This window comes from Botrytis fragariae (genome assembly GCF_013461495.1).
Source record: "Botrytis fragariae strain BVB16 chromosome Unknown tig00000112, whole genome shotgun sequence".
NCBI lineage: Eukaryota > Fungi > Ascomycota > Leotiomycetes > Helotiales > Sclerotiniaceae > Botrytis > Botrytis fragariae.
The window spans coordinates 366,013-916,133 of NW_023500997.1; the positions used below are offsets into that span (position 1 = coordinate 366,013).

The 550,121-nt window shown below is 42.7% G+C and overlaps 182 protein-coding genes across 182 annotated transcripts in view; 90 read left to right on the top strand and 92 right to left on the bottom strand.

The window, feature by feature from the left end:
* Positions 1–3,953: 3,953 nt before the first annotated feature.
* Bfra_007667 (uncharacterized protein) lies at positions 3,954–4,366 on the top strand (the record flags this gene model as incomplete). Its single annotated transcript, XM_037338037.1, has 2 exons — positions 3,954–4,048; positions 4,144–4,366. The coding sequence occupies 2 exons, from the start codon at positions 3,954–3,956 to the stop codon at positions 4,364–4,366; spliced, it is 318 nt and encodes a 105-aa protein (XP_037190100.1).
* Positions 4,367–7,875: 3,509 nt separating this feature from the next.
* On the top strand, positions 7,876–10,042 carry Bfra_007668 (uncharacterized protein; the record flags this gene model as incomplete). Its single annotated transcript, XM_037338038.1, has 4 exons — positions 7,876–8,142; positions 8,166–8,278; positions 8,315–8,376; positions 9,888–10,042. 4 exons carry the CDS (start codon positions 7,876–7,878, stop codon positions 10,040–10,042), a joined length of 597 nt encoding a protein of 198 aa, XP_037190101.1.
* Positions 10,043–10,065: 23 nt separating this feature from the next.
* Bfra_007669 (putative glycogen synthase kinase-3 beta protein) lies at positions 10,066–11,584 on the top strand (the record flags this gene model as incomplete). The annotated part of the gene is made up of 6 exons (XM_037338039.1): positions 10,066–10,111; positions 10,216–10,388; positions 10,444–10,527; positions 10,585–10,933; positions 10,988–11,386; positions 11,439–11,584. 6 exons carry the CDS (start codon positions 10,066–10,068, stop codon positions 11,582–11,584), a joined length of 1,197 nt encoding a protein of 398 aa, XP_037190102.1.
* Positions 11,585–13,552: 1,968 nt separating this feature from the next.
* On the top strand, positions 13,553–16,541 carry Bfra_007670 (putative cap binding protein; the record flags this gene model as incomplete). Its single annotated transcript, XM_037338040.1, has 4 exons — positions 13,553–13,757; positions 13,997–14,466; positions 14,529–15,600; positions 15,649–16,541. The coding sequence occupies 4 exons, from the start codon at positions 13,553–13,555 to the stop codon at positions 16,539–16,541; spliced, it is 2,640 nt and encodes an 879-aa protein (XP_037190103.1).
* Positions 16,542–17,278: 737 nt separating this feature from the next.
* On the bottom strand, positions 17,279–18,491 carry Bfra_007671 (putative splicing factor 3b subunit 4 protein; the record flags this gene model as incomplete). The annotated part of the gene is made up of 2 exons (XM_037338041.1): positions 17,279–18,157; positions 18,225–18,491. 2 exons carry the CDS (start codon positions 18,489–18,491, stop codon positions 17,279–17,281), a joined length of 1,146 nt encoding a protein of 381 aa, XP_037190104.1.
* Positions 18,492–18,925: 434 nt separating this feature from the next.
* On the top strand, positions 18,926–19,306 carry Bfra_007672 (putative mitochondrial import receptor subunit; the record flags this gene model as incomplete). The annotated part of the gene is made up of 5 exons (XM_037338042.1): positions 18,926–18,949; positions 19,013–19,059; positions 19,110–19,138; positions 19,193–19,229; positions 19,285–19,306. 5 exons carry the CDS (start codon positions 18,926–18,928, stop codon positions 19,304–19,306), a joined length of 159 nt encoding a protein of 52 aa, XP_037190105.1.
* Positions 19,307–19,768: 462 nt separating this feature from the next.
* On the top strand, positions 19,769–20,777 carry Bfra_007673 (putative solute carrier family 25 member 33 protein; the record flags this gene model as incomplete). The annotated part of the gene is made up of 2 exons (XM_037338043.1): positions 19,769–19,889; positions 19,939–20,777. The coding sequence occupies 2 exons, from the start codon at positions 19,769–19,771 to the stop codon at positions 20,775–20,777; spliced, it is 960 nt and encodes a 319-aa protein (XP_037190106.1).
* Positions 20,778–20,952: 175 nt separating this feature from the next.
* Positions 20,953–21,741, bottom strand: Bfra_007674 (putative ubie coq5 protein; the record flags this gene model as incomplete). Its single annotated transcript, XM_037338044.1, has 1 exon — positions 20,953–21,741. One exon carries the CDS (start codon positions 21,739–21,741, stop codon positions 20,953–20,955), a length of 789 nt encoding a protein of 262 aa, XP_037190107.1.
* Positions 21,742–23,318: 1,577 nt separating this feature from the next.
* Positions 23,319–24,815, bottom strand: Bfra_007675 (uncharacterized protein; the record flags this gene model as incomplete). Its single annotated transcript, XM_037338045.1, has 1 exon — positions 23,319–24,815. One exon carries the CDS (start codon positions 24,813–24,815, stop codon positions 23,319–23,321), a length of 1,497 nt encoding a protein of 498 aa, XP_037190108.1.
* Positions 24,816–25,159: 344 nt separating this feature from the next.
* Bfra_007676ia (uncharacterized protein) lies at positions 25,160–27,849 on the top strand (the record flags this gene model as incomplete). Its single annotated transcript, XM_037338046.1, has 3 exons — positions 25,160–25,945; positions 26,000–27,680; positions 27,731–27,849. The coding sequence occupies 3 exons, from the start codon at positions 25,160–25,162 to the stop codon at positions 27,847–27,849; spliced, it is 2,586 nt and encodes an 861-aa protein (XP_037190109.1).
* Positions 27,850–28,700: 851 nt separating this feature from the next.
* On the top strand, positions 28,701–30,774 carry Bfra_007676ib (uncharacterized protein; the record flags this gene model as incomplete). Its single annotated transcript, XM_037338047.1, has 6 exons — positions 28,701–28,762; positions 28,828–29,065; positions 29,177–29,265; positions 29,323–29,744; positions 30,099–30,294; positions 30,330–30,774. 6 exons carry the CDS (start codon positions 28,701–28,703, stop codon positions 30,772–30,774), a joined length of 1,452 nt encoding a protein of 483 aa, XP_037190110.1.
* A 4,609-nt stretch (positions 30,775–35,383) lies between these two features.
* Bfra_007677 (putative ubiquitin c-terminal hydrolase family protein) lies at positions 35,384–38,127 on the bottom strand (the record flags this gene model as incomplete). Its single annotated transcript, XM_037338048.1, has 4 exons — positions 35,384–37,288; positions 37,337–37,711; positions 37,761–37,850; positions 38,026–38,127. The coding sequence occupies 4 exons, from the start codon at positions 38,125–38,127 to the stop codon at positions 35,384–35,386; spliced, it is 2,472 nt and encodes an 823-aa protein (XP_037190111.1).
* Positions 38,128–38,891: 764 nt separating this feature from the next.
* On the top strand, positions 38,892–40,119 carry Bfra_007678 (putative mitochondrial 54s ribosomal protein 7 5 protein; the record flags this gene model as incomplete). The annotated part of the gene is made up of 4 exons (XM_037338049.1): positions 38,892–39,148; positions 39,204–39,799; positions 39,849–39,937; positions 39,994–40,119. The coding sequence occupies 4 exons, from the start codon at positions 38,892–38,894 to the stop codon at positions 40,117–40,119; spliced, it is 1,068 nt and encodes a 355-aa protein (XP_037190112.1).
* Positions 40,120–44,132: 4,013 nt separating this feature from the next.
* On the top strand, positions 44,133–44,489 carry Bfra_007679 (uncharacterized protein; the record flags this gene model as incomplete). Its single annotated transcript, XM_037338050.1, has 1 exon — positions 44,133–44,489. The coding sequence occupies one exon, from the start codon at positions 44,133–44,135 to the stop codon at positions 44,487–44,489; it is 357 nt and encodes a 118-aa protein (XP_037190113.1).
* Positions 44,490–45,368: 879 nt separating this feature from the next.
* Bfra_007680 (uncharacterized protein) lies at positions 45,369–46,283 on the top strand (the record flags this gene model as incomplete). The annotated part of the gene is made up of 1 exon (XM_037338051.1): positions 45,369–46,283. One exon carries the CDS (start codon positions 45,369–45,371, stop codon positions 46,281–46,283), a length of 915 nt encoding a protein of 304 aa, XP_037190114.1.
* A 1,918-nt stretch (positions 46,284–48,201) lies between these two features.
* Bfra_007681 (putative extracellular dioxygenase protein) lies at positions 48,202–49,366 on the bottom strand (the record flags this gene model as incomplete). The annotated part of the gene is made up of 3 exons (XM_037338052.1): positions 48,202–48,848; positions 48,908–49,060; positions 49,132–49,366. 3 exons carry the CDS (start codon positions 49,364–49,366, stop codon positions 48,202–48,204), a joined length of 1,035 nt encoding a protein of 344 aa, XP_037190115.1.
* A 5,299-nt stretch (positions 49,367–54,665) lies between these two features.
* Positions 54,666–55,016, top strand: Bfra_007682 (putative u1biquitin-specific peptidase protein; the record flags this gene model as incomplete). The annotated part of the gene is made up of 1 exon (XM_037338053.1): positions 54,666–55,016. The coding sequence occupies one exon, from the start codon at positions 54,666–54,668 to the stop codon at positions 55,014–55,016; it is 351 nt and encodes a 116-aa protein (XP_037190116.1).
* A 2,648-nt stretch (positions 55,017–57,664) lies between these two features.
* Bfra_007683 (putative ankyrin repeat and sam domain containing protein 6 protein) lies at positions 57,665–58,519 on the top strand (the record flags this gene model as incomplete). The annotated part of the gene is made up of 3 exons (XM_037338054.1): positions 57,665–57,852; positions 57,902–58,084; positions 58,213–58,519. The coding sequence occupies 3 exons, from the start codon at positions 57,665–57,667 to the stop codon at positions 58,517–58,519; spliced, it is 678 nt and encodes a 225-aa protein (XP_037190117.1).
* A 1,893-nt stretch (positions 58,520–60,412) lies between these two features.
* Bfra_007685 (putative duf563 domain-containing protein) lies at positions 60,413–61,867 on the bottom strand (the record flags this gene model as incomplete). The annotated part of the gene is made up of 1 exon (XM_037338055.1): positions 60,413–61,867. One exon carries the CDS (start codon positions 61,865–61,867, stop codon positions 60,413–60,415), a length of 1,455 nt encoding a protein of 484 aa, XP_037190118.1.
* A 1,180-nt stretch (positions 61,868–63,047) lies between these two features.
* Positions 63,048–65,068, top strand: Bfra_007686 (putative aspartic-type protein; the record flags this gene model as incomplete). The annotated part of the gene is made up of 4 exons (XM_037338056.1): positions 63,048–63,133; positions 63,271–63,522; positions 63,571–64,308; positions 64,360–65,068. 4 exons carry the CDS (start codon positions 63,048–63,050, stop codon positions 65,066–65,068), a joined length of 1,785 nt encoding a protein of 594 aa, XP_037190119.1.
* A 2,232-nt stretch (positions 65,069–67,300) lies between these two features.
* Bfra_007687 (putative required for hyphal anastomosis protein) lies at positions 67,301–70,632 on the top strand (the record flags this gene model as incomplete). The annotated part of the gene is made up of 7 exons (XM_037338057.1): positions 67,301–68,049; positions 68,100–68,248; positions 68,306–68,394; positions 68,450–69,262; positions 69,321–69,627; positions 69,677–69,806; positions 69,855–70,632. The coding sequence occupies 7 exons, from the start codon at positions 67,301–67,303 to the stop codon at positions 70,630–70,632; spliced, it is 3,015 nt and encodes a 1,004-aa protein (XP_037190120.1).
* A 1,295-nt stretch (positions 70,633–71,927) lies between these two features.
* Bfra_007688 (uncharacterized protein) lies at positions 71,928–72,438 on the bottom strand (the record flags this gene model as incomplete). Its single annotated transcript, XM_037338058.1, has 2 exons — positions 71,928–72,037; positions 72,255–72,438. 2 exons carry the CDS (start codon positions 72,436–72,438, stop codon positions 71,928–71,930), a joined length of 294 nt encoding a protein of 97 aa, XP_037190121.1.
* A 3,124-nt stretch (positions 72,439–75,562) lies between these two features.
* Positions 75,563–76,068, top strand: Bfra_007689 (uncharacterized protein; the record flags this gene model as incomplete). The annotated part of the gene is made up of 2 exons (XM_037338059.1): positions 75,563–75,702; positions 75,759–76,068. 2 exons carry the CDS (start codon positions 75,563–75,565, stop codon positions 76,066–76,068), a joined length of 450 nt encoding a protein of 149 aa, XP_037190122.1.
* Positions 76,069–76,297: 229 nt separating this feature from the next.
* On the top strand, positions 76,298–77,190 carry Bfra_007690 (uncharacterized protein; the record flags this gene model as incomplete). The annotated part of the gene is made up of 2 exons (XM_037338060.1): positions 76,298–76,524; positions 76,647–77,190. The coding sequence occupies 2 exons, from the start codon at positions 76,298–76,300 to the stop codon at positions 77,188–77,190; spliced, it is 771 nt and encodes a 256-aa protein (XP_037190123.1).
* A 3,175-nt stretch (positions 77,191–80,365) lies between these two features.
* Positions 80,366–81,364, top strand: Bfra_007691 (putative thaumatin-like protein; the record flags this gene model as incomplete). Its single annotated transcript, XM_037338061.1, has 1 exon — positions 80,366–81,364. One exon carries the CDS (start codon positions 80,366–80,368, stop codon positions 81,362–81,364), a length of 999 nt encoding a protein of 332 aa, XP_037190124.1.
* Positions 81,365–82,814: 1,450 nt separating this feature from the next.
* Bfra_007692 (putative dna repair and transcription factor protein) lies at positions 82,815–83,561 on the bottom strand (the record flags this gene model as incomplete). The annotated part of the gene is made up of 1 exon (XM_037338062.1): positions 82,815–83,561. One exon carries the CDS (start codon positions 83,559–83,561, stop codon positions 82,815–82,817), a length of 747 nt encoding a protein of 248 aa, XP_037190125.1.
* Positions 83,562–84,043: 482 nt separating this feature from the next.
* Bfra_007693 (putative ring-2 protein) lies at positions 84,044–84,552 on the top strand (the record flags this gene model as incomplete). Its single annotated transcript, XM_037338063.1, has 3 exons — positions 84,044–84,112; positions 84,163–84,324; positions 84,400–84,552. 3 exons carry the CDS (start codon positions 84,044–84,046, stop codon positions 84,550–84,552), a joined length of 384 nt encoding a protein of 127 aa, XP_037190126.1.
* Positions 84,553–84,969: 417 nt separating this feature from the next.
* Bfra_007694 (putative dihydroorotate oxidase protein) lies at positions 84,970–86,215 on the bottom strand (the record flags this gene model as incomplete). Its single annotated transcript, XM_037338064.1, has 2 exons — positions 84,970–85,938; positions 86,150–86,215. 2 exons carry the CDS (start codon positions 86,213–86,215, stop codon positions 84,970–84,972), a joined length of 1,035 nt encoding a protein of 344 aa, XP_037190127.1.
* Positions 86,216–86,515: 300 nt separating this feature from the next.
* On the top strand, positions 86,516–86,897 carry Bfra_007695 (uncharacterized protein; the record flags this gene model as incomplete). The annotated part of the gene is made up of 2 exons (XM_037338065.1): positions 86,516–86,735; positions 86,761–86,897. Coding segments are annotated over 2 exons (357 nt in total), but the record flags the coding sequence as incomplete, so codon positions are not given.
* Positions 86,898–87,070: 173 nt separating this feature from the next.
* On the top strand, positions 87,071–87,334 carry Bfra_007696ia (uncharacterized protein; the record flags this gene model as incomplete). Its single annotated transcript, XM_037338066.1, has 1 exon — positions 87,071–87,334. The coding sequence occupies one exon, from the start codon at positions 87,071–87,073 to the stop codon at positions 87,332–87,334; it is 264 nt and encodes an 87-aa protein (XP_037190129.1).
* Positions 87,335–87,922: 588 nt separating this feature from the next.
* On the top strand, positions 87,923–88,455 carry Bfra_007696ib (putative domain containing protein; the record flags this gene model as incomplete). The annotated part of the gene is made up of 2 exons (XM_037338067.1): positions 87,923–88,069; positions 88,135–88,455. The coding sequence occupies 2 exons, from the start codon at positions 87,923–87,925 to the stop codon at positions 88,453–88,455; spliced, it is 468 nt and encodes a 155-aa protein (XP_037190130.1).
* Positions 88,456–89,994: 1,539 nt separating this feature from the next.
* On the top strand, positions 89,995–91,532 carry Bfra_007697 (putative integral membrane protein; the record flags this gene model as incomplete). The annotated part of the gene is made up of 3 exons (XM_037338068.1): positions 89,995–90,043; positions 90,097–91,148; positions 91,206–91,532. 3 exons carry the CDS (start codon positions 89,995–89,997, stop codon positions 91,530–91,532), a joined length of 1,428 nt encoding a protein of 475 aa, XP_037190131.1.
* Positions 91,533–92,030: 498 nt separating this feature from the next.
* On the bottom strand, positions 92,031–94,330 carry Bfra_007698 (putative zn 2cys6 transcriptional activator protein; the record flags this gene model as incomplete). Its single annotated transcript, XM_037338069.1, has 7 exons — positions 92,031–92,251; positions 92,362–92,844; positions 92,900–93,165; positions 93,217–93,702; positions 93,771–93,962; positions 94,017–94,123; positions 94,175–94,330. The coding sequence occupies 7 exons, from the start codon at positions 94,328–94,330 to the stop codon at positions 92,031–92,033; spliced, it is 1,911 nt and encodes a 636-aa protein (XP_037190132.1).
* Positions 94,331–95,110: 780 nt separating this feature from the next.
* Positions 95,111–96,238, top strand: Bfra_007699 (putative nad dependent epimerase protein; the record flags this gene model as incomplete). The annotated part of the gene is made up of 2 exons (XM_037338070.1): positions 95,111–95,470; positions 95,642–96,238. The coding sequence occupies 2 exons, from the start codon at positions 95,111–95,113 to the stop codon at positions 96,236–96,238; spliced, it is 957 nt and encodes a 318-aa protein (XP_037190133.1).
* Positions 96,239–97,011: 773 nt separating this feature from the next.
* On the top strand, positions 97,012–97,376 carry Bfra_007700 (uncharacterized protein; the record flags this gene model as incomplete). Its single annotated transcript, XM_037338071.1, has 3 exons — positions 97,012–97,088; positions 97,161–97,210; positions 97,243–97,376. The coding sequence occupies 3 exons, from the start codon at positions 97,012–97,014 to the stop codon at positions 97,374–97,376; spliced, it is 261 nt and encodes an 86-aa protein (XP_037190134.1).
* Positions 97,377–97,639: 263 nt separating this feature from the next.
* Positions 97,640–98,740, bottom strand: Bfra_007701ia (putative glycoside hydrolase family 16 protein; the record flags this gene model as incomplete). The annotated part of the gene is made up of 5 exons (XM_037338072.1): positions 97,640–97,804; positions 97,879–98,016; positions 98,073–98,241; positions 98,294–98,375; positions 98,434–98,740. 5 exons carry the CDS (start codon positions 98,738–98,740, stop codon positions 97,640–97,642), a joined length of 861 nt encoding a protein of 286 aa, XP_037190135.1.
* A 2,050-nt stretch (positions 98,741–100,790) lies between these two features.
* Positions 100,791–102,332, bottom strand: Bfra_007702 (putative nadp-specific glutamate dehydrogenase protein; the record flags this gene model as incomplete). Its single annotated transcript, XM_037338073.1, has 3 exons — positions 102,241–102,332; positions 101,906–102,181; positions 100,791–101,821 (listed from the first exon to the last, which is right to left on the bottom strand). Exons 1-3 carry the CDS (start codon positions 102,284–102,286, stop codon positions 100,791–100,793), a joined length of 1,353 nt encoding a protein of 450 aa, XP_037190136.1. The 5' UTR covers positions 102,287–102,332.
* A 1,806-nt stretch (positions 102,333–104,138) lies between these two features.
* On the bottom strand, positions 104,139–105,173 carry Bfra_007703 (putative aldo-keto protein; the record flags this gene model as incomplete). Its single annotated transcript, XM_037338074.1, has 2 exons — positions 104,139–104,528; positions 104,712–105,173. The coding sequence occupies 2 exons, from the start codon at positions 105,171–105,173 to the stop codon at positions 104,139–104,141; spliced, it is 852 nt and encodes a 283-aa protein (XP_037190137.1).
* A 315-nt stretch (positions 105,174–105,488) lies between these two features.
* On the top strand, positions 105,489–106,090 carry Bfra_007704 (putative sh3 domain-containing protein; the record flags this gene model as incomplete). Its single annotated transcript, XM_037338075.1, has 3 exons — positions 105,489–105,608; positions 105,741–105,866; positions 105,916–106,090. The coding sequence occupies 3 exons, from the start codon at positions 105,489–105,491 to the stop codon at positions 106,024–106,026; spliced, it is 357 nt and encodes a 118-aa protein (XP_037190138.1). The 3' UTR covers positions 106,027–106,090.
* A 314-nt stretch (positions 106,091–106,404) lies between these two features.
* On the bottom strand, positions 106,405–106,845 carry Bfra_007705 (uncharacterized protein; the record flags this gene model as incomplete). The annotated part of the gene is made up of 1 exon (XM_037338076.1): positions 106,405–106,845. The coding sequence occupies one exon, from the start codon at positions 106,843–106,845 to the stop codon at positions 106,405–106,407; it is 441 nt and encodes a 146-aa protein (XP_037190139.1).
* A 957-nt stretch (positions 106,846–107,802) lies between these two features.
* On the top strand, positions 107,803–108,674 carry Bfra_007706 (putative metallo-beta-lactamase domain protein; the record flags this gene model as incomplete). The annotated part of the gene is made up of 2 exons (XM_037338077.1): positions 107,803–108,135; positions 108,189–108,674. 2 exons carry the CDS (start codon positions 107,803–107,805, stop codon positions 108,672–108,674), a joined length of 819 nt encoding a protein of 272 aa, XP_037190140.1.
* A 2,176-nt stretch (positions 108,675–110,850) lies between these two features.
* Positions 110,851–112,631, bottom strand: Bfra_007707 (putative gle1-like protein; the record flags this gene model as incomplete). Its single annotated transcript, XM_037338078.1, has 2 exons — positions 110,851–111,636; positions 111,687–112,631. 2 exons carry the CDS (start codon positions 112,629–112,631, stop codon positions 110,851–110,853), a joined length of 1,731 nt encoding a protein of 576 aa, XP_037190141.1.
* A 2,762-nt stretch (positions 112,632–115,393) lies between these two features.
* On the top strand, positions 115,394–119,938 carry Bfra_007708 (putative rnb domain-containing protein; the record flags this gene model as incomplete). Its single annotated transcript, XM_037338079.1, has 4 exons — positions 115,394–115,511; positions 115,772–118,434; positions 118,487–119,841; positions 119,899–119,938. 4 exons carry the CDS (start codon positions 115,394–115,396, stop codon positions 119,936–119,938), a joined length of 4,176 nt encoding a protein of 1,391 aa, XP_037190142.1.
* Positions 119,939–122,367: 2,429 nt separating this feature from the next.
* On the top strand, positions 122,368–123,451 carry Bfra_007709 (putative twin-arginine translocation pathway signal protein; the record flags this gene model as incomplete). The annotated part of the gene is made up of 3 exons (XM_037338080.1): positions 122,368–122,540; positions 122,678–123,143; positions 123,236–123,451. The coding sequence occupies 3 exons, from the start codon at positions 122,368–122,370 to the stop codon at positions 123,449–123,451; spliced, it is 855 nt and encodes a 284-aa protein (XP_037190143.1).
* A 727-nt stretch (positions 123,452–124,178) lies between these two features.
* Bfra_007710 (putative glycoside hydrolase family 1 protein) lies at positions 124,179–126,398 on the bottom strand (the record flags this gene model as incomplete). The annotated part of the gene is made up of 6 exons (XM_037338081.1): positions 124,179–124,315; positions 124,433–124,608; positions 124,744–125,516; positions 125,571–125,743; positions 125,802–126,149; positions 126,275–126,398. The coding sequence occupies 6 exons, from the start codon at positions 126,396–126,398 to the stop codon at positions 124,179–124,181; spliced, it is 1,731 nt and encodes a 576-aa protein (XP_037190144.1).
* Positions 126,399–127,825: 1,427 nt separating this feature from the next.
* Bfra_007711 (putative transcription factor cys6 protein) lies at positions 127,826–130,176 on the top strand (the record flags this gene model as incomplete). Its single annotated transcript, XM_037338082.1, has 6 exons — positions 127,826–127,897; positions 127,949–128,025; positions 128,079–128,235; positions 128,279–128,835; positions 128,885–129,022; positions 129,069–130,176. 6 exons carry the CDS (start codon positions 127,826–127,828, stop codon positions 130,174–130,176), a joined length of 2,109 nt encoding a protein of 702 aa, XP_037190145.1.
* Positions 130,177–131,299: 1,123 nt separating this feature from the next.
* Positions 131,300–132,687, top strand: Bfra_007712 (uncharacterized protein; the record flags this gene model as incomplete). Its single annotated transcript, XM_037338083.1, has 3 exons — positions 131,300–131,387; positions 131,447–131,465; positions 131,511–132,687. The coding sequence occupies 3 exons, from the start codon at positions 131,300–131,302 to the stop codon at positions 132,685–132,687; spliced, it is 1,284 nt and encodes a 427-aa protein (XP_037190146.1).
* A 1,806-nt stretch (positions 132,688–134,493) lies between these two features.
* Positions 134,494–135,951, bottom strand: Bfra_007713 (putative 1,4-beta-d-glucan cellobiohydrolase b protein; the record flags this gene model as incomplete). Its single annotated transcript, XM_037338084.1, has 3 exons — positions 134,494–134,931; positions 134,985–135,299; positions 135,352–135,951. 3 exons carry the CDS (start codon positions 135,949–135,951, stop codon positions 134,494–134,496), a joined length of 1,353 nt encoding a protein of 450 aa, XP_037190147.1.
* Positions 135,952–137,831: 1,880 nt separating this feature from the next.
* Positions 137,832–138,127, bottom strand: Bfra_007714 (uncharacterized protein; the record flags this gene model as incomplete). Its single annotated transcript, XM_037338085.1, has 2 exons — positions 137,832–138,035; positions 138,083–138,127. The coding sequence occupies 2 exons, from the start codon at positions 138,125–138,127 to the stop codon at positions 137,832–137,834; spliced, it is 249 nt and encodes an 82-aa protein (XP_037190148.1).
* Positions 138,128–138,669: 542 nt separating this feature from the next.
* Positions 138,670–139,197, bottom strand: Bfra_007715 (putative beta-n- protein; the record flags this gene model as incomplete). Its single annotated transcript, XM_037338086.1, has 3 exons — positions 138,670–138,749; positions 138,799–139,060; positions 139,111–139,197. The coding sequence occupies 3 exons, from the start codon at positions 139,195–139,197 to the stop codon at positions 138,670–138,672; spliced, it is 429 nt and encodes a 142-aa protein (XP_037190149.1).
* Positions 139,198–139,221: 24 nt separating this feature from the next.
* Bfra_007716 (uncharacterized protein) lies at positions 139,222–139,780 on the bottom strand (the record flags this gene model as incomplete). Its single annotated transcript, XM_037338087.1, has 2 exons — positions 139,222–139,525; positions 139,590–139,780. The coding sequence occupies 2 exons, from the start codon at positions 139,778–139,780 to the stop codon at positions 139,222–139,224; spliced, it is 495 nt and encodes a 164-aa protein (XP_037190150.1).
* A 481-nt stretch (positions 139,781–140,261) lies between these two features.
* On the top strand, positions 140,262–142,334 carry Bfra_007717 (putative mfs general substrate transporter protein; the record flags this gene model as incomplete). The annotated part of the gene is made up of 7 exons (XM_037338088.1): positions 140,262–140,525; positions 140,579–140,860; positions 140,906–141,001; positions 141,058–141,331; positions 141,384–141,958; positions 142,022–142,204; positions 142,275–142,334. The coding sequence occupies 7 exons, from the start codon at positions 140,262–140,264 to the stop codon at positions 142,332–142,334; spliced, it is 1,734 nt and encodes a 577-aa protein (XP_037190151.1).
* A 2,125-nt stretch (positions 142,335–144,459) lies between these two features.
* On the bottom strand, positions 144,460–150,670 carry Bfra_007718 (putative heat repeat protein; the record flags this gene model as incomplete). Its single annotated transcript, XM_037338089.1, is given in 3 exon segments — positions 144,460–144,939; positions 144,990–147,997; positions 148,012–150,670. The coding sequence occupies 3 exon segments, from the start codon at positions 150,668–150,670 to the stop codon at positions 144,460–144,462; spliced, it is 6,147 nt and encodes a 2,048-aa protein (XP_037190152.1).
* Positions 150,671–150,895: 225 nt separating this feature from the next.
* On the top strand, positions 150,896–151,887 carry Bfra_007719 (putative duf28 domain-containing protein; the record flags this gene model as incomplete). The annotated part of the gene is made up of 3 exons (XM_037338090.1): positions 150,896–151,097; positions 151,153–151,215; positions 151,280–151,887. The coding sequence occupies 3 exons, from the start codon at positions 150,896–150,898 to the stop codon at positions 151,885–151,887; spliced, it is 873 nt and encodes a 290-aa protein (XP_037190153.1).
* Positions 151,888–152,231: 344 nt separating this feature from the next.
* Bfra_007720 (putative protein pet100) lies at positions 152,232–152,586 on the bottom strand (the record flags this gene model as incomplete). The annotated part of the gene is made up of 2 exons (XM_037338091.1): positions 152,232–152,459; positions 152,557–152,586. 2 exons carry the CDS (start codon positions 152,584–152,586, stop codon positions 152,232–152,234), a joined length of 258 nt encoding a protein of 85 aa, XP_037190154.1.
* A 570-nt stretch (positions 152,587–153,156) lies between these two features.
* Positions 153,157–154,075, top strand: Bfra_007721 (putative isomerase protein; the record flags this gene model as incomplete). Its single annotated transcript, XM_037338092.1, has 3 exons — positions 153,157–153,331; positions 153,385–153,400; positions 153,451–154,075. The coding sequence occupies 3 exons, from the start codon at positions 153,157–153,159 to the stop codon at positions 154,073–154,075; spliced, it is 816 nt and encodes a 271-aa protein (XP_037190155.1).
* A 231-nt stretch (positions 154,076–154,306) lies between these two features.
* On the bottom strand, positions 154,307–154,865 carry Bfra_007722 (putative pre-mrna-splicing factor cwc21 protein; the record flags this gene model as incomplete). The annotated part of the gene is made up of 2 exons (XM_037338093.1): positions 154,307–154,583; positions 154,636–154,865. 2 exons carry the CDS (start codon positions 154,863–154,865, stop codon positions 154,307–154,309), a joined length of 507 nt encoding a protein of 168 aa, XP_037190156.1.
* Positions 154,866–155,161: 296 nt separating this feature from the next.
* Bfra_007723 (putative cell cycle control protein cdc123 protein) lies at positions 155,162–156,433 on the top strand (the record flags this gene model as incomplete). Its single annotated transcript, XM_037338094.1, has 2 exons — positions 155,162–155,283; positions 155,335–156,433. 2 exons carry the CDS (start codon positions 155,162–155,164, stop codon positions 156,431–156,433), a joined length of 1,221 nt encoding a protein of 406 aa, XP_037190157.1.
* A 344-nt stretch (positions 156,434–156,777) lies between these two features.
* Bfra_007724 (putative alcohol zinc-containing protein) lies at positions 156,778–157,895 on the top strand (the record flags this gene model as incomplete). Its single annotated transcript, XM_037338095.1, has 2 exons — positions 156,778–157,372; positions 157,423–157,895. 2 exons carry the CDS (start codon positions 156,778–156,780, stop codon positions 157,893–157,895), a joined length of 1,068 nt encoding a protein of 355 aa, XP_037190158.1.
* A 667-nt stretch (positions 157,896–158,562) lies between these two features.
* Positions 158,563–159,301, bottom strand: Bfra_007725 (uncharacterized protein; the record flags this gene model as incomplete). The annotated part of the gene is made up of 2 exons (XM_037338096.1): positions 158,563–158,821; positions 158,874–159,301. The coding sequence occupies 2 exons, from the start codon at positions 159,299–159,301 to the stop codon at positions 158,563–158,565; spliced, it is 687 nt and encodes a 228-aa protein (XP_037190159.1).
* A 1,483-nt stretch (positions 159,302–160,784) lies between these two features.
* Bfra_007726 (uncharacterized protein) lies at positions 160,785–161,653 on the top strand (the record flags this gene model as incomplete). The annotated part of the gene is made up of 2 exons (XM_037338097.1): positions 160,785–161,506; positions 161,566–161,653. 2 exons carry the CDS (start codon positions 160,785–160,787, stop codon positions 161,651–161,653), a joined length of 810 nt encoding a protein of 269 aa, XP_037190160.1.
* Positions 161,654–162,293: 640 nt separating this feature from the next.
* Bfra_007727 (putative cytochrome p450 protein) lies at positions 162,294–163,089 on the bottom strand (the record flags this gene model as incomplete). Its single annotated transcript, XM_037338098.1, has 3 exons — positions 162,294–162,569; positions 162,593–162,809; positions 162,857–163,089. 3 exons carry the CDS (start codon positions 163,087–163,089, stop codon positions 162,294–162,296), a joined length of 726 nt encoding a protein of 241 aa, XP_037190161.1.
* Positions 163,090–163,112: 23 nt separating this feature from the next.
* Bfra_007728 (putative nadph-dependent 1-acyldihydroxyacetone phosphate reductase protein) lies at positions 163,113–166,031 on the bottom strand (the record flags this gene model as incomplete). The annotated part of the gene is made up of 5 exons (XM_037338099.1): positions 163,113–163,596; positions 163,657–163,708; positions 165,130–165,447; positions 165,500–165,910; positions 165,998–166,031. The coding sequence occupies 5 exons, from the start codon at positions 166,029–166,031 to the stop codon at positions 163,113–163,115; spliced, it is 1,299 nt and encodes a 432-aa protein (XP_037190162.1).
* A 1,990-nt stretch (positions 166,032–168,021) lies between these two features.
* On the top strand, positions 168,022–169,905 carry Bfra_007729 (putative ubid family decarboxylase protein; the record flags this gene model as incomplete). Its single annotated transcript, XM_037338100.1, has 10 exons — positions 168,022–168,204; positions 168,261–168,315; positions 168,368–168,444; positions 168,500–168,667; positions 168,777–168,803; positions 168,853–168,926; positions 168,990–169,032; positions 169,081–169,179; positions 169,236–169,457; positions 169,534–169,905. 10 exons carry the CDS (start codon positions 168,022–168,024, stop codon positions 169,903–169,905), a joined length of 1,320 nt encoding a protein of 439 aa, XP_037190163.1.
* A 1,665-nt stretch (positions 169,906–171,570) lies between these two features.
* Positions 171,571–172,500, bottom strand: Bfra_007730 (uncharacterized protein; the record flags this gene model as incomplete). Its single annotated transcript, XM_037338101.1, has 4 exons — positions 171,571–172,163; positions 172,217–172,321; positions 172,377–172,439; positions 172,488–172,500. The coding sequence occupies 4 exons, from the start codon at positions 172,498–172,500 to the stop codon at positions 171,571–171,573; spliced, it is 774 nt and encodes a 257-aa protein (XP_037190164.1).
* Positions 172,501–173,627: 1,127 nt separating this feature from the next.
* On the bottom strand, positions 173,628–174,520 carry Bfra_007731 (putative upf0047 domain protein; the record flags this gene model as incomplete). Its single annotated transcript, XM_037338102.1, has 2 exons — positions 173,628–173,861; positions 173,951–174,520. 2 exons carry the CDS (start codon positions 174,518–174,520, stop codon positions 173,703–173,705), a joined length of 729 nt encoding a protein of 242 aa, XP_037190165.1. The 3' UTR covers positions 173,628–173,702.
* Positions 174,521–174,796: 276 nt separating this feature from the next.
* On the bottom strand, positions 174,797–177,271 carry Bfra_007732 (putative cleavage and polyadenylation specificity factor subunit 5 protein; the record flags this gene model as incomplete). The annotated part of the gene is made up of 4 exons (XM_037338103.1): positions 174,797–175,071; positions 175,140–175,650; positions 176,685–176,852; positions 176,942–177,271. 4 exons carry the CDS (start codon positions 177,269–177,271, stop codon positions 174,797–174,799), a joined length of 1,284 nt encoding a protein of 427 aa, XP_037190166.1.
* Positions 177,272–177,609: 338 nt separating this feature from the next.
* On the top strand, positions 177,610–178,572 carry Bfra_007733 (putative zinc knuckle protein; the record flags this gene model as incomplete). The annotated part of the gene is made up of 2 exons (XM_037338104.1): positions 177,610–178,098; positions 178,156–178,572. 2 exons carry the CDS (start codon positions 177,610–177,612, stop codon positions 178,570–178,572), a joined length of 906 nt encoding a protein of 301 aa, XP_037190167.1.
* Positions 178,573–179,246: 674 nt separating this feature from the next.
* Positions 179,247–181,090, top strand: Bfra_007734 (uncharacterized protein; the record flags this gene model as incomplete). Its single annotated transcript, XM_037338105.1, has 3 exons — positions 179,247–179,278; positions 179,329–179,613; positions 179,668–181,090. 3 exons carry the CDS (start codon positions 179,247–179,249, stop codon positions 181,088–181,090), a joined length of 1,740 nt encoding a protein of 579 aa, XP_037190168.1.
* Positions 181,091–181,774: 684 nt separating this feature from the next.
* Positions 181,775–182,857, bottom strand: Bfra_007735 (uncharacterized protein; the record flags this gene model as incomplete). Its single annotated transcript, XM_037338106.1, has 2 exons — positions 181,775–181,881; positions 182,047–182,857. The coding sequence occupies 2 exons, from the start codon at positions 182,855–182,857 to the stop codon at positions 181,775–181,777; spliced, it is 918 nt and encodes a 305-aa protein (XP_037190169.1).
* Positions 182,858–183,851: 994 nt separating this feature from the next.
* Positions 183,852–185,244, bottom strand: Bfra_007736 (putative integral membrane protein; the record flags this gene model as incomplete). Its single annotated transcript, XM_037338107.1, has 3 exons — positions 183,852–184,434; positions 184,518–185,089; positions 185,161–185,244. The coding sequence occupies 3 exons, from the start codon at positions 185,242–185,244 to the stop codon at positions 183,852–183,854; spliced, it is 1,239 nt and encodes a 412-aa protein (XP_037190170.1).
* A 5,387-nt stretch (positions 185,245–190,631) lies between these two features.
* Positions 190,632–190,907, bottom strand: Bfra_007737 (uncharacterized protein; the record flags this gene model as incomplete). The annotated part of the gene is made up of 1 exon (XM_037338108.1): positions 190,632–190,907. The coding sequence occupies one exon, from the start codon at positions 190,905–190,907 to the stop codon at positions 190,632–190,634; it is 276 nt and encodes a 91-aa protein (XP_037190171.1).
* A 1,117-nt stretch (positions 190,908–192,024) lies between these two features.
* Positions 192,025–194,495, bottom strand: Bfra_007738 (putative histone-lysine n-methyltransferase set9 protein; the record flags this gene model as incomplete). Its single annotated transcript, XM_037338109.1, has 2 exons — positions 192,025–194,343; positions 194,400–194,495. 2 exons carry the CDS (start codon positions 194,493–194,495, stop codon positions 192,025–192,027), a joined length of 2,415 nt encoding a protein of 804 aa, XP_037190172.1.
* A 729-nt stretch (positions 194,496–195,224) lies between these two features.
* Positions 195,225–195,973, top strand: Bfra_007739 (putative 60s ribosomal protein l23 protein). The gene is made up of 4 exons (XM_037338110.1): positions 195,225–195,248; positions 195,399–195,483; positions 195,587–195,820; positions 195,872–195,973. The coding sequence occupies exons 1-4, from the start codon at positions 195,234–195,236 to the stop codon at positions 195,940–195,942; spliced, it is 405 nt and encodes a 134-aa protein (XP_037190173.1). The 5' UTR covers positions 195,225–195,233; the 3' UTR covers positions 195,943–195,973.
* A 120-nt stretch (positions 195,974–196,093) lies between these two features.
* Positions 196,094–196,904, bottom strand: Bfra_007740 (putative dna-directed rna polymerase ii subunit rpb9 protein). Its single transcript, XM_037338111.1, has 4 exons — positions 196,753–196,904; positions 196,527–196,698; positions 196,251–196,340; positions 196,094–196,197 (listed from the first exon to the last, which is right to left on the bottom strand). The coding sequence occupies exons 1-4, from the start codon at positions 196,830–196,832 to the stop codon at positions 196,153–196,155; spliced, it is 387 nt and encodes a 128-aa protein (XP_037190174.1). The 5' UTR covers positions 196,833–196,904; the 3' UTR covers positions 196,094–196,152.
* A 566-nt stretch (positions 196,905–197,470) lies between these two features.
* Bfra_007741 (putative peptidyl-prolyl cis trans isomerase protein) lies at positions 197,471–198,259 on the top strand (the record flags this gene model as incomplete). The annotated part of the gene is made up of 3 exons (XM_037338112.1): positions 197,471–197,473; positions 197,581–197,850; positions 197,951–198,259. 3 exons carry the CDS (start codon positions 197,471–197,473, stop codon positions 198,257–198,259), a joined length of 582 nt encoding a protein of 193 aa, XP_037190175.1.
* Positions 198,260–198,918: 659 nt separating this feature from the next.
* On the bottom strand, positions 198,919–200,979 carry Bfra_007742 (putative dna polymerase beta protein; the record flags this gene model as incomplete). The annotated part of the gene is made up of 1 exon (XM_037338113.1): positions 198,919–200,979. One exon carries the CDS (start codon positions 200,977–200,979, stop codon positions 198,919–198,921), a length of 2,061 nt encoding a protein of 686 aa, XP_037190176.1.
* A 528-nt stretch (positions 200,980–201,507) lies between these two features.
* On the bottom strand, positions 201,508–202,451 carry Bfra_007743 (putative srp receptor beta subunit protein; the record flags this gene model as incomplete). Its single annotated transcript, XM_037338114.1, has 2 exons — positions 201,508–202,182; positions 202,257–202,451. 2 exons carry the CDS (start codon positions 202,449–202,451, stop codon positions 201,508–201,510), a joined length of 870 nt encoding a protein of 289 aa, XP_037190177.1.
* Positions 202,452–203,038: 587 nt separating this feature from the next.
* Bfra_007744 (putative palmitoyltransferase akr1 protein) lies at positions 203,039–205,524 on the top strand (the record flags this gene model as incomplete). Its single annotated transcript, XM_037338115.1, has 6 exons — positions 203,039–203,308; positions 203,362–204,171; positions 204,235–204,307; positions 204,360–204,624; positions 204,681–204,793; positions 204,845–205,524. The coding sequence occupies 6 exons, from the start codon at positions 203,039–203,041 to the stop codon at positions 205,522–205,524; spliced, it is 2,211 nt and encodes a 736-aa protein (XP_037190178.1).
* A 2,884-nt stretch (positions 205,525–208,408) lies between these two features.
* Bfra_007745 (uncharacterized protein) lies at positions 208,409–208,792 on the top strand (the record flags this gene model as incomplete). Its single annotated transcript, XM_037338116.1, has 1 exon — positions 208,409–208,792. One exon carries the CDS (start codon positions 208,409–208,411, stop codon positions 208,790–208,792), a length of 384 nt encoding a protein of 127 aa, XP_037190179.1.
* Positions 208,793–210,647: 1,855 nt separating this feature from the next.
* On the top strand, positions 210,648–212,665 carry Bfra_007748 (putative signal recognition particle protein; the record flags this gene model as incomplete). The annotated part of the gene is made up of 2 exons (XM_037338117.1): positions 210,648–211,378; positions 211,426–212,665. The coding sequence occupies 2 exons, from the start codon at positions 210,648–210,650 to the stop codon at positions 212,663–212,665; spliced, it is 1,971 nt and encodes a 656-aa protein (XP_037190180.1).
* Positions 212,666–213,804: 1,139 nt separating this feature from the next.
* Positions 213,805–218,241, bottom strand: Bfra_007749 (putative protein transport protein sec73 protein; the record flags this gene model as incomplete). Its single annotated transcript, XM_037338118.1, has 2 exons — positions 213,805–217,726; positions 217,838–218,241. 2 exons carry the CDS (start codon positions 218,239–218,241, stop codon positions 213,805–213,807), a joined length of 4,326 nt encoding a protein of 1,441 aa, XP_037190181.1.
* Positions 218,242–221,006: 2,765 nt separating this feature from the next.
* Bfra_007750 (putative zinc carboxypeptidase protein) lies at positions 221,007–223,635 on the top strand (the record flags this gene model as incomplete). Its single annotated transcript, XM_037338119.1, has 3 exons — positions 221,007–221,285; positions 221,664–222,251; positions 222,301–223,635. The coding sequence occupies 3 exons, from the start codon at positions 221,007–221,009 to the stop codon at positions 223,633–223,635; spliced, it is 2,202 nt and encodes a 733-aa protein (XP_037190182.1).
* A 2,766-nt stretch (positions 223,636–226,401) lies between these two features.
* Positions 226,402–227,809, top strand: Bfra_007751 (putative epoxide hydrolase 1 protein; the record flags this gene model as incomplete). Its single annotated transcript, XM_037338120.1, has 3 exons — positions 226,402–226,723; positions 226,858–227,117; positions 227,183–227,809. The coding sequence occupies 3 exons, from the start codon at positions 226,402–226,404 to the stop codon at positions 227,807–227,809; spliced, it is 1,209 nt and encodes a 402-aa protein (XP_037190183.1).
* A 1,840-nt stretch (positions 227,810–229,649) lies between these two features.
* Bfra_007752 (putative mapeg family protein) lies at positions 229,650–230,220 on the top strand (the record flags this gene model as incomplete). The annotated part of the gene is made up of 2 exons (XM_037338121.1): positions 229,650–229,725; positions 229,803–230,220. Exons 1-2 carry the CDS (start codon positions 229,694–229,696, stop codon positions 230,218–230,220), a joined length of 450 nt encoding a protein of 149 aa, XP_037190184.1. The 5' UTR covers positions 229,650–229,693.
* Positions 230,221–231,567: 1,347 nt separating this feature from the next.
* Bfra_007753 (putative plastidal glycolate/glycerate translocator 1) lies at positions 231,568–233,471 on the bottom strand (the record flags this gene model as incomplete). The annotated part of the gene is made up of 6 exons (XM_037338122.1): positions 231,568–231,871; positions 231,939–232,172; positions 232,252–232,918; positions 232,968–233,035; positions 233,089–233,363; positions 233,418–233,471. 6 exons carry the CDS (start codon positions 233,469–233,471, stop codon positions 231,568–231,570), a joined length of 1,602 nt encoding a protein of 533 aa, XP_037190185.1.
* A 691-nt stretch (positions 233,472–234,162) lies between these two features.
* Bfra_007754 (uncharacterized protein) lies at positions 234,163–235,816 on the top strand (the record flags this gene model as incomplete). The annotated part of the gene is made up of 3 exons (XM_037338123.1): positions 234,163–234,332; positions 234,381–235,137; positions 235,190–235,816. The coding sequence occupies 3 exons, from the start codon at positions 234,163–234,165 to the stop codon at positions 235,814–235,816; spliced, it is 1,554 nt and encodes a 517-aa protein (XP_037190186.1).
* A 2,682-nt stretch (positions 235,817–238,498) lies between these two features.
* On the bottom strand, positions 238,499–238,816 carry Bfra_007755 (uncharacterized protein; the record flags this gene model as incomplete). The annotated part of the gene is made up of 3 exons (XM_037338124.1): positions 238,499–238,594; positions 238,639–238,699; positions 238,761–238,816. 3 exons carry the CDS (start codon positions 238,814–238,816, stop codon positions 238,499–238,501), a joined length of 213 nt encoding a protein of 70 aa, XP_037190187.1.
* A 1,014-nt stretch (positions 238,817–239,830) lies between these two features.
* On the top strand, positions 239,831–241,384 carry Bfra_007756 (uncharacterized protein; the record flags this gene model as incomplete). Its single annotated transcript, XM_037338125.1, has 1 exon — positions 239,831–241,384. One exon carries the CDS (start codon positions 239,831–239,833, stop codon positions 241,382–241,384), a length of 1,554 nt encoding a protein of 517 aa, XP_037190188.1.
* Positions 241,385–242,313: 929 nt separating this feature from the next.
* Positions 242,314–256,452, bottom strand: Bfra_007757 (putative nonribosomal siderophore peptide synthase protein; the record flags this gene model as incomplete). The annotated part of the gene is given in 3 exon segments (XM_037338126.1): positions 242,314–243,336; positions 243,348–255,944; positions 255,991–256,452. 3 exon segments carry the CDS (start codon positions 256,450–256,452, stop codon positions 242,314–242,316), a joined length of 14,082 nt encoding a protein of 4,693 aa, XP_037190189.1.
* A 1,903-nt stretch (positions 256,453–258,355) lies between these two features.
* On the top strand, positions 258,356–265,608 carry Bfra_007758 (putative abc multidrug transporter protein; the record flags this gene model as incomplete). The annotated part of the gene is made up of 12 exons (XM_037338127.1): positions 258,356–259,334; positions 259,382–260,472; positions 260,523–262,441; positions 263,159–263,229; positions 263,370–263,446; positions 263,513–263,614; positions 263,690–263,704; positions 263,758–264,457; positions 264,513–264,601; positions 264,667–265,216; positions 265,277–265,321; positions 265,391–265,608. 12 exons carry the CDS (start codon positions 258,356–258,358, stop codon positions 265,606–265,608), a joined length of 5,856 nt encoding a protein of 1,951 aa, XP_037190190.1.
* Positions 265,609–266,835: 1,227 nt separating this feature from the next.
* Positions 266,836–268,781, bottom strand: Bfra_007759 (putative xaa-pro dipeptidase protein; the record flags this gene model as incomplete). The annotated part of the gene is made up of 5 exons (XM_037338128.1): positions 266,836–266,942; positions 267,010–267,109; positions 267,195–267,566; positions 267,640–268,267; positions 268,363–268,781. The coding sequence occupies 5 exons, from the start codon at positions 268,779–268,781 to the stop codon at positions 266,836–266,838; spliced, it is 1,626 nt and encodes a 541-aa protein (XP_037190191.1).
* A 650-nt stretch (positions 268,782–269,431) lies between these two features.
* Positions 269,432–270,430, bottom strand: Bfra_007760 (putative metallopeptidase family m24 protein; the record flags this gene model as incomplete). The annotated part of the gene is made up of 1 exon (XM_037338129.1): positions 269,432–270,430. The coding sequence occupies one exon, from the start codon at positions 270,428–270,430 to the stop codon at positions 269,432–269,434; it is 999 nt and encodes a 332-aa protein (XP_037190192.1).
* Positions 270,431–270,540: 110 nt separating this feature from the next.
* Bfra_007761 (uncharacterized protein) lies at positions 270,541–270,932 on the top strand (the record flags this gene model as incomplete). Its single annotated transcript, XM_037338130.1, has 2 exons — positions 270,541–270,722; positions 270,785–270,932. 2 exons carry the CDS (start codon positions 270,541–270,543, stop codon positions 270,930–270,932), a joined length of 330 nt encoding a protein of 109 aa, XP_037190193.1.
* Positions 270,933–272,257: 1,325 nt separating this feature from the next.
* Positions 272,258–273,137, bottom strand: Bfra_007762 (putative beta glucan boisynthesis protein; the record flags this gene model as incomplete). The annotated part of the gene is made up of 3 exons (XM_037338131.1): positions 272,258–272,320; positions 272,378–272,774; positions 272,827–273,137. The coding sequence occupies 3 exons, from the start codon at positions 273,135–273,137 to the stop codon at positions 272,258–272,260; spliced, it is 771 nt and encodes a 256-aa protein (XP_037190194.1).
* Positions 273,138–273,879: 742 nt separating this feature from the next.
* Positions 273,880–275,635, top strand: Bfra_007763 (putative cystathionine beta-synthase protein; the record flags this gene model as incomplete). Its single annotated transcript, XM_037338132.1, has 2 exons — positions 273,880–274,239; positions 274,288–275,635. The coding sequence occupies exons 1-2, from the start codon at positions 273,980–273,982 to the stop codon at positions 275,633–275,635; spliced, it is 1,608 nt and encodes a 535-aa protein (XP_037190195.1). The 5' UTR covers positions 273,880–273,979.
* A 759-nt stretch (positions 275,636–276,394) lies between these two features.
* Positions 276,395–277,856, bottom strand: Bfra_007764 (putative transcription initiation factor iie subunit alpha protein; the record flags this gene model as incomplete). The annotated part of the gene is made up of 3 exons (XM_037338133.1): positions 276,395–277,553; positions 277,608–277,703; positions 277,762–277,856. The coding sequence occupies 3 exons, from the start codon at positions 277,854–277,856 to the stop codon at positions 276,395–276,397; spliced, it is 1,350 nt and encodes a 449-aa protein (XP_037190196.1).
* Positions 277,857–278,543: 687 nt separating this feature from the next.
* Bfra_007765 (putative trna pseudouridine synthase protein) lies at positions 278,544–280,569 on the top strand (the record flags this gene model as incomplete). Its single annotated transcript, XM_037338134.1, has 3 exons — positions 278,544–278,713; positions 278,764–280,362; positions 280,413–280,569. 3 exons carry the CDS (start codon positions 278,544–278,546, stop codon positions 280,567–280,569), a joined length of 1,926 nt encoding a protein of 641 aa, XP_037190197.1.
* A 2,264-nt stretch (positions 280,570–282,833) lies between these two features.
* Positions 282,834–283,805, bottom strand: Bfra_007766 (putative 2og-fe oxygenase family protein; the record flags this gene model as incomplete). The annotated part of the gene is made up of 3 exons (XM_037338135.1): positions 282,834–283,185; positions 283,285–283,500; positions 283,555–283,805. The coding sequence occupies 3 exons, from the start codon at positions 283,803–283,805 to the stop codon at positions 282,834–282,836; spliced, it is 819 nt and encodes a 272-aa protein (XP_037190198.1).
* A 3,608-nt stretch (positions 283,806–287,413) lies between these two features.
* On the bottom strand, positions 287,414–288,469 carry Bfra_007767 (putative alpha beta hydrolase fold protein; the record flags this gene model as incomplete). The annotated part of the gene is made up of 2 exons (XM_037338136.1): positions 287,414–288,295; positions 288,377–288,469. 2 exons carry the CDS (start codon positions 288,467–288,469, stop codon positions 287,414–287,416), a joined length of 975 nt encoding a protein of 324 aa, XP_037190199.1.
* Positions 288,470–290,689: 2,220 nt separating this feature from the next.
* On the bottom strand, positions 290,690–291,843 carry Bfra_007768ia (uncharacterized protein; the record flags this gene model as incomplete). Its single annotated transcript, XM_037338137.1, has 4 exons — positions 290,690–291,347; positions 291,406–291,465; positions 291,564–291,683; positions 291,737–291,843. 4 exons carry the CDS (start codon positions 291,841–291,843, stop codon positions 290,690–290,692), a joined length of 945 nt encoding a protein of 314 aa, XP_037190200.1.
* An 8,293-nt stretch (positions 291,844–300,136) lies between these two features.
* Positions 300,137–301,626, bottom strand: Bfra_007769 (putative curved dna-binding protein; the record flags this gene model as incomplete). The annotated part of the gene is made up of 3 exons (XM_037338138.1): positions 300,137–300,275; positions 300,334–301,373; positions 301,471–301,626. The coding sequence occupies 3 exons, from the start codon at positions 301,624–301,626 to the stop codon at positions 300,137–300,139; spliced, it is 1,335 nt and encodes a 444-aa protein (XP_037190201.1).
* Positions 301,627–303,198: 1,572 nt separating this feature from the next.
* Positions 303,199–305,086, bottom strand: Bfra_007770 (putative sucrose transporter protein; the record flags this gene model as incomplete). The annotated part of the gene is made up of 5 exons (XM_037338139.1): positions 303,199–303,890; positions 303,944–303,960; positions 304,021–304,748; positions 304,806–304,845; positions 304,899–305,086. The coding sequence occupies 5 exons, from the start codon at positions 305,084–305,086 to the stop codon at positions 303,199–303,201; spliced, it is 1,665 nt and encodes a 554-aa protein (XP_037190202.1).
* Positions 305,087–305,692: 606 nt separating this feature from the next.
* Bfra_007771 (uncharacterized protein) lies at positions 305,693–306,155 on the top strand (the record flags this gene model as incomplete). Its single annotated transcript, XM_037338140.1, has 2 exons — positions 305,693–305,883; positions 306,002–306,155. The coding sequence occupies 2 exons, from the start codon at positions 305,693–305,695 to the stop codon at positions 306,153–306,155; spliced, it is 345 nt and encodes a 114-aa protein (XP_037190203.1).
* A 43-nt stretch (positions 306,156–306,198) lies between these two features.
* Bfra_007772 (uncharacterized protein) lies at positions 306,199–306,909 on the top strand (the record flags this gene model as incomplete). The annotated part of the gene is made up of 3 exons (XM_037338141.1): positions 306,199–306,237; positions 306,277–306,642; positions 306,883–306,909. The coding sequence occupies 3 exons, from the start codon at positions 306,199–306,201 to the stop codon at positions 306,907–306,909; spliced, it is 432 nt and encodes a 143-aa protein (XP_037190204.1).
* Positions 306,910–306,921: 12 nt separating this feature from the next.
* Bfra_007773 (putative succinate fumarate mitochondrial transporter protein) lies at positions 306,922–308,268 on the top strand (the record flags this gene model as incomplete). Its single annotated transcript, XM_037338142.1, has 5 exons — positions 306,922–306,988; positions 307,046–307,093; positions 307,170–307,418; positions 307,530–307,739; positions 307,865–308,268. The coding sequence occupies 5 exons, from the start codon at positions 306,922–306,924 to the stop codon at positions 308,266–308,268; spliced, it is 978 nt and encodes a 325-aa protein (XP_037190205.1).
* A 244-nt stretch (positions 308,269–308,512) lies between these two features.
* On the bottom strand, positions 308,513–309,611 carry Bfra_007774 (putative cofilin tropomyosin-type actin-binding protein; the record flags this gene model as incomplete). Its single annotated transcript, XM_037338143.1, has 3 exons — positions 308,513–308,896; positions 308,947–309,536; positions 309,593–309,611. The coding sequence occupies 3 exons, from the start codon at positions 309,609–309,611 to the stop codon at positions 308,513–308,515; spliced, it is 993 nt and encodes a 330-aa protein (XP_037190206.1).
* Positions 309,612–310,143: 532 nt separating this feature from the next.
* Positions 310,144–312,094, top strand: Bfra_007775 (putative mediator of rna polymerase ii transcription subunit 22 protein; the record flags this gene model as incomplete). The annotated part of the gene is made up of 2 exons (XM_037338144.1): positions 310,144–311,823; positions 311,909–312,094. 2 exons carry the CDS (start codon positions 310,144–310,146, stop codon positions 312,092–312,094), a joined length of 1,866 nt encoding a protein of 621 aa, XP_037190207.1.
* A 493-nt stretch (positions 312,095–312,587) lies between these two features.
* Bfra_007776 (putative atp-dependent rna helicase mss116 protein) lies at positions 312,588–314,405 on the top strand (the record flags this gene model as incomplete). Its single annotated transcript, XM_037338145.1, has 1 exon — positions 312,588–314,405. The coding sequence occupies one exon, from the start codon at positions 312,588–312,590 to the stop codon at positions 314,403–314,405; it is 1,818 nt and encodes a 605-aa protein (XP_037190208.1).
* Positions 314,406–315,907: 1,502 nt separating this feature from the next.
* Bfra_007777 (putative mannitol dehydrogenase protein) lies at positions 315,908–316,981 on the bottom strand. The gene is made up of 2 exons (XM_037338146.1): positions 316,535–316,981; positions 315,908–316,471 (listed from the first exon to the last, which is right to left on the bottom strand). The coding sequence occupies exons 1-2, from the start codon at positions 316,902–316,904 to the stop codon at positions 316,041–316,043; spliced, it is 801 nt and encodes a 266-aa protein (XP_037190209.1). The 5' UTR covers positions 316,905–316,981; the 3' UTR covers positions 315,908–316,040.
* A 1,986-nt stretch (positions 316,982–318,967) lies between these two features.
* Positions 318,968–320,361, top strand: Bfra_007778 (putative high affinity nickel transport protein nic1 protein; the record flags this gene model as incomplete). The annotated part of the gene is made up of 3 exons (XM_037338147.1): positions 318,968–319,179; positions 319,269–319,816; positions 319,904–320,361. 3 exons carry the CDS (start codon positions 318,968–318,970, stop codon positions 320,359–320,361), a joined length of 1,218 nt encoding a protein of 405 aa, XP_037190210.1.
* A 545-nt stretch (positions 320,362–320,906) lies between these two features.
* Bfra_007779 (putative duf1295 domain protein) lies at positions 320,907–322,201 on the top strand (the record flags this gene model as incomplete). The annotated part of the gene is made up of 3 exons (XM_037338148.1): positions 320,907–321,006; positions 321,069–321,792; positions 321,877–322,201. 3 exons carry the CDS (start codon positions 320,907–320,909, stop codon positions 322,199–322,201), a joined length of 1,149 nt encoding a protein of 382 aa, XP_037190211.1.
* Positions 322,202–323,961: 1,760 nt separating this feature from the next.
* Positions 323,962–325,376, top strand: Bfra_007780 (putative btb poz domain containing protein; the record flags this gene model as incomplete). The annotated part of the gene is made up of 3 exons (XM_037338149.1): positions 323,962–324,314; positions 324,440–324,575; positions 324,639–325,376. 3 exons carry the CDS (start codon positions 323,962–323,964, stop codon positions 325,374–325,376), a joined length of 1,227 nt encoding a protein of 408 aa, XP_037190212.1.
* Positions 325,377–327,482: 2,106 nt separating this feature from the next.
* On the bottom strand, positions 327,483–328,445 carry Bfra_007781 (putative dihydrofolate reductase protein; the record flags this gene model as incomplete). The annotated part of the gene is made up of 2 exons (XM_037338150.1): positions 327,483–327,992; positions 328,278–328,445. The coding sequence occupies 2 exons, from the start codon at positions 328,443–328,445 to the stop codon at positions 327,483–327,485; spliced, it is 678 nt and encodes a 225-aa protein (XP_037190213.1).
* Positions 328,446–328,742: 297 nt separating this feature from the next.
* Bfra_007782 (uncharacterized protein) lies at positions 328,743–329,503 on the bottom strand (the record flags this gene model as incomplete). The annotated part of the gene is made up of 4 exons (XM_037338151.1): positions 328,743–328,874; positions 328,938–329,054; positions 329,112–329,138; positions 329,324–329,503. 4 exons carry the CDS (start codon positions 329,501–329,503, stop codon positions 328,743–328,745), a joined length of 456 nt encoding a protein of 151 aa, XP_037190214.1.
* Positions 329,504–330,862: 1,359 nt separating this feature from the next.
* On the bottom strand, positions 330,863–331,418 carry Bfra_007783 (uncharacterized protein; the record flags this gene model as incomplete). Its single annotated transcript, XM_037338152.1, has 2 exons — positions 330,863–331,169; positions 331,375–331,418. 2 exons carry the CDS (start codon positions 331,416–331,418, stop codon positions 330,863–330,865), a joined length of 351 nt encoding a protein of 116 aa, XP_037190215.1.
* Positions 331,419–332,051: 633 nt separating this feature from the next.
* On the bottom strand, positions 332,052–332,896 carry Bfra_007784 (uncharacterized protein; the record flags this gene model as incomplete). The annotated part of the gene is made up of 3 exons (XM_037338153.1): positions 332,052–332,583; positions 332,647–332,700; positions 332,766–332,896. The coding sequence occupies 3 exons, from the start codon at positions 332,894–332,896 to the stop codon at positions 332,052–332,054; spliced, it is 717 nt and encodes a 238-aa protein (XP_037190216.1).
* A 4,799-nt stretch (positions 332,897–337,695) lies between these two features.
* Positions 337,696–338,767, bottom strand: Bfra_007785 (putative ubiquinol-cytochrome c protein; the record flags this gene model as incomplete). The annotated part of the gene is made up of 3 exons (XM_037338154.1): positions 337,696–338,213; positions 338,277–338,643; positions 338,702–338,767. 3 exons carry the CDS (start codon positions 338,765–338,767, stop codon positions 337,696–337,698), a joined length of 951 nt encoding a protein of 316 aa, XP_037190217.1.
* A 3,441-nt stretch (positions 338,768–342,208) lies between these two features.
* On the bottom strand, positions 342,209–342,688 carry Bfra_007786 (putative cript family protein; the record flags this gene model as incomplete). The annotated part of the gene is made up of 3 exons (XM_037338155.1): positions 342,209–342,288; positions 342,342–342,477; positions 342,527–342,688. The coding sequence occupies 3 exons, from the start codon at positions 342,686–342,688 to the stop codon at positions 342,209–342,211; spliced, it is 378 nt and encodes a 125-aa protein (XP_037190218.1).
* Positions 342,689–343,228: 540 nt separating this feature from the next.
* Positions 343,229–347,438, top strand: Bfra_007787 (putative phospholipid-transporting atpase 1 protein; the record flags this gene model as incomplete). The annotated part of the gene is made up of 4 exons (XM_037338156.1): positions 343,229–346,435; positions 346,485–347,071; positions 347,123–347,203; positions 347,261–347,438. The coding sequence occupies 4 exons, from the start codon at positions 343,229–343,231 to the stop codon at positions 347,436–347,438; spliced, it is 4,053 nt and encodes a 1,350-aa protein (XP_037190219.1).
* A 617-nt stretch (positions 347,439–348,055) lies between these two features.
* Bfra_007788 (uncharacterized protein) lies at positions 348,056–348,468 on the top strand (the record flags this gene model as incomplete). Its single annotated transcript, XM_037338157.1, is given in 2 exon segments — positions 348,056–348,101; positions 348,119–348,468. The coding sequence occupies 2 exon segments, from the start codon at positions 348,056–348,058 to the stop codon at positions 348,466–348,468; spliced, it is 396 nt and encodes a 131-aa protein (XP_037190220.1).
* Positions 348,469–349,307: 839 nt separating this feature from the next.
* Positions 349,308–350,883, bottom strand: Bfra_007789 (putative oxalate decarboxylase protein; the record flags this gene model as incomplete). Its single annotated transcript, XM_037338158.1, has 4 exons — positions 349,308–349,441; positions 349,499–350,006; positions 350,057–350,177; positions 350,279–350,883. 4 exons carry the CDS (start codon positions 350,881–350,883, stop codon positions 349,308–349,310), a joined length of 1,368 nt encoding a protein of 455 aa, XP_037190221.1.
* A 1,082-nt stretch (positions 350,884–351,965) lies between these two features.
* Positions 351,966–354,222, bottom strand: Bfra_007790 (putative fungal specific transcription protein; the record flags this gene model as incomplete). Its single annotated transcript, XM_037338159.1, has 5 exons — positions 351,966–353,125; positions 353,176–353,635; positions 353,688–353,719; positions 353,771–353,969; positions 354,019–354,222. The coding sequence occupies 5 exons, from the start codon at positions 354,220–354,222 to the stop codon at positions 351,966–351,968; spliced, it is 2,055 nt and encodes a 684-aa protein (XP_037190222.1).
* A 2,989-nt stretch (positions 354,223–357,211) lies between these two features.
* Bfra_007791 (uncharacterized protein) lies at positions 357,212–358,390 on the bottom strand (the record flags this gene model as incomplete). The annotated part of the gene is made up of 1 exon (XM_037338160.1): positions 357,212–358,390. One exon carries the CDS (start codon positions 358,388–358,390, stop codon positions 357,212–357,214), a length of 1,179 nt encoding a protein of 392 aa, XP_037190223.1.
* A 2,072-nt stretch (positions 358,391–360,462) lies between these two features.
* On the top strand, positions 360,463–363,245 carry Bfra_007792 (putative fungal specific transcription factor domain-containing protein; the record flags this gene model as incomplete). Its single annotated transcript, XM_037338161.1, has 8 exons — positions 360,463–360,553; positions 360,637–360,867; positions 361,025–361,268; positions 361,323–361,564; positions 361,619–361,859; positions 361,912–362,781; positions 362,839–362,948; positions 363,079–363,245. 8 exons carry the CDS (start codon positions 360,463–360,465, stop codon positions 363,153–363,155), a joined length of 2,106 nt encoding a protein of 701 aa, XP_037190224.1. The 3' UTR covers positions 363,156–363,245.
* Positions 363,246–364,496: 1,251 nt separating this feature from the next.
* On the bottom strand, positions 364,497–365,139 carry Bfra_007793 (putative spo12-like protein; the record flags this gene model as incomplete). The annotated part of the gene is made up of 3 exons (XM_037338162.1): positions 364,497–364,632; positions 364,764–364,856; positions 364,982–365,139. The coding sequence occupies 3 exons, from the start codon at positions 365,137–365,139 to the stop codon at positions 364,497–364,499; spliced, it is 387 nt and encodes a 128-aa protein (XP_037190225.1).
* A 2,615-nt stretch (positions 365,140–367,754) lies between these two features.
* Bfra_007795 (putative ribosome biogenesis gtpase protein) lies at positions 367,755–369,843 on the bottom strand (the record flags this gene model as incomplete). The annotated part of the gene is made up of 3 exons (XM_037338163.1): positions 367,755–368,692; positions 368,742–369,654; positions 369,703–369,843. 3 exons carry the CDS (start codon positions 369,841–369,843, stop codon positions 367,755–367,757), a joined length of 1,992 nt encoding a protein of 663 aa, XP_037190226.1.
* A 380-nt stretch (positions 369,844–370,223) lies between these two features.
* On the top strand, positions 370,224–371,483 carry Bfra_007796 (putative low temperature viability protein; the record flags this gene model as incomplete). The annotated part of the gene is made up of 1 exon (XM_037338164.1): positions 370,224–371,483. The coding sequence occupies one exon, from the start codon at positions 370,224–370,226 to the stop codon at positions 371,481–371,483; it is 1,260 nt and encodes a 419-aa protein (XP_037190227.1).
* Positions 371,484–372,117: 634 nt separating this feature from the next.
* Bfra_007797 (putative leucine permease transcriptional regulator protein) lies at positions 372,118–376,470 on the top strand (the record flags this gene model as incomplete). The annotated part of the gene is made up of 2 exons (XM_037338165.1): positions 372,118–372,226; positions 372,392–376,470. 2 exons carry the CDS (start codon positions 372,118–372,120, stop codon positions 376,468–376,470), a joined length of 4,188 nt encoding a protein of 1,395 aa, XP_037190228.1.
* Positions 376,471–377,022: 552 nt separating this feature from the next.
* Positions 377,023–378,760, top strand: Bfra_007798 (putative centromere microtubule binding protein cbf5 protein; the record flags this gene model as incomplete). The annotated part of the gene is made up of 4 exons (XM_037338166.1): positions 377,023–377,140; positions 377,190–377,346; positions 377,406–378,037; positions 378,222–378,760. 4 exons carry the CDS (start codon positions 377,023–377,025, stop codon positions 378,758–378,760), a joined length of 1,446 nt encoding a protein of 481 aa, XP_037190229.1.
* A 2,239-nt stretch (positions 378,761–380,999) lies between these two features.
* On the bottom strand, positions 381,000–382,482 carry Bfra_007799 (putative gtp-binding protein 1 protein; the record flags this gene model as incomplete). The annotated part of the gene is made up of 5 exons (XM_037338167.1): positions 381,000–381,585; positions 381,658–382,089; positions 382,158–382,182; positions 382,350–382,378; positions 382,454–382,482. The coding sequence occupies 5 exons, from the start codon at positions 382,480–382,482 to the stop codon at positions 381,000–381,002; spliced, it is 1,101 nt and encodes a 366-aa protein (XP_037190230.1).
* A 968-nt stretch (positions 382,483–383,450) lies between these two features.
* Positions 383,451–386,005, bottom strand: Bfra_007800 (putative nadp-dependent malic enzyme protein; the record flags this gene model as incomplete). The annotated part of the gene is made up of 9 exons (XM_037338168.1): positions 383,451–383,747; positions 383,810–383,882; positions 383,936–384,291; positions 384,340–384,628; positions 384,681–385,029; positions 385,079–385,157; positions 385,258–385,370; positions 385,460–385,563; positions 385,707–386,005. The coding sequence occupies 9 exons, from the start codon at positions 386,003–386,005 to the stop codon at positions 383,451–383,453; spliced, it is 1,959 nt and encodes a 652-aa protein (XP_037190231.1).
* A 751-nt stretch (positions 386,006–386,756) lies between these two features.
* Bfra_007801 (putative protein rai1 protein) lies at positions 386,757–388,383 on the bottom strand (the record flags this gene model as incomplete). Its single annotated transcript, XM_037338169.1, has 8 exons — positions 386,757–387,016; positions 387,063–387,362; positions 387,412–387,582; positions 387,637–387,743; positions 387,796–387,803; positions 387,858–387,917; positions 387,974–388,216; positions 388,273–388,383. The coding sequence occupies 8 exons, from the start codon at positions 388,381–388,383 to the stop codon at positions 386,757–386,759; spliced, it is 1,260 nt and encodes a 419-aa protein (XP_037190232.1).
* A 584-nt stretch (positions 388,384–388,967) lies between these two features.
* On the top strand, positions 388,968–389,361 carry Bfra_007802 (putative upf0220 domain protein; the record flags this gene model as incomplete). The annotated part of the gene is made up of 1 exon (XM_037338170.1): positions 388,968–389,361. The coding sequence occupies exon 1, from the start codon at positions 388,990–388,992 to the stop codon at positions 389,359–389,361; it is 372 nt and encodes a 123-aa protein (XP_037190233.1). The 5' UTR covers positions 388,968–388,989.
* A 2-nt stretch (positions 389,362–389,363) lies between these two features.
* Bfra_007803 (putative upf0220 domain protein) lies at positions 389,364–389,879 on the top strand (the record flags this gene model as incomplete). The annotated part of the gene is made up of 3 exons (XM_037338171.1): positions 389,364–389,490; positions 389,593–389,667; positions 389,779–389,879. The coding sequence occupies 3 exons, from the start codon at positions 389,364–389,366 to the stop codon at positions 389,877–389,879; spliced, it is 303 nt and encodes a 100-aa protein (XP_037190234.1).
* A 342-nt stretch (positions 389,880–390,221) lies between these two features.
* Positions 390,222–391,330, bottom strand: Bfra_007804 (putative duf410 domain-containing protein; the record flags this gene model as incomplete). Its single annotated transcript, XM_037338172.1, has 2 exons — positions 390,222–391,173; positions 391,287–391,330. The coding sequence occupies 2 exons, from the start codon at positions 391,328–391,330 to the stop codon at positions 390,222–390,224; spliced, it is 996 nt and encodes a 331-aa protein (XP_037190235.1).
* Positions 391,331–391,985: 655 nt separating this feature from the next.
* Bfra_007805 (putative transcription factor protein) lies at positions 391,986–394,212 on the bottom strand (the record flags this gene model as incomplete). The annotated part of the gene is made up of 4 exons (XM_037338173.1): positions 391,986–392,184; positions 392,237–393,117; positions 393,172–394,024; positions 394,093–394,212. 4 exons carry the CDS (start codon positions 394,210–394,212, stop codon positions 392,176–392,178), a joined length of 1,863 nt encoding a protein of 620 aa, XP_037190236.1. The 3' UTR covers positions 391,986–392,175.
* A 1,151-nt stretch (positions 394,213–395,363) lies between these two features.
* Bfra_007806 (putative chloride channel protein 5 protein) lies at positions 395,364–398,263 on the bottom strand (the record flags this gene model as incomplete). Its single annotated transcript, XM_037338174.1, has 6 exons — positions 395,364–396,674; positions 396,726–396,911; positions 396,961–397,052; positions 397,107–397,221; positions 397,269–397,421; positions 397,472–398,263. The coding sequence occupies 6 exons, from the start codon at positions 398,261–398,263 to the stop codon at positions 395,364–395,366; spliced, it is 2,649 nt and encodes an 882-aa protein (XP_037190237.1).
* A 236-nt stretch (positions 398,264–398,499) lies between these two features.
* Bfra_007807 (putative duf1941 family protein) lies at positions 398,500–400,581 on the top strand (the record flags this gene model as incomplete). Its single annotated transcript, XM_037338175.1, has 3 exons — positions 398,500–398,900; positions 398,949–399,249; positions 399,298–400,581. 3 exons carry the CDS (start codon positions 398,500–398,502, stop codon positions 400,579–400,581), a joined length of 1,986 nt encoding a protein of 661 aa, XP_037190238.1.
* Positions 400,582–402,526: 1,945 nt separating this feature from the next.
* Positions 402,527–403,096, top strand: Bfra_007808 (uncharacterized protein; the record flags this gene model as incomplete). Its single annotated transcript, XM_037338176.1, has 2 exons — positions 402,527–402,602; positions 402,699–403,096. 2 exons carry the CDS (start codon positions 402,527–402,529, stop codon positions 403,094–403,096), a joined length of 474 nt encoding a protein of 157 aa, XP_037190239.1.
* Positions 403,097–403,941: 845 nt separating this feature from the next.
* Positions 403,942–406,072, bottom strand: Bfra_007809 (putative integral membrane protein; the record flags this gene model as incomplete). Its single annotated transcript, XM_037338177.1, has 3 exons — positions 403,942–405,203; positions 405,255–405,617; positions 405,667–406,072. 3 exons carry the CDS (start codon positions 406,070–406,072, stop codon positions 403,942–403,944), a joined length of 2,031 nt encoding a protein of 676 aa, XP_037190240.1.
* A 4,909-nt stretch (positions 406,073–410,981) lies between these two features.
* On the top strand, positions 410,982–411,552 carry Bfra_007810 (uncharacterized protein; the record flags this gene model as incomplete). The annotated part of the gene is made up of 3 exons (XM_037338178.1): positions 410,982–410,985; positions 411,054–411,152; positions 411,206–411,552. The coding sequence occupies 3 exons, from the start codon at positions 410,982–410,984 to the stop codon at positions 411,550–411,552; spliced, it is 450 nt and encodes a 149-aa protein (XP_037190241.1).
* Positions 411,553–412,486: 934 nt separating this feature from the next.
* On the bottom strand, positions 412,487–414,023 carry Bfra_007811 (putative endoglucanase 1 protein; the record flags this gene model as incomplete). Its single annotated transcript, XM_037338179.1, has 7 exons — positions 412,487–412,571; positions 412,623–413,060; positions 413,117–413,199; positions 413,258–413,500; positions 413,555–413,635; positions 413,723–413,823; positions 413,915–414,023. 7 exons carry the CDS (start codon positions 414,021–414,023, stop codon positions 412,487–412,489), a joined length of 1,140 nt encoding a protein of 379 aa, XP_037190242.1.
* Positions 414,024–415,046: 1,023 nt separating this feature from the next.
* Bfra_007812ia (putative nacht domain protein) lies at positions 415,047–421,437 on the bottom strand (the record flags this gene model as incomplete). Its single annotated transcript, XM_037338180.1, has 6 exons — positions 415,047–415,736; positions 415,795–420,161; positions 420,208–420,480; positions 420,542–420,670; positions 420,723–420,921; positions 420,985–421,437. The coding sequence occupies 6 exons, from the start codon at positions 421,435–421,437 to the stop codon at positions 415,047–415,049; spliced, it is 6,111 nt and encodes a 2,036-aa protein (XP_037190243.1).
* A 4,555-nt stretch (positions 421,438–425,992) lies between these two features.
* On the bottom strand, positions 425,993–427,369 carry Bfra_007813 (putative major royal jelly protein; the record flags this gene model as incomplete). Its single annotated transcript, XM_037338181.1, has 2 exons — positions 425,993–426,427; positions 426,500–427,369. The coding sequence occupies 2 exons, from the start codon at positions 427,367–427,369 to the stop codon at positions 425,993–425,995; spliced, it is 1,305 nt and encodes a 434-aa protein (XP_037190244.1).
* A 578-nt stretch (positions 427,370–427,947) lies between these two features.
* Bfra_007814 (putative alternative oxidase protein) lies at positions 427,948–429,318 on the bottom strand (the record flags this gene model as incomplete). The annotated part of the gene is made up of 1 exon (XM_037338182.1): positions 427,948–429,318. The coding sequence occupies one exon, from the start codon at positions 429,316–429,318 to the stop codon at positions 427,948–427,950; it is 1,371 nt and encodes a 456-aa protein (XP_037190245.1).
* Positions 429,319–430,007: 689 nt separating this feature from the next.
* Positions 430,008–431,869, bottom strand: Bfra_007815 (putative alternative oxidase protein; the record flags this gene model as incomplete). Its single annotated transcript, XM_037338183.1, has 5 exons — positions 430,008–430,330; positions 430,397–430,616; positions 430,667–431,117; positions 431,178–431,310; positions 431,392–431,869. The coding sequence occupies 5 exons, from the start codon at positions 431,867–431,869 to the stop codon at positions 430,008–430,010; spliced, it is 1,605 nt and encodes a 534-aa protein (XP_037190246.1).
* Positions 431,870–433,209: 1,340 nt separating this feature from the next.
* On the bottom strand, positions 433,210–434,609 carry Bfra_007816 (uncharacterized protein; the record flags this gene model as incomplete). Its single annotated transcript, XM_037338184.1, is given in 6 exon segments — positions 433,210–433,530; positions 433,599–433,825; positions 433,878–434,035; positions 434,054–434,156; positions 434,207–434,336; positions 434,376–434,609. 6 exon segments carry the CDS (start codon positions 434,607–434,609, stop codon positions 433,210–433,212), a joined length of 1,173 nt encoding a protein of 390 aa, XP_037190247.1.
* Positions 434,610–440,062: 5,453 nt separating this feature from the next.
* Positions 440,063–443,983, bottom strand: Bfra_007817 (putative deah-box rna helicase protein; the record flags this gene model as incomplete). Its single annotated transcript, XM_037338185.1, has 1 exon — positions 440,063–443,983. One exon carries the CDS (start codon positions 443,981–443,983, stop codon positions 440,063–440,065), a length of 3,921 nt encoding a protein of 1,306 aa, XP_037190248.1.
* Positions 443,984–445,616: 1,633 nt separating this feature from the next.
* Positions 445,617–446,640, top strand: Bfra_007818 (putative mediator of rna polymerase ii transcription subunit 6 protein; the record flags this gene model as incomplete). Its single annotated transcript, XM_037338186.1, has 2 exons — positions 445,617–446,045; positions 446,095–446,640. 2 exons carry the CDS (start codon positions 445,617–445,619, stop codon positions 446,638–446,640), a joined length of 975 nt encoding a protein of 324 aa, XP_037190249.1.
* Positions 446,641–447,934: 1,294 nt separating this feature from the next.
* Bfra_007819 (uncharacterized protein) lies at positions 447,935–448,307 on the bottom strand (the record flags this gene model as incomplete). Its single annotated transcript, XM_037338187.1, has 2 exons — positions 447,935–448,053; positions 448,088–448,307. Coding segments are annotated over 2 exons (339 nt in total), but the record flags the coding sequence as incomplete, so codon positions are not given.
* A 2,080-nt stretch (positions 448,308–450,387) lies between these two features.
* Bfra_007820 (putative uridine permease protein) lies at positions 450,388–452,575 on the bottom strand (the record flags this gene model as incomplete). The annotated part of the gene is made up of 6 exons (XM_037338188.1): positions 450,388–450,989; positions 451,072–451,297; positions 451,388–451,663; positions 451,716–451,986; positions 452,179–452,326; positions 452,395–452,575. 6 exons carry the CDS (start codon positions 452,573–452,575, stop codon positions 450,388–450,390), a joined length of 1,704 nt encoding a protein of 567 aa, XP_037190251.1.
* Positions 452,576–454,004: 1,429 nt separating this feature from the next.
* Bfra_007821 (putative 2og-fe oxygenase superfamily protein) lies at positions 454,005–455,502 on the top strand (the record flags this gene model as incomplete). Its single annotated transcript, XM_037338189.1, has 5 exons — positions 454,005–454,279; positions 454,456–454,582; positions 454,647–455,202; positions 455,261–455,350; positions 455,411–455,502. The coding sequence occupies 5 exons, from the start codon at positions 454,005–454,007 to the stop codon at positions 455,500–455,502; spliced, it is 1,140 nt and encodes a 379-aa protein (XP_037190252.1).
* A 2,021-nt stretch (positions 455,503–457,523) lies between these two features.
* Positions 457,524–460,544, bottom strand: Bfra_007822 (uncharacterized protein; the record flags this gene model as incomplete). Its single annotated transcript, XM_037338190.1, has 1 exon — positions 457,524–460,544. One exon carries the CDS (start codon positions 460,542–460,544, stop codon positions 457,524–457,526), a length of 3,021 nt encoding a protein of 1,006 aa, XP_037190253.1.
* Positions 460,545–462,068: 1,524 nt separating this feature from the next.
* Bfra_007823 (putative fad binding domain protein) lies at positions 462,069–465,435 on the bottom strand (the record flags this gene model as incomplete). Its single annotated transcript, XM_037338191.1, has 4 exons — positions 462,069–462,885; positions 463,385–464,872; positions 464,920–465,268; positions 465,333–465,435. The coding sequence occupies 4 exons, from the start codon at positions 465,433–465,435 to the stop codon at positions 462,069–462,071; spliced, it is 2,757 nt and encodes a 918-aa protein (XP_037190254.1).
* A 2,754-nt stretch (positions 465,436–468,189) lies between these two features.
* Bfra_007824 (putative cfem domain-containing protein) lies at positions 468,190–469,596 on the top strand (the record flags this gene model as incomplete). Its single annotated transcript, XM_037338192.1, has 5 exons — positions 468,190–468,310; positions 468,367–468,429; positions 468,486–468,559; positions 468,611–468,990; positions 469,050–469,596. The coding sequence occupies 5 exons, from the start codon at positions 468,190–468,192 to the stop codon at positions 469,594–469,596; spliced, it is 1,185 nt and encodes a 394-aa protein (XP_037190255.1).
* A 1,732-nt stretch (positions 469,597–471,328) lies between these two features.
* Bfra_007825 (uncharacterized protein) lies at positions 471,329–472,054 on the top strand (the record flags this gene model as incomplete). Its single annotated transcript, XM_037338193.1, has 1 exon — positions 471,329–472,054. The coding sequence occupies one exon, from the start codon at positions 471,329–471,331 to the stop codon at positions 472,052–472,054; it is 726 nt and encodes a 241-aa protein (XP_037190256.1).
* A 967-nt stretch (positions 472,055–473,021) lies between these two features.
* On the bottom strand, positions 473,022–474,902 carry Bfra_007826 (putative dihydroxy-acid dehydratase protein; the record flags this gene model as incomplete). The annotated part of the gene is made up of 2 exons (XM_037338194.1): positions 473,022–474,783; positions 474,835–474,902. The coding sequence occupies 2 exons, from the start codon at positions 474,900–474,902 to the stop codon at positions 473,022–473,024; spliced, it is 1,830 nt and encodes a 609-aa protein (XP_037190257.1).
* Positions 474,903–475,539: 637 nt separating this feature from the next.
* On the top strand, positions 475,540–476,655 carry Bfra_007827 (uncharacterized protein; the record flags this gene model as incomplete). The annotated part of the gene is made up of 3 exons (XM_037338195.1): positions 475,540–475,562; positions 475,969–476,068; positions 476,131–476,655. 3 exons carry the CDS (start codon positions 475,540–475,542, stop codon positions 476,653–476,655), a joined length of 648 nt encoding a protein of 215 aa, XP_037190258.1.
* Positions 476,656–477,860: 1,205 nt separating this feature from the next.
* On the bottom strand, positions 477,861–479,618 carry Bfra_007828 (putative het domain-containing protein; the record flags this gene model as incomplete). Its single annotated transcript, XM_037338196.1, has 1 exon — positions 477,861–479,618. One exon carries the CDS (start codon positions 479,616–479,618, stop codon positions 477,861–477,863), a length of 1,758 nt encoding a protein of 585 aa, XP_037190259.1.
* Positions 479,619–481,487: 1,869 nt separating this feature from the next.
* On the top strand, positions 481,488–483,397 carry Bfra_007829 (putative serine carboxypeptidase s28 protein; the record flags this gene model as incomplete). Its single annotated transcript, XM_037338197.1, has 4 exons — positions 481,488–481,586; positions 481,680–482,223; positions 482,290–482,742; positions 482,802–483,397. The coding sequence occupies 4 exons, from the start codon at positions 481,488–481,490 to the stop codon at positions 483,395–483,397; spliced, it is 1,692 nt and encodes a 563-aa protein (XP_037190260.1).
* A 473-nt stretch (positions 483,398–483,870) lies between these two features.
* On the bottom strand, positions 483,871–484,800 carry Bfra_007830 (uncharacterized protein; the record flags this gene model as incomplete). The annotated part of the gene is made up of 2 exons (XM_037338198.1): positions 483,871–484,495; positions 484,553–484,800. The coding sequence occupies 2 exons, from the start codon at positions 484,798–484,800 to the stop codon at positions 483,871–483,873; spliced, it is 873 nt and encodes a 290-aa protein (XP_037190261.1).
* Positions 484,801–484,851: 51 nt separating this feature from the next.
* On the bottom strand, positions 484,852–486,815 carry Bfra_007831 (uncharacterized protein; the record flags this gene model as incomplete). Its single annotated transcript, XM_037338199.1, has 6 exons — positions 484,852–484,979; positions 486,013–486,161; positions 486,242–486,465; positions 486,489–486,623; positions 486,678–486,712; positions 486,806–486,815. The coding sequence occupies 6 exons, from the start codon at positions 486,813–486,815 to the stop codon at positions 484,852–484,854; spliced, it is 681 nt and encodes a 226-aa protein (XP_037190262.1).
* A 382-nt stretch (positions 486,816–487,197) lies between these two features.
* Bfra_007832 (putative metalloproteinase protein) lies at positions 487,198–488,374 on the bottom strand (the record flags this gene model as incomplete). The annotated part of the gene is made up of 3 exons (XM_037338200.1): positions 487,198–487,768; positions 487,822–488,107; positions 488,170–488,374. The coding sequence occupies 3 exons, from the start codon at positions 488,372–488,374 to the stop codon at positions 487,198–487,200; spliced, it is 1,062 nt and encodes a 353-aa protein (XP_037190263.1).
* Positions 488,375–492,088: 3,714 nt separating this feature from the next.
* On the top strand, positions 492,089–492,978 carry Bfra_007833 (uncharacterized protein; the record flags this gene model as incomplete). Its single annotated transcript, XM_037338201.1, has 4 exons — positions 492,089–492,248; positions 492,305–492,325; positions 492,380–492,688; positions 492,755–492,978. 4 exons carry the CDS (start codon positions 492,089–492,091, stop codon positions 492,976–492,978), a joined length of 714 nt encoding a protein of 237 aa, XP_037190264.1.
* Positions 492,979–494,508: 1,530 nt separating this feature from the next.
* On the bottom strand, positions 494,509–496,320 carry Bfra_007834 (uncharacterized protein; the record flags this gene model as incomplete). The annotated part of the gene is made up of 1 exon (XM_037338202.1): positions 494,509–496,320. The coding sequence occupies one exon, from the start codon at positions 496,318–496,320 to the stop codon at positions 494,509–494,511; it is 1,812 nt and encodes a 603-aa protein (XP_037190265.1).
* Positions 496,321–498,644: 2,324 nt separating this feature from the next.
* Bfra_007835 (uncharacterized protein) lies at positions 498,645–499,270 on the top strand (the record flags this gene model as incomplete). The annotated part of the gene is made up of 3 exons (XM_037338203.1): positions 498,645–498,666; positions 498,721–498,819; positions 498,930–499,270. The coding sequence occupies 3 exons, from the start codon at positions 498,645–498,647 to the stop codon at positions 499,268–499,270; spliced, it is 462 nt and encodes a 153-aa protein (XP_037190266.1).
* Positions 499,271–504,512: 5,242 nt separating this feature from the next.
* Bfra_007836 (putative class 3 protein) lies at positions 504,513–506,349 on the top strand (the record flags this gene model as incomplete). Its single annotated transcript, XM_037338204.1, has 3 exons — positions 504,513–505,216; positions 505,268–505,511; positions 505,567–506,349. The coding sequence occupies 3 exons, from the start codon at positions 504,513–504,515 to the stop codon at positions 506,347–506,349; spliced, it is 1,731 nt and encodes a 576-aa protein (XP_037190267.1).
* Positions 506,350–512,442: 6,093 nt separating this feature from the next.
* On the bottom strand, positions 512,443–513,427 carry Bfra_007837 (putative collagen-like protein mcl1 protein; the record flags this gene model as incomplete). The annotated part of the gene is made up of 2 exons (XM_037338205.1): positions 512,443–512,762; positions 512,878–513,427. The coding sequence occupies 2 exons, from the start codon at positions 513,425–513,427 to the stop codon at positions 512,443–512,445; spliced, it is 870 nt and encodes a 289-aa protein (XP_037190268.1).
* A 747-nt stretch (positions 513,428–514,174) lies between these two features.
* Bfra_007838 (putative calpain family cysteine protease protein) lies at positions 514,175–517,481 on the bottom strand (the record flags this gene model as incomplete). The annotated part of the gene is made up of 5 exons (XM_037338206.1): positions 514,175–516,062; positions 516,114–516,353; positions 516,399–516,663; positions 516,712–516,744; positions 516,797–517,481. The coding sequence occupies 5 exons, from the start codon at positions 517,479–517,481 to the stop codon at positions 514,175–514,177; spliced, it is 3,111 nt and encodes a 1,036-aa protein (XP_037190269.1).
* A 2,215-nt stretch (positions 517,482–519,696) lies between these two features.
* Bfra_007839 (putative dihydroxy-acid dehydratase protein) lies at positions 519,697–522,157 on the top strand (the record flags this gene model as incomplete). Its single annotated transcript, XM_037338207.1, has 11 exons — positions 519,697–519,846; positions 519,900–519,997; positions 520,070–520,077; positions 520,136–520,243; positions 520,291–520,409; positions 520,497–520,548; positions 520,596–520,665; positions 520,729–520,792; positions 520,845–521,632; positions 521,712–521,828; positions 521,926–522,157. 11 exons carry the CDS (start codon positions 519,697–519,699, stop codon positions 522,155–522,157), a joined length of 1,806 nt encoding a protein of 601 aa, XP_037190270.1.
* Positions 522,158–522,728: 571 nt separating this feature from the next.
* Positions 522,729–523,667, top strand: Bfra_007840 (putative duf498 domain protein; the record flags this gene model as incomplete). Its single annotated transcript, XM_037338208.1, has 2 exons — positions 522,729–523,362; positions 523,480–523,667. 2 exons carry the CDS (start codon positions 522,729–522,731, stop codon positions 523,665–523,667), a joined length of 822 nt encoding a protein of 273 aa, XP_037190271.1.
* A 2,404-nt stretch (positions 523,668–526,071) lies between these two features.
* Bfra_007841 (uncharacterized protein) lies at positions 526,072–526,366 on the top strand (the record flags this gene model as incomplete). The annotated part of the gene is made up of 2 exons (XM_037338209.1): positions 526,072–526,223; positions 526,300–526,366. Coding segments are annotated over 2 exons (219 nt in total), but the record flags the coding sequence as incomplete, so codon positions are not given.
* Positions 526,367–527,787: 1,421 nt separating this feature from the next.
* Positions 527,788–528,050, top strand: Bfra_007842 (uncharacterized protein; the record flags this gene model as incomplete). Its single annotated transcript, XM_037338210.1, has 2 exons — positions 527,788–527,874; positions 527,907–528,050. 2 exons carry the CDS (start codon positions 527,788–527,790, stop codon positions 528,048–528,050), a joined length of 231 nt encoding a protein of 76 aa, XP_037190273.1.
* Positions 528,051–529,413: 1,363 nt separating this feature from the next.
* Positions 529,414–532,864, top strand: Bfra_007843 (putative peptidase m16 inactive domain-containing protein; the record flags this gene model as incomplete). Its single annotated transcript, XM_037338211.1, has 6 exons — positions 529,414–529,686; positions 529,745–529,771; positions 529,857–530,622; positions 530,708–531,340; positions 531,393–532,460; positions 532,512–532,864. The coding sequence occupies 6 exons, from the start codon at positions 529,414–529,416 to the stop codon at positions 532,862–532,864; spliced, it is 3,120 nt and encodes a 1,039-aa protein (XP_037190274.1).
* Positions 532,865–535,275: 2,411 nt separating this feature from the next.
* Bfra_007844ca (uncharacterized protein) lies at positions 535,276–537,746 on the top strand (the record flags this gene model as incomplete). The annotated part of the gene is made up of 5 exons (XM_037338212.1): positions 535,276–535,397; positions 535,453–535,685; positions 535,739–535,831; positions 535,945–537,435; positions 537,490–537,746. The coding sequence occupies 5 exons, from the start codon at positions 535,276–535,278 to the stop codon at positions 537,744–537,746; spliced, it is 2,196 nt and encodes a 731-aa protein (XP_037190275.1).
* Positions 537,747–538,794: 1,048 nt separating this feature from the next.
* On the top strand, positions 538,795–541,021 carry Bfra_007845 (uncharacterized protein; the record flags this gene model as incomplete). Its single annotated transcript, XM_037338213.1, has 4 exons — positions 538,795–538,897; positions 538,951–539,202; positions 539,258–539,941; positions 539,997–541,021. The coding sequence occupies 4 exons, from the start codon at positions 538,795–538,797 to the stop codon at positions 541,019–541,021; spliced, it is 2,064 nt and encodes a 687-aa protein (XP_037190276.1).
* A 2,610-nt stretch (positions 541,022–543,631) lies between these two features.
* Positions 543,632–544,612, bottom strand: Bfra_007846 (putative p protein; the record flags this gene model as incomplete). The annotated part of the gene is made up of 2 exons (XM_037338214.1): positions 543,632–543,834; positions 543,895–544,612. 2 exons carry the CDS (start codon positions 544,610–544,612, stop codon positions 543,632–543,634), a joined length of 921 nt encoding a protein of 306 aa, XP_037190277.1.
* Positions 544,613–545,162: 550 nt separating this feature from the next.
* Positions 545,163–546,151, top strand: Bfra_007847 (putative pyridoxine protein; the record flags this gene model as incomplete). The annotated part of the gene is made up of 2 exons (XM_037338215.1): positions 545,163–545,443; positions 545,503–546,151. The coding sequence occupies 2 exons, from the start codon at positions 545,163–545,165 to the stop codon at positions 546,149–546,151; spliced, it is 930 nt and encodes a 309-aa protein (XP_037190278.1).
* A 300-nt stretch (positions 546,152–546,451) lies between these two features.
* On the bottom strand, positions 546,452–547,234 carry Bfra_007848 (uncharacterized protein; the record flags this gene model as incomplete). The annotated part of the gene is made up of 2 exons (XM_037338216.1): positions 546,452–546,888; positions 546,922–547,234. 2 exons carry the CDS (start codon positions 547,232–547,234, stop codon positions 546,452–546,454), a joined length of 750 nt encoding a protein of 249 aa, XP_037190279.1.
* A 123-nt stretch (positions 547,235–547,357) lies between these two features.
* Bfra_007849 (uncharacterized protein) lies at positions 547,358–548,054 on the bottom strand (the record flags this gene model as incomplete). The annotated part of the gene is made up of 2 exons (XM_037338217.1): positions 547,358–547,862; positions 548,047–548,054. 2 exons carry the CDS (start codon positions 548,052–548,054, stop codon positions 547,358–547,360), a joined length of 513 nt encoding a protein of 170 aa, XP_037190280.1.
* A 638-nt stretch (positions 548,055–548,692) lies between these two features.
* Bfra_007850 (uncharacterized protein) overlaps positions 548,693–550,121 on the bottom strand; it is a gene marked incomplete at both ends in the record, with an annotated part of 1,509 nt that continues 80 nt past the window's right edge. Inside the window, one exon of the mRNA XM_037338218.1 lies at positions 548,693–550,121. This exon is cut by the window's right edge and continues 80 nt beyond it. Within this exon, the coding sequence (XP_037190281.1) occupies positions 548,693–550,121 (1,429 nt within the window).

A 550,121-nucleotide genomic window follows, 5' to 3' on the forward strand; every position in this document is an offset into this window, starting at 1 on the left:
CACACATCCAGGAAAAGCGATGCTCGCTCGCCCCAAAGCTTCGAAAGGTCGGTTGTACGGGATCCAAGGATACCCACCCATTCGTAGGAGATAAAACAGACCAAAATTGGCCACGGGCGAAGCCCTTCAACAATTCAATTGTTCCATTTAAATTCAGAGAATGAAAAGCCTAGATGGTATCACAATTAAAGATTATGTAAGGACTTGTTTGATACCCTTCACTCTTTGATTTCATTTGTGATTGATTTACGATTTATTATAGAATTTATTGGGATAATCAATTCTGGTCTATCTTTCTCCTACAAATCACCTACATACTCCGTACATACATGACCAAACGCACGGTCATACCCTCATTCTACGAATAGATCATCGCGTGGCCTATGCAAGCTTTCTCTACATTTGATGATGCTCTCTACATACTTCGTACATACAGGCGACCTCGGATACAGAGGTGATCAATGATGGGACGCCGTTTCGAAAATCCAGAAGTCTGATTGGAATCAATTAAAGGTGTGGCGATGCTTACAATACACGCTTTTCTTTCCATGTTACCGCAATTTCGTAAATGTGCTTGTGGTGGCGATATCGACGACGACATCAACCCATACCATATTCCCCCTCTCCTTCCCTCCCCTCTGGAAAAAGAGGCAATTCCATCACGCCAACCATTGATCTTGATTTCTGTACCGGTAATACATGCATGAATGCATGAATGAATGAATGAATGAATACATCCATTTCTAATCCAGATTCTCAGATTCCCGCCCAATCGGAGATAAGACTGTATTCTCTATGATATTATATATATTTCCTGCACTTAATATCATTAGGTACACCAATCCCAATCGCAATTCTGATATGTGATAGAAAGTTCCACACAGCCAACATCGCATCGAGTACTGCATTCGTAGGATCATTCATTACCGTCATGACTTTGATATCAACATCTCAAAGTCAGCCACAGGGAAGTAGTCCGAGATGCACATACATGAGGTAGTATTTACATCCACCTCGTCACCATGATATTTTGATATTGACTGATCAGCAGAGGATCAATAAACTCTCTCGCTCTCTACCTCACACAAGTTGGTGCCCGTTATGCTACAGATGACATAGTATGGATGGTAAGGATAGTATCTTCCACTACCCCGCTTCCTCCAAAGGGGCAATGCAAACCCAAAAGAATCCAAAAAATCCAAAAAATCAATAATTAGCAAATGCACACCACGAAACGAAATCGACCATCCCAAACAAGAGAAAGAAGATGATAATCCTCCACCTGCCCTTTTCCGTTTCTCCTACAGATAGATACATATCTACCTAGTACACACTACATACGATTTGATTTCCTTCAACCCGCCCGCCCGCCTTCAAGAAACGTGAAAAGTTGGTGCACGCTGCACCGCCGTTGAAACTCAAATCGAGAACGTATGATGTCGTCACTGTACGTACCGAGTCGAGATGTTGGGCGTGCGGATTAGAGTTCCATTACATAGGTACATACACACATACTTTCGCCATCAAGATTTTGGAAGTTCGTAGAGGTGGTTTTATGGGGGTTTCCGGTACATACCAAGTAGAGTAACTTATAGATGATATTCGAGAGGTGGTGAATGATGAATGATAGATCGCTGATCATTCAGCCAGAATATCTCAATCGTCATTGGCTATGTGAGTCTCTGTAGCCATACATACGTAGTAGAAGAATGTAAGATCTTACATACCGTAACACAAGTCATCTAAAATATCGTACTTTGAATAGGTAGGAAGTAGTAGGAATACTTCAATCCATCACTCATCTCATACCCATATGTATGTACCCAGTATACCAATGCAAAAGACACATTCATGCCATGAAGTACATCCATCAACTGTTGTGCGAGGCGCGGTTGCAGTGACACGAAACCAAATTGTAGTCGTAGCATTCGTAGTCGTAGAATCCAAGTCCTTCAAGTAAGTAATCAATCGATCATAACAATACATCTCTCTATCTATCTATCTCTGCAGCTAGCATTCATGCAATCCTCTACATCTCACTAGCCTCACCATTCCCCAAGCTCTCACCCAACTTCAAGAAAAGTCTATTTTCTTTTCTTTTCCTTTCTCTGCCCCTGAAAGTCTCACGACAGTCAAGCTATCCTGTCAGCTCGAAGTTCATGGACACCTGCATATATTTTCTGCGGACATGGGGTTGGGCACGGCAATCTACCTTTTCAGGGCGTGAAGACTTGAGAGTTAGTTGTGTACCTAGTGGTAAGATAAGTTCCTTTGGGGTCTGGCTTTAGCTTTGTGATTTCTGGTTGGTATGTATGTATGTATGTATGTATGTACATCACATTGTAGCATCTGAAAGCGAGATCGGTGAATACCAGGAAGAGTTTCATTCCGAGTATTTTGGTACAGATAGTTAACTGGATGAATTGTTCCGTGAATAATGTCAATAAGCAAGCGAGCAAGTAAAGTAGTCTACTCATTTAGGATTCGATCTAAACCCAAATCTAAATCTAAATCCAAATCCAAATCCAGATCTAGATCTTTCGATATCGCTGCAGAGATGATGTGAATGCGAATGAATGAGTGAATGATCACGATAGCTTCACTATTTTTTGACTTTCTCGCGTGGCCTGGTCCTGTTGAATGTGCTCGCTTTTGATTCAATCAATCAATGATACGAAGCCTCCCCTCCCTTCGGCTCCCCTCTCACCCACCCACCCACCCTACCTCGGACAATAGGTCACGAGTCACGAGGACAACGTTGCGTTGGAGAAGCTAATACACTTTAGATGTAATGGACAACAGGGGCTGTCATTGAATGAATGAATGAGGAAAATTGAGGAGACGAGAAATTGTGGAAATGAGAGAAAGGGGAACGAAACGGTAGAGGATGAATGTGGATGTGGGATTGATGGATGTGGATGTGGATGTGTATGCGTGTTGAATATCTGATGATGGCTTCGAGATTCGCAATCGACATGTTTGTTCCTGATTCTGAGTAACCCAAGGTGGTCAGTCGGCTATGACCAGCCGTATTTCATCGCCATCACTCTTTTTGACATTTACGTTGATTCAACTCAAACTCTTTCAATTGCAATCACTCTGATTCGATTCTCCGTTTAAAACTACTTATATGTATATAGCCGTCATTTATGTGTAGATAAAGTACCTGATATCAAACAACACACCTTACACTCCACACAGTACAAACCACAAACCACAATCCATCCATCCAGCCCCTCTCGCTCATCTCAATCTCGTATCCTCCCCCCCATCCCATCCGTCCCTGTGATTCATCACCCTGTCTGTCTCCCCATTCCCAAAACTCCCACCATCCCATAATTTTCCTGGACCCGTGACCGATAAACCTAAAAAACCGGGTCCCACCACGGGCGTTGCAAAACTTGCCTCGAGCTTGCGTTGGTCGTTTGTTGGCTGACTTTCTCTCTAACTCCTCTCGGTTCGGGATGAAAATGCATGAAATTCCTAGAGGGTGTGTTCATGGTGTAAAAATGGTGCGGACTAGGTTTTAACGAATACCCTGGATTTTAGTCAGGACCATATTGGCGGTATCTATTCTCATTGGGTCTCGGGTTGAGTTTTTGATGGGTGTTGGAGTTATGGAGGGGGTTTGGAACTTATTGATAACATGAGCGACACGAGGAGTTGACAAACCGTCGGGTGTGGGTGTCTTCTGTCTGTGTGTTTGTAACCTTATGAATTGTACAGTATTATGGATTGGTGTAATGAAGATGTTGTCGGTGGCTGGTGGTTACCTTGAAGCTCAGCATGCTTCATTAAGCAATGTTCAAAGTTACCTACCTAGTCATCAGTGTAATTATGAATATGTATGCTGGCTTGACGATTCCACTGAAAGGAAAGCGAGAAGCCACCAACCAGCCATTTCCTACACTGATCAACAGATACATGAGTCTGAGTACACCAAACACTATATGATGAGACACTCGACCAACCAATTTCATGCCTCGAAAAGTCCAAAAGTCCAAAAGGCTTCTTTGATATCTTGGCTAAGCCAAAGACCGGGTCGACAGTACTTGGTGACTTGGTTGAGATAGATCAAATCCAGTCATGATTCGTGGCAACTCACATTCGTCCTACCTTACAATCTCTTTGAATTACATGCAGATTAATTTCTTGTATTTCCCGTACCTACAAGGTACCGAATATCGAGTATCAGTATCGAGTATACCATACACTGTCAACTGGTACAACATTTCCCCAAATGAAGAGATTTGAAGCCAATCCTGACCGGAATCTTTGTAACCTGGCCCGTGCATTGTATACCAAGAATGACCATGTGCATCCTAAAACATTCGACCCGACTGGTGAGGGAGACTTTTGGTGGTAAAACAGAAGTAACCATTCTTCATGGAATTACATCGCATCAGATATAGTAGGCGCAGACGAGATAAAATAGATTGACTCTGTCCTTCATCTCACCAAGTTGGGCCTTCTCTTCATCAAGGGATGTCCTTGACTCAACAGATTGATTCCCGGGAAAGGGGGCTCACGAGGCAAGTGGATGTTGCTATGAAGTCTCACAGACATGATTGATGGACTCGAAAAGGATGCAAAGTACCCGTCATTTTGCGCCAAGAACCGGGTATCCATATTGACTACAACATCCAGATGAGGTAGTGTATGGTCTGTACGGGTGTAACTCTTACCGTTAATATATCAATACGGCAGGTTGCCGGCCGCGGAGAGACACAGGATACCCTGAGGAGATATCATTCCAGTGAATTGGGAACATGGGAATCGACATTCCCATACAGTATCGTGGACATCGACTCCTTTGGGCTAGTCAAATCCAATGGAATCATATGGCTTGACACACCTCGCATCTAGACTCTGTGAATGAACCTCCTTTGGGATTCCTCGAGAACAAGTATAACCAAATTCTATTCCCTCACCCTCACGCGTCCTCGCACGGGAGACGGGGAAGACGGAGAGAGCGACAGAATGATTCTCATCTCCTGCTACATCAGCATGCTGTACCTCATCTCTCTACCCACTGGATGGGACTTGCTGTCCTTTTTCTTTATATATGTGCACCCATTCACTCCATGCAGCATCTCCCCAAAAGCGTAATTAGCTTCAGCTACATTTACGCGTTGCACCACTCACCAATCGCGAAGCTAAGACGTCTAGTCGATCGTTCGACGTACATCCCATGCTACATATCGACCTTGCGATACGCTTATGCAATGAGGACTGTTTTGGGATATGTCACGGGTCACGGGTCGTTTTTTGATGTTATTTATGATTATTTGGATCGATGAAAAATGGAAACTTGAAATGCAAGTTCAGGCATGAATACATTATTATTCATATTATTACTGTACTCCAAACATCGTGCCTACCTATTAGAATCGAGAGTCAATGGGAATTGATCTTTAATTCTTTCTCATTCATTATTCTCTTTCTCTTTCTCTGTCCCTTTCCCTTGCCCACTAAAAAATGCTCAGACATTAATATGGCGCGTGCTGGGGCATCAGAATTGATCCCATGATCGTTTTTAAATCACTCCATTATTGAAACTTTGTCCTCTTTGGAAGCCTTTATGGAACCTTAATCACAGACCTAAAACAAAAAATTGAATTGGCATGTGCTTGTTTGTATGTAACATTATTAATCCAAAAGTCATTTACTCCCCTTATTCATCAATACGTGAATAAGGAAAGAGATACCAGATGCTCGAGGACATTCATATCGTACTCGGTCAAAAATTGATCGAGAGAGAGAGAGAGAGAGGGAGAGGGAGAGAGAGAGAGATAAAAAGGTGGTCCATAACCACCGTACTGGCACGAAGTACCGGGTTCGAGGAAATATAGAATGATTGTCCTACCTTACCTTGCCTGGCCACGATGAGATCTAGTAAAAAGGACGTTAATTCATGATCCTCTCTCACATACTAGGCAGCTCGAGCATAGTTCTAAAACTCGAAGTATGATTCAAGGTGGCAATGACTTGACCAATTACATCAACTCCCAGTTCCCAAGTGATGATACATAACAGAGTACGTAACTCCGTGGAGGACAATATCTACAGTAGCTTGCGAGCGAGCAGGTACCGTTCCTGAAAGAAAGATTTTCCGGATATCGTTTTATGCTTTACCAAGACGGTGGTGATGGCAAAAAGATTTCCAAGTATGAAGGCCATAAAGCTTGGATATGACATCAATGGTTTGACATCTCGAGTATTAATAATCGCAGCTTGATTGAACGAGTAGATACCCAGAGACCGAAGTAGGAAAAAAGGAAGCTCTTTTTTCTTTGTTTCTTTCTTCGATGAATTACCACAGCACAGAGTATCAAATGTCTATAATGTCATTGATTCGTAAATCAAGGTCATGTTAGAGATCTGGACAGAAAATACCCCCTAACCAAAGACTACTCGATGCCGAGAATTCGAACCCCTCATTATTGTCCCGCATTGAGCTTCACATTTATCATCATAACTCACAAGATACTCTATATTCAACCAACCAACGTACCAATTGTTCTGGGAGATTCGGAGTTGCTTTATGAAGATATACATCTAATAACTTCGCTCTCTATTAATGGATCATTCGTTTTACTAAATATATTCGGATATCTATATTTACTTCAAACCTGTAAGTTACCTCATCATTTTCTTTACGCAGCTTTTTCCCCTTCACCATCCGCCTCCTCCTTTAATCCTTGTCTCTCCCATTTTTCTCTCCAGTACTCCACGAGTCCTATCAAAATAATGCCTCCCCCCCTCCCCTGTCCTTTGCCCCCGGTATACAATTTGCTGCAATGCAGGACAGAAAAAAAGACAGCAAAAGGAAATTCAAACGTCAAGCTCAAGCACGCTAAGCTAAGACCAAATCATTAAGCGATTGTCATCTTACCTACGTCTATCCGCTTTTTATTTTGGTGGTGACCCCTCATATCCCTCGTTCTTGCCAACCCTTTGCATGGACTAAGGCAAAGCATCCACTATCCACTGTTGATCTCTGAACGAAAGAAGATCATTCGCCAGCACGCCTCTTACTCCATAATCCAAAGTTTAACACCTGCACCATCGAAATTTATTCACTAGACGACTACATTCGTCAAATGGACACTGAGCTTTACATTCTAGGTACAGCTCTCGCCCACAATGCTCAGTTCGTAGCTACCAGAAGATAGGGAGAAAAGCAAGTGGAAGTAGATGAAAAATAAGGAATTCTGACAAAAAGTAAAAAGAAGGGACTTTTAACCCCTCTCTCTTATCCTCCGCCCTGTACATTCATTTAAGCTATATCAAAGACTTTCACATCGTGACTCCATACAACTGTCGACGAGAAGACTGATTTGGTCGTTCAATCTACTCGGTACTCAATCCAGTATTGACCTCGAAACCCCCTGTGCTCACTCTAATAAGCCTCTCACTGCATTTACATCACGTTATTGACTTCCATCTCGATCTTTTTATCTTTCTACCTTCTGACCTACCACCAACAAAACAAGACATCTAATCCTACCTATACCCAGCCGGTTTTGAACCTCGTTGGGACCCCTTCATTAGACTGTGAGAATTGATATCACCAAGTAGTCTTTTGAAAACTATCTCGGCGTCTACTCTAATTCCATCGCCTGACTGCTAATATCTTTGATACCTCATCCATCCAATCCGGTTCCAGGCGTTCCAAGTTACCAATACTACATATAGGTAATGATTTATACCACAGTACATCCAGAGTAATAGGGTCAAATCACAGCCTTATTAGACGATATCAAAGCGAGTCTTATAAGCCCAAAACGGAAAGATTAATTAACATACCTACCTCGAGTATTTTATTGTGTCATGATTATTTATTTGGATTAGACATGAGAACAGCTACATGTAATGCAGCCTTCTAACCTTCTCTACTCTTGCCTTTCTTCCTGCCCAAAACACAACGTGCCAGCCTTATCTCATCCGCCACTGCCCTTAAGATTCCCAAAGATTAGATTAGATCCAACACTATATCATCGAGACCATATCTTTCAAATCAATTCCAAACATCGATTCAACACTTTCATCTTGAATTGTGTTACAGTACCAGTACCAAAGAAAGATCCTGTCCACCGCCCTCCTCACAAACTATTGGTACCTTTTTTTGACTGCGGTACGGTACGATCATTGGTAAATAAGAGGCGCACGAAGAAGTAGCTAGGAACAAGACTACTGAGAACGAATTAAACACTACGCTTGAAGGATTATTAGCAACAAGTGACCATTACAAAAAGCACAAACGGGTCAAACCTTTGTGAACGAATCAAGAAGTCAGGAAATGCTACCCTAGTCGACCATTAGTCCCAACTACTCCCATCTCCAAAAAAACCGAGCGCGTGAGCAACACAGCCAGTATTTCCAGAGCCAAGGAATAAATAACTTTGGAAGCCAATTCAGACAGGACAAGAACGAGAAGAGGAAGAAGAGGAAGCAGAAGAGCAGAGGAGTTGGATTTACCATTATCCAACTACAAACTCCTACGACACATTCAGGACGCAGTACGGGACAACGATCTACGAACTACTCCATCCAATCTTAATTTATAACTTTTTTTTATACCTCACGCATATCCCTTCAACCTCTTGCATTACAAGAAACTTCTCTCTTGTTACTCTTTTGCTCTTTTACCCTTTTAGGTGATTTCTGGTGTCTTTTGGACCAAATCAAGAAATTGACCAGGCAAATTCACCCACCCAACGACTCCTACCACGACCACGACCTCTTCCTCTCTCTCTCTCTCTCTCTCTCTCTCTCTCTCTCTCACCCTCTTTTCTTTACTTTACACTACCTCTACCGTCCCTTGACCATACACATACACAATCACTATACACCACGCATCACGCACCTGCACTACGTTAGTTACCTTACCTTAGTCTACCTTGCCTCAAGTTACCTTAGTTTACCTCCACCTTTCTCTTCCTTGATCCATTCTCATCTCTCTCTCCTAAATTCCTCCCTCCCTCTCCGGAAATCATACAACCATAGGACCGTAGACCATAGGACCATAGGACCATAGGACCATTCGACCATTCGACGATACGACCATACGACCAATACACACCACGTCCTCCACAGCCATAACCACCACCACCATTCACCACACATCCCATTCATCCATCAACAAATCAATACATGCTACCAGACAGTACAGGTTACAGACTATCCACTCAACGAACCACTCAATTTTACCTTGATCACCTTACCTGTTCCGTATTTGAGAAAAGAAAAGAAAAGAAAAACCAAACCAAACAAAACAAAACATAACATAACCCCCAAAATAACAAAAACACTCAACCACAGCAGCTACAATCATCGAACCTGGTTTTGTTCATTCATTTGAATAATACTCGCATTCGAACTTCAAGGTCCTTTCTGTACGAAATCAATACAATCCCATCCATCCCGACCATTCACATTCAAGACACAAATACATTAACATAACCATTACCTCGAGTTGAATTTAAAATACGGTACGCCTTGACCAACTCTTCTTTTGCCTTGCCTTGTTCCTTCATTGCTTCCGTACACATAATACATATTGGCACACTTGGACATTTACATTACATACACACCTTGTCTTTCTCTCCTTCGCTCACTCTCTCTTCAACTCTCTCTCCTTCTCTGCCTCGACCTCTTCCTCCCACTCCCACCACACACACATAACATAACAAGCATAACATAACATAACATCCACACACCCCCCATCCCACCGCCTTTCACCCAACCCCTCCCAACCATTAAAGGGCCACCACCACTAACTCCCAAATTCTCATCCATCAGCCGCAGTCTCACGTTGGTCATTAATCTCGATTTTTTCAACTTTTCGATTTTCAAATTCGGTGAATAATTCTTCGACTGGTCAGCCCGTCACGTTATTGAAGATCATTCACTTGGTAATTACCGATTGATTACTTTTGGTCGCACACTCGGTCTTCAATTGCCCAACACGGACTACAACAGGCCATCAACCACTCTCCTCACAACCCTCCTCGTTTACAGCCCACCTCACGAACGATAATAATCGGTGTTTTGGACTTCAATATGTCGTCAAATCGGCCTGCTGCCTTCTCGAGCTTAAGAATGGGAGGTAAGAAACATACTCCTACATATGGTCTTTCCCCTTACCTTGCTACCACCTCTTTTTTTTCTGTCTGGAGGAAGATTGATTCTAACGTTTTTGGAATTCTACAGAAGTAATCCGCGAAAAGGTTCAAGATGGCGTTACTGGCGAAACCCGAGATATGCAATATACACAATGCAAGATTGTTGGAAACGGTTCCTTCGGTGTTGTCTTTCAAACCAAGTTGTCACCTTCAGGAGAAGATGCTGCCATCAAACGCGTTTTGCAAGACAAGAGATTCAAGGTTTGCGACATCTGTTCGAGTCTACAAAGTAATTGGTTGCTGATACAAATAGTAGAATCGTGAATTGCAAATCATGCGCATTGTTCGTCACCCTAACATTGTCGAATTAAAGGCATTCTATTATTCGAACGGCGAGCGAGTAAGTTTATTCCACCCTGCACAAACATACTGAACATTTCTAATGACCTTTGGGTAGAAGGATGAGGTATATCTTAATCTAGTGCAAGAATTCGTTCCTGAGACCGTTTACCGCGCATCAAGATATTTCAACAAGATGAAGACAACAATGCCTATCATCGAAGTCAAGCTTTACATCTATCAACTCTTCCGCGCCCTAGCCTATATCCACTCCCAAGGAATCTGCCATCGTGATATCAAGCCACAAAATTTGCTCTTAGACCCAGGCAGTGGAATTTTGAAGTTGTGTGATTTTGGTAGTGCAAAGATACTCGTAGAGAATGAGCCAAACGTTTCATACATTTGCTCACGCTACTACAGAGCACCCGAGTTAATTTTCGGGGCTACTAACTACACAACCAAGATCGGTAAGAATATACGAATGATGAAGACTGAGTAAATGATGCTGACTGCCTTGATAGATGTTTGGTCAACTGGCTGTGTGATGGCAGAATTAATGCTTGGTCAACCACTCTTCCCAGGTGAATCTGGCATTGATCAACTCGTCGAAATTATCAAGGTCTTGGGCACACCAACTCGGGATCAAATTCGTACCATGAACCCCAACTATATGGAGCACAAGTTTCCTCAGATCAAGCCACACCCATTTAACAAGGTCTTCCGCAAAGCCGATGCTAGTGCCATCGAACTCATCTCCAAGTTGTTAGAGTATACTCCTACTGAGAGACTCTCAGCCATTGAAGCCATGGTTCACCCATTCTTTGATGAGTTACGTGAACCAGACAAGACATTCCCGGATTCTCGCCACCCCGGCAACTCGGCGAAGAATCTCCCAACTTTGTTCGATTTCTCTCTTCATGGTATGTCATGAATTTTTTGTGATGCCAGCATATTATACTAATACATCAATAGAATTGTCCATCGCACCGGAACACAACCAACGGCTGGTACCGCAATATATTCGAGCAGGGTTGGTAGCAAGAGATAGCAAACTTGATATTGATAGCCCAGATTTCAAACCATTGACGAGAGACGCGATGATGGCAAGATTAGATTGAGGGAGGAGCTAAAGCAAGATGACTGATGAATGAATGCTTTCCTGTCGCTCGACCTTAGAGCTCTGCAATGGAGTCGAGATTTTTCGAGCGATAACACCCGGCTATAAAAAAACCCCCCCAGCATATTAAAGGTTCTGCATATCTCGTCTGCAACGTTGGCAGGCCAAAATCAAGTTTGTGGAAGTCCGGGAGATGCGTGGCAGGAATACGAAGTTAGTCTATGATGATGGTATGCGTTATTTGGTTTGATAGGAATACCCATGAGGTGGAATTTTCGTTGAGCACGAGTTTTCAATTCCAGCTAAGGATACTCCCTTGGTACTCGAAACAGCGGTGATTGGGAAAGGGATATGAAATATGATGGATATTGATTCATGAGGGGGGTTGTGGAAAGGGGTGGGTGGTAGTTTATGGGATTCAACGAATACTTCTATCGGCACCTCGTTACTAGACTTTCTTGCATGAGGAGAAAAAATTATGGCCTTTTTGCTCTCTACTTCCGTTTTTTGTTCCACATTGTGTTGTGTGCCTCGTGTGATGAGGATTGATGGGTTGGCTGGCCCTTCTACTTTTGCACTTTCTGACTCTTTTCGTTTTCATCCTTTTCTTTTTCTCTTCTTTTACGGCACCCCTTCGATCGCTACTTGATATTTTGATACTCCAACACAGGCATGCAAGCAAGATTCAGGCGTACCTTTTTTTTTTTTTTAAACATTTTACATTTTAGTTGTGGTTGTGATGGTGGACGAATATTGATATGGCATGAATGGAATGGATTAATTGATACGAGAGAAATTAAAGGAAAATAAATAGGATAGGGGTTACTAGGCTTACTATTAAAAAAAGGGAAAATTCAAAGGGGTTGGGCTACAACTATTTCTCTGTTTTACTGTCGATTCTTTCTTCTCACTTGTCTTTTTCAGAGCTTGATGAATTTATTGAAAGGCGGAAGGGGAGATGGAGAGAGGGAAAGGAGATAGATTGATAGGGATTGATGGATATGAGGGGATACTTTTCTTTTGTCATATGATCGATGGATGAGTGGGTGGTTGGGATTGGTGAGGAGAGAGTTTGCTTATTGCTGTCGTTGTTGTTGTTGCAGTTGCAGTCGTTGTATTGAAAATGGACAAACCAGAAAATAACAAAATATGAATTAATTGAAGTGTATTGTGAAATGAGGTGCTTCTTCTGGCTTTGGTCTGTATGTGATGTGATGTGAGGTGATGTGAGGAATGGATCGTTGATGAGTTTGAGATTATGTGTAGGGGGCACTATCACATCACTGCCTAGTTAGATGTGTATCTTGGGGTAAATACCGAAGGCTCTGAGAAGTATTTTTTTTTTTTTTCACAACCATATCATTCTTATTTTGATGCATACAAATTGTGACGAAGCACAAGTGTGTGCTGAATTTCTCGAATGATGTATATTGGCATTTTCTACCAAGCTCTGATCCATTGAATTGCTGGGTACAATGAATGGCACATCCCATAGCGTCTCGCTGTAGCATGTATGCTAAGGCAACAAGGCAACATGGCACTCAGCCCAGCACGTCCCTTCTACTGAGATGGACCGAGCTTCTTTTTTAGCATCACAGCTCGAATCTTGAAGAGGTTGAATGGATAAATAAATAAATAAATCAATCTTCAAGGTTTCTCGAAGATTGGTATCGGAATTGATTACGGCACAGCACGCAAATCGGTCAATTCGATTCAGGGTTTCATAACAGGACGTCTTTTTCTGAAAGATTGTTTTGTTTGTTGATTGGTTTTGATTGAGACGATACGATACGATACGATACGATACTTTGGGATTTTTTGAAGGCTATCCACTGTCTGATCGATTGAGAAGGCTGAGAGGAAGAAGAAGAGGAATTGATCGCGAATACCAAGGATAACGCGCATTGAGAATTGGATTCGGGCGCGACTGCGAAGTAAGAGGGATTTAGGAAAGGGAGAGTAAGAAAAGATGGCGGATTATGAGAGAGGTGCTGAGAGGGGAGGAGAGAATAGAGGAGGGTATCAGGGAGACAGAGGTGAGGGGGGAAATAGAGGAGGGGAGCGTGGGTATGGTTATGGGGAGAGAGAAGAGAGAGGGGGAAGGGGTGGTGGGTACAGAGGGAGATATAATGGGGGTGGTGGGAGAGGGGGTGGTGGGAGGAAGAGGTACAGAGGTTAGTTGATGTGTTTTTTGTTACGTTTTGTTTTGTTCTTTGATGGGGGAGAGATGAGATGGATGGGACTCTGAAAAAGTAGTGAAAGCGATCGACGGAAGGGAAACTGGTGATGGGGAAGATGGCGATTTGGAAGATGAGCTTCAGCTTTGAAAGCTTTGACGGCAGCTTCAATTCTCGAGGATTTCAATGATTGCCGCACAAGAAACAACGCTGACAACATTATTCTCAAACCACAGATGAAGATGATCACGATCGACGACCTCAAAGACGTCGCTACGAAGAACCGCTCATCGTCAAAGTTCGCAAACAACTTCTTTCCATCGCCGAATCACCTCTCAAGCGCGTCGAAACGGAAGTAGCCGAAATAGCCAAAATTGTATGCGACAACTACGATGATGTCGAATTGCGCGATTCATTCTATGATTTGTCGCTGCAATTGGTCGTAGAGCAACCTTTCAAGATCCCTTTCGTCGCTGCAGTGGTTATGGTATTGAATACTTTGAAAGAGGAAATGGTTATGGAGTTGTTGGAACGAGCTGTAAAGTGCTTGAATACATCAATAATCAAGGGCGATTGGAGACAGGTTAAGTTGTATATGAAGTTCTTGGGAAGCTTGCAGGGTTTATTGGAAGGCGATGGTGTTTTCACTATTCTGCAGGATTTCTTGACCAAGGCCCTGGATTTGCAGACAGAGAACAATGAAGAGGTGAGAGACTGGCTTGATGAGATTGGCTTCTGTGATTATTTGGCTAACATTGAGATTTCTAGACTATCGGACCTGAATTGGTCAAGATTATCCTTCTCACTATTCCATATATCATGGCATCCTCAGCGACAGATGCTCATGAGAAAGCTGCGGCTATGATTGAGAACACTGATATCATTGCTTCTGAACCACACGTTTTACAAGCTTTGGTTGATCCATATCCAGGAGATGCTAAAGATGATACAATTGCGCCAGTTGGTGTTTTGAGTCTTCTGCAAAAGCAATTACAAGCTGAATCGCAAAATGGATGGGAACTTTTCTGTTTACCAAGACCGTGGAAGATGATTGAACCAGAGCAACAAGAAGCTTTGGCTTCCGCTTCAAGACACACTTTGCCAACAATTGCTCTTCCTGAAGTTGTTAATGCTGGACCAAGACCTTTGTTTCCTGAGCTTTACTTCTCGGTTTATGCTAACCAGGATGTTGAGACCGTGCCACCGATCACGGATATTTCATCGTGTCTGTTGAGAGATGCTTTGGTTGACACGATCAATATCTTGGATTACAACAGAAATGCCACTGCAAAATTCTTGATTGATATCGATTGTTATTTTGCTCCTGACACTTTTGTCAAGAGAGCCACACCATTCGACCGACTTCGAGATGTCGAGGGAGACAGATCAACATGGAAACCTGAGGATGTTGCAGTCGATGCAGTCTTTTCTCAGTTATTCCAACTTCCAGTTCCAGAACACAAACTCGTCTATTATCATGCTGTCTTGACGGAATCTTGCAAGATTGCACCAGCTGCTATTGCGCCGTCTCTTGGTCGTGCAATTCGTTTCTTGTACCGAAATGTGGATTCGATGGATCTGGAATTGAGCAGTAGATTTATGGATTGGTTTTCGCACCATTTGAGTAACTTTGGTTTCACTTGGAAGTGGACTGAGTGGATTGATGATGTGGAACTTTCTGATTTGGACCCAAAGAAGGCTTTCATTATTGGTTCTTTGGATAAGGAGATTCGATTGAGTTTTGCTCAGAGAATCAAGGGCACTTTACCACCTCCATACCAACAGTTGATCACGGAGGAGAAGGAAAAGGATACGCCTGATTTTAAATTTGATGATCCAAGTAAGTGATATCATTTTGAAAGATACGAGCACTTCTAACAATTTATAGGTACACCATTCAGTGCTGAGGGACAAGAAATTCTTGCACTACTCCGCAAGAAGGCAACAGAAGAGGAAATTCAACCAGTGGTCGATCGAATTCACGCTCTAGCAGTTGAGCAAGCACTTCCAGATCCCCTCGTCCCATCTACAGACGCTTATGTAACATCAATCTGCTACATCGGATCCAAATCTCTCAGTCATGTTCTCTCTTGCATTGAACGCTGCAAAGATCGACTTCTAGCCATTGGACCCGTCTCTCCAGTCGCTAGACGCCAAATCATCACTTCGGTTATGCAATATTGGAAGGATCAACCGGGTATCGGTGTCAATATCATTGATAAACTTCTGAACTACACGATTCTCAGCCCACAAAGCGTGGTGCAGTGGGCTATTGGTAGCGAGGGCAAAAGACTCAGCCAGAGTTTTGTGTACGAGATGGTTGAGGCTACGGTTGGAAAAGTTACGGGACGTATTCGTCAAGTTCAGCTCAGCCTTCGCGTTCCGGGATTGCTGGAGGAACAGAAACAATTGATTGAGAAAACCGTCGAGATGGAGAGAATCAATATGAGAGAATTGGGAAGGGAGATGGATGAACTTTTGACGGCTTGGGCGAATGGATCGAAGGACCAGGAAATCGAGATGGATGGAAGGGAAGAAGATCGGGAGTTGGTCAGAGGATGGGGAGAAAGATGGTTGAGAGTCTTTAGGAGAAAATTCGCCGTTGAGGAGGCTTGGGGTGTAGATGCTAGTAGGTGGGTGGCTCCTCCCGAACCGGAGGTCGAGGAGGTGCAGGAGGTTATCGCTGGAGAGGTGAAGGCGGTGCAGAATCCGGAGGAAATGAAAATTGATGGGGATGTGGAGGGTGGTGCTGAGGCGGGGGATTATGAGGGGGTTAATTAGAGGGTGGTTGGTAGGGGCATCGGACTGGGGGTGGGGTGTAAGTTTGTGAAATTGAATGGAATGAAAAGGAAAGGAAACGAGGTCCAATAAAAAAAAAGGAAAATGGGGATGAGAAATTGCATCTATAGCAAGTAAAGTGTCATATCATATTGCGAAGGCAAGGGAGTTTTTCCATTTTTTCATACGTTTCAGTGTTCACTTTTTGGAGAAGTGTACGATAGAGTAGAGCAGAGCAGAGTACGATGCAAAAATGGGGAAGTTTCATGTGACAAAAATACAAAGAGTTGAGAGATAGAGAACATCAATGTTTAAATGCCATGTCGACGATTGTTATTATTGTAATATTCTTCCTACACTGTATGTATATTTATCTTTTAATATTTTGATGCTGCGTGAGCGAGCGTAAGGCCGATTTGAAGCTGAAGCTGTAGCTGTAGCTGTAGGAAAGTGTTACTGACTATTTTGCTCGATGCCGACATCCATCGATCGGATGGATGGATGGATGGATGAAAGATGTAATGTAACGTGTGGTGGTAACTCACCCTTTAGAACGCCGTTGTGAACGCCAGCCCTGATATATATCCATTGCCCGCGCTTGATTTTCATGGGTGACTTTTCTCTTCTCCTTCTTTGGTATTCTTGACCACATTTATCTTTAACTTTCTCCTGGTCTCAATCTTACACCGTATAACTTCCTGCTTCGATATTTGGAATCCGCTTATGTCCCTCAAATCTCCTCACCTCCTTCCATAACCTTGGCCCCCGTGACCTTGTGGTCCCGCAGGTGGCATCCCCATTGGCATTCCCTGTGCACCTCCAAATCCAGGAGGTGCTTGCATGTTTAATAAGCCAGGCGGAGGAACCATTCCTGGCTGTCCAGGAGCTGGCATACCTCCCGGTGGAGCAAATCCAGGTGGAAATTGTATTCCTCGTGCAGGTCCAGTAGTAGGGTGTCCATATGCTCCGCCTGGACCAGTAGGTGGAACATGTTGATTGTGGAAGTCCATTTGTGGACCACCGTAGCCGGCCTGTGAAGGTGGTGGTCTTTGAGGGAGACCCGATGGAGGAGGTGGGAGATGTTGGGGCTGTCCTCCTGGAGCACCGCGTGGACCACCGGGGGGAGGGACGGAATTGTAAGCAGGACGTTGTGGTGGGAATCCTGGGGGTGCGGTAGGTATGGGAGATTCGTTCAACATTGCTGCTGGAGCTTGTGGAATTCCATTCATGCCTAATAACAATCCTGGAGGCATGTTTTGTAGATCTGGAATTACGTTGTGTTTCTTTGCTTGAGCTGCTAAGGCTCTCTCGGCTGCATCTCCGTGTCTTTCTCCTTTGCCATCCTTCTTGTATGCGTATTGGACGGAGATATCCTTGTTCATCAAATATTGACCGTTCATATTTGCGATAGCGTCATCGGAAGCTTCGAAGTTGGCATAGGATACGAAACCGTAGCCTTTAGAAAGAGAGGATTCGTCGCGAGCGATCTTGGGAGGAGAGATGAGAGATCCAAAGCGTGAGAAGGTATCGTATAGAGTCTTTTCGTCCACCATAGGGTCAAGATTACCAATGAAGAGTTCTGCGCCGACTTCAACGGTCTTTTGTTTATCGGCAGAGGCCTAAATTTCCCAGTCAGTAAACTCTTCTTGAATTTTGAAGACTACACAGAATGAGGATAAAACAAACCTTGTTCACACGGATTGGTTTTCCAAATAACCGCACTTGATTCATTATGCGCGCCGCATACTCAGCATCCTCCTCTGATATAAACTCCACAAATCCATAGCCCTGATGATTTTGAGTGACGCGATCTTTGGGTAAATGTACATTGACAATGCGACCAGCTTGTAACATCAACTCCCATACCAAGCTATCAGTGACGCGCTCATCGATGTTGCCAATATAGACGGTGGCTTCCTTGTCTTGTTCCCTAAGAGAGCGGCGTTGCGCCATGGTTAGCTTTCGATACTTTCTGCGGTTTTGAACTTGGGAAGGCTAGCAATTGGAAAATTGAAAGCTGGGAAAACAGAGTTATTTACCAATGCCTTGCTCCTGACATATTGTTATACTGGTGGGAGCTAGAGTGTGAGTTCCCGTTGTTTAGGTTTATTAAAGTGAGAGTAAGATGGAAAAGTGCAGCTGTAGTGAATATGCATGGAGCTTCGCAGTGAAGCTCAAGATGCGACGGAAAAATAATGGTGGATTAGTCAGCGGCCTTGTTGATTGTGAGAAACCTTGATCACTTTTTTATACTGGAAGTAAAAGTACAGGAAGACAAGCCAGAACATTTGATTTTACAACAATTTGTATGTATATTTGATGAACTCTCTCTTCTTGTTTGCAGGATGCTAATCGTTTACAGCTCCGAATTAAGAAATTACATCAAAATGCAACTTTCTGAAGAATCTAAGGTTCGCATGCAGATGGCCTTCCCATGATGGATAGATGGAATGGTTTTATTGACTTTAGAATAGGAGCGCATTGGAAAGCTCATTGACTATTCCCGTGTTGCTATCCATTAGTGAGGATATTCTGGATCTTCCATCTTGGACTTATGCTAACAGTTTACAGTGGTTACCTTCCATTGATCCTCTACCTTGGTACGAACTGGCAAACGACATGAAGCATAAAGACATGCATGCTAACGGAACCAGGATACACCCGCAGTGAACCACGCCCATCTATCGTCAGGTCAGTTTCTCTGCAGACTCTCAAGACCAAAGCATGTACTGATGTCCATCTACAGACTCCTCTCTCCTCTCGCATAACTTTCTAATAAAGAGCCACCAAACGGAAATGTTTGACTAGTCGATACGGAGATTGACGGGAAGGAATTGCGAGGCAGGACTGGGCTACAGATGGGAATACTGGCACTAACCAGAGAACGATATGACGGTTGTAGCATATGAGGCGTTCATGAAATAATGAAATGCTCAGGGAGCTTATGTTTATGGTGGATGCACACCATACAGAGATAATTGTACAATAGCGCAAAAAGCGCAATCACCACTACGAAATCAAAACCATTTCCTGTCTCCCGTTCCAATTTTAAATGCCTCATTCTTTGTCGTCTGAATGTCTGAATAATGTGAAACTCTACCTAAGATATCATTTGCCCCCGCCTCGGCAAGCCCCAGAAAATTATGAAGCTTTATTTTCGTCATCGGGTGTAAATATATTGCCCCTCGCAACTTCAACATTTTCGCAATGACAAACATAAATCTTCCCTTATGACCGAAAACCATGCGCGCATCTCTCCCGCGCTGGTCGAGACAATTGCTGGCCTCTCGGCCGGTACAGCATCTACCCTAGCTGTTCATCCTCTTGATGTTATCAAAACGCGGTTGCAAAGTAATTTCATACCCCTCCTTCCTGCTCAACCCATTGCTAACACCACCAGTTCATCGTAGTACATCTCATACTCCAGCCAGCGGTCTTAGCATCTTCCGAAATCTAACCCGACAGCCTCAACCTCTACAAAGCCTCTACCGCGGTCTAACACCCAATCTCATCGGAAACGCCAGTAGCTGGGCCCTCTTCTTCTACTTCAAAAATATATTTGAATCCTCCCTTCGCTCCTTTCACAATCAACCTTCACATTCCAATTATGCCTCTCTTACACCCATCGACTATTTTCTCGCGTCCGGCTCAGCAGGTATCATGATTACCATCACTACAAATCCAATCTGGGTACTCAAGACCCGAATGCTGAGTTCGGATCGAAGCAGTAAAGGGGCGTATCAAAGTATGTGGCATGGTGCTCGACATTTATGGCAACATGAGGGAATACGAGGGTTCTACAGAGGTGTGGGTATTAGTTTGTTGGGTAATAGTCATGGAGCCGTACAATTCGCCGTCTATGAGCCCTTGAAGAACTTCTGGCGTAATCATTGCTCACACCAGACTCTAAGAGGCGATAGAGAAAGTTCCCAGGTTAAATTGGGGAATACCGCGACGCTGTTACTTAGCAGCTCGGCGAAAATTATTGCGGGAACAGCGACGTATCCGTATCAGGTTGTGAGGAGTAGATTGCAGACGTATGATGCGGAAGAAAGGTTTGGGAAGGGGATTAGAGGGGTTGTGGGCAAGGTTTGGAGAGAGGAGGGGTGGAGAGGGTTTTATAGGGGGTTGGGTACGAATATTGTGAGGGTTTTGCCGGCGACTTGGGTGACGTTCTTGGTGTATGAGAATGCGAGGTTTTATCTGCCAAGGCAGTGGAATAGAGAGGGGGAGGAGTAGGAAAGGGGTACAGTTAAGTTTTGAGTATTCCACGAGTTGTATTTGTATTGATTGTAAGCTATCATACGCGCCAATTTTGGGCTTCCGATGAGATATAGACCATTGTACTATAGAAGCTTCAGGAAATTACATTGCCATCTACTGGTAAATAGAAGATTGATTACCCTGTCTCCAATCACTTCTTGTAACAAACTACTTCACCACAGCCAGTCTTCCACCAGCATCCCTCTGTTTTCTCCCAAGCATCCCACTCCTCAATCATTTCTTTTATTTTCTCATCGCTGTCCACAACTCCTAGCCTGACCGCGTTTTCGCCAACATCACCAGTCATCAATGAGTTTTTCCAACTCGGTTGCATCAGATAACTGTAACTCTCCACTACGTTCTCATTTTCAAACCCCGCTTCTCTAGCCCAGTTCCCTAAATACTTCCCAGCATGTGGCTCTGATCCTTTCTCTCTGATCATGGCTTCCATAATCTCAACAGTTCTCTTAAGTTCAGAAGTGGAAGGATAAAACATAGCATCCCCCATATCACTCTCCCTACAGGCCACAAATCCTCCTACCTTACAAACTCTTCTCATCTCCTTGATAGCATTCACAGGATCTGGTAAATGAATGAGTAGCTGATGCGTATACACTACATCAAATGTCTCGTCCTCAAAAGGTAACTTCATCACATCACCAATCTGGAATGAACAATTGTCTAATCCCAGGTCTCTGGCCTTTGCATTAGCCACCTCAATGACTGATTCTCCTGCATCGAGACCGATAATTGAACTCTGATGGATGAGGGTGGCAACATCGGTTGTAATTGAACCGGGGCCACAGCCGAGATCCAGGATGTGTGATGTGGGGGTTAGGTGAGGTAGGAAATAGGCGCAACAGGTAGAGGCGCGACGGAGGGAGTGTCGATTTACTACTGCAGGGCTATAGCCGAGGGAGTAGGTTTTATTAGATACCATGATTTGTATGACAGGTTGTTTTGTTGATGTCTGGTCTATATGAGAAGAAGAGCTATTAAGAAGTTTCTCCACGGAGATAAGATGGAGGTAAGTAGTGATTACGTCATTGTACTTTCCTCGATATGTTATGGCAGGTAGAGAGCAGGCCAAAGCTGCAGAGGGATGAAAGTAGGAATGGAGAAGTATCAAGTATGGGGCTGAGCCCATATAGAGTAGCAATTCAATTGTACAAAGTAAAATCTGCCTCGGCAGGCGGACTACAGCCTCATATATGCTGTTCGGCTGGTCAGACGAAAATACCTAGGAGAGATTCAAAGGCCGAAACTAAAGATCCGTTAACGCATAGGTATGCTAGGTGTTAGTAGATAAATACAGCCGCTTATCTTCACCGACAGTAAACGCTTTTCGAAACAACTTGGAGTAAAGCTTTACATATAAGTAGGCCTGACCCGGAGCGGTGCACTGAGATTGACCTGACTGAGTATAACTCTGGAGAAAGTATCGTTTGAGCCGGATAAGGGCTGATAATCTGATACTTTCCTTCAATTGAAGCATTGGAAATTTATTGTCCAGATTGAAGGAAACATTCATGTGCTATGTTCGAATTAAGAATGGAGAATTCGAACAATCACCCAAAGTAGAAACATTTGACGTGATCAATGAAATATGGCATAGAAGTGATGTAGAAATGAGGAATGACATAGCCCAATCTCTCTTAATCACAATGATGGTATGTAACTACGCATGGCGGTACTCCTTCTTAGTTATCTGCCTCCTCCAAAGTTCGGCAGTGCGAGATGTGGGAATTCCACATCGCATTGCTCAAACTTCTAACACTGTATTTGACAATCCTTCATGACTAGTCTCTCAGAACTCCTTGCCAGTGTCCATATTGACTGCATGTACACCAGAAGGACCACCAGTGGGTGTATGGTCCAACGGGAGACTTCTCAGCTTTCGAAATTTTCAACAAATTCATTCTTCGATTGCTTGATATCAGAATTTATCTTTTGATTTTTCGACCTCTAATGAAACATTCAAACGATTCCTAAAATAGAACAATCGACATATCAAGAGATCTTTCCAAGTCCATTCTTGTAGTGTCTCGTCAGTCCGTACACCTAACAGTGGACGCAACTTGAAGAGGCTGTAGGCCATCAGATAGTAGTTGAATCGCAGCCTGGAAATCGAAACTAGAGTCTCACAATCTATAAACCACTGCGAGTTCCCTTTTGGCGACATTATATGGTCTCTTCAGATGCATTATACGGGCACCAAGAAGGCGTACAAGCCAACAGTGTCATTGCCATGGTCGATTGGCTGTCAGGGCGAATAATTATTGAAAGATAACAGCCGGCACTCGGTTACCTTGCCACATTCACTAGCCACAATCAATGGAATTAGTCCATTTGTGAACGTGGAATGGATTTCTGATATTACGATTCTGCGATTCACATCATTGTGTTTTCAAGAGATTCTAACTCCATATCGACCTAATAATGCTATACAGCTAAAGAAATTCCAGCACGCGCCTTCGTATATATTCACTATTCCTCATCGGGACCATTCCTGTCTCTTCAGTCTAGGCTTATTGTGCTGTCCTTGCCAATGCTTTCAGGAGAAGACGATAGCTTTGTAATAGTCTTTCGGGTTTCTCTGAGCACTGTCATTAATCCTAGCAATAACTTTAGGATTAGCATGAGATAGGGCGAATCCGAGAGCATAACTAAACCATCCTGAATATCCTTATGCTTTGCCTGCCTTGCCTCCTCTGCCAGTTGCTCTGCATCCTGCTCTTCGACTAAGGTAGTATCTGATGGGAACCAGGACGATCCGTTCTCTGATTGTGACCCATCCTGCAGATCCATTGCTGGCTCTGACATCGTCACTGATATGTTCTTCGGATGCTGTTCGGAGATTCCAGTTCCATTTTGAGGTGTGTTTGTTAAAATCAAAGATGCTCTCGAAAGATTTTCGAGAGATGGATATGTCGGGTCAAATGGATCTAAGTTAGATACCCCTAGTCCCATAGGTTTGCTGTGGACAGTAATGCGTTCGGTGGAAGTTGCAACGAGCGTCGACTGTCGTGGTCCAGCAAATGTCGCAACTCCATCCCTTTTCTCCCCATTTCTTTCTCTAGGAGTCTCTGCCGTGATCCCTCCCATGAAAATTGATGCAGGTAGTGCATCGGGTATTTCTGTCGGTACCACTTCTAAATTTTCCATCTCCATCATCCTCGGAAGACTATTGGCGAGGACATCAAGACGCGTGCTATTGCGGTCCCCTCGCGGAAGATGGACAAACGTTGTGGAAGAACCCTTGCTTTTGTCTTGGTCCGAAGAAAATTTCAAATGTCTTAAGATCTTGTCCTTCGTGCTTTTCAACTTGCCTTTTATGTTAACTTCCATTAAGAAAGGTCTGCCATCGTGTTCGAAGGCGAAGGCAGTATGGATCATATTGCTATGCGTTGTATGCTGTTCGAACTCGCTCTCTGTAAGCTCCCATTCCAATGTTCGATATATTGCTGTATGTCGACCTTTATGGGTGGGATGAGTTGCAGGTCTTAGCCTTCCATTGAATATCCATCTGCTGCTTAGGATTACTTCTTTGGAGGTGTCTAGCCCTACTCCACCACCACCATTGCCAAGGATATTAATATTTGGAGTGAGAAGTAGATTCTTTTTGACTAGCATTCGTCTTTCCGGTCCGTGTAGTTGCTTAGGACCATATTGATCGGTAATATGAAGGCGATCCGATACAGACTTCTGAATGGACGACTTTTCCGTGGCCTCTCTCGGCTCGCTGTCTTCTAAAGTGATCGAAACTGTTGCGCTCGATAACCTGCAATCGTTTGGCTGATCAAATCCAAGGCTCATATAAATAACCCCTGCAGGATTTTCAGCTTCTCCCATAACTCCCCATTTCGACTTAGAGAGTCGAAATTGGCAAGTTACTCCAACCTTTCCGACTTTTTGATATTTCAGACACGCATTGGGAAGATGCTCGATTCTTTCCAGGGTGCGCCCAAACTTTCGTGCGATGATTGGAGTATTGCTTAGAGGGTTCAAAGTCATTGTGGTGGTTTCTAGATTGAGGGTAACATGTGGTTTTGGAGCGTTGACTCGAATAAAAGATGTAAAGAGGATGGAACTGGCTTTTTGCGCTTGTAATGTAAGATCTTACTTTATTGTTTTCTTCTCATGGCTGATAGCGAAACGGCAACTGATAGAGGCTGTGCTCATGCGATGTAACCTGAATGCATAAAATAGTCCAGCAGCCCTGAACTCAGCCTACCTCCCACGATGAAATCAATGTGTATAATTTCACAACATCTACTAACACAATTAATCTTCAATTTCCAAATGTCAAGCGGTGCTCTGAAACTTTCAAAATACCCTTTCAACAACTAGCTTTTAATATGCCTCGCTTTACGGGTCACTACCCACCCTCGTCAACTTCAGCATCATCACGTGGGGATTCGCTCTGGTCCCGCGATTCCCATACAGCATCTTCCACCTCCACTGCTCCGATATCATTGTCAGAATCCACAGAGAAACGTAGTGTATCTTTTAAAGAACCTTCCAAATATTATAGATATCATGAAGAGTCTGAAGATGACACCGAAGACCCTTCAGCCGACCGCGAAAACGAACTTAGAAACCGTCGAGAAAGAATAGCAGCTCGTTACTTTCGTGAATTCTATTCAGTGTCTCCAGGAGGTGGCTCTACTCTTCCGCCTCATAGCCGCATACCAATTTCCAAGACAGAGAGTAATTCGTGGACTCCCAATTCAACACAAGACTCAACCATTTACCTTGAGTTCGAATGTAGCGAAGATATCGAGATTTACTTGGAGGAGCTTTCTCGTTTAAGAAGACTCGGAAGGTTTTATGATGCCAAGCAATATTTCAAATCTTGCTCTGTCTATTGTGGCGATCATCCAGATTTCATCATTGACTATGTTGAGACCTTGTTGTCGCAAGGCGCATGTAAGGATGTTCTCGAGCTTCTCGCATGTGAGAATCCTCCAATCTTGACCGAAGATTGTGGTCAAATCTACCATCACTACCTACATTCCGCATTTTGTGTAGCAAAAGCTGTTACTTTGGGGTGGACAGAAGATGCAGTTCTGCAATGGGGACAAGCAAAATCGGAGCTGATTTCGGAATTACGTCGAGACTTTACCAACTTGAGTTCAATTCAGGTGAGGTTCAATACTGGGCAGCTATCATCCAAAACTTTAACTCACTAGTATTAGATTCGATTTCTCTGTCATTTGATGTATCTAGAAACGCCACATGTTGTATCGATGAGTTCATCGTATCCGAATACTATGGTTGGGTCCATCTCTGAATTCGAGTGGTGCGAATTATATTCGCATCTTCTATCGAAAAACAGAGTTTGGGATATGGGAGATATTTTTTATCATTTACTAGGTTCATCGACTGTGAAGCAAGTGGTAGGGATGTTTTTTGACACAAGGATGAGTCTAGACCGTTCTATCAATACATTCGTCACGCAGTGGACCCAAGAGCAGGATGAATCCACAGATCTTGCTATTCTTGACGTATTAGTCACAGTGTGGCTTCGGGGAATTCCAGACGAAGGGCCCCTCGACAAAGCAGATCAACAATGGATTGATATATGCATGCTCCATACCCGAAAGATTGCAACTTCAATTAGGGAGAACTATCCTGCAAGCATTAAATCTAGCCCTTACTTGCGTTGGATTCTAGCTGAAGTGAGATGGGCCGATGTATCCAGAGAAAGCCAAGAATCATCACGCTGGTCGTATCTTGACAGTTCTCCTGGGCTATTATGTTTCGATGGTCGTCTCCCTGTTTACGTACCCTTTGCATCAGAAAATCCAGGTTGGAGAATTCCACCTCACTCAGAGCGCTCTATTGAGCTATTGACGCTCGGACTGAGTACTGCACGAGACCTTGGTAATTATTATTTGGAAGTCCTCTACCTGGAAGAGCTTGTGTGTAGGTCAAGCGTTCCACGAAATCATCTTGCTGATTTGGAAAACCTGCAAAAGAACGTAATAGGGAATAATTGCGGTTATCTCAGTGCATGTTTGACTCAATATCTGTTAGGAGCAGATCCAGATTCACAGAAAGATCTGAGCAATCGATTATGTGAGATCGATAGACAAGACGATTCTGCAAGTAGAGAAGAGAACCCAATTTTGAAATGGGCCCAGAGACAGATTCAACATGCACTATCTCATTCTCTGGGTAGCTCTCAAGAACAGCAAGATCTTTACTCGTGGATGGAAAGGTCGGCATATCATCAAATTCCTGAGCATTACCGCGACCGAATTCGGCGATCTCATTCAGCTTCACATGATCGCAATTACTATGGAGGAAAAAACAAGATCGCGAAATACGTCGCAAAAGGTAAAATTCCACTACCATACCATTCCGAGAGTGCAGAGCCTAGGGCGAGCTTGGATCGACGACGGACAAGCCCGTCACCTCTGACGCGACCAGATGCAGGAGTGAAAGGAAGCACTAGTTCTTCCACTCTACGTTCGCATGAGCTACCTATTGGGGGAGAAAACAGGCATCCTGCATACATGACTACTACTCTTAAACGCGCGCAAAACTTCAGTGATGATCGGGGCATTATGGATCTCTCTGGGCGTTTCCGTGTGAGAACCCCGGAAACTATCGACAGCTCTATTTTGAATAATCATAATGATTCAGAAAGAAAGTATCAGAAGTCTTCACTATCACATGGGCAAAATGCGGTTTCTTCGGAACAAGCAAGAGAAATGTCTCCTCGAATAGAAATGGACAACAGAGCCGGAATTCGAAGTGTTGAATCAGAGAGTAGGAGTGACTTGTCAACCAGAGCTGATAAAGGTAAGGGGGTCGACGAGCATGATGATACACCTGGTGAACTTTCAAAAGTACCAGAAGTACACCATAATAGTAAGCGCATTCCATACTAGCACTTCAGTAGCGTCTGCTAATTGTCACAGGCTTACAGGCAGATCGTGCTGAGCGCCCGAAACCTCATTACTTTGAAGAAGAAGAAGAACCTAAGAAAGACTTTGAGCGTGAACATGCGAGTGGCTACAGTTCGGACGAGTCTGCGTAAGCATGAAGAGGCAAGAGTATTGATTGAATACCCAGGCGGCAACTAAACCTAGGATTCTATCACTCAAGGCAAGATAACATATTGATTGTTCATTGTCCAAAATGATTTGAGGGATTCTAACATTCTGTGTGCGCGCCCGATTAAGATATCAAGTATCATCGCGGTTAATGTAAGGGTATAAATCAGCGGGTTTGATGATTGGAGGGGAAAGAATGGACCCAAGAAGAAATGTTAAGATGTGCATCCACGATCCGATAGTTTGAATCTGAGCTGCAACTTCTCAAGCGAATCAAAAACTATTACTGATATGGTGTAATCTAGATTTGTATCTGAAATGTTGCGGATGGGACAGAGAGTGTGTGAAACATGCTTGTAATGAATGATCGATCGTTGGATCATTTTGCTCAAAAAGCGACTTTTTAAGCAGAATGTTCTTCAATCATTGAGCTTCGAGAATCGGATCATGAGGCTCATTGTTAAAATAAAGATGGAGAAATCTATGCGTTATCCTCTGACCTTTTGGGGCTTCAAAGTCGAAAAGTAAGGTTCAATGTGAGGAAATATGTGTGATCCACATCTCTGCCCTTTTGATGTGTAAATTTCGTAAGCAATTATGATGAATGAACTGTATTGATCAAATTGAAAAGTCCTACTGAGGCGGTGTCCTGTCGCCATGCAACTATATGTGAAAGCTGGTTAGGATCTCTTAGTCTGCATCGTCAGCAATGTTTGATTGTTGATAAATGAGCCGCATGATTAGACCTACCAAAGCCTCATTATCTTATCAAATGACATGTCATCTCTTTCTTACTCTTTCGTGAATTTGTTCACAAACAAAAAAGCATATCGCCATGAGAGAACTTCTCGGCGTTGTCGCAAGTGGAATCGCAGTCGCTCAACTGTCATTCGTAGAGTAGCTAATTCATACGGATTCTTCTCTTACTGGTCTACTACTTCGGTTTTAAATCAATAAAATAGGAAGAAACATTTAGCGGAATTGAATACTGACCCAGTAATTGCTGATGAAAATGTTGATATGGATGTCGACTTAACGATTCTCCCAAAAGCATGGATGAGACTCAAGGGTATGCACATTAAACAGAGTCGACGATTCGGATGTTGGACATGTTCTTTTCGACCCGTACGTGTGGTTCATGACGACTCTCCAATTTTCCGTGCTTGCAAGAATGGAGATATTGGCAAAATACTTCAGCTGGTATAGACTGGTAAAGCGAGTGTGTTTGATACAAATCAACTAGGATACAACCTGATACACGTGAGATTGCCACCCAATATTCCTTTGCAAAAGCCTAATGGATGAATACAGTTTGCAGCTCTCCACTTGCGTGCAGAACTATGTAGATGGCTACTCGCTCAAGGAGTGCAAGCTACCGAGACTGGAATAGATGAAGAAGAGTATGCAACATCACCAGTTTAGGGGTTTGAGAATAATCGAGACAAATTCATCTCTAGGACAGCTTTACATATCGCAAGTTACCATGTAGATAAAGACGATAGAGAAGTTGGTAACTCTTCTTCAATGAGATTTCAATGTGTTGAGAACAAGGGGCGCCACAATGATGCCATGGAAACTATTAGAGTTCTAATAGAAGTTGGACAATACGATCCAATGCGAGAGTCGAAGGTCGGCGAAACATCCTTACATTGGTACACTGGTGGGGCCGAACCTTTCGACTACATGCTCAATCAAGAAAGCTTCCCAATTGGTCTTGATCCGCAAGATGGCATTGTGTCTATATTGGAGTGCCATATAGAAGCAGGAACACACTGCTTCGCAGATACAATCATCAAATTCATGATGGAGAAGAGCATAAAATTCTCAGAGGCTCGCCTTTTAAGAAATGGATTTCCTAGCTGCCCGCTCATCTTGCACAGTACGCTGGGACTATTATCAAATATCCTTTATGATTCTGAAACAACATGCAATCTTACCTCAACAATTTCGTTGATTTTTGCACTGCTCGAGATGAGAGTTGATATCTACCACAAACAGTTGTATTTAGGGACACCGTTATCGCATTTATTTGAAAATAAAGACGTGTTTCCTATTCGCATGTTTAAAAAAACAGAAAGAATGCCCTCAATTATTTTGGAATGATTCAGGTTACTGAGAATAGCTGGGTATAATCTGCAAGACTACGTCATTCAAGAATCATACTATCATGACTCCTGTGTGATTTTTCCAGCTACGGAAGGTTGTTTGGTTGGGTATATGCACATTTTTCAAGCTTTCAATACTACAGATATCATTTGCAACTTCGAGTTGTATGACTGTCGCGATCAGGAAAGCAGTTTCAAGTTGTCAAACTCCCTACAAAAACCAAAAATGCCTGGAGCCTGGGAGAGTGATGCCGGCCTAATAGATTATCCTGAATTTACGGCTAGTGAAATATGGAGACCCAGTCGTTCTCCAGATTTTGAGATGTTCGTTCTAATCTTTCTGATATTCTCATTTTAAGATCACAACTATTTTTGTTTGTGGGTCACAAAATGCCAATTTTGAGTTTAAGGTCCTTTGTAATTGGCCCTTTGATAGACGGCGAACAAAAATTTGACCATATAAGCTCTATACGGCGTCGAGGATTAGCTTGTAAATGTTTCTGCTTCCTGCACTGTCCGCCTGAGCCTCAGTTCGGTAGGTACGATGTCGAGATCGGTGAGTTAGACTTATGTTCGTGTTTGGAGAAAGTCAGAAATGATGGAAGTGATGGTGAAAGTGGGTGCAAATGCGAGGACGAGCATACAAATGATGACGGTAGCGAGTTTGAGAGCGAGGTGGAGAGTATTGATGAAAGTAATGAGTATGAAGATAGAAGCGACTGTGCAAGCCAGGTTGAGAGTGAAAATGAGAGTATCAATGACAGCAACCAGCATGAGAAAGACCAAAAGGCAGATGGTGTTTGAGCTGGATATAGTCATTTAAAACCCGAATATAGCTAAAGGAAAGAGTATTTTCTGGAAAAATTAGGCTCATCTCATGATTGACAAGCCAAGTAACTATTACTACATGAGATTAACCTAATTGATCTCGGGTGAATATTACGAGCTCATCTAAATAAGACCAACGTCTGTCTTCCACTTCATTTGATCTTGAGGATATAATGGCCAATATTACTGAGAAAATACTTTCTGAGCAAGCAAAATTCCGCCTGGAGCTGTCATTCATATCTTCATTGCCTCAAAAGATCGGAAGTATGTATAAATTAGCAACAACACACATTTCTTGCCCCTCAGAAGGGTTATTGAGACTTGATGTCTCATGTCAAATTAGTTAATTATCTTTGATCTCAATTCTAATCAATGACCCAGCCTGTAAAGCGCAATCATCATGACCACGGATTTATTATACGAGGATCTACCCTCCGCACGAACATTAAATGCCCAGAAGTAGAGAATTCATACTGATCACACTACTTGATCTACAATATCCAACACTTCATCATTGGTGTTTCTCCAGAATTTTAATAAGTAGCGCAAGCCACAAAACTACAGACGTGCAACAAATACATTGAATTATGTAATAGAATGCTGGAACATGTATAGTGTTTCTTGGATGTACTCTTGTGATAGGTCAGCTCGCTATCTATTGGCTCATTGGTTTTATATCAAACTAAGTAAACTTAAATTCAGACCCAGGCTATTCTTACCATGCTCTGATATTGACTAGAAAACTTAGTTATCACGGCGTATCTCACTCCAATTAGATTCCTAGATTTTAGCTTTTTACTTCCAGAAGAGAATATAGCCAAATTGAGTTGTTCCATATCATTATTCACAGTACCTTGGATGGTCCTTGAGATAAGTAAGAGATGTATGAATAGACAGCTTAACAAATCGTAGGGGAAGATTAGATGAGCTCCAACTTTATCCATTCCTTGCTGAGAAATCACTGGATAGATATCATAAAGTAGTAGAATGCCTAGGCGTTTTGGAACTACATCAATCGCACCGCCAGTTCAAATTGAACCAATCATTCTTTCCCTTCCAAACAGATCCATGGACACGGGAAGATCAGATATGCAACAAAACGAATTTCGTGCTTCTTTATCATATCATTGGAAGAATGTTACATACTACTGGAATACCGAAGCTAAAGATATACCTCGAATGATAAGCTGGGTCATTATGCATGAAGCTTAGTTGTACAACAAAAGGACTTTTGTGCTTCTCTGGACATCATTGGCGAAATGTTACACACCACTAGGATATCAAAGCTAAACATACATCTCAAATGATAAGTTTCTTAAATGATAAGTTATGTCATTGTGCATGAAGCTTAGATGTGCAACAAAAGGATTTCTATGTTTTTATGGAATATTACTGGAAGAATTATATAGAATACTGAATTACCAAAGCTAAAAGTACACCTTGTATGATAAGTTATGTCATTGTGCATGAAGTTTAGATGTGCAACAAAACGATTCCTATGTTTTAATGGGATTCTATTGGAAGAATTTCATGAAGCACTAGAATACTGAAGCTAAAGATACATCTCGAATGATAATTTATGTCATTATGCATGAAGTTTAGATGTGCAACAAAAGGAATTTGTTATATCTATGAGATGTTATTGGAGAGATACAATGAGCTAGCGTGATTGCTGCTCATTCACTAGCTTCTTAGAGACGGTTCTACATCATACCAAGAGTGTCTAAGAAGGATCTCCTACTTTGGTCAAATTTATATCATGTTAGAGTTTATTTATTTCCTCCAATCCTCATGCTTCAACTGTTTACTGTTGTCTGAAGGAAGCAATACTTACTCGCAATGTGATAACTCACAAAAATCTTCGAAACAAGTTTTTGGTTTCGATACATAGCTCAAAAGATCACTCAAACAGATGATGTTATTGATGAACATAAGATTTTCCAACTTTCAATTCTTGCATATATTCAGTCATATAAAGCTTGAGATTCAAGACGCACGGCACAAATATAAATTCAAAATATCTCGTTATTTAGTGTCAGGATAAAAGAAGATTATCGAAAGTTGTAGAAGCAGCCATAGTCCTTGCAACCAAGTATAGATAGGGTGGTCCATCATGACGTTTGATAATATGAAAGAATCTCATGATCTACTCACCCCGAACCTTAATTCATCATGATCATGTTTCTTCTTCTCGAGGCGATAGCACCAAATAACTATTTCAGGTAATACATTGAGACACAAGAAAGAATAAATCAGGTATACGAGTACACAACAATCTCCAATTAGCTTAAATTTACAACCATTTCCTTTAAAATCCCTGATGTTTCACTGGCTACCATGGCCATTGGAACTTTACGCCCTAAAAAGCAATACCTACAATTTGCACCATAGAGTATTCAAGGAAACCAGGTCCTTGATACCTCATCCTCCAAAGTGGATAGTACAAAGCGAGACAGGATAGAAAGACTTCGAACAATCAATAATGCACAAACAGACCTACAAACCATCCTTATTTTGCATTTCGCCGGAGAATTTTCGCAGGCCAAGAAGTATACAGAAAAGCCAATTTTCAACCATTAAAAGCTTAAACATTATGTTAAGACATTCAAGTGTAGGAGAGAGACATGTACAACCAATAGCAAGCTTTCAACCCCCCAAATCTATGAATTTGTTGCATATCGTCGGAGAATTCTCGCCAGCCAAGAAGATACAAAGACGCTAAACTTTCAATTGTTTAAAGTATGAATTGAATCAAGAACCTACATTTGAGTACATACATTTAGCTGGAATATGATATATAACCAATAACAAACCCGAAACCTGCAAACAAATTCAATTGTTGCACATCTCCGGAGAATTTTCCCGGAGCGGCCCCCTTAGTCAAGAATCAAGCATCCACCATCAACCACCATCACTTAACCAACCTCTTCCCCAACCCCCTAAAATCCTCACCCCGATGAAATCATACCGTAAAATCCTCCCAGATCATAACAAATCCCAAACACCCCACATCACATAACCAATAATCATCATCAATCACACTAATACCACGCACTAAAAAAGAAACTCGCTAGTTCTCGTTAGTCTCTTCTCGCGAAAACTAGCGAGAACTCAAAAAATGATCTACAAAAACCCGTTAAACGTCACTTTCCCACTTTAACTTCCCGGAAATAAATACATCGTCTGTTTTAATATTATTACCGATGATCTAGTCACTTCACCTTGATGTCTTGGCTTTCGTTTATGGTGAAGGAAGGAATCGGTTCTATAGATGTGGAAGGGGTGTAGAATTATTAATGCTATGGATCTAAGATTGTATATGCATTCACAAAAGTCGTATCGTTCATATTTACTTACTCCTAGATGATACTCAATCGAGAACATCCTCACCATAGTATTCTTCATATCGACAGTATATTCCCTATTCGCATATTCACTCGCTCATTGTTACTATTTAAGTGGGTAACTGTTTCCAAATTAGAATAGTAGTCTTAACTCAATATATTCACCCGCTTACTATTACTACCTAGGTGATTATTTCCAGATTGGAAAACTAGCCTAGGCTCACTTCAAGTTTTTGTAATGCCAAGGCCTAAAAAATACTGTTATATCAATAAAAATCACGGGAAGAATGAGATATGCAACAAAACTCTCCAGATACAGTTCCCACCCAATAGAATAAAAGATGTTAGAAAAACAGAAGGGAGTAGACCACGCGGGAAAAATGCGATATGCAACAAAACTCTCCAGACACAATTCCCATCCAGGAAAACAGAATACATTAGGAAAACAGAAGAGTAAAGAACTCATTATTTAGAATCTCAACAGAGCTCACAATTACATCCCTTAAGATCTTCGAATTCTTTGGGAGTAATGTTGTCCTCGAATGGCCAAAATGCATCAGTCATAAAAGATATATGTTTGGTGAGTTGATTCAATATCAGGAAGCCTTATCTCATATAATCATCTAATATGTCAGCCCGTCCTATTCCCTCCCAAAATGTCATAACGCGGATCAACAATCACTGAATACAAACAGGGTCTCAGATAATGTGTTCGAAAACGCTATATATGTGTAATGCTGTATCATTTCTATCATAACCAGCCCCAAAGTTCTATCTATACCCAACCCTGTCCTCTCTATTGATAATCCCATCCTGACCTCTAATTCCTTTCCTTGATGAGGTTGGATTCTATAAGCACGCAATAGGTTTCCCCATTATGAAATCGATCATTGATACTGATCTCCCACGCCCCAATTTTCTGGACATTGTGCTTTTGACCTATACTTTGGTTGGAATAGATGATATAATCTGATTCGACCCTCTAAAAAATCGCATCCTATAGCAGGCTGCAAAATTCTGTTATATTTACTCACTAATAACGACCGTAACCCCGTTTTAAAACCGAAGCCCATGTCCAAATCCACATTCCCTGACCATAACCATAATGAATGGTAACAGAATGTACCTCTCAAACGCCGTCACCAATGTATGAGGATCGACCATAATGTAGGTCTCCTCCAAAATCATAAAACTTTCTTAGTATATCCAGACGCCTTGAGAATGCCTTTACTCAACTCCTTTCACATAATATTACAAACTCTATCTGAATGATCCGAATTTTTGTCCTTATCTTTGGCATCCATGTCCGTGGTATCCTTGCTTCGCCTTTTACCCTTCTTGCTGCCTTTACGGGATATTCCACCACTTGTCTCAGCAGGTTTCGCGAGATCTCCATTAGTACTAGAGTCGACAGGACCATCTAATCCTAGACTAGGCAGAGCAGGCACAGCAGGTATAGATTCTTTGCTCGTGTCTGGCTTTTGTAAAGACTCTTTACTTGCCCGTGTAATCAAGTCTTTAAAGTATGACCTACGGTTTTCGGGTTTTTCGTTCGAGGAACTTGGTGGTCGACTCCGAGATGCCTTGCTCCTCCGAAATGTTCTTGAAGTTCTGGCACTGACCGGCTCCTCACCTGGCGTAGCAGGAGCTGATTCGTTGTCTGATTTTTCAACGCTGACACTACTCGCATCCGTGGCCGCAACGCTTCCTCTTCTGTCATCATCAGGAAGATTGAGACTTCTACGGGATCGATCAATCTCGGATGAAAATCTGACAACAGAGTTCGAACGATCGTTCGGTGGTGGGGTAAAATATCCTTCGTCATCGCCGCTGCCACTGTTTAAATCTGGGCTGGCCTTGGAAATCTGTACATCTATACTTGGAACAGAAGAATATGTGTACGATGGAGGTGTCGTATTGTCTGAAAATCTTGCCAAATCTTCTGGGGAAAGGTTCGCCAGAATGGGAACAAATTCATACCACAAAGTGACTGGCATTCCGTATTTGCTGTCCTGCTTCAGAGCTGCATCAATGTCTACTTTGGCTACTCGCCCCCCCTTTGCAATGTCATCGTGAACTATCCAGCAGTCATCAACATAAGCTGGTGGATGTTGACCATCTTTCGGTTGTACAGAATCCAAGCCACCATTGGTCTCCACATCTAAGCGAATTAGCGATCTATAGTGTCCACTTTCGAGTGATCCTTCGTGGCAAATCATCGATCGAAGTACCAGCTCGAAACAATCCGAGATTGCTACCTCGTTTGAACCTTCATATTCATGGACCAAGTGTGGTGGTAGTTTCATTTTCTTTGGGATATCAACATGGGTGTTATTCTTTTTCAGAACTTCTTTGCCGTCTGGTCCCTCCACATTGTGATATCTTTTCAAATCAAATCCTAGCATTGGATTATGGTTTTGTTTGATCCGTTCAACGAATTCTCGATTGTTTGCAGGAGCGGGTTTAGAAAACCAAACTATATCACCAATTAGTACAGGTACGGTCTTAAGTGGAGCAATATTTGAATTTAAATGGCAAGAAATCGGAGACCAACTGCTGGACGGACGAATCAGCTTAGATAATATAAACGCGTCGACTTCTCTTTCTTTACGCGTAGACATGCGACTCGTCGTACGGTTTAATGACCCTCCATCATGTGTGACCTCCCGAGTGAGATGGTTTTGGGAAGATGACTGGCCATTCATCTCCACGTGGCCTGGAGATACAGTGTCCGATTCGGCTTCTGTGTTCTCGACATGTTCTGAGGTTGGCTTTTTGTCAGTATTAGGTTCGGCTTCTGCGGTCTCCACGTGTTCTGGGACTGGTTTTCGGTCGTCATCGTCGGGTTCGACGCGTCTTTGAATTTTGACTAAAGACAACAAGGACCGTTCAATACATTCTTCGAGCCGCAAACGACCTGGCCCCTCATGATCGGTTGAAATGGAGATTGGAAGCGTCCGCTCTTTCGAGGTTCTATGATCATCCTTTTCGCGGATACCACCATGTTCATAATCGACTCTTAAGTCAAGCATTGGCCAATCGAGAATATCTCCAATCTTCATGTGTGCCTCAGTCGGGTCTTGCTCTTTGAGTTTATCCAAGTCGTCCCAGCCGCATTCGATCAAACTATCCAGGATGCGCTCGGTCTGTTTGGAATTAGCAAGTTCATCAAGTATATGGAAGGCAGAACTAACGATGTTAACTTCAATCAAAATGCCCGATCTCATGAGGTTTACCCATAATCTAATCAATTGGATCAGGTTTTGTTTGAGAGGATCTTCGTAGAAGTTGTTGAGTAGTTCTTGAAATTGAGTAGGGACTGTAAACAATGAAGCTAGAAAAGAATCCAGCCAACAGGTAACTCCACGAGAATTCTGTGCTCCGAGCATTGTTATTTTTGGATCATATGGATATATGACCCCGGAGAGCGAGTTATGGAACACTAGCAAAATTTGATGTGCTTTCTCGACATTTCCATTGGCATAAATTGAATTGAGACAAAACAGAACTTGATCGTCTTTCACATCATTGTGTCCATCGGATTCCAATAAGCTTCTGATCCGAGAAATCTATTGTTCCATTAGCCAAGCTGTCCGAGTAGTTGTGAACTAGTCCAACCTTTTCCTGGTCTTCATCTTGTTCCTTCTCCGACTTCGAATTTCTGATATGAACAAACAATGAGGTGAAAATGTCGGAAACTGATCGACTCTAGGATAAACAAGAATAACAAGTTAGTAATGGTGAATATAGGATTCTGTCGTCGTGTCATCATTGCATCGGAAATGCGCCACGAGAAAGCGGCTTTATGAGTAACTGCCAACCTTCCCCGCCTCGAGTGCCTGGAAGATCAAGTAAGGAGATATGGATGTCGCAGGCGCATTACCTTCTTCTCGGTAGATTTTTCGGCCGACTTGTTGTCTCTTGATTTATCTCGTTTGTGTGAAGTTTCCTTATCTTTATCCTTTCTGCCGCCAAATTTGTTCATGATGAAGGATGTGTTCGTGATGCTTCCGAAGAGGCCCGTTTGTGAATATTATTGTTGTGAAGTGATCGGTCAAATGATTGGAATAATAGGACCCTGAGTTTTGATTGTTGATTCGAATTGTGTACGAGTAGAAATGGGATACGATTCAACGTTGGGAAGGATTGGTATACTCCATATTCCGAAGACGAAGTGAATGAGTGATTGGTTGCTTTTTGGGACCTTTCGCAGATGAGTTCGAGGCGTCTTATTAGACTTTGAAGAGTGTGAATCTGGTGACCGTTTTTGTATTCTATTTTGAGTGTAGGTAGAGAAAGTTTGAAGCAAAAGCGGGTGTTGTTGTGGTTATGGTCGTAGTTGTTGCTTCTTCGATTTCATGGAGTGGTTACCACTAGGTAATCTCGACTCCACACCTGTTGTAGTTCGCTCGCTCGTACTGCGTAGAATCTTGGTGATCCTTCCCTCGGTGCTAAATGGAACTTTCTCCGAACTTTTTTTATAAGGGTCGGACGATAAATGATAATGCTAATCCTTGCTGCATGACACGTGCATGGGGCTTGGGAACTGTTCAAAGATCCGTCAACCAATCAATCAACACGCGCACTGGCTTGTTGCTTCTTGGACATAATTCAGAATGTCTTAGATAAGCAAGATTTACTTTGGAGATCTTGTTGCCTGATGCGGGAAGTTAAGGCATACATCGAGATATTTTTTGATGTTGCTGTTGGGAGGGTTAATCAAAATATCCCTCCATATACCCAAACGACATGGCTTTACGAGAACTACCGTCGACTTTATGTCGATTCTCGAGGAGGGAAATAAGATCATCACCAATATCGATAGGGAGGAATTGTCGCAGATATGCATCTGGTGAAGCTGTTGCCGCAAGAGAGAGTCCAGAAGATTTCCAGGACCTCGAATCGCAGTCTTCATTTGCTTCCACATCGGTGCCAAATGAAGTAATTGAGACTTATGACCCTGTAAAGAGGGCACAAGGGCGGAAGAGAGAACTTCCTTCCAGTCGGTATGACTGCGACAGATTCCATGAGAGAGAGGGGCAATGCTTATACCTTTTATAGATACCAATTTCGATCACCGAGATACTATCGAGGTCCCCTCCATCCTCATCAACCTCCACCAAAATCAGATCCTTCCTCTCGAGAATTCGTTCCCGGTCCATTCGGTCCCAATCGTCTCGAACAAACCTATAAATCAACCATCTCGCACGACATTATGACCATGGCATACGTTCATAAACCACCTGGAACCGTCACAATTCCTAAAGCCGATCGTTTAAGAACATGGGACGATTCATCACCATATCATAAAGGTAGACCAAAGAGAGGTCCTCGTGGTGGAGATGTTTTACGTCTCATCGAACAAGATATTACTTGGCGCAACATTCCTAAGATCGAAGAGGTTACTGTTCATTCGATGGTTAAGGGTGCACTTGGAGATTCCGCATACATGCATGTCGCTGGTATTTTACTACAATCAATTACCGGTGTGAGACCAGAAATTCACAAATCAACACACAACGTCGCACAATTCGGTATTCGAAAGGGCATGCCAGTTTCTCTAACTTGTACTATGAGAAATAACGATGCATTGGAGTTCCTTGATAAGTGTATCAATGTGGTATTCCCAAAAATTAAGGATTGGCAAGGTGTAAAGGGTGAGTTTCTTCGGCAGATATGTGATAGAAGGAATGCTAATTTAGATAGGCTCAACTGGAGATGGAAGTGGAAACTTGTCATTTGGTTTCAATAGAGAAGGAACTATTTTGTTCCCGGAAGTTCAGGTCAACTACGATGTAAGTTTTATATTGATCGTTTGCATGTACTTCAAAAGCTAACACAGATTTTCCAGATGTATCCCCCTAGGTTAATTCCTGGATTCCACGTTACAGTCAAAACCACCGCAACATCCGATCGTCATGCCAGACTTTTGCTTAGCGCTATGGGTGTTCCTTTCTACGGAAAGTTAGTTGATTAAATTCGATCTTTCACAAGTAAAGTGTATAAGACGATGTAAATCATGTGTAAATATAGCATGTAACACAAAATCATCATGTGCAGCACATCTGACCTCAAGTTTTATGTTTTGAATCGCGCGAACTTTCGTTTACAAACGAGATAAGGTTACCAGAGAAAGTTGTGGCTTCTGTTATTTAGTTGACAACCCTATAGATTTTCTGAGAGCACAAAGACGTGAATGAACCCAGCCCCCAGCCTTTGCGCCATCTCTTTAATATTCCTGAATCTTCACCTATCACTGGCCTTCAAACTTCAGACATCTACTCCTAATTTCCTAGTCATACTCCCGCATCATTCGGCCTCCAAATTGACGAAATGAAAGATACTCTCAACACACAGACTTTCTTCAATACTCGATATCGAACAAGTAAGATTTCGAATCGAAAGTATAGGAGAAGTCTCTGGCACCTAGTGATTTACTCTAAATTCTACCCAGAAACATATTCTAAAATATTTTGAACTCATAGAGATATCACTCTTCCAAGTATCTATTTCTATCTCGATGATTTACTCGATATTCTGCATTCTACATCTACAGGTTATGCAGTCAATAAATCACCAGCAATCATATACTGTCCTTACCGCTATACCTATATTACATCAACTCTTCGATCGTGCTCGCTCCACAACTACTCCACTCCTCGCCTCAGCTTCCCAAATAATTTCCCAAGAGTTACATATCTAAGTATATAAGGCTTCCAGAGAACTAACTCGAGCTCTTCATCCTTCCACCAAGAAAAACGGATATATACAAGTGATGAAAAATGGCACTCGTTCAGGAAATTGACGTACTTTTTCTGAGGATTCTGGGCGTGAGTTTCAACGAGTGTTTGATTGTGTTTTGGATAGGATTCGGGCTTGAGTTAGCATTTTGGATACTTTTCATTGCTGCTTTATTGTTGTTGATTTTCGTCTTGGGTTTCTTCTTATTGTCGTTGTATGGACTGTATGGTTATTGTCGGATCCACTCTTTCTGAGTAGGTTGACAACAATAATCCTCATCACTTTTCTTCAACGGAAATGCATAGCAAATCACCATGTCACAATCGCTTTATATACCCTTCTCGAGTGAAAAATATATAGGGACTCTATCGACTAGTCAGGCGCGGCAGACTTCGAAAGAGTTTTTTATGACAATACTAAGGAATTGTGAATGTAGCGACCCGTGCAACTTCCTCTTCCTCAACGCAGCTTTAGGTCTAAGAGTAGTTGCATAGACGGTAAAATCGACGTGTTAATAGAAATTCACAATGATGAAATGATTTCAACAACGACAAAAACCGCATGACCTCGACGGCGTTTGAGAATTTCCTTTTGAACATGCTGAAATGGGAACTGTGGACATCTAATCCAGGATTATCGTCGCATCGAATGGTAGACATTAGAAGTTATTTCCTAGCAGTACTTCTCCTGGATGTCTAGAGGTATCCGTTATGGCGAGCTCCCAGCAACATGACATAGTAGTAGTAGTAGTAGTAGTAGTAGTAGTAGTAGTAAGTTTACAATTGATTCAGTCTATCTATAGCTGACATAATATATACACTGCTTCACGAAAATTCGGTAGAAGCAACATAAACCGATACTAAGGGCTAGATAAGGAACGGAGACTAGACAGTCTTCCAGTAATGGTATAAATAGTATCTGATGCTACATCAAACAAAGGCCAACCGTATGATGATATAAGAGCAACGTTATTACATGCTTGGACTCCTTTTGAGAATGATTTGAAAATACCATCCTGCTAGTAGTCTTGAGTGAACATACTTCCAAGCGAATTCGAATCTGGGATTTGTTTGTCTTCTGCGAAAAAAAAGCATGAATCTATTTTGATCTTCATTATCAGTATTTCGACAAAACGTAGCAAATATAAATTCTCCGGATGGGATGAAATTACGTAGTTGTTTAGCGACAACGATAACAAGTGCCGGCAAAAATTCTTCCCAGATCGACGATAATGTAGGAGAGTAGTCTGATAGCAGAAGTAGTATACCGAAAAAAAGTGGTACATTAGAACGATGCAGTATATTTGAGATAGATTTTGAGGGCTCACGTGTACAATAGCGACCGATAGGAAAATGGGAAAAGAAATAGTGAACCTGACATCCAGGCTCCAAAGTGACAACCGCAGCGCAAACTCTACTATGGGAAGGTAATATGAGTGCGGGTGGGAGACTTTACATAAAACCGGGACATCTAATGATCTGGGTTACTGGATCAGACAAAGTATTCAATATTCGGAGTTCATTAACATTCACAATGATATCAACACTTCAAGCCATTTAAGTATTTCTTGATAATTTAGAGCCTTACGTTAATAGGGTGAATCCGGCAATGAATTTCCCCCACGCAAGAATAGACCAACGGCTCTGCACTCGAAGGGATGAAGAGGTGCCCCCTGTTGAAACAAGCTACTATTTAACCTCCATACAAACATGAATCGGGAAAGGCAGCGATGAGAATAAGAAGAGAAGTCTCACGATCGAAGCTAGGAACACAGAAAGGAAAAGCTTTCTTTCCTTGACAAGCCCAAATTTGCAACAAAGCAGAAGGAGTAGATTTTCGTTGCATAACTTCGTTACTCAACTCGTGTCTCGTGATAAAACACCATATCTCCTAACAAACTACTACTAGGTGATTGAAGTGCAATCTAGCGTCATATCTCTTTTCGATGTTGGACTTGAAAATTGATGTCGTGGAGCTGAGACTGGGGATGATTTTTGTTGAAAGGTCGTTTTTGGAGCTGAACACCACGCTCCAAGGCATATGAGATTTGTCTCGTAGCATAAGCATCGCCGTGGCATTTGGAACTCGGTATAATCGACGTCGGAAGTCCAACAGGTTTGGTTCTATACTAAGCTGCTTTTGGGGATGTTTCTACCCTCTCGCCATGCCTAACTATATCATAGCCCAGGTGAAGGAACACGTCCGAAGTAGAATTTAGATTGCCTAGCCATGATTCGTACCAACCATTTGGGTTTAGGTTCAGACCAACTATTTGACCCGGTCTAGGAAACAACTTAAGTCTTAAATTGTGGGGTCAAAAGGCTGAGGCTGACACATCGTGTGTTTTGGGTCCAACAGCGGTTCATCTCAAAACACATCCTAGACTATGAGCCTCATCCTTATCCAAATATCGCCCCCTCAGCCTTATGCACGATCTATTTCGGTCTCCGTATACCCTACGAAGATACAATGTTTATACCTTCTTGTGGGAAGGAACGTGAGGCTTTCGAACGCTCAATATGAGCAGAGGGAAAGCGATGAGGTAGAAAAGTGGCTTGAATTGCAGTCGAGGACCTCGAGGCGGCATGTCTATTTTTGTATGACGGGAAACCTAAGACCAATAAAATATTTAGAGCAAATGTAGGTCGATGAATAGAAGCCAAGCCGCATTGATCGACAACTAATAGTTCGGAGTGGAGTCGCGATTGGCGTCGATAGTTTAGAGTTTAGATGAATTCTCCCCCCTTATTCAGATATTCTAGAAGGACAAAAGAGTTTGATTTGTTCTATGAAGGATTCTTCGTCGTGTGAATTTTATACTTGTTATTGAAGAAAGGATGGTATTGTGGTCTGATCGAGTAATCAACCTCACTTGCTTATGTAAGATCCTTGCACCATATCAACTGATCCTTTTCCTAAAATTGCTTGGCACTGCCTGCAACCTCATTTTTGATCATCATCCTTCATGATTGGATATGGCAAGAGGCTGAGTTGTCCGGCAGGGACACAAGTCAGGTTCCTCCTCAGCCTATTGTTGGGTGAGAATAAGATCATGGAATGAAATGAAATGAATAAGTATTAACCTCCTTGCTGTTGCTCGTTTCGTTTTCATGCTGGAAGTGAATGCAATCTGGCTGCTTAATTGACTCACAAACATACGATATCACAGCCAGGGAAGATTGAAGTGAATCATAAAGACTTGGAGCGGGGATAGGGAATGAACTCAACGTCAGACCTTTCAATATCTAAATGTCAACCCCCAGACCGCGTTCATCAACCCAATCACCAGCGGAAAACCAACAGATTTACGATTATTATTCACAGTCGAAAATGGCACAGCAACCTCAACAGCCACAAAAAAGTCTCTGGGATCGTGAACCAGCAGATGTCGCAAATATGCCACCGGTCTACACTCAAGAATACGAATACAAGGCGCCAGCCCAACCTCAACCTACATACCTAATGACTGATGGAAAGGGAGGACCGAGGGAAGTGGTATATGTTCAGCAACAAAAGGTTGAGAAGAAACACAACAAAGATGATGTCGCTTTAGGATGTTGTGCAGGATGTGCGGCAGCTTGCTGTTGTGGTTGTAGCGTGATGTGAAGTTATTGCTGGAATTGTGAATAATAGGAATTATCGCAAAGTCACGGGTTATTTTGGACATTGGGCAGCTTGCGATGACAAACGAATACCATCACGGGGCAATGGAGTTTTGGCATTTTGATATCGATTGGGATCTTGGGAAACTTGCGGAATATATCGACATCCGAGCAATTATATTTGAAAATAATGGGGAACAGTAAAAATGCCATGGATATAGGCTAGGTTGTCCGAGTATGAGCGTTTGGTTTTGGAGGTGGTGTCTTTCATCAATGATACTTCGTCGAAAGCTTTTCGTTCATGAGTTTCGCGTAATTCGTATTTAGGGAAATTGGTGTATGTTTTTGCCTTGATGATACTCTCATCAACTAGTGGCATCTTAGACCCAAAGTAGTTCAAAAGATATCGCAGGGCTATCTACAATATACCAGTGGTATTGGCATTAATCTGATTTCTTGATCGTTCCTTCCTTTCATTTTTCGGCCTGTCTAGTGAATCGAATTTTGTTCGTTTCAACTACATTCCTAAACTCTACAGAATCCTTTGTGCTCCCAATTTTGTTATGCTTATGTTCACTCTACTTCTATCAACTCTTGTTCTATCATCATCTATTTTTATTGTTTGTGCCTCAATTCTAACTAATGCCTGCCCTGATGAACGCACAACAATTCCAAAGATCAACATCACAAAGACCGCTAAAAAGCGAAGAAGTACGCGCAACCTCAAATCTCAGTCTCGACCCCCTTCTCGACCTAGGTCTCCCATCTGAAATCAAAGCACACATTTTTAATTACCTTGATATCTCGAGCTTGGGCTATAACCGGGACCGAGAGACTATTCCGAGATGGCTTCAAACTTCACCCTCATTGTCAACTAACAGATATGGATAGACTGCGCAAAGTGTCCGAATGCCCGCATCTAGCTCAAACAATCAATTCGATAATCATATTTCTAGATTCGAGTGATGCGAGAAAATGGATTTTTTACTTTTCAGATGTGAGAGAGATTCTTCGGAAACGAATCGCTAATGAATCTGGCTTCTGTGATCCCGTTCACTTGGCAAAAGCTTTCAGTAGTCTTCCTAATTTCAAAAGCCTCACGGTCACCTCACTTAGTTATCCGCTTTCGGATGATATGTTTCAATCGACGTCAACATGGATTCCCAGTTGGAACTCGACAATTGAAGAAGAGCGAACACAATTTGTAGCGGATGATTTGTCTCAATGGTATTACACTTCGATAGTAGCAGCAATCAATGCGGCTGGTGTGGCTCTTTCATCCGTTGAATTTGATTGTCTACCCATGGATTGCTTGTCATCCCAAGAACTGGGTTCTCATCCTTTCATTCCCCTACAACCCTCTCTGCATCGACTTTGTCTTTTATCTGAGTGTTCTGGCCATTCATATAGATCTCTCAGTGGTCTAGTCACCCCTTTTGAGCAATTATCCATTGGATTCTGCGACTATGGATCTATATCCTGGCAGGATTCGCTCGTCGCTCAAAAAATCACTGACCTTTTGATTTCAGCTCAGCGTCTTCGGAGATTAGACTTAATGTTTGTAATGAATCTTTCTACAAACATGACACCAGACTTTCAGATTGCGTGGAAAAATTACTTTTATAGCATCACAATCCCTCGTTTGGAAAGTCTTCGTCTTCATCAAACAGATATTCCAGGACCCCTTCTCATTTCATTTCTCGAGCGACATCAGTCTACTCTCAGGAAATTGCGTCTTAGCGGAGGATATGGATGCGGACCTGGTAGTGGTTGGAATCATCTCACACGATTCCAATGAAAAGAAATGCTTACCTCGTTGAGAGATAATCTCTTACTCCAGAAATTCGAACTTCTGACGTGTGACAATAGAAAAAACATATATGACTGGAATTCGAATACTGTTCCGGGGACAGACATAACCTTTGCGAAACTGTTGGAAAATTATGTGCTAAGAAAAGGTCCGTGGCCTTTCTTGATGCCCTTGGAAAAAAGCAAACATGATTATTGGGGGTGGAGAGTTGATGCAGAGGTTTGGAGAATGTCTTGATTCGGTTGTCGTAGTTCTTGGCTGAATGGAGAATGGGATTTATTAGGATACTCGCTCGTGACCTCTACAACCTGTAGAATTAGATTGGAAACTTCGTACCTTTGTGTAGTATACAAATGTAAGATCACAAAAACCCTGCCTACTCTTGCACCAACGATGATCTTTCTGAGAATTGTCAGCCGTGCATTCGTTTGATATCGCCACAGAATGGCATGCTCGGCATAAGGGTGTAATTAGAATATATTGGTACCAGATTCTGCCACTGATCGTACTACACATCCAACCAAAAACAATCCGCCGTAATCAAGCATTGTAAATCTTCTCCGGCAGGTACTCAACTTTGATTAAGTATAATATTTTCATTATCAATATCATTATTATTGTTGTTGTTATCATTTCTCAGTAAACTGTTCATCAACACCTAGGGAAATACATGAAATGAGTATTTAGACTTAATTCTCGATGAGAAATCGATCTGCTATCTCGGAGTATAATAAGAACCAGCATTCTCTCGCTCCATCGTAGCCTGAAGAAATTCGGCAACTCCTTAAGCAAATTTGACTATCCATTCAAAGCATGTGTTTGATACTTTCAATTTCAAAGGAAGGTTTCTTGGCTGTCAAATAGCGAGACCTTGAGATAGTTGTGATACTCACCATGCTATTGAGACGCACGTGGTGACTTGCTTTGCAGGGTTGTATATAAAGTCGGTTTAGTAGCTGATCTTTGATGAAACCACCACGCTTCTCGAGATCAATTCCATACGATTGTTGAAAGACTGTATTTATAAAATCAGAAGCATACAACGGTGTTTTCGTCGTCTATATCTTGTTGATTCAATCAAGATTGCGCTTGAGGAAGTACGCTCGCGAGAATTGTAGGGAAAAGATGACTTGGGCGTATATTTCGACTCGCATCTAATATGGATAGATGAATGACAACGAAAAGGAGAAGTATAGACAACGGAATGTGACATTCGGCAATGACCATACATTTTTATAGGCTCAGGTGACGATGGCTAGATTAACCAGTCCCTTCATCATGATACCACCAGGGTAGTAGCCGGATATATTGAAACACACGCCGCAGAGTGTGCACATGCTCGGAACAATGTCAACAGTTGTTCTGCCTATGTGAAAAGTTTGATTTCACGCTCCGTCTTTTCTTTTATATAGCTAAAAAAATCTTCAGGATGATAGACCCACTGCGATCCACCCTCATATCGATTTGGATTTGCTTCCATACTCGAGGAGTGGGAAACATAATTCATGCTTTACTGGAAAATCAACATGAAAAATAATATTTCAATAGAATCTTTCGATGCCCCGTATTCACAGACTCAAATTAAAACCAAACAGGTCTAATTCAAATCCCCTGTAAATTTGTTGAGGAATTCAGCGAAAAAGGTATCATGTTAGAAGTCCGGATAAATTAAGCATAGAATAAAGCATACAATCAAGCAAAGATACTCCTGGGCACATACCATCAATTATTTGGACGACATATGGAGACATTGGGTCAGAGTTAAGTTTCAATTTGTTTGTACTTGAATGTAATTGAATGTAACAGAATAACTTGCTTCGCTAACACATCGAATAAAACATCGCTAAATCACCATCTTCCTTAGGACTGATCTCATCAATAATCAATCACCGCCTTCTACAGCCTTCTAGTTTTCAACACCACCACTGGAGTACAAGCTAGCAGCAGGCTTAACGTTGTAAGACTTCGAAACATCAACACCGAAAGCCAACCATCCGAAGATACCATCAGCAACAGTCTCACCCAAAAGCGAGTAGTTAATCATAGGATCAGAGGAAGCAGCCTCATCAACCAAAACGCTATCTTCAGAGTTCAAAGTTGTTGGTTGGTTGTTGGTGCTATATGGAGAAACAGCCTCAACTTGAGTAATCAAGTCTTGATCAAAGAACATTTGTCCCACGTGGGAGATGACACCACCACCATAGGTACCGTTTTCATAGGTAGTTCCGTTAAAGTGAACGAGGACGTGGATGTGATTCGAGCGAGAGGTGTAGTGACCGGGAAAGAGAGTTTGAAATTGAGCGACACCTTCGGAGTCGGTTGGCTGGAGACCGCGGAGGAAAGTGGCGTTGATGTTGGCGGCATCGGCGGAGTTGCCGTTAGTTGAGGCGACTATACCACTGTATACACCGGTAGAGTTGCAGTGCCAGATCTCGACAAAGGCGTTGGTGACGGGATCGCAGGTAGACATTTCAATTACTTGGGTATCGAGAATGAGATCAACTCCCTCTTGTTCTTCGACGATGTCTGTTCGGACATATTCACCAGAGACGTCTGAGTTTAGGGATCAGAATTTGTTGATATTGTTGGATGGAGATGGAACTTCAACTTACAGTAAGGGCCCTGGGTGACTTCTGGGCTGAGAATGCAAGAGTTATTTCCGGAGAACACAACAGACTCATCAGTAGTAGTGTCATAGTCTACAGTAGACAAGTGTGTAGTGTTCAGAACAGTCGCCTCATCTCTTGCCTTCAAGTAACGTTGTTCTGTTCATAAAATGGATTAGTTTCTCTGCATGAATTTGAGAGGTAGTGGAAAACAGCGAGTTAGAACCTACCAGAGTTGATACCTCTCTTCTTTCTCTCTTTTTTAGCAATGGCAGAGCGTCTTGCGACGGCTGCTTGCTCAAGGCCTCTAGCCTTCAACTTCGCAGAGCAGTGGCTGAGATCACGGGTTTTGAGTTGAGACATGAAGGAAGCTCTCTCGGCAATCTCTTGTCTAACATCATGACCTGGATGAGCAATGACAGAGGTCGCCAAAATGACTGAAATAGCAGCCGCTGAGAAATGCATTGTCGGATGAGTGTTCGGTGATTGTTCAAAAAGTTGTAAACGTTAGAAGACTCTTATTGGTGATGCTGAGGATGGCTAGAAATTCTTTTCTAGCAAAACATCGTCGAATTTATATATCTTCACTCTTCCCCATGTAGTTTCTTCCACCTTCAGAATTGTCGCCAGTGCCGAAGGAGCTTACGAATTCATCTTGAACTGGCAGTCCAATATCCCCAGGGATTAAGCATAGAATAGATTAGGTTCTACGTACCCGTTGCCACTTCAATTGTAACCTCCATCTTATCACTTGCAAAAGAAGAAGAACAACACTTCAAACAGTCTCCATAGCATGTCACTGGCGACGTTCCACTAGCACAAGAACAACCGTAACAGTATGTCACTGCCGGCCCCCCACTGGCAGTATGATGGGAGAAACGCAACAGACGGGGTTTCCAAGAAAGCTCCATGCAGGTACCCGGCTCCATTGTTCTTGGCAGCTTATTTAGTACTCTAAAATCGCACTGACATATGTCGAGGTCAGTGCATCAAGTAAAGGTATATTTGCAACAAGAGACATTTGATTGGACGGAGGAAAAAAGGATTGCGGATTGAATGAGCCACATTAGCACGGCACCCAATACCGTGCTGGGCAGTTGACGCGAATTCTCTTTGGAATAGTCTAGAAAGTGGAGCAAAACGCGCGTTGTGGGCCTTGGCATTGAAGAATTGCCGCCAAGGCTAGAGTCGACCCTCCCGCTTAATTCAAGGCTGATACTCTCTTGAATATCGAGGTCTGGCTGTGCAGTTCACGTTCCGTATCTTTATTGAATGATAATACATAGCATTGAAAGCGGCTACGTATGGAGAATCTAAGACAATCGGTTCGTCTTTAAAAAATCTTATGGTTCATCTGGTAAAGCCAATACCACTTGATGGCATTGATTGATACCTCGGTCCAGATTCATCGATTTTTTGGAATGTAACGTAGCCATAAAGTGTAATTAAGCACTTGCAAGTTCTTGAGACATGTAACTTTTATGAATATAATAATGGTAGTGATATGTGTCTTTTCCCACTTGATTCCTGCAAGCCCCATTGGGATATGATCGGATCAAAAACGAGTAATCTTCAAATCGATGCTGTTGTCGCTTTGGCCCAAATAACGTACTCGCAGACAATCCAGGAAATCGCGATTTCATTGACTTCCATGACTTCGAAGCGGCGACCAAGTATGAGATGACATGTTTCCATAACCAATACACCAGCTGTGATTGGCTTCCTAATGTATCGTCATATGTCCAGCCGAGCTAATCCCGTACCCGATAGGAGGGTTAAGCGGCGTGAAATCCCATGCATGTAGAATAATTCCGAGCCATAGGTACTACTGGCCAGCTTGTGATAACTTTCGACTCAAACGAAGACACTGTTTTCTGTGCGATGATTTCCTAATCTCTTGAGGAATATACACAAGTAAAATACGTGTCGTGGAGCAGAGTAGATTTCTTAAAATCCAAGCATGGGACAATGAGAGGTCTCTATTGATATGAAAGCGAGAAGCTGTCGGCGTGCGTATAACCTGAACGAATTCCTGATTGAATTAGTTCAAGATCTTCCGGGATAGTTCTCGATATCTTGAATCAAAGGCGTAAAATAAAGCCCTTGTCAACAACACATTTGACCCCGGGGGAAGGGACAGGTGTTCCTGAATATTTCTCTAGCCATGTCTAGATCGTTTTTTTCTTTCGGGATTTTGAATTCCCAAAGGACTAGAAACAGCTATTCGTCATTATTTATGGCTTCCTAGCAGTCCTTAACCTGATAAGTGTTTGAAATGTTTCTGTTATGAAGTGGGTTGCCGGAGGAAATTCTGCAACATTCTTCTCCTTTGGGACTGTAAAGTGTCATGTGACCTCCGCATCACCTAATCTCATTGTGATTTAATTATAAAATCTGAAGATATGAAAGATTCTCCGCTTTGGAAAAGAAGCTTAAGTAAGGTTCAAGTACAAAACATAAAGAGAGTTTTCACATCGAGCTAAATTTGACATCAGAATAGATTTGGACAACTGTCACAATCTTGTGTCGCTGAGCGTCAAGAGTTGTCTCAGATCCTGGCAAAATGAGTGAATTTACTTTCACAAAAAGTATTCGATTTGAATCCCTTGATCATGCAGGAGTCATTTTGGGTGTTCAGGTTCTCACGTGCTCGGCAGTAATATCCAAAGTTGGGATTGCCAATTTCCATCCAATTTCAAATCGCGTGGTTCAAACTCCGAGGCGTGGATAATCAAGCTCCGGTACACTTCAACATGAAGGAACATGTATGGAACTCAAGTGAAAAAGAAGATCCGTCTCCACTTTCAATTTCGGCGGATAATCTTCGATAACAATCAGTATGACGGAGTGAGAAATTTCCATTGTCCCGAAAGATCGATCCTCCGCATCGTAACATGCTAGAAACGCATGGCAGCGGCGTAGAGTCTTCAACAAGCCCCATATTTCGTCATAATAGCATGGTGGCGCGTCTTTTCATGACCAGTAGAAATCAAGGTCAGGAGCTGCAACAAGAAGACTAAGACTTACATCCTAGAAACAAAGTCATGCTCCAGTCTAGATAAAGCAAGCTATTGCAATTTAGGCATTATACAGAGCAGAAATATGATCTTTCTGCGTACATCATTTGCTGGTGAATGCAGGATGTGATCCCAGTCCAGTATCTTCCACGGGGTTGAAGGAATCAGTGTTCACGCCCGTCACTCATTGATATAATAGGGTTGCTCGTATACCTGTCAGCAGAGCAGGTGGCATGCATCGCAAAGTATGTGGCAAGCAAAAGCTAAATATATCCATGGATAGCATGCAAAGCCAAATGCTGCGGCTTACGGTACTGAGTCGTGCAAGCACCCGTCCGTGTCGTTCTTTAGGTAGGCAAAAGGCGAGATATCATAGTATTGAGGTACTTGAGATAATTCTAGATCATCAAGTTTGATCTCATGTGCAAAGGTCTGCACGCTGATGAGGGAGCAGGGACTGACATTAGTTCTGCTGACTTTAAATGCCCGGGGCGTTGAATTGCCAAATTCGCGAGTATTGATATTTGATTAATATACCTATCGATTGTTAGAGCCTCGATGGTTTCATGGTAGAAGGCCATTTGTAGGGGGGATCATGTCAAGATACGGTCATTAATATCTCCCTGGCTTATGTCGTCCGTCACGAGAGTAGACCTCGGGAAATCATCTTGTCAAGGCTCAGAACTAATCCATGGTCGTATGATGACACTTCGAACGAAGGCAAAGTCCATACTGTCCCTGCTCTATCTCTTTAACAATAAATAAGTAATTTCCTCCCTTAGAAAAGATCCCAATTCTGAAACAGTCAAAAATGTATCGCCGTATGGCCTTTCCGCACAGAGCGGTAAAAACGAAAGGTGCGGTGGCAAATGCATCGGTCATGCTGCGAAAGTTCGGTGCAGAACTCCATTTCCTAGCCATTTAATTCCCCATAATCTCCGCGCTACGGCTGTATTCAAAGACCGGCTCGGCAAAGATTGTTATCGGTGGCAAAGAAACGATAATGATAACTCTTGCATCATACCGAGGGCTCAATCTGTAACTGTCGCACGATTTTGTGTAGTAAACATGTCACTATGAGACGTGGCACCATGCGTTGAAGATCATACTGTTTGTATATCTGGGTCTACACTGCGAATGTAATACCCAAATATCTTGAATCCCATTATGTATTTCATGTAACTTCGATTCCATATCTTCAACCCCAATTTTAATAAGGGTATTCGGAGAGCAGCAACAAAGTTGGTCAATCCAAATCCAAATGAAGATTTGGTGAATCTTGCTCCATCAAAAGGCACCTGGAACTCTTATAGTCTTGTATCGCCGCCAGATCAAACTTTCCTGGAATAATATCAGAGCCGTGTAGTGCCATGTACAGACGTATCTGGCCACTCTGTGTGATCCTAATCTGAGATCGACATAAATGTGAAAAGTGAATTCGCACTGAGCGTGGTAGTATTTCCAAACGTTAACCCGGCGTGCATTGTGTAACGATTGGCATTGAAATTAGCTACCTTATTTTCATGCAGCGGTCGTCAATTCGTCTCAACAAAGAGATACCTTGCATATATGGAGTATCATTCCCATCTCGACTTTCCAGTTTTGGAGGTCGAATACTACTCCAGTACATGTAGGATTCCAAGGTTTTCCACAGGTACAAAGTAATGGTGGTATGGTGGTACCTTTTGCTTGTGATCGTACGCACAGTTATGAAAAGATATATTAATTGTGACAAACCTGCATATATAAGCACACGATATCACTAAAAATTCATGGTGACACATAAAAACATGACGATAATCGACTCACTCGAATCAGAGCAATCAGAGCACTTACCAATAATGTAAGCGCACATATAACCAAATCCGTTAACCGAGCCAGATTGATGGGTCACATCTACAAAACTAATGCACCCCACTACCGTCCGTACCCCTACTCCGAAGCTCCTTTTTGACTGTATTAGGTTTCGGAGTATCTAAATAAATTCGGCTTGAATTGTTGGGCACCAATCAATGAGGATGGAGCTGTAGATCAACTCCGGACTTAGAGTAGTTGTATGTTAAAGATTGAGATTCACCAAAAGTGCAAGATGCGGTAATATACTCCAAAGAGTAATCATCTAGCCAGCCTCGGTTCTTTTTATCACTTGCGCAAAGGTGGGGTAACTCTTCCGATTACCAATTACTATCTTTACTACCAGAATTTTCATTCAATACATATATGCATTCGGTGCCTATTAAATGAACATAGAAAAATGATTGGTATCGCTACACCCAAATAGCTTGGAACGCCCGTTGAAGGCCGTGCCCAAATGTTGGCTATATAAATGAAAGGATGAAGTAATATCCAAGAATGCAAATAATTTACACGCGGTCTCGAATCGACTCAGCAGCTTGTGGTGAAATTTCTTACCCTTTGTCTCGTGCAACTTCCGGAGTCAAGGCATGATCCCATATGCATCAGTTTCGTATAACGGGATATCGATAGGGACAGCTTCGTCCTACAAATGTAGATAAAACCCCCCTCTCCACGGCAGGTACGAAAGTAATTCTTGGCCACCTTGCGTTTTGAATTTCTGACCACTCCACAAAATCTCACTAGTGACTTTATTCCAAAAGTGGGTATTCAAATCCTTCAATCCTCGTGTATACATCGTCTCATATTGCCAGACTTCTAGCATTAGCCCTGCATAGCACTTTTGTTCACATCGCCAAGTCCTCGAAGTTCGTGTCTGCCAAAACATCACTATGTCTTCAAGATCTTCTACCTCAGAGCCACCAACACCCTCTTTCTCAAAGCCAGTCCGCTGTTGTGCCAATTGCCACAAGACAGAAACTTCCATGGGAAGCTTCCCCAGTTGCGAACGGTGCAAAACTCCATATTGCTCTCGCGATTGTCAAAAGGCCGACTGGCCAGCTCACGAGCCAAATTGTAAAGAACGCTATAAATTCAGTATAACAATACACGGCGATAATATTCCGGACGGTTTGGATATCGAAGCTTTAAAGAAGAAAGCCGAACAAGATGGTAAAGAGTTCCAGTTTATACAACTGCCTTCGGGTCAAACGGGCGGCGGATCGAAGGGAGAAAAGAGGTAGAAAATCAAGCTTGGCAAAAGTTACCATCACATTAATGATTGGGCAGATACATTTGATGCTCTGATCTAGTTGTGGTGATAAGATATTTTGCCAATGCAAGGATCACCGCAAATGATCTGCAGGTTGTGGGCGGTGCCGGCAGTTGAGAAACAGGAGGAGAACTAGTAGTGAGCGATAGATGATCGCAATGGATCGAAATGAATTACCATAATAGCTGGATGAGGATAACCAATTATCATAAAAGGCGTGATATGGCAGGCGTTCCGGTTTTCGTGCAGGCGGCAAGGGCGATGGATGTTCAGATTCGATGCGACGTTGAGAAAGCGCAGTGTGCTACCAACATGACATATCCATTTCCATAGCTAAACAAATGTAACATAGAAATGTGACATAAGATACAAAGATATCGGAACTTCGGAGATAACACTCAGTTTTTCCAATGGGTAGTCAAGGCCCAACAATGAAAACCTTGCACTATATGGAGACGAATCAGCCTTCAAGACATTTTCGATCGATTTTTCGTTGTTTGAATGTTGAAATAGAATCCATTCACAGGAAGTTTTTGAATAATGGAGTTTAGTCTGGACCGTTGCACAATCGGATTCCAGTACATCACCTGTAATAAGTACCACATATCCAAATTTAAACACGCGCTAAGACATTTATGGAAAGATATCTGAAGAAGGGGACCTGTAGATCATAGGCCACAAAAGAAATCCCAACAAGGTCGAAGGTTACATATCTAGATTGAGAAGTTCGTCTAGAAATGTGAAGAAAGAGTGAATTGGACTTGCACTATCATATTCACCGTCAAGAGTTGAAGTGAAGACTGATATCACCAGGTTATGAGAGCTCGATGTTGTACCTCGAAAACAGTTTCCGTTCTCGCTGGCACCATTCAATCTCTACACTCTTCTCGAGCGAAGCCAAGATTTGACCTTGAGATATTTTGAGTCGGAGGCATTCCTGATTCTGATTACATCATTCTCCGGTCAACCAACAGAGTCCTTTTTACCGCCAGCAAAGTTTCTCTATCGGATTGTAGATCATCGTTATCCACGACGACATCCGGCCTGGAAAACAATTTCTCTGGATCGCGGAACAAATTTTTAGGCTCATCGTTGAATCCCGAAGGTAAATCCCAGTTCGGAGGGACCAAGGACCAAGGCTAGAATGCCAACTCTGTGGTATATCTACACAAGAGAATCCGAGATTCCTTCGGTGCACTCTTTTGTTTAGATACAATCCGGATTTCTGGGCAGCAGAACCGTATATGATTGAAACCATACGCCCGGGCGACATTCGGCCAAACGATACCATTCCAAGACGATTCCTGATTCTTCAATCTTTGTATCTGAGTGAAATGCTATCAAGCATGGATGTTGGAGTCTCGTTTTTCTGCTCGAGACTCCATAAAGGTCTGTAATGATCTCGCATCGGCTTGTACACACACATAACCTTGCGCGAGATATTGTTGGTCATGGTGCTGCAGGTGCGAATCCACAGATCCAAACGCGAAGATCAATCCAGCATCTGCGAGAAGTTTCTTGCGCTGGTCGTAGACAATTGATCAAGAGCTTGTGGAAGTCGAGACAACCTATCTCAGTGGTCAAAGTTCTAAAATTCAAGTTGAGAGACTTTGTTTTTCATGTCTTTGAAGGAGGAGAGGTGATGGATTGGCGTATTTGTGGATAAGAATGAGTATGATAAGATTCTTGATCGATTGAGAGAATATTGGTCGTACTGTGATGGCTAAAATCATGATGTCATTCTTAGACCATGGTTTGAAAATGTTCCGCTCTTGACTGGGAGGACCCGAGTCTGAAGCTTACGATCAAGGAATCACAAATCAACACGTGATATACGCCTTCGCATGGTGACTTTTCTCTAACTCGTGAGTGAATTTCCTGGAATAGAATGTCATGTGTCTTGCCAAGGAGAAGTGGCGATAAACTCAAAATATTTCGAAACTTCATGGCACCTTCCAATATATGTACATCGGTTCGGGTAGCTCTACCCTGATACCTTAAATTTAAGCATATTTTTGATCGATATCCACTAACTGTATTCATGACTGAATACGAAGTTTCTATTGGGCTCTTGTGGTATAAGCATGGAAAGACTGGAAGTTCTCGCATACGCGAGTTTTCCTTTCCAATCCTTGAATGGCGAAGACCACGTATGGCTATTGAGTCCACCTTTGTGAGGTCCATAGCGAATAGTCCTTTTATCTGACTCAGGGGCTGGCTTGGCATGAAGGCGATCCAAATTGAAGAAATCATTATGCATAATTTCAAACACGCCAAAGATCTCCTTGGTTAAGCTAGTCTTCAATGAAGTCCTATCTCTTGTAAATACGCAATATTTATTCATCCACTCCATAAATACCTCAGTTGAAATTTTTATTCTCATGTTAGCCCTGTCTGCTGCCAAGCTCCTTCTTATCTTTTCTTCCTTTAGCCCCACTTATCATCGCCCTCTCACTGACCCCTCCTGCGTAACCCCCTTTCACCTCGGGAATCAAACTTATCTCGTTCAGCTACTTTGGATTACTCATGATTTGTAAGGCTATAGCCATGGTAGTTTTGAAGTGTGAACTTGTCCCCAAAAGGAATGTCAGAGGAAATATTCTAAGCTCATGGATATGTATGCGGTCCATCGTTTCTGCCATCACGATTCTGACAGTCTTGCGGCGTCTATTAGCCAATAGAGCATTGTGGCGCTTATGGTTCTATGTGGCTGCGGTCAGCCGCAAAGGTTGTACAAACATAACTTCGAGATATTATCATAATTATAACACAGCATTCTCTTGCATTTACTTTCAGATCAACCAAGGGTACGTCACATTCTAAAACAAAGTTGAAATACAAACCTCTCTTCTTTAGAACTGCGATTCGGTTAGTCGTGATACATCCTGGCTCTGGCGATGAGCCTATCCGATGCCACTTGATGCATACCAAGCTAGGCGAAAGAGCTTACGAGGCATTATCTTACGAATGGAAAGAAGAAAGTGATGATGACCCGATGATTAACGTGAACGGTGGAGATATTACTTTTAGGAAAAACTTGTATGTTGCTTTGATGCAGCTTAGGCTCTCTGAGACTGAGAGACACATATGGATCGATGCTTTGATATCAACCAATCTAAGGTCAAAGAGAGAAATGCTCAGATCAAAATCATGGGACAGATTTACAGTGGTGCTTTGAGGGTCATTGTCTGGCTAGGCAGTGCGGCAGAGAAAAGCGATACTACATTAAGAATGATTAAAGAGATTGCAGTTCTAGCCGTTCTTAGAACGACTGATAGAAAAAGCAACGAGGAACACTACTGCAATCAGCTTGGTCAGTTGTCTGGAGGTTCCAATCATGAGTATTGGAAGGCCCTAGTCGCGCTATGTCAACCTCCGTACTGGTGTCGTATTTGGGTGTTGCAGGAGATACATCTGGCAAAGAGCTATGAAGTACATTGTGGCAAAAAATCCATTGGCAGTAGCGGCTTTTAAGGTTCTATCGCACTTTTCTCCGGTGGCATCATCAAAACAAAAATAGGTGCCGAGTATTGCCGTGCCACATCTGAGAGCGCTGTGTCTGCGCATAGACTGGCGAAGGACATTCCCCGCATTTTCACACATTGCGTCGCTGGATATCAGTCACTTTGTCCAGAGGGTTCGTATCTACAAGCCCCCATGATATGATTTATGCTTTGCTGGGAGTTTCAAGCGACTGGCGAGATGATTAGGTTGTACTCATGCCGCATTATTCCAAGCCGTTACTAGATCTTTTGTTTGAAGTAATACGCATAATAAGAGAAGAGCCGCTCGGAAATAATGCAGTCGAGGTTGTACGTTCGCTTGCGGAAAGTTTTGAATGTACTACGGATGCAAGAGTCAGAAAACATCTTACGGGGTTGAGAAACGTTAGCAGGATGACTTAGATAATTTTGATGAGTGAACGGTACGAGGGACGGCTATTCTTTTGTGTTGTTGTGACGTGAAATCTAAGATTTCGGTCTGAACACGGGTGCCCACGCCCCCCACCACAACACGTGTGTCGCGATGTCGAACTAGAATCTTATGAGTTTGAATTAGGAGTAATATGTATGTCCTTGACAAGCCCTATTATTATGAACTATTTATAGTAATTCACAAATGGAAGATTCTGCTGAACATAAGTCCCCACGAGAAAAGCACGCAAAAGTCATTTGAGATGGTAGTTAGCGATTCGGGATTTGCGTGCCGTATTCTGGGCCAGATTATTTGGTCTAACAAAACTGGATTTCACGCCCATGCTTTACACTTTGAGTTCGATTCTCGAAGATTTTCCAACCTCGAAACCTGCTGAACTAATATTACCCCCGAGATCATTTCGTCTTTGTTGGCCACTGGATTCCCACATTTTCGACTCATTGAAGTATGCTATAAAATTTGCTCCTGCCGCGACACAGAAAGTACACTGTCTCCTCTCGTCGTTCTTCTCATACATAATAGACAAGTCACTTTCAAGACAATACCTATTAAAGCCTTCCTATTTGCTCAGATAACCTCTCTGATTATTTGATAATTGTACTTCTTCTCAAAAAGTAATTTCCATCATTCATACAACATTTCTTCCGTTTTTTGGGCTATAGTATGAGTATTCGACAGCCTTTGAGCTTGATCGGATGTTGAGCCACTTAGAGTAGAATCAGTTCCTGTACTAATTATCAGGAAAGCAACCCATTTTGAAAATTCCAAAACTGTGACTCGAGCCTACTTAGCTCGCTGCTTGGGGCGCAATAGTTGAGTAACCTTCTAGATCTATATCAGGTTTAGCTGTCAGTGATTTTAGAGAGCAATTTCAAGGTTTCAACAAGAAATGGGTCACCATGTCTCCATGGACACAACAGAAATCTAACTAGACGGACTTTGCTGATTAAAAGGATTCATTTAGGGTCACATATACTAAAATTTGTATTCCACCTTTAAAATAGATTGATTAAAGATTGCATCTTCTCGTCCTCGAACCACCCATAATCCAGTAGTCGCGACATAAATCCGATCAATATAAGCAGCACTGAGCATATATATATGTGGGTATTGATGAAGGTATATACTTTAACAACATGTGATACTAGACAGTCGAAGCTTTGAAAATGGGTTGAAATAGATTGAACAAGAGCCAATGATGCTCAAGCGTCTTCGTTATTTTATTGATAGATACAAATTTCAAAGACAGTTATGCAAAGTCTCGTTCTTTAAAGCCATTGGTTAAATGATTATTTCAAGCTTTTTAGAAACGAGAACAAACTACATGTTATTGAGTACCGACAATGACCACTAGAGTATTCACACCTTGAGTGTGTTCATTAGAAACTATTCCAAAACGCCTTTCCCGGTTCCATAAAAAACTCCCAAATATCAATTCACATCATAATTTCGCGATCCTGTGTTATATACGCTCTTAACTGCGACGTCTATAAGATCTAAGAAACGATCTCGGTCCAGCGAGAGATCTTCCCAATGCCATTCCCGCTTTTGCCGGCGTGAAGGTGCCGGCACTTTCGAAGCGTGCACGCTGAGATATGTGTGCGATCGGAGACCAGCCAGATTTCGGAAACCCTTGTGGTTGAGTTCTTCTGGTAAGATCTCAACCATTACTGACCGTTCGGGAAGAAACATACCATGAGTCAGGCCGGCTCCATGAACTCCAACTAGAACGTCAGTCTCACGGACTACCCTGACTTGTTCTGAGAAAGATAGGGATTCGAAGTCAATATTTTGGATCCTGACATGGGGATAGCGCGACATGAGCTCTTCTAGGTAGGAATCTTGATCAACAAGTCGTCGTCGGCGTCGATTGATGAAGGTCAAAACTATATCCCCACCGTGAGGTTTCCAAAGATCCACATTGTAGAAATCAAGAACTCGATCAGAAAACGAACGTAGTAACTCCGAAAGCCCACAATCGTGAATTTGCCAGTCTCCTTGCCAGATAGGATTACTGGCACCCGGTAATGGGATTATGATGTTCTCGAATTCTGTCGTTTCGAGAAGCTCGTTAAGTCTGATTATCGGTCTCTGTGCAGTCGCGGTCCAAAGATCTATGTAAGGGCCGTCCTTATGTTCGTCTAGGATGACTATCTGAGTGTTTTCTACATCTTCAGATGTGTAAAACGGAGCGTTTGTTGTAGGATCAACAGCCATTTTCAGGAGATCCATGGTCATGAATGTCGACCAAATTTCCATTAGGCAATGCCACAAATTTCCTTCGCCTTCGCGTTTGACAAGAATGGTATATTTTTTTGTGGTAGAATTTGAGTGGGATTTTCTAGATACCGAGACATGGTCGTCAAAGATAACTTTCGTGCCAGTACCGTACCAGTAAGACCGAAAATTGTTGAAATCGGGGTACCCTTTGGCCTTTTCCTCCCCATCCAAGGTTCGAATTTCACATCCGAGATTGAACTTCTTTTCGGTAGATTCCCATCTTGCTGACTGCCCGAGGCACAGAGTATCTCTACCTGACCCAGGCCACTTGGTCGTGTGGAAACAGGTTAAATTCGCAGAGGAACCAGGCTTACAGTATGCGGTAGCAGTATCACGCATATTCTCAAGATATGGGCGACCATAACGTTCGGCACAGAAGGAAGAGTGGTAAGGTTGAATATTGTATTCAGTAGGCGCATTTATCTTCGAGTTTGGAGGAACAGGTTGTGCCTGAATCTCATTCTGGCTCGGCCATTCCGGAAGTGCATACCGAATTTGAGCCTCTCTCGATGGATGATAAAAGAAAATGGTAACAAACAAGAGAAGCAAGGCGACAGAAACAAGAGCTATAGTTCTGAACCTTTGCAATGGGAGAGAAGCGATCATTTTCATGTTTACTTCATACAAAGAATGAATGATAGCCGTGAGAATTGTAAAGTATAAGACAATCTCCCAAGGCACATCATACTCGAGGGATAAACATTGCCTCGTACACGGAGCGCTACGTGCCTGAGACTATAGCGACCCTCTCTCTTCAGCTAATTTCTGCACTTCCGGCCGTTCCATGCTGCTAGGCCCACATTCATGATGATGGGGGCCAGCACGAGCCTATAGGAGAGCCTGTAAAGCCCTGCCTCCGCCCCCCATTCCGTCCCCTGTTCTCCCCTTAACTCTGATACCCATGGTTATTCACGAATTATACACCAAAATGCAAGAGACGAAACGTACCATTACCCTTATTGCCGCGCGCAAGTGTGACATAAAATAGATGTCGTGTTCGATCTATAAGTAAGCGCAACTTTGTATTGCAACTAACTATACCTTAATTACCATATAGGGGAAGACTAGTTCTTCTTGCCGCAAAATCAATTCTTTCATACCGTTCTCAACGGTTAGTTCTTGAGCTGAAATTTTTTGTTTGTTTAATGATAAGTCAACCTTTGCTGTGATTTGCTAATAAGTTCAGGGTGCCCTTGTAGGTGCAGGACCTTGTTTTGGTGTCGTATAGTATTAACCAATCAAGCTCACGTATCATTTGCGTTTATGTCGGTGGAGTAAATTATGGTTTCGGTAAAATAACCGCTTCAACCTAATTGTCATGTCACATGCATTAGTATCCGGATAGCTAAAATGTTAGGGAAATGCACCACTCAGCATGAGGCTCGAGCCTTTTTCGAAGATGTTAATAGAATTGGGCTTTCCTTAATAATTCAGAAAAATCAGTGCGTACAATGGATGATAGGTGATTGCTGGGGGTCATGTGTAATCCTGCCTTGTGCCTAAGTACCTGGTTGATCTTGCTACCAAGTCCCACATTATGAGATAATCTAAAAATGAAGGACTCACACCCAGTCTCGGAGGGTTTCGATTCTCCAAACTCCTCATGATATCGAGCAGCTATAAACCACTTTTTTCAATATGACAAGCTTGATATATGCGCTGCTTGTGCTTAGTTATTGGATACCGGTATGGTGGGTTAGCGCTGGTTAAATATTGGTCAGATGTTATAGTATGTTCGACCAATGCAATGGATCAACAGTTGCTCAGATCCAACACGACAGTCACCATGATAGTAGAGAAGTTCCTAGTTCGCCAGTTAGGTCTGGGGTCTAGTTGGCGAAGTAACCCAAGTCTTGACACTTACACATTTTCGTTCATCGGGGTTACCCTATGGAGAAAAATACTTAATTTCAAACTTCACCAAAATTAGCAAGTTGCATGTAACCAACATATGTATACCAGGTCGCGTGAACAGCATAGATTTCAAGGCGTTCTTCTCTCTTCTCAAGACACAGCCTTTGTTGCATCTTCTTTCCCATTCTTTTGCTGTTTTTCATCGCTATGGCTTTCTGTGGTCAACTGCGATTGATGTTAAGATTTTGGCTGCTTATTTTTTCTGTCAGGCTTGTATCTGCTGTCTGTAGTGTTCCTCCTATCCCTATACGCATTGGAAATGTGACGTTGTCTACAGGAGAGACAGCACGAGGGCTAGATCTGTCGGTTGGAAGTCCAGAACAGCATTTTGCCTTCCTCCCTCAATGGTCAGTTTGCAGTTCTTTTGATGACGAAATCTGACTTACAGTATCTAGGCCACTAAACAATTCGTTCATCTATGGAACAAATGGATTCTGCAGTAACAGTTGGTCTACCGCGGCTTGCACAACATTCCGTGGTGGCTCATACGACGAGTTTGCATCGAAAAGTCGCGGCGTGCCGACCGCTGATACGTACCCCTCCGACGACTCTCCATATCCTCAACTAGCCATGGTATCCGATAACATAACCTTGAGTTCAAATGTTAGCGTTCTTGATTTTCCCATCGGAATTGCCGATGCAGACTGGGGAGAACAAGGTTATAACCCACAGATGGCCATTGGGCTTGGTACAAACTCGACGATCCTGAACACCCTTTATTCGTCAGGCCAAATCGCATCTCGCACGTGGTCCATGTTTTGGGGCCGAACTGGGGCGACAGCAGCGACTCAATTAGATGGAAGTTTTGTCTTCGGGGGTTACGATCGTGCGAAAGTTACCGGATCCAATTATACTCGTAGTCTTTCGTATTCGAAGACATCTTGCTCTTCCGGCATGCTTGTCACCATTACGAATATAGTACTAAACTTTTCAAACGGAACTGACGCTAGTTTATTCGCCGGAGTTGAATCTGCCGCTATGCAAGCATGTATTCAACCAAGCTTCCCCGTTTTAATGACGATTCCAACCACTCCTTATTTCATCAATTTTGAGGGACTCACCAATCAAACCATAACTGACAGGTCATTTGGAAGGTACTACTATGGTATGCTTTATGGCAATAACTCAAGCCCGTATGTATTCAAAGATTAGTAGAATTATGCGAATGCTAACAACTGTTTCAGTTACACTGGTGACTTTACCATCACGTTGGACTCTGGAATTTCTGTCCGTATACCGAACGATCAACTTGTGGTTCCCAATCTCACAATAGATCACACGTCAGGCGCTATGGTTGCAAATGTGTCAGAACCCGAACTCGTTCTCAATGCAATTCAATCTATAAATGCCAACGATCTACCACAGCTAGGGCGACAGTTTCTTTCCGCCGCTTACCTGATGTTAAACCAAGATGCAAATACGTTCACACTTTGGCAAGCCAATCCTACCCAGAACGAAGATCTGGTGGCCGTTGATCGCAGCAACAATCTCATAGACGACTTTTGCACTTCACCGTCTACACCAAATAACAATAGTGCTGACGGTGATACTGGAAGCCCAAGTGGTGTTCCCATCTCATCTAGTACCCCATCCAGTACTTCGACTGCAAACAGTCAAAAGTCTGGAAAGGTATCGACGGGGGTTATTGTGGGTGCAGTTATTGGATCTGTCGCTGTGATTGCCATTATCGGAGGAATCATCATCATTTGGCGTATCTCTCAAAGGAAGAAAAACAATCTCATCGCCGCAGCTGCAGTCGCCGCCAGTATTTCCGAGAAACATCTACCGACATATCCAGAAAATCATCAGAGCCAGATCCAAATTCCCCACTTCATTCCCCAGGAGTTGCATGCTAAAACGACTCCTGCCAGCCAACCACAAGAAATGCCTTGAACCTCCACTCTTATTTACTTGCCGATGGCATGAACTTCACGTATATATTAATTACATTTAATTCGCTAAAGCACTGGTTTGATAAGTCTAGAAGAGCTATCATCGCAGTGACATAACATTAATGTCGGGACACAATAAGCGATTTGTGTAGTGTTAGTTTGAGCACCACAAACTCGTGTATTTAGATAATGAAATCAGTTTATTGTTCTAGCTTGCTTCAAATACATATTCAGTATATCCAATAGACACATATCGTTATTGTTAGATCGTACCACGCATGGCTACAAGGAACTGTCAGACACGAAAATGTAGAACTCAAGTGCTTAAGCATCTATATTCCCGGCCGGTTGCTGCCTATACAATCATCACCCGTAAAGAATACCTATAATTTACAGCTCACAAATGAAGATGTGAAATGCTTGGTACTGCGCCACCTCCGTATGTATGATGTTACAGTAATTTTTGGTAAGGGGGTTGGGTGTCTAAATATTTGTACACAGTTTTCATCTTCCACCTATCTTTTTCCGCATAAATGGTAAAGCGGACTCACTAGAGTACGTAGAAGTTTCATATATTATTAATTATTTTTGAGGGGAGAGTTACGACTAATATCTCTTCCGAAGTATGAGGAGGGGTCTTTTGAGAAGCATTTATGAGATTTTAGGGGAGGTGCATCCCGCTTTTTTTCAAAAGAATGTTGGCACTTCTCTGAATAACTTTTTCTTGGCCAGCAATCACCCAAATTCGTTCTTTGGAAGAAGTCTATGTTGTGTTAACACAAAGCACTATGAAAACCTGATCTAAATCGCGAAGCGAGCATTAGAATCGTGAAACTGGCTATGAAGCCTTGTCACAATCTTCACTAAATATGAGTAACCCTCAGCTCCCCCATTATTTGGGACGAATTGCAGCTTCAATCAGTTCATGATGGGACGCACTCCCTAATATGCAGACTATAATTATGTTACAATGCTGACTCGGTGATTCAACATAAGCATGCGCCTTATTCCACGAAGCTGAAAGATTCATCGGGAGATTGGAAGAACGAGCTTCTCGGTAAACAGGCATCTTTGAATATTACACCAATCTGGTTTTTGCGAAAACCTTCATCAGATAAAATTGTCTTTCATTCAATGCTACTATGCTGTAAGTTGTTCGCAAGTATCGCATAGGAAGACCCCTAATCAAAAAGATGATGCTATGAGTATTTTTTTATTAGTTGAGAATTTTCATAGATTGAATTTTGAAACTGTACACGATTTTGCTTACTGTACACATAATGCCGTTCAGTTCGAATATGCCTCGCGGGCAGCAAGAATATTATGGAGGTAAACCTTCAATCAAAAGCAACACAGCCACAAGCCCTCTACAGAGGTATAGGGAATAAGTTATATTATTCCCTTTTTGTTTTGCCACTAATGTGATCATTTTGCCCACACAAACTGATCGTGGCCAATAAAAGCGGAATAACATAACTTATTCCATACACCTCTATGTAGAAGAAAAGGGAGGCCGAATTTCATCACTTAAATCTTTACTAGGATATTTCAATCAACCGAGTTGTAAATTAATTACAAACATAACCACCAATGAATCTGGAAACGCTGAAACAATCAATACCTCTTGATTATCCTAAACCGTTTCCACAATTGTATCTCATCTTAATCTAGAGATAATGGGATTATTACAAGTATTGAAGGTCAAACTTAGCCGCTTTTTCTTTCTATATAGACGCCTTATTCGCGGGGGAACAACAAACGGTATTTGACCATTTCTATAATATCTTTTACAACTCGAACACTTCCTTTGAATACTATAGAAAATAAATTTCGAAATACTGTTCAAATAATTAAAAGCTGATGTTTCATGTAATCTCTTTGAAATTATATAAATCATTTGTAATTGATTTTCATTTAATTAAGTTATAAGATTTTAATAGAGATTCAGATGGTCAAATTCCGCTTGTTTTTTCTCCTGCGAATAGACGCCGTACTATGCTTATCTCCTTATCGTAAACGGAACAGCTGTTAGCTCTAAATCGCGTCAAGCGTAAGCCATTAATCAACATGGGAAATGTCAAAATGCGACGCAATTCATAACTTTCCAAATTATAATTTCCTGATGTTTATCCCAACGAAAATCTCATAATTTATCTGCTCACAATGTTGCGATTTGACGATTGACCGAACTACAGCCTGCCCCCCCTCTCACCAGCCCCCTAGATCTTCCACAATGTCGCTTTGGACAAAACCAGCAGTTCCAGATGCCCCTCCTTCAAAGGATGTTGCTGATGTGGCAGATACTGGTTTTGCAGATGTAGGTCTTCCTGCGCCCACTCCAGTATCTCAAGCTTCCACCGGTACTTCTACCGCACGCCCTCAACTTGCACGAAATCAGCCTCAACCTCCTCCACCACATCAGCCCCCACCACCGCCTTCATCCCAGCAGATGGTTGGCAATCCGAACGATTCGCTTTCCTTGATGCAACTGAAAAAACTCGTTACTGAATTTCCAAAGGTTGACCCTACATCATATACCTTCGTTTATAGCGATACAGCAATGTTTGAAGAAGAGGTGGACGAGTGGTTTTCGTACAACGAGGCAGAGTTCAAAAGGCTACACAGAGCAAAGGATACATTCCAGAGAAGATGGAAGAAATTTTCTGCGAAACCTTGGACAGAAGTCGGTCGGGAGGAACAACTGAAATTCGTCAAGAGGGAGGTTCAGGGCCTGCATGCTAGCGACCTGCGGAGGAGATGTAAAAGTTTACAAACTTTACTACATATTATACTAGGCAACTGGGATGAAACTGCAGGAAAGAAGGAGGAATTGGAGACTATTGAATTGGGTGAAAAGAAAAGAAGAACGAAAGCGACACCTTCGCACGTTGAAAGTATGAAGAGAAGCATATCACTTCTTGCAGAGAGTGGTGGAATTGAAATGGTCTATGAAGTCATGGAAACCGCTTTCAAACATTTATGGTGAGGGTAAAAACATCATGTGCCGTGAAATAAAACTGACTATGCGAAAGGGATGACGAATTTCGAGAGACAAAAATAACGGAAGATGATATACCGTTTGTTCAGGACGAGCTCGATAATGTTATGACTATATTTTACTTGACCATTGAAGGCGTTCGTTGTCACACGGAATCTCTCGATACTGCAAGGAAGATTCTTCGTAAGTCTAATACTCTAAAACATGCTCATCGCCAAATACTAATGCTTGAGATTGCAGTGAACCTGGAATCAAATATTGTTCATTATTTGTTGACGATTACTGGAAAATTACGATGGGATGAGGCTAACGAGTTACCTCAAACACGAGTCAGTATTCCAGAGAGACATCACAAAACCTGTTGGCTTACTTCTATATGCACAGATCTTTCTTCTGTTTTGGAAATCCATATTACTCGTCTTTGGAGGTACCAAGGAAATCGATAAAGTCAAAAAAGCAACCGACGAACTTGCCAACTCAGGTGGCGAGAAGATAATTACTGCCTCCCCTCTTGACTATCATATCTTTCGACAAGAAATCACTTCAAAATACCCCGCATACATTCCCCCAGAACCTTTAATACCCCTAGAGCCCGATAATAATTCCATATTACCACCATTACCGAATAGACCAAGCCGAGCCAGCACAACCGGCGTTATGAATCTCCCAACGAATATCAATAGCAGTGGAGCTTCAATTCTTCATCAGCCAGTTCACATAGCTACGCCTGCTCCATCGCCACCTCCGTCCCCGCCAGTTGGAGGAAAGGCAGGCAAGAAACAAAATTATCAAACAAATCAGAACTTCCCATTTATGTACCCACCCCTTGATAGCACTAGCAATAGTGCTGGTGGGAAAGGCAATGCAGGACTACAGGATTTACTTGTAGGTCGTAGATGGGAAGGAAGTGATATTCCCAAGTCGATATTAGAAGCCGGCGAACTATTTGCTGGTAGAATGCGAATGACTAGAGCTATGCGTCAATTGTGGGATGAAAGAGAACGGTTCCTAAGATTTGAACGTGGATGGGATGACAGAGACGATGAGGATATAGAAGAACTTGATCTCGACCACATATTGGCTGATGGACTCAAATCTGAAAAGTCAAAGTCGCCGAAAGTAGAAGTTGATTATGGACCACGACAAGACATTAGTGATGAGGTAAAAAGAAAGTTGGATCTGGTAGAGTCTTTCTACGTAAGTTTATTGGTTGCCCCATTTGACAATTCAGACTCTAAAACTCGAGTTTCAATAGCAATATTCCATTCCGCATTTACAATCACTTGTTATAGTTCTCATCAAGGCTATGTTGGCGAATGTTACGAATTTGATGAATCAGTCAATAAATGCTCAACCACAAAGCAGCGTCCCTATAAGTGCACGAACCAATGGCGCCCGAGGACCAGGCCAAGCCCAAGATCCCGCAAACATACCTTTACCAAATCCAATTGATCTTGCAGATCTCACAGTAGAAGAAATTGAGGCAATGAGGTTCAGAGAGATTACTTCAAAGGCAGTATCCGGTATTCTTCTCATTGTCCTAAAATGGCTCAAGGTTTCCCGTAAGTTTTGATAACTCCTCATATATCGACTCATTTGCTGATTTGATAGATATCCTCAAATTCGAATACTTTACGCAGCTTCTACTGGATTCCAATTATCTACCATTGATTCTTAAGATGTTCGCCCATCAAGAAATAGATAGGATTGTGGACAGTAGAATAGACCGCGAAGACTTGAGGTTAGTTTTTTCGCCTGGTGATATGAAACCATGACTAATGAGTTTCAGCTTCTTCGCATTCTGTAACGGCAACAGCAACTGGGCTTTGGCCGCTGCCACTGAAGAAGACAGCGAGGATGATGCCGCTCCACCTCCAATAAAATTACAAAGAGACAGTACCGTGATCAATAATGACGATCAGCTTCCAGCCCTTTCTTTTCAAGAAGGTCAGCATGCAGCTCGACGAGATACAGAAGTCGAAGAACTCGGCTTCCCAACTACCGAAACCAATTCGGAGCCCATTACCGAATTCTCCTGGCGCAACTTCTTTTCATCCATCAACTTCCTTCGCATCATGCAAAAGATCTGTAAGAACAAAGCTCATCGAAATCTACTTCTTGTTCAGTACAAATCATCCAACATTCTCAAAAAGTCATTCAAAATTCCGCAACCCGAACTTCGTCTTTATACTTTAAAATTGTTCAAGAATCAGGTTCCATACTGTGGTCGCAAGTGGAGGCAGGGAAACATGAGAGTCATTACGGCGGTGTACCTACATTGTAGACCTGAATTAAGAGATGACTGGTTAGCAGGTAGTGATGTAGATGCTGAAGTTGAGGAAGCGTTGCCATTGGAACAAGCATTAAGAGCCCTCACGCACTGGTTCAATCTGAGAAGATATCCAGAAAGAATGGGTGCAGATACAAAGTTACTGCAAGAAGAGCACGACTTTTTCACAAGAGAGTTGGACGGAATGGAGATTGGTATGGAGGAGATGGGGATGGGAAATGGAGAAGAGAGTATGGATGGCAGTATGTGGGGAGATGGAAGTAGTGGTTGGCAGTGAAGAATAATTGATGGTTTATATGGATATGACGTGAAAATGAGGTATCTGTATATGCGATGAATGCAATGAATCACGAGAGACGATTTCTCCCAGCCACTTACTCGCATCCAATCGCATTCCAGTAAATAAATGATATTACTCTTTACATACGAATTATATATATTCAAAACGAAACTAAACGGCTGCGCCCCTCACGTTCATCTAGAAACCGGAGGTACTATTCACGGCCATGTCCGTCACAAATTAATCATATAGACAAGTTAATTGCACCCATCGTGAGCATTACTACATTCTTACATTTGTTGCATGTCGGTAATATACATTAATCAAAAGAGGTTGGCAGCTTATTATTTTCATTACTTTTTCTGGTGTTTGTTTGGTCACCAGTCGTCTAATTGTCTTGATTACTGGGAAGACGCTTACCGTATCTTGTATATTGAGGGGGTGTATTTGATTATTTTTATATTGAAACACCCCGCTTTTTCTCCACACAGGGATTATCACGAGGTTTAGGGTTTGACAATCATGCACTGCACTTTTTCATGGGTGAGCTTGCGAGTGTGCAGGTGGGATTTTCTGTGTCGCTGGTCGGCAATATATTTATATATATATATGTTGTTGTTTCTTATTGGGGGAGGAAAGAGGGGGTGATATATTGTAAGATATTAATATATTTTACTCTGTAATGCTATGGACTTATTGCCGTTTTTGGGCAACGTCGATAGTGTTTGTGGTGTGACTTGTTCGATCTGGTTTCACTTGCGATTCAAGACACTGAGAGAAGAGTTGTTGTTGCATGTCTGTAATTTATTCTCTTACAGTATAAGTATACTATGGAGCTGGTTCCTGTCTAGAACAGGTTCCTTGGTCTAGTTTGATCAGAGGCTGGAACAGAAGCTTTTGTTGCACATCGAAGTTTATTTTCCGGACTGGTAAGATGTATCATTGGACATGGAGATACTTGGATTCTGATATCGGGTGGGTTTGTTGCACGTCTGTAATATATATTGCTGACCAGGTGTTAGGGAGATGATCCCTCTTCTATTCACGGGTGCTGATCGACGGTTTGGTGTGTCTCAGGATAGGATGGGGATTGAGACAGCAAGAAAGCGATTTGTTGCGTGTCATGTGTATTCTCCGATGTCATCAGGTCTCTTACTGAACCCGACGCCGAGCTGACGAGAGTTTTGTTGCATATCTGTAATATAAAGTTGTGTACTAGCAGATCAAAACGATAACTTGCAGCATGTTGTTGCATATCAGCAATATATATTTCAGACCAGAGCTAACTCGTTTTAAGTAAGATCTTCCATCTGTTGTTCTGTTGCATGTCGACGAATTCTCTCCGATAGAAGGGTACCAAATGCTGGCCCTGGTGCTTCATATTCAAAGTTTTGTTGCTCATCTGTAATACATCATGATATGAAGATGTCTCATATTTCATGCTAGAACGAATAATTCACACCAAGTTTTAGGCTCTTGTTGGATTCCGCAATATATCTTATGCAGAATTATATGTAGTTTTCACTTACTGCACAAATTTCTGCAATATTCGATAAAAGAATCATACTCAGCAATGAGCATAACTTCGGGAATAAAACAAGATGTGCAACAAAAAATACTACTGGCCACGGTTATATGGAGCCTGACAAGATCTTGACCACGACTAGTGATTGAGAATGTTGAATGTTTGAGGCAGAAATCCTGTTGCATATCGAAATTAATTTTCCGAAGTTTAGCAGAAGGGATAGTTGACACAACTTCGACATATATCCGCGTTCCTCCCCAGGATGAAGGTCCTTGCATATCGATATTTACTCTCTGTTGCTTACCCTCATCATTCGGGTTGGCACTGTAGCGCAGGGTAATTGTTTAGGTTTGACAAAAGGAGTATGGCAATGTTCAATCAACCCGGAAGACTAATCCGAGACGGACACATTTTACATACATTTTGACTAGATCCAAATACATATTGAGCCTGTGGATCTGATATCCATCTTCCAAGAACCTCGTGTTCATCTCATCTGCTCCAGCGAAAGATCAGACGATCGAAAGTTTTGTTGCATATCTGTTAAACTCTCCGAAGACTGTTGTAACTTGAGATGCGGGACGACTTATCCACCTTGCCAATCAGATGAAATTATACTTCACCATGACATGACGTAACGAGATATTCTAACCTAAACTGTAAGATGCTTTGGTTTTGTTGCACGTCTTGAATCAATACGAAACGAAGGGTGTGGAACTCCTGGACACTTGTGTTCTCTCAACGAAGAAGAAGCGCACTTCATGACCCACCGTGATCAGGCCCACTCATTGTACCACCAGTTCATGGAATGAGACAGTTGGAATATTTGAGTCCGAACTTCGAGGCTTTAGACCACTAATGGGCAAGATACTTCATCCCAAGATCCTCTTGTTGCATGTCTAATTCTCCGAGTCCAGTATTAACACAGACGACAGTCCATCCCGTGATCCAGGGTTTGGAACTTGCGAGCGCTTTGTTTCGTCTCGCTTTTCTATACCTGATAAGTTATCGATGACATTCTAGGCACGGATATATTGCCATGTGCGTGATCATGCTAATGTAAAGCGGACACCTGTAAATTTCGAGTACCCGTGATTTGGCGCTGCCGTGTGTTAGGTCGATGTCAAAGCCCACGGGCCATTCCGATACCCAACTACGTCCATTTCATCTTTGGGAACAGGCTATTAATATCACAGTAAAGCTGTATCCTTCGAAAAACCACTGTTCTGCCAAAGTCGGCAACTAATCATGGAAACTTAGCCGATACTGCTATCATATTCAGTTAGCTCATCACCATGTTTTCCAATCCGAAAACCGATGGATCTCGGAGGTCGCTCTAGATTGTCACCTTATGACAAGACGTCTAACCGTTTTAGTTTCATCCACAACTTCATGTTTAAGGTTCTTTAGCCGTCGTTTCACATCAACCCTCAGTGAGTCTAAAAGTTAAAAGTAGTTCATCACAAGTCGAAACTTGACGACGAAAGGTAACGTTCATGCATTTGCATGGTCTGTGTAATGTTCTAGACCAAAACCCCTGGCGATCCACATTGTATATGAAGATCCGGGACATGCCAACCTAAGTTGAGAAAACATCAATATAAACAAAACGGCGTGGGGGGAATACTTTGCAAAGGTTTGAGGTAAAGATTTTCATGATCATTAATTTGTGCGTTGGACTAAGAGATTGCTCTTCCTTTCTAGTCATTCAAAATAACCCAATTTTTTGTATCGAGAACAGATCTTCAAAAGAAATTGTCGCGGTCAGACGTGATTTGCGGATCAGAGACCGGGCTAGCAGTAGCATCAAAGGTTGGTCCGTGATCATTCAACATATGGTCTGCATTGAAGACCTACCCAGTATGCAGTAGATTTAAATAGAACATATCGCAGGCCAGGCTACGGAAGTAGCCAGGAAGATGATGGTACTCGAGTATATCCTCAAGCTCTGGTGGAGCTTGGAATAAAGATGGCTGGTTTTATTAATATGTTTGACGACGAGGCCCACAATTTCATTTCAGCGGTTTCTTCGGTCAATAATATTAGGCAGAATGTACTTTGTTTCCATGGTTGAGATGAACCGTCTTCCCGAAAGTATGATGTAGATGATGTTGCAATATAGTACGGAGTAACTTTCTGAGAGGAACATTGTCCTCATAAATTTAATGGTAATATATGGTTTCATCTAGATTGGCTCAGCCCCAATCTCTGGATACGCGTTATCTTTCAGCCGACGAGGATTAAATCTCTCCAAATAGAATAAGTTCTAGCTTTTCCATACACCCACACGGTTTTTATAGATGGTCATTCTCAATTGATGTTGTTTAGACATGTTGAAGGCTGGTCCGAAACTAGATGGAGATATTAAGGCCTGTCGCGGTCTCTTTTGACCTCTAGACCTGCTATCCCTTCAGAAGACGAGAGTCTAGGTAGGAACAACAAAAAGAACAATATCGTGAATTGACTTGGACGATGTCATATTGAGAGTGTATTCGGACAATCAGTTACAAGGCAATGAATGTAGAGGAAAGCTTCAGAGGTGTGATATTCTTCCAAAGTTAGCACGATTTTAGTAAGTTTGGAGCACAAGGGGTTAGTCGGATCATGTGATAATGTTCAAAATTGGATAGACTCACACCTCGATGATTGCTAAGAAAAACGATCAAATCATTGAATTTTCTACTTCAATGACATTCATGCTAAACAAATTGGTATCATCTTTCATCTTTCAATTCAGCTTAAATGCAAGCAAAATGTAATACCGCCAACAAAAGCGACAAGAAGAATTCTAAGCCAAAAAGAGAGTCCACCCCAAATTCATGAAGAGGTTGATCTAGATCTATATTCTTGGGCTTGATGGACAAAGCACGAGCTAATTTCTCTGCCAGAGCTGCAACGACCACGTCTGTCTAAACACTCCACTGATTCCAAGTGTTGAAATAGGTCTGCACCGCCGTATAAGCACCATGTGAAATGCCCTGGATATGATAAAATAAGAAAATAATGACTTCGGCATGAATTCAATAGGTTCAAGAGATTGATCAAACATGTTATTCTGTGCCAGCAATTTGGTCCAGGTCGTCTCGGTATCGAAAGCTTGTTGTCTGACAATTGAGTCTTAACTATATCAGGTTACCAGAAAGGAAATTTTCAAAGGACGAAGAACCATGATATGACTGAACCCCATTGTTGGAGGCCGATGGAGCTTTTGCTTGTCCTAAAGACTGTATGTAGGCGCGTGGGTAACGCTTTGGATGTTTTCCCGTACTTCATCAAATGCGCCGTGCAGCCTTTCCTTCGTAAACAGCCACGATCCGCGAGTCTTCATCTTCCGCCGTATCTACACCATCTTCATCACGATGTATTTCATCCTCCATTTTATATTCTTGTACTCTCTGGCAGATGCAGCATTATGCGACTACAGCCATCTCTTTGCCATTGAAAGACGTTCAAGTTCTTCCTGACATTGGAGATTCCTACATTCGAGGTATACCAATTAAATTCGGAGATCCAGCTCAGCATACAGTGATTCTTCCTTGGGCGTAAAGAACTCCACCCATTTCTGGATTTGTAGTCTTTCTTGCTAATACGCCTCAAGTGAGCTGAACAATGCCTGGCTTTATGATTATGATGCATTGTGCGATACCAGTATGATTTTCGACGACACCATTTGTAGGGTCCGTCGTGGAAACTTTTTCCTCGAGAACGAATGGACTAGTTGTGAAAAAGTAAGCAGTATTGTGATAGCGGGAGCGGCAACCATCGAAACGGCAAGCCACAGTGCGGAAAGTGGCATTGCAGTCCTCATGACCACCAGCGGCGCAGGTTTAGACATATTTTCGCCGGGTTCTACCAATCTGGTTAAATTTCCGATTGAGATACCGAGAGAAGCCTGGGATCATGGATAGACCATACTCCATGCGATGGGAATGGGCACTGACTCACCATTTTTAGACAGCCCTCGTCGACACAGGGAAAATCACATCAAAAGTATGGTCCATTTTCTGGGGACGGATGTGGATAGATCAACCGCCAAACGGACAGGTCGTATTCTGAGGATACGATCACGAAAAGGTCATCGGGCAGAATTATACTCAGGCATCAGACTACAGCAACGCGACAGGATGCTGGATTCGTATGAAAGCGACTATATCTGATATTGAACTTGTCAACCGCACCGGCACCACCACCGGTATCTTCTCTTCATACTTTGCTTTGCCGGTCTGCATTGTTTCACAACGCCAACTTTTAATCGAGGCTCCTGGGTTAATCTTGGACACCTTTCATAACAAACCCAAGATTCAAACTATAGGAGTCTCTTACGGGCTACATTGGCTGGCTCAACTATATGATGCAACCATTTAGTGAGTATCAACTCTCTGGTATTCTTGCTATTACCAAAAGCAATATTCTAGCTTTTAAGGAGATTTTTCAATAAAGCTTAGCTCTGCCACTGCTCTGGGCTTGAAGTAACCATCCAAAATAGTCAATTTATGCTTCCTATTGTCACAATTGAACACAATGGTAGTAGAGTGTTTAACGAAAGTGAAAGGGAGTTTCTATTTGGCGTTACGTCAAATCAGCCGTCAACATTAGGCCGTTACTTTCTGACCGCAGCCTATCTCATGCTCAACCATGATGAGAACACTTTTACATTCTGGCAAGCAAATCCATCGATGGCCACAAATTCTGTCCCTACTATATCTAAACACACGGTTGAGAGCTGTGCCAATGTAACTACAAACGGCACAGTGGTAGTTAACGGAACTCTCACAACAGAGCCTGGAGCAAGCGACACAACCGGATTCAGTCATCCAGCAACGGATGCTAAGTCCGAAGAACAGACCGGTCTTTCTCGTGGTGCGCTTGCAGGTATAGCTGTCCGCATTTTCTCAGTAGTGGTTGTCATCGCTGCAGTTGCCAGGTGTATGTTCCGACAAGAGAAGCTTAAGCAAGAACCAAGACCTACTGAAGTTGTATACCAACAACCTCCTGCATTTGTGCCGAATAATGTAAGTTATGATAGATAAATGTGTGTATCAGGATCACGTCGATACCCCTCCAAGCTTTGGGGGCCGTTCTGGACTCCCTGAAGAACTTAAACATGCTTTCGATTTTCCGACTGTAATGATATCATAACCACACGATCAGAGATCTTCAAAAAGACACCACGTTGACCAAAAAAGTTAGATAGATCGCAATAATTATGTGTCCTTTGCGGAACGTGCGGAATACATGGAAGTGTCAGAAATCTCTCTCAATAACATTGATTTATCGAGCCAATAAATCATGATCCTTCAAGATCCAAAACCAATCTTCTGGGTATAAAAGTCAATTTTTCTTACCTCCAGATGAAAAATACAATACCCAATCACGTCTGCACCACAATTTCATCGACAATAAGACACTGAGCTATCCCACGAGTGTATTTAAAGTTATAGGTTATTCGCGGTCATGTTTCATCAATTTGTGGTAGTTGTTCCGTGAAAAAGTGTAGAGGAAAAATTGCCGACCAACAATCGCAAAAGGGTTTGCAATGCCTTTCATAGGACGCGGTATTCAAGAGCGGGGATGCCTTTGGTATTTTTGAACGTCAGAAATGCGTATGCTTATGACTATGACTATATTAGTGCCTACGGCAATATGGTTGTGACACCCGATGTTACCTTTCGTCGAAAGCAAAGATTTCCTGGTAAAAGCTAGTCATCATTCCATATTCAACGAACTGAGCTACTGATATGGAATGAGTTCATAACCCAGCAATCAGTGTTTAGGCGATCGTTTCGTGGAAATTATGTAATTAACAAACTCAGATCGTAGCATCATAATATATTGGTGTGAAAAGTCTACCAGACTCTAGATTTTCGTTGAAGAGCTGTGTGCTGTATTTGGTATCCAGCCTGAAGTATAGTTCCAATTTGTTTGAAAATACTTGGAAATGGAAAACTTCATGAACGTAATGCCAGTACGTTAAATCTCGTTGAGCAGCGTGATTTAGATTTACAGAAAAGAAAGTTTTGAATGCATTCGCCAAGTGAGAGTGGTGGATGAAGCGGTTTCATGTATTGCGTTATTTTCATGATGTAATGCACATCATTTTGTATTGTTCTCAAGCTATGGTGATTTGTTAAGAGGTCAATACGAACTGAGTCCTAATCTAGATCCAGTTACGAAGAGCATGGCTATACATAGGTCATACGTTGAATGCGCCAACCTTGATGTAACCTACGCAAAGAATACTTTCAACTTCTCTCCAAGACACCTGCGCAACGATTTCAAGCTTCTAGTTCTAACTTCCGTGATCCTGTCCGATCAAAGGTGCCTCGCTTACGCCAGGAATTGCCCTCCCTCTCAAGGAAAAATATTATAGCACCTTCCTATACAGTTTTACGATGGCCCTGGATTATCAAATTGGGTTTCAATATGATTGATCTAAATTTCCTAACTCACTGAACTTAATTTATAAGATCATGTTCCATTGTCCCGTTGTAGTATAAGATTGGAAATCCGAGAAGTCAACGGATTCAGTCTAGCAATTCAGTAGTTGAACAAAAATTCAATTTGACGACCTAATAACGAGCAGCCGATGCTGGATAATGTGAGACAAAGTAACTTGATCGTTCTTGAATATGATTTGCCTAGTGGGTGATTATAATTGACAAGCTCTTTCTCTTTTCTACAAACCTTATTATTGGTTACGAGCACTTTTCAATAGTACCTAATTAACTGTCTTGTTAGATGATCAGCATAAGATTTTTGGTAATGCTTTAAAGGCGACGAGAACATCGTTGTGAATTTTGAGACATGTGATAAGTCACGAGGATCTATCATTGCGATGAATTCAGTTTGAGAGTGTTCAAATTGGTACCTGCTCTTACCTACTTGGAACACTAAATTGCAGGTAGTCTAGGCTATATAAAATAGAGATCATCGCCGATATACCAAGGCAGTTTGGAGTGTCAAAAAAGTTTCTGTCAGCTTGTTTGAAAGTGTAATGCTGTTTCAAAAAAAATCCCCCAAAAAGGGATCTTTTAGTGCCCGCTAATTAATAGTCGACCGTTGAGCGCGTGCTAGTCACCGACTAACAATGACCAAGCATCTTCTACTAGTTGACTGATGGGAGTATAAAAAACACACTTTCATATTACAAAAATCGCAATGAATTTAGTCTCATACCAGCTAGATTCAAGAATATGATGGCTAGAAGCTCTAAATAAAATCTATCTCAAATTCATAGAAATTTAATATCCAATCATAGGTTCCAGTCTTTCGTCATAGATTCTAGCCATCGTAGAACCCAAGTGACATGAGAGTGAGCAAATCATTTACTTTTGGTAGCACGAGAATAAATTATCCATTTTTATATAGCAATACGTAATCTAACACCGAAAAATGGAAGTGTCCTTTCCACCCACAAGTAGATCCCAGGAAACGAGGAAAGAAGTAAGATGAAGAAGGAAAGTGAAGAAGAAAGAGAAAAAGAAAGAGCAATCTAGGTGACAGATAATACAGCTTCCGAAACGATATACAAATTAGTGCACGTCTGAGCAGAAGAATGGTTCTTTTTTTACACAGACTCTTTGATTTCTGATCCACACAGCGATTAGTACTATTGGCCAATCGTGGCTATTTAAGATCTGCAATTGATATTTGAGGCTAAGGGCTGCGAGTTTGCTATTACGTCGGAGAAAAAGTCCCTCATATCCAAGATGAGCTACTTTGAAAGCTTCAATCCAATAACAGTCAAAGTCTAGATGAGATAACGAGAGTGCGAAAATGGATCAGACATTACCATGAAGATGATGTGGCACCTAATCTTGAGGCATTTAGGTAGAGACTAGAGACTTTAGCCTTGAAAACTTCGATGTTCTTGAGTATCTCGGTTTTGAAAATAAGCTATTTGACAAACGTAGAATGACGTTTGCATTATAGCGTTTTAGTCACTTTTGTGTATAAAAGGGCTCATCTCTGCCCCCAATAGAGCTCACTAGAAACTGTTCAGCTTGAATCCGAAAGCACAAATTACTACAACGTCTCAAAGATTCATATACCATCAGATTTCTGGTCAGTGTCCCCAAATCTTTCCTTCATAGTTATAACGAAGTGGTTGACCTTTAGAGATCGTAACGAATGATGAAGATCCCTGTAGCCATCTACAATATCATCACACATGACTGACAGATTATAGGATTTGAACCATTCAAAATGGCGAAATATTCAAAAATTGTCGACCCATGGGTAGTGTTTTTGCTCCTCGTCGGAAGCATCAAGGCTCAAGATCCGGCAAAGCTTCCCACCAACTTTCAGTTCTTCGCAGACGAGATATCTTCCGCGCCATACCTGGCCCAAATCCCAAATATACATGAATTCCATAAGATCAGGGGTAGCATCACAGCCAACTCTCAAGGTACAGTTCACGTGTATGTAAATGCTGGCGCGACGGAGCAGCCGGTTTTCTTGGAAGGCGTAGTTTACAACGATAACTACGTTCATGTACCATTGAGAACCTCAGGAAATCAGGAACGTCCACAGATAAAGCCGGGCGAGGTCTTAGTCGAAGGAAACACTGAAAAGTTGTGGCCTCAGGGCACCGCTTATACCAGACGGGAAATTGTCCAATTCGGCTGCAATGATAACGGTACCAAATGTACCACCGAAGGTTTTCGCTATAGAGAGAATGGCGATATTTACAACGTCAACGAAGCGACATTTAACCCAAAGGGTAATGGCCATGTACACGCTGGTGGAGCTCACCTGGATCACAGTCTTGTAGATGGCTACACAACCAAAATGCTCGTAGTTCCTGACAGCGAGAAGTGTCTTCCGTACGGCTGCACCGAAGACCCAACCGGTGGTTGGTGTCCAAATACTCACAAAGTTGTTCTTGGTAACGAGCCAAACCATGCGGGTTGTGCCTCCGATTGCAAGATTCACAATACCGATGAGGCATGCTGTAGAGGCGTCCACAATCACAACCAGTGCCGAGCATCTAGCCAGCATTTCTCAAAACGATGCAAGAATTCATATGCCTATGCATATGACGACAGAGTCGGTCTGAAATTCTGCAAAGAAGTTCCAGACGTGATCTATCACTTCTTCAACATGGACTTGGATTGTGATTGGGCAGTCGTCGACCCCGACACAAAAGAGCTATCTGCCGATTCGAGAAGATGTTTGAATAGATTGATTCAAGCTCCGGCTTAACAAGATGATGTTTGTACTTTCCCATTCGTTTTCCTTCTACTTTAGCTGAATTGAAGCTAACATTTTACTGCTCAGTCCTTTTAAAAGGGGTATTCAACCAGATTTATTCCCTATGAATGGAATCCTATGGTAGCGATGGGGAGTTTGAACTTTTGAATTTTTGATAATTTGAATTCAAATTTCTGGTGTATGCGTTTGGTACGCTTTCCAAGTTTGAAGATTCGACATTCCACAAATTGTCATAGTGATCGGAAAATTCTGCTTGTTGTCAGCATGTCCCGGAAAATGTGTGCAGGGAGTTTCTTTTTTGCCTCGAAAAACAATTGAAGTTTTGGAAAATATTGGGATGATTATTTGGACTTCCATGTATTTTTAGGGCAATAAATGTAACCAGTAATCTCAAGTATTCGAGTTTTCCCGCGAATTCCAATAGTAAAATTGATAATATACAGGACTGCTCCCAGCTCCACCCCCTTCCCAAAAAGGGACATCTAAGAAGTTGGAAAACCATAAGAGGTGTCAACGATACTGACAGCGCTGATAGTAAATTTAAGAGTGGTCCACGCTGAGCACTTAGAGAAACTACTTTGAAGCACTTGGACAGCCCAGGTCTTTCATCTTGACATAATCTTACCAATAATGTATCTTCTCTCTTCCGGCTTTGTCTGGATCCAACATTTGAAGTCAGTGACATGAACGCTCCTATGCAGTTCAATTTCTTGGACAATGAAATCAAGTGCCCGTTTACCAAAATGACCGATGTCAATCCAACGACACTGCCCAGCAGCAAATCTGTATGAAGTCTCGATAAACGGCACTCCTCATCATCGCTCCACTTCCGATTGTGAATTTATGGAGCCGGCGAGGCATGCTACACGGGACCATATAAAGATAATCTCAACGTGCAAGGAAGGCTTTGCCCACAGTAAAGCACGTTCTTCCAGGACTAATATCCAGAGCTATACTCATACGCATACGATGGTATGGGTGCCACTCCAGTGTGCTACGCAGAGAAGGTAGATGTTTTGGATAATTAAGTACCACCATTGAGTTGCTGGATGATCATGGAATTGATGCATCAATTCAATGCTTAGATTGAAGATGCGGTTTTGTGGAAAGGTCGAAGCAGCTTCATGTGGTGATGTAGAAATAATTTGATATTACTTGCATTTTTTTGACGATGGAAAAGATTGTGATGCTGATACATTGAATTCGAATCAAGCTAACGTATGCTGACGTTGAGACCTTGGATCTATGCTAGCGATTACCGGTACATGGTTGGAAATGAAGTTCCGCTGTTCCCGACTTGGGTTTCTTAAATGCAATGTCTGTTTTTAGAAAAGAATTGACGAGCAAAATCTATCAGATTCAAAAAAGATCATTATAGATTTGTTGGAAGAATTAAAATGCAGGATTTAGGTGCGTGGTCTTATGTGATTTGGTTTTTTGATCAATCTTCACAGCACTCCAGGTTCAAAAACTGCATTCCGTCGTCTGAATGAATGTCAGATACACTGGTCGGGTGAAGACCAAAAGATGGAATGATGGTATCTGGGGTGCTCATGTCGCCAATTTGATCCCAGGAACTATCCCAATTAAACGACAGGTCAGTGTCCGCGGGCATATTCCAATCGTCTGTCGTCACATTGCCCTGGCTCATTTCCACCGACTGCTGCCCGATAACTTTCATCCTGTACTCTCCCAAAGTTCCACCTGTCTCTCTCTTGAATACCCTACAAAAGTGACTTTCGGTGAGCCCTACTTCCTTTGCCATTCGCTTTATCGTCCATTTTTGGTCACCATTGACCAGCTCGCTCTCGATCATCTTCATGGCTTGATCAACCATCCTTCTTCCTCTTCCCATTTCACCTAGGTCGTCAGTCTTGGGTACAATTTTTACTATCATAGAAGCGCTATTATTTGGCTTCAAGCCCCCATCTGCTACGTTCTTGGCCCTCGTCTCATCAATATCAGGACGACATCTCTTGCAAGCTCGGAAGCCATCCTTCTGCGCTTCTTCCGCAGTCTCGTGGAAAATAATATTCGCTCGACGTGCGAGACGTGAGGGACAAGTGGGACGACAATATATTTTGGTCGTGATCACGCTATAGATGAATGAAGAATGCGCCAGAGGATCGCGAGATAGGAGCGCTTGGTAGCGTCGAGTTGAAGTAGGGAAGGGATGTTTATTCGTCATCTGAACTAACTAATCACCCGGGATAAGGATTGATATTTAGATACATTGCTCTGAATTGGATTAATTAAATACGTTGGTATTATATCCTCAAGCGTCGTTGACTGGGAAGATGACTCAGCATCATTGTGATAGAAGTGGCCAATGAGAACCTTCCATCAACCTCCACTCGTTGCCAAGACCATTCAGATACATGTGCCTATTTTTCTTTCTTGCTAGAATTGTATCTTCCTCTTCGAAATATCTTCATTACTTACAAATATCAGAGCAAACAAATTTGGTTCGTCGCAAAAGCATAAGGGAGACAGAATAAGCCTACCGGCAGGTGAATTTATACTATTAAGAGAGTCTTGATTTGCATTTTCAAAAGCTACAATTCATGCACACAGGTTCAAGATTCAAATTCATGAAAACCATAAGGCAAATTCAAGAGTCAAAAATTTGACACTTTGAAGTCCGGGGTCTAGAGATCCGTCTGTGTAGCAATGTCGCAAACGAGCTTCAAATCTGATTCAGGTAATCTCACCATGACGGGTATCACAGATTTCCAACGAGTATGTTTCAGCTAAGTCTGTTGATCATCTTTCTAACTCTACCTCCACAGAAAGTCTACACTCTTCTCCTCCAGATCCCTGCAGGGAAAGTCTCCTCTTACGCCTCTCTTGCCAAAGCTCTCTCAACTGCTCCTCGGGCAGTTGGAGGAGCTTTGAGACGAAATCCTTATGCTCCGCAGGTCCCATGTCATCGAATTATCTGTGCTGATGGGGTAAGAACTCTTTGTTAGTCCATTAAACCCGTGATCATAACTTATTCTCGGTACTGATGAGTTGGTCAACAATAGGCAATTGGGGGATTCAAGGGCGAAGCGCAGAACGCCCCGTCTGGTATTAATCAAAATGAAAAGTTGGGATTGTTGAAGAGTGAGGGAGTTGAGTTTGATGAGAATGGTCAATTAAAAGATGAAGACAGGTGGTGGGACGAGTTCCGTGTTTGAGCGTCGTCATAGTATGCGTACAATAATCTTCAAAACAATGAAAGGGAACGGAGAAGTACTTGGAAGCTAGATGCCATAATTATCATGATCCGAAGTTTTTAACTCATCCGTTTTGAAGACTATAATCTTGACTTCCAAATCTCTCTTGTCATCTCGGTGAGAATGATATATGGAGTATCTCACGGACAAGAGAGCAAAAAGGTAGACTCATAAATATCTATAAAATCTGTTATTTCTGGACGACCCATCCAAGGTAGCATATATGATGACAATGTTTGTTCTGATGATAGAAAAAATTTGCCTCTAAATGAAAATCCAATCGTATCGCATGAGGAATATGCGTCCACCAACGTAACTTTCGACCCGGATAACATCGCAACATGACATGCGTACTGAGTCGGAATATTAATCGTTCATTCAAAGCTCTTCTGCCACCCCAGAAAGAATCTGCCCAAAGATACCTACTCCTTCTCTTCCCAATGCCGTCCCAACCCCCACTATTGACGCACCGACATTACGCATCCTGCTAAATCCCGCGCTGTCTTTTACACCTCCAACACCGATTATCTCTATATTCCTCATATGTTCTAAGGGTGATGTATCTAGCATTCTTCGGATCGTTTTGACATTGCCTAATGCAATGGGGTGTAATGCAACACCAGCCATTCCACCAATACCTTCACCATTTGAAGAACCTAGTGCAGGGTTGCCCAGGTCATCTATGATCAAACATGACCCGAGAGTGTTGGTTGTAGTAATAAATGATATGACGTTGTCTCCAGAAGGTAAGGCTCCAAATTCCAGCGCTGAAATCAAGTTCTTAAATTGCTCAGAATACGTGTACGGCGGAGTTTTGATGCCTACATGAATTTTGTTGGTTGTCCCTGTTTTCATACTTTTTATGACTTTAATGTACGAAGCCATTGCTTCCCCATTATATGCAGGAGGTGGTTTTCCTACAATGTTAGGGCATGAAAGATTGATTTCCATCATAAGATTCAAATTGGCTTTTCCATGTTGGCGCAAAATATGCTCATAGCATTTACCAACCTCTTCAGCTGAACCGGTTACGGAAATGATCCATGGTTTTGAAGTAAGCTGCTGAAGGTTTTTATCTTGCGCAAGCTCAAGAAGAATTTCCAGGTATGAGTCTAAAGATATAGGAGAGTAACCGAGTGTGTTTAGGCTATTCGTCTCGCCTGGAATGACGTTACTCCGGCCCTCGGAAATTGAGGCGCTGGTGGAATTGGATTTAGGATCAAAGAAAGTATATTGGTGTAGTTGTGAGTTGTGTGGAAACGGATTCAAAAGCGAAGTTCTGACCGTAACTGCACCGGTGTGAGGACAGCTGTAAAGGGCGAGGAGGTCGGATTTATTTGTTGCCCACTAGCGATGACAATGAGCTTCTAACATTTCATAGTACTCTTATAAGATTTGTACTTTCCACTTGCAAAGTACATCCAAACTATAACTTTTTAAGAAAGAGCACACAAGCGCTATCAGTAACACTGTGTGTATAGTGCAATTCAAGACAGAACGGAAGTCTCCCGGCTTTCTTTTACAGGAATGGGACTCAGTGATAAAGAGGTAGACTTACGGGATTGGCTGAGTTTATTAGTGGAGGCGAGATTCTCAAAGCATTTGTATTTTGTTTGCTGGCCATGATTATCTTGATGATTTTTTGGTTGTTGTGAACGATGAGTTGGGGTATAAATTGTCGCTTAGTAATCAATATCGGTGCAAGTAATTTCTAACTCCGGCTGGAATAGCTTCACAGATTAATCAACCCCATGTTTCAAAATGATCTCCTCTATTTCAACCATGTTTGATAACAAGCATTTCTCTTTTCTACAAGTCCCTCTGAGATTCGAATTTCATTGACAGACCCTTCTGTATTTCCTCTACTTCTTCTTTTAAAAGATTAATTCTTCTCGTTGTGTTTTCCTTTCATCCCTACTCTAGCTTAGAAGCAAGATGGTCACCTCGCTCTCTGCGAACCCTGATCAATCCAGTGCGAGATACAATTCCCAAATCTTGTCTTCAGAGACAACTACATCATCAATATGCTGAATTGCATACCTGCACATCCACTTCCCAGCTCGAAAGAAACCATCTCAAATTTTACGATCTCGATTCGGCTAGCTGTGGCATATTACCCGCGAAGGCTGTGAGTGTTATGGTTGGTGTAACAAGACTCCCCATTGGTAGTCGTTGAAAAGATTGCCATCGCTTGTGTTGGACTTGTTCCCTCTGCTATGTTTGGTAATGCGAATTCCTTCATGCGACGTTCAAGAGCACATCTCGGTATGAGCCGACATGCAAGCGCGGGCAACGCAACTCCTTGAAGCGCATTTGTTACTCTACGATCTCGAGCCTACATGTGGTTGCAACCAGAATTTTTGTTGGATATGGAATACTGGCGTTGAAACTCTTGGTGACTCAATTTGGAGATAATGAATGACTCGACACTTTGCTAAGAATAGGTTGTCGCTCGGAGACCCTAACATTCCACCGCATAATGGTTGCAGACTCAGTGCAGATTGCAAACTGCGCACCGAGCCAATATTTAGGAGCCTATTTAGAAGAAAGCCACAAAAGGGTTGTAAGCGGATCTCCCAAAGAACCCAGCCCAGCTGTCGCATTCTCACGACTAGTCGCCGAAGGTGCTGAGACTCGACAGAGAGAGAACGGAAACAAGTCAGGATGTATAGCAGAAGCTACAAATCTAGAAAAATCAGTCTCATCTCACGGTACTAAGCACGACCATTCCATTTTGTTATGATTCGCAAGAATCTCTACGGCCTCAAGACATGGAAGCAAAATTTACATAAAATGTTGACGTAGGTGCCTCCGGGAAGTATTGCGATTTTGGAAGAATAAAGTGGTTAGGGTGGTATCATAAATGTTTAAAGGGACGAGAAGTGTGTGCGCCTTCCCATTGAAAAGTAATGGAGATGGGTCCTTATGCTATGGTAGGCGGATAAAAATCCTCCTAGTCTTGGGTGTATTCTGTCATTTCATATACGGCCCATCCTGATTGTATGCCGTTTATCAAGCGATAGTATTACGTCTTATACCCTAAATGTAATTCAGTCATGTGTTGACACATTTTCCCTGCGTTTTGAGTTGACTGCCTTCTCCAGGAACTTTGCTCATTAACATGTGGAAATGCTATCAAACCGCCCTGATTATGTTTGCTAACTTATTGAAATATTTCCTACTGCAATGAAGCATTGACACGTACCATTCTGCCACACCCTTATGCAGAATTGCGGGTCACGACAAGCATTCTAAAGTGCAGACAAGAGTGGGCCATGCCCAAAATGGGAGTATGAATACTCCAAAGCGACCCTTTCCCCAGATTTGAAGTATGGATCAATCAATACCAGACCACTACGCAGCTCTTGGAATTTCACACGATGCTGTTGCGCAAGATATAAAAAATGCTTTCTTCGCTTTGGCTAAAACCTACCACCCTGATAAAAACAATGGTGGGCCAACGAAGGAATTTATAAAGGTTGACTATTTTTCGTCTAACAATAGGGGAACCCAAGAGAGATCTTAGTGCTGATTTATTGAAAGGTCAGAACTGCGTACGAAGTGTTATCTGATAAAGATCAGCGAAGTATTTACGATCGACAGTATGAGAAAGTAATAAGTAACGCGGGATCTCAAACATCAAAGGCACCGGGTAACTATACGTACGAGGGGAAGCGAGAAAGACGCTACTCCTATAGGAAGGGATCGAGCGAAAGCGAAGCCGCAAATAATGCGGAAGCAAAAGAGGCAGAGTACAAAAGAAAGGTTGAGGAAGATAATGCCAGGAGAGCAAGCGAATCGTTGGATTCTCTCATGAAAGAGTTGGAGCGAATTTCTGGGCGTTTTGAAAGAAGGGAATACTGAGTTGCAAGTCTAAGTTGAGGCGGCTATTGGGCAAAATGATGGAAGACAGAAGATTCGGAAAAGCACATGGCAATGTGAGATCCGTACAGTCTTTGAGGTCACTGGATCGAATAGGTTGGCTGCGCATGAAACACGACAAATTCTGGGAAAGTCGAATTTTGCGAGGCAACAGATCACTGAAAGCGTAGCCTTTTTGTTTCTTTGACAGAAAGCCTAGTAAATATTCGAACCTTTCATTCAACTTGAGTTCGATGTCTCGCACTTCGCGCCTCTCAGAATGCGGCATTAGATCTTGCGCGGTGGAAGAGAAGCTTAACCAACTTAGTGGAGCCACGGGAAACCAAATGCTTACGATGTGTTGGATATAGTAGCTAGCGATAAACCAGCGGATAGGGAAGCTATAACATAACATTGGAGAAGGGAATTCGGGTTGCATCCAGGGCATTGGGCGTGAACTTTTGTGAAAGCAGCCGTGTATTTGGGATCTCCAGTGAGATACGTCATCGAAGGGTATGTCTTTTTGCTTTTTCTGCGTGTGCATCCATAATTATGTTCTATTTTTCTTGTTCTGCGTTGGCGCACAATCTCACAGCACCATATTGGCTATGTCTTTCATCGATGTATTACGATTTCCCATTCAACCAATCTTCTCTATACTTTTAAACCTCGATACTTCAGGTTTCTTTGTAGCTATTGATTTCTAATTCCATAAAAGCTTCGCCCCGCTAAAAACTCAAGTCTATTTGTCCGGGCACAAGGTTCAATATCCGCACACAAGGATGTCGTTGGAATCGGACTTCCCCATTACAAAACTCCGACATATCAGCCCCATTTACAGAGTACAGTCTTCTGTACTAAATTTCACACTGATACTCAGTATCACGTCCCAGCCTTACCGGTATATTTCGCAAATTACTTGGCATACGCATGGACGCGCAATCAATATTTTCTTATCCATCCACATCGTTACGATTGCCCACACAAAACACCACATGAGCCCGATATATATCAAATTCACTTGGCTGAATCGACTGATTCTACAACTCAAACTTCCATCAAACTTCTGACAAGAGCATTGACCGTCCGGGATCTATGAAAATGATGAATTGGGAATCTGGCATGCTAAAAATCACGCACGTCCTGTAGATCTATCGGGTTATCAGAGGATGTCTGAGATTGCCGCTTTTTAAGAACACATCAAAGTTTTGATTGCACGTCTATGATGCTAAATCTATAAGTAAAACTGTAATTGTACTACCAATACGAAGGCGCGGGAAGGTAAGCTTAGATGCGGGATCTGTTTCAACTGCAGTTGTTTATTCCAATTGATTTTGGTTGGTTGAACTTGTATGAGGAATCAAGCTGCGGACGCCATTTCGTAAGCAGCTCGTAGTATTCGTCTTATTGTGATTTTGCTTCTTCGGCGTCCTCAAACATTTTCAATGTTAAAACCCCGGTGTCTCCCATATTGAATAATGGACTTTCCTTTGATCCAATATTGATATCGATACTGTGATGAAATATATTTAAATATTCAACATGAAGGTAACTAATTTTGTCTCCTTGCTAGCCTCGATCATAAGCATCGGTATGTACCACTCTAAGCCTGACTGAAGTAGGGATGACTGACCCACATCGTAGTCCCTACTGCTTATTCTCTCGCAACATATTCCGCTACTTCTGGTGGTCCCTCTTACTCTGTCGGAATCTCTTCAAGTAATTCAAACAATGTCTACTTTCAACTCACGGCACCAACCTCATATCAATGGGTTGCTCTTGGCATCGGTTCCCAAATGTCCGGAAGTACCATCTTCGTTATGTATGCTGATGGTACCGGTAATGTGACACTGTCTCCTCGAAAGGGAACCGGACAAGTCGAACCAAAGTACGATAGCAGTATAACTGTCGAACTACTTTCCGGGAGTGGCATCGTGGATGGGAACATGGTCGCCAATGTTCTCTGCACAAGCTGTAGCTCTAAATTATCATCCACAACATCCACATCATCAAACTGGATAGCAGCATGGAATTCTGGGTCTGCTCTTGACACTACCGATACTTCGACATCCATTAAACAACATTCGGGATCTAACCATAAATCATTCACTTTTGATTTGTCGCAAGCTCAGTTGGAATCTGATACAAATCCTTTCACTTCAACATCTGCAGCTACGACTTCGTCTAGTGGTAACTCCACGGATTCGTCAAGTTCATCTAGTTCTTCTAGCTCCAGTGGACTTTCTCCCGTTCAATCATATGACATGGCACATGGAATCATCATGGGAATAACCGTGGTATTACTCTTCCCCCTCGGCGCACTTTCCATGCGCGTTTTCGGTAGACCATGGCTCCACGCCATTCTCCAAATCCTATCCTTTTCCTTCTTGATTGTAGGTCTCGGCTTGGGAATCAAACTCGCAGGATTAAAATATGGCTCGTTTGGCGAATCAACAACACTCGCAAAACGCATCGTTATTGACGAAATCGCGAAGCGACAGTTTGGGAATTTTGGAAGTAGCACGTTTACGGGCACGTCTCCTTGGGCTACTGCGACGGGCACTTATACTGGGGGATTTGGCCGTCCAACTTCGACTTCGGATTCTGGGTCTGGATCTAGTTCCGATTCTGGATCGTCGGGCTCTGGGACCGCTGCCGTCACCGGCGCGGCTGTTACACCATCTTTGGGAAAGACTGTAAGTTTCTTCTCTTCTCCTTTTATTCTTAGAATGTTCCCAGCTTACGATTTATAGATATCGAATACAACTCACATGATCTTCGGGATCATATTAGTTATTTTGTTCTTCATTCAACCATTTCTCGGGCTCATCCATCACTGGAGATACATGCGAGCTCAGCAACGAGGAATGTTTGGACATATCCATGTATGGTACGGTAGGATATTGATTGTCCTTGCTGTAATCAATGGTGGATTAGGATTGCAGTTGGCTGCCAATACACGGAATGGAGAAGTAGCTTATGCAGTTGTCGCTGCATTTATGGGGGCGTTCTATATTGGCGTCATGATTCTTACTTCAATGAGAAAAAGAAGGCTGAATAGAAATGGATCAAAATTTTAAGGATGGGATCTGCGTGGTAGAAAATTGAGGATTCGGTATAGAGCAGAATTAATGAGCGTCATACGAGAAATGAAAGAATGACTTTACGCATGTTTAGGGATTATGATTATATTTGTTTGAACTTTTGATTATGTGACCACCAATAAAATGATAATGACGGAGCGATTTCTCGATTCGTACTTCACAGTGTCTTTTGTCTGCGATCTTCAGGGATATAGGTATAAAATCCAGACAGAAAATACTAGAAGTTCTTGGAAATTACTCCATGATGGCAACTTCCATCCATTCACTCCTCATCTTCCCAGATAGTAGATGATTAACCTCGAACCATCCAATTTCCCGGCCTCCCCATACACTCATCTTGTCCCATACATGAAGCCGGAACCGGCTCCTCAGCTCTTCAGTTGACGCGGAAGCTGACACCTGCAATTTCATCAGGGTAAAGCGTCCAAAAGTGAATTTTGTATTGATGCGCCATCGCAGGGCGAGCGTACTAACTCATGTCCAAGTAGCAAGTAGATTCTCATCGAAATTCCAATCCAATGAATTTAGCAAATCAAAATCTGCAATCATAGGTGGGAAATTCATCGCTTCTTCTAATGATCCAGGCTGGAAATAGGTTGCAGTGGCACCTTGATCTTGCTGCATAACATCACCATTCATGTTGTTGTATGAGGTATCAGAATTATTCATAGGACCGTTGCAATTGGTATCTGAGACTATTTGGGAGTTAGAGTTGAAGAAATTGGAAGCAGGAAAGTGGAGAGGGGGGTTGGGGAAAACTTGCTAATTTTTACAGTCGCGGGAGGATTAATTGTTTTTCTCCAACGTAGAAAGCAATCATGAACATGGCTTATAGACATTCTAGATTGAATTTTAATATCTATAGGGGAAAAGTCCTCGCGTCTTCGATTCAAATCCCCTGACCCAGCACTCCTCCACATTCTGGCGAGAGCCTCAGCGATGCGATCCGAGAAGTCATTTGTAGCTAAACTTGTGGATCTCAATGCCAAGATCGCAGCATTGAAGAGGGATCTCCCTTGTGTGCTATCGAATTGCATGGCATATGTACTGTTCAATATCTTTAGGAGGACACATGATGCGCATATCAAGTTTTTGAGAATGTAATACGAGCAATAAGGAAGGATTGCTTCTGAATGAAGATCGTAGTCGAGAAGTGCTTGAATAAATCTTGTGGCAGAATTATATGCCGAAGAAAGGGCCGCTAAGTGGTTTGGTGAGAATTCGGGGACATAAAATGCAAAGGTGTGCAAATGAAGTCGAGCGGCAAGTAGGTATAACTTATTAAGTGCTAGAATTGTGAGCCGTATGGATAAGAAAAGATTATTGCCAAAGAAGGTACTTACATGAGAACGTAACACTCTCGGACTCTAATTGTTGATATTGATGTTCGAGCATGTTAGTCATTGAAATTTGTTCATCGATATTGGATAAGACTCCTGTTACTTCGGAGCTATTTCCATATAATGTTTTCGAGACTTTCTGACAAAACTTCTCAATCTTTAATCGTTGTTTGATGCCTGGTGGAAGGATTTCGGAATCTTGTTCAAGGCCATCTCCAAGTCCCCAATCATAGATGGTTATTGTGGGTTGGCCATTCGCAGTCGAAACACTGGATGTTATATTAATTTTTCAATCCGTGATGATGGAATTAGAGCCAAACCTTTGAGAGACAATATTACATAAAGCCCACGTTAATTTCCTATCACTCAATTCAGCTTCCGAGACATCTCTTGTCTGCTTAAGAAAATCTTGTGCATGGCGGGGTCGATGCATTCCAGTTTGGAGAGAAATCTGCATCATAATTCCACTCAACATCCAGGTCGGATCCAATTCACTCAGTCCCATAGTAGCTGAAGCTTTATCATTTCTACTCTTGGTAAAGCCTCTTATTAAAGGTACAGGCCAAGTACATAACAATGCCAGAGCTTTTATAGAAGACGCTCTTTGAGGCATATCAGATATAGAGTTCCACAAAGATTTCATGTATGCTTTCGACAAGTTGAGTACCAAGGTAGGATCTTGGGGGTAACGTCTAGCTGATACAAGAACGATCCCCCATCCAAGTACTGGGTCTTGAGCAAAGGTCTGATCACATGTTTGAGTAGGATCCAGAATGGGACATATATGATGATATCGCGAAAAGTACCTGCATGGGAAAAATGAGCTTGAGTTCCGGGGCAGCTACAACATGAAGAGAGACTCAACTGATCGAACAGAAAGGAAAGTTGTTCACCGGTTACTAAGATATCATCAATCCTCTGGTCTTTTGGTTTCGAATCTGTAGAAGACGACGCGTTGTTTTCCTTTCCAAAATTATCAGGAGAATTTGCTACAGCAAGTAGTGCTGCTTGTTTTGCGACCAATTCTTTTAGCTCCTCTATTTCCTTCTGCATTTCCGCATGTTTGCTGCATAATTATTAGTACTATATCGCTTGAATATGAGTTGTGATCTTAACATACTGTCTCTTTGCCACTCTCTTGAAATCAGAGTCTAGTTTGCATTCGATGCCAAGACGGGTACATCTACAACAAGGCTTGAATGGATCCTTTTCAACATTACAACCAAGCTAGAGGTACGAGTCAGTAAAATAAATACACCGGATGTCGCGAACACTTACTTTCTGTTGCCTGCATTCATTACATGACTTTATAGAGTTTGGTATCTTGTGTGGTCGCTCCATTTGGTCACGAGATCTTTTTCCAATGCTCGTGTGAGATATCGTATCATCGGAATGAGGATGATCTCCGTCATCTCTGATACTATTAGGGGTCATATTTCATCGGGCCTTTGGTTCCTCCTATTATGTAAATCGTCCGACGTCGTACAGGGAATTGGGCAAATTGCATTCTGATGTTGAACATTGAGAAACGTCAGATGAAAAGTCGAGTGAATGTAGCTTGAAGAACGGTTGTGGCGCAAACATTTGCATTAGTCATAGTTTAGTCTGTGGCTGAAGACTTACCGGGCTTAGTTGTCGAATTACAGGGCTTGATCTCTAAAACAAGCACTGCACTCCGCTAGTCCACTATCAGTCCCCCTGTTGTGGGGAAGAGCCCAGAACATACATTTCATTGCCCATGAGCTGGGATTAGTTTCTAATATCATCGCTCAGAAAGACAACTAGCCGATATGTCATAGAACCGAATATAAATCAAGCTGACATTGACGATACATGGCAAGAATTGAAGGGCTGGGCGGGATTTCGATGTTTGTGAATGCTACTATAGAGCACAATGAACATTTTTTGTCTAGTTGGGTGGATTAGTACCATGTCAAGTCTTTTTTCGAAAATGATGTTAGATATCTCCTGAAATAAGCTTGATCGATTCTATCCACAAGAGATTGGCTTTGAAGCAGAGCTCAATTGAGTTCTTCAGAAGTTTTCAAATATTGGTAATAGGAAATGGACTCGGAGCTATCTCCGACAGGGGAGGTGTGACTATCATGTACAGACGACGATCTTCGTCACACTTGCTGATAACTCCTTCCCTTGCTAACACAAACCTTCTTTGACATTTTCTTCGTATTACACCTAGGCCAACAAGCTTACAATATGGTGATCCAAAGCGTCCTAGTAACCGGTGGCCTCGGCTTTGTTGGCTCGGCCATTGTCGATGCACTGCACAAAAAGTACCCTTCTAGTTTAATCAAAATCTTGGACATTAGTGAAGATACCTTCGAATGGAGAACTAAGTCGAAATACCCACCAAACATCAGTTTTGTGGCGTGCGATATTCTTGATACGGAGAAACTAATAGGTGTCCTTCGCTACACCAAGCCGGATGTCGTTATTCACACGGCCGGAATAGTTCCCCCGTTGAGCGAAAGATACAATCGCAGGATAGAGGAGCGAATACTAAATGTGAACGTCGAGGGAACTCGTAACATCTTGAATGCTACGAAAAATGCTGGGGTAGGTGTGTTTATTTACACAAGTAGCTGTTGCTCTGTGGTTGATGATTGGGCGCATTCTTATCCAAACATTGATGAACGGTGGCCGACGGCGAAAAGGTCATCAATATATGGCGAATCAAAGGTAGTGAAATTCTGAAGTGGGAAATCAATTTACTAATTCGAATAATAGGCAAAGGCAGAAAAAATTGTTCTAGCAGCAAATTCCACTACGTTCTCAACATGCATCCTTCGACCATCAGTCATCATGGGTCCGGGTGACGAACAGCTCATTCCCCCTATACATGCATGTATAGCGAAAGGAGAGACCCCCTTCATTATCGGATCAGCTGATAATCTCTGGGATATAACCTACGTTACAAATGTCGCGGATGCTCATGTGCTTGCGTCTGAAAATCTCCACTCACACACAGCAACCGCTGCTGGTGAAATCTTCTTCATACAAAACAACACGCCAATCACATTCCGAGATTTTAGCATAGCTGTATGGAAAGAGTTCGGGCATATCCCGCCTTACGAAGTAATGATACCGCAAGGTTTGGCTTGGGTAGCCGGCCTTTTGGCAGAAGCTGCCTCGTGGTTAACTGGTTCGAAAGAATCTACCTTAAGTAGAGGCAGTGTGAATGATGCTTGTGCTATTAGATATGCAAGTGGCGAAAAGGCGAAACGAATCCTGGGATACGAAGCAAAAGTGGGTTTGGAGGAAGGCATCCGCTTGAGCTGTGAGGCGTATAAGAAGAGACTTGCGAGTCAAGAGAAAAAGGCATGACGCATAGTCACTGTTGATTGCAGCTCATGGTTAAGTTTAGAGAGATTGGTGATAAGAGTCGTGGCATAAAATATAGGTATGTAGATGTAAATGGCAATAGTTGTTGAATCTAGGAATTGACACAAGTACAATACATTGTACTTAGGCAATCACATGACAAGCTGGTGACCTCGTGCTCAGCTCCAGATATTGGGTCATAACCTCCACAAATTAATCTAACACTATTGACTTTCATTTTTCCCTCTGTTTTTCTTGTATTGTTATACGTAGCATAGAGTATCGTCGTGCGGCTTTCGCGTCTTCGGCTCAAGTCAAACAATCTTGACATGTCTCACAAGCCAATTTGATAAAGGAGCTTCTAGGGTTAGCCTTCTTTTCATTGTATCGCTCCTCTTACCGCAGGTTCTCTGTGAAGTAAATTGTTGCAGCCAGCCAATATCTAGACTATGCTTTGCGTCGACGCAGATTGCAGTGATATGACTGCACGCGGACGCGTTTTTCCAACACTCTTAGTAGTATTCGCAAATCTGTGATTTGAACTACTGATTGAAGCCAACAGCTATTCGATTAAGTATCGCATTTTGGGCGTCGTTCTGAAGGAAGACTATAAATGTTCTGCGAGCGACGTCGTTATCGATTGCGAATGTGGTGCACACACTGTGGGTTTAGGGATATTAACGGCAATATGACCTTGCAAGCCCCTGGAATGAGCTCCACAAAACAAGCTCAGAAACCAAACCTTCTCTCAACGTCGCGAAAGATAATTGATAAAGATGGTTTATCTCTCATTCTACCCAGGAACCGCAATGAAGACCATATATGGAATCATAATCCTGGTTTCGAGATCGCGGTTATTGAGCTGACGAATGTGTTCACCACGAGTGAAGTATTTGCACATCCTCAAATATAACCTGATTATCAGTCTGCCTTTTACAAATGCCTTCGGATATCAGAGAGGGCCCGTAGAGTCTCGTGAGTTCCAGGTGAGAATTGTGCTCTTTAAGCGTGGTCAATACCTGTCTCGAGCCTCGAATATCGTCTAGGGTCAAGATTCAAACCACGGGGCTTGATACCTGCTGAGATACAGTGGAAATGTGTTTACCTCACAAGTGAGGGAATTGGATTAGGATCGATATGAAATAATCAACACCGGAGGGACCAGGTAATCGATTGTATCAAAGAGATAACTAACTGAATGACATGGCCCATTCACAATTTCCAAGCACTCTCCAAGTTGGTGTGATTCACCACTTGTAAGACATCGCTGGTAGGACCATTTCCCGATACCCAAGAAAATATTAACAGGACCTAGGTATTTACAACAGTATATACAAGAAAACATGTACTGAAATATGCGAACCTCCCACATCCCCATAAACAATCGCCAATCCTCACCGTCTTCTACTGCCAAACCTGAACATAATTGATCAACCAATAAGCATTAGTGAACGCGCTCGGATTCTGCGCAACATAAGCCTGACAAGTCGAAGCCGCACTAGCACAAGATCCTGAAGACCAAACAGATCCCGCCCACGTTCCACAGAAAGTTGTATCAAAGACGATATTCTGACTTGCAAAAGACTTGTCAAAATTACAACCACTACCACTGAAGGTTGCTAAGGGGGTTCCCAAGAACTGACGTCAATATCTTTAGCAGTGATATCAGCTGGAATGGAACCTCGAGGCCAGAACCAGACATAAATGCCAGTGCTAGCCCATTGCATGGCATAGACTCCACCACCAATTGCATTGAAGCCGGTGCCATAATTCTGGGTGTTCTGATTTCTGTGGTTAGTGTATCCAACATTTCGTGATTGGATGTTTGTTGACATACCGATGTAGCAACACCGCATCCAGTACCCGCATTGTCTTGATTACAATTTGACGTTATAGTGGTCGTTCCACTCTGTGAATTTGCGTTGCTGACTGTACAGCCAGCGGCGGTGTGAAGTGTTATCGTATTAGTTGTGCCAAGGTTGACTCCCTCGATGATATCGATTTCTCTAAATATTCTTTAGTAATCTCATTGCCAATTTGGAAACGCTGGAAACTAACCCACTATTTGGCCAATTCGGACCAAACATCCAAAAGGCAGGCCATATACCACAAACCCCACCAGGCATGTGCTCGATATCTGCTATGAAGACGCCTTGTCTGGTCAGCTTTCTCTCCATCCATGTGAAGGATCATTATACCTTCACCCCATGCTTGGTTACTGGTCAATCGCACACTTTCTCGTCCTCCACTTGGATTAAGTGTCGTATGATCCACTCCCAAGTATACCTGATTATTTGCTGTTGATACTAGCCCGGCTTCTTCAGCAGCAGCAAGTGGTTCATATACCACATATCCAGCTGTTGGATCAGCTGCGGTAAAGAAAGTAAAATCACTGAAGAAGTTGGCTGCGTTGTATGTGGCTGCGAGGGAATATTGGGCATTTATAGTAGAAAGGATCGAAAGGAAGTAAACCCCAAGTGACAAGGAGGACTTTGAGCTCATCATGATGACTTGGAGACGAAAAAAAAAGCTATATACAAGAAGTAAGAAGAATAGTGACCAGACGTGTCCTCTCAAGTTCCATATCTATGGTTTTATACATTTTCTTTACCTCTTGTTAACTTCCCCATGCTCAAATCAACAACGCGACAGAAGCAAATGATAACCATGATACACTCGCTCATTTGCTTCAATCCAAATTCCATAAGATGAAGTTACCAGGGACCATCAATACCAGCACCAAGCATTCGGTCCTTCTTGCGCGGCTCTCCAGCATGCCACTATCATTGGAATTCACATGACAGGCAATTCTTTGATCATCGGAGATGAAACTCAAATCACTTGTACAATAGGAAAGTCAACGCCTACGCGTCCAAAGTGTCTGATGTTACATTCTGTATCTTGTGAAGGATATCTCCACACTTCACATGCATGAAAAAGGAGAACCGAATCTTTGCGCGAAGGATGTTTGCCTTTTCTTATTTCTTTCTGCTCGGAGAAAAAGGGTAAACAGAGTTTATCTGCAAGCGGGATTACCGCAATTCCAAAGATCTTGTTGCCATCTCTATCTGTACCACATGAGCCACAGGCACGGAGTTACAAGGCTGCATGACTAGAAAATTCTACCGAAAGGATTCAGCCGAAATGGAAAACTTGTGTAAGGATAGTGATAACATTCCCGGTACATAGTTCCTCGCACTACCATCGCAGTTTGAGATGATTCGAGAAGTGCGGAGATTGCTCGTCCCAGAGTCAATACTCCTAACTATTACAAAGATTCCAGATTGGTGGACTCCCTAGAAGAGAATTTCGCACTTGCGACAGACCCTTGTTGCATTTTCTATCTGCCTTGTGATTTCCGGGGGAGACAGGGGGAAGTGAACGCCTCCAGGGGTAAGTAAACTTCTAGCCGCCTGACATATCCGGGGTAGCTCGGTAGATCTGCATGATTTTTTCCACTTCTACACATGCCGAAAGCTGATTTTCTTCTAATCTACGAGTCGGGGATTTGAAAAGATCGATCTTCAGGTACTGTAGAACCTTGATGCTTAAATTTATAGTTATCTTAGAAAGGCCGACGAGAGATTACAAATGTTTGAGGAACAAAATGGTAACGTTACACATTACTCATATTGACCAATCCGATATCGACTTACACTTGCGTCGGCTTTAATGACAAAGTCAACCATATCACATTGTAGCCTCCCATGTCTACCTCATAAATGAAATGTGTCTTCATGGAACCTCATGTCCAATGCCTTCTATTACGCTACAAAACATACCGTCCACTGCACTGCCAAATAAATCCCAAAAAACCCCTGGCACATTTCTCAGCATATAGAATCATCTATGTTCTCTTTATGAGCCATACAAAAACAGGCTTCTCGAGTACCTCCTACCCCCACAGAAGTGGCATTGAACACCAGGATTTCAATATCCCCTTCCAGACCCAGACGTAAGAAATTTATTCCCCCCTCCAGCATCCAAAGACTTCATCCCATCCCATCCCATGCATACTTTTTACATGCAGCTTCCTTCCCTATACGAATGCTTCTTATCAGTCAACTCAATCATCAGACGGGTACTTTTCAACAAACCATTCAGCCCTTTATTTCTCCACGAAATTTTGCAAGCCTTCAATCGCTTCGCAGGGGTAATACAGGCAGTAATGATGAACTTAAGAATTCGAGACTGCTAGTTTCGAGTAACTTGTTAGGAGGACAAAGGTACAATTTAAGAAACACAAATGTGATGACAGACTTGCCTAAACCAACTAGTTGCAGTTCTTGTGGAGTTCTGCTAATATACAAAATGTTCCATAAAACGAGCAAACACATTTCAGCCCCAAAAATCTTTCACTCATGACTACATAATCAATCACTTTCGAAAAACTAAGATTATTCTTTGGTTATTTAATTCATTTCCATCAAAGCTGTAACTTTAAGCTACCTGATTTCCCACGCAAAAGATATTTCCCACCCAACCCGCAAACCCCGCATCATATATACAAGTTTTTAAAGTATCCGGCCATTTAATTCATCAACATCATAAACATTTACCACCAATCACCGTGGTTGTGCATAGCACTAGCAACCTTGACGAATCCAGCAATGTTGGAACCAGCAACCAGAGATGGGTATTCGCCATCCTTTGCCTCGACGTACTTCTTGGCAGTCTCCAATCCGTTCTCGAATGCATTCTTCATGATATCCTTGAGCTTCTCATCAACCTCCTCTTGAGTCCAGCTGATACGAGCACTGTTTTGTGCCATCTCAAGACCGGAAACAGCGACACCACCAGCGTTGGCAGCCTTTCCTGGTGCGTACCAGATGGCCTCACCCTTCTTCTCCTTGCGCTCAGCCTCAAAGACATCAATGGCCTCTTGTGTGCAGCCCATGTTGGATCCTTCAGCAATGTATCTAGCACCGCTGGCAACGAGAGCCTCAGCCTCTTCTTTGCTGACTTCGTTTTGGGTAGCACATGGAAGTGCAACATCGACCTTGACGTGGGTCCATGGTCTGGAACCCTCGATGTACTTGTATTTTCCTCCGTGTTCGAAAGCGGTGAGAGATTGTCTCTTGAGCTTCAACTCGGCGATCTTTCCAATGTCTTCTGGGGTGAAGTATGCATCTCCTTCAGCGATCAAAGAACCTTGAGAATCGGAGAGGGATACAACGGTGGCACCAAGCTCAATACACTTGAGAGCGGCGTATTGGGCAACGTTTCCGGATCCGGAGATGGCAACGCGCTTTCCTTGGAATGAACCTTGGCCAGCATATTGGATCATGTGGGCGACGTAGTAGACGAGACCGTAACCGGTAGCCTCAGGTCTGATCAAAGATCCACCCCAGCTTCCTCCCTTTCCGGTAAGAACACCCTCCCATTTGTTTTGGATGGCCTTGTAGGCACCGAAGAGGAAACCGATTTCTCTTCCTCCAACGTTGATGTCACCAGCTGGGACATCGGTGTCGGCTCCAATGTGCTTGCTCAATTCGCGCATGAAAGAAACGCAGAATCTGCGGATTTCGTTGTCGGATTTGCCTTTTGGGTCGAAGTCGGCTCCTCCCTTACCACCTCCGATGTTCACTGTTGAGAATAATCGTCAGCATTTTATTCTTGATTCATATCCGCTTTTATCAAACCGAAGAGTTGTGAATGGTTTAAACTTACATCCGGTCAAAGCATTCTTGAAGATTTGCTCGAAACCCAAGAACTTCAAAACACTGAGATTGACGGTAGGGTGGAATCTCAATCCTCCCTTGTATGGTCCGAGAGCGCTGTTGAATTGCACACGGTATCCGCGGTTGACTTGGACTTGGTTCTTGTCATCTTCCCAGACGACACGGAATTGGATAACTCTTTCTGGGATGGAAACGATCTTGAGGGCGGTACGGTATTCTGGGTTCTTCTCGAAGAGGGTGGAGTTCTCAAGAGTTGAGGCAAGCTCTGAAGAATTTTTGGTTAGTCATTTATTGATATGTGAGGGCGCACGAGGAGGCACAAACCATTGTAAGCTTGCTCGAACTCAGGCTCAGATGGAAGGTTAGACATGATTATTATTGTGGTTGTTTGGGTATCAAATGAAGAAAGTGGCAATATGAACGTTAAGTGAAAAAGAAGAATAGAAGTTTGTAGATTGAGTAAAGCAAGCAGCAAGACTGAAGGGAAGAGAGACCTTTTTGTATCGAGGTGGGGTGGATTAGAGTCTACGAACTAGTAACACTTTGGTGCCGGTTCAGGACCCATTGAATATTCGATGAAATGTGCTAATAGATTGTCTAGCTAGGTGAAGCCTTGTATGTACATCCATGCCTCCAGTATTTTTTTGTGGCTCCGATATTGGAGGTTCGGATAGAGGGGAGGAGGGGTGAAAAAAGTAAATGAAGTTGGATGACTTGATAAAGATTTTCCAATTGCATTCTTCCTGTCAAATCAATAGATCTCACTCAATCTCTTGCATAATTCTTTTTACTATGAAAATGATCGTCTGTACCGTGAAAATTCTCATTCTGTCAGCGGAATTGCATGTTCCATGAGAAAATTGAAGAAAATCTGATACATGACGTGACCCCCTCCACGCCGTGATCGGTCGTATCGTTACATTGCAGATTGTATGGCTGAAGCTCTCATCCCACTTGATATTTGGTGTATCTGCGTGGGACCATGGAGATACGTCGAAATATCAAATCTAATTGATCCTTTGCTTTATCCACCCCCGTTGATCTAACCAAAATCAGGATAGTCTCAGGAAGTTTACCCTTTCCTTCTCTCCTCTTCTCTGGATCTTTACTTTTACTGGATACCTGCAAAATCCCGACAACGGAAAATCATCCCGTTTTGAAGATTATTCAACTCCAACTGAAAGCAGAGAAGGAGAGAGGTTGAAATCGACCAATGACATGTTATATACGGTGTCACCGATGAATCAAATAGAAATTCTTATCGTACATCTCCTATTGGTCAATACGCATATAGATTGACAGCCCAAGCTTTCACGTACCCGGAATCTTGCATTAGCATGCTCGGCAAACTTTTTCTAAATGCAATGTTGAGGCATGTATGGCGCATGCAAAGGTCCCTAGCCACGCTGGGGTAACTATCAAGGATAGTTAACTCTTTGATGAAGATGCGAGATGGAAAAATGAAAGCCCCCGCGCATCCCAAACCAGGCAGCCAGGCGTCCAGGATAAAAATGTTACAATACATTTCCCCGAGAGTTCCCAGTCTTCCTACATGTCCCGAAGTCTTGGAACTGTACCCATGAAATTATTTGGTAATACTTCATTTTGTTCCTGCAGAAGCGTAACAACTTCACTGTGCCACCTCACCCTCATATGGATTTTCTTGCGGCAATCGCTTACCTCGACTCAACACTTCGTAAAGCATTACAATATATCCGACGAAGGTGGCTCAAGGTGGATGCCAATGTTTCGAGTGTTCTTGGTGAAGATAGGAACAAAGATTTGTCAAAGTTGTGATGAATCCTTTCGTTAATCGGAATTTTTCCGGTATCGGATGAGGGGTAATTTATGAGGGAGATGGGGAGATGCGTGGTAAATATTATAGGAATCCCCCGAAAATAGAACAAGGACATTTCAGTCTCGACTCCATCTTTGATTTCATTTTACAAAATCGCGGAGATGTTTCATTCTAGAAGAACAGCGCAACTCCATGGTTGGTCGCAACCTTCATCAATATTTGGTGTACAGTGAGCCAAAAAGTAATGAAGGGGCTTTAGCGATTATGTCTGTACGGGAGTTGAAGGCAAAGCAGAATGCTTCACTCTTCAGGAGAAGGTAAAATTGGGTTGATGGGACAAGATTCCTGATATGGTTCTTTTTTCGATCATGAATATTGCATTTAAGAACTGGTTCATTCAATACTAATATACTAATCAATCTAATTAATCCGCATCAGTAGGATCCCAATCTGTCACCAAATATTCATCTAAACCATCCATTTCTTTCACATCTCCATCCTCAATCTCAAAGCCATCAACATCGCCATTAGAAATGATTCTTTCCTTGGTTACACTCTTCGGCAACGGCACATAACCATGTTGTAAGGACCATTTTACCAATAATTGTGCGGGACTACACGAATATTTCTTCGACAAGGAGACGATCTTGGGATGCTTCATTCGTAATGCTCGAGCCAGAGGTGCGTACGCTTCGACTACGATACCGTTCGATTGACAGAACGAAGTAATGTCGGTTCGAGTATTGAATGGATGGACTTCGATTTGATTCACAGCAGGGATCATTCGTGGCTTGGAATCGAGTATTTCTTGTAACTATTGGGGAAAAAATGTTAGCCTCGTGTCTGCGACTAAACGGAGAGAAATTATACAATATTTAGAACGTCGAGACGAGGGATACGCCGACCAAATCCAGGAATATTGGACCGATCGAGAGGAACTATTCAAATGTGTACTTGGAGATTGTTGGAAAGAGGACCTGGAAAACAAGAAACTTACATGTTTTACACCATAATTACTCACACCACCAGCCCTCACCTCTCCATCCGCAATAGCATCCTCTACCGCTCTCCAACATTCCAGTCTACGCTTTTTTCCGCCATACGGACTATGCAATAGATATAAATCAATATAATCCAAACCACTTCTCTTCAGACTATCCTTTACGGCCTTCCTTGTAGCATCATAACTTGTGTTTGTTTTTAATTTTGTCGTGAACCATAAATCCTCTCTTTTGACATTTTGATTGGCATTCAAATATTTGTTGATTGCTGAACCAACTTGTGACTCGTTCGCATACCATTCAGCAGAATCAATTGCGAGATATCCTGCTGCGAGAGCGTTTGATACGGCGGTTTCAGTTTCTCGTCCAGAGGTCATGTAAACACCGAGATGAATACGGGGCATTTGTACGCCATTATTGAGGGCGATGGTCTTGCTTAAAGATGATGGGACAGGCATATTGGTATATGTATAGATTATATGTAAAGAGACTGTGAGGTTTAGTAGATTTGGAGTTGTCGAAGCTACTTAAACATTGAACAAGAGGGGGACAAATATAAAGCGGTCAAACATGGCAAAATGCATCAGCCAAAAACATTATCGATGACGTCGAGTCATTTGACCTCCTTCCTTTCCTGGAAATCATACTGAAAATAGCGACTTCAGCTGGCCTGGTATTCACATAACGTTAACGAAATCACGATATAAAAAGATAATACAATCCCTCTTGCCATATTCAGTTCACACCAAATAAATATATAAATAATCTTCAACATGCCAGACCAAGCATCCATAAACCGATCTCTCAATACCATTCGAACTGAGCTCGAATACTTGCAACAAAGTGGTGCTGTTGCTCCAGCTCAATTCCAATCAATTATGGCACAACTTCCTGTAAGTACTCCAGTATTTTAACAATCTTTCCATATAGCCGTGTCTCTCAGTGTACCCTTCCGTTTGTCAATCGTTCTTACATCCCGATAACCGTGTAGACTCGAAGTCCAGCTATACTAATGCCAAGAACAGCAAGGAAATGGTCAACCATCCCAATACATAGATCCTCGATACAACCCAAACGGTGGCTTTAACCCAAGTAAAATGAGCCAAGAAGCTCAAGATCCAAGTCATCCCGCACATCCTCAAAATCCTAAGGTATGTCTCATGAGCACCTAGTTTACGATGCAAAACTAATCAAAGATAGCATCACGAATGGGCAAAGAAGATGGCTACGAAGTTCGGTAACGCAGCAGTGTTTGGTGCAGGAGCGACGTTTGGTGGGGATTTGGTTAATGATGTTATGAGAAAGTTTTGAGGGATGGGGTTAATTGCTTAGAGTCATAGAATAATTATATTTGACGGTTGAATTGAAGTGAAGTAAGATCGTTGTGATCTTCTAGCAAGTATTCCCTTCCCAAAATTCACGCGGATGTATGTGCGCCTTGAGTAACACCAAGTGGTTAAATTTTTCATCGCTGATCCAAGTTACCAAGCTTCTTCTAGTGGAGACATTTCTCTCGTCTCACAATGAGCTGATAGACTTATATTAGATATAGGGGATTATCTAGGTACGGCAGGTGAGCCCCCGAATACAGGTGGCTTCCTTCTGAGCCTTCGTAATCACGTGACTATAGTCACAACAACAAACCTCCTCCCAATGCATAGACCCCAATCGCAGTCTCGGACGGTTCCTTCATTTCGTTTCCTCCCAGTACAGTGGCTTGTTCTCAGCAACCCATGCCTTCTCTGGCTGGCTACCAAATGGCGGTGCATACATTCCATTGACCTTCCATAGCCGACGCTCCGTCTCGTCAATGTGATATTCCCAGTTGTATCCTTTATTCTCAATGTGAGGTTTAAGCGCATCGTCAACTTTCGAAGTCCAATCCGCATAGTTTTTTGGGTCTTCCATTCGAACTGCGATATGATCGACTACAATCCGAATGAAAGGAGTGGTTGTCTGGTCCCCGCCAACGTACATGTTTACGTCTGAGACCTCCGTGAAGACAATAACGACATAGAAAGCGGGTAGACCGATATCAGTGTAGAGTTTGGTAATGTCCTGTGACAATGACTTTTTGGACTTCTCATCGTCAAATACATGTTTGGGGTGATAAATAACCCAAAAAGGCATTGTTCTTGATCAAGTATTTGAGCGATTGTGGACGTGAGTTATTCGAGAACAAGAGTATTGAAATGCGTGTTGAGAAAAGTTTTGCTGCAAGCTCTCATCCATCTCCTTTAACTTGTACGCGCCGATAACCTCGGTCAGATGAGATCAAAATGATTACTATTACCAGTCTTGTTATTAGGGTCGTCTTGACTGAATAGGGATATTCAACTGCCGCCCGGACAAGAATACCGTGTTAAACTAATGGATGCGGGGTAAATATTGAAGGGTCAAATGACAGATCATATCTATTCGGTGATTACTATTCATCGTTCTGTAATTACTATTCATTGTTCTGGTGAGACATTGCCACGCTAGATGATAGGGTGATTTTATTCTAGCGAGATAATGCATCGATAAATTCATTTCGAAAGACACTATGCCTGCTACACCGAGTATCACAAATCAACAATTATGATCGCTTCTAGGATTCACTAGACTAAAGCCTATTCTTCGTAGATAGCTCTTGTATCCATATATGATTCGAGTTCTCATCAGTAATCACACCTGGTAAAGATAGTCCCGCCGAGGCTTGAAAGCACTCTAAACTCGGCAACGTCTCTCGGGAAATGATTCCAACTCTTGTACAGCACATAGGGTTCCATGGGAGATTGCTGAAGTAACTACCGGCGGCGTATGCGTTGTCAACTTTCTATTTCACCTGTCCCACCTTTATTAAGCCATGATCACTAATTCGAAAGTCCTCGGTAGTTTGATTGTTAGTCAGTTAAAGGAGACGAAGAAATATAGACTGCCTGCATTCGGCTCTACGCTGACGAATTTTTCTATAAAGATACTTCTAGTCCCTGAATCTCGGGTAAGATCGCTCAAACATTTCTGCTCGCTGCACCGAACCAACTTTCACCTGTTGCAAACCCAGGAAATCCAGCTCATCTATCTCTCCAGCATTCAAAAACAGCCATGCCTCTCCGTGCCAATGTCTCCACCGTCCCGCCAATTCCGTGGGAGTTGCCGAACACGGGCGGAAAGCAAGGAGGGATCTGGTCGCCAACATCTCTCACTCTCATCCATGGCGAAAAGGAGGCGCTTCTTGTGGACACTCCAATCACTATCCCCCAGACAGAAAAACTCATTGAGTGGCTCGAAAAGACAGTCCCAGAAAAGCGCCTAACAACCGTCTACATCACCCACGGCCATCCAGACCACTGGCTTGGCCTCTCCACCCTGAAGAAGAAATACTCGGACATACGCATACTATCGACGGCAGCCACCTTGGAGCATATGAAGTACGATGTCCGCCCAGTTTCTTTGAAAATGTCTGGGGAGCTATGTTCCCCATCGGTCAGATCGATACCGATTTGGTGTTTTCAGAGGCATTCCCTGCGAGCGGGAGATTCAATATCGAAGGCCATGAGTGTCACGCAATTGAAGTGGGCCATTCTGACACAAGAAATTCAACCATTCTCTGGGTGCCGAGCCTCAAACTCGCCCCGTGTGGAGATGTTGTGTATGGAGATGTGCACCAGATGTTGGGTGAGGCAAACACGACAGAGCTACGTAGTGAGTGGATCTCGGCCATCGAGAAGGTTGAAGCTTTCGGCCCTGAAATCGTGATAGGGGGGCATCGGATGAGCGGGGAGGTAGCCGGGGTACTCCACTTGGCTGCAACAAAGCGATACATTCAGCAATTCGAAAAGCTTCTCCCGACTTGCAAGAGTTCGGACGAGCTCCAAGCAAAGATGGAAGAGCTATACCCGGATAGATTTAATCCCAACGTCCTAAAATGGGGTTGCAATGTTGCCTTTGGTCTACCAATGTTTGAGGGATTGTAAGCAGTGTTCCTGCAATCTCCTTCCGCCTCCCTCTTATCGGCTATTAGGAAGGAGTGGGGTGACACTTCCTAGACTGAGGGCCTCATTATGAGCAACCCTGACCGTCAGCTTTGAGAATTGTGTATAACTGTAGCGCTTCCCTCCCCTCTCTTCTAACTACGTTGTTAAAACTTTACATAAACGAGAAGATAATTGATTCTACAGCAGCTATTTCTGCAAATACATTGACTGCACTAAGACCATGGCATATTCAATAGAATTCAGACAGCGAAAACCTTTCTCGGACTGGTGTGAGGTTATGAGGTCTAAACCCACAAAATAGAGACGTTTATGATCAAGATCAAGCTTGTGGATCCCAACAAAAAGTGTACTCCACTGGCACTTGGATTGCGTCTGCCATGATTCTGTACAGACCCAAGAAGTCTCAAGGGTAGCGAGGGTGTCCGCTGTCAAGGTGAGATGAGAAGGAGGGAGGAAATTCCAAAAAGGGATTGGGGGTTGATCGAGCAAATGCCTCGGCGTCAAGGTAGCCTGTCAATATAATGGTCGGTCGGGTTCGAGTAAATGAGCCGACAGTCGTGTGAAGAATCGAGTTACAGAGATAGGGATAGAGGTGAAGGGAGAGTAAACTTCGAGGGTGCTTCGTGGGTGAGGAGATCGTAGTGAATGTAGAAGGTAGGGAGAAGATACGGGAATGGTCGAGCGTTCAAGGTTCAAGATCTTTACAAGAAAGAACATAGAGACAATAAGCGAAGGAGGAATGAGTGTAGAACTGAGGTGTAAAGTGGTGGTGCAGATGTGGAGGGCGGCGAGGGGATGGAGTTGTCATCGCTCTATGTGCATCGAGGCACGCGCGCTGCAGGCAGTGTTTGGCGAACGGTCGAGGCTATACAAAAGAGCGATCAAACCCACCGAATTCAGTAGCCCAAACCACAATCCTTAGTTGTTTAATACAATAAAAGCTGATTTCACGGCATGGTTAGTACTATGAATTTACCCGTTTTCGGATGTTTTCTGGCCGATTCAAGAGGAAGCAAAATGATCACATGAAACCTGAATGGACGTTTTATTTTCCACAAAAGCTCAAGCTGTAATGTGAATTGCATGCTCAACTATTCGAAAAAGAAGATGGATAACACAGAAGAAGCCTTTTTCCAAATCCAGAGGGTCCCCAGTATATATATCTAGCTACAATGGAAGCACAGAAATCCAAAGGGAAGAATACCAATAAAGTAGCATTGACCAGCATCAGCAAATCAAAGTGACACCACACCACATACAAACAAGGATTCCCATGTAACCTCTCATCCCCAGGCAGCAAGTTCCAAATCTCATCTTTCCGCTCCCGCGACCATGACCGAGACCATAGATATGGAAATGAACTCTGGATTATCATTCCCATTCTCACCTCGATGACGATGACGATGACGATGACGATGACGATGAACAAACATTACTTACATGCAAAAGAATGAGGTAATGAGACTTTTCTTTCCTTCTTCTATCCTTCTCCCTCCTTTCTCCCTGAGAAGAAATAAGAAATGGGCCGCTACAATGTAAGCATAAAAATACATTGGATAGAATTCGAATGCGGGGTTGCTGATACGTATGTATGTATGTATATCGAGGTAGAGAAGCTACGTGCCAACCTACCTACCTACCTGTCTACCTGTCTACCTGAGTTTTCGAGAGCGAGTCTAGGGATTGAGGCTAACAGTTTATCTGTAAGATCATGGAATACGAATCATGATCATAATAAGTACAAGGAAGGAGGGCTCTTTTGCTGCTCTACAAATCCCTTTCCTTCTCCCTCCCTCCCCCCTTCTTCCGTCGCCCACCTACACAACATATGATTCCGCGCGATTTCAAAATCCTGAACTTGAGATAAATGCTTCCATTCATTGGGTATATAATTCGCTAGAAGTGAGAATCTCATTTCCATTTCCATCTCTCTGCACCTCCTGATCTCCCATGCCAACATAAGAAGTATTTGCTACATACCTCATCATTCATTCATTCCCCCTCGCTAACGCCCCTCATGCAAAAGAAGAACCCAACACAACAAGAAAATCTCCCTCAGCTCCCTATGCAAATCTTGACCTTCCTCAGTATCCAAATCCATTCCCTCTATTCTATTAACGTACTATACAAGCACTTTCCCTTCCCCCTTCTTCCCTCAATATGCAAGCGTTAATCCCTTATCCCTATCCAATTTATCCACCAACACACTCAACGAACCCGCTGCTACTTTTGCCGACGGCGGAGCGCGAGCTGGGAAATCTACCAGAGCAACTCTTAAAGCTGCAATTGCTTGAACTCCATAGAGTTCTATAAATCTCTGTTCCCAGCCTTCAATCATCGATCTCAAAGCTGTATATTGTGTTGAAGAAGCTTCTTCCGTAGGTGTAGATACAATACTTGCCATTGCTCTCCAATAATATGTTGGTGGCCATGGATTTGTGAGTTTTACTTTCGAGAAATCCCGGAGAGAGATAGCTGCATATCCTGCTGCTAATCCAACCATTCTGTTGTTATGAGCTTGTTCGTCGATCCAACTTCCATCATCTAATCTTTGCCATCCTATTCGAGCTCTTCCCTCTTCCGTTTTATCATTTCCACGAAGTCCAAATACTACCGGTATAGAGACGCGCATTTTTGCCATTAGGATATCGATTAATGAAGTACCTCTCCATAAAAATTCATCTCTGGCAAATATCGAGACGGCAATAACGCCAACAGGATCTGCCATCTCTGGTCGAACACCTGCTTCATTAATAAATTGAGAAACGATAGATTTCGAGAAAAAGTTGAGAAGGTAAATAAATAGAGAGGGAAGTTGTTCTCCGTTATTTTGAGCTCCTTGTACAGGATTTGGTTTCGATACCATATAGTTGCTAGGGTCGATTCCTGGGGATTGTACCGTTCGAAGAGATTCTCCAAGCAATGTAACGATTTTGTTAATCTATCAAATATTAGTGGTCGTCCATATTAAGTGAGTGTGACCAAACTTACACACTCCCTATTTGCACCTCGTTCCCCAGTCAATTGTCCGACAGTTTGTCGAATTGCTCTTCGATAATCTCCCAACATTTTCTTGAATGGTATATTTTGTTTTCCTTCCGTTACCAAGTACTGCCGCAATTGTTTAAGATTTTTATGAATTTCAACATAACGTTCCACACCTGGTAGTAAATGATCCCTGGAAGAAGCTGATGGTTTTGAGGTAGGGATAGGTTGTTGTTGAGGTGTAGGTTGCGCGGATGGCTGCTTTGGAGGTTGTTGTGGTTGTTGTTGATTGTTCGAGAATCCATTTGTTTGCTGTTGAGGTTGAGGTTGAGGTTGAGGTTGCGAAAAGGCATTTCCTTGCTGGGGAGGTCTACTTTGACTTGTTTGTTGGCTGGGCGCGCCGAATCCCCCTCCCCTGTTATTATTCTGCTGCGGTGGCGGCTGTTGCTGCTGCTGCTGCTGTTGCTGTTGAAGAGGAGGTTGAGATTGATTCTGAAGCGGGTTCGAGGCCGTTTGTACAGGAGCTCGAGGAACTTCAGCTACTGGTGGAGGGGTAGGAGGTTTCGGAGGGACAATCGGTATTTTTCTTGCAGCTTCTTCCAATTCCCTCCTTTTTAATTCTGCCAATGCGCTCTGCCTTTCCGTGTTGACGCGATTTTCCTCAATCTTCAACCGCGTTTCTTCAATCCGCAACCTTTCCTGTTCAGCTCTGATCTCATGTTGGGCTCTGAGTTGTTGTTCATGTATGAGAGTGATTTGAAAGATACGCATAGCTTCGTTCCGCACCCTTTCATGTTCCAGTCGCGCGGCTTCGAGTATCCCATGATGCAACTCCTCGGTATTTCGATTTTCGAATCTTATATCGTGGTCGTAAACTGAAGGAACTGGTACGAAATTATAACTTTCTCTCAAAGCTTCATCTTCTTCATTAGAAGATTGATTGGTAGCCATTGTTCTGTTCGCTGTAGCATAAAGAGTGTCAAAAATGTCGGGAAGACTGAAAGAGAGATGTTATCGTAGTTTACCAGAAAATAGACAGGAGTTGCAGCTGTGAATAAAGATTGTCGGAGTTGCAAAAGCAATGCCTATAATATTGAATTAATTTGGAGGTGAATTATTGATAATCACATGACATTTGATATTTTGCCAAAGGCGGTGGCTTCGAGCTGCAGGAAGGAGCTATCCTGGAGTTATTAGCCGGTAGTCCACGGGCGCTTTTGGTGGTTTGCATGAACAGGGATTATATAAGCAGGGATTGATAGTGAAATGACCGAGAGGGATTGATGATGTTTCTATATTTAAGAGCTTGATGGTTGGCTGTAGAATTTCTCGATTTATTCATGATGTTTATGATCTGGAGCGCTGATTGATTCTAGGAAGGTGGCATGCATCCAATTGGGTGAATTGAGCCTCAGGAGTTTCAATTTGACTTTTTCTTTCTTACTTTCTGTCTTCCGAGGTCGTTTTCTTCTCTCGGTCGGTGAGGAAAGGACGTTCTAACCATAAAGCTACATCCACGTAAGAAATAAATGAATTCCTGGAGATACTAGGGGAGCACAGCAGGACAAGGGACAAGGTATCAAACAAAAAAGACTACTCGCTACTGACGGACACATAAAGACAGGATGGATATCAAAGAGGTTCAAAGCTTCCCAAGCTTCCCAAGAGGGGAAGGCTGTCATCAATGCGAGATATCTGGTCAGATACTTATTAGATCCTTCGGTCGTAGTCCATTCGGTACACATCTTGATATCATGCCATGCTAGGGCCCTGCCTTTCCCTCTACCTCTTCCGACAATGTGCATGTGCATGTGAGTGTAAATATGAATGAAGAGAAGAAAGAGTCACAAAGACGACGAGATATACATCAAATAGAATGCCCCAATCCCCTGTTCACCAATTTCATTTCCAGCATTGGTCAATTGAATCATTGGTTTCAGATTCTTTCACACCTGGATACGTTTGGGTCTCCGTGGAGTCCGGACGTACCTTTATTACAGTATTGCCAAGGGGGACGGATTCCCATATTAAGAGGTTCGACGAGTGATCGTGCGCAATTATACTCAGCTAGTACCTCCCTAGTAGCATGATGTGATGTTTATATATCGTAGCATGTTGGAACACTCTTTTCCAAGGAACGAGTGTAATTAAATATAAACTCTGACTTCATCATCATCATCATCATCATCACGATGATCAAATGGGAACGAATGCCGGTGCGTGAGTTGGGGGTTGATAAGGAGCAGTCGGTATCAAGTAGATATTAATAGGTAGGTAAGCAGATATACTCATCCCTAGTGATGCATGGGGTAACCGAGCATTGCAGATAAGTAAAAGTATGTTTTGTCGTCGTGTTGATCAATTTCCTTTGTATCTACTAGGTACTCACAATTCCAAGTGGACAGTTCCGCATCAGTTACTGGTGTAAATGGTTCACGCCGTTGACTGCCTTTTACATTCCTTTCAACCACTTGGTCAGATCTTACTTGTATGGGAAGGAGGGAGGAGGTTTCTTTGACCGTGTCAAACAGAGGATTGCTAATGAATGAAGAAATCAATGGAGCATGAAGCATGGAGCATGGAGAATGCAGAATCGAGATGGCACGTTGAACTAATAGTTTATGGTATAGATCCATCTAGCATCTATTACACAAACGAGCAGCTATTCACGAGAGACTTGTGACTAACCATATAAATATCACATCACAACTCCTCGCCAGTTTACCTGTTCCATCCAAGCCATCCGTCAAAAATTAGATCAACGCACGCACCATCTCTCTCTCTCCAATCTAGATGGTCGACTGGGTATTTATGGGATCTATACCTTTTATACCTTTTATACCTTTTATACCATTTATCCCATTTATTATTATACTCTTCTCTACCTAGTCCCTTCCACCGTACCAGGTATCATTAACCGATTTTCAGTCCAAGGTCCAACTTGATACATTTCCCTTCTTCCCTTCCCACCTCCACTCAAACATTACCTACATCTACCTCTTACATCTCCATCTCTCAAATTCCTTCCCTCGCCCCCATTTGAATGCAACAATTCATTCTCTTTCTTAAAGACCTTCACTCTAAGACTTTTCTCTCACTACAATACACTACATTACACCATTTTCTCTCCCTTCCTTATCACAACATTTAAAACGGGTCTATCTTGTCCCACCAGAAATAGTCGGCAACAACGACAATAGCTACCTGCTACTACAACAGCGAATATATCACAGAATTCCACGTGTACCGGAAAGCTAGATCAAGAAATTGATATATCTGGCATACTCGAAAAGAATAGCCCGAGAATCATTCTTTCAACACCATCATCCTATTGGCGGTTCAGCTGCGTGGGAAGCTTGACAATACACCCACCAACTTCCGGAGTGTAAGTACGCAACTTTTAAGTCGCCTCCCAAGCTAGTTAGTTATTAGTTGCCAAAGCAAAGACATCTCCGCACTATCAAGCCAACTTTACTACCATACCCACCTACACACACACACACAGACACATACAACACATATTCGCAGAGAGAATACCTTCATTCTCTTCATTTGCTTACAATTCATTTAGTCTTGACAATACAATCATTTCTTGGGACTTGATCTGTAAAATCAATCCATATATTCAGATATCATATCGTACGCAGACATCGCATCACTCTCTCTTTTCGGATCGTCATCGCACACTCAAAGTGTAACCAAGTCTCTCCATCATGGAGCAACAACAGCAGCCGCAAGGTCAAGCACCTCAAACTGGTGTCCCTGGTCCAACCGGACGAAGACTGCACATTGCGCATCGAAGAAGTCCTTCAGAACTTACTCCATTAATGAGTATGTTCTCCAACCCCAATAGTAGTACGCTTTCAACGTTTCTTCTGTTCTTCCCATCCCTCCCGTTTCTCAGTGACGTACATTCATTCATCTTTCATTTATGATACCCGGGGATCAAATAGTACCATCAATCGCAATGAATCAATGAACTAATTAGTTTTGCAAAGGGTTCCTCCACATACCCAATTATTGCATCATTATCCCTCCATCTTCTCACATACCATCTGATGTAATATGCTAATTCTTTCTTCTCTTCACAGTGGAACAACTGGCTATTCAGCAACAAATTGAGCTTCTACAAGCACAGCAACAGCAGATTCAAGCTACGCATCAACAATATGTCAATATGGGAATGATTCCCAACCAACATCTTGCTGCTCCTGGCCAAGGTTTCAATCCTTTACAGCAACAACAAATGCAAAACCAAAATGCATTCCAATTCTCTAATCAGCTACAACCACAACAGATGAATGTACCCATGGGAGCGCCTCCAACGCAGCCTCTCTCACATCGTCGTAATCAATCGGCACTTCCAAATATGGGTATGGCTATGGCAGGTCCACCACCTGCTCCATCTTCAGGTGCGGCTGGCCAAGGCTTTACTCCAGACTTTGGCGGAAACAACAACCGTGGGGAAAATCAATCTACAAGAGGTGGTCGTGGCGGAGGACCTCCAGGTGGTGGTCATCAGAGACGTCATTCTCTTGCCTTGCCTGAAGCCAAGAAGGCAGCTGAAATCGCACAACAGAAGAGAACTACTTCTGGATTTCAATTCCCGATTCCTGGTGCAGCTGGGGCTACATCGACTACTGGTGGTGATAATTCAGAAAATGTGAGCCCCGGCGAAGACAAACCTACACAAAGTACCAGCAATCATTTGACCCCAAGCTCTGCTATGCGTGGTGGTCGTGGTGCCCATGGTAGAAGTCAAAGTATGGCTGTCGGAGGTGGTCAAAATGGTAGAGGTGGATCATCTCAACGAGGTGGTGGCTCATTTCAATTCCCATCAACACAAGGATCTACAGACAATGGTGCAGGTCAAAACAATGACTTTGGAAGAAGAAACAGTGCTCAAGCTGGGCATGCTCGTAACTCTTCTCGAAACTTTGATGGTAACTGGAGAAATCAAGTACCTCAAAATGCTGCTCCTCAAGATCCACAACCACAAATGGGTAACTTCCAAGGTCAACAAAACCAAGGTGGTTTCCAACCAGGTCACCGTAATCGTGGATCTATCAATCAATCCATGAGTAACATCGGTGGATTTCAATACCAAGGTCAACCTCAATTGGTACAATTTGCTCAAGGGCAAATGATCATGCCTCAAGGTTTAGGGTTCCAACAAATGAATCCTTTACAGCTTAATCAACTTCAGCAGCAACTACAGGCTTCGCAACAAATGAATGGACAAATGGGTATGCAAAATGGTCAGCAGCAACAGCAGCAACAGCAACAACGTAAAACCTTGTTCACCCCTTATCTTCCTCAGGCTACTCTTCCAGCCCTTCTTGGCGATGGTCAGCTCGTTTCAGGTATTTTAAGAGTTAACAAGAAGAATCGTTCCGATGCTTACGTCACTACCCATGATGGATTGCTCGACGCTGATATCTTCATCTGTGGTAGCAAGGACCGTAACCGCGCTTTGGAGGGAGATCTCGTTGCAGTTGAGTTGTTGGATGTCGACGAAGTTTGGGGACAAAAGCGCGAGAAGGAGGAAAAGAAGAAGCGCAAAGATATTACCGATACCAGAACTGGTGGATCGGGCAATGGAAACAATGATCGCAATCATCATCGCGATAACTCCACCAATGGTGATGATCAAAACCAAGAGGGTGGACTCAGAAGACGTGGAAGTTTGAGACAACGACCAACCCAAAAGAAGAATGATGATGTTGAAGTTGAGGGTCAGAGTCTTTTACTTGTCGAGGAAGAGGAAGTCAATGACGAACAGAAGCCACTCTACGCTGGTCACATTGTCGCAGTCATTGAACGTGTCGCCGGACAAATGTTTTCCGGTACCCTAGGTCTTCTTCGACCATCCAGTCAAGCTACTAAGGAAAAGCAAGAAGCTGAACGTCAAGCTCGTGATGGAAATTCTGGACGTCATCAAGAGCAACGTCAACAGGACAAGCCAAAGATTGTTTGGTTCAAACCTACCGACAAGCGTGTTCCATTGATTGCCATCCCTACTGAACAAGCACCACGCGATTTCGTCGAGAAGCATCAAGATTATGCTGATCGTATTTTCGTTGCTTGCATCAAGAGATGGCCAATCACCTCTCTTCATCCTTTCGGTACCCTTGTTGAACAACTTGGTAAGATGGGTGAATTGAAGGTTGAGACTGACGCTCTTCTTCGTGACAACAACTTTGCTTCTGATGAGTTTTCAGATGCTGTTACACGCAGCGTTGGCCTTGATGATTGGTCTTTGGAGAAGGAAGATGAAACTTCCATCTCCACTAGACGTGATTTCCGAAGCGAGAAGACCTTTACCATTGATCCAAATGGTGCCAATGAACTTGATGATGCTATTCACGTGAAGACTGAAGCAGATGGAAAGATTGAAATCGGTATTCACATTGCTGATGTTGCTCATTTCATCAAGGCAAACTCTCTTGTAGATAGAGAGGCACGCAAACGTGGAACTGCTGTTTATTTGATGAACAGATCTTGTGCTATGTTACCTCCAAAGATTGCCTCGGACATTTGCTCTTTGACACCAGGTCAAGATCGTCTCACCGTCTCGGTTGTATTCAAAGTCAACGCCCAAACTGGCGCTGTTTTCGAGGATGAGACTTGGATTGGAAAGAGTATCATCAAGAGTGGTGGCAAGTTGTCATATAAGGATGTCGATGCTGTACTTTCCGGCCAAACCGATGTAAAACTCGAGGGTGCGGAAGTAAAGGATATTCAAATCCTCAATGTAAGTTTTCAAGGCACAAACCATATACCCCCCAAAGTACTAACGTATCTAGGCTGTTGCTCAAAAGTTCCGTGAATCTCGTCTTGGTTCTGATGGAGAGACTATTGCACCATTAAGACTTGTTTATCAATTGGATGATGAGAATGTTCCGGTGGAACAAAATATCTTTGATTCTACTCCGTCTCATGAATTGATTGAAGAATTGATGAACAAGGTCAACTCTTATGTGGCACAAAAGATCTACCAAGGCCTTCCTGAAAAGGCACTCCTTCGTCGACAAGGTCCACCAAATCCAAGACGTCTTCAAACATTTGCTGATCGCATGAACAAAATTGGATACGAAATCGATACATCAAGCAGTGGACGTCTTCAAAATAGTCTTTTCAAGGTTGATGATACCGACATTCGCAAGGGAATGGAAACTCTTTTAGTCAAGTCCATGCACCGCGCCAAATATTTCATCGCTGGAAAGACTCAACCACATCTTTACCCTCATTATGCTCTTAACTTACCATTATACACTCATTTCACTAATCCATCTCGTCGTTATGCAGACTTGGTTGTTCATCGTCAACTCGAAGCTGTCCTTTCTGAAGGCAAGATTGAATACAATGAAGACATGGAGACTCTCGTCAAGACAACCGAGTCTTGCAACGGAAAGAAGGATTCGGCTCAAAATGCTCAAGAGCAGAGTGTTCACATTGAGTCATGTAGAATTATGGATAGAAAACGTGAAGAGGCTGGTGGTGAACTTATCAGTGAGGGTATCGTCGTCTGTGTTTACGAATCTGCTTTCGATGTTTTAATTCCTGAGTTTGGCTTTGAAAAGAGAGTTCATTGCGATCAACTTCCACTTAAGAAGGCCGAATTCAGAAAGAATGAGAGAGTACTTGAGCTGTATTGGGAGAAGGGTGTACCATCATCTGCATATGTTCCAGAAGATGAGCGCCCAAAGGCTGGTGCATCTCAAAGAACTACCAACGCTGCTGCCGCTGCTAAGCAAGCCGCTGTTGCCGAGAGAGCCAAGAAGGAGCACGAAGAAGCTCAACGAAAGACAACGGAGACTGGTACCATCTCAACCGATGATGTTGATGCTTTATTCGATGATGACGATGATGCTTCTGACATTGCTGGTAGCGTTGCCGGTGTTTCTCTTGCTGAACGCCCAACTCAAAGTGTTCCACCATCACCAACCAAGAACTCAATATCAGCCGCAACCAGCCTCCACCGAACTCGTTCCGACTCAAAGGTACCAACTGGCGAACCTGTTGAAGCTAAGCTTAGTGCTAAGGAGAAGTACTTGAAGTATTTCACCCTTCGCGAAGAAGATGGTGAATACATTCAAGATGTCAAGGAGATGACAAGAGTTCCAGTCATTTTGAAGACTGATCTTACAAAGAGTCCACCGTATGTTTATTTATATCTCGCCTCACTTCTGTTCAACATCAACTAACATATTTATAGATGTCTCACAATTAGATCGCTCAATCCTTACGCACTCTAAATCTAATTTAACCAACCATCTTACATGAGGTTTTGAACGCGTTGATATAATGTCAAATTATTTGACTACCAAAATGGATACATTTTGTGGGCTATGAATTATTGCAGACGTAACACGTTGATTTGTGTTATTTTCACCAATCATACCGACCAATGGTTGTTTTTAGGAGGAATTTTTTGACTGTCAGATTGTCATATTGATGAACCAAGATGAGACTGGGAATGAAAGGTGGATGAATGAATGAAGGAAGGAAGGATTAATTATTGAGGAGGATCAAATGGGTACGAATTTTACTTGAATGCAGTGAAGAGTGAATGGTCATGAAACGAGTTAGGAAAAGGAAATAGTACGAAGAAAGTGTATGCCTTTTTTATTCGGATCACATATCGGGTGAGAATGGGATTAAGGCTCGAATATATTTCCTTTGCTCTTTAGCGTTTCTGTATCAGATGCATTTATAGTCTAGCGAAAAGAAAAGAATTTAAACCACAAATAGCTTGCCTTTGAAGGGGGTTAATTGTGTCTTGTATATGAATTTGAAATTTTTGTAGAACTATACCGAGATGATGACATATATCAAGCATTGTGAGTTCCACACTGTGATGTATCTCCCCCTTGATCTACACTCAACATGGATCCTTGATTTCGGCAATTCTCAAACGATTACGATATCTGTAGTTGACGTGGGTGAGGGAGGGGGGTTGAATGGAATGGTATAGTATGGCATGGGGGTAGAGGATGGGATAGTGAGATAGTGAATGAGGAGTTGAATTGTATTGGATGAAATGTATTTGGTGGACTTTGGATTTAGATGGTGATATACGAGTAGATGGCGAATTGATATGGTTGGCGTGTTTGGATGCACGATTGACAGATGGATGCTTGGATAGATAGATGGACACTTGGCGATATGCAAGTAATCCTCGTGCATACTCTGTCGGACTGATTAATTAATTACTAGGTAAGTTACTTGATCTCATAATACACACTATATGATTTTTGCATATCATTCACTTTTTGTTTTATGCGGATGCGGATACGTGCGGATGCGGATACGAATGCGCATGTATATGTGGATGTGGATATCAATGCAAGAATGATTTGTTTCCTCATGGTAGGAAGAAATGAATGATGATAGTGATAATAATGGGAAAATGAAATTCGGACTCGGATGTAGAATTGGTTACTTAGGTCCGGTACTTACTTGCTTGCTTGATTGCTTACTGGATTGGATATAGGTAGGTAGGTGTGCAGGGATTAGGAAGCTTGACGGATGCGAAACGAATGTGATACACCTAGGCTAGTTTGTGGGTGGATGGGTGAGTAAGTAAGAGGGAAGGGAGGGAAAGTTGTTGTGAGGTGTGGGATTTTAGGGAAATGAGAAGGGGGGATTGATGGATGGGTGGTAGGTAGTTGGTTTGGAGGGGGAAGGTTGAAGGAAATGGAGGATTGGATGTGTGTATTTATTGGTGGTTGAAGATTGGAGGGGAGGATAGCTCCTTTTTTCTTAGCGTGATTATGTAATTTTTGCTCGGTACTCGAGTTTGCATTCGTGATGTTCATTGGGATGGGAGAGAGAGGATTGTATGATACTATTCTTTAATTATTTGCCCTCCGGATGAGATACCAAAATTGATATCCGAGTTAACAAGAGGCAAAAAACACGATGGGAAAAAAAAACGGTTTTCAGATGATATAACCTTAACCTTAAGTCCCTTAGCTCCCAATGCTCAAGCACTCGAAACAAATCCCACACGTCTCCATCCCAGCAGACCTCCACCACATCGCGGATACACGATGTTCCATTTTCCCATGTTCACAAGTGCGTCGGGAAGTGAAATAAGCTTATTTGAATTCCTGCATTGGGAGATCTAGACGAGGAAACCTGGGTGTGCGATTGGTGCGTGAGGATGCTGTGCAAGGGAACGGATGAAGGAGGTTGTGAGAAGAGCGCAGAGAACCTTTTAAGCACCGCTGCCAAGATTACGCTTGGGAACAATGTTGCATGTTGCTACGTGTGAGCGGGAGACGTGCTTCCTGTGTCTTGGTTTTGCTTGGGGGTTTGTAATGGGTGTGTGTGTGGATGGGTTGGGTGTTCGTACCGGAGGTACAGTACATATAGATAATGGATGTCTGGTTTTCGTCTTTTGGGTTTTCTTGGGTTTGGAATCACATTACTTTCTTTCTTTACGACGAAGTTTTTTTTTTGCTACTTAATTTCTTAAGCACTGGATTGCTTTTTGTTTGAATTCATTCATTCATTCATATATTGATTTTTGGTTTAATAATTCTGTTAGAGGCTTAATTTATTATTTCTAGTTAATTTTATAGGTGTTGTAGCTCAGGCTGGTCTTGCATACATCTTTCTTTTTTAAACATATATTTTCTTCTTTTTACAAAACGAAAATCAATCCATCACTCAAATCAAAATGCCTGGATTAAGAAATCTTATTGGAGCGGTGGTTGGATTGGCCGCAGTAGCATCGGCTCTCCCAGCACTACCTAGGCTTAATGAGAGAGCGTTGAAGATGTACGAGGTGAAGAGACAGGTTACCGCGACGGGTCTCCCGGCTGATTTGACGGATGTGGATATTTTGCAATTGTATGTTTATTTTCTCTCTCTCTCCCATTCTCTTGGTGGAGCGAAGCGAAGAAGCCTCCACGGCAGTGGCCTAGCGGAGCGTCATTCCTTCCCTCTACATCTCTCCCAGCAAAAACACAACTAACACTCCTATCCAGCGCCCTCACTCTCGAGAATCTCGAAACGGCTTTCTACCAACAAGGATTCGCCAAGTTCCCCGACTCCGACTTCACAGCTCTGGGTCTCACAACCCAAGATATCGCCAATTTGAAAATGGTCGCCATGACCGAAGCGACTCATGTCACTACTCTCATGACAGCCATTTCCGCTGCTGGCACTCAGCCCGTCGCACCTTGTACTTACAATTTCGGCTTCACCACCGCCCAGAACATGATCGCTACAGCCAACGTTCTCGAAAACATTGGCGTGAGCGCCTATCTCGGTGCCGCGCCTTTGATTAGCAGTAAAGCGGTGCTCACCGTCGCGGCGGAAATCGTCACCGTTGAATCCCGCCATCAAACATTCATCCGCACCGCGTCCAAAGTCTCCGCCGTCCCCTCCGCCTTCGACACTCCCCTCGGAATCCGCAACGTCTTTTCCCTCGCAGCCCCTTTATTTCTTCCTGTCCTCAAGGCTCAAATCTGGCAGTTACGCCCTTCCCGGCTGTGACGCTGACGACGGCTAATGAAGCGATTACTCCGGGCTCAACATTGCAGTTGACGACTACGGCGCAGGGAGCCACGGCCTGTGCGTTTACGAATGGAGGACAGACGGGCGGAACGGCGTTTACGCCGTTTGCGAATGGTGCGTGTACGGTGCCTCAGGGGTTGGCGGGTGACGCGTATTTGAATTTGGCGAGTCAGATGCCGGCTACCGGGGTATTGACGGATGATATTACGGTGGCGGGCCCATTGGTTTTGGCGATTTCGTAGGGGGTTGAGGAGTTGAGTTGAGTGGGTGTGGAGTGGTGGGAAGGTGGGAGAAGGGTGAAGGATAGGGAAGGAGAAGATGTGAGGATGAGAGAAACAGGTGATAGATATAGATAACTTACTTGAGGATCTAATCGTGAGTTATGAGAATCGGATGAGAAATATATGTAGAGATGAGATTGGGCTGGTCTCTGACATGGGAAAAGATTGGATGGATTGGTTATCTTAGAAATATACGGGACTTCAATGTCGGATGAGAAGAAACTTTTCTTTCAATTTTCATGCTGTCTTATATATACTTTTTTTCTTTCTTCTCTATTCTTATCATTGGGTCGTTAGATATTGATGTCGTGCTGTCGTGATTCGTTGATGTTGATTTGCTCGTCTGGTATAGAAGACGATAATTTTTAAGAACATGATACGGAAAATTAATGACGATGTATGATTTATCATCTTGTATCTTTTATCTTCAATGGATGGAAACTATCTGATAATTGCTGCCTGTCTCAATCCTTTTGATAAAAATGTCTTATTGGTTGAGGATCCGCTTGATGCTTACAGATATTTCAGGGCCCAGAATATTCGATACCTAGGCATATAACTTCAGTCTAAAGTCTCTTCTCTCCTGTTTGAATATTTCTTTTGACTACCCAAGCAATCGAATGGTTCACTTTTTCGTGTCCAGTCAGCTCATCCATCTCATTTGTTCATTCTCTCATCTCGATTCAAATCATTGAACATAAACCGGTACCACCGGATCCTCCGCATACAACTTGAACGCATTAACATATTCGAAGAAACTCGATTTGTAATATCGTTCCCCAGTTGTGAAATTCACATATTGCATTCCGAACTTCACATGATATCCTATGTTTCATTAGCGGTGATTCTCTCATATCTACAATAGCACGGTTTTCTCCCTGGTCAAGAAAAAACCCGTCTCGATGAAGGATCGCAGAGAAAAGAGTAAAGGGAAGATCTTACCGGAACTCCACTCTAAATTGTCCATGATACTCCAAGCTAAACAGCCAACAACGTTGACTCCCTCGCTAATGGATAGTAAGATAGCTTCCATGTATTGTTTGTAATAGAGGGTTCTTCTTGTGTCGGTTCGAATATCAGAGAGGAGCGTTTTTTGATATTCGTAGGGCTCTGCGAAACTATTGGGAGGAGAGGGGTTAGTTGTGTGATTTGATGGAATAAGATAGAGGAAAGACAACTAAGAGAGAGATGAACGTGGGATAAAAGGGGAAGAGAAAAGCCAGAGAGTCATCATTGGAACCCGAAAAACTAACCCAAACTCAGAAACAGCAATTCCTCCCTTACTAGGCCAAGTATCCTGAATATATTTCAAAAACGTAGGTACCCAATCTGTGGCAATATGCAACCAACTTGCCAACGGATCTGCCGCCGCTCCAATTAACCACCCGTCTGCATTTACATTCGTAGAATTGAAACAGCCTGGGAATAAGGAATGCGAAGAATTCGAAGTACATGCGTCAATTCCCGTATCGGGAGCCATGTAATATGAAGAAGTATACGCATCATGAGCGAACAGATCCGCAGTGCCGTTTATCAATGCCTTTTGACTTTCATTGAATGTGAGAGGAATCGTATCCAGATATGTCTTTAAATAAGGTGGATAGTCTCCATTGATGTACACAGGATTTGCAAACCAGCCTTCGTTGAAATCCCAAGCTCGTTGTGTGGCAACGGCATCTTCGGAGGAATTTGTGAGGGGAATCTTATATCCGCCGTTGTTTTTGAAACTTAGGGTTCCATTGAGTCCCAGGGATTTAAAGAGATGGTAGGATTCAGCGTGTGCAAGAAGAGCATGGTGACCGCAATAGAATCGTTGTTGTTCTGAAGGGATGGTGGTGGGGGTGAAGTAGCCAGAGGGGAACGGATACTCCCCACAGAACTCGATGGGTTCGTTCACGGTAAACCAGTGAGGGACTTTTTTGCCATAGCGAGAATATAATATTTTGGAGTAGGCAACGAAATCTTCGACGATGTTGGGAGAAAGCCAGCCGCCGTAAGAGTTTTGGAGAAAGAGAGGGGTATCCCACTAAGAGAAGAAAATTAGGATCTTAGGATGGGATGAGGTATGGATAATGCTTACATGAAAGAGTGTAACGACAGGTTGAACTCCGTATTCGATACAAGTATCAATGAGATCTTCATAATGCTGTAGAGCTAGTTCATTGACTGGTCCCTTTCCAAATGGTAAAATTCTAGACCAAGAGATGGAAAATGAATAATATGGAACACCGAGAGCTGCAATTCTCGCAATATCTATTGCTGTTAGTCTCCCCATTAATCTAAACTTATTGTAGAGTATTAGTGAACAAACCTTGTTTATACAAATAATATTGATTGTCACCAACGTCCCCTGTATCATTAAATAAGGTCTCTGTCGCAGCAGCATTGTGAGTAAACACATCCCAAACACTAGGACCTCTGCCTTCATCGGCAGCTGCTCCTTCGATCTGGTAGGCTGCAGATGCTACACCCCACCAAAACCCCGAAGGAAATTTCCAGGACTCATTCTTTTGGGTTAAAGGTACCTGAGCACCACTTGGGAAGGGGGAATAATGGAGAGGTGGTGGAGGAATGAGCTCAGATGTTGGAACGGGAGTCGCGGAGACGGTTGTATTGGTTGTTGCGGTTTCTACTGGACCGACAAAGAAATCCCATAGTTCTAGAATAGATGTGAGTCAGTTGCGTGGTAGATTGAGTCATCAAGAACGGGAAGGGGATTGAAAAGCACCGAGACATGTTGCATATGCAATTCTCGATGAACCATAAAAATGCTGATGGACTCACGTTGAACATTTATATTAATATTCGTAGTAAACGCGTCTGCACTTTCAGCTGTCGTCGTAGGAGTGGCAGCCGTCGAAGTAGACAAAACAGTTCCAAAAGACAATGACCATAAGAAGACCTTCATGATTACCTTTGACAAGAGAGAGCTCCTAATCGCATTCCACCCAAAACAGCAGTTTCGTTTGAACATATATGTAATGTGGGAATTTCCCCTCATTCTCCATGCGGGGTAGTCACTTGCATGTATCCATTATTTTGAGCTGTCAATCAAGGATAGGACATTAAACTCACTTGAGCTATATGTCCGAGGTAACTTGAGGTCGATAGACTTTTTCAGATATACACCGCAAGTTACTTCTACCAGTGACGGGTGATGATGAAATAGCATGCAGGTGTTCATCCAACCGAATTTGGGATAAAAACCGGTACATCCGGTAAGATTGCGGGGAAGGACAGACATTGGGGTCGGGTAAATTGTGAGCGAGATGATCAACATCAAGGATTAATCAATATGTTATATTATGTTAAGATTGATGATAATTGACATGATTCCGGCAAATGCGAGTATTCCTTCGCAGGACAAAGTTTCTTGTATGTCGTCATTCACTCTCCGGGAACGTGTGAAGGCTTTAAAAGGGGGATTCAATGCAGAGAAGCAAAAGGGTGGATTGAACCATGCAATAGGTAGTATGATGGTTGTAGGTGTAAGCTTATCTGTTTTGTGTGACGCTGTGCATCTGCTGGCACTTGATCGAAACACAGTATGAGTCTGCTTGTTCTGAAGTATCATGACGTCCTCCGTACATAACGATTGAGACTGGCATCTGAGCCCGATATTTAAAGCGATCCAAGAAAGAACATGATTACTCCCACTCGAGGTTGGCTGGAAAGCAAAGACATGTTCTTTTCTTCATTCCTTTCTGACGGGCAGATTCCCATCCTTATTTCACTTGTATAACCTCCAAGAAGATCTGATGATCATCAAGTCCAACGGAAACTCCAGAAAGATACTTCGATACGATCAAGAATTTGCACATTTATATTCGAAGCCACGAAATTGAGGATAATTCTAGCTCTGCCATCCTATTGGATGCAGCCAGAGAGTACCGATACAACATGGCACCCTCCAGACTCCAGAGACATCAGAAACATATAGCAGATAGCTAGCAAGTGTGGTTATACGATTGCAAATGGGAAGAAGATATAGATTGACATGGAAAGTTATTCTTCGTTCGAATTGCGTTGTGGAAGGTAAGCAAATGGCGGTGGATAAGGTTATCGTATCGTGCACATTTTGTAATTCGAATGTGCGAGTCAGAATGTGTGTTTTGAGAGAGATTTTGTTAGAAATGTTCGATGAGGCTTGGCAATGAGAAGATACCAAGATACGAGGATACGAGGTAAAATATAGATAACTTCATGGTCTTAACGTTAACTCCGCTTCAAAGCCCAGTCTCACGTGACTGCATCAATTACACGGTTTACCATTTTCATTGACCCCCTTCATCAATCTGCATATGATATATATACCGCTACACTGAACACCCAATCATGGAAACAAAGCCACAGAAACGAAGACGTATAGTAAAGACATGTTGGGAATGTTATAGGAGAAAGCAAAAGGTAAGACATGATATAACATTGATAAGAATTGCCTCTTAACGCATCAAATAGTGTAATCGTGGTCAACCATGTGATGTTTGCATTTCTCGAAGTGTTCCGGAGAAATGCTCTTATTCTAACCCATCATCGTATGTTGTAAATTCTAAACTGTGAATGGAAGACGTGCTTATGAACAGGATAGACTCGATGATCTGAAAGATATCTCAAAGAATGGAGGACAATCAAACAAACGTACAAGAGACGATGAAATCATATTGAAGTCAGGCTCAACACCATCCGATCTTTTTGATCAAGTAGGATATGCTTCTCATAACAGCTCGTTTACTGGGTTGCAAAAGGTATTTCTTCTTCTTCTTCCTCGTTCATAGTTCAACCTGACAGAAGCAGTCATTTCATGTTAATGATGACCTTTCCACATTCATGGGAACACCTACATCAACTTCATTATCCCATCCTGGTTTACGACATAAATTTTTGAGTTTAGTTATACAACTGCCATCTCAATCTATTATCTCAGAGCTGGTCGACTTATTCTTCTCGGAATTACATTGGTATCTCAAAGTACTGGAAGAGCATTATTTTCGGAATCTTCTCAAATCATGGCAAGATATTCGTAACACTTTAAGTGGGCAATCGGATCTTGGAAGTATCTCTAAAGATCTTCTATATTTTCCTGCATTATTATTCCAGACTCTTGCTGTTTCTTTACAATTTTTACCCCCAAACACAGAAACATCAAAAACACTTCATTTAAAAACGTTATTGGACTGTGATAGGCTTTCTCATGAGTATAGTAAAACTGGTATGGAGATAATGTCTCTTTTGGGAAGACACTCTTCCACCATAACAGGCGTCGAACATGATTTGTTAAAATCTGGTTGGCTGAAGAATTATAGTCGAGGCACAGAAGCGTGGCATTTATTGGGCAGTGCAATTAGGTTTGTGGTCTTTCTATCTCAATTTTTCATCATGCTGACCAAATCTCAGACAGGCCCAAGATTTAGGACTTCATCTACAAGCTTCAATTCCAAAAGTTGCGGGAGAAGGTGTTGGGGTTGGGCTGGAGAAACTTTGGTATGACGAATACAAAAGGAGACTTTGGGTAACGCTCTTCACTTGGGACAGGTCAGCAGCTTCCATTCTTACTTGACACATTGCTAATTATTGTCAGTCATATGTCGGTAATGCTTGGACGACCTCGCTCGATTAATGCAAGTGATTGTACAATCAAAACACCACTTGATTGTTCATTCCCGATTGATCCCTCAAAGACCATACCCACTCCAGCAAATTTACAGGATCCTCACACCCCACCATCCAATTATTCGGCTCAACTGTTTCACTATTCTTTAGCTCAAATGATTCATGAACTTTTAGCAGCTGGTGCTCATAGACCTCATATAAAAGACTACTCATTCATCACAAACCTTCATAATAGGATCGTTTCCACGATTGGCGTTCTACCGCCTACTTTACGACCAGAAAACCCAGATAAATCATGGGACATGAAAGAACCAAGACTTCCTCGCCAAAGATTGATGATAGCGACTTCCGCGCATTCATTTCTTATGGCACTTCATAGACCTCATGCTCCAATCCATCCTACAAGTCGAACTGCATCCATAAAAGCTGCATTAGATTGTCTTGATGGTCAGGATCAATTTTTCAAAGCAATGCAACCACATCAATATCGAATTTATTCCCTCGCATTTAATACTATCGATTGTGGAGTAGTTTTGTCTGGGATAGTATTAGAATCACCAAACTTGGAGAGTAGTCTGAAGGAAAGAATGAAAATTGCAATTGAGAAATCGATAGAAAGGTTGAAGATAATGGAGGAAAGGAGCCCCATGGCAAAATCAGGCTTACAAATTCTCACCATTTGCCAGGAGAGGATCTTAGAGCGTAATAAGGATGTCGATGGGTTAGCCAACAATTCACAGTCATTGGACCAGAAAGAGGGAAATCGAACTGTCACCGAGGAGGGGGACAATGCAGCTACTCAGGAAGTTACGGTTCCAGCACAGGATACAACTGGCTTTGAACTTTCTCAACCACAACCACTGGTTCCAAATGGCTCTTCTGCTGGCCCCAATGTGAGCTTCAATAGTTTTGAAATGGATACGTCGTTTTGGGAGGAGATGACTCAGATGATTGACTTTGACATTGGCGTGAGCATGGAAGAGGATTTATGGAACCCGAACTACTCATTTCCGGAGTTGAATATGAACTCTAATAGCGAAATCGTGCCGGCGGTTTGGTATGAAGGGGGTGGGTGATGCCAAGAGGGGGATTCGTCTCAATACCAAAACCAATTGAATTGACATTGAATTCTTTAGAAGCTCTTCTATTTGACAGATCTTGAGTAATTTGTGACTATCGCCACCGCTACCTATATTTGAGTACTTTATGATTAATGATGGATTGATAAATATTTCAAACATGTCATTGCCTTCTCTGAGATTGCAATTATTGATCTGACATGTACACATGAGATCTATGAGTTGACCTGAGCAAAATAGCAACTTTGGATCATCGCCAAGTACTACATACAAAAGTATCCGAAAGCGGCTTTCGAGGGTCAACTCTAATGAATACTATTCACAGATTACAAGCAATAATTAAGGGGATGTCGAGTTGAAGTATCATCAATCAAACATCAAATGATATTATGATTTGAGTAAACCTCAATGCAGCAACTCCAAGCATCTCTGATAAATCTATCAGGCTATCAGATATTATGTTTTTAATCTCTCTTGATCCAATTTGAACATTTTGCATTCTACCCCTATCCTTAACTGGCTTGGTATTTTCTTTTCTGCTTCGACAAACAGAATAATTGAGTCAACCCGTCTTGGGTATCCAGACTTGAGTGGTACAAATAACATTGCCCTCGAATCATCTTCTCAGCTTTCGAGATTCATCAGCTACTAGCACCATGAAATTCGCAGATCTTATTCGCTTTTTCAGAGTATCGTCGACCTCGGTCTCATTTATGTCATTGAAGCTCAAGCTGAGATTTTAAGTATGCTCAGATGTATTCGGCTGGAGACAAATTGTAGTATTTATGTAATTGGAATTAATTGAACTGACAGGCTCATTCGCTGAAGATCAGTGGATGAGCGATGAAGTATCTAAAGAAAGAGGCAATTCTTCTCTGTATATAAAAGATTGTGGCTATGTGTACACTGTTGATCGTACCTGCCACAACACAACATAATATCCGTAAACCACATGACTTCTCGATCCTTCCGTATCATACAGGCAATCAAAGTGTTGTAAACAATCCGACTTTTCATACACCCCCATCGATTTCCATTCAAGTTGTACACATCCTTTACCTCAGCGAAGTTACTTCATCATCTCACATTTTGAATACATTCAAACAATACTAATATCATGATGAATTTCTCGAAATTCCACGAGCTTTCCGAGGAGCTACAATCTATAATCTTGAAGTGTTGTGAGCGAAGAGACTTGTCAAGATTATGTACGTACTCATTCTTCTAGTAGCTGCATATAACCCTTGACTGATTTTTTTATAAATAGCACAAACATCGCGCAATATGTATGAACGTACTGTGCCTATATTGTACCGTCATGTAAATCTTAGCTCTCATCGGACTACCTCTGATGAATTGATCGACTTAAGAGGCTTTACGTATATATCTCCGCAACACAAAGACAATGCGATGCGACAGAACGCATTCATCGATACGATTCTCAGATTGCCCACGTTAGGGAATTTCGTTTCGAGTTTGACTTGGACCATCTATCCGAGGCAGTCTTTTCATGAAGATCGATGCATGGATCACACGAGAATGTGGGAGGCGTGGAAGTTGCTAGTTCGAGTTAGAAGACTAGACATTTATTCATTTTCTGCTGACTGGAATGACTTTGTTTATTTTCCCGCACAACCGGTTTACGAAGATTTTCTCCGACCTTCAGCAATTATACCGCCAGCGGTATTCCCCGAAGCTACTGTTATTCGAATAGGTGGTCTTATGCCCTATAATTATTTTCGCGCTTGTGTTTCGACACCTTCTGTTGTAGCTTCTTTGGAGATGGAAAATCTTCAAGGCCTCTTACAACCAAGAGATGGCTGTCTTCTTTTTGCTCATGCTGTAGATTTCCAGAACATTGATAGGGATTTCTGGATACGCCATACAAAATACGAAGAGACTGAGGATGAGAACGGAATTCCTATATTGAGACACTGTGGCCAAATGAGAGGGCATCTACAGCCTCTTCTGGGAAAATTCGTGCAATTGAAACATCTTAAGATATCCACAGTGGGTCGTGAGCTTGATCAAGATGTGAGATGGTCAGAGGCAAGAGAGGAAAAACGATATTCCGAAATGGCAAACTTCATCAAATCGGTAGCATCAACGCTGATTACATTTGATTTTGAACAAGGAGTGGGCCTTGAACCCCTCAAATTATGGCAAATACAGGCGCGTGATATCAGATCTTTAATGAGGCAATCGGGAAGGCCAATGGATGATTACTTTTTTGACTTTATACTTCCAGCATTGTTAGGAGCAACTTGGCCCCAACTCAGGAGACTTTATATCCGAGGTGTTGGTGGAAGGATCATGCCTGAAACAAGACGCATGTTTAGACATGTGAAATTCACACGTGAGACACCTGATATACTGGAGTTTGCTATGCATCAGTTGCGTTCGGCCATGAGCAATAGTGTCGAGTTCACTTTGGAGAGGGACACTCAGAGGGTATTTCAAATGAGGGGTCCAATTACCTATTGGACAAAATATCCAGTCGGCCAATGATGGTTTAGCATTCCGTTTATAGTGAGGCAAGATGAATTACTCGAGCAAACTCGAGTAGGCACTTCGTTGAAACCAAAGAGCTACTTGTTTTTTTTGGTACAATCCTTTAGTTTTATAGATTATTATTAAAATATCAATGCTTCCATAATTATATGCAATTGAATACGTGGGTTTGGAGTTCGCTAGATTAGTTCCAAGACTTATAGAACATTTCATATGATTAAAAGGGAAACTCGCTTATGTCGTTGATGGGTGATTACAAAGAGCTTGCTTTATGATAGCTGCTAGGGGTAACATATCGACTACTAGGAAGTAATCATTCTTAAAATGTTATGTTGATAATTAATACTGATTATTTTGTCAAAGGCTTCCACGCAGATTTTTTCAGGTTCAGGGTAATTATCAACTTGATCCCTGTGTTAATCACTCGATTTGCGTCCTCCGAGTAAAATCACTGGTTCTACCTCTACAACTATCGATATATTCTGAAATCCTCTTGATTGACCCGTTTTACAGCACTCTTATCTTGAGTTTCTCCGGATTCAAGCTTCTAATCTTTTCCAAGCCCACCAGATTTGACTTATTTCCTTCCTTCAACTATGACGTGGGATATGCTATCAAAACTTCTTCCGCATACTTTATCTGACCTTCTACACTCTTTATATTTTGTTAGGACTCAGAATATATGGAATACTGTATAAATCCGGCACGGTAACGCGTTTGATCAAGATAGGGATATTTCGAGGTTAATTGTGAATAATTGGGTCTGGGCTCTTACTATTGTCATTAGAAGAGCAACCCCTTCACGACGGAAAGTTTGATGATTAGTGGCTAATAGGCTTCGACTATCGATGATAAGAGTACTTTGATGTGCAATGTATCTTCATCTTCTATTGATTGTTTCCTTTAGCTATGAGCGAAAATTCTGTTCGTAATTCACGGATCGCATGTAAGGAGGTTAATGAGTAGCAGCTACTGAGGCTTAGTAGCCTCTATAATATTTTGTCACATTCTTCTATTTCTCACTAGGAATAGATCATCTCAGAAGACAGTTTCGTAATCAGTTTCGATATGTCTAATCTACTTCATCAATCGCTTATTCCACTTCCATTTCCACATTCCAGATTTTCTTATTGGATAGTACATACGGATATTACAATCCTGATATATCTTTGTAGCGATGCAATATAATTTTACATAATCTGGTCAGGCCCAGAACAGGGGAAGGAGATGTCTAATTAGCATGATATACTAGCATGAAGCTTGTATATTCAAGTAAGCTTGTTTCCCCGCTTTGTACAGATTTTTATGAGCTCCCGCAAAATTTGACCTATTAATGATTATGTTGCGTATCTGACAATGTGTTTTTTTCAAATGGTTAGTCTTGTTATAAAGGTACTTTTAATCCGCGATTAATCACCGTAGCTTTGAGCTTCAGGAAAAGTTTAATTAATGCGTAATCTGTCGTGTACTGAACATTCATCATTTAAAACTGTACCTGTTTCCTGGAAAAATAATCACAATTAAGGCACGAAGAACGGATGATTTAAATATATGATATGTACTAGTTGGAATCATATGTACAAAGTTGAATTCCATATAGACAATTCCCCAAACGAGCGAGTCTCTTCAATTTTAACTTTCATCTCCTACCACATAAGATCGATAAACGATAGTTTCCAATTTTTCTCGCCACACGATCTTGATAAACGAACGCTTCCAATTTTCCCCTTCATCATCATCATCATCATCATCATCATCACTCATCACCCCGTTCCTATTATTTGACATCTAACTCACACACTCTTAACCGTAAGTAGAGTTAATAGCTCCAACCTTGATGTTACTGTAGATTACATAAGCATTGGGAGAACTTGCTTCTACCGAAGCTGGAACTCCCGATGACGTATCACAAGTACCTCTTGGACCACCGGCCGATGTTTGCGTAACAGGGTAAGTAGAATCGAGCCAAAGCATGTTGGCATAATAATCATCCCACAGAGACAACACGAGAACCATGCCGGCTTTGAAAGCAGCAGACATGGATGCAAGACCACCATGATCGGCAAAGGATGTTGGATCACCAAAAGCGGTTTTTTGAGCATCGCAGAAAGGAGTTGTGATGGAATTGCCGGTTACGCCTGCGATGGTGGAGTAGGAGTTGGGAATCACTTTGCCGTTTTGGACGTAGAAACGTTTGATTTCATTGAGAGTACCAGATGCTGTGCCGTCGGTGGTGAGGAACTGTTTGACATGTTAGTTCATTCTCTGAGTATATATGGTTAAAAGATGCTTACCTGTGTGACGACAGTGAAGACAGACTTGGTGTCGACGGTCATACCTGGACCATAGAAGGTCTTGTTACCCATGCGGTAAGAGTTGAAATCACATCCATCTGGATCGCAAGTACCAGCATATCTTGATGATGAGTAGGTGCCACCGCATGCATCACCGGTACAGACAGTTGGTGTCACAGTATCACAAGAGTGAGGAGTGACAGCAGTGGAAATCGAGTTTGCTTCCCAGATATCCATTTCAGCACAGCATGAACCGTGATTACCAACACCAGTGTTGACGTTGTTGCTTGCGGGTACCCAACCATCAACATTGGCCTAGTCACAATTCAGTCAGCTTTATCTTCTTGCAATATTTATATGTACTTACCTGGCCATTAATGAACTTCATGTCACGTGGACATTGTGAATCGCAGTATCCGGTGCCATACTGGGCACCAGCCGTGTTGGTCGAGGAAACACCTCCATCAGCAGGTAGGTTGGCGAAGTAAACAGCACCGTTCAATCCGCAAGGTAGATTAGAGACATCAACATCGAATGTGAACTCCTGGTTCAAGAGATTGAACGTCTTATAGTGGGTGTTGTCGGCCAAGAGGTAAACTCGAGATCCAATGTTCTTTGTTGATGATTGAGTCACGAAGTTCAATCTCAAAGAACTTCCGCTGGTTGTGATACCGTAGGTTCCAGAATAGTCTGCACCTTCAAGAGCACAGTTCTTTGCACAAGTGGCATCATCTGGACACAATGTTGCGTCCCAAGTATTTCCTGTGTAACAATTTGTCGAGGTGCCTACTCCGTGAGTCCATCGCCAGTTTCCATCAAGAACAATGCTTCCAGTATTTGTGGTGCAAGATCCTTTAGCCGTGCAAGATTGCCAAGTGAGAGAAGGATGGGTTTCTGTTTGATATGTGCCAACTTGTTGACCATAAACGGCCGCGAAAAGAGAGACTAAAGCAATTCTTGTCGTCATAGTGATTTATTGTCAGATTCTTGTGTTCATGCAAATTGTAGTTGAGATGAAGGAGGTTTGAAGCAGGAATAACCCTTCACTTTATACTTTATTTCGCGTCCCACCGATTGTGGTTAAGAGTTCTTTCACATGGTCAAAGTTCTTGACGTATCTATCACATTCTGACCTCGTCGACGACCGGCTCGAGAGGCCGCTGGACTGACGGTACCAAGAACCTAACATCCGCAACAACAATCGGACAGACGGTCCGTAAAAGAAGACTACTTCAAAAAATAGCGATGGAATACATGGAAGCTTTGGTTCAGCTGATATAGAATCTTGCTAAAAACAGCTTTAGCTTTCACACTGGGGGCCCACAAACATCTCAGAGCAAACAATTACATGACAGTTAGCAAGACATATCCGGAATTGCCAACCGATTTAAATTAAAAGACGCGCAACATTTGAAGTCAGGAACATCGTGCATGGAGTTCGTTGGGCGTTTCGTATAAATTTCTCCGCTACCCCCCCTTTTCATAAACATGCACGAATCGCCGTTGCAGAAAATATCTTAGCCGAGAAACTAAAGTTTCGTTTCGGCATTCGAGATAGACGTCGTCGCGCTACGACAATTGGCGTGAACTTCAAGAAGAAAAGATCTCTAGCTGTCTCCAAATAAATCATCTTTATCTCCTGAGAGCTTAAATCTAAGAACACAAACAATTGTTGACAACGTGAGATATGGTATTAAAGCTACACCAATCTAATCGGTAGGCATATTACCTGTGATTTTCAATTAAGAACTAGGGCTCGGATGTGTAGATCCGGAGGACACTTGTATTGACCCGAAGGTACTTTAAGCTCTTGCGTTAATTTGTTCCAGTAAGAGGTCTGCCGAGTGCCGGGGTTTCCCCAGTTTTCCAACGCAACAATGCATGGCCATCAGATTGCCAAGTAAAGCTTGATTGATTGGCAAAGGATAAATTATCCGTTATAATCGAAGAGCTAAGTCCCCCCTGAAAATTTCGGTCACAGGAGCAAAAATAACCAAAACGTTGACAACATGAAAAGTCTAAGGAATAAGAAAAAGCGAGATCGGAAAAAATCGGCGAAGTGGGTCTAACAAGGATGGATAATAATCCAGGAGTGAGATCGTTACCATAGTCATCTTGAGGCAGTACAAGACATCCCTCCATGTCAGATTTCATTGTGACGAGAAGTAAAAGACAAAACATCACATCACAGGACCTTGGACCAGTATACGCCTCTGCTATACCGCATACTTCGCCATGGGAACTCCGCCTCTACTTCTCCATTTTACACCACTTAGGCTCAGGCAGAAACTCTCAATGTCTGATTTATACCTAAAAATCCATCTCCATTTTCCTCAAGTGCGGGGAAACCTTCAGATCGACACTGCATTCCACATTGGCTTCTATGCCAGCTATCACCGTGTGGAATTCCTGATTAGGCTCGGACAATGACCTTCCGATTTGTCTTTCTGATGCTGCCAAATCTCAGGAATATTCAGATAATTCATAAACTCTCAATAATTTGAAGTCTAGCGTCTCATACAAACCATGTATACTGATTCAATCAATGCATGCTGATAGTCACCCTATTATTTCATGTCCTACCATTTCTTCATCAACGGAATGATACCTAGGTGCCAATTAGCCACTGTATCCTTGATTCACCTCTTTGCATAAATTGTCCCCGTCTTATTCCCTCATGACATGAGCGCCAAAATTGCAGAATCTTAGCGCACAATAAAAGAGAGTGAACAAATTAAAACCTAGCCCGAATGTTCTCCATTGGGTAATCATGTAGCCATGGTTTCGTAATGCTAGCCTAGGACTTGGTCTCCTACGCTTGAATCAATTCTTCCGTCTAACAGTCCATCAACAAGCTTGACAATTCTTTACGCGGGCCCATCTTTCCCCATATTGCCAGTTAACAGACACTCCACCGACTACGTGAACAGAATGCTTCATCGGGGAGACAGGGAGAAGACCTCGAGCCACTCTTAAGCCAATTACCTCTAGCGCCGCCTTCGAAGCTGATAATTTTGACTCATATATCGCGATGTAATTTTGGTGGCATCGCTATTTTAAGGAGATCGGAAGGATCACATGTTGCAATCGTGATGAACCTTTTGCCTCCAACCAGAGACGTACTCGAAAGACGTGCCGCACATTTTTTATGTGTATTGAAGATTGCATTCCTAGTCATAAATGTAATTGCATCAGCTTCTGCAAACTCACCAATGTGTTTATGACTGGGTTGTAATAGATATTTCCTGTGAATCTATTGATCAATGATAGACTCACAACTGTGCTTGAGATTTTGTGCTTCATAACAGGTAAGTAAGGGCGATCAAACTGTTTATTGTCACCTTCTAAAGCGTGCCTCTGTTAGAAATAGAAACAACACCCTCATAGCCAATGATAAAACTGGAAGATAACCTGATCCGGCGCGAAAAAAAAGTTGTGCTTCTGGCATAAATTGAGGATCCAATTTTTGATTATACTTTGTTAAGCATTTGAAGACCAATGTTGCGACCAGCCGCATCTGATATACCAGGGGATGAATACCTAGCATTGAGCCGCAGGACTTGATGTACCAAAGGCTTAGTAGCTAGTTGAGAGATCTCACCAGACTTTACTGCAACAATAATAGCTTCAGTGGCGCCACTTGAGCTCTCAAAGTGTGGCAAACCATGACGTACTCAGGTCCTGTCTAGATGTATGGGCTTTGAGTATTGATATTCGTGATCATATCTGTAGCAATGACCTTCAAAGCCATAACTGCTTCTTTCTCTGTCCCGTGAGTTGCTCTTATTCCGCTCATCTCTAAAAAATCACTGACTGTCAATCCCATACTTCATCTCTTCGCGTGAATTTCTTATTAGATTCGGACTCAAATTGGCGGGCAAGTCGTCGACGACTATATAAAAAGTGTTATCTAACCGGGTTAGAGATATATCAGCCGCCATAACAGCATCTTGGCCAGCTTTCATGGCTTGCCGGAATGGAACCAGCTCGTAAGCTTCCAATTCATTCTTGGTCTTAACGACAACTGGAGTTCCATATTGAGAGTCATCCGCCGTATTGTCATGACCAGGGAGATACTTAGCGCAGGATATAAACCCTTCACTTGAGCCTATAAAAATCTTCTAACTGCCTCTGAGTCACCCGAGAATGATCTCACTTCAACCATTGAAGTCTTCGGTTCCAGATATCTGTTCGCAATGGGCGCGTAGTCCATTCTGATGTCATTTTCCTTCAGTATTTATTGATAACAATTAGGCAACTTTAGATGCATTTGACTGATCACCGGTCGCACCAAAAGCCATCGAACCAGGAAGTTGTGTTGTAAGAGACGGGTTAATGCGAGCCACTCGCCAATCTCTCTGATCACTCTGATCAATTGCGATAAAGAGTTTCTAGAATTTCCATAATTCTCAACCAAATCTTGCAATGGAGCCGTTGATCGAATAAGTCTCATCGTGGTAGAGACACTTTTATGAAAAAGTATGACGTTTCCAATTTTGTAAGCTTTGGTGAGAGTTTCGATATTTTCATTGACAAAATGACTATTAACGGCAACTATGAAGAGCTAAGTTGTCATTAGAATCAGCGAAGTGATTGCGCCATTACCTGTGGGAAACGTGGTCGATCCGCCCGTCCATCGATCCCATGATATTCAAAAGATTGAGATCAGTGAAATTGGCAAGCATTGGCATGAATTCGAGAGAGTTCACAAGGATAAACCATACCTGTCCAGTCTTCTCCTTCAGCTCTTGATCTGACGATCGGCTAGTCGCTGATCCCTTATATCTTGGCACCATTACTTTTAAGTGTGTCTAGTGAAGCTTGCAAAGAGAGAACCCTCGGTGTCCTCCCGTGTTATTTAATAACTAGGCTTAAAGTTTCCAGTGTAACTTTGCATTTAAAAAGCTGCCCAAGGCGTCTTTGCCTGCCAGAATTGCGAAAAATCATGCACAGAAGAAGCTTTGACTTGACACACAAAGATTAAATTAATAGGGAGGTTGAGGAGAAGAGTCACGTGATGTGACCGGAGATCGGCCGAGACAACTTGGCTGAAGCCCGACGACCGAAGTGTGTCGTCTGAATACAATCACGCCTGCAGCATATCTGTCTCCTCAGCCAGCCTTTGCTATTTAATAGGTTAACTCTAATATCTGTCAAAGAGCGAGGCCGGGTGCGACATGATAGCATTATCTTACGAAATGCAACGCGACATTGCGTTTTGTACGACGAGAAACTAGCTAAGGCTTCTTCGAGAAATGAGAAGCACTTATAAACAATATGGCTTCCTCCTCTAGAGAACGAAGTCTTTCAAGACAGCCGCTGCTGAGAAGAAGAGCAAGTATGGGCTCTCCCGAGGTCAATGAAATCGAAGATAACGCCATCGAAATGAACGGTAATGAAACACATGTCGATGGAACGAAGTCTGATCGCATCAAGAAGAATCTCAATAAATATGAACAACTATTTGGTATTGACGAAGAATCATCTAGTCAGCCTACAACCTCGAGAAAGGAGTTATGGTCATATTATCTTTATTACAATGTGAGCACCGATCCACTGTAGGGATTGTTTGTATTTTAACTGTCAATTCTCAGGGGAACAATGGAGTAGGGCCGCAAAGCTATTCTCAAGCCCTCTTCCAAAATGCACTGAGTAAAGCTGGATGGGATCCCGCCATCACACCTGCTCAAATGGGTAATTGTACCACAGGAGGCTGTGTAATTCCATGGGGTACTACTACAAGATCTGTATCTAGTGTTGTTTTGCTTGCCAATGGGATTTGCTTCACCATTATGTCTGTCATATTTGTGGCTTTTGGATCGGTTGCAGATTATGGGCATTTTGGGAGATGGATCCTTCTATTTCTTACTGTTGTCGTAAGTGGCAAATTACCCCCATGAAGGTTACACTAACATATTAAGTGCTGGGTTTTCCAATACGGGATGATGGCCATTACGAAGCCAGAACAGTGGCCCACAGCCATGGCTTTGTATATTGTATCATACACTTCGTACGGCGTTAGTATTCTCATTAATCTAGCCTAAGTGTTTGTATTAACGTTACATGGTAACAGGCATCATTGGTGTTCTATTATGCATTGTTTCCCAGATTAGCCCGCTACATGCCTCATGTTCAAAAGGCTCGAGACGAAGAACTTAAAGAAGAACAGATAAACCAAGATGAGTATGATAGGATAGAAAGTATGGAACGAAACCATATTAGTAATATATCTACCGCCCATGCAAGTATCGGATATGTTCTTGTGCTAGTACTCAGCCTTTCTGTCCTGATTCCGATGCAAGGAAATTCTTTTGCTAACAATCTTGCATTGTGCCTCACAAACTCATGTGGGTTTCTCTTCACTTCATATTGAAAGACAATCTTATCTGACTTACCCAGATTGGGTCGTTCTTGGCCTTCCTTGGTTCATTTTCCAACAATCGCGTCCTGGACCACCTATTCCAAAAGGTAGTTCAATATGGACCATCGGCTGGAAACAAGTCTATCTCGCCCTTGTCGAAATTCGTCATCTTCCTCAAACATTTACTTATCTACTCGCATTCTTCATGCTTGCTGACGGGTTAAATACGACCACTACTCTCGTCTCTATTATTCAGAACGAAGTCATCTCTTTCTCTTTTCTCCAATTAACGTATCTTGGACTTGCACAAGCTGTCGCCTCCACGATATCCACTTTCTCATTTTGGTACATTCAACAGTATTTTGGCATTCGAACTAAACCCATGTTCATCATCACCAACATCTTTAGTGTTTTGATTCCGCTATATGGCGTGATCGGATTATGGACTGACAAGATAGGCTATCACCATGTTTACGACTTTTGGGTTTATAACATTGTTTTTGGATTATTTCAAGCGCCATATTTCTCATACTCTCAAACAATGATGAGTGAAGTTACTCCTAGAGGATATGAGGGAATGTTCTTTGGGTTATTTGGTATTACAAATAAAGCTGTATGTTATTCCTATCCTTTCCTATCCCTGACAATGCTTCATAACTTTCAACTAATTGATCAGTCTTCAATCCTTGGCCCAAATGTCATCCAAGCCATTGTCAATCATACCAATAATAATTGGATGGGATTTCCATTCCTGTTCGCATTATGTGCTTTTGCGAGTATCATCATATGGTTCGTAGACGTTGAAAAGGGAAGAGAAAATTGCAGAATCTATGTCGCAGAGCGGAAGGCTGTCCATACGGTTAGTAGCACACTGCCCAGCTCATGGTTCTTTATATCTCTAGACAATATTCTAATACATCTATTGTCAGAGTACACAGAGACAAACCGTCGATGATACAAATGAGCAGCAGGCTCAAATGGTAAAGTGATATTTCTCCGTGGAGATGTCACTTGGGATTTTTGATGGAAGAAGAATGATGGATTTCGCTGGAGGGCTTTCTTATCATTTTGTTTAGAAGTTCCGTACACAGAAATAGATGCGAGTCATGTGCGCTATTTCTCATAGTCCTCTTAGAACCAGTAAAACGCCATTTTATACTCTACGCTTATTTACCACTTTGTCTTCACAACAATTTATGATGATTTTGACCTTGGGGGCCGTGTACATTGTTACACACTATTTCCTATCTCGGGTTGGGTTCCACAGAGAATATGATACCAAGCATATGGGTAGCTGTGCTTATAAGACAAAGTTTATTGAATGCATCATCTGTAGCGGGATGTATTCAAAATTCAACGCTAAACAAAAGCTAGCAACACAGAGCATCGAAATTGACATTGATGGTGAAGGTTCAAAAATATCAAGTTATTACACTTTCAGAAATCAGTAGAAAGTACCCTTAAAATATGAATATTGATTGTCCATTGAGAAATAATCATCTCAGATGTTGAAATGAGAGTCCTTTGACAAATATCTTCTGATGATAAATGCATTCAAACGGTACAAGCGACAAGCACACTAATATAAACGAACAGATAATTCCATCCTGTAACAATCAATATTTTCCTCAATGCCAATCAATCAATACAGCAATAAATAATCTATTAATGACACAAAGCTATCTAAATCTGACTTCAATCATCACATGACACCCCTTACATTCCGACCCGCTCTTTCCATCCTATCCTACCTCGACCTCTCTTCCTTTCGTCCGAAACCCCAACACCTACAACTTCCATCCCATCCCACCAAAATAAAAAAACACAGCACGAACCACTCGTAATCCAAACCAACTAGGTAGTAAACCTCCGAAAAACATCCCTCTCCAACCAAAACCCGTCGAGAAACCATCGCAATTTTCACCCCCAAAATATCCAACATCTCGGTAAAAAAATGGGGAATTCTCGGTATGTGGCGATACAACTGGCCATTCACATCATGACTCGATAAGTGACGAGAAGAAAAATCATGAGATAATTTTTTTTTCATACTACAGTAGCTAGGGATACAATTATTCTAGAAATTTTCGGATATAAAAATTGCGATTTTCGGGGCTTGGTTTTTCTCTTCTTCGTCTCGGGTTGGGAGAGAGACAGGGGGATTTCGGGTATGGTTCGGTTCATACATGTATGAGTACTTATGTAGGGCTGGATATAGAGATATAGATGGGTATATATACTAGCTGCTTCCTCCTTATGAAAACTGAGATACATAATTCCCAATTCAATCTCCTCAACTCCGAGAATAGTGAGAACAGTCCTTGCCAATCACCTCATCGGCTCACGTTACACAACATCACCATACCTCAAACTCAAACCTTTAAAAACACTAAACCTTCCTGTCTACTTTCTCTTAACTCTTCAGAACCATCCTCCTACAGCAAAACTCAAAAACCAAAATCAAAACCAAAACCAAAACCAAACCATGTCCCTCACCCTCAATTCCATCTGGCGCTCCCTCAAAAAGCCCTTCTCCGCCCTCCACTTCGAGCTCAGCTACCCGGAAAGCGCCAGAACCGGCAACGGTCCTGCGGATTTCTTCTCTCCGCCTACAAGGACCGAGAGTCAGACGATAGAGTGGGAACGGAGGATGATCAGACGGTAGATTTCAGGAGATGGATTGTTGAATGAGCGAAGGAGTGTTTCGAGCCAGGGATGAATGTAATTGAAATGTGAGGTGTTAGATTGGTCCAAGGGAAGTGACATTGCGCTGGAAGTAATTAGATGGGACTGGATATAGATTTGATTATGGTATTTCGGATATTAAGTTGGACACGAAGTAGAGCAGGAAGGACTCTCAAACAGGAGAAACAGCACATAGCAGGACATGAATAGGCGCATTTGAGAATACCACTTCCCTTTGCTTAACCGCAGAATAATATCTCCACTTAATATTAATATCTATCCCATCCTATCATTCAATGCTATTTCCACATCCCATAATCATCCCAACATACAATCCTTACTCCACTCTATGCAAACTCAACATTTTACTTTCCTTTACTTTCCTTCCTGTTCTATTTCATTCATCCTCCTCTCCATCCCATTCCTCCATTATCCACCAAAATCCATCCTCAAAGCAATCGTGGGTTCTCTTCCCCCCTCCTCATCTTCATCCATCTTCCCCCTTCCCCCCTCTCTGCCTTTAACCAGAACTCCCTCCATAAACCCCTTCTGCTCTGCCGTCATTCCACCAACTACTGCTCTAAAAGCTGTTGGATCAGCCGCCGCCATCTCAAGCAATCTTGCATTAGTTTCCTTCCAAACTTTCTCCCCGTCGCCATTCGCGCGTTTCAATAATGTAGGTATGACTACAGACATAGCTACTGCTCTTTGTTTGCCATCAAGTGAAACAACGAAAGCTGTTAGGGCATGCAATGTTAGTGCTCTGGCATTTTCAGGGTCTTCAGCTGCGGTATTTGTGCTGAAGGTAATCAAGAGGGGTAAAAGATAACGCGCAATGGTTTGATCTGCCGCTGTTTTGGGATTTGTGAGAAGGAGACTGCGAATGCAGTTTGCTGCTACTTTTGCGGTCTGTACAATTATATTAGTAAAGTTCACTCGCTGAAAAGAATGTATCTTACCATTCGATCACTCAAGCAATCTACGACTTCATCCAGGAAACGAGTGACAAGTGGCTCACTAGCAGATAGATGATTTGTCCCACTAGTAAGCAACAATGTTGAAGCAAGGAGAGCGTTTTTGACACATGGTAGAGATACTTCTGTCTCTCGCTTTTGGGCGTTCATATATATCGATAAGAATCGTTTGAGGCAACCTTGTAATTGTATGATGCTGGTATTGTGTTTAGGATTTTGTGTTTTATACGATGCGGAGACACTCGTGATGAATCGTTTGAGTATTGGGAGCGATTGAGGGACTACCACGGCTTGGCAACTTCCTGTTCCAAGGATGGTAGCAAATATATGAATGATACAAGCGTGCAGATCTGTTTTAATTATCGATGGAAAAACTTCGGCAGCATCAACCAATGCATTGAGAGACACTCTGACCAAAGAAACAGCTTCATCTGTTAGTGGATGACGAGCTGGTTGCTGTGCTTCAATCAAGTTTGGTAGCAGACCAGCAAGTACCAAAACAATAATTCTAGTCAGTTCAAAAAGCTGTTCGATATCCTCCGAAAGATCCTCACCCTCGGCCACGTCCGCCTTGGTGGCCGATGGATGGGAAATGCACAGACTTCTTGCGATTTGCACAATAACAGTTTGAACATCAAGACCTTCGGTAAGAACGAGTCGGTCTAGTAGATCCATAGTTTCTGAAAATATTGCCTCTCTATATATCGCATGTCCAGACACACTAGGATGCAAGATCTTCTTCAAAGCCTGCAAAATCTCGAGTGTCTGTCCCTTTGATGCCAGGGCCTCACTTCCAGGTTTAGCAACGAGTGCTTCGAACGCAATACCGAATAGAACAAAGAAGAATGCGACTGGTTCGTCTCGGTAGTTGATATCATTCCCTTTCGAATTTCCATTTGTCGAAGGAGCATCAGCTTCCTTGCCATCAAGAGCATTGAACACAAATTCACTATCCTGTTCAATGAGACTAGCGATAGCGTCAACAAGCTTGAGCCATGAATCTTGATAGAATCTCAATAAAGTCTCTCGGTTCAATGCAGAATAAATACTATCTAGACTGCCAGACAAAGATGGGGGACCTAAGCTCATCGAAATATCTGGCTCAAATCTTAAACGTGCAAATTCTCTCAATGAAGCAAGCCATAGTGGAGTCAATGTACCAATGTATGGTTTGAGAACATCCACAAGATACTTTTGTTCTGTGCTGGCTACTTGCAACTCAGCCCAAGCAGAGAAGACCGCCATCTTGACCATGACCTGAGCATTAGAACTGAGGCCCTTCAGATCTCCAATAGATGCAACTTCAGACTCCGTCGAGAAGTTCTCCAGTGCAGTCACCAGGGTTTTGAGAATACGACCCATTCGATCGACATCAGTAACAATACCAGTAGCAATGAAAGCCGCACAAACGTTGACAGCCTCAGACGCTAATTCGGGCGAGGAGTCGGCGGCAAAAGCTGGCGTAAGAGCAGAACTAATCTGAGCTTGGTATTGCTCTAGAAGTGGCGCCTCGGCAAAATCAGGATCTGGTGTATGGCCAAACATCTTCAACACTGCATCGATTATCTTCAAACCCCAGACTCGGAGCTCCACAACATTAGATGTGGAGGCAGAAAATGCCATTCGAATAACATCGGCAACCCTCTTTTGTAAAGCAACTTCCGCGGCTGAACTACCATTAGCTGCTAGATCCTTGCTAACCAATGCAAATATTTCTCCCAAACAGCTCATGGCAAATGTTCGAACCTGCCATCTAAGTGGCTCTTGACCCGCAGCAGGGGCATTCGTATCTTTGGTCATACCGGAAGCAGCTGCGAACCCTGCTACTTCTTCATCCTGCAGATCAGGCATGGCACTAACCTTTGCAGATATTGCTGTGGAATCTTCTGCTTTGGGTCGCGTCATCGATAGGACAGTTTGGCATCTTTGTAGCCATCGTGGAGTTTCTGTCAAACAAGATTGTTGTAACCAATTCCGGATAACGTTCCTGATACCGTCATGTGCGGGGTCTGAATCCAAAGCCAGCCAAAGTTGATCTTCGAAACCAGTCTCAGCCGCCTTTACAACATCCTCCGAATTACGCTTCATAAGATTGTATAGACCGTCAATGGCGATGTCTCTCAGTAAAGAAATATCGGATTTGAGATCTTTCTGGAGAAGGACAACATAATCTACGAATTCCATGTGACCTGGAGCATATAGCGCTAAATGTTCTTGACATTTCAGACTACCAGCCAAGACTAAAATGTTTTCCTCTGCCCCAAACTGTCCTACCATAGTAAGTATCAGGTCTCGAGCTTTGGTCATATCTTGAAGATCAGGGCCAAGAACATTGACCAAAGAATCTATGCAACGTGCAATAACAGCAGTTGTAGATAAGTCCAATTCTAGATTTGAAGTAGCCAGGGAAGAAATTTCCTCGTTATGTGTATCCGAAACATACAATTGGCACAGCATGCCAAGCGTACTCGATACATAACCTGAAAATGTTAAACCAGCTGATTCCGCGACACGTGATAGTGACTCGAGCGCCCAGATATGAACAGTAGGATGTGGATCATTACACAATGACATTAAAATTCCCAATATCGTCTTCAAGTGAAAGCCTGCTGCCATTCCTCCGACTTGAGAATGAATGCACCCAAGTGCCATTGCACAACCAGCTCTAGCGCTCGGCTCACGGTTGCTCACAATGGTATCAATCAGGTGTTTGATTTCCAAGTTGGTATATGTATTACCGGAAATATTACACTGTCGAGCTAGAGACTCATAGCCAATGTTGCGTACATATTGATCTTGGTGTACAACAAATGACCTAAGAATTTCTTGCATGAGCTTCTCCACAGCAGGATTGGTGAGGTCGCCAGGGGGGATGATGTCTCTTTCACAGCCACCTTCAGCGCGGAAAACAAAGCGGTCGCAATATTGACGTTGATAGCGGCTTTGCGTCCAGGGTCTCGTTGGAGTGCACCAGTGGATAAGAACGTAGCGATCTGTTCTAGTATACTCTCCTGGATTTTGGGGGGAGTGATCGGGAAAGCGATTGCGAATAATCTAATAGCGATGTTGACGACTTCTGTAGCGGGCGGATCTGGTAGACTATCTTCTTTTTGGATATCACCCAAATAGAGCGAAATGGAGTCATGCTCAAGGGAGCTACAAATAGGAGATAACAAGACGTTTGATATGTCAATATCTGACCCCGTTTCTTTTATCCAGTCATCTTGAGATCCATTTTCTTGTTCAGAAGCCAGCTTTTGTACATTGAAGCCTCGAACCAGGCCTGTGACCCCAAAGCCAGAATTGTCTCCAACATCCCAGACGGTTTCGAAATTACCTGCTGAGCTCGCAATTGACGTGGATAAGGAACTCGGACTATAATTTTCAGGATCGGCAAAGAATGACACAGCAAGCGTAAGAAGATTCGATTGTAGTAGTGCTTCACTTCCGCCAACTGGACTAAGCGTAACCAGTCTGGCATAACATTGAAGAACGCGACGCTGAACCATCAAATCAAGATCTTGTAATTGCAACGATGGAGTCAATCGTTGGGTGACATCATCCGACAACTTTTTCGATGGGAGACTCTTCAAGAACGCCGAAGTATTTGTAAGCATGGCAGCAATTCGCTTAGAAACGTCTGCAGTCAGGAGGCGGCTGTTAAATTGCAGGAACGCCAAAATAGAGCCAAGAGCACATTCTCTAACGTGAGTGAGAAAGGATGATTCGAGAAAACTCCGTTGAGAAGTATTGTCTTTTGCAAGAGGCTTTGGCAATGCATTCTTCCATAGTAAAAGCAATTGAGATAAATGAATCTTCACAAAATTCGGTCCTAACGACATCAACCCGCCTATAAGGATCCAAGCGACCTGAATTTGAGTGCTTGAGACACGCAATTCCGATTTACTACTAGACTTGAGAAGGTTGGTCGCGAGGGAAAGGACACGACTATTAACATCGACTGAGCCGTAAAGCGGTTGTAAGTTTGCTGTGCTAATCATGGCAGACAGCCCATTGGCATACCCTACACATCGCCTTGGTGAGTTTCGTCCGGTATTCAGCAAGTTCAATTCTCGGTTGACGCTGTTCATACAAATAGTAAGACATGGCAGAAGTTGCTGGGGACAAGCCAGAGTAAACGTTCGTAAACAATATGATGTATATATTTGAACCGTGTAACTTGGATGTTGAAGGACTTGCAATAGTCCATCCCGACATCCTTCGGCAATTACATTCGCGGCTGACCCCAAAGTTTTGATCAACGAGGCCAGTGCGCTTAGAGTGGCAATGAGCGTGTGCTTCGAAGGCTCAGCTCTCTCTTTGATAACTTGGGGGTAGTTTTTCAGAATGTCATTGACTAAGGACTTTGCAGCGTCCAATTGTCCAGATTCGCCAAGTATGGAATGGCCGACAACATCTTCGAGGATGATTTGCACAAATTTACGTGTGCTTAACAAACGATATCTATTACAGGTTATGTTTGCATGGCTTAGAAGTTCCACAGTAAGATGGTCCACAATCTGCATATACATCGTCTCAACCGTTCTTTCGCTCATGCTTTTGAATATACGACTGTAGCAGACAGCTATTCCGGCGCGAGCTCTGTTAGTTGTAGATATTTTGATATACTGATTCGACAATACTTTCAATATCTCTTGCAGTGTAAGAACGAGTATTTGACTTTTCTTGTTACCGGTGGGAGTTCCAGGCCTCGAGGGCATTTCATCGTCGTCAAGCCCCTGTCCAGCTATTACGGATGAACGTTTATTGGTATTCGTCCTTTTGATCTTCTTGATTATTGGTATATCATTATCCCGGGGAGGCTCCTCAGAATGACTCTTCACTAATGCCTCTGCCAAACATTCTGCTGCTGCCTGTCGAACCAATGCGCTGGGCGAATCTATAGTCTTGAAGATCGTCGACTTTAAACTTTCGAACTCGCTTGAATTATCATAGTACTGCGTATTTTTACACAGACTCCTCAAGCATTTACATGCAGCAATCTGTACCAAGGCTGACTTCTCACTCGAAGCATAAGTTCTTGCTTGTTTCCATATGTCCTTTGCGATTGTGTCGTCCATACTTGTCGCAACCATTCCTACAATCTTGCTCGCAGCTTTGAATATCGCCGCTCGTAGACCCGCATTGTTTTGCGCGGACTTCAATAGCTTGAGTATAGCACTGCATGCCAAAGAATGTAACCCAATTGCGCTGTCTCCAGCGGCTGCGAATACATCCCCTAAACAGTAAACAGCTGCATGTTTCGTCCTGAAATCCCCGTCTGTCTTTGTCTTCCCATTACTGATGATTGTAACCAGATCATTAATCGTTTCGAACAGCAATTTCCTATCCCCTTCCCCTAGCACATGTGCGAAACATCGTCCCAAATTATTTCGAATGACTCTCGTAGGAGGAGGAGCTGCGAGATTGAGTATTTGAAAGAGTTCTTTCTTGAGGTAAAGCTGTTGAGCGGTACAGTCGTCTGGTTCCAAGCCTTCCACATGCTTCGTGAGCGTCGAGACAAAATTGAGGAGATATAAGTCTTGTTGTTCTGATGGGAGGGATTGGAGCTTCTTGATGTCTAGCTCGGGGGTGGGCGATGGCTCTAATCTGCCAGGAAGTTCACTTGAGCCATTATGAGAGCTTGGTCGAGCTGTCGATGACATTATTTAATATCCGTTGTATCTGTTGTGTTCAATGTCCGTGTGAAATCTGGACATTTGTGGAGTGGTTCTGGCCTCATTGCTGGCTCCTTTACTTGTACCAATTTACAGAGGTGTTCGCGATGATGATCGAGTTTCAGCCAATCGGAAGCCACAACAATATTTATTTTCAGAGCTCAATTCATAAGTCTCAACTCAATATTAAATTTCATTCTCGGTATGACAAACATGCCAGCATTTTCTAGAGGTCTTAGACCTTTCCTTCGAACCGATTATATCTGTTCGAAATGTCTACAATTTTCCACTACGTCAGCGGTATCTTCAGGTCACAATCGATGGTCGAAAATCAAGCATGACAAGGGTGCTGTGGATGCAAAAAAGACGAAAGCTCGTTCTATCATTGCGCATGATATTGCGCTGGCTGTAAAATGTGTGTTTTCTGGTACGCCATTCATATTGCTAATGATACTAATCTACAATTCAAGTACATGGAGCCGATCCATACATAAACCCAAGACTGGCGACTGTCCTAGCTGCTGCGAAGAAAGGTACATAATGGGGTACATTCCCTTCGACATCGACATGTACATACATATACTTACAATGCCATAGCTGGTTTTCCCAAAGCTTCTATGGAAGCTGCCATAGCCCGTGGACAAGGAAAATCTACAACTGGAGCTGCGCTGCAGAAAGCCACGTTAGAATGTATTATGCCACCACAAGTTGCCATGATAATCGAAGCCGAAACGGACAGCGTTAATCGTACGATGATGGACTTGAGACATCTGGTTAAAACACACGGAGGAACTGTTACACCGACTGCATATCTATTCCAGAAGAAAGGATGCGTTACATTCGAAAAAGACGAGAAAAATCTAGGCGTAGATGATGTAATGGATGAGGCAATCGAAGCAGGAGCAGAGGATTTAGAAGTCGACGATGAGGGAAACATTGTCGTTTGGACGGAACCGAATATGGTAACAGTAGCTGGGGACGCTCTACAGAAGAAATTCGATATTAAAATCGGAAGTTCAGATATCCTATGGGATCCGAATGAAGATACAAATGTGCCAGTCGACGCAGGGGAGGCTACGGATAGACTGATTTCTTTCATTGAGGCTACAAGAGATAACTCCGATGTCCAAGGCATTTATGCGAATGTGGTACAGGGAAATATCGACGATGGAAGATGGGAAGATTTGATCAGTGGATTGGACTGATTGAGAGGGGTATTATATTTGGTTTAAACGCATATAAACGTAGAATGTAAACTAGATGTACAGTAGGAGGGACTTGTACCATAGCAGAAAGCATCCCTCACCCCTCCGCCACAATTTAAGTAATATCGAATAATCTGGCTCCATCCTTTAAAACTCCGAGCAGAATATGCAAGTCCTCTGCCGGTCCTCTACCAGCCATGCGACATACTCCTCATATGTGCTCATAGAACGCCAGCCTCCCTTGTAGCCCATTTTGTACCAATATCGCCCCGTAAAATTCTCGGTCTTCAACTCCCTTCATATGCCACCATCCTATTGTTGCATTTTTCATAGCCGTGTTCTTCTCATTTCCCCTCTTCGTTTGATCCATTGGCACCCCGCACCCTCTGCTCTCTCAAGTACAGTCTCTTCTGTCTTAACCTCTCAAGCTCTGATTTGATCTCGTCCCTCTCAAAAGGTATACGATTAGTCTGATCAACTCTGGGCCAGAAGTCCGGAACTGAAAATCGTTGATCAAGATTTGTGCCATAATAGTACATGATGGCGATTGGGAACATGATATACATGCCGAACTATTGGCTTGTCAGATTGTAATTCATGGAGGGGCATTTCAAGGTGGCAATGAGACTGGCGAAATGGGTCATTGGGATTTGGTATGGTAATGCTTACCTTGAACACTTCGAGATTGGGGCCTCCCATGATTGTAGTATGTGGTCTATTGTTGCGATATAATAAGTTTAATTATGTGGATGTCTTCTCTTGTTCCTACATTAAAATCGAAGCTCGATGTAAATTCCATAAAAAATCATGCGAGTATCGAGACTTCACAATCAACCAATCATATCATGCGAATCTGTGGTTACAAACCATAGTCAATGAGCGCCGGTCAATGAGAATGTCCATTATAGTTTTGATAATTAAATCTTCTTATTTATGATTGACAATCGAAACTTTCAATATCCCTATCGAATTAATTTATAAAGCTCAGTCAAAACACTGTCTCGTACTTTGCCTTTTTGTAGTTGGGTTCTCCTCCAGCTGCAGGTCGTGAGGCTTTCCGAATCTCTGGTCGCATTTTGGAAACCGAGGCAATCGGCTACCCCACAAATGAGCTTAATAGGTTGCTGGGTCCCATTGTTTGAACTATTCGAGATCTATTTGTAACTTTCTTGATATCATTACTGTTGATTGATTGCAACCGTGTTATGCTTTTTTGACAATATCATTCTTCACTTCCAAAATCAAACAAGCACCACGGAAGCATTCAAAATGGCTCAAAACGAACCAGTAACTCTCGAGTACAAGGGTAGAATTGCAGTTATCACTATCGATAATGAGAAGAAGCTTAATGCTTTGACACAAGATGGTTATTATCTCATAGCTAAATTCATGAGAGAAATTGCTACCCATGATGAAGTTTTCGTCACGGTTTTGACAGGAAAGGGTATGTTCTGTAATATCAATTGTGAGAGAGACCTTGCTGACTTAAAATCTTAGGACGGTACTTCTCAGCGTAAAGCTCCTCCACTAATTGATAGTAGCCATATGTTAATCAATACATAGAGGAGCCGATGTATCGATCAGTAGAGAAAAACCTGTTGGAACTGATTTAGCTCGTCATTGGCTGACTAGCTTCGTTGCGAATAACCTCAACATAACCAACGCATTCTATACACACCCAAAAATTCTCGTCACAGCCCTAAATGGTCCAGCAGTCGGTCTCTCAGCTGCTTTAATCGCCTTTTCAGACTTCATATACTGCACACCTCAAACTTTCCTTTTGACCCCTTTCTCTAGTTTGGGGCTCGTTGCAGAAGGAGGAGCTTCGAGAGCTTTCGTCCAACGTTTGGGAATCAGCAAAGCAAATGAAGCCCTTATTATGAGTAAGAGAATCACTGCCGAAGAATTGCTGCAAGTTGGGTTCGTGAACAAGATTTTCGATGTTCAAAAGGGAGAGACCGAGAAGTTCAAAGAGTTGGTATTCGAAGAGATAGATAATCGGTTGGGAACGCATTTGATCGGCGATAGTTTGATTAAGATCAAGGCGTTGATCAGAAAACCGGAGAGAGATTTGCTTGACGCACAGGGTGTAGCGGAGGTTTTTGGTGGACTGGAAAGATTCGCTGCTGGAATACCACAAGAGGAATTTAGAAAGATCGCAAGTGGTGAGAAGAAGCACAAGCTGTGAACATTTGAGACTTAGAGTGTATAGAGAAAGGAATCGTGAGGGTATATGTCTAACCTTCAACATTCATACCAATTGATGTAGGGCTCCAGCCTATTACAAATAATTAGATCCATTTATATCCCAGAAAAATAAGTCCATTCGGAGGACCAGCTCTCTGATCGCGCAACGCCCCAATACAATCGTTCAATATGTAGTCGTGTCGAAGCCTTTTAGTATGTCGTCTTTTGGCGCTCATCTATCGGATGGAGCCGCAGATCCTTCGCCATTCTTTTCCATTGCAGCTTTCTGTCTCTCTTCTTGCTTTTGCCAATGGCCACCTTCCTTGTAGTCCTTAGAAATACCCAAGGCACTCCTGAACTTATTATCTTGCTTGATCTTTGCTTCTGCCAATTCATGGACTTGATGCATCTTTAAACCTTTCCTACTTGGTCCGTTACCTCTTTCCATCTCCTTCAATAGCTTCTTGCGCAATGCCTCTTCCTGAATTTCTATTTCTTCTTCATCGACTCTGTATACATCATTAGCTCCTGGGCGATTGGTAAATGTGTCCAAAAACGTACCCCTCTTCCTCTAATTTGTCGCGCAGCTCAAACACCTTGACCTCGACTTCCCGTTTTCTATCATGCTCAAGGATTCCTTTATCTGGTTGTCGTTGTCTGTGTCTGAGACTGTCGATATCCGTAGGATATGGCTTGCCTTGATCGCGGGGCTTGATGTGCGCAAGATTTCTTTGGACATAACCTGAAGTTCCACTTCCTCTAGGTGTTGTAAGACCGACGTTGGAAGACATGATTGCGAAATGCTCAAGTTGTGATATCAGTTGTTCTTTCCTAGATGATTGCTGGCTGGTGAGAAAGCTGGTGGTGGGTGAAGTGGAGAACAATTGACAAATCCTTGCTATTGCAGGCGGTCTACGACTAGCGTGGCAGAATCCCCAAAAATATTGATTGCCCCTCGATAAGATGGAACATTGATGTGAAGGGATCACTCTGACTCACAACATATACATTCTTCAGATATAATCATTTCTTCTAGGTCTCTATATCAGTCCAAAAATATTCACACAGTCAAGGTTTTATATGAAAAATGCCAGCTCCCAATAGTTCAGAAGCTGGAATCACTGAGGCTGAACCCCTCACCAGACTTCCATTCGAACCTATCACTAAATCGCACATCTTGAACTGCTCATATGACAATTGGCATGCAAAGTATATTTTTGCTCCCATGTGTCCCTTCGAAAATTGCTAACATATATCAAGATATCGATCCTCAACTCTCAAATCTCGAATCATTCCTCTCAGTTCCGAGTTTCTTTCATATCTACGGGAAGATGGCATAGTTCTTCCATCTGAAATTGCTACATTTCCTCCACCAGAAACATACAACAACAATTCAACTAGTGATGGCTGGAATGAAGATACAGATACGGGTCCTGACCCCTCGGAAAAATTCTCGGAGATTCACAAGCAAATACAAGAGACAATCGCAGAACTTGGTGGATCAGTGGTTCCCAAACTCAACTGGTCTGCTCCAAAGGACGCCACATGGATTAGTTTAAAACAGAACAGTATGGAATGCAACACACCAAACGACATTTACCTCCTCCTCAAATCTTCCGACTTCATTACCCACGATCTAGAACACGCTTTCGATGGTTGTGCAGAGGATTCGTCCATTACGAAGGAAAATACACAATATGTTTTGGTATTACGGAAATGGTTTAAAGTTAATCCATCATGCGAGTTTCGATGCTTTGTACGAGATCGAAGAATCATTGGCATATGCCAAAGAGATTTGAACTACTTTGAGTTCTTGTTTTCTCTCATTCCAACTCTAAGAGAAGTTATTCAAGAATACTTTGATAAAACTCTCAAAGATACCTTTCCAGATCGTAACTTCTCATTTGATGTTTACCTACCAGATCCATTTGATAAAGTACGGCTGGTGGATATAAATCCATGGGCTCCTCGGACGGATCCACTTCTGTTCTCGTGGCTAGAACTGCTCACCCTTTCTGTACCTTCGCCATTACTCGGTGTAGCAGATTCATCATCAGTGCCGCCATTGCCTGCTCAAAGTAGTGATGAGGACGAGGGAACTGATGATGTTGAGGAACTTGGATGGATGCCTGAGTTCAGATTAATAAAGAAAGATGACCCAGAAGCATACAGCTTTTCAAGTCCACAATACAGTGCACACAAGATGCCACAAGAAGTGGTGGAAGCCGGTGCAAGCGGGGAGGGTGGTATGAGAGAATTCGCGGATAATTGGCAGAGGATGTTGAACGGTGAGCTAGAAATGATGAGAGCAGGAGAAGATAGTGATGATGATGACGATGACGATAAGACGACAATGTAGAGGCAATTGTTACTTGGAAATGATTACAATATAATCTTTGCCATCAAGATCTGTCATATCTGCTTAATCTGATGGGGCGAGAATCTGAAATTGTTCTTCATGCACCAAGGCGTTTACTTGTGGGGCAAATGTGTAGGATCCAGATTCATCGGGAATTCGGGCTTCCCCACAACGATGATTCAATGGCAAGAATCTTTGGTGGGTCAAAGAGCAATATCTTTGTAATTCAAGATCGATTTGAAATTTTCCATCTTTGATTTTTCTCTTTCATTATGTTATATTGTATTCGCTTTTCCATATTTCTCTTTCCTCTATTTCTTTATTCCCTCGATCTCGAATTAATCATGTCACTCCCAAGCATCAACAAGCAATGGACTACCCAACAATCCGGTCTCCAAAATCTTACTCTAGGGTCATCTACAGTCCCAACACCTGGAGATGGTCAAGTGCTTGTTAAAATCCACACTGTGGCTCTCAATTATCGAGATACTGAAGTGATAATGGGCCTTTACAACCACCACAAAACTACTGGCAACGAGTCCTCGTCTCTGGTTCCCTGTTCCGATATTTCTGGAACAATTGTATCATCCAAATCCTCAAAATGGAAGTCTGGTGATAGAGTACTTGCAATCTTCAATCAGACACATGTTCGTGGTCAAGTGACTGGAAAGGACATGGCTAGTGGATTAGGATTGCCTACCGAAGGTTGTTTGCAAGAGTACCGTGTATTTGATGCCGAGGGTTTGGTCAAAAAGCCAGAATATCTAACCGATGAAGAAGCTTGTACATTACCAATTGCTGGAGTTACAGCTTGGATGGCAATCAATGGCATGAGACCGCTTGGACAACCGGGCGGAAAAGGAGAAACAGTATTAATTCAAGGAACTGGAGGAGTAGCAATCAGCGGATTGCAAATTGCCAAAGCCAGTGGCATGGAAGGTAATTTTGACTTATCATCCCAAAAGTTCAAGCAACTAAAAGTTATCTAGTAATCATAACTTCTTCTTCTGACGCCAAACTCGCTCAAGCCAAAACCCTCGGCGCAGACCACACAATTAATTACCGTACCACACCCATCTGGTCCGAAGAAGTAATGAAGATCACTCATAACGAGGGCGTTTCCAATATTTTTGAAACAGGCGGTGCCTTGACGCTTCGTCAATCATTCGATGCAATTGCTTTTGGTGGACTAATTAATGCTATTGGATATCTCTCCGGGAAAGAAGATGACAACGCAGATCGTACGAATACAAATGTTCTTGCGCTGAGAAGAAACGTTACGTTGAAGGGGATTTTGAACGGACCAAGAGAGAGATTTGAGGAAATGTTGGAGTGGTATGAGGAAAAGAAGATTAGACCGGTGGTTGATAAGGTATTTGGGTTTGAGGAGGCCAAAGAGGGGTTGAAGTATTTGTACAACGGGGGTCATTTTGGAAAGGTGGTTGTGAAGGTTAGCGAGTAGTATTTCAATAACTCTAAATTTTTATGGGAGTACATCTAGTCAATGGTCAATTGGCATCTTAATCGAAAAAGTATTTTCACCCACTTTATCCTTTCGCGATTCTGCTTTCAGCTATTGTTGATTTGAGCCCTGTTTTCCTTGCGGCTGAAGTAATTATATGCAATGCGAGTATCATTGAACTGTTGAAAGTGAACTTAAGACTTGGAAATTTCGTTCTAGAAACTCACACTGAAGAACAAGTCGATTGAGCAATCCCGAATAAATTATTGAAAGAGTATATCTGAGGTTTCGTTTTGGTCATATTTCTTATATTTGAGTTAATGGGTACTTTCAGAATAAATAAATGGAAGAGGCTGTGGATCTCATTCCATTCGAGCTTAGAGATAGGGAAATTTTCTCGTCATATCTCAATGCTTTTGAGTGTTAACTATATCGGTTTTAGATACAAATTTTTCCCGTTCCGTTTTCAATTTAACTCCCAACTCTTTCGTACCCGAATGTAATCTTACATTACACAAACAATTTTATAAAACACCTTCATTTTACAGTGTAGATATAAACACTGCTTTGATCATCGGTCTCTATATATTTCCCATCTTTCTGATATTCCAAAATACTCGCATAACGTCAAATCTTCTATAGTATTGCCTTGAAACCTTTGTTTATCTTAACGACGTTTTCCTCCTTCGGGAGCGGAGCCTGTGCTTTTGTAAGATCCAGATCCGGTGCCTCTTGTATCAGTGTTCTGTGTTTTCTTCACTTTCTTTGGTATATCTGATACGAAAGTACCCGGATCAATCTTTTCTGGCTCGGGATCTTTGCCTTTCGAGTAGTTATATCTCAAGCCATTAATAGCGTCTTCGGTTGTAAGAGTGCTTGAAGATGAGATAAATCCGGCATCATTAAAGTCTCTAATAACGGTTTTCCTATGACAAAAAATCAGTTTCAAGGTTTGTGAATTTAGAGTACGTCACTTACACCCAGTGTCTACAGCCCAGGCCGCTTCGAGCTAACTGATACTCGTTACGTCTTTTCTTTTTGACCAGCTCCAAAACGTGCCCAACTTTTAAACCTCGACCGGTAGCGGTGAGATCGAAGTCTCTTAGCGAACTATTTGTCCTTTGGTACCTGCAATATATCATCTGATATGTGCCCATCGTGGCGTCTGCTGATAGTTTTGTCATGTTAAGGCGGACTGAAGCATTGTTTGACGTGAGAAGGAAGATTGAGGCGTGGTTTCCACTGCGAGTGTCGCCTTCGAAGAACTTGCCTGTGGTATGAACGGTCACACGAATTGTGTGGACATCAAGGTCAAAGTCACGGTCCTCGACATCACGAGTAGCCGAACTTGACTCCCTAGGCTTTGTGCGCGAACTTGAAGGCTTGATACGCCCATGGGAAGACATTTTATGTCAAATTTGGAATTGTTAGTTGTAGTGGTTTGTTGGATGAAGCTTGATATGTGTTCTGTTTGTCTGTTTGTGCTTTTTCTGGAACTACCAGCTTGGAGAGCTTTTATATAAACATTGTTTGCATTGTATTCATGATCAATCGCAAAGGTACTACGTACGATGCTGATAATTATCCAACATTCATCGTACGATCGAATGGACACCAGATGATTGACATGTTACAAAGCCCGACGACGACCTGAATGGTATCCAGATGGATTTGTATAAGGTGGCATTGCCATAATTAGCATTTCAAATCTTGCACCGCGGGGAACCAGAATACTGAAATCGTAAGAGAAAATCACTATTAGGATTCAGTGATAAACGAAGTAGGCCATCAAACAACCAAAATCATGCAAATCATGCAGTCGTCAGATACGAGCAATCAACTTTGATTTGACAACAGGAACACTTAGATCCATTGCAATAATCTCCAGTATCCAAGATTGGATACAATAAACGAAAGAGATCTTCTCTGGCTCAATGCTGTGCTTCGCAATAATTTCAATGTTTAGAATTAGACGTGATGACCGTATAGCCTCTTACGTTTAGTTGTATGCAAGAAAATCCTACCGCTTAGTCGATCATCAAATCCCGCTCAGCCATAGGCTTTTTTCCTCACGTAGAGTTTATTGCTAGTCTTTGGATTCATATGTTCGAGGGAGTGGGAATACTCCAGTTATCTTGGTGATTTTCTTCACGACCGTTATATCTATTGTATTATCACTTGGGCGAGTCGCCCTCGAAGACCGGACTCGAAATTTAGCGAATTTCTTTACCAGAATCAACTCGTATTTGACTACTTTGAAACACAAATCAACTTCGACTTCGTAATTGATCTCTCAATATCATTTCCAAATTTCAAGGGATCGCAGAATGTTTGGTCAGATCGCGTATATTACCCGGCCCTTCAAAAGACCCGCTCTACGTAAGCGAAAGAGATGGTCGGAATTGAATACTTCAATCTCATGAATTATTCAGAATTGCAAGTCAATCTTCAATAAAACCGTATAATTTAAAAGAATAGTACGAAAATTCGGCTTATGTTTTCTTTAATTCTGCAGCCAAAAAAGCTTTCGTTCATTCATCAGAAAGAATTACTTGATTTATCAAGACTTCGTAAAGGTACTCAATTTCGGGCGCTTATCTCCCTTACGTAGAGACTCCGCGACTAGTTGACATATTTCCAGGGCACGGACTTATGCCAGGGCGCTTGGCATTGAAGGCCAGTCTGGTAGTCGAGATTTTGGAATTTATTAATAGACATCCATTTCCGAGGGACTAATATTACAAACACAAACTTCTCATTGTATTTATTGTCTTAAAATTGACAAATCTTCTATCACAGTACAACTATGACAGACTTATCGTGGGATATTCAGACAGTCAGTGAGGAATGGCTGGTTGGACTTTGCGACAGGCTCATAAAGAAGATAAAATGATCGGAGGCTGCTATGGAGGAGATAGGGTAGTCAAGCTATCGGAGAATATAGTAGCCAAGTTTGGAATTGGTGTGATGGCTTCTGAGGCAGAGACTCAAAGATTCGCATGTCAAAACGTCGATTCGAAAATTGTTCATATTCCCCAAGTTTACCGCTACTTCGACTGGAAAGATTTTGGCTACTTGTTCATGGAGTATGTGCCTGGCCTGCAGCTAAACGAGCTCAACCTTGATGAACACACAGATGTTGTTCCCCGGATTGCCAAAATTATCGAGCATCTTGGAACAATTCAGAGCGGGCAAGTCCCAGGTCCTGTGGGTGGGGGTCGGCCACAGGGCTATCTTTGGGGTGATAATGGTGCGGGGACATCCTTTAGCTCTATATCAGATTTAGAAGCTTGGCTTAACAAACGTTTGGAAATACGTGATAAATCTATCGATCTAACTTCACATCCACTTGTTCTGTGTCATATGGATTTATGTCGGCGCAACATGATCCTGAAAGACGACAATACAATAAGTCTCATCGATTGGGGTTCCTCCGGGCTGTATCCTCGACATTTCGAGTTTGCAAGTCTGTACTTCATGATGCCGTATGATGAAAGTTACGAAAAGCCATTAATACAAGCTACAGCTAGTTTGGTGAGCTGGACAGACGACGATAAAGACTTGATTAGTCTCTTGAAACTTGCTCGTGCTGTTACCTTGCGATACTCACTGTAAGCTCAGCAAACTATTGAATGGGGTAAGATAGTTTTGCATCTAACTGTCTGAACAGGGACGACGAAAATAAATATGGTATACCAGAGAGTTTACATTCTTGGTGTTCACCGCCCATGCTGAGCCGATCGCCCAGCCCGTCATGATTATGCCAAAATGAATCGTAAAAACTTCTCAACACCCATCTTGTCATTTGGACAATTCATTCTGCGCTGGCGGTTGATATGAGATGTTCAGGCGGGTATGGTCGAGGTAGTGACCTCCAATCTTCGAAGGTTCATATATAAGAATACATTTTATTTGTTGAGTAGCATTGCAGTTCAATCATGAATAAATTAGAGAGAACTAATGTCATCGCAGCAGCAAACGGTATTTATTCGCTGTTCTTTGAGATGACATGCTGCCTTAATCTTTTGTTTTCGGAGTGAGGTCCCAGTGAGCTCACAAAGGGGGGTCCTTCGGGGATATAGTCAGGTTTATCATTTACGTTGTTCTACCAGTCTGTAAGCCTCCAGGTGGGCATGCGCAAGAAACACAAAGATGATAGTATATTCAGAACCTCATCATTGGAATATTGTATTGGAGGGGCAGCAGTTTTATGCATTGGAAGTACTATTCGGGGCACCGAGAGTTCAAATTGACAGAATTATAAGCTGAATATTGGAGGTATATAATTTATACTAGGTATACATTAAACCACTCGATAGAAACACACACATCCAATTCCCATCACTATCTTGCCACTCAATGCCACATCATTGGTTCCAATGAAAGAATAGTTCTTCCTTAATTCCTCACCGGCTTAATGACCAATTTAACATCTTCTCCAGGCATCGGTGCCATTTTTCCAATTCCTGCCGTAGCTTCATCTATGCGTGAAAACTTTTGATTGGCGTTGTCAGTATCCAAAGTAACATCGTATTGAGAAAAAGGAAGAGCCACTATGGTGTAAACTGATTTTTTGGCAATAAAACGCCCTGGACAGAGTGTATGACCGCCTCCAAAGGGTCGAAAATTTTGACTGCGTGTAAGGCTTTTGTGCCTTTCGCAATTACCTTCCCACTAAACAATGTGGGTGTGATAACTTCGCGTGCAAGTGCTCCTGCTGAGTTGATCCTCAGGACTTCCTTGAAGAAAGCTTCGAGCTGTGGACAGTCTTCTGTAGGGTACTTCAAATCTACCGTTTCTCCATCTGTTCCTATAGATTGAGCTACTTCTGCGCGGATATGGCCAAGTAATTCTGGGCTATGGACAATGTGGGCTATTGCCCAGAATGCAACATTGCACACATTGGCGGTGATACTATAACTTTGTTAGCTGTTTCGAATACCTTTTGATATGATACTTACGCCCATAAATGTAGCATTTGTATTCCTGCAGTTTCGCGATCACTCAAGCCAGCTGCGCGTATTTCTTCCTCCATGGTGGTTACAAAATACAGTGAATCAGACCGGTCTTTCCTAGGCGTCTCAAAGTATTTGCACAATGTGTCAATAAATTCGCTTCTGGCACTAATCATATCTTGTCCCATGAAGTCAGGTAGTTTGTACATAGATTTCCAATTTGTAGCCTCCCATGCCATCATTGCTTGCAGTAGATTCGGATTTATCTCGAAGATTTTGGGTCCGTAATATACGTTGGTTGAGCTCTTGATGATAACCTCGTTGCACAATTCCACAGAGAAAGCGTGATAGACTCTCCGGATGTGCGGATACAAGCGGGATGTTTCCTCAATATGTTCCAGGAAAGGCTTTTCTCAAGACCTGGAATTATTCGTTGGACGAGGTTCTCAGCATTGACCGCCGTGAGTAATTGCTGACGATGATATTCAGAAGTCATCTCGTGTGCTGATCGGGTGGATTTTTTTGAGTCTGAGGTAGCCAGCTGCTCATGAGTTTTATTCCATACTTGGGAGATGCTTCTAGGAGACAGGCCCACAATTGAGTACATATCTTTAATCAAATTATTCCATGTTATCGTCGAGCTGTTTCGGTAAAGCTCTTGTATATCGCTCGCTCCAGTGATCACACAAAGATGTCCACCTGCGAGTGTGATTGAATATAAAGTTTTAGTATCTCCAAAATATATTCTGAGCTCTCAGCGTTTGTTTCGGCTTAAAGGAAGTTCTGCTGATCATCGGAGCACATACCTCCCACGTTCCAAGATGTCATTCGTATTCCTATAGAACCAAACCGCATGTCCTTTGGAAGTCAGCTCGTTCTTCCCAAAGGCAAATATCGAGCCGAATTGCAGTTTTGCTTGAACGTGATATCGAAGACTGCTCACCTAAAACTGGAAGATTGAAATGTCAGTGCACACAAAAAGGTTCTTGATGGGACTTCGTTGGCCCACATGGAATCCAATATGGCAATTCTTTAGGATTCTCTGGATGTAGCCATGGAGTAATCGTAAGTCGATAGACTCTCCAAGAAATTAAAAGCAGAAAGCAAGCAATCAAAGTAAGTAGATTACCTTTAATGGCTTGCAATCCGAAGAAAGGGTTCTCCATTTTTGTCCTCATGCCCGAAGGTTACTAAGAATGGCAGTCTCTTAGAGATATAGTGGTACCTTCTTAGTCTCCGAGTAAATAATTTGCTGTGCCGTCCTCGTTTATGCGCCTCTGTCAAATTCTCGGATCCCTGCATCTGCTATAATCAAACTTCTTTTGAATATCTTGCGTTGCACAGTACCACTAAAAATGTTAATATGTGGCACATCTATCCCAAGGTATGATAGGGTGGATTTTCGATTTCAACTGTTGGCAATTTTCAATTCGTGCTCCCGCTCGGTAACTACGTTAAGCCCGGACTGGCCTCTGGTTCCTAGTGGTTCGGTAGCAAATGCAACCCTCGATAGATCAGTAGGTAGCAAAAATGCAGTGGTCTCTATTCGCTATATACAAATGCTGGTTAAATGTAGGTCTGACACCCTCTCGGTAACTTTGTTAGCCACTACAGCTCTCTTACTTCTAACGCATACTTGCAAGATTGTTGGAACGGATTCAATAGGAATCATAATGTAATCTTAGGTTAAATGACTATCTATCTACCTTGGAGAGAATTTTAACATACTTGATATGACATCGGGCATCTATCTGTGCACGGCGTAATTTGAATACAGTCGGAAGCACTTGCAAGTATGGGACATGTTTGGAAACTCTCAGTTACCGACTTCTCAGGGAAGGTTTTATTGTTGTAGGTCACCATTGTTGATCATGTAATATTCGGAACCTCGTGATTGTAACTCCAAAACAAAAATGAAATATTGTGCCACTGTACAAGCAAATTTTTCGCCTTCCTTTTCTGGCCGTTTGCCAAAGATACCCTTTCTTTCCAAGCATTTTCCGAGAGGAAAAATGCATGCACTAGTGTTATATACTCGCAGTATTCTTCACGGGTAGGTAGTCTATGTATAATTCCATTCTTATTTAGGTGAGAAATGAAGAGCGGAGAAGGCCCTTAAGATCAAGTGTCCTTCAATTTCCTTGCAAGCTCATCCGACCCACACCCCATCACCATGAAACCATCCTTTATTTGAAATGTTAGTATAAGATCTTGGTATCCTCGACTACTTACTCACAAAGCTTACCGAAATTCCCTGTGGGATTATAGCTGATCCATACTTTGTCCGTGTAGCGTTTGTGCCGCACCAAGACCTATATCACTGTTTCGGCCAACAATACTCTTCACGACTTGCTCTGCATACTCCATTGTGTTCGTCCGAAGAACAACATCACCGCCGCGAGCTCGTTTGTGGATAATACTCTCAATAGGCTTGTACAAAGACTCTTGGGGAAGCTTCCAGTCCTCGAAATAGGTCTGACCATTTGTTTGGACCGCACCAGTGACAATAGATGGCACATGAACGCCAAATGGTTGGAGTTCAAGACGTAGCGTTTCGCTGAGAATTTCTAAAGATCGTTTTGATGCCGCATAGAGTCCTGGAAGCAAATTTTCAGTAGTCAATGAGCCATTCTGTATGTGCCAACATACCCATATAAGGAACATTCACGTACCCCGAAATGTAAGTGACGTTGATAATCGATCCTTTTGCTGAAATAAAAAGAGGCGCAAACTTTTGGATAAGCATCAAAGGGCTCCAAACATTGATATCGTAGATTTTCTTCGCTTCCTCTAAACCAATATCGAGCACTGGCGAGAAATGGTTACGCCCCGCATTGTTTATGAGAATATCAAGAGATCCTCCACACTTGTTTCGGACAAGCTCTACCGTGTCCTGAATCTGTTGAGGATCCGTCACATCAAGCACCAAGTAGGTTACATTAGACAAGCCCTCGAGCGCTGACATATTGGAGACATCTCGAACGCTGGCAAATACTTGAAACTTCAGTTTCTGGAATGTGAGCGTGAGAGCACTTCCGATACCACCACTACCACTGCAGCCTGTGATAAAAACAGTTTTCTCAGATATCTTTAAGATTCATTTATTGAACCTTTGTTGCCTCTGATTATAAGCTGACGAAAAATAACTTTTAGAATGGAACTCGAATTTGCGTGGGGGCATAGAGTATAACAGTCACTTTGTACTTTTTTGCTGAGCAACAAAGCCAACCGCTGGCTGACTTGCATGGCAAGGTGTTGATAGTGGAACGCAATTCCAACAATAAGCCTGTGTCTGGTCTCATTATTGAATTCGGTCTGCTTCCTGACGAGATTTCCGCATTATTGGCCGTTGCTAATGCTTTTTTGATAACCTGTACCCATCCAAGTTAACAAAATAAATGGCACATCAAACACCCCCAGTCAAGAAATCTTTGAACCCCTACAGTTTCGACACCGATTTGACATAATAATGCTGAATCTTATATAAACTCTCATGTGTGTGTGTGTTGCATTAGAAGTTTCCGAACCTATCAACATCGATTTGGATTGGGAAAATCGGGTGGTTGATATAAAATCGAATGTTGAGAATAACGTAGTGTTTTTAATTGGTCGCTTTTGCCGTTGATATGACAAGATTAATTCTCCTGACTTTCTTGGTCGATGCACGATTATTCAACATGGCTAAACCGCGTCAACCCAACCACACTTAGAATCTTGTTGATGGGCCTCTCAAGCACTCACATGACATATAACGCCCGGAAAACATATCAGGCGTTGAGTTGTTTCGTATAGAAAGGGTTTCCTCGGTTCCCAATTACAGACCAATGGCAATGTTCCAAGCAAGAATCGTGCTCCTCGCCTAGACATCCATTAACCGCGAGATTCATGAAGACTATTTTTATGCAGTTGGCCCCATTTCAACATAGCTCGACTAAAGGAAGTAGCTTCTTTACAGCCAGTAGTACTTACCAGGACGTAATAATGGCGGGCCCTGACTCAGGCTCCATATAATTGCGCGACGTTAGAATTGGCATAATGCTAGATAAGAAACATGTGAAATTCAAAGCTGAAGATTTGAAAAATTATTAATAGGAATTCAAGTGTGTCTTGAGATGAAAGATCTAGGGTTCCTAACACTTCTTAACTTTTCCTGCCACGAATAATGGTCCTCCCCCCGATTGTATGGCGTATGCTGCTCTTCAAGCCATTGCAAAATGGCCATATAGGATTGTGTGCATACAGTCCGCAGATGTTTCCTATAATTCTTGGAAGTCCAGACTATCACAGTGTGGAATACAACTACACTGTATCATGTTTTTAGTGGTGCTTCTACAAGTAGACGACGGTACTGAAGTTCTCAACGGATGAACAGCATCTCTGTCCTGTTGCGCAGGGGAAATTTCTCCCTTATTATGAGATACCAGATCTACTCATAGTCATAGATTGCCATTGGATGTACCTTAATTAAGGGAAAGAAGTTCAAGACTATTTTCTTTGTTGAGCAATAGCAGTTCAAGTTTTCTGCATAGCTGTATACAAGTGACTGCTCAGTACTTGCTGGAAAGACATTGCCGTTGGTCTTCACACTTGAATATTATGTCATTTGCGATGAAAGTATATTGAGAGTGGCTCGGATCGATTCTGGTAAAATCATCGTTCCTGAAGGATATAAGGCATACAAGTGAATACACAGCATTCAAGTTAGAGAGTTTACAAGCACAATTTCTCATCTCACAATTCATCGATGGCTCTGAAGGACATAGGATTCTTTATCAAATGCACCTTCTATTGATAATTCCGAGGCTATGGCAAACTCCTGGACTTGTTCGGCTAGGTCCTCAAGCAGAATAATGTATTGGTTCAAAGACTATCGTCGGATATTGCTCTAAAATTGAATTTCTAGCCAGAAGAAATTCACTACAGCTTAATATTACCCAAGCATTGCCCACCTCAAATTTTAAAAGTACAGAAAACATACAATCCACAAATATAGAATGGAACAGGCGATCCTCTTTTGATATTATTCAGTTTAAGCTTCGTTGCTACACACTGCCGTCAAGCTCTCGATTACAACTAACCTGGCTTGTAATTTTTTCCATTCTCTACGATTTAATTTTGTGTTTACACTCTCCTTGGAATTTGAATTCGATCTTTATCCTGGTCAGAAAAAAATGATTGAGAACACTGAGCAGGTTGCTCATACAGCCTATGCAGTTACCTCTGTGGTGCTCTTGTTAACCTGTGCCAGATTCTTCTTAAGGCGACTCAAGCATGAGAGGATCTACCCTGATGACTGGCTCATGATAGGCGCTTTCCTTCTTATGGGAGGGTTTGCTTCTACGTTCCCCGTTCTTGTATGTTGCTTCTTAATTGTTCTAGAATCTCATACATTGCTAACTTATTATCACAGCTCCAAACCGGATCAGGAAAACATGCCCACTCAGATATTGAAACTGTCGAAGAAAGTAAATGCCAATCATTCTTTATGATTGATAATCTCATCTAACATCGAAACAGCGGAGTTTGACTCAAAGTATATCATGTTCGGACGTATCGCCTACCTATCTTACATTTGGTCTCTGAAAGCTTGCATTGTACGCTGCGAACCTATGCTCTTGTTCAAAATATATTTTCTGACAAGCTTGGCAGCTACTCTACTATTACCGTTTAACTACTCGGCAGCCGGAACAGAGATATGTGATCTTCACTTTCTATTTGATTGCTACGACTTGGACAACTACTTTCTTGCTATGGATGCTTCAATGCCACCCGTTTAATCTGAATTGGAAGTTTACAAATCCACCTCAAAAATGTGCAGTGAGTTTCCCGAAATGCTATTGAGGATTTCGCTGACAGTTTTCCTTAGGAAGGAGTAAGTACTTGATAAGATGAGATTCTAACAAGACACTGTACTAATGTTTATTAGAGAGTTGGACTGCTGTTCATGGCAATTGTGAGTAAATCCTCTTTCTGTGCCTCGTCTCAAGCTAACAACTGTCAAGTCGATCATTGTAACTAATGTCATTTTGGTTATTATCCCTTTGCCAATGATTTGGCGAACGCAAATGGTGACAGCGTATGTACTATCTACATAAGATATACATCATTCATTCTCTCGTCATATTAACCTTTTCTATAGCACAAAACTTAAAGTATCAGCCGTGTTCCTCGTTGGTATATTCGTAAGTCACCGTTTGATTGCCATTAATATAATTCTAAGAGATCTCTAGCTTGTTGTAATATCTATCATACGAACCATCTTGCAGGAAAGCAAAATCCAACAAATCGACGACAGGTTCTTTTGGGGAAACATGGAGTGTCTTCTAATGGTAAGCGTCTGATTCACATGATGACATAAAGAGACATTTTAACACATTCATTGCAGGCGTTCTTTGCCAATGCTCCTATACTCAACGCCCTTTATCGACGCATCAGAGCTGGTGCTGGATCCAGCCACCTCGTATCTAGATCCGATATGAGATCTGCCAGAAATACAGATGGTATTGAGCTTTGTTCTGCTGAAGACTCGAGAGAAATTGATTTCATGGAAGCGATTCGAGGAGGACCTGAACCCGAGCATGAGAAACTGTCAAGTCACACATATGCTGTATGTATATGATTTAAGCGCAGTTCCATCAAGCCCCTGTCGACTGGACAAAGCTAACACAAGATGGTCTCAATAGTTACCAGCCTCGCCAGCACCAGCCAGAACCGCATCCAGATCTCCAAACCATTCTAGACGCAAAGAAGTTCCCCATACCAACGTACTACTCTCCGTATCAAGATCCAAAGGAACAAATCGCGACTCACTCGGACGCGCCGTTCAAACTGTTGAGATCGTCCAAACTTCTGAACCTGCAGATCCTAAAAATCCAATGGTGATAAATCCATTAGGAGGCGTTGGCCGAGTTGAAACGAAAATTTCTCATCATGATACCTCGCCGTTACCAAGTAATCCGGATATTTACGACGAACTTTATTCTTCTGCTCATAGATCTATGACTTTGGAAGATATGTTAGCGGAGCCTAATTCGCCTGGTCGGAAACAAAGATGATGGATAGGGCGTGTGTATAACATGGAAGAGCGCTCTCGATGTAGCAGGATTTAGGACATTTTGGACACAGTTGGTATGGCTATAATCCGAGACTTCATTATCGGGCCAAGGAAAATATGCCTCTGATTCAAGATCAGGACGCCGTTGAGATCTATGGCATTGTCAGACACGAATAGATATGCAAGGCATGCAACACAAATTTACGACGTTTTATTACACAGGGAGTTTAGGGTATATTATGGAGTCGGGCGTTCTGAGCTCACCACTACCTTTTTGTTTTGGAAGAGGGGGTATGCTCTATAATGTCTGTTAGGTCTTGCATCTGAAGCTCTCTTCTTTTTTCATTGTCTTTTCCTACTTGATACCCGGGAGTCTCTCTCTTTCTTCTCCCCATCAATTAAAGAATATCAACACTCATTTCTCGAAAATTTCGAACACCCAAGCTCCTTTCTTCTGTTTTCTTCTCTCAGTCACTCTATTTCTACAATCGAATATAGCAAACCTTAGCATAGCACAGCATAGCGAAGGAGTATCTGGACTTTTGGTTTGATACCGGGAAATGCGTTGTCATTTGCATTTAAATGGCGCAGAGTGGCTTTGGTTTAGATATAATAATGTACTTGAAATTCATGAATTCATGCATTTTTCTATGGTTATGGGGATGGATATTTTATGGTGTGTGTGACCTTAACGTGAGAGTTGTTGGGAAAGGAAAGCTTGTATTTGTGTGTATGTGTGCATGCAGCAAGACTGGTAGCTGGTGAGGTTGGGGGTGTATGATGCCTATGTGAGAGTAGAAAACAATGGGATGATTGTCAGCAAACCTAGCTGGGTATGCGTTTAGTAGAGACTACTTGAAAGAAAACTTCGAGGTGGATTTTTGAGTTAGGATCACAATATTACACCTCACCATATTCTGAGAACACTTTTTTCAAAGCTTTCCTGCACTGTACCATTGCTATAAAATTGGATTGTTTTCGTTTGTCTTGTAGAAATATTCGAAGTTTCCCGTACATTCCTGACACTAAGAATAATTGCCAATTAAGGGGAACTTCCTTCGATAGCACGTCATCACAAGGAGATACAACGTCTCTACATAACTGGCAGTCCTCCGGGGCCTTCCTATTTCCAATATGCAAGCTAATTTTCAAATCCCGTTCCCTAACACGAATTTTTGCCCTCCCAAGTTGTGACTTGGCATTCGAACTCGTGCGACAAGAAGATAGTACTTCTTTTCCCATAAACTCTTTGAATATGTCCAACTCGAAGAATCTTGGTCCCAACGGCATGGATCCAAGACCACCCTGAACATCTTCGACCATAAGAATCATGGCTGAGGAAAATTTGAACAATAGTTGAATTGAGATTGTGTTGATGGTCAGCAGAGATTTACACGGCGGGAGCTGGAATTTTTATCTAGACCGAGATCTCAAGTCTTTCTAGCAAGTTACGATAAAGAAGGGGTTGGTACTGGTATAACGCTTTCAGTAGCCCCTTCTGTAAAATATTGAAAATTGGAAAAATTTTAAATTCAGATGGAGTAGCCACAATTGAGCTTTCCCAAATGAAGTGCTTGCATACATTCGGCCATCGAATGATGTGGTTGGGGGAGACTAGTGTTGCCAGCATCAGGATAAAGCCATAGCCCAACAACGCGGCTCTCTATCAAATAGATTCACGCCACTGCACCTGTCCACCCAACGGACCAGCCTTCGCTGCCATCTCTTCAGGATTAAGTAGTCTCGGCTCATGCGTCATTTTCAAAGTCGTAACTCCGCTCGCAAAGACGAAAGTGAATATGAAAGCAGTCCATTGCAGAAATTGCACTGCCACACCAACCTTAACAGTGATATTGTTACTCCCATCCAAAGTCAACAGTTCTTGCTGTGATCTTACAACTTCCACAATCGATAATGCACCTGCGAAAGACCATGCTGCAGTGAACCAGAAAAGCATTATGATGGCATGATTTAGGAAGAGAACGGTTTTAGGCCTGAGTCTTGCAGGTGGTCGAGTGGTTATCTCGAGCGGTATGAGAAGTAGAACGCTGATTAGGAATAGGAGCCCAGCTCCGGGAAAGAAAGAGGGAGATCCAACAAAGACATCACGTTGCATCCCTGATGCAAAGACGAGAAGCTTCTCAGTGGCATTTGATGTGCTGTTGGAACTCTCGATAAGCATATCACTAAATCCTTTATGGGTGGTGGTGCATTGTAGTTTGATGTCAGCGTCGGAGCCAGTCCGTCGAAGACATGTCCCTTTCCCTTGGTCAGTTCTATTTGCTCTTATAGAAAGCCGAGAAATGACGTACCAAAGTATCCAACTCTGACTTCAAGACTACCGGTCCCTAGATCCGTTTGGATGTTCTCTATAAATATTCCCGGTACCCCTGGAAGGGCTGCAATCGCGGCAAGCACTAAAGATCTGATGTGAGAATAGATTATGACGTTGTTGAGATTTACGTCACTTACTATAAAACAACAGAGCAGGAAGTGCCAGAAATCCTACTGCCCGTCTGTATTGCGGTAGACCCCCTATTTAAATTTAGCTAATAAGACTTCAAGCTCATAGGCAGTACTTACGAATGAGAGGCATCTTACTCTCGTAGACTACTGGAACAAACAATCGTTAAAATTCAGTTCATTAAGTTAGTTCACAGATCCAGCTGACTGAATAACATTTGTGATGGAGTTGCAAAAGATGAAAGCTACGAACAGACGATTCGAATGATGAAACGGCGATAAAGGTTCTATATGTAGTGCGTGAATAACATGCATAATCCCTCAGCACTGTATTTGTGACGTTTCGTGAGGGGTTAATATCTTGGATGAGAAAGGGAAACAAAAGGACATGGCCAAATAGTACAAACCCAGACATCAGATTGTTCACTTTATGATTGAGCTTAATTCAATATCTTCCAACTTGGAATGTCAAAGAATTTCTCGAACAGTTTTCTTCTCATTTTGGGATCAAAAATTCATCAATTTGAGTAGCAACGAGCTGAAACTCGAGGCACAGACTCCACTTGGTCTCATCTCATAAGGCTGGGTATGACAATCTCTCCACTATCTTTAGTAACCGAAGACTCGCAAGTTCATGCAATGAGGTCTAGAATCTGATTTCCGCAAAGTTACTTTCGAAGCATTTTGAAAGATCCGATTTTCGTTTGTTTCCCATTCATTGTTTCTATTCAAGAGAAACGGTATGCATTTAATCCGAAACGAGTATCTCTTGTATCCGATAAGCTCAGCACCATTATGATAATCACTTAAACTTTACTTGGTAGAGTTCCGTGCTATGTGGGCTCATAAATGTTGTTTTCAATAGATGGAGATGGTGAGGGGGGAAAATAGACGGGAAAGTTCTCGGAAAAGCGAATAGACGTGTGTATTACATAAGCGACTCGCGCTTCTTCTACTTGGTCAGAATACAATTAAAGTCACGACCATAGACAGATTGTTAATTAGGTACATGCTTGTAGATTTCAAGAAGACGAACGCTATCACGCATTTTTGCTCCGTCAATTCGTGTTTTTCGTCATCAAAAGACTCCGATCTGTCCAGCTGAACATAAAGTGAGTAAGATTGGAAGTCAGCCTTGGTCTACCTAGGTCACCTAAATTTTAAGCTTCAGCCCAGATATTGATGGAGCACTCGTGAGGTGAAAAGACTGAGAAGCAATGATTCGCTCAAAAATCGAGAATGAATATTTGACGTAACCAAGGCGAAACGACCGGAACGATGCCCATTTCACATGCCCAAATGGCCAACCCATCGGGGCAATAGATTTTCTTATATTTACATCTTCTCACCCTGGATAGTAGCAACAACCTTCCTAGTATGTTTGCTAGATCTGAATTCCAAATACCATATCCCTTGCCAAGTACCCGTATTCAACTTCCCGTTTGTGATAGGAATCGTAACACTTGCTCCAACCAACGCTGATTTGATATGTGCCTATAATGATTAGCCCCTGTCTTATAAAACTTCCCAAGCACTCCATTCCTCCAACGAAGAACAAAGTAACAAACAAAAAGAGTACAAACCGGCATGTCGTCCAATCCTTCCGCACTGTGTCTATACAACTCTCCCTTCCTATCTTCTGGCGCAATCCTATCCAACGCATCACTCATATCGGCTCTGACATCCTCATCCCAATTCTCATTCAAACTAATTGCACAACTCGTATGTTGAATGAATAGATTAAGAAGTCCAACTTTATAGTTCTTGATTTCGGGAATTGAGGAGACGATGTGGTCGGTGACAAGATATGAGCCGCGGGATTTGGAGGGGAGAGATATGGTCTTCTGTGTCCAAGACATGATAGCTGGCTTGGTATAACGGGCGGGCGAGAGAGCGGAACTGTATGTGCTTGGGAGGAGTAGTTTGAGAGGAAGTGTCCAGAGAGCGTGGAAGAGGGGCGGGAAGAGGGCGATGAGGAAGATTAGTACGAAGAGGATATAGAGAATCGGGAAGGATGATGTTGATTGTGGATTCAGACGTGGGTTTTCGTCTTTGTCGGGTTGCGCAGATGAAGAGGAATTTGAAGATGGCATTCCAAAGATTTTGGATGTAATTGAGTTGCTTAGAATAGTAGTGGGGTTTGTGGACGTCATTGTTTGAAAGCTTCCCGAGTGTGCTGACAGGGATTAGATATATGTATTCGATATCTAGATAGATAACACTTGCGTTTAGCATCATTCACGGTATAAGACAGCCACAATGAATAATATGAAGTGAGAATCGTGAGAAATTTATCTGATATCTTTAATAACTCGGAGTTCTCATGTCTACCTGGTCAATTCATTAGCTATTCCAAGCTATTATATTTTGACCTTTGAACGCCATGCCGTGCCTTCCATTGCTTTGAAAACACTATCATTATCCTGTAATTATTGAACGCCATTTTCTTCCTTGACATCAGCTTCTCCCATTGTTTCGTCGTCGCCCCCAGCCAAAACGATCGTCTTTGGCACATATCCTTCTTCTGGTCCTCCACCGGGAGTAACAGCTACCACATCACCCTTCTCATCAACAAACTCGAAGTTATATCTGGACAGTAGATGTGGAATTGCCGAGAGTTGAGGACCGTATCTTGCTGTGTTATCGTAGAGCTCGAAAAGTGGTACTGCGAGGAGTTTCATATTCTTAGGAACACTTAGTACTTCTGTATACGTATTAGCAATGCCGCACTTTTTAATTCTAAGGATAATTAGAGACATAGAAGATACATACTCTGTCTGGGAAGTTGAATGTAATATAACTTCTTGCACTCCTTGGGTCTCGTAACATGCGCCGGGATGAATGGGTACATAAAAGTTTCGAAGTTCGGCCTCCACCACTGCGCCAACGTGTCTCCAATTTCCCACTCCTCATTTACACCTTCTCCACTGAATTGAGTGCCTACAGGTGCCAATCGCTCATTCAGTCTCTGTTTGAAACCTTCTACTTCATCGTCTTCGGGCTTTAGATAATCTCCTGGGAGTTTGAAGAATGCGTTTGCGATTTGAAGCATGAGGATGTGAGGATGATTATGTTCATGACAGACAAGAATTCCTTCGCAGGTACGTCGCATACCGTGTTCGACATAGTGTTCTTCTAAACGTTTGAGACGCGCGAGGACGGAGGGGTCTTCTTCAGGTTGGGTTTCTTTGGTACCAAAAGTGTAATTTGAAAGGGGGAACAGACGAATTGTTTTGGGTTGATTGGCATTAAAAGATTTTGGAAGGATAGGAGGATAGGATGTCTGCAGGGCGGGGGTTGTTATGGTAGACATCTTATAGATATTTCAATAATAGATGGGAGTTTTGTTCGATCTGGAAGCTCTAGATTGTCGCAAGTAACAGCAGAAGAAGCTCGATCGGTGAGTGCGGCCGCTCGTCGTCCAATATTTTCCCGAAGACAAATCCTCGCCTAGCCTAACAATATGCATACTACCAGTAGGTACGTACTCCTTTTATCATTTTGGAAGATGCTACCTATGTTATTACATTTTTCCCATTTTATTCTCGTTTTCAAATTCATTTGATAGATAGGACATCATCGCTCAAGCAAAAGCTCTGTTTTTCTCTTGGAAACAATCCTGCAAGCGATATAGATATTTTGCTTGCGAGTTCTTAACAAACGATGTCTCCCATCATTCTTTGAGTTTCACGTGCCTATTGTTATGGTCTCATGGTAACTTCTACTTGATGCAACGAGTTAGATGTTACTAATTATGCATCATTCTCCACCTTATACTATTTCATGGTGTTCTCGAAAACTTGTTTATGGATGCCTTCAAGCATTCAAAGGAGCAAGTGCCAACATGCCATGCTCTTCACTATCTGTAAATCAGCGGTATGGAATATGAAGCTGCTAGAGATCTTCATGATATTGCTATTCTAATAGAAGAACACAATAACACAGACTTGACTTGTAGTAGATCACTGGAATTCTCTAAGAAGGTCAATTTGAGTGAAATATCGCTGTAGAAGTAGGCAGACAATCTTGCTTAAAATTCTCATTGCGTGGTATTTACACTAATTGTCAACGATAGACTTTCCCATCTATGAACAGTTTATCGTTGACCAATCTTCCATCGGTAATACGTTGTGGTTCATACAAACTTGGCAGGATGACCTCATGCTTCAAGAGGGTATGCAGTTTCTGGAAGAGATTCAAGGTGTGCTCGGTGATGTTCATTGGCCTGCAAGATAAATGAGCATGAAGCCAAAAAGATGTTATGGTTAACGACGGAGAGAAATCTGGCTTGAGGTCTCAGTCCAGGGTATGACTTACAAACGGTAATCCGCAGTATGTGCAGTTGCAAATTTCGGGCTTATCAGTGTTGATGAAGATTCTTGGGTGTCCTAATGCTCCTCCACCTCCATCGCATGCTACAATACGATCGTGCGTCCATCGCACTGGTTGTTGGTGAATTAAGCTAATTGCTGATTGTGGTGCTGGCTGGAGAAAAGTTAACATGCCGTACAAATACGGATTGGGATAATTTCCAAGAGCTAAAGCGCAATATGTAAACGCGGGGTCTGACGTACCTGAGCTTCCATAATGGTCTGCTCGAACCTAGGTCCAGACATTGCCTTTTCCCTAGGATTCTGACTTCGCGACCATTTGCCCTCTCTATTTGGTGCCTGCATAACCCTGAACTTTTCCGCAGTCTCTACGCTCTCCTGCAACGGCTTATTCTGGACGTGACTTTCTATCGGCAGCTCGTTGGATTTCGAGACATTGGGCACTTTCTTCGGAGAGTTTGGATCATTAATTTCTTGCTGATCATTTGCGGAAAATGCGTAGGTTCGTCTGGCTGAGATCTGAACTCTACGAGTAATTTGCCATACGGCTCTTGATCTGGCGGTGGACAACATTATGCTGGTGTTTCAATCAATTGCTATGGAGGGACCGAAGAAGGACTTAAGGTCGTTGTCGTCCAATTCCAGTTTGCTTACGTAATACCCTTAAAGCACAGAAGCTTAATCTTTAATCGGGGAAAAGTCCGCCTTGCAGCCGCGTGAATACTTTTGCTTTTGACTTTCTTTCATCACCCCCGTGTTACTTATACAGACACTTTATAGATCGTGGCAGGTCTATAGATCTACGACTAACAATCGACAGTATAATTTTATCTCGCCAATTCTTCCACATCATCCTCTCGATTATTATTCTTCTAATTTCTTCCATACTGTGAATGAACAACAACTACAACATGTCGGCAAGTGCAGGGACCCCAACAAGTGCGCCAAAAGCTATGTCTTCCAGGCTTTTGACGATGAAATTCATGCAGCGTGCTGCTGCTTCATCACCTACAAATACTTCTCCTTCTTCAATAGATGAGCCATCACCGAAGCGACAAAAGACAGCACAAAACACTCCTACAAAGTTCAATGTCGACACCTTAGCCGATAATCGCGCGATTCAAGCCGCAATAGTGGAAGAAGAAGCCAAAAAGCAAGCCGCATTGGATCGAGCAGCCGTTGAAGCAGGAGATACACGATGGGTTTTAAGCTTTGAGGGAAGGAAACATCTCAATACTCCAACAAATACATTACGGGTAGTTCAAACTGGTTTCGCAAATTTAGACCAACCTTCGCCAATAAAAGCAGAACGTGTTGATGATGACGATAACAATTTTGGAGAAGAAAAACCATTCATGGTCGGTCGAAGGAGTTTTGGAAAATTCAATAAAGTTTTGGAGGTATGCCATGCATATCGATAATCTGCGCTTCATCACATGCTAATGACTGGCAAATAGAAACAGCAAAATCCAGACATAGAATTTACATCATCAGAAGAGGACGAGGAGAGCGAGGACGAGGAATCTGAAGATGAGGATAGTGAGGATGATCCAACAGGCGCAAAGGAACTGATAAAAGCCTCGAAACATGAAGCAATAAAACGGCTCAAAGAGGAACGTAAAGCCAAGAAGAAGGCAGAAAAGGCCGACTTGCTAGAGTTATCGAAAAAGAGAAAGAAGAAGCATGTCTCGCTGAATGGGCTGACATCTCTGTCTGGCTCAGGGGGGGGCTCATTTGGCTCAGGAGGTGGAATCAAATCTGATATAAAATGTTATACGTGTGGAGGAAATCATATGGCGAGGGATTGTTCAAATCCAAAGAGGAAACACCAAGGAGATGGGGGCCCCCCTAGAAAATCTCAAAGAACAAGATAATAAGGAGCGGTGGCAATGATAACATACGTTAAAAAACGTCGGAGATGTTGGAGAGATCACAGTCATGAGCTGGTTTACGCCGATAAGTTTACCAAAAGTCTTGAACAGCCACGACGGTCTGCGATCATAATGTTTTCGGATAAAACTTCCTCATGAACTCCATCACTCGGGACTGTACCAGCTACAAAGTTCGAATCTACTGTACCAACATAACCTTGAGAAGCCTTGATTACCATAAGGTACAGACAAAAGTCGCACAATAGAGGGAATCAAATCCATAGTATGAGTATAATAAATATGTGCCAAATTTTGATGATACTTTTGTTGTCCTGTTTCATTCTGTCAATGTTGGCGTTCCTTTTAATCATTCACTTTACAGCTCTAGAGTGTCAACATTCCTCAATTGAGGTACCGACAGAGCATGATTCATTCTTGCCTATCTTGGGTACTCAAACACATACAACGAAGTTGTTAATACCCTCTTTCCCTCGCTCTTTCCTAATCGCATCATTTTGAGATTAGCACTAAGAAGAAGAGAAGCAATGGTACCTCCCTCAATCTTCTCTTTCTTCCCTCGTGCTGTTTTTATCTCTTTAGTTAAAAGCCCTCGCACTTCATATTTCCTTCTCCTCATCGTCACCTCAATCCATTACGAAAGGCGCAGTCAAGAAACCATGTCGAATGATCTAAATTCCATTGATCCAGTGTTTGTCTCTTCTAAGAGGGCTTACGATTGTGATTGCTGATAGCAGACAGAAACTCCCCAACAGTACCTCAACGCTCGGCAGCAATCGTTAATCTAGATGGGCGTTGGGCACTTTATCATGAGACCATATACTCTTCAGATATCCCTGAAACATCATATTATTTGTTGGAACTCGGGACTGGTATAACAACCAAGCTGCCCAAGTCAGCGAAGTCCGCATCTCCAGGCTCAACATTGACAAATTTCATCTGGGCCGACAAAAATACCCTTATTTGTCAAGCGCAAGAGAACCAGACAACTCATTTTTTCACTCTCAACGGCCCACCCTTTACACGGTATGTAACAAGACTGTGGCCAATACGCCACTGATAAAGCTAACTCGGCGCAAGGCGGCCAGCCAGCGCAGGCCATGTTGATACATTGATGACTATCTTGAAGGCAGTATATGTCGTAGAAAGTAGCAATCATCGGAAGATTTATGTGGTAATTGCAGTCTCAGGTATTGGTGCCGGAACAACCTCAGCACGCTCGAGTGTTAGTGAAGTCGATGTTCTAGGAAATACCTTAGGGCCAGGTGGTCAAATGCTGCGGTGCCTCGTGTTCGGGTGTCAAGGCGCTCTTCCGCACATCAATATTGAGTCCTTTAGTGGTGATATTCTTGAGACAGTTAACCTTAAATATGTTCCCTTTCCAACCCGGATGTCAATGGGACCAATGAATTTTGACATATCTAAGGCGGGAATAGCTCTTGTCGCTCAAACCGAAGAACAGTCTCAAGTTCAACATGATGACATATCTGATGTCTACTTTATTCCTTTCAATCAGTTACCTACACCGAAAAAGTCGAAGGAACTTATTCCTATAAAAGTGGAAACTACCGGAATAACTGGTAGCGCCTCTGTACCAGTTCTCAGTCATGTTGCCCTGTCCTGGCTCGCATTTTTGAAGCGCAATGATAACTCCACAGAAAGGGGCGAAACATTTATTTTCAAAGTTAATATCAACAGAACAACGTACCAACCATCTAGCACACAGCGCATATCAAGTCCAACCGAAGAGATGAATTCTGTACTTAATCCAGTTAATTTGGCTTGGGCTGGCCCTTCTCAATCCATGTCGGAGAAGAGATTGTTCTACTGGGCGGACAGCCAAATGTCCATTGTCGAGATTCCTATTCCCGTACGATATTTACAAAGCCCGCTTGTTTGCAGACGGCTGGTCACTGATTTTGATCATGGTGGCTCAATCTTGGGCGTCGATTGTTTAAAAAAAATTAGACTGCAACCTGGCGACCCCGGATTACTCATTAGCAGAGCTTTGGCCAACGGAAGTACCGATTTCTTAATATACAACGCTGATACCGGGGACCGATCAATGGTTCAGCGCGCCTCCATTGGTGAAGTAATGACGGAGCAGAATCAGGACGATAGTAATAAGATTGGGGGTAAATTTTGGAATCTTACCGAAGATGGGATTATTGAGGATGGGGCTACCGAGAATAGAGGAGAGGTTTCTCATGAGAGTAACGATATTGAGGATGGAATTATTGAGGATGGAATTATCGAGGATAAGGTTATCGAGAATAGAGGGGAGATTATTAATGAAAGTAATGCTCCCGAGGATGGAATTATTGAGAATAGACAGAATTTTGGCAATGAGAGTGAGGATGAGTCTCTTGAACCTCCTTTTCCGGCTCTAGAGAACAGAGGAGGGCAAGTAGATTCGCCCCTTTACAGACATTCCGCACACATGTTGATTATACGGTGGATAGAGGCGAGGCGAAGACTTGGACTTGAAGAACTTTCATTATGATTATTAGAATTTGTTATTAATTTTTTTGGGGGGGGGGGGGTCATAGGCATTCAGATTATCGTTTTGTAATTAAATGAAGATTGATTTGAATGCTTAGTGGCTTTTTGCGGTATATTTTCTGGAAGGGAGGTGTGTAGGTTGATAAGTTTCTATGTGTATATACATGAAAACATCAAAGTAAAATATCATTGCAATTCTTCAAACTCTTTTGTGCTTTAACTCAAATTTGAACAGTATCAGCATTGGTATTGTATTATGAAAGTAAGCCCGTGAACTTACTTCCAGTACACGACTAACTGATTTAGTGATTCCATTTACTCCTTTTTTCGCTATACTCCTTTCTCGCTTATCAAGATTGTCGTTGTTCATGGTAAAATCTCATCTCCAAAGCATATGCATAGGATATGCTCGCTCATGCTATTTGGATACTGTTCATCCATCGATCCATGCATTACCATCCATTCTCCCAAATCCCATGTTGCATTCATTCCCCTAGATATTCCTCGTACGGATCCATTCATATACGAATGACATATTATGTCATATCATATAACGTAGTCAAATACAAATGAAGAGACGAATGCAATGCCAGGCCATGCAATACAATATAAAGTGATACAATTCCTTCAAGTAAGATTTTACATGCCAACATAACTCCATTTAGCCCAATGCTTCGTTCGTTAATCAAATGCCACTTTGACGAGGTCTCTTTCGAGAACTGCCGGGGGTACCGTGCGATGGATGCATCTTGTCGTTCTTTTCTCTCTTGAGTTTTTCGTCCAGTACACGTGCTATTGTTTGTTAGTATTTATTTATCTTGACAAACACAATGGTACACAATTTCCAAATCCTCCAGCCACCCGTCCATCCACATCCAGGGCATGGAAAAAGGAAAGAATAAGAAAGGTGAGAAGAAGCGAGAAATTCCAAAAAAAGAAGGAAAAAAAAAAACTTACTCAAAACATCATAACCAAACTGCGGAAACTCCAAACACATCTCCCTAAACTCCGTCTCCGCCTCACTCCTCAAAGTATGACTTCTCGTCGCCCAGAAATTTGCCACCGGCGCCCTAATCGTCTGATCATCCTTCTGCGTATGCGCATACACATATCTCGCATATGCAATCTCTCCCTTCGCAGTACTATTCACACAATGAATCTTACTACTCGCCAAGCTCTTCAAACTCGGAAGCTGCAGCATTTCCGCCAGCGTATACACGCGTGCGTGTTTGAGTAATTGATCTCCCGTCTCATCCACATCCGGCATCGCAGGATCCGATTCCAGGTCGCGCGACCCGGGGATCTTGCGCGGGAAATAATCATTCGTGTACAGGTACTCGAGAAAACAGCCGACGGCGTCGAGATCCTCGTCGATGAGATCGATGCGGCGCTCGTTGACGTCGTCGCTGAATTTTCCGCAGGCTTCGGCGAACCAGGGGGATTTGCAGAGGAGTGCTTGGTGTGCGTGCAGGAGGGCTTGTTCATCGCCTTGGCCGACTAATAATGCGATCATGGGACTTTTTAGATAATCGATATAGGTAACGCGCGCGGGAATATCTTCCATGGCTGTTTCTTGGAGATCGGGGCCCGAGGCATCGTTGTCGCCGTCGCCGTCGTTGGAGATGTGGGTGTTGGTTTCGGTGCCGGCGGATGCGTCGATTTCGATTACGACGGCGCTGGGATTGGGATCGTTCATTTCGATGTCGGTGGGATTGGAGCCCGGGGCGGTGTTTTCTGGAGCGAGGGGGTAATCATCTGCGGAAGACATGTTTGAATGTTGAGGGGGAGAATTGAGAAGTTGTGAGGTGAGGTGGAGGCAAGATGGAAAGGTGGGAAGATCACGAAGGTGGTATTGAAGTCCTGAAGCTGGGTAACCTTATTGACTTGATTCAGAAGTTATAATACGATATGATACGATACAACACAGTACACAACTCAATTGAAGAAAGAATGGCAGACAAGATTGATGAAAAGAAATTGATTATTTTAATTCATTAAATTAATGAATGGACTCGAGTATAGGATGATAAGATACGATAAGAATAGTGAAAGTTGAACGCGCTTTGATAGCTATCGAAGGAGACGTGTAGACGTGTTTTAGAGCTCTTTCTCCCGATAAACCCTTTAGAAAGCTCCAACCTCCTGATTGTGTACCTTAGCTAGGAGAGCTCTTTATTATGGCCTTGCGATTAAGGCATCAATCTATATTGAAGCTTTGCATTGGTCAATTAACAGTGCAGTACATTGTACTCTTATTTGAACTCCAAGTACGAAATTCCTTCAACATCATTCATCTGTACCTGCCTGGGTATTCAAAGAGGTATTTGTCCCAGAGACATTCCTTGGTGGCTTATGAATAAGAGAATGAGATGAAACTCCCCAGGTTCTTGGCTATATATCAAACCACATCATACAATAAGACAGAGACATCTCTTGTAGTCAATAATTCTTCATTCAAACTACAAATCAATCTCCAACTTTCCGTTTCCCATACGCCGTTGATTTAAAGGCTTCAAGCCATGCTGGTATCCATCCAAAATACTCAATATGGTGAGTTTCAAAAACCGAAGATAAAATATATGTGACAGTAACATATACATGAATATGCTCGCCCAGAAGAATTCCTTTCTTCCCATCCCAGCCCATGCTAAAAATTCTAGAAAAACGCCCGTCCATCTCTCTCTTTGTCTTCTCCATCATCATCGATGGCCCCATTTCAGAAGGTAAGAGCATGTCATTCTTTTCTTTCAAAACCATCAGACTTAAGAACGGCTGGTTCTCCTTCTAAACCTATCTCCCGTCGTTGGAATAGGCTTTTCCAATCTCAAACACCAAAACAATAAATCCTCCACCGGTAATAATGTGAGGAAGATTCTATTACACAGATATGCCGCGATCGCCACGAAGAACGCTACAAATGCATCGAGATAGTAATGATTTGCCGTCGCCACAATCGTGATCAGGATATAAAGCGGATAAGCCAATCCTAGAAAAACATAAAAGAGCATCCAGAATTTATTCTTGCGTTTTTCGCCTGTTTCGAGATTGCGACGGAAGAGTCCAGAATGATAGATTAAAGTCACGCCGATGCAGAATGAATATCCAAAATGCATGGATGGCATGGCGGCGAGCGAATTAACGTAGTTTCCTTGCATCCAAACGGATTGTGCGTTGTTGCGTCCGACGCTGTCGAGGAATCCATACTCGGGAGGAAGAAGACGTGGTGGCATACATGGGTAGAGGATAAAGATACAGAAGGCGAAAAGATTGGTGAGAGTCATGGTTCGACGGACTGTTGCGAAAGTTGTATGGGATGGTGCTACGTAGTACCAGAACGCGATGAATCTATAAGAGAAAAGTATTAGTCAAAAGATAAATTCTCCAAATCTACTAGACATCTCTGCCTAGTCATGACTTTGGAAACTTACCCAACAGTACCAGGAATGTGAATCAAAGCATAAGAACGATTCAAAACGGTCAAAAGCGTCCCATGACCATTCAAAAACCACTTCTGTACATCCTGTTCCCTCACCGGCCACAAAAAGCTCATCCACGAGAATTCCTCGAATTCCAAAATCGCTAGCCCATGGTCCTGAGCCACATCCCAAATACCCATTTTGGAAAACATCGCTTGCGAGAGGATCTTCGTACATCGATAGAACGCATACGTAACAATCCAATAGAACATCTCAATCAAAAATGGAAATTTCTGTAATATTCGGCTGTGGTAGTAATCTCGAAATCTCGAGGTATTCGGCGTCAGGAGATTCGTGCCACAGCATCTTCTCTTCTTAGGGGGATATTTAGACGTCGACATTGAATCGACGTCGGAATCTCGTCCGCTGCCAATCATGTAGTCCCGAGCCAACAAATCATCGGATGAGCGTGCGGAATCGGGTTCCTCGCTCAATAATCCGTAGTTGTTTCGCCTTCGATCGAATATCTTATACCCATGCCTTCTCGTCAGTACCATAGATCCAAACAAGATACTGGCAACCATCTGTGAAAGAATCGTTAGTTAATGGACTTCGTTCTTTTCTTCTTGACCAAAAGTTCAGAAGGAAAACTAACAACTGGTTCCGCCCATCCCGGCAATCTGAATTGTGGTTTACTATTCCATTGCGGTTCGCCATCTGGAAGTGGTGTATTCGCCATATTCGGATTGTATGAATGTCGTCCGCCCAATCCGACTCAAACACCAGACGTCAAAACACGATGGAAACCCTCAATTGAAGGAATTGTTTTATTCCTTCTTTTCAAGAGAATATTCCGGACAGATATACAAGTAAAGTATTGATATAAGGTATCTATAGAAAACCCTGTATCCAAATCTTTCCCTTTGTATCGAAATAATTTGCTCGTTGCGTTTACCGCAGGGATGACGTATGCTTTTGTTGTAGGAGATAAAGAAAGGGCAAAGGAACCCCTTGACAAGAACTCGGTTTGAAAGCCTTTGAAGAAGAAAGATCAGATGTATTGATAGATGCGTATTAAAGTCGAGATATAGTTGAAGATATTGCAATTGTACAAATCAATGAGAGAAATCGAGATCGGCCGTGTAAGTAGGAAAATGAATGTATTTGTTAGTTGGGTGGATTCAAATGTACTGGAAGTTGATATTCAGGGGTGGTGCGGATCTATTAGTATGGAGAAGCAAGAATGAAAGCAAGGGCTATCTCTCTTCTTCTGCTTCTCTTCAAAATTTGACCTGAGAAGTATAGCGAAAAGTCTCGAAAAATCGAGGTTCAGAAAGGAGGACAGAGAATCAAGCAACCGAAGGAAATCAAGTGATATGGAGCTTTCTTTATTCAAGAGCTGATTGACAGATTTAAAAAATGTAAATAGGGCTATGTATGAATTTGATACCAAGTAGCGGCTAGCTAGGTCCTCGCAACTAATTCTTAATATACAGCAAACAATAAGCATCAATACCATGCATCGCTAGGTATGAAATCTAGAGCACATATCCTCTTCTTCTCTTCTCCTTTATCCTAAGAGAGTATATTATCTAGTCCCATACTTCTTCCCCTTCCCATTCTTACTCGCCGACGCAAAATGAGATCTCCCGACGATCTAACAAACTACCTGCTCTCTGCTCAGACCCTGACCTGATCACTCGAATACCTGCAGAACCACAGTACGTATTTCCGCGTATTCATCAACCTGCCGCTACCACAAAAGCGTGTTTACCAAATAGAGTAATTCTTCACATGCCAAGTATCTAATCGCAGGTTATTTTGGCTTGGAGTCTGGATCAATTTTACTTCAAATAGCTGGGGCCAAGACAAAGCCAATTCATTCACATGTTCAGAAGGTTACCAAGAAGATGTGGTGTGTAGGTAATGGGGTGCGGTGTAGGTATCCCGTCTTTCTACTGTGTGAAAGGAAGAGACAGTTATGGATTGTTGTGAGGAAAAAGAAAAAAAGGATCAATTAAGATTAGACGAATGTGAATAGCTTACGACGACTCTATGGGATTGGAGATAGCTTATAATGTTTCTTCATATTTTAGATCATAGCTCATAGCATAAATAGATAGATAAATAGAGATTCTGACCTCGCACTCAGATTCAAACATATGTATATATAAATATCCTGGACGATTCTTTTTTTCTACATGGCATTCATACCTCATATTCTTGAAGAATATTCCTTTTCGATATATTTTACTCAATCACCCATTTACCCATTTACCCCTTCATCGATCGTTAAATCCCCGGCTCTTTTCTTCCCCATTCTTTCATGAATTCATCTCGACCCACCAACTAATAATAACCTCCTACATCACAATCGTGCGTGCATCATGAACCACTCAATCTTCCCCTAAACATTCTCTCTACTCTAGTTACAAGAAGTAGAATTAGAATTATTCAAACTCAACTCGATATACTTTTTATCTACATAAAGCTCTTCGCACCTGCTCCAACTCTATTCACAAACTCACAACCTAAAGAGAGAAGCACACGACACTTTTCAAGCCTAATACAAACATTTGACTCGTGCTGCTTTGCCTCATTTTTTGCCCATGTGTACCAGCCAAAACTAGCCAAGAACATCAAACTGCATAATATGAGGTGATGATCAGCAAGCCACACTGCCACTGCCAAGACAAGTTTCTGATAGAAGCTTAGTAAATGCTTGAAGGAATTCTTTGCTCAAGAGAATAATAACACCTTGAAGCGAATGGATTCTTCTTAATGCTTGGGCTCTTGCGACTGGAGGGTTCGCACTACATTATTACTGTCGCGTGTCGTGTTGTGTCGTGTGTTTTGTAGTTCCCTACGTTGTGTTATATAGATGTGGAAATCGTAGCCAGAATAAGTATGCAGTTCGTATTCATTTGTAATCTCGCATTCGCATGCGCATACATACATACATACTTACATACGCTCAACCAGAGTCTCACAACAGATACCACGGCTTCCTTCTGGGTAGATGTCACTGTACCTAGGTAGGTATTTCTCGCGGGTCTATGTTTCGCTTTTGACAAGTTGAATGATTCATTTCTTTTTCTCGACTGTTAGGTTATCTGCTATTTCTGTCTCCATCTACTCTGCACAAAGTAAAAAAACGGGAATACACAACATAACATAAATTCGATGTTGTATTCCTAATAAGTATACAAACATACCTACAAGGTCGTACCCAAAACATGCGGGAAGACGTCACGGAAGGATGCACAAAAGGAAGCGGATGTAAAAGTAGGAAGAAGTAAGCCGGATCAATCGTTCCGATATTTTTTCGGTGCCGAGATGAGTGTGTTTCGGTCGCTGTTTGAGATTTGGTTGAGCCGCAATGTATACCTGGGTAAGCTGGGTGAGCTTGTATGAACTTGGTTAGTGAGGGGATTGGATATTTGTATGGACAGAGGAATTGAGGGGGGATTTTGATTTGGAGATTGGGTTTTTATATTTCGAATTCACGTCAATATACATTTATTTCAAGAGCTAGGTAGTTCCTGGTATCGACGTGCATCTAAATTTCGGAGAAAGCTCCCTACTATTCAACGAGGAATTCTTTGCGAAGGATTCATCGGCGTCTATTCATTCCAGGAGGAACTGAGCACCCATTCAGATGACAATGATCCATCCAACCTGAAATACCTAAAGCATCCAATCGATTTCACCCGTCTAAAACCCCTCAATTCTTCAAATATACATACATCAAACCGGAAGTTTTGTCTCTGCCCAAAACTTCCAGACGTCATCCGCTGCGAAGTCGTGCTTCAGCGAAAGCAAAAATATGGACCATACATACCAAGCGGACTTATAACTCTCGAATGACAAAGTTGTCTTTTTCGACGAGGAAAATGGAGTACGGGTGTTGTTCTTAGATGTTCTTTGACCTGTTCTACTGTTATTGTTCATTGCTTGTTAGGTGTGGTAATCTCGAGATCTCGTGCGAGAAAAAGGAATTGCTAGAAATGTGTAATTGCATTCTAGACACAGCATTTTATCTATCGAAATCCTTCTATTCAAATCTCAAGTATACCAGCGAGCCCCTTGGAATTTTCTTATACCATTATTTTGATAATCCTTAACCCTCGATATATTTAAGAGGCGTTAGACCAAATTTCTTGAAGTTTATCATCATGAAGTCGAGTTAAAGACAAGAGGAAACGAGGTCTTTCATGAGAAGACGAGAAAAAGGAGATGTTAAGATAGCATTCAGATCAATGGACTGATGTGAAGATGATAACCAGATACAGACATGGAGGAAGAGAGCATTGAGTACAACGCATCCGATTATATCAATTTCGTGTATTTATGTGGAGTTTTCTTCTCGCAGAACTTTCATCTAATTTCAAAACACAAATGTCTTCAAATAATCGATCTCCAAGATGTCAGTCCACGCCCACGGACTTTCACAACTATTTGAGCTACACATTTAGACAAGTTCCTATCATTTCGAAATCGTGCTTATTTTGTCCCGCTCAATTCTACAGAAACCAGTAAGTTGAGTTGGCAAAATATGAAAACCGGTATCTTCCCTGACTTATAGATCCATGTCCCACTCGTCTTCTCTTTCCCTTGAAGTCCACTCTGAGTGGAGTTGCGGGGATGAAGTATGCATCAGAAGATCTCGATTTTTCTGTGAAACTGGGTAATTTGTACCTGTAAGTATTTCAGGATAAAATAAGATCTGAAAAATCGTGCAGCAGCTAATTCGAGCAGTATTGACTAAGTCTACGTACTATAATGTGGGCGTTGACTGTTATCTACTGCACGCCGATTTCGAGGCAGCATCTGGGTTTGCGAGAAGCATTGTTTTTGCACTTTCGTTTCGAAAGAGAGAGATCTACATCAGAAAGTACATTTTGTATTACGGTGAAAAATTGGAGTGGGTAGGAATGGGTTGATCTATTTGTATAAGTTTGCGCATATGGAGTGGGTGTTTTTGTCACGATATGAAGATGTTGTACATTCTGTGATGGATAACAGGGAATTAAATACGTGCTTGACAGCACGTTCATCGCTCATTCAACAATAACTCATGAGATATTGAAAAGTGACCGAAAGTTGAAGGGGTTCGAAATGAGGTGTTGATTAGAGGAGCCAAGGAGTCAATATACTCTACCTTGAAATGTCCCTTGATAATTAGCTCACAGCCTATAATAGTTTAACTGACTCAAAGCACTTGATAAGCACTGTCTGTCACCCTCAACCAAAGCAATTGTCTTATATCCAAACACTCATTCTGCATTAAGACCTCACTATCTGAAGCTTCTCTACTCTCTACTAAACCCATCAATCTTTCTCGATCCTCTCTCGCCAAAATGACCGTCGCCGCATTCACCACCTTCCCTCTCCCATGACACCACCCCCCAACTCCCCCGCAAACCTCTCTCTAAAGTCCTCCAACCCTACATTCAAAAAAAGCGGAAACAAAATCGCCGCATCCTTAAACCTTCTCTCTCTATGAAAATGTCCCTTCAAAAACCCCAATGCATGCGAACCCGCAACCCTTACATTCAATCAATAACCACATAATCCCCCTTCGCATCCATCATAATATCCGCACCCAACGGACCATAATAAGCGATCATATGCATATAATCTCCTATTTTCTTCGCAATATCCCTATACTCTTCAACCAGACGTTCCTGACCCGCATAATAAACATGACCCCCACCCTGTGCATCGACAAATTGATCACACACAGATGTAATCATCACCTCCCTGTCCCGAACACGCTTGCGGCAATTTCACAGCAAAGGGCATAGATCGTTATCTGATAACCTCAAACATGCGACTTACTTCCTCGACTCTCGTTTGCGCATCCCGCACTTGCATGGGATTTAATCGCGTTTCGATAACCATCGTTTCCGGAGTCGGTGATCCGGAAAACACCAAATCGCGCTTTGAAAGCGCTCGATAGTGATTCTCAAAAGGGACTGTAGAGGCAAAATGTTCGAAACAATGAATTTGGGTTTGTCACTGCGAGGACGGTATTGGGGGGAAAACAATGTCTTCTACACTACGCACATAAGCGAGGATAGGTCTCTGACTCTCCTGTGATGCAACTCAATACATCTTGTGTATCTATTCGGGAGCGTCTAAATCAAACATGATGATATTTAAGTTCCCTGCGATGAGACTGAAGAGTAGCGGAACCATTCGGGTGAAGATTCTCGCTTGAATTTCGAGGTCTTTAGGGGCTAGAGTATCTTGATAGACATTTTTTTTAAAGATAGATATGCCCAGTGTCGTTTGAAGCGTGGCTGTTGGAATTGTGTAAGAGAGATAGATTTCGCGGAGATCTTCTCTGTCAAGTCCGTAGAGCTCTTCCAGCGTGGTATCAAGATGGACAGAAGACATTTTGTCAGATTGAAGACTTGATACTATAATATTCTGGATTTCCAATCGATTACATACGTTATTCTGAGATAACTTATGCATATGTATCCCAACCCAGAAGTACATGTATGGCAAGGCTAGCTGTCCTTGCAACACAATGCCAGCTGTGTCCCAGCCGGTAGGCCGTACACCCTCTGCACCATTGGATATGAAAATGTATACCAATCAAAATCAATCCAAATCGAGCAACTTGCTTAAGATGGAATGGGACCAGGTACTCCATCTTCCTTATTCAGAACACACGAGCAGGGATGGGTACCCGTTCCATACCCGGGATATTGATCCTACTCCATGGACACATAGTAGGGTAGTAACTCGGTAAATTCTCCAAATACGAAGTACCCGGATATATGTTACGTGATCGTTCTGCAATTGTGATCTAAAAATGAGGCTATTCCTAACTATAAAAACAGTTCAAAGATTTCCATCGACATTTTGCAGGGTATTTATCCTATCCTATAGTGTATAGAGAAATAAATATTCATCAAAGTACTTGTCAAAATACCCAAATGCCCCCTAGGTAAACCTGCACGATGTCCGATCTTGCACACGAGGCGACGAGGAAAAAGATTAGATGGATGAAGCACGACTTTACTTTTGTACTATTTGGCACAAGATCGAGGTTTGTGGAGCATAAAAAATATAGGATGCGAATCATGAAACAGTATCAAGCACTTTAAATAAGAGATAAAAAGATGACATAACAGAATATCAGAGACTGCATTCATTCCCACGTATCCAGCACGCAATGCAACACAATACTCTAGAGAATATATGAATCCTCCTCTCCTCTATAGTACACCAATTTCATCGCTTCACCCAACGCTATAATACAAGCCATTCCTCATTGTCCATTGACATTCCGTAAGTAATTTCCGTTGACAAACCAAATCCTAATCGCCAGACACCATGCCACAACTACCATCCGCAGTAGTTTTAAAACCCCATACCACAATTCTTTAACTTCAATATAAAATACAAGAAAGAAATGTGCGTGCCAAACCTCACGACTGTCCATATTTCCCATCGTCGTCTATCATAACATAAACCATTTCTTTCTATCCCTCCTTCAAATATATTACAAAGTGAATCTATCTCTTCTCGTTCGTTCGTTCTTCCTCCCATACACTCTCAAAAGACCACCTGCCTTGGATGATTTCTTTACCCCATTACTCTTGACAGATGCCACAGGAGCCACACTAGCTTCTTTCGTAACTTCTCTACTCCCAGTGCTTCCGCGCCCACTCTTCCTCCTGATGTCTTTTTCTTCCGAAGATTTGATAAAGCGATGAACAGTGCGATGGTCTAGAACTCTTTCCTCCTCATCATGTTTGCCCTCTTTATCCGTTTTTGGCCACATGTATCCATACAGCTTACTATGGCGTTCGCATCTCGGGCAAGACGATCTCGTAAAATATGCATCTTTTTGAACGAAAGGTTCTTCACAGATCTTGCAATTGATCCATGCTGATGCTGGCTCAGCGAGAAGTGCATGGGTCAACACATAATCGCCAGGAATTCGTACATTTGGCGCATGATCCTTATCAATAGTTGATGGTACAACTACTCCTTTGCGGCGTCGTCGAATTTTGGGCTGCGGAAGTTTTTTCGAAATCGTCATTGTTGAGTCGTCTATTTCCATGTCGGATCCAAGATCGGAAAGTGCGGACGAATCCGCATCGTCCTGTAAAGCTGGATGTGATTTGCTGGTATTTGGACTGACGAGAACAGCTTCTGTTGGCGCCTTCTTCGCATTCTGAATTTCGGATGGCGTGATGACTTTTGTTTGGCCTGCCCTTTCTCGCTTTTCCTTCTCCCACAACGGTCCTCTTCTTCGACCACCATGATTTCCCCTTTTCACATAACCCTGTCGCCTAGGTTTAGAATCGACGGAAACAGGTTTCTCATTTAGCACCACGATCGTCTCTTCTTCATCGACTGATGTTGCATCTGTTTCTCCTGTTCCCTCCCCTGAAGGAGAGGATGTGAAACTTGCTCTCCTGGATTCTGAAGCAGAACTGGGTAAGATGGCATGGTCATTGTTTCCATAAAATGATGTAGGTGTGAACTCTTCAACTTTTACAGAAAACTGGCTCTTCAATCGCTTTGTCGTGTCGGATGGCGAAACCGTTGGTTCCTCAGAGTCTCTCTTTCGCTTGAGTGTGCTTGATCTCAATGGCCGGGATCTTCCAGGATCTATTATTGGTGAAGGCATCCCTGGAGTTACCGGTTGATCCCATTCGACTAGAAGGGTTTGTTGTAGGATATCTGATTCCGGGGAGCTAGGCAACTCGCTTCCGTTCACTCCATTTAGAACTCCTAATGGAGAACGCTCAATCTTTTGAGATGGTCGTCTTCTTTTCGGAGTACTTGGTGAACAATCTTCCTCGCTAGGTATTCTTCTTCGCTTCGATGATCCTGTTGGTGATAGTAGGTTGTCTTCATCAACTTGGTCTACTTTGGATACAGGCTGATTTGAGGCTAAAGGTGGAGATCCCAGAGCAGGAGAGCGTCGATTCTGAGCTGACGAAGCTGATCTACCTGACTTTGGTGGCATTTTCCGTACTTGTGGTCGTAAGTTGACATCAGGTGTCATCGATTCGGAACGCGATTCGGATACCGTAGAAGTGAGTCGTCGTCTACGCCGAAGACTATATCCTGGTACCTCTGGGGGTAATGGTTCCTGTTCAATTGATAATTTGGGAATAGACTCATTATTATCATCGTCTTGGGCCCATCCATTTTCGCGGTTATCCTCACAAGTCTTACATAGACATTCGCAATTATCCTCGCCAAAATAACTCTCGCCGTAGGTGACCGTGATCTCCTCCCCAATCTCAATATCCCTGACTGCAATAATTTCCATTCCGGCAGTTCCACTTGTCATCAAACGAGCATTTGCGCCACAATCGTGATTTGCGAATCGGGCTGGTCCGAGAAATAGTGATGCAGATTTGTTGCGACTTGACATAACAATGCTAAAGTCTCTGCGCAGGAGATTAATATGTTCTTCCTCCTCAGGTGTCATAACAACTTGAATTCCGGAAAGATATTTGACTACCTCACCTTTCCTAATTTCCCTCCGCGCAACAACTGCCGCTTCATGTGTAACAACAGTATAACGATTCGTGCTCGAAACTTCGAATGGACAATCTGGTAGATAAATATTGATGTACTTTTTGAGATGACGCCTGAAGTCCTCCTTTTCTTTTTCCGAATTGAGACTTTGTTGAAATTTCTTGAGACCTGGAAGAGCTAAAAGTTCTGCTTCTGCTTTTGCAGTGTTCTTCTCAATGATGACTGAATTTTGAAGAATTTTGGTCACATCTTCCTCTCTAATTCCACGAGATGAATGGTATGCGATGCGATTTTTGCGAATATTGGTCCAATAGTAAACCTGTCGGCTGATATTAGGAGAAGTTATAATTGAGACTATCATATAAAAAGACTTACCTGGTCAACAAGCGCATCTGTCAATATATCATCGTATGACCATAATTGAGCCAAAGTAAGTCGTTCCTTCTTCGTTGCGTTTGATTTTGGAGGCATTGTGACGGTTCAAGTGATGTGTAATAAGTATGCGATTGTACAGAAGTTAGGCTACAAACAAAGCCAGTCGTTATGCCGAAGAAAAGAAGTGGATAGTGTTGTAAGAAAGATGCGGAAAGGATTCGAATGAATTGTATATCCAAGTGAGTGTATGGATGTACCGCTCGCAATAAATTGGAATATCAGATTGAATGAATGATTCAAGTGGCTCGTCGCCTACGAAAAACGTGTCCGAGCTGATTTTTGTGACCCAAATACATTCACTTCTTCCAAATGGACGTTCTCCCTCGCTATTTATCCTGGCCTACTGAAATAAAAGAGAAGCAAATACTTATGTGCTGAACTCCGAAAGCTACGTTATGCGGAATTGAGAATTGGAGAACGAGAACGCTGAAATGCTTCAAACGGGAAGAAAAAGAGGGACGAAAGTAAGTAAGCAGGAAAGGAGTGAATAATTGTTTCCTTAAGATACATGATGACCTTCAATAGAAGATGAAGTATATTTTTTCACCCCTATTAGCCATTCTCAACAAGATAGGACAATAGATAAAAGAGGCTGGAAATAGAACTTGGAATATTGAGGCGTGGGTAAACATCGCCTATACCAAAAATAGACTAGTGTCTTAATAATTTGACGATGACAATAGTGAGATAACCATACAATGCAGAGAGAGGGAGATATATAGAGAATCTTCAGCAATACGAAATTGAACCCCTCCACCACGTATTGTCCAGAAAATGATTCAACTAAAGGTATGATCTGTTCTGTCGCGTATACACGAAATACTCTCATTGATATATGCTCAATTGCTTTCCTTCTGTTGTGTCTGGCGCATATATAAAATATTAATCTATCTGCTTTTGCGCTCATCACTTTCTGTTGTGCTAACTATCGCCATATAGACGATGCTTAATTGCATCGACAATTCTGGCGCCGCCGTGGTAGAATGCGCCAAGGTCTTAAAAATGAAGAGACATGCAAAAATTGGTTCGGACCCCTCTCTACATCACCCCTCCTACCATGTCCCCTCCCTCCACAACGCCCCCCACAACCTCGTCTCGTCGATTCCAATTCTAACAATGCAAATTAGGAGATCGCATTATCGTCGTCGTACAAAAGCAACGCAATTTCTCAGAGTCCGGTCCCGGTGCAAGTGTTTCTACATCCGCAGCGAACAAGGTCAGAAGAGGAGATATTAGACACGCAGTTGTGGTTAGGACGGTCAAAAAGTTGCAGAGACCTGATGGAAGTGTCGTCAAATTCGACGACAATGCTTGTGTTTTAATTAACAAAGCTGGAGAACCCATTGGAACAAGGTTAAACGGTGAGTGGTATCGACTATCCTCAATATGTTTTCTTTGTTAACATTTCACAGGTGTGGTTGGCACAGAATTAAGAAAGATGAAGTGGTCAAAAATTCTATCATTAGCACCTATGCATCTGTAGATATCACTGTATAAAAGAAGATTGATGTGGCATGGCATATCCGGCGTTTTAAGGGAATTTTGGACAATGAAAAATTATATTCTCCCCCCATATTGACATGCCCTAGAAATTTGATAATGTTTTTTTATGTATCCCCAATCCATATGATAGACTCCATATACCTGTTTCTCCAAAGAACAACGCCTTCTCTAAAAATCGAAACCCGGGGTATCATTGGAAAATATGACCGCACCCGCAGCATACGTAGAAGAGTTTCTAGGATCCCCCGTTAGCAAAGCCTGAAAGTATTCGCAAATTCAGAAGCTTACCATTCCCGTTTCCGCAGATCTCTGTTGAGACTGGAAAAATACAGCATCTTCGTTTCTGCAAGCAGGGCAAGTCTTGTTGGATCGTGGAAGCTAGAACCAAAGAAAATTGATATGTCAGCGGAGGGTTTCAAAGAGACCACAACAGCCACCAGAACTTCCGCAAAAGGCCGTCCATAAAATCTTCCCCTTTCAAAGCTTCTCCACACCCAGCCTATTTGAAATTCTTCCCTCACAAATGACCAGATGGCCGCATAAAAGACATAAGGGTAAACCCACAGTGGGATCAGATCCAACATCCTGAGTGACACCTGCAGTCTCACCGACAGCATTGTTAAGAATATTTCTGAAGACACAAGAGGAGACAGCCTCCTCGGAATATTGACAAGTACGGCATGCGAATTGTAGGCGGTGGGTATCGGGGTCCTCTTTTGGATACAACATATTCGAACTAGATAATGGTTAGCAGATGCCAGAAAACCTTCGAGGGACGATAGAAACTTACCATTCGCTACAGAATCTGAAAGTGATTTGTTCCTCATTCTTCTTGGGCTCTTCGCCGGAACTGGATGATGGAGATGCCATGATGATGTTTCTTTGAAAGATGTGTTCTAGGATTGATTTTGTCGCAATAGATAAATCGTGATAATGTTCGTGGATAAATGGCGTTATTTAGCACCTACAACCAGTTGAAGTCGATATTTCAAACGTGGAAGAAGAAAGAATAACAGTATTCTTCTTTGCTGTTGTATTATAATGAGATTCTCTCGTTGCGTCGCGTTGCTGAGAAATGTCGATGAATGATAGATTATGGCTCGAGTGGATTTCGATGTGGATATTTTTGGCTGGACTAGAACTCTTTTGTAATCCTTGCAAACGAAGGTTCTTATTAAGCTGGCGTGACTGGCATGATTGGCATGATTGGCATGGTTCAAGTTGGTTGGTCTCAGTGCTCTGGTTGCGAGGTTGTTGCTTGGTGGGCTACTAAAGAAAGGAAACCCCGCCTGCCACTAAACTTAATTGGGTTCGCCCTGTGACCAAGACACAGTACCTTCCAGTTAAATGCATCATCTCCTTTCACGCCTCTTCCTGTGGAAAAATACAATCAAAAATAAATAAGAAGAGTACAGTCACAGAAATCTATATCAAAAGACTCATCAATCACATCCATCACAAACTCGAATCATTTGTAGCACATTCAATTATAAAAAACCAGTTACACAATGGTAACGTTTTCCCTTTGCACTTTGGATATTTACTATACCTTTAACGGCTGAACTCTTTGGATTTGTAACGTAAATACGGTTCAAGCTTTACTAACCTCTTTATATAGACGGACGCAGGTCTACCAGCAGGATGGGAAGTCCGCACTTCGAAATCTAAGAACATTCCCTACTATTTCAACGAAGCGCAGACGATATCAAGCTGGGAGCCTCCAGCAAACACTGATACCGAAAAGCTGAAGGCATATATGGCCGAGCATTACAGCGCCTCGGAGATTGGAGATAATGCCAATGGCCAGGAAGATCAATCGGGAAAGATTAGAGCCAGTCATTTACTGGTGAAGCACAAGGGCAGTAGAAGGCCGAGCAGTTGGCGCGAGGTTCGTTTTCTCCATGACCCAAATTCGAAATCAACAGTCAACGATCGAGAGACCTCATTGTCTCATCGTGCGCAAAGCAATATGACTAATAAAACTATAGGCCGAAATCACACGCACAAAGGATGAAGCGATGAGCATCATTCTTCAACATGAAGCCCATATCCGTTCTGGAACAACATCATTGGGCGACCTTGCCGTTAGCGAATCCGATTGCAGCTCTGCCCGTAAAATGGGGGATCTTGGTTTCTTTGGACGGGGAGATATGCAGAAAGAGTTTGAGGAAGCAGCTTTCGCCTTAAAGCCAGGTGAAGTTAGTCATGTGGTTGAAACTGCTTCTGGTTTGCATTTGATTGAAAGGTTGGTTGTAAATTGTCATCTTCCACGTTCTTTGCCGACTAATCTTTGTTAGACTTGCGTAATATGACTTCGAAAATTTTAAGAGAGACGGAAAAAACGTCAAAACTCTAAATGATTTACGGGAGTTGTTGTTTAGCTAGGCAAACTGAGATCAATCAGAAATACCATTTGCGCTAGCATTTCCCATTTTTCAATCTTGGATCAACAAATGAAAATACCGAATATTCTGCGGTCTCAACACTTCAATCCAGATTTCATGACCATTGAACTTGAACGCTTTCTGACAATTTGGCATTCTAATTCAGACAACCGCAATTAGACCGCCTTCAGACTTCACAATAAATCTAACGTGTCGCTTCAGGGTTCATTGCTAATTGATTTTTGATTGAAAAAAAAAGCCATTTCGATCAATGCTTATAATGCTCAGTCACTCACCTCTTTATGGTATCACTAACTATATAGATATGGAGCCATGTACATGTAAAAGATTCGCAGCTATAAAAAAGGGGGTGATGCGATTGATTGCGTCATTCTCATAACCGATGATGTGCATAGTTTTCCCTGTGCTGAATCATTCGTAGTATTAAAGATACAAGTTCGATTTGTTTTCTCAATTACTGGAGAATTATTTTATTAAAGACGATAAGGCAATAATAACATGTTTGTAACCTTCAGTTTTCGTCACAAATTTATCCTCGAAGGTCCCCTTACCTACCCAGTACACCTCTCCCATGGTTCTCTCCATTCTAAGCCTATACCTTTGAAAACGGCCATTTCCTTCTTCCTCAGTATTTCAACCATATCCTTTTCCACTCTCCCTTCCAGATCATCATCCCCCTTCCCACCGCCCTCTGTGTCGCCGCTCGCTAACCCTTCCACCTCCATACCCCTTTCCAAATCCACCCATTCTCCCGTCCCCCGCTCTCTAATCCCACTACTATCAAACCTCCAATTCTTCCTCTTCTTACAATACTTCCTCAAATCCCTCTGAAACGTTGTTCCCCCGGACCACCCAATAATCGCCGTCCCCGCCGTCTTCCACGGTGTAATGATAATATCTACTCTGCGATGCGGATTTGGGTTTTTGCGTTTCTTCCTCTCTTCCTCTTCCTCTCCCCTCCCCTCGTAATTAATATCCTGCCAAACCACCAACGCCTTATCCAAACTATCAAATCCCGTTTTTCGCGCTTGATCTTTCTTCCAACCCAGATCTACAGCCCACTGTCCTCTCTCGCTATTCTTCATCGATTCGAGCAGAACATTCGTAATCCATCCCTTTTCCTCCAATCTCCATGTTAATTCTGGGAGGAATCCTAACGTGCGATTCTCATCCGGATGCGTAAGCATAATATCCACATCTCCGCTTTCCGCTTTTCCTCTCCGATATCCCCCTACGATAACCATCTGAAACCCGGGATCTATTTCCCGCGCCGCGGAAAGAACGATAGAGCCAATGGCTTCGACTTCCGAGCGAGGAATGGTAGAATTAAGCTCCTCGTAATATTTTACTCCGATTTTCTGCACCGGTTTGAGATCGTTCCAGCCTTCGACCACGATATCGTCGAGATCTTTCCACTTTCTTCGATCGTAGAATTCGCGCGCGGTGATGTCGGCTACGCCCCAGATGTTGTAGAAGGTTTTCAAGACTTGCGTGCGGGGATTTTTTTCGAAGTCGAGGACTTCGTCCATGGTTCCTGTGTTGAGGAATTGGTGGAGGAGGCTTGCAATCTTTTGATCGCACCCCGGGAGACGGATGATTTCGTTGGGTGAGCGGAGCGGATATGGGTATGCTGCTATGGAAGCGATAGAAGTGCTGTAGGCGCGAACACCGATGGGGTCGCCATCTAGGAGACGTTTTAGCTTGATTGTTTTGAGTTGGTTGATGAAAGGATCGTTGGGAGAGATTAATGGGGTGGGTCTTTCGCAGGAGTAGATTGTTTTGAGATATTCTGGTAGTGGGGGGAAATGTGAAGGGTCGTCATGTTCGGAGGTGGATTCTGTGAGGAGGGTAGGCCGGGTAAGTGGTTTGCTTGATTGTTGCTGTCGATAATGGGGACTGTATTTGTGGTTAGGAGAGCCCCCTGAATCGGCTGCTGCGCGAGTAAGGAGATCTGAGGGGAGAGATTTTGGTGGCTCCGTTACTCGTCGTCCTTCGTATATTAAGTATTTGTCTATTGGAAGCAGCATTCCTTCTTTGATTGAATCGAAATACCAATCAATCTTCAAAACCTTGAAAGTATTCTGCACATTGACGTTATCTGAAACTTTGCCGATGCCTTGAACTTTGACCATATTCCGACCATAATTGCTTCCAACAGGAGCAGGAGAACTTGTCCCATCAGCTGACTTCAACTTTTTCCTAGCCATTTCCCCTTTCCCCTCTTCCTCTTCCTCAGATTCAGATTCATCTTCATCAGAACTAAGCTCAATAACTTCATTCCCATCACCATTCAAGGTACTTCTCCGCTCCTTCTTTCCACTTCCTGCTTTCCTCTTCCTCCCCATCTCCTCCTTCACCCCAACATCCACTTCCTCTAACCTTTCTATCACGTTCCTAATATTCGTAACATCGACCGTCATGAACTTCAGTTTCCTCAACTCAAATTCCACTCTCGCCTTCGTAGGAATTCTCGTAAGCCCCACTTCGGCTTCTTGAATTGTATATCGCAAAGCAGCGAATCCATCCAATCCATCTTCCAGTTCTCTGATTTCTTTATCACCAAGAAGAAACTTAAATACATAGGCTGGAGGAAACTGAATTGTTGAGGACATTTTCATAAATTTTGGTTGATCAAAAGCCCCGAACGTGTTTTGTTGTTATTCGAGCCAGGCTTGATAATTTATAGTTTGATGCTGGTTCTCAAGTACGACCATCAAGTGACTGACCAGAACAACTATTCATTAAGTTGTCTTCTGGGGTGAAAATTAATTCAGTGAATGAGAGAAGGTGTATTGAAAGAGAGAGAATTTCCATTGCGTATATATATGAGATGAATTGATTCAATTGGATTTTATTGTACGGCGTAATGACGTTACAAAGAATGCGAACTGCTAGCTTTAGTGGTGAATCATGTAATGTGACCATAACAGCTAGAGCTTAGCTAGGTAAGCCCTTCGTAATAAAGTAGTCAAGACATCTCAAATTCATTAGAATAACATTAAAATACTTATAAAATGAAGGTTTATCATCCCAATTAATGTGATAAGCTATTCACATGAAAGAACTCGTGAAATAAGGTCCCTGAGGGAGGGGTATTAGATGAATCCTAGAATGTGGATTGCGTAAAAAGCTTCATTCGCTTATAGTCTGTTGGCTACCCACCTCCACCAAGCATCAACCGATCCACCATCAGATCCAAGTACATTACCACCAGCTACTTCAACAGAGATGTTGAACTCCTCCATTTGTGAAAATTTAAAGTCGGTAGAACCCATCTCTCCCAGCCATTCATCTTTATCTTCGTCCTCCTCTGTAGACATTCCCGAATCAAGTAGACCTTTCGATCGCGAGACTCTAACTTTGGTAATTTCTCTTTCCAGGCTACTTTTGACCAATGCGGCTGGAAGAGCAGTGAATAGATCCATCTTGTTGGCAGCAATGAGTATTGGTAGTTCTTGAGGTGCCTTTGTGGTGGTTTTTCCATCCATGAGCTTTTGCATGAGGAGGAGTAGATCGTGTAGATAATCGGCAGCCTCTCTTAGACCCTCATCTCCAGCTCCCAATGTAGTAGCATCGACTTGATATATTACACCTCGAAGATTTTGAGAAGTTGAGAGCTGTTCGAATGCATGGTGTCGTAGCTTTCCATGGCCGGGAGTATCAATTAAGAGGAATTTCTTATGAACTTGATTGGTAGGATCATTGACTGAACGATATTTGTTCGAGGCAGCTACTGCATCAACCGGTAGAGAACATTCGGCAGATGAAATGGTTTGAGAAGTATGAGTAGTTGCAGGCTTGTTCTCTCGTTCGAACTATAATCGATTATTAGTGTTCGTGATGGCTACTCCCCTCATGCGACAGATGCCTCTTCTGTTGAATTACTTACAAGAGTAAGAAGTGCCGTTTTCCCTGCGCCGCTTGGTCCAATTAACACAATAGAGGGCAAAGAAGTGAAACCAGTTGCGCGAAATACTACAGAGTGGAGGAATATCGGTATCGAAAGGACTAGGATAATTGTAATGATCAAACCCAAAGGCGAGGGGTTCATAAGAGTATGAATCCAATCCTGTGAAGAAGACATGACCAAAGAGAAAATTATTCAGAAACGTGAGGATCGCCGACTTTCATCAAGCACCGCAGACTTGAGGGGCATATAAAAGAAAGTCTCCACGTTTATGATATGATGGGGTGATATTGCAAGTGGTCTTTTCCTTATGGTGGTGTTGTTCTTTCGCAAGGCTATGGAAATTATTTTATGGTGACGGATACGTCGTGTTGCATGTAATTTAGGGGGTTCCACATGCTGAGCTGTGCTAAGAAAATTGACTTTACCCCTGTCACCGCTTCCACAACAAGGCAAGCCAGATACTAAAATAAAGTACCAACGGATACTCAGCCTTGTATGCACTCTAGTTGGGAAAGGAAAGGAAAGGAAAGGTTACCAGTCCATGTAAGCAGGAATACAATTTCAATCGAAAGCGACGGAGAATACAACTAGTCAGCTCTTCCAATTATAACTTTCTCACTCATTGTGTTTCTCCTTTATTATTGACTTTTTTGCTTTCCTATATTATTATGTATGTGTTGTGATTGATATCCTACATACCATACTCGATTTCATTCCCTCGACACCTCGAACACACTCAATCAAGTTTCCTTGGTCCCGAAATGGCCCTCGGAGACTCAAAACCCTCCTCTGGAACGGAATCTTCGAAGAAAAATGCTCCCATAATGCCAAGTGGAAAGTCAAATGTCGTGGCGCCAACTCTCAGTGATGATAATCATGTAGAGCTTGGGGATATGACACCTCCAGAACAGCCCGCAGCGGATATAATGCAGCTCGCTCGGATAGGAGACATTCAAGCGGTAGAAAAGCTATTCGATGATGGCACATTTGATGCTACTTATAGTGACGGCGAGGGCATAACACCTTTACATGTGCGACTCGATTTCCATTGTGCAAGATTTCCCTAACTAATGTATTCACACAGTGGGCGGCTATTAACAATCAGTATGCCATGTGCCAATTTCTCTTGAAAGCCGGCGCAGACGTGAACAAGAAAGGAGGAGAGTCTGTAGCTACACCGGCAATGTGGGCTGCTCAAAGATGCCATTATTATATCGTTCACCTATTGCTGGAAAATGGCGCTGATCCTCTGATCACGGATGTCCAAGGATACAATATTCTTCACTTGGCTACATTCGAGGGGAATATATTTCTGCTCGTTCTTCTTCTACATCAAAACATTAATGTCGACGTGCTTGATAGCCAGCGACATACTTGTTTAATGTGGGCGGCGTATAAGGGATTACCGAGTTGCGTAGATTTGTTCTTGAGATGGGGTGCTGATGTTCATGCCACGGATGAAACTGGATTCACCGCACTACATTGGGCTTTGGTAAAGGGATCTCAGGGATGCATACAAAAATTAATTGAATACGGAGCGGATAGATTTGCCGAAACCTCGACTGGCAAAACCCCAGCCATCACAGCACAGGAGATGAAGACGGAAAGAATTTGGCACAAAGCTCTCACAGAGTGCGGCTACGACGAGGATGCCAAGCCGGTTCTTATCAGCTTTCCCATGTCATCATGGCTGTTAAAGGATAAACGCGCATTCATGAACAAATTCTTCTTTTTATGGCCATTTCTAATTCTTTGGACGATGATCATGATCAGTAGTCAGATGGTAATATTTATTGGTGTGCCCATGGCGTTGTTCTTTGGGTATTCATTACAATGGTTGGCCCAGCAGGTATTAGAGTATGCGCCTTCAGATATGAAGCATTTACATAAAACGGTATGTCTAAAAAGACTTTCTATATTAGTTTCAAGAGCAACACTGATGATGATGTAATTTTAGCCTTGGCTTGCAGGAATCTTTTCTGCTACCTTATTTTGGGTTGGTGTCAGATGGATGACAACTTTGTTACCGGGTTTGTGACCGAGAACCCCTTTTGTTGTGGGAATCTATACTGACAATGTTAGCTACCTATGGCACTTATCCGCTCTCCAACCTGTTATTTTTCACCTTTTACAGTCTTACGGGATATTTCTACTTTTGTTCAATGATGTACGAGCCAGGTCATGTTCCAAAGCTGGGCGGTTTGACCCAGCAAAAGGCTGTAATTGATGAATTATTAAGTGTGTGGAAGTTTGATGAGCAAAATTTCTGTGTTCATTGCATGGTTCGCCAGCCACTGAGAAGTAAGCATTGCAGAAGATGCAACCGATGCGTAGCGAAGCATGACCAGTAAGTTCATTTAATACACCTTTTTCTTGAAAAAGATTACTAACATGGTGGCCTAGTCATTGTCCTTGGATTAACAACTGTGTCGGTATCAATAATCATAGACATTTCTTCCTCTATCTCGTGTGCCTAGAACTCGGGATTATCTTCTTAGTTAGAGTTGCTATCGGATGTAAGTGTCAATCTGATCTTTTCCTTGGAATAAATGCTAATCGAGATTAAGACTTTGAAGGCTTCGTTGGAAAGGGCGAGCAGGAGTGCAACTTTCTTTCACCTACACTATGTGGGATTGTTAATTCGGATTCTTACACTTTAGTGTTGGTATTATGGGCAATCTTGCAACTGACATGGGTTACTATGTTACTATTCGTCCAATTGATCCAGATCTCAAGAGCCATGACCACCTGGGAAAACATGCGCGGTACACACGCCGGAGGCAAAACTTCTCAGGCTATTACGAATGCTCTCACTACTGGCGCTACATCAAGATCAGGCGGTCAAGTCGGAAATGCTGGACTTGGTCCCGACCCCGCCTTACCACCAACCCACGCACCGGGTGGTCACGGCCATCATCACGCTCATAAAGCCGGCTGTTTCGCACAGTGGAAGAAAATTCTCGGTGTTGACACATTCGTGGAAACCGCTTTTCATGGCTATGAAGGAAGCAAAAACCGACGCCGGGCACCTCAAAATCCTTTCTCCCGTGGTTGCATCGGAAACTGTAAAGATTTCTGGTGTGATCCAGCGCCGGTTTTTGGGAAGAGAGAAAATGGTGCAGCGATGTTGGGGGGTCAGGTAGTTAATTATACGAAAATGTATGAGACGCCTTCGAGAATGGAGATGAGGAGGGGTGGAGATGATGGTGGAGCTTATGAAAGTGTGGCAGCCGATGAGGCGGTTTAGATGAGATGAAAAGATTTTGGGGTTAGATGGGGGATATTACTGTGTCTATGGAGGAGAACAGTTTATGATTCATGAATATATTTTTATTGGTTGCGGAGTTGTTCATTGAGATTTTTCTTGATTGATAATTCTCATGTGATGATTGAAATATACCCTCGTGTAGACGTCAGAAAGGACTATCGGTGCTGAGATAAATGATCCATCTAATCGCGTTCGCAACAGACTCACATACCTACTCACTAGAAGTCTTGACAACAGAATGTGAAACACGCAGCACTTTCTGCTCCATCATTCTTCAATCAGAAGTGATAATATTAAGCATATTCAAGATAAATGATATAATTATCTTAATAAGTATTTCTAACTCGTAACTTCTATCCAGCAATGCCCCTTAATTAGCGAAAATCCACCGCATCAGCCGAATATTCAGGATCGTGATTCATGAGATTTCTGATTAGATTCGATGTACTAGTACAGTACAAAGAATTCTTTCGCAAAGTACATACGAAACTAGCAAGGATTAATAATTCAAGCTCATCATATATGAAGTTTACAAAAAACTCTAAAATCGTTTTATTCATTGAATAACCAGATTTCTCATTGAATGCCGTGAAGTTTTGTTGAATACTGCCGACTATCTTAAAGTGTTTGATCTATGCAAAAGCGCGCTACTTGACACTAGAATTGTGCACCCTTGCTAGCTCTTGTACGCATTTGGGAAGAGAAAACGATATTTTAGGATAGGAATACGAAGGATGCACTGATTAGTCAGTCATCTTGTGATATTCTGATCGTCAATTAATTGATTGTTAGAAATAGGTACACGGGTTTTGAAGTTGTAGATCTATATTCTTGTTAGGAGAGTTCTTGAGTTGTGATGTTTGGAATGGTTGTTTCTGGGGTTTATAGGAAGGCTTATTTATGGGTTGAATGAATTGTCTGATGTTATATGGAAATTGGAATGCAAGAATGAATCCTGTTCTTTTGTGTATAGCTTTAGAATGCACAGGGTTGGAGATATCGTTGGCTTTTAATTTGGATCTCTGTGATTGAAATCAATACATTAGAAGCCTACTCCTATCTCCGCTGTCAATTTCCAATCATACTCCCTTTTCTTAAAAATTCTCTTCTTCTGATCCAGCCCCCCCTCTCCTATCTCATTACTTCCCTCCAACGGTCTCAATCTTCCTAAATGTGCCATTGATTCCAATCGTTCTTCATTATTATTATGTTCCTACTCCTCAAAAATAGTCATATATGCTTGCGATTCTCGCACTGCATTTGTTTTTTCTGGACAATACCCAGCCAGGCTACCATCTTCAGCTGCGATCAAATTTCCCTCGAGACCGCATCTGACGCGATTCCCAGTCTTCTCCCGGTGAATTGCTCCAACTTCGTTTTCCCTAGTCTCCCAAGTTTTGCCATCTTCTATGTAGGACCTCACTACTCGGTAGCTATTTCTCGCTGGGAAATCATGGCTTCATCGTCGTAAGCTCTGTGAGTGCGACCAGTTCAGTCCACTTCCACAATTGTGGAAAGTGAAGAAGGTGCGAATATCCTGTCATTACTTCATATGGCTCTATCGTAAAAAAAATCCAGTTCCAATGCCTTGTGGAAAATTCCCAGTCATAGGGTTTTCAGATCCAGCCCGGAAGTTGTAGCAAAAATTTGCAGCTATGCAAGTGAGGCTTGCGTTGATGCCCCCAATGCATGCACTAAGAATAAATATTATTGAGTAGAGGGCAGACAACAAGATTCTACCTTCTAGAAACGCCAATGTTTTGGATGGTAGTGGCATCCACTTTTCGTTGATAAAATCCTCCAGGGTAGATTAAGCATCAAGTTGTTTGCAAAGGTTGAAGTAGAGGATCTGTGTCCACGACCATATATATAGTTATTGCTGGTGTTTGGTGAGCTACAACATCCCAGGAAATCTTAGGTTCCATTGTATGACGTGAAGCTACTGTCAAGACTGCGAAGAGGTACCCAAAGCAATACATTTGTTTTCGAGTCGCTGTATGTGAACCAATACAGAGTGTATAGATGATACAGTAATGTCCGAGTCTACCATAGCAATTTTTGCGAGCTCCTGATTGCTGGATAAATGCTTGAAATCCAAACATCTACTGTTTGACGGCTCAATGAAATTGGTAGACGGGCCACAATGCTCAATTTCTGACATCTTACGTATTTGAAACATGCCCAATGTGTGATGACTGATCTTCGAATGGAAGAGAAGTAGAGTGCCAAAGCTCAAATTCAAGTGACGGAAGACTTGGCTAAATAGATCTACACAACTGATGATCCATGAAAGATAATAAGTAGAAAGTTTTATGATAGCATTACTCCAGATTTACAACAGAATCTTTTCATAGTCTCTTTCTAATTGAATGATTAAATGGACTTGAAGTCAAGGACTTGGGATATGTATGACAGTATTATTGCAGCTGCAGTATCAGGGAGAAATGAATGGCTCCACGGGTGTAGTGTACAGCACATTAGGTTGAAATCAAACATATATATGATTCACTAAGGATCATGAGTCTTTGAGGCCCAGCTACACATCGAAATCTTGATTTCAAGGAAGATTAGCACAGATTAAAAGATTCAAAAAGCATGCAAGTAGTAAGGTTAATAAGTTGATCAGCAGGGCAGGATTGTTCCTCTTGAGCGGAAGCTAGATTTCTTGAGGGTTGTTTCACAGTGATTCGGACAGATCCAACATAAACACCATGAATACATCGTGTTACAGAAATTTCGTGCTCATTCATGCATCGTGAAAGCTCTCAACTCGATTTACATGGAGCATGCATTCATAATTATGATAGTGGCTACTTGGCTAAAGACAGCTCTCATACAGAGACAGATTTTAAGTGGAGCACTCATGGTATCTTTCATTTATGCTGCGCACCTGCGCACCATTGTTCTTACCGAGACTCAAAATAGACCAGTTTCTCACTCCTACGCTGCAAGTAGATACCCATCCGTAGTCAATGAATCCATTGAAAGTTCAACCCTCCCTCAGCTTCCTAGAACATCTGTTCAAGCGCGGAGATCTCATAAGGATATTTGGGATGCTCAAAACAAAGCTAGCGAGAACTACCTTACCGCGTATGCAAAGAATGACTTTGGGGATGTTAGCAATCCAGTGCATCACCTCAGCGAATCTATTCTAGAAGATTTTGCTGCTTGGTCCGAGGCTTCTCACAACGCATTCGACCATGTCAAGGCTTTTCAAGAAAGTCATTGGCACGATTTGAAACCATAGCTTGGTGGCAAAGTCTTCAATAATGGTAAGACACCCAATTTTAAATTGGAAGATGTGGAAGGGAGCTGGAGTATAGTTGCGCTTAGGGAATCTTTATGAATTAGGGTTAGTGATGAGGAGGCTTGAAGCTAAAAAGCCATTCACTGCAATCCCTATACCTTACGTCGCTGTTACTCTTAACCCACAGGGAAAAGTGAAGCCGGGACTTGAAAACGGGGTGTTTTACACTGAAGTGTGTGAATCACACAAGGCCGTTACTCCGATCTTCGACGAAAACATCGCAAAAGGGGAAAAGTACGTGCTTCCTAAATTTCCTATTGAATTCGTTGTTCCTTGTTATAATTTGGTGGAACGAGTACTCATCGGCGACATTGAGTGAAACAACCTAACAAGGGCAAGAGAACCGCGACGCTTGTTGGCGACACTGAAGAGGGAATTTGACTTCTTCTATGATAGATCATTGTAAACAGCTGCTGAACAGCTGGATATCGCTCTGCAAGAGGTTGCTAAGCGAGAAAGGGTACACGGAGATAAATCCTTCTACAATAGAATAGAAGCCGGCAAATGCTTTAGAATACCATCAGATGACGAAGCATATTTTTTATACCAAGGACAGACCGCCCAGCAGTGCAAGAAAAAAGGCATTGACCGAGAGCATGTAATCGCAGAATCATCGCCACCCAGAACGCCCAAAGAGCACTAAGTCATATCTGGCCCAACGTAAATTGTTGATAATAATCAGCCCGATCGCGCCCTCCAGTCTCTCCTCCAATTTCTCCGGAAACTTGGTCGTTTCATAACCGCCAAATAGTCGCAACGAAACGCAAGCTGCGCCTACCCAAATTGCCACCCAGTCCTCACCTAAGCATTTGAGGAATGCAAACACTCGCCAGTTTGAAGAAGAGCCAGTGACAGCCCATGAAGTTCCATCGGAAGAACCACAAAATGCAAGATTTCGGCCCTTGGGTATCAAAACTTGCAGAAGCAAAGAGAAAACACATAAGAAAACACAACCGTAAGCCCCCGTAGAGCCGAAAGGGATAAGGGCCTCCAATTAGCCAGACTCGGCAATCGCTTGGCGTTTTTGCACGAAGCTCTTCGTGGTCTTTGAATTTGTATTTACTTATTTTTATTGTGATCTCTCACTTCATTTGGATATCTTAGTCGATTTGAATCTCTCAACTCGTTCGAGTTTATCTGCTGAATTCAATCCTTTAACTCAATAGAATTCCTCAAACGATTGAAGTCTTTGAGTTGATTAGAATCTCCCAACCTATCGGAAAGGATCGACCCACTGGGTTTTCAGTTCATTTGATTGAACATTTTGATTGAAAAGCTTTGCATGATAGTTCCGAATATGCAGCTATACTAAACAAACTATGGCGACATGAACCGCACATTGGAATGAAAATAACACAACATTCAATCTAACTAGGTTTAACACCAATAGCTACCGATGGTCAAGTCTGAATTGGGACATTGAAAAGTGTTTCTGGGAATCTGAAGCTTGCGGCAATTCAGGTATCCGATGGTACGATTAATTTAATGGTAACTTATACTCAAGGACGCTCCTATGATAAGGATGAGCCTGCGAGATCACTTGGTTATCAAATCTGAATTAGAATATTGAAAGATATCTGGGTACTATCTAGAGAATTGTGTGTCGAATATGGTTCTGTGTCGCGTGCAATAGATTAACAAAGCGGTGAAATTCTGCCACACTAACAGGCGATCGATGTCGGTTATTTTTTAAGTCCACCTCCCTCCTTGCACCCCACTACCCCAAGCTGTTGACACCATCTCCATACTGCATGGCTACAGTATTACCCTACATTCAACAACTCTAATACCAACAATGGCCAGCCATACCGCAACCCTCAGCGCCCTCCTTCGGGATTCCTCAATTACGGACCATAATGAAATACTCAAAGCTACAAATGACGTATTAAAGAGTTCTAAACTCGACCCCAATGCCTTACATACCCGCGCCGTCGCCCTCCTTAAACTCGACCGATACGACGATGCACTAAAAGCTCTCGATGATGGCGGAGATAAACTGGCTTCTCAATGTGTTTTGGAGCGCGCTTATGCTCTGTATAAGACAGGCAAACTGGCAGATGCAGCGAAAGTTTGTGAAGGAGGTAATAGTAGGGGTTTGAAACATGTTGCTGCGCAAGTCGCATATCGTGCCGAGAGATTTGCAGATGCGGAGGGGCTTTATAAACAGCTCGCAGAAAGTGTGGGAGCTGGAGATGAATTAATGGATCTGAGGATCAATGGACTGGCTGTGGATGTGCAATTAGCATGGCATGGCGAGAAAAGCGAATTGAAGAGCAAAAACGAAGATTTCGAGGCATTCGAGACGGCGTATAATGTTGCATGCGGGTATATCGCGAAGGGAGATTATAACAAGGGAAATTTCCTGTTGAAGCGGGCAAGGGACCTGTGTGAGGCTCTGGACGAATTAAGTGATGATGAAAAGAGAGCAGAAGTCTTGCCTATTATGGTACAACAGGCATATGTGCTGACGAAATTGGGTAAAACTGAAGAGGCCAAGTCATTGACCAAGATGATTAATCTCGCTGAGTATGTATGCCAAATACGTTTACTGAGCTTGAAGCTGACCCCCACAGTGTACCAGAACCTCAAACCAAAATTATTGCACAAAATAATGTACTAGCTACATCGACCGAAATTGATAACCCGTACCTTTTGAAACGAGTTTTCGACTCAGTACCCAACTTATCGCATCGAGAGAAGCATTTTGAGCATCAAGCGAACATTTTGGAACGAAATCATTACACAGTTGAACTACAGGCATTGAAATATGGGGGTGTAGCAAATTCTACATTAAAAAAGATCTCGGCTTCTTCATCACCAACTGTTTCACCATCGATTAATGGCCTTTCGGTTCTCAACGCTGCAGCTCATGCCGAAGACAAAACCGGAAAAGCCGCTTTAAAGCAAACTTTATCACTTCTTGAGAAGCGACCAAATGACGTTGGATTGATCCTTACCATTGTCCAACTTTACGTATCGACGGACAATCCTGCCCCTGCAATTTCCCTGCTGGAAGCATTCTTTAAGCGTTTAGAAGAGTCTACCAATTCCTCAGATCAAGATGTACGATTTGCACCAGGACTAGTAGCTCTTCTCATCTCTCTCTATCGATCCACCGGCCGCAGAACCCCTATAAGACCAGAGCTCGAAAAAGCCGCTTCATACTGGCGACAGAAATCCAAACCTTCTCCATCCCTCTTCCACGCAGCAGGTATCTCCCTCCTCGAATCTTCCAGCCCCGAAGATGCCAAAGCAGCAGGCGAAATCTTCTCTTCCCTCCGCTCTCAAAACCCCACAGACCGCGTCGCAATCGCCGGTTGCGTCGCCTCATGCGCATCTTCAGATTTCTCCAAAATCTCCTCAGACATCGACACGCTCACCCCAATCCCCAAACTCATCTCCGGCATCAACGCCGAAGATCTCGAATCCTCGGGTATCCCAACCTGGACCTCTAAAACCACATCCGCTACATCTACAGAATCATCCAAGAAACGCACTCTCGATGACAAGGAAAGAGAAAAAGAAAACGAAGACCCGACGAAAAGGCAAAAGACGATAGGAACGCGCAAATCGAAATTACCCAAAGATTTCGAGGAGGGCAAGACAATGGATCCAGAGAGGTGGTTACCGCTTAAGGATCGCAGCTCCTACAGACCGAAAGGAAAGAAGGGGAAGAAGAAGGCGCTGGATGCGACGCAGGGAGGTGTGGTGAGAGAAGATGCGCTAGAGGGTGTTGAGGCACCGGGGAGCAAGGTTGTAACGGGTAGTGGGGCTGGTGGCGCAAAGGGGAAGAAGAAGAAGGGGAAGAGGTAGAGAGAGATTAAGAGAGGATTTAGAAGAGGGGATTGGAGATTGGAGATGTGGATGTGGTGGTGGGAGAATACGGAATTGGAATACATATACATGTAATGTATGTAATGTACTCTCTGCAATTCCTGCAATTCCTGCGAAAGTACTTACATTGAGATGTGAGTGATTGAGTATGTGATATGATAGAAAGCGCCGCGTAGATAAAAATCATAAAAGGTAATCTTGTAATCCATAAATCACTCCATACAATTCACAATCACAACCATAGTCAACATTCCAAATAAAAGACCACATGTATGAATCATCATTGATATTTATATCTCCTATCTCCTATCTCCTTTCTCTTCTTACTTTCCCCACCCTGCTCCGATATTAATTCAACTCGATACCATTCCACCCCCATCCTCCTCACTCTCCCATTTCCTCTGACCAGGTATCAATCCATCCGTACCTTGTCATTCCACGCCTAATTTCTTCCCTCTTCCCTCATCATCTCATTCCTCCGGCCTCTCAATTCTCACCTCCCATCACATCCACCCTCTTCTATAAAATAAAAAAGCGAATACACCCCCATTCCCAAAACGCCAATCCGGCCCGTAACCTCAGCAGCCGAAAACCATGTGCCATACCATAAGACACAACCCCTTCACATGGAAATATATGGATCCTAACCCGATACATCTTACAGCCCTTGCTTCCCATTCCTTCCCAATCACCCTATCCACTATCCCTACCCATGCCAACCGCTAGTATACATACGCACTATAAATGCTTTGAAAAGTATGTGTCCCAAATAACCACTACAACAAGTGTAAACCTCACTCAAAAGGAAAAACAAAAAACCAAGTAAAACTAAAAAGGTACTACCGAAAAAATGAACTATCAAATACTTTTAATTCTTGCGAAAAAAAGATCCCTTCCCTTTTCGCTCCCCGAAAATATCAATCATCCCAGGTATTGTAAAACAGCCCGCCGCAAGTCAAGAAATGGATATATAAAGGATCGTCGTTAGAAAAGTTGCATGCGCGCTATGCTTTAATTTCGCCGAAATCAATGAAGAGACAAGAACAATAATATGAAAATGTTGTGTGGATGTGTGAAAAGGTTTTGTTGGCATTTGACCATTTGTAAAACATGGTGGATCAAGCACCGACTGTTTGAAGAGTAGGGCTTGGTAGCCGCTCATTCGAATCGATGTGTTCAATTTCGTGCTGTGGATTCGGTTCAACTAGCGAATGCTCATCAAACTCGGCTACACGAGGTGAGGGATCTGGTGTGTAGAATTTTGTTCTGTCGTTACTGCTTGAATCTTCGTCTTCGTTTTCGTCTTCGACTGGGGGCAATGGGCTTCGTCGACCGTCAGACATACTTACTGCCGCTTCGTCATCGTCATCTACAGTTACAGCAAGGTTTAGAGGTTTGTCTGAGTACTGGGAGGAATATTTCCTATGCAATTCCCGAAAACTCCTGGCAGTCGCTGTACTTGTACTTGCAGCTGAATTGTGGCGCTGGTGAAACTCAATTGGTTCAGCAAGTATGGAGTGGAAGTCGTCATCGATAGTAGCAGGTGATGTTGCTTCAGAGTCTTCCTTGTGAGGCTGTTTACGAAGACGTAAGCGTTCTTCTGGTGACATGCTCTGAAGTTCCGTCCCGAATGTGATGACTGAAGCCTTTTTGCCATGTACAACAAAGCTTCCGGAACCACGAGAGAGTATGTCATCTGTAGTGCCTTCATCTGACATACCAGCACTAGAATTCGAGTCCCTGCCTCTTCGACTACGATGATGCGTTGGAACATGCGCCTCGCGTAAGGTTTGATGAATACTGCGACGAATTTTGCCTTTGCCAAACTTGTCCTTGTCGGTTGATTGCTCTCTATTCTCTTCGCTCGCCATGTCTGAATCGACCAATCCAGCTTGTTCAAGAACAGATTGCTCCGCAGCATCGAGATTTGGATCCGAAGGTTTAGAGCTTAAGGTTGGAGCTTGATTCAGACTAGAACGAGATGGCATCGTGGCAAGACTGGGACTTGGGGGTACAACACTGGAAACCGAAGGCTTACGTGTAGCCTGTTCGTTCATTGTTAAAGGCGGAAGTTCCCAAGATGCTTGAGCTTTGTGCATCGAGTTTGGTGCTGCTTGAAATATGTCATCCCCTGTGTGTTCTCTCTCTGTTGATGGCGAAAGCGATGGACCGGACGTAGAAGGCCGAATCATGGAGTCTAACGTAGGTGATTTTGGCGTGCCCTGCGGCGCTAAGCTACTTGCCTTGGATTGCAAACGGTTCAGAGCAGATCGTGCGGACATTGGTGTGTCTCCATTTAGATCTGTCTTTTGCGCAAAATCTCCTTCCATATTTTTTTCTTCATCAAGATCCAAAATCAAAATATCCCTGTGACACTTCAAGCGCCAGATTTCCATTCTACCCCACTTCAATTGAGCAGCCATGCGAGCTGCAGCTGACAAAACTTGCTCTCTCGTCTTTTGTTGAACTGGAGCTAGAATTTGTAAATGGCGAGCATTTCGAAGTTGAGAATCCAACTGTTTCACTGCAACGGTAAGCTTTTCTTCGGCTTCGACTACTTTTTGTAGCATAATTTGGCGACGTGCGGCCAAGATATCGTCCTGCATCTTATTGTCGATTTTTCCACTGACTATGGAAACCTCACCAGAAGGTGTTTGAATAAACTTGGTAGAATCGCTTGCACTATCTAGTCGACGGATACCTCGATTGCGTTGCCCTTCGTAGTTGCCCCCGACCACGCCACGCATACGAACTCCAGCAGTCCTAAACGCTGCGGCATAGTTGAGCTTAGCCAACCAATCATTCATCTCATCTTCATTGTCGGCTAAGAAAGTTTCCTCAAATCCTCCATGGCGCACAAAGACGAAAGCGTGCTTGTGCTTCTTGTAGGTAGAATCTACTAGAGCAACGGCGTCATCAGTTGACATCAACGCATCAGGTTTGAATTGTTCTAGTGGGGGCTTGAAAATGACAGGAGTGCCATCGTGACCTTGTTTAATATGCGTCTCGTGCTGATGCATCAAGCTTTTGATCCATGTAGTATTTCGAAAAAAGTACAGTTGTGCACCAGTCAAAATAGCTCCCCACTCCTGCCACGGGGAGCGAGTCTTCTTCTTCTTTGCATCTTTTCGCCATAATAAACCAACCTTGGTAATTTTTATATCCACAATGCCGGCTTGTGCTTCCTCAGGATTTGTAACAGTTTTCTCCGACATGAAGGCATCTGGTCGTGATCTGGCCGATACAATCTGTAAAACACCTGTCTTGAAGAATGTCTTCTGTAAATTCTGTAGATTCAGACACGGCGCAGTGCCGAGATAACTATAATGTTCGTCAAGATGCATGACGTCCTTCAAATTGGGGCGCAAAGTATCAAGTTTGCTATCAAGAATCAATGTATAAGGGTCAACTGGCTCTTTCGAGGGACGTTTGTTGGGATCGCCACCTCCTCGAAGCATCTTCGACTTCTTCTTCATTTTGTGGGGTATTATTCTCTCGCCATTGATATCTAGGTCATCCTCCACGTGGATAAAGGGTGTATATGAAATGTTGTCATAGAAGCACTCCAGAATTTCGTCAAAGATTCCTTCGCCGTGGGTGTTCTTGATGTAGTCTGCCTTGGTCATTTTATGTTTGTTATTTTTGTTGAATACATCTGTATGTAGAATAAGAAGTGAAAAGGCGATAAAATAGGCTTGGTCAGGAGATGCATAGATGCCAGGATTGCACTCATGATACCTGTTAGCAAAGCCTTGCAAACACCTATCGATCTGCTGCGTCTCCTTCGGGAGCTCAACTTCCATGAGCAACTTTCGAATGGCCATATCCATTGGATCTCCAAAGAAACCAAATCCTCTCATATAGCTACGAAGGACAGCCTGCGAGAAAGAGTCCGTTCCTTTCGACAATACACTAGCTACAACACCTCGACTAACTGCCTCTTCAAGCCTGACTAAATAGTTAGCTGGTGTATCATCATCGTATCGTTCCGGCAGAATGATAGCTTCTTCTCGGTTCAGTTGCATAGAATTGTTCTTCGAAGTATTGGAAGCAGGGGTGGTTGGTCCCGAATTATTCCCCGGTTCTGGATTCTGGCGCAATCGAGATGAAAGATTGAACAAATCGCCAAAACTTTTCCGGCCAGTGGATGTAGAAGTCCTGGTTGACGGTAATGTAGGTGTCGGTAAAGAGTCTTCGTTTGGTGCATTTCTCAAAGAGCTCAAAGTGGATGAACGGCCACGCAGCGTTAATCTGGAACGGGTCGGTGACGATCTCGAAGATGACGCAGTGGAACCTTGTCGTAATAAGGGGGTGCCCGGTCGACCTAGACCCGACGATGTCTTCATCAAAGCAGTGGGGGAGGAAGAGGTGTGAGACGGAGACGGTGGGAATGGAGAATGAGAACCTTGTGGCGTCAAGTCGTCGGATGATTTGGGGGTTGTGGCCCGAGCCGAGTCGGATGAAGGAGCAGTGGGGTATCTCGTGACAGAAAGAGAATTTGAAGCATCGTGTTGCGCAGACTTTTGTGGAAGATGGCTAAGATCGAATAATGGAGCGGGCTTCTTCCGACGAGGGAGACGAAAGAAGGTTGTTGTTGTTTGGACAGTATGCGTAGTTGTGGTGGTCGTTGCATACACTCCATGCTCGCCCGAGCTTGCATCTGATCTTGAAGATTCAGAAAGTCTATTCACTGGCAAAGCCAAGGCCGAGGATGCTTCGTCTCCATATGCAGGAGGTGAGCCACCATTGCCATGGGTCATTGGGCGATTTGGTTCGTCAAAAGTAACACGGCTTTTATTGCTCGGTCCCGACTCTGACATTGTCTTTCTTCGTTCTTTCTTCGAGAGCATTTCGATATCCGATGTATCTTCTGGTTGTGATGGTGGTTGCTCTTGTTGCTTCGCTCGATTGTCATTCACAGCCGTCGATTTGGTACGGCCGGGAAGTCTAACCCGCGACTTTTTCTTAATTGGGCGTCCTCCATTGAAATCCATGGTTGGAGCCGTGGTGATAATCTCTGGGGCTGGTATACTGTCAGCACTATGCCAAGAAGGTACACCTAGCAAGCAATTCTCTTGTCAAATTAAATTGATGAACAAATTAAATGCCTCTAAATGATGAGGAATGACATCGAATGGGGAAAAAAAATACTTGCGCTGAGGTATTGGAGGAGCATCTTCCGCTATTGAACTCTGAGCCTGTAGTCGCGACCTTGTGGACAATTGTGAGTCGGAAGCATGTCGAAACCTTAACATCGAGAAGCGACGATGTTTCGAAGTTTCCTCCTGTATCGGTGGTGAGCCGGATCGCTGAAGCGCAGCAGGATAATCTGTGGCAGGTCTAACTAACATGGGTAACGATGCCATTGTTCCTGGTTCTGCGGGATTTGAAGGGAAATCTCCAGGCGAAGGACGTCGTGGCATTTGTTCACTCGCTCTGCCATCTGGAAGTTCGGTATCGAGAATTGGATTTAAAGTATTTGAATCGACGGGAAAGAAGCTATGTCGTCGCATTTCAGCATCGCTGGCAGCAGCACGACGACGTAGTAATGGCATTTTGGAGAAACGTCGAACAACATTGATCCTACCCCAAGGGATAATTAGGAAGCAAGGTGATTATTCTTGTTTCAGCTGAAGAAAAAAAATCACATTTGCAAATGGAGTGTCGGATTGAATTAGCGATGGGTGTTTGAAGAGTTGTGTATCCCTTCGTATGAGGCTAATATGGTAGGGAAGATATCCTTGGGAAAGTAGGAGAGTCGTAACAAGTGGATAAGAGGGAAAGGGCCCAACGGGGTTCTGAGGTTCTGGACTGGGGGGGTAATTGGTGGTTGGTGGATAATGGGCAATTGGCATAATACGTCGAGAAAAAGGAAGTGTGGAAGAGAGGGAGAGGAGAGGGAGATGGAGAGGGAGAGGGAGAGGGAGAGGGAAGAACAAAAAGTAAGATACGAGTGAACAGAGCCAATCAATTTTAACAAATCATATAAAATTCCCAAGTGCAAGAAAGCGTAATAAAAGCTTGGTAGGAAGGAGTAAAAGGTATGGGATGGGATCAATAATTTACAAATTCTATTTATGAGCAAGTTACTAGGTAAGTTTGATTTATCTAGTACCTAGGTCCTAGGTAGGTAGTTATCGACTAGGTAATACTAATAGAGTACAAAGCAGGTAGACTGAAAATCCCACCCAAACCTTTTAGTCTTTTCTTTCCCCTGAGGTGAATGACGCAAAGTTGGATGGACGAAAGCATAGAATCAAAAGAATCAAGTAGAGTAGTAGAGTAACACTGTGGGTTATTTATTGTTATTGTTATTAAGTAAAGACTTTTCAACATTTGCAAGACAGTGTGTGTTTGGGAGGTATACTATCTATTTATTAGTAGTTATCACCTAGCATATCTCACTATTACTACCTGCCTAGGGATAAAACACAAATAACATCAAATGTCAAATATCGAATATCGAATATCAAATATCAAATATCAAATACCAAATACCAAATACCAAATCAAATCGATACCCAGAACTCGTGTTTGCAAATAACCTTATTATCATCATTACTACATACGGGGCCTATCTACCTAGCTCGTACTTTCTGCCATTCGCGTGTGAAGCTTCTTGAGTAAAAGTTTAACAGCCATCCACCATCCACCATCCACCATGCATTGAAGATGAAGATGTAGATGAAGATGTAGATGAAGATGTTAGGGCTGTCTGTGTGCTATCTGCGTACTATCTATTAGAGAGAGAAAATATCAAGGCTGTCTGTGTGCTATCTATGTACGATCTATGTACGATCTATCCTATCTATGAGAGAGAGCAATGTGCTATCAGAGAGACGAAAAATCTTCACCAAACAACAATGATCATTTCCCCCTTTCGACCAAATAAGGTGTACACTTTGGAGAATACTCTGAAACATATAAACCTAACTTTTGCAATACCCCATACGACCATGTTAAAGTAAAGATTGCCATCTGGTCCAAGTGCTTTGTTATATGGATCAATAAAATTTGATACTTCCACAATGCAATTTCCTGGACATGGGCAAAACCGATCGCGATACCTATAAGGTGGTCTCGGGCAGTCAGGCCACCCGTCGCCTGGATGCCAGTGAGCCAGTGAGCCAGTGAGCCAGTGAGCCAGTGCATGGGATGGGGCCAACCGTTTTTCTAGAAGAATCAAGCAGTCGCCCTTATTTTTAGATCATGCTGCGTTAGGCTTGAGCTGTCCTGGAGCTTCCATTTGGGATGGTGGAATGTTCTAAAGCGATGAATGATCTGCATGGTGGGAGAAACAGAAACCTAATGAACCGTTGGAATTAGAATCCCTCGTGGATAAGGTGACGCTCATACATTTGGGAGAGATGTTGTCAAAGGCACATCTGAGAGATATCCGAGGGACATCTGAGAGACACGAAGAGATGTCACCATTTCTTACAAAGGACATTCTTCTGACATCAGCCCAGCCACTCCTTCACGATAAGCTGCTTACCCCTCTCTGCTCTGTCGTATGAGATCAGCTCTGTCGTGTGAGATGAGAAACGCAAAGCGAGAGGAGCAAGCACGAAACAAGATATCCGTACACTCTGCACATGGGATGTCTCTATGCAGATGGAAGACCGGTCGTTACCATCCAATGGGCCATGTCGATAATTCCATCATCCAGCCACCATCAAAAATCTTCATCAAGGTAACCAACCACGCATTTCTTGGCCCTCCATAGAATCTTGACGACCAGAATTTTCTTCCATGCGGTAGCCCTTCCGTCAACCAGTCACTGTAGCCAACGTATGCAGCTGAATATCTGATCTACGTAAGAAGAATCATCTACGTACGTATGTAACAAAGATACGAGATGAATGATAGTAGCTCACAATCACTTCATTGGCAATTGATTCACTGACAATGAATCCGGTGGAAGACGAGGAGATAATTCTGAGTGAATCGCAAACCAATTAGCTGAGACAGTGTATTCAGAAAAAGCAATTATTGGTATGAAGTAATGAAGTGTCCAGTCTATCATCTCTCAATGTTTCAAATCTATTATTGTAGAGTTCAGTCAGATGCCAAATGAGCAATATATTCGTTCACAAGCATCCTCTAAGATAAGGGCCGTTGTTTGTGATAAGGTACCAGTTGCAGTCCAGTGCAGTCCAGTGCAGTCCAGCACCTATGTACACTCTCCCGGTGAGCTGGTTCGTACCGAGGAAATGGATAGCATCATCACCCCGAGCATTGTAAAGAAATCTAGACAATTCGATGAACGACAAGTACCACGCGTCCTTGGGAAATTATTTCCCACCGTACACTGCACACAATGGCTTCAATGGACAAAGCGCAAACCGGAGATGAAACCACGGATTCAAAGTCGTCTCCAGATATCACCTCAAACATCAGATCTACAAATATATGGGTGGTGTACCCAGTAGATGGTTTTCCTACAGACGGAACCCATCCTCTCCAGCAACTCCTCGAATCTTTCGGATCTCAATCGGTGACGAAATTATGTGCAGGAACTTCGACGATTATTGGGATAATGTTTTGGACGCTTCTTCTGACGCCGTCGGAAGTGAAGATGCTAGAGGAAAGCGCTCTGGTGGGAATTCGTTGCCTTTTTTATTGAGGTTTCCCTTTACCTACTGTGTACGTGCTGATATTTATTGTACAGGTCATTTCTGTATCGCCGCAGATATCCTGTGGATCATTTACTAGATGATGAGATAGCATTCGATTAGATGGGATGGAAGAGGTTCAACCCAAGTATACGAGGTACGGTTTGATGTTTGAAAATGGTTACCAGATAATTCAGCAGTTGTGGAAAGCATACATGAAATACGATATATCAAATTGATACATTGTTACTATCCCGTCTGATGTTTTGGTCTATCAACAAAATTCCAATCTTTCTGAGATTCTCCTTACCAATTATTCGTTCTGGGAACCAGGCAACCTTCTAGGCCTGAATCACATTTAGTACCATCCACCTCCTAAAATCTTTATTTTATCCCTCCCACGAATCATCTCAAATATAATTCCAAGCACGACCCACCACCTCACAACCTTCATTGTCTTTCGACATTTCAATCAATCCCTAAATGCGAAATTAATCATGTCGCAATCTCACTCGACCTTATCATTATTTATTCTTCTGGTATCAATTCTCCTGTGTATCCCGTATGTCGTCGCAGCACCTTGGGCCACGGACGGTCATGCTCACTTGTCACCTGTAACCCCGCGATATCCTCCACAGGAAGAGTCGGGCATTAAATACCGCAATGTACTCCCCAAATTAAACTGGCTGCGTGATACTGCGATAGAAAAGATCTTCCGTCTTCCCCCAAAGGTCGCAAAGAAACCCAATGTGCCAGGGAGTGTGTCGCGACCTACCAATATCCAACTCCCAGCGACTTTACTTGCAAAATATGGCGGCGATAAGGTACTTCGATTCAATCTCACTACGCCAGCGGAGGAACAAGCTTTGGCAGAAGCTGCAGATACACTCTTCCTAGATGTTTGGGAGTTCACAAGTAATTGGGCGGATATTCATTTGCGAGAAGATGATGTACGTGAAACAATCTTTACTGTTGTCAAAGTGCTAATGGATGAAAAAGATTCCCTCTTTACTCGGTCTCTTGCCAAAATCTCTACATACTTCATACTCTTATCTAATGCCTGACTTGGCGAAGAGTATTTATCAATCGTATCCATCGACGGCATATGCTGATGTAGCTTTTCCTTCGAGACATGTTGAAAAAGCATTCACCCCAGCCTTGAGAACTAGTACTGTCGATGGGATGGACAACGTATTCTTTCAAAACTATCAACCACTATCCGTCATTGTACCATGGATGCGCCTTATGTCTTCCATGTTCTCAACGCACGTTCGAATGATCAGCATTGGAACTTCCTACGAAGGTCGCGACATCCCAGCTTTAAGGATTGGTGTGTCTCCCAATCTACCTTCCGAGAATCTCAAGCCACGGCAAACTATCATTTTATCCGGTGGATTCCATGCTCGAGAATGGATATCCGTGAGCTCCGTCACATACACTGCCTGGTCTTTGATTACTTCTTATGGAAAATCGCCTGCTATTACAAAGCTTCTACAAGAATTCGACTTTGTCCTCATTCCTACCGTTAACGTGGATGGATATGTGTATACTTGGGAGAACGACCGTTTGTGGCGCAAGAATAGACAACAAACCAATCTTCGATTTTGTCGAGGTGTTGATCTAGACCGTGGATTCGGTTTTGAATGGGGTGCATCGACTCAAAGCAATCCTTGTTCCGAAAGTTACCCAGGAGATGCACCTTTCCAGGCTGTTGAATCCCATCGATTTGCAGAATGGGCTAAGAATGAGACGGAGAACAATAATGTACATTTTGTTGGTTTCTTGGATTTACATTCATATTCTCAACAAGTTCTATATCCTTATTCTTACTCTTGCTCGGCCGATCCACCTAGTTTGGAAAATTTGGAAGAACTTGGCATGGGACTTGCAAAGGCTATTAGAATCTCTAGTGGCGAACAATACACTGTTGCTTCAGCTTGTGAAGGTGCCGTTTCTTCGAAAATACCAGGCCACTCATCGACAAGCAGAATGGAAACTGGAGGAGGTTCCGCTATCGATTGGTTTTATCACGAATTACGAGTACGATATAGTTATCAAATTAAGCTAAGAGATACAGGAAGTTATGGATTCTTGCTTCCCAAAGAAAACATCATTCCGACCGGAGAAGAAGTATTCAATGTTATCAAATACTTTGGAGACTTTCTTCTTGGTGATAAAGGGATTGAGAAATCAGTATCTTCAGAAGAGGCCTTGGTTACGGAATCGGTTCCATCTGAATTACCGCTCGGGGTTATGGAAGATTCGGTTATCCCGGATGAATTAGCAGATGAATATGAAGATATCAATTGGGAGTTGAAGCGAAAGCGGAAGTAGAGAAGATAAATTGATATGGACATGGACTTTGATGTCGATGTTGAGTTGAGGTTTACAGGCGTAATGAGAATCAGGTAATACCTTATGGATGAGGCGCTTGTGGGTTCAAGGCGTTAGAGTTCGTTGTGTAATGGATAGGTAGATACAATATAGCAGTTTCCCACTCGGGCACTTAACTTAATAAATAGAATTATAATGAAGTCATTGGATTGTTTTGTGTTGTGGGTAAATCAATATAGGTATATGTTGATAGCGAAATTATAGATTTGGAAAAGCTGGCGGGGTGTTTTTTTGTTAAATCTGAAGGTTGAATAGGTAGGTAGGGGGTTTTTGATTTGATTTGATTTGATCGTTCATGTTAAAATTGAATCTGGAATGAGAAGATTAGAGAGAGTAGTGTAGTGTAGTGTAGTGTAGTGTAGTGTAGTCTTGTAAGGTTTATCTGAGGATGTATAGGGACTTGGAGTTGTATTTGTGTATATATATGTTTGTGTTTGTTTGTATGTATGTATGTATGTATGTATGTATGTATATGTATGTGTATGTGTTTATTTTCTTTAGTGAGTATAGTACTAATAATTTGTTTAGATAGTCTTGTAGTCTTGTAGTCTTGTAGTCTTGTAGTCTTGTAGTCTTGTAGTCTTGTAGTCTTGTAGTCTTGTAGTCTTGTAGTCTTGTAGTCTTGTAGTCTTGTAGTCTTGTAGTCTTGTAGTCTTGTAGTCTTGTAGTCTTGTAGTCTTGTAGTCTAATATAAACTTTTGAATATCAAATGAGTTCTTGTATTATATCATATTATATTAAATAGGTAGATAACATAGTAAGAGTTACTCTTCGCTAGATACTTAGGTAGGATATATAATTTATTATATTTAAGTATGATTTTGTTATGTGTGATTTTGTAATAGATAGATATCTCCTCTTTTAGCAGAGTATTATATGGTATAGTGAAAACTTCTCTATATCTGAGTGTCTGAGTATCGGGGTGTTTAAGGATGTTGATATTAGTATTGATAGAAAGTTTTGTTTGAAGTAGGAGGTGAGTATTTAAGAGTTTTGTAAGGAGGGGGAAAAGGGGGGATGGATGAGGATATAGAATATGAGATATGGATATGAGATATAGGACATACAATATGTGTTGGTTTGAGTAGAACACAGAAGACGTAGAACCTAAATGTAGGGTCTAATTTATCAATGTATATTCAGTCTAATTAACTAGCTAACTACGAATGGAATAGCCGGCTATTGAAAGAGCTAGCCTTCGCTTTCGCTTAAATAAGACTACAAAGGCCTTTGACTTGAACCTACGTTCACACAGTGAGGGTAGGCGAGGGCGAGAAGTTTAAAAGATGAATACTAGAGATATGTACTCGAGTACTATATAAACAAGGATTGAATGAATAGCCTTAGTTATTCATAGCCTATATCTGTGACACTTTGCCTTGGAAGAACTGCGAGAGCAGAGTACAATTTATCCCTAGAATCTACAACTACAAAATAGGAAGCGGAGCGCTCGTAGAGCGCCTATACACTAGCTATATACACGTGATCGTACGCGTGAGCGATCGCATTGCGATTTGAGTCCGATCCGTGACAATATCAAAGGAGCGAATCTCACAGCAAGGCCTATTTAAGGTTTGCTTCGTCCTGTAATTAGCGAGCTCCGTAGGCAGAATGCATATTGACAACCAAAGTCTATATCTTAGGTTCTACGTCATCCATATCCTTCTCAAACTAACATTTTTCATATGGAATTTTGAGAATGATGAATCACCATGAATTTGAGTGTAGAATTTGACTAAAATTTAGGTCGGTGTTTATTCAAAACGCCGAGTATAAGTGTATTGTATATCAGTAGGATATAGGAAAGAACGATTTTGGAATGTAAATCTTGGGGATTTTGGGATGGTTGGAACTATTATACCGAGTAGGTGGAAATTGATCTATCTATCTTTTTTATAGTGTTGCAATTGCTTTTTGGAAAATTAAGGAAGAGGTATGAGGAAGTAGGAGGAAGAGGAAGTAGGAAGTAGGAGGAAGAGGTATACTGGGTAATGATGAGGAGGATTGAGAATAAGAGGAGAAGGGGGAGGGAATAAATTACCTAGGTATACTAGCTAGTTTGCTTCTTTGGAAAACCACGATTTGGAATATGGTTCTTGAAGTAACTAATGACAGCTGATATTGTACATATGATCCCGAAACCTTAAAATATAAGGCATCCTATCAGCGGGGTTTGAAGGATATAGATAGGTTATTTTTCGGGTTAGAAAACTTAGGGACCCAGAAATATACCTAGTACCCTTATAAAGAGGTTGTGCTGTGCTGTGCTCATCTCATATGACATCGATTCGTGCATGAACGCCGATGTAGATGCCGTAGTTGTGGACTGTTGATCCCGTAGACCCTTGGTTGGGTTGATGCGGGGTAGGCAGAGTCGGTAGGGTAGGTTGCTCCGAAAGTGCGAGTTCGTATGTAGAGATATATTTGGGATTATTGGATGTTGTTTAGAGTTGTTTCTTTACTTTCTTCTGTGATTAACTCGATTACTTGGTATAAATAACCTTGTGATAAGTATCGAAGTTTTTGATCCTACAACTTCATCGTTTCGTGGTTGGAACCTGAATTTATCAATTGATTGATTCTCTTGAAGTGGACGGCGTGCTATAGGATCATCTACTTCCTCATCTATTGGATATACTTCCATCCCATCTCAATTAAATAACTCCATCACACTCTTCGAGTCCCATCACATCACATCAAATCACCATGTCTCCCCAACCATTCCAAATCTCCATTCCGCAAGCCAAAATCGATACCCTCAAAACCAAGCTTTCACTCGCTGAATTCCCCGAGGAAGTCGAAAATGCAGAGTGGGATATGGGTGTTCCGTTGTCCGATATGAAACGGCTTGCGAAAGCATGGGAGCAATGGGATTGGAGAGTTGCGGAAGAGGATTTGAATAGGCAGTTAGAGGGAGCGCAGTTCACGACGGGGGTCGAGGTCGATGGGTTCGGAGAGGTGGATGTGCATTTTGTGTGGAGGAAGAGTGAGGTGGTGGGGGCGGTGCCGTTGCTTTTTGTGCACGGGTGTAGGTGATTCTTTTCTTCTTTTCTTTTAGGAGGGGATGGGGATGGGGATGAGGATTGGTGAAGAGTGTTCGGAAGGGGAAAACGAATGGATGGATGGATCGATGAATGAATACTAATGTGGACGCATCAATAGGGCCAGGATCATTCTTGGAAGTTGTCCAGCTGCTTCCACTCCTTCAACAACCAGGAGGTCCAGCATTCCATATTGTTGCCCCTTCACTTCCCAATTTTGGATTTAGCGAAGGAGTCAAGAAACGCGGATTTGCAATAGCTCAGTATGCGGAAACTTGTCATAAATTAATGTTGCAATTGGGGTATGATGAGTATGTTACGCAGGGTGGAGATTGGGGTACGTTTATTACCAGAGGTATTGGAAAATTGTATCCGAAACATGTAAGTGTTTTGTCTTGGATTCTGGGTATATCCGTTATGTCTTTCAAGATATTAACATTATACAGTGCAAAGCAAGCCATATTAACATGGTCATCGGGAAACCTCCCGCCCAAGAGCCATCCACTCCCCATTCACAAGTCGAGCTGGAGGGACTCGCTCGAACCAGTTGGTTCGAAAAGGAAGGCCGCGGATACCTTGTGGAACAATCCACCAAGCCGCAAACACTCGCCTACGCACTGCACGATTCCCCCGTCGCATTGCTCGCGTGGATTTATGAGAAACTTCACGATTGGACTGATGACTATCCATGGACCGACGATCAGATCTTCACCTGGATATCTATCTATCAATTTTCTCGCGCGGGCCCCGGAGCAGCTCACAGGATTTACTATGAATTCATGCATACGCAGCCTGGAGAAGAAAATGTGACGAAAGAGGATATAGTGAATTATAATGGGGAGGTGAAATTGGGATTGACGTTTAATCCGAAGGACGTGATAGTGTTACCAAAGACGTGGGGGAGAGCGTTGGGGGATGTAGTTTTTGAGAGTGATAATTTGGAGGAGGGAGGTGGTCATTTTTATGCGCATGAGAAGCCGGAGTTGTTGGCGAGGGATTTGAGAGGGATGTTTGGGAAGGGCGGTGGAGCGTTTGGGGTGGTGAAGGGGAAGAATGGGTATGATGAGGTATGATGAGGTAGAGTGAGGAGAGGGGAGGTAATTGAGAGAGGAGAATGATAAATTGATGATTGGCGAGTATATATCATATAGCTAGGGAATAGTGACTATTACATTACAGTACAGAGCGACACTTCATTATAAAATTGAAATAAATTGCTATTGCTCTGACATAAATATACACACTCTCTGAAACTCAATAGCTCTAATAATAAAAGTCTAAATACCTTTCTACTTCTTACTTACTAGCCAACTCTCCTCATCACATCTCAGTACTTCGCACCTCATATTTCATTGATCACCAAGCCCTCAGACAATCACACATTTCCCGCCTACCCCTCTCCATAATCTTTAGATCTTAAAAGAGATGAATGGATGGATGAATGAGGATCAGAGAACACATGCTCTCTGGATTTTTGATTCTTCATGAGACGGGGCGAGTAAGGATTAGAATGAAGTAAATGGGTTGGAAGGGAAGGAGTACGGTGTGGTGTGGTGTGGTGTGGTTGTTAGGATTGGAATTTGACATTGTGATATATACGAAATTTGATACTGCAATGTATGAAGAGAGTGGTGTGCAATGTATAGGGTAAATTTGAAAAGAGGTTGGAATATTGAAATAGATGGATGGGTAGGTAGACTAAGGGGATATTGTTTGGAAACGAGAAGAAGGGGAGAGAGGGGATTTATAGGTATGTATGTATGTATGTATGTATGTATGTATGTATGTATGTATGTATGTATGTATGTATGAATGTATGAACGTATCATGAATTGGTTGCATTGATATTGATTTGATGGATAATCTTCTTATACGCTGATTTGGATTCGGAAAGGCAGGAAGGGAAGGAAGGGAAGGGATTGATACCCGATGGTTTGGTTCAGCATGGAGTAGGTAAGCACAATATAAGATTCCCCATTCTGATAAGTTACCAGCACATATCTTCCCAACAACGGAATACTAATCCCATGCTGACTTCAATGATATGATATTTCATGGACATGGCGTGCTCATATATCATCCCTTTGAACTGATTAATCAACAATCAACTTGCCTACTTACTACACACGCTAATATAGTACTTTTCGGACTATAAATTTATTATTAATCCAGATATGCGATGAGTGAGTATAAATTGATGCATCCCCTTCCTCTCTTCTTATATCATCTCTTTCTCAGCTATCACTCCGTCTCCGAGGGAGAATGTCCGGGCGTGGTAGGATATGATGGGATTTCTGAGCGAAGTAAGTGTGTTCGGAGTGAGATGTGAGGTATCTCGCCGATTGATGGCTGCCGGATGACAAAGATGCTTATTTCTCATCGTACCTTACTTACCACGCAAGCATGTTTACGAGAACTGAGATAGGTGAGATTCTCGTTGTACGGAGCGACGGACGGGGGAATTTCCCATACTCATACACATATTCGCACTCATATCCACACATGTGGATGTAGCCATATGTGTAGATACATGGCACGAAGGTAAGTCCGACCGACGACACGGAGGAAGGAAGACACCATGAGTCGGGGCGCGGAAGAGATGAATGTCCGAGGTCTATGATTTTCCTTCTCCACATTCATAGTTTGGAGCTCGGAAGGTCTGTGTTTCGATGGAGATGGAAGGACTTTGGAATTAGAGCGATCTTTTGATTTCTAATACGCTGGTGGATGTGGAGTTTGAGTGGATTTTTTGAGCTTCGGTTTGTTTATATTGTGAGGGGACTTGCTGTTCTCGTTGAGGAAAGCAAGAAGAGGAAAGTACAGTTTCTCTAATTAATTCGTTCGATTTGCAATTCTTGAAAAGAGGATCTATACATCTATAACTCGATTTCTACAATTCGATACATATTCCAAACGAAACAACACACATCTCAAAAGATCAGGATAAATCAAGAAAAATGGTTAACATCACTCTCGATGCTGATTACGGGTATGTACACAATTCCCCCTTCCTGCACCTCCCACCTCCCACCTCAATTCTCCATCCCACTAACACTCCCCTCCCAGCTACGTAATCCTCGCCGCAACCTCCACCTTCGTCCTCAACTTCTGGCACGGCATCAACACCGGTTCCTACCGCAAAGCCGCCAAAATCGACTATCCAGCTGCCTATGCGCCCTCTTCCCGCACCGACACCGCAGCACACCAATTCAACTGCGCGCAGCGCGCACATGCGAATTTTACCGAGAATCACTCGGTAGCGGTTGCGGCGATGTTGATTGCTGGATTGGAGTTTCCGCGGTCGGCGGCCGTGTTGGGTGGTGCGTGGACGGTTAGTAGGTGGGTTTATATGAGAGGGTATAGTCAGGGGGGCGTGGGTGGAAAGGGAAGGTATAAGGGCATTTGGTTCTGGTTGTTTCAGATGGGGTTGATGGGGTTGTGTGGGTTTATGGGGGGAAGAATGGTGCTTGAGGGGAAGCTGTAGAGTGTGAGAGTTGGTGTGAGAGGGGTGATAGGAGAAGAGAAGAAAGGAGGGTATAGATAAATTGGTTGTGACGAATTCGGGGAATAGAAGGAAGGAAGGTCTGGATTCAAATGGTCTCGCATTCCGCAGTCAATTTGATACAGAAGCTTTTTCCATGAAACTCCAGGAGTAATCCATCTCCTACTATAGAAAATCGCATTAAAGCTAATGCTCTTACTACCTACCCACCTATACTAAATACAAATTCCATAACTACACATCCATACTCAAGACAAACACTACCATGTATCTAGTGATCCATAACATCAAATACCAATACTCCTCCTTGAGTCCACTTTCATAACGCGCCTACTTTGATTGTGTGATCTTGAGATATATCGACATGACTACGGTATGTGAGCTTGAGATATGTTAATGACCTTTCATAAGAATATCTTACACATCGGATGAGTCGACATGGCATGGAACTGTATTTGTATTTACTCGTACATTAGTAGCCGATACAAAAGTACTGCACTGCACATATACCTGTACCCATCATTTCTCTGTGATGTCCAGAGGTTAAGTATGATATTTTAAGCCCTCCTCCTTATTTACAACATTGAATTGACCTTCCCCTCCCCCTCCCTTTTTCCTCCGTGGCACGACAGCGAGAATAGTACTCGTAGTCTTGATTCTCATTAGTATGAATACATGAATAAGCACTTCTTGCTATTATATAACGTTATATTTTATCGCATTACATTGCATTGTATTGTATTGTATATTCACTGGAGATTTAGAGAGCTAGAGAAGAAGTTGATGTACTGTATTTTAGGTATATACTTTAGGTACGTCCTCGAGATTTGCAAGATGTGGAATGGAAGATGGAGAATTGGAAGGATCGGTGGGTAAGGTGGGTGAGGTTGATGATTGGATAGGCTTAGTTGATATGAGGTTGTCTGAGAGATGTAGGATATATGAGAGGTGTGAGAGGTGTGAGAGGTGTGAGAGGTGTGAGAAGTTTGATTATGAGATGAGGGGGAGAGGTGATGTGTGAATTGGGGATTGGAGATTTGGGATTGGGGATTGGGGATTGGGGATTGGGATCTGAGGCTTTTATGAAATACATCTAATGTTACTGAAAAGATTTTGTTTAAAGGAAGGACAGACGCGCAAGGAAAATGTAGAGTAAAGTAGATTGAGGAAGAGCGAATTCGGAGGAAATAATATTAAGTTTATTTGTTTATACTCAGTACCTTGTATAATAATAATATTCAAAAGTCCTTATTCTCCCAAGTCTAAACCATACGTCATCTTACTTTCTGACCTCTATAATCCCAACATCTACGTTTCTCCTCTTCATCTCTATCCAAAATTACTACAACCCGACCAACCCCTAATAATCTCTACCACAGGCGGCACAGAAGTCAACGCCAAAGTCACAATCCCAAAAAGACTCATACTCAAACTACTTAACGCTGCAGCTCTCGGATCACTAACCAATAATAATGCAGTAGCTATTGCGCTTGCATTTCCACCCATGGCAACTCCGATGGTTATGTAATCATCAGGGCGGATTTTGAGGAAAGTAAGAAGACGTTGACCGATGAGAACACCGAGGATACCGGACATGATGGCAAGAGCGGCAGCTGCGTTGGTGTTACCACCACTTGAGAGGGGAGGTTAGTTTGTTATTGGGTGATTTTGACAGTCGGGAAAGGATTTAGTGAACTTACAGGTTGGTAGCGGCAGGGGTAGCGAGGGCGAGAGTTAGAGAACGCACGGAGAATGAGAGAGAGATTGGAGGGGATATGCCGAGAGAGTAGCAGAGAGGGGGATACCCGAATAGTGAAGCGACAGCGAGAACAACACTGGGGATTGTGATGGGAATGAAGTGTGATTTTAGTTCGTGGCGGTATTGGAACATGGGGAGAGCGAGGGAGACGATGGAGGCATCAAGGACGCTATTACTATAGTGATGAGGGTGATTAGCTGAGATTTCCTGATTTCGTGGGAACCAGAGGAGTATTGCGAAATGCGAGTACTCACAAGATGTCACCAGCACCGGGTAGAGGGAGGTTTCTTTCTCCATCCCAGTAGGCGATGTATTTGGTATTGGTTTTGTAAGCTCCTAAAATTTCATCTAGATTGTTGCCTTTAACAAGTCCCAAGATCCATATACCAAGGATAGTGATGCCGGATGATAGTAAAACAGGGTGTAAGAATTGCTTCCAACGGACTGGAAGGGATTGTGCAGCAAAATAAGCTAGTACGTTAAAAGTAAGTTGTACTGGCATTGCATAGCCGGTAGCATAGTAGACTGGAATCCCTACGAAGAGGAAGACGCCGCTATATGTGAGTAAATCTAAGTTCCTGTTAATGAATGCCGCCCAGATTTGAGCTCGTGTGAGTGGTAATGGCTCTTGTTGAACCTGGATGGTACTAGCGATTGTTTCTGGTGGTGGACTTTCTGTTTCCGGCGACTCTCGTGGATCTCTAGTGTCTCTAATCACAGCTAGCTCTTGTTCTTGTATAGGACTAAGTGTATCGGCCGATGTGAAGTTGGTGTTACTCGATACTGCGAGAGGAATAGCATCATTTTCGGCGCCCATTTCCTCGGCCCTTTCAGTGATAGCACGCTTGGTCGAACCTACTAAAACTTGCAGACCGCGAACCAACCAGGCTGTGATGGCGAACATAACCAAGAACCCAACGACTCCAAAAAATCAGTGATAGAAAGCTAAATATAGCGTTGTTGTACTCACGGAAAACTCCTATGATTTTACCTACTTCTGTAGCAGTGATACTATCACTCAAGGGCAATAGAACGAAACTATCAACCTTTAACATCTGGTCTCGTTTCTGTAAAAATGGTGGATGACTCACGAGGGCGTGAAAAAAAGATTGATATATCGAAGAGCCCATCCAGCTGGAATATCAATAATTGATACCAAAGCTCTCGTTCTTTGGTGACCAATAACCAAATCAATAAGATTCAAAATAAGAAATAGCAAAATCAAGCATGCCACAGATGCAGGAAATGAGACTGAACTAAGTCCTATAAGAGCATTGATACCGAAGCATGCCAGGAGAATCAAGACAATGCCAAAAGGGACTTGAATCCAAGCTTTCACATTGCGTCTCCATGATAATTGAGCTACCTATATTATGTCAACAAAGAGCGTTCTAACAAGCTTTGAGATATCAATACTCACCAATTTGAGAGCCTCGACCCCATCCGAGATAAATCCTGGGATCTTCGGAACCATTGTGAATGCCTTCAGATGCCTCTTTAACTGGTGTCAATGGAATTGACTCTTCTCATTTCCTACACACCGGAAGTATACAAGAAACCAAAGTCAAACATGAAAATGAGAACGAAAATTCCTAGGATAGATAATATGTCTTCATCACGACTGTCATAACCGAGTGGGAACCCGGGGAGCTCAATCAAAGCTTATCTCCCACAATCATGACCTATATCGGAGGAAAATGTATCTTCATGCCTGCTAACCTGGTATCTTTTAGAGATTGTGAGAAATACGATTATTTCTCCAATTCTTTACATATTTTTGGCTCCTCATTCTAGAAAGGTAAGAAGATTCCAAAACATTGAATCCTTAGGTGAATGTAGGTTTTTGTAATCAGACAAATCAGAAAGTAAGTTGTTGTCCGACATCAAATTTGTGGGGTAAATATAAATCTCCAGCATTCACTGGCGATGCAATGTAAACAAACGAATATCACCAATTCTGCACAAAATTGACAATACGCCCCGAGCCCGTGTTCTATAACTTCTCTTTCAGAACTTATAGGGAAATGTCTTCTAAGATCCCGAAATCTTCATCTTTCTAAATTTGCAATAAGATCTTTTTATCCTCCCAAATTCCATAGCTAAATCTAGCCTCAGACGTGCATTAAAACTTTCGAAAGGCTGTTATACCACGAACTTCAACCATTATGGGAGGCGGCAATCTTGAACTTCTTTTACAGATCCTAGAAGATTATGGTATATCTTTTGATCGTAATGCAATCAAATCCGATTATGCTCGTAGTCCGGCTGCGGTTGAAGCTTGGATTTCAAAATATCTTGGTCCAGAAACACTATTGACTAAAGATGAAGTCGCACTGTGAGTTTGGAGCCCATAAATTCTGCGAATGATGCTAATATAAGATAGATACGGGGTACTGTCACAATCAGGGGATGCAGATAAAGTAGCAAACTTACAGAATCCATCGAGTATATCCGATCTGAGTGATGAACAACTTCATACCGCTATTGAGGAATTACAACGATCTACTACCGCGATTGAAAAACAAAGCGAAGCACTACGATCGCAACAAAATGCCCTGGCTTTAATTGTCAAGAACAATAAGAAGGTGGGAGTAGCTCGAACAGAAGCAGATGCAAAACAGCTACGGAAATGGGAAGCAGAAAATGGTCAGGTCTCCTCAGCGGTGGAGGAATTGTCTCAAAATCTGATGTATCAGCTCTCGGACTTGGAGCAACAAAATAAAATATCACAATCCGATGCCAAACAAACGGTGGACGAGATCTTCAAGGCGGATGATAGATTGTTAACAAGTTTGCAAAAGCTTGCGGAAGAGCTTGATCCTGAATCTTCAGAAGATCATGATACTATTTCAAGAATACGGGATCTTTGTGCGAGGTATATTAAACATACTGTCGATGGAGTTAGGACAAAGCTTGATCGGATTTACCTCGAAGCTCTTAATGGTACTTCTGGTGCAGATCCCCAAGCTGCAAACAAGCAGGAAGTCACCGAATTACAAGAAGAGTTCGAATCATTATATTCCGAGGTATTACCTGTGGCTCAAATGTCTGCCGAACAACAATATCTGGAACCAGCATTACGGGAAATCGCTGCCAAAGGAGATTCGGGACAAGATCGAGCTTACCAAGCTTTGAAATACGTAGGTTTCTTTACATTGACAAATAGACATAGATCTCTAACCAATCCATTAGATGCAAGAATGCCTTAGTTTTCTTGTCGAGCGTACAGAGATATATGCAGAACATATCGAAGAATACCAGTGTCAGCAGATGGCCACTAAATTTGCAATAGACACCGGAAAGAAAGAGCTTCAACATCAAGTAGCTTCACAGTCTAGCAAATCCATTACACGTCAGCGACAAAACTCTCAGGCACAAGCACAATCTCGTAATAATCGCCGACGTTCTTCAATGTTTGAAGAGATGGACGCCGAACAACAATTACTCCGCAATTTGGGCATCACACTTCCGAACGAAAGCGACACTGATGACGCGCGGACTGAATTTCTGGAGAAATCTCTTCAAGACAGGACAGAGAAACTTCAGAATCACATGGCCAATTTGGATTTAACAACTGAAACCACCATATCTTCACATGTGCATAATGCCGATGTCACAATGAAACTTCTTTACAATGCCCTTCAAGCTGATTCGGTATACGGGGAGGTTCAACTACTTGATCCAGATATTGTATCGTCATTTAATACATTTGAGGAGGAAATCAAGAATTTACAGGAAAATCTCGAAGCCGTAAATCTACAAAGGTTACAACTAAAGAATGTTCATAAAGAGCAGCTGATAAAACGTTGGTCAAGGTGACCACTTGTCTGAGCGGGAAAGAGGGAAACGATAGATGGTATTCCCTTGCAAAGTGGAGTAAATGTCAACATTCGAGGAGATATTCTTCATTATATCAATCACAGTTAAAGACTTCTTAAAGACATTACTTTTAGGTTTCAGATGATAGTGGCAGATGTCACCATCATCACGTGTTTCGATATTGGAGGGGGAATATCTTACGATTCAAGCTTGTGGTGGCCATGCAACAAAAATTGATCCCGAAATGCAAGGGCAAGCACCACACGTGGCTTATTATAGGCTTCTTACATGCATGCATGAGGGAGGCTCATTCCAAAATAATCTTTCCTCCATGAAAAAATTATCATCTTGGCCACTCAAGTCTATCTAAGACACCAATCGAGTCATAGATCCGCAGTCATGCACGAGACCTAACAACATACTGTATCCGAGATAATCAAGTATTCATAGCCTTTCAATCATCAAGGGTACCTGCGTGACACCACCCCTCAGAAACAAACATTATGCATGCAATCCTTCATCCTTAACCATCTTGTTGGAATCTCTTCCTTCCCCTGGCGGCTGTGGTGTGGGAGCGAGATGGTATGACAACCAAGCTTTAGACCCTTATCGCTAGGATTGTGGAACATGTGGTTAGGTTACTGTGAGTTGGATTTTTTGGTGAGAGGGAACTAGAGAGGAATATTCGATTTTGAGATTTGAGATTTGATTTTAATTGTGATTTTTGACTGTAGGTATAGTTGGCAATTTGTAATTTATCTGATACGCCCACATAGCATAGTTGAGATGGTATCATATAACATTGTAAGGCTTAGTTCAGTCACGTACCTAGTAGGTTTCTCGGATCCTAAAGGAGGATGTGCGTGATGGATGGGGAGCGCTAAGTTGTTGATTATGATTATGATTTTGGTTATGATGATGATGAGGGGATATTTATTGGGTATTTATTGGATTATTGGATTATTGGATATTTATTGATTTATTGTTATTATTATTATTGTTATTGTTATTACTGTGCATAAATGGGATTGTAGTATAGATGTATGTCTCTATATGAAAGGTGTGTATGTGTCCTTGTAAGATCTTACCCACCCATTTAAGTAGGTAATGAATGAATGAATGAATGAATGAATGAATGAATACGTAGATCGACTTGTATTTATTTTGTTTTGTTTTGTCTTATTTGGTGTAATGACAATGACAGTGGTGATGGTAATGGTAATGGTAATGGTAATGGTAATATATGGTGTATCATATCTGGTCGTAGCATGGGGTGTGAGATTGGGTTGAGAACTGTTGGGTATGTGTGTACTGGGTATGTGTGTACTGGGTATGTGTAGATGGATGGATGAATAGATGAATGAATAGATGAATGTATAATTTCGTCATTTGGAGGTGGGAAGTAGGTAGGCAAGTAAGTGAGGGTAGATGGATGGATGGATAGATGGGAATGCGATGATGAAATGTGGCTGTGGCTGTGGATGTGGCTGTGTGTGTGTGTGTGTGCATGTGATGGATATACGGTAGGTACCTAGGTGATTATTGATTTATTGATTATGTTATAGCAGTGATATTTTAGATGGTTTTGTTTGCTGGGAGGATAGCTGGGGATATGGTGAGTTTCTTGAAATAGTGAGTATCTGAGGGGGTAGGGAGATTGAAAGGTATGGCAGGTAGGTATGTATATGACTGGCGTAGCATAGTATTGGCCACGGATGTCTAGCAGACTGAATTGATTGACAATCTACTACTACTGTATCTCTCTCTCTATAACTTTCACACATTCAGATAGAGGCCCACCGAGACTTCTCATGACGACTGTTTGATTCCCAAGGAAATCATTTGATCAGATGACTTGAGAGTCAATGCACATACATGCTCGATGTGTTAGTGCTAGATTGATAGTCTGTATAACATGCATCATCGGGGACTGATCGGATGGCCTTGCGGTGGGAGCCATCATTTGAATACTTTCCAAGTTACCATGAAGATGAGTTGTGTCGACAGATAGGCAGGGGAGCTGTCTGGTGGATTTGTGGTAGAAGGTTGTATAAAGTAGATGGATCCTGTCGTTAGCTTCACAGCGCTTACAGAAACAGTAGAACGAGTATGTGTGTATGTATGTATGTATACCAATTTAACGTGCAGAGCAGACCCATCTCGATCGTGAAACGTTATACAAACATCGGGGGGAATGTTGTGGCTCCATGTGTTTATTTTTTATATCCTTTAATCGATAACACATCCAAGGTTGGGTAGGTCTCTCGAGGCTCTTTAATAAATAAATAAGGATATTCCTCAATGAATTGTAAGCGTGACCTTGAACAGCGGCCTAGTGAAATCTCTCCATAAAAATTGCTGCCAAATTAAGCAATCACCTTACCCAATTCAGGAGATAACAGGGGTCTGGGAGAAACAATTGGCCATCCGACCTCTTCGTGAACATCAACTCCAGCTGTTTCTTTTTCATCTCATTACATCTATCATCCCTTCATTGGATTCCACACATCGAGAAGTGGTCCATCTTCAAATCTTCTTTGCGGTCTGAAGAGAGGTCTTTCTTTTATGAAACGCCTTCTCCTCTTTGGAATTCATTCTCATAGGATGGAATAAGAGCTCCTCTAACCTACTTTCAACACGCGCGTTTGTGGTCTGTAGATTTGAGGGCCGTCCCGCGACAATTTACACGTTTACGACAGATACGACCTCGAGGACCTTGAGACTCGGCTTACTCTTGACCTTCTTCTCCATGGGATTCGTTTCCATTTGATCGGGATTCTATTTTCGGATATTCGTACTTTTCTTGTCTTTTACCCTCTTACCTCTCCTTTCATATGATTCCGTGATTTACTCGAGTACACTTTTACATGTTCATCATAGCAACTGTCACATTCCAATCATTTGGATGTCATGACATTCATCACAAACCAAGCTGACAACATACTACATGCAACATTTTTGTCTTTTTACTCCTGCATTTTGATCTTTTCCGTCATCCATCATTATAAACTTTCATGGTTTCATTTCAAGCCTCGATTCCTGACTTGGTACTACTTTGGAAGTTGGTTGACCATCTGGGTTCCATTTGGGTCTTACTCAGCCCTTTAAGTGGCTGAGGCGCCTTTTTCATTCGCCGCTTTCTTGCTGAGAAAGGAAACTTTCTTGACATTTTCTCAATTTTTTTTATAACATTTTCTTCACAACCCTACCTTTCCTACTATTCACACCATACATAAACTCCACATCTTTATATTACACCAAAGTCGTTGGAAAAAAAGGCTAGCTCCTAAATTCCCATTCCCCGGTGATACTTTCGACTATCGAATAATACTTGCAGATTACAGAACCTTATTTCAAAATAGCGAAAAAGTGTAATGCGAAGTTGGTTGACTTTATTTTATTTCTTTTATATTCAATACCCACCCACCCACACCTTTTCTACTGAAATAAAAGTTTGGAACCAACCCACGCTAAATGCACAGTCACCGGCCACAAGTATTGACCTAAAGGATACTATAAGACCATTTTATTAGGCAGTCACACTCCTGGTACAGTCAAATCTACTCAAGTGTCAAGAGAGAATACTTAATTCCTCTATACCCTCCATCCTATCCGCACGTTTCTCTCCACATTCTCTCTTTTGTTAAACATATCACTGCTTGTGTTTAACCTAATACAACATCCTTCACATTCCTGTCGCTTTGATATACTCCACTCAACCTTTATACAATCATACTTATTGTATCTTGCACCACACATCTCTCTATATACCTACTCTTCTCCTCAGTCATATAATATAATACGAAGCAACTTTCATATACACACACATACACCCATACATACCTATCACCTCGAGCGAAGACATCTTACTCTTCAACTCAAAGAAGTCTTAGACCCAGTGGGAAATTTCTCATCGTTTTGATATCAACTCGATAGCACAAGTCGAATTCAGGTCTTGGAGGACAAGTCCTACCTCAGCACACCCGAGCCGAAATCTCAAAGTTCACTGTCACAATGTGCGTGACACATATCTATACCGATTGCTACCCCAAGCGAACAGTCGAGTTTCATCAAACAATAGTTTGCCCTAATGCAAAAGATGGAATCTCTTGTGCTGCTCATATCACCAACGAACATCCTCCTCGCACTCTCGAATCCAACGATGACCTTTCTAGCAAAGAATACCTCGACCAAGGACTCAAAGTACCTCTTACCCCCAGGCCTTCACCTCACCAATCTACAACAACAAGTACATATCGTTACTCTCCAGGTGACAAGAAAGACAGGTCTCCAGGTCGAGAACCTCGTCTTCGTCTTGTAAGGAAGAATAGTGCTTTAGTTTCGGCTCTCACACCACGTCGCAAGCATCCTAAAGAACGCATCGTCATTGTCAATGCACCAGATAGTCCAGAGGGTTCCAAGACTCTTTCAAAATATGCTCCAGACTCACCCGCCACGGAAGAATTCTACTCAAAGAACCTCTTAGTAGATGATCGCTCAACTCCAAGACGTAGTCCTAATGGCAGTCTCAATCCTGTTCGTACGGTTATTGTAGAACATCATCGAGATCATAGCAAGGAAAGAGAGAGACCTTTGAAAGAACTTCCAATCATTCTAGCTCCTGAACCTCCCTCGCGTTCACCTAGTCGTGAGAAGGCATTGGTAGATATGCGTATTCTTCGTGAGCAAGAAGAGAGAGAAAGAGAGAGACAAAGAGAATATGAGAGAGAACAAGCGAAGAGCTTTGAGTTAGTTCATGAAGCAAGGAGGGAACTTGAGAGGGAGAGAGTGAGAAAGGCGAAGATTGAGGATGAGAGGAGCAGGGAGGCCGAGTATCAGAAATTCTTGAGGGATCGAGAACTCGAGCGAGAAAAAGAAAGGAACAACGACATTGAACGAAAGAGAGCTAGAGATATGGAAGAAGAACTTCTTCGAGAAAGAGAAAGAGCTCGATCTTCCGATCGTAAAAGGGAAGAAGAGTCAGCAAGAGAGAGGGAAAGAAGAAGAAGGGATGATGAGCTTCGTAGAGCAGATGAGCATGAGCGAGAGAGAAGAGAAGATCAACATAGACGCGAGAGAGAAAGAGAGAAGGCATTAGATGATAAAGAGAGAGAAGAAAGAATGAGGAAGGCGGAGAAGTCGGAAAGGAAAGCAGCAGATGATGCGAGGAGGTTGGCAGAACAAGTCAAGGCATTTGCGAAGGAAGATGAGGAGATCAGGAGAAGACCCTCTGTGCCTGGTAGGGAAAAAGAGATGGAGAGGGAAATCGATAGGAGAGCAGATGCAGCGAGATGGAAAAAAGAGGATGATGATATGTATGCAAGGTTGAGGGAGAGGCAGGCAAGGGATGATGGACATGCATCGGGGTTAGGGAGGGGGGCAAGTTTTTCAGGGAGGGGCGATGGGGACAGAGAGGTTTTGGATAGATTGAAAGAAAGGCAGAAGGGACCTGAAGAGGGGTATATGCCAAAGAGGAGGACTACTATTGGTGGGGGAAGTGGACGAAGGAGAGGGGATGAAAGAATCATTTGGGATGATGGAGAAGGGGGAAGGGGAGGGAGATGGTGAGGCATGAGAGGGAATACTTTCTTTTATCTTGTTTTATTAATGATTAATGCTTATGATGATATGGGTATGGGATGGGGGTGGGAAAGACCGGATAGGATGGGATGATACCTGGTTGGATATGTACTGGATATAATATGCATATGGATGCAACGGATAATGATTTGCTGGATTTTCTAACGGTTATGCGATGATGGATACCTACCTAATTTCAGATTATTGGGATACGATTATGATACCCGAGTAGTTAGCTACTTATTTTAATGAATCTCTTTTGTTCTTTGGTAATTAATTTAATCTTGGATTGTTTGATATACTGTTTGGAAATATGATGTGGTGTGATCTATTGTATTTGGCTGTATGAAAAATTGATTTATTGTAGATTGTCAAGTTGCTAACTTGATCATGACTCTTGGGTATGTATCGATGGGTAGGGTAATCAAGCAGGAGGTATAACGAAGCCGACAATGCCTACTTTTCGTCTCTGCGTTATAGTTGTTCATGTTGTTTTCTTTGTCGGTTCCTGGATGTGTCATGTCGTATCGTATCATATCATATCATATTAAGGTGAAGTGAGTTGTGATTATACATAAGTAGATAGATACCTGTAGGTAGATTATCTGGAGTCAATACAATCTATAGTAGTTATTTATACATGTGATATTATTGGATTTGGGAATTGGTTGTGGGTTTATATTTAGAGGGGATTTGATAAGTTGTAAATAAGTTAGCTGTGTTATGGAATTTCTTGGATAATAAAGGAATTAATTGATAAGTCAACTGAAATTTGATATCTAATAACTAATCTACACGAATAAAATTCCTAACTACAATTCTTACAAACAAACTTGAAACCTGGAAAACGATACACAACTCTAACTCTAACTATATATATATAATCCACACACACCCATCGCAGCACACAAACCAAATCATTCCTCCAAACTCGTCAACGTTCTCCGAATCCCCTCCACCTCCTTTGCGATTTCATTTACGAATCTTTCGATTTCGATTTCGCCCATAAGAACCGTATCGGCTTTGACTCCAAAATCGATACAATCATTTTCTCCCTCCCCCACATCCACAAACAAATTTCTCTTGGCCAAATACGTCGTATCGATTCTCTGTACAGCTGTTTCCCCCTCGATCTTTCTCTTCGGTGCGAAATCTGTGGGGACACCGATGGAGAGGGGGGCGAGGAGCTCAGGGGATTCCTTTTCTTCCGCTGTAGCAGAAGGAGATGGAGAAGGAGAAGGTTTGCCAGGGGTGTGGAATAACAGATTGAGACTTGCGTTGAATAATGGCTGCGATTCCGATGGCGAATCGTCCATTGCCCAACCCACCACATCCCTCAGATGACTCTGTTCCCACGCAACCCGCTGACTCATATCCCTCTGAATATCCAGCAGTATGTCTTTCTCCGCACGTCCGGAAATAGCGATGGAAACAGGGAGTAGATTGACGGTTGGAGCGAGCACTGTTTCTGCGCCGTCGAACGAACTCGCGCGGCCGACTTGGAAGAATCCAAAGGTGGGGTGGGTGGTGTGCGTGAGATGGGCGAGGGCGCGTGCAAATGCTAACATGAGGATGGTGTTGATGCTGGTGTTGTGGGTGCGGGCGAGGAGTTGGAGAGTGCGGAGGTGGGGGATGGAGTTTTTGAGCCAGAGGAAGGTTTGGGTTGTGTTTTGGTCTTGGTCTTGTTCGGTTTGTGGATTTTGTGAGTTTGAGGTGGTGGGGACGAGGATGGTGGGTTGGGCGGAGTGGAGTGAGGATTTCCAGTAGGATTTTTGAGCGGAGAGCGCGGAGGGGGAGGAGAGTGAGGAATGCGTGTATTTGACAAAGGAGATGAAGTCGGGTGTGGGGGTAAGATGGATGAGGGTGGTTGGGTGTAGAGAGTACAGACTTCTTTGACGAGAGCGATCATGCTCCACGCGTCGTAAAGAGAATGATGGATTCTGAATAATACGGCATCTGCTTTTGCGGTCTGGACTACACAGAGACTGATGGGGGGAGTGAAAAGTGTAGATGGTCGTTGAGCCCAGTGGTGGACTTGACGTTGGACGGCTGAGACTAAATCTTCATCTGCTGATTGAGCTGGAGTAACGGTGAAAGTTCCATCGGTGATGACCTCTGGTTTGAGTACGATCTGATACGCAGATTCAGGTGTGGGAGCAGTAAACACCGTTCTTAATATCGGGTGTCGTAATTGAAGATCCCTCCACACATTTCTCAAACGAACTGTATCGATCTTCTCGCGAGCTTGGAAAGCCCAAGTGGGTTCGTAGAAAGTTCTTCCGCACTTAAGCCAACTCGCCAAATGGTATTCTTGGCCTGCCATCGCCGGTAAAACTTCCTGCACGGTATCTTTGGGGTATTTGAGCAGTGAAAGTGCACTTGCTTTGGATTCAGGGGACAGAAGTTCTGTCGTCGCATCTTGCTGTTGACTATTGGTTTTCGATTTTGCGACGAGGATCCGGATTATACCACCCAGAGAATTTCCTTGTAGGATATCGGCAACGCTAATCGGTACATCGCGTCTGCGACAGATAGATGCGACACGGATTGCAGCAATGGAATCAACGCCCAAGGAAAAGATGCTCGTCTGCAACGTCACGGAATCCGTAGGTAAATCAGCGACCTCCGCAAGAGCTGCGCGAACAACCTCGAGCATCGGCGCATCCACCATATCACTATGATCCTCCACATTTTCAATCTTGCTCTTGGGTGTACTCTCAAGTGGTAAATCTTGCAACTGCTCCGGATAAGCAACAACACTTCTTTGAGGATTCTCAAGAATATCTCTCAAAGCTTCATCGAAAGTTTTGCAAATCAAATTCAGATCTTCAGTATTGATGCGTCCAGCAGGAGATCCAGCACTGACAATCACCTCATCCTCTCCTTGCTCAATCTCAACATTTAACCCATACTCCGTCGCATCGCGACTCTCGCCTCCCTCCATCACGCTCCAGAGTTTTTCTTTCTGCCCATCTGTCTTTCCCACTTTCTGGAACACAAACAGTGCATCCAGCAACGCCCCATCTGTGAAAATATTTTTCTGTCTCCAAAACTTCTGGATCGTAGGTAGAGAAGCATGTTGATTTTCCTGTCCTTGAACAACCACATCTTGGATTTGACTCACGTAGTCCTGATTTCCAAGGACCGGATTATCCAGCGAAATACGGAAAGGCACAGTGTTGAATAGCGGACCGAGAATTTGTTCTACCTCTGGAAGAGGTAGTGAACGACCCGAAACGACATGTCCGAAGACAATGTCACGACGCTTGACAAAACAAAAGAGAGTTTTGGCGTATGCGAGGAGAGCGGCGGATTGCAGATTAATATTCATTTCTTGGCAGCGGTGAAGGATTTCCGAAACGGGCATTTGGATGGTCGTTTGCGCCAGGGAGGTAGTTTCTGCAGGGACCGTGGAAGATGGTAGAGAGATACTTTGGTAATTATCTAACCTATTTAACCAGAACTCGACGCTCTTTCCTTGGCGCTCGGTAATAAGTCTTGCGGCTTCAGAAAAGGGTGTTATGGGTTTCGAAACACCATGCGAGTAAGCCGTTGACAAGGAATCAAAAATAAGAGGGAGGGAAAACCCATCATAGAGACTATGGTGAATAGACACAACGAGGACTTTCATAAATGCAGAGTTGAGAATTGTGATCTTGAGAGGAGTCTGGGAGAAAGACTCGGGAGTGGGGAAACTAGTCGTTTCGATAATCTTTTCAATACTTTTGTCAATCCATCCAGATGCTTGTTCTTCTGTCCATTGAATGATGGGTTTCTCGTGCACAGCGGCTAACCATGGATGGGCCGCTCCTTCGAAATAGTGGAATGTAGTGCGTAGAATATCATACGCTTCGATTACCGATGTCCACGCTTTCTTCAGACGCGGGATGTCGATATTTGAGGATAGCTTGACGGCAGGATGATGCAGATAGAGTTTTCCACCCGTCGCAATGGTTTGGGTCAAGATACCCGTTTGCAGAGGTGTAGAAGCGTAGATATCCGTAATTTTATCATCTTCCGCCAACAGAGGAATACTCGCTTTATGTTGATCCAACAAATTCGTCGTTTTCACCACGGCGGATGTAGCAGTCGATGGGGTCTTGCTCTTGCTCGAAACAGCGCGCGCTAGAGCTGCGATACTGGGGTATCTCCCGATATCCGAAGATGAAACTTGGAGGCCGATGCTGCGGAGTTCTTTGGCGAAACGAATCGCGATGACGGAGTCGATGCCGAGACGGAAAAACGTACTGGTGCGAGATACGTCTTCGGATGCAAAATCACCGAGGCCAAGTAGGACGGTCTTGATAATTTGCTCTTCGGGCAATTCTTCGCCGTCGTCGAGGATTTCGGAGGATGATGAGATGCTGTGGTTGGATTGGATGCCGAGACTTTTGATTGAGATATTGTCGTTTTTGGAAATGGTGTCGATGAGTAACTCGATCATTTCGAGGAGATTGTTAACTTTAGACGCAGAGCCAAATTCGGGGGTGTATCCCGCGCGGATAACGAGATCATTTGATGGATGTCTGGCTTCGAATTCAACCGCGAAGGGATAATCAGGAGGCATGTAACTATCGAGTAATTTCCACAATCCATTATCCGATTCTTCCTCTCCCGTTTTCATGAATGAAAAGAGACAGTTGAAGAGCGGACGATCGGCTTCCACCCACTTGTGAATCGATCTCGGAGAGCTATGTTGGAACTGCAGCATTTTACCTGAAGATTTCTGGAGCGCGGTCAAGATATCTAGAATTGTGGCATCGCTCTTGCGGAGATCAATTCGTTGCGGTACAGTCGTAATAGTCGGAGCAAGAAGCTTCTCAATGTGAGGAATAGGGACTGTACGTCCGGAAAGCACAAGACCAAACACGAAATCATTAATTGAAAGCAATTTTGCCATTGCAAGACCAAAGATCGCTTGTGTTAATGAAGGAAGAGTGACGTGCAACTTGGAAGCAAAGGCTTCGAGCGCGCTCAAATTGGTCTTTAAAATGCGTGTGGATATTTGAGCTTCGGCTTGTTCTTCTGAGTTACTGTCGTCGTTGACAATGGGTGGAGGTCTGTAATCTCCCAATTTATTGACCCAGAACTTCTTCGCGGCAAGCTCGTCTTGCGAAGCGACGTATTCCACTAGCGCGCCGGCGGACGGTCGCTCCGGAGTTGGGATGTCTTGGTAGCGCATGAGGATATCTTGCATTAGAACGGTCAGGGACTCGCCATCATAGAGGGCGTGATGCATGGATATCAAGAGCACAGATTTTGAAGTTCCTTCTGTGAAGACGTTGAGTCTGATTGGTGGTGTATTCTCGATGTTTTGCATAATATCTAGAGAAATCGCTTCTTGCATCTTGTCCGGAGTGCAATGTTTGCTGGATTTGGAGTAAATGTGTTCTGCCCATGGCATATCGAAAGACTCATTCTTGAGCACAACTTGCAAGATATCATCGTTGATTTGGCAGAAACAGGTTCTCAAAATTTCGTTGGCGGTTGCACAGGCTTTCCAAGTCTGGGAGAGTTTCGAAATATCGATGTCAGAAGCCAACTCAAATGTGATGTGATTAACATATAGAGCACCGGCTTCCTTGTTCAATGATCGAGCTACAACAGCTTCTTGAACGGGCAAACAAGGTCTGACGGTTTCAACGTTCATCTCGGACTTTTTACCCAAGGGACTTTCTCGGAAGGCAGCTTCGGCCCGAGCAATTTTCTTGAGAGCATTCTCCTTGTTTTTAGCGGCCTGTTCGGGTGTAGTATCTGCACGTGGTAACAATGCTAATTCTTCAACCGTGCTAACACTAAGAACATCAGCAACACTGCATGTGTAACCAGCCTTTCTCATCAAGGTCGAAAGACTGATGGCTACCAAACTATCTACTCCAACCTCGAAGATATTGGTCGAGGGAGTGAATTCTGCAGAGGTAGCTGGAACCACACTCTTGAGTATCTCAACCACAGCAAGTTCTTGCTCGTCCAATTCCCGGACCGTAACAGTTTTATTACCAGCCGATTGTCCCTTCTCAGCAGACAACAAGTGGCTTAGCGGTATGGAAGCAAAGAGAGCTTTGAGTTGTTTCACGTCTGCCTTTCCAGACATGGGAGCAAGAGGCAAGAAGTTGATTGGGATAACCACATCCGGAACCATGTATCCTGGAAGTCTTTCTCTACAGCCAGCGCGAATACTGACGTTGATTTGCTCAAAAGCGTCTAACATCTCAACCTTCTCATCAATTCCAGCAGCCTTAGCATTGCTCGCAACGAATGAAATCAATTGCATTCTGGAAAGCTCTGGATGTTTCGTAATGAGAGAAGATACGTTACTTCCAGCTGGTAACAACGCGCGTACTGCTTCGGAAACCTCACCCAATTCAAGACGCTGACCGCGAATTTTAGTTTGATCGTCTGAGCGGCCGAAAATCTCAATCGTATCGTCGGGCATCAATCTGACAAGATCTCCCGTGCGATACATTCTCCCGCCATGGAAATTCTCGACAAAAGCGCCTGTATTACGGTTGTGATAACCAATACCGACAAGACTTCCTGTCAGACAAAGTTCACCCTCTACTCCTCGCTTGGCGTAAGTGAGAGTACCAGGAATGAGCACATGGGCAACAGTGTCTCCTAGAGGACGACCCACGTTTCTCATATTGACCTTTGAATTCACAATTGGAGAAGAGGCACAGCCAATTGTGGCTTCAGTAGGACCGTATGCGTTAATCAATGTGACGCTCTCCGAATCACCCCATGTTTCAAGTGTTCGTTGAGAAATCTTCTCACCACCCACGCCCAAATACCTCAATAGAGGAACATCACTCGGTATCAAACCACACTGATCCAAGAGCGACGGTACAAAACCCGCATGTGTGATTTTCAATTCTTGCAACGCCATAGGTAAATCATCTAGCAACATGGATTTAACTCCAGTTATACACGAGAGACCATGTCGCCAGGCAAGGAACATCTCAGCCACATGCACATCGAACGCTCTACTCGCTAGTCCAAGAAATCTCCCAACGCCGCCGAGTACCCGAGTCGCAGGGACGTACTCGCAGATGAATTCAGATTGTGCTTCGCAGAAAGAAGTGAGATTGCCGCAGCTGATGAGGACTCCTTTGGGGTTACCTGTCGAACCGGAAGTATAGAGAAGATAAGCGACCGCGTCCTTGCTCTTTTCAACTTTCAGAGCAATATCGCTGTCGGATTGGTATCGGTCGTGATTGACGTTCACGAGGAGACATCCTTCAGGGACAAAATCGACACTTTCTTCGGAGAAAAATATAGCGGAATCACTATCTTTCAACAAGAATGTTTTTCGCTCAATTGGCAACGATTCATCGATCGGCAGATATGTGTTTCCAGACTTGTAGATTCCGACTGTGACAGCAAATGCGGTGAGTGTGCGCCCTAGACACATACCGATCATGCGGCCGTGAATTCCATGTGATGCGATGAATGCCGCTACGCGGTTAGCTTCTTGATTCAATTTTGCGTAGCTCCATGTGTGAATGATGCTTGAATTTCTACCGATCGATTCTGCAATCTCGGCAGCAGCCCAATCAGGGTGTGTTTCGGCCCAGTGCTCGAACCAGCAGAGAGGATTGTTCAGGTCGACGACGGGATGGAGTTTCATTTCGCGGTGCTTGGAGATGGCGATTAATTCAGTGGGGAAAAAGTTGGTGAGTTCTTGGATGGGAGTATCGGGATGAGAAATCATGGCTGCGATTAAAGCGTCCAATTGCTTGGTCAGAACCTCCACGCCGGGGATATCCAACACGCCTGCTTCGACTGAGACGACGAGATCGAAGCCGCCGTTTGCATTTTCCTCTACATTGAGTGTGAGATCATGTTCGACGTTCAAACCGAGGAAATCTTCGATTTCATTCCAGAGCTCGTGTTTATGCTCGCTTTCAGTGTTGCGTGGATGGAACACAAAAACGGCGGGATAGAGCGGCTGGGATTTAGGTCGTCCGATGAGCTTGCGAAGCATACCTGGATTGGCATCGCGGTGATTGTAGGCGGCAATATTCATGGAATCGTGTTTGCTGACTATTTCTCTCGCGGTACCGGATGTGAAAATGGGGACTGGAGTTAAAGATACAAGAGGACCGACGATATCTTCTAGAGAAGAAGAAGCCAGACGTTCGGATAACACTTCACCAATCACGATTTTTTGGTCCGTCTCGAGGAAATCGGATACCATGCATGCCCAGGCGGCGCGGAGGATGGAATTTGCAGACGAGCAGTGGAATTCTTGAGCTGTGGTTTGTAGTTTGGAGATTGGTACGGAGAGGGGAATGGATACGGTATTGTAGGTGCGAGATTTATTCTCTGGAGCCATCTTTTCTACGCTGTCGTCTGCTTCGCTGACGAAGTGTTTGAGGGTACTTTTCCAGAAGGTCATGTCTTCTTGTGGACTGGTTCTTCGCATGAAGGAAACTGCGATGGCTTCTCGGATTTGGTGACGCGGGTTCAAGAGGCTTTCCTGAGAGAGATAGGCAGCATGAAGATCGTCAATGATGAATTTCAAGGAGGGTCCATCGTGAATGGTGTGGTGGATGGAAAGCATCATTGTTCTAACATGATTGCGTTCAAATACGACGACGGCCCATGGGGAGTTGATGAATGCACTAGTCTGATGCTTGCGAGCGATTTGTTGTGCATGAGTTTTTGCGCTTATTGAGAAATCCTCGTTTGTAACTTTGACAACAGACCAATCTACCGATGGCTTCTGGTAAATCAATTGAAGGAACGTCGATGCACCAAAGCCAGGATTTGCCTTTGCAGACACCGAAGCCGTTGGCAAGAATCCAATACGAAGAGCTTCATTATTCTGAGCCACCTTGAACCAAGCAGTTTTCAAAAGCTCGAGATCGATGTTATCAGAGAGATCAAAGAAGTGGTTACTCCAGTAGTACTCATAGTTGCGGAAAGTTTCACTGAGGAGATTTTCCTGCAGCGGCAATGTTGGACAGACGCTAAATGCTTTATCGCTGATTACAGATGTTTCCGCAACCTTGGGGAACCATTCGCGGTGGAACACCTCGAGGATTCTGGAGGAGGAATCAAGACAAGTGGAATTGGAAACGGGTTTGTTGAAGAGGTTGCAGAGATCCGCGATGGTTTGACAGTGTAGCATATGTGCAGCCGAGACCTTATAACCGACAGTCTTCAATCTTGCTGTGAAACGTACTGCAGCGATTGAATCAAAACCTAAGGTTGCAAGTCGACTGTTTGATCGGAAAGTCTTGCTCTCGGTTCCTAAAAAGGTGGCGAAATGCTCGAGGAGTCGTTCTTCCTCTTCTGTCCAAGCTGAGTCCTGGGTGGATGTGAAATTACTTTCCCATGATTCGAGATCTAAAGCTTCGTAAGCACCGGATAATGCTTTGCGGTCAATCTTGGCAGATGCGGTTACTGGGATGCGGTTCAGCACTACGAGAACGCTAGGAATCATGTGCTCTGGGAGATTTGCTTTCGATACAGCCATGGCGGCTTTGGCAACCTCGACTGCGCGATCGTTGGTAATGAGTAAGTCTTGGGCAGGAATACTTGGGACTGACAAGAAGGTCACCAAGACCTTTGTCGGGCGATCTGGTCGGGCCATGAGCATGGTAACCGCTTGTTCCGTGTCGGGATGGCAATGGCTGAGCGCGAAACTGATCTCGCTCAACTCTACTCGCATTCCGTTGATCTTCACCAAATCATCACGACGTCCTACGAACTCCAGACTGCCATCGTGAAGTTGACGGACGATGTCTCCGGTCATGTATATATGGGCTCCACAACTCTCATTCCAATGGAACTTTTCTTCTGTCTTGGCTAGGTCTTTCCAATAACCTCGAGCTACCTGTGGGCCCGACAGAGCCAGTTCACCCACACCATGTCTCATCACGACTCGCTCGTTGTTGAGCACAAAGACGCCCACAGAGGGTAATGGTAATCCGACGTTTGTGCTCTTGAATGGATTTTCGAAACCGCCGAATTGTTTCACTGTAGATACAACACTCACTTCAGCGGGACCATAAGTGTTATACGCGAGCATATTCTGCGACCAATCGTCTGCGACAGGCTGAGGTAAGGCTTCTCCAATCATTGTCACGACCTCGAGGGTCTTACAATGCGCGCGAGACACGATTGTTGCGAACGCAGGAGTGAGATGGGCATGTGTCGCATTGGTTGTGTTAGCGAGATCCGGGAAAGAGCCAAGCATTACATCTTTGGGTGCTGCGATAACAGTTCCGCGCAAACCCCAGGTGTAGAAAAGATCTTGCACGAAGACGTCGAATGTTGGTTGTGAGAATTGGAGACAGCGGACTGCGCCGGAACGGCTTACAGGTATGCTTCCTCTCAAAGACTGCATAGCTGTGGCTGCGGCACTATGCTGTACTTGTACACCCTTAGGCAGGCCTGTTGTTCCACTGGTCCAGATTAAGTATGCCATCGAGTTACTTCTGATGATGGGCAAACTCGACGGTTTGATCTCTTCGAGACTCAAGGTAGAATTTGTGGAGTTGTTCTCTGATATGTCGATCAAGGCAACACCTTGTGGTATGGCTTGAGCGTCTTGAATCACGGTATCGTTTGCCACCAGGAGCATGTTGGCATCTGTTCTGACAATCAAGTCGTGTCTGCGAGATGCGGGGAACGTGGGATCAATTGGACACCAGGCACCACCCGCTTTCAGAATACCAAGAATAGCCACGTAGAGCTCTGGTGATTTGTACATGGAAAAGGGAACAACTTTGTCCTCCAAAGGACCGTATCTTTGAACGAGATAAGACGCAAGCCTGTTGGCTTTGCGATCAAGTTCAGCATATGTCCATTTAAAGTTTACTGCTGGATCTTGAGCCGTGAAGTCATTCATGAAGATAAGTGCGATATCCTCAGGATTCATCTTTGTGTTCCGCTCAAATTCGGTATGCAAAAGAGCACTGGCCCCAGCCAATTCGGTTGACATGACCTGAGGGTATATCGATGGAGCAGTTGCATATCGACCATCCATATAAGAATTCTCAGGATTACGGATGACAAAACTGATCAGATCACTGAATTGCTGCAACATTAGGGTAGCAGATTCATTATTCAAGAACTCATCTGTATACGTTGCTCGGAGACGAAGGGATCCGTCTACCTCAGGCCAGATCTCAATCATGACAGCAAAATCGTTGGCCATTGCAGGGTAGTCAACCTTCGACCACAATTCAGAATGGTTTGTACCAGTGGAAAAGTCCTGGAATGCAAGAAGAGTATCGTAGTACAAGCCTCCATTTGGTGCGACTATAGAGTTCAAGGGTATCTGGAGATGACCTAGAGATTCTGCATTAATCTTGGCTATTGCTTGCAATATCGAAGAGACGCTAGTTGCTTTTGCCTCGAGCAATGGAGCGGGAATATTGATTGGGACGGTGGTGAATGTGGGACCCATGCAAACCTTCGAGTCTTCATCCAATCGGCCAGATATGACACTACCAAAAGTTGAGCTGTGTATGGAATCCTTGTAAGTGGCAAGAATCAATGCCCAAGCCGCCTGGAGGATACTCAATGGTGAGGTAGAGCAGCTCATAGCACCATCACGTAGGTCATCTATACCAATTGACGCTTTGATTGAGGAGGCCAACGGCAGCTTTGTCATTGTTTCTGGTTTCAAGCCAGTGAGTGGTGGGAAAGGGACCGGGTCGCAGTCTTTCAATTGAGAAGACCAAAATTCGACTGTTTGGGTGGGATCTGGACCATAGTGCATATTCACCGCGGTAGATATCTCAGTTCTTCTTGGAACATCCGATCCACGATATACGAGGTCGACTTCATCAAACAAAAGCTGTAGAGAAGCACCGTCGAAAATGCCGTGGAAAACGCTGAAAGTAAAGAATGTTTTGGTAGGTGATTGGATAAGGGTCATTTGATAAGGTAATCTATCCAAAACTATTTCGTTCTCCGCTTCACGTAGTGTTGATTTTATGCACTGGTCTATAATCTGAGGATCGTCAGATTCGCAAGTTACTACCTTCCAGTTTGGTATATTTAAGGTGGACGATTCTTTCAGAACACATTGTCCAAATGGCGATAATGCATCATCAATGGCGACAAAAACCATTCTGTATGATTCATGGCGTTGGACAGCAGTCATCCATGAATCCTTGAGCTTGGGGATATCAATCGACGAGTTGATGTGATGAACAGAGTTGTGTATATAATGCTTGTTATCCTTTGAACTCCTCAAGAAACTTGCCAGCATTCCGGACTGTGTGGCAGTAGTGGGCAAGATCTTGGCGATCTCTTCCGGCGATATACCAAGACTTTCGCTGCAGATAGCTCGATGCTTCGCTTCAAATTCGTCAAATGATATAGGAGCGCCTACAACTTCATGAGTAGGCGCTGCCCCAGTATCATTTTTGCGGCGCTCCACTATGGTGTTTCTCAACTTTAGAGGAGTCGCACCTCCAAGTACATCGGAAATAGTGAGCTCGGTGATACCTGCATCTCTGGCTAATTGTAAAAAGCGAATAGCTTTCAGACTGTCAATACCAAGAGAGAACAAGTTGGTGTTCGAATTCAAGTTCGCAGTGGATCCTACTAGCTCCGACAGTAGATTACAAACTAGTCTTTCGATTTCGTCCTGCCCTTCATTATTGTTCAAGCTGGCATCTTCACCATTTTGAAGCGAGTTAGTGGGCTTTGAGTTTTCCTCGTTCCAAAGTTCCTCTGTCATGGTCGAAAGAGATTTTCTGTCAATCTTGCCAGCCAAAGATCTTGGCATTTGAGATAAGACAAAATACTTCGAGGGACACATGTATGATGGTAGAAGTCGGGCAGCGTTCTCACGACACCTAGCTTCCACGTCTTCCTTGGTGTTATCGGCATCAAGAATGATGAAACAAACAGCTTCCTCGCTTCCAGCCTGATTAGCGAATCGCTTATAAGAGACTGTTACCGCCTCTTTAATTCCTGCGCAACTCGCCACGACTGTATCGATTTCGCCAAGATCAACTCTTCTGCCGCTGAGCTTGACCTGGGAAGTGTCCATACGTCCAAGGAACTCAACAACATGTTGACCTCTACGATCAGTAACAATCCGAGCCTTGTCTCCAGTGAGGTACAGTCTTCCGAATTCAGGACTGACGACAAAGGCTTTGGCATTTTGTTCTGGTCGATTCAAATAGCCAATGCTGACTTGAGGTCCTCCAATCGCAAGCTCGCCGGCGAATCCTCTGGGAACAGGTTTGACAGAGCCTGAGCTTGTATTCACAACAAGTAGCGAACATGTGGGCAAAGCTGGTCCGATGATTGAGCCTCTGTCATCAGGATGGAAATTAGGAATCAATGTGCAGTTAATGGCTGCTTCTGTGGGACCATATGCATTGCAAAGTTCAGAAGACTGATCTGGACTAGGTAAACGCGCAAAGTCTTCGATATTTTTTCGCAGAACAGTCTCACCCATGGTCCACAAACTTTTGAGCGAAGTAAGTTTGGAACGACGGAGGAGAGCTGCCATGCTGGGTGTCGCCATCATGACCGTTGCCTGTAGTTCAGATACAACCGCCTCGAAATCTGTCAAGGTAAGGTCACGTGAAGCAGAGCAAAGTGTGGCTCCTGTCGATAATGTCACAAAGATTTCCATCAGCGAAGGATCGAAAGTTGGAGCCGCAAATTGAAACCATCGTGGTATTCCTTCCGATGATGGTGGCAATTTTGAAGTGATAGCATGCGATGCAATGGAGCAAGCTGCTGCAAGATGAGTTATCTGTACACCCTTTGGCTTACCGGTTGAACCGGAAGTATACATGATATATGCAACATCGTTCTCCTCAGGACTTGCTACCATGCGGAGAGATGGGGGATTTTGGGTGGTGATGCCGTCACGGGTCCTCATGTGAATGAAAGACTCAATATCGATCCACTTCATAGAATCTGATGGAATGGCAGAAAGTTTATGACGATATTGCTCCGAACCCAGAATGATTTGAGGCATCAAGTCTTCATGAATGTCCTTCAATCTCTGAGGAGGTGCCTCAATTGGAAGCGGGCAAAATGCCAAACCAGCTTTCAAAATTGCCAAATAGGCAATATAAAGTTCGGCGGAAGTCGAAAGCAGAACAGGTACAAATTTAGAGCTCCCACTTTCTTGTTCGCCTCGGGATACTAAAATATACTCAGCCAGACTCGTCGTGATCTCATTCAGTTCTGAGTAGGTGAAAGTTCTTCGCACGGGAGAGTTTGATTCTGAATTCTGAGATTGGAGGAAATCCAATGCAACTCGGTTTGGATGTTGAACGACCCGTCGCTCAAAATCCGAATGCAACAAAACTTTATCGATTTGAAGATCCGATCCTCTTTCATTCTCAACGAACGAGGGTGGCCTGATTAGTGGTGGGAAGTTTAGAATCGATTCGTTTGCTACGGTTTTCGCATCACTTGATGGGGAACGTCGTAAATAAGCAACGGCGGCATCGAATATATGCGGAGCATCTGAAGCAGATAGTAAAGATGGATCATATGATAGAGTAACTTCAATGATGGATGCTTCCTCTACAGTGATGATGATTGTGAAAGGTGTCTATGAGTATTAGCGGCATGTCTGAGCCTCATTGTTAGATACTTACTATATCGCATGGTGATTTCACATCACGAGACTTGGTAATATGTAAAGCGAAGTCGAGAGATTTCATGGATTGAGGAATATCTTGAACGAATTCCCACGATATGGATGGGCGACTGTCTTGGTCACTTTGAGACTCTTCTGTCAAGCGACCATGGATGATGCCACATTCTTGCGAATTATCTGTAGTTGGGGAGTTTGAGGATATATCAGAGGAAGTGTAGAAAGCAACCTCATCGTGCCCTGTGAAAGCAGCAACGAATTGGGCATAAGATTCATGAATAGCGGAACGATCGAAATTCCATTCTCTAAGTGAGAAAGTCTTCTTGGTTGTCTTCAAGTGCGATTGTGAATCATTTCCGGATCGATTTCTGTTCAATTCTCCTCTAGAAACACGTAAATCTGCGAGGTTTCGATAAGCAGTGTCTAAGGATGGAAAAGTGGTATTGGGTATTATGGAATCCATGGTTTCTGGAGATGTTGATGACTGATAGTGAAGTTATTGATACTAGGGATAATTATTCATGAGAGAAAGTGTCGAGGAATTGAAGACAGGTAAGGCTGGAAATACATGAATCATTATTAGGATGGATGTCAAAGGGTAGCTCAAATCACTTGATCAAAAATTTCTCACTGTCGAGATATGCATTGCCCAATGCCAAGGTATATTGTGGAATCTCCATGTTGCAGAATATAGATCCCGATCACGGCAAGGGGAGCAATCCATTGGGACTTCGGAGCCTTGGAGACCTTGATACTGGGGTCTAGTTGCAAACATTTTGACATTAGAGATCGTCTCGACATACTTGACTCGGTCTCAAGTTCTGGATGATCCACCCCAAAAACTCATTAGTCAATGACGGATCTAGTTGATTGAAGATAACAGTAATGGGCATCTGCATCATCGCGCAGTAGTCGTGTGAGGATGAGGGGTGTGGAGGGTAACAGGTTAAGTACGGGCTACAACGGGTATCCACGAAAGTATTGGGCTATGAGGAGCCAACATTGAAAGGAAACGCTAATTTGTAAAAAATTCTTACTATAATCTAAGCTTGATTTTTATCTGATCTGATCGGATCATCTCTCAGAGTCAGATCCATCAAATATGTCGAACCACTTGGAATAATACCGGTATGGCACTTGAGTTTGTACTACCGTACACAAACGCTAAGCCCTATTAATCTTTTTCCGGGTTAGGGAATCTAATCAAGAAACGTTTTCTATGGAAAGGGCTCATACAATTGGCTTGATGCCGTTGACAGTTGGAGGAAAAATTTCATTCGAAGTGGAGAAGATCCACTATAGTTTCGAAAGCTATATATGGATTGAGTACTGGTATGTGTTCATCTTCTTGTTAGTGAGTTTGTACGAACGTGTACGGCCTTGGCTATCCTTTGAAGAAACCTAAAAGTATGGAGTAGAATATCTATGAGACAGACCCTCAATAATAAGATTGCTTTTGAACTACAATGTAGCATGAGCCCCAAATCAACAACTTGATGCTTAATTGAAGTCTATCGGGATCTATCTCAAAGCTGCCATTATACTTACCGGCAGATGGTCATGGAGAGTTCTTGCTATTCATGATCCTACAAAGTGGATGTTATATTTGCCGTTTCATCGGGTGAATTTTTAAACTACTTTTAAGCATACACCCGTTTAACATTTACCATTGAAAGCTAGCAGAAGCTTGTTCGTTACTGCCGGGGATTGTTTTGGACCATACCTTTTGTGGATAAGGCTCCGTTTTTAGTGCTCTGAGCTTTTCTATAATCTTATCAGATCATCTCGTCCAACCCATCAGATGCAGCCACCGATGTCGGTTCCCAGTTTTAATTACCTGTAAAAAGTTTTCATTACTTAATATACTTTCCTTGGTGTATCCATTATAATGCCACTTGCTACAGGAATCTTATCAGATCATCTAATCAGATTAAATACATGACTCTGAACGGTGATGTGATTTTGTTCTTGTCTTCCAAATTCGTTAGAGGGGTAACTAGTATACGAACTCTGTGGAGTCATTACCTCTAACCCATGTTTTCGACGACATCATTCATCTCATCCACGGAGCAGACCGCTTCTGTCATTAATGGATAGGGGTCGAATTGAACTTAGTCGTGTTTCCATTTTCTCTCAAATGTACGTGCCAATGCTTTGCACTCCGATTTTCGTGCCCAATTTTGTGAATGAGTTTTTGTTATGTAAATTCCAAGAACCCTTCTCCATTGCCAGGGTACCACTCTCGGGAGAATTATAGGCAGAAAATTCATCGCTTGTCAACGCAGAGACTTTTTGTTGATTCAAGTGCATGGTGTTGTATCTTCGACATTCGAGTTCTGTAACAATCATTCATCCTGATTGCAGTCATGTCAAAATTTTCGGCACTGAAAGGTCGAATCTTCGGTCTGCCCTCCAAGGTTGCTGGTGCTGAAAAGCAAAGCGGACAATACTTACGTCTATTACTCTCAAGTGATCCAGAACCGCTCGATTATGTTCTTCTTGTGGTTGGATTCATCACCTCGATCGCTTCTGGGGTTCCATTTCCCCTACTGGGTATCTTGTTTGGCCAACTGGTAGACGACCTCAATTCAACATCTTGTAGCACTTCCTCGACTAGTTCAGCGTCACTTACAGATGGCGTTGTGACCAAAGTGTTAGATGTCATTTACGTGACAATCGCGAATTTCTGTTTGATCTATATTCATACTGGATGTTGGAGTCTTCTCGGTGAGCGTCTTGTTAGACGCCTGCGAATGAGATACCTAGATGTTCTTCTACGTCAAGAAGTCGCATTTTTCGATACATTGCCATCCGGTGAAGTAGCTTCCCGCCTCGATGTCGATCTTCAAACCATTCAAACAGGAACTTCTGAAAAGGTCGGAATCTTCATTGCTAGTATCTCCTACTTCGTCGCTTCATATGTCGTTTCCTTCATCAAGAGCGCGAAGCTGGCAGGTATGCTCATCTCTTTGGTGCCAGCCTATCTTTTGATGGCATTGGTGGGAGGACACTTCACTCAAAAGTATGCAAGCCGAATGTCAGATCATGTAGCAGCAGCGACAGCTATTGCTTCAGCAGGACTGTCAAATATGTCTTTGGTTCAAGCTATGGGTGCCAGTTCCCGCTTGGAAGCTGTGTACGCTCGTCACATTGGTTCAGCACAAAGAGAGGGAATCAAGAAAGCTATTGTCGCATCCGTGCAACTTGGTTGTTTGTACTTCATTGCTTACTCTGCCAATGCTCTCGCTTTCTGGCAAGGAAGTAGAGAAATTGCTGCCTCTGTTGACAGCGGATCTGGAACCACAGTAGGAGCTGTGTATACCGTCATCTTCCTCCTTGTTGATTGTAAGTTATTCATAACCATTTTTTAGGCTCGTGCTAATCATATGCAGCATCTTTCATTGTCAGTCAAATCGCTCCTTTCATGCAAATATTTGCTGCAGCTAGTAGCGCATTCATCAAGTTGGTCGCGACGATCAATAAACCATCCTTGATCGATGGAACAACCACAACGGAAGGCCAAACCTTCACTACAATCCCAGGAGATCTAGAATTCAAGGATGTGGATTTTGCATATCCATCGCGACCTGAAGTGGTGGTTCTTAAGTCATTTAGCTTGAGAATCCCAACCAACAAACACACCGCGCTCGTCGGTCTCTCTGGTAGCGGAAAATCCACTGTCGCAGCTTTAGTTCAACGTCTTTACGACCCTATTCGCGGTGATGTTTTCATTGGTGAACATAACATGAAAACCATCAATGTCAAGTGTGCAAGAAGTTTCATTGGAACAGTCGCTCAAAATTCGACACTTCTTGATCGATCAATTCTCGAAAACATCGCCTACGGTTTAGTCAATTCACCACTTCCAGAGCATATTGAGCTCAGAAAGACGCTATTAGATTCAAGCTTACCAGATCTTGCTCACGCCATCCGTGAGGGTGCCAATCCTGAAGAGGCTCTCGCCGCTAGCTCAACCAACGTTCAAACAATTGTCAGACTTGTGCGAGATGCAGCGATGGAAGCTGACGCTCTTGGGTTCATTGATCGATTGCAATATGGTATGTCTACAGAAGCTGGTCCCGGAGGTAATCGACTTAGTGGTGGTCAAAAACAACGTGTTGCATTAGCCCGTGCTATCGTTCGCCGCCCATCTATTTTACTCCTCGACGAAGCTACTGCATCTCTAGATTCAGCCAGTGAGCATTTAATTCAAATGGCTTTGGAACGAGTTAGTGAAGGAAGAACCACCATCTCTATTGCCCACAGACTTTCAACAATCAAGAACGCCGATAATATTGTGGTCATGAGTCAGGGTGAAATCCTTGAGCAGGGCACATATACTGATCTACTTGCTCGAGATGGCGCTTTTGCAAACCTAGTCCGACTCCAGACACTTGCCTCTTCTGATGAACCTATATCTGAGATTCAAACTGAGGATGCCAATGAGGATGAAGAATATCTGCAAGAAAAGATTGATAATAATGTAAGTAATTCGCTCACATAGATTTTGATAAATCATACTAATCGACATAGGAATTCGCAAAGGTCAAATCATTGGACAATACCGGAAAATCTACGCCAGTTGCTGATAATAGCGATTCTGGCGAAACGATCGCTCCCAAGAATGATAAGACTGCAACCAAAGGCCGATCATTCCTCTCTACGTTCTTTGGTATTATGTCGATGGCTAGACCTCATTTACTATTTGTTTTCTTAGGTATTGCCGGTGCTGTTGTAGTTGGTGGCTCATATTCCGGAGAAGCTGTACTTTTCGGTCATACAGTCAGCAGTTTAAGTCCCTGTCTCAGCGCAGCTAGCATCCGTAGTAACGGAAGTTTGTACGGATTGTTGTTCTTCGTTTTGGCTTTGGCTGAATTCTTCGCCAACGTCATCAGCGCATCTTCCTTCGGTCGTGTATCTGAGAAGCTCCTTTATCGTGTCCGTGTTTTGGCGCTCAAGTCTCTTTTCGCACAAGACATTCAATGGCATGAATCGGAGAATAGGAGCCCTGGTACACTGATTTCGTATATCAGCGCTGATGCAAATGCATTGAGTGGTATTACTGGAACCCTTCTCGGAGTTATGCTGTCGATCATCGTTTCAATGGTCTCTGGAATCATTCTTGCACACGTCGTCGCGTGGAGAATCGCTGTTGTATTACTTGCCACCATCCCCGTCCTACTTTCATCTGGTTTCTTGAGATTGAAAATTCTCGCAAGATTCCACGAAAGACACGCAAAGGCTTTCTCTAATTCCGTCGCTATTGCTACTGAGGCTGTTTCGGCCATTAAGACAGTTGCAATCTTTTCACTTGAAGAAGAAACTGTCCAGGTTTTCAACAGATCGCTGAAAGCTCCTTATACTGCAACGCTAAAGACAATTGCATACGGAAATTTCTGGCTCGCCATGGCTTACAGTATGAGTAACTTCGTTTACGCACTAGCATATTGGTGGGGAGCTCGAAATGTTGCAGAAGGACGTTACAATCAACAACAGTTCTTCACGGTCCTACCTGCTCTCCTCTTCAGTGCTCAACTATGTGGACAGATGTTCTCCCTCGCTCCTGATATTTCTAAAGCCGGCGTATCCGCCGCACGAGTTCTTGATTTGATAGATATCGGTCCTGAGAACCTCCTCGAATCTAAGAATAGCCGAGCAACAAATGATCCAGAAGCATCTCAAGGAATGATCGAGAAACAACCAATCAGATCAGGTGGTCTCGCCGTACGCTTCAACAATGTTCGTTTCTCCTACCCCGCTCGTCCAGATATCGAAGTCCTCAAAGGTCTCACCATAAACATTACTCCCGGTACATTCTGTGCCCTTGTCGGTCGTTCTGGAGCCGGAAAATCAACCATCATTGCCCTCCTTGAACGTTTCTACTCTCCAGCATCCGGCAGTGTCGAAATTGACGGTCAAGACATTTCCAAGATTGACGGCGTCGCATTCCGCGATGATATTGCACTCGTTCCCCAGGAAAGTGTGCTATTTGATGGCACCGTCCGCTTTAATCTCGAACTTGGCGCTCGTGTCGGACATACCCCAACTATGGAAGAGATCGAATCTGCATGCAAATTGGCAAACATTCACGATACCATTATCTCTCTTCCCGAGGGATACGAAACCCCTTGTGGTTCCAATGGTGGCCAATTTTCAGGCGGTCAATTACAACGTCTCTCCATTGCTCGTGCATTACTCCGAAAGCCACGCTTACTACTTCTTGATGAATCGACTTCGGCTCTTGATGCCGAGTCTGAGAAGTTGTTTGAGGAGGCTCTGGAGAAGACAGCAAAGGGTGTTACTGTCATCGCTATCGCGCACAGATTGAGAACCATCAAGAAGGCGTCGACGATTTTCGCAATTGATGGCGGTATTTGCGTGGACCAAGGAAGCCACGACGAATTGGTGACTCGAAATGAGGAGTATAGAGCCAACGCTGCCTTCCAGACGTTGTGAGTTAATATAGTGGTGGCGGGGGAAACCAAGCGTGATTGAAGGGAAAAATCGGATAGAATGAATAGCGTTTTGCATAACCTTATTCATGGTGTTTTTGCTTTCGAAAACCCCACACCAAAATAATTTGGACTTTTTGTACGCTATCTGTAACGAGTACACTTCGAACATGTTTTGGAATTGAAAGAAGGTTTCCTATATCTATAGACATTAGCATACTGTACATACATTTAATTATCAATCTTAGACAACATTCACTTCACTCAAGTCCAGAGATATCATTATTTGTCTTCAATGCCCCTTAGTTGAATCTTGACTTCAAACCAATAGAAGATAAATGGCAAAGTCGTAATATGATACTCTTTCTCTCCATGCTTCCCTCATGCAACGAATGGAGTCCTAGGTACCGGCACTGAAAGTCTGTGATCCAATCCATCGATTCTAAGCCAAGGAGCCAACGTACCCTGAAACTACCCCGCAAACACGAAATTGTGCCATGTGGTATGAGCGGAACGAGACAGGAGATAAATAGTGGAAAGAATACACCGATTGGGCTATTGTTTCTGATATTGTGAATTGATTGAATTTTGTTCCTACAATCCAGTCCATCTATCTGAATAGAACATTCTCAGACTACGACCAGTAGACAAATGACTGCAGAATAATTGCATCAAGTAAATTACATAAGACTATCTATACATTTGACTAATTCAAAGAACCCGTCGAGCTCACCATCTACAAATAAGGAAGGTTGACGCTTTGAAGTACCCCGGATCTAACTGTTTTGGTAAGCCGAAACTACCCCTCTCATAACCTAGCTTCCCGAGCTTCTCTAGCTTATTATTCTCATACATCCCATCCCGCATATCTGTTTGTACTTCCATACTTCTCAAGAAAACAAATACACATACATCACCCTTTTTTCAGATCATCACAACACCAAGAATATCAAGATATTAAACATGGTCACTGCTTCGTACGCCTTCTTTGAGGCCCTTGTTGAGGTAACCAACCAGCCTTATCTTATCATCTCAAAACTTCACATGTAAATAGATCTAACAATGCATTAGGCGGGGGTAACTCATTGCTTCGTTAACTTAGGATCGGATCATCCTTCTATTTTAGAAGCTTTGATTACGCTTAAAAGGGAGAACAAGGGTCCAGAAGTCATAGTAAGTCTTCAGATATATTAATTGATCAATGTCTTGATGACATTTTCATAATCATAAACTAATGACACTTTCTAGACATGTCCAAACGAAGTATGCACATAGATCCTCTCCCCACCTTTGAAATATGCTCATATCTTCCCTAGATGGTAGCCCTCTCTATGGCCGATGGATATGCCCGTCTAACTGGCAAACCTCAATGTGTAATCGTACACGTCGACGTGGGAACCCAAGGATTGGGAGCTGCGGTTCACAATGCCTCATGCGGACGGGCACCCGTTCTTATATTTGCCGGTCTATCCCCCTACACAATTGAAGGAGAAATGCGCGGATCGCGAACAGAATATATCCATTGGATACAAGATGTACCCAACCAGGCTGAGATCGTCAGACAGTATTGTCGATATTCAATGGAGATTAAGACGGGGAAGAATATTAAACAAATGGTTAACAGGGCTCTTCAATGGGCTACTAGTGCTCCTGCTGGACCAGTCTATTTGTATTCAGCAAGAGAAGTCATGGAAGAGGAAATTGATGATTATGATCTGGTTCAGGAACATTGGAATGCAGTGGAGCCAGCTGCACTTTCTGAGAGTTCAGTTGCTACGATTTCTGAAGCATTGGTCAATGCAAAGGAGCCATTGATCATTACTGGCTATAGTGGTCGAAATCATAAGGCAGTAGGAGCTCTTGTTGAATTGGCGGATACAGTTAAAGGTCTTCGTGTTTTGGATACTGGTGGAAGTGATATGTGCTTTCCAGCTGATCATCGTGCTTGGCTGGGATTGAGATATGGCAGTGACAAGGCCATTGAAACCGCCGACGTCATTGTTGTCATTGACTGCGGTACATACTCAACCTTTCAACAATGATATATGGAGACTAACATACTTTCATGCAGATGTACCCTGGGTTAACACTTTGTGTCATCCTTCAAAATCAGCCAAGATATTCCATATCGATGTTGACCCACTCAAACAACAAATGCCAGTAAGTCCCCCAAGTTTCATTCTATGCGAACGCTTTTCATGAAGATTCCCACTGAATAATTTCAGGTATTTTATCTTGCCGCACTTTCTCGTTACAGAGCGGATAGTTACACATCCATAAGCCAACTCATAAAATACATAAAAAATGCTAGTGACTTCGCCAACACACTCTCCTCCTCGCCATACACGGAGCGATGGGAGGCTCTCGCTACAGATCACACCAAACGTCTTGAGACTATCAACGCCGCTTCGTCAAAAGTCTTTGAAGATGATTCCTTCGGCACCGGTTACCTCTGTCAACAACTACGCAAGATCGTACCTGCTGACACAATCTTCGCTATCGAAGCTGTAACAAATACCGTATTCGTAGCAGACAATATTCAAGCTACTCTCCCCGGTTCTTGGATTAACTGTGGAGGAGGAGGATTAGGATGGTCTGGTGGTGGAGCTTTAGGTATTAAATTAGCATCTGAGATTGAGAATGGGAAAGGAAAGGGGAAGTTTGTCGTCCAGATTGTTGGAGATGGGACATTTTTATTCTCGGTTCCAGGAAGTGTTTATTGGATTTGTCAAAGATATGGTATTCCAGTTCTAACTATTGTTTTGAACAACAAGGGTATGTTTTTATTGATGGAGTATATGGAAATTCTGATTGCAGTTACTAACGATGGCACAGGTTGGCACGCACCAAAGCGATCTCTCATGCTAGTTCATCCAGATGGTATGTTTTTCTTCTCCTACTTCTCACAGTCAAACTATCATTTGTGACGCTTCTCTAACAAAATATCAGGTATTGGATCCAAAGCCACTAACGAAGAATTGAACATATCATTCGCACCACAAGTCCCAGATTACGCGGGAATAGCTAGAGCAGCATCTGGAAACAGCGTAATGGCCGAAAAGATTTCGAAAGCTAGTGAGGTCGAGAAGGTCTTACTGAAGGCTGTAGAGTGTGTTAAGGGGGGTACCACCGCGGTGATCGATGCGGTTGTTGTGCCTGGTTGTTAGGAGAGTGCATAGCTGGTGATCGAGTGGGGATATGGCGATTTGGAGGAGGGAAATTTTGATGGGTTACAGGCTTCTATGGGATTCCGCGGTGGTAGATTAGATATGCGTGCATGATCGTAGGGGATTTTATTGATGAAATCATGACATTTGGTAAAACATCCATGGAAGTAACGTTGTGTTATGGTGAATGCGCTTTTGAAAGACAGAAACGAGATTAGGCGAAATTGGAGTGAGTGAATGGATGGATGTTTTTGGAATATCTAATTACTCGGGTGAAACTTTAATCTAAGGTTTGAGAATAGAATGGTAGGGTGATAATGATAGTGAATCAATCAACTCATATAGGCGAAGTGAAGATTAGAATATTATTAGGATAAGAGGGGATGAGATGGGATAGAATAAGTTGAAAGAAGATGATGAAATGGAATGGAATGAAATTGGGTAGATACAACGAAAGAGTTTAAGATAAGATAGAATAGAATAGAATGAATATGAGTATAGAATGAGATGAAATAGAATGAGATGAAATAGATTAAGATGAAATAGATTAAGATGAAATAGAATGAGATGAAATAAATAGATAGGATAGTTAGAATGAGATTGATTTATATGATGTTATATTTATTAGTTAAGTTAGGTATTTGGGTATTAATAATTGATAATTTAGGATTTAGGAGGAGAAATGAGAATGAGAATGAGGATGTGTATTAGTAAAATGGGGATAGAATGGAATAGAATAGATTTAATAAAATAATAGTTGATAAGAGAAGAGGAAGTTAAGATTGCACGAGAGGGATGAGAGATGAGAGATGAGAGATGAGAGATGAGGGATGAGAGATGAGAGATGAGAGATGAGAGATGAGAGATGAGAGATGAGAGATGAGAGATGAGAGATGAGAGATGAGAGATGAGAGATGAGAGATGAGAGATGAAAGATATGGAGATAAGTAGATATGAGTTCTTCATGTATCAAGTGAATTAAACAGATAGATAGATTAGTGGAAGGGGGAAGATCGATGTTGAAAGTTTAGATACCTCATTGATATATCGAGATATGAAAGGATTGGAGAATGATTCTTAATTAATCGTCTATTTATTTAATGATCCAACGAATCATCCAAAAATCATGCACATTCTCAATCCACCACATTTTTCACATCTCCCAAAATGCTCATAATCTAAACCTCACATATCAAGAACCACTCCCCTATCTCGCCAATTCTTCAACTAAGACCCATTAATAATCTTTTCCATCTCCTCCACATCCTTAACCACCGTCGTTAAATTATCATAACCATCTTTCGTGATCAGAATATTATCTTCAATTCTTACACCTAGTTTTATTCGTTAATTTCTGCATCAAAACACGGAAGACAGGAGAGAGCAAGAAGAAAAACCTACCTCCAACTTCCCAGTACTTCTCCAAAACATCCGAGTTGATATATTGAGCATGTGCTGGATCTTTAAGATATGGTTCAATGATGAAGCGACAGAAATAGATCTGATATATTTGTATCAGTCACAAACCCCAAAAGAGCAGACAGGAAAAAGGGAGACGCGAGAAAAGAAAAAAGAACAAAACATACACCCGGTTCAACAGTAACTACACTCCCCTCTGGCAAATTTCCCCTAACTCTCAAATATCTAAACAATCTATCCTTATCCTCATAGTTTGGATGTCCACCAGTGTCATGCGTATCCATTCCGAGATAATGTCCTAATCCATGCGGGAAAAACGCTACGCTTGTTCTTGCTTTTAAAATCTCTTCTTTACCACCTTTCAAGATTCCTAAGGAGAGAAGTCCCTCGATCGCGACTTTGTGGGCAAGGAGATGTACTTCATCCCAGGAAATACCGGCTTTGAGCATAGAAATACATTGCGATTGCATGGAGAGCACGATATCGTAGATGGAGCGAGATTCGGGTGTGAAGTGGCCGTTTATTGGAAAGGTTCTTGTCTGTCAGGATGATTAGCGCAACTCTTAGAAACCCATGAGAACCCTCGATTCAGAGAATAGAGAAAAATCTTACAATATCCGAAGCATAACATTGATACTCTCCTCCAGCATCCAAAAGCAAATTCAATTTTCCCTCCAACTCCTCTGAATTCTTCATATAATGCAAGGTAGCAGCCGCTGTACCACTAGCCACAATGCTGTGATAAGCTTGTTCTCTCGCTCCATTCGCAATGCTCTCTTTGATAAAAAGCGCCTCCAATTCCCTTTCATTCTTCGCATGTTTAACTGCTTTCAAAACTGCCGTGTGTCCCACTTCTGAAATCTCATTCGCCCTTCTCATCAACGCAACTTCATACTCTGATTTGCGTACACGAGCTTCTTCAATAGCTTCCTTGAGGAGCGTGAAATCTTTCTGGGGAAATTCAAGGAAGGTTATGTGGGTAGAAATCTGGGGTGCGATAGCCCAGACCTTTGTTTGGTTTGGGAGGGCCAATTGCGCGTTTATGGTATCGGTCGTGAGGACTTCGTCGACGTCATAACGGGCGAGTGCTTCTTCAGGAGAAAGAGGAAGACCAGTCCAGATGACTGATTCCGGGTCGATTGGGGGAATGAAGAGGGTGCTTTTGTCTTTTGCGATGTCATAGGTAAAGTAAGCGTCAGGGAGATCGCAGCCGGTGAGATAGTAGAAAAAGCGTCGTTGTCTGGAAACGGGATTGTTAGTATGAGCTCTAAATAAATTCAGAACATCTTTAATATATGCCAGATTCAATATTCAGCATTTCTCCCACCAACGTACCTGAAAGGAGCAGCCTCGTCATTGTCCTCAATCATAATCGTCTTCTGCGCCTCCAAATACAAGAGTCCCTCTGCCTCCGGCTCCTTACTCTTAATATATTCCACGACCTTCCTCACATGTTCTTTTGCCGGGTATTTCCCCTTCAAAATCGTATCCGTAGATGAAGCCATATTGCGATGAATAATCCTCGGATTAATTCCTATCTGAGATGTATCGCCGGTAATTCGAGCTCTATCCAAACCGTATTTTCTCCAGCTTTGAGATATAATTTTCGGTTGGATTGGTATGAAGGATGCCGTTTGAGAAGTACTAGCTCTGGAAGAATAAAATTGTACCTGTGCTACACACGCTATTCTTTGTCGTCTATTCGGACAACGTGGTGTGAATCGCGGGGTATCTGACAAGCGGAACATGGCCATGGCCGTTTCTAAGCGTTGCTGATGAAAATCGCAGCTTGCCTCGGTGAGGGGCTAACGGTTGGGCTAAATTTTAGAAATTTGACATTATTACTAGGTAGCTGTCGATTTTAAGCTTGGCAGTTTTAATTCTCAAGGATCGATGCTAAAAAAGGAGTTTACGCATGTGAAGATCTCAAGAGAACGCATGTGAATGAAAGTAAGAATCGAATTAGACTATTGTATGTATTCCGGATATCATTAAATTCTGGATGTCCAATCATCCAATATCGGTATTTCAAAAACATTGACAGTGTACCTACTGCTAGAAATGAAACTACACTATCAAATTATCGAACAATCCTATTGCCCATTCACACGATTTGGAGCAATGTATATCCTCCAACAATCGTGATCCAAGCCGCACCCATCATCAAATGCTTCCAATGCTGCCTCTCATATCCATGTTGTAGCCCCTGATCATCTCAACTGTGTTCTCTAAAGTAACGAGGCCGAACCGTATATGCAATCTGCTTCAGTTTCTTCATCTGTGACCTGTTCCATGCCATGCCTTGCTCATCTCTCATATTCAGGGGCCATGTACGTCTTGACTCGGCCATTTTCCTACTTTCCAATATCGCATGTATCATATTTAGGCTATGCCTAACGTACACCTAAGCGTCCGCCGTTACTTCTAACACTGTCTCTTGTGCAGCCATACCCGTTCTACCCTTATTCAAGAGTGACATTTTCGGGACGAAATTCACTCCTCCCTGTAAAGACGATAATTCCTTTAGGCTTATCGCGTGCTGTAAGAGAGCTTCTTTACTAGTCTTAAATTCGAAATTTGTAAGGAAACAAAAATTGATTTCCAATCTCGAAAGCTCTTGTTCACTAACTCCTCCGACTTTTGAGAAGCGTGCATGAGCATAGCTTTGGTCCTCGAGTGCTTTCATAGCCACACGTAGTCCGGCTAATATGAGTCGATGTGAGTTTCGCCTTGTTACAGGTATGACTCGTTCATCGACTGCCACCCTGTGTATGTAGGAACTTGTTGCAAGATAGACAGCTGTTGACATTGGACAAAATGTGTGTATCCGCATCAGATAATCTTCCAAAGAGATCGGAGGAGGATGCTTCGAATAAAATTTTCGTGTGATAGCACTGTGTTGAACATTCAAAGGCTCCGCATTCTCTCCAACGATAATATATGGTTCTGCGGGCACAATGTGCTGTGTTTCCAGAGGTTTCGGACGAAGATTTACTCCATCTATAACCTCAGATCCAGAAGTTCGTTGTCGAAACCCTGCTAAGTTTGTCCATGATCCAGACCGTCGTATGTTTTCTTTCTCTGCCTGCATTCCCCTCATATTTGGCATCGTCGTTTCGGCCGACGCTGGCATGGGAGGAATATCTCCCGTAAATTGAACTAGAGCTTCGATGCCAGCACATAACAATTTAAGTGCTGTTATCGGCGAAAGAGTAAATATATCGATGCTACTGGGAGATGGTGGTGAAACTCCACGATCATTTGCACAATGGTTAACCGTAAGACCCGCATCAGATGAAGGATTTGGTGGTGGTGGTAGTTCGTGGTCAGTATGATCCTCTGAACCGTGGTTCGAATTTACGAACGCCGTCGAGTCGGATCCATCTGTAGGTAAAGGAGACATAGTTCCGGATTTATTGTCTGTGAACTAAATCTCTGTGTCCGACAGTAAAAAGACTCAACCTTTCAATTTTTGTTATCTCTCTCCACCAAATATCCAAATGAACGTGGATGATGAGATCAAGAATTAAGAAGACGCCGGGGCCAGGGAGGCTTAATGGATGCTTGGAAGAGCTCCAAGAAGCGCATGTTCTCGGTGACAGACGATATGCAAAATTTGTTGTTGGAAGGCGAGATTGGGTTGTGTATGGAGGAATTGATGGTCTTATATTTGAGTGGAGTGGGAGTGGATTCAGGTTATAGTTAGTTTATAGGGTTTTTGGGAATTTCCCTCGGCGCTAATAAGAGAAATGAACAGAGGTGCAAAAGGTATCGGTACAGCAGAGGAATGGGTAGGTATAGAAAGCGACAAGGAAGGTTACACAAGCATGTGCATTGTGCGGACAACATCAACTGATCGATCCCCTTGTCTTTCCTTGGATCGTCTCGGAATTGGATTAAAATGAGTAGCATGGGATTATGCGTCAACAGTCGGTGGTATCCGTAACATTAGCAGTATTCAGCCTGATTGTGGTACATACGGAGAGCACTGCATTCAACGACTACGAGCAGAGTACCCGAAGAGAAAATATGCTCCTCTCAAAGTCTCAACAAGCACATCCGTCCACCAATCTCTAAGCTAGTTGATAGCGACTGGTGACTAGTGACTAGATATCGACAAAGCAGAACTAATTGAAATAAGCCGACGCTTAGAGACCTTAGCATCAAGCGGCCACTCCACTACCCACTGATAAGAACCGAGAGGCCGGACGGAAAAAGGAAAAGAGGAAAAAAAACTACAAGGAGCACGTGGATCAACACCAGGGTGAAAGAACCTCGGGGAAGACCAAATCTAGCAACGGGGCCTATACATTGCACGCACGCCACGCGGTTGATGAAGATACCTAGTAGGCAGTTACTGGGTAGTTCATCTGCAGAATCAGATGAAGTGCATACGGAGTCTAATGACTTCCAGATCAATCACTTCCAACTTCCAACTTTACTTCAACCAATAATCACACCTCGCGTCACTTCATCTCAGGATCTGGAATAAATGCTACCGTGTCGTGGAGATGGTCAGATATCTACCTAGCATATTATTATATAAGGGGTTTACGAGGCTAGAGCCACGATAATGGCTCGATACGAATCCCTAATCATCCTTACTAAATCTGGATGAATGGAAAGACCACGAGACTCTCAAAATTTGACGTTGGGAGATTATTCAGTTACAGAATGACAAATAGAGTAAAGTACGATATTCGGGATAATGGCTTAAGCGCACCCGTCAGGTAATAGTGGGAAGGAGGCTTAAATTGATTTGTTAATTTATGAACTAGATACCTAGATACCTCGACACCTAGATGCCCAGATACCCAGATAAACTTCTCAATTTACTTTACCTCTTCCTGAAATTGGCTCATATTGGGCATGTTGCATTCAGGACATGTAGCATTCTATGGATGTTGTATCCGACTAAGTAAACATTGGCAAGCATTTCCCCGCATCTAGACATTCCTATCAGACCCTCCGCGCTGGGATTAATATCGGAATCACCTCTCCGCTATCCCCTGAGATTATACCAATATGCAGACATCTTGCAGATAGTGCTTGACGACCCTGGCGCACAGTACCAAGTGATGGCTTGACTGGGTAAATTCTTGATTCGTTGGGTATACACGGTATTCATCTAAACTAAAACCTCGAATACCAATTCGAGTGTACGCCAAACTCCTTTTCACATGTTCATTTGATGCCCTATTTATACATCATTCATTGCCTTTCTAATGATTCAATCCTTCCATCTAGCCAAGAATTTTGCCATATCATCTGTAGGCATTGATGCAGCAGCAACCTTTCATGTGTTAGTCACGTCAAGTTTGGATTGTTGGGTTTGTGTCTTGAAACTTACCGTATTAGGATGACTTGTAAAGGAAGCTGTTTGAGCTTGAGTCAAAGTTGTGTCAATAGTTGCCGAGCTTAGATACGTGGTGGCTAGAGCAACAGACGATGTTGGATATTGAGGTTCTGTGTTCGTAGCCGTTATTGTGGTACCAGGCATCAGGCCCATTGGAGCATATCTTGTAAGGCCAGTTTGTGATTGGTATGGGGTTCCATAAACGCCCTCGTCCGCAGTTCCTGATGATGATGCGACTGCCGTATCTGCCACATTATTGACAGTCGCCGGTCCAGCGGTGTCAGTAATTGTGTACGTGGCTCCAAAACTTCCCGTCATGCCGCTAATTGAGAATCTATCCGAATAGACGGTAACAGTCCCTGACGCTGTGGTTGCTATCATTCTCATGAAGCTGCATTATCATCAGCATCAAGTCTTCTTTAACTCTAGCTTCATAAACTCACTAGGCATTGGTCACCGATGACCCACTGGCCGCTGGTACAGTGACACTAGTCGAAACAGTTGACCCCAAGGTAGCGGAAGCAGTTACGGCGTATATCACTTTGAGATCCTTACCCGAACTGGATCCTGCGCAGACATCTAATTGATAGGTGGTAATATCAGCTATAGCTGGAGCATCTCCGTTGTCTGCCCACGTAACAGTAAATGGAGTTGCAGCTGTTTCTACCGCTGCGGCTGCGGGTGCTGAGAATTTTGGATATGCAATTGCGAACGGAGCATATGCCAGAAGGACTAAAGCTTGGGAGAAGCGCATGATGAATATTGTTCGTCAGCGCTCGCAGATTGGATATCGGTGTTGAATATTGATCCTCGTATGAATTCTGTTTGGCAGAGCGAGTTTTATGGTTCTTATCGAGTCGTACGTGGTGAAAATTGATTGATAGATTTTAAACTTCCAAATATATTCAAGAGTCCGAACACAGAAAGAGAAGGCGGAAATGTAACTTTGAACTTTTGGCCTTAGGCGGTGAAGGGGGCTGCATCTCAACGTTCACGGTGTTTGAAGTTCTATAATTAGCATGTGAAAGTTTCTACAGACTCTGTGCTATTGGATAAAGATTTTGATATGCAATGCAATTTGGATTGATGTCAAGTAAATGCCATTTCGATGATTTCACAATGCTCCTTCCTAAGTACTATGAAATGAAATACTTGTATGCAATTTCTTCATAATCATATCAAATCGTGATAAATGTAGGTATCATTTTGTAACTTCGAATGTCAGACACCCAATGTCCGTCTTAAGCCTTATAAGGTAAAGGTTATACTTCGGTCTCCACGGCTACTTGCGGTCAAATCTTGCCACGAATTTTACCTCCCTAGTACCTTATCGCTTATCCAGGCCAAAGACCCCTCCCCTTCACTAAAACTCGAAGGGTAACTCAATGAAGAATTTCATTGTCAAGCTTTTACTCCGACATTTTATAGCAAATTCTCCTTCCACATTGCGACATTAATCACCAATACCAAAGAAGACAATCATTTACTTCTTCCCTTCCATCACCATCGTTCCATCTCTTCCATCCATCTCGTTTCTATTCGGAATCATCTACAAATCGTTAAATTTCAGCTCAAACATCTAGAACCATCATCAACATGGCATCCATTACTAGTCCTGCGCGGGCTCCAGTCCTTGCAATGAGTGCTTCCGAGTTGATTGGAAATACTCCTTTGGTACGACTAAATAAGATTCCACAGAGTTTGGGAATCGAAGCCGAAGTTTATGCCAAGGTCGAGCTCTTCAACGCTGGCGGAAGCATCAAGGATCGTATTGCCCTCCGCATGATCGAGGAGGCGGAAAAGTCTGGAAGAATAAAGCCCGGAGACACTCTCATTGAGCCAACCAGTGGAAACACGTAAGTTTTTCTATACCACTTTGGCATAAATCTCTAATCATTCTCTAGCGGTATTGGTCTCGCTCTTGTTGGAGCTATCAAAGGTTACAAGACAATCATTACTCTTCCCGAAAAGATGTCACCCGAAAAGGTCGCTGTTCTACGAGCACTTGGAGCCACTATTATTCGTACCCCAACTCAAGCAGCTTGGGACGCCCCCGAGTCCCACATCGGAGTGGCAAGACGATTGTTGAAAGAGATTCCAAACTCTCACATCCTCGATCAATATGCTAACGAGAACAACCCCAACGCACACGAATTTGGAACTGCAGAAGAAATCTGGAAGCAAACTGATGGCAAGATTACTGCTGTTGTCGCAGGAGCTGGTACAGGTGGAACCATTACTGGATTATCTAAAGGCTTAAAGAAACACAACAAAGATGTCAAAATTATTGCAGCAGATCCCCACGGATCCATACTTGCAGTTCCAGAAAACCTGAATCAAGAACACGCCAACGAATCATACAAGGTTGAGGGAATTGGTTATGATTTCATTCCTGATGTTTTGGATAGAGATTCTGTCGATGTGTGGTACAAGACAGATGATCGTGAATCATTCGCCTACGCACGTAGATTAATTGCCGAAGAAGGACTTTTGGTAGGAGGTAGTAGTGGTAGTGCTATTGCAGCCATGGTAAAGGGAGTCCGTGATTTGGGACTTGGTAAAGGTGATACCGTGGTAGTCATCCTACCAGATAGTATTAGAAGTTATCTCAGCAAATTTGCCGATGACGACTGGTTGGCGGCCAACGACCTCCTCCCTCCTACCCCAGAGTCTTCTTTGCCAGCATCCCCAGTCGCCAAAGCTCAATCCAAGAAAGATCCATACTCTGGAGCGACTATTCGATCCCTTCGCCTCAAACCAGTCACATCTGTCCTCGCCAACTCCTCTTGTTCTGAAGCCGTCGAAACCATGCGTGAAAAGGGTTTCGATCAACTCCCTGTCCTCGCTCCAAAGGGCGATAAACTCGTCGGTCTTGTCACCCTTGGAAACCTTCTCAGTTGGATTAGTCGCGGGCGTGCCACCGGAAAAAGCCCAGTTTCAGATGTCATGTTCGATTTCTCCCACATCCCTGAAGTTATCACCGATCCCAAGGATATCAGTCATCTTTCTTCGCCTCCTAAGAGCAACGGTATCGAAACGACAAAGGATGGCAAGAAGCAGACCACTCCAAAGCGCAAATTCGTAGAAATCACACTCGATACTCCTCTTTCCGCCTTGAGCAAGTTTTTCGAATGGAACAGTGCCGCAGTTGTTACCGAGAAGGGAAGCGAGGCTGATGGATTGTCGAAGCCGGTCGCAGTTGTCACAAAGGTTGATTTGTTGAGCTGGATGGTAAAGCAAAGCAAAGTTTAAGGGACCTGGTGCATGGTGTAGGGGTTGGAAACGGCGTTTTGGAGCAGTGTTGCATGCACTGTGATAGTGTTTTTGGGTTTCAACACCTATTGGGATGGTACAGAGCTCCTGCATTTACGATGGGGCATTGGAGAAATGAGCATTAAAAATGAAAGACATAGATATAGTAGTCAGAAGATGTAGAGCTTCTTAAGAAAAGATACCCGCTTCATCAGCAAACATAAACTCCCCGTACCATGCCAGTCGTGAAATGATCACCATTTACATGTGGGAGCGGTTGAGAAGCTTGTGAAACGTCATCATTTGTTTAATTATACAATTTACAATTCGTTCATGTCTCTGACAGCTTTAAAGCCTAGGCACGCGCGCGCGAACAAACGAACTCATCTATAAACCTAAAAAGCCCAACGACTTTTGACCAAACCTTTTCGTAAGTATTATGGCTAATCGGGTTTGGTCTGAATATATGCCATGGTAAATGAAAATTGATCTCCGCCCACCCTCAGTATGCATCATTTTTTTTGATCAAGAAAAAAACGAGAAGCGTGTAAGCAATTACCCTCAACGCCATGCATCCGTCCGATCTACCACTCCAGATTGGAGATTTGAAAATAGCTCAAATACCCACCCCTATTGCATGCCTATCTATTCTTGGTCTGTTGATCCAATCATGTATGCAGGCATTGTGTGTAATGTAAGAATCCACATCCCTTCCCTTCCCATTCCCTTCCCAACCCCTTTTTTCTAGGGTCTAAGCGATCAAACGTCTTCGAACTCCATATCCTCTTCACTCTCCTCTTCATCTTTTATAGCCGGTGCTGCTGGAGCAGGCTCTTCGATCCTAACTCTCTTCATTGGTCTATCCTCGCTCGGTGTATTAGGTCCTGTTACCGGACTTCCTGCACCTGTGCTGGTTCCACTTGCTGAAACACTTTCATTTCGTGAATGCTTCAGGACACCGCTGAGACCACTACCACTCGTTACACTAGGCTTGGTTTCTGTGCCTCCCACTGAGCTAGCTGGAGTGGCGGCACCAGATGTGGTGCCATTTGGAATAACGTCTTCGAAGCCTTCTTCTTCTTCATCGTCGGTTTCGTATTCTTCATCTGCTTCTTGTTCGAGTTCTTTAGCTTGCGCAGCCTTTAGTTGCGCAAAATAATCATCAATTTCAGCCCCTTCACCAGTACCTTCGGTATCAGGTTTGATATCCTTCTTATTGGTGTCAACTGCAGGACCAATAGAGGCCGTAGGTTGGTTGCCAAACTTGACCTGCTCTCCAGTGATAGTACTATGAGTGAAATGCTGAGGTAACGCATTCTGAGCAGCCGTCTTCTCTTTGCGAGCTTGTTCAGCAGCGATATCTGCAGCTGTAGGTCCTTCTCCTTTCGTCAAAGTAACCGAGATGGACGTCGGTCCAGTATTATCCAGACCACGAACAGCAGTTGGTCGCTCGGAAGAGAGAGCGACGGGTGCAGTTTCACTACCAGGATTGGCTTCATCTCGAACCACTTTACGAGCTGTTGAGAGAGCTTGTTCAAAGGTGTTTGCAGGGATGACCACCTTATCGATTTTTGGGAGTAAGTCGGTGATGAATTTAAACTGTGCATTGAGTTTCGATGACTGTTCATGTCCACCACGGTTATTGTCAGGATCGTGTACTAGAAGATAGTCGCATTTGTGACATAAAAAGCCGTCATAATTTCTCTTGTCCAAAACCTCGAATGTTGTCCATTCTGATTTGCATCGAGGGCAAAAGTATTCCTTTCTCTCATCATCTGGTACAGTATTTCCTTGCACAGCCTTGTCTATCTGGTAGACTCTCCATTTAATCGCATCGATTGTTGCACGATAATCGATAAAATAGTAGGTTCGATTAATTGGTCGTTGTTGGCCTTCTTTGATCTCTGGGCGGGAATGCCTACACAATCCAATTAGCAAAAGCCAAAATGCAGAATAAAACTATCTGCCATACACTGCAAGAAATCGATCCTCCTTCAACTTTCCACAAAGCTTATGAAGCTCCTTTGTGTTTATGCTCATCAGGTATGCTAAATCATCATCGCGCAAGCTATAAAATGTCAGCTTTCATTTCCCAAACTTCCAGAACCGCCCATAGAAATACGTACGCAGAGTGGATGACGAGCGCATCAATCACAAGGATATGTTTTGTGTCATAGAACGAGCGCATACAAGAGCGCACTAACATCTGGGCGAGATCCATATTTGCGAATGGATGATCAAAAAATCGGTGATAGAAGATGAGATCTAGGTCTAGTACTAGGGAAAGAGGGGATGCGGAGCCCTGATTGTCTGTGAGTGTCTCGAAAAGAGGTAGAATATGTCTTTGAAAGATGGACTTTGCAAAGTCGTTAGAGAGAGAATTGAAAAAAAGACAAAGAGATATTTTAATAAATGGTGTCCAGGATGCCCATGATGGTTTTGTATCCTCAAGACAATAAAGTAGAAGACATGAACAGGGTGAGTTGAACCCCCTTTTGTATCTGTTGTTGAGGGTTATGGTAGGGTCACTGTCCGTATTGCTCACGATGGCGGGGAGTCGATTGAATAAAAATTTGATATGATTGTTATGTGCAGGAGATAAAATGAATGGATATTGATTGCTTCAATTGGCAAGGCTGAATGAGATGAGGTAGAGCTGCAGTAGTGAGTTTTTCTAATTATGTAAGCCACCACTTCACCATATCAGGGTTTAAAGATAAACAATTATTGGCCGAAGCTCGGACCAAGATACTAAAAATTATTGGGAGAAATATTCATGGGTTATATTGAATCTCTAATTTATCAGGTTGTTTTGTTTTCAACTTCACGTATGTGATCTATGCGCATTTTTCAATTATTGAAAAATACGTTCGCATACATCTCCGAAGTTCGAATAACTACATCAATCATGGAGGCGAATGCACAATCCGGAGGTCAACGAGGTGGAGGAGGACGAGGGCGGGGGCGGGGAGGTTTTGGCAGAGGCGGCAGAGGAAATTCTAGAGGTGGTTCCAGAGGTGGTTCCAGAGGTGGTTCCAGAGGTGGTAGAAAGCCAGAGATGGGTCGCAAAGAGTATCAGTCAGTCGGGATTCTAAACCCTCCAATTGATTCTCTCTAACTTTATTTAGTCGACAAGAACCAAAGAGAGATCGAAACGACGACGACGACCAAGCATCGAAACGCAGAAAGACGGTACACAATGGGGAATCAGAGCCAACAGCATTTAGCACGGAGTTTACCAAGGAGGAAATCGAAAGTGAAGTACGAAAACCAAAACATAAAGTCGCCGTCATGATTGGCTATGCAGGAACAGGATATAAAGGCTTGCAAATCAATACCAAGGAGAAGACGATTGAAGGTGACATGTTCAAGGCTTTTGTTGCCGCCGGTGCAATTTCGAAAGCTAATGCAAATGATCCCAAAAAGTCGGCCTTGATTCGATGCGCACGAACTGATAAAGGCGTTCATGCAGCTGGCAACGTTCTCTCCTTGAAACTCATCATCGAAGACCCGAAAGTTGTTGAAAATATCAATTCCCATTTACCAGATCAAATTCGAGTCTGGGGTATCGAAAGAACTACTGGATCTTTCAATTGCTACCAAATGTGCGATTCGAGGTGGTACGAATACTTAATTCCAACCTACTCATTCATTCCACCTCATCCTAAGAGTTTCCTTGGAAAGGAATTGCTTCAGGCCGCTGAGAAAGAAGGCGTTTTGGAGAATTACAATAAACTTCAAGAAGATGCTGCATCGTTTTGGACCGACGCTGAGAAGGAATTTGTACAACCTATTCTGGATAATTTGGACCCTCAATTAGCAGCGGATGTTATGGAAGCTATCCATGCTGCCGAGGAATCCAATGAGCCAATTGGAAAGAATATCAAGAAGAATAAATCAGAAGCTAAGGACGACTCTGAAATCAAGGAAGAAATCAATGAACAGACTCAAGAAGAACCTGCAACAAAGACTGAAGCGGAAACTGGTGACGGATCAGTACTTCAGGAACCCGTAGCAGTTGAAGTTGCAGGAGAGGCGAAGACGGAGGACTCAGAAGCTATGCAAGGCGTCGAAACTACTGAAGAACCAAAAGCAAAGGATGAAACTAAACAAGATGAAGGAATTAAGCTGGAAGCAGATGGTGCTCAAGAAATTTCGAAATCGATTCTCACACCCCTGGAGAAGGCTGTCAAAGAAGTAAAAGCAGCTTACATCAAAGCCAAGAAGGCATATCGCATACACGAATCTCGTAGAGAACGAGTACAAGAAGCTCTCAACCAATATGTCGGCACTCATAATTATCACAACTATACTATCCTCAAAAGCTTTAAAGATGCCTCTTCTAATAGACACATCAAATCTTTTAAGATTGGAGCCCAACCTATCATCATTCACGATACAGAATGGCTTTCGCTGAAAGTTCATGGTCAATCATTCATGATGCATCAAATCCGAAAAATGGTAGCCATGGCAGCATTAGTGGTACGATGCGCTTCGCCAATGGAGCTCATCAAGGAAACTTATACCGCTGCTAAGATTAGTATACCAAAAGCTCCAAGTTTGGGTTTACTATTAGAAGCTCCAGTTTTCCACAATTATAATGAGAAAATTGCAAAGGATTTCGATAGGGAAAAGATAGACTTTGAGAAGTATAGAGAGAAAATGGATGAATTCAAGCAGAGAGAGATCTATGATAGAATTTTCAGAGTGGAGAATGCTGAAAATCAGTAAGTCTATCATCCTTCAAATTGTGAAGAGCAAACTAACAAAATGACAGATTTCATACATTCTTCCATCATTTGGATCATCATCGAAGCGATTACTTCTTATGGCTAACAGCGTCAGGCATTTCTGCTGGAAGACAGCGTGGTGCAGGAAAGGACGTCCTAGATGCTAGTGATGATGAGGCTGACGTCAATGGTGAGGAAGGTTGATTTCTATCTGGGTTCTGGGAGAGATCGGTAAAAACTGCAGAGGAGGCCTCTTAAAATTACGAAAGCTACGAGCTTTTGGTCGCAGATCTTGATACAGGTCGTGTGGTGCAGATTGTACAACAGGAAGACAGAACAAAAGAATTCTAGCTAGTCTGCAGAATCTGGAATTGTCAATAGATCACAAAACAATACAAAACAAAAAGCAAGCTTGACTTGCTCTTACACATAAAGGACTCTCGTTTCCATCTTTTTCGTTCATTTCATTTCATTTCTTGATTCATTCATATCTTTACATCATCCATTTCTTCATTCATAGTGTTGCTCTATCCCTCTCAAAACCGCTCTAATGACCCAATTCTCAACACTATAAACATGATTTGTCAAATATTGCCAAATTCACCTATCATCCGTCGTCCTCTCACATCTATACGCTGAAACCGCAACTGGCCTTCCTCGTCAAATCAAAAGTAACTTCTCCATATCGCCCCTTTACTTTGTAATATTGGGAGTTGTACTGTCATCCCATCTATCCTATATCAAAACATGAATAACGAAGCCCCATATCAATCTCCATGTAGACGTGCAGTCTATCCCCTAGATAATCCTGCGATTTCCATACATCATATCGTATTATCTCCTCTCATACGTATCCACATCGACTATCGATCTCAAGTCCTCCTAATAAACAGCTGTTCGAATTGATTCTTACACTAAATTATCGTCACACAAAATTAGTATTCATTCCTTTATTTCCAGAAGTACACCCTGTACTCATCGACTCCTCTCCTCAACCGCAGATCTCAAACAAAATCGAAATCAAAAAAGCAGAAAAGAAGACAGAAAAAAGACTCACATTCCTCCCACACCAAACCCTCCTCGGCAACTTCACAACCCGTCTCATCACCACATATTCCCCCTCTCTATCCTCTTCTCTCTCCACATCCATTTCTGACACATGTTTTTTCCCCACAACTTCAATTTCCATCCCGTCGAAATTTTGATTCGGGTTCATACTCGGATTACCACTGGCATGCACATCCATATTCGAAATAGTGTTCGCATAAGCAAACCGACTCGTCGATCTCCTTTTCGTCGGAAAATCTCTTATCTTCTCCTGCGGATTCAAAACTCTACTTGCTTTCTTCCGGAGTTTCTTAGGAACTTCCTTCTTATCTTTCTCGGCCCTCGAAGCGTCACAAGAAGCCGTAAAAAGCGGTGAACTTTGCGTCTCTTTACGCACGGGATCATAGACCAAGAAATGAATGACGATTTTGCGTACTCCGCGCGGTATAACCATGATTTGCATTCGTGTTCCTTCGAGGAGCGGAGGATTGTTTTCGGGGGTCTCGATGAATCCTTTGCGCAGGATTTGCGGGGGGAGGAGCGTGCTGCGGGGAAGGTAGTGGAAGGATGGGGGGGAGAGGGTGTAGAGGACTTCGAGGGGTCGTGGGGATTGTTCTTGTAGGTGTAGTTGTTGATGGATGAGAGACGCTGAGTGGAGAGACGGTTAGAGGGCGAGGTGGCGGGTTGAGGGGTTGGGGTGTAGGTGGGAAGTGGAGATGGGGAGGTGAGGTGGAGGGAGAGAGAGAATTTGATGAGAAGAGTGTGAAAGTTCGTGTGTAGTGTTACGAGATCGGAATGAGCGGAGGCGTTGGCTGCCATTTTGTATTTGGGGTCTTGTGGAGTGTGTTCGTGGTGTAGATGATATTAACGGAGTTTGGAAGATTTCGGATATATCGTTGGGTCTGGTCCGTTTGATGTGAAGACTTGCGATGAATGCCACTTGCTCTGCAATATTGATGCTGGAAACAAACTAGGTAGGTGGATGTGTTTGCGTTATTCGTTGTCTGTTCCGCACAAACGACTTGGAATACTGGAGATTGATTCCCTTGGATGTGATTGATCAGGACTTCTATGTGTATAGGACTTATTCGAAAATCGAGCAGAGCTCAATTTATATTGGAAGTAAAAGAAACCCCGAGAAAATTGATAACGAGAGGTTTTCGAAAGGTGAATGGAATCACAAGCTAAAGAATCGAACGATTCCACCGTAGCATTGTGAGAACCTCAAGATGATCTCTTCATCTAGAAACTTTGTTTATTTGTCGTATATGATTTCCTACAACAATTGTGACCTTTAAAGTTGAGTCATAACGGATTATACTAAATCACATATACCGATCTATTCACTCCACTTCGGTTGTGCTTTGTACACCAGTATCAAACATGCACGTTATTTCTCATTCACTTTTCTCTCCCCATCTTCATCTGATGGTTCTCCCATAACTCCAAATATTCAATCCCACTTTCGAGCCTTTTTCCACCGGTAGACCAGCATGCCATGTTTCCTCATATCCCCTTCCGTCCCTGTCAGTATTTTCCCAGAATACGGCATTTCCCTTGATGGGTTTGAATGTCACTCCTTCTACTGTTACATTTTTTCCACTTCTTGGATCTAACGCTTCAGTAGTATCGAGGAATTCCTCCCACCTTCCTCCTTTTGGGCCCACGATACGTGGGAATTCCGTTCCTCCGCCTTTGATATCGGAGGATACGTCGACGTAGACCATGAACGTACTTATTCGATCTATGCCACGTTTACCTCCGCTCCAATCGCTATTTCTATCATTAGCCCTCGTGTACACAATACCTCTTCGGCAAGCGCCATGTTGGTAGAAAATAAACAAAAGCCTTCGTCACGCTCCCAAAACTTACAAATGCATCCCATAATGTCCCCCCACCCCATACCTCTGCGTCCTCAACTTCTCAATGCCCATCTCACCTCTCCATCCCTGAAATGCTCTCGCTCTATGCTCAATACATCTAACCACCTCATCTCTCTCTAGTACTGCTACTTCAGAATCTCGCACCGAAGTATCAACCTTAACTTCCTGACCATGAGAAACCGTAGACGGTTTATAAAGCGGTTCACTATCTGATCAGTTTCTCCCGTTCATTTCATCAGAATAAATATAAATAACATACCTAACATCCACCAAGTGTTTACTCTCATTCGCTTTCAAAAACCCTTCAATATATATCATAAGTGGTTCCCGACTAATAATGAACGTCCTATAACTATCTTCCGGACAAAATAGGGGTTCATCACTCGCGATAAAAGAAGAGTTTAAATTGAGAGGTTCATGAAGAGCAGATTGACGACCGTAGATGATTTGAGAAAGAGGTGTCCATACTAGCACATAAAGTGGTATTAATGCGAAAGCGTAGAGAAGCATGGTGATGAAATGTGATGTTTGGATACACACATGCCGGATTTGGCGGGAGAAAGAAAAGGAGGTGAGGTTTAGAATTTGTGGAGATGATCACGTGCAGGGTACGTAATATTGGGGAGCTGAAGATGCACAACGACTGTCGCCATTCATCGGTACTGTCGTCGCATGTGGATCTTCATTTCTCGTATTGTTGACTTCGATTTATTGGTTGTAAAGTAAAATTGAAGTACCCTAAGAAGTTGGCAATGAAAGTAAAGACAAATAACTTCAAGAAAGTTCTTGAAGCAATCTGTCATCCAAGACCTAGTACTGGTCAAGGCCTGTACAACGCGACAAGATCATTCCAATTCTTGGAAGAAGCTTCATATATCTTGAAAAGAACCCAATCATTCAAAACCCCAACCATACTTAAGAAACGATGCTCTTTCAAAAGTTGAAAGCTTGGATTAGTCTACTAGTCCCGCTTCTTAGATATCATCACATCATCATGTACAGACTAGAAATTCTAGCTTCAATTCTAGTCTCCAACTTCCAACCTACGAAATCAAGATATCTTTTGATTTGAAGCTTATTTTTCATTACACATTCTTCAAGTGTCCTCTTTTGGGCTTCATAGGTGCTGCGACAATACTGTTATGGTGTACATACAACGTAATTGTTACTGGAATATCTCAACCCCCACCGTATCATTCTTGCAAGTAATCAACTTTAAGTTAAAGCTAATATCAGAACCATAGCCAACTTCGCTTGAAATTGCTCATCTGTATTTACTAGAGAAACATAGTGAGATCATCTGATCAAACTACCACTAGCCAATACTCTAAGCCCACACAACCACTCATTTAGATTGAATTCTCCAGACCTTTTCAATTCTCTTCATCTACATCTATCTCCTCGACTTTCACTCACCGTTCATATTCTGTCTGTCTCTCAATCCCATACTATCTACCACAAGCTAACAAGTTTTATAAGCCACACAACCATACACTCATCCATCAATCCCTCAAAAATGGCGCTCTCCCCCCTCAGCATTTTCGCCATCACGGCCACAAGCTTTCTCCTCGGTGCTTTCATTTCTTACCTATTCTGCGATTGGAAAGAGGATCGACACCGGAACAACTACATTTGTCAACGGCATAACGAAAACAATGAAATCGTCTGCGATCTGAGACGGGCATTTTATTGGTCCCGCCATGCCATTTGGAAGCATGAATCTTGGTCCAGATCAGGAGAAGATAGCAAGAAATGGTTGATTACAGAGATTACGAAGTTGAATGTGCAGGCAACGATAATGGAAAGGACGACTATGCCGAGTGATTGCTGTAGAGATAGGATGACTCGTGTATTGTGGGAAGAGCTTGAGACACAGGGTAGTGAGTATAGAAAGAGGGTAGAGGCGGGAGAAGATCCGTTTCGAGTCATGAAAGATGTGGATCCTACACCTTGGAAACTATTTTGAGGCTTAGGCAATTACAAAGGGGGGCGGATACGAGAGAGCTAATGGTGGAGCTGTGCGTGAAGAGGATAAAGAAAGATCCTACTCTCATCGTTGTTAGTGTCCAAGAACGGGAGATTCGAAGCATGCATAGCCTGATCAACAGATTGCAGTCATATGATCAAAGTGCTAGTTTCGATTACTTTTCATGCTCTTTGAACTCATATATATGTAACAAGTATCGTTCCTCGAAGCAAATCTTCATTTCATCTCATCTTATCTCATCTTATCTCATCCCATCTCACCTCATTCCACTCCATTCCATTCCATCTCATTCACTATTTGAACGCTATAAATTACGTCAGAAGTTTGTAGATTTACTCTTTTGGAAGTTGAATATAAATACCCGAGTAAATAGTGGCGAAGGCAGCTACCACACCAATATAAAAAGCAATTCGGACATGTCTGTCCAATTGTCTATATATGCTTAGTTCATAAATCTGGTTATAGGAGAATCAAATATACCTCTGACCAAAAATCATCCTATGGATCCAGCCAAAAAGAAAACCAAAAGGAAGCCAAAAAACCCTCAAAGGGGGAAGGAAGAACCGGAGCAACGATCGGAGCAACGCGCGCAAGCCGCGGCGGAACGACGAAACAAGAAAGGTCACGAGCGTGCCAAGGCGCGGCGCTCTCTCGGTGACCGTCGGATTTATTGTCGCGAGGCCGAAGCCCGGAAAGACAGCACGCGGCGGAGAGGTGAGCGGGGAGACAGCCTGGGGCGGGGAGGCAGGCGGGGAGACCAGGGGGAAAACGGCCGGAGCCTCTTCATCAACTACTTCAAATTATGTTAGTTATTGCACATCTCTGAAATGCTTAGAACATTTGAAACATCGACATCATGCAGAACATTGAGTGAGTGTGAAATTTTGAATGTCCGCTTTTAGGTCGGACAATCCGTTTATCTTGAAAAAATTGCTTCACTTAAGTGATTGAGTTCGTTTGAAAAAACGAATTGACTTTCAAGATTGTATCTATCTGGAACGTTCAACCCCTTTGAGAGATTGGAGTCGTGTTAGACATTGACGTTGAAGTGAAGTTCAGAAATCGAATTCCTCTGAAAGATCGCGTCGCTTTGAAATACTGAGTCATCTTGAAACATTTGGACTGCCTTGAAAGATTGTGTTCATCTAGATTATTAACTCTATCCAAGAAATCTAAATTCTTTGTAGTATTGAGTCGACTTGAAGAGCTCACACCACCACTGAGGATGTTAAGGCATTTTCCCCCCTCGCGCATTGGACAACAAGGGGGGCAGATTATTGGAAAATATTGGTGAACATTGCTATCTAGTAAGAAAGGTTGAGTGTGACCCACCCTCCATACAAGACACAGTGTGTAAAAAATGAGATGAAGGCAAAATTTTGGCTCTATAATACAAGAAAATGGTCGGGGTGCTCGATACAAGCATTAATCCGAAAGTTTGTTGTACAGATAGAACATGTACCGGTCAGATAAGTTGATAGGATGTGCATGAACGAAAAAGGATTCTGTGTTATTGGTAGGAGTTTGGATGAGATACATTTTATATGGCAATGTGTCTTTGATGCTGCAGAGTCAGTAGGACCCTCGACCTCAGCATTGAATGATATATTAAAATGCATCTAAATCACGAATCAACTGCTAAGAAGACCCATGGCTTTGCAATGTGTGACATGCAGGTGGTGGGGTAAAAATCAAAGGCACCAAAGACACAAGGTAGAACAGAATTGCAATGATTCATATGTATGGATAAAAAAATGAACATGAAGACATTCGGATTATGATACGAGATGTACAAATGATAACGCAGCATACGATACTATTCAATGAGCATATAGCATCAGTGTAAAACGCAAAAATACATGAATACTGTAAACTCGCAGAAATGAATGAATGGGTGGGTATAAGTCACATACCAGGTGGTAAGGGACGAGCCCAAAGGCTTCCCAAAGTGAAGCGAGGAAACTGGGAGCGGGCGAAAGACATTTTCAACTGGTTTTATATTTGAGGTTGTTGATTGTTGAATGAATTTTAAACAATGAGGAGGGCGTGGTGTAAACAAATAAAAATGACATCTTCAACACACCCAAATCGTTCCTTCCATTCTTGCACAATTGATCCACCACTTCCTTATTCAATCTACTCCAAAAAACCCGAACACTAGGTTATTAAACTTATCCGGCTCCTCCCAATAACACCAATGACCGCCCCAATCGACTACTACACCTCGTGCCTTCCCTTCTCCAGTCTTTCCATCCATTTTCATTCCACCATTTATAAACTCCACAATCTTCAATACTCCCTCTGCAGGAAAACATCCACTCCTGCTACTGCCTACAACTAAAATTTCCGTCTCACTTCCGCTCTCCGATCCAAAACAAGCACGAATGCTATCTCTCCAATCCTTAGATGTATGATCCTCCATGAGTTTCCCCAACCATCTTCCATGTCCCTTGAGTGCCTCTCTCAAGAAAAACGCCTCATCATCATCCATTTCCTTCTGCGCCCTAAGTCCCTTCTCAGATTCAAGAGGTGCATATCGGTATCCCAAACAAGCAGCAATAGTTCCCCGATGTGCAATTTCCGGTGCCAACTCCAGAGTCTTTTGAAGAGAAGCAATCGCCCATGGATTATTCATACCGCGGTTGCAAAATCGGCTATCCCAACCGTCTAATGTAGAATTTTGGAGAGGGCTCTGATCCACAAAGACCATTTTCTTGAACAAGCTCGTTCCAAAAAGTTCAGCATAACTCCATAAAATAGCACATCCGAGACTACCACCAATAGCAAGGAACTTCTTGTCTTCTCGAGTACCCTTTTGGCTGGTAGCCGATGAATTGATAATATGCTGTGTGAGTTCATGCAAATCCATCGCGAGACGACTAACATGATATCCGTGTTCTGGTTTCTGGCTGTCTCCATGACCTCTCAGATCCGGTACAATAACACGGTATGTTTTGCGCAAGGCAGGTATATTCTTTTGCCAAACATCTTTTGAACCAGTAAAGCCATGCAACTGTGTGGTTTGTTAGCTAGATGAGCAATTCCTAGCAAAAGTTCGGGATTGAAAATCTTTTGATGATCAGAAGCCACTCACAAGAATCAAGCATTCCAGTCCTTCCCCATTCTGAGGATCTGTATCGCTATACACAATGGACACTCCATCGTTCGTTACAAATTGCGACGTCATTTTTTCACCCTTTCCCTTCTCAATCTCAATCTCAAATGAAGAAGCTTTATCTCTCCCAAAGCATCCAACAAACCTTCTATAAATCGTAACAGATTTGACAGAACACCAACACTTAGTTTTCTTCTCGTTGAATACCCGTCGTCGATTGTAAACGCCAAATTCGAGACGAGACTTGTCGAGATAACCCCACTATCTCGGTTACACATCGGGGATTTCCGCTCAATTCTTCACGTGGCAGTCTCTAAGTAAAAACGGACTCTTTAAAGGGGCTCCAATAATTCGGATCTCTCTTCAATGGTACATCAGATAAAGATAATCCTAATGAAATAAGGCTCAGATTTTCGATCGATGTTCTCAGGTTTTATAGTATTCAATTCGAAATGAATTCATAATTCAATTCAAGAAGTCCTTTCAAAAAGAGCTTGAACTCCGCCTGTTTTTTCGCTTACTTTAGAGTATGGAAGTGCATATGGAGCATTTTGGTCGTAATTATTTTTTTCCATCTTTTCAATTAAATATCAACCACAACACCCTGCAATTGAATTTTCTTGGGTGCTACCGATTCATATACAATCTTCCAAATGCATCGAATAGAGAAATCCTTTTCCCCTTCGGATAAGGGGATGGGGTCATGTGACCGATATGTCACATGATACGATCTTCTCTCTCTCTCGTTTGTTTTTCGAGTTATCTATTTTCTATAGAGATTGATAATAGTATTCATTCCTTCCTTTTGGAGTTTGACCCTTAATTGCTGAAGGGAGTTGATTTTGGGAAAAGGGCGGGTGGAGATTCAGTTGTGATCTTCCTCTTCTGCTTGTCCGATCACCACTACCAATTGCATTACCTTTTCTACAACTCAGAAATTGAAATCTCTATTCAGTGGGACGGATAGAGCATATCTCAATCCATAACCCTATCAAGGCATTGATGAATACCTCTTTCCTATCAAGAAATATCAAAAAGATCGAAGAAATGATTATAACTAGAAAATTCCGCATGCACTTCCACAGTAGAACCCTTTTCAGAGAAACATCACCGCAACTGAACACCACCATCTCACACACTAATCAGAACCATTAAACAACTACAAGTGACAATATACAATCTCTTATGCTGACATGAGAATTCGGCTCTCACTACTTCTAGATACGATGATAAATCATACTCTGTATAAAACCGCACAAGTGAGAAGCTTCGAAGAACCCACCAAGACTCTGTGGAAGAAGGGATTCAATTCCGGCCTCTCTTTCCTCGCCCTCGAAGCTGGGGTTGCGCTGGCCTGGGCTAGATCCAACCAAATCCGTCAATTTTCTCAATTGACTTTCCAGGCGGTTCCCCCAACCACAGAAACACAAAACACAAAACACAACCCCATTCTAATATCGTAAAGCAACAATTTCACAAAGGACTCCACTTCTACTTCTACATCCATATCCATATCCATATCCATATCAACAATCATTAAAATTTGTCTATAGAGAAACTATCCAAGATTCTTTTGAAAGTGCTTATTCTTTTCGACTATCTCGCTTACCCCTATAGAGAATGTGATAGATGGGAAAGGAGGGAGGTTGATAGAGAACTTTTTATACCTGCCTACCTACCTACCTAAATGATATGAATCGCATTGGATTGGATTAAATGTATGGGATGAAACAAACTGGCGAGCCATAGAACTGTACGAGATTCGAGAATCGAGATCCGAGATACGAAAACTGCAATGCGATGCCATACGATCAGCCAAAGTTCTCATGAAATACCAAGTCCCAATAAATCATAATCCCAAGATATCACTGCACGAAATCAAAGTCAGACAATAAAATTGTTTGTAAGAGGTGTGTATATTTATTTTAACTAAAGGGATGTAAAGCCATTCATTGCAGACTCTAATCTAATCCCAAGTATTTATCCGTTCCATTCCATCCCATCCCATCCTTTTCTTATACCCATGATGCATTATGCATGTAAATTGTCCTTCCCATTTTTTAGATTCCATGATTAACTCCTTCACAAATTTCCTTGCTAGCTATCTATGATGCTCGCGCGCGTATGCCGAATGCCCATACCAATTCCAATATTCCTATTTCTTCATAATCCTATATCTACAACGATAATGTAATGCTCGCAATGCTTGGAGATTCAAATATCTATAACAAACTCAAATGATGCTTAGTATGTGCTCTTTTCGAGCGCTGCTTCTTTTTCTTTCATCTCAGTTTAGACACCAGGTGTAAATGGTGTAACCAGATCGATGCTTCTAGGTCGATGTCCGTAACCACCTGGACCACTTCGAGGTGGTAAGGGACGATCCATACCCATACCCCCGGTGCTAGTAAATGTTTGGCCAGCCCCGAAAGCATATAAATCTTCTCGGCTTCGACGAGCGGAATAGCTGCTGCCGGTGTTCGAGTATGAGTTTCCAGGTGTAGCGAGGGGTGTAGGTGTTGTGGTTTTGGTTGTGAATGGCATATAGTTCCAGACTTGAGAAGATGTCCTCGAGAGTGTAGTCGTGGGTGGAGATTCTGGTTCGTGGGATTGATGTGTTCGGGGTAGCGCCGTAGCTAACTCTCTCAAGCTTTCCAAGGCACTCGATGAATGTGTATCGGCCTGGGACGAAGTATAGAAGTGCGATGCTGGGAGGGATGAGGAGGGTACGTGGTATGCGACGGAGAAATCGGTTGGATATGGTGATGAGTTGAAGTATGATCGAGGTCTAGATTGTGTAGGGGAGAGTCGTGGTACAATATCTCGAGGTTCTTCCGGGGAGTATAAAGTTGCACTTGACAAGAATGGGGTCAATGGTGGAGAGTTTGGTGCAGTTGCATATGGGTTCGATCGAGAAGTATATGTTGGCGCTTGATCATGAACACGACATCTATTAATCTTGTTAGTGACTCATTCTGTGTAAAATGTGGACATGGGATGATGCTCACTGTTCAGAGCAATAAAGAAAGGTATTGTTGGGTGGTGTAAATTGCTTTTCGCAAGTCATACTGTAATAATTCGTCAGTCTCGGTTCAGCCACCATTATGCACCCCGCCTTTTCCTAATCCTAGGCGTCGTCATCATCTGACAATCGAGTTGAACTTACCAGAACTGTGGAAAGCTCTCCCCATTATCTTTCTCCACGTATTGACTTTCTCTCTCCCTACTTCTGGCAGCCTTGGTAATAACTTGCGGTGTGGTCCTTCTGTGTAGAGTGGTAGGTCGACTAGTTCTCTTTTCCGCCACTACCGCGAATTCCTTTCCTGACTTTCTGCGTACGTGGTTGGTCTTCTTCTCAGTGTTTTCTCGGAGCTCGTTCTTGGAGATAGAGCAAGTGAAGGAGCAGTGTGTGTTCGGGAAGCGGATGGTCTTGTTGAGTGTGCCATTTTGGCAGTTGGGAAGATGTATTCTTCCTTTTGGATATATCGAGACAATCCTTGAGATTTTACAGGATATCAGAGAAGGAAGTGGTAAAAGATGATGGGTGTAAATTGTTGGTCGTATGTGAACGTGAAATATATCTTGGTATCTTATATGTCGTAGGTAAGTTTTTAGGATGGATTCTTCCCTGGTTGACTTCGGTCTTGTGAATGTTTCTCGTGATGGTGAATTAGAACGGTCCAGGTGAGTAAGATCAAATGGATAAGATCAATGATGATGTGATGAAATGATCAGAGACAAAACAAAATCAAATCAAATCAAGGATTGGATTTCTTTTTATTTAATCTCGATTGGCGATTAAAAAGATTCTTGAGATGTGACTCTATGAATGATCTTTTTATTGTAATAGTGGGTTGGACTAGGTAGATAGATACTAGACTCTAGGTAAATACTAGGTAGATAGCACTCCGTACTAGTGTGTATCTTGAATCCGTGCTGATAAGAGATTGATATTTCTACCGATATGACTCCCGTAGGAAATTAATTGGCGAAGTCGGAAGAGTGGGATGGAAGGGGTGGAAGGGATGGAAGGGAGCGAACACAGGAAAGTTCGATCCAATAATAATATGTATGGGCTGATGTGATTTGGTATGTTGGGCAGCATGAATTGACCAATATCTTAACAAGGTGTTTGTTGTGCGGGATAATTCTGGCGGGGGAAACGGGGTTTGATGTATTCCGACAATAAAGTTAAATGTTGGTTCGGGATCCGAATATACGATAGCGAAACGTAAAGCGGAACATAAAGCGAAGGGACTTTGTGAAATCGAGGACGGAGAGGGGGGTATTGGGTTATGGTATATAAGAATTCGAGGGAAAATCTAATAACTGAGGATTATCGTGGAAAAGATATTGCGTGCTTCCTTCTCATTGTATCTTTGGCTGGCACGGAGTATCCTCCCCTCCCTCGTAAACGCTGACCACCCAATAGGATTGTTGGTTTGACTAGTTCGAATGGCGTTCTTGAGACCCTTGAAAGGATTATATTGGCTGGTCTGTTGGGAAAAAGAGGGAAGATCTTGTGGATTAACTGAAGCGGGAAGTATTATTTGATGGTGGATGATCTATTTGCGGAGTGATTGTACGAATCTAGTAGTAACCTGGAAGTCTTGGATGATCTTTGAGATCTCTTTGTTGGACCTTGGGAACTGGTCTCGGTAGTCAAGGAAAAAGAAAAAAGGAGAAGTGTCAAGACTATTGAATGAGGAGAAAAGGAAGAACCGGAAGACGAAATTATATTATTAGTCTCTTGTCTCTTCGTGAGCAGGTAGGTAGTTAAGGTTACACGGAAACTTTTGCATTAGGAGATATTCTTTATCATTGTCTAACAATAGTGCGGGATGCTATGTACAGTGTGGTCTAGGTTACAATATGATATGGTGCCGGCAAAGTATGATATCTGTTGAGATGGCATCGATGGCATGGTCTCGCAATCGGTGATGACTTGATCTATCGAACTGGATCCTACAGTAACTGTGTTGGCTTGCTTGATGCTTGATGCTTTGTACTGCTCTAACTTTCCATGCCCTTGGTATCTCCATCCACAATACGTACGCACAAACGTTTTGTCTTGAATCCTACTACCTTTTAGAGTTTGGTAAGGGTACGATGCCCTTCTTGACTCCGTAGACAAGTCTGGCTCTTCTTGACCGCTCAAGTGCAATGGAAGGCGTGGACCGTGGTTACTCTAGCCTGCCCTTCCGAAAGAGCCGCTTAAGGTTGTCAACGTAGAACTGTGGGATTCCGTGATGGCTGTGTTTGAGAATATGTATGATATGTACAGTGGATGTAGGTGGATGTGGTAACTTTTCATGCGAATTGTCTTTTTCAACATTGGAATGATACCATGCAGCTGTTGAATGGTGTGGTATTAGAAATTAGACAATGGGTATTGTGTATCAAGTACCTCGGTCTCTAGATTAGTCTTCCCTCCTATTAAATATATTTATTATATTGCATGACATTATTATATCAACTCTTCCCCGAATTGCATCATCAGGGCTCTCTTTTCTTTTCTTTATTTCTGTAGCACTCTTATTAACTTTCAAAGCCTCAATTCATCCCACAAGATCAATCAATCACCTTGGCATCATCGGGGTCGTCACTAGCTAGCGAAGGTATTCATTTTATCAGTTCTGGCCCTTTTTGGTTCTTTGGCCCTTTGGCCCTTTTGTAAATCATTACAACACATCACAGCGGAGCTATAATAAGAATAATAGTATTCGTATACCAAAATGCACATGCTAAATGCCTGCGTCGCCTTTTTCACAATTGAATTTTCGCTTTTCTATTTGTGAGTAATTTTTTTTCACTGTTCCATAAATGTGTCCGTTCACTGAGATCTGACTGGATAATCTTGTAGATTTGGAGTCAGATTCTAGAATATCTCGTACCCGCTTTGTGATCCATCAAGACAGTGACCCCACTTGATGGAACTCTCGGATTTCCTAAATTGAGATGGCGGATTATCCCAAAGTCCAAGAGTCCAAGACTTCAAGGAGAGATAATCAATCGGTCCACTCAAAATGAAGGGACGGGGGTGGTTCCCCACTCCCTCAAGTCCCTTCGCAACACCACGACGAGTCTTTGGTTGCTTTCAATCAGTCGGCCTCGACCGTTTGAACCCTTCGAAACCCTTCCTACCCAATCCTTTCTCGATTGTTTGATACCAATAGAGTCAAAGAATCTATTCCCTCAAAGACTTTTTCGTAACTGGAAGCGTGTCATACGCGCAGGTTTCGACGATGTACGATGTCCCAAGTGTAGATGTGAATCAAATGGTGATGTAAACAGGAAATCTAAACGACCTCTCAAAGCTCGTGAACCGAGACACCCTGAGAGTTCCATTGTTTACCGCCACTGCATATGCAACACTGTCTCGATTGCATTTGAGACCATACCATGACCATACCATGATACCATCATCTTGTCTCATCCATCTCCACTACCATCCTTTTAGCTTTTGACATGCCTCTTCCGGACACTTTATCCAAAAATTGGTACTAGATGTGATTCCACCCCCCTTCCGCCCAAGGTTCCCTCAATCTGTTCCACCCACAGTCATTCATGAATCAGACCAAGCAAAAGTCAAAGGTTAAACAACATGCAGGCACAACGATATGGCAAGCTGCAGCCACTTCCGTCATCCTTGGCTGGTGCTTACAGAACCGTTGTACGCGGTGTTGTCGAACCATTTTCTTCATTTTGGTCCTTCCATTTTGGTACCAAGATTTTCATAGCCGACTCAGGACATCAAAACATTTACATCCATCGTAGACCCCCATCAAAAAGTATCCGAAATCTGTTATCGGACGTCAAGAATCTTGCAACCTGCATTTACATTTGCATGTGCAGCTACGACCTTTTTTCCTTTTTTTCTTCCATGGAAGGTTTCTCTTTTCTTCACCAAAACCCTCCATTGGAGCCGTACCTATCTCCGCATCAAATTTGTATCCATAAATCTCTCACGTTCCACGATATGGTCAAGGCATCGACGGTTACTTTCTCCATCTCCAACATTTCACGTCTCCATAATCTACAGATTGAAGCCTCGGCATAATTCTAACTCTATTTCTCACTCTAGGCACAATTACTTATCATTTAGTCAAGAGATATACGTGGGGGAGTCATTCAAGAACTCACTCATGCCTTCTTAAACTAAATGACCACAATTTATCCGGATAATGCATATTCAATTCTCATCCATCCTTTTTTGTCTGACCGATTAGAAAAAAGCCTCTCGCAGCAAATCAAAATATTGCTGGATGATCGCACATGTGTTTGGAGTGTGTTGCTCCAATTGGTTGTTGGATCCTTGTTTCAGAACTTTCATCGTGTCACTAATTGATCAAAGTTTCTGCTTTCAAATGAATTTATGGAGTTTAATATTTAGAATGGAGATTGTTCTGCCGATACTACACGATTCTGGACATTCTAGATCTTCATATCCTGACTAGGTCTTCACGCAAAATCTCTTTGGGAAAAGAATTTCGTCTTACGAGTTACAACTTACGACAGACTTCCGTGGGGCCGAGAGTGTGGATGGTGATAACCTTGTATTCATTTCATTAACTCGATCTTCGTTTTTCTACAACGAATGCTAAACTTCAATTCTCTTTCGATCTTCAAAGTTGAAGCTCTCGTTGTGCAACATGGTCCCTGGTGAAACATACTACTCACCTGCATAAATGCACTCATCTTCGGAATCAAAGTATGCACTCAAAATTGTGGTTCAACTATCTGGGGCTGGCGTGAACAAGTGATCCCGCCATGATCTTCGTAATACATGCGTGTACAATACGGTAGTTTTCATATTGTGGAGAAAGCGGGAAGAAAAAAAGGAAAGGAAGAAAATCTGATGTACACAACGTTAAGGGTTGGCTGTTTTGGCTTCTCGGCTTACTTCGAATTGTGGGGGTTGGATTGATCAATCCATAGGGCTGGATGAACAACTCAGCTCGTGAGTTTGTCTTACGTTACACAGATGGCTGAGAAGTTTATTTGCCATTTGCTTGGCCAGTATTGAGCTTCAGTTGCCAAGTGAAAGAATAGATGAAGAAGATAAGGGTTATCCCGATGTAGGTGGATGGTGGTTTGCTTAACGGGTGGAATTATTCTCAAATATGATGAGTTCTATTTGATAAGTGACGATGAGTTGGTAGTTCGGGTACGCGGAGATATTGTTCACAACGTATCCGGATGAGTTGGTACCCCATACAACGATGCACGACATTTGGCAATGGCTCGTACAAGGATGGTGCAATTTCGAATTTCAAATGAAAGGATAGTCTTCCTGCAGCTCTAGTCAGCCTGCTATTACAATTGACTTTTGTCATATTACTCAACAAGCTCCACGCCCTTCGAAATATGAAATTTGAGAGGTTTGACTAGTACTTACTTCTCGTACTGTTCAACTATTATTCACAATGACGGAGCTTTCAGATCCCGCCACCTCAGATTCGTTTGAGATCCACCATGATTCAACAGCCAAACGCAATATCACATGCATTACGAAAGTACGGAGTACAGAATTCTCCGAATGGTGAAAATTCTATATATACCGGTAATCCACATTGAGACCCTCGATGATTCATCTGAACAATGACGAAACCAAGACAGTCCAGACCTCAAGATACTCCACAAGGCTGAGTTCCATTCGTCAGTCTGTCGAGATGCCAGGTTTCGATAGTATGTGGAAATTGGAGGTTGCAATTATCACGTGTTTTAGTATGTAGACTAGACAGCTGGCAATTGTGGCAGTGCAGGTCCGAGATATATTAGAGGGGATATCCTGGGAGAAAAGGAAAAACACGAGGGATTATCGTGCACGGGAATTGGGAATACGATGACTAAGTATGGTGTATGATGATGAGACAATGATCTGGGTGTTGATGTTTGATGGACGGATAGGCACGGTGTTTAGATGGCCAGAACGTTTGTAGGTTTTTAAGTGGGCAGGTTAATAGTCTGTATCGAATTTGTTTCTTGTCGGAAAGCTGGGATGCTTGAAGTTGGAGTTACCTTAATCTCGTAGACAATATCGGGAGTTGGCTGTAGACTTTCTAGATGACGGGCTGTGGAAAGAACTCAGAATGTGAGAAATTGGAGATAGGTAGATGAAGATGGATTCGAGTGATTCATTGAGCATTTCAAATCGATACAATGATATGTCTTTTTCTATCTACTTGGGAAATATACCCAGCAGTTGTGTCTACCGAACTTGCACTCCGATTCTTCTCGTCGTGTTTTTAGCATATCATATTCATAGATTCTCAGTACTAGAAACAACTCTCGTCAAATGTTTTTCGTGGTCTATTGTACAATTATCTAATTGTTGTTTGATTGTTGACGCATATCGTCTGATACCATTCTAATCTATCTATGCATTCATTCGATGTACCGACATTTGGCTTGAACTTAGAGTTGTGATATTCGCTTCTGATGTACGGGAAATATGGAAATATGGAACTTTGGTATTGGAATGTTGTTTGCTAGTTGGGTATTGTGCTATTGTCTTATATCACCTGGATGTATCTATTTATCTATGTATTCGATATACCTATATTGGAATTGAAATTGGATGTGGAATCGTGGGATTCGCTTCGAAGGGGAATTTACTGGGAGTATATGTGTACCATCACTTCATCATTCTCTTCTGAATGATTGCTTGGGATGTTTTGTTTTGATCTGAATTGTATCTGGGACGTTTGAAGTTTGGAGTTTGTTATGTGGTGTGTATGTAGGTAGATAGATAGATTGAAGCGGTGAATTTTGACTGGGAGAATGGGGAGGGAGTTGTGAGTGTGAGTGTGAGGAGTATGTTCTTGTCGACGTGAGGATGTTGTATGTTGATGGATTATTTCAGGGTCACACTTCAACTGTCCTTTTCAAGGTTGATGGTTAGAGAGTACTGCGCTTTGGGAGAGGAAACGTGGGTTATGTTTTTAGTGAGTGTATGGGTGTGAGCATGAGTGTGGGTATAGATGGAGAGATACATTCTGAACATATGTGAATGCTTCCAGCTTGATATCTGAACCCGAACATAGGGACTGTAATCCGATTCATTCGATTTATCAAATCTTCATATCTCTTGGAATCTTTGCGTACTTTTATTCCCTCTCATGCTTGAATTTTTTATTGTCTTTCACGGTTATAAATCTGATCTCTCATTTCTGATTTCAAATTTCTTATTTCGGCGTAGTGTTGTTACCTTCATATTACTGAGTGGCGTGAGGGGGAGTTTGAATTGTTTGTATATATATGTATACATTTGAGAGGGGTTTATTCTGTGGTGGTGATGAGGAGTGTGAGAGTGAGGATCATGAGAATTGTAAGTTTGGATTTGGGGTTCATGCTTTTTCTTTCTTTCTTTCTTTGTTTCTTGGTAGATGATGAGAATAGAGATGGAGATTGTTTTCTTGTGTTTTGATTGAATTTGATTTGATTTGATCTGATTTGATTTGATTGTTGTGTGGATCGTAGGGGCGGGGAGAAATAAGGGGGTGAGAAATGGGGGGCGACGGATGGGGATGGGTAGTTGTGGATCGGGGGATGGGGAATAGGGGTGGGAAATAGGGGAGTGGGAAATAGGGGACAGATGTGAGTAGTTGATGGATAATATAATGAATGAATGGATGAATGAGTGGATGATTGGGTTAGGCTGGGTATATTGTGAGTCATGAGGTATGTATGAGAAGATTATTAGGCATTGGTTGTGTTTATAAGGGGTAGGAGAGGTAGAAGAAGTTGTAATGATGTGGTGATATGTTGTTTGATGAGGAGTGTATGAGAGTGCGATATCATGTTATGGTATGAAGGAAAGAGGAAATTATTAAAAGTCTGGTTCATGCAGTGCTAGAGCAGGGGGAGCTAGACCTAATGGAAGTGAAAACGATTTGTATTACACTATATAAACAGAACATCTCTATTCCTACATAGGATATTCTCACTCTTATTATCTACATACTCGGAATGTTGTTTTCTCCTTATTGTATTCCAGCTTATTCACGGTTTAATGGTTCGTGCTAAAGACCTATAAGAATTCTTTCAATTAAGTAATGTCCAAGTGACATTAACATTATTGCTGCCAGAGATTTCATTAACACTTGCTCACTGCGCACAGTCACAACTTCGAAATTATCACCTCAACGACACCCCGACTTCGAGAACAAAAGGCTATAATGTGGCAGAAGAAATAGTCGCTACCATGGCCTGATATGATCCCATACTCACATTTTCTTTTCTTTTCTTTTCTTTTCTTTTCTTTTCAGGAATAGATGATGTATAAGAACTGTTGATATAGGTGTAGAGAAAAGAAAAAGATAAGTTTGAGCTCAGAATGGCCTTTCCTATTTGCTATAGGAATTGACGTGCAGAAAAATGCGGGGCAGCAAGCAGGGAAGCTGAGAACAAGTGTTTACCGGGAATTGGGGTGGGGCAAGGTTAGAGGATCGAATTCGTTTAAAGAAGGGGGGAGGGGGGCGGAAATGTGAGGTCGGGTACCTGCATTTCAAGTTTCACATTTGGATCGCTACTGAGCATGTTATTGTAAAGAAGGTAAGAAGAGGAAGTCTATGGAGGCTCTTGTTAAAAGTATCAAAATTATGAATGTAGAGTCCTTGAAAAAAGAGCTCATCATGATTCATCGATTTCATCATCATTACCTTGTCGAGAGTCTGGCGATTTGGACAATTATCCTGTAAATTGTGTATTCGCTGCTCAATTTGTGATGCCAGCTACTTAAAAATCCGCATTAATAAGAGTCATAATCTGTATATCGCTCTGGGTTTCGGCTCTTTCCCCGGCGCCCAAACGGCTTTGGACTGGGGCTTCTCGCTCTTGCTCACAGATGCCGTCCCCTTCTCGGTCGTATATCGGCCTGGCACTTTGGACACGCCTTCATACGACACCCCCGCGTAGGGCACTGCAACAAGTACGTCCAGCTTTCATAACACTGCGGACAGTCATCTCGGCCTTCAATCTTCGGCCACCAGCCGCCATGTCGACAGTCAAGAGGTTTGTGCAGAGTTTCCCTCGCTGCAAAGAAGTCATCATCGTGGTCAGAGAGGTTGTAGTGGTTGTAGTGGTTGTTCCATTTGTTTCTGTCATCGATGTCAATTTTCCATTGTCTGTCTCGCTCCTCCCGGAGTTTCTGTGCTGCTGCTCGCTGCTCCGCTTCTTCTTTTCTCGACTTCTCTAATGCAGCTTGTCGTTCTGCTTTGCATTTCATCATCTCTTCATGATATATCTTCCACTCCTCTTCACGTTTTCTCAATTCTTCTGCTGCTTCCCTGTCTCGCTCTTCTTGCTCTTTTTTCCGAGCCTCTGCCATTCTTTCTCTGTATACCCTCGCTCTTTCATCTGCTTGCCTCCGTTCTTTAGCCTTGATTCTATCTTCAATCATTCTTAATTTCCCATCATCAACCTGATCGGCAAGTTCCACTTCTCTTTGCGCCGTTTGCAGCAAATCTTTCTCCTTATCCAGTTCGACACTCTTCACTCCAATCCGTCGCTCCTTCAGATCCATCTCAATCTTCCGTTCCTGTCTGCTCCTGTCCTTCCGCTCTTTTTCATCCTCACTAACCACTGCCCTCTTGACGAGTGGAGATAACAGCCACGCGCCCCAACCATTTCTCCATGCCTCTTCCATGTCTTCGACAGCGTCATTTTTCTTCAAAAGCTCAATTGACTGCTTTAAACTCTGAATATCCTTCTGCAACCGCGAGATCACAGACTCAAATGCATTCTTCTTGGTCGACCATCGCGCCGCACGTTCCTGCTTCGCCTTTTGCAGTGCAGCAATTTGCGCCGCATCAGTGAGTTTGGACGACGCAGAAGCGGATGCTTGAGGTTCCGGTTTGTATTGAGGCGTTGAACTGCTCTGGGGCATTGTTCCACTCTTTTTGATGGAGGGGTACTTGATGTCGTAGATGCGGCGTTTGCTCTCATCTTTCAACGTCTCGTAGGCTTTTGCAAGCTACAACTTTTGGATTCAGCACAGTATGATAGACGTAGTCAAGAAACTTGTAAGATCTTCTGAGAATAACCTAGGTATAGAATGAACATCAACATACCAATTGAAACGCCTCCGTGGCATCAGCTTTATCATTTCGATCAGGATGCAGTTTAAGCGCAAGCCTTCTATAGGATCGAATTATTAGATCTTGAGTAGCCGTTTGCTCAATCTCAAGGACGGCGTAATAATCTTCTGTGATCTGTACGGGCGCCATTGTATCTTTGGATTTTTTGGAGTCTCTATCCTGTATGCTTATCTTGTTGCCGTGTCTAGTCGTTTGTTATTCAAACAGATACAAATCCATCCAGTGGCGTTTCCCGCAATTTTGATGGGAGGTGTAATCTGAGTGGACTATATGTGAAAGGTTGTATATAAATTGAATCGACGACGGAAAGAAAAGTCGAGTATTCTTGTAGTTACGTTGACGCTGTTGTTTTTTATTGGGGATATCTTGATTCAGTTTCGTGCTTCGTAAATTTTCTCCTTGATATTCGCTGGCGCTTCAGCGCACATTTCTACAGGTCGCATCTATCTGCCACGCCACAGTGCCTTATTGGATGATTTTCAAGCCTTGTTTGTTTTGATCACATATTTCCACGATAAGATTGGCTGAGATATTGTGCGAATGACTTCATTTGAAGCAAACAAAAAGCATCAAAAATCCAAGAAGAACCAGAAAATGAAACTGACAAACGCAGATGAAAAACAAACAAAAAGGGGAAAGATTTCATAAACGAGAAGCCAAGAGTTGTCTGTTTAGTCTAAGCTTACACTCAGCTACAGAGATATGGTCAATTTTTCTATGTTGAAGTAGATCTCATCTCTGTATTAAAGATCGAGAATCTAAAAACTATGAATCACGCCATTCAAGCTCGCTTATTAGTCTAGTCCCATCTCACTGATTTCAGGGGGACGATTGGAGATGTATTGCGTATCTTGATTAGAAATAACGAGATAGAGATTGTGATGTATATTTCTATGCTGGACTACTTGTTAACATGATTCAGAGAAAGGAAAAGGGAAAGTAAACTTGGAGATGTGTTGCGTCTCTGGATTGATATAAGATGAGTATGTTTATTTGGCTTTGGCTTTGGCTTCACACTTGGCTGAGTATCTAGGATACATACACAGCTATATGTCGAAATGAAAAGATTAATGAACTAGAAATTTTGAGGTTATCGTTGATCCTTTTGGAAGTACACAGGCTGGAAGCTTATAATCTTTGGAAGCTAAGAAGTAAATTTTGTATTTCGATTGCGAGATCAATGAGTTACAGGGGCCGCCAATTCAATGGCAATTGCCTGTAACGACGTTATGAAGCGAGGGCTTTCGACATTTAGTTGGATCCTCGATGGCTGATTTATACTCTATTGGGAGCACTGGCTGAGTATATACGGATGATACCAAGTCTACTATGTAGTATTGTCTACCTACATTGAGAGTTATTGGCAGAACATCCGAGATGATCTTCTCGTATATACAAGCTAAACTTGTACTTCTTCTCAGTTTTGTCCTATGCAGCCAAGTGAGTTGAAATATATTGACACAAGAACAGTGAAGATTGAAAAAAAAGAAGTACCAATTGAATGGAGACATTGATGTGTTAGAATCAGCGCAAATTTGATAGGAATATGTATTTGTTATATCTACAACACTATCAGCCTGATCTCAAAGCAGTATAACGCCAATTACGTCTCACCAAACCCAAGTTTTATCCCAAAACTCCTAAGAACCTAAACACCATCCATCGCCAAAAGATTCCCCATCTGTTCATAAATGGCGTAATTCATAATGAATCAGCTAACCAAGCAGCAAACATACTTCCCAAGCATCCCAATCTAATGACCCAGCCCATTGCTTCTGTTCCAACAACCCCAGCCTCTCCTAATCCCCAAAATACTAGACTCCCCTGTAATGCAGCGATAATTTGCGGCAAAGCAATTGCCATGTTGTAGAGACCAATTATTGTGCCTGCTTGTAATGGCTCTCGGTTTCTATTTCTTTTGTGGGATGAGGGGGCAGGTTGAGCTATTTGGGAGAGGGAGATGGAAGAAGTAGAGGTAGTGGAGCGGGAGCGATGTTGAGATTGCGAGATTTCAGTAGAGATGAGGGCGAGAGGAATCCAAGTAGTGGTGGCCCAGGAGATACCGAGGAAGATAACAAGAATTGAGGTAGAGAAAAAGGCCGATGTTAATAAGGTAGACATAGTGAGAAGGGTGGTGAGGATATGAGAGAATGTCCAGACGCGGGGAAGGGTGAGAGATTTGATGTGGAGGCGGGAGATGAAAGTGGGTTTCTGATCTTCAGAGCTAATGGAGGAGGGTGAGATGAACAAAGGAAGTGTCAGGTTTGAGGTGAGCGCAACGAGGGCGAAGAGAATCATGATGAATGTTGCATGGCGGATGGAATGAGATGATGTGGTAGGAAATGCGAGAGTAGGAGTTTCCTTTTTGGATATTGCGGTGTATTCTGCTTCATCTGAATCCAGTCAGTTTCGCTATTATCAGCATTAGAAATCCCAAGTAACGTACAAAGACCGCCTAGGTATCTAGATCATTTCATTAGTATCATATTCAAAAGCCACGGGATGATAATAAAGAGAACTTACGAGGTTATATAAAATAAAAACGGAAACCAGCCTATCCAAGCAAAAAACTGAACCATACAAATCTTCCTGATCTCTCTCGGACACGTCTTTATGCTGCTAAGAATTTGACGTAAATTCCCGACGAAACTCTGCTTTTTTGAACTCGCATCTAAATCAACAAAACGTTTTTCTTTCGCTGTAAAGCAGGTCACCGCAACAGTTGAACCCAATGCTACGGAAGCAATCAGACAAAGCCCTTTTAATTGAGTGTCGCCAAGCCATGGTAAATATTTCGGCAGAGAAACATAGCCGGCAGTGTAACCTAAAATTGAACCAATTCCAGCAGCAGAACTAGCATAGCCGCAAGCTCTTACTTGTTGTTTCGGCGAAACACAGTCTACGATAATTGCCCTTAGTCCTCCTTGCACGGGCTGAATTGCAATGTTCAAAGCCCATATCCAAACAGCTGCCGTAAGCCCTTTACATATCATTGCGCCGCGCCCAACCGGCGAGCTTCCAAATAAGGCAAAGAGGTATGATATCAGGTCGGTTGTCCAAGGTAGTGCTAGGATACAGACAATGGTTGCGATAGTACCTATGATAATGAATGGTCGACGACGGCCGAGATAGTGTTCAGAGCGATCGGATAGAATGCCGATGTATGGTTGAACGATTGCACCAGAGAGGGGACCAGCGAGCCAAACTAGGGATATGAGGTAGCTGGGGACCGAGAGCGAGACCAAGTAAGGCTTGGAGAATTAGTTATGCACATGATTAAGGATAAGAAATATTAAATAATTGCTTACAGAGCCTTGAGACATAATGGCCGTCCATATCACTTGAAGTCTACCAAATGTCAACAATGAATGGCAGAACCGATACCAAGGCGGGGTATTTACCCGCCAGTGCTGATGGCCAGACACATTAAGTATAAATTCCCAACTTCCATCGCATCTTTCTCCTCGGCATCTGATTCTCGAAGCAGAGAAGTCTCGCTGTCTTCGAGGAATTCTTCGTCCATATAATCCAATTCATCCAATCTATCTTCAGCTGGCAGCCGCTCTTCCTCTACGCCCACTCGTAACATCTTGTCGCGAAACACACTGTACACTGAGCAGGGAAACCAAAAAAGAGACAAATGTTAACAATATAGACAGCCAATGCCGTACTATGTTTCTGTAACACAACACAAAATCACATTTGAGGATTCAACACCAAAAAACCAACAAAACTAACCAACAAAATTTAAAATACAATACAAACAGAAGATGGGATGAGGAGGGATTGTCGTGCTGACGTTTGCCTCAGTTGTACATGCAATCGCGCACGCATGCCCACTTGTATGTACGATTGGTGCGTACCAAATCCCATTTGCGAACTTGTGGTTCGCTGAAAGCTGTTGTGCTCCATGATGTGGAGATTTCGAAGGGCAACCTATTTGTTTAAAGGAGCAATCAACGCTCCTGCCACCTTCCTATTTGAATATGGTCTATGTGCCCATTTGCAACATTATTGTTAGGTCGCCCTTGTAGATGAAGATATACATTTCTGGATACAAAGACATCAACGGCAGACTGATTTTGTGAGGCTTTCGATCAAGCTTCATTGGATAGTCCCAGATATATACTAGCCACCGTGGAGCGTTGACGATTTATTGTCATATGTTAGGGGAAAACTTTGGTGGTCCAGCAGCATGATCACCGCGGCAGCGCACAGAGAAACCTCTCGAGTCGACGGAAACAATCACGACTCAAACAATCGAATTGTTCTCATTCATGATTCAAGACTCATACACTATACACTGTTATCCATCCACAAGCTGAATACTTTCGTCTCATTGCATCGAAGCATCTCTTCCGACAACAACCATCTTACCCGATCTCAGTGTTGGATTTTGACATCACGTGACGCTGCCACAACAAACCTCGGTTCAATTGAAAAGCTCCTTCATCTTCCGCCTCCGATATTGACCGACCCCCGCATTGTCACAAGCTTATCTGAGTAACTTGACCCATTATCTCAAAATAAAATATCCTGTCTTGAAGGAAGCTCGGTACTACAAGTTAATGGAAAGTAAGACGTCAGATGCTCGAAAACAATGCTTGGAATTTGAAGCCAAGAAGAACAGAGCATTTGCGACAATGGAAGAAACATAACTGCATTCATCCTTTGTCGCAATCGCATTTGGCATGTTGAACAATGAAATCAAGTTCTCAACCATATCAAATTGTCTCAATGGTAAGTCCAACGATAGTAAGTTTGCAAGTTTGCATCCAGTTTTTATATCAAGATTCGGCATTTACCCCTCCATACCAAAACCAAGCTCTACGCTCCGCCGCTTCGGGCGTCCCTGGCTGCACATCCCTAAAATCTATATCCGTTGAACCGAGCTACCAACCGGCACGTCGAAGACCAAGCACAAGCTTAGCATTTCTTAGCTACCATCCGAGTCCGGGGCTCCACAACTTTCAATTGGAAGCCCATTCCCATTCCCTATTCATGCAAGGCTGTGAAGTGAAAGTACAACAGGACTTGGCTGGAGGGAAGAGATGGGCCGCGGGACAAGATAGCTCGGCCCAGCTGGACGAACGCAAACAGAAAGGATGTAGACTCATATATACACTTGAGCGACCAGCATTGAGGGTCTATTTACTTTTATTATTCTCTTGTTTCCCTGAAGTAAAAGCAAGCTGCTTTTTGACTCATTTTTATCTTATTACTTCTAAATATCTCTTGAATTCGCAAACGACAATATAGAAGTGCACCTTCACATGTTAAAGAAATAGAGAATCCATTACACATAGCTGTTGTATCAATCTATCTACCAATATTGAAATACATTGGCCTCAATCAGAGCTTTTACATTTGATCAAACTTCTACAGTTACACAAATCCTCTGCGAAGAGGTAATATATACCCAATATGTCAGCGAAAAGCGTCAAAGGCACAGATGGCAAGAAACCAGCCTCAGCGGCCACAAATCTTATTGGTGAGTCACTTCCTCTATATCTATAATCTTGATTTGAAATTGTTTAACAACATATAGCTGGTGGAGCCGCAGGAATGATGGAGGCCCTTGTATGCCATCCTCTAGGTGAGTTCTAACTACCCTATTTATTTCACACTCATTTAAAGTACCCCTCGAATTCTGACCGATATTCGACCAATAGATACAATAAAAGTCCGTATGCAACTTTCTCGCCGGGCACGCGCCCCTGGTGCTCCGAAACGAGGGTTCATCACCACGGGTGCCGAGATTATGAAGCGCGAAACCCCCCTCGGTCTCTACAAAGGACTCGGTGCCGTCATAACTGGTATTGTGCCGAAGATGGCTATAAGATTCACAAGTTTCGAGGCGTACAAGAAGTGGCTAGCGGATCAGGAGACCGGGGTTGTTAGTGGAAGGGCTACATTTTTGGGTATGTCTGTTCTTCTTATGATTTCTGGGTATATGAGAGGATTGCCAAGAGAAGATATATAAGTGCTTCATAGAAAAAATTGACAAAATGCTAACATATCACCTCCTTCAGCTGGTCTAGCAGCAGGTGTAACCGAAGCCGTCGCCGTGGTAACACCCATGGAAGTAATAAAGATTCGTCTCCAAGCTCAACACCACAGTATGGCTGATCCTCTCGACATACCAAAATATCGTAATGCCGCACATGCATTATATACCGTTGTAAAAGAAGAAGGATTCGGTGCTTTATATCGTGGAATATCTTTAACCGCTTTACGGCAAGGTATGTTTTCTCCTTTGTTATCAATTATTTCCCATTTCACCATCCCCGCATTGCCCCACCACGTTCCCCAGACCATGCACGGTTTGAGTGGTCTGCAGTTCAATTTTCATCCTAACCTCCCCCAGGTTCGAATCAAGCTGTAAACTTCACCGCCTATACCGAGTTCAAAGAACTGCTCCAGAAATGGCAACCCCAATACTCCGACTCCCCTATTCCCTCTTATCAGACTACATTAATAGGTCTGGTATCTGGAGCTATGGGTCCTCTATCCAACGCACCTATCGATACCATCAAAACGCGTTTACAAAAAACTCCGGGAGTACCTGGAGAAACGGCACTCAGTAGGATAAAAACTATTGCAGGGGACATGTTCAGACAGGAAGGATTTCATGCGTTTTATAAGGGAATTACACCGCGGATAATGCGAGTTGCGCCGGGTCAGGCCGTCACATTTACGGTTTATGAATTTTTGAAGGAGAAGTTGGAGCATAGCGATATGCCATTGTTTGGAGGGAAATATGAAGAATGAGTGGATATATGCGTAGAGAAAGGGGATAACGGGACTTTTTGAGTATATATCCAGAATTCACGAGACGTTCGGATAGAATGTGGGGAGATATAATGCCGTTGTGTGATATGGTATTCTAAGAATGATCATTTCGCATAAATATCGCCTCGTATAGGAGAGAGGGAGCACCCATAAAATCTTAAACCAAATTCATATTTTCCTTTCGCTTGATAATGTGTCGGGAGTCGAAATTTATCCTAAATATCTATGCTCTTCCAGGTCTCTTGGGTCTGGCAAATGCTTTCTTCACCTCTGCCTTAGGATGTAAATCGGAATCGATACTTTCTTGAGAAATATCCTCGGGAGAACCAGCTTCGACTCTTTTCTCAATGGTGAGTCCTGCCTCTGACTCAGCTAATTGTTGAGCGGATCGAGACGATGATGCATAGATCATTCGTTCTTTTATCTTGGAACCTGAGGGGCAAGTGTAAATGAACAGTATTGGAGAGGAAGTTGAGCCGTTATGGTCGTGAGTGTAGCGATAGAAAGAGAATCGAGGCTCGGTTGCAGATATAGTGTTGCTGAGTTCTGAGATAGATGTTTGCGTCTTTGAAGCAAGTTCCATGGTTTCTTGCGCAATGTTCATTTTCTAGGGCTTGTCAGCCATTAGATATCAATTCAAGGAACAGCGAAACTTACGATCTGAACCAGGTTATGTGCACCGTCCTGATTGAGCCCCTTTAAGGCTTCTAATGCATCTGGCGTAGCTGGCATACTAATACCGCTACTTACATGACTCTTCCTCTCATTCATACCTCTGCCTTCTTCTGCCTCCTTCCTCTTTACCTCGCCCAGACTTTGTTCCTCTTCTGTTAATGGCGCAGCCAATTTGACATGCTTATCATGCTTAGCGAATCCCTCTTTTGTCAACTCCTCCTTCATAGTCGCGAATATTGTTTCTCTGAATCGCTCGATTCCCAATTCTCGAACCAAGGTAAGACGTGTAGAAGCAAACAGCATCTTCTGACGCACAGGCGCAGAGTCGGGAACATAGGTTATGGCAACGAAAGGGGCGGGATCATTGGAGGGATAGCGACGAAGTATTATGTATAAAGCAGCCTTTTCTTGAAGATGAGGTGCTAGGAGGTCGAGATCATTGTCGAAGGATGAAGTGGAGGGTTCGAGGATAGCGGAAGGGGTGAGACTTTCTCCAGTGATGGTACAGAGAAGACCTCTTTGCGATTCCGTAGATACGAACGTTTTGAACGCCGTGTGAAGTTCTTGGGAAGCTGTGAGAATACAAGTGGTTAGCTCTACTCAGAACAACATTGAGATGCTGCTATACCTGTTATTCCAGACTGCATTTTGACGGGTTTGTTTGTGACACTGTAAGACTTAATTGAAGAGAAGAATGAATGTGCTCGATTAAATGTATTTAATAATCCAAAAACTCGGAACTTTTGACACGACAACAAGTACAACAATGATGACTGCGGGGCGCGAATCAAATAGATTGGCAAGGGGGGAAGTTGGGAACGAACGGTGAATCTTAAGTGGGGCACACTAAAAGAGGGGCACCTTGCATAAGAGAGCTTCAAGCTTTCCTTTTTTAACTTCACATTCACTCTATCTTTTTAGACTTCACTTCACTCCCACATTGCATCGCATCGCATAATTGCAAACTGTAATTATATATTCTTTAATCAAGATGGAAGGTGCGCAGCAGACTACAGCTGCTTTAACTGGTAAGTTGTTTCTATTTATTTACAACTCTCATGATTTCAACGCACTCAATCTTCGGCTTGAACAATCAATACAATCACGATTTCGACAGCGACCAAAACGAAATCGACCAGAACGAAATCGATAACACAGCAAACGCAACTCGAATTCAACATGTCTGGTGATCGCGACTTTTGGAATTCTTCTCGCGATGAAATTATAGGAACGGTCTCCGGAAATTCATTTGCTACTAGTGATTCCACCATAGTCAATGAAGACAATGTAATCGATTCCTCAGCCCCTTCTCGCCCTGGATTTATGTCTGGAACGATCTCGAGTGACTACAACATGGCCAATGATTCCATCAGAATCAATGAAGCCAATGCCGCCAACTTCCTGGTTCCTCCTGGTAGTGAGCACATGTCTGGAGCGCCGGCTAGTCATCCTACAAATTATCTCACTGGAATCAATGAACCCAGCGTCACCGATACATCAAATTTTGCTGGCCCTGGGCCCAATTCTAGGATACCATCAAGTGATTCCGTCATGACCAATTGGCCAATGGTCTCCGACTCATCTATGATTCAATCTATCGACGCCGTAGCGACTGAGCCTATGTCGTGGATGCCTGGTCCAGAGAGTGCCATGCCCTACACTAGTGGCTATCAATTCGGAATCCTGCCTTCTCAACCCATTGGCGCTCTGACTTACGGGCTTAACATGCCTTTACAGCCCGTTGGGTCTACTGATGAAAATACATCAAGCACTAGATTGCCCTACTACGGAGTTGGCATGCATCCACTACTCGTTGATTCTACTAGCGGAAATGCATCAAGCGCTTTACCCTACAATGGAGTTAGCATGCATCTACAATCTCCCATTGAATTTGCTGGCGAAAATATCACAAACCCCAGCTTGCTTAATGAAGATGCAGCAAACGAAGTAGTAGGATTCGCTGAACCAGCCTTCAACAATCACACGCCGCATCAAGGGGCTGCAAGTCTCGGTTTGCCCGGGGAAGTCACAGCAGCCAACGAACTAGTTTTCGACAACGGCACGATGCGCCAAGAGGGTTCTTCTGCACAAATGACCCAAAATAATAGACACATGGAAGTGTACTTAGATGTTGAAAACATATCTATACCAGACTTGCCCAACGAAGTCACAGCAACCGCGGAATCAGTTCCCAACAGCGAAACGTTGCGCCAAAATGATCCTTATGCACAAGTGGCTCAGAATGATGTGTCCATGCAAAATCTTGTAGACAATGGGAATGAATCAAGGTTTTCCTTGCTCAACGCAGACGAATTTCAAGAATTCCCAGAACTCCCAGAATTACCTGAACTGGTCTTTGACAATAGCATGTTGCATCAAGATGATCCAATTCCAAACTTGCCCGACGAAGTCACAGCAAGTGAGTTCGCAGGACTACCTGAACTAGTCTTTGACAATGGCATGTTGCACCAAGATGATCCACGCCCCAACTTGCCCAATGAAGTCAAAGCGATCACCGAGCCAGCTGCCAACAAGGAAGCCGCATCAACCACGGGAATAATCGCCAACAACGAAGTCACAGCAGCCAGCGAACCAGTTGCCAAAAATGAAAGACCGAGTCAAAATGATACAGTCCAGAAATACGAACCTATTCACAACGATGGCTCAGCTGATAATCAAGCCGAACTACGCAGATCCAAAGCTGACGAACTTACAGATCGCCAGGAACGTGCTATCGCTGCTCTTCTTATCCGTTTCCAAAATCTTGTCAAGCTTGCTGCGTTACCTAATGAAGATGCATTTACGAAGGAGACTGCGGCTGCTGAGGGATTGAGAATGGAGGTTGAGAGTAATGCCTTGGTACGTATATTCTTATTTCATTCATCTAGCTTCTATAGTATCCGGGGTTAAGCTTAGTGGGTATCACTAATAACTGTATGAGCAGACAAGCGCAGCAGAAGACCTCTTAAAGTTGACTAGAGAATTGAAGGAGTTTTGGATTTTTGGGTCATTAAGAGGAATCGGCGAAGGAGAAGGTGATGGAGAAATGGAGATCGATTCAAAGAAGGTCGCGGAATTGATTGAGAAGCAATTGGAGAAAAAGCATGAGCAAGAGAAAAGCAAGGCATAATCAAGATTTACACTGAATATTTGGCGTTCAAGATGGGGAACGGGAGTATACTGGACTGGCTGTCTTATTTCCATGGAGTATGAGAACAGGTGGTAGATACCAGGCGTTTTGGTAAAGCCCTGCATCAAAATGCTTCTCTAAAAAGGATAAATCTGAGGACATCAGAAATGTCTATTCTTAGAATTCATGTAGGTAAAAATTCTTTGATTCACATTCACAGTACCTAAAAATAAGACAATATAAAACAAGGCAACGAATCTTAAGTCGAGGAATTAATAAACTCTTTGTAAAGTATGAGATTATTGGCTGAGATCAAACGTAATGAACAAGGCTGAAGTACGGCTGATGTTAGCCTTATTCACTAATTAGGAAATTTTCCAACAAAGAAATTCTGACAACCCCAACTCAAAAAGTCCAGGCTCTCTCAATGCTTTCTCTTTACAAAACTATCAACCACAATCGCCTTGGATTTCTACGTTCGATTACAATTGCAATGTCATCTCCACCAAACCCTAGAGCTAGAAAGCAACCTCGTAGAGGTCGTTATTCTTCTCAATTAGCAAGTACCAGAGGAAATGCCAGGAATGCCAGAGGAGGCAGCCAGGCTCAAAATGTATCACCTACCCAAAATGCATCACCTATCCAAAATGCAGCATTTTCTACTTCTACATCCTTTGCAGAAGAAATGGCTGCAGTTGCCGCTCCTCCACTTACCACTGCAGTCCCTCTTGATACTCCACGATTCGCAGATCTCGGTGCTGAAAATCTTCTCAACCCAATTCTTCTCCAGACCATTACTGAAGACTTGAAATTCGACCATATGATGCCGGTGCAAGCTGCAACTCTTCGTCCCTTACTTTCAGAACGCGCGGATTGTTTGGCACAGGCTAAGACTGGAACTGGAAAAACGATTGCTTTTCTTATTCCTGCAATTCAGACACTTATTAACAAACAGAGACGTCCTCAAGATGGAATTTCTCTGTTAGTCATGACACCAACGAGAGAACTTGCCCAACAAATAGCAAAGGAAGCGAGTCAATTATTACAACGTCTTCCTTATTATAAGGTTGGATTTGCCATCGGTGGTACCAATAAATCTACAGAGGAGAAAAATATTTTGAAGGGCTGTAATATCCTTATTGCTACTCCCGGTCGATTATTCGACCATCTTAATGATGAAAGAATCATCGATGCTTTCCGCAATCTCGATACTATTGTTCTTGATGAGGCAGATCGATTACTCGATATGGGATTTATGAATGCCATTAAAGATATTATCAGATGTCTCCCAGACAAGGCCAAAACCAACAGACAAGGAATGCTTTTCTCCGCCACTATTGCTCCTCATGTTGAAAAGGTCGCTCACTTAGTTCTCTCCAAAGATTACAAGTTCATTTCCACCATTCCTAAGGGAGAAGTCAATACCCATGAACGTGTTCCTCAACATCTTGTTACCGTTCCAAATTTCTCTGATGTGGCCCCAGCAATGGTAGGTTCTATTCGTGAAGAAATGAAATTGGAAGGTAAGGATAGCTTCAAGGCTATTGTCTTTGCGCCTACCGCTGCCCTTGTAGATTTCTACGCCGATATTCTCTCTCAACTATCAGATCTCCCACTCATCACCGCATTACATTCTCGTGTATCTCAAAGTAAGAGAACAAAAGTCACAAACGATTATCGCGAAGCCAAAAATGGTGTTCTTGTAGCTACAGACGTAGTTGCTCGTGGAATGGATTTCCCGGGCGTCACTAACGTCTTCCAAGTCGGTATTCCAGCCGATAAAGAATCTTACATTCATCGTTTAGGTCGTACAGCCAGAGCTGGCAAAGAAGGTCGCGGCGTATTCATCGTCACAGATGCCGAAGGAGCATTTCCAAAATGGACGTTGAAAGAAATCCAATTCCTACCAACACCCGCAGATCTGAGCTCTGCCAACGATGTTTTAAGAATCGCATCGAAGATGGATAATCATTCCAAAACATATCAAGCTTGGTTAGGGTACTATAAGAATCATCTCAAACTTATGAAGTGGGATAATGCGGAGTTAGTCCGTCAAGGCAATATTTATGCAAAGGAGGGATTGGGTGCACCGGAGACGCCAACGCTTTACAGAGGCATTGTGGGAAAGATGGGACTTAAGGGTACTCCAGGTTTGACTATTATTCCAGATCCTCCTAGAGTTCCACATGGAGGAGGAAGAGGTGGTGGTGGTGGTGGTGGTGGTGAGGGAAGAAGTGCCGGGAGTGGAGGCAGAGGTGGTAGAGGCGGTAGAGGTGGTGGTAGAGGTGGTGGTAGAGGTGGTAGAAACTGATAACCTCTGTGGTTTATGTGGATATGGGTATGAATATGGACGATGATGTAGCGTTGCCATTTTTACACACTTTCCGTCGTATTTCACAAGTATGTACCTTCACGCCACGACGACTCAAAACACAAACACGAAGCGTCTATGAATTTTATTGGCTAGTCGATGGATAATCTCATGTATAGTTGGATAGAAGGAAGGATAGAAGGCTAGATACCTACAAAATAGCATGGCGTAGTAGGCGTTTCATTTCGTTTTCAGCGGATAAAATGGAGAATTGGGAATCACAACTACGTACATATGTCTACCTCCGTAGGTAGCGGAGTAAATAGATACTATAAAAGTCTGTTAGATTTCTAGTTATACATCTAGATAGATGAGATAGATTTTATTACATTCTATCATATCATGTTTTACTAGAATGGGGATTGATTATTTTCACTGTGCTGTGTTGTGTTGTATGGTGGTTTTGGCCCTGTGATATATTTTCTGTTCTACCCGTTTCTGTACTATACAATATTATGCTACCTCCAGTTTCTGGAGCGTGGTTAGATGAAGTCGGTGAAGGTGAAGGAGGTGAAGGTGAAGGAGGTGAAATAATCGAACCCTTTCTCTTCTGGTTTATGAAAATGTAGGTATGTAGGTATGGAACGCTAGGTATTTGAAGGTGTGATATTGTGATTGGAATAGGGGAATTAATATGTGGTATTTTGATGGGGCATTGTAATGTGATATTGTGATGTGATATTGTAATGTGTGATTGTAATGTATGATTGTGATTGGCATAGGGGATTTCATATGATGAAGGTGAAGGTGAAGGTGAAGGTGAAGGTGAAAGTCTATGAATCTCTCTCTTTATTTCTACTTTCTATTCTCTTCTTGCTATTCTCTTCTCTCTATCCTCTGCTATCGCTATTAACGCAACGCTATTCCCATAGGATTGGGATTGAGCGTAGAAAGTAGAAGTAGGAGTAGGAGTAGTTATAGAATAAAGTGAAAATGGGAAATGAAAGTGAGAAGTGAAAATGGGAAATGAAAATGGAAAATCAAAATGGAAAATGAGAAATGAGCAAGGAGGGAGAATCCTAGAGGATGATTATTATGCTTTACACGGGTTCCAGAAGTCAAGGGAAGAAGTTGAGGGAAGAGGAGAATGAGCAAAGAAGGGGAGGAAGTGGAAGATAGTATAGGGACCTATCGATTGGAGAATTGAGTTTGAGGATGTGAGGTGGGTCAGGCGGGAAGAGGTGAGATGAGAGGAGTCGATTATAAGTTATGGAGAAAAAGGGAGAATACCGGTATCTCTAAATTCGGAATGAATGAGCCAAAGTGAGATAATGACTTGGATATCTGGTACAAAACATGTTGAATTAGGGGCGTTAGTTATAACGTTCAGGTCGGGTCAGGATGCAGTCATTTACAAATTACATATAAAATATAGATAACTTTCACTTGAAGCTGTTTAGATCACATGTAATCATGGTGTATTCACTCAAAGGAAGAATGTTCTCGAGAAAAAATTGCTTTTTATTTCAATCGAAAATCGCTAAAATATCAGCCATCATTTTTTTGTGGCAAACTCCAGAACCCAGCCATTCCTTTCATCCCAGTCATGTCATAAAAAAAATAGATATAATACATTTATCTGCAGCAGTAACCACCGTCAATGACGATGTCAGCTCCAGTGGTATAGGTGGAAGCATCAGATACCAAGTAGACGTAGGCACCCTTCAACTCCTTGGCTTCTCCATCACGACCCATAGGGATCATGGACTTCCACAAAGCTTGAGTCTTTTGGTCGACAAAGTCGGAAAGACCGGTGTCAATGTAACCTGGGGAGATGGAGTTGACACGGGCAAAGTCGCGCCATTCGTTGGCGAGGGAGCGTGCCATGTGAATGCATCCTGCCTTGGCAACGTTGTATGAGGTTTGTTCTTGTGGGAAGTTGGCGATGTGACCGGACATCGAAGCAGTGATGACAAAGGAACCAGTTCCGCGCTCCTTGAAGTGGTGTCCAACAGCCTTTGCGCAGTGGAAGGTTCCGTTAAGATCGGTTTGGATGACCTCGTTCCCTGAAGATGGTTATCAGCAATGGTTCATTACAAAGAAAAAGTAGCGATGGGAAAATAACTTACAGGCCTCAACAGTTCCATCTAGAATACCGCTATCAGCAGTTCTACCGGCGTTGGCGATGAAAGCATCGACCTTTCCGAATTCCTTGACAACATCGGCAACCAACTTCTCCACGCTGGCATAATCACCAATGTCCAACTTGTATGCCTTAGCCTTAACACCATATGTCTCGGCCAATTCCTTGGCGTTCTTCTCACCTCCCTCAGGACGGGAAGAGTATGTGATGGCGACATCAGCTCCCATCTCGGCACATCCTCGTGCGGCTTCAATACCCATTCCCTTGGGTCCGGAAGCACCGGTGATGATGACAACCTTTCCCTTCAAGGAGAAGAGGTCCTTGAGGGAATCAGCTTTTGGGATGGAGATAGGCATGATGATTGAGCGTTGTGTTTATGTTTGGGTATTATGAAAGAGGAAGAGTTGGAGTTGAGAGATGGTTGTTCTTGAAGCTTTGAAAAAAGAAGTTTTTGTATGTATGAAAAGAAGAAAAGAAGAGGAAGAGGGGAAGATGACTTGTATTTATTCTTTTTTCTCAGTCTCACCTTACCAGGATCTCAAAGTCTCGACAAAAAGAAGGCACTAGATTCCGAGATTCCGACAAGGTAGGTACGTATCTAGTAGATAGACGCTTGCAGCTTTTTCTCTCAGCGTACTATCTGAAATTCTGAAGGGCACTAAATGCGGGGCAGACCTCAAAGTACGAATGAAGCAATGACGTTCCTGAAGACCCCACCTGCTTGCGGTTGATCGTTCACTCTCTCCTTACCAGGTTGGGACATCGTAATGCTTGATAATTTGATTATGGAATCATGATGCATCGAGATGATGATGAGGAAGATGGGGACCTTGATAGTTGCGATAGATGTATGCTTGGGTAGGTGTTGTGTTGTGTTATGTATTGTGTGTTATATGAATTATATATTATGTTACTCGATTTTATCAAGCCTTCTTATCTGTTTACTTATTCATTTATGTATTTGGGTATGTATGTATGTATGTATTTATGTATTTACGTATTTACGTATTTACGTATTCAGTATTTATATATTTACGTATTTAGTATATATGCATTTACGTATTTGCGTATTCATCTATTTATATACTTATTACTTATCACCTTTATTAGATGTTATGGTGTTTGAATTCTTTCTTCACTCTAACATTTATCCTCCCCCAAAATGACATCATTATCATCATCATCATCATCATTATCAAAAATTCCCAAAATCCCATGCCCCGCACTAAAAGTTCTCGATATCTATGTCCACCGGAAAGAAAATAAAACAATCAAAGCAAACCCCTGACAACCAACAAATTAATTAAAGAAATCATCTAGATGTTTGGCGGCACAATCGGAATCCGTTACATGCATGGTAGTGGATCAACCTTTGAAGCTTTTCATGGATGGAGTTTCCACACTTTCTTCGGCTTGAAACTTGATGAAAGAATAAGGAGATTTATTCGGCCCGGAAAGGAGTACGTGTGGTTACTTATGATGTTAGTTGTGATGTTATGATGTTACCATTTCCACATGGCGGTTGTGGGAGTGAAGTGTACCAAGCATCGATACCTGCTACGATTTAATAATTCGATCAAGATGTCAACAGCCGAAGTTGAACCCATTGGTGATATCATATTTTTGGACCTCCATAGAAGACGTTTGAAATTCGTATCGTGGGATAAAGGAGGTAATGCTCCATGTTCATATGTGTTAGTCAGTCAGTGCTACAATACAGATTATGCATACCGTGTACTCACATTCACATTCACATTCACCAAGACATGTTGAACCTCTCAAGGTTATTCTTGGCCGACTTCTATCAAGGTCACACGCAAAAAATGCTTGACGGTTGGTTACTTATTCAGCACCTTGCATCTCATCAAAACCTTCTCCTACATTTCTGAATTCCACATTGGTTCTCACATATACCATTTACGGGTCTCGACTCTTACGGAATTGAGATCAAAAAGGTGGTTGGGATTGAGGCTTTCTGCCATCTCTCCATATGCTTGGTGGCGCAATTCAATCAATTGAACGGGAATGCTGTCCTTGGTTCCATCGAGCAAACACTTGACTACATTACATGCTCTGCACACAGAAGAGAAGCTCGAATTGATTCTGAAGTCGACACAAGATACCCTCAACTTCAATGTTGAACTTTGGACTCTCATGCCAAGTCTTTTTCAATGAAGCATACTCGATCAGAATAGGTAATGAAGTTTCTTTATCTTATCAATGTTCAGTCGGCGGTCCCCGATTAGGATTGATACGTTGACCTTGATAGACCAAATATTGCAACACTGGCGGCAATGGTGGGGTATTCAACTTCAATATTTTTTCTGCAAATTTTCATCTTTTGTTTGGTACAATTGTACTTGTTTCACTGGATGTTTCGGTTAGGAAGTATCTTCTTCGCATCTCATCTTCCTTTGAAATGTCTCCTAGACCGCCAACATGTCTTCATCCCTTGATTGCTCGTTTACCCCCTCAAATTCGCTTCCTGCCCTACCCCGCAGTTAGGATCATATCCATCTTGGTATTTATCAATATCATTGTTTGGGTGGCAGTGGCTATTGTTTTACGCTCTCATCCACTTCTATCTTCATCTGCTGTACTTTCATATACATTCGGCTTGAGACATGCTCTGTAAGTTCTGATATATGTTTCTTCAAAACCACTTCTTACCTCATGATCATGTGATGCTCCATTTTAAAACTCCGACTCATCAAGTCCAGTGATGCCGACCACATATCCGCCATCGATCTGATGACCCGTCGTCTCATCGCTTCCGGCTCGCCTCATACATCTCAACCAGTGACAGTTGGGACTTGGTTCTCATTAGGCCACTCTACCATCGTAATCATAACCTGTATCGTCGTCGCAGCCACCTCTGGCGCTCTTGAGTCACGCTTCAACTCTTTCAGTAATATAGGGGGAATTATCGGCACGGGTGTATCTGCTGGTGTACTCATTATACTTGGAATTGGAAATGCATGGATTTTATGGAAATTGGTGGTTAAATTACGAGCAGTTCTGAGGGAAGAAGTCGATGGAGATGGAGGCGAAACGGGATTAGGCTTTGATGGCGGAGGAATCATGATGAGAGTCCTTCGAAGAGTCTTCAAAGTGATCGATCGTCCATGGAAAATGTACCCTCTGGGCGTACTGTTTGGACTAGGTTTCGATACTAGTAGTGAGATTGCGGTTTTGGGAATTGCATCTGTTGAAGGTGCTAAAGGAACTAACATTTGGCTAATCTTGATTTTTCCTGTCTTATTTACTGGTATGATTGCCTTCCTCTTTTTGCATTGTCCGAATCATAATCTATAATAGAAAGTTTTGAGACGCGTTGGACTGACAAAAATAACAGCTGGTATGTGTCTAATCGACACCACCGATGGCGCACTAATGATGACTCTCTACACATCCACTTCTCTCGCCCGCGACACAATAGCTATTCTCTACTACTCAATCGTCCTAACTGGCATTACAGTCCTCGTGGCTATCTGCATTGGAGTCATCCAATTACTTTCCCTAATAGCGAATTTCTCAACAGGACCTTTCTGGGATGGAGTTAATGCTGCAGGTGATCACTTCGATGTTATTGGTGGGGGTATTTGTGGAGCTTTCGTAGTATTTGGAGGCGCGAGTGTATTACTCTACGGTCCTTGGAGAAGATGGGTTGAGAAGGGGAGAGTTGGAAGAAGAGGTGTAGGAAATGGAGAGGTAGAGGTGGAATTGGGAGATTTGAGTAAGGAGGCTGAAACAAGAGATGGAGATGAGAAGGATGTTGCGAGGGTCGCAGATAAAGCTGTTGAGGTACAGTAGAGATGTTATTCAGAATATAAATTAGATCTTTAGACTTGAATGAATGCTGAAGTACATCTTCTGCAGTACTGTATCTGGCTAAGTCGAAGTAGATGAGGTTCTAGAGATAGAGCGATTGGGTGGGGGTTGACTAAGCATTTCAACTTACCATTTTGAACTTTTCGACAACCGTAGAATTACAACTCTCTTCATCCCATGTTCTCGATTGAGACCAGCTCATAGTTCCGTTTGAAAACCCATACGTGACGGGAATGTTTGATAAATATGATATGATGAATCTTAGATGGGAACGATATATACATATAACGTGGTACCTTTTTAGATTAAATCTCTAATGTTTTGCATGGAGTAAGCTGCAGCTATCATTGACGGAATGAAGCTCCGAGAGGTAGGTGGAGCCATAACGTCATTGAAACGACGTTCTTTGGAATGAGGGGCAAGGAGCTCTTTGATGTTGAAGTAGAGAAAGCATTTCTTATTCGTAAAATATGAGAAGTTTCCACACATCTACCCTAACACGGCATTAAGGTAGAGTAAAATCGAATATGGCCGAACAAGATACACATGCCTCTCATTTTGGAGGCCATCCTATTCCTACTGAGAAAGTAACAGAGAAGGTATCAAAATGGAATTTGGCAAGCCTGGGTAAGCTTTCCTGTCCGTTGCTCAATTCAAGCAAGAATATTTCAATTGACGGCCGATGACAGGCAAGGCATCAACGAATAACACTTCCAACTCTGCCGTCTCAGAACAAGATCGTTTCAGATCCAACTCCTCTATTATCCCACCATGGAATCCACAAGTCAACGCCACAGCAATTGGTCTACTACAACGCAGTTTTCTCCCCGCTTTAACCACCAACACAACACTCTCACTCATCTCCTACACCATCGCTCGTCTCACCAACCGACTTGATCTCAAAGACATCCTCTGGCCCCTCGGCCCCCTCATCACTTCCTGGACCCTCGCCCTCGAACGCCACAACTTCGACATCTCACAAACATGGACCCATCTCGCCTATCCTCAAAAACTCATCATGGCAGGTCTCACAGCCTGGTCTCTCCGTCTCTTCTACCGCATCACATCGCGAGCCATCTCTCGCGGTGAAGACGACGCGCGCTATACCTCTTTACCGAAAACGAGAGACTTTTGGAATAAAACACTCTTTTCGACATTTCTGCCTGAAGCGCTCGTGCAATCTATCATTGCGCTTCCGTTTGCGATGAGTTTGGCGGCGCCCGAGGTCCTGATTGGAAACCAACCACTTCCTGGTAATCCGGGATGGCAACTGGCTAATGCGGCTGGGGTATTTCTTTTCACGACGGGATTTGCTTTGGAAGCCGGTGCGGATTGGCAGTTGGAGAGTCATAAAAAGGAACGAACGGTGGGATTGTTGAGAGATGGTGTGTGGAGTATTGTTAGACATCCTAAGTATGTATTTTTCTCGTCTCTCCTCATTCATTTGGTCGTTACTTGATTATTCAGTACACAACTAACATGAATCTCCCTCCATAGCTATCTAGGAGATGCACTTATCCATGCTTCTTTCCCACTCATTCTTTACGGAGCAGGAATCTTCCATCCTCTCATGCTTCTGGCTCCTCTTGCAAACTACGCGTTCTTGAGATATGTAGGAGGAGATGGACAAAATGAGAAGAGTCAGGAAGAGAGGTATGAGGAGAGAGATTTGAAAAAAGCAAAGGATTTGAAGAATTACAAGATGGAGAAGAATAGTTTCTGGCCGCGTGTAGATGAATTGAAAAATGAATGGACTTGGATTGTTGTGGGGGCTGGAGTGGCAGGTGTGATTGGTGAGTGGGGAGTTAGAAAGTTTTTGTGAGTGATGATGGGATGGTGGATGTTTTAAATGAGATTGGGTTGGATGAGGGATTGAGGATGAGGATGAGGATGAGGATTGGGCGGGGGAAGGTATGTGTAAGATTGTGTATGGAGTTAGGGGTAGTAGGTACTTGGCTTCTTTAATCGTTTTATCTAATAAATAAATGGAGTAATGCAATATTTATTGATGTCTGTTCTGATTTACTTTGAAAAAATATACTGAATACGCACTTGTGCGTCTCGACGGACAGGCATAAATGCAACATGGCATAGGTACTTCCTGCGAAAGTTATTAACTTTACTCCATAGACTCTCAACATCTTCTAACCATTACGTCCAACCCCGATATCAAGGTTCCCCTCAACTGGATCTCAGAATATATAATATATCACAGATATCACAGTGAGTATAAACTTTCCCAATGAGGCAGTGAAGTAAGTGCTATATAGGTATATAGATAGTCACTAGATAGGTAGGTAGGTATCCCTATCTCTCTCTCTCTCTCTTCTCTCTCTCTCTCTCTTCTCTCTCTCTGTCTTGGAATCCCGTTGAAATAGAAAGTGGAATTCGGGAAAATAGAAATCGAACTCACGAATTGTCATATTCAGATGGAATGTTTTTATACGTGTAAATATATGTATATATACACATACATTGGAATTAGGTGGGCAGGTAGCGGGAGATATGCAGAGCAAAGATTGGGTATCTTGGGGATGTTTCTAGGGGGTTTGTAGAGGGCTTCTCTTTGGTTGTTTGCTTGTTGGGTTGTGTGTTGGGTTGGGTTTCGTAGGTTGGTTGGATGGTGGGATGGTGGGATGGTGGGATGGGAGGATGGGAGGTAGAGTAGGTATCTTGCATTTACATTCGCATTTACATATACATATTACGGAAACGTACATGTTGTATCTGTATCTGTACAGGCATATATTACATGCATATATGCACGCATACATACATACATACTTTCTTTCCTTTCCTTTCTCTTCTTTCTTGGACCAGTGGGATTATTCTCTGGGGAGTACATAGGTAGTTGCTTTATATGTTTGAGAAAATAAAATTTCTCTCTGTTCTTTTCTTCAACTTCCTTGGGTTGTTCTGATTGTGAAGTGAATTTCACTTCGATTGCTTCACTTCACTTCACTTCACCTTTTCCCTCGCTACAATAAATACCAATCAAACGGACGCTTCTCAATTCGAGAAGAATTACGCACTTCCTACTTTGAGTATCAACCATTCAATTCATCAATATGAAATAAACCCATCGCGTGGAAACTTATACCGATTCTTTGATACGTGTTGCTGAGAGGAAATTTGTGTGCGTTTCAGTTTTTTTAAATTAACGACACTCTTGATATCTAGAGAGAGATCAAGATCGAAGCAGAGATCGAAGCAAACAACATTCCCAGGTATCGAAAAAATTCTCCATTACAGAAAGAGAGTAAAGAGAGATAGAGATACACAACAAAAGGAAATTGGTTGTACTCTCCAGTAGTTCTGAGTTTGGGTTTGGGTTTGGATTTAAATTCGACTTTAGATACCCAGGCGCAAGAATCGACAAAAAGGAAAGAAAGGGAAGGAAAGGGAATTATCATCAACGCGCTTCTTTGAACCTCCGTCAAGTGTTGTCACGACGGGTGCACAGATCTCGTTTTTGAGAAAATACTTACACATTGCAAACTGGCCGAACCCCATTTTTTTTACGTTCAAGATTATTCTTCGAGAGAGTTTGGAAGACAGGAAATAGAAAGAGAGAGAAGATTGATGGATGCAACGGAAGAAGAGGTTGCTAGACAATTGTGGAAGGAACAATTTGCGCAGGGTGAGAGGATTAGGAGAGAGAAGAGGGTAGGGGAGATGGATACAGAAGGGAGAGGGAGAGGGAGTGTGGGTAGGGGGATTAGTGGATTGAATCTGGATGGGCTGGATGAAAAGGAGAGGGATGGCGGTGTGAGGGTAGGAGGAGAAAGCGGTGGGGCTGGTTATGCAGGATATGTAAATGCTGGGTTGGGCAATGGGAGTGGAAGTGGAAGTGGAAATGGCCAGTTTGGGGGAAGAGAATCAGGACTTGAGGAGAATGAAGTGGTTTTGGAGGGGCCGCTGTTGGCGTTGAGAGAGTGAGTTTTTTTATGAGTTTTTTTCTAATGCTATTGATTTATTTGGGGTTGAAGATCAAATGGAGAGAGTAGTATGGAGTCAAGGAAAACAACTTCACACGATTGAAGCTGACACGGGTTGATAGAGCTCTACTTGAAGGACGGTTCTCCGACTTGACAATCTTCCATGGTGTACGAGTTTGGAATGCGCATAAAGTAGTCGTGTGTTCTCAATCGCCGGTTTTGGAGAGTATGATTGATAATACTGGAGTTTGTAATATGGTTAGTTTCTCTACCCTATCCCCTCTTCTCCCCTTTAACACTAAACCACTAACCCCCTCCTAGTTCGGCGCCCCCACCAAACCCAGCATCCTCAACCTCTCCTCCTTCCCCCTTGACTCCATCATCGCACTCCTTGAGTATCTCTACACATCCGCCTACTCGATCCCCTCTCCCCCACCCAACACCTCCCCCTCATCCTCAACCTACCTCTCCGGCCCCACCTACTCTATCCCTCTCCACGAACAGATCTTTTACCTCGCTTCACACCTGCAAATCCCCGCATTAGAAACCCTCGCCGCGGTATCCTTTCGTCACACCCTGCATACGCAAATCTCAGATCTCGACATCTATTTCGATTGCATCAAGCGGATATATGGGAAAACGACGACGGAGAATCCGGGATTGAGAAATGCGTTGGTGGAGGCTGCAGTGCAGGAATTAGAGGGAATGCTAGGGAACGGAGAGGTGAAGGGGAAGCTTTGGAGGGTGATGAGTGAGAATGAGGAGTTTTGGGAAGAGGTGCTTAGGGCATTGGGGAGGAGGACGGAGGTTAGAGTTAAGGAGGTGATTAGAGAGGTGAGGGTTCCGGTGGAGGTGGAGGTGGAGAAAATTGTGGAGAGGGTTGTTGAGCGGGAAGTTGCGGGAGAAGCGAAGGAAGATGGAGAGGGAGAGGAAGAGGGCGAGTCAGAGAAAGAGTGGACTCTATGTCCGGATTGTGGACCTAGAGAGGAAGGAGAAGAATATGAATTTAGATGCACTTGTAGGGTATGTGGGGTTGAGAGGATACTTAGCTTTTCTTAGATGCGTGTGTATTTGTATGGTACATGGAATAAATGGTGATGGATTTAATTGGTAAGGGGGCGGGAGGGCAAATGAATGTACATTAGCACTAGTACGAATCACGAACGTATGAGAAAGTAATGAATAAGAATTGAGCTGACGAGGGGATCTAACCAAGGCGTAGCCTCGGATTTAGGTTCAAAATGAAATGATATGTGCTGTAAACAATACTCTGGAGATAGTAAACAGAATGTCTGAACAATGTGGTAGCTGTAGAATCCTGATATATCTATCTACTATCTGATATCCAGCTTTCAGTATCTAGCGCCTATCCAATATCTTCGCAAAAGCAAAAAGGATATACGAAGATCAATATCAACATCATCCAGAAATCAAGACATCAAGACATCAAGACATCCATAACTACCCAGCTGCTCACTAACAATATGATTACTTCATTGTATGCACACATATAAACTCTACATCATAATACCTCAATCATCATGTCACATCTAATATATTTAAATCTATACCCCAAAGACAAAGACCGATGAATAGAAAGACAAAAATGCCCGTTTCGAAATCCGAATACATCAAAAGTGATTAGAAGAAAATTATTTACGAGTTTAAATCAACCTAAAGAATATTGCAGATGGAGGATCCCGATACATATGGGTGTATGTGGATGGGATATGTAGAGATGTGATACCCGAATATATGAATAGGAGGAAGAAATGCACAGATTTACTTAAGATATACTTCATTCGTCTTTTACTTTCTAGGTAAGTTTCTCAGTACGCAGAGGATATTCACATATCCGTAGAACCGTGTGTGATATTCAGCACCTAGGTAGTCATCACATACGCTCCTGCATTTAGATGCATGAAATATGCACAATAAATCGATTTTCATTCTCGAGACAAGGAGAAGTTACTTCGGGAGTTGTTCATCATCAAAGGGCTGCTGAATTTCCGGGGTTTCTCGAATTGAAAGTTTACGATGCCTTTCTTACACATTCTGGAGATATATTCTCAGAAGTACATACGACTTTTCGTACACGTTATACTCAGGGAATAGATATTCTCCAAATCTCGCAAACAAATAGACATTGAACTCAAGCCTACAGTTAGAATATAACCCCATCGCGAACGGTATTTCAATAGATATTATGAGTACGAGTATATTATGAAGATTCAAACTACCAGGTGGTCTTTCTGAGACTATCGCTGTGAATATGAAGGTGCTTTTGAAGTTCAACATCACTTGATGATTTTGCCGTCACCCTGAAAGAACGAGGCTTAAAGTGTGGAACTGACTATTCGATACAACAACTCGCAAGTTGGAGTATGCTATGACATAATACACCTGCTATATTCTTACCGAGAATCTCCTAGGAATTTGAACCCCAAGGATCTCGGACAAGTTGATCTTTTATAGACTGTCGGATTGCATTCTAATCCTTTCTCCGCGAGCAACTTGTCCTGTCGAGATTCAAAAAATCAATTATGCCATACTTTGTTCAAAGCCGGATGCTGAATTCGGGAACTTATTTTGTAGCATAGGTTTAATAACTCATAATTATTCTTTCGTCGCTCTCATGATCAGTCACGTCGCACCATCTACGGTGCCTTCGTTCCCACAGGGCAAAAGAATTGGGACGTCTAGCGTAAATGCTTCGCGGTTGAGATAGATTTTGTCGTTGATTTTCTCGTGGGGTGGATATATAGAGAACAAAGTTAGGAAGATGGGTGTATACAATGAGTATTTTGTGATGTTTAGAGGTATTGATTGCTAGATCGCTTGCTTCTCAGTTTTTAGAAAATAGGAGTAGAGAGAATTATTTTGATGCAGCGGTTCAAGCGGTATTTGAGCGAGATCCGAGGGGTAGAGGGCATCCAGAAATATGGATTGCTTGGTTTTGCCGCAGGGTGGTTGCTGAAGGAAGTATATGTATGCAAAAACGAACTTTCAAGGGGCGGAGGAAAGTGGTCAAGAAAATCAAATGGCTCTTGGTTGGTTGACTCGATATGAAGCGATCCTATTGTTGGGGTATATTTTGACTCCATCGTCTGCTATATCTTACTCATCTCAAAGCAATGGCTCAACCCATGTTTCTATTATTCTCCTTCATGGTTCCTCAACCTTTTCCCACATCTCGAAGATATACTTTACGCCCCCTTCCTCCTTCACTCCCTCCACTGCCTCTCCTTCCCCAGTCCATTCTCGAAGTGCTTGAGTATCCGTCCTTCTCCATCCATTACCAGTACCATCCTCATTCAATTGAACCGGGAAATACGTATCGCATTCAAAATCATCCATTATCCTGGTCAATAATATCCTCTTCGCTTCCTTCAATTCCAGTGAAGCTTTATAGATTTGTCCTCCACCAATTATGAAAACTCTGTCGATCTCCTTTTCATCATCACTATTCGAGTCTTTCGCTTGACTCCTCGATCCGAGTTTTTCGAGTGCATTGGTCAAACTTGTTGCTGCATGTGCATCGGGACCGAGGTCAACATCTGAGGAATCAGAGATTTGTGCTCGACTGATCATATAGTTTGCTCGATTCGCGAGAGGTCGGAATTTAGGAGGAATTGATTCCCAGGTTTTGCGCCCCATCACTACTGCGTTTGTTTTCTGTTCAAAAATTCCCCTCGGTCAGTTTAAGGTATTTTCTGTCACTTGTCAAAATTTCCTAACCATAGGCCTTGACTGAGAAGAATATTCAGAATAGCATAGCTTAGCCTTCCCTTCTACGTCTCTGTGGAGAATATAGAAGGGTGTGAATTCAAGGGCCCTGCTCCAATTCTCCACCTGTATGTTATGTAAAGCTATACAGAGAGGTTCACATTATAGCATATATTGCTACGCAGGCAGAAATAATGGTAGAGAAGATGGCCAATGAAATCAGGCAACACATACCCCAGGACCAGCCCTCTTGGTAACTCTCGCAAAATAAGCCATTTCCTTTCTCAACCCCGTCCACGGAAGCCCGCCTCCTTTACCCACTCCCATCTTATTTGTCGCAGCGACGATGAGGGTAAACTCTTTAATAGGAGCCATAGCTGATATGTTGGAATTGGTGGACATATTGGGTTCACGAAACAATGATAGGAATTATTAATAGAGGGGTTGGAGGGGTAAAATTGCGAAGTCTGGGGAAATGTGTGCACGGACTAATAAATGCTTGTAGTAATTTATTACTAAGCTTACATTGTGACGACCTCCTTGCTCAGCTCGCTCAGCAGAGTATGTTCACTCAGACATCTGGAAAAAGAATTGATGATACAATTGCGAATTTCTCTCTTCAGACTTTGCCTTCAACATTCTGATTCTTCCTTGTATTATTTTGGCATTTGGTGCATTGTGCCAACTGGCTTCGAATGGCTATAGCTTCTCATCTCTTGCGACGGCCTTCTTGGATGCTTCCACTTGGTTCTTTTCTTCTTCGTTAACCTTTTCGCTATTTACGTTCGCGGGGGGCCCTGTAAATGCTATTGTTTGATACTGAAGAGGGCACTATTATTGATTAGTATCTGCTGGCTCCAGTTTGTCGCTTCAAATGTAAGAAAACGAACTCACACTCGGTGTATCCGCGCAAAATCTACATCTTGGGTTTTCAAGAGGAGTTTCACCAGAAATCTTCTGCTCAAGACGGACTGTTGAATAGTGCACTATACTCATATACCGCCATATTTTCTGTTGTTGATTAGCATCTTTCTTGGTGGGCTAGCTCTCACCATCTCATGGACTCACCTGTTTATTCACCACAGCTGCGATCAGCTTTGATTGGTTAGTTTCTTTCCTGTAGAAAATGAATGAACATGAACTTGCCTTTTTATGTTCTCTACGATTCCCCATTTTACAACCCGTACACGAGCACATTGGATTTCCTTCCTTGAGTTTTTAGTTATTAGCCTTTTCTTGCCGAAGATTATCTGGTTATAATCCGTAAAGAGCCGACATACTTTCAAGATATCTAGAACCAACTTTCCCTCTGCCGTATTCATCAAGAGAGAACCGATATCAATTTGTTCGTTTCCATTTTCTTGAACGTCATGCGTCGTTTTCCACTTGACTGATCTTGATTCATTGCCATCCTCGCTAGCTCTTTTCAACTTCCTGCCTTTTGTAACTCTGTTTGCCATGATCGAATTCGAAGTCGCACTTGCTAATGCAGGTGTTTTCAGTAATTGAAAGGGTAGATTCGAAATGATACATGCACAAAATTGACTCAAGACCACGTAAATTAATTATACAATGCTTTAAACGATCGAAGACGGAAGAAAGACGTTATCTTAGGATGTCCTGTATACTATTTTATATTAACACTACCTTCAAGCTATCAAGACTAGTTCATGCAACGCTCCTTCTTTTCCCAGTTTTATATGCCCCCTTAATACTCTTCCTCTTTCATCAAGTTCTTGTTGTATCGTCAATTTGCAGACAGCCCAAAACAATCTAGATATTAAAACAGGATAGGACGACCTACCCTATGTTAGAATTACAATCTCAGCAACAGTAACATAGAGCTCAGAGCTGATTAGTTGAAAATATTCCTCAAATAGCGTTAGTGTAATCTTTCGATACTCCCAACACTCTGAGGTGTTCAAACAATCCTACCTCTTTGGAACTCTGACAACTCACAATTGTAGCCACACCAATCACCTACCTAAGTCACCTCGCTTAGTCGCATAATATATCACCAATCTGTGCGCATTGTTATAGCCACTCTTGTATCAACCCTGTATCTACCTGCATAGGGGTAAAGTTGCTGCTTGTTCGTTAAAATATATGTTTTGAATGTAACTTGGTCATGTAAAATTAAGATGGCAACCCTGTGATCGATTTCTAACATTTCTATGGAGAGCTTTCAAAGTGAAAAACAGCCAATAAGAGGATCGGGACCAGTTAATAGTGACGAAATACTTGTAGTTATCGCTACTGATAAGTAGATAATTGCAAAGCGTTGGAAGAGGTGACTATACCTAGGCAATGCAGCAGTATATATTGATATAAGATTCTGTTCATCAGACTGTATTGTCATTACCCTTCTGTAGTTTTCTTTTCAAGTTAATGATATGGCGATGTTTATACAGCCATGGTAAAGTGAACAACAATTCTCAGATAAAAGTATGAAGACGAGAGGAAATGCTCCCTACAAATTCCACCACATCCTCGAAAGCTTTTACTTGATTGAGGGAAAGCGCTTAGAATTGGTGACGATCAATGTTCAGAAACAATCTTTAGATTGCAAATATTAATGATTCAGTTATAAATTTGAAGACTCTGTCGGGTATAATATCTCTCCAAAAATTGACAGAAACAAACCCCTAGAAACCTCACCCACGTTACTTTACCAAATCAGTACTCCAAAAAAATGCCACTCCAGATCCGTACCTGCTTCATCTCAAATAACTAACTGTGTAGAATCCCTTCCCTTCCCATCACGACTTCCCTCTCAGTTCCTCTCAATCACTCCTTCACTCCTTCCCTACTTCCAACATTCAGAACTCCAAACTCACACTCTTCTCTTTTCTCTCACATCCACCAATTTTCCCACAACCCCCCGAGCAAGTAGACTCTGAAGATCTTTCTAACCTTGATGATAATTCCTCCTCACTAGTATTTGCAGTTTCATCGTCTTGGGTACTTGGTGATGTAACAAGTCGACTTCGTAATTTAGATGAGCAGACTTTGGAAGGAATTTTCTTGCTGTTGAGTCTAGTCGTGTCGTTTTTAATTCTGGGTATGTTAGCAGGACCATGGGAGAATGTTGATGTCTTGTGTCTGGGGGTGGCGGAGGGATGATTACTGTTGAGGCATGATGAGAATGTGTGACGGAGTGAATCTGAGTTGTAGATAAGATCGATGAAGGTTGTCTGTATAGATGGTTAGTTGATGAATAGTATGAAATATGAAAATATGAAATTCCATCCGTATGGTGATAATTACAGGGTATATCTTGATGGCGAATTCTTTCTATAAAGTCGTCGTTCAATATGTCAACGTGGAATACCGAGAGAATGTGAAATCGTTGCAATTGGAATAGGGAATATTCATCCTTTTCATTTGGCAGCTCAAAATCTACTTGCCGGTGGTAGGAAGCAATCGGAAGACCCAAGATAATATCGATCGACAAATGTGTCAAAGTGGCGTGATTTATTCGTAATGTGGCATGTTTTCGTCGAATGTGTTTCTATCGGCAACAAATGTAGTACGAGATAAAATAGGACGGGAATTGGATCATGTGTTGTATTTTGGGGTATCTAGACATGGGTAATATTTTTTGGAATGCGGGTGGTTATCGAAGTTGGGGAAAAGGGGAGACGGTGGATGCGGTGCAACATCATTCACCAAGAGTACATTGGCGATATTTCTTTTAGGACGGGTGGTAAAATTAACAATTAGACATTACATATTTATTTATGCTTCCAAGATACGTAGTCATATCTATTAATCTGACAGTGATTAGATAAGAGTACGCAGTTGCCTTCCGTCAGGCAATAGATTTTATCCAACCGACCAATATTACACGGACTCTTGCCTCTTTTCAACCAAGCATCTTGTTTATAGGATGTGTTGCCGCCGTATACGATTGACCCCTTGGTAGAAGCCTATCAAAGTATCAGCATTCATCACCCATAATGTCAAGAAACTAGAACTCACCAAGCCGCGTAGGATGATATAGAATTCCTAATCAGAATCAAAATCAAGACTATCAAGTGAGTCGTGTTGGGGCTCGTAGAAGTTAGTCTCATCTATAGCCCATTGCTCGTACAATTTGCAGAGCGGACCCCACTGCGCACTCTCTCTCAATGCCAAATCTTGTTCCTTGATATTCTCATTCCACTTGTCAATTGTTGGGTTTCGCTTTGTCTTGGAGAAGACTGGTGTCGTTAGACGAGACCAACGCTCGAGGAATTTGAGGGAAGCCAAAAGAGAGTCACCGGTTGGGAGTTTTTCGCGCATGGAATCGCTTTCGCAGATGGAATCGCGAGCGCTGAGCGAATCGCGAGCGCTGAACAATCTTGTGTAGTCTGCGAGCGATAACTTAAGGTCTACTACGTAGGGAATACCGCCTGAAGCAGCATGAGCTGCCAGAATGTTCTCAAATTTGTCCGAACCCTCTCTGTATGTTTTCATTTCCTCCTTTGTCAATCCGTACCCATTCGATGGAATATTGGCTTTACGGTGGCTCCAGTCTAGATCTTGACGTTTGCGCTTTCTGTAAATATAATGTTAGCCAGATTGATTGAGTAGCATGGTGTTTAAGACTCAGTGTACTCACTTTTGGTTCCAGTCCTCAACGGGGGAAGTGCCATGAAGCTTGATAATGCCATTTCTAAGAAATATGTGTTAGTCAAATTGAGTTTGCTTTGCGAGGCTGCACATTCGAAATACACATACCCCCTTAAGGCCATTTTGAACTCTGGATTTTCTCTCACATTCTTCTCCTCCGTATAATCAGCTACTGGTAGCAGGCTGGCCGCCATGATTGGGGCGCTATCAGGCGGTGTCAAATATAGATCTTGCGACATTCTCGATATTATTGATAAATAGACGAGAAGAGAATCAAATAAGAGAGTAGATCGATAGTATTTGGTGATGGAGTTTTATGTGTTGTTGTCACCCAATAATATGTGATTTGAAGTATATCTGGGTAGTTGTGATATGAGATTCAATCCTGCCGACAAGAAGTTATATATCGGGCATATTGAGCCAGTTGAGGTCGAGCGTGGTTAATTTGACGTCTTTAAAAGTCCTTTTTTTTGCGAAAAGACTGTTCTGAGGTGTAGGGTTATAGAGCGGAGGTGGTAGAGATGGAGGAAGAGAAGAAATATTGTGGGAACTCGTATATGAATATTTTGCGAGGTAAAGAGAGCTAACTAATAGCGCGGCCAACTGATTTTCAAACAAGTACTCTCTTGGAAAGAGAGTACTGTCTTTTATGCTATTGGTAACCGTTGGAATAATAGCTTTTTTTTTAATAGAAAGAAAGTGGGAGCGGATGTGTTGTACGGCAATTCGATATATGTTTTTGAGATTTAAGAATATTGATTTTGTCTTTGTTACACAATACGATGCATATACTATTATACGAAGCATCGTATATTTGTCGAGACCTACAATACCTACATGACTAATACAAGTGGCTAGTTAAGAAGCTGATTATCATGAATGTGATGTGCATTGAAAACTTGCTTCAACTTGCTGTTCGAAGGAATTTTAACCGAAGACACTGAGATTGTGTGCATTACAGAAGGATCGAATCGAGCAGAATACATGTATAATTATTTTGGCAGACAGGATAGCCTTGCAAGGTATTTTGCGGCTTCATTTATTGGAAGTGAGAGGAGCTTACACCTAGATGATACTCTGTGATGCTATGTTTTACTGTCAAGTTAGAACGGGGGATTAATATAGTAATGAATGGCAGCTGGACGCCGTTTTGCTTCTAACAGCCCCCACGAACCAGTGCTGTACTGTGTCATGTATGTCGAGATCAAATTTTCAGCAATTTTGCACTTTCAACGGGACCCAATCGGGACTTTGGAGTGAATTGCTTTACACGACTATGTTTCTGAAGATATTCCTCATGTTGTGATGTGATATATGCCTTTCAGGTAGTATGGATCGACTTTGCGGAGGTTTTGCCCTCCAGATCTTGACAGCACCGGCGAGATCGGTGAATAACGGAGCAAGACTTTCAATTAGACCAATGAACTTGACTTGGGCTGATTTTTGTGATAGACCGAGGTACGATCATCGTTGATGCGAAATCTCAGGCCAAGTATGGCTGATAAAAGCCAGTGGACAGCTTCTGAGCAGTGTATTTTTGAGAATGCACGACCCGTAATTTTTGCTGAAGGATCCTCACTACTTTGATATCATTGAAGATTTTGAACACGATATCCTTGGTATATTTCCCTGTGTAGATGCCCAATACGCTATTTAGTCATCATTCGAGTGATTATGTTATATCATAGTATTATGTTAGACTGTTGTGTTGGTCCACCAGATGGATTCTTGGAGGCTTCGATCATCCAAGTATTATCTGTGGGCTTTATCCGGGGTTGGAGCTTCTCTTTTCGCGGGGTTGACAAGGTCCTGGCGGTTCTGCGTTGCGGGGCCTCTACAAGGTGATAACAGGGTGATACCGTGGTCAGTTTATTGATCTGATGGCCTTCTAGGATACTCAATTTTATCTATAGCTTATAAGCATGCTATTATTACTTACAGGGGGCACTAATATCTTGACACTGGTCTATAGTATTTGCCAAGGGTAGCCAACCACTTGATCTTGGCTAATTTATTTATTATCCTTATATTTCAAATTTGTGCGTCTGTACATGTGATTCAAGTCATAAAGGCGGTGCTTGCAAATAAGATCTCAGAGAGGCAGTATAAAGCTACTACAAGAATAACTGGAACGAAAAGGACACTGGAGGTCTTCCTATTGGTTGGGCTACTAATCAAGGACCAATCGTCATGTCATCAATATGTCAAAATCATCAATAAAAAGTATAGGGAATGCTGCATAGGAGTACAGAAAAGCGAAATTAAGATAGATTTCATTCGTTAGAGAAGTACCAGTCAGTGAGGAGAAAGAGATGCTCTGTATGTGCCTACTAACATGATCTGACAATGGTAACATCATTATTAACCGGATGTAGATAACCCCGAGATCTTTTTCATTGAGATAAGTAGTTCATTCTTCGCTCGTACGCGCGCGTTGAACGCAATGTGGGGTAGAAGACCTAACAAGTGAGGTACGAATATGGTAGGGTTTGATATTAAAACATGGGTGGGGTATTATCATTCAGGAAGAGAACATTTGAATTTTCATTCAATAAGCTGGAACAGAGGAAGAGCATTAGAGTACCGAGAGGCTCTTCCTTCTTACAAAAATGCGTTCAAAAGACATTGTGGTGGTGCCTTCCATTTCAACCTCCAGTCGTTACAAAATGGTGATTATGTAATACCCTCGGTTATTCGTATATACATGAGTCTATACTCCACCACCGACAATGTATTATAAATTCTTCTTTTTGAATGTGAAGAACGCTTTAATCAACAGTTCAATTGATAATATCCATATGACTATTCTTCAGCTTTCAACAAAAGAATGTTGTAGTTCTTGGAAAGCTTCAGAAGACCATGTACTAGATGCAGGCTAAGCTAGGCTCACGCTAAATCTCCCTAGTTTCCCGATCATCAAGTCAGCCGTTTACACTCTGTGAATCCTATCCACGGAAGCCTAGGAAAGAAGCCGAGAAAGAAAGGGAAATCTTAGGCTCGAATTGGAGTAAAGGGTGGCATTTCTTTCCATTTATCAAAATCTAGCGTCTTACCAGCCTGTACTGTAATCCAAAATCATAATGAGGATAAGGAAAGGGCTGAACCACACTGGGACTAGAAGAATAATAGAATCTTGATAACTTGTCAACTCCAGACCCACAAATGTCAGATATGCAACAAATACTTTATAGCAATATGATTGGAGTATCGATCTCTTTACTAGTAGTTAGAAAATATTTAGACCGGGAACCAAAATGCTTAAAATGAGGCGATTCAACCCATAACTTCATTAACCAATAACTTCATTGAACATTCGAAATATGGAGAAGACTACACTTCAAAATCCAGGAACAGCTTGTATAACGTGATTCAAATGTCTCTAATCTACTATATTGAGAGAAGTGTGGGAGTAGCGTGAGCCTGATTCCATGGAGCGAAATGATTCGCGTCTTGAGATCCATATACCGACGCTAATATCGTAGGAATTTAAGATAGTCCATATAGAACTCCATCTTGCACCGCTTGAGATATCCCTCCCTATCTATCTTCAAAACCTCAAATTCTTAAAACTTCACAACGCTTTATGTGAACTATCTGTATAATAGCAAATACTACACGAATAATTATAACGAAAAATAATTGGTACCAGGCAGTAGCGAGGAAGGAACTGAGTTTCTTTAGACCGCTTCTGAAGTTTCAATCTATTGATACATAGAGATCGGAGCTATGAATGGCTTTTGGTATGCTCTCTTTCTCTTAAATGTCTTGGAAATTCGTGGGAAAGTTTGCTAACTTTGCTCCTCCAAATACCTAGTAAGCAGGAGCGTGAAAGACATCTCAAAAGAGATAACAATACAACAATACATTCTCAAACACATCTCCTTCTTTTGCTTCGCGAGAATAAAACCATAACATCTGTCAAGTACTCTTATGTATTCCTACCTGATACAAAGGAGGGCAGTATAGCGAACGGAATTTCAAAGGTCGGATAGCAAACACGATTCCCAACGATCACCTCAAGGGACTTACTACCGACTCTTTGACCATCATATCATTCTCCTTATAAGCTCAGAATTCGAGAACTCTGCCTATCTTACGCACCACTTATGAAGCTCTCGCAAGGTCGGCTTAGGATCTTTTGAAGAATTGTCGAATATAAGATATAACAATAAAACGCAAGCGGCGTACATATAAACAAAGTCCACAAGATATCCCTATCATAGTACTCTGGGCAAGTGTCTTATCCCTAGGTCAAGAATATTGTACTTTTTGTTTGGGTATCATGTGTTCTTTTTCCATCTTCCGCTTTTTCCCTTTCTTCTTTTGCGAATTTGATATCCTGTTATGGACTCGGGTATCCTGGGAGCGAGATAGGTACCTAGCAATTCTAGTGTGACTAATTCCCTTTCCAACACCTCGCCGAGAGGAATAGTTACTTCAAAGCTATAGTTTGCTGCCAAGTAGGTCAATGCAAAAGAAACACGCCTATAAGGAAATGACATCTGTCCTTGCCCCTCGAGAGTAAGATGTATCTAGTTTATATGGGTTGACGTGCATTTCGTTTTTAAATTTCTTTCCTCCCATGTCCAATATCCCAGTATGTTGGGTGATGACAATCTGGAAAATATTTTGCCGAATTTTTCATTGTGGGACTAGATCTAGAGTATAAACAACTACTGCTACTACCAGATACTATATTGAAGGAGCGAGAATATCAACACCACTCAGCATCCATGGAAACAGTACTTGCCGCCCCCTAAGGTACGAAGCGTCTGGTCGCTTGTTATTGGCAACTATATAGTAGTTCTGTAGGCCTTCGCCATAATTACATTTGTTTCCATTTATAATATTTTCCGTTCCAATACGTTCCATCTCGCTGGTTTTCGAAATCAATTTATCATGTTATGATGGCAAGTTGTAATGCCAATTTTGATAGTGGCTGATTTCATTAATAATACATAACCTTAAAATACAGTTGAGCGGGCTCCTCTAGAGTGGATTGCGTAATCATGATCATATCTCCTTTTTCATATTGGATCTATAGAGGCTTTCCCGGGGCCTGATCCAGTGGCAAGTCCATCATCTTGCTCTTGATACCAACAAGACTTGCTTCTCCAGCAGGATCACCAAAGGTCAGCTGACCACTCATGATGTCTTGATCTGAGAGTTTCTCCAACTCCTGCATGGTCCGTCTCATATAACTGACGATCGTCGCAAGTCCTTTGATATCAACATCCTCGTTTGCCTTGAAGACATTTCTCCAGACTGCCGCTGCCAATACAGCATCGCCCTTGGCCAAGCCCTCATCATACGCCGCCAGAAGACCTCGCCACTGAACAAACATATCCTTGAGATATTTATTACGAGTACCGCGAGCATGCATATTATGGTTAATAATCATTTTATTCTCGGCATCATAAAAGAAGTGGTCGAGAAGATGTTGTTGCCAAGGCTGCGACTCGGCACCTGGGAAACATCGAAGACGAACTGAGAGAAGATATAAGTGAAGCATTGTTACCTGTGACCAAGTGCTGAAGGTAGGTTTCAATGCCAGTTCTGAAAGAAAAGAGAATCATTAGCTTGGGACTATGTCGTCTAAGAAGAAGAAGTATGACGTACGATCATGCCACCAGCCTTTACCAACACCTAAGTCTTCACCTTCTTCCGTCTTTGGCATTTCTGCATCTGGATCTGACGCTTGTGGTATAGAGTAGTCTGCCTGTGCCCCGCAGGTTTTATAAAGCTCTTCTGTGGCTCCATATGCGGTATATGTTTCGGTTATAGCTTTCCCTGAAACCTTTTTGAATTCTCTGGCAAGACTTGGTGAGGTATGTGCAGAGTGTTTTGTCTTATCTCCAGCACGAGGTGGTGCGACTGGAGGGATTGATGTCCCATGATTTTGATTGACCTCTGCGAGATTGGCATATTTATCATTAGCTGTTGCGAAAGCTCGCGAGGTGGCGGGGTTGGATTTCGCAATGCTGTTCTGAAGGAAGTTAGTGATGGATATTTGCGCTTCTTAAAACAATTGGGCGTTTATTTACCCTGGCAGTACGTCCGGATTGAAGTCTCAACGCTCGCAGACATGAGGTACAAGTTTTTGAAGCCATTTTCAAATGATATGAAGTCGTCAATGGAGGGATGTAATCTTCAAAAGAGATTGATATGAATTATGTCATAGACTTCTATTGAGAATGGGCAAGCGCTAGAACGAATACACACACACACACACACCAAACATTTTTTCGCGCGTTATTTATTTTGTTTTCAGCATCAATTCACCAAAAGATTCACCGAAAATCACCCGTGGAATGCAATATTTCTCAATTGAGCATCGGACTTTAATTTGATATCAAATTTACTATTAAATTTATACTCACTTCTCTTGCAAGAATTATATTCATGCAATTGATGATATAGAATTGAATACCAGAGTCACCCTCGCGGTTTTCACTTCGGCACACAAACTTCGATAGTCTAGACGTCATCTAGCAACTGCTAAGCCAACATGAGGTAGAGTATCAATTTTGTACTCTTCAGGGTTTACCCCACATGATATGTCCTAGATTATGTAATCCCCAATTGGCCTGCGTCAACAACCTGGACTCTACCTGGGGTACATAGACATAACATACCACATATCTGAGTTTATACCGATCACTTGTTGATATCAGACCCTAGCCCTGAACTTAAGGATAAAGATCAAATTCGATATTGTAACGGATCGTCTATTACATTGTCATAATGTATTTTCGCCTAGTTGGTTCACAAGTTTTCCTAATTTAGGAACGGATGTTAGGTATCTTTGTCGACGAAACCACTTCTCTGAACTCACTATCTCATGATCTCAAATGTTTCCACTGTTCGATGTTACCATGTATCCTTTAGCTCATAACATTCTCCGTCTTATATTTCAAACGTGGTGTGCCATTCGAAGTGAGTTTTCTTAACCAAAAGGTGTCCTATCTTAAGTTCTCCTATCTATCCCCTCACAGCCAATCCGTATCGTCAAATTTCAAATAGCTCTAAGTTAGTTCATGTAGTTAACACAAGGGTCGTTAATTTTTGGCCTAAATCGAAGCTAGAACAGCTTGAGAACGTTTTAGTTGCTTTAGTGCAAAAGTCGATCTTACAGATAACCGATCAAAACCCCCTTTTTTGCTAACCGAATTAGAGTGTCATGTGCTTTCTCCACCATCCTCAGCATATTTCTTTAATCGATGTAGAACTTCGGTTGGGTTCTTGATCGACAGGAAAGGGAATAGTTGATATCCAGCGACGGTTCTATTCAGTCTGCTATTCGCTTAGCAATATGGAGCGTTTTTTCGGATTGGATGAATGTCAACCGAGACTCATTTGCTAGATATATGGAATTCAGTTTCAGCGAGCCGAATTTCCTAGATTCAAGCTCAATCAGCGGTAAGACTGAGATTCATTAATATTAAACCCAATCCATATTAGCCTTGGAAATACACTCATTAACCTTCACACTTTTATCATCCGAATGAAAGAAGGGATGAAGTTGAGGTATAAGCTTTCTGAATACAATAATCGTTGGACATATTGAGGATATCAGCATTGAGAAAGAATCTAATGTCTGATTATGGGTGGTACTGAACTTTGGTCTTGACGAATGAATTGCTTGAACCTACAGGTAAAGGTCCGAGGAAAGCTAGGAAATGACGATTTTAAATTATTGAAAGATGTACCCACAGCACAAATAAATTCATATATTTCGATACCCCAGACCTCTGCCAGATTTGGAACCATCTGAATATTCATGAGAGGGATTCAACATAGCTAGACCATCAGAGGATTGAATAAAAAATAAAGGCATAAGATGGGGCCAACAAAGTAATCGAATTCGAGCCATATTCGAAGTCTAATGTCTCATTATTACACAAATTCATCCTCACACCTTTCCTAGTTCCATAACCACACACAAGAAGCCAAATCGCTACATATCCAGCATAAGATACGAAATATACATCCCTATAACAACCCACAGCAATCCAATCCACCACTCCAACCACCCCACCGTCTGAGCCCATCCTCCCCTTCAGATCATGAATATTGTCCATAGAGTTTCAAAACTCGAGAGATACCTGGGCTGATATTTGGGTTTAACATCTAATTCCCAACATGCAGATGTGGGAATGTAGGAGACGAGATCGTCTTTATTGAGGATATCGATAGGGCCGCATTAGAGAAGACTGGTGGTGGTGACGGGTTTGATGAGGGGGAATTCGGAGCCGGTTATGTTGTAGGAGCGGGGAAAAGGGATGTTGTTAGGACAAGGTGTTGGTGATGGGTGATGTTTGCAGTCTCTGAGGGATGAGGGAGATGTTGAATAAGTGAGATAGTTTGAGGATTGAGGAGTGGAACGTGTGATGGTGAGTCGTGCTTTTGGATTGTTGTAGATGTTAAAGATCTTGGCTTTAGCTGAAATGAGAGGCACTTGTCCCGTGAATCACACGGCGTCCATATTCATCTCGATCACCAATTGTTTCCATTTTTGGAATCACTAGAATATGTCCAATAAAGCAGAAACGAGAATGAAGAAATATAATCACATTCAGGTCAAATATTCTCATCTTCATTGATTGAGCCTCCGAATCACCTCAAGTTAATACCAATCAGAGAAAGAGGTATATATATATATATATATATATATAAAGTCTTACAACCAGAAGTTTTCAACACAGATGCCAAACTTATAAATATACCGCTGAGATAGTAACACGATACATTAAAAACAAACCCCGATGTGAGACTACACGCGACGAAACAATGCACCCTCCGATCTGATGGAAGCCGTTTACAGCGTTAAATCTAACTCATTCACATGCAAACGACGCTCGAAGGTCGTTGTCAACGGACGCCTTGGTATTCCTTCCTCGCATTCCTGATCCCTAAGCACGAAGCTCACACGAATTGTAGCATAGGATGTAAAATCTATACTCATTCCCCGATTCGATAGGAAAGTTAGGATTGATGTGACATGGGAGTCAAATTACAGATTGGGACATTTTGATGATCATAAATCGACAACCGTGGAATTGCCACTAGGAATCTGGTATAGAAGAAACTTGTGGGGTCTCCACAAAGACTTGTACATCTGCAGATAGTTATTATTAGGGCCAGTCGTCCGACTTTCTGGATCTAAACGAAGAGTTTCGTTTCATAACCATTTTGTATTATTCGGCCAGTGCTATCGTAAAATCAGAATTTTGCCCGTTGACATGTCGGTTATCGTGCGTTTAATGTATATTCGGAATCGCAGTCTAATGTGTGTATGTAGTATTCAGGTATGTGCTCCAAGAGGTGTGGGAATGCATGTTCCACAATCGGTATAATCCTATGTTCACGAGTGCCTCAGCTTGAATATCCACCCGAACAATAAAAGTTGTAATGCTTCCTGCCAATATATAATCACCAAGTAAATCTGCGAGCCATTCTTTGCTCGTCTTGGAAACCCTGCATATACTCCGGGCGCCATCTCCACATATTTCATTCTAGTATCTACCCCAAGCTTTCATTTGCGCAATTCCTCACTTTAAATTGAATTTTTGTCCAGCAACAACTGGAGCCGATGACGTTTTTGCATTCGACTTTCCACACATCGCGCAAGCTATTTTCTGTTAGAATCTTCACAGCCCATTGGGAGCGAAATGTGGCACGTACCGTTGGCTTTGTATGAGCACTTCAGACAATACTTTCTGCCCTGGTCAACCTTGGTGCTGCATTCTTTACCGGTGCAAGTTGTCGAGTATGTAGCATAAGGATTTCTAGCAGCCTTCGACAACAGTTTACTCTGCCACTACAATGTTAACAATGGTAAAATTGTGCGCGATAGAACTGGATCTCACCTTGCCTATACCATTATTCCCCAAGGTGGCGGAGGTCTTCGTACCAGCCTTAGATGATGATGATCCAGCTGGCGAACCAAGATACATGTCATTCTTCTTCTTGACCTCCGGAGTTGCCAAGGAGGTGGTAGAAGATTTCTTTTGACACTTTGCGCAAACCATTTCGAGACGTTATGATGAGTAGTAGTTGGAATTGTGATCGACTTTTATGTGATGTGATGTCAGTTATCAATTGCGGGAAAGTAAGAATGCGGGTGAGGCGGGACCTGATGGCCTTGCGTAGAAGGCTGAAGCGAGCTAGAGCTCTCCCTGTAATTTATTATAACCATCATTATTATTGTGGATGTCAATCCTAATTTAGCAACCAAGACAAGATTCCAAGACTTAATACGAATTTCAAAAAGACTCCCGAATTGACCCTGAGTTTATTACGCATTTAACGAACACGAAGACAGAACGATACGTCGCAGTACGCGGTTCACGACGCACGAAAGAATTGGTTGCCATTGACGAACTTAAGCGGCACTCACATTACATCCGCCATCCCTAAATCTCATAAAGAGGCTATGCAACTATAACAAGTGAAGAGGACAACGAATTTCCAAGTTTGCAAAACATCACGACTATTTTGGACAACCAGGAATCGCATGATTACAATTTGATCTCCGCATTGAGTGCGACGACCTCGAGCTGTATTCCAGCATGGCTGGACAGCCTTCAAATAATCGGGACGACTTACTTCTCGATTTACATGATGAACAACCAATTTACCACACCGGGCAGCGCGCCCCTATGAATGATGACGACCTTTTGCGCGCCTACAATGCAGATCATGATGAGTCGAACCCCAGACCTTCAATTTCTTACGACAACTTCGTTGGCGCACCATCTCCTTCTGCGCCATCTACCACCAACAATCTCCCAGGAGGGCCTGGCTATCAAACGAGTGGAGCACAACCGCCATACATTCATGCAAATTCAGCATCATACAGCCAAACTTCAGGACTGAATAATTATCAACGATATGCGGATGATTTGGACGATTTTCCGGATGATGGGCATACTTCGGAGTATTATCACCATGGAACAGCAATCCCTGGTGACGGGGCTGAAATGAGGGGTCATGGTCGAAATCGCAATAGCATAATGAGCCTGGGAGGTGGAATCATGGACAAGGCGAAGAGTATGTTTGGAATGGGGGCTGAGTATTCGGAAATGGACCTACCCTTGACTGAAGCCGGGGCGAGGAATCGAGCAGATACACATGAACCTGAAACGCCTGTACAATCTGAAAGTAAGCTGGGGAAATTTAAATTTGGATTTGGTAGAGGAAAGCCAGATCCTTCAACTCTTGGTCCCAGAATCATACATCTCAACAATCCTCCTGCCAACAGCGCAAGCAAATATGTGGATAATCATATATCTACAGCCAAGTACAACACTGCGACCTTTCTACCGAAATTCTTGTTCGAGCAGTTTTCTAAATTTGCCAATCTGTTCTTCTTGTTTACTGCAGCATTACAACAGATACCCGATATTTCCCCAACGAACCAATACACCACCATCGGACCTTTGATCTTGGTCCTCTTGGTATCTGCCGGTAAAGAAGTAGTTGAGGATTACAGGAGAAAAACATCTGATACTTCGCTGAACAATTCAAAGGCTCGTGTTTTACGTGGGTCTTCATTCGAGGATACTAAATGGATCAATGTTTCAGTTGGCGACATCGTTCGTGTAGAATCTGAAGAGTCATTTCCTGCAGATATCATTTTACTAGCCAGTTCGGAACCGGAGGGACTATGCTATATTGAGACTGCCAATCTAGACGGTGAGACTAATCTCAAAATCAAGCAGGCCCTTCCAGAAACATGTGTGATGGTCAGTTCCAACGAACTCAGTAGGTTAGGCGGAAAATTACGATCGGAACAACCGAATAGCAGTCTATATACCTATGAGGGTACACTTACTGTGGCTGCTGGCGGTGGAGAAAAGGAGCTTCCTTTGCAACCAGATCAACTTTTGCTCAGAGGTGCAACACTACGTAATACTCCCTGGATTCATGGAGTTGTTGTATTTACTGGTCACGAAACCAAGCTTATGCGGAATGCGACGGCAACGCCGATAAAGAGGACTGCTGTGGAGCGCCAACTCAATATACTGGTTCTAATGCTCGTAGCTATCTTGATCGCTTTGAGTGTCATAAGTTCATTGGGTGATGTTATAGTGAGATCGGTCAAGGGAGCAGAATTAAGCTATCTCGGTTATTCTGCTTCAATCACTACGACGAAAAAAGTCTCGCAATTCTTTTCTGATATAGCCACTTATTGGGTTCTGTATTCTGCTCTGGTTCCAATTTCTCTTTTCGTTACCGTCGAAATGGTAAAATACTGGCATGCAATTTTGATCAATGACGATCTCGACATGTATCATGACAAGACTGATACTCCAGCTGTCTGTCGAACATCGAGTTTAGTCGAAGAACTTGGTATGGTAGAATATATTTTCTCGGACAAAACTGGAACATTAACATGCAATCAAATGGAATTCAAGCAATGCTCTATCGGTGGGATTCAATACGCAGAGGATGTGCCAGAAGATCGCCGAGCCACCAATATCGACGGTCAGGAGGTCGGGGTCCATGACTTCCATCGACTTAAGGAGAACCTCAAAACACATGAGTCAGCTTTAGCTATTCATCACTTTCTTGCCCTTTTATCTACTTGCCATACCGTTATTCCTGAACGATCTGACGAGAAAGGCGGAGCTATCAAATATCAAGCAGCATCTCCCGATGAAGGTGCTCTGGTCGAAGGAGCTGTTTTAATGGGTTATCAGTTTACTGCACGCAAGCCAAGATCTGTACAGATAACTGTGGGGGGAGAGGTTTATGAGTATGAGCTTCTTGCGGTCTGTGAATTCAACTCGACGAGAAAGCGAATGTCGGCAATTTTTCGATGTCCAGATGGACAAATCAGATGCTACTGTAAAGGGGCTGATACTGTTATCCTGGAGCGGCTTGGTCCAGACAACCCACATGTTGAGGTCACACTTCAGCATTTGGAAGAATATGCTTCGGAGGGTCTAAGAACACTTTGTCTGGCAATGCGAGAAATTCCTGAAAATGAATTTCGAGAGTGGTGGTCAGTCTTTGATAAAGCACAAACTACCGTCAGTGGTAATCGTGCTGACGAATTGGATAAAGCTGCTGAAATTCTGGAGCGGGATTTTACGTTGCTTGGAGCTACAGCGATTGAAGATCGTCTGCAAGATGGTGTTCCCGAGACGATCCATACTCTACAAGAGGCTGGCATCAAGGTCTGGGTATTAACTGGAGATCGTCAAGAAACTGCCATCAACATTGGAATGAGTTGTAAGCTTATCAGTGAAGATATGACTCTTCTCATCGTCAATGAAGAAACAGCAATGGATACCAGGAACAATATACAAAAGAAGCTCGATGCCATACGAACACAAGGCGATGGCACCATTGCTATGGAAACTCTTGCTTTGGTTATTGATGGAAAATCTTTAACTTATGCTCTTGAAAAGGATTTGGAGAAGGATTTCCTCGATCTTGCTGTTATGTGTAAAGCTGTCATATGTTGTCGTGTATCCCCACTTCAGAAGGCTTTGGTCGTCAAGCTCGTCAAACGCAACAAAAAATCTATCCTATTGGCTATTGGTGATGGAGCGAATGATGTCTCAATGATTCAAGCAGCCCATATTGGTGTTGGTATCAGTGGTATGGAAGGTCTACAAGCCGCCAGAAGTGCTGATGTTGCGATCGGACAATTCAGATATTTGCGTAAACTTCTCCTAGTTCATGGTGCATGGAGTTACCAACGAGTTTGCAAAGTTATTCTCTATTCTTTCTACAAAAACATCACGCTATACATGACACAATTCTGGGTATGCCTTTCACAGTTCTTAAAGTTGATCTACTACTAACAGTCTACAGTATTCATTCCAAAATGTTTTCTCTGGAGAAGTCATCTACGAATCCTGGACGCTATCATTTTACAATGTCTTCTTTACAGTGCTTCCTCCGCTTGCAATGGGTATCTTTGATCAATTTATATCTGCTCGACTTCTAGATAGATATCCACAGCTTTATCAACTGGGTCAAAAGAATACCTTTTTCAGACAACATTCATTCTGGGCTTGGATTGGTAACGGTTTCTATCATTCTCTGATTCTATATATCGCCTCGGAACTTATTTGGTGGCGTGATCTACCGCAGGGCGACGGCAAAACAGCAGGCCATTGGGTATGGGGCACAGCACTCTATACTGCCGTCTTGGCAACTGTTCTTGGGAAAGCAGCTCTAGTGGTAAATGTTTGGACAAAATATCACGTTATCGCCATACCTGGCAGTATGCTAATCTGGATCATTTTCATCGCTGTGTATGCTACGGTGGCGCCTAAGCTCGGCTTCTCCATGGAATATGAGGGTGTTATTCCTCGATTATTTGGAAGTCCTGTCTTCTGGATTCAAGGTTTGGCATTGCCTATGTTATGCTTGCTGAGAGACTTTTCATGGAAATAGTAAGGTTATCTGTGGTATCATTTTCAGGAAATGCTAATCTATGCTCACAGCGCTAAACGGATGTATTATCCACAATCCTACCACCATATCCAAGAGATCCAGAAATATAACATCCAAGATTATAGACCAAGGTACATTCCCCTTTCGATTTTGTTCTTATGAGCCAATTTTCTAACAAATCATTACAGAATGGAGCAATTTCAGAAAGCCATTCGCAAGGTTCGACAAGTTCAGCGTATGCGTAAACAGCGTGGTTATGCCTTCTCTCAGGCGGACGAATCGCAAACCAGAGTGCTACAAGCATATGATACGACGAAGGAGAGAGGAAGATACGGAGAGATGGCAAGTTCAAAAAGGAATCGTTGATGCAATTTTCCTGAGGTTTCAGCGATTAGAGCTAAGATAAAGCGGGTGAGCATAAAAAGGTTTAGACCCTGGTCTGGTCTGACGAGTATGATAGGCATTCAGGTTAGAAATAAGCTGGAATGAATGACTCGGAAAATTATGTTCTATGTATGATGATAACTGGAAGCTAAATCTTTTTCTTTTTGGGCTAGGCCTGGTGGGCTATTTTTTATGAACGATTGCGATGCGCTTTTTCTCCTTTCTCTGATTTTACTTCGCTTATATGAATAGCATACCTATGTATATCATTAGTTTTCTAGAATATCGTGACATCTTCATTTCTTCTTCTTACACACCTGATATCTTGTATAGTTGTTCCCCAGCTTGGCCGCTGATTTGGCTTCATTCACATTATCATTGGAGATCATAGCAGAGTTCGGGTTGAAACTATGCACATTTGTGAACTTACAAAAAAGTTCTCGGTCTTCGAATCAATCCCCGTATTTTCTTCTATTGCGTGCAATGGCTCTTAGGAAAGTGAGACCGTCTACTCAGTGTCGATGCAAAGTTAAAAGGCAGGAAGAAATACGGCACGGCTTTTCAATCAAACGAAGAAATAAAATTGGAGCTTGTACGGAATGTCGTTGAAGTTCATGTCGACTAAGAATCCAAAGGCGATGATGCGTATGAAAAAATTGTAGGCGCAATTGTAGATCAAATTCTCACTGGACACGACAAAGAGGCCGCGCTTCGAGACGGAAAATTGATATCTTTAAGAGTCAAAAAGCTAACAGAAACGCTTACAAATCTTCAGGCGGAACAACTAAATACTCAGCAAGAGTTGAGAAGGGAAAGAGCAAAGGCACAGGAAGAGCAGTGGACACAGGAGGATATTGATAAGATGGAGGCGAAATATAAGACGGAAGTTGAGGAGAATATAAAGAAGCAGACTGACGCTGATACGGAACGATCTGAACAACAAACAGAAGGCAGAAAGAGTGATGAGAAGTTTAAAGAACTCTTGGAAGATGCGCATAAGAAGAAAAAGTAAAAGTAAAAGGCGGAGAAGAAATCCTGGGAAGATAAATAGATCTGGATGATCACTCTTTTAGAAGTCGCCGGCAGGAAAAACAATGGTTTTGAACATCAATACTTTCACATGGTGTAAGCTCGCGTACACAGTTGCTCGACACAATTTTCTATTGCAATATACTTCATTTCACAACAATTACTTAGGAGTCCTGAGTAACAGGGCCACTTTGATAGAATACCCGCGAGCCTTATTAAGGTAAATACATTCACTCTCATTCCAGTTGTCAAGTGGGGCATCGTTCGACAAGCACACCTCATATAATCGAATCATCGATCCATGTTGCACACTGCAGACTCACGAGATTCACGATTAGCATATAGTCCTCATTCTTTACGGACTACCGTAAAGGAATACTGACATTCATCCATCATATCTACACAGCTGGCTGCAGTGCATACCCCCACTCGGCAAATAGATGATCTCATAAAAGCGAACTGCCAAGAAAAGCCTCGTATTACAATCTTTTTCACGGCTAAGGGTGGTCATGTATAGTCAAATTACTATCTCCATTGTGGAATCTACTTTTCCATATTTATATTTCTTCTATTGACAAAGACATCATGATTTTTCGAAATTCACGCAACATGCTCGAGATGGAATCATAGAATTGTTGAAAAGCTATCTTAATGGTTGCATGTGCCTTCAGTGGCGGGAGAACTAAAAATTCCTCTTCTTTGCGACAATATATCTAGACGTATATTCAATGAGAAGCGACCGAAATTGAGCGAAAGGTGACGTGAGTGTAGGAAACAGAAGAACGAAAGACATATTAAGAACCGAGAAGCCTATGAGCCAATTCACTCCGGGACATCACCTGTCACAATATATTGCTTCTCCTTCTTAAAAGCCGACACCGTCTCGTTGGATAAGTTGAGCGTATCAGCTACAATCTGCTTGGGCGTCAAACCAACCCATTGGCCGACCGAAATATCTATCACACATTAGCATCCCATCATGTCATAACAACAAGCAAACAAACAAAACTCACCCGAGAAATGATCTGCCTGCAAAACTTCAATGAATATCACATCGTCATTCCCTGTATTCTCAACATAATGCGTCATTCCCTTGGGGATATATCCACAATCACCCGCACGATAATCGAATGTTCTTGCTAGCCCCTGAGCTGCATATATACTAATTCTCGCACTACCAGATATGAAGAAGTTCCATTCATCGCTTGTGGTGTGCCAGTGAATTTCGCGCATAGCTCCAGGATGCAGAGTTACGATTGCGGTAGAAAATTGAGCTGCGAGAGGAAAGGATTTTGGATCGAGTATCTTGATCGTTCCGCCGGGGGTATCGTGTGTCAGAGGGGCTTTAGAGAGATGGTACGAGTAGGAGAATTCTTTAGGCACGAGACCAGCTGAGCCGGTGATGTTCTGTTCGGCTATATCGGTGGGAGCCTTTGTGCCGGGGAAAATGAAGAGTTCTCCAGAAGGGATATCGGACCAGGCAGATTTGGGAAGTTGGAAGTTTTTGGAAAGGACTTCAATCTTGATGATGTTAGCTCTTGATATCATAGATGCTAGGAGGTTTGTCTTACTGGGTTATGTGCAAAGACTTCTGAAGCCAAGAAGGTATTGTCTTCGGAGAAGCTTCCGTCATCGAAGACCAAGAGAAATTCTACTCCGCCCTTCAATCCTTGCAGAGAGTGTGGCACGCCTCTGAAATGGTGTTCGTCAGTAAAATCATAAGCTGAGATATCACGCCAAGTGACAAGCGAGCATAGCATGAGATAGAGCACGCGGTGGCTTGGATCACTTACGGAGGGAAATACCAAACATCACCCGCACTCAAATCATCGACAAAGGTCTGGCCTTCATCATTAACAGCTTGAAGTCTCACACTCCCATTGAAGATGTAAGCCCACTCTGCCGCCTTATGCCAATGTAATTCGCGGTACGCGCCCTCCTCCAAACGCATATCTACGCCTGCCATTTCTGTGGCAACAGGTATATTGTCAACGTTTTGCTGTCTCGACCATCCTCCGTGGTCGAGTCCTAGCTTCGCATGACTGAGTCCCATAGGCCATTGTGCATTACTCACACTTCCATGGTCTGTGCCCGGAGGTGCAAGTTTATCGGGATTAAGGATATCGTATGGTGAAGTTCTTGGGCCTGGGTCAGTGCCACCTTTGGAGCCTCGGATGGGTTGAGGGTTCTGAATTGTGCTGAAATCCAGATAAGCGCCTACAGTTGCTGGATCTGTTTGGCCTGGTGCAAGTTCATAGTTGAGATTGTCGGTATCTTGGTTGATGACAACGTTTGAAGGGTTGTAACCAAGAAGAGGATCTCCAGTTGGTGCTGCCAGAACGCTCTTTCTGAGGAAGAAGGTGATCAGCAGATTCGTGTGGACATTGATGAAATGCATTTTTGAAAGATCTTCGCTATGAAAGCTGAAAGTATTGTTTTGAGAAAGAAAGTTGAGTCTACTTCAAATCATGCTGTGCAAAGCGATCCGGACACATACCTTTTTATCTCTCCAGCAAGCTCACCTGCTTCTAATCCAGATTCCCTCGATTATCACTCGATCATCTCTCGTGTATCGTCATTTCACCGATCCGACGCTGGCGATACGGGGTCGAGCACCATTCAGGTCAAGATACACACTCTAAGGAGGGCTGGCAGTTTCTTGGCAATTTTTTCCACACAACGACGGCATTAATTCAGTGAGGTCTGGCCTCGTTCTCGGCCATAGATCGGTGATAGATTGGGAAGATTCGGTATGTTTTGGAAACATGAGGTACAATTTCTTTCCTATCACGATGGACACGCATTTGATGCGGGGCAAGGCAAGATAAAATTGCTAGTTTTCCCCAGGTTTTCAACCATGTAAATCGAAACTACATTCAAAACCAATGAATATGCTTAAATATAGAGTTATATCATATGACAATTCTGAGAACTTTAGGCATAGCCAACATCGCATTGCGTCAGTTATACACAACAAGCCATTTGATAGGTCTCCAGTCACTCGAAGGAGACGATGAGTTCTGGAAGATCTGCATCAAGTCCGTTATCAGCAGTTCAGACCTTCTTAATTATAGAGGAACTCGCGAGAAACCACCTGACTATTTCGACCAATCTTCAACAATCAACCGGTCATCTACCTGCCGCTTCAGTACTTAGCGATTCGCGTGACAACTAATCGCACTTGTCATACACCATCGCTCCAGAAGTCGTTGAGGTCCAGTCTGTTAAAAACAATTTTATTAGAATGGTGGTGTGGGAACCGGTAGAATTTAACTTACTAGTCTTTCAGTTATTCGTTCTCTTGCCCAGACTATACAATAAGCGAATGCCATACAGGGGCATCCAACCAATAATAAAATTCCCCGCTCACGTTGTATTGGAAACCTTTAAGCTTTCTTGGGAAGCCTATTTTCTGGCTGCGCCCTATAAATAAGCTTTGGACAAGCCATGTATTGGTAATCAACCAATCTTGGGGGTTAATTAGTGATCATCAACTGCCGTCCAAATTGGACTCAAATCCAGCTGCCTGAAAAGGAAAGTACGGATCGGAAGAATATAACGAAGCCCCTGCATCAATATAATTGCTATTCCCTTGGAAATTGCTATCCCAGAGACTCTACGTTTCTTGATCAGTATGTATTCAGTGAGAAACAAAGAATCACTTACCCAATCGAGACCGGTCGGATCATTCAAAATGTCTCCTATCATACCAATATTTGGCGTAGAAGAGTCACTTGGGCTTTCCTCGAAGTTGTTTGATTGCAAAGAATGCATATTTGGAGTAGAAGAATTCGGGAGACAGCCTCCGTGCAAAATGGAAGTGGAAAGAGCCTCGTGATGCTTAGGGGGTAAGGCATTACGGTTAGATTCATTCGTCATCTCCTTTGCAACCTCTCTTTGGATTTCATTTACGGTAGACCAATGATCAACTTTGTTTACCATGGCCTTTAGTACCTTCGAAAATTTCATGGTATCTTCCGATGCAATCTCGGGATTGTTCCATATTTGGTAAGATTTGGATAAAGCGTACGAAATATCTTTGATAGTCCAATCGATTGGAAAATCCTGAAGGTTGATATTCATAGATTTTTCTTCGGCAGCCATCAACTGCCCAAGATAAAGACAAAGGAGTGTTGCGGCTAAAAGGAAATCGTAAGTCATTAAAGAAGATGTAATCCATTTCATGCCGTGTAATGATGAACCCTGAGCTGTCTCGTTGGTCATGTAATTTTGATATTGTAGAATCAGCATTGAAGAATCGACGCACGCTTTGACAGAGTAAGAGTGTTTCTGCAATGATTCGGCTTCCGAGAGAAATTTACGATGAAGAAAACAACGTGCTTTAAGATAAGTCATTTCAATTGAGAACTTCCTTACTCTGAACATAAGAGAACCGCTGTCGAGATCGTGAATGGATCTGACTCGAAAAAAATCTGGGATCTCTCCAAGAGCATTGAAAAGCAATTTTTCAAGCCTCATGACTTCATCATTAGAGATGGGATTAACAAGATTTGACGCGTCAAATATTTTACCAAATACCAAAATAAGGCGATATTTAGAGAGTGCGTGGCCTATAGGTGAAGATTCATACTCTGATCTGATGGGCGGTAATGCAACCATATTTTCATGAAGATCTTCGTCTAGGAGGTGATTGGGGGCTTTGTATCATAGGTCCCTTCGCTTATCATACGAGGAAGTCCAACTTGACATGAAGTCTGAATATCAACAAGTAATATCGCACCCCACAGTCGACGTTGCATCTCACCACGGAAAACTGATATATTGGGGTAATGAGAGGCATCTCGATGCATACCCATTCGCATTGCTGCACGGACAACCATCCCAAAAACCATCCAAGACCCAAATAGTGTATCCTTGCTTTCGCAATACTCACTGAGATAATAAAGTAAAAGAGTGTCAACAGTATACAGCCCCGGCTCCGTGTAATTACTGCTTATGAGGCACTGTACAGTTTTCTCACGATATAATCTGGTTCGCTGTTCTGTGTCCCGTATAGCCGAGTCTGATAGTGCGGCGATCGGGAAATCTCCTGTTCTTAGTTCAAAGTTCGCGGCGAGGCATATTATGGAAAATAGTAATCCAATCCAAGAAATGGATTTTGAGTTTGGATTATCCCAAAACTCGGCGTACTACAAAGGAGTTAACGAATGAGCCGATTTCTGGATTAGGGAAAGTTCTCACCTCTTTTTTGAAAGTCGGTACATGAGTGATAACTATACATTCGTTAGCGTTCAATCCCATCTCCATAGAATATGTCGTTTTACAGGAAGCGTCGATCGCAGTGAAGTAGCGTTCGACCAAGTTATCAACCAGAGGTTTCGACGGGAGACAAGCAAGAATAGATTCCCTCGAGGACTTTCTATTGTCTCCAAGAAGTAGCTCAGGTCCTTCATAAGTATTCTTTCCACTAGCTATTCCCTGTGGCCATTCCTCAGATCCCAATGACTCTTTTAAGCCGGCTATCTACAGTACTGTCAGATACTCATCGGCTCATACGAGGAGGGATGCATACATTCTCGAGTATTGCCGCCCAATGGGCCCCGCCGACATAATTCTGCACCTCATCTTCGACAGATATACGTCCGATGGAATCCGCACTTTCAGATATCGTAGCATCATCTGGCCATGAAATTCCTCGGGGCTTAATCGTGGAGCTTTGAAAGCCAGGTGAGATGGTTGGTTTCGACGGCGATGTTGTATCTTTGGCTTGATTCATCAAAGTCACGACTAGCTCCTCTAGATGTTGGATTCGGTCTTGAACATCTTTTGGTTTCTCTCTGGTTCTCTGGGCATGAGATATCTTCGCACGTGAATTGTGGATATATGTGCATGATGAAGACAAGTCTCTCTTGAAGCAATTATTGCAAGGGGAATTGCGGTCGCATTTTAATCTGGTTGGGTCAGTGTAAGGTCAATAAGGGGCAGATCAGATTTATTTGCATACTTTCGTGTTCTACAAAAGGTGCATGACAATTGTGGCTTGAATCTTTGCCGACTTGCTTTGGGTGCACCCTTCTTTTCCCGTGAATTATCCTCTGTATTGTCTTTGGGGGGGAAGATTGTGATACAGTGTCTGACAATTCTGAAGCAGTTGCGGGTACAAGATCGGCCATAATACTTAAGCAATATTAGTCTGTCACTAATAACATATCACTGATAGTATACTAGGCAATCTTCAGAAAGATAGATGGAAAACGGAAAATAGTGAACAGATTAATTGGCTGACTGATTGACTGGCAGGCGAGGACAGCGGGGTTTCACGTGATGAAGATCAGGAACGACTAAATGGTTCCCAACCTATCAAATTGAGGTAACTTCATTTGAACGGAGATAATCATCAATCTCCGTTGACCCTCCGCTGACCCTCCGCCGATTATCACGACCAAGGCGAAGATTGTTTTTTATGATATTTACCTGATTTACGAGGTCGAAAAGCGGAATTCTCAACCAAGTTTTCCATACCCAAATTCCATGTTCAGGACCTGAGACCCAAATAGATAGGCGACAAGAACGACCACATAGGAAGGAGCACGCAAGATTCTATATAACCAGTACGATTTCGAAGTCTCAATACGAGGGCAGATGGCATGCACTTTGACTTCCTCTCTCTGTTGTCTCAGATCCAGCTTACAGTATAGCATTAAAAGTCCGTATTATCCAGTATTACCTTGATATTCCTCATGTCCACAGCCATAGAGCCTGGTCTCGTCTTAATCGTTTCCACTATCATCAAGAAAAGCTTATAAATCGCACTATGAAATCCGGTACTCGTTGTGTTCATAATCATCATGAGCAGAAACAATGTTCTTGTTCTTCCAAAGTTTGGTAACGTACTCCGGCAGTAGACTTCCTAGATCTACCAGTAATAAAGTGCAGCAGATTGGGCAGGTACATAAGTACCAATCCCAAGGCGGATTTTGTGAAAGCTGCTTGTTTGGGATTAGGTGGTTTGCCTCTTCTGGCAACACATGCATACATGTGCTTGAAGATCTTATCATAGATATGCATGACACGCATATGGCAGGAGACCAGGAGAGAAAATCTGATGGGTTATCAAATCCTTGATTGATGAAGGTGTATTTGATCAAGTCGATGGTCGGGACTCGCCGTACATTTCGATATCGAATTTCCATGAGTCAGTGATCAAGTTGAGGTGTGTAATATCCACCAGAGATTGCGTCAAGTAGCAGGCGGGATGTCGTAGATCGGAAAGCTAATGTAAGAAGCAGACTTGCCAAAAGGCGTATCCCGAGGTCATCATTGTTGTGGATAGATCGAGGGGCTACGTTCTACCATGCTCATACTGATCGACACCTGTTCTCGACAACTGGCGGGTAGAATGATACTCTGCATCCCCTAGTATTATTATCAGGAGCATCTTCGTCAACAGCGAGCAGAAGACTGGAGTCTTTTTCAAGGAGTGTGAGGTCTAGATTACAGCTTCGCAGTTGAATTAGTGCATCGATTTCTTGACCACTAAAGCTGTGCTCACTAGGTACTATTGTCGATGGGATATTGCAACGTCTATTATCAAATCAAACTAATCTTCCAGAAGACCATGTGAGGTCAATCAAATGTGGAGAAACGATATATTTGCAGCCAACACAATTTTATACTCCTCATTATTTGGAATTCAAGAGATCTTCTCATGTTGGCAGTCTCATGTTCTTCTTGATCGTGTTAAGGCTTGGAATCGCTTTCAAAGTTGTTAGCGGAAAGTTTGCATCAAACAGAAACTACACGGATCACAAGCTTTATGTCGTCTGTCGTCGAATATTGTTGCATGTTTGAGACATATTTGGGGCTGTGGGTTTGATGTCGGCGCTTGTATATGATCAACACCCACAAGTAAGCTTCAGCCACTTCTACACGAAGAATTGCGCGCATCGTGTTTGAGCTTCGTTTCCAATTACGGGCACTTTGTCTTCTCGAGATCAAAAGACCTTCTCTAAATGAACTCAGTGATCTGATTTACTTACCAAGTTCGACTGAATGATCGATTGCTTTTGTTTTTGGAATAGAATGCCTTCACTCTTATTCCTCTTGTCTTCGCTCTTGCCACCCTTCCCCATCAACCCGTCTTCCTAAGACACTTCAATACCTCAGGTATCTCTTTTTTTCGTTGTATGACCCAAAATGAAATCATGTTCTCACATTCTCATATTCACTTTTCAATCAAATATCAAAATAATCACAATCCCTCCCATAGTTGAGAAAATCAGCTTAATCTGAATCATTAAGCATATCACTGATGCACGCGCATGTAATCACAAGAGCACATCTTGTAACTCACATGCACATTCGCATTTGAATGAAATGCCATGATGGGGAAGATAAATATGCAAATTGTCAGCATCGGTGACGACATCTGAGGATTATTATCACGCGGGCAGTGTTCTGGGGTCTAGGAACGGCGTTCCGTCTCAAGCGTTGGAGATGGAACTGAATGAGTAGTGTAAATGTGAATGAGACAGAAGCTTGATGAGTAATATTTTTCGTCGAGATATGCACAGTTGTATTCGTATTTCACATGCATATTCAAATTCTCCACTATCTTAATATAACGTCTCGCATTGAACTATCTAATATCTATATCTTTATCCAAAGTCACGCATCATTACCACCATCATCGTCCTCGTCATCATCTAGTATCCTCCAGGACGTAGTATAGCGTAGTACAGAGTCCTTCCTCCACGTTCTCGGGCTTAATGTCTGCGGCGTCCCAATGGACCCTGTCCATATGGATCATTGCGATAAGCAGCAGGTAGGTATCCGAGTGGGAGTTGACCTCCTTGGGATAAAGAGCCATTGCTCGTGCTCATTGCAAGCCTATTTGGTAGACCTCCTAGTCCATAGAGGGTGCTGAGCTGAGGTGTTACTCCTGATGAGAGATATCCATAGGTTGAGGGATTTCCACTGGATGAGTGATGGCCACTTGACGTATGGTGACTTGATGCTCCAGGAATATGATGAGAGGACCTAGCGATATTTCCAAGTCCCATAGCTCTCTCAAATTCACCTACTCGCTTGAATTTCTCAAGGACATATTCGATTGGGCAAGCTTGTGGCATGGGTCCCAGACCCGCCATTGCTTTTACAATTCCCGGGTGAACCTCATGAGTTGCTGGTATAACAGGTGGTGGGATTACGGGAGCAACTGTTGGATCTAATCCATGTTTCTTGGCATGCTCATGGACTAGAGCCTCTGCGTACTCTAATCGTACGTGAGAGCTTGAGTCATAGAGCGGGCCCCACCAACCAGCCTCGAGAGTTCCCATGTAAAAACCGCCTTTACCTTCAGCCAGAAGGTCGTCGGTGCACAAATGATTTCCGCCATTACAGACATATCCATGCTTGACTCGCTCCCAGCTGAATCCAGCTGGGCATGGTCCAGCATAAACAATAAACTCACGAACCCACTCGTCCTGTTTTTTCTTCTGTTCGTAACTCATCTCTTGATATCTGACTTGTTGCGAGGCCATATTAATATCATGCTGAGACTTAAACTTGCTCTTCGCATCTGGAGGAGCAGTTGTTGCTGCGCGCATCATGCTTGGCTGTCTTGAGCTCGATGATGATTGTTGGTCTCTGTTGAGCTGAGTACGATCATGGGAATCTGAAGTGTGTCCACGGGAAGAAGAAGTCTGTCCATCTCTTTGAAGTAAAATGTGCTGTTGAGACAAACCTTTGGTTGCCGATTTGTTGTCTCTTTCGAGTGTAGTGTATGCTTTTGGAGCAGCGGAAGAAGATGGTCGATTGGAGAAAGGAATCTTGGAGTGAGAGGAAGAAAGCTTATTGGAAGTATTTTTATTTTGAGGAGGTTTGGTGCGAGTGTCTACAGGATTGTAGACTGTTGCCTTGTCGTAAATGTCTCTGGAAGACATGGCGATTGATAGTTGGTGTCTTGTTTATTGGTTAGTCTGTGTCTGGAAGTATTTGCATGGAGTTCTTTTGATGTTCGATATCTGTTGAATAAAGAAAGGAGGAAGTCAGGAAGAAGGAGGCTTTATATAGGAATCGGGGAGAGAAGAACACAAGTAGGGTATTATATTCAACGTGTGAATCTTTGAGTGAACAATATAGACAATGCCACGAGAACTTCTTGAATGGAGTCAATATTGTGTATATTGGATTCATAGTCGCGATATCCTGCTTGAGACCCAATTGTGATTGTTGAGGCCCGAGATCTTGTACATTACTTCTAGATACGCTCTAATGCAATACACGGGTAGTAATGTGATTAACAAGTAAAATACCACTGATATCGAATATTTTGTATATCAGCCTTAGCTGGCTGGCTGAGACTTCCCCCTCCGGACCGAAGTTGGCCCAGACCCAAGCTACTATTCTCACCAATCAAGGCTCCGTCGTCACAAAATGACGCATGTGAAAGCATTTTGTCGCATATCTGAATGGTTTCGATTTAAATACTTGAGTCGTTGACCAGAGATCAAAAATAGCCTAGAGCTTTCAGGAAGAAAGGAGTCGACCTTTGACTTTGAGAAGCATCATATTCACCCACTAGAAACAAAAAAAGTGCACATTAAACCAACGTAATTATGGTTCGACTGGAATCATTCAGCAAAAGAAATGTTAGCCGTCAGCTAAAATTTAACTTTACTTCGTATATATTGAAATACGGGAATGAGTTTCAGCTGAATCTCCAAAGTGGTCCTTTGAATCATTATTTTTCACATTTCAGAGAGTTCTGGAGGACTGCGAATGCTTCGAGAAGAGTAAATATTCTTTACAAACACCATATAATAGTTCTATACAAAAGCATTGAAAGCCTCCGCAGGCTGTATGTGTAAATTGACCCAAGTTTGAGGTTTTACTGCAGGTTCCGGAACGAGTGCAGGGGGTATTGCATTAATATTTAACTAGAAGTCGATCATTCCAGCAATGATGATGCATGGTTCTGCATTCTTAACCCCCCCCCCCCGGTGAAGTTTGCAACAGCCTCAAAGAGAATTTAATGAAAGAAGATGTAGAAATGCATGGCGGGCGAGACTCTTCGAGGCACCGCTACCTAGGTAGTTGCATAAAACCAAAAGCTTGGTTCGGGTTCTTGTAGAATTTCGGACTTAATAGTAGCCTCAAACTAATCTATATGTGGGCGACGAGCTAGACCAAATCGACGCATATACCCACCGGCATTTCCACCATTTGGGAATTGAAGTGTTACCGTGCGTAAGTATAGTATCAGCCTGTGATGAGGGATATTGTAGTGTGTAGGCAATTGACAGATAACCTCAAACTTTTTGAGATTGAGAAGACTGAAATTATAAGTGTGAGCTAAAATTTCATATCAATAGAGTGAAATAGAACAAAAGAAGTATATCGAGGTTGGAATCGCAAACGAAAACATGATGTTGAAGACCACCGTATTGGAAATTTCCATACGAGTATAACATCAGTTGGTTTTGAGGAACCACTTTTGTTCCTGATGTAGATGCAACCTAAGTCACTTAACATCATAGGGCTGACCAACGACTCTCAGCTATCCAATCATTGAGAACATTCAGAGAGCGGGAGAAGCGTAAAGATCATATCCCGACATGAATCCGTCGTTCGGAGTTTAATCTATGTGAGGATCCCGGTTATGCGGCTATGCTTGAATGATTGCTGATGATAGGTATATCGAGCGATCTAGAGAGAATTTTCATAATTCTGATTGTATAATCATTCATATTCGTATGATTTATCATGCCTCTGAATCCTTCTGGTCGTTTTGTCCCCATTTACTTGAAAATTTTCCGAGGATATCAACATCTTCTTATTTTCCCCTTCATTGTGTTACACTGCCAAGTCGACATCAAGCGATCTATCACGTGTTAAGCTAAACCAAATATCATCTAGCTGTGGAGTCGAGTGAGCAAGATAAGCACTTTCCGGAATTCCCTCGGCATTCCCAACCTTACTTTCATGAATTGAATGGAATTGTTTCACGACGACTATGAGTGAAGGACCATCAGAACCAATCGAAGCCTCCATCACTCCTGATGAGGCCAATAGGATCATACACTCACATCGTAAAGTTCGCTATGGTATGATGGATCATTTCCCCATTCTTGGCTGGATAGTGGCAAGTCAAGAATCCTTCATAGGCAACTTGCTAAACAAGTCTTAGGGACCGCTTGCTGGCCTTGCAGGCAACGCAAGGTCAAATGTGATAATAAACACCCATGTGAGAATTGTGTGAAGAGGGATCACGCTCTCTTATGTTCGTACAATCCTAAGAATCGGGATCTCGGGAAGACGATACCGACGGCTTCAGTAGCTGGAGTTAAAAGAGCCCGTACCCCAGATAGTGCCAGTGATTACTCTGGTAGAAAAGAGGACGGCTGGCCAAGAACAACAGGTAAATCCAAATTCATATCAGCTCTGCCGAGAAGTTCAAATACCGACAAATGTATTATTTGAAGCTATGCCATCTATACCCCCTTAGTCGGGGCCAAGTGTTCTTAGTACCAAAAAATTGTGAGACCGATTGAAATTTGAAGTTAATATCACCACAGAAGAAGATGATCCAAACGAATCACGATATCTTGGGCAGAATTCAATCGCAGCTTTTTTGAGTGAAGAGGCTCAGATTGGATCATCACCGGGCGAAGGTGAGCACGATGTCATTCGGAAAGACATTATGCCTATACTAGGTTTACAAATATCAACGGCACCATACCCGTTTATGTCGAAAGAACACATGGATAAAATAAGACATGACATTGCTATGGCATTGCCGTCGGACAAGGATGTCTTAAAGTTAGTAGCACGGAAGATGTGAGCAAGTTGTAATCTCTGCTAACTTACCCATAGATCATTCCAGATATATAAACAGATAGTTCAACCGTTTTGGGGCCTGCTGATTGATATTGATGACTTTGAGACGAAGTTGTGCATATACCTGGAAGATCGGGCTAGTTCTGCAAAAAGTAGGAATCCAAATCAGAAGGGGGTATCGTCAGCCTGGCTTGGGATGCTATTCGCAGTCCTTGCTGTATCATCAAATTACGCTGAAACTACATATCACAGACGTGTAGCAGCCTCACAATCTTTCGGTAAGCCGAATACTCTTGTCTTTGAATATGCAAGGAGACTAATCTCAAATACAGTTCAAACATCATTCCATTGCCTGAGGCTATCTAATTTCTTGATTCGCCCATCGTTGGATTCATTGCAAGCACTCTTAATTCTTGGATTTGTTCTAGCCAATGATATGAAAGCTGAGGCATCGTGGGCATTAATAGGTCTTACTTGTAGACTTGCTCAAGCTCTAGGCCTTCATAGGGGTCCTAACGAGAGCGGTAGATTCACATCTTCTGAGGATAATGATTTACCTCGTCGTAAACTCTGGTATGCTCACTCACTCACCATCATGTTTCTCTATTGGTCTAACGGGTTTTAGGTGGACAATCGTCTGGCAAGATAGTTTACTCTCATTGTCATTTGACCGATCTCCAATCGCTGTGATCACGAGATGTAAAGTCCCTCTAAGCCCCATCGCTTTGACGGAGGGGTTCACCTACACAGAAGCTATGTATCATCTATGTCAGAGAGTATTGGATTTCGTCAAAAATGATTCGGTATCTGAGCCTGATTATAATCAAATCATCGCCAATTCAGTCGACGTTGAGAACATTCGTCAAAGAGTTCTCCCGGCACTCCGTATCAAAGATAAATGCAGGACAGTTCAAGATAGATTACAATACTTCGCTCTTCGTCTTCACACATCTTTTGTCGTCTCGGTGTTATGCCGACCCGCTCTTCGACGCGGTGAAAATGGAATGTCTTCCGACCAGAAAGCAATCATTGCAGAAAAGTGTAAGCAAAATCTCACGGAGACTGTTAGAATGTATTTGAAAATGCACTCATTGAGCGTTATACCAACACGTTCATGGGCATTCACCTACCATGGCCTCTCATCTGCAGTTCTTCTGGGGATCTTGGGTGAAACCAAAACAGACCCGGAAGTTCGACAACTACAAGGAGATTTAATAAGTGCTCTGTCGGTTACTGCAGCAAAAGAACAACCATCCACCATTCCCAAATCAGATAAGGATATTGAACTCAGCGGACCTCTATCAAGAGCTTTGGCTGCTCTGAAAAATATATATGATCATGGATGGGTGGTTGAACAACAACAAATTCAACAACAATCGGTTATGGTACCGGAAGCTCAGATAATACAGGGCCCAGACTTCAAATCTACAAGTGAATATGAACAACAAAATGCTGCGCTTGCTATGGCTTCTATGCAAAATGGGATAGTACCACCGTATGTTTGCTATTTTCCGATAACTTTATTCGAAATTGTTTACTAACAGACACATAGTATGGAATATGCGCAACAAGTGCCGATGAATAATATGAGTGGTGATATGCAGTCTGTAGAACAGACGTTGAATATGTCACCGATGGATTTATTCGATTCAATTTTCTGGGGTAAGCCATTAATATCAGTTTGATATCTTGTTTGTTGCTCATCGATTGATGCCTCTATCTCTCGCTTTATTTTTCTCATTGCATCCATCATGGTTTTCGCTCAAAGGCAACTTGAACTGACATCCCACAGAACCTTACCCTCAAAATGGTCTCGAAACAGGTTTCGATTATGCCGGTGCACCTTTTTACCCGCAAGCACCCTTTTGAAGGGTATCAATCTTTATTAGCTGCCTTAGCTTAATGTTTTATAATGACAATGAGGATGGCCTGTTTGGCCCGAGAAAAGTTTTAACGGGGGTTGGACATGCGTCTTGGAGTATTACTTTGTTTCGGGAGTTTGTTCTGTTCACTGCGGGAATTCCAAAGGAAATTTTAGTATAACGATTTTTAATGAAAGATTTATGGTTATGCTTATTGATACATGGTGTTCTTGATGTGGCCATTGTGTGATATGTCGTGCAAGTACTATGGGCTATATCCGTTGAGTCCGACGAGTGAATAAACACTTGACATTCCAAAGCTAGATACCAGAGTATCTCATCTGAGATCACTACATGAAGAGTGTTCCTATTTCCGATTACCCACAAAGCATAAACACAGCGCATAGCATACAGCGTACTCCAGAATAAATCTAACCCAACCTAGAATCACTCTCATTCCCAATCCTCAGGCCTCGGCCTCAAATCTATTCTCCCCAGTGAACCGACTTCAATCACAGATATATGATACCTTTTCCTTCATTCTTTCAAAGACCTTCTACAAAAAGGTCTCAAACAAGATCACAAAAGACTGCTCAAAGACAAGTACGTGTTGTACGATGTCATTGAATTAGCACTCTTTTACTGCAGGTATCTAGTGCAGTGAGCTAAGTGAAGCGGAAATCAAGCATGCCATTGATATACACATCATACAAAACTATCACGGTAGCACAATTTTATACAAGATGCTCAGATGTAAAGTAGAGAAAGAGAGAATTCTCATAAAATTAACTCATCTAAGCGTCAATGGATTATCAAAAGCCTTTCCTTTTGATATCCGTCCCACCGAAGAAATAATACAACCATTGAAAGAAGAGGAAGAAAGGAAATAGTATCCCAAAACGCCTCATGATCAATACCCAGACGTACGAAGACAGTTGAGTCATGATATCCCCAAATCAGCCAGGAAGCGTACCATGCTCATGCGTCCCTCGCATAAATGTGATATCCAGGTCCATCACGCGGTGCCCAAAACCACCCTACCCTCCAAAACATCCGCAGATGTGGAGACGAAGTAGAAATACACAATCATAAAATTTCTCCTTTCCCTTCCTTATTTCTCCATCCAAACCCCTGCCTAACAATAAACAAATTTGCCACAATATCCTTCACTTGATAATATGCGTATCATTGTCCAATGACTTGCCGACCGAAAATAACCAAAACCAGAACCAAAGTCAAAAACCAAAAACAAACCGAAAGCGCGTGCTACTTATACGCCTCTCTATAGGAACCGCTCCCGTGCAAAATACAAAAATTAATCCCATCTCATGGCTCGAGAATGAGAAATCTATTCTTGCATAGCGTCGCCGGCATTATCGTTTGTGGTTTGTTTTGGGCTTGAGATGTCTTTGCCGAAAAGTGGACCATTTGCGGCAAGTTTTTTGGCAGAGGTTTTTGCGAAGAGAGAGCGAGGTTTAGTATTCCTGGAGGGGTGCTGTTAGTATCTATTTCTTGGAATATTTAATTTGCAGTTTAGAGATGGCAAGATTGCCCGAGGCTGTGCGAAATGCCTCTACGGTTTGTGATGAAAAGAACAACGGAAGATGGTACTCACTTTCCAACTTGTTTGTTGCGATAAGCCGATAATTTGGCAGTAGTTGGTGATTGGATGGTATCCGATGGGGAGATGTATTTCTCCTCTTGACCCCTATATTTTTCAATGAATTAGTGAATGCTCTCGTATTTGTGAATGACTATCAAATGAAGGGATGGTGAAGCTCAAAACTGCTGAAAAGTGTACGTAGAAGCAACCAAAAAAAGGGAAGAACATACCCGTTCTGTTGCATCTTGTTCTGCAAAACTTGACGATGATACTCCATAGAATGAGGGTCAGCACCAATTGGTGTCTTCTTCTCATCAACTACACTGTTGGCTTGATTCATAGCTGAGATATTGACGTCTTTGTTTGAGAGAACGTTTGGTGAAGACATTGTATATGTTCTTGTGAATGTATTGATTGTTGTTTAATTGTAGTAAAGAGGTATTTGATTGTAGGTTTTCTGAAAAGTTCTTGTGATTGTGAATGAAGTCAGATATTGTAGAAGTGAGGACTTTATGTGTTTTTATGTATTTGTTCTTCAGTTGTAGCGAAATCGAAAATTTATGATCTTCCTCTGGAATTATTTACGCTTGTTGTCTGGGTAACGATGAGCATATTTCTTCCGTTGCTCCACTTTCCCCTCCAAGTAACCAAGTCCAAGCCCAAGCCCAAGCCGTACAAAAAGCATATATTGAAACTCAATCATTACTGACGTAAAAATGGGAACGCTTGGTTGGATGGTTTTGTTTGTTTTGATTAATTCAGTCGCTATATCCATATCATGGATCTTGTTCATCCATTGTGCTCGTTATGACATGAATTTATGAACCTTAAGAATTATATTATACCGCAATGTAGCAGGTCATGTGAAAATTCAGTCCTAATTTTCCTGTACGCATAAACAAACTAAATCCCTAATCCTATCTAACCTACAACTTAGATTTCTCCCGAACACTTGGTCCTGGCTCTACATGCTTGACTCTGTACTTAGCAAACAGAGCCTCCGTAGCTTCCATTTGTCTGTGAATCTTCTGAGTCACCTCGGCTCCTCTTTTGTTTTCATTTCTGCCCAATTGTTGTAGATGTACCTCATCTGGTCCATCGGCCAACCTCAATGTTCTGATATTTGCCCACATGGATGCGAGAGGGGTATCTTGACATACACCAGCTCCTCCAAATGATTGTACGGCACGATCAATGACAGTTAATGCCATAGTTGGTACGAGTACCTTTGCCTCACCAATCTCCTTCAGTGCACTCTTTGCACCTCCTTCATCGATCTTAATAGCAGCATTAAGTACAACCAAACGGGCCGCGTCGATTTCAATTCTTGATCTTGCCACCCATTCGAGAATCACACCGTGTTCTTTCAATTGTTTCTTGAAAGGTGTCTTTTTAGGATCATTGATACGCATGAGCATCCAATCAAGAGCTTTCTCAGCCTACAATATGATTAGCTTTGAAATATTTCTGTAGATGTACACATCAATAGAACTTACAGCACCAATAGATCTCATGCAATGATGAATCCGTCCAGGACCAAGACGACCCTGAATGATCTCGAATCCACGTCCGGGCCAAGTACCATATTTCTTGCTGGCACTCTAACATTCTTGAATGTCAAATGACCATGTCCGTGAGGCGCATCATCAAACCCGTAGACTGACAGCATTCTGTTGATAGTAATACCAGGGGCATCGGCTGGTACCAAGATAACAGACTGTTGCTTGTATTGATCCGAATTGTTAGGATCACTCTTAGCCATAACAATATAAACTTTGCATCGTGGATCACCAGCGCCACTCGACCACCATTTCTATGTAACAGATTAGCTGATGTGCCCCTGAACAAAATCAAAGATGCTCAACTCACCGAGCCATTCAAAATCCAATGATCTCCATCCCTTCGCATATCCATTTGAATATTCGTAGCATCCGAACTTGCGATATCCGGTTCCGTCATCAGGAAAGCCGAACGAATCTTACCGCTCAACAATGGAGCTAACCACTGTCTCTTCTGTTCCTCATTTCCATACTTCGCCAACACCTCCATATTTCCGGTATCTGGCGCCGCACAGTTCGTAGCTTCAGATGCCAAATGCGATTTCCCCAATTGTTCTGCCATCAACCCATATTCGAGATTCGAGAAACCGGCTCCTTCTTTGTAATGTGATTTTGCGAGGAACAAGTTCCATAATCCGAGACTTTGTGCCTCTTTCTTAAGGTCTTCGATGACTGAAGGGTAGGCATCCCATCTCTGAGTACCTTCGCCGAGTTGAGCGTGGAATATAGGGTCGGCGCTGTGAACTGTTAGTGGTGATCTTGTGCGGTGAAGAACATGAAATCAAATGTTATCGTGGCAAACATACGGTATACATCTCTCTTCGACAAATTTTGTGACAAGATCAAGTGTTTTCTTTGCATGATCGCTCACACGATTAGCGGCCTAGAAGAAAAGAATAATTAGTATTTGAGGAGGCGTGATCGGATGAATAGCTCCTACGAGAATAGGGATCTTGTCAGACATGATAAATAAGATTTTAAGGTAGTCTGGAGAAATATGTACGAAGTCGCGTCAAAACTCAAGATAATTTCAAATACAAAAATGATTGTGTATTCAACTATATTTCTTATTCACAAATATTTAGTTGAATGGAAGATTAATATAAGCATTGAGCTCCTCTTCGTTGTTTTAATGTATTCTTAGCTCTTGTTACCCCAAACTTCTCCACACAAGTTCGGCTCGGCCAATTGTTCTATACCGAGGCAATTCACGGTGTGGGGACCAGGGACGATATTCATCGAATCCTATAGGATGCACTGTGCATGATGATCTGAAACGAATGGTACGAGAAATCGATGCATATGGTAAGGTTTCAACTCGTTGACCGAGGTGATATTCATTTTCTATTTAATCACTACCTTGACTCCATTCAAAAATGCAAACCGCCACCGTTATTGAGGTATCCTTTCTTTCTATGACCCAAATCCGACCGATATCAGACCTTTAATCAGCAAAATAGTTCGCTCTTCTCTTGCCCTTTCCACCTGGTTTGTTACCCTTGAAGTGCTTTTTGCTAGTCAATTTCTTAATATCATTTGGATCCACATCCTTCTCCAAAGCTATTAACGTTGCCTGTTTCCTCCCTGAGAGTAGTTTCCCGCTAGCAGTTCCTTGCTCAGAGTATTTGTGACTGAAAGGCATTCGTAAATGTGCTGAATTACCTTGTCCTTGAGCAAAGAAAGTACTGTCAAGGTTCTTTGATTTTGGTCCTTGAGGCATTTCGACAACATCGGAATCTGCAACAGAAGCTTGATCATCGGCGGACGACGCCATAGATGCTAAAGCCTGTCGTCTCTTCTCTGGTAGATGGCCTTCGTCATATAGCTCTCTATTAAATTCAAAAGGATCAATGTCCAATGGAGGAGGCTGACAAAACAACAGCTTTCCATTAACGTAATCCTTAAGAATATGTCTAGCAGCTCTCGACTCATCCGGCTGACCTTGCCCAGTCCTTCTAAAGCCTCTTGCTCTAGCATATGCTGTTAACATTTCTTCGGCTGTTGGTATACCGGTTCCTCCTTCTTCCAAAGGTCGGGTCACGATTTTCATGCCGTACAATGCTTCTAAGAATCCTTGGGGTATGCGGTGTGCTACTAAACCAGCTGGACCCACGAATTCTCTAAGTTGATCAATAGGTAGGATACCGTTGCACACAAGTTCTGCTTTGGTGGTAGCAAAATTTGGGAAAACCAAACCAGGACAATCGCAAAGTAAGACTTTGTCACTAAGATGGATAGTTTGGAAATGCTTCGTTTTTCCTGGTGTCGATGACACAGAAACCTTTTTGGCACCAATTAAGGCGTTAATGGTGGAAGATTTACCAACGTTAGGGTATCCGACGAGACCAATTTGAGTCTTTCTAGTAATTCCTGACTCAGAATCTATATTTGTTAGCTTTAGATTTAATTGCATGAATATAATAACCCTTACCTTGAACTTCAGGTGCATGAACCAAGAAAAGAGCCTCCAACTCATCTACAGTCAAGATTCTGGTGCTTTCAGTCTCTGTGATTTCCTCATCGCTTTCCTCATCATCTTCCTCAACAGCTGCCTCTTCATCTTGCTCATCGCTGTCCGCTTCACTATCATCATCTTCTTCATCGTCATCGTCGTCAAGCCCAAGTGCTCTCGCCTTCTCTGCTAGCTTTGATGCAGATGCAGATGCCTCCGTTTCTTCTTCGGTCTCCTCTAACATCGCTTCATTTAATTCTTTTGCCAAAGCTGCTGAGAAAAACTTGTACTTGATACCGGCGGCCTCAAAGTAATCAGCCCAATGTTGTCTTTGCTCCAAAGTCAACATATCAGCCTTGTTTACCAATAGGAGATTCTCTTTGCGGCTATCAACATCTTTAACATATCTTTCTAAATCTTCAGATCGAAATAAAAGCGGGTTCCTGGCATCGACGATTTGTACAATAAGATCAGATCTCTCAATAACTCTCCACAACTGCCTCCAAACCTCCAGGTTGCGCTCAAATGGCGTCATCAATAAATCGTTATTTTCCTGGAGTTCAGCTAGTCCTCTTCTCCATTCGAGAAGACCATCTCTCTCCATTCTATCAAGTTCTTGTGGGGTTGTGGTAGAATCCCATTTCGGTCTTCTTGGAACTGTGAGTCTTTCCTTATGTACCTTCTGTTTACCAACTGCAGCTCGTTCTTCCGCAGCCGATAACAAGTATGGATTCTTTTGATCGGTGTGAATAATTTTAACATTGTTCATCTTCTCCGCTGTGAAATCTGTGCCGGCTAACTCTGCAGTGGACAAGAATTCATCGAGTGCTGCCTGCTCCGTAACCGATCGCATCTTGACCCAGCTGGCCTCTTGCTTTTCGTTTGTGACATACTATATTCTTTCAGTATGGAAAGATAGATTGATCGAGTTTATACATACGGTTTCTCCGGTATCTTTGTGCGTTCTCTGAATTCCAGTCGCCGTGGTCTTTTTGCGATCTGCTCCTTTGCCCTTCCCGAATCTATCATTCATCAAACTGTTTCCCAGTCCAACTGCATTTTTGGATTTGGCGAGAACCATCGTGTTTACTTATATCCGTTCTTCAATAGGGCCGGTTTGTTTTCGATAAGTAATAATAGAAATAAAATCGCTACAAGAAAGTTTCAATAATTCGCGGGGTTGAGAATGAATGATTGAATTTTATAATTTTACGGTGGAGTTTTGATTATCTCTGATTATCGAGCAAAAATGAGGGGCAAATTTCTCGGCTTAGTACTGTGATAAAAGAAGATTGACCCGCCTAAAAAAGCAGCCCCTCGCACTAAGAAAATTAAATCTTTCCACACACGTAGATTTCTAAATCTGATATCTGCAATTGTGTAAACCCCGAATTCCTCGTCCGAGCAGAAAGATAATAAACCCGTTTCTCAACATTACAACTACCAAGCAATACCGGCAATATGGCTCGAGGAAAATGGATTGACAAGAAGAATGCGACACATTTTCAACTTGTTCATCGTCCTCAAAACGATCCGTTAATTCACGATGAATCTGCTTCGTCCATGGTCCTAAACCCCACCAGCGCACCCAATCCGAATAAAGTCAAGAAACTCGATGATTTAACCGCCGAGCTTGGTTCAGGTATCGCGCGTGTCAGAGATAACGAGGGTGAAGCCGCAAACTACGGTGTTTATTACGACGATACCGAATATGATTACATGCAACATATGCGCGATTTGGGCCGTGGAGGTGGTGAATCAACTTTTGTCGAAGCTACGGGGCCAAAGAATAAGAACAAGGGCAAGGGAAAACAATCTTTGGAAGAGGCGCTCAAGAACGCAAGTTTGGAAGACAAGGCTGGTGCCGTTCTTGATGATGAGATCTTACCATCCAAGAATCTTCGCAAGGTCACCTACCAAGCACAACAAGATGTCCCTGATGCTTTAGCTGGTTTCCAACCCGATATGGATCCGAGATTGAGGGAAGTTTTGGAGGCTTTAGAAGACGAGGCTTATGTGGACGACGATGATGAAATTTTTGGAAAATTGGCAGAGGATGGTGAGGAATTGGATGAATATGAATTTGATGAAACTTGGGATGATGAAGATGGATGGGAATCGGACGCCACTGCAAAGCCTACGCAAGAATACAAGGACGCACCTGCTACAACCCAAGATATCGATGATGATGAGCGAGAGGATCATGGCGATGGGGATTGGATGGCAAACTTCAGTAAATTCAAGAAGGATCAAAAGTCTAGTAAGGCTCAAGCTACGCCTTCACAAGCAGATTTACAGTCATCTATATTTACTACCACAACAAATGGCGGAAGACGCAAGAAGAGAAAGGGTGCTTTGACTAATCCTTCCGCATACTCCATGACATCGTCCTCACTATTCAGAACTGAAGGTCTTACTACACTTGATCAACGATTTGAGAAGATTGAGGAACAGTATAACGAGGACTTCGATGACATGGCGTCCGTCTCGATGGCTTCGTCTTCCGTTTCCACTGTAGAAGGTGATGTTCGTCAAGACTTTGATGGCATTCTGGATGATTTCCTGGGCACTCATTCCATGAGTGGTAAAAAGAACGTCAAGAAGATGAAATACCAAACTGGTATGGAGCAATTGGATGAGGTCAGAATGGGTCTTGGTCCAGCACGCTTCACCAGCTTCGGTAGTCGCGCCAGTCGCGCCAATCGTTCGCAAAGGGCGTAATGGTGAGGACATCTAAAAATAAGGAGTTGTGGGTTGGTATCTGGTTCACATGGTGCAGGGAGTTCAGGTAAAGGCTATGAAAAGTTAGGAATTCCCCAAGGTTATGACATCTAAGAATGAAAGCGGTATCATGGCGTATATTGGGACCTTCATTCTAGAACTTGTCTTGGGCTATCATAGAATAGAAATATACATCTACATCTTTTAAAAACCATAAACGTACCTTTGATAGTCACTCACATTGATTTTCAAAATTTGACCACATTTATGACATCGGAATATTTTTTGAATCCATTTCCAACCCCCGAAAACGCATCATTCACACTTTATTATTATTACGACCTAGGTGTTGAAACCCAATTTCGTACTGCAAAAGGAAAAAGAATCACTGGTAGCGGTGGCTCTCAAATGGCAGAATTCCTGACACTGCCGTATAGAGTTTAGCGTGTAGATAACCTTGTTCTCGGATTATAGATCTTTGAGCTTGCGATAGTTACAATTCAATACGGTCAATTGACAGGTGAAAAGTAAATTCGAAAATTGAAATTAAATTTACCGGAAGTAAATACGAACATTAATCTAAACATTTCTCTCCGCGTCCTCTCCCGTCTCTCCATGATCCATATCACGAACCATGCTGCTCAGTAGCAGTAACGCCAGAGGCACACGAGGAAGTTCCAAAAGTTCACGAGGATCAAGAGGTCGCGGACAGACGGGTCGAGGAGCTTCAAATAACTCCTCTGGTAAGCCCCATCCCACTTTCATGGCATCCATCAAGATCACAAGCATTGACCGACAATATCAACCTTTATCACGGGAAGTCCCATGCTAGAAATTAAAGATTCATCAACTCAAGCATTCACCTTATTATTATCATGAAAGAAACTCACACAAATTTGATCATTTAGCTACACCACCCCCTAGTGCGTCAACAACGACAGATCCATTCGAAAAAGCGCGACTCGAGAATGCTGCGAAGCGCGAACAGAGGGGCCAAAACGGGACTGCGACCAATACCAGAGGAAGAGGTTCATCGCGCGGGGGGCTACATAGCAATAAACAGGTCCGATTCGCGACTCCACCAATTGAGGAACAAACTGGCCCTCCTGCCAACGCAACACCTTCAGATATGAATAATTCTTTTGGAACGGGGACCGCCACGCTCTCCAACCCATTCTCATTTACTACAAATACAAATACAAATACTTCAACAAATGTCTTTGGGGCACCTACTGGACCTAAAAGCAGTTCGTCCTCGCCATTTGCTCCTTCATCCAGCTCCAATTCTCCCAACACCAATGTCTTCGGATCAGCAAGTGCAGCTCAGCCTACAGCTCTAAACCCATTTGCTTCTTCAAATGCTTTTGGCACTACATCCCCTTCATCAAACTTTGGCACCCCATCGAGTGGCTCCACAGTCCCTTTGTCTTCCCTGGTCAATTCTCAAAACCCGAGTATTCTGAAAGGAACGAGAGGCGCGACCTCAAAACAAGTCTCATTCGAGAAGAAGCCCGAGAAACCTGCCCCGCAAAATGCCTTGAAAAAGCCACTCCAAGCAAATAATGGCTTTACAGATAAAAAGAACAAAGCATCCAACCAGTCGAAGTCAGGCTTCGAAAACACCTCATCCACGCCGTCGGATATGGCGTCGTTTGCCTCGAGTAGTGAGCTAGCCACCAAGATTAACGCCCTTTTACAAAAAGAAAAAATCAATTCTCCACGATGCAATGCGAAAAATCCAGGGGATCCTCGCGAGAAGGCGGCTGTAAAGAACTATTTAGATGAGCTTAAGAAGTATCGAGCACGCGTCCGCGCATCCCTCATCAAAGGCGGTTTCATCGATGATCCTCTCAAACCAAAGAAACTTAGTGAAGCTATAGATTTCAAAGGAACATGCGACCAGATGTGCCCAGAAGAAGAAATCATACGAAGAATCATCGAAGATGATGTTCAGCGTGCCGAAAAGGAGCAAGCCCCCGACGGATCCATGCGTCCTTCGCCTCAAATGATGATCAAAAAGTTGGCTAGATCTGCCGCAGGAGAAGATGCACCACTTCCTCAAGATGTCCGTTCACCTGCTGCACTCAGACGAACACTCGATTATCTTATCGACATAGTTTTGGGGGAGGATGATAACCTGGCAGCTCAACATGAGTTCTTGTGGGATCGAACACGTGCAATACGTCGGGATTTCGTATTTCAATCCTCAATGAGCCCACCAGAATTGGCTGATCAAGTTTACTGCCTTGAAAAGATCACCCGGTTCCACGTTACTGCGTTACATCAGATGTCGAAGCCTGACGTTGCACCGGAGAACTTTGTGGAGCAGCAGGAGGTTGAACAGCTTAGCAAGTCTCTCCTTTCGCTGATACATGCTTATGAGGATTGCAATTTGCAAAATATACCTTGCGAGAATGAAGCTGAGTTTAGGGCATACTATGTACTGCTTAATAGTAGCAATCCCGGGATTCTGGAGACAGTACAAAATTGGGGGTGGAAATTTTGGGGAGAGTCGGAGCAAATTAAGATTGCTGTTGGTTTAGTTGAATGTTTACAAAATATCTGGAGCCCACGGGGCCCGCTACAACCATTTTCACTATTAAACGTTGCTGAAAATGCCTTCTCTCGCTTCTTCACGATTCTGAAAGGGGAAAATGTGTCATATACAATGGCTTGCTTCGCAGAGATGCACTTCAACGAGGTTCGGAAGAACGCATTGAAGACGATATTGTCAGCCTATCAGCGACAGCGTGATCAACCGAAGGACTGGAATATTGCTAAACTGAACCAATACTTGCACTTCGATGATCCATGGGAGATAGTTGACTTTGGCGAAGCTTATAGCCTCCGATTTGACGATCTAGATGATGATCCCTGCTTATCATTAGCCTTGGATAATCAAGTCGTTGATCCATTTCCTCCGATCAAGCAGCCCCATTCCGTGGAAGTTGTCGAGCGAAAACGCGCTGGTCACACTCTCACGGAGGTGATCGATACGACTGTGTACGAAAGGGTTTCGGCAACGACAACTCAGGGTGAAGAATCAAGTTCCGACGATGGACTGTTTGTGAAGGACAACATAAGAGGACCTTTCAATATGGGGGGTGTGAACTCATTCTCACCAGCAAGTACATTTTCTCAACCGTCAAAGTCCCTCGGCTTTCCAGTGGCACAAACACCACCTCAGCAGGCTTTTGCGACGTCTCCAGCCACGCCATTATTCGGCTTCCCATCCGCAAGTCAGGCAAATACTACCCAGCCCGCCACTAAACCCTCGTCAGAGAAGCCGAAGGATGCAAACGCTCCCTCTAGTTTATTCGCCCCACCAGCTCCGGTCGCTGCATCTACTCCATTCGCTTCGCATAATCCCTTTGCAGCGACACCAACGAATACGCCACCGCCCCAATCTAAGGCTGAAGAGCCAGCGAAGTTTACCTGGCCATCAGATAATGGAGCATCTCCCAAACTACCACAAACTTCTACAGATCCACCAAATTTTAGTTGGCCTTCAGACAATCCAGCCTCTTCAAGCCTACCCCGAACAACTCCCACAGAAAGTCCGAAACTTTCTCAATCATCTGCAATCAAAACTCCAGCTCCTCCAGCTCCAGCCCCGCAGATCACTGAGCCCAAATTCAATGATTGGAGTTCCAATTTTAAACCTGTACCTCAATCCATGTCATCCGAACCGGTAGCGCAGTCTTCTGCATCTGAAACCGCGAAAGCCACTCCATCTGTTCCAGTACCACAGCCAGATCTCAACAATTTATTCAAACCTGCCGTGAAAGAAACTCCGCAGCCTGTTATTCACATACCCGCACCTGAAGTCTCCCCATTAGACAATTTTGCAAAATGGATTGCCCTCGGCGAGGATGGAATCGTTGAGCAATTCATGACATATACCGTCCAGACTTTAGTACAAGAAACAATGGAAAATTTCATGAAAGAGGAGGCCAAGAAAGCAAGAAAGGAGGCTAAGCGAATTGCCGAAGAGGAGGAGGAATTGGCACGAAAGGAAGCTGATGAGTTCCGTCGTAACGCAGTAGCCGTGAAATATTTCAATATTTGGCGGGTCAACGCCCATAACTTATGGGTACGCCGACAGGGGAGCAAAGCGAGAAGAGCTCGGATAGAACATGCTGAAAGCATGAGAGCCTCCAGAGCTGCACTTTCGGCAAACGTTGTTGACGACTTTAGAGTTTCCATTTCAAAGGGTAAAAAGCGAGTGAAAAACAGTCCTTCCAAAGGTCGACGACCAAGCCTGGGGAGTCTTTTGCAAGGAACTGGGGTTCTTGAAGGTGTACACAACCCACAGGACGAGATACGAGAGATTGTGTACAATGGACATACCGAACATGGCAACAAACGATTCAAGTCTTCTGTATCTTCTATCGCATCGGATTCGAGTTCAAACACGCATACACGCAGTCAGTATGATAATTCTTTACAACGTACACTACTCTCGGATCCTTCTTTCCTGAATGGAGGATCTCGAATTCATCTTTTGCCCACTTATCAAGCGGAAAACGAGACTCGGTCACAGCTTAGTGGTGTACAAACGGATTATTTCCGATTGAAAGCCAGAGGCATTAGCACTCTTCCTAATGGGACGCCTCTTGCTACTTCTGTAGCGAAAGACCCTTTACGCCAAAAACAATCTTTCGAGGATAGTGGTAAGCCCATTAGACTTCGAAGACAGATGGTACCAAAAGAGCAATCAATACCAAGAAGCAGCCCCGCTAGGGAAACTGCTCAACAATTACTTCTTCCTGCACCAACTGGCGATGAAGATATCCAGCGTCTGAAAGAGCGAGCTAGAGCTGTTATGGCAGTTGATTCCGGAACAAAGCGTGGACTGGTTGATGATGATGATGATGAACTGTTTGAGAGAGCAAAGAGGATTAGAGAAAGGATGGATAAAGATTCAGAGTGGTTAAGGCGAGAGGTTGATAGGTATTCTGAAAGTAGAAGTGGGTCATGGTCATAGATGTATTAATAGCATTTTTGGGCGTTTTAGTAGCAAGGCGGTTCTTGTGATGGTATTTCAAAGGAAGGAGTTTGGAAGCTAAACTTTGCATCTATGGTAGGCGTTGAAAGGATTTAATAGGATGAGATTGATGATACCTTGGTACCTTTTTGGCATTAACAGAATGTCACACAAAGAGAGGTTGGATGAGATCAGGTAGAATACAATATCAATTTTCATTTGATTGATAAATGGTTCCTTCATTGTTTGCTTGATATTATCTGGTGATATTAAAGATTCTGTGTACACAACCCTTATATTCAAACCAAAACAATTGGTTACAATTGGTCAATAAAAACCTACCTAGAGTACTTGAAATTTCATTTGTCAGTTTTTTGTACACGTGATCCCGGGAGCTTTACCTTGTCTGAACTAGCTTCCTCCACCAAAATTTCTCGTCGGTAAATTTTCTAGAGCTTGAAATCTTCGAGGAAAAGTGAAAATTATCCAACTACCTCGACAGCGACCACAAAACATCGGATATAGTAGATTCGTCAATTACCTTTATCCAAGATGGCGCTTGTATCGACAAAGAAAGACCAAGAGGTTGATTATACAATCAAGCCGGAAGCTTTAACTCCAGCCATTGACACCAGCAGCTGGCCATTATTGTTGAAGAACTATAACAACTGTATGTGTGAAGATATTTGATCAATTGAAACATTGCTGACATCGTTTAGTACTTGTCCGCACTGGACACTTCACCCCAATTCCCAATGGCTGCACGCCGCTGAAAAGAGACCTCAAGTCCTACATCAGCTCTGGTGTCATTAACCTCGATAAACCCTCGAACCCTTCCAGTCATGAAGTCGTAGCTTGGGTTAAGCGCATGTTAAGGTATGCATTCATCGATGCGCAGATTGGCTGCGACAAAGGCTAATTGTTACAAACTTTAGAGTTGAGAAGACTGGTCACAGTGGTACCCTCGATCCAAAGGTTACCGGATGTTTGATTGTCTGTATTGATCGCGCAACGAGACTCGTAAAATCGCAACAAGGTGCAGGAAAGGAGTACGTCTGTGTTATCAGATTACACGACAAACTTCCAGGCGGAGAAGCTCAATTTGCGCGCGCCTTAGAGACCTTGACTGGTGCTCTCTTCCAGCGTCCTCCTCTCATTTCCGCTGTCAAGCGTCAACTTCGTATCCGAACAATCCACGAGAGCAAACTTTATGAATTCGATAATGACAGACATTTGGGTGTTTTCTGGGTTAGCTGCGAAGCCGGTACATATATCCGTACCCTCTGTGTCCATCTTGGATTATTGTTGGGTGTTGGTGCACACATGCAAGAGTTGAGGAGAGTACGAAGTGGTGCCATGGATGAGACCAAAGATATGGTTACTCTCCATGATGTTTTGGATGCTCAATGGATGCAAGACAATGCACGCGACGAGGCATACTTGAGAAAGGTTATTCAACCATTGGAGACCCTTCTCACTACTTACAAGAGAATTGTTGTCAAGGATAGCGCAGTCAATGCTGTCTGTTACGGTGCCAAGTTGATGATTCCTGGATTGTTGAGATACGGTATGTTTGTCGAAAAAAAAACTCTTCCCCCATTCCGCAATGATTAGACACGAGTTTCATGCACCACTCATATAGCCTTCGGGTCGTTGATGAGGAACAAACCACTTTTGAGAATGAGCAATGCGATACACTCCCATATTTCGATATTTCAACCGAGGAGAATTTACGCTAATCAATTTTACAGAGGCCGATATTGAGGTTCACGAGGAGGTCGTCCTTATGACCACCAAGGGAGAAGCTATTGCTCTCGGTATCGCACAAATGTCCACCGTTGAACTCTCATCTTGTGATCATGGTGTTGTTGCCAAGGTCAAGCGTTGTATTATGGAACGTGATCTCTACCCACGCAGATGGGGAATGGGACCAGTAGCAATCGAGAAGAAGAAGATGAAGACTGAGGGCAAGCTCGATAAATACGGAAGACCCAATGAAGCCACCCCAGCCAAGTGGAACAACGAATACAAGGATTTCAACGCCCCTCCTGAAGATGGAGCTATCGCTATCCACCCAAAACCTGAAGTAGTTGCCGCTGCTGCTTCTCCAGCACTTGCACCAACCGATGGAAACGCTGCCGAGGATGATGAAGAGAAGAGCGATAAAAAGAGAAAGAGACATGATGGAGAGACAGCCGAGGAGAAGGCTGAGAGAAAGCGCAAGAAGAAGGAGAAGAAGGCCAAGAGGGAATCAAAGAAATCCGCCGGAGGCAGTTCTGATAGCGAGTAAAGTCGAAAAGTAGAATTTTCACTTAGCTCACTGTCATGATTGGATCTCGGTATAGATTTCCTCTTTTCTTTTTTCTCTGTTTCCTTTTTTCTTACGGTGGGGATGAGAATTGGCGTTGATCAATGAATATTACTGTCTCTTTATGTGTGCAACGAATGCAGCATAGCTTTTGTATCATACTTGCAGGGGTTCTTTTTTGCAGGCAGGGTAGTTATAAAAGAATTCATTAAATAGGAAAATTGAATAAAAGTATAGTTAAAATTATATTGCATGTTACAGATTGATGCTTGGTGACATGTTGTTCTTTTGAATGTAGGCGTGTATGATGTATCAGGTCTACACGGGAAGCAAGCAGTAGCAACATAACGATTACACTGTATAGTACGCGTATCCACACGTCGTCTCCTCACCACTCGATCGTTGTATCGTCTGTACTATTGAAAATCCTATCTCACCTCTCCATCTACATAATATAAACATAGTTTACTTTTCATGACACAACATACCCTTTCAGCCCTCTTCTCTTCTCATACTTATATCAATATACGAGTTCCTTTCCCCGCGCTGCTCTCTTCCCATTCCTCTTATCGATGCAAAGCTCATCCCATCTTCATCTCCCATTGCGTTGTAAATCTGAGGAATTGGAATTCTATTGTTTGTATAAATGTCTACGTGTGTGTGGACCTAGGGAAACTTCCGGAGATAGAAATAATATTGTCTCTTCAATCTTTTTAATTCATGAGTTCCAAGTTTAAGTCATGGGTTATACACTCCTCCTGATAGATCTATACTAATACATCACATATCGATAATGGTAATGACACTGACTTTGGAAGCTCAGTGGTAGGTTTGAAATCAATATCAACACTTATACCGGTGTCTATGTCTATGTATACCATGGTTTTTATCCGCGAATATGAAAATGGAAATAAAAATGAGAACTAAGATTAGAAGTTAGAAGTTAGTTCTGTGATTCAAGGTGTTGAGGTGAGTCCTTTTCGTAAACTACGGACCAGTCTTTGGGGGTATTTGAGAATATTTATTATCATAGATGGGTATGTTATACGTATATCTGAAGGGATCGCTGGGTATCCGTTGGTGATTCGTCCATTCGTTTTGTGTTTTTCGGAATTCAGATGATGATGGTATTTGTAATTTTGTAGAACAGAATACAAGACGAGGTATAATTTCAATTCAGATGCTAATACTCCTTTACCTTCGTAAGATGTTTTTCCTTCACTTCCTTTTCTTTGCTTTGATACCAATCTTGGTTACTGAGATCTTGTACTTGATATCCATCTTGACCTCCTACTTAACCTCACACCTATAAAACATGAAAGAACAATATGAAAATCGTAACCTATCAACACATATGCAACACCCCCCACCCCCCTTCTTCCCTCTCTCCTCTTCTCCCTCCCCCTCTCAAAAACAACACAAATCAATATATTCCCTCCATCTCCTATCTCCTATCTCCCATCTCATAACTCTTCTCCCATGTCATACATAATACATCAGCAAAAGCATCACATCCCTAACATCTAGCATCTATCCAACCCCCAACCCCCAACCCCCAGAATCAAGAATCAAAACGCGTGCAAGAGTTAGTTAAGAATTAGATACCAAGAGAAAAGCAAGAAATTCAATGTTATTTTAGATACTCCATGTCAATAATTGGTAGATACAACTTACCAAGCAGAACTTGAATATCCCAGGATAGATCTCTGGATAGATCTCTGGATAGATCTCTGGATAGATCTATGTATCAAAATTCTACACGAGTAGATGATAGATAGCGATTTGAAATTCAAGATTCGATCGGAGTGGATGAATCAGCCTGGATTTTTAACATGATTCATCCAATGACTTGATCTTGAGAAGGAGGGGAGTTGTGGTGGCTTTGGTGTGATATTCTGTTGGGTGTTGAGGATGTGATATTGAGTGGGGGGGGGGGGGGTTGTGAGTATTATTGATATTGATAGTATTAAGTGAGATAATACGCATATCAATCAACTAGGGGATATAATGTTGTGAGAACAGAAACGAGCAGACTAGCATGAGCACTGCTACTTGGCAAGGAATCCAATCTTTGCTTTCCAAGTTAAATCGCACATGTTATATCTTTAGCATTTGATCGACTTACAGAATTCTATCAACATGTCACATAGCTCAGCAGAGGGACATTTCAAACACCCTCATTCATCAACTTCCTCATATATTCATTCCCTCGCAACCAACTTTAAGCCTTGAAAGCACTAACAATACTAATAACATCCTCATCCGCCACAAAATGACCCAATCCCACTCTCTGCGGCACATGTCTCGCGCTCGCACCCCAAACCAACGCATATTTAAAAGTATCCTTCAGCGTCCTATGAATCTGATCACAAACATCCTCAATCCTCGATCCACTCCTTACAATCAACGCTTCTGAGAAATCCGGATCCACTCCCTTCCTCTTTGTATAGATACGAATGAGTTTCAATTCTTCCCAGCAGCGATCAACAACATCACGAATACCCAAATCCATTTCACAGGACATGACGACGGTGTGAGGTTCCCGAGCAAGTTTGTCGAGGAAATCGAGGGAGACACTGTCGATTTTGTTGTAGACGTATAGACATTTGATGTATTTGCGATGGTCTTTCATGATTACGTCGATGAAATCGTCGACGGTGCAGTATTCGTCTCGAATGAGAACTTCACAGTTGAGAATTTTATAGTCCCGGAGAATATTGTAGATCATTTTCTGATCGATGTATTTGGGTGGTGTTTGGAAGGTGATTTTCATGCCGCCGGCGGCTTTAGGTTTGAGGTAGATGTTTCTGGATGTGTTAGCCTGTAAATCTATCACGCCATATTGCTTAGTATGGACGACGAAGTGGAAATAAACATACGGTGGTTCCCTATTCAATCTAATCCCCACAGCCTCCAATTCCGCCTCCAACAACGCTCTCTGCTCTGCCTTCTTCGTAGCATCCAAAACCATCAGGATCAAATCACTCGTCTTCGCCGCACTAATAACCTGTCTTCCTCTACCCTTTCCCTCTGCAGCCCCCTCGATAATACCCGGCAAATCCAAAATCTGAATCTCCGCTCCTCCATACTCCAACACACCAGGAATAGCCGTAAGCGTCGTAAACGAATAAGCCGCCACGACAGATTTCGTCTTGGTAATCTTGGACAAAAAGGTAGATTTTCCAACAGATGGGAAACCCACTAGGGCAATTCGCGCATCTCCGGATTTGGATACGTCGAAACCTGTACCGCCTGCTCCTCCAGCTCCCGGACCGGGCTCGAGAAGTTGGGCGCGGTAACGAGCAAGTTTTCTAGAATGTGCGGTGAGTAAGAAGACCCGTTTGTCAAGAAAAGCGGAAAAGAAAGAAAACAAACAAACCCTTTGAGAAGTCCAAGATGATATTCTAAAGCATATCATGTCAGTTGTGATCACGTGTTGCTAGTTCTTCCCAATAGCACATACCAGTCGCCTTATTTTCTATTCTCACAATTAGTACCTATTCACAAGATGCTCTCCACCTCTCCAATCATCACGTATGCACCCCAAAACCTCCAGATTCATTCAACTTACTCTGCGTCCTCCTCATCTCATCCTCAATCCTTCCACAGCATTAGTATTCTTCATCCACATCTCATCTCACCCCACAACTCCATTCCCAACACCAGAAAACTCACTCCTTGATCTTTTCCGTAATGTTAACCATCTTGACGGTTTGGGGCTCTACAAGCCAGTATAATCTGCAATATCAAAGAAGCGTGTATGAGAAGAATCCAACTTGTGATTTTTTGAGGTTCTCATTTGGGCACCCAAAAGCGGTGGGAGATGGCAGACAAGACCAATTTTTCTGAGAGCTTGTTGTCTGACAGGGCCGGGAATAATGTCCAGAAAGTGTTCTTATTCCCAGTCGATGTAAAATTTAACAATTTTGTCCCTAAAATGCGAGATGTAAATTACAAAAATGAACAATTTTTCAGATATGCAACAAAACTATTTCTACCGATGTTGACCCGCCACACACGTGATTACCCCTCCTTGCAAGAGAGACTTGGGAGCTTCTGAATAGATTATGAATAAATGACACTTGAGTATCTTCATTCATTCAACTCTTTTGATTAACTCAATTCTTTTCATTAATTTGTTTGCAGAATTAATGATCAGGGTAGACCAATTTCATTTTCGTCTTGCGACATTTGAGGTAAGCTTTTTCTTTCAATCTATCAATTTTATCTTCTCATCTATCCATTAACTAGAGTTTCTTTACTCTTCCCTTTTTCCTCCATCAAAGCCATCCATCCATTATTGATTTACCATCACCCCTTTAAAACAGGAGTTCCAGCGACCCATTATAGCCAAAGAAAACGAAAGAAATGCAAAACCATCGCTTAGCTACGCCATGCCATTATGCAATCAATCAATCAATCAATCAATCAACCAATCTATAACCGTCTTCGCATCGACACCCTCCTCTCCCTCCTATCAACTCTTTCCACATCTCTTCCATCACTCCTCTCGATATCCCCCAAGACTCCCTGTTCCAGCATCCCCCACCTAGGAACCCATCTGCACCAACCCCACCAAGACCAAGCCCCCTGGCCTGTAAGCGCCGTCACAAAATTAGTTACGACAGAGCCCTCATTTATCTTCATAGCTTCCCTTCTATCATGGAGAAAACTAAAGCAATGATTTAGGCGTCGACTTCTTCTGTCCTACAGTCGATTTCAAGCCCGAGGTTTGGATAGCTAATGTTGGATCATACATTCTTCCTCTAATCCACTCATCCAGTTGCTCATCATTCATACCACGAATAGCAGGTTCACGATCGAAGTTGAATTGTTGGGCTGCGCGGATTACTTGACGAGCAACAATGACGCTTACTTCGCGAATGCGGTTGAGTTCAGGATAGAGACGACCAGCGGAAATTTCGGAAGGTGTGAGAGAGGTGCTGAGGGCTTCGGCCGAGGCGTAGATCTGTGGGATTATTGGTTAGTTATTTTGGAATTAATAAGAAACGTCAGGCAGATTGAACGTACCATCTCTTGATTGATGCATGAGGCTTTGCATAGAATTGATCCGAGTCCGATACCAGGGAATACATACATATTGCTAGAATATCATTAGATTTCAAACACAGCAATACGGCACACGGGAATACTTACTTTCCTTGTCCAGCAGAATATGTTTTGCCATCCTGAACATAATCTGGGAATGGGCTTCCGCTAGCAAACAAAGCTCTACAATCGGTCCATTTCATAGCTTCCTCAAATGTACATTCAGCTTGACTGGAAGGATTAGACAGTGGAAAGATGATCGGATTCTGATTCAATTGGGCCATTTTTCTGACAATAGACTCATCGAAGATTCCTCGGATAGTGGATAATCCCATCAAGATTGTAGGCTTAACATATTCAACCACTTCTGGAAGAGTTTTGTATTGTTTTCCCTCATTGTCATCACGGGCAAAGTAGACTTTGTGGTCAGCCAACTTATCACCTCTATCGGTCGTGATCAGACCCTAGAGAAATTAGCTTTTGATTCCAAGCAAGAATGGCAGAGTGTATACCTTGGTATCAACAAACCAAAAGCAACGACGAGCCTCATCTTCAGTCAATCCCTCTTTTCGGAAGAATTCCACAATTTGTTGAGCAACACCTACACCAGCACTACCTGCACCCATGAAAACAGCTCTCTGGTCTTTGACAGGAATACCTGTTCGACGTAAAGCATTAATGATACCTGCTAAAATGACCGCGCCAGTACCTTGAATATCATCATTGAAACAAGGATACCTGTTTTGGTATTTTGCGAGAGATGGGAAAGGATTCTTGAAATCCTCATATTGAACAATGATCCTGTTCATGAATTAGTCAATTGTTCTGTCCGCCGGAATCATTTGAAGCATACCCAGGCCACATCTTGTTTAAAGCCACCATCAACTCCTCCATGAACTCAGCTTCTTCTTTGGTAGAAACTCTCTTCATACGGTTTCCCATATATAATGGATCTTTAAGAAACTTTTCATTGTTGGTACCAAGATCCAGGGTAATTGGTAAGGTCTTGGAAGGATGAATACCAGCACAACCGGTATATAATGCCAATTTACCAACTGGAATACCCATACCATTAACACCCAGATCACCCAAACCAAGAATGCGAGAACCGTCAGTAACAACCGTCATCTCAACTTCTGAATGACGCCAATTGCCGAGGACTTCTTCTAGATTTCCTCGATCATGGTAGGAGAGATATAAACCTAATTCTGTCAGTTTTTGACGTTGGAGTTTGGGCAGGATAGAAAATACCTTCGGGTTGTTGATAGATCTCTGACCATCTCAAACATGCTTCTCCAACCGTTGGTGTATATATCAAAGGCGTGATGTCCTACACACAATTGTCAGTGCCAATTTCAATCATTTTACTTGTATCTCATTCCCTCACCCCCTCCCCCCCTCACCCCCATAACATCAAAATAAAAACATACCGTCAAGTTCTCCTGCACCAATCGATAAAACAAATGCACATTATTATTTCTCAGATTACTGAGATACATATACTTTTCAATAGGAGACTTCTTGGCGTTTAATTGTTGAAGACCTTGTATCAAATCAGCATATTCTCTCCACAGAGACCACCCACCCTCTAGAATGGAGAACCAGATTAAGTTGATCCTCAAAAAGACTCACATCTTGTCGTCTGAAGCTTATGACTTTCTACATTAGGAGGAACGAGACCTAATGTTTTATTCTTTCTTCTCATTTCTATTGAATGCGAGGTATCGGGATATATACTATACGTATTCCATTGTTAGTATATTTCTTTCGTCATTGATATACCTACTAGGTATGTATAACCATCAAAACATCTCAAGTCCAACCTTCCCACCCAACTCCCTTCACAAAAACAAAAAGGAGAAAGAAGCTCGTGACTCACGGATGATTGAATTTGTTCATATTGACAATATTCTCCTGCGAATATCTCCGATCCAAAGTCGCAGTATTCGTCGCTGTAGAATCAACAATTGATTTATAGGATCTAGGTGTCTTCGTATTCAAGTGATGATTCGCAATCTCATCCAAATCTCGCACGTCTTCACCCTCTGGTTTTGTAGCCGCTCCGGAAGCTGTCGATTGGGAACGATTCATAATCATGGGGAAGGAGCATAGCCTTGTTCCACGGGTATGGCTATGGCTCAGAGTCTGAACCCTGGAAAATCGTAAGCCTCGGTACATTTCGTCCCTTTACCTAGGTATATTTGGTTCCAGATTTACAGAGTAATAAGAAATGATTGGAGTTTTCCTTGAGGATATCTTTGATAGGATGAGAAATGAATGGATTGGGTTATAGGGAAAAGGTCGAATTTCAACAAAATTGGCAGAAAAAAGTATGTATCGTAGGAAATTGAGATTTTGGGCAATAAGACGTGAATTGAGTGGGTCAATCGTGTGTATACGGGACAGAAAAGTCGATTTTTATGTCACTTTCCCTTCTCGCTCATCAACCCAAAACCTCAGCTTAAGCCATATCGGAAGGTTGAGGAAGGAACGACATGAAAATCTTCTGATATCAAATGCTCTTTTTCTTTTTCTGATTTCTTTTTTATCCAATATTACATATTCAAGTACATATATGCTTAAGTACCCAATCAAAATCTAATTATACCTTTACATTCTTCACCGGATTCCCTAGTCTTGTATTTTTTTGAGGGGAAGTCCGGGGATGAACATCATGTCATCCCAACAGAACTACTTTCGAGTATCGAGGGAGGCGCACGATGGTGTCAGAACATGTCAGAACAATGCAAGCCGTGTCTCAGCGTCCGAAGAAAAAGATTATCTTTACCTTTCTCTTCTGATCTTCGCTTTCTTCCATTCTGTTGAGTGTGCCGTGTCCGAGCTTTTAATGCATTTTGGGCGTATCCGAGGTCGGAGCTATTGCTTGCTGCTAGGTGATTATTCACTGCTGCATCAACCCGTTAACTCGTCAACTCATAGGTATATCAGCTAGAGCGGCTTGAGGTGCATCTCCCGCAGTGACATTCAGACCGTTCATCTGCACTCTGCTGTTCTCGGCATGAGAATTGAGGACCGTTTGTTGATTAAGTGTATTTCGCCATTCGACAAATTCATCAGATAGTATGCCACCATGTCCCTTTTCTTCAACCTTGAATACCTCAATGGCCATGGATTTTTCTCTCCTTCGAATCTTCCACACACCATCACCGATAATAGTTGCTTTCAAGACTGTCTTTGTTAGCCATGACAAGAATGAACAATGGATCCGACTTACATTGGAGAATCTGATTTGCGAAGTTGATACACATATCTCCATCCCATGAATTATTTCCTCCTCTCTTGACCATTCCAGGTATTTGGGCCGTGTTGATTCTTTCGACGCTTTGAAGAATTCCATCAGGACTTCGTTTCCCGACTATGATATGAGGAACTCCAAGCAAAAATGATTGGAGCCAGAATTTCAGAAGCTTTTTCTCAAAATTCTGCTCATCTCCTCTATGTCTAGGAGTCACGCTTGTTTTTAACTCAAGCCATTCCGTAGACTTTCCATCCTCAGACTTTGATCCCTTGTATACTGGACTCTTGTTAGATACGAATCATCAGGCTATAAGCTGTAAACATACTCCCGTCAACTTCTCCACCAATAACCAAAGCATTACTTCCAATTTTTGTTTTCACAATGGAACAATATTGAGCATGGTTATTGACAATCTCACTATCTCGATTTTCGATGTAATCTCGAGACGTTTCCGGCCACGGAGTGGGCATAAGACATAAAGTTTCGAACTTATATCCTATCTAAAGTCAATGAAGGTTACGAACATCCATCCAAGATACCTCAGACCTACCCCAAAAACTCATCATATCTCCAGAAGGTCTTCCTGGTTGAGGTCGCTGTCGTGCATCTTGTCTAGCTCTGGTCATGACTTTATATTGGTGATCTTCCTCGACAAAGCTATACAAGTCAGCTTGGTGCCCACACGACAATAGTTTATCACCAAGCATACATTGTCCCCTTCACCTCGATTAGTCCCGAAAATCTGAAACCCGTACCCATTACTCAACTCACCTCAAAACACGTGGCATTCATCTGGAACCCATCTCTAGAGTCAAACAAACTCGCAATAATCTATATCCGTTCTCATTAGTGTTTTCCTTGCTTATTTCTCCTAAATATAGACGAACTTTGGTCATCATCCCCCTCCACGTAATAATATCTGCCTCGATCTTGACATTTGTCGTTTTCTCTTTCTCCATTAATGCCCTCAATAAAGATTCCAGATGCTCATCCTTTGAATCATCATGTTTACGGAATGTTTCAAATCCGCGATTCAGATCCGTCCCTATATCAGGCGGATAATACCAGCGAATCGAAGAATCATCTAAATGAAACTCGTGATTATCATCATAAGAAAAATGGGCAATTTCCTGTTCTATTCGTTAGTCCAAAAAAGAGAATTGGTGGTTGATGAGGAACGATATACCTGTGGTCTGGAAATTGCAGTATTGCCAGCATCACGAGTTCTCTCAAATTGATTTAAAGGGAGAGTATTAAATACATGGACTTGAGGATGTGTTTGATTATTAGTATTCATGATGAAGTGATAATCTAGGTCTGGTGGTTGATAACGTTTTAATAGGAAGTTAGATGACCTATGAATATAGAAATTCCACGAATAAGAAGACTCGAGAAATCAGAAATCGTGATGTTAACAATTACTAGGTAGGTTGTCAGGTGCTGGCTCGAAAGAGAATACGTCTAGACATTAAAATCGCTTGAGACAAGGCAATCAATGTGGCAAGGCCAAAAAGTGTACCTAGGAGCCTAGGTAGCTAGCTCTATAGAGTAGATGGGATGGTTTCGTCTGATTTGTCTAGATGATCCCTGTTCATGCTCGTTCCCCGCTAATGCAATATTTACAGCCTTACAACAATCCAATGTTTACCCATAGCTCTTGGTTCTGTGAGATTCATATGCGACAAGTGGTTACTGGGAAATTTGGTTATTACAGTACAATACCAGCATCCATAAATATACTCTTCTAAATATTGATATACGTTCTGTACCTTTGTCATTCCTTCAATTGGTTCTCTCTACTTCTGCACAACCAAATCCGCATCCGAAAACAAACCAAGACTTCCCCAAACCTACGAACCTACAGACGATTCATAGACCTAGGAACCAATTCACATCATCCAACATGCCCGAACGCCGCAATCCCACCAGCGCCAATGCTCCCATCCGCCCCTCCGTCCGACGCAATCTCTTTCCCTCCCATCTCCGCACCTCTCACACCGCATCCTCCACCACTCCTTCCCACTCCTACTCTCACACCACCCCCACCAACCCCGCCCCTCGCATCCTATCCCATCTCTCCCCCGTCGTCCAACCACTTCCTCAACTAGTACATCTGCCGAAACTCTTCGTCTGGACCACGCATCTACATTTCCTTCCCATTCCTCACACTCCAACGATCGCGATGCCAATTTCCATTCTTTCCCTCATAATGGACATGAAAGAAATGGAAGTCGGAACAATAGTACCCTGTCGTTCGATGGCACGACGGATATAGTAATGCGGGATAAAAATGGCGATTTTGACATTGGGAGTATGATGTTGGGAGGGGGAATAGATCCGGGAGGGGATTTATCATTTGGGGCTGATGATGAGGATATGGTTGGAGTTGAGGGAGAGGAAGAGAGTGAGTTTTTCTTTTTCTTTAGGTTTCTAGGAGAAGAAAGTGAAAGGAGGAGAGGGAAAGGCCTTTTTATGGAGAGAAATGCTAATGCAACCTCTGAAATAGGAGAAAGACAACGCCTAAATGATTCGATAAAACATCATCAACGAGATCGCAATCGTGCGCCGAGTGAACCCGCTGGTTAGTACGATTCTTGCCTAATATGTACTTCTTTGTACACTGGGTCCCACCAAATTCATACATAAAATCAGTATTGGAACTGCGCAAGGATGATACTAAAAAGATATCTAGAATTACTAGAAGCAGTACGGAATAGTCTACGCGCGAAGACGGCTGCCTTGTCAGATGATAATTGGATGTTTGAATCGGAAAATGAAGGGGTTGTTCGATAAGCGTGGTTAAATTCTGCAGAACTCATGCTCGTAACAGAGATGCGATACAAATCTGCAAATAAGAGCATAGCAGCGACTTGTATTGGATATGTCATGCAGTAAACTGCGGGACTGACACGCTTGTAATACTTGAGGTATAGACAAATATGTTCAAAATGGCGTAAAGTTTAGACGGATGCATGGAATGGGAATTGGGATACCCAGGGTTGGTCCTTCAAATTGCGGTAGTTTTACGGAGTATTGGTATTGGTATCTATCTTTTTTCCTTCTTTGGAGTTGAGCAACTGTAGTTTGAGACCATCAATCACCCATTACTCCCCCATTCAACGTAAAGCCTCTGCTCTAATCAAGGCCCTCAGCCACTGGTGCGCTCCCCGACTGTCCAATCCTCCTAGCCTGCGGTTGCTGTGCTCCACCCCCCATCCCACCCCCAAACATGCTCCCCATCATATCCAACAATGGATTTCCCTGTCTCGGTCTCTGAATGCCAAAATACATTTCTCCCACGCCCGTCAACGCCTCCTCCCACATCTCCCCAGCTTCCTTCATCTGTCCCGCATATTTCTTCATCAACTGTTTGAAATCCAACGAATTTCCCTTCTGCACCGCTACCAACAACAATCCCAGAAAATTCAACAAAGGAATCGAAGGATAAATCTTAATATCCTCATTCGCGCCCCCCAATTCCTGCACCGTCAACCCCGCATTCGCCTCTCGCAAACGGGTCGTAAAAATCCCCAAACTCTTGCGCGCATCCCGCACATTCCCAACCAGTAGATAGGGCAACACAGCTCGACTCGCATACAGCGCCGCAGTATGACTATCATCCTCAAGATACCATTCATATTCCATCTTGGCCAGCACTTCCGCGGAATCCTTCGTGCCGAGTATTAAATGTCGTTCCGCATCATATACTTCTCCTTCCTCTGCAAGCAAACTTCCTATCACATGATGCAACTCCGGATCGCCGGCTGGATACGCAGAGGTTTTGCAACTCCACGCGATGGTTTCGGTGATGAAGCGCTTGCGACTTGGTTCCTCTGGGGAAAAGGCACGCAGGAGGGTGAAGAGTCGGCCTTTGGATGAGGAATCGCAGGTTAGGGATGAAGTGTTGTAGACTTCGAGGAGGAAGAGAGCGAGATCGCCGCCGGAACCGCCTTGAGCGGCTTGGAGCAGGGAGAGCGAAACGGAATAGAGAATGTCGGCTGCGGCGGGGTAGTTTTGGGATTTGATGTAGCGGGAGGCGACGACGCGGGTTTGTTGGTGCGCTTCGTAGTAGGTGCCTTCTGCAGTTCTGTGGGAGTGGTTAGTAGTGTGAGAGGAATGATGTTGGGTGAGGTGAGGTGAGGTGAGAGGGAAGAAGGGGAGTGGGTAAGAGGAAGGGAGCGAGGAGTTATGAATTCTTACTTTTCTTGCAAACGCGCAATGATCTTATCGATCTTTGCAGACATTATGCCGGTATGGAAAGTATCTCAGGACCTGCACGTAATTTGTAAGAAGTTTCCGATGTTAGATTGAAGTTCTGCGTGGTGCGTTTTGTTCTGCGACGAGGTGGTTAAAGTAGCACAAGCTTGAGAGGTGGTGGGATGAGATTCAAAGCTCGGAAGTTATTAAGCTGTGACGTGGTGGCGCGGCCGCTGCAGGGAAATTTATTATAGTGAGCCTTGAACCAAGTGGTAACAGAATGACAGTTTGATTGATTGAAAATCTGGGGGTATAAAACAGTTCATGATTTTAAACTAGTCTTTACATTTGTTTAGCGGATTTAAAAAATGGAGGCAGGAACGGGAGTTTTAAGCTCAAGGTTAGCTGTTCTTTTTACTTCTGTGTTTGCGATGAATGTGCTCTTGGTGAGCTGAACTCCTTTACACTGAACTTGAAGCTCGCCGAGAGTAGACCTACAAGAACATCACCAAAATGATTAAGCTACCTTGTAGACCTGCTCAAGGACTCAAAGAAATACTACCGATCCGATCAGATTTAATATTTTGACATCGTATCAATATGTATCGAGAACAATCTGATGGTACACTCCATTCACAACTTTACTAGGATTTCATTCAATATATACAAATCATCACAGTCAAAAAAGCTTCAGAAAAATTAGACAGATAAATAGTAAACTTGCTAATTCGAAAAAGCCAACGTATCATATGAAAATTTGGACATTTCGTCAATTTCTGAAGGTCGTAATTTCATTCCTGTCATTTATCACCTAATGAATATTGTGAAATTGTATCCCACTCAGATTGCCTTTCCCCCAGAGAGATAGATTCTCAGAATTATGAATGCGCAATTAGTAACGCTAGATTTCTGTTAGTATATTTCTGCCTTGAAAGCTAATGAAATGTACTTACAGGAGGAACTGGTGGACCTCCACCTGGTCTGTATTGTTGTTGACCAGGATAAGCACCACCTGGAGGAGGAGCGCCATATTGACCTTGTTGTTGAGGAGGGTATTGGCCCTGTTGTTGAGGAGGATATTGGCCTTGTTGTGGAGGATATCCACCAGGTTGTTGTCCATAGCCTTGAGGAGGGCCTGGAGGAGGGGCGTAACCCTGTTGTGGTTGTCCATATTGACCGCCGGGTGGTGGAGGACGGCTTCCTTGTTCATCCTTGGTGTCGTAGGAGGAATCAATGGCACCGACCAAAAGCTTCAATAACCACAAATCGGGAGTCAAGTCTGTTCCTGGGTTGGTTCGGGCCATTTCATCTTGTTCGGCTTCGAAGTTGGATGTACAATCGATCAAATCTCCGATGGTTCTGTCGTCATCGAGTTTCTTCAAGAATTCAGTAGCCTGCTTGTCATTGCCGACTTGTGCGAATTGATAAGAAATGGCTTGTTTTCCATATGGAGTACGTGCGAGCTCGGCTGAGGAGTTCTTCACAAGTTGGAAAACATCATCTTGGTTATCTGGTTGACCATCGGTGATAACGATAACCAAAACTGGCTTTTGAAGTGAGTTGGATCTGACCTTGCTCATGATCAATGGCTCTACAACCTTGTTTCTAAGTTGTGCACCCAATGGAGTCAAACCCTTGAATTGGACACGTTTGACAAGTTCCTCAACTTCTGGCTCAGATCGAATGTGGTTTCCTTGTACATCACTGTTGATGAAGCGCACCTCGATTCCATCGGCATCGAATAGAGATCCGGCGTATGCAGCTCTTCCTAATACGAGCTTCATGTCATCAATACGGGAACCATTCTCCTGGAAAATCATAGAACCACTGTCATCTTCACGGAGTCAGTATTTTATTGTATGTCGCTCAATTTTTTTGGTGAACATACCAACGAAGAGAATAATGTCGAATAAAGCAAGCTTTACAATATCAGCACCCAATTCCTTGGGTACGTTCCAGGTTTGGCAGAGTTGATCAATTTTTTGAGGAGCAACGGCGCAGATCTGATCGAGAATTTGAGGGTTTCTGAAGAAATTACCCAAGTTCTTCTCTCGGATAGTGTCCTCAAGAGATTGCTTAACCGCTTGTGGTGGAATAGAGCTTCCACCTGGAACGTAACCCAAAGGTCCGGCGCGAGGTGGAGCTCCTCCTTGTGGTGGTGGTGGGCCACCAGGGTAGGCTTGATATTGCTGACCTATTTGAGATTGTGTTAGTGGGTTTCCAGCACTTTGTCCATATTGCGAAGGAGGAGGAAATGATTGCGTTGGTGTGGGAGGCTGATCTCGTGGGTTCGATGGATATGGTTGATATGGCTGCTGACGTTGCTGTTGATAGGGCTGATTCGATTGATATTGCTGCGGAGGAGGTTGTGATTGACCATATTGACCATATTGTTGGTACTGTTGGGGAGGTGGGGGCTGCCCATATGGTGGGTTATACTGATTGTACTGTTGCTGTTGCTGTGGTGGAGGCGGAGGTGGAGGATGCCCATATGACTGAGGATGGGGCGACGTTGGAGGTTGCCCATAAGGAGACGATGGAGGTTGCCCGTAAGGAGACGCTGGAGGTTGTCCGTAGGGTGAAGGCTGTCCGCCATACGGAGATGGCGGAGGCTGACCATAAGGAGATGGGGACGGTTGACCATACGATGGATATTGCGGATTGGGGGATGGGGATGGATGCACAGGTGAAGAAATCTGACCTTGCTGACCTTGACCATACTGTGGTTGACCGCCAGTTGGCTAAATTAAATTAGCAAACATTCATTTACAAACAGACATTGGGGATTTGCAAGAAGGAGTAAACATACATATGGTGGCTGACCAGCTTGAAGAGCTGGAGGAGCTCCTCCTTGTGCCTGCTGTGCAGCTGCCATCTTAGAAGCTAGCTGTCCCCCCGGATACGCATTAGTATTTGGTCTTCCGTACATCTTGATTTATGTGTATATGAAGACTTTAAAAGCTTACCCCCATTCTTTCGAAGTAAGATTTTAATAGTCTTTTGTAGTTTGGTTTTTTGGAGGGTGTTCGTAAACAAAAGGATTCTCAAGTAGTTTATGTAGGTAGACTATGAAAGATCTAATTAAAGGTCCTCGTGGATGTTTGAATAATGGAAAAAAGTAAACCGTGGCGGGCGTAGCTTAATATGATGATGGTGGGGTGATGATCTAATGAATTGCCTGTTGATGACGAACGCAGGGATTCACAGCCTTGCAACACGCTCTAACTATCTACGAAGGACTAAAGTGAATTAAAACGGACCATTCACAACTATTTCGTCAAATATTTATCCAAGGTAAAGGTATGAACTCTTGGGGCTTGGCATATTTTGAGACTTTTGACCTCTCATAAGGCGTTTAGTTGCCTTTGCCGTGCTGACCTTGCTTTGAGCATGCTTGCCACATGCTTGGTCGAAAGAGGCTATGCTACATTTGTACCTTGCACTGGTGTAAAACTTACAATTACATACGTGATGCAATACAAGTACGTAGATAGACATATCTGTAGGTTATTATACGAGACACCGTATTCGCTGCCTCTAATCGTATGCAGAAAATTTAGATGTAAATAAACACTTGAGCTTCGTACACCGACGGTCGGATGATCACGGCAACAAAGATATGGTTCAGGGGTTAAGAGGGGTCGATATGCTGCACTAGCGTAGATGCCGAGCTAATAGTGGAGTTTAGTAAACGTTTAGGCTTCGTTTCTATGCCGACTATTGCGAAAGACTCCAGTGAAATATATTGACCTAATCAAATGATAATTATCTGCTTCGCTGTCTTCTTCAATATAACTCCATGAGATAGAGTCGTACGAATTTGCTCATATCATTCTTCCAATTTTGAAACGTGCTCGGCGAAGTTAATGTTGTATAGCTACGACACATGAAATTGTGAGAGCTACCCCTCCATAAGCAGTGTAACAATGCAGCACAGCCCAATATTGACCCTGTGGAAAGCCTGTCGTATCAAAATGCGATAAGGCCATTTGCGAACTTGACCAACGGGAGACTACACTCAACAGCCGCAGTACTTGATCGAAAAAAGTGTAACATTTCAATTAATCTAAATATCATTCATTATAACATTGGTGCATGGTCATGAGAAGGTGTTAACGGCACCAAATCATCTTCATCACCATTCAATAGACCTCTATGTTCCCCTGTTCCTGCTTCTCTCGCAAGTCCTGTCTCCATATCCATACCATCCTGTCCATTCGTTCTTCTAGTTTCTTCTGCACCATTCAATACGTACCAGACATCTTTCTTCGTCAAAAATCCTTGTAATACACCTCGATCGCAATAAAGAACATATCGAACACCTAATTTTTGAAAATAGTTTGCAGTGAGGAGAAGGTTTGATCGTGAAGGTAAAGTGATAGGTGTTTGATCCATCCATGGTCGAAGATCGAGTGTCGTTCTTGGATCCGCAAATGGTTGGTGTGAAAAGAATGCTTCCGTCTCAGGTCGAAGCGACCGAGGAGCTTGCGTGGACATTTTGAGATTGTATTGAAGTTCCGCACGCGATATGTATCCCAATAATATAGCTTCTCGAGGATCCGAGATCACGGGAAAGCCGCGATATGGATGACTTGCCAAAACATTGGTTAAAGATTCAATAGTATGACCAGTAGCGGTAAGCACGACAAGGTCTTCAATCCGAGTCATGATTTGCCGAACAGATATATCAGGGATGGGTGTCTCATCACTGTTATCCAAGAATGGATACTCATTCAAATGAATCCAACTTTCATATATTCCACGCTTCCCGAAAGCATCGCCAACCCATTTACTGATCATGACAGCGATCATAATTGGTAGCACATATGTTAGAGCTCCGGTAAGCTCAAACATGATAACGACAATTGAAACTGTCATTCTAGTCACACCGCCTAACGCAGCAGCAGCTCCAATAATCGCGTATGTACCGGGAGTAACACATGGAACATCTGGCTCGCAGGTGGCGAATGCAAAGAATTTGGGGAAATTATGAACCCATATCTCGACAAGAATGCCAACGGCACGACCAAAGAGCGCTCCTACTGCCATTGAAGGTAAAATGATTCCTGCTGGGACTTGGAGTCCAAATGTCATGGATGCTAAGAAGAAGCCTAGTACAGCTGCAAATAGTAATAAAAATATTGTTCCAATAGTAGCAGCACCAGTTTTGCATAATCCGAACTGGTCATCGGTAAGCTTCGAACACTCGGCAAATAAGGAGAAAACTAGCTCAGACGATTGAGTTCGCATGTAAAGGTTTGGGTAGTTGACTAAAGCAGTCAAAGTGGCAACAATCATAACCTGTGTTATCGGTCCAGGAAGCCAAGTAGCAGTCTTCTTCCATTGAAAAATGCTTGTATTGACTTTGATAAAAAGTCCGCCGTAAATTCCCTGATCGATGTTAGACTGCAGAAGTAATGGTTTTCACTAGAGAATTCTTACCCCTAAGATACCTAGAAAAGCATAAGGTATCATTTCAAATCCATGCCAACCAGTACTATAAGTAACTTGATATAGAACAAGCTTTCCGCTTCTAAAAGGATCTAATGCTTGTAAAGTTACTGCAGCTGTCATGGCACAGACAAAACTCTGCCACATAGTTTTGTCGGGAAAGTAGTATGAGAGTTGCTGAACTTAATTAGTTCATAGACATGATGATAAATCATCGGGTACCTACCTCCAGACTAAAGAGCACACCACCAATGGGAGACCCAAAGGCAACTGATATACCAGCAGCTGCGGCCGCTGAAAGTACCTCACGTTTGCGAGCTGAACATTAAATTAGGCGAAGATCGAGTTTCAAGCTTCAGAAATTAGACGTACCTTCGTTACCATTGATGTTGACAAATAATTTCATAAACACATTTGCACAGCAACATGCTACATGTACAAGCGGGCCTTCTTTACCAAGCCACATTCCAGATGCAACCGATAGGCACTACTTAAATCAGTATCTAACCGGTTATATATCATAACAAAACTCACCAGTCCAAGGGACTTAATAACCAATGTCCAGATCCCCATGAAACGCCGAATTACAAAGCCACCTAATATAGTTTTGATCTCAGGAATACCGCTATGCTTCGCATATAAAGCATATTCCTGTACCAAAACACTTGAAATGAAAGCAAAAGACAACTAGTCCATGTCAGCAATTGCACCGGGTATAATCGATGGGCTCGACCTACCGAAAACAATATAAAAAAGAAATACTCTATAAACCATTTTCCACCCGCCGAACCAATGTTTGACGCAACACTCCACGGTACCCAATCACGGCACTTGGCAACACTGTCATATCCGTAGCAGCAGAAGAATTTGTTGAGGTAGAAATGACCCCCGTCTTCTCCAGCTCGACAATATCCTGTTTTTAAATCTGCCAGAAAATCCGTGGCAATATCGATTCCGGCTGCAAATGCGCCGGCTGCCAGCCCAGTCAGAACAAGAACTATCCATATCTGACTTGCATCCAAAAGCTGTTGTACATATCCAACCAATCCTGTTGCGTTCGAGTATAACGTCCGTAGCCTTTGTCGTTCTTTCGTATATTCAAAGATCCAATCAATAGCTGTCATATCCTCATATCCAACCCGTCGACCTGGCCCCTCAATGTACCAATCCAATGGGCCTCCATCTTTCGGCGTAGGACTATGTTGTGTATTATTTCCTATTGGGTACGCTCGACCATTCCCTGGGCTTGGTGTGCTTCCTCTCGGCGATGGTGTATTATGCCGCGACTGGGATCCACTAATCGGTTTTGTAAATGCAGATAGAAATTTCGACGTCGCAGGTTGTTTCTGTTTGCGCTTAAATGAGAAGTGGTTTGGGCCGTCTTCGTCAAGTGGATCGTCTGCAAGTACAGCTTGGGGATCATCGTTATCGCTGTCATCTTCGGCTGAGGGATGATTTGGTGGACTGCGACTCGACGACGAATCGGGATGTCGCCGAGTTGCGAAATAACCCGCAGATGAACTGGCCATCTTTATACATTCGATAGAAATATCTGCATCTTCTGCGATAGTCGTAAGTTGGAATAGCTTTGTCGTTGACTTAAGAGTCTCGAGTGCTCTAGAATCCTCCGGATTAATGTTCTACCGAATTCCGACCGAAAGCTATTTGATACCCAATCCTAATTCCACCACTACTCCAAAATCAAAATTCTATCTAATTCCGACGTGGATGAATGAAAGATTTCTGGATATACTCTGAATCAAGCATGTCAGAATCAAAGGTCGGTAATGGCTCAAATTCTGAGCCAACGGGTCTCAGTAGCCCTGGCGCAACTTTTGAAAAAATGAAGGACCTCCTAAAGGCGAAAGACGACACTTCCAGGTTCGTAGGACTTGCTCTCCTTAAATCCGTTCTTGACAACGAACAACAGCTCGTCAAAAATACAGAACGCCTACAAATACTTTGGGAATCTATATCCTCAAAGTTTTTGGATCGACTATTGCGAGCTCAATTCAGTGGGAAGATTGACAAGGCCCAAGCCAAAGATATGGTAGATCTCGCAGTAGCTGTACTGCATACATTCTCTATACTCTTGCCAGAAGATGTCCGAAGGGGACCACAGCTCACTGGAAGAACAGGACCGCTGGTCAAAGCACTTGTTCAAAGGTAACACTCCAACTATTCGTATGTAAATCACGTGCTAATGCCACCTAGTTCCCCTGAAACTACACAGCTTATTCTCCAAACGCTGTTAACTATAGTCAGCCAGGTAGAAGGCTCTTTAGAACTTTTGAAGGTTGAGGATCTCTCTTCATTGACAGAGATAGCGCCACAATACCCTCTTGTTCTCGATATTTTAAATTATACTTGGGCAAATGGTTCTACGATCGAAGTACGAGCTGTCCATGAAAGTATCAATCGAGTGATCCCAAATCTCCTTGTCGTATTCAAAGGAACTGACGCTGTTACATTTTTATCTTTTATTTCAAGCTTTATACCCAAATTATCTTCCGAGGTAAATCAATACTTCCCCTACTAAGTACCGAGTCTAACATGTTTTTAGGCGCTTCCACGTAATCCAAAGTGGCTAAAGTCTGTAATTGTCTTGCTTCGCGAGTTAGTTAACAGGAAACCTACGCTTGCTGGTAGAGTTGCATATACCCAGGCGGCAGCGGCATTGTTACAAGCATACCCTGTGACATGCCCTTCATTGTTGTTTAACGATGAAACTATGCATACCTCAAACAAGAATGAAAGCAATAGCAAGCCGTTTTCTTACTTATTTGTAAATCTTTTATTGATTGACTTGCGATCATCCTTTCCGTCACTCTTGGCGAAATTGAATAATAGTGATTATTCAAATATCTCACAACGACTTGCAGCCGCATTTGATGTTCTGTCAAGCTTCATAGGATATCTTGTTCGAAGTCTCGATGAAGAAAATTCCAAAACTTTCACCATGCCTCCAGATTTAATGTTAAAGTTGCGAAAGGATATTGCTGAGACTATTTCTTTGGCAATTGAATATCTGCGAGATAGATGGGATGCATCTATTGCCGGTGCTTCTGGATTACACCCTTCCGCACGAGCTGGAACCGCTGCCACATCCGAAGGAACAAGACTCACTTTGACCTGGGATTCTATTCAAGATAAGGTTACTGCGGACCCCCTGATCCTAGCTAGTATCAGAGCATTAGCCATATGGGTTCGTGAGGATGAGAACGAAAATCTACGCAAAGAAAGTGCTGGTATGATGGACATGTTCATTGAGCTATACAAAATAAGTAATGCGGATGAGCCTGACTTCAGATATCCTATATTACTGGCGCTCGAAGGAATTATGACCACTGAGGATGGTGTAGAAGCTTTCTTGAATCAGGATGGGTGGCAAGTGGTTTCTGAAGATCTCCTCCGTATTCTTACCCATGTTGCCGATACCGCACCACCCACCAATTCTCAATTTTCCATAACCGCAGAAGCAGCAAGAGGTCTTCAAATCGTACGCATTCTACTCGCAGTCATAGATGAAGAGTCAACATCATATATTAAACAGGAATGGTTGACTCTGATTTCAATCACATCTACCGTGAACCTACCTGCCTCATCATCGTCTTCGGTGGTCATAGAGCTACATATTGCCATGCTACAACTATCCACAGCATTACTATCAAAGGCAGGAGATGGCATGCGAAAGCGTTACGCTAATGATCAAAACGCTCAAAAGAAAATGGTGGAGGAACTAGAGGTTGTCGTAGGAAAGATGGGAGATGAACAGGAGGCGGATGAGTTCAAAGAGTTGCTGTCAGACGTAATGTTAGATTTGGAAAATCTGGCAGTAGGTAGATAATCATTGACATCTTTAGAAGTGGGTTCAAAATGAAGTATGGTCTCTAATTTATGGATATCGTGGCAATACTAGCAATCCTACAAGGACTTAGGTCTGTAACAGACTATCACCTCTCTGCAATTACAGTTTAATCATAAAAAAATAATTGGTAACCTCATCTCAACCTCTAATTCCTTACCCCTCTTCTCCTTCGCCCCCTCCTCACTCTGTATTTATCTCATTTCCCACTTCACAGAATCTCACTCTAAACACACCGCCCTCTTACTCAAGCCTTGGAAAAGTTTCGAAATTTCTTTCGGTGCTCCTTTTTACTACATAGAAATAAAGCTTAGAAGTTTAAGCCAGAATCCGTTTTCCATTCGTTGTAGTAATTATATCTTCATTCAAAGTTGTAAACAACTTGACAGTTCTTTGATGGCGATCCCCAGATCTACAGGTAGATTTTCATGCCGTCAAACCAACTGTAAGCAGCTCATTCGGCGTATATGCTTGAAAGATTAGGGTTTTAACAAGAGCGAGAGGAAAAGCACACTCAGCAAAATGTCAATCTTAATTTTTTCTTACTATCAGAAGATAGATCCAAAGCTCATTATCGTCTACGCATTCAATTTGCACCAAAAAAAGTACCTTCCTAACTCGAACTCTTTTACTAGATATCTGATCACATCTAATGACTCGTAATTGAGATAGTAAATCTTGCATGTGAAGTGTAACACTGGTAACGGATACCGGAACCGATTCCGGTGTACGATCTGATTTATGGAGGTTCTCGTGGCTGTCGCCTAATGAATACAAACACATATGTGTATGTTGTGTACATGGATGCGGACAGAAGCTTGGAGGAGAGACGAAATGAAAAGTTCGCATGAGATGGTCGGATGGACTTGGGTTTTGTGTTCATTACAGAAGATCTTTATCTCTCAAGTGCGAGACTTTCGTTGTTTATATTAAGGATCATGAAAATGTTTCAATCATTTCTTCAATTAACGGCTCGAGCGCCCAGTACGTAACATCTTCATGGTATAATAACAATTTTAGTGCTCATCAGTTGCAACTAAAATTCCATGCGCTAAACCCAAATATCACAAGATGCCCATAAATTTTGAACTCCTCGGATCTGGCCGTTATCACCTCGTTCAAAAGAAGCATCTCGAGTTCCGCCACGAATATCATAGCACCAAAACAGCAAAAGTATTCCGGGTCAATCATCATGTGCTGACAACTTTATTGGGAAATGCATGTTCACTTTCCCGGATGGGTTGCCACTCTTGGCTACTTGCAGAAGTCAGAATACTACATGTGTCTTTCCGTGAAATAAAGTAGATATCCCTTAAGCTTGGGAATATCCACCACGGTATAAATTGAGCCGCAGTATAACGAAGAATTGAATTGGATCTAGTTCTGTACAGACACCTCCTTTCTACTGTCATGAGAGTTGCAAAGAAAACATTTGTTAGTGGTCATTGCACAGTCTGAGGTGCACAACACTCGTATCCTCGATGCGTCTGACAATCGTGTGATGTAGCTTCGATGCACAATCATTATCGAGCAATACAAATTCATGATGTAAGCTAGGGTTGTTGATAGCATTTGGATGCAAATTATAGGGAAGTAAGCATAGCGATAGTCTGAGTCTTTGGACTCTGGTTTTGCAAAATGGTATATATTTCACAATCAAGAAAATGTCAAGTAGAATACCGAGCTCCATCTGATGCATCTTTCCGAAAGAAATCTTGATTTCATACCCTTCATGAGTGTTCCACGATGGGATGATCACTTCGATATTGTGGCAACTAGAAGCATTGTATACTCCGATTTGAGAATCTCAAGTTCGTCGTACGAATCGGATTCTTGTATTAAGAGAGAGGCATTTCTTATTTTGAAAATTGGGATCCCTCTGTCATTATCAAGATCACTGTTGAAACTTTCCACATCAATTTCAAATATGCGTCTCCAAAAGTTTCTCGTCGTTCTCTCTTCTCTCACTGTCGTTGGAATTTCAGCACCAGTAGTTTCACAAGGTACATAAGGGTATTTTCGTATTTTTAACACCTCGATGATAGCATATAGCGCCAAAATTACTATGAAGGCCCAGAATGTAACTCACAAATAAACAGAAGGAAACTTCGAGATCATTGAGCGCAATGAACCTAACGCTCTAATCCTCGCCCGACATGGCACCGAGACCGACGTTCACTACATCTCAACAATCGCCGAAAACGACGCAGCCGCAGCTACAGACAAAACAATCGAGCGGGCTCTTGGTCGCAAAAGCATAGATGAACCCAACGAGAAAAAGCGTGGAGACGAAACAATCGAACGAGCTCTCAGCCGCAAAAACATAGATACCTCTAACGAAATTATCCCTCCAACACTTGTGTCAAATCAGAAAAAGCGTGGAGACGAAACAATCGTCTGGGTTCCACCACCACCGACTTCGAAGATTCCTGAAAGGCGAGGTGATGAAACGGTAGTTTGGGTACAACCGCCACCAACGCCAAAGATTCCTATGTAATTGCTCTAGTCGAGTGTCTTTGTTCCAATGTCTGCTACGTCTGTGTCGTATTTTTGAATTGGGTATCAAGGTCTTGAAAGGAAGGAGAGCTGTGAGATAAAGAACCACGATGTTATAAAACATGAGGCTTTGATTGAAATTGACAAGTTATGGATGGGATCTTGCACCTGCGGAACATCGGGATAATCACTTCTATCCAAAATACGTTCCGCGCATATCCAAAGACCATAGTTTGAGAACGACTTTTTTGTGTTTCTTAGTTACCTAGAGACAGCGATTGTGTTTCTGGGAAAATGAGCAAGGAAGTAATAATGATTGAATTTCGTTTCCTAGCTATCCTAAAGAGTGAAGCCAGACTTAACTTACCATGTGAAAATCGCTCGACTTTCTTCAAAACATGCTATAGCGTTTTCAAAAATGATGTGTCTATCACATAGAAAATTGGAGGGCTTTTCCATTGGTGGAAGCGGGTATCAACCCAATTCCCCGATTACGTGGGCTATTGGATGGACCATCGTCAATAAATCATCAGAGGTAGCTTCGAAGTCAATTTTTCTGTTCAGACGCAATACTATTAGCAAGCAATGATCATGATACTGTGCAGAAGAATGGTAGGAGAATTATTGGAAATCGTTATTATACAATATTCATTATTCTCTCGTGATGTTGTATTCCATATAGGTATTAAAGACCTAGTTTCTTCGCTCGTTCGACCCTCCCAAAAACGCCTCGCTAAAATTTCGACAGTGTCCGAATAGATATACATCCCATATTTTCTCCAAAATCATATTCTCATCTTAGTGATCCCCTAGATCACTAGTCATTAAGTAAAATCAAGAATGCCACTAGCTTCTATCCAAATCAGCCTTCCTGAACCCCGCCAAAACTTTTTGCCCCACCCCTTTCTTAGGCGGTAACACGCCCTCCCCTCTTCTAGCTACTGGCTGTGGATACGTTGGCTGAGCTACTGTTGGAGTTTCTTGCACAGGCTGTAATGCTGTACTACCTCGTCTGCTCGACTTCTTATCCTTCGAAGAACTTGAGCCTGCCCTTTTCGGCGAATCTACATGCGTACTCGAACTCGAACTTCTCGCTTCCACAGGCAAACTCGGTTGTCTATGATCCTCGCCCTTGCCCAGCAACTTCTTCGGTAAACTCGGTACACTTTTCCAGCTTTTCTTGATCTCTTCATTTTCTTCTCTATCCTTTTCCTCTTCTCTCCGCTTTCTAATCTCCGGGTTTATTTCTCCTCTCTCCTCTGCTTCTTTAAGTCTTCGGGTGTTTATCGTTTCGATAGCTTCAGAAGTAAGTTCTTGTTTCATCATTTTTTCAATGACGTCATGTTTGCGTGTACGTTTGTCGCCCATGGATATTAGAACTCCTCCCATGATGTTGCAAGTGATACTACAGCATAGAATGACGGTCGTGAGAGCGAATGGTCGAGTTTTGTACGAAATTCCCCATGTACATGCACCCAATGTGATTTGAAGGCAAGAATGTAGATCGAGTAATAACACGACGGCGAAAAGTAATTTCAAAGGGAATGCGTAATGGGTCTCTGTCTCGTGTGGCTTGTAGAATGTATGACTTTTGGAGAATTTTCGTTCGTGGTATTCGAGGACACTTTGCTCTTCTGGCGAGAGGACGGTATATTCGTAATTTGGTTGTACTTCTATTTGATTGCGAGCAACAATTCTATCAGCGTACCTCTTGGGTATACGTGGCGCAATTCTACGTGCGAAACTGTTGGGCATTCGACGGGCACATAGACTCTCGATATCGACTTGAGGAGGTGGAGCAATATCTTCCTTGCGTTGTTCTGGGAGATCGTTATGGTCCCATAGCTCTGGGAGACCAAGCTTCTCGCGACGTTTCCAAGTTTTGCGGTGATAGTGTGCAATATAGGCCATGTGGTAGGTATCAACTGCACGGAAAGGGGCCAAACCATCGCCAATAATTGCGAAAAGAGCAACGAGGACATTATCAACAATGTTGACAATATAAGCTTTTCGAGAACCTAAGGATATCCAGCCGATGAGAAAAAGCACCCAGGCAGCACCGAATAACGTAATCAAAGTTGCATATACTGTGATGAATAGTCCCAAAGCTATAAGAATAAAGTTAGCCAAAAGCAGACCAAGAGTGAAAGTTAACTCACGTCTGCGGACATACTGTCCAAATCCTTTCATTGAACGCTTGAATTTCGCTCGTCGGGAATGAAGTTGATGTCTGACAAGATCATCTAGCTCATCCACCTCCGCGGGCGTCCAACCACCAAGCCTTTCTCCATCAGGCAAAACGGCATACTCTAATTTTGGCGGCTTCCATGTATCACCATCCGCTTGTTTTTCTGGACTTCGTAGATTTTTCAACTTTGCTTTGATCCTATCAATCGTGCGTACTTCTCCAGGGCGTTCTGAAAGTTTATATGTCGGCTGACGATTAACGAAACCTCCCATTTGAGGCACAAAGAGGGAATTTTGGACATTGGTAAGAGTGGAGAGAGTAGATATTTCAGGATCTGCAGAGAGTCAGTCTAGTAGCTGAAAACCTAGTATGACTATACATACCCATAACATCTAGCAAATCTACCATATCAGGGTCATATTCATGCTCATAAGATTCGGGCTCTTTGGAGTACTCCCCGCGACCAAACAGCGATCGAAAGCGGTTGGTAAATGCATTTCCTTGCGATGGAAGCGGGTGGTTTGCAGCTTGAGTGACGGATTGTTGTGAAAGCCCTGTGCGATTTTGCTGGGTACTTCCATGAGGTAATGGAGTGGATGTAGATTTTTCAGAGAAGTCTCTTGTTGAGGGTACATTTCGTGATTCGGCAGTCGACGAGTCGCGATAGATACGAATGGTGGGTCGTTGGTGTGTACTCAGAACGGACTTTACTTTTCTACCAACTGCAACAATTGGGTTCTCAGTTGTCGAAGACGACGGCGAAGACTGTGGTGAGTCTTGGTGAGCCATTTTGAGGGTGCTTTCTTCAATTGTTGCTTGTTACTCCATACAACGAAGATTTGGTAAAATTGTCGTAGCAGCACGAATTTGTGGGTTTAAAATCAATAACTGAAATCACAGAATGCACTTAAAATCAACGCCTTCATCAGATATTTAAGTCTCGAAAGATAGGCGATTGATTATAGAGGAGAGTACAACAAATTGATTTCAGGGTCCAATGGACCTACTAATGTAATGCTATCTCTGCGGTTTTCAGGTTGCACAGGGGTGCGACCCTGTTTTGGGTCGACGATGTCATTTTGCAGGTAAAATTGCAGTGAATATTGCAATACGCCGGTCACATCCCAGGGGTGATCTGTTGGCAAACTTCCAAAATACCTTGGAACAGGATTCGTAAATGGCAGGGCTACTCAGCTCTGATTGGCCAAGTTCACTAAATTACAGGAGCAAAAAGCAGGTTTCTACTCCGTAAAATCTACATGAGGAAACGACGAAATAGAAAAAAGCAACAACAACAAACAGCTAACACTCGAAATACTTAGAGATACGTATAGTTGATATATATAGTAAGGAGGTATGCCAAATTGGAGGGTTGGATGTTTAGACCTTTAAACCAAGATTAAAAGAAGATTGAAAGTTCGAGACTACTTAGTCTCGAGCTAGTATAATTTCATTGGCTTATCAATTGTATGCACAGACCAAAAAGGATTTAGTACACGTGACCGATACATTGATAAATCGTTCGTGACATGTCCACTCCACCCCCATACCCACCTCGAGGTCATAATCATATTAAAGATTTCGATCGGTCTAGAACATTTCTCTCCGGCAAAATTCTTCCTACACTTCATGTGCACTCGAGGCTGTATTCTTATGAACCACGCTCGATAATCCTTCAGGGTAAGGAGATTATGATGGCTATGGTGCCACAGATATACTGTGATATGGATTTGGCATTCAAAGTTGGATGCTTTTATCCTGAATACAACACAAAACACTTGGAATTTTGAGTTGATATTTCGGCTACAACTGATCGAGTGGCTTGTACCGGAACAGCATCCAAGCTTGGACGAACTATGTTGGGTAACCAGAGATGCCAATACAAAACGAAGGAGGTTGATTTGGATTGTGTTGAATTTTCGCCTATACCGAGTCTTTGGGTGATGGATTTAAGTTTCCAAACACGACGGATTTGAGATGATCGATGTTTGCAAGAAGAATAAAGTTCTTTGGTTTTGCTAAATATGCTACCTTTGATATTACAACTTGCAAGCTTAACCATCGTTGTCTATGCTTTTAAGCTCTTGTAAAAACACCTTATTTGATCGAAATACCTATACACCACCTCAAAAAATCATGCGCTTACAAGATATCTGCTCTTGACGTTCCGCATATCTAAACTCCAGACATTCGTTCAATGACTAATAACTAGGATGGTCAGATCATAGTTGACAAATGCCATACCCATGTCCACTCCAGTACAAAACATTTCCAGCAAATCAGTGTTTTACTAGATTGCCCAATAATGATGAGTAAGAATGAGGATATTCCTCTCTGCTTAGCTTCTGTCATCTGGGAGGTTGACCTTGCAGGAAACTACCGAAAAACAGCATCTTTCTCCATTAAACAATAATGGAGTCGATTCGTAGCAGCAGAAGTTGCGTGTATAATCGCTGTGCTACGCTGAAAAAATCATGTTCATAAAGATCCTAGTAATCTCTAGCATTTGCATGCCATCTTTCTTCATTAAAGTTTGGGATGAATCATGCAAGAGCGGCTGGTTTTGACTGGCATGCACATGACATTGAAACTGACTTCTTGTTCTCTTTTCTCCAATATTGTAAAATCCGAAAGTCGTAAACCAGGTCCACTGGCCGCTGACAAGATGCGATTGATTGAAAAGACGCACAGGCCAATTCATGTCAATTGAACAGTTTAAGCCACATTGGGCAGCATATTGGCAGAATCTTGATTTTGTATAGGGTAGTACTCTGACATGACATTAGCTCGAACGAGGGGTATATACTCGATCAGGCTAGACAGATATACCTCATTGGTTCATCAATCCCGCAATTAGGAGAAACGACTTTGTTTAGCCACTAGGTATCCACTCTTAACCATATTCATCCGAGCCATTATCCATTATTATCACTTATCAACTACAGTGTCATCCATCCTCTCCCCATTCACCAGCCACTATCCATATCCCCTCATCAGACGGAAGATGGAGGCCAAAAGGGTGCGAATCTCCGGAGAGCTAATTACCTATGATAGATAAGTTGGGTACAGAGTATAAAGGTGTCATCCGTCGTATTACCCTTTTAGTCAAATACAACTCATTACCCACCCAAGAAAGAAGCTGTCGTCTCCACCCACCTTTATCTAGATACATCTATCGTTCTATGAGGTCCAGGAACGCAAGTGGGCTTATAGCTACTTTTATGATCTACATTGAAACATGGGTACCTGAGCATAGAACTTTTTATTCGATCCTTTACGCCAATGATAAGATGCTTGCTCCTTACTCGTAAAGACTTTCATAATCTAGAACCTTTCTGTTTTTCTATTCTACGTCTCCTCCGAGCGGCTGTTTTCTCTTGAACCATGGGCGATAATGGTTCATGGATAGAAGAAGTGGCAATGATGGTACTATAGATATACTTAGTATTCTTTCCGACTACAGTCTCAGACAATTCAAACCCTCGGTTCCGGGCTCTGATTTTTGATTAAGTATATCGATACAGAATGAAGAAGTTTGAGATTAATTTGGTTCATGAGTGGATCAATACCATAAGATGAGGGGCCCTTTGGTGGTCCATGAGTACCGACAGATACCTACTCTTTAGACTGTAAGTAGGTGGGTATTTGCTTTAAACCTAATTCAGCTTGTGCGGCGACTGTCGGCAGGGATAACGCAGGCCTCTTTCAATGCCTCTTTTAAGGTATGAGGAGATGTCTCTTGAGAAGCATTAAAAGGGGTTTTGGGGGGGGGGGGGGGGGTGCACGCTCCATTTTTCACTCGAATACTCTTGGCACTTTTTGATCAATTTTTGCTTGGTTAGCAATTCCAAAAATCCTAAAAAAATCCCCAAATTCGCCCTTTGTAAGAGGGCTGTGTAAGCACAAAACACCTGTTAGCTGATTGAATGATACCAAGTCGTTTCCTGAGAAAAGAGGGGCATACCTAGCACACCCTTCAACCTTTTAAGCCTTTCATGGTTGATGAAATTCCCCGGCATCCATGTTACTTTTGGTGATGTCAGGTACCTACCTAGATAGTGTAGACGCATGGACTACATATTTCTTCCTCCCACATGTGCATCATTGTATTAAAGTACCTTTTCTCATCATGCCTGTGGAACCTGACCGCCCTGGTTTGTGCGGTGTTTTCAGGTTGCCATCGGTTCAAAGGGACAGTATACAGGAGGAAAAAACAACGAAAACTATTTAACTAAATTCCATTACATGATCAGTACCAGGACTGACTACCCTTAATCTATTTGTCGCTTTCTCCTTAGAACGCAGCAACTCTTATAGCAGACTGTTATGAGCACCTGTATATGAAGTGGTGAAATGTGTATAATATAGGTGTTACTAAGCTTTGAACAAGGCTTTTTCTTAATAAAACTTGATGCAGGTATATAAATGATGGAAGTCTGTATGGAGGTGGTCTCAAGTCTCAGAGACTCGGTCGACGGAAATAAGGAAACCTCAGAATAGGTTTAGTCACTCGGAAGATTTGAGAGGCTGTGTTATGGCGAATTTCGGACGCTAGCTTGGGCTAAAGACTACCTAGAAGGTACAAAATGCAGCACATCATCTCATCACTAACAATTTAGAGTACAGATTTTCAAGCGCTAATCAACTCAACATCTCAGTAAGGCCGTGGTCATATTCGCCGAGATTCCATACCAAGATCAACACATACTCACTGTTTTTAATAATCAACACCAATTCAACTACAAAGGAATTTTGGAGGAATTTTTAGATCAATCGATAGAAAATTAGCTCAGATGCCATGTGGTTATATTAAAATCATTCCATTTTGTATATATAGAAGATTATATCTGATACACGAATTACCGGAATAATCTTGGTGTATTTATTGGTCAAATTTTACACCGTACTCAATTGGAGTCTCTCTGGATGGAGTAGAACGCCTTGGAAAAGCAGTAGCCAACAAAAATACTCGGCGGGTGGACAACCCCATCGAATGAACGAATAGAGCAACTGAAATGTTACCTTCCTTGAACTTTCCTAATTACCACGGTATGTTTCAAATTATTCGATTGGTCAGAATGATTGTTGGAACGATTTTCTACCTTCAAGGAGGCGTAGTAGTAATGACCTTGGTGGACCCAAAGGACCCGTTGCCAAATGGATCTCAAGCGTGTAATCTGTTTTTTTCTTCAGGGAAGATCGATCGGTAATCAAAGATGGACCATAGGTAGTCAAGGATTGTCCATAGATAAAAATAAGAAGATCCCATTCGTAACGTGATGATGGGAATAAGCAATGCCGATGAGGATAATGTACAAATGCAAGCTCACCAATGAACAGCAACGTAAGATCGGATATCAAGCCTGATTTGCGCATCCTCTCAATTTATGACTATATTTTATACCATTCTGATTTGCCATCCTCTTAATTATAGACTCCGTAATGTGACGTTGACTACGCTAATCCTATTATTGATCTTTACTCCGTGGGGCCCATCTCCCCTTATGATTCGCAGTCTTGTCAGGTCTTCCGACTCAATTTTGAATGATTGAACTCACAGAGGTCTTTCCAAAACCCAATTTCTTGTACTTGAAGCAGATACACATATAAAGGAGTCCATATCATCAGCTATTCTTCACACATTACAACCAGTTCAGATAGACATTGCCCCTTACGCTAAACAATTATCATTTCCATCATGCGTCAGTAAAACATCCTTCAACTTACCACATACTAGTAACATTTACCCCAAAACTAACCCGTCCATTAGTTGCTATCGACGATATTATCGCTATATGCTTTGGTCTGACTAGCGTTCTCCTTGCAACCATTTCTCTTTATGTCATGTGCAAACCAAAAGCCGCCCCAGGTAAGCGACAAATCATAGATTGATGATCCAGAACTCAACGGCTAATTAAATAGACATATCAGGGCCTGATCTTGAATCGGGACCACGAACTACGAGCCTACCCTCCAATCGAGCATATCCGATCTCAGCATCCTCCCGTCTTCCCAGTAGAGCACCTTCAATGTCGGCATATTCCAGTCTCCCTAGCCGAGCTCAAATCTCATTGCACGATGATAACCACAACCACCTCCGCTCAATTAGATCCAGCCCTCAACGTGCGACAAATCAATTACAAGATTTGGGCATGCTCGTGCCGGATTTGACATTTGCTACACTGGAACCTTCTTCTGAATCTGCGATTGAACTCTATCAGGTAACGCACTCGACAAGGTTTATATCGTACAATCGGAGTTGGGGTTGATGTTCGAGGCAGGGTGTATTTTCGAATGGTGGCTGGATAGTTTGAATTATTGATGAGTGTATTGATACACATGGTAACATTGATGGTGTCATTTTCTAGGGCGGCGATGATGAATTGTTATACCATGGCATGGGACGGCGCCGATTCTTTGTACAAGATTGGATCATTATGTTTTGATACATTGTTGAGATGCTTTCAGTTATGCGGAATTGGGTGGTAGCGCTCAGAAGATAAGTGGCATCAAACTCGAAGGCGTGTTCACCTTATTTGATGAGGAGCAGAGATAGTTTTCGAAAAGAAATATCTTTGAACACCGGCGCAGAATTGGTTCCATTAATCCATATTTATATCTATATAGTTCTGGTCCTTTCGCAGTCTTTAACGAAGGACCAAGAAAAATTGAGGGGTCTAGGCCTATGACGTATATTGACCCCACACACTAGCCACAGGCCGCTAGATCCCGCCCTTCTAGAAGTGAACGATATGGCTTCCGCGTGGCTATCTGTGATAAGGCTTAGACCAACCACTAATAAGACTACAACGCTAAAGAAATGCTCATAAATACGCTGTGAAACAACATTTACACAATTTGTATAATTCAAATCTAATGGATGGATTTTCTTGATCTAATCTGAAATCCAATAAATGAAAACACATTTGACTGACTTATTATCTTCAAAACGATGTATAGCAATCGTTATGTTACGACCGCTAGTAATATATACATATACACACGACTCACTAATGTCAGGGCATCTACTCCGGAACATTTAATCTCATTTGTGGGATAGAATAGAAGATCCTATTCACATTTATGTACATAGAACTAACTCTTTTGGTGTCATAGACATGACATTTCAAAAAACAAAGTCGTCCAAAAAGTGACGTCGGTATTGATTCAAATCACAACACCTGTATCACACCACGACTAAGTTCAATGCACAGTCGCCGCTCCCGACCTCTGCAACGTCTTTGGCAACAATGGTTGAATAACCTTCAACCAAACAGTCGTATACAATCTACCATCAATTAGCACATGCATCATTCATTCAACGAATATAAAAACTCACCCAGGACTTCCATCCGAAGCCAGACTTCCCGGTTCCAAACTTCCCCACTGCTGCGAATCCGTACAACATGGCGAATAAGTTCCCCAGAAGGGTCCAGCGGCCCATGCTGTCCATCCTATATACTCCTTATTCTGCGCCATGTAATCAACAATTCCCTGAATGTATGGAGCACATTCTGTACCGTTAGCACCGCCAAATTCAGTAATCATGGCTTTGAGATTGTAGGTTTTAAGCCAAGCGGTCAAAGGAGCGAGAAGCTCTGGTGCTGGAGATGCACAGACGGAGTGACCACCTGAGAAATCGACATCGAGATATTCGTGGATGTCCATTGCGGTGTTATTGAGAGGGTCTTGGAGGGTTTGCATCAAAGCGCTGGATGGGTCGCTGCCTTCGGTCCAGGCATGTCCTCCTGTCCAGGAGTTTCCTGGTGCCAAGATCCTATGTTCTTTGATAAGCCAATATCTCGATTGTATTGGAATGATTAGATTACTCACAAATTCTTAGCACCTGCCTTACGGATCGCAGTGATCGCAGCTTGATCGTTTGCGACTACCAAGCTTGTGGGCATATCATGGGGCTAACGCTTTCGTTAGACTTGATTGATTTCTTCCATGATATGCATAACATCAACTGACCTCATTCATCAATCCAAAGATAACTTTCGTGTTACTCTTAAATCTCTTCGCCAACTCTCCCCAAAATGCAGCAAACTGTGCCGTAGTTGCAGCCTTAGGATCCGTTGTGTTACCGATCACGGATCCAGAGTACGGTTGAGAAGAAGGATCATTGTAGCGCATATAATTGTGAGGGTCTAGGATAGCATATGCAGATTTGGTTTTGGTGATATAGTTGATTGCATCCGCGTAGTAGGCGTAATGCTAATTTATATATGAGCTCGGCTAATGATGAAGGGAGGGGTTGAAGATACTTACTGTTTCGTCGAATGTAGCACCCAAGCCAGTAGCAGGGGGACACATTCGCTCGAGTAGGAATGCTACTCGGAATAAGTTTACCTTGAAAGCTGTTAGATACTTTCCACAGTTCTCGGCGCAGTATTATTGCTATGAAAAATACGAGATTGAGTCAAGTCATCAACCTACCTTATTATTATCCACGTAAACATCAATGGCAGATTTGTTAATGAAAGCATAATCCTGGCCAAACACCCCCGGCAATCCTGTTCCCACGGTACCCGTTCCACCTATTTAGAATTAGCATTAGACCTTTCAAGTTCAGCATGATCTAGATTATCTCTAGATCATGAAGATAGAAATAAAAACAGAAACACATACTATACACTCCAAACTCTCCACCACTCTCAGCTACTCCTGCATAGTAAATTGTAGCATCCACCGAAGCGGCAAAGGCTCCAATCGCGGAGATGAGACTTTTCAAAAGCATGATTGATTACCTCTTTTCTCGAATCACAGAGACTTGTACTACAAAAGTAAAAAATACAATATGAATGTCCAAAAAAATTCTGTACTCAGAACAACAGATCTATATACCAAAATTCCACCAAAGAAGCTAAGGGAAAACCCTCCCACAATGCCGAAAAGATCCATAACGGGTAGTATTCCGATAGATGAAGTTATTCCGAAACATCCTTATACCCTGTCGATCCTTCATATAACAACATTTTAGTACTTCCACATGATCAGGAACCCACACGATAAGATTGGCCGACGGAGAAATTCCACATCAAAAATCTATGCTCAGGGGATAATCGGAGGCTCGGGCCGGCTATTAATAAACTAATTTCTGGGGACCCCACACGGGAGATGTCACTCCGTGATTGACATTTGCCGGAATGGGGATGAAGAGCCCGCTGTGATAAGATGTTTTATGGGTTCTTCGTGATGGGCTCCACTGAGAGTCAATATTTTGAGCTATCCGAACTGTTTGAGACTCCTTTCTCTAATCTATAACAACGTCAGCCAAGGGAGTTTCCATAATAATCAAAGAGTCTTGGCGAAAATCCTCTTCTTGCGTGCTTGTGTGTAATTTGAGCGTGTTTCTTTTCATTGCAATAAGGATATGGGCGATTTGATGATGCACGTTGAAAGTTAAGCAATCTGGGCTTCGCTAACTAAAGCACTGGCTTCACAAAGCTTAAGGTGGCGTGAAAAACTGCAGGAGCCAGTAGCTTGAGAAAGTGTATATATTTTATGCAGCTCAAACAGAACAAATCTGGAGAATGATGAGATGAACGATAAAAAACTTGTGTTAATGCTATGAAAAATTCTAAAATAACCCCATACATTATGACTCTCAGAAGAACAAGAATCAAAAAGAAACCAATCAGTTTTATACCAAAACGCCAAAGAAACAGCCGAAGAAACCAAACAGTGAATAGAGACATCCCTTGGACTTCCCTTCTCACATTCTCTTCGGAATTACCCTTTCATCTCCAGCAGCTTTAAATCAGATACTCTCCTTTTCCCTCTCATTGTTTTGACTATGGCAAGAGAATCCCCAAATACTACTAACCTTCCTCAACATATTCGAATGTTTTCTCTTCCCCTCCTCCACCATCATGAATTCGAAATTTCCGGGTCTCTTCCAAACACCAAACTCATCATCTTTCTCGCCCTTTCCGCCCTTCTTGACACTCCACTTATCAACACTCTGAAGAGCCTTCACTGCCTCTTTCCACGCATTTTCGCTCTCAAACTCTTGTTCTATCTGTCTCCAAAGATCGACGTATACACTTATATCTTTATCCCAAGTCCCCTTTCTCCAATAAGCTCTCTTCAGCAACTCTAGTTGCGCAATGGCAATAGTGCATACTTTATCTCTGGGCAACTCATCGCCGGCATCGGAGACGGTACTGCAAAGTATGTCTTCATGAATACGCATTGCTTTTCTGAGGTCTGGATGGGGAGACGCGGTATAGAATGCAGAGAGCAGATTCTGCATCTCGAGAGTGGTGGAATCGAGTGGACCCCATACACGACGGATATTGTAACACATGTCTTCCAGGAGATGGATAGCTTGGTCTTGATTACCGCTGGAGAATTGTGTTTCGACGAGGAGGCGGCCAATATGTACGATTGTGGAGGAAGACCAAGAGATTTGCGAGTGACGGGAGTTCCAGAGTTGAGTAAGCAGCCACTGTGATTTATTGTTAGGATTTACACAAAATGAGGGATCAGGGGGGAAATATGCTTACCTCAAGAGCTTCTAGGTCTTGAATTTCTCCAAGCAGGCCGCATACACTATTTAGCTGCTCAATTGGCAAATCCACGACCTGGATTTTGCCGGTGCGGAATTGTTGAATAATTTGGTTCATGATTGATCCCGACAAAGCCACCGAAGAAGCGCGAAGCTGAACATCACTGATTTGCTTAGCTCTGTTGCCAACCAGAGCTTGCGCTAGGCGTAGACCCATATCTATCTTAGGCAGAGTATCATAGCCCCCATAGAATTTCTGAAAGCGATCGACATATTCAGCAAGTTCTTGCCCCTCTGCAAATTTGCCTTTACTCATATGGACACTTGTCGCATCCAGACCTGCTCGCAAGATAGAGATTTCGGCTTCGCCTTCATTGAGATTTATGAGGACTATGCGCAGGAATTCGCGGAGAGTATTGCTATTCAAGTTCTTCTTGACATCCAAGTTAGCTGCGAAGTATTCAAGGATAGATTTGTTAGCAATCTCGATTCCAGCATCATCTTCAACATCCATCAAGAATGTAAGGAGCTTGGAAGCATAGGAGAGGACAGTTGTCAAAATCATCTTCTGAGAGATCGAGCGCTGATACATTTGGTATAAGAAGACTTCCATGAATAAATCAGCCATGATCGATGAGTAAATTTCCTTTCTTTCTGTGACAGTTGACTCGAAAGCAACCAGGAAACCCCAGGTATAGCTTTCCAGCTTGAAATTGGGGTCAAGCTTTAGATTGGAATGGGCAAAGATTGCCTGTGAGCGCAATTGCTTCGTCAATCTCACTGCCTCCGACTCAAATCTTGCATTCTTGTAAATCGTTGCAAATTTCACTGCTGAGTCTGATAAGATCTGAGAATTCTTCTCGGTCTTGAGAACTTCCAGGATCGAGACTTGAAGAGTTTGCTGGGCCTCCAAAAGAGCTTCTGGCTTATCTTGCTTAGCCAATGCTTTGGTTAAGTGTCCGAGCCAGAGAAGAGTATCACAATAAACGTATCCCTTCTCCGTATGAGACTTGTTGAACTCTTGTTTGTACAAAGTAATGGCTTCTGTCGACGCAGAGAGCTTGGAAATGGAGTATAGATGAGGCAGACGCTTCTTTGCAGCAAGTACAACTGCTAAAGTGGCCTCAGTGATCTGCCCCTTTGGAGCTTCGTGAGCTTTGATATCTGCTTCCTCATACAAGGATATAGCCTCTTCGCGATGCTGCTCACTATTCTCATTGAGCTCGGCGAGTTGAAGTGTGGCTTTGATTGTGATCTCTTGATGAACACCGTACAAAGTCACACACACTCTACGGAAGTCAATAGCGAGCTGACGTAACAAACTGTGATGTGTTTCAGATGCTTGCCTGATGACGCGGACATATCGTTGATGCAGATCTTCGGCAAAATCTGTCTTGATATCGTACTCCTTTCCATGTTTCAGTAGCATCTGCCAGAGGGAGCCACAGATCTTTTGAGCAGGCACATACTGGCGTTGCTGTTCATAGATAACGCACAGAGCCAAAGCTGCTCGAACAGCATCTTTGTGACAGACTTCCGTATTTCCTTTACCTAGGTTGACATGAATGGTGCGATATGCACTCTCAGCTTCTGCGATGTTGTAGATTTGCATGCTTAAATCGCCCAACAAGTACAGAGTCTTGATCGTCCATGTATGTGTCTTACCATGTCTCTTTTCGATCTCGTGGTGAAGATCACGGTAAACAATGATGAGTTTTGCAGTCATAAAATGCGACTCATAGAAATCAATCAACGTCTTAGATGTAGATTCTAGGAGCTCATCCGAGGTCCCTGGAGTGGCCACAACTGCGTAGAATATCTTTCGGTAGGTAATTTCAGCTAATTCTAGTTGGCGTAACTTGAATTGTGCGAAGGCCAGTCGATTGAGGAGCTCCAAGATTTCTGCAGTGAAATTGGCCGGCAGAGGTATGTTAACATTGTTACCTAAAAATGATGGCCAAAGCCGAAGCAAAATTGAATTTGTCACCTGGGATATCTCAGGCCATCGTTGTTCTGAGTAATAAGTAGCGCATAACGATGTAGCTTGGCGTATGGTTGTAGTATCGATAGTTTTAGGGTCTTTACTGACGATAGTTCTTTCAAATACTTCGCGAATCGTTGTGAGATCCTGTGTAGGTTCTTCTGTCTTTGTCTCGGTAATCTGAGTTAAGCTCTTGGAGACAGATTTAGCCTCTGGAGATTCTTGTTTGCCACTTCTGACGTAATATTCCCATAGATTGTCAAACACGAGATGAGCTGCTGCTGTTGACCCAATGCTTTGCAACTGTTCACCAACAGATTTCGTATGCTTGATGAGGTTAGTAGATTGAATATCACTATGTTCGAGGTCAATGTGGATGCCTCTAAGTATATTCTCTGCCTCGGCTATTCTTTGTTCTCGTTTCAAGAACTCAACGTAGCGGAGGGCGGCTTCAATTTTCTTCTCTTGGATGGAGACGTCGTAAGTATGCGTTAAACTTGTCAAGCTTTGCCACAGATTGATCAGCATCTCCTCGGTCTTGACAGTGTTCTTCTCCTTCTCAAACTTTTCAATCATGGCCCATGAGAGTTCAAGACGCTTCGAAGCAGACGCATTCATGTTTCGGATACTGACTTCGTACTCTTGCTGTAGATTACTGGTACTTTGCTCCATCTTATTAATCTCAGTTGAGCTCCTTGAAAGTGTCTCCCATGATTTAACAGTCTGTGGAGCTGACTTTCCATGAACCGTTACGTTCAACTCATAAATGTACTTTTGCCACTCAGTAACTTTCGTTGTTTCGCCGATAGTATCGTAAATTCCAACCAGAGTCTCGGCAAATGTTATGGTTTCTTGGCTGACTGAATTGGTGGATCTTTGCACCTTGACAATGTACTCAAGAAGTTCAATCTTCCGTACTACAAACTCGGTCTTCTTGATAACAGGAATTGAAGATGTGCTTTCAATGCATTTCTGGGCACACTTAAAGGCTATTGATGGAATATGAAGAGCTTCCGCAAGCTTCCATGCATCGTAGTAATATTCTACATTTGACGAAACATTGATTTGTTCTAATCGCGCCATGTTGAGTAAAGTCTGGAGAACAGACTCTGAAGTCTCACCATGTACAGATCTTCGTATAGAAAGAGTCAATCGCAATTGAGTCAAGGCGTCTTGAAGTGGAAATTGGTATTCCCAGCAAGCTCCTTCAACTAACGCCAGGAGGACAGAGTCGGCAAAGCAGGCTTTAAATAAAGGAGTGAGCTTTTGTTGAGGTCCCTCATTCATCGGGGATGCCGTGAAGTGCATTACCCAATACCTGGAGGCGTATTGAATGAATTCGTATGTTTTGAACAATTCATTCAACTCCTCTTCTGTCATGTTAATAAGGCTCAAGTGAGCCGAGCGTCTAGCAGTGGAGGCTTTTATGTAAGCTAGCGACCTCAACGCCAAGTCGTAATGGGCCTCTTTTACATGGAATGGAAAGGTGCCCGGGTTCTTGGAATCAACAACCGACATTGATCTCTGGATAATGTTTTGCTTCACAAGATCATGGGAGAATCGGACAAAGCCATCATCCATTTTAATCAATGGTCCAACGGAAGTGGCAATATCATCCTCAACACGGGTTGTTCTTGGAACGTGCTGGCAAGAACCGGTATCAATCTCCAATAGTTGCTTGACTTCACTTATGAGTAAAGGGCGCTCGCTTGCCAAGATCCAGGCAAGTATGGACTTTGTGTCTCGCGCCTTCAGGTCAATGGAGGACATAGTGACATCAAGTAGCTGGCCCAAGTCTTTCGGGAGACTATCCAGACGTTTGATTGTGGATTCTGGTGTCTGTTCTCTTTTGAGAATATCAATTGCATTTTGAGACCATACAAATGAACCGTTGGCAGTATGCACAAGCTTTAATGTTACCAGAGAAATGTCCTTTTGGCTCAGATTCATTGTCGATGACAACTGCGATTCGATAAAGTACTGAACATCTTGACTGGTATGTTGAATGCCGATTGAGAAGTGAGAACAGTCTCCGGGGATTGGCTTGGTGAGTGGTCGAGAGAAGACAATACATTTTGTGTTCTGGTGTTTGGAAACAACTGTGCGCAATCTCTCAAGTAGGACTAATCCACTACTCTCACCGCCAAAGACTTGATCAAATCCATCAATGACAATAGTCTGGTCGCGATCGGTTCGAAGACTCTGGCCTAAAGCGGCCCACAATGAGTCCTCAACTTTGGTACTTGGATTGCCTTCTACATGCAACTCATATGCGTGAAATAATTCCTTGTACAAAGCTTTATCACCAGCACTGAGCTGGAGCATTTGTAGCAAGAGTCCCTTGACAATACTAAGAGTTGATAGCTCCGTTTTTAATGTGCCATCTGAAAAGTGTTAGAGCTTATCACAAAAAGAGCATCAAATACAAACCAATAGTATAGCGAATCACCTCTGTCGCTCGGCGACCTTTGAAAGCTTGGAGCCTTTCAACAACCCATTCGGAAAGTACGGATTTTCCTGAACCAGCGGATCCAGTTACCATAAAGATGTTCTTCCCGCTCCGTAAAAATTCTCTCAAAGGTCTGTCAAACCACTCGCATGTAAAATCGGCTCTCGCCCCGTGAGCACGGTGATTAGTCGCAAGGATTCTTGTAACTCGATCATGTGGGGTTAGGAAATTTCTCACAGCTTCCACTGAATTATCTACCAGATAGTCGTCAGTACTTGAGGAACTAAGTCAAGCTTTCTGACAGTCCTGACTTACCTCCAGGCTCAGCTAGACGTTCAAGTCTCGTTGACCAAATTTTATCTACAAAATGATCACTGTGCAAGAAGAACTCGTCAATTCTTTTGCCAAATAATTCGTCGAAGGTACGAATGCTGAAGGTCAAATCTACTTTCTCGGTTAGGTCTATCATAGCTTTACATATTTGAAGAGAGCTTACCATGTTGTCTTCTCGTGTAATATATCGTAACTCCAGTCAAGAGTTTCAACAGATCTGCGTAACAAGCCACCAAAACAGTTTGCAGCTCTTCAACTATATGTACAAGCTCATGGTGACGGACAAGGAAGCCAAGTGTGATACTGCAATTGTAGAGTACGCCGAATATTTTCTCGAGGACAGGAACAAATTTCGGGCCCATCTGTGGACAAAAAGAAGATGGTTAATGTTTTGCAATTCGAGTCTGAAATATTTTGGGACGAACCTCCAATAATGTTTTGCAGCTTGCATAAATGATGTTTGTTGCCTGTTCACTCTGTGTGGTGAACGAGGAGATCTCCTCACTGTATGTGGAAACTTGACCTGTAAAGAATTCTGCCCATTTCAATATCTTGTCCCAACGACTGCCGTGATGTGGCATCTGCGACAATCTGATGGTAGCAATAAAGTCGAAGAAACTTTCTACAGATTTGCAGCTCTGAAAAAATTTATCAGAGCTTTGTCCGAGCTCAGACCGGTACATTTTGATGATCTTTTGAGTTGTGTCTTGTAGCAAAGGTGTTGGGAAGTAATCACTTCCATTCATGCTGCGTTGGTCGAAGCTTGGTGATAGTACGAAGTCGTTATAGCCATTGAGCTTTGGAAGGTGATGTCCATTGGAAAATTGGCGATTTCCAGGGGGTGATAGCGCCCCGTTGTGTATTGCTGATGGGGCCATGCTGACTAGTGGTGTTGTCCAGAAAGTAAATCAATCTGAAGCTCCTTATTGTTGGTTTAAGTTCTAAGTAAGTGTTTGTACCGAGATTGAAGATAGTCCTGAACTGCTGTAAACTGAAATTTGTACACCAATAGAAAATTTAACATTCCAATGTCCTCATGCGAAGCAAGGTGGCGCCTCTAATCGAACCAGTCCCACACGTGTGAAGAATTATGGCGCTTGTATTCCACGTTATAAAGACAGAGTGATGACGCCGAAGCAGTTGTCGAAAGAGAGAATCGAAGTTGGAGCGATGAGACCTCACAAACGGTACTATATGTAGGAAATGGCATCAAACTTATCTGACTAAACTGCCCTTATCATCTCGGAAACACCGAATCTCAATGAAACTCGTGATACAACATTATTTTCCAACCCGGCAATTTAGAAAGGAAATCATTGTCAAAATTGCGAGCTAGATGGAAAGTAGAGATCAAGACCCCAGAGGAAAATGTGACTGATTTTTAGTCGGCGGGCTCGAATCATTGCTAGTCAAAGATCTCCATGCCGATGTTACGATACTCTCGCGAGCCATAACTATTACAGACTTCAGCTTCAAGAGCAGTTTCAGTGATTGCCAGTAAATTTATCCAAAATGTGTTTGTCCCCCGCGCAACGAGATTATGATACCCGGTTAGCCGAAGGATAAAAAAGGTACAGGAAAGACCTCACAGTAGTAATTTGGTGTTCTCGACGACAGCGCCTGGCATGACGGGTTAATTAAACACCACTTGGAATAGAGATGCAAGGCTGAGCAAGAGAGCTAGTCCATCGTATGATAAGAAATTATCATAATTTCTCAGTCGAATCGAACTAGAATATCAATGTCGACTATCGAAAATATGCAACGCAAGGTAGTAGCGTAGGTATTGGATAAATTGCCACACTACCGTGATCAGCCTCCAGCTAGCCACCCGTCTGCGTGGTCTATTTGTAGCGTTCCAAAAGAAAACCCCAGGAACTCGAAAGTTGGATATTGACTACTCGTTTATTGTATCAATGAGAAGTCATGTCCGCGTACTCCCAGTTCTCATTATCCGTTGTACTACGAAGCTATCCGGATGCACAATAAAATTGATGCCAATTAATGAATGCATCCCATCAAAGTTTTCCTTTTCACATGACTTCAGATGAGTTGAGAGATCTGCTACCGTCCCTGATTCATAAAAGCTTCTACTCATAACCCGAGTCATTTGGACTTAATGAACTGACACTGCAACATGTGTCGTTGGAAGATACCTTGAGCAGTCCAGGGTATGAAGGGTCGAAGTAAGGGTCTAAAGCAAGACCATTGAAGCTACCCCTGAACACCGCTAAGCCGGAAGAGGTCTAGAGCTTTGAATAGATCGGCCGGCTATATTGAAAATGTTACCGATCGCCACTAACGACAGTAGCATATCGTTTTAAAATCATTTCGGGCAAGTTTAAGAGAAATACGAACTAGAGAGCCATGAGAACCCCACATGGATGTCTACTTTCGGCATAAAATATGTGACAGCAATAAGGTCAATCATGCTCAGGATGTAATTATTCCTTTTGAGGTTCAGAGAGAGCCAGCTTTCAAAACATGGAAGTGGCTGTTGACGCCAATCACATCCTGTTGCAGATCAAATCCTTGATGGACCCCTAGCTTTCAGGACCAATTACTAAGGCATATATGACGACTCCTTCACCATCACTTGAATGACACGCTCTAGTCTCTGGAGTAGGGTTGCAAATTGTCGGTCAACCCAAGATGCACTGTTAGTTTTTATCGGTCAATTCGTTTTTACTATATCCATAGGTCACTTGAGGTAAAGTATTGAAAAAGATCTTTAACAAGGTGAATATTAATGTGTTGACCAAGTAATCTGCGTTGAAGTATTCAATAATTTTTAATGAATTCTATGTTCCTTCAAATACTCTTTAATGTACTTGAAATTGTAAGAAGGGTAGTAAAAAGACGAGATTCTAATGCATAGAATATTACGAAATGAACTTAATCGCGATACGATCGCTCATATGTATATTCGCGTATGTACATAATTATTGAAGATTTATCTTCTTAATACTTCTTTCGAATTATCAAATTCTTTAACAATCAATCAATATTAAAAGAGAAGATCCTAAGTCTTATCGAAAAGTAATCTTTTGTATTCTATCGTAGGTCATAGGCTAATAGTATGTAATGGAAGCTGGCTCTGGTTAACGACTAAAATGGATTATATAAGCAGTGTGACACGTGATATTAAAGAATCTGTATTGAATTGTAATCTCTCTTATTCTATATTCAAGGGAAAAAGGCCTCTTTTTATGCTTTTTCCTTCTAATTCAGTATTTCCGCTTTCATAAATCCCTTGTAGATCTCTTCCTAATCCGTCCATTCTTTCGAAATAAAGCCCCTTTTTGTTTTCTTTATTTTACAGCCGTTTTCGTATTTTATGGCCGTTTTCGAATTAATAGTCGTTTTCGGATTAATAGTCGCTTTCGTAAGCTTATAAGCGACGATCATATGATCTGATTATATAATAGGCTAATTTTAGATTGAATGCCTTTAAAAAGATATATATATTATATTATTTTTTAATTAAAACAATAGTATTTATACTTACTCGACAGATAAAACAAAGAACAAGATGAATAAAATCTCTATTTAGGAATTCAGCAATAATAGCTATTTCCTTTTCCAAAAGTATAATTAAATACAACTCATACAAACCCAATCGTCTTCTCAAATATAATTATCTTTTTTTCAAAATGGGATTTTAGGTAATTCTTTGTCAAGCGGCTCATTTATAACACATCCAATACCTACCCAATGAAAAAAGCATTCTGATTGATCTTTCTCAAACTCACAACAAACTTCATCTTCCAAAACCGCTGTACTCGAATCTAATAAGCTATAGACAAAAGCGACAGCCTCTACTCAAACATCAATTTGTTTCCTAGGATAGTCTTCAAAACTATCAACAAGAAGATCATACTCTCCTTTAATGGCAACAGTCAGTTCAAATTACTATCTATATTAAATGTGCCGATAACAAAGATCACGTGCAGACATCTGCTTGAAAATTACAGCTCTACTATACAGGAGTATATTCGGCTTTGGCTCTATTCAATTTTGTTACGCATCTGAAAAGCTGATACGTTAAGCCTAAAGACGAGGAGTCAGGGAGCTAGGGATAAACAGTAATTATGCACACAGGATTGAACAACCAGTTGTCTCATTTATATCAACGGAGTGTATGATTGGATTAATCGTTTTATAGGACAATATTTCGTTACGAGCCATACTCATTCATGAGACCATGTTTCAGCCTATCAAATGATTTATATATATACATATATTTAAAAGGGGGGTTACACAAGAGATGTCGACGACGCCTAGGAAGAAACGGAGAAAGGAGATCTGCACCACCACGGTGAGTAGGAGACAGGATACACATTACTAACTCATAGATTGGAAACAGAGCAGAATAAGGTTAATCGTCTTCGGAAATATAGATATCACAAACTATAATAAGTATAAAACAAAACGAAAGTCTATCAAAGTAGATTCGGAGGGCATTCGGAGAGAATAGATTTTTCTTTTTTATCTCATTCAGTCAAACAAACACATATAAACATATCCCGTACCCCGTATAGCTTAGCTATAGATGGACTGAATCTATTATAAATTTACTACTAATATTACAGACAGCGAGTCACTGGGTTAGTTAGAGTCTAATAAACAAGTATAAACGAATAATGTAGTAAAAACTGAAAAGGAAATACAAGAGAAGAAAATCTGATATCAGAGTTCTATTAATCTCTTCTTCAAAAGTTATTCTATGGTTAGCAAGTGAAGAGGAACATAGATACTGGTGGAATCTGATGTAGTACTTATTGTCACGGGTTCAAGACGTAGTTGTGTGGATGCATCCATACCCCAAACAGTCGGGGTCCCTCCGCCTTCTTCTTCACTCTTTATAGTATATCATCCATCTTATCTAGTAAATACCCCCCCTGCACTATGATATTTATCTACTTGCCATTAATAATGAAAGTGACGATATATACTAATGCACTAAATAATTACAACTATATAAATATATATAACCTTATGTATGTATGTGTATGATACAAACTCTAATTATAAAGACTATAAAGTCTAGTTATATAGATCATAAAACCTACTCATTAATCTAGATTATAAAGCATTATATGATCTATATAACCACATCTAATCTCAACAAATGTTAGATTTTTTCATTAAAAGATATTATCCCATAAACCAATTACTACTATAGTTGTTTTTGTTGTATATCAGCTCTTTCCGTCTTTACTTTGTTGACTAGGGTTTGTCTTTTGGCCATGCGCCGAAAGGCCTACTTATGTCTATCATTCCTAGCTTCAGCCAGTGAGCATCTCCTGTGGCTTTATGAACCATTTAGCTCTTTCAAGGAAACAAACGTATTGGCCATACGTCAGCACAATAGAAGTCAACATCACAAATCCTACCAATACACGTCTCCTCTTTAACTCCTCCTCAATTCTCCTACCCTAAATTCATATTCTTCCCCACCCCCACGGGCAATTTACACCTCAACATGACACCCGGTTTAACCCTCCGATCAACCCCTTCATTCCAATTCGGCTGATACGGCAACTGATTAACGTTCCAATAAATGTAACCATCAAACCCAACATTCGCGCTATCGGGCCAGATAATCCGCGGATCTCTTACAAATGGTACTGCTTGCGATATGGTGCTGTTCCAGATATAGATTGCGTTTGAGGAGGGCATGAGCATGTAGATGTTGCCCAGAGAATCGGATGCGAAGCCATTAGAATTCCCGCCACGTTGGCCAAGATTGTGGACGTTGTCCATTGCGAGTTTAGAGGCGATAGAGGAGGTAGATGGATTGCTTAGGAGGTAGGATGTGGGGATGCTGTAGAGAGTGTTAGATGTCAAAGGGGAATAGTAAAGGATCTGCAGTTCGTAAGTAATTATTCCCGGCATGAAATTACAGTAAAGCAAAAGATAAACAGAGGATCTTCATACATCACCCCACAACCCCAACTCCAACCCGTCCAATCCCTCCTGCTGAAATCCCACTCCCATCCCTGTCTCTCTCAGATAGAACGGTTGTCCATTATAACTCGGTACATCCTCCTGCACCCTCAAAACACTCTTATGTTGATTCAACATCCTCCAACTCTCTCCAGTCCCCAAATCCAATATTATAAAACCATTTCTCCCCTCATTACTTGAGTCAACTAAATACGCAATCCCGCCTCCCGACTCTGTAATATTTTTGCGTTGATCAAACCTCAGATCATTAAGATAAGAGTCCGGGTAGTGAACACTGGATGGAAATGTGTATATTCGAGTAATAGAGTTATTGGATAGATTGATTGCGACTAATTTCGGACCTCCAGGAACAGCATATGGCATAGTGGGAGCTTGACTCTCATTAATTGTCGGACGCCCAGTATCGAGAACCCATAGCGTATCATCGGGCGTTATAAAAAGTGCTTGAACCGAAATGAAATAATCCTGGAGCGAAGATCCAAACTGTATGCCATTTGATTCGCTGTAGAGACCTCCTGGAGGAGTATTCAGCTGCAGAGAAGGATATGCAGTTTCCGCAGTTTGATTAACTACTTCTCCGAGTGTGTAGGCGTAGGTGCCGCGTGTGTAGCATGTGAAGACTCGGCCAGTTTTGGAGATCGCCAGCCCAATAGGCCATTGGTCGTAGAAGTAATGGTATTCTTCTACTGGGGGTCCATAGATACCTGTGTCGTATCGTAGGTTATGAGGTCCTGCATAGCCAAATGTTCCGTTCAATGTAGTGTCACCGGAACTGGGGGTGTTTTGTGTAGTTCCACACTGCAGGAGGCTTGCGGCTGTGAGAATCGTGGAGAGCTTCATTTTACTCTAGTGATCATAGGATTTTAAACATATACAATGAATCAATAATTTCCTCATCAACTCTTTCACTCGAAATTGTTGAGAACGTCTGCCAATGAATGTTTTGTACAAATATAAACAATCGCTCTTCCGATCGAGGAGTAACATCGCAAATTTATCAGCAGGATCAGCAAGCACTGTTCATCCATCTATAAAGCAAGCTTTTAAGCTTTTGCTAAGAAGATCTCTTGAGATAATGACGTGTAGAGGCGGGAGCTAGAGGGGTGGTCCGCTAGTGTACAATTCCGCACATAGGAGCCGTAATGTAGTGTGATTGTGGGGTAAAATCGAAATGCATCGAAGAATTGTTTTTTTGAATAGAATGGATTTTGTGTTCGAAAAATGCGACGACGTCGATAAATGAGAATTTGAAGTATGTAGAAGATACCAAACGTGAAGAAATAAATGTGATAATATATTAAATTCTGTCTCAACCTACAACAGTAGCAAGCCCAGCAAGCTCTGTACATAGCCTATTGCTTATCCAAGCAATGTATTCCAAAATATCCTTTACTCCAACGCAAATCATCCAAACAAAATTAAGCCCACATACATTTTGCCGAGTCCAAATAGCTCTCTCTAACACCATAGAGACTACTCAAATCATCAGCATAAGTTTCATCGTGCAATTTTTGCTTCAACAGCGCGGACTCATGTCTCTTCAACATTACATTCCATGAGAACATTGAATGGCCTACACCAGCAAAATATTCTCCCCGTAAGACCACCAGGTAGTCAATTAAAGCTCTCTGGTCCCATCTCAAATGAGACAACTCTTCTCGCTCGTGGTTCTTTAGAAGATCCTCTTTGTGGGTGACATCAATGCCATAAGTTTTAGCTTCAACTGCCAATTTATGAGTAGAATCAATATCACCTGAGGCAGCGTATATGAGTGGCGTTTTCATCGACTTAGCCAGTGCGATGTATGCTTCGGCTTGACCATGGTAGTGCATAAATGGAGCGGCAGCAACATGTCGCTTCTCGATTCCCTCCGGCTCAGTCTTCAAATGTACGCCTAAGAATGAAGGGGTAACAATTGTGGAGCTGACATTGAGTGGTACATCATACCAGTTTGAAATTTCGCGTAGGGTTGAGGTTGCAAGGCGACGAACATCAGGTCGGAATTTCATTATTTGTCCAAACTCATGAGCGAAGACATGGCCATCGGCATGAGTTGGGTATTGAAGATTTGATTGTTCCAGATCCACAACTATTGGTATCGATTGTGGTGCTGGTGACATCCATTTCTCAATCCAAACGTGTAACTTTTCCTGCCATTCCTCTGGATGTTCTAATCCACTTGTTGGTCGATTGATGAATAAGCTCTCAGGCTGAAGCCCGCGTCTTCTTTCATTCACTGTTTGTTCCATATGATCGATGACATTCAATTCAGGACATGACATCTTCAAAGATTTTTTGAAATGATCCGCATCAAACATATAATCCAGACCCTTCCAGCCTAGCCCATGCCGTTTGCCCATGTGTGATTTCTCCCCTTCCTCGCTGGGCATCATGTTCAAGTCCTGAATATCCTCCCTCAGCTTGATATTTGGCATAACCAAGCTACCACCTGCACCAATTGCATATCGCACGCAATTAAGTATGGAGTTTCGCACATGTCCAACTCCTCCTTGATTGCTATCGCATGTAAATATGACGCTCGAGTTCCAAGTTTGTGTCGCACAAACTGCTCTCATAACCTCGGAATTGACATGCGGGAAATCGAATACATCCTGTTGGTCTAAAGTGGCAGCAGGTATGTTCGTTTGCGGGCCACCCGAATTGGCATTCCAGATGATATGTGTAGGTATAACTTGAGGACGGTCGAAAGCAAACCAAAGCCAGGCCAATCCTAGAGCGAAGCCTGCTAAGATGGCATATTTGCGATTGACACCATTTGGAAGTTGCATTTTTCTTGTAATTTGTGAGGAGATATTCGATTAAGAAAATGAAGGGAAAACATCTCGAAGGTCAACATTTTGAATGAGTCTCAAGTTGTGCTTTGATCTTGGTGGCTCAAGGAGAGACTGTGCGAGGTGTGTTTTAAGAAAGATGTTTGGACTTCCTGATGACCAATCACAAGAGGGCCCGCTTTGACTTGAAACTTCAATGAAGACGGCGAGACTACCTTGAATACATTATTTTTCTTTTTTGTTCATTCTTTTTGGGTTTCAAATTGTTCAAGCAGTGTATGAATATTCCGTGGTCAAATAATAATAAGGATTGTGAGTGGAGCTTCTGCTAGGTAGCTAAAGTTGAATACAAATCTGGGCGAGGGGTTAATTCGTCTCCAGTGAGAAGTAGACCTCACCCGGGAACCAGTTAACTTGTTTCAATCGCTCACGCTTTTTGCCCCAGCTGAGATCTATTGAACTCCATAAAGTATGTATTGCATGTAAGAGACTGTATCTGCATTACCTAATTATTCAAATCTCCTTGAATATATGTACCCCTTACCATTACCAAAAAATTACTCCCAATTTCAATTCCAATTCTAATCAACGCTATCTAAGCATTTAATATACACATGTTGCCTCTATTACATACCGACAAATTCCTATCACGTATCCCCTCATACCTTACAGAAAGTATTCCTGCATCAAAGTTCCTCATCGACTACCCGATTCACATCTTCGTGAATGGTGCTCTCATCCTTCTTTACACTGACTGACAAAGTTAGAAGTCCGGCGGCGGCATATGCAACTGCAGCAACTAGAAACCCCCCTCCGCTCCACAAACCTCCTCTTTTCAAGCCTGAGCTGAAAGCTCCTGCTACTAACGGACTGCTGACCATGCCGCCAATCGTATCCATAACGGCAAGAACACCATACAATCGACTGACTTGTGTCGGGTCCACCAAGTCAGTGAGAAGAGATCGAATGGCTGGGTATAGACCCATTCCAAGAGAAAATATGATCGTTGCTACTCTCGTTAGTCACGATATACGGCATTATGATCATTGATAGTTGAAGAGGAGTTCAGAAGTACTGGAACAGTGTCGACTTACAGACGACGAATAAACCTCGAGCGGGGATACCGCAAGCCCGAGTGCTCCCAAAGCCATAAGCAAAGCAGAGCCTCGACTAACCATCAGATCCTTCACAGCAGCTTGCAAATGGAGCCTCGAAAGAATAGCGTAAATTGCAGGAAGAACAAGGACCAATTGAACAAAGTTTGTGATCGAAGCGAGAGGAATGAGAAAACTTGCCTATGCCATTACGTCAGTATGTGAGAATTGAAGGAGCAGCCAGCACCTACATCAGCAAGTGTCCAGCCAAGTCTTTTCGAGGCAAGCTGAAGAAGAAACTGGTTCATGATTCCGTGCAAGGACTGGACCAAAAATGTAGCAGAGAGTGCGAGTAGTTTCGGATTCGTGAAAACAAAACGAGATTCTTCCAAATTTTCAAGAAGCATCGACCAGTTCTTTTTCGAAATTGTCAAGGCTCCTTCGTTATCAGTGGAGCTAGCTCCATCTTCCATTACTTCTTCTCGTGCTTCATCAGGATCTGGTGAAGAATTACTCAGGTGTTCCCTGAGATGTAAAGTTTCCGGAAGAACAAGGACAAGTAGGGCACCTAAAAATAAGAATAAAACAGCTGCCATCATAGGAACCCTTAGGTTTGAGATTCTTATAAGCCACCAGGCCAATGGTACACCAGCTAAAGTGGCTATTAGAGAAGCTGCCACAATTTGAAAGAAAACTGTAGCTCTGTGTGTCTTTCATTAGCACAAATTATGTCAAAACAAGGAGTCATTGGGTTGCACGCACCTTTGTTCTTCGGCTACTACATCAGCGATAATAGTATAGTACATAGTTCTCGCAACTGCGGAGCCGCCTCCAATCAATGTGAATAGGTTTGCCGACCAAATCCATCTTATATCAAAAAATGTGTCAAAATAGCCTGTACCAATCAGTATCGTAGGACCTAACCTGACAGCCAGCCTATCATGCCATCTCAACTATTGTAAATCCAGTAACTCACAAATAACCTGAACCCAGACTAACCCCAGACCTATACCTATCAAACTCATGAACAACACTGCCTTCCTCCCAATTTTATCCGCCAAAACACCAAACGGTACCGACATAATCAGTCCTGGAATACAAGCAAGAGTTCCATCCCACCCTCTCAACATCGCCAATTTCCCTTGAATAACATCATTCTTGCAATGACTTTCTGGAATCGAAAGTCGGGGCGCTTCACTATATCCAGAGAGGGGAGCAGATGAATAATAATCTCGACATAGTATGTCCTCAAGCGTACGAGCCAGCGGTGCTTGGAGCATATAATTGCCTATTTCAACAACTAATACAGAGAGAATGCAAATGACAGAAACGCGAATAGCTATAGTTTGACGCGTAAGTAATGCATCGTGATCGGTAGTAGAATGAATAGATCGCGTAGGTAATTTGGCCAATAAAGGGGTCGTCTCTTCGGAACGAGTCGGTTCGGGAGACATATTGGTCGGAAAAAGTATGGGGAATAAAGGCCCAAACTTAAGCCAAGATGGCACAGAAACGGGCCACACAAGATATATGTACTCAGGATTCTGGAGTCTGGATATCGGTGTTCGGTGTAGAAAATCAATAATTACCGGTTCTTACTCCGAACTGTGGATACATGTCGATAAGCACTTTATCCTACTATTCCGACATGCTTATCTGGGATTTCATAGGGCTATTGTAACGTATCAGAGCATTGAGATTGTGAATAGAAACAAGAATCTTGTTTCAATACTTCAATACTCATCATCATTTCTGCCAGCAATCACTGCAGTCGAAGGATCAGGCCTTCACATTCCATTTCGCGGATGGCATTCGAGAAACAACCGTTAATTCGCGGAGTTGAAAGCACTAGCCAATACATGTCAAAATATTCATTTAGGCAACTTTTTAACACTCTGACATTTTGTTACAAGCTTCAAGTGGTTGATTGAAATTGATAGAGAGTTCTGCATTATTCAAAGTAGTAAAAAATAAAAGATAAGATATTTTTCACTATTTTTCTGATTGAGGTGCAAGACCTTAAGAATGAAATTAAAAAGATACTTAGAAAATCGACTCGTTGGTCCTTCAACTACAAATATAGTAAAATTCCATCAGAAAATCTCAAGCTTCATTTGAATCAGCCATGTCTTGATTTAGCAATAGTCCAATCAATCGATTAGGAAACGAGAGCCTTTCCTTAAGGAAATGACCACAAAAGCTCTCTGACAGGGGGTTTACTTTTCATACGATGCACATGAGCGTTGCTCCGGTTGGCGCTCATGGGTCAACCATCTTACTGCCATTCTCTCAAAGCCTGAAAGGACCTCACCAGCAAAATGGTGGTAAAACAGTGATTTTGTCACGAACTGACGAGGTGCGATAAGCTATGGCCACAGTTCTTAGATACGCAGTCAGAGGGGCGAGGCTGGGTGGAGTTCCAATTCACGGCCAATCAAAGAGTAAAGAGGCCCCCCCCCCCCCCCCCCCCCAGGGCCAGATAAGCCTCAACCAGGATCGCGTCAGGACCCATCAAGGGGGTGTCGTCGGACGCGTTGCACCTTCATTATCAACTGTCGAACACTCATTGGAATTTGAGGCTTCTGGAATTCTTTGACGCGCAAAATAGAAAGTTCCTCACATTCGGAGACTAATCAGCTCTTATGAATCCACAACGCTTTATGTGCTAGTACCAATGCGCGTCCTTGAACAAAACATTGGCGACGAAATACAGAATTGCTGGCCCTTCAGACATAGAGCAAGTAACATAGGTACTCATTGCCCTCTCTTATACCCCTCAACTCTTGAAAAAAAGCTAAGCCGGTCCTTTGAGATTTCCCAAAAACACAACTAGCACCGCACAATAAGCACTCGTTCCCACGAAAATCTCCTGAGTGCCCGCATCCGTAAGTAGACTTATCATGACGCTGAAAAGAAGCACGAATGCGAGAACGGCAAATGCCATCCATCCTGCCTCCATCGGTATCGTCAAAAGGAGAAATACGGGTATGAGCAGTATTAATACTGTCATGCAAACAACCAGTAGTTTTGACAACAAACTGATGCGGAAAGTAGAAAAGAACTTGACGGTCTCTTCTGTAGGAGTTTTGCGTTTAGGTGTGACGAGCAAGCATTTCTGAGACGTTTGTTAGCTGATTGCACTGCACGGTTCAGGATTTGGGAAGCGCAATGGATAGAACCAACTTGAAACCATGATATTGGCCAGGTATTCAAATTATCTTCAACAAATCTTTCCAATCGGTTGTTATGTGGTGGAACGAGTGAGATGCAATCATCGGGTTGACGCAGCCATTCGTATTGATCGAGATGCACCAGCTTTTCCCCGCAAAACCACCTATAAACAGATAGGTGATCTTTCTCTGGTGTCGACGAAAAGGACTTCAACTTCTGGAATTGTATCAAAAGTGCACCTTGTATAGTATTAGCTCAAGACAAATAAAGCAACCAGGAGGTATGATTTACCATAAGCAAGTAACTCTTGTTCCAAACTCAGACTTATCGTCTCTCGCTCAAGTTCCAGAGCTTCAGCTTGAGGACTTTCTCTGAGTGGGTCCGATTTATCTCCGTTTTGGGCATCACGTACATCTAACTCATGAAGTATTTTCTGTAGTGCTAAGGTCCTGTTCATTCGAAATCACAATACTCTTGCGTGAAGAGGTGCAAACACACGATAAATACTGAAACTATCGCAACTTTCAAGAAAGTTTGCGACTCGTGACCAGCCTTTCGGCTGATCCAGGTCTACAATAATAATTAAATTAGTGTCTGATTGACGGATTGAAGACACTCACAACTCGGATATTCTAATCGGTCATATTCAACTTGGTAAAGATTTGCTCGCGGCGTTTGTTTGACTGGAAAGATATCTTTGATTGGGTTGATGCATCTTGTGAGTCTATGCCACCATAGCGATATACTAGACTGGCACGGGATGTCTAGAAAGAGTCAGTACACATCCACGTATGATGTGCGATGCTGGGTACTTCGATGAGAGGACTCAAGTCCTTCTACGTCTGTCTTCGTCGAATACGGGGGGGTAAGCGGCCTGCTGGTCGTCTCGTAATTGAAGGAGGGGCCCGCCATTGAATGCATTTCCAAACAGCTTCCAATACCCTGCTCGGCCATATCTAGACTTTCCGAATAGGAATGTGAATTCGAACTTTTTCGCTCTGAGATCGACGCGGATAGAGGCATTTTAAAATATGAAATTGAGCATGTCGAGGAGATTTCAAAGCCCAGCATGCAGCCTTTATTTATACTTCTCCTCAGGTGGAAGTTTTGAAGGTTGTATGTAAGGCAGAATATGATGCTATTTTCCAAATACTGAAGAATCGATTCCCGTCGCCTATCGTCCACTCATGTTATCGTCACTATAAGGCTTCAGGCTTGAACACCATGATAAGCCGCCACTGGGCTATGTGAGTGCAACCCAAATGTGCAAACACATTACCCTAAAATCAAATATTGGTCGAATTATATATAGTGGTGAACCACACCGAGTCCTCTGCACGGTATAGGTACTTTAGCCGGACGAAGATGCCTCTGATTGTTTCGAGCATCGTCCAATAACTGGACAATCATTAGGTATCGTTACATTGTTCTCTCCTCTTCTGCACCAGAGCTGCGGGCTGCGAGAGTCGATATCATTTTACCTCATCCGCAGATTCGAGGATGAAAACTCGCATTAATGATATGACCTTGACGGTATTTCTGCCAATGCTGAAAACAGTTGGCGCACGAAGACAGCAACATTTAGAATTGAAAATTTTTTACCATTCAAGCCGCATGATGAAACTTTTAAGTACTACTTAAATGATACCTAGCGCCCCTGAGTCTTCATTATCCTGTCCAATGAGATTGAAAACACCAGGTCAGCGATTCCCTTTTAGCCATCGAAATTTCTGTAGTAAATCAGCCTTACAGTGTACGAGAGAGAAGTATTGTGATAGATATATGTACAAGGCCTCGGCAAAGATTCTAACGTCACATCAGGAATCTGAAACTCGCATTATCACGAAAGCAACACAACACCAACACAACACAGTTATTTACAATTCAAAGATCATTGAAATATCGATTATGTAAGGAAGCGCGCAGACAAATCGTCTACTCACTCTCCCCTATCACACAATGCGGATTAACTCTCACTCATAAGCGCGTACCGTATACGAATTCCTCCTTGATATATGACAGAACTACTGTCCATCTGCTAACTCGATACGCTGTTCCGACCCCTCCATTGAAACAATATCTATCCCAGCAGAGAAGCTTCCAAGCGGCAGCATATTCGAAGAACCATTCGACCGCAACGGCTTGATTAAATATTTTGATCAGATACAAGTAAAGGTTGAGGCAAGGAGGGAATACGCGATCGCTTTGGCCTCCACTCTGGTCTCTTAAATGGCGTGTCTACGCGATTATCTATATATTTGCAAACGTTCTGCATCAGTAGATAATGCTTTCAAAAACGATAGCATAACAGCCTGACTCGCACATTGGGCGACTACCTGGCAACAAGTTCTCAATCTCTCGACATTCAATTCGAAACACTCTCTTTGTTTGGAAAAGTCCCTGTCGGGTGCCCTCATCAAGGCCGCTACACTGCAATTGTAGGAGAGATTTCAGGTCATGGAAACAATTCGTATGTCCACGATAGCACATGGATAACTTCCAAAGCAGTGCTGTGTTCATGAAAGAAAGATCAGATGTGTTACTCAAGTACATCATCGAGAGACAGACCTTATATAAAACTCTGATGAATATCAAGATGATATGGCACAACTAGCGACAGCTTCACTAGAAACTATCTATTCATAATATAGAACTCAAGAGGTATGAAAGATTGTGTTCCCTTAAGGGATTTTAATTCCAGTGTATATGCGAAAGCTCTGTAATTTATTTCTTTTTCTTTATCTATTCCGTCAAACTTTCACTGCGCCGTCCCAGAAGCATTGTATTAATACCCAGTTTATCAACTTGTTCCCTTCCTTCATCTACCTGCCCCCGCATATTGTATCGCTACAGTCAATCGGTTCTAGTCTAATTGCACCTTTGATATGCGCCGTCCGATGATTATTTTGTTGTGCCGCATCAAAGTTTCGAGTCCTATCGTTGATGTGGACCTGGTCAAGTATACGTTAGTGCGATACATGAAGCTGGCTGGAATGAAGTAATTACCATGACGCGTCCATGAATCTATTGGCTCGTGGTAGAAAGTTCAGAAAGCTTTGCTGCTTCTGGGGAGGGGGAGGGGGGGCTTTGACTATTAGCTTGAGATAGTCAAAACGGAATGCGAATCAACTTCACTGACAGGTGGCAGTTCAACTACAATACCCCTAATGCCTCTTGCGAAGTTTTGCATCGCTGGGAACTCGACCAAGGGGATAACCATGTGAGTGGAGCTGGGGAGATCTTTCGGAGTCGTTATGGCAATATTTGTGATGGAAGAGTTTATTGTGGGAGTGGGAATGAAGGTGTGTTTTAGATATATATCTAATCGTAAAGCTCTAGTGATGAATGAGAGTGATTGTTTTGAAAGGGAAGAGAGACGATTAAGGGCGAGAGAAAGAGTCTCGATTATATACCATCTTCATTACCACTACGTATGAAATAAGAAGGCCATTTGTTTTTCGCGGGGCACAATTCGGAATTCAGGGACAACAAAGAAGATTTCGAGTCAAGGAAACATGCTCTCATCATTCAGGGACATCCGCCAAGTTAAAAGTAGAATCCGAAGTCCGACATAGGGAAGAAACAAGCAGAAGAAGAGGGAAAAGAGAAGGATATTTCGAATTCTTGGGGTGTTTGCTTCGAAGAAATTGAAAATATTCTCAACATCCTGACCTACCTTTGTTCAGTCGCTGATCTGATCAAATCCACGTGGGGATAATCCCCAGGAGAAAGCAGAAGATGGGTCGCAATTTGCATGTCTACTTGCTGGCTCCCCGTGCGTTCGCGATTTACCCGAGGGTCGTAATCATAGCTGGCAGCTTATCATGCAAATACTCGTACTAGACATGTTACCCCTGGGAAAGAATGCCTTGACAAAAGGTGCAACAGTTACGATCCGGTAGATTAACAAACGGGGCAACTTTGTAATCAGCAGATCTGCAGTCACTTTTCCCTTTTTTCATCACAAAAACGTAGTCATTGGTCGAATCGGGCGAATTCAAACAATTTTGAGCTGCCCGACCGAGACGGCTCAAGATCGCGCATCCGCACAGACAATTATGGAGGCTGAGAAGGGGGCGCTCCGATTTGTAGAAAAAGTGTAGCACTATTAATACTATGGATCTAGATTGTATTTCGATCCACTATACCTTCCCTTGCTTCCATGTTTATCCCTAACAACGAGTACCGGTAATGATCTATCACATCCAAGGTGTTTCGCGCCAGGTACAACGACGTTGAAGCTTTCCCGCTACCAATTCCATGTTTGCCTTGGCAAGCCTTTGAATATTTCTGACACTCACCATCATTTTTTTCGTCTTAGCTTTCGTGCATACCGAATTCATTTGGAAAATTCTAGGGAAGCAACTTTTATGTCATCGTAACTTGGATTTGAATCAAGTACCTGGCTATTCGTAGAAGAAAGAACAGGCGAAATTTAATCATTCAAATCTTTATCGAAATCTTTTGACTTGATTGAAAAAAAATGCAATTGAAAATAATTTATGTAAATTCAAAAAGATCAAATAAAATATTAGTTTCTTATTGTTTCTCGTTATAGTATTTCAAAACTCAATTTATACATAATTGAAGAGAAATAATCGATTTATAAAAAGTATCATAGAAATGGTCAAATCCCGCCTGTTTTTTCTCCTGCGAATAGCCCTGGTAGTCGTATACGTATCGCCGCAACGTCGAACGAATGGCGAAATTGTCACTACCCAGATGTTTCTCAACTATATCCTAGTGAACTAGGCACTGAGATCATGGCAAGGTAATCCGCATCTTATTTTTGAACTCATTTGAAGCTTTGGCAGCCGTGGCACAGCTTCCGCGTTGTAGTGTGAGCTTTCCTTTCTGCCCAATCTCAGCCGTCATGAAAAGTTCGCGTGCCAAGAAGCAATTTCACGAGATATAACATTACGAACTAAACGAGCGAAAGTATCTCAGGAGAACTACGGACATACAGAAATGGCGTAACTTTTTTTTTTCACCGTCTTGAACTTGCCATCAATCAAATCATTCTGCCGGTACAGACCATTGAGACTTCCTAGTAATAATCCTTGACTTCGGAGGCGCTGAGGCAAATTGGACCATGCACCACCCTCGGATTCATACATATTGAACCTCATTCAAGCTTCTACTCTGCATCTAACGCTTTCCAAGAAGTGGGAAAGGAAACAAAAAGGAAAATTTTTGGATAGCCCTTGTAATTCATACATTTTGATTTCCCGTCCGCAACTTTCAGCCCCTTGATGAAACAATTCAATAAGCATTAGTCTTTACCGCTCCCTCCATTTTACCCTTTCGTCAAAGATCAACTTGATCAGGCATTTCTTTCTTCTCACCCTCTCATCAAAGAGCAACTAGACCAAGAAAGAGACGGGCAAAGATACATATAACCTATTCAGTCAAGGCGACCACCGCCACCATCACCACAACAGCGCAATGATCGAATCATTATCCACAATGTTGCAAAACAGCCGTGATCCGTAAATTTATCAACCGCTTAGTTCACATTAACCGTTATACATCATCGAGACAGCAACCACCTCAATCGTCCTGAAGAAGAAAAAACGTTGCTATATGGTACAAAGTACTAATTTAGATACCTATGTAGCCGTGAGACGGTTCCAGAGCGTAGCTAGTCTACACCATCTCGGCAGTTTAACGACTGACTCACATAGGTTGAATCACACTACAAACTTCCAATCAATCGAATGTCAATCTAACAACCACAAATAAAACAATCGAATTTAAAAGATTGAAAAATTCTTTCCCTTGTTGGATAATTGTAAGTACCTATCCAAGTACTGAGAGATGAACAAACTAAGCTCAATCGTAGTACATATCATTCAGATCTTTGATCTGTCGTAATCCCCGTGAACTGGACGAACCACCAAGCTCAAGTAGATAGATACTCGAGCAAATAAGAGGTGGTTGAAGCGCTTTGATCAATCAGTAACAGTGACGTCAATCACTTTATCGAGAATCCTAGACGAGAAGAGAAGAGTGGGGGCGAGCGAGGACTTCCGAGCAAACCCACAAAGATCTAGATAGCATCCTATATTCCGAAGTTTCAGGCTGACGATTTGTAGATTATATAACAATCCGTTCATACGATGTCTATATGATTGTCAAGGGTCAAATGATGTCTGTCATGGCTGTCATGATATGGATACGACCGTCAAGTCGGATTTACGATCCTACTATGCGTACCAACATGATTACATACATACACACATGTATATGAAAGCATGGCGAAGCGGTTTATAATCAGGAATGACTTGTTACGAGCAAGTACCGATTCTCTCAATGCCACACATAGTTCACATTTATTGTGCAAAATTCACATAGTGTTTCATCTCTCATCTCTCATAAAGTCAATTCATTAGATAAACATCATTTTATTCAACCAACTCTATGGAGCTGATAACCTCCATCAAAAACAACAATAATCTAGGTATCTATCCATCCCTTTACTCAACGACCCATCCCCTCCCTTTAACCTTTTTCTGCACCACCTTCCTGGCCGGCAATGGCCAACCCAAACCACCCGTCCCCTCTGCTCTCAAATAAGGCACCACCCAACACTCTCTCATTTCCTCTGCACCTGCATCCTTCCCTGTCCTCTTGTCCTTAACCATCACTTCCTTGATCGGTTTTCCATACTCTAACAAACTTGTTCCCTTGGCCAAACCCGCAAGTTGTCCTCCAGTAACATCCGTCAAACTATGCATTCTAGTCTTCTGTCTCTTTCTCGATCCATCTGCATTGACATCCTCCGCCGGTTTCTGCAAATACGAGTAGATAATATATTCAGGACATTCGTTTGGTGAGAGATGGGATAAAGGAGACGCAGGATGAATATAGACTGCTTTATCTTGTTCTTGTTCTTCATCGTTGTGTTTATTGGGAACGCGGAGATGGGAGGGAAAGAGTGTGAGATAAGGAACATCGATTGCTCTCTTGGGCTTCCTGTAAGCTTCTGGTTGTGTCGGGGCTAAATCTGCTCGAATGGCGACGTGATCAATAAATCCTGCGGCAACCATTTGTTTGAGTGCCTTGACTTGTTTGGCGGTTGGTGGCGCTAGTTTCTCTTCATATTTCAATGCTGCGAATGCGGGAATATTGGTTCTCAAAAGGTCTGTGATTTGACGACGTAATTGCGAGATTTCCTTGAGAGTCTTGTAGCGTACGTAGTGAGATGCACACCATGACTCTGTGGGTTCGTGGGCAAATTCACCAACGGCTTGAAGGAGTTTAATGGCATCTGATCTATCGTCAAGGAAACAGAAAGATTGGTGAACTTTGTTGAATTGACGACGGAGATTTGCGCGTGCATCTTGCTCGATCTTTTCGGCGGTAGTGAGGTATGAGTCTTCGTCCTCACGGGGAGCGGCGGCGGGAATGACTTGGTTTTCGGGAATAAATATATCGGCAGCAGAGAGACCTGCTACAAGAGCGATGGTGTATGGAAGGCAATCGTGTAGATGTCCTACTAAGAGGATACGAGCAAATCGTGGTGAAAGTGGGAAGATGGACATAGTTGAACCAGTTGGGGTTATTTGACCAGAAGGAGAGATTGCAGAGAGGTAAGTGAGTAGTTTCTCGGAGCTCGCAAGACTTTGTCTATCTGGTGGAGTTGGGAATGGGAAATTGACAACGTGTTGCAAATTCATGGACTTGAGTTGTAATACCACACCTTCAATGGGCATTCGCAAAATTTCCGGCTCCGCGAATTCTTCAAAATCTCTCTCATAAACAGCTGATGAATAAAATCGATAACAATGTCCAGGACCAGTACGACCCGCACGACCTGCACGTTGGCTTGCACTGGCCTTGCTAATCCATCCGACTTCGAAACTTTGTACACCAGTTGTTTTATCGTATTTGCGTTCTTTTGATCTTCCACAATCGAAAACATAACGAATACCAGGGATTGTGAGAGACGTTTCGGCAACGTTGGTGGCCAATACAATCAACCGTGAACCATCTGGAGGTGGTTCGAAAACTCTCAACTGTTCTTTCGTGGGCAGTAAGGAATATAATGGTAATATGTGCATCTTTGAAGGTCCGGTATCTGCTTCTTCTCCGATATCAAAATCTTCATCATCATTAAACGTAACTTCGTCATCATCATCGACATAATCGTCATTGGACGTGTCCATAGTTTCACCAAAATCGATATCTTCAGCTTCCATAGGTGCATCTTTTCCGGATATGCGAACTTGTGGTCCTGTGGTAGTAGAGCCTATTTTGAAAGCTTCTTTCAATTTCTTGCTGAGATGTGTGATTTCATTCTGACCAGTCAAGAATACCAAAATTCCTCCTGGAGGTAGTTTGCGATGTCCTTTGCTAATCTTTCTAAATGCTTCCTCAACATAATCATGATGTGTCTTTCGGGCGAAATGAGTAGTGACCGGGTATTGTCTACCCTCCGCTTGAAGTACAGGTGGTGGAGTAGAAAATAACGTCTTGTTCTCTGTAAAATCTGTAATTCGTAGAGTAGCGGACATGATAATAAGTTTCAATGGTTTGATAGACGGATCTTCTTCAGCCATTTCCTCTCTTAATTTTACCACTCGACTGAGCATACCGATAAGAATATCGGTATTAACGCTCCTCTCGTGAGCTTCATCAATTACAATGGCGGAGTATTTTCTCAGAGCAATATCTTGGGCAACCTCTCTCAAAAGTACACCATCCGTCATGAATTTGATAGCAGTTTCTGAACTTACTGTTCCCTCGAATCGAATTTGATAGGCAACTCGCTTACCATGATCAGCAAGCTCATCACCTACACGTTTTGCCATACTGACGGCTGCAACCCTTCGAGGTTGTGTAACTCCAATCATTCCAGGATTTGGTGAATCTTTAGTACCATACCCAGCTTCGTATAAGAATTGTGGTACTTGAGTGGTTTTTCCAGAACCTGTAGCACCATACACAACCACTAAGTTATTGTTATGAATCGCTTCCATGATTTTCTGTTCTTCAGCTACGACTGGAAGTTTGAGTCTAACATCTTGAATACTTGAAGGTCTCTCTATCGAAACACTGAATGCCTTTCGTGAAAGATTCGTAGTTGGTTGTAATTCCACTGGTAAAGGATCCTGTTCTAAAGGTCGAGGTTCGAATCCTTCTATTCTTGGCGTTTCTGTCGCATTTGGAATATTTGATGACGGTTCGTATCCATAAGCTTCGTTTACTTGTTGAGTTGCCCAGGCTTTGAACGCGGATGAGCGTTCCTGTTTCCTCGACGCCACCTCGTCCTCATCTTCCTCTTCACTACTCTCTTCGCTGCTACCTTCATCGCTGTCTTCGTCTGATAATCCTTCTTCATTATTATCTTCTTTATCGTTTCCAAGCGCTGATTGAAGAGCCCCCTCTTTGCTTTCTTCGAAAATGGACATAATATTCTTTAGTAGCTGGGCGTGTTCAGGGTCACTTGTCTCCTCGCTTTCTTCATCGTCTTCATCATCGCTGTCTTCATTATTATCCTCATTCGAAGATCCTTCCTCACTGCTATCTTCCGAGTCGGTCCCCTCACCACCTTCGGCAAAAATTCCCGTAAGACGCTTCAATAACTCTGCACGTTTTTTGTCATCTGTCTCATCTGGCGTATTCGAATTGTCAGAATCCTCATCTGATTTCATCTCTTCATCACTATCGACCTCTGAATTCGAAGAAAATCCTTCCCATGCTGGTTCCGCGGCTGGGGCCTGTGGCTTCGATGATATCCTCGACTTAACACCTCCTCGCCTTTGTCGCTTTTTTATTACCGGCTTTCCGTCATCATCCACCTCGAGTGGCCTCTTTAAACCTGTGCCTACACCAAATTGTAATGTTTGCGCGGGCACTTTTGGTGTCGGAGCGGAAGATGTTGCAGTCGCAGTACCCTGGAAAAGACCGCCCTCCTTCTTTTGATCGATTTCATCGTCTTCATCTTCACTACTCTCACTTTCCATCTCCCTAATCGTCCTCTTTTCGAACAGTAGTTCTTCTCCATCTCCATCGATATCAATGCCTCTCTCCCTCTCCTTCAGCGCTCGCGCCAATCTTTCTCTCCTGGTTAATGAACCCTGACCCAATTTCTTACTACTCTCATACAATCCTCCCTCTTCTTTCTTCTTTGATAACTTTTCGATCAATATCCTATTTTCATCCTTCCTCAGCTTTGTTTCGATATATTTCTCCAATCTTTTCGCTTTTTTCCCACTAATCTTATTATCCCCTGCCAGCTCTGCCTTCAATTTCTGCTTCTTTTCTTCATGTGCGGCTTTCGAGGACGGGAGGATCTCTGTCGCATTGGAGTCTACTGGTGTCTCGGTATCATTGACTTTATTTCTCGCAAGCACTTTGTGCTTTCGCTGTCGAGGCGTGAATTTAGGAGGCATATTTAGTTATTTTCAATCCACGGATTGAATGTAGACAAGTTGTTGTGAAAATTGTGTTTTTTCTGCGATTTTGAGATTCTTGTCGGAACTTTTTTCTGCCGAATCGCCCACCGCCCTTCAATCTTTAATCAATGAAATGCGGGACCAAGGCAATCCGAGAAAATCCTCCAAAGGGCTGACCGGGGAATTTTACCACCTGAAACGCTCGCCATTTTTATCATGATATTCAGCTTTCTGATGAGCATCTCTCCCCCCTCAAATGCGAATATAAACTAGATGACTAGTGTGTAAGATCCCAAGTCTTTGGAAGATTACATGCAATCTGGATTCGATTTATATCATTATCACTAAAATTGGAGAATATATTGTATTCATTGACCAGACGATAGGTGTAAGAAAAGCGTATTGGAAAAAACAGAGTAGAAGAAAAGGCGAATTGTTCAGTCTTTCTGAGAATCATACACAATTCAGGAGCTGAAAACAGAAAAGTAAATGCAAGGGATATGTGATATTACATAGAAAAAACAAGTTAGAATTGACCCTTAGTGAAGCCCTACAATAGTTCAGCTGTTCCTATCCAATCCAGGTCAAATGGCGTTCAAAATCGTCTCAATTAAAGACCATTCAAGGCTTTTTTGAGACTTTTTGGTGCTATGAAAGCTGATGGCTTTATTTGTGGTTCATTCGGTCTCTCTTTCTCCCTCGAATAGAGCGTTGACTATATGAGATGTAGATATATATGTTAGTGATTGGCGAAACAACCGAAAACGCAAGAAGAGCTGAAAATCAAAAAGCAAATGGGATCCTCTTTCCACAGCATGTATCGTCGGGGTCTTCTTGTACTACCCCTTTGTCTTCTGTCATGTACTCCATACAGTCTCTTGGTAGTCACTTGAGATCTCGAGATGTCTCGAGGGTATTTGGGATCTGACAGGTCAAGAAGACCCTCAACATGTAAGATTGCACTGGAACCGTATGTTACAACAATAGTGGCCTCCTAAACAAGCTTGCAGCTCAACAACTGGTCGACGAGAGCCATATCATGATCCATGAGAATTATGATTGGCTATTGAAGTATCATGCAATGTGTTGTACTTTGAATAGGCCTCATAAGAGCTTGGCCTTTCTTGCTAGTCGTCTTCTGTTATCAAACATATAGCTTCCTACCCAAATGCATAGTGAACTCAATCATCTATGATCAGCTGTTTGATTAGATACTCGAATACTCAATCTGGTGCCATCGAACATGAATCCGGACCAGATGATCAACGTCATGGCTATTGCACTAGCGGCCGCTACCATCCCTTCAGCTTCTCGGTATCTTCCGTCAACGATTTGTCCATCTAAATACAATTCCATCACCATTGACATTCCGTACGTACGGTCTTTACAACCCCCATTCGACTGATTCTCAGATACGGCGCATACAGCAGATCCTCTATTTTCAATACATCAATACGTCAATACGTCGATAGAATTGAGCACTTAACCTTTGCATTGCGACGTCGCACACACAACAAGTCTCGATACCTACCTAGTATTTTAAGTCAATTCAGATCATTGAATTCTTGAACTGTTTTGCGACCTCTCGCATACTCAACAGCATCTCTCTACCTGTTATCGCATCATCGCCATGGCACCACAAGATCCCCCGCTTGATGAGATACAATGGAGCCATCCAATGTGGCTTGCTGGGAATTCAGGTCTTCATGAAAATACTGTTCTTCATTACTTTGCGCAGTCACCATTTTTTGATCAAACCTCAAATAATGCGATCCTAACGATACAAGGTACGCTCAATCCAAATATGTCGTACATCCTTGCCACTCGTAGTGCCTTTGAGAGCCGACTCAAAACTATGTCTGGACTGGAATTTTTAGTTGCACAAGAACCTGCAGAGATGGCGCCGGGTACTGGCACGGGAGTATGGGTAATTAGCAAGCAAACAAGAAGAAAGAGAGCTCAAGACGACGATGAAATTACAAAACATGCATCGTATTTTGTAGTGGGAGAGAACATTTATATGGCTCCTACTGTCGCAGATGTACTGGGCAGTAGAATGGTATTCATAATTCTCCGATTCAAATTTAATGTCTCTAATACCAATGCAGTTATCAATCTTCACCTCACTCACAAATGCCATCTCGAAAGCATCCGAATTACCCAATTTTTCTCCCTCTCTCGGTCATACATATATGCCACCAGTTCCACCACGAACAAAAGCCATTGCATCAGCTTTCTCTCAGGCTTCCAAAGAGAATACACCATTGCCCGATTCCCTTGCGACTGAAGCCAAGAATCCCTCCACAAATATCTCCAACAACGTACTCGCAAATCACCTTCTTGAAGAAACTCTTAACATATCGCTCAGATATGGCGATGAATATATGGATGAAAATCCTATTACCGGAACTCCAGGTGATTTCCATTTTAGTACAACCGGTCGGAAGGAAAAAGAAAAGCTTATGGTGCCACCAACATCAAAACCAGCAGGTTTTGGTCTGAGTGGTAAACCTGCACCTCCTACGCCTTTAAAAACAGATTTGGGCATGCAAAAGAAAGGAAGTAAGGGAGAGAAAAGTCCTAGAACTCCAGGATCAGGAAAGCCTAAAAGAAGAAAGAGTAAAGTGATGAACGGAGGGGTGAGTCCTACATAGAATAGACAAAGGTTTCAGATACGGACCTGTTGTAGAGTACATCACCTACCTATAAGGGTTTCAAGGCGTTACGGAAGATATACCAATACCGAGCAAAGTTAATAGCATCGGTCAACCTCATATAATAACGATACAATGAAGAAATAATCACATCATATACATATTATATTCACTCCCATTCATAACCACCAACCTAAATGCAAAGCACCCACAACTACAACTCTCACGCATCTTCCCAACCAAACTAAAAATCAAGACGTGCAACAAAACGTTTCATTTTCTGTTAATTAATGCAAGTATCTGCTGAGCGAAGACCAAGTGTAGTTTAGAAGGAATTAGCATGCTTACAAGTGTGCAGCTATAGCCAGTTTACCCTGTCTAGTTGGTTTAGGGTGGTGTTGTGTGGAAGCTAAGTTGGCAGTGATGTTGGGATTACTGGTGAGGGTTTATGCGCATGAGATTGTGTGGATGGCATGGATTGGGGCATGGATATATAAAGGGCAGGATGCTGAAAGCTAAAGTTAAAGCTAATGTGGGAAGAATCCGATGCTTCGATGCTGTTGATAAGGCTAGCAAGCATAGGAAAGGAGATATGGGATGACTCGAGGGATTAGAGGGAAAGGGTGGGGTATGAATCGTGTTGAGTTACCTTTCGTTGGGGTTATTAGAGCACAGTTTTATATTTACCGTTGTCTTGATTCTTTGGTTTTAGAATCGCAAATGTATTTATCCAGCTTCTAATAATAAACTTTGATTTCACTCCTATCACATTTAGATAAGCATTCATATATCTGCACAAAATTATGCATACCTAGATACATATCTCCATGACCAAGCTACCTCGCCTGTGGCCGTGGCACAGCGCGTCTAGTGCGTTTCATCTAACCATTTCATCCAAACTCACAAAATCGCAAACAACGGTTCGTTTTATCTAATGAGCGTAAACGTCCCGCGGCGGCACGACCCAGATTCTACATGCTTCATCCTTAAGAATCTATTTTTGGTAATTTAAAGGGTAGCACGCTGGGATACAAGGCTACATAGGTTAAACGGGCTAGAAAAGCTAGGCGAGTTAGTTGTTGTACGAGTAATGGGTGTGCATTGGTGTTGATTTTAGCTTTTGGGGGATGTGAATGAGAAGAAGAATAGGATCTTCGGGGAGAAGGAAAGGGATAAATTGTTATATGGAGACGTTGTTTTATTGAAGATAGCTATCAATAATAACTAGAATTCTATCTGTCTATCCAAAATCTAGGTACTCCTGGGCATATACCAACACGAGGAAATCCCCTTTTCACAATAGTACAACCGTCCAACAATCCACAACTCCATCCTCACTTCGCTTCTCAACTTTAGTCGCCAAAAGGCTCCAAGCACCGCGCAACCAGCGTCTCGCATTAAAGCTACCACATCCTTTTAAATTTGTACTGTAAGGAAGAAAACACACTAGATTCACTCTCAACATCCACATTGCGCATTTGTTGCACATCTGAATTTTTAGTGGCGTTCAGGGTTTGCAAACAATTTCCAGATAGTTCAATGTTAGTCCCCCAAAATCCCTTGTAAACTCTCGCGACCGCCGGGATTTTGCATCGTCGCCGCCACCACCAATTTTCTGTGGCACCGGATGTCGGATCCACTCTTTTAGTAAAATGAGTTGGTGGGAGAACTAACTAACTGTTTTAATTTAGAAAGGGTAGAGGAGAATCCTTTTGTTGCATGTCTTGTTTTTTAGTGGCGTCTTGATCTTGAGATATCCTCACCTTGCTGCTTTCTTCTCACACAATCGCACGCAACACAAGAGGTCGGCGTCTCGCATCAGCCACCCAACACCAACAACCTGCATAGACTGTGCCACCTTTGTTCAACCCTACAATCTATCACCACCTTACCTACCTAAATGATTCTACATCTACCGAAATGATCACACCTACAAGGAATAGAATAAATACCAACACGCAGCTCCCATAAAACCCTCCGTCTGTTGCACATCTACATCTCTAGTGGCGTCATGTCCGCTTCGTTTTATGTCAAATCTTAAATACCTAAACGCCCCTGTTGAACTAGCGAGTTGTCGGGCGTTTCACATACTGATTAGCCACCACACCACACCACTCCACGACCGTTGTCTCTGCACCGTACGTGATCTAACCGCAATGTTCACAGCGCGCAGGGAGAAGATTATAATTTACCATTTAGATTGCATTTGATGTGTCTTGTTGCATGTCTGGTTTTCTAGTGGCGTTCTATTTCAATCTTCAATGCTCAACCCCTTTTGCTTCATTCATTCATTCATTCAATCTAAATAGGCTTTGTAGCTCTTCTAACCATTATCCACACTCATCCACAACCACCCATTCGCAAACCTGGTACTCCAATCTCCCTCGCACCACACTACAAGACAGCAAAACCCACCATCATCAAATAATAGCTTTACTTTACACACACGAAAAACCAAATGTTGCACATCTACATCTCTAGTGGCGTCTCCTTCGTATCCTAATCCCAAGTCCCGCCCCTCAAACCCCCAGTCCAGTCCGGCGTCTCGCATCCGCATCCGCTGAAGCCGTGCCACACCCATCCACATCAAACCTCCATCCAAACTAAATAAAGAAACCCCCAACAACAACATCTAACCCCTTACCAAGTATGCACAGCGAATCGAAGATAAATGCTAGGTAGATAAATATATTTGTTGCACATCTACATCTCTAGTGGCGTCACAACTCCACAGATTCACAAATTCAAGCCTTTCTTGCACCCCTCCCATCCCTCCCTGCCTTCCTTCCTCCCTGTTTATTCTAGAACTAACAACCACACATCCATCCACTTTTCCCCTCCCAGCACCCACCTGTCTGCACTACCGGTATATCACTCCCGACCACCCTCCCACGCCATCCACCCACCGCTAACCATCCATCCCTCCCAATCCCATTCAATTCCTTCACTTTGTTGCACATCTATTCTCTTAGTAACATACAAACAGAGTACATACATCAATCACCATTCCGCTTTTTCAATCTCAACTCCCAAGCTTAATTATTCGTCTTTACCAAAGTGAAGTTTGACCAACCCCTTAATCTATCTCCATCTCCGTCCCCATCTCCATCACCATTTCCATTCATACATATTCAGCCATGCTATACTCCACATCATCAAGTCACTAATGAAGACGACTTATCGAGTGAGTGAAGTTAAAAACTCCCACATAAAAAGTTGGAGTATATAGGTCTACATTCCCTATCCATTCGCGTCACTATATATCCTAACATGAGCATCTCCGATGTCTTTTTCGTAGAGGTATTCATATATCTACTGTTACTTTTCCACACCTTTTCCACTTTGTTGCTCGCTATCAGTAGCAATAATACACAATAACTACTCTTGGATACACAGTCTGAAATTGTATATTCATTACTATCAAATTGATAAATCGATGTTGATAAATTCGTAATTGCGGGTAAATTTCGGGTAAGCTATAGTAGGTAGTGTGTTTTATGTTCTAATTACAGTAGTAGAAGATACGTTGGAAGGAAATTAATGTGTGAAGCTTAATAATTAGTATTAGTAAAATACATTTAGGAGATTTTATAATACAACATAATATGTATAGTGACTAGGATCACAAGAATTATACATGAATACATGCACACATATACGTACATATATAACATCCCCCTATTTCCATCAACCCACGGCTCCATGTCAAAATCACTTACACCATCCTCTCTTCTCCTACACACCCGCTCAATTTTTCTCCTCTCTCACATTCGAATTATCCTTTTCCCCCGTCCCTACAACTCCCTCTCCCGCTTCCTCTCCACTAGCCACACTTCCCCATCCACTCGCCACGCCCTCTGTTCTTTCTTCCTCTCTCACATAATCCTTGACCTCTCTCCACTCCGGAAGCGCATATTGTATCTCCACCGGCCAATGCCAACAAAGTCCCCAATAGACCATAAAACTCACAAAAAGTCCAATCGGATACGCAAAATAATATGCTCTTGTGACACCCATTGGAGCTTTAACTCCCATGTTATTCAGAAAGCCGTAGAAGTTAGGTATAATACCAATTACATATGCTACATACGCGCGCCAGTTCCAGCCGCCTTTGTAATAATATGCGGCTTTTTTATCCGAGGTGTAAAGATCTGGGATTTTTAGGAAACCGCGGGCGATGACGAAGTAGTGGCAAAGAAGAACGCCGGTGATGGCTGAGAGGAAAATTTGGTAGGACGCAAGGAAGGAGATGAATATTACGGCCGATTTGAGGAGGTACCAGGGTTGGATTACTATGGAGATGACAGCGCAGATGAAGAAACCGGTACGGATGGATATATATTTTGGGACTAGGAAGATGAGTATCAGAAACCATCCGAATCTTGTATATGGGAGATTTGGGATGAAGTAGAAAGAGATTTCTCGACTTACAAAGCGCAGCGATATCGTTTCCAGCTGGAATAGAATTTTCGAAGATCGAAGAGAAGATTGCGGAGTAAGCGAAGCAAGCTGCAATGAAGAAACACCCAGCTCGAGTCGGTCCATCGTATGTTCGTTCAAGAATTTGGTCGAGGTATGTAAGGGGAGACCAGATAATTTCGCCAAAGAGTACTTGACTCGAGGAGCTTACTAGATTACCGATGATAGATACGATTAACTATTGCAAACATTAGTAGGGGTGCGTCAACAGATGAGTGATGTCAGCAAAGCAAAGCAAAGCAAAGCAAAGCAAAGCAATAATACGAACATTGGAGATGGGAAATCCGACTAAATTTCCCCAAATAACATCGTTTGGTTTACGTGCATAACGTTGGAAATCGGCCGCGTTGGAAGCAAATGTGGCACAATTTGCAGCTCCAAGAAGTATGAATCGTACGAGAAGCCATGATCGTTCTGAACCTTTGACAGTACCTGGTTGACGAGCGACAGGTCCGATACCGCCTGCCATGGTCAAAGTCCATGCGCACATAGCAATCGCAGAAATGATGAAGACGATAAGTTTGGCGTAGACAAGACCTTTCATCTGTTCTCGCATTAGCATTGACAATTTCAATTGATACTTGAATGGGGCTGACCTTTGGGACAGGAATAATAAGAAAGCAGCAAGTGAGAATCCAAAAGATTCCAAGTCCAAGCATACCGCCCGAATCAAGAGCCGATCCCTCTCCCATGACATTCTTGAAGTTGGCAACACGTGGACTGAGGGTATGAAGCATAACATAAATGCATTCGCCTCCTTGGACCGCATTAACACCATTCCAAACAATAGCCATTACAGCACGATTGAAAGTAGGCCACCATGCACCGAAGACACCAAATGCCGCTCTGTTTAGTATAGGGTAACCACTATATAATGAAAGTATCGTCAGCAAACGTGGAACAGTGGAAACTAGTGAAATCTTGAGGAGCACTGAGACAATTGAAAAGGTTCGTCCCAAAATCAAAATATGGAAATAGGATATGTTGGATACAACAATTGGGTAATTTCAATGGTTATCCAATTGAAGGGAGACAGAAACATGAATGTTTCAAACTTACATATGATATACAGCTCCCGATCTGCCATTAAACACGATCACAATAGCAATCAAACATTGACCACCAAAAGCACACAGAACCGATTCCCACATACTCAATCCCAAAGCTTGGGCACTCGAAGCTGCATACCATGTTGAAACCGTCGAAGCTATTACGGTACGTATCAGCATCAAACTCAACTCCATATAATCACAATGATTGCATCGCGAGACTCACTTGCAGAAAACCAAAAAGCAAGATAAGTCCAGACATTCCAAGTACGATCGGCTAATTTTAGAGGTCGAACATCATCATTGTCTAACCAATTGTCTTTTCCATGAACATTCGCGGTTCCTTTTACCTCGAAATGCGGATTTCGCAGTTTTCGGCGTAGAACACCGAAGAGGTTGGAAACCATATTGAGAAGAAATGCGCGATGGATGTGATTGATCCACACAATAAAGATATCGATAAAAGTGTTGATGTTGAGATTGATGTTGATGTTGATGTTGATATCGATTGAATGAAGAATGGAAATGAATAGAAGGTAAGAAGAACAGAGACTACCGGGTACTAACGGTAGAATGATCGACATCTCTTCTATGAGGTCAATTTATACATTTCTCTAGGTCTGCCTGGTAGGTAAAGGGATGTACTACCCATCCAATCCCCCACCAGATAAGTATCAAGCTGAATATTGATAATACATCAGTCCAATGTTCAATTCACAACATACTCCGTACATACCCACTCTCCTTCCCAAAGAAAAGTACCTGCAGAAACTCATGAGGAAAAAAAGATATAAATCTGCAATGTAACATAATTTTATCGCTCATGGTAGTTCCTCGCGGCCATGCATGGCATAAAACGGTGTCGTTCCCCGCTCTGAGATTAGATGTAACCAACCAGACATTCTATCTCTCGAAAGCTAATGTATCCCAAGACTCCAATTGAGGGTTTCGGTAATGCAAAATCACACACGCTTGTGTGCGCCAATGTATGCCAATGTCAAACTTGTCATCAGACTCATCCAGACCTTGTCCGCCAGGAAATATGCACGAGAAAACGAGGGTTTGACACCTTGGTACTATGTGAGATCGAAGTTTATGTGCGTAGCCGTGGGGTTTAAATGAAGGGATGTTGTGATACAAATGGATAGTTACAGATGAAACGTTGATATGTCGTTGTTGATGCTGTGTTTACATTTATTATTCTACACGTGATGTGATGAGTTATATTGCTACCGACCCAGGTAGGTAGGTACTTTGTAAAAGCTGTGACTTTTGATCGATGCAGGGGTTAAGATCGTCCGAAGTCAGTACATCCAATTGAAGCTTGTCATGAGTGAAGAGTGAAGAGTGAAGAGTGGAGATTGGAGATTGGAGATTGGAGATTGGGAGAGTGAAGAGTGGAGAATTACGATAAGCTTAAGAAGAGAGAGCGATAAGGATCAAACGATAGTGGGATTCTCAAGGGATTTTTTTATCTCTTCCAAGACTGTTATCAATCTTTCTCCTATCACTGGCCAAAAAGATGGATTATGAAGATATACATTGAGTCTTGGAATGCTTGAATCTTTTATTCATACAAATCTGCATCGGGATATACACACGATATATAACAACCATTAAATAGATTAATTCACTACATTTCTCGGAACCCACCGAATTCACTATCGCATCTGACCGTTTGGCGGGGTACATTCAGCCACCATTCACCTACAGATACTTGATCATTTATCCCCTTGACCATCTTTCTGCACCCAAAACCAAGCTTTTAAACGCCTCTCATATCTCTCCTTCCTATAATCTAACCAACCTATCACTTACCAACATCACAATCTCGCCATGTCTTCCCCCACACCCCCCACAACAACAAAACTGGAGCTTCGCACAGCCTATGGTCCCGTCTATCGCGATGTACTCAATACACCACCTCGTCCTTGCACAGATACGGAGATTCCTATTATTGATCTTTCGAATATCAATTCACCTAATCTGAGTGATCGTCAAGCCTTAGCTGCAGAAGTACGTGCTGCAGCGGTGGGGACGGGGTTCTTTTATGTGAAGAATCATGGTATTGAGGAGGCAGTTATTCAGAAGGCAAAGGAGCAGGCTTTGAGGTGAGTCTTTGAATAGAAAGGGAGTGGATGAGGAAGAAAGGACAAGATAATCGGGAGAGGCTATGACGTTGAGAATAGTTATCCTAGAGCTCAATGCCTCTCTTCGGAGCATGGGAGATAACGAGTATCATTAGCGAATAGATGGATGAGAGCTAATATAAAATCACGGAGAACAGTTTCTTCAAACAGCCATACGAAGAAAAGGCAAAGATAGACAAAAGTCATTCCCGTTACTTTAACGGCTACATGGGATTGAAGAGTTCAAACATAAGTCCCGGAGAAAGTGTAGATGTCAAAGAATCCGTTCGTCTCCCTAGCCAAAACTCCCATATCCCCCTTTCTATTTTCCCCTAACTAACATCCCCAGATCGCCTGGCGCTATGAACCCGAAAATGATCCAGATCACCCCCAGGCCCTGTCTTCCATCCCCTCCGAGGTAAAACCCTGGATCCGAGGTGAACCCTTCGTCTGGGAAGGAACCTCGCATCTCCCCAATTTCAAAACCGACACTCTCGCCTATTGGAAATCCTGTCTCTCACTCGCGCGCAAACTTGTTCGAGTCTTCGCCCTCAGTCTTTCCCTCCCAGAAGACTATTTCGACTCCCGCGTTACCTACCCCGGAGCCGACGGCCTCTACAATTACTACCCGCCCAGTACAGAAGCCGAAAGATCAAACAACAGTGTAGGACTCGGTTCTCATACCGATCTCCAACTTTTTACTCTCCTCTGGCAAGATATGATAGGTGGTCTCCAAGTATTGAACAAAGAAGGACAATGGATCATGGCGGTTCCAGTGGAAGGAACGATAGTTGTCAATATTGGCGATTTTATGATGAGGCTTTGTAATGATATGTATAAGAGTACTGTTCATCGAGTTTATAATCGAGCAACCGTGGAGAGGATTTCCATGCCGTTTTTCTTTGGTAAGGTTCTTTTTCTTCTCGTCGAAACGTTTGAAGGGAAGTGCTAATATGATGATAGGGCTTAATTTCAATTGTGTAGAGGGTGTAATCTCTACTTGTACTGATGAGAATAATCCTCCGAAATATGAGCCAATCTCTTGTGGCGATTGTAAGTATTCAGATCCATATCATTCCAATCACTCTCGAATCTCATAGCTAACGAAATCAGGGTGTCAACTTAGGTTCAAACTGGAGAATGATGAGTTTAAAGAAAAGGCTGCACTAGCAAAAGCACCCAGTGCCGTTGTTATCAAGGCTTAAGGCTGTATGAAAAACCACTCCATTTCGAGGTTTCGAAGGAGGGAAGTATCTGTGATCGACCGCAATATTATTGGATAATGAGTTTGGATATTCTCTTGGGGGGGCCATTTATCACATCGGAAATGATATCCCGAGTTTGTCTTCACAATATTCAAATTTGTATTTAGTCCATTGAATAAAAATTGTATTCCATCTAATATCGCGAGTTGAAATGTACTCTGCTAGATTTTCTTCTTGAAGTCACGAGTCTCATCAGGTCTTTGATAACCCTCGCCAACAACGCGGAGTATGTACGTTCATCCCAGGTGCCATCGATGTATCTCTGTGCTCCCATTCGAGATTGGAGGTACGCATGATACCAAGTTTCTCCGTAGAACTTCACCGATTGGCAATCCAACCAGTTGAGACATTGCTAGAGTTCCGACGTATATCCTCCACTATAAGCCAGAGGCATTCTTGATGGTAAGATTCAAGAGATGGAAATGGTGATTGGAGAGTCGATTGTTTGTGCAAAAGCAAATCACGACTTATTGTCCCGACAAGATCTTGCCGGGGAAGCCATTCATGCGGTTGTTGACATGCTTTGCAATTATCCACAGGCGAATGGTCGACATCGGCTCTTCCTTGTGATCGCATTCATGCGCTGCATAATTTCGATATATCGATCCCATATATCCTCCACTCCATGCACCAATACCCCTTCACACCTTACCCCACCAAATCCTTAATTCTCATTCTCCATTCCCCCCCCCTACAAAACCCCCTGCACCAACTCCAACAAATCAAAATATCCCTCTCTCTCTCCCTCCCTCGCCTCTTTCTCATTCATCTCCAACCCCAATCCCACCAACACCGTCCTCCTCTCCTCTGGATCCCGTCCTAATATCATCGACCCTATCTGACTCGCATACAAATGCCCAATCCTCTCTCTCTTCTCTCCTCCCGCACCAAGTAATGTTCTGGGGGTGAGATGTTCAAGCGGGAGTATCATATTTCTATTTCCATCTCCGGTCTCATTGGAGGCTGAAGGGAGCGGTATCGAGGTATCGTACGATGTGGGAGATGCGGAGATGAGTGGGATTTGGATCTGTGATGCGTTAGTTGATTCATGCTCTGCGCTATATTACTCGTGGGCTGGTGGACGAGGAGTATAAAAGAAAACAAACCCATTGTCCCAATCTCCCTCCTTGTGTTATAGTAATCAGGATTTTGTCGGCAAAATACATGCAGGATACATTTGTATCTATGCCGTTTACTTTCGCAGAAGCGGTTGTTGAACGGGCGGGGAAGGGAGAAGGAAGAATTTCTGATATGGGGGAAAGTTTGGGGGAGTGGTCAGTGCGGTCATAATGCGCGCGGATCGGGTATGGAGGTGGAATATGTGGGATTTGAGATTTTTGCGGTGGAGGTGTAGTTGATTTATTATTATTTTGTTGTGATGGGATGGAGAATGGGAAAGTTTACCAAGTAGTGAGGGGAAGGCTGGAGAGCTCTGACATTTGAAAATGCCTACGTAGGTGGCCCAAGCTCCAATCATAAAATTGGAGCTCACCGGGAGCTCAAGGTCACTGGGAGCTCAGACTATGCGCCGTTACTGGGTATTCAAGTTCTCGCATATCATTCTGGAAATAAATCTCAGAGGCCTGTACATCTTCCAACGTCATGTCATGAAGCCATTTCATTCTATTGCTATTACTGGACTATCATCATTACCATCTATTGAATCCTTGCAACTCCTCCAAACGAAGATATCTCTTCATCCCATCATTGCATTCCATGAAGCCAACATACGGAATATGTGCAAATGTGCAAATATAAAAGTGCTCCGCGTAGATTTAGACACTCAAGCTGTTCGAATAACCTACACAATGTCGAATTTTGTAAAATGGCAGAACAAAAATCTCTTTTCCTCCCTCGTTCACCCGCATTACACCCCTCCCTCCCGTCTCTCCACTGAATTGTACAACACAACATAACATCCGCATGACCATAGGTCCATCAAATCGATCGATACTGTGCGCTCACCATCCTTCACCATTGCCAGTAACATTCCATCCACTACTACCGCTTGCATTATTATCATACCCCGTATTACCCGATTTACTTGCCTTATTCTTTCCCCCTTTACCCCCCTTACTACCCTTGCGACCTCTACCAGTGTATTCGTTATCACTAGGTTCCGATGACGCCCAACTTCCTGCCAGACTCAAAGCAGTAGGCGTTCTCGCATGATTCTTTTTCTTCCCACCACCATCATACTTCCCAATACTCGCATTTCCGAGTCCCGCGTAGCCACCCTGATTCTTACTATCCCAATTCCTCAGTATCTCGCTACTAGTAGGTGTATGATCCCTAAACTGCGGGTTCCCTTCTTCTACATCCTCATCATGATCTCCTCCCTCGCCGGAGTTATGACCATCGCCTCCCCATTGACTTCCTTTATTGGAGTTCCCCTTTTTACCACTATTGCTTTGATTTTGAGTTTTCTTATTGTTCCAGCCTTTGCCCTTTGCGCTTTGTACGACGTTATAGCTTGTATTGGTTGGTCCCCAGTCATTACTATTGTCTTGCTGGTTTTGATCTTCCTCTTGATCATCGTTGTGGGCGGTCCACTCGGGATCGTCGTAGCTTTTGGACTTTTGATTGTTTCTTGACTTATCATTGGGTGGCTTTTTTGAGGTGTTGTTCGATTTGGTGTTGTTTCGAGAAGCTGTACGAGAGCCGGACTTGCCATTGTTTTGTTGATTATCAGGATTTCCCCATCCTCCCGAATTTGCATTGCCTTGTTTCTCGTTCGAACCTCCCCAGCCTCCGGATGTGTTAATGTTATGATTGCCTGAATTTCCTCCCCAACCACCGGAATTATTATTGTTTGACTGGTCTTTGGAGTTTGATTGGCCGTTATTATCATTGTTGCCCCGGTTTGAAGATTTTTTATTTGAGTTGTTGGAATCCTGGTTATCTGCTCCCCAACCAGAATTTTGGTTGTTGGAGTTATCATTCGAGTCTTGGTTATTGTCATTGCCCCAGTCCCAGTTTTGGTTGTTCGAGTTATCATTCGAATCTTGGTTATTATCGTTACCCCAGCCCGAGCCCTGATTATTGGAATTATCATTCGAGTTCTGGTTATCATTATCGCCCCAGCTGGAGTCTTGATTGTTCGAGTAATCGTTTGACTTCTGGTTATTATCATTGCCCCAACTAGAATTCTGGTTGTTCAAATTATCATTTGACTCTTGATTATCATCGTTGCCCCAACTTGAGTTTTGATTGTTCGACTCCTGATTATCTCCTCCCCAGCCAGAGTTCTGATTCTTGGAGTTGTCATTCGAGTTGCTGTTATCATTTCCCCAAGATTTATTGTTCGCTGAGGTGTCCGCATCTTGCTTGATATCGTTTCCCCAACCAGAATCCCCACCTGTATCATTGTTGGCACCCCAGCTGTTTGAGTTGCCAGATTGATCATTATTATCTACGCCCCATGCATCGGCGGAGTTGTTGTCGTTATTAGACTGATTACTCTGGCTCGCTTGACCCTTTTCGCTCTTCTTGTTGTTCTTCTGCTTGTTGGAGGTCTGCGTTTTGTGACTACTAACAGAAGCGGCCCGTTGGCTGCGGTTCTGCCCATAATTCCCCGAGCCACCCGAGCCTTGATTATTGTTTGGATCGTTGTTGCCCCAATCACCTGAATTCTGATTATTATTGACCTGGTATTCATCTTTATTCCAACCAGAGCCCGAATCATTGTTGTTGCCTCCCGAACCGGAGTCTTCTTTGTTGTTTGTATCATCGACCCAACCACCTGGCACATGCTGGTTGTTGTTATTGTTGCTGCTACCCTGCTGCTGGCGCCGAATTTTGGAAGAAGCCCGGTTGGAATGGTTATTAGAAAAATCGCGCTGCGAATTCTGATTGGGGTTATGTCTGACAGTGTTATTTGAAAAATTGCGGGGTACTTCTGGTTGAAATTGGTGTTGATCATGAGGAGCGAGCCCGTTACCCCCAGACATATTATACATCGGAGGCGAGCCACCAAAATGCGCTGAAGCTGGAGCAAAGGTACCAATTGGCACTTGAGCTGGTGTGAGAAGTGTCGCAAAAGGATTACCATACACCCGACCATGGTAAACTCGAAGAACACCACTCTTCGTGTCAAGAAATGCGTTTGGACGAGGATCAGACGGGGTTTCAATAACATCTTCGCGAATTATAACTTCAGCTCTCATTTCTTGAAGGATCCTTCCCTCCATCATATGATTCAGATAGCGCGGTGGTTTTCGATTTTGTTGAACAACTTCGATTTCAGATTGATCGGACTCGTCTGAACTCTCTTGATTGTATTGGCGATTATTGTTTCTAGGCTGTTGATGATCGCCACGTTCTTTCGCACTAAAATCTCGTTGATGCTGGTTTCTTTGAGAATTTCGGTTTTGCTTGAGCTTCAAAATTCGTGGTAGTGGGAATTGGTTATTGTTGCCCGGTTGTTGTTTTTTCTTCAATGGCTTAAATGGTTTAATGGTCAGTGCAACTTCACATTCACTGTCCTCGCTGGAATCGCTGGAATCTTCCGCGCTGCTTTTATTCTTCGGTTTCCGCCGAGCTTTACACTCTAAGCATTCGCATGGGCGAGGTTTTGCTGAAGTCTCCGAGGTATTCTTCTTCAATGCAGACTTAAGTTTGGGAGCTGGCTCTTTGGCAGTCGGCTCTCTGGGAGTTGGTTCTTGAAATTTGACTTTCTTGTCGACTTCCTTGGTCGCTTGAGGCTTTTTCGATTCCGATTCCTTGACTTTGGGCTTTTCGGCTTTCTCGGCTGCTGGTTTCGGAGGAGGTTCTTCATCAGAAGAGCTGGCGGAAGAGGCACCGAAATCAGAAACTTCGACTTCGATTTGAACACGGCGACGAATACGGGGTGGACTTGCTATGGAAACCTTGGGATCGGCCATGTCAGCCTTGAAATTTGCTATGCTAGCAGATCTATATGCAGCCTTGGTCGGAGCGGGGCCAGCGATCCACTCGAATACACTTGCCGGGCGTTGCGGCATTACGGAGAACATTTAAACAACACGAAATCGAACTTTGAGTATTTCAATATCTTATATGTCCATCGTCAGAAGCAGGCTTCAACGCTAAATATTTCAATACCCTAGACATGAAATGCCTTGAGGATGTGTTATTGAAAGGCCTTACGTTGAATGTGCTACACGCTCTTATACACTGATGTACAATGAACACAAATACTTGAAGAAATGGTCCACAGTTTTGAATATATGATACGGGCAATGAAGGGGAGAGAACCCCTATTCAATGAAGAATGAAACCCATCAAGAGAACTTGACACCGAGAACCATTCATGAAGAGGCCCGATAATCCAGCACAGGGTATGATCAGTACGTCAGGAGTAACGCCTGCAAAGTGACATGTAGAAGTCGCTTCGATAGGTTTAGGCTCGATGATGATGAAATTTAATGATTTTGTGAGTTGAAGTTCGAAGGTGAAGCGTTTTCGATCGTGATGTTCAATAATTCTGGGTAGTAAAGATAGAGACCACAAGACATGTAAGATGAAGCATGAAGATGGTATTAAGGAGAATTAAAGAGAGTTCGAATGTCGACTTGAGAAAAGAGAGAGATTTCCTTTGCATGCAGACGATCAAGAGAAGGGAGGAGAATGAAGTTACTTGGGGTGGTGGTTCAAAATCTTTATTTCTTTTCCACATTGAGTTCCTTAGCGTACCTTCCCATCTGAGTTGCTAGCATTCCCTCACAGTTCATTACTTATAACCCCTAACTTCCGAGATTATACCCACAACTCATAGCTCATAACTTATATTTCATGATTCCAAAATGTTCTGCCAGTGTAAATGATGCTTCAAATAGCGAAGACGAATAGACATTTCGACCTTTTCATACTCACACTCACGTGATATATGAAGCTCTACGGCTGATTTCCTTGCACTGGAACAGACAGCCATCAGAAATTGGGATAAAGGTTGAACGCGGCTGATGAATAATTCTTGTTTCTGCTCTGTGGAGGGCTTGAATGTAAATATCCAATATAATCAAAACTTCAATCAGCAAGAGATCGTAATCTATCAACCCGTCTCCGTTTGTCAAGTATCCCTTAATCAATGCCCAAGTAAAGTCAATATAATCTAAATCCTAGCCAAAAAAATTCGCTATCAACGAAAGAGGATAGATTTGAATTATGATGGATATTGAAACCAGTTGTTTGAAGATGGCCTAAAGGATAAGCAATTGCCCACCTTCCTTGTGGACTACTACAATTGGACGAACGGGAACAGGAACCATGGGTCGACCAGGTGAGGCCACCTAGCCTTAAGATCATATCTCGAGGACTCTTGTAAGAAAGAATAGAGCCTTGCCGACTATTCTTGGCCTCGCTACATGTCGTCATGATCTTCCAGTTTTACATGTGAGACATAACATCCTGCAATGCCCCCCTATATGTTGATTCTTACAGGCTTGTCTCAATCCATCCTTTCGTTGAAACTTCGTGATTCACTTAGTTGATGAAACTATATCCATGCAACAATGTAGCTGGAGATGTCACAACTTAGCCTTAGCTTGAAGTTCACCTCTTTTCCACTCTTTGTTGATCGTAAGATTTCTCCAATAGTTCCAGATTCCAGCGAGTCCAGCAAATGGTGGGCATAAAAGTAATAGCCAGGCCCACCATCTGGGACTCTTGCCTTGTAAACTTTCCATAACCTTTTGTAACTCTATCTTCAGTTCATCTTTTCCTTCATCGTTCCACACTACCAATCCATGACCATCCCCTCTGGCTTGACATCTCTTTGCCTTTTCTCTCACGTCCCCTTGGCTCTTAACCCTGTTCTCAGCATCTTCTTCCGTCAGATGTGAGTCTCTGTCCCTTAATCTTTGCATTTGTATCTTTGGATCCCTTACGGCCACGACAAGCACAGTACCGCATATAACATCGATCCCACTCTCAAACAATAAAGGCACATCAAGAACTACAGCCCAACAGCCTTTTAGATAATATCCGAGCAATTGTTTATACATCTCTTTTCTGACTGCCGGATGCACAATTCCATTCAACACTGCCCTATCTCTTTTTCTCTCCTCACTATCCCCGAACACTCTTCTACCCAGTGCAGGTCTGTTCAACGGTGCGCCGTTTGCATTATCATGATCGGGAGAAGGAGGAAGGAGCAGATCGGGAGTAGTTGGTGAGAAATGTGCGACAATCTTGTCGTAACCTGGAGTCCCGGGTTCTACAACTTTGCGTGCAAGTAAATCGGCATCGATAATGGGAAGAGAATATGGAGCTTGAGAAAGTATTGATGAAACCGTGGATTTCCCGGTTGCGATAGAGCCGGTGAGACCAATTAGTAGCATGTTGCTGATTTGTGGTGGATGTTATGAGAGAAGTTTGAAAAAGGAAGGAGTGACGTGCGGTTTTTGAAGTTACGTCGTTGCGGGGAATGCCGAGGCATCTCTTGAGCTTAGACCACATGCCTAGCATCTAGATTCTAAACACTCAACACTCAACACCACACATCAACATCAACTCATGTCGCGATCAGGACTGTTTGTTGTTCTGACCGAAATAGCACTGGGTCGAACGATCTATGGTCTCAGAAATGAATTTATTTGAACCCTATTCAACGGTCATATGTTAACCAGCCTATATCACTTGAAGGTATCTACCTGTTTCGAACCCTCACAACCGAAAGATCCGTTGTAGGCTCCTTTCGAATATTTGGTTATAGATATCTTTTAAACATTATACATGCAGCAAATAAGCTAGTCTCATAAATTTTACTCCCATTATCAATTATTTCAGTTCCAACTTCTATATCAGAGAATCAACCCTCTTCCCCTTGGATCGTCTTCATCACCATGTCGATGGGCATAATCTCCCATTCTGAGTAGGTAAACCAGTCAATTGATCAGTAATATACCAGTCCTCACTTCCTACTGCGGTTGGCGCATAGAATAATCCTTTGGGATCATACTTCTGTTTCAAGCTGTACAGACGGTCATAATTGGTGCCATAGAAAGCTTGCTGAAAATTTGGCTCCAAGATATCTGCCTCGGACATATACGCGCCACCATCAGGAGAAACATTTCTCCATAGTTGAATCCAGTTGTAAGTGAGTACTTCAGATGCCAGTGCAATGGCTGCATCATCAGCATCTGCAGCCCAGATGTTTGCCATAATAGCGTGCAAGCAAGTGTCTCTCCAAGCTGGGTTTACTGAGTTGTCCTTCCCCGCATTGTCTGCTGCTTGGATGTTGAAAGCTAAGAATGATCCTCCAGCTAAAATACTTTCTTTAATAGCGTAGAAGGTGGTGTCGGTAATGGTCTCGTTCTGGAAATTGGATTTTGGGAAGAGACGGGAACCGGTTTTGATGTTGACGGTACCTACAACCTTGAGAGGGAAATTGTCCCACCATGCATCATAAAATTCAGTGTATTCTTTAATGGAAGGATTAATGCTGATACCAAGGTCGTTAAGCTCGGCGAACCATGGAGCAACCAAAGTTTCAAGTTCAGCTGCAGTGTAGTTTGGCGCAAATAAAGGTTGCATGCCAAACGACCACGCATCAGTACCTGTGGCGAGGATGGCGAAGTACGAATAGATACCCTTTTCGGCGTGCTCAACGAAGTGGTCGAAATAGGTGCGCACACCAGCCCAGAACACATCAGCGGTGATATTACCACCAACTTCAAAACTGAATTTCATGACAGTTGAAGAAAGGACTGGATAAACTTTACTGGTGACGGATGTTACAACACCAAAAGTCGAACCACCACCTCCTCGGAGAGCCCAATAGAGATCGGTATTCTCTGTGGCCGAGGCGGTAACAAATCGCCCGTCTGGAGTAACAACTTCCATCTCGAGAACTTGGTCTGCCGCCATACCATAGATGGAGGACAAAGGGGAATGACCGCCTCCTGCAACATAACCACCAGCAACACCTACTGTTCGACCTTCACCTCCAACAGCTGTAACACCATTCGCCTGCGCAAATTCATATATTTCAAAGGCTTGAATACCTGCTCCCATTTTTACAGCTTTTCCTGTATAATAACTGGTTGAATAGTTGGGAATGTACTCGAGATCCTTCAAGTTATGAGTCCAGATAGAAAGCGCACCAGCACCACTAGATTTTCCATTGAAGTCATGACCTGTGTTTTTGACAACAAGACGTAAGTTGGCATTGCGAGCAAAATTGACCGCAAGTTGAACTTGGGCAACATGGGAGACGTTTAGCGCATACACGGGATAGCCTCCTAGCGTACAGCTCGCGCTAGTATCATTGGTAGGCATACAAGTCCGTCCCTGATAAAGGGGCCACATGATCGAGGTGGGATCCGATGCGCTATGTACCATTAGCATATGTATTTGCGACGATGTTAGTCTACATACTGTATAGAACTGTTTGTCCAATCATCCGTGATGTACAAACACTCGGCAGTATTCTCATGATGAGGCCAGTCAGCATAACATGGCGCTGCAAGAGGGACTGTTGAGATCAGAGCTCCCCCGGCGAGTATATCAAAGATATCCCATACCAGGGTCGCTGGCCATGCTGCATCACCAGGATAAACTTTGCAAGAATAGGTTCTTTTGCTAAGGTCACTGCTGCTGTTATCAAACTCAAACAACTCAGCATTCGACAGTCCAATATCTGTCAGGTTTGTAACTATCGCATCCGTGAGCTGAACTTTTCCATCGACAAGTGCACTGGCTGGAGCTAATGTGGAAGAGTTGACAGCTGATACAAAGTTAGTTATTAATCTTCAAACATGACTGCATTCTAATTATGTTAGTCTACTTACAGTAATAAGTTCCATTGACGACGATCTCAGTCGCTAAGCCCTGTACAATCGGAACAGCGAGGAGAGAAGCCAAGGCCCACCGTGCGACTGATGAAACCGCCATGTTATCAAAGAAACAAACTCTATCTGGCAAAATGGGTAGTCACTGATGAGGTAAACAAATTGAGTTTCAAAAATTGTCGATTGAAGAATCAAAGGGGCCACCGAAGTTAAAAAACCATTAAGGGGAGACTTTATATATGAACTGAGCCCTGACGCCGTTCTACCCCGAGAAGACCGAACTATTTCGTTGCGTCTGATTGCCACTTGGCTGTCATGCCAATTTATCGGATGATTCCATATTGCTATAATTTTATGCCGGTTCTGGCAAGACATCCTACAGTGGATCAATTGAACGTATTGCACAGGATCCAGTATAAATACGCATGGTTTTGTCTCTCAATCTTCTCCGTGCTTCGGAACATTACATGGAATTATGTAACACCGAAACTTCCAATAGCTTTTGTAAACGCTGCTAAAGATTTACCGTTAACAATGTCACCGGTAAGATAATATTGAAGCAGAACAAAAGTTTTCATGGTCACATCTAGAGCCTGCAGAAGGCATCTTCTCATTTCCATCTTTCTTTAAGCTACCAGTCCGTATCCTCGCAACCCTATGTTTGCTTAACATTGCTGGCTATGTGTGGATATACAATTCCGCAATCGACAGGATATGATTCCGGTTCTCACTCCTCCGAAATTTTGCCTTTATTCGTCGTTTGGACCTGCAGAACTACCATGCCCCCCATGCCCCCCATGCTTTTCAGTCCACAGTATCTCGACGCAAGATCGCCGAGAGCTGCCGATTGTACTTGGTGGGGTATGTATGGGTTATTCCTGAGAGTCTTGACGGCTTTGTCGTACGACTTACAGGATGCATACCTCGGTGTGGACCGAATGAATGGCATATTTGACCATTTCAATGGAAGACTCAACAGGAATAGCTGACTATTGATATAATAATATATTGATAATGTCTTGAATGTGGAGGGTTGACTTCTAGTGAGCTGAAAGCGGTCAAATGCTGCATCAGGGTGCTTTTGTGGGAGTGTTGCTCATGCGTCCACATGGGAAACTCTTGTTATCCCTTCAACCTTTTCGCTTACAGCAAGAAATGATTTTCTTCTCCTGGGCACGCTGGGGTACTTGTTTTTCTCCTCCTCAACGGGACACCAATTTTAAGCCCTGTCGATCTCCTTGTTTGTTTTCTTCGGACGAATAACCATAAACTGCAAAGTTGTACACTTCTCCACTAACGACATGGATCTAGGTAGTGGCATGCCGCGTGAAGCACAGTGCCAACATTCTGAATCTCTGCCTTATGGAAGTTGTTTCAAAGGTTTCTAGGACGCTAGTCATTGTATCCATTGTATCCATTGTATCGAAGATAACCGCAAGCTTATCTCGCCTTCCCTTGATACAAGGAATTCCTGTCGATCTCGTCACCACGTTTGCTCAAATTGCACAACCACAAGTTTTCATTAATCATGCATTGTGTCTGTATTTTACGTCGAACCATAATCCCAAGAATACAGCGATAAAAACTTAAAAGGTACCTAAGTGGGTCATCGCTTTCTCAATTTTGGCGGAATTGGCAGGGTAGTCTCCACTGCGGCCCCAGAACTCCAGAAGCACCCGACATCCCCTGGTCACAGATGAAGTGGTATCCAAACAAAACTCAATATAAATCCACAAGATCGGTAGAATCTAATCAACTCTTATGGAGTTTTTTCTTTTCCATACTTGAGCCGGTTTACTTGCGGAAATTTTCCAGTTTGGATAATTCTTGCCCGACTGATGCTGGTATTGTTCGCGGTTTGTCACCGCCCCGACTACCACCATCTCACTCATACACCGCACAACGTGTGATGTGGGTAATTGGCGAACCTGAAATTTGATACCAAAGGGGCTCCTCATCAAAATCTTTATAGAAAGTCGTCTTCTGTGAACCTGTAAAGGTAGTAATCGATACCACCCCTTCAAAATTCAATCACTTCCAGTGCGGACACAAACCGTTGTTGCGTCTCATTATTATCGCAGTGGCAGACTATCCATAATAAAGTTCTTTGTGGACCGAGGGTCAACAACCACTTTACAGATACCGGTAGTCCGGGAAGTGATGCCGGAACTAAGGGAATATCTCTAGTTTCCATGCGTGCGGCTGGAAAGTACACGGTCTCACTGCTGATAAAATCAATCTAAATTATTTTTTCTCTTGTCGTTTTGTGGTATATATAGATCTAGCCTCGGAGTTTTATCCTTCTTGAGTAAACAAGTAGATAGCCGTACGAAGTCTATAATGTTCTGAAGCAATTCTTTGGGTAACAAAGAATGAGCAGCTTTCCGTCTTACATGACCTACTCCACTACTATAGCGGTCCAAAATTTAATTTAATTAGCTAAGCTTCTGCATGAAAAGCACGCTCATGTTATTGGTTCTTGAGACGTTTGATTTGGACGTAAGTCATGAGCGGTTTGCTTGGATCATAAATACGAACTGGAAGGGAAAGACCCTCAAACGACACGCGGCCTGATCGAGCTTGATTTAGACTGGTCGCCCTGTTTCTGGCAATCAAACAAGAAAGCAGAGGATTTGGCACATGCTGTGAGGATGCTGTACCCTAGCCTTCAAAATGTATCTCAATTTAAAGAGACACCCTGGGAAAGTTTAAAATTTTGTCGTCAACTCTGCATCCGAGACTGCAATTACTCCCAAACATTTATACTTGAAATGCCTTACTCGAGTGACCGCCAATCGATTGAGTGGAGGGCTTATGGAACAGGATCTCCAAGTCACTTTCCCAAACACCTTTCGCTATGGTTGATACCTCACTCCAAGACTTTGCTTTGTTCATCGTCGTCTTCAGCCCAGCTTTAGCATTGATCAATGTGTGTCTCAGGGTATGGAGCAGAGTTAGTTTAGGTCAATTTGGCTTGGGTAAAGATTTCCAGTTTTGAGTTGTTGTGTGGCAGTCCTCTTACAATTTATCACAGATGATGGCCTCATCGTGCTCTCTATGATTTTGTCTATAGCGGAGACTTATGCACATTGGCAATGTAGGTAACTCGAATGTAATATCCCTCATGGGTGCCCGCTGACAAAACTACTGTAGACGTTATATTCAATTTTGTAGGTCTACATATATGGGATGTACCACTCGATCACGACCCGGTTCCTGGACTCAAAGTTTGTCGCACCCTAACAATGGCCTACATACTGCTTATTGACACTTCTTAGTATAACTTTGCCGTCCAAATTCTCTATAACCCCATTCTTGCCATCGTCAAGACTTCCATCTTGATGTTCTTCCTCCGCCTCGCAGGGCAGAAGACTGAAATCAAACGTATAATATGGGCACTCTTGATCATTAATAACGCCTTGATGGTTGCTATTTTCATTGTAGTCATCTTTCAATGTACACCCATTGCATACAACTGGCAAGTTGATATTCCCGGAGGCTATTGTATTGAACAAGGTGTATTTTATGTTGCTACTGCAGTTGTCGCTCTCGTCACAGATATTTTGGTTTTAATCGTTCCATTCTGGATCGTCATTGGATTGAAAATGCCCCGAAGAACAAAAATCGCTGTTATTGGGGTATTTTTTCTCGGAATTCTGTAAGTCAAAATTTGTTTCTCAAACTACATGTCTGAAAGTCAAACTGACCATCGTTCAGAGTAACAGTAGTAGGCATAGTCCGTCTCACAATGATGATTATCGCCTTTTTCTACCCTCCCCCCGTCGATTCTACACGAGGCATCAGCTTTGTCACCTCAGTAATTGAAATCAATCTCGCAATAATTACAGCATCTGCTCCTGCTCTTAAACCTGTGATGCGGCGATGGTTTCCAAAGCTCTTCGGTTCTTCATCAGATGGTGCCTATAATAATCAGAACAGCGGACCTTATGCTTTGCAAGGCAGCAGTCGATATGAACGCGGAACAAGGAACGGAGCAGGTTTTAAGAGCTCGCGATTAAGTAATGGGAATGGACTGATCAGATTGGATGATGTACCAGATATACCGGATGTCAAGGATGGGAGGATTGAGGATTTGAATAGAATTCAAAGGGAGACAAGCAAGGGAGATGGGGATAGTGATGAGGAAATTATGAAATATGATGGAATTATTAAGACGACGAGTGTTGGTGTGGAATATGGAGATGGGAAGAGTGATATTTCTGATTCGCAGTATGCGAGGAGGACTAGTGCGGAGATTTTATAGGATAGGCATAACGATAAGGATCACAGTACTTGAAGATGTTATGTCGCAATAGTATCGTGGAGTTTGGTTTCCTTCGATAATTTATGGTGCTGGAACGAGGTCGTTGAATGATATTCAACACCAAATTGACAGTAGTGCCTAACCCAAAGTCACAGCCTCATTACTGAAGACAACTCATAGTCCATTTCACACAAGCTGTTCCCAGAAGTCAGACCCCCTAGCCTGCCAATGAAAGGCTACGAATCTCAGCCTCAAATGTAATGGCGGGCTTTCTGGTCATACTAAGTGATACTACATATTCCCTCATAAGACACTGCTCGCGTCTACGGATATCGTAAATGTCCATTCGATCCTCACAGTAACTTATCACTAGACTAACGAGTTCATAGAGGTCAAAACTGAAATGATGTAGAGAAGATTAGCAGGGCCCCTGTACTAATAATGACATGAGTAATCGAAGATGAGTTACCAATTTCTTGGAGATTTGGTGATGGGTTTAGGCGTTTTCTTGAGGGGGTTTTTTTTTGTATATTTCTCAATCATACGGGAGAGAAGAGCGATCTTTGGTTTTGTGCTTTCGGTATGTTCTCTTTCTACAAGAGACGGGTGCGTTTCTCCGGATCTTGGCATTCGATACATTGTTCTTCTGTAGGAAACAAAAACAATTCCCTAGGGTTTGGCGATTGCTGCCGATCTAACAAAAGTCTTTTGGTCACTGAAGAATACCTAAGCTATAAGAGGTAAACTAGCTAGGCTCGATGAATCCAAATCCCAAGATGTTGTGTTTTTCTTCAAACCCATCATTCTGCCTTGAAAGAAATAGATATAGTGTCAAGTCATGTGAATCAAGATTAATAATATGTACTAGAACCCAAGACTGTCGCATTGAGCGGGAACTAGTCCAATCAAGAGTTTGAGACTGATGGTATGAATATCGGAAAATCGAGGAGGGCATACCACGCCATGGAATAATGAAGATTACCTAAGCCCGTCATGGGAAATATTGATGGCCTTGAGTTGTAGATCTCATGGTTTGGACTATTTCTGAATATGTATCTAAATTGGACACTAAACTCGATCCAGCTATTTCCTGTTCTCCAATTCTGCCCATCATCTCAGTAGTATATTCTCTAGCTTCAAGGGTTACCAAATTCATCTTTTGCTTCTGATTGATTGCATCATATATCGCTATGAAGTCCCTTTAAATTGGACGGTTTACACGCTTCGAGTGAGTCACCACGGTACATGCACGACATCCAAGCTAATAACTCAACGGCGCGAGGGAAAAAATGTTTAGCTTTCCACTAAGATAATTAAGTCTACCTCGTTCATGTTTATGAGGTATGTATCATCTTTCTTAGATCATAACAATACCTGCTTCGTTTATGGAGGGTTCTGATCGGGTGGATAGAGTGGAACGAGATCGATCTCCCGGATTTGACATTTTAAACTTCGCTAACTGGGATAAGGAGTGTTTTCAAGCGAGTTTAGTTCGCTTCTAGTGTCGTCCTAATGTCAAACTAATCGCGTACTTGTCACTACTCGCTTGTTTTTTTAACTTCACCTAATTGTGTTCTATGTAGCTACTAGTTTAGCTCCAGAGTACAAATTTTCTACAAAAAGAACTACGTCTCCCCAAGTTCAACGAACTACAGACACAACAGTAAAAACACATCGCTCAAAGCACACATCCAATTCTCACACCTTGAAAACATTATACAACCAAGCAATCATGTATCACGCATCTATTCAAAAGCACGCGCGCATTCGCCATCTCGCAAGAAAGGGCGCTTCTCGGGGTTCTTCTCAATCATTGTACCCCTCCCTCTTAAAACAAAGTCCCGTCAAACAATTTACTCTGGCCAGTCAATCACTACCAGTTCCCAATGACATGGCTATCGATAAAGATGCTATCGTCAACGCCAATATCTCCGCACACAGTGTTCCCAACGCTCTTCACGAGGATCAAACTATCATTCTCTCCGATGCCTCTACATGTGCCGAGGTTGATCCCGACACCGCAATACATCATCCATACACCGTGCAAGCACGCATCAAGAAGCTATCCTCCAACACCATCCTCTCCGACCACCCCGACACCCTCTCCGACACCTCTACCTCCGCTGAATACGACGCCGATGCAGAATCCGAATCGGACATCACATGCGTCGACCTCGACAAAATAGCCTCCATCCTCTGGGTCGAAGGTCCAGGCTTCTGGGTCCACGATTTCGCGCTGGTCCGCCAATTCGAGGAGGAAAAACGAATTGCGGATATGACAGGCGGGGGCGAGGAATGTTTTGCAGCGGAATATGTGGAGAAGGAGGAGAATATTAGCGAGGGTATAAAAGCCTGGATTGAATCCAGATTTTCAATCGGACGCAAAGAAAACCTCAAGAAGGACGGGGAGGAGGAGTTGGCTAAGGAAGAGGGAGTGCGTAAATTGTCTGATATGTGAATTCTCTTGAGGATTGGATATCTGTGAGTTTTCGAATCACCTTCAGATATGAAAATGGAGATGCGACCACGATAATGAGAAGAGCGGGAGTTTATGTTTTAGGGGAGGGGGCATACCTTTAGGTATATAGCATTAGGAATAGTAATGGTAATGGTAATAGTAATAATCAGCGCTTCAACCAACTAACTGAGCAATTAATATAATTCTCATCACACAAATCTATCTCTCATAAATCACGCAATACAATCGTCAAATCATGAGCCCATCTCAATATCCACTAAGTACTTACCCCATCAACCCAAACCTCCCATCTCATCTTTTCTTTTCTTCTCCCAAAAGGACGTTTGCAAATGACGTTTACAAATGACACTAAAGAATCCAAACCCCCTCTATTTCCAAATCAGACAAGTGCAGCCCTATCGGATCGGTTAAGTCTGTCGACCGAACATCATTTTCGGGGTGGCGACCCGATCTTCGGTAGAAGATGAAAGGGAGGAGACGAAGTTTTTTTGGGTTGATTGAAAAGAATTCTCAAACACATATTATATATTGTAAGAAGGGAAACTTCAAGTGAATATAATGAGGCATCAATGAGTAGGGAACCCCTTTGAACACTTGCTCTCAGAATTGGTGAGGAGGGATTTACACATACATTATGGAAATTTACCAATCTTGCATCTCGTCTTGTATGGATGCGATTCGGGATACTACGTATTCACATAGCCTTCCACGACTCTCACACATGTCTACTTTCTTTTTGAGACTCAAGAATTACTTTCTCTCATTTTGTTCTATTCCATCATCGTAGAACGCCAAGTCATAAATTGCAAAAAAACACCGAAATATTATTTCCCCCAGGTCTACTCCCGCCACCCCCGACCGGATTTTCCTGAAGTATGCATTTTTGTTTTCATCCTCTGTTGTCATCTGCCTTTTCGCTTATGTGCATCCAAAATTATCGTGTCCCTCATGCCTCAACAATCTCTCCATCGGTAATACATCCATGACTAGCATCTTGTACCAATCTCGAGTATTTCGCCAAAGTACCCTTGGTATATTTCAATGGAGGTGCGACAAATTCTTTTCTCCTCCTCTCCAATTCCTCCTCACCACCCTCAACTTCCAAGTCCAAAACTCTCGTTTCAGCATCAATAACAATGGTATCACCATCTCTAACCAATCCAATTGGTCCACCAACTTGTGCCTCTGGTACAATATGTCCAATCAAGAATCCGTGAGATCCTCCACTGAAACGTCCATCGGTAATAAGAGCGACATCCTTTCCAAGTCCTGCACCCATGATTGCCGAGGATGGTTTTAACATCTCTGGCATACCTGGTCCACCCTTTGGTCCCTCATAACGAATGACTACAACAGTCTTCTCTCCCTTCTTGATTTCGCCACGTTCGAGAGCTTCGATGAAATCATTTTCAGCATCATAAACCTTGGCTTTTCCAACGAATCGTAATCCTTCTTTACCGGTAATTTTACCAACAGATCCACCTGGTGCGAGGGAACCGCGGAGAATTTGGATGTGACCAGACTTTTTGATGGGGTTTGAGAATGGACGAATAATTTCTTGGTCGGATGGGAAATCACGAACATCCTTGACGTTCTCAGCGAGGGTCTTACCAGTAACAGTCATTCCTGATCCATCGATGACACCTTCCTTGATGAGGAGTTTAATAAGAGAAGGAGTACCACCGATGTTGTAAAGATCGTTGAAGACGTATTTACCAGATGGTTTGAGGTCTGCGAGGAAAGGGGTTCGGTCAGAAACAGCTTGGAAATCATCGATTGTAAGCTTGATTCCTACAGCATCTGCCATAGCAATAAGGTGAAGAACAGCGTTAGTAGATCCTCCAGTAATGGTAACGAGAACCATAGCATTTTCGAAAGCCTTTCTGGTCATGATATCTCTAGGTCTGATATCCTCCTTGAGAAGAGTTTTGATTGCGCCACCAGCTGCGTAACACTCAAGTAATTTGGCCTTTGAATCTGCGGGGTTGGTAGAAGATCCAGGAAGAGTCATTCCCATAATTTCAATAGCTGATGCCATTGTGTTGGCAGTATACATTCCACCACATGCACCTTGACCTGGGCAAGCATGACGAATAACATCAAATCTTTGCTCTTCTGTAATCTCCCCAGTAATGAATTGTCCGTAGGCTTGGAATGCGGAGACAATATCAATATCTGCGTTGTCTTGCGTTGCGGCACATCCTGGTTTAATCGAACCACCATAAACCATAAGAGCTGGTCTGTTGACTCTGCCAATTGCCATCATAACACCAGGCATATTCTTGTCGCATCCAGGAATCGAAATGTTTGCATCATACCATTGGCCACCCATAACAGTTTCAATACTATCCGCAATCAAATCTCTTGATTGAAGACTGTATCTCATACCCTTTGTACCCATGGAAATACCATCCGAAACTCCAATGGTGTTGAATTGATATCCTACCAATCCCGCTCTCTCTACTCCTTCCTTCACTTTGTGGTTGAGTTCCAAAAGATGCATGTTGCAAGGATTTCCTGACCACCATACTGAAGAGATACCAACTTGAGCTTTATTTAATCTTTCCTCGGTCATGCCCGTGGCATACAACATTGCCTGTGAAGCACCCTGTGATTTTGGTTGTGTAATGGCCGATGAGACTCTGTTGAGTTGTGGCTCTGAGTCATTGGAGGATATGCGGAGAGATGAGGTGGAGGATAAAGAGCGTCTGGATATAGAATTAGTCAATTGAGAGGGAGCAGACTTCGCAGACACTTACACATATTGTGAAGCTCTTCTTGAGGTGAGAAGAGAGGCATTTGCCCTCGTTCTCAATTGTGAGAGCATATTTGAGGGATGTTGTAAGTAAAGTTAATTACTTCAACTTTTGTCTTTGTCGATGCTTCAAATTTTCAGGATTGAAGAACAAGTATGAGAATTCTCCTGTGCTTCTCTTACAAGCAAAGACGAATGAAGGATGAAAGCAATTGACACTTTCCAAATAGTCAACACCACCCACTTCAAGTATGAGCAAGAAATTATTTCTCGAGATCGATATCGGAGCCCGGAGAATCCACAAACCCCAGCTTTGCTCCGTGTTGCTGATTAAACTCATCGTGATTGGTTGAAAGTTTTATAAATCTCAGCTTGAACTTGATAGATTCACTCCCTGGATACACCTCAATAATTGGGTGACCGGCCAGGTAGGTACTAGATCAAGTCTTCAACTCATAACCACCGCCCTTTCTGCGTGAATCTCACTTGAATGATTCTCATCCGGAAGAAGATGAGAGGGGATGACAATAAGACAATAAGAAGATGAATAACTCCCTCAAGCTTTCACAACCTACATACATCATTACTCACGATAATCGTTCCTATTTCGGAGCAACCATTACTCCACCATTAATCTGGACTTCTCAATCATCGGAATTCCTTCTCCCCGTCTCAAATGCCACATCCGTCTCATCCAAGAAGCTCCACCATGGGAACCATTCGCATCGCACGGTTCGCAAAGGATAAAACGAACCCGAAAACACATGTGAGCCGGTTCCTCCACAATTTATGTCACATCAGTCAGCGCATACCGAGGTGATAGGACGTCGCATCCCATATCAAAAGCGTGAACAGGTACCAATGCTTGTGATATTGACATTTTGAGACATAGAGTTTCTGCAGGTACAAGTTATAGCGCTGTGGGCACCTAGTTATTTAAAGATATAAGTATCGAAGTTGATTTCCTCTGGATTTTTTGTTCTTTCCTCGAGCATTGTTCTTTTCCCTACTTGAGTATTGCATTTCCTTATCTATTTACCCTGCATATCGCCAAAACTACCTACCTGGGTACAATACGGAACTTCCGCATCACCTCATAGCTACTTACCCCGCTTGACATCTAAAGCTCCTATCTTAGAAACAACATCAACAACCAACAACAAACTCTCAACACAAACCAAACCATGGCAGCTGGACCCGAAGTTACGCTGAAGGATCTAAGTGGAGATTGGGTTATGGTAAGAAACTCTCCTCTACCTCATCCATACCAATCCCACCCACATATTCTAACACGACCCAGAACAAAAGCCTCTCCGACGATACCGACGCCGTCCTCGCCCTCCAAGGTATAGGCTGGTGGACGCGCAAAGCCATCTCCCTCGCCACCGTAACCCTGCACGTCAAACAATACATCGACGAAAACCAAATCCCTCACATCGACATTGATCAAACTGCGACCGGTGGTCTCAAAGGTACCTCGGAATATCGAGTCCTCGATTGGACAGCTCGCACGCATGAAGATCATCTGTTTGGGAAAATTGCTGCGCAGTCTCGTTTTTGTACTCTGGAACAAGCAGCGGAATTTGATGATGATGCATTTTTGAGAGATGGGTGGTTAGAGGGAGAGGAGGAAAATAGTGGACCCGAGGGTCAAAGACATGTGCAGAGTTATGGTGTGAATGAGGAGAAGGGATGGACGGCAGATCAGGTTTGGGGATTTGCGATGATTGATGGAAAGAGATATTATACCCGGAGAGTGGTGGTTAAGAAGGGAAAGGAGGTATTGAAGATTAGACTGGTTTATAATTACCAGGGAAAGCCATAGATAGGTGTGTAGGAAAGCAGAGAAGAGCGAAGTAATCGGATAGCAGAGGATAGAAATATCTAGGGATTCTAGGAGTTTTCAATCGTTGCCTTTGTTGCTTGCATATATATCTATTAAAGCAAGATTCTCGGGTTACACTGAAATTGTCTTGAAAATGACATTTATATGGACTTTCGACACCACTTTGACGACCATTCCACATCCAAAATCTTACTCTACCCACTCCCCAAAACAAACCCTCAATCCCCCATTCTACAAACCCACACCCTTTATCCTTCTCTCCTCGCCACTGCACCCCTCCCCCCAAAACTACCCAGGCTCCTAGGTAAACTAACCCTGTACCCCCACTCCACCCGCACCATCCCATCCCCGTAATCCATCCCCGTAATCCATCACTCCTCATTCCTCAATCCGTTTCCAGACCCCAAATTACCTCCCCAAACAGACTAAACGAAAATAAACTAAAGTCATCAAACTAATCCATACCATACCATCCAAACTAATCCATACCAATTCATCCAATCACCATCCCTCAATCCATCTGTTGCACATCGCTAGTTTTTTCGCGCAGGCTTTATCCCTACATAGTACTTACTGTATACAACATAGAAGAGTTACTAGGGAGGAGATATAGTCAGTTTCCTAGATAAGTAGGTACGTAGGTACGTAGGTAGGTGGGTAGGTGGGTAGGTGGTTTGCACCGGGTAATGAGTGGGCAGTAAGTAGTAAGTACTAGACAGACGTCATCGCGCCATGCCAGTACTCGAATAGATCGTCAGGTAGAAGAATTCTCTCTGTACAATTTCTCTTTCGATGTTGACAATTTTTATTTTCTGGTAGGTGGTATCATATCCATGTTCATATCATCTCATATAAGATGCGTATGAGTATGAGTTGAACCAGTAGGTAGATACCTCGTTATTACCTAGTATTTTGTGTAGTAGAAACAAAGCAATCGATATTCACACGCCTCAATTGTATGAAGAGTACAACAAAAAGTGTGTTCAAATACCCATATAAAAATACTGCACTTTGAGTAAATTGAGAAGATAGAATGCACGCGTGGACTTTTCGGACTATTCTTCGCCCTACGCCAGTATGCCAAACCATCTCTATTTGAACAAGACAAAGACACCTTCCAGGCCAGTAACACTAACCAAATAGTTGCTATTCTATTCACATAAAACACATGCAGGCTAGCATTATCAAAGAGCTATTCCAATATTTGATCGATCCGCTCCAGTATGATGATTAATAACAATCCCAACAAAATTTCCATGCCAACTAGCCACTCCAGTATTCAACTCCAGCGAAGCGTACGCAGCTTTCATTTCGGGACCAGAATCAAAGCTCACAGTAGATCCCCACTTCAGATCCGTTGATCCTACCGTCATAGCGAGGTTATGAGGCCATTGCCATGCAGAAAGCGAGGGCTCACAACGTGCAATCGACATTTTGCTTATTCTGATACGATCTCTGCTCGTGCTTCGTCCCTTGACGTAGATGACGCAGCAATCTGTGTTATTTCTAGAGAGAACTAGGATTATTTCAAAATTCCTAGATAGCGATTCCCATGTGAGATGTGACGCCGAGTCATTGAACCCAGGCGGAAATACACTTCTTACTGAAAAGCCGGCTCTGCTCATCTGATTATGATATAATTGAAAGCCTGAATGTTCATTGGTATATTGATCCGGATGAAAGAGTAAGAAATCCAGGTCGTTGATCGAGTTGGATTTTCGAGGTTTCCAAGTCGGGGGTGAGCTTTTCGGTTCAATGAGATATATTGATTTCCACTTGATCTTTCGATTTAAACCTTTGCTTAAAGTGACGGAGATGACGGGCGGACTTCCAGGAAGGCGTTCAAAAAGTTGATCTTTTCGTTTTAGTAAAGGTAAGACAAATGCTTCATGCTTGTTCCCAAGCTGCGCGACTGCCCATCCACTGATAAAAGCAAGATAAATACCTAGCGACGAATTGATACACATCAGAGGTAAGTTTATGTTCAACCCCAAATTTGTCATCATAGAATGAGTAGCCAATTTTAAGTGATTATCAAATTTCGAGAGAGAAACTGGAAACTTTTTGAAGTAATGAGATGACGGCGCCAAAATACCATAAGAGCGTAAACCCATATTTGTCCGTGAGGAAGTCTCTCGCCAAGTCATATCGAATCCCCAAGCAAGTATACTTAGATCTTGGTTCTTTTTGAGGACTTCCTCTTGTAGGCGTTGAAATGCCTTATTTCCTTCTCCGTATAACAACGGCATGTTGACTTGTAAGAGACCTAGTAGACAATAGGCGGCATCTTCTGGTCGAGTTGTTTCTCGCATGGCAGCCCACGAGAATTTACAACCACTAGCAATTTGGGCGCTAGCTTCGCCAAACTCAATTTCAAAGTACTTGGTTCCAATGCCCGTGATTTCTTCAAGTAGAACCATGCGTTGTCTTGGAAGATCAGCCCTCCGTGACTTTTTGTCTTCGCGTTCGGCCATTACTGAATCATTGAAAATCATATCCCATTCCTGGTCAAAGAAAACAATCTTGCTGGGTGCAAGCAATTCTTGTAATGTCCAACCTCGAGTAAACCAACGACTCTTCCGAAACGCCGAGTCGATCTCATATGGATCCTGGGCGGACGGAACGTCTATCAGGTAGATATAACATACAGCAGCCTTCTCATACCAAGCATACATAGAGTTGATGGATTCGGACAGTTCGGCACTGCTGCTCTTGTCAATACAGCAAGTATCTATCCAAACGAAGTCAAAGCCATCAATGATCGCCTGTCGGCAACAACCTTCGATTTTCGCGTAACCATTCTTCGTTTTGTGTTCGGAATTGGTAAGATCTTGAAAAAGTACCTCGTCTCCACCCCAAGTATGAGATAAAATCGCATACCTGGGGATTTTGGTGGCAGTGAACTCTTTCAATTGACGCGTGTGGACATTGAGTAGACGCATTTCAACTTGGCCGATCTGATAATCGTCGCACGTTGTAATTACGTAACTGTTTTGGACTCATGGGATAAGACGACATAGAAATCGCACAGGAAGTCAACCCAATAATAGCGTGATATCTGGGACTATTTTTCCTGAAATCTCTTATATCCTGAATTGAGCTTTCGAATGAAGAGATAGAATACGGAAAACTCAATAAGGGGGCTGACAGGGAGGATTTTGACGCACGTGAAGATAAGAAGCCATGATAGGCAAATTCTTGTGCGACGACTTTGCACTGCCCGCCAGGACGAATAATTTAAATAGCTGGGGAAATCCAAGAAAGTGACGATAGTATTGGGCGATACCGCAGAGCCCTGAGATTCAAATTGCCAGTTCGAATCAAGACCCGATTACTTTGACATTCCAATTAGATTCCCTGAATCTGATAAGCTACTCAGGGATTGAAAGCAAGCTGCATGGGAAAAAACAAAACAGACACACGTGTATGTATATTTAGCAAACCGTCAAGACTCCCCAAACCAGAGTCTCAAACAGTATTTCCGATGCTGGTATGTGTGAGCAAAACAATGGTTCAGGCAGCCAGAAGAAGCGATTCCATCGAATGATTCATGGAACAATATTGGAGTCCATCCATCTCAGAATATTCTCCGTATTGTTCTTCATCTCCAAAACCCTCCAAGCTTCGAATTGTGTGGTAATGTTGTGAAATATGTGGTGACCTGGTTTGAGATGGTGATAATTACCTAGTAGTATGATGAGACCCATGAACGAATATTGAATCGATGCTCGTAAGAAGTTTTCGCATTCTTGGATATTGCTGTTATATGAAGTATCAAAATATTTCAAGAGAAGAAACAAGAGTTGACCAATCGATAGATGTAGGAAATCCTCACCAATCCTCACCACTCCCGTCCATCAAAGTGGAGCTCAAAAGCATATCCCAACCTCTGACTTATCCATCCACCCGTTCACCAACTTTCCCCTCACTGATTACCATTATGCTCTATCTCATCGTCTGTACACATTCAATGCACATCTACACGAGCCACAACACAAGCCCAGGAACCATCTCGGAACCCATTCTCAAAGAAGAAGGTCCCAAAGTCACAGCCAATGTCATGGCAATATGTGATGTCAATCCAATCATCACTCATTCCATGATAAGATCGTCTCCACTTTGATGATGCAAACCTAGATTGAGCCGATAACAGGAAAGTACTACTCATTAGGTTTTGCTCACATAATTCGTACGGCTTCGTACTTCATTTGTCTCTGCTTGAAATAATCTGCACGCCAGTGTGATACGGTGGCGGACACCTTCTTGATCTGGAACCTTTTCGTGAACATCTTACTTCCATTTGCATATAGCTGATGTAGATGGACATGGGTAGCTCGGGTTAGGGTAGATATGGATCATATAAAGAGAGATGATGTCGCCATTCGTGAGGATTTTGGCAGTAGACGGATTCTGAGAGAGGGACTCGATTGAAATCGATTGAAACTAACTGACTTGAGTTGGAAGAAGTCATTGGATTTCTCGTGGTCGGGTATGTATTTACTTCTCTTATGTCCAACCTCAGCCACTCAGCCACTCTCTTTATCGCTGTTTATAAATGGCCCCGCCACCTTCAATTCAATTCCTGCGTCACCGTCACTGTGGTAGTAGGAAAGTATGATATACTTCGAATACGGCAGTCACCAAAGTTTCAATGAAACTCTACGGTTGAACTGACATCATGTATAGCAAAGCCTATCAAGGTGTTTTCCACCGTATTAGGGAAGTTAGGATTTTATTGGGTTTCTAGATAAATAAACCCTTGAGGATCAAAAATCTACCAAAGACCATAACCAAATAAACACCTTACAACCATGCTTTCCACATTCTATACAGTTTGTGCGATTTTCGCCTTCTCTCAATGTGTGTTCTCGCATCAATTATATCCAAATGGTGTTGATCGGAAACTAAGCGTAAGTTCCCTTCTACTCTCCACATTCCTCCATTTCACACGCCGGATCTAGTCCCTCGCATCCACATAATTCCAAACTAATACCCACAACTAGAGAACCACCATTTCCCGTCGAGAACTAGCACTAGCCAAGCGCGACGACGTTGATCCCTCACTACTCTACCCAACCTACAACCTCACCGTCCCAATTGATTATTTCCACAACGAATCTCGTTATGAACCTCACAGCAATGGCACCTTCCCACTCCGCTACTGGTTCGACGCCACCTATTATAAACCTGGCGGTCCAGTAATCGTTCTCCAATCAGGAGAAACAGATGCTACAGGTCGATTACCATTCTTACAGAAAGGTATATTACATCAATTGGCTGTTGCGACACATGGTATTGGTGTCGTGCTTGAACATCGTTATTATGGTCAGAGTATCCCAACCCCTGATTTCTCAACAGAGAATTTAAGATTCTTGACTACCGAACAAGCATTGATGGATGAGGTTTATTTTGCCAGGAATATTGTCTTTCCGGGATTGGAAGATTACAATTTGACTGCACCAAATGTGGCTTACATCGGGTATGGAGGTTCTTATGCTGGTGCCTTCAATGCCTTCTTGAGAAAGTTATATCCTGATACTTTCTGGGGTAAGTTCTTTCTATTCTTCCTCAAAGATTTAAATACAAAAGATAATGTAACTAACATGTTATTAGGAACAATCTCTTCCAGTGGTGTCGTTGAAGCTATCTACGATTACTGGGATTATTTTGAGCCTATCCGCGTTTATGCCGATCAAAAATGTATCAAGAATACCCAACTCATCACCAATTCGATGGATAACATTGTCATTGGTCAAGAAAACAACACCGCTCTAATCCAAGAACTCAAATCCGTCTGGGGGCTTCCAAATGTTACCTATTCCAATGATTTCATGTCGGTAGTCATGTACGGAATGTGGGAATGGCAAAGCAAAAATTGGGATCCAGAAGTTGAAGGAACACCATATTTTGATTACTATTGTGGTAATGTTACTAGCAAAAAACTTCTTTGGCCAAGTTTGAATAGCTCTACAACGGAAGTCCAGAAGTTGCTCACGAAGGGTGGTTATGGTTCTCAACTCAACAGCTTGACAATTCCATATTTGAATTGGATTGGTTGGTTGACTGGTAAGAGCATCCGCCCCAACCTTTTCTCGTATCACCTGCAAATACTAACAAACTCCTAGATTACACTGCCACTAATTATGGTGATTGTTCCCCCAACCAAGATTCTTGTTACTCGACCCACAACTCTACTTTCTACGCGCAAGACGACGCATCTCAAGATTGGCGTCTCTGGCCCTACCAATACTGTACCGAATGGGGATACCTCCAAAACGGTGCTTCCGTCCCCGCAAGCCAACTACCTCTTCTCTCCCGCACAATTGATCTTCCCTACCTCTCGATTATCTGTGCGGAATCCTTCAACATCACAACTCCTCCGGCTGTCGAGAATATAAACAAATACGGTGGTTTCAACCTCACTTACCCAAGATTAGCATATATAGATGGCGAACAAGATGTTTGGCGTCCGGCTACTCCTCATGCCTCACCTTTTAATACTACGGCACACAATCGAACCTCTACTATTGACCAACCTTTCATCTTGATTGAAGGAGCAGTGCATCATTGGGATGAGAATGGACTTTTCGCAAATGAGACCACCAAGAGCCTTCCTCCAAAGACGATTAAGAAAGTACAGAGCCAGGAGGTTACATTTGTGAAGAAGTGGATGGAGGAGTGGAAGAGCGATTGCCATAGGAAGAAGAGAGCGCTTGTCTGAGTTTGAGGCTATTTGATACTTGTATATGATCTTGTACATATATTCTCACATGAATAAGATTATAATGGCGAGCGAGTAATTAGGCAAATGATACAAAGTATGATTTTGCAGACCCATGCAAATTCCATTGCTATTACAAGTGATCTGCCAACCTGGTACTGCCGTATGTTAGACCCTGGATTTGTTTTATGTTTTTTCACAAACTTATCAGCAGAAGAGAAGATGCATAATGTGTTTGATTAAAGTGCCAGGTGTTTCTTGAGCAAATGCAGTAATGTAGCTAAGCGTGCTCTCGATTCCTTCAAGTCCTTCAATCCTTAAAATGGCTGAGCTCATGGTAACTGCCCCCCTTAAGCAAGGAAAAGAGAAGTAATACAGAACAAGGAATTCTTAGACTGAAGCCCATCAATACAGAAGAAACAAAGAAATATCTCAAGACCAGTGCTACTCTTCATATCTAGCTTTTATCCCATTCACTCAAAGTCTTTGTAGTTTCTGGAGTCGAAAGGAGATTCATATACACACACAACGCCAGCTTTTTTAAGTTGGCGATAAATAGCCAGCCCAAAGCCCTCAACCTCAGCTTCCTGCTTTTCGAAACCAATCTTGACACTGTTTGGAAACCTCCCCAAATGCTCCCCTTGAAATGACAGTGCAGCGTCGGCCATCAGCGCTCGCAAGCAATTGCCATCTTTTGTGAGTGAGAAGACGACTTCGATAAAGCTGGATTTGAAAGCCGATGGACCACCTTCTATCAAGGCTGACCGAAGTTCGTAGTATATCAGGGTGCTGATATCTCCCAAATCATACAGATCTGCGTACTTTAGGAAGGAAATACAACGTTCAGCAGCATTTCGTCCATTTTTCGAGATGGAGAGTTTGTCACCAACACTGTGATGGAAGATGTACTCTACCAGAACCTCGAAATCTTCCACAGTATCTTCTGGAAGTTCTATTATTTGGGTCTGACCTTCCATGAAGTTTCCATTGAAAGACCTATCGAAGACCGGAGAATAATATGAAAGAAGATCTTTTGGTACTTCAAATGACTTCTTCTCAGGACCAACAAATATCTTTACTTTCGAACTCACTACCATTCTAACAGATAAGTCATTAGCTTTGGTAATCATTAAAAGATACGCGAAAGTCACTGACTTGATGTACAAGTCATTTCTAGGTCTTTGTCGGGAATGAGGAGCATTAACTCTTGGAGTATCGATCTTTAAGGTGTGAGAATTGCAACTCTTGATTCTCTTGCCAGATGTACCAAAGGTGTCAATGGAATTATCACTCAAATCTGAAAAAAGTTCCGAGTCTCCTGGGCGTGTTATAAAAGGGGCATCTGTAGCTGTGACGCTTGGATAATCTCTTCTAGGAGTTACTACAAAGATTTTGTTCAACATTTCTGATGAAGCTTTACGTTTGACTCCAGAAGTAGTTGCAGAAGTTGTGGCTTAAGAGGAGGACGCTACAGGCATGATGCGGGATCTGCGGGACACATGTACAGACTTCGCATCAGCCGTATTATCAGTAGCTTCTTGCTTAATTCCAGAAGAAAGTTCAGACTTCATGGCTGCCAAAACTGTGAATAGCATTTGGTTAGTGGGAAACATTGGAAATTCAGGCAAGTAAGAGAGAACAAACAATCTTACGTATGTCGAAACAATCGAAATCTCGAAGCACAAAACGAAAATCAGAAGTCACTTACTAAAGACCCGAAAGAGTCGGATGATATCAATGAAGAAGAAGCTTTACTTTTGAAGAAATGAATCGACAGGATTGTATTGTATGAAAATTGATGAAACCTCGAATCGCAGCGATGAGATAAAAAGATATTGAATGATGCGGTAAGAGTGGAGATTCTCAACAGATGGAAGAAGATTGGATGAGGATATACACCACCGCAGATATGAAAGATATGATAAAATACACGAAATCCAGATGAGAACACACGAGATAACTGATGAAACTGATGAATTGAAGATATACTTCCTCACTAAGAGATGAAATTGATTGAGAAAAAAACGAAGAAGAAGAAAAGGCGGACGAGAAGTAAAGGTGAAAGTGAAATCCCGCTAGTGAAATGCGTGCAATTGGAAAGTGCCAAAATGGGAAAGAGCAAGCACGTCGACCACTTGGTTGGAGATGGCACGTGCTATCAAGTGATTGTGAGGTTTGGGAATAGTTTGAGAGTTTTTGAGCGATGTATTGGAACGGAGAACGTGGTTTTGATGAGTGTGTGATATCAGTTATTCATCTGTGTTATTTTGATTGATTTGAAGTATCTCATGGTTGTTTTTCTATTTCTGAGGGCTGGCTTACAGTATGAGATGGGATGGGATGATACGAGATGGTGAACGATCAATTTGGAAGCATTTACCTTATGTTTCCTCGTAACAAGAAGATGACACATAGGTACTAAGCTTCCAGCGATGTTCAATATAGGTACCTAGTAGGTATTCATATCCACATTCATATTCATTTCCTAGGTCGATAAGCAAGATGGTAAGAATTGGATCTGAGGAACCAACCAAGATACCAAAATGTTTAAAAGCAACGGTGTTGATATACATTCACCCCTCATGGGCTCTTCTTTCAACCTGCCACCTATCAACTCGTAGCAGCCACGGCCAATGCTAATACACCTACCAAGAAGACATCCAAGTCCAAGCTATTGACAACTGCAGCAGAATCTGCAGCAGCCGTACAATTGAACTGCGCAGAACAGGCTTTAATTTGCTGATGATGAACATCCCATCCTGTACTATAGCAAAAAAAAAGTCATCTTGGGTGCCCGTATGGGTAGAATATTTGAACGTAATGAATTTTCCCGCCCCCATTTACGATTTTCCTATAGTGACCATCTTCGGAAGAGTCGAGTGAATTGCAATATCTTTATCACGTTGAAGAACGTCACCTTGACGTCCTATCTCAGTGCATTTCGAGTCGTAGATGATTAAACTGGATTTCTGACTGCTAAGTTTGTCCCCGATGTATACAGGAATAGCCATGAGGTTTGTGAGGGTACACTGGCCGGGGGTCATCGAGGTCGTATTGAAGGTCTGGGGCTAGATGGTAGATCTTGTGATACGTCTGGCCATTTGTAGTTTTCTCCTTTGCGAGGACAATTTGAAGCGAGGGCGAGAGGTGGAAATATGCTGAATATCGTCACGAGGATGGTAATGGGGGAGAAACCGCGGGCCGGGTAAGATCTGAACTGCATATTCTATTGAACATGTTAGCCTAGAGATTATTAAATAAGGTATCGCCAAAGACCTACGGTTAAATAAGGAACTTTGCGTGCGTACGTGTAAACTGCCACTTTTTTAAGGGGTTAACATTCTGTGGGAGATGATAGTCCCAGCAAAGACGTTTTGAGTATTGTATTTGAGATTCTACAAGACTTACGCTTTGACATGATTGTTTTGATTTGTGATACATGTACATGAGTAGACGATGACCAAATATCAAGGATCAAATAGTTTGCATCAGGGAAAGTCCATGATTCGATTCAATAATAACTCACTTTTCGAACATTATAACAAACAATTTGAATGGCACGACACAGTTATTCACTTCTGGATCTGATAATAGAAAAGAGTGTTCAATAAATCAAACTTATGTACTACTATCTTTCAAAGTTCGCTGCAAGTAACTACAACAACAAATATGAAAGAAAGGCCTGGGGATTCATAAAGGCCCTCCTCTCTGCAAATCGTAAAGGCTCTTCTCGAACCCACCATTTCAAACGCTCCATCACTCCGACAAATCCAACATCCCGCTCAACACTTTGAGGGTATTTAACCAGTGCATCCACCGAGTCTGACGGATCCAGCATACATCTCGTAGGTATCGGCGTTGTTGGCAGCGTGAGCAGCAGTCAAAGCCTTGGCAGCAGTTGGTCCATAAGCCCAATCTTCAGTACCATACAAGTGAGTCATCTCGTGCAAGATACTTCCGGCACGGTCATAATCGAAATCAGTGCAGGTAGGTGAGTACTCATCAAAGCCCCAGTATCCATTGTTTGGGCAAGGAACAATGACGTTGGCGCTGGGAACTGTGTAGAGCAAGGCACTTCCGTCAGCGCAATCTCCGTAGGTATCTGTGCAAGAGATCTTTGGGGATGTGGTTTGAACGTTCTTGACATCAGTGTAGATAGCACGAACGGCAGTCTCCTCGGAGGTAGACTTGAACCAGGTGGTGAAATAATCAGCGGCAGTACCAGCAGCAGTGTAAGCATTGGTAGCCAATGTGATGGCATCAGCGACTGTGGTCTTGAGGGAGGTGGTTTGAGCGGTGGTACAACTGCTGTAGGTAACGGCACGCTTTGAGATACGTGACTTGAATGGCTCATCTCTGTTTACGAGATCACTTCGAGGAAAAGTTAGCAACCAGCAGTGGCTTCGAGCAGTGATGGTACTTACGATGCAACCTTGCTTTGATCAGGGGTAATAGTCACAGTGTTGGAGGTGACAGCGTCGCAAAGAGTGGTTTGGCTCAAAGCAGATGGAGCACGTTCTCCAATGACATATCTGAAACCTTGGATAGCGGTAACATCAACAGTCTCAAGACCTTCAAGATTGTAGGTCTTGGCTACATTGAGAGAAGTTGTTACTGTCTCGCCAGGTTGAAGAGTTTGGAACATGTCAGCAGCAAGGCCAGTACGCTTGTAGTTGACATAAGTTCCCTTGAATTCAAGATCCTTATCAGCTGTAAACAGTCAGTTATAATTCCAAGGCAGATGGCCATTCGTATCCAGGAGCTGAACATACCTGTAGAAGCTACGACGTCCAAAGTAGCGTGTTCACTCAAGACGGTGTTACCCTTGAAGAGAGTGAGGGTCTCGGCACCAGTGTTGGTGATTGCGACTTGAGCAACATGATCGGCAGTGCCAGCAATCTCAACTGAGAGAGGGCAACTGGTGGCAGCCATAGCTGCACCAGCAAGAGCGGCGACTGGGAGAATCTTGGAAATCATGTTGAGATCTTTGGAGTATTGATCTGAATTGAGAATTGACTGGGAGGATGTTCTTTCAATAGAGAGCGAAAATGCAGGACTATAAGTACTGATTTCCTCTTCATTGTCAAATGATAACAATCTGCCAGATGAGGCAGGTAAGTTCAAAACCCTCCCATCTCATAAACTGTATATCTTGATCACTAGGTTCCTCACAATGGAAACTGACCTAGAATCGACAATACCTTCACGTGTGTCCACGTCGACCAGCCTCATGCAATTGATATGAACGACGAAGAGGGTCAAAGCCAAGACGGTTCAATGCACAAAGTCGCATCATCATCTCTTGGCTACAAAAATCCTTCCCATATATAGCAACTCGATCTAATCAAGATATCAGTGGTACACGGACTGTCCAACGTGTCTTGTTGATTTGTTATAGATATCTAGAACCTTTCCTGAAGAAAAAAGCAACGAGCCTTGTGAATGGCTGGACGAGACATTTGCCGAGGTGGTGTAATGTCGGATAAGCTTCTTCGCTAACCTACATCAGGAAGGGGAATGTCTTAAGGGGCCTTGGCGAAATATGCCAATGCTGGATAAGCATCATATTTATGCCGGGACCAAGCGCCAAGTAATTGCTTGAACATTTGGCGGAGGAATTTGCTTACATAGGAAGGTGAAGGTGGCGCTTTGCCAATATGCGCCAATGATATTCCCATGATGAACTACATTCAAGTGCCGGAAGCCAAGTATGCGTCGCAGTACCTTATCTCGCAATTTCATGTGACCTGTAAGAGGACGTTCGAAAACGGCAGCTCGGGAATTTTGGATCCTCGTTCGTGTCTATCCTTCATCGACGTTGATGGGCCCACGAAGAATTCAAATGTGTATTCCGCGTATGGCGGCGATATCCTAGGAAAAGTTTCCATTTGATATCATTATTTCGTTGACACATGGAATCAAGTGTATCTTGTAGTCCGATAACGGTGTGGCTTCGCATGTCTTTCTTCTCATGAGTTCTGCCTCTAATACGCAAGAAGAGGCTTGGAACATGACAAGAGGGAATTCAATCGTGGAATACTGTGGACAGTATTGTTTGTGCATTGCTAAATGACAGCAGTCGATGATGTAGAGGGAAAGGAAATAATTCATTGCGATTCATTGCTCAAGACCTACCGCTACTCGCTGTGGACGATAGCTTCTCCTCTTTCAAATTCCGATAATTCATCAACAAATCAATGGTTATCTTCGAAATCTCAATTCGATTGTCCGAAAGCTGATCTTGGACCAGAGTTTTGAGGGGTTTTGGTATTCAACAATATTATCGTGATAGAATATCTAAACGGAGATATGTTTGAGGATTCTCAGGCTTTGGTGATTGAGCCCAGCATTTTCGTCCACCACCAGCGATTTCTCCAATGACTAAGCATCCGAGGCACCATCTTGATAACATGGAGCAAGGTTATTTGTCCAATACATATCTGATCTGCCCACTCACATAAGCTCCATAGACACTTTGATTTCAATTCAACTGGCTTTTTCAACTTGCGTTTATCACAGCATAGCTTTGCTCTATCACTGAATGTATTTCACACATTGCTGATCTCCTAAAATGCTTACGGCAGGGGTTATATAGTTAAGATGGCTTTGGTGCGTTATCGAGAAATTCTGGCTATTTACAAAATGAGCTTCAGTTTTGACGGTGGCTTTCTCACCGGATGGTTTATTGAGTAAATCTTTGTTATTGTATTTATATATCTGCAGGATTTTCAACAATTTGGATGCCGAAAATACGCACAACTTTTGCGGTGCGAGTAGTGTTTGGTGAGGCTTCCAAAAGTACTCAACGGGTCTACGCTTACTTGCGTCTCGTGTCCTTTACTTTGGTGTCAAGTTTCGTCTTAGTACCTTTATGTAGGAGAGATGACCAGAGTCATCTCGCCTCGATTTCAATGCACATCACCTCTCAAGAACTTGAGTGCGTGGAATATTCGTAATTTATTCGCGGGGGCTTCTTCCGTAAGTGCCATTTGGAGATCTGGCATGAAGGCTTGCGAATCTTCTAAAGGAGTGAAATCCTCTTTCATTTTCGATGATTTTCCATTTGTTCAATACACATTTGTTCACTTGTTTCAGCAATTGTTATTTCAACCTACATCTTGATAGTTGCCCAAGAATTTATATCACAAAAGTCGTAAGTATTGAAATCGTCCTCGCTGTCAGCTATGCTTGTCTCTCGATAGAAGAGAAGCATCTCCGGTTCAGTTTCCTCTATTGAGAATCCCTATTTGGCATCTTTTGACCATCTCGATTTCGATAACAACAGAGTCATTGGCAGTGAAGCGTTTAGCTTGGGTCTTTGCATCGTGTTCGACATGAAAGAGATTACCACCAATTTAAGCTATCGTCTTCCACTTCTGAACTTCTGGGAATCTGCAAACGGTCAATCAGAAACGACCTTTGCGCCTTTCATAATTGCAACAGACATTTACACGGGGCTTCTGGAGTGCCTCTGCCCCATAATAGAAATTTGGTCTCGAAATGGGATCACGTCAAGACAGGCTCAAGGGTATTGTCAGAAAAATAAATCCAATTAACAATTTAAATGAGTTCCATCTTCACTTTGTGCCATGAATCGAATTGCCTCTTCACATTTGCCAATTGAACAAAACTGCGGAAGCTCTGGCAGCAGACAAGCAGACCCCAACATTACAATCGGTGTTTCAGATCATATTATCTAGACATTGAAATTTGCACATCAGAAGGTATGGATTCGACATTACGATGATCAAGCTAGATGATGAAACCCGCCTGATATTCTTTGATCCCTCGGCTCCCTCAGATCATGTGTTGTGTCTGCTGTCCTACGATTGATCTAGCCACTAGCAGACTACCTTCACTTTATTAGTTTAGTGGGTCTTTGTGGTAGCGGATGGTGAAGAGAAAGTTTCTTTTGGATGAATGATTGATTCTGCATGGCGTTACGAGCGAGACCCAATTTACGCCAGTCTAGATTTCTGGTTTATTTTTCTCCAAGAGAATTTTGTCGGCGCTTATTTCTTGATGAATTATCGCACCTTTAACCTAAACAGAAGAAATGAGTATTGTGTATTTCGCGCCAAAGATACTGACGTAGTCTCCGAATCGAAGAAACTTTGTACCATGATTACTTTTTTACAGATTCTGTGTGAAAAGCATGTTAGACATTCGAACTGAGCCCTATGATCCTTTGATCTATGAGATCAGCATCCTGTTTCTCCCAGGCCTCCCTGAGTTCAAAGCTCATAGCCGCAAGACAAAGTGGAGAATGAATCGGCAATGAAGACCCGTAACATTTTGCCGAACGCAAGAGACCATGATACATCACTATCACAATACTACTGTGCATATAACCTAAAGTATATTTCATCCTGGCATTGGCGGCTAATAAACCATACACAACAAGGCTGATATTCGCGCTAGCATCCCATATATGGACATATAGACCCGACAGTTTGGCTCTGGCCATGGGTACTTATTACTTCCAACTGTTGCCAAATGTTAGTACAGTCATTGATATCAAATCAATGGAGATGAAATATTTCAATATGAAACGAGTAGTTCTCGAGAATTATTACATTATTGCACCTCTCCTGCTCGGTCAGAAAAGCATTGTCTTCCAACATCAACTTCTTTCCTTTCTTTCAAAACCTTCACGCAACTTCATCCAATTTTGAGCCTTTGATAGACAAGATGCATATTCCTAAATTATTGGAATTCTCCACCTACCTCGGTCTGAGTTATGGTGCTTGCGATACAAACGTCACAATATCAGGGCTAGGAAGAGCTGCCGATGGACAGCCAGCCCTCGATCGCCCAATCGGTCTCTTTTCTTTTGGAGGATCAAAATGCTGTTAGTTCAACTACTTCCTCCATATTCAGAAAACCAATTCTAATAAGACTACACAGCTCCAGAAACCACTGTTCAAAGTTCGTCATCACTATCAAAACTCTTTTCCATACTGTCAACTGACCCTTGACTAGCTCAAGATATCACATATAGCCACATCAGCATTCGCAGTTCTTCGAGATCAGACTGGTACAGCTATTATGGATTCCCAACTTTTGACTTATCCGCACACTGCGATATTCAGAGCTCTGGCGTTCCTCTGCGAGAATTCGTTCAAACAGGACATTTCACATGGACATTGATCCCCGAGCAAAAAATCACAAATATTGTTTGCGAAACTACTCCTCATACCATGGTCAATTTCATCGGACGTGAGAAAGATGGAACACAAGTTTTCCGCACGGAAAAAGTAGTTGGGAATTCAGAGCTGGGATTTAGATTTGGTGAGCTTGCCTTTTCTTATGACATTTGGCTGTCATTAAGATAGATTTGACTAATAATTAAAACAGACTCGGAGTCTCCAACCACAATCCATCAACTGGAGTCTACCTACCCATACTTCGGCTCCTGCAAAGTTTCAAACGGAAGGAATAAATTCTCGTTCACGAAAACCGATCGTGGGATTTACACTATTCATCCCCCACAATCTAAGCTCAAGATTTCGTGTCCGGATTTGGCTTCGTATCCGTGGAAAGGAACGTCGATGCCAAAATTGTATGTTCAGGGTTCGTGATGGTTATGGGATCTGGGGGGTAATGTGGAGTTTGGTTTGATTTGGATGAGACATACATATCATTGTATGGTTGTATAATATTTATGTACTGGATGTATTTTTAGGGTAGACATGAGATGAGATGAAGATATTAACTCTCTCACTACCTAAGTAGTTAAAGTCTGTAGATTCAGACACTAATGGAGAAAAGTTTCAATTTAAAATTCCTTCTTCTTCCACACAACCCAATATTTCCCTTCCAGCACCTCACAGTATTCTCCTCCTCAAAACAATCCAACAAATCTCATAAGAAATATTCACATACGCCGCACTCCCCCGGAGTTATCCACCCAGACCTGCATATACCCGCCAAACGAAAAAAAATCCTCACATTCAGGGTACATATGCACTCCAAGTACCCGAGTATCACAATACCGTTACATCGGTAATTCGACCAAACAATTGATGTGCACTGATATCCAATCATCACATGGGTATTAAAAGAGTATTGGGGTCCGGGGAGGGGTACCTGGCACTAACTGTTGTTTGCCGAGGATGTGGTCAGGGGTATGGTAAGGATTTTTTGGGTGAGATTTTTTGATGTCTTGGATTGTGTGTGCATTTCATGGATGTTTTGTTTTGCGGCCACGGGTTTGATAGTTGGTTCGTATCATCCTTCTGCGGTCATAAGAGAGGGCATCAGGGAAGTCGTACTTGATTCCAGTACTGACTGGTTATAGGTAGGAGGGGGTCTCTCGGAATAGAATGGAATGAGCATATGATCAAGGTCACTCACTCAACGCAGCTTACAGCGTACTCGTTGCATATCGTCAGGTGGAGAATTCTCATAGCTATGAGGATGTTAGTTTGGTTTTTGTTAACATGTTTGTAGACTGGTGCGAAAAAGAATATTTCCGATCACATTTTAAACCTTGTTTTAGTTTTCATCACCTATGAATTTCGGCTGACACAGAATAATCAAATGGGTCCAGAAATAGCCGCGCCTCCCGGCCCCAATGATGCTGTTAGATTTCATGCCTCTGCAGTGCACTGTGCCCATAAACCATTCCATCTCATAGCCACGTATTCTATGCTCTAGATATACAGCTGTAGACTCCAGGTCTGGTACTGCTCTGTTGGTATTCATATAAGCACAAGTTCAGTTATCACAGAATAATAGACGGAATGTTTAAGATTCATATCCATTGCATCAAGTATCGTATCATCTATGGCGACGAGAAGAGGGAGCTACCTAAGCTACAAACCATAGTGAGCAGTCACATAAAATCTGCCTGCATCCAGCCATCAAGGCATCTGTATCTACTTTGAAGGGCCAGTGATAAAAGTTGTATTTCCAGAGAAGCTGCACCCTTCCCGCAAAATCTCCGACTTTTAAAGTAAGCTTCTAATACAATGTTGTGGATAAAACTCGTAAAGACATTTGCATTTCATGACCCCAACTCCTCGCTGTCCTTATGCCCTCCATTTTACCCCTCGTAAGCAAAAACAAATTTGTTGACGCCACATATCTTTGCCAATCGTGAAAAATAACTATCGAGCAAGTTGATCACTACTCGCCTCACATTCTTCAAATTCTAACTCCCACTTATCGACTTCTTTGAATTTCCTCGCAGCTTTCTTCAATTCCTTTCCTACCCTCTTCTCCAACTCAGAACTATTCTCACCTTGAGGCTCTTCTGGGGATCTTTCATCTTGGGCAGGTGCCAAATTGTCATCCGGATCGAGTTCATTTTCTTTATCAGATGCTGCCGGTGCTGGTTTCCTTCCATAGGTTCTCTTCCCTTTACCTTTAGCGGCAGCCTTAGCTTTTTGTGTAAGTTTTGAAGTTGTAGCAGATGCTCCGGTAGTAGGGCGAGCAGAAGCTTGACGACGGCTAGTTGGGGCGACTGTTATGGTCAATTCGTCATCATGCTCGCCAAGTCCAGTAGTGTCCACCTCACTGTCAGAGGATTCCATGTCTAAAGCGGATCGGTGACGGTGACGACGTCTTGGAAGTAGAGCTTGTAGGGCTGCAGTAGATAAAGTTGCAGGTTGAGGTGCAGCTTTACGCGGTAGCCGTGTGGAGCGTGTGGGTATATCGGGTGAATGTGTGAGTGATGGCGGGGAAGATATAGGAGAGGAGTGCATTTCTGCATTTGAGACACGCGGTGGAGTTCGTGGGTTTATTATACGTCGAGATCGAGTAGCTGCTTGACGCGTATTTAAAGTAGGTTGAGGAGGTGGCGGAGGTGATGGTAAAGATTGAGCAGGCGAAAGAGAGGAACTGCCACCACGTGGAGGTGCCATAGTTTCACTCATAGGCTCAGGTGTCGCAATACGTTCTATTGATGATAATGGCGAATCTTCAGGCGAAGGCTCTTTTTCTAATTCTGGTAGCTCGTCCACATCGTCGTCTTCGTCACTATCTATCGGCGCGGTCGCAGGAATTGCATCTTCGGGATCTGAATCGTTTTTAGGTAATTTGGAAGGGCTCTGCTGGGTCTGCGTAGCATCTTGTGAACGTGGAACCTGTACACTAGACAATTTCCGCTTTCTTGAACTCGAAGATGAAGGCACAGCTCTTCCCTTGGCAAAGTTTAAAGGTGTTGATTCGTCTTCGGGCGCAAAACCATCGGAATCGGAATCGGAATCGAAGGTAGGTCTTGATTGTTCTGGTTTCCGCGCCGTTCCCAAAATACTAGGTTCTCGAGCTCTTCTTTTGAAATTACCAAGTCGCAATACAGATCCGATTTCTGGCCTGTCTCCACCCACACTACTTGGTCTCCTAGATCCAGCGCGTCCTCTAAATGTTCCCATTCCTAGCCCAGATGTATTCCTCTTGCCAACACTAGTAAGACCATTCTCTTCTGCCAAGTCTGAGTCTATGCTGCTTGATCGAGCTCGTGTGGTTTGTTGTCCTAAAATACTTGGTTCGCGCGCCCTTCGTCGAAAATTCCCAATCGCAAGTACAGAATTGTCCATGGCAGATGTACGTCGACCTCTTCTCCCAGCCTCAATTTCCGGACTACTAGATATCCGCGTATCATCGTCTGATTCTAATTCCAGCGCATTCTTAGGCTTTATAGTATTGGCAGCTTTCTTAGACTCTGTATTCTCGATGTTGCGCGATGCATTGCGACCACTGCTTCGTGTTGCAACAGACTTTCCTTTTGCCAATTTCGTCGCATTCGCAGATTTCTCAAGCTCCCCATCACTAACATCATATAGATCGTCGAAAGGACGCGCCGCTGGAGCTGCCGCTGGTAAAGATTCCGACTCGACTAGTTCTGTTGATTCTATGACGCGCGGGGCAGGCGCAGTCGCATTGGGACGAGTGACTTTTGTGCGTTTTGGGCGTGGCATTTTGCAAAGATATTAAGGGACTACTTATTATTGAATTGAATATTCGAACCTGTAGAAGGCCGTTTATCGAATTTCGTGAAACTTTTCGTGGTGGTATCAGATACTGTGGGTGGTAGATGATTGAGCGCGTCGCGTCTCCACCTCTCTAGTTTATTAGTTTGTTTATCTTAGCGACAAACAAAGCAGCTATTTATTGTAACCTACATCTACATCATGACTTTATACTTCAATACAACTCAAAATGTACCAAAACAACCAACTCGAATGCCATTTCTACAACTGGCAATCAAGTCTCTAATCGTCTTTACAAGTAAAGACAATTTGCGCAATCTCACCATGCGTCCTACGCCTCGATAGATATGGGCTAGCGCTCACTTACTTTCAAGAACCGTTTGGAATCTTTATAGAATTTTCGTATCCAAAAGACTTGAGGCTCTCAAGCAAGGAAGAAGACTAGTCATAGTCTCCCTGACGTCAATCTCGTGTGTGCTGAGTTGTTACAGCACGATAGCTACTCGAGTGGTGATAAGCTACGTATCAATTCGTTTCAAATTTGTGTGCATCTCAAATAAGTTGATTCGTCCTAGAGGGGAGCACCTGCATATTTTTTCGGGTTTGAATCGTACTTTGACGGTCACTGAGGGCCAAATGCACTTAAAGTTACATCGCACCTCGGCCATGCCCAATTATTCTCAGGCCCCTGCAGTACACAGAAAATCCGAATCCGAATTTTAATTGAGTTCTGGTTGACACTCTCATAAGCGTTCGAAGTATTAATATTTTCCCCTTCCACGATCGTCCTTTGCTCTCATACCATCAATTGTAGGTACTTTGCCTGCGCCTCATTATAACGTGTGAAGTTTCACCGACTTTTTGGCAGCAACGAATGCGAAGAGTCAATGTAAAGCTGAGACTTGATAACTGGACAGATTCGAATTATGTACTACTCGTGGTTTATATTTCGAGTCCAAAGATTCAGTACACCTTGTCTAATCTCTACAGCAATGTGGTAGATTGCTTATTGAGGGCTATGTAAAGTATCGAAATACTCGGTCTCAAAAGGGGTTTCTCCTCCATTCAAGGAACACGAACGTCCACATGAGTGGTATTAGGCAACTTGCAAGAATTTTCCATAATCGCAAAATAAAGACGATTGAGGCTGAAACACTAGCCCTGGTAACACTAGTGCTAGCTTTTTAATAGCAATTCTTATACAGCTACAGCTGATCGGCACGTTCGAGCGTTTATGTTGCTCTAGTGGTCACTCGGTCCGTGCCGTTAATCACTGCAACCCCAAAGTTAGCTTGGGCAAGCGAATAGATTCGGGTGAACCTTTTCGGGTGAACGTATTGAGGATCTATATGCAAGACGTGCGGGGATCCCGACTTCCCACTGATATAAGGCCTTCGTGACGACATACGTTCGATATTGGTGAAAGATGTGAGGATGTGAATAAATATAATTTGTGGCTATGCACTCGCAGAATGATGTTGTACAAAACAATCTTTGAAGTTCAGAACCATAGGCACCATCCACAACACAGCCTCTCAGTTTTGCCGATAGTGTGGAGTTTTCAAAAGATGTGAATGCTGTACCACTATCATTGAGCAAAAGACTTTTGATCTCAAGAGCCTCAAGTTTTTGATCACACGGGTATTGCGGCAGGGTCATTCACCGACTTTGATCGCCATGATCTTGTCGCGATTTCAATTTTTCATAGAAAATCCTCGCTGCCTGATTCGACGATGCTATACAGATTCGCAATTTTCAGTCCGTTTTGTAAGAAGAGGTAATGTTGTTTGCAGCCGTCATACCCCCACTTTCAGGCAGGAATGGCTAGCATAATAATGCACTGTTACACCAGGCGAGAAAGCTGCTTCTCCTCACCAACAACTTGGATGTTGTGACGAGATTTCCAATATTTTCAGTCCCTCATGACTCCCAACACATTGACACCAAGAGGGATCATTTACATGGTAACGAATGTCTCCTACCATGAATCTAAGACGGAGGACTATTGTCATATAATGCAATTAGCCGGGTGAGATCTTCCCCCTGGAAAGGGCTGAGTTTGCGTCTACTTCCGATCACCAAAGTTTTGAGATACGTCCAAAGCTCTGCTGCTGATGTGCCACACCTCCATCTACGACGATGTTTTCTCCGGGACGTGGGATTTCGCCAACTCATCTGGCAGACATAAGCCATTGCGGCTGTCAGGGCATTGCAACATAAAGATTAAGATACAAGTAGAAGTCTCTCCTATCGTTGAAGTCATACACTTTAAGCTCCGATAAACAAGCTCTCAAATTATCTCACACTTTTTTATGATACTAGATACTAAAATGTGTAAGCTGAAACATTCTACCAGGTTCCATCCCTTCTCTTCTGACATCTTCTTAGTGGGCGCTGATAATATTATCGATATAACTTTTGGTGTTACAAGCGCCATCCTCACAATGATAACTATTTACTTGATGTGTAAACATCAAAAGTCCAGAGGTAAGTTAATCCTGTCTTTCGATAGGCGATAGCTGCAAGGTCAGCACATAATAGACTACATGAACTTGCCATGTCACATTTCTTTCTTAAATCCTCTCTGACCAGATTAGTTCCAGAGCTTGATATCGAGCAAGGCAGAGACTTTAAACTCAATCCAACTATACCAAATCCTGATTCAGTTTCTACTCCTTCGTACTCTGACTTGCGATCCTCGCCTATGACATTGAACCAAGTCGTTGTACCATTGCCAGTTGCCCCACAACCAGATGTTCCACCCAACACGCCATCTTATCAGACTGCTTCTCAAATTACGCTTGCACAACATCAAATTCCTGAGCAGAATGTACAGTCCTTTCCTGTTACGACGAATATAGCTATAGCGCCAGATCTTCCTGGTTCTCATGCTTACTACCACTCACTCCATTCTTTTTTTCTAAACGAGAGTGGGTAGTCTTAATTCGAATGTTTGCGTCATATTAGCAATGAATTTGTGAATTTGGCGTTAAGTATCTATTGAGTTGCATTATAGGGAGTTAAGACATAGGCTCGCGCCGGGATACCTATATGATGATAGTATACGAAATAGAGTTGGGATTACGTTGTTTGTGGAGTTTTCATTTGAAATTTGGATAATTTGAGATTTGGATACAGGGACTACTTACGTTAAATTTCTTTTCTTTGTTTTTGGAACAGAAAATTTGGAAAAGGACAGAGGATAAAATGAGGTACTGCAGGGAATATGTATATCAGGGAATTGAAAAGTGCAAATTGTTCAGACTTTAGTGAAATGTTTTCCGTACGTGAATTGATAGGTTCAGCCCAGGAGAAATAATTAAAAATTTTGCTGAGAGTAGGATCACACGATGAATTGAAATGATATATAGCCGATATCTCCCACAAATGCTTTCATCATCTCTGTGCATGTGATTTACGACCTCCACTTTCCCAATTGGAAATGGGAATATACATGTGCACCGAACCATCACTATTAGAGGATCGGAACGAGCGCTTATGTGACAGTGTGGGGAGAAAACTACCTCTTTGGATTAAAATGATGTTCCTCGACCCCGCTGTTCAATACTCTTAATAGTGCTTTCGGAAGCTCGGCTGTACTCCTAGTGAACCCCACATCCCATCGAGATCTGTAGTCTTTGTATTCCGCAACGGCTGCGGTGCGGCCCGGAACTTGCGGGTTAAGATTGTTGACCCATCTAATATCCGATTTGTTAGTGGCTGACGGATACATCAAGTCTGATAGATCATAAAGGAATAGATTGAGTCACATGGAAGACCACAAGAAGAATCACAATCATGAATAGTTCTGGTGGTTGGTATTCATGCGCCTTGTGTCATTGTGATACACCACTAACTGCTTCAACCCTTTCATTCACAATAGTCTATTCATGAAGAGATACTATACAGCACATTCGCGGCCTTCCCGATTAGCTTCGGGCTCCAAGGAGTTAAGTAGAAAGCAATTCGTCATCCATGCGCCCAAAAACTTGGCTACTGTCAAAAGCTACAAGAACGGGAATTTCAAACAGATTCTGCCCAATTGCTATTGACAACACTCTACGATGGTAAGTCAGTTAGCTCAGTGCCTGCACTGCATGAATAACATGAAAACCCCTCTTCTTATTGGTGTATTGTGCTCAGGAAGTGGTGCCTTACCTTTCCATATGTGCTTTACATGCAAAGCCAAAAGTATTTTGTCTTTTAGGTCGGGACTATCACTCCCAAGTACTTCTATTTATGTCTATATCATATGTCTTATCATTTAGTATTGCAACGCACCAACGAATAGCAAACTCCAGATCTATCTGCAAACTAAACACTCCATATCTTACGAGCACTTATACTGCCAGAAATTATACGATTCCAAAGCGAGATGCACATACCACAAGATGATATACCAGAAGAGTATTAAACTGATTTTCTCAATGGTAGAGTTGCATACACCCTCGCTGCACGAGCACAAATATAGCTATTTCACAGGCATTCACTATGATACCTTAGGTCCCATAGGTAACATCACTGCTATTTGCTTCTGTCTCTCAAGCTTTACATCCGCTATTAATACTATTCTCTTCACGTGCGAACACTACTAAGACGTCGGAGATACGCTTCAGTATTACTTATCGTCAGTCTAATCTACTCCTTCTTTAGTGGCAATACAGGACCTCGAGACAAAATTTAGTCTCCATCTACAGTATATCAGTCGTTTCTCCGCGACCAGACTACCACCAAATCCCTCACCATTCTTCCCGTCGCATCGTATCTCGTGTCCCCCGCCATCATCTCCATACTACGCTACGCCACACCCACAAGTTCGTCGATATCCGAGCCGAGTGCAGTATCCGCAAAAGGACCTTCGCCAAGCATTCAATACAATTCCGTCATGCGCCAATTTCATTCCTGCGCGTCTGATAGTTTATCAGTTGCCTGGTCACCCTGAAGATGGCTATCTCACATGCTAAATCCAATTGGTGGCTTACCCTAGCATAATTCGTCTCCCCTCAAAATTTCACCTTACCACATCCAATCATTCCTCTACCCCGCAATTTCTAATCATAATCAAGAGCTGCTCACAGCCTTCTACGACTGAGTGTTGAGTCCTGATCATCTGAATTAGATAATGTGCTGTGGCCAATCTGAATCTAGGATTTGATTTGAACTAGAGGAGTTGTTGTGATTTGTTCCTTTGAGAGGATTTCTTTACAGGATGTATAATATCTGGGCGGTCTGAACTAAAAGACAAATGCAGGCTCTCAGGAGTTAGCATATGAACTAGAGTCCAAAATTTTAGACCATTGAAACATTCTAATTGGATTCGGAGTAAAGGTCTAGGATAGTCAGGCACTTCCTTTTCTAATTCAATCAACATGTCACGTTATATTATCTAGAAACCGTGGTTTTTAGAACAAGAGCATCGAAAATTATGGCTTTGATGACCAATTTCTACACTGGTATTGAAGAATGAATTCATTCTACTCAGAGGTGGAAGTATTTCCGCATTTAGAAGAGCACGAAACTGGTAGACGTCATGTGATAAACCTAATCATGTGACAAGGACACCTGCCTCATTATTGATGTGCAAGACACCCGGTAAGACTTTAAATTTTTGCTTTTCACCCAAGAGACGTGTAAACACTCCTTGATATGTTTCTTTGACTTGTCTACTCCACTGAATCATGCCCACGGTTTCTTCTCCTGCCCGACATTCAATCCTCGTCTTTCCCTGAGACTGCATTATCCATTTCCTCGTAGCATTTTGTCATCTTTACTGTTAGATTACCATCGTGATTGAAATTGTTATACAGATGAAACACATGATTGAAAATCCGTATGTAAATATTCCACATCCGAAACCTTAGCCTCCAAAGGAGAGCCATACAATACCTAGACACCGCAAGGTCGTTTGTATATATTGTCAGGAGTCTTGTTCGTGGAGGAGATTCCGAGACGACAACAAATAATAGGGATTTGAAAAGCAATCGCAACCTTTGAGCCATGATTCTGTGACACTGTGGCTTGAGCATGCTTTTGCGCTCGTATCAATGTCACCTTCATGCTTAAATCGATTGCCTCATCTACATTGCTACATTGTGGCTGAGCTTTTAAAAGTCTGCTGCATCAAGTACTGATGAATTTTTGAATAAAATAAGAATCATGATGTGCCTGGAATTCAACCTTGAACACATCAGTAGGCTTGTCCAGAGACACAAACGCTCAGCCAACAACATTGTAAATGCCTTGCGCAAATGTGTCTTTTGGAGACAAACAATTCATCGAGCACTTGCTGGGAAAACACCTTGATAAACCTTGCAAATGCGAAATGCAGTAACCCAATCCTTGTGCCGCATCCAACTGAAGAAAGCAGGAGATGAGGCCGACTCGGGAGCCGTAGACTACACGGATATTGACAATCTACAAACAAAGGTTTGGATACTGCTCAAACAAATATTTGTTTTCATGAGTGCCATGTAGATTGGTAGTATGTTGGTGAGTTCGGGGGATTTAAAGAAGGATAAACCATGATACATTAGATACTTGGCGTTTGCCTTGATTGAATTATCTTCATAAAGATCTTCCATCGGGACATCATCGGAACAGAGCTGTTGACCAGCGCCATCTGGAGATATTGTTGATTCCGGAAGTGATTGATATTCATCTATCATAGTTCGCGCTCCAGACCTTTTTCAGTGAACTGGAAAACGATTTAATGATACCTCGGAACATTCCCCCAACATTCATGTTGGTCTTGGACTTCATGATGATTTGAATCGATGGAAACTTGATCAACATACGAGTTTCTTGTCTCTGCTACACAATGCATGGCCAACGCATTGTATCAATGATCCCGTGAACTACACATTTGATGGACACTTCAATTTTCAGGCAGCCTCAAGAAGTCACTACCTCCTAAGCGTGCCTTTAAATGGAGATATGATTGAGTGGTAGGGCTGCGCGAATGCGGATTGCCAAACTTGGACACCGACGGATGATTGCATCATCTAGGTATTGGACTCGCGGATGAAAAGAAACAAAATCGTGTATAACGATCACAAGGCTAGGAGAATTTATTATATCATACCGGGGAAAACATCCTATTGTTCGTACAGGAAGAAGGTGTTACTACCAAGATACTTGGTGTTGTGTGAAATTTGCAGCCATGAACATGTAGTAGGTATGTAACCTTCGTGTTGACTTGAAATGTCGTGATTGATGTTTACTTGTGCCTTTCTGTGTTCTGGTGGCAAGGGCCAATGAAAGCCCGACGATAGATCTTCCTGACGAATGATTCGATCGATCAACCTACTTGACAGATAGCGATAACGAAGTAGAATGGTTCCTGATTTCGAGAAATTCCTTCGAGGGCTTTTCGGAGAATACATCGTCCAATCGAGGCTCGCAAGACAGAAATTCGGTACGGACCTTTGCATTTTACATTTTACCGGTCCCTTCTGGTCTGATTAATGTCAAACACCAAACGAAACTAAAATGTAGAAGTCGACAGTTGTTCATGCAATACTACCCTGATACTTCAATACTTTCATCTGATATCGTGGGGCCATTGTATTTCCGAGGCCGAGTAATGGTTTCTCTCTCGAGACTATTCAGATAACATTTCCGTGAGAACCTCGGGAAGCTTGATTTCGGACAACCGGTATCTTTTCCTCAAACATGATAGCTCTCTCGATTCGACGGAATCTAGATTGTGCCCTGATATTGCATCAATATTCTGCAAGGACTCTTTTTGCTGCAGATTGAACGAAGTTGAAGCAAACTTCTGATTGAATGGCTGGCCGTCGTCTCACTAAGTACTGTGGTTCTCTCGAAATAGAATTGAGGCGGAGTATTCGACGAATCATAATATATCATACGCCTTTCACATCCCAGTACAGGCTTTTACCCGTCAAAGCCATAACATAACGGTTCTGCTACTACCTGTCAGGCACTCTTCTCCCCAGTACATGAGGATCTTTATCCCCCCATTTGGCTCTTCACCATCATTGCAATTCTTGCAAGAAACACATGGCCTGAACGATTCATTGCAAGGTAAATAAGAATAAGCCTTTTGAATATTTACAAATTCATTGTGCAACCCACCATTGATTCCGTTCATGTCTCAAAGGGAACCAACTGCAAGTCGGTGCTGAGGCAAGGTTCATAAACACTATAAGCTTTTCAACATGGGCCTATTTAGTAGATCAAACAAAAAGAAAATACTGCCATCCCAGTCTCAAAATTACGATGATTCAAATGAATTACAAAGACAAGCACATCCTACCACGAGACCAAATTGGTACTATATCGAAGAACGTCCTCATCATATACCAAATGGATACAATCAACATCGACCAGCACCTCAAGGATGGATAGTGACTCAAATCGAACCACCATCACCATCACCGACATATCAACCACATACTATCATGGCGCCACCTCTACTACCACCGCGAAATGGTGTTGCGTTGATGAATTTGCGATCCGTCACAAATCTCTTGACAGAGACTTCATTAAATGATCTGCCATGTGTAGCTGCCATCAATAATGGGGTAGCCATTATGTCACAACAAACCATGCATCACTATCATCAAACGACCGCTCTCTACGATACTCTATCCTCAAAATTATGCTCAGTGGTCACGTCAATTGATGAGGAAAGATTTAGTGGAGATGATAGAGAGCTTACAGTACCGCAACATTATGATTCAGTGTGGCAGGAAGAAAAGGAATTAGAGACAACCAGTCGAGATTTATTTCTGCGGAGCAAAAAATCAAAGGCAAATCTGAAGGATATCAAATCAAGTGAAACGACACATACAAACTACTTTTCAAAGGTTCATGCATATGCCAATTCAAGGTTACCAATGGATCTCAAGCCAATGAGATTGTAAGATTTCAATCTTTCCTTGAATTTGGGCTTTGAGCTAACAAGTCACAGGTACTTTAACACATATCCTCTCATATGCCTCGCAGCTCAATACTCGGAACAAGTCTATTCGAAACCTACCGGACAAGAAAAAGAAACAAGAGTAAATGCAAGAGGAAGGGCAGGGACTGTTATGAAAAGTGTACCAATTGATGATCGAGATGTAATTGTATTTGCGATTCGAGGAACAACACATTCATTCACAGATTGGGCTGTTAATGTCAAGACGAAGCCTACGTCCCCAGAGGGTTTCCTGGTAAGATAAAATTCCATTCAGAAGTTCTCCAAGTCGCTCATAATTTTTATCTTAGGACGACCCAGGAAACTTATGTCATTCCGGATTTTTGGGTGCTGCAAAAGACTGGATTAAACCAATAGCAGCTCGACTTCGAAGTCTTCTCCAAGAAGATCCTAACCGTACTCAATGTTCTCTACTCATCACCGGACATTCCGCTGGCGGGGCTATTGCTGCTCTATTATACTCACATATGCTTTCCACCAGTCCCGAAGCCAGATCGGAGCTTAATATTCTTACCGGATATTTCAAACGAATTCATTGTATTACATTTGGAGCACCACCAATTTCACTCTTACCATTAGAAAAACCCCAAACCCGAGCAGCTTCCAAGTCTATCTTTATGTCTTTCGTCAACGAGGGCGATCTAGTCGCAAGAGCCGATTTTGCTTATGTCAGATCTCTCCTTGATCTCTATTCCACACCCACACCCGGAAGATCCGTTCTCGAACCCTTGAAATTAGGACTCAAATCTTGCAAATCTAGTAATGCACTTTCAACGAAGAAGAAACATTCCAAACCCGACCCTCACGTGGCTTTAGGACCGATATGGCGTGTTCCCGAAGCCATTTTGAGTAATGCGGGAAGTATTGTTCTATTGCGAGGAGTAGATAGATTGGGAAATGCAGAAGGGAGTAAGAAGTTGCAGGATCGAATGGATGATGGGGTGATTGCGCAAATTGTCTCGGATGAATTGTTAAGGGGGGTGGTGTGGGGTGATCCGGTTAGTCATATGATGAAGCTTTATGCGAGGAGGATTGAGGTTTTGGCTACGAATGCTGTTATGGGACGGACATGAGGTTGAGGGGGAGGAGAGTGGGTTGAATGAAAAGAGAGGGTGCTTGGTATAAGAGGATGGTTAGGAAATGGGATGGGTTAGGCGCATATGGTACTATACCCTTTTATCCACTCCGTTTATTTGCAGGAGATGTTTTGGTGCGGTCATTTAATATATATACGTATGTATACAATTATTTTCATAAATACTCGACTCTTGTATAATTCATGTGTGATATGTTGGATACCAACCTTGGCTCTCCTTTTAAAGCAATCTTGGGACTTGACTTCATTAAGAGGCAACATGAGATAATGTGATGACATCGTTTACAATACTTTTCGCAAGTAGTCTTTGTGTTATTACCATTGGAGAATTATTCTTTCCGAAAGACTTAAGAGTAGGAATAGAGGATGAATGGAACTAGAAATGAAGTTAGAAACGCGATTTGGAGTGGAATAGAGTAGGGTAGGGTAGGGTGGGGGGAGCAGAGAAATCCGAATCGTTAGGTAAGCTCTACATAGGAGAAAATCCCGGCCGAAATTGGCCACGGGCAAAGCCCTGTCATGCTCCCACCGTTCCAGTCCACTTCGGAGAATCGAATGTTTCGATAATGTCACGATTGAAGATTATTCAAGGATTTTTTTGATGCTGTTGGCTGTTGTATCTTCTTTCGTGGTTGGATTATCGTGGAGGTTTTGGGGGTGGTCCATTTGAGCGTCTTTTTTTCTCCTGTGGTGAGGGAGGGGGGTTGGTGGAAAGGGATTACGAATGTGTACGCGAAATTTCAATTGTGCTTGTGGAATTTGGAGATGGAGGTTGCTTTTTGGGGGATGGGATGGTACGGTATGGTATTGGATGGCAGGTGGGTGGTACTTGGTTTGGTAGTTGGGTGGTGGGTGGTACTTGGTTGGATTCTGGATAGGAGGATATGAAGACATTGTCAAGATTCGATCATACTGCTTTCTCATCACCTGTAGGATGAAGACTAGATTATTAGGTTGGGATTTTTATAGTTTCTCTTCATATTGTATATCGAATGGATGTAGATGTCTCGTTTTATTGGTACTGGGTGGGTGAGCTGTAGGAACTTATATGTCTTTGTTACGAAGACGAGTACGATGGTTTGCGACGATGTGGACGAGGTCGAGGATAAGGATTCGAGGGTGGAAGTTTGAGAATGATAGAGGATGTAGTTGGTGATTGATGAGTATTTCGCTGGTGAGGAATTCTTGGTGGAGCGATGATCGCTTTGTGTGGTTGGGAAGTTGAAAATCTTATTGGAGTTGTCTGGTATTGTATAGTGTATAGTTTTATTAATCATGTAAGTGTAGAATATTAGTTTTATATATGTGCGTGTGTGTGTGTGTGTGTTATGATTTAAGAATTGGTATTGATATTGATGTCGATACAGATGTTGGTCGAAGGTCGAAGGGCGAAGGTCGAAGAGCAAAGGGGGGAGGAAAGTAAGGGAAGAGGTTTGGTAGTTAGTGTTTCGAATCAATTCAAATTTCAAAAAGTGTCATTCTATCTCTGTTCTGATATTTGAGAAGACTGTCACAACGGTTGATATATACAGAGAGAGCAATCGAGCAAGTAATCCAACGAGTCAAGATGTAAAGAATGAAAAGCATGAGGATATATATATAAACACGGTGACATATCGGTCCAGCATACGTGTGAAAGAGAATTAGCTTTCTCAGAGTATCGTAAAAGTAGATATAAACTCAGAACGCTTTTATACAAGGCTAAGTGGAACGATCTGTCTGATTTATGGTTTGAGGTAAGAGATAGGGAGGACTGTGAAAGATGATATCGTATAATCATCTGTCAAGGGAAGTGTAATCCAATTCCCAGAGAGAGAAGAACTTCCTGACGATGTAGATACATCATCACACAATATATTACTATTTCCTACGAAACACAAATTGTGTAGCATTTCTATCTCACATTGAGACTTACTATTATTCCCGTTATCGTTCTTGGTCCAAATCAATCATCTCAATCCCCGATTTCGTGTTCCCATTCATATCTTTACTATTCGTTCACCCAACATTCACCCATTACCCAATTCTTCTCACCACCCAAACTACAGCTACCCCAATCCGATCTTCGCACCTTCCACAATCATCAAAAACACACCCTCATATGCAAACTCAAATATCTTATCCTGCTTGCCCTCTAAAAATCTATCAAAAATACCGGCCTTCTAATCTTGTTCTTCTCAATCCATTGTCAAAATAGGCCGCAAAAAGATGATAATTTTTGAATTTTTGAACTTTTAATAGGTACTTGTATCTGAGATGTTCACTCAATCACGTTCAAAACGAACAAATTGAGGGTTGTGGCCAAGAAAAGATTCACGTGCAGAGTGATGACCTGTACATCAAGTGTGATATCTCAGTCCCGTGTGGAATTTCAGTCCCGAACATTGTTGAGGTCAATTACGAGGGGAGTTCGAGAGAGAAAAAAGAAAAAGACAAAAAAAGAGGTGCGCCACGAAGGCCTGCCATGAAGGCCCTAGAATGTAATTGTTAGTCCCCATTGATAAGTTGAATTGGATCAGAACGTATGAGATTGAAATGATGGTTCATATCGGCAGCCGCCCATTGTCATCAAGTCCCCTTCGATGATTCCCGACCGGGAACCTTCGAAAAGTTGCTCAGAATAAATGGTAATTCATGGTGCTTATTTTTAATCATGACCAAGGGCCGAACATAAGAGTAGGCAAGAGAAACTTACTTTATGTTTGTCATATTTGACGGGAATTGATGGAACTATTTCTTGTGATATTGATTTACTTTTGCTGGATTGAACCCGGATTTGTTGGGAGTGAGATGGTTTTGGGAAAGAGCTCTCCTCGAGCTCGGCGAAAATTTGGTGGTGATGATGTTCACCTCCTTCCTCAATTTGCATGATGGGCGGCCCACCTTGGAGACTTCATTTTGGAGCTAGTATCAAGACTAGGGTCATTGGCTTACTGGTGATGATTATGATTTGCGTATTGAGGATTGAGAAGGAGAAATACATTATGCGAATGATGATACAAAAGGTTAATCAAATTGAAGATGAGAGTTGTAGATTCATGAGGACGTTTTTTGGATATTATACTGAGAGGGTGCGGTGTCGTGACATTCTTTTTGTGTCTGCACTTTTCCGTATGTTGCGGCTCTTTTACCCTCATCTTTTCTGTTCCTGGTAACCTCGAGCTTTGAACATCGAGCTTCAAATATCGAGCTTCGTGCTATCTTTTAAGTTCTGGAAATGATCAACTGGTTAAATAAATAAGGCAATTCAACTCACTAAATCTGATTTCCCTTTTCAAACTCATCTAACTTATTTCTCTTCTCTCCATCGAGCACTCAGTCTTCGTGCAATTGATTTACTACATACATTGAATCCGTATTCACGAGGAAGGATCATCTTCTATTGACATTTCCGGATATGCAGACAAGTCCTTTTATTCGCTTGAATAATACCATGTAATCTTCATCATATTGTTATTCCATCACCAGTATTCGATATTTATCTTAATATGATTTGGGACCAACTTGACACTCTTGTTACTCTATTTCAACACTTCACTCTCTGCGATCCTTTATTAAACACAATCAGAGACAAAAGTCCCTTACTACCACGTCCTAACATTCGGTATCTAACGCATATCCAGATGTCATTGTCGTAAATCACAACTTTGATTTTCATATTCCTACCCTCCTCCATGCCGACACTTACACTTCAAACCCCAAGATCGATCAGAAAACATCACCTCTCACTTTGTTCCAAGTACACATAACTCTGACTATAACCATTCGAGTCAGAAAATCAAATTCTCGCCGAGATGATTGGTGTAGAGTATCTACCAATCATCTCTCTCCGTAAATTTCTCATCTATAACACTCACTTCACACCAAATAATCTTGTATCAGCTCACCGATCTAATATTTGATACCCGCCCCGCTACCTTCCTACCTCCTTAATATAATCAATCATTGCATCAAGTAATAATACTTATCTTCATGCTCTCGCACGAATCTCAGTTCCTAACAGTTATCCCAGGGAATACTCGACCTACTAGTATCTTATTAGCGTGTAATATCTAGGAAATAAAATTTGGATAATGACACATGTAAAGAATTTATTAGTTTTAGAATCTCGATACCAAGATATTGTTTCCTAGCGAGGAGTTCATAAAGAACGTAGTGAATGGAGTTAGAAAATACATGAAAAGCTCAATGCGAAAAGTGGGGCGTTAAGGGGAATCGATATTTACCGAGCTGGGCGGAGATTTTGACTACTGGGATATTTTTGGGAGGGTATGTAGAATGGTGAATGTTATGAGTGTTTAGATTATAATTGGGATGAGATGAGATGAGAGGATTATGTTTTTATTGTGGCGATTCTTATTTGGTACAGGGACGTTGTGGTATAGATCAATGATATCGAGTAATCGTTGTGAGCAAAGTTGAAGATAATTTGTTATTAGAAAAAATAAGAAGACCGGAATGACACTTAATAAATATCTAGACTAAACGCATCTGTTTGAATATATTTAGATTTGTGTATCTGAGTAGAAGTATCAATTATACACCCAATAAAACTAGTCAAAAAAGAGAACATGTGATATTCTCTACCTTCCCCCCCAAAATTCATCACTCATCTATCCCCCCCAATTCCCATACTCTATCATAAACCACGATCAGCAAAATCACCACGACGAACACTAACATAAGGAAAAAAGGAAAAAAACCCCCTAGAGATTTACAACATTAGTCCGCATTCCCAAACCCAACCCAAGCCAACACAAATCTGCACATCAACAAACATCTCAGATGGAATGAGTATGAAATTGTGAATATCGCGTGATATCATTATCGTAAACGATCAAATATATAAATGTAGTAATCATCATAGATAGAAATGCGAAAGAAGAAAAGAAAGGGTGGAGGGGACTTACTTTGTGTGCGGGATTAATAGCTTCAAGGACTTGGACGTTTGCCATGTTTGACGAATGAGATGGAGTTATTTGTGTAAAGAGATATATGAGGGAGGGGGAAGATGGTATTGGAGATTTGAGGAGATGGGAGAGGAGGGGTTGAAGGTGCTCGAAAGTGAAAGGTGAAAGGAGAAAGACGAGAGTGAGAATTGGTGTAGAGAGAAATCTCGGCGCGCTCGGGCAAAGTGTTTAAGCATGAAGATACACACAAATAAGACATGAGATGAATTGTTCTCATTCTTCTACCCCTCTATAGTCTACTAACCATCATAATCTAGTAGCTACTTCACCCTTCCCTCAAAACCCGGTTCGTTTTCTTCATCCCCCCAACTACCACCCCCCAATTCCAATCCCCATCCCAGCATAACCCATTACCAGACCAGTACTCAACCTTCAACTTTCAATTTATATCACATCCTCAAAAAAAGAAACTACTCAAAAAATACAATCTCACCAAACCTCCAAACCAAAGCGCATAATTCAACAAGCGAGACAGTTTGAATTTAGCACAGAGACTAACGCGGAAAGAATGGTGTTTCTCCTATTTCTACTCCTCACTGCCAGTACATCATTATTTCAAATCTTCGAGATCTGAAGGAATGAATGTTGATTATACGTATCTAGTGTAACACGAAAGATTACTTCTAGAAAGGAAGAAAATGATGTCGGGGTGTAAGTAAAAAATGTGTACTTTTAATGATATATAAGTCTTGACATCTTGACATTCTACCCTACCGCGACGATTACATATATATGTGTATAGCTCTTTTGGATATTTGAACCGTGTTGCCAGACTTTTTTTGTGATTCAGAAAAACGAATGATTTTTCCATATCACATGAGATAATGTCGTGAAAGTGAATAAGGTACTGATGCATATCTGTATATATGGTGTACGGTAGCTACCAACGAACCAGGCAATATGGCAATATGGGACAATCACAACTACCTTCTACAAACGCTATTACTGCCGATCATGAAATGCATCTACCGTAACCCCACTCCCGCTCATTCATACTCTCGTGCACTTGTACCTTCGATATCATTTACCCGCCCTAGAACCCTGACTAGAACTATTTTTCCAATCTCCCAATCGCCTGCTAAACATTCTACATACACCATCTAGCACGAAGCAAAACAAGCAGTAAGAATCACCGCCATACACTGCATTAGCAGCGCGCCTACTCCCAAAACCCCACCCGGACTTCTCATCTTACTCTTCAATCCTACCGCTCCACTAGTGCTAGTAGTAGTCTGTGCACTTCCACTAGCACTTCCACTTGCGCTTTCACTTGCACTACCACTAGTACCCGTCGAATAAGGAGCTCCGGTGCTCGTAGGAGTAAATCTACTAAATTCCGTTGCCGTATAGCTAGTTAATCTAGCCGTTGCACTTCCGGTGATACTTCCTATCGTCCAAAGAGTATTGCCAGTATAGTAATCTATGAGAGTGAGAAGTCAGTACGTGGCTCCGAAGAAAGAAGACTTCTCAGACCAGTGGATGAAGATCCCAAAGGTGTGGAAAACGCCCCGAAAATAAAGAAACATCCCACTAACTGCTAACCGCCGTCTGGTTTGGAAACCTATCCGATCCAAGCACCAGATCCGGCGTTGTCAACGCTTGCGACGCATCGATGATCGAGAAAAAGTTCGTAAACGGCTGCACCGGTGTAGCCGTACATTCCGCCTGACTCAAACTTGAAATACTCGCATCACTTTCCTCTCTGGTGATATTTTGATATCCATGCTCGAGATGACAATCCGTACACGCTGCTTCAAGTTCCCAAAATGAGGAGGGACAGATACATTCTTGCTCGGCGAGAAAATCAATAGGTGATGTACCATTGGCGAGACAGGCGTAGATGATATAGTTACTGCGCTCGCAGGGGAAAGGAGAACTGGCCATGATTTGGAAGCGTTTTTCGGCGGCGTTGGAACCGACGAGAAGGGTGATATTCGCTAGATTGGGATAACACATTTGATATAGGTAGTTTTGATTAGGATGAGGCGTTGGATGAATTTGCCGAAGGGCAAGGGGTAATGCATTCTCGAAGGCGGCCGACATGCCTATAGTAAGGAGAAAGATGAGATTTCTGCATTGAACCATATTGATTGAGTGGCTAGATTTTGGGGATAAGAGAAGTGATTATAGGGTTCGAAGATAATGGATTAATTTCAGTAGAAAAAGTGAAGACTAGAAGTGTTAAATAAAGCACGACCAAGCAAAAAAAGAGCCTCCTCACCAGAAAGAAACAAGGAAACCGGTGAAGATTATAAGTGTCGTAATATTACGCCAAGACAATAAAACTACGTGAGTTTATATCACTATGATTCGTCTGTTGATCAACGACCTGCATATTTTGGCGCCTTTATGTTGGGGTAACAGGGACGTGAAGAGGCACAGTAGTACCCAATTGAGGACTAGACCCACAACGTGATAGAAAATTATCCACGTTGTGTAAGCTAAATTGAACTTCAAAATTACCTCGTAACCTGCCCAATTGCATTTACCCGGTCGGATGACCATATTTGGCCTTGAGAAGGAGCTAATGAGAATGGTGCTGATTGGATAGCCTCTGAATATATTCATTGACAGAATTGACACCAACACACTTGTATTAACCCATAGATATTATGAAAAATGTCATTAGTCATAAGAACGCAATTACTAGAATTAGGTGGTGGTTCGAAGATTTCGCTGAAGATAAAACTGAGAGAAGACCACCTAGACTGCCTGAATCGCTCGAATGCTCAAGATGAGGACTTCCAAATAACGAGATGTTGTTTTCATGGTGGACTGAGTTGAAGAATAAATTGCACGCTGAGTATCACTGAACATAAATGAGTGTGGGCGTTAATTGCAAGTCAAAGAAGCGCTTGATGTTGCAATGCCGAATTGAGGAACTGATTCCTTCACAACGTCATCTAGCGTAGCCTCCGAGGTCACCAGACCTGACTTCTGCTGAGCGTCGTCGTCTGTCTTAATTTCTAAGTTCTTAGTGACTACTTGGGGTTGCTTCTCGGCAAGAATTTCTTTATGGTCACCGTCGACTGACGAAGAGGTTTCAGTAACCACGCTGTGGGAATCGGAGCTAGCGATATTCAAGTCTTTATCAGGTTCGATTTTGGTTGCGATATCGGAAGGTGTTGAGTCGTCTCCTGTTGCAGTATCTTTCAATTTACTATCTCTCTCATTTCTCCCCTTCTTCTCAGTGTTCTTTTCATCTTCGGCATCTTCCACATCACCATCGATCCCAGCTTCATTCTCCCCTTTCAACTCAGTCTCTTGACTCCCTTCTTCCCCCACACCCTCCTCGCAAACATTAAGCAATAAGCCTTCATCCTTACTATACACCCTGAAGCCAATAATACACACCGCATTCCATGGCTCTGGTTCATCTTCATCAACCTCTCTTTCCTTTGGTGGTTTTGGCTTGTTTGGCTGATTTCGTGGCTTAAGGGTCGGATCATCGTCACTATACATATCATAATCTGAAAGAGGACTTGCACTTGATTCCCCCTCCGAAGTAACATATGGACCTGGTCTTGGGGGAGGAGGACCTCGACCATAGCTCGGTGGACGACTCGAATGTCTACGAAGATTAACAAAGCTTGAAGGTGGAGGTAGTGATTCGCGGCGATTGGTACCAGATCCCGGAATCATCGTATACGGTGAACGTGGAGATGAACCATTACTTTTTGGAGTTACAGGAGTTGTCTGAGACTCATTAGAAGATGGTGTAAAGTCTTCTGTCTGGACTGCCTTGTCCCTTTCATTCATAGGTTGCGTATCAATTGTAGTGCTTATCGACTCCTCATTAGGATCTTCAGTTTGTATTGATTTGTCTTGTTTCTCGATTTGAACTTCTGGAATATCCTCCGTTTGAACACCTTGGTCCTTTGGCTCACGTTCTTCTTGTTCCTTTGCCCACTCGGCATCTTTTGCTGATTTACTTTCACGCTTCTCCTGATTCTTCTTCTTTTGCTTCCTTACTATCTCCCGCGCACTGTGTCTTTTCTCCCAAAGAACTTTGCGTTTAGCAATCCTCGACTCCCGGGCCTTTGCTTTATCTTGAGCCTTTCTGAATTTGATTCTTGCATCCATATGAGATAATCCTTTCTGGTGAGCCAAATCGTAAGAAATCCCAACTTGAACCAATTTCTCATTATCTTCCCTTCGACTTAATTCATCTTTCAAGACATCTTCAACACTCTGTAGACCTTTATCCCTTTCTGCTATGACCATCATGTATACTGTGTATGTTCCGGCAGAGAGACTTTTCAACTCAGCGACCACACTTCTGCTCATAAGATAATTCCCATGGCTTCGGATGATGTAATCTTCTTCGCCTGGTGAATTTATCTCATGAACTCGAAACTGCAATCTGAAGTGATATTGACCATGTAAACCAATAAAATACCTGCCATCGAGTTGACTCATAACCAAAACTATTGGTGATTCCTTCTTGAGCGTTATAGTGAACTTCTGTTCAAACTCGGATCTCCAAGGTACCTCTACGCTGATCCACTCTTGACTCAATCGCCAATCGGGACTATCCACAAACAACCGAGTTCGATCAAAATGTTGATATTTGCGTAGTAAATCCTGATATGAAATCCAGAAGACACTATCATTTCCAAATTTATGGTTGAGCTCTATCTGAGCTTCAGGGGTGAATTCCTTACTCCCATCTGACCACGGACCTTCCCAATTACCTTTTTTGATTTTCCCCCATGGATTCCTTTACATCAAGTTGTTAGTGATAATCGTCAACACTATGTGAAAAGCAAACCTTAATTTGAGGAGACGCTCGCCAGTAGATAACTCTCTAGCCTCCATGATAACGTATGCATGACCTTCAGATATTCCGTCTCTATTGCCATAACCATAATCGAGAAGCCCTGTAGAACAACCAAAAAGAAATTCTTTGTTGACATTGAGAATTTCGTTATGCCAAAATTCATCAGTATCAAGAATATCCGAAGTAAGAAGTTCCGTGGTTACGCCTCCTGTCAAATCTTCAAGACCCTCCCTATGAAAAGTTAGCTGATAAATGAGATGATAGAGCTAGAATTACCCTATCCATCCTCCACTCAATGAAAGGAAATCCCCGTGTGCTTTAGCATAAGCCTTTTCGAGAAGAGGAAGCCATGTTTGATTTGGATCTTTACAATGCGCAAAGAATAATGACTGAGACCCTGTTTGATATGTTTTTCGATATTCTTTTTCAACGTCCTCTCGGTCGGTTTGCTCGAGTAAATGTCTATGGACTGAGGGTGAATCCCAATCTGGCGACTTCAGATAGAGCTTGTCATCGATAATAGATATGATCCATTCACCATCTAATTTGCTTTAGCGATTACTACCTATTGTTCGAGGGAGAAACTTACCACGATGAAACACAAAGCCATATATCCCGATTTCTAAGACGACATGGTTAGACCTAATTTTAAAATGCGAATGCTCGATACTGACTTGTGTCCCATTCAACACATATTCTTTGAATTCCGTCTTTCGTATTTGCCAAAGCTGTCAAACTAGACATCAACCAACAATCCCCGAGACTTCCTTGTCTGACATCCGAAGGAGAAATCTTATCTCCTAAGAATGTTGGCTTATCAAATATTTCGTGAACTCTCTTGACAGCCTTCGGCCCGGAAGATGAAGGATTGATAAGAGCGCGTTTGCAAACTTCAAATCTTATTTCTTCAAGTGTATTCAAACAATTCCCTTTCTCCCATTTCAAGTCCCAGTCTATATCAAAGCTTGCATCACGAAACCGCATATTCACTCGCCTACATTCCTTAACAAGTTTCTTAACTTTGGCTCTGCATTCTTGAACCGCTCTTTCAAAGTCTTCGGAAACAAGCTGATTCTGCGGGCCAGGTGGAGGAACAATAACGGTCTTTGCTGATGTTCCACTCGCAAAAGGCGCTGCATTTGGTAAAACTTTTGTAGCTTTACTGAATTTGGATACAGAGAATCGAGACCAAAGTTTATCGATCGTATCTTGAGGTGCTACGTATTTGTTTTTCTTCTTTGATTTCTTATTGTTCCCTTGAAATGGTGGAGGAGGAGGAGGTAGTGGTGGGGGTCTTGGACCTGGTTGGCGTTGTCTTCTACTATTATCGGAATCGCTTGAAGATGCTGTAGAAGACATGATACCTTTGAGGATTGATGGTTGTCTGTCAAAGTAAAAAGGCAAGAAAATAAGCCAAACCAACGATAGTCAAACGAAACGAACGATCTCTTAAATCAATGTACAATGCTGATGAGATATTTGAAACACTATCACTTTCCAGCCTTGCACTCTCGTTCTTCATCAGCTTATCACATAAGCAGACACTGCCCCCAAATGCCTTTTGCTGTCGCCTCCGCAAAAAGGAAGGCTCTCATCGAACCATTTGTTCGGAAGAAAAGACGTGCATAAGTTGGCAGCCGATAAGGTCGCACGAGACTCTCATTGAATAATCCATTGCTTGCTTACTCTTTACCAGGAGCACTTCTTTTCAGCCGCGAAGCTTGGGCGCGGAAATGACACCCACTCGATAGAATTGCCTTGTAATAGAATGACACAAGATCCGAGGTGTGTATGCACATATATACATTGACAGCAAGTCAATATCAATATTGGATGTTCCGATGCGAACTACTTGATACGATGAGAACTTCGGATGATTGGTTCGAGACTGGCTAGAGGTACCCAGTAGTGCACAGACCTTGATACGCTAAAGAATGTCGGCTTTCGGCTTTATCAGGCAAGAAGCAACAAAGGCTAGCCGTTGATGAATCTACACCAACCATCTTATAATTACCGCTTCATGTTCATGCATATGTGATTACTTTGTACGCAGATGTGAATTGGACGTATAGATACCTCAATACTCCAATAGATATTGGATTCACAACAGTATGGAAATGTTGGCGTCGTGTTGAGCCTCACATCGAGCCGTGTCTTTTTCGTCTCTTGCACCACCCGCCTTCATTGTTCCGGTTCTCTCAAACTTATTACGCTAGAATTCCGCAAGGCTTTTCACTTCAAGGGCATGGTTTCTCAATTCTTGGTCTAGATATGAAGCCCTAGCTAGAAATCCTTATTGCGGTATTCGGCCTAGAACTTGGAGATGACCTTGACACATTGTAGACATTACGATCCCCATTTAGATGCCGTTGAAGCCATCTTTATATCTTATGTTGATGCAAGTCATCCCGCTTCGGCCTCGTGTATTGCGTCAGATAAGCTTAGCATCGAGATGAAAATGAAGATAACCATGGCTGCTTGTGAGGCTGAATCTATAGTCAAAGCCATTGTGAGCTTGCTGCTCTCTGTTTTGTCGATTCGTACATCGGCTAAGGTACCTGAGATGCTAAGAGCATCATATTTCTCGCGTCCCCTATTAGTCAACGTCTGATTATACTATTCATTTTGGCAGAATAACTATGAACCATATTGATTAGCACGTTGGACTTTCAACTCATGTACTGTTCGCTCAACCTGCCATTCACAAATTCGACGACAACACTACCAAACGATCTCACCAATCAGAATGACTTCAAATGAACAATTAACGGTAAGCATCCGTTCGCCAAAACATCGGAAAACTAAATTCGGTATTTCGGTTTAATTTAGATGCATGTTTGGTGGGGGTACAAGAAATAATTGTTGAACCCCTCACAAATCATGGGTGGTTCTCTCGTTCCATCAAGTACAAGCTCACACGACCCCTTTCCTTCTTACAGCATTACCACTTTGTCATTCATGTTGATCTACTGTTGCGTGATTGTACAGGCCAAAGAATCTCTCTTCTCAAAGATTCAATGAACTACCGACACAGTCACCTCATCCCACTTCCCACTTCCAATACCTAGTTATCCGGTCGTACCTTATTCTTGAAAGGCCCAATCCCGGATACGATCTATCCATAATAATTTTAGTATGGCGAACCCACCGCGGGGTACAGGTTTGGAAAGTTGGTATGATGAGCCATCATTGATTCGATTATCAATCGATTATGTGCACTGGCTCAACCATGAATTTGTCCCCCGCGCTACGGCAGGAATGCCAAAGTATGAACTATTATTGCATAACGTCCTGTTGTCACTGCGGCAATTAGAAAGTAGTCAAACCTGATGAACCAGACTATCAGACCTTTCTCTCTGCCCCACAATTCAAAAAGGATACTCCGCAATACTTCCTGGCTGTATTCTTCCTACTTAAAATACTTCATTCCCTAAAGTCTTTCTTCGTTCATCGATTGTTCTTTTTCTCCTTTCTAGATGCCCACTTGTTGATAGACAATTTTATCGATACTTATTTTATTTTCATCCATCAATACTTACCCAAAAAGATATCACAGGTTCCCTATTAGTTCATCATGGAACCGTCAAATTATGAACAGATACCAGACAAGCCAAGATATATTGACTTTCCATCTCTAGAACATGGTACTGTTATAGATGGAAAATTGGCCTTGAATCGATGGTCTCATACAATTACCAATGGTCATGACTTTCCAGGAGCTCAGGTGAGAATACACAAAGCATGATCAATGACTATACGTACTGAGTCTGTGTCTAGGCAATGCTTTACGCGGCAGGAGTGCCAAGTCGAGAGATGATGAAGACTGCACCTCATGTTGGAATATCTACTGTTTGGTGGGAAGGAAATCCATGCAAGTATGTTCTCCATCATGGGATACACAGTCTACCACGAAGACGATAATGGATTTAGCTGACATAGTATTATAGTATGCATCGTAAGTAACACAAGATAAGGAGATCTTTCAAGACATACGATTTAACAAATGCTTGTAGTACATGATCTCGGAAAGCTAGTCAAAGATTCAGTACAAAAGCAGGGTATGCTCGGATGGCAATTTAACACTGTGGGAGTCAGTGATGCTATCACTATGGGCGGAGAAGGTTTGTAGAACGTTCTTATCTTGAGGGATTTTCATTAACACTAGCAGGTATGAGATTTTCCTTACAGACACGTGAGATCATTGCGGATTCAATCGAGACTGTCACTTGTGCCCAACACCATGATGCAAACATCTCAATACCTGGTTGTGATAAAAATATGCCTGGAGTAAGTGTGGTCTTTGATGTTTTAGTGGAAATACACTACCAGAATTCAATTCCTAATTTATAAGAGACTGTTTTAACATTGAGACAGGTCATTATGGCTGCTGCACGTCACAATAGACCATTTCTTATGATCTATGGAGGTGAGTTTGTTTGTCACTATATATTTCAGAAGCCTGACTCTTTCTAGGCTCAATTAAGAAGGGTTATTCCAAGTTGATGAAAAAGGAAATCAATATTAGCAGTTGTTATGAAGCAAGGTAAGGAAATATCCATTGATACATATGTTTTCTGTTCAGATTTAACACAGCAGTTGTATTTAGTGGTGCATTTACCTACAATAAACTTCACGCGGCTGTTGAGGGTGCAACTCCAAGTGATGTTATGGTAAGATCATGATCGATGTGTAGGGTTCGGTCTTTCATTAATGATTGCGTAGGAAGATTATGAACAAAACGCTTGCCCCGGTGCTGGTGCTTGTGGTGGAATGTATACAGCCAACACGATGTCTACCGCCATCGAATCTATGGGACTTTGTCTCCCAGGATCTTCATCAAATCCAGCCGATTCACCAGCTAAGATGAGAGAATGTTCCAAAGCTGCAGAAGCAATCAAGATTTGCATGGAAAAGAACATTCGACCACGAGACTTACTAACCAAGGAATCTTTTGAGAATGCTTTGGTAATTACAATGGCACTTGGCGGAAGTACTAATGCTACGCTTCATTTCCTCGCCATGGCTGGTACAGCCGAAGTACCACTTTCTATCGATGATATTCAAAGAGTAAGCGACAAGATCCCATTTTTGGCAGATCTGCAACCCTCCGGAAGATTCTGTATGGAGGATCTCTACGATATCGGTGGAACACCAGCTGTCATTAAGCTTCTCGTTGCTGCGGGCTTGATGAACGGTGATATCCCGACTGTTACAGGAAAAACTTTGAGGGAAAACGTTGAAAGCTGGCCATCACTACCGCAAGAACAGACTCTCATTAGACCTTTGAGTAATCCAATCAAACAGACTGGTCATTTACAGATTCTTCGAGGAAATCTTTCACCTGGTGGAGCAGTGGCAAAGATCACAGGCAAAGAAGGTCTAGTATTTACTGGAAAGGCGATGGTTTTTGATAAAGAACATGAACTTGATCATGCATTAAATAAGGGTGAGATTCCTCATGGAGAGAATCTCGTCTTGATTGTGAGATATGAAGGGCCTAAAGGAGGACCGTAAGTTTCTTTCGCAGCATTTGGAGTGTCCCTAGGTGTTGTTGTATCTTTCCTTTTTCTAAAACTAACTTCTAAATAGTGGAATGCCTGAGCAATTGAAAGCCAGTGCAGCAATCATGGGCGCTGGTCTCACGAATGTCGCTCTTGTTACCGATGGACGATATTCCGGTGCTAGTCACGGATTTATCGTAGGGCAGTACGTATTACTATTTCTCATATAATGTCCCCTCAACATAGCATCTACATTGGACACCGACCCTCCTCTGGTGGACAGTCTCACTAACACAACTCAGCGTCGTCCCCGAAGCAGCAGTCGGTGGACCCATCGCCGTTGTAAGAAATGGCGATATAGTAACCATATCTGCCGAATCTAATACTTTAAGTATGGATGTATCGGATGAAGAAATTGCAGAAAGACTCAAGTCTTGGAAACCTCCCAAGAGTGCGGTTAATAGAGGTGTATTAGCAAAATATGCTAGACTTGTGGGAGATGCGAGTCATGGAGCCATGACGGATTTATTCTAGACTCAAGATGGGAAGAAGGAAGATAAAATGATTAGAGGTTACAATACTTGGTAGATGAGGATCTCATGATAGATTGAGAAGATTGGGTTTAGATTCCGCATGTTAAGTCGTCTTTCGAATGCTAGAAATGTCATCAACTCGTGAATATCTTTCATTGTAGCAGCTTTGAAAGGGAGCTTCTGAGGAGCACGTTTTACATGTATATCAATAATCTTATGATTTTCATTTGTTTCAAGTAAAAAGAAAACACTCGACTTAACACAAGTATTAAAGAACTTATTATGAGGTTGTATCCAGAAGATGTTCAATAAATGCGTGGAGCGGGTGAATATCGGTAAAAACAGAGCTTAATGATGACGTTCATGACTTCCGAGCTCTTTGATTCGCCAATCTTTTCAGAGCTCAAAGTTCCATCTGAACTCTTCACAATACTCTATGCAACCTCATTACATTCGCACCCAAACAACTTACACATCACGACTACCAATAATTTAACAACTGAGTGAAAATTCGCATAGTACGAAAACCTGTCAAATATACAAATAAACCCTTTCGCGGAAACAAGAACATCATGTCTCGCCTCCGCAAAATCAGCCCCTCCATTCCCGAAATTACAAACGCAATTATCGCCCCACGGTCGAATATTCCAAGCTGCACAAGTACGAGACGGGGTCTCTGTCAGAGTGTAACTCCAAGAGTTAAAGCTTCAAATTCATTCAAAGTCTCATATCACGCATCCTACTCCATCTGCCAGTCTCGTCATTATTCCCAATCCGCCCCCAGCAAACCTTCCCCTCCCATAAAATCCACCTCCGTAAGGACATCCTCTTCCTCTTCCCGTTCCCATTCGCACCCTCCCGCAACCCACGACCGTGGTCCGCCTTCTTCGGAAACTACACAGACGGATTTCTCGGTGCTAGATGTATTAGGGAACACGCCGATGCCGAGTACGAGTATTGATGCGTGTTTGAGCGATGGATTTCATTTGAATAGTGGTGTGAAGGTAGGTGGTGATGGGGTTTTTAAGGGTGGGAAATGGAGGGGAGGAGCCGGAGTTTTGTTGGTGGGGGGTGAGGCGTTTGGGTGGAAGCCATGGGTTGGGGGTGCGAAGGAGGGGGAGGAGTTGGAATTGGTTAATAAGAAGGGTCAGTTTGAGTGCGGGGATGAGGCGTGGGGTGTGCTGGGGTGTGTGTGGCCTAGACCTGGTATGTTTTTCTTTCTTTCCTGTTATCTACACTTTCCATCCTCTATCCTCTCCTTCTCCTCAACTGTCTACCATAAGCAACCAAACCCTTTGAACTAACACATCACTTTCCCCATAGATCTTTTAGTTCTCGGCTTAGGCAAAGATATGCGACCTATATCGCCCAAAACCCGCGCATACATCAATGGCCTAGGAATTCAAATAGAAATCGCAGATACGAGGAACGCAGCTGCGCAATTTAATCTGCTGGCGACGGAACGAGGGGTTGGAAGTGTGGCGGGAGCATTGATGCCGATTGGACGGTAAAGGAGGGGTTCACAGATAGTATGGCATTGGTGTCTACGGAACGAACAGATGTATATTTAAACGGCTATGGGGTATAGACAATAATGATACATAACGATAAGATATTCAATGGCCTAGAAACAGGACGAAGAACTATTATCACCATGCAAACAATCCGAGAAGGAAATGAGGATATGGTACATTGATAGGATGGCAGATACTGGGGATCTATGTCATGGAAACATAATATCCTGCCCTTTGTATACTGTACATCGCAGCTCCAGGGAAACAGCTGAGATTATGTTGTACTGTATCATTATACATTTGTATCGATTCCAGATTTGAGATATTCTTGGGATACATAGATATCAATATCAGTGAGTATGAAAGTATGAAATATGAAGTGAAGAACCTAAATTTCGGATATAGGTACCTAGTCATAATAAGATTACTTGATGAAACGTAATGCGTTTACAAGCCTTTTGTCTCTGTGAATAGCTGGATGCTGATATTTGGTCTGGTATTTCGTTGGGAAGATTTCAAGGGTGGTGTAGAGATAGATTGATATAGAGGAAGAAATTAATGAGAAGGAGTTGGTATGGAAATAGGGAATTCGATATCTGAGTATGTTTTTCTGGTCATTTGGATTTGGGTTATTATATACTTTACAAGGTGGGTACTGGAGAGAGGAGAATGAGGGAGTAGTACTAGTGGACTGATGAAGGGGAAAGGGAAAGGGAAAGGGAAAGGGTAGGGATTTGAGTATTGGTGGTGAGGATTGTGATTCTTTGGTTTGGTTTGGTTTGGGAAATGCGGTGCGGTGCGGTGCAGTGTGGTAACTAGATGGGCTGGGATGGGAGGGAGGAGATAGGATGATACGGAGAAAATAGAAGTTGGGGATCTGGGGGAGAGGTTGAGGGGGAGGGGAAGGGAAAGAGGAAGAGGAGGAGGAATACTGGGGATCTGAGAATGAAAACGGGAGGGTTGAGCTAGGCTGTGACTTGTGGGAGAGGGAGATTCTGGAAGGATGTGTGGGAAGGATATTCTGGCACAAGCGTGGAATTGGAAATGGAACTGAACCGAAACGATCTGGTTTTCTACAGAAAAGAATGCTACTCCACCTAGTCTGAACAGATGTCTCAAGATGCGAGGAGATGTTATATAATACTACATAATGTCCCCTTATATTCTCTCCCTCGTATCCCTCCTTCATCCCCATCAAAATCGAGTACCAAGCAGTACCGACCACAAACCCACACATGAACCCATGACCCCGCACTACTAAAAAATAATCGTCTCATTTCCACGTTTTGTGACAAATTGTGTATGTTCCGTACTATGTAATGTTGCATGTTACATGAATAGATATCGTTGAAATGAGATATGAGATCATTGTGATGGGTTTGTCAGACGTGTGGGTTTGGGTTGTGGTAGTACGTACGGTGTTAGGAGATTGGGGATAGTGTGGGATTGTGGGATGAGAAGGTAAGATAAGATGAGGGTTTCTTGGAAGAGAGGGGATTTTTTTAGGGAACGGCTAGCTGGGACTCGGATTAGGGAGTTTGGGAGAGGTGTGTTGGTTGGGAATGAATGCTTTTTGGATTTTGGGGTCGGAAGTTGGAGATAGGAATGGGGATGGTATTAGGTTCGATGGCTTTAAGAATATGATATATTGTTGGGGGTACTATGGTATAGCAGATGGGGATTACCCGAGCTCTAGGTTGGCTTACTCGACGTATTGAAAGGAGTGTAGATTTGGAGTCTCATTTTCGAAGATTTAGACCCGAATCCTCTGAGATAGTTGTAAATGTGTTCAAAAAAAAAGCAGTCAGTGGGTGCTACATTGCTCATAAATCGGGCGTCTTGATGAGGTACTCATCCATATTTCGAACAATTTTTGTAAGTGTGAAGTATTGGTTATCTAGGCAATTACCCTCATGTGGAGTAAAGGGGGTCGGAATGGCAAAGTTGGATCTTCGAATATCTAGTTATCCAACAAGCGATGTTTAGCGGAATTCCAGGGGCTAAGTGGAAGTAATATGCCGTGATTCATCGTTCTTCGTATCAAGGAGGGGTAATTGTGGCAGCTTGACTGGAAGTCGGGAACATCCAAGGCTTTCATCTAGACATGTGCCTGCCCATAACAGATATACTTTGGAAAGAGCCTCATTTCACATGTGAGGTTGTGCCTAGGTAATCGGATGTGTGATATATAATGTGATTCGTGATCTGCATCATTTACTACTACACCTCATAGTGCAATATGATAGTCACCGAGGTGTTTTTGATTTACTCAGCCTTCTTACTAAGCGTTGAGGACGGAGGCAAAATGTAGGTGATCGGGAATGATAAGTATGTTCATTTGCTAGAAGAACGTTGGTGGCGAGGAAATAGCTTACCGACATAGTCATTCCCAGATGTACAGAGTCGTGAAAGTGTAACTGCACCATATTCCATCAGTAATGTCGAAGATCAAGAAGAAAGGTTTAATTCTACTCGCGTGACCATTGAGGATATTTATCCGCATGCCATATCATCTCATCTAGCTTCGACTATTTCCCACCTCAAATTCCAAATGTAAATAGACCAAGATCGATCTCTTCAACTTGAAGGTCTGAAACCGGAAGCTTCAAATGGGAAACGAAATGATAAGGTTACTCCCGCCAATCCTTTTAGCTCGTCGTATCTGGTACGAAGAGATCTTGTACTCACGTTTTTGATCTGATGTATTCTCGAACTTTAAAATGATGGAAGGAAGCACTAGAATCATTTATGTGATCATCTGCGGATGCCATCTTCCGTGAATAGAAAGGAGTTCGACTCCGTCATCTTGTGGATCTTGTACGAGGAGAATTCATTGGAATGGTCTGATTATGTGAAAGAAGAAAAAGTAATTGACATCAGGAGGACGAGTCAGAAACCTGAGGCGGTATATGGTCAGGGTGGATGAAGGAAAAAGTAAATCTGGTGGACGTTAAACTGCAATACTTGGCCTAGCATAATTAATTGATATGTTGTACACTTCTTCTTGGTCAACTTGATATATAAAGTTTTTCTTTAAACTTTTCGTTTTGTGATCAATAAATATACCTACCTGTGCATGTACAGACAGCAATAGATTGAGAAAGATGCAGTGAAGAAAACCCGGAAAAGAAGAAAATGGATAGTGAATGATTCGTTATTTACTGAAAATCCCAATTAGCCAAATATATTATCTTCGTTTGTTAAACGCAGCTGTATTTTACCGGCAGATTAGCCTTGTGGTTTGATAGGTCCCAAGGGTGTTAAATCATGGGTATAGTTGCGGTATGTTGCACGTATGATATACCGCGGTAGGTTTGCCTTTTTAGTGCTGTTCATGCATGTTGCCATATCGTATCTCTTTTGGCGACACGACATGATGGACTCGATGTCATATGGATACTTGGGTATATATGGGATGAAGAATCATGTTCGGTGACTGGTAGATTGAACAAGGACAGAAAGTCGGTCTATTGATGAGAATTGGGATTGTGATGACTGTGTATGACGATGATAATATATTCATTGTGCTGTATTGGATTGTATAGTATATCTGTCGATTGAGAATCCATAAACCGGGTTGGTGGCAGCATTCCTATTTGATATGTGCGAAGTGGTACAGTATGGTAGTTCAACCGCGTACGACGTTACAATTTACTGATATATTTGGTTGAGTGAAGAAGGACGAAGAGACATCTAGATTTATGTATCTAGGTTTATGTATCTAGGTTTATGTATCTAGGTTTATGTATCTAGGTTTATGTATCTAGGTTTATATATCCAGGTTTATATATCTAGGTTTATATATCTAGGCTATGTATCTATGTATGTATATATCTAGGTGTATATATCTAGGTTATATGTATCTAGATATGTATGTACCTAGGCAGGTTATCTTGTATGGTCGCACTAAATCTAAATCCAAAATTACAGAGATTTTTCCTCTGATCATATAATACGACTCGGATGTGATGTCCCATGCTTTTCATGTATCAAATACCGAGGTGTTGAGTTCATCCACTCGACTACCTAGGTAATATGGCAGGGAATAGGTAATATCAAATCGGACTTTTTATCTCTGATGTAAGTGAGGAAATGAGGGGTTCAATGGATCTGATGCATGGAGGGGAAAAGAAGGCGAATAAGGCAAATTGACGAGAACAAGGATCTGAAGAAGGTTTTGGACGAGGCAACCAAAGGTCCAAGGGTCCGATCAGTAGTAGCATCAAAAGGGAATAGATTGTCCCTTTAATGGATTTATTCTCCCTAGCTATATTCACCGCCACTGGACACCGCCATATTATCGATGTTTTGGGTGATAGTGACGCTGATGGTGATGTTGCTAATGCCGGTGTAGCTGATGTCGCTGGTCCTACTTATTGACTTATTGACTTATTGATTCTTCCATGGCTGATATTGATCGCTAATGTGAATAGTTGATGGGGCTGGCAATGGCTTACGATCCCAATTCGAACAAGGGAATTGCTGACGTTGTTGTGTCATGGTAAGACGATTGGATGGGTGGTATTGCAATAGTGGTGATAGGAATCACGAAATTGAAACAAATGAAACGGCACACACAAAACATAGAGAATCGTAGATGTTAGATGGGTATCACACGAATGACACGAATCGTACAAAGAATCAAAGTTGTTCCGATTGAAGAGAAGTCAATCCAGAGAGTCAAAGGGGTAAAAAGAGTCAAAAAGAGTCAAAAAGGAGTCGGTCGTTAACTTGTATGATTTGTTGATCTATATTTGTTGAATACTAATACCAGGCATTCTAGACCTGCCGACCTATCGACCTACCATTTCATACCATACTACACAAATAGACCCTTTCTGCTTCCATTCCCGGCATATGTTATCTGATTTATATCCTATAGCTCCATAGATTGTAAATCCAATCCGTGGATCCCGTTTGTTGAGAGAAAATATCGTCATGTTTTTGAATGTTTTACTATTTACATAATCATTTTCCGATAGGTTCACCGGTTGTAAGGTTCACTAAACTAACATACATCAAAGACTCAGATCCTCCTCCCTTCTTTATCATTTAACTTTTACCAAGGTCCCTTACTTTATCCTTGACATTATATAGTTTCGCCATCAGGGTTCAAAGGGCCCTACATAACTTTCTTTCTCTTCTCTTCTACCTGCATCCCAATCTCTTTCGAGATCCATCCTCTCAGAAATCGACCTCTCAATCCCAATTGCCTCCCATCAACTTGTCATCCTACCTCCTCCATACAATCAAAGGCAAATCAACCGCGCGTCTTACTTGCCTGGCTGGCTGAATGACCTGTTCTGGAACCGCCCAATGCTCAATTCGACAACGATTATCTAGACCAACGAATCCAATTATATTACATAGACAACAGATCCTTCTTCCTCCATTGTCACCAAGACCAACGATCCTTTTCTCTAGAAAACATCTGCGACCACAACCAAGATCATCAACTCATAATCGATACCGTCACTCCTTTCACTTCGATACCTCGATAGACGGTCAAGCACGGAAACCTGTCTTCCTATCAACCTTCGCACAGACCTTGGACCCATATCCATCATTCACTGGTTCGAAATCCAAGCTCAACCTTGGCGGGGTTAAACAACACCAGTATTCTCATTCATCTTTTGCAAGTTATCATCAGAAGTTGAGACTTCGAAATCCCAATTCTCCTTCTTTACAATCCTTAAACTTTCCGTCGTTCTTTTCAAGGTCCTCTTCGACCCTTGCAACAAACATGTCGAATTTAACTCAGCCAAAGAGCCCAATCGCTCCCGACAGTCCTTTGAGAGAACAGAGAGTACATCATAGACTTGTTGAGAGAGTCACCGATCGACTTGAAACGCCCAGCTTAGATGATCGTTCTTATCGAGTTATCAAGCTTCCCAATCAGCTAGAGGTTTTACTCGTTCATGATGCTGAAACAGATAAAGCATCAGCAGCCATGGACGTCAATGTGGGGAATTTCAGTGACCCTGAAGATTTCCCTGGTATGGCGCATGCTGTAGAGGTAACTATGATTATTTCAATGCTATGAGAGATTAAGCTGACATATAATTCCTTTCTAGCATCTACTTTTCATGGGAACTAAAAAGGTATTGTATATCCTTTGTCTGGAGAGGTGGCGCACTTTCGCGCATCTTCCACATTAATTGATCGCAATACTAACAATTTGAATAGTACCCTGTTGAAAATGCTTATTCACAATACCTTTCCTCACATTCTGGAAGTTCCAATGCATATACTGGTGCCACATCTACAAATTATTACTTTGAGGTTGCTGCGAAATCGGGGGAGGATGGAGACTCGAAAGATTCGACCCCTTCGCCTTTGTATGGTGCTCTCGATCGATTCGCGCAATTCTTCATAGACCCTCTTTTTCTCGACTCGACTTTGGACAGAGAATTAAAGGCTGTAGATTCGGAGAACAAGAAGAACTTACAGAGTGATCAATGGAGATTACATCAATTGGATAAATCATTATCAAATCCAAAACATCCTTATTGCCACTTCTCGACAGGAAATTTGGAGGTTTTAAAAATACAACCCGAGTCGCGGGGAATCAATGTGCGGGAAAAGTTTATGGAATTCCATGAGAAACATTATTCTGCAAATCGCATGAAGCTTGTCATACTGGGAAGAGAGCCATTGGATAAGTTGGAATCTTGGGCGGCAGATCTTTTCGCCGGTGTACGAAATAAGGACTTGCCGCAAAACCGATGGGAGAATGAACAGCCTTATGGACCAGACCAACTTTCGACCCAATGTTTTGCTAAACCAGTTATGGATTCTCGAACTTTGGACATTTCCATTCCATTCATTGATGAAGAACTTCTTTTTGAATCTCAACCAAGTCGATATTTGACACATCTTATTGGGCATGAAGGACCAGGTAGTATTATGGCTTATGTTAAGTCTAAGGGGTGGGCAAATGCTTTAAGTGCAGGTAAGTTTGAATTTATTGGATTCGATCTCGAGGACTTTTTCAAATCTCTCCTTCAAGACTTCCAATTTATACTAATTTTTCTTAGGTGTCTATCCAATATGTCCTGGAACTCCCGGTTTGTTCAGTTGTCAAATACGTCTGACAGAAGATGGCCTTAAGAACTACAAGGAAGTTGTCAAGGTTTTCTTCCAGTATATCGCATTACTCAAGGATACACCACCACAAGAATGGATTTTTGATGAGCAAAAGGGTTTAGCCGATGTCGATTTCAAATTCAAGCAAAAGACTCCAGCTAGCAGATTCACTAGCAAAATCAGTGCCGTCATGCAAACACCATTGCCTCGAGAATGGCTACTCAGTGGTCATAGCAGACTTCGAAAGTTTGATGGAGAAAAAATTTCTGCTGGACTCAATTGCTTAAGAGCTGACAATTTCCGTATGCAAATCTCTTCCCAAACTTTCCCAGGTGGTTGGGATTCGAAGGAAAAGTGGTATGGTACAGAATACAAATATGAGAAAATTCCGGCGGATTTCTTGGAAGAGATCAAAAAGGCTGCTACAAGCAAGAAAGGAGAACGTTTCCCAGAATTACATTTACCTCATGTAAATCAGTTCATTCCAACTAAACTCGAGGTTGAAAAGAAGGAGGTGAAAACACCCGCCATTTCCCCCAAGTTGATCAGAAATGATGACTCGGTAAGAACATGGTTCAAGAAAGGTCAGTAATTCCACTCCTCCATGCCAAAAACGTACGGCTAATTCGTTTTCAGATGATACTTTCTGGGTTCCAAAAGCAAATCTTTTCATCCAATGCAGAAATCCTTTACCAATGGCTACTGCAGAAAATTCTCTCAAAGCAAGAATGTATACCGATTTGGTATATGATGCATTAGAGGAATACGCCTATGATGCTGAGCTTGCAGGACTCGAATACTCTGTATCAAGTCATTCAATGGGTTTGGAGATTAGCGTTTCCGGATACAATGATAAGCTCCCTGTTCTTTTGGAGAAGGTCTTGACTACTATGAGAGATCTTGAAGTCAAACAAGATCGATTCGAAATCATTAAGGAGAGATTGGCAAGAGGTTTGAAGAACTGGGACTTTCAACAACCTTATAATCAAGTCGGTGATTATATGAGATGGCTTAGTAGTGAGAAAGGCTACATCAATGAGCAATATCTAGCCGAATTACCACATGTTACTGTGGACGACATTCAACAGTTCTACCCCCATCTATTGAGACAGATGCACATTGAAACTTTTGTACATGGAAACTTGTACAAGGAGGATGCTTTGAAATTGGCTGATTTAACTGAAAGTATTCTGAAGCCAAGAGTCTTACCACAAACTCAATGGCCAATAGGTAGATCTTTGGTCTTCCCACCTGGAGCCAATTTCGTTTATCATAAGACTCTGAAAGATCCAGCCAATGTCAATCACTGCATCGAATATGTTCTATCTGTTGGAGATAAGGCTGTTCGTCCTCAACGAGCCAAGACTCTTCTCCTCGATCAAATGACTCATGAGCCAGCATTTGATCAATTAAGAACAAAGGAGCAGTTGGGATATGTTGTATTCAGTGGTTGCTCGACAACAACTACTACCATCGCTTATAGGTTTATCATCCAAAGTGAGAAAACTCCACAATATCTTGAAGAGCGAATCGATTCTTTCTTGTTTGGATACTCAGAAATCCTCAAGAATATGTCAGATTCCGAATTTGAAGGACACAAGAGAAGTTTGATTACCAAAAGATTGGAGAAATTGAAGAATTTGGATCAAGAATCAAATCGTTTATGGTCTCATATTGATTATGAGTACTTTGATTTTGAGCTTGGTGAGTTATTCTGTATACACTATTGACTTAAAAGTACTGACCTCCTCCAAGTCCATCATGATGCTGCCAACGTCAAAGCACTTACCAAAGAAGACATGATCCAATTCTATAATCAATTCATCCTACCATCTTCTCCACTTCGTTCTAAACTCTCCATTCACCTCATTGCTCAAGGAACCTCTTTGCCAGAAGCAAAACCAGAGGAACAAACTGCTCTTGCGATCAATAAGGATCGTAAAGATGCTGAAGATGGAGAAGCTATTGCCGTCAAAGCTGAAGGCAATGGCACTGTACCATATGTTATCACGGATGTACGTCAATTCAAGGGTATGTTGCAGGTTACTGCTGGGCCACAACCAGTCAAGCATATTAGTGAGTTTGAGGAGTTGGATGCAAAGTTATAAATATGGAGTGATTAGGGTTGAAGGAAGATGTGAAAGATAGAATATCCATCCGCATCTTGGCGGGTATACTAGCGCAATAGATGCGTCTAGACTAAAGTACATGATTTTATTGGACTGAATCTATTTGCAGTCTTGCATAGATGAGGAGTTGAAAGAAGATTTGGTTTGGTATTACTAGGGGGAACTGGAAAGGTAGATAGATAGTTGGCTACATTGTGTTATACAATGATTGGCTCGGTCCAATCGGCCTAGTAGATACCCGCGATCTTCTTTAAATGAATTGCAATGATTTAGACAATATTTTTTGGCTTTCCATGTGAATTTTGGGCTGTGAGCTGTGCATAGTGGGTATTTCTTGGCAGTCTTGAGGGTCGAAGTTCTGAATGGGAGACAAAAGGCGAGGATATGACCACTGCATATGTGACGTCTGGCAAGTGAGGTCTTGATGTTAATCAATTCGTATTCATTCTTTATTGTCTCCGTGCTTCCCTTCCGTCACCTGCTTGTAGGCACCTGAGTCTCTTGGTTATTTGGCAATGGAGATGGAGGAGTAGCGGGACTTGTGATTGAGATTGGGATTTGGATAGCCTGATGATAGGATGATAGAATGACACGAACGAGGGTGTGGATTGGTTTGGATTGGATCCAATGAGGCTGGGAAGGGGTGGCGGGGTTGGTGAGTGTAGTGAGTGTAGTGTAAGGTAAATTGGGGATGTGAAGGAGTATTATGGCTGATAGTTGATGATTGAAGATTGATATAACAGTTGGTAGGAAATATCTGATAATGAAGGAATGATAAACTAACTGCCTTTCCAATTTTTTAATTGGGAGGGACGGAGAAGCGAGGTCAGGGGGTTGGTGAAGGGTAAGGGGGAGATGGGAATGAGATATTTGTATGGAGGGCTTGAATTGAGCTGAGGAGGAAAGGCGAGGTGAAAGAGACGTATGCGATATGTGAGTAACGGAGGGGTTTGCTGGACTCAGAGAGGGATGTGGTATGGTTCTGATGAAATCTGCGTGGTTTTCTCGATGCTGATGGTCTAGAATCTGAGGGACACACTAGTACTTCTTGAGGTTGTGCGGTGATCTTTGTGGATTGTGGAAGGATTTATGGGGTGTAGGGGTTTGAGGTTATGGGGTTTACGTGCTGGGTTTTGTAGGGTGATATGGTTGTATGGTTGTGTGGTAAGATTGTGTGATGATATGGATTTCAGGATATGAGAATATGGTGATAGGAGGGTATGGATATGGTGACTTGAGGTATGAGAGTGATTGTGTAATGTAAAATGGGACAAGCGTGAAGTTTCGAAAATCAGGGGATGGATAGGGGGTGGGAGGGGTTTGGGATTAAAAGAGGTTTTATTTTTGTTTTTGTGTTATTATTTTGGGGTTTTAGGGCTCTAGAGCAACGCGTGCAGATCGACAACTGGAATTGCTGGGCTTTGTATGGTTAGATGAATTAGATGGTAATGTAGCAATATGTGATCTAGAGTCTTATTTATTCAGATACACGATTGGAGGCTCTTTGACATTGAGGAGAGAGGGGGGAGAGAGGTAGGGAAAGGAGGATCATCGGGGGTTTCTTTTTACATCTACACTACCATTGTTAGATATAAGTGCTCAAAGGAATTCATACAAAACGCACCCCGGAAATGCTAGTTTGTGTATGACTAGATAGTGCTATTTGATCCATTAATTCATTTTGTTGTGTTGGTGCTCAACAGTTAGTAGGGCTCTTTGATGGGTTGCCTGGCGGGAGGGGAAAGGAGCGCGTTTATCCCTCCCCACAGTGAACGAAGGGGGAGAATGAAAGAGAGACTGGTAAATGAAGAAGGGAAGGAATTGATGATTACTTCTTCTTTGGACAAGGTAGGTGATGGAACAATGCGTGCTGTGTCACATAGCGGAATCTGGCGATCTATATGGTAGAAGGATTGTTTACAATGTAATAGCTTTGTTATTTAACTAGCGTACCGGGAATAGTTGCTCACTAAAAAGCCACGCTAATTTAGTCAAAATTATTTGGAATCTTTTGGACCATCAGAATTAGAAAGATGTAGATGCGCACAAGAAACCCATCATCTAAAAATTATAAAAAATTGTCAATCTCTTCGTGACATCTAGATTGTCCCATATCACGCTAAACAATATGAAGCCGTATCAATTTTCCAACAAGTCCCTCCCTGTCTAATTTCCTCTCAGATTACTAGCTCAGAATAAAACTTTCTAGCATTGACCATCATCAACTTAATAGCCCATCTAGCCCTAATTCCATGACATCACCCCTTCACTAGCGTGTTGAACATAACTTATCTAATGTCTATCTAGAGGAACTAATTATTGAAATAGAGTAAAATACGCGACTGTATAAACAAACACTAACTCTTATTCGCACATTCGTGGCATTTCGTATGTGCAATCTTCCACAAAAGAACAACGTTGATTATCAAAAACAAAAGAGCTTCATACAACACAACACAACATCAAATAAACCTCAACGTCAAACACCAACATCTATTGACGTTCAACATAAGTTCCCCACCCCCAGAACCACAGCCACAACCAGAAGACTATCGCACTCTGATCAGATCCCCAGATCGCGTTCACCGCTGGTTGCAAGGTACCGGCGAGTTCAACAATCAACCTATTTCACCATCCAACAATGTGCCAAATAGTCAACCTTCTGGAAATCAATATGTCCTGGACGACGGAGTAAATTTAAGAAGCCCTTCACTTGGTTTTCGTCCACAAACTTCACCATATAATGTGCTTGCTGCTGCATTCAACCAAGAAAATAGGCAGACTAGTGCAGGTTTCACTGGTAAGATGATACGTTCATGGTGTAAACACAATGCATGCTAATCAATAAAGCAGGAAATAACCAACAACCAAACCAAGAGACTTCGAATGGCTCACCAAGTCAAGTATTAGCTAGCTATCACAACTTTCTTAGTAAACTTCAAGAGCGTAACGAGTATCGTATCCGCGTCATCTGCGAGTACTCACCGTTTCCGAACTCGGGGATAATGCACACCAAGTTACTCATAATGCACACCAAGTTACTCATAATGCACACCAAGGTATACGTAACGGACACAATCGTGTAGAAGATCCATACAGCTCGACCGCAGTTCAACGTAGTAAGATGGATACCTCTCCTACATCTTCAGAGCTTTCTAATAATGATACAAAAGTCAATAAATATGCAGCCAACATGATGTTTATCAATAACTTTACCTCCCAACCTCGTTACGACGGCTTACAACCGCCTGGTGAGAGAGCTCATCAAACGGATTTAACTACAGTTATGATGAATACCATAAGTGACCATTTCTCCCAACCGCATTACAACGGTTTACAACCCCCGGGCCAGAGAGCCCATCAAACGGATATGACTACAGGTATGATGCATCCCATGAATAACTATCAAGGAGGTACCAATAGTCAAGTTTCGGAGAACAACCCAGTTCCTACACACCATACCAATCACGAAAATGGCATTTTCCGGAATATTCCCCAGTACCAGGAGGTCCAACGCAACGGCCATGTGCAATACAATAATACTATGTCTCTGACACAACAAGCCGTCCCAAGCTCCGGAGACCGCATGTCAACCAATCATCTTCCTTCGACGACTCCTCAACACGTCATCCTAGATCGTTTCGAAGATTCGCCATACAATAATCACCCTGACCCATATGATGAGGAAACGTCTGATGATGATGATGATGATGATGATGAAGATGTATCTCATAGCTCTCTCACTACACCTTCCAACTGGGCGGCACATCAACTTGCAGTCCAAAATACGCAAAGCCCTGTACCTGATACACCTTCTGGTTATGTTAGTGATCAGGGGGCTCCAGGGCCAGTAGGTACAGGCGTAAATGTCCCTAATGTTCCAGGTGCTATGTCATCAAGCCAGAATATAGACAGCAACGAACAAAGCTTAGATGTCCCTAATGTTTCCTATGATGAGCCATCAAATCAGCATATCAGCGCCAACGAACAAGGCTTACATGTCCCTGATGTTCCAGACAACATGCCGCCAAACCAGCATATAGTCCACAGCGAACAAGACTTAGATGTCGCTAATATTCTAGGCAATATGCTACCAAACCAGCAGATACACAGCAACGAACAAGACTTAGATGTCCCTAATATTCCAGACAACATGCAATCAAACCAGCATGAAGTCCGCAATGATCAAGGCGATATGCCTGCTTCAGGTGGCGATGAGATGGATACTACAGAGGATCAAATCCTGTCTGGTAAGCTGAGTACTATTACACCACTGGCGCAGTTTTTTGACTTAATTCCAGATGCTGCTCAACCATTGAACGCAATCCATTCTGGCCCTTCATTGCCACAAGACACCAGGTCGAGACAAACACCCCAGCTTGATAGCAACCCGACGCCTATCTCGAGTGTCGAAAAAACAGGAGCAGCCCTCGACTCCGGAGAAGTCGATACTCGATCCGCTATAGTTTTCTCACCAACTATACCAGGTACATTGGCATCCAACGTCCATCAACCACAGATGGAAGCTCCTCAGGCTTCCAATCCGCTCAGTAAGTTCTAATTTCCTTTTAGATGATAGAATTGAAGGTTTCTAACTTTCTCAGGACATCCCGCTAGAAATGAGAAATCTGATACTCGAAAGGATCCCTCGCGGGATGCAAACCGAGTAAATAAATCTATTCGTCGTAGAAAGCCAGCGAAGTCGCAAAAATTACTGTCTGCAATCGCCAACAGCGCTTCCCAATTATTAGAGGAGTCGGCATCTCAAGCTGTTGAAGCGCAAAATGATCCAGAGAACTCGACCTCTCAAGCTGTTGAAGCAGAGGATGAATCAGATACCAGTGTTGAATCAGTAGAATAAAAGTATGTATCATTTCACATTTCTCCGGTAACTATGAGGGAGATACACACAAATCAATATCTCTCTGTCTTGATCTACATGATGTCCTCGCCATCTTGGAGTTACTTCAATTGGCTTTACCATAAACCCCGATTGGCTAGATACTCTGACAATAAGCTCCGCTGACTGACATTTCGCACAAAACTAGGAACCTTAACCTATCAATGAAGAAGAGAGGCATTTCTCGTGGTATACAATTGAGGGTCACCTCGATAAAACAACGGAGTTAAGCGAAGTTGAGTTTGCTCGGGAGAATTTGTAATAAGAGAGAAAGAATGTGCAAGGCAAGGCAAGGCAAGGACTTCGTTATGGTTAAGAGGGTTGTATCAGACCTGCCCAGTTTTCATGTGCCCGGTTTTCACGAGCCGCTGCCAGTCTCAAAGTAAGTGAACGTAGCAGACATGGCAATTGAAGGAAGAAGTAATCGAGAAGATCACTTTGTCTTTGGGTTTCCATAGTTCAGTTTACGACTAGACCATTAAAAGTCTTCTATTTTATAAATGCGTGCAAACTCTTGTGTTCACGCCGATAATGATGTGCAAATAATCTTTTGAAGCTCTGAAACCATTCCGCTAGACCGGACTCCAATACACACTACTATAGGTAGTTTTTACACTATGAATTCTTCCACAGAAGACTGCGTATCGAAATTCCTAATTTAGAAGCTGGCGGAAACTTATGAAATGACAGAAATCTTGCACTTACAAGCCCAAACTTCACACAGACTTGAAGATAGACCCTACAGCCAATGATCTCAGCAGTCGTCTTCACAAACCCCTGCATAGCCAATAACCGATAACCAAAATAGAAACGAAATTAGAATACAGTTAATTCACAAAATTCAATATTCACCCTGAGCTCTGTTAATTCATCATCATGTGATACCCCGCGTAAACAAAGTCTCTTGAGAAGTCCCCGCAGCACAAATAAATTCTAATATACAATCGAAAACATAAAAGAAATCCCATTTAAACTCTTCATACAACATAAAAACAACTTGACAAGCAAGATGGACGGATTCAACCCCCCTTCATGGCCACCTGATAATCAGAACTTAACAACGCCTGGTGCGGAAACGGCTGATTATGAGTTTGGTAGACCAATGGAACTTGGTAAGTTAACAAACTTATAGAGTGACAATATACAGAACGTGCTAACATAATAGATAATTATCAACAACAAAGTGCGCCATCTTATTACCTTCCAAATCAACTTCCGATGAGTTTGACGGCAGAAGAATATAATCAACTTCAAACCGGCAATACAGCACCGTCTAACTTCCAGGTCGATCAGTCTCAATTTTTGACCACACCCTGGAGCAACCATCCGCCGCATCTTAGTGATGCCTTTGACTTTGGACATGACCATACAGGTATGCAAGGTGGCTACAAGGAGTATACAGGTGATAGTTTCTTCAGTAAATAAATGGAAATTAAACCCAATGCCTCAATAGAGTACTAACAATGGCGCAGATGGCTACACATCTCCAACTTTTGCATCACCAACTTCTCTACGGGCCAACCCACCACTTAGTACAGGCTCGCCTCAACTTGCCTTTAATAACCAAGGAGGAAGTTCATTCTATCTCGACACTAGAATGGCACCAAGTCAACCAGCCGTTTTCAACCCATCACTCAATGCGAATTTGAATCAACTTACCTTTAATAACCAAGAAGGAAATTCATACTATCCTAACACTAGAATGGCACCAAGTCAACCAGCCAATTTCAACCCACCACTCAATGCAGATTCGAATCAACTTGCCTTCACTAACCAAGGGAGAAATTCATATCATCCTGACTCTAGAATAGTACCAAGTCAACCAACCAATTTCAACCCACTATTTAATACATTTCCAACTCAACTTACCTTGAATAACCAAGCAAGAAGTTCATCATATCTTGATCCTACAATGGCACGAAGTCAATCAGCTATTTTCAGCCCACCGCTGCAGATACCTTCCACTATTAATGGCCAGTTGGGTACTATGGGAAATACAGCACCCTTGAACCCCCCGTTTGATCAATATGGGTTTCCTACAGTATCCAGCCCTGATTATCTGCCGCATGATAGTGGTGTCTTCGGTTTTGGTTCTGAACAAGCAGATGTGCAAGATGATCCAGGTTCGAATGGAAACGTAGGGGTGTATTTTGGCGGTAAATAACTGCGCTCTACTCCCGACGTCCCAATAGAGTACTGACGAGACCGCAGATGACTTCAACTTTGCAACACACTCTATGCTCAATGTATGCGAGCCCTGTGTTTCCGATCAAAGATTCTACCAGTCTGGCAATACAGGCAGCTTCGAAGATAATCACCACTCGAATCAAATTGCTACGAAACAAGCAGGGGAGCGTGTCGAAGGACTTCCTGCATATCAAAACGAATTCTTTGGAATCGGTTCTCATGCCAATGCGCTTTTGACTCAAGGATCTGACGAGGATTCACAAAGTCGCGACTTACTTGATAAGTATGGCACTTTCAAGTTTTTCTCGACTCTCCCTCTCAAACTTCAAAAAATGATCTGGAAAGCTTTGTTTCCTGCTGGTCGAGCAGCATTTATAGATTATGCCATTTACCCACATCAAATAAAACTCGACGAGCGACGTACTGGGCTACCAATCACGTTGGCGATTTGCAAGATCAGCCGTCAAGTAACGATGGAGCACTACACTATAGTTGATCGACATCACCACGGTAGTAGGGCTATATATATGAAGCCATTCTGCTTTAACCCAGAAGTAGATACACTGTGTATCACTTATAACTTCATAAAACCATATGGCTCAAAAAAAGTTCATAAGGTCTGGTATGACGAAGTTGATAAAGCACTTAAAAAGAAAGGTGCCTTGAAAGATGTCGGTCTAAAAGGTGTTAGATTTTTAGACGTGCGAGACGTTGTCACAAGCTTGCCAGTTGACACGTCGAATATTTCATGGTTTCTCCCGCGTGTGTATAGGAACAGCTTTTTGAGTAGATTTAAAAACCTTGACAGGCTGGTCTTCACAGGTGCCTGTGCCATAGACGACTGGCTTTCAATGCCTAGACTCGTGACTCTCGATTCGCTAGGAGAGTGCGAGCTCTTCTGGGAGGAACTTGCCAAGTATCTTGAGAATCAAAAGAAATCACACAAGGGTAGATTAATCGCCAAGGAGAAAATTATTGTAAGAGAATACGAAGCTCCACAAGGTATATCTGCACTGGAACGTTTGCAAACAATGGATTGGCTATTTTGAGAATATTTTCAATGTAAGATAGCTGCTAGTGTACCAAGTATCACTAATTGATGCCTGGGCTTGGAGGAAAGGACTGGATATTCAAAAAGAAATAATGTAAAGATACTATCTCTCATCCATAACTTGTGGTGCAAACTCGTGGCTACTTTCCACAGAATTAATACACATAAGTACCACCTCGAAGCATCGAAGTCTGATGTAAGTTGCACGATGATCATGATGCTGAGATCTATCAATTCCCAGATCAAGCAGACTTTCCCAGGGACAAGCTCGTAGAGCGTATTAACTATACTCAGAAAAATCTTTATATATATACAGAGGTGAAGAGAGTCCACACATCTTCCTTCGACTTCATCTTAGATACCCAGTGAGTTTCGCCAGCTTTGTTCTGAAGACAAGAGTCGGAAACCTGGAGAATACACCGCAACAGCGTAAAGCTTCTGGGTAAGTCTACCTTGGTGTTAAATCAGGATCTCTGATGAGAAAAAGATACTTCTGACAGGCAGTCTAAGGATTCAATGCCCTGTGTCTTGACAACCTTGAGAAAACACCTCTTGGTAGCAGTAGTGACGGTGACGGTGACGGTGACCACAGGGTGTCCAATGGTCCGGACTTTTTGGATACCCTGCCTAAATAGTCTCTTGCGATCTGACACGCTATCAACACACAACCACTTCCGCAACCCACCTTCCACCATTAAACTCCAAACATTTAGGAACTCCGACAAAGATATCTGAGAATGCGCTGGCAAATCCTCACATCTTCTTTCCCACAGTATACACTGCAAGTGCGCGTGAAACAAACCAAGTGCACAACATAACCCTCGACGTGGAAGAAAAGTGAAGCGCGGTTCTCAAATTCTAATCGAAAAAATACTCTTCTTCTTTCCCCTCTCAGCTTTCACTCCACTGATTGCCTCTCCAAAGTAAGAGTCGCTAATCAGAACACTTATATTCCAAATTCTTCGTCGGTATTTGCTTCGGTGTTTCTTGTAAGGCCAAGTGGCTGTGGACAACACCGCATCTTCGATAATATCCATGGTGTTTATTTCAAAGTGTCGAAAGAGTTGGTGTGGTAAGTTGTCTTCTATAAGTATAAGTACGAGTACTTAGCAATCACTGCTTCAAAAAGTGGCTCTATTTATGAGACAAAGCAGTCCTTCAAACAAAGCATCAAATAATCCATCTCCAAGTCAAGAGACATCAAAAACCAATCTGCAGACATGATGTATTGACACTTCATGAATTCGATACCACAAAAACAACTTTTGTATCTCAAAGATCCGTTCCTGTAAATCTTGGTCTATGTTTCTACATGTGTAAATTTGATGGAAGAGAGAATGTTGATAAATAGACAAGAGATGTTGTATCGGCATTAACAAAATCCGACTCCCGAAGTTCACCCTTTGCAAGGTGAGGTTGATTGAGTCACCTGGGCACATCATGATTATGGGAGCAGGTCACGTTCTTTCATTGTATGTATCAAACTTTCCGGTCAGTATACATAGGTACTTTCCTTCACATCTTTCAACCTCTTCACGTCCCCTATCTTCAGAGGTCTTCATAGGTAATAATCACGACTGCACTGTTTCTCTTTATTTTCATCAATAACACGCTCAGATTCAAATCAAATCCAACAGTAAACTCGCCGCAATAGAGCAGCTGACTACCTAGTATATCAATCTAGTCACAACTTACAGGGTAGCCCATCTAAATGCGACAGCACATCTCAAATATTGAAACCCTCCAAACTTGCTTCAAAATATCAGGTAAAACCTGCAGTTTACGGAAGTCCCGAGCCACTCTCGCCTCAATCCTGTTTTCCTTGCCTTTCCACACCATTGCTATTCTGCCTTCTCCCTCAGGGCCCATGCCCCTCTATCTTTTCTCGTTTCCCCTCCTCTCCCTCCCCTGCTCAACCTCAACTCAAAGTGACAATATAGCTTCCATATACAGAACTACTCATTCATCTCAGACAAATCACTTTTATCCAACCGAATAGACTGCCTAGTATCTAGCAAAGAACACGGACTAGCAGCCTCTATATTTGCAAATTATCCAAGAAGAGAAACAGTCTTCAGGCGTAGCAAGAAACGTCAAACGAGGATGAAAGACAACAAAGGTAAGACAGAAGACGGAAGACTAGGAAAATACCTATGGGGTGCGAAAAGAACGAGAGGGCGGGTTAACTTTGGATAATGGACATCAAAGTGGAACTCCCACTTGAATCTGGACTTAAGCTCTAGGCCACACCTCATCCAAATTCCTGTGCAGTATAGAATTTCATAACGATATCCATTTTGTTCTTTAGATCAAATGCCAATTCTACCGGGTATCTACCACTATCTGAATTTCAAATCTTCGCGCTCGCATTGGTATACCATATCCATGTACTCCAAAGTCATGCAAGATGGATTCTTTTCGCCTGCTGAATGTCATATCTCATGTTTCATGATTTGTTTCGACTCCCCGTCTTTCTTTTTGTGTTCCGTTTCCGTACAACCCACCCATTTTCCTTGTGTCATCTCTCTCCTATGCGGACATGTATCCGGTTCTGTAGCTATCCATCTACCTTTAAGGATCGGCTCCGTCCTTCACAGCATACAAGCCCTCATAGTATATGATGTTCCACTTGCGGTTCCCTTCCACTAGCTTTTATAACTCCATCCGCATTTTGTGCCGGCATAGCTATTGGCGTTCCCTCTGTCTTTGAAGTCAAAGCTACCAACTCCCTCAACATCAATTCCCTCGTATCTCTCGCCAAATCTTCGACGTCTGCAGAAGTAAGGTTTTTCGTCTCGATTGGTTCCAAAACTACAATTTTTCCAAGTTAGCTTCGTCTTTACAACCTCGAATAAAACTTAGAAAGCATACCTTTAACCGGTATCCTCCCCGATCTGAAGTGCCAGCTCTGGACGTGCAAAACATTACTGTAACAAGCGACCACGACCGGTATAATCGGCACACCCGCTTGAACGGCCAAATGAAAAGCTCCTTTCTTGAAAGGCAACAAAGTTGGATCCTTCGCATAACTTCTCGTTCCCTCCGGAAACATATAAACGTTTTGTTTTTCCTCCCTAATCTCCTTTGCTGCTCCCGCCATAGCTTGTCGCGCATCTTTCGCATTGCCCCGATCAATAAATACCGTTCCACTCAAACTCATAAACCAGCCGAGGAATGGCACATTCTTCAAACTCTTCTTCGCGGTAACAGAACAGTATCGAGGGAATACACAGCCCAACATGAGTACATCGAGTTCGGTTTGATGATTTCCTATCAAGACTGCGGGACGTGTTGAACCGAGATAATTGTTCGGATCTTCGACGACAAATGTTACGCCGGTAGTCAACCACATCGTCCATTTAAATGCGCGAGCGACTGCCCATTGCGATATGCGATAGTTTCCTACGAGACGTAGGAGAATAGATATAAAGACTCCATAACAAGCGCAAAGGACGAGGGAAATATAACCGGCGAGGAGACGAGCGAAGAAACCCGCGAGGGGAACAAGAGGAGAAAGCATGTAGAGAGATAGAGTGAGGACGGTATAGATTATCGAGAGATTTGTAGCGTAAGAAAGAAGAGCGAACATCTTGAGGGTTATGTACCTAGATAGGTAGATGTAAAATATGACTGAGAGCTCGACTTGTTTATGCTAATCTTGCACAAATTAATAAACCCTTTCAATGATTGGATGATTAATTAATCGAATGTTCAAATGACCCTCTCAAGGAGGGAAGTAGAGTGACATAAGATAATCAGCCAATATAATTTTTTGTAGAAGCGGTTCAAGAGATTGAGGAGGAGGGGAAAGAACGACGAGTGAAGCTTAAATCTTGAGATCCTTGAGCGCATAAGAAATGGTTGAGGATTAATTTTCATTGGTTTACAGAATTGAATTTTGATTGGTTGAAATTATAATTAAGGTTGCTCGGGTGACTTCACTAATTACCCACTAGATAGTTCTTTGGGGTAAATTTACAAGGATATTCTTCGGCAATCGGTTGAGTTTATCGTCTTCTTGGCATTAATTGTGCCCTTTCGTTCCGAGAATATATAGCGAAATCAGGTGAAGAATATATTTTCCATCCCTCTATTTATATCTTCCCGATTAAAGCATTCTTTCGCCGTCAATGCTTGATATGGCAAATACACAATGTCTGAAGATCACCGTTGGAGTTTTAGCTCTTCAAGGTGCTTTCAATGAACATATTCAATGTCTCCGTTCCGCCAGTGAAATTCTCGCCACTACATCAAAATCACCAAAAGGAGACTTTTCTATTGAATACAAGTTCATAGAAGTACGAAATGAAGCCGAACTTAATTCATGTGATGCACTCATCATCCCTGGTGGTGAAAGTACTGCGATTTCACTTGTTGCTCAAAGATCAGGTCTTCTTGAGCCTCTGAGAGCTTATGTGAAGTGAGTCATCCACATGACTTTTCCCCCTTCATCCAGTATTCATTCTAATAACTCCATAGATATCATCGCTATCCTACTTGGGGAACTTGTGCAGGTCTTATCCTACTTGCCGAGTCTGCAAACCGTACCAAAGCCGGTGGCCAGGAATTGATTGGTGGTCTCGATGTCCGAGTGAATCGTAACCATTTTGGTCGACAAGTAGAATCTTTCTCGGCCAATCTAGATCTACCATTCCTTTCGTCTTTAGGTCCAACTTCATCAGATCCAGATCCTACTTCCACTCCTCTTTCTTCTCAAGGGAAAGAAGAAAAGCCTGCACCTTTCTCCGCAATATTTATCCGAGCCCCTATCGTGGAGAAACTCCTTCCCCACGTTCCCGGAGCCCAAATCTCAGAATCCACATTAGACTCCACAGTCATCGCACCTTCTCTACCAATCGACTCAAAATCTATCCCAAACCCTGATACTATTCTCTCCGCTCCTGTGGAAGTTCTCGCCACGCTTCCTGGTCGCACGACCCATTCTAACCCAGAAATTCAAGAATCACTCAATAGCGAAGCAGGAGACATAGTAGCTGTCCGTCAAGCAAATGTTTTTGGAACATCTTTCCATCCAGAACTAACAGGTGATGCGAGGATTCATGCATGGTGGTTGGAACAGGTTGTCGAGGATGTTGTCAAGAGAAGAGAACTGCAAACTTCATCATGATGATCAATTTTCACGAGTTGACAATCCAATATACCCTTAGAGACGATCTTACGCAATAAAGATAGATTCAAAATGTACACTTTCACTTACTCATGGGGGCAAGCCCCCAAACCCCCTTTGCTCGCTGCGCTCGAAGCACTATGGAAATTTACAGGAAAGTATTCAACTCTGAAGATACAAGATGGTCTGCGGAACATCACGAAAGATCGTGATCTGAGGAATCATGAAAATTATTATAAATTCCATTCTTCTCCCTCTTCTCTATGTACAAAAAATCTTTCCTCAATCCCTATCAAATCCCTACTTCTTCACTATCTCCTTATAAATTCTCCCCTTCCTTTCCTTCTTCCTCACGCTCGCCGAAATCGAATACACGTCTCTAAACTCCAACTTCTCCAACTCAAGCATCCTCTCCAGACCCTCAAAAAATTCCTTGAAAGAACACGACGTGCCATCTTTCTCAAAAGTATAATTTCCCAGATCTATATATTTCAACGTGCCTTTATGTCTGAACAGAAATGTAAAAAGATCTATCTTTTCCATACAGAACCAAGGAAGTCGCAGCATCTCGAGATTCGGAAAGGTACCTTCGAGAAATGCTTCATTCCACATCTGTCTCAAGTTTTTCGAGTTCGTTTTGGGAATACATCCTTCTTCTTCGTCAATCGTCGATAATTGCCAATTTAAATCTAGATGTCTGAGATTCTTCATCGAAGACACAACTTTACACATGGTGTCTATGGCTAATATATTCCACTAGGCGATAAGACTTGTAGCCCGGTGATGAAAACATGAAGGCTCAGGATTGAAAGATAAACGCGCATTGGGAGCGCAGCATGAAAGACCCAATGAAAGTGATTCGAGATGGGAGAAAGCTTCAATGAATCGAGCCGAGACGTCAGTGCCACTTGCCCTCTCTGAATCCCAAGCCATGAACATGTAGATAGGAAGCGACTCGATTCTTAAGCGTGTGAGGGAAAGAGAGCCAGATAAGGACATGCGAGTGAGTATGCCGAGAACCCCCTGAAATTTGATTGGAGGTAGAGAAGCCCATTGTTCCCGTGTGTAGATCTCCATATCCATTTCTGGATCATCCAGTAATTCTTCATGGCGTTGATACAAACACGGAGAAAAGGCATTCTCAATATTCGAAATAGGTATCGATGACAAATTGTTCAGAGGCAGCAAGAGTCTTGCAAACGCATCTCATCGACAATATCGTAAATATCTATCCGAAGCTACCAACAACTGATCCCGCAACCACCGTGTCTTCTCATCCTTCGACATCTTTGCGAGCAAAACCGACGGCGTATTCCGCAGAATATCCAAACCCAATCTACGACTATCGACAATCCCAAGACCGATATTTAAGTGATAGATTGGGGGCATGGCAATGGTTTGTGCTACCTCCTCAAGTCTTTGCATACCATTTTTGAAAGGTGATGTGGAGAATCCTCGCTGTGCAAATAGAACTTCTAGGATCAAGAGTGCCCAGCTACGGCTTACTAATCTGGCGCTGGGGAGAGTGGCCGGGCTAATATATTTTATGATTAAGCGGAATACTTCGGCCGGGAAAGTATTCTTGTCGAGAGGGGGGTGAGGTGGATGTGGATTCGGACATTTTGATGCTTTTGAAGATTGATAGGAGTTAAATGTTTGAGAGATATGAAAGTCTGAGATGGTGTAAATATTCAACACGATGAGAAAGTAGCTAATGTGTAAAGAATGTGGTTCATTCGAGTGCAAATGATTCTTATATATTAAAGACATTCAACCGTAGAAAAATTCTCCACATGATATTCTCAGCACATCACCTAGCGTACCCGTCATCGAAAACAAGCACATAATTTCCGTACTGTAAAAGCCAACACATCTAGCCCATCAGCAATTCATACCTCACCATTCCTTTATAGTATCGACTAAAATCTATCACGCACTATTTTAATCCGCAACGAAGAAAAATAACATGATATCCTATTGGTAGAGGCCTATGCAGTCCTAATAGAACTAGACATGACAAGACTGGAATCTAGTGACGCACGTCATGTCAAAGTCTTGGAGAAGCCCCACATGGTGACAGATCTTGCGAGAATATAGTACGAGCTATACTTGTACTACTAGATATTTTTGGGGGAGTGGGTTGACCATACAGAAGGCCGGATTTTGTTTTGACAATGAAACTTAGGGGTAGGCGATTGAGATTTTTCTTGGTGTATGGGATGATCTGTTTGGGTTTCTATGTAGTCTGGGGAGAATTGGACTAGGTGGAATTGAAGGAGGTGGTGGTAGGATCTGGACTTGAGATAGTGAGAGCTACTAAAAGAGATCGGCTGAAATGTGAGAGAAAGTTAAAGCATAAAAGAGGACAAGTAAAAGGCCGGTTCTACTGACCCATCCCCGCATGGTTTTGGAAAGGAGAGAACGATCCGACACTCATCAAACTTTCACACCGTCACTTACTTGGAGAACTCATCAATCAAATTTTGCTCGAATGAAAATGCTATGGCAATCAGAAGATCAAAGAATAATTAAACTTTTTTATTATACATCTACGTCCTGCCAATCCAACTCTCTAATGTCCCTTTTCGACTTCGACTTTAGCTTATCCCATCCATCTCTTCTAACCCATCCTTTCCACTCATCCAATCTTCTCCAATGCGGATAATCTACATTTATCATTGGCCATGACCATTTCCCCAAAACGAACATTTCGAATAATTTTGCATCTGGTAATTTATCTCCAGAAGACTTTGCGACCTGCCACTCCTGATCATATATCCGTTGATCGCCGGCACTGACTAACAGTTGGAATCTCTCCAGCTTCAAGCTATCGCGCAGTTTGTAAAGAATAGATTTGACAGAGACGCAACCCCTAGGTCTCTCTTGAGGAACGAGGAAGAAATCGTGTCCTAGGGATACAGATTTCAAGGTTGCTTTGTGACGGAAAATGAATGAGAAGAATGGCGTATCGAAAGATCTTACCTTGGAAACACAAAAGTGCTCGAGGCGTGGGAATGTATTGGAATAGAATTCACCCTGGTTTGTTAATTCCATTGAATCATTCGGAAATCGAGAGGACATGTTCAAGGTAATATCTAAAGATCGAAGGGATTGCATGGATCCCATAAACATACTCATAGATTTAGCGATTACTCTGGTGTGCTCGTGAGTTGTTGCATTGTTGCTAACAGGATTGATACCAATTCGGAGATTCTCAACTTTCGATGTCATATCTTGCATATCATGGAGGAAGTTAGTGTGGATTTCATAGGATGGTCCAGGTTGGTCGTCATCGTCATGGAAGCTTTGACTGGCGAAAAGATCGATGGGAAAAGTATCTAATACTAGATTTCGAACAGGATTCTGCAGTAATCGTATTGCGAGTAGTATACTGAGATGTCTGATACTGGATCTTGTAGGAAATGTGGTATCGTAAGAGTCATAAAGTGCGTCTGGCTCACGATTCCATCTTCGCATGAGTCGCATCCATGCTAATGTGAAATTGACCTCCGAAGGCGAAAATGGACATTCATTCGCGGTGGCTGTAACGGATTTAACCGAGGGTAATTTTGACAGGGAGTGAGACAGCATGACCGGATCGCAATGTTTCATTCTGTTCTGAACAGTCTGTTCCAATAAGGTGTTGACCTTCCTTTCACAAGTCAACATACTCTCGATTTTGGTATATCCATTGACAGTCTGAACTTCATGGTCGAATTCTAACATATCCAAATCTCCAACATATATTTTTACATGCTTTATAACTCTTGCTAGCCATGGGGAGCCAGCAACGGATCGTAATCGAGTCATATCGTCAAGATGTGGTCGAATGGAAAACACGCCATGTTCGATATGGTTCTCAGTACGGACATTGAAAAGACCGGTGACAGATACACCACCCCAAGCTCTTGATGTAAGACGGAGGTTAATGACATCTTTTGCAGCAAGTAAATCGACAATGCGACACTTT

Excerpts from the sequence above, each read along its gene's own strand:
- Bfra_007777 (XM_037338146.1), bottom strand. The coding sequence starts at position 316,904 with ATGCCTATCTCCATCCCAAAAGCTGATTCCCTCAAGGACCTCTTCTCC. Across the intron at positions 316,472-316,534 it reads AGATGGAACTGTTGAGGCCT|GGAACGAGGTCATCCAAACC; the intron begins GTAAGTTATTTT and ends AACCATCTTCAG.
- Bfra_007740 (XM_037338111.1), bottom strand. The coding sequence starts at position 196,832 with ATGGCATCTCCATCATCCAGTTCCGGCGAAGAGCCCAAGAAGAATGAG. Across the intron at positions 196,699-196,752 it reads TTCAGATTCTGTAGCGAATG|TTCGAATATGTTGTATCCAA; the intron begins GTAAGTTTCTAT and ends ACCATTATCTAG. Across the intron at positions 196,341-196,526 it reads ATGTTGGATCTGATCCCACT|CTTCCACGATCCAACAAGAC; the intron begins GTGGGTTTACCC and ends CTTTGGTTCTAG.
- Bfra_007739 (XM_037338110.1), top strand. Across the intron at positions 195,484-195,586 it reads GAAGAGACATGCAAAAATTG|GAGATCGCATTATCGTCGTC; the intron begins GTTCGGACCCCT and ends AATGCAAATTAG. Across the intron at positions 195,821-195,871 it reads CATTGGAACAAGGTTAAACG|GTGTGGTTGGCACAGAATTA; the intron begins GTGAGTGGTATC and ends AACATTTCACAG.